At 42.8% G+C, this 459,515-nt stretch overlaps 7 protein-coding genes, 2 long non-coding RNA genes, 2 other non-coding genes and 1 pseudogene across 26 annotated transcripts; 7 read left to right on the top strand and 5 right to left on the bottom strand.

Moving 5' to 3' along the window:
* Positions 1-26,078: 26,078 nt before the first annotated feature.
* LOC102400631 lies at positions 26,079-59,277 on the top strand. The gene is made up of 3 exons (XR_329076.4): positions 26,079-26,250; positions 52,922-53,003; positions 59,069-59,277. It is a non-coding gene; the product is annotated as an uncharacterized LOC102400631 (long non-coding RNA).
* Positions 59,278-83,914: 24,637 nt separating this feature from the next.
* LOC112577848 lies at positions 83,915-84,018 on the bottom strand. Its single transcript, XR_003102050.3, has one exon. It is a non-coding gene; the product is annotated as a U6 spliceosomal RNA (small nuclear RNA).
* Positions 84,019-88,102: 4,084 nt separating this feature from the next.
* Positions 88,103-174,004, top strand: GOLM2 (golgi membrane protein 2). 3 transcript variants are annotated; one of them, XM_006075884.4, is made up of 10 exons: positions 88,103-88,588; positions 121,441-121,495; positions 126,675-126,777; positions 128,244-128,334; positions 132,840-132,984; positions 133,279-133,359; positions 151,754-151,852; positions 152,796-152,966; positions 164,813-164,980; positions 171,906-174,004. In XM_006075884.4, the coding sequence occupies exons 1-10, from the start codon at positions 88,262-88,264 to the stop codon at positions 171,974-171,976; spliced, it is 1,311 nt and encodes a 436-aa protein (XP_006075946.1). In that variant the 5' UTR covers positions 88,103-88,261; the 3' UTR covers positions 171,977-174,004. The 3 variants fall into 3 exon arrangements, with proteins under 3 accessions (XP_006075946.1, XP_044780541.1, XP_006075947.1); XM_044924606.2 differs by lacking the exon at positions 171,906-174,004 and adding an exon at positions 165,363-167,136; XM_006075885.4 differs by lacking the exon at positions 164,813-164,980.
* Positions 174,005-181,887: 7,883 nt separating this feature from the next.
* On the top strand, positions 181,888-258,200 carry CTDSPL2 (CTD small phosphatase like 2). Of its 5 annotated transcripts, none has more exons than XM_006075888.4 (13): positions 181,888-182,486; positions 206,965-207,174; positions 225,082-225,220; positions 226,808-226,954; positions 230,870-231,085; positions 234,360-234,438; positions 234,726-234,837; positions 237,018-237,104; positions 247,351-247,413; positions 247,518-247,597; positions 250,806-250,932; positions 252,596-252,691; positions 253,315-258,200. In XM_006075888.4, exons 2-13 carry the CDS (start codon positions 206,989-206,991, stop codon positions 253,378-253,380), a joined length of 1,398 nt encoding a protein of 465 aa, XP_006075950.3. In that variant the 5' UTR covers positions 181,888-182,486; positions 206,965-206,988; the 3' UTR covers positions 253,381-258,200. The 5 variants fall into 5 exon arrangements, 4 of the variants coding, with proteins under 4 accessions (XP_006075950.3, XP_006075949.3, XP_006075948.3 ...); XM_006075887.4 differs by having other exon boundaries at positions 181,890-182,481; positions 226,805-226,954; XM_006075886.4 differs by having other exon boundaries at positions 181,892-182,486; positions 226,805-226,954.
* On the bottom strand, positions 216,413-216,521 carry LOC112577889 (annotated as a pseudogene).
* A 317-nt stretch (positions 258,201-258,517) lies between the features above and the next one.
* EIF3J (eukaryotic translation initiation factor 3 subunit J) lies at positions 258,518-286,644 on the top strand. The gene is made up of 9 exons (XM_006075890.4): positions 258,518-258,607; positions 267,295-267,844; positions 267,925-268,028; positions 278,138-278,192; positions 278,645-278,736; positions 281,821-281,935; positions 283,757-283,918; positions 285,158-285,231; positions 285,568-286,644. The coding sequence occupies exons 1-9, from the start codon at positions 258,518-258,520 to the stop codon at positions 285,697-285,699; spliced, it is 1,374 nt and encodes a 457-aa protein (XP_006075952.3). The 3' UTR covers positions 285,700-286,644.
* Positions 286,645-287,253: 609 nt separating this feature from the next.
* Positions 287,254-363,387, bottom strand: SPG11 (SPG11 vesicle trafficking associated, spatacsin). 5 transcript variants are annotated; one of them, XM_025295073.3, is made up of 40 exons: positions 363,130-363,386; positions 360,550-360,734; positions 359,463-359,687; positions 357,569-357,770; positions 353,815-353,952; positions 353,174-353,622; positions 351,646-351,791; positions 344,965-345,097; positions 343,091-343,246; positions 342,507-342,682; positions 340,465-340,641; positions 339,526-339,597; positions 339,108-339,235; positions 338,619-338,794; positions 337,684-337,897; positions 335,592-335,795; positions 332,947-333,053; positions 331,984-332,129; positions 329,790-329,951; positions 327,373-327,439; positions 323,530-323,695; positions 322,114-322,319; positions 321,612-321,720; positions 320,528-320,687; positions 319,867-320,139; positions 319,035-319,235; positions 318,170-318,277; positions 306,441-306,603; positions 303,698-303,912; positions 302,508-303,261; positions 297,472-297,611; positions 296,566-296,764; positions 295,674-295,811; positions 292,689-292,822; positions 291,902-292,009; positions 290,015-290,183; positions 289,460-289,548; positions 289,183-289,338; positions 288,373-288,524; positions 287,254-287,890 (listed from the first exon to the last, which is right to left on the bottom strand). In XM_025295073.3, exons 1-40 carry the CDS (start codon positions 363,330-363,332, stop codon positions 287,710-287,712), a joined length of 7,287 nt encoding a protein of 2,428 aa, XP_025150858.3. In that variant the 5' UTR covers positions 363,333-363,386; the 3' UTR covers positions 287,254-287,709. The 5 variants fall into 5 exon arrangements, 3 of the variants coding, with proteins under 3 accessions (XP_025150858.3, XP_025150859.3, XP_025150861.3); XM_025295074.3 differs by lacking the exon at positions 292,689-292,822 and having other exon boundaries at positions 291,984-292,009; XM_025295076.3 differs by lacking the exons at positions 287,254-287,890; positions 288,373-288,524; positions 289,183-289,338; positions 289,460-289,548 and having other exon boundaries at positions 290,029-290,183; positions 291,984-292,009; positions 363,130-363,387.
* On the bottom strand, positions 290,811-290,915 carry LOC112577851. The gene has a single exon (XR_003102053.1). It is a non-coding gene; the product is annotated as a U6 spliceosomal RNA (small nuclear RNA).
* Positions 363,388-372,545: 9,158 nt separating the features above from the next.
* On the bottom strand, positions 372,546-382,122 carry PATL2 (PAT1 homolog 2). Of its 5 annotated transcripts, none has more exons than XM_044924602.2 (14): positions 381,952-382,122; positions 381,447-381,639; positions 380,736-380,935; positions 379,223-379,365; positions 378,652-378,723; positions 378,288-378,426; positions 376,756-376,876; positions 376,561-376,658; positions 376,297-376,350; positions 376,063-376,196; positions 375,781-375,940; positions 375,149-375,289; positions 374,378-374,475; positions 372,546-373,504 (listed from the first exon to the last, which is right to left on the bottom strand). In XM_044924602.2, the coding sequence occupies exons 1-14, from the start codon at positions 381,988-381,990 to the stop codon at positions 373,327-373,329; spliced, it is 1,770 nt and encodes a 589-aa protein (XP_044780537.1). In that variant the 5' UTR covers positions 381,991-382,122; the 3' UTR covers positions 372,546-373,326. The 5 variants fall into 5 exon arrangements, with proteins under 5 accessions (XP_044780537.1, XP_044780536.1, XP_044780538.1 ...); XM_044924601.2 differs by having other exon boundaries at positions 378,652-378,732; positions 381,952-382,109; XM_044924603.2 differs by having other exon boundaries at positions 378,652-378,732; positions 381,549-381,639; positions 381,952-382,109.
* Positions 382,123-393,932: 11,810 nt separating this feature from the next.
* LOC123327938 lies at positions 393,933-395,458 on the top strand. Of its 2 annotated transcripts, XR_006542567.2 has the most exons (3): positions 393,936-393,992; positions 394,371-394,515; positions 394,714-395,458. It is a non-coding gene; the product is annotated as an uncharacterized LOC123327938 (long non-coding RNA). The 2 variants fall into 2 exon arrangements; XR_006542568.2 differs by lacking the exon at positions 394,371-394,515 and having other exon boundaries at positions 393,933-393,992.
* Positions 395,459-399,484: 4,026 nt separating this feature from the next.
* LOC112587746 (beta-2-microglobulin) lies at positions 399,485-407,579 on the top strand. Its single transcript, XM_025295068.3, has 4 exons — positions 399,485-399,640; positions 405,360-405,635; positions 406,140-406,167; positions 407,140-407,579. Exons 1-3 carry the CDS (start codon positions 399,574-399,576, stop codon positions 406,151-406,153), a joined length of 357 nt encoding a protein of 118 aa, XP_025150853.1. The 5' UTR covers positions 399,485-399,573; the 3' UTR covers positions 406,154-406,167; positions 407,140-407,579.
* Positions 407,580-420,787: 13,208 nt separating this feature from the next.
* Positions 420,788-427,025, top strand: LOC112587745 (beta-2-microglobulin). The gene is made up of 4 exons (XM_025295067.3): positions 420,788-420,943; positions 424,697-424,972; positions 425,477-425,504; positions 426,508-427,025. The coding sequence occupies exons 1-3, from the start codon at positions 420,877-420,879 to the stop codon at positions 425,488-425,490; spliced, it is 357 nt and encodes a 118-aa protein (XP_025150852.1). The 5' UTR covers positions 420,788-420,876; the 3' UTR covers positions 425,491-425,504; positions 426,508-427,025.
* The last annotated feature ends 32,490 nt before the right edge of the window (positions 427,026-459,515 follow it).

Raw genomic sequence — 459,515 nt, 5'->3', positions numbered from 1 at the left:
GGACTGTAGCCCACCAGGCTACTCTGTCCATAGAATTTCCCAGGCAAGAGTACTGGAATGGGTAACCATTTCCTTCTCCAGGGGATCTTCCCAACACATGGATCGAACCTGCATTTCCCACGTTGCAGGCAGATTCTGTACCGTCCCATGCTATTCTTTAACCAGTACTTCTCCATCTCATTGGAGAAATTACAGAATTTTTTAGAAGTCCCAAAGAGGAGGTTCTGAGGTACAAATAAGGAATTATATAGCAACTAAAGAGGATAAAACCAAGTGGCAGAACTCAAGAAAGCAAAGAGTGGAAAGCCGCTTTAGAATCAACCAAAAATAAAATGAACAAGTAAAAGCACAGTAGAACAATATGAGAAAGGACAGAGAAGTGTTTTACATTATTCAGAAACTTGATAGTTACAGAAAATAAACAGTGGAGACCCAATCTATGAATAATTGGCATGCCTGGAGAAGCACTCAGAATAAATGGAGCAATAGAAGAAATTTAACTGGAAGGAAGGACTGAGTCAGCACGTAGACAGCTCACACTGTGTCACCGAGTGATCAGCGGCTGCACATGTCAGGTTAAAAAAATCAAAAGCAACACCTGTTAAATGACAACAAAGCAAGCCTACAAAAGTCAGGAGAGTAAGGATGTGACTCATGAATTTCATATTCTGCCAAGTCCTCCTTTAAGTATAAAGCCTATTGGCAGTCATTCTTGCACAGTAAAGACTCAGGCATTGCACATTCTTGAAAGTTCTTTATACTTAAACCCAGTTAACCGAAAAAATGAATCAAAACAAATCGAGAACTGAGGATAGAGAAAAAACTGCTGAAGATGAGTTTTGAATGGTTTTAAATGTGGAGTTGTTTCAACAGCTATGGGGTTGAAGGTTAAGGGAAAAATGTAAATTTTACAAACTCTTACAGTGTAAAAATAACTATATACCTAAAAAAATGTGACAAAAGGCAGTAGGAGAACTTATAAGTATGTAAGTTCAGTCATTTGTAATGGCAAGGAAATAGTCACTCTAGAAAATGGAATGCATGAACTGCAGCCTTTTAAGCAAGCATGATTCCAACTTCTTGGTGGTTTTTATATTAATGTTTCTTATCTTTCAAGGGGATACTTCAAGAATGTGGTTCAGAAACATTTAGCCGAAGTTCAGCAATTCCTTCCCTTTTATTTCAGTTTTTTTTTTAGAAAATTAATTTTCATCATTTTACTTAAAAGTAATTTGCAGGGTAAAATCCCGGTGCTGTCTGTTGTTCTTTCTCCTCCATTTCTGAGCACATAGACCCGTTGAGGTAATATATTCCAAATGTTGATGGCTGTTTCTAGGAAGTGAGATTTGGGGCATGTTTTTTTTTAAAAAAACTTCCTCTTTGTACTTTTGCATTATTTTTATCAGAAAACACATGACATATAAAAGTAATAGTCACACTCCGAGTAGTGTGGTAGAACAGTAAAACGGCCCTGGGGCCTTTGTCCTCAGGCGTGACTCCCGTGGTTAGCGTGTGTTACGTGGCAAGAAAGGGTTTCACAGGTGTGATTACAGTTACTAATCAGTCAACTTTAACTTTGGGAAATGAGCAGGGTGGGCCTAACCTAGTTGTGTGAGCACGGAAATGCTGGGAGTGTTCTCTAGCTGGTAGCAGAAGAGACAAGATTCAAAGCATGAAAAGGCCTCAATACCAATAGGTACCCTGATGCTGGCTTTAAGATGGAGATGGGCACCTGGAAAGGCCCTGCCTTGAATCAGCCTCCCGGAGCTGATAGCAACGCTTGCCAACCACAACCAAGAAAAGCAGGCCCTCGGACTGCAAGGACCTGAGCTCTGCCCATAGCGTGAATGAACTCTGAAGTAGGTGTTTTGCCGGAGCCCCTGGGCAGAAGCCCAGCTTGGCCTGCACCTTGATTTCAGCCTTGTGAGACCCTAACCCATGTGATCTGGCAAGTGCTGACCTGCAGAACCATAAGGGAATAGCTGCTGCTGGTCTGTGGTCATCTGTTGCTCAGTGAGAAAGAAACTGGTGTCACTGCCTTGTGTAGAACATCGCTCGGGTCCTGCAGGGAGCTCAGCTTGGTGCTCAGCGGTGACCTGGATGGATGGAATCGGGGATGCGGGGTGGGAGAGAGGTCCAAGAGGAAGGGGATATATATGTATATACTTACAGCTGATTCAGTTCACTGTACAGCCAAAACCAACACAGCATTTTAAAGCAGCTATGCATGCGTCTGTGTGCACACTCAGTCAAATCTGTCTCTCTGTGACCCCGTGGACTGTAGCCCGCCAGGCTCCTCTGTCCATGGGATTTTCCGCACAAGAATACTGGAGCCGGTTGCCATTTCCTCCTCCAGGGGATCTTCCAGACTCAGGGATCGAACCTGCATGTCCTGCATTGGCGGAGGGATTCCTTACCACTGAGCCACCTGGGGAACCCAAAGCAGCTATACTCCCTATTAAAAAGCGAAACAAAACAAATGAAAGTAGTGCACGTTTTTCTCCACGCCAGACATAGAGTCGGAGTCCCCATCCTCAGCCCCAGCCATCCCCATGCCATGCTCACTCTGTTGCAGGCCTTCCTTTGCATCTGCAGAGCTCAGGGGACCTCTGGAAGCCCACATGAGCTGTGAGAAATGGACCGTTTTGTACGATGGCCAGAAGACTCCAGTTTGGGATTAGATGTTTGTGGAGGCATTGGATCAGATTATGCCTTTTGCACCAGTTGACTTGAAAACAACAAACAAAAATTTGGTTTTACATGGATAAATAGACACGTCTGAGTCAGGAAGCTGGAGGTGAAGGGGAGGGATTAGGAACACACAGGGTGGTGGGTAGGAAAGCAGCATGGTGGGAGGCCAGGTAGACAAGAACCAGAAAATACTCCGCCCCACCCAATCTTTTTCTCCCAGTTCCATCCCTCGGAAACAATCATTTAAGCTCTTTAAGATACTTCTTCTGGGGTTATCTCTATAGCTGTAAATAATATGCTTGTGTCACTATGATTGGTTTCATATATTATTTTTTTCCTTATGATAAATAGAGATTTGGGTCATTTTTCGGAGAAGGCGATGGCACCCCACTCCAGTACTCTTGCCTGGAAAATCCCATGGACGCAGGATTCCTGGTAGGCTGCAGTCCATGGGGTCGCTAAGAGTCAGACATGACTGAGCGACTTGACTTTCACTTTTCGCTTTCATGCATTGGAGAAGAAAATGGCAAGCCACTCCAGTGTTCTTGCCTGGAGAGCCCCAAGGACAGGGGAGCTTGGTGGGCTGCAGTCTATGGGGTCGTACAGAGTTGGACACGACTGAAGCGACTTAGCAGCAGCAGCAGCAGCAGGTCATTTTCACCAGGACCCCCTTCTCTTTGTACAATTATGTGACTCCTTTGTTTTTCTATAGGTTACCTGTGTTACCCAGTGTTAGGCCTTTATTTCCTGCTTCGTTAACGAGGGTTGTGTCTCCTGACTGCTCACTTTCTAAGATGAAGGTCACAGCATCTCTACACTTCACTTCCACATCTACCTCCCAACTTCTGCCATTTACAGTTTTAAGGATAAGAACAGATACGTTCTACTCTTAATTACAACTAACTCTCCCACAAACCAATCCTAAAAAATGAAAATCACTTAATAGCATTTATATTGTTACTCAGTACATATTGTTCTCTGAAGAAGCAGAATGTTTATGAAGCTTGCCCTTGCTTTTATGATGCAGTTTTTTCCCATGAATTTTCTATTTGCCTCTCTTTCATCTCGTTACATTTTTCTTTACCATGGCTCTTTTTCCCCCAGCGATTTCATCCAAGCAGGTATTCTGTTGAGCTTTTAAGCCCTCCCCTCTGAGGCCGGATATCCTCCTGCAGCAGACAGCACAGCTGATGGGATGGGATTTTCCTCCATGGTTGCCTCCATGGGTTTCCAGGCTTTCTAAGATCCACGTTCCCCCATTTCTTAGATGATGCCTTTCTTTTCCTGCAGCTCCCTAAGAGATGAGGTATGAGGGGTCCTGTTTATCCCAAAAGGTCTTTATCCTGCACTCCCACTGGGGTGTCAGTTTGGCTGGGACAACACTGTAGGCTGAAGATCATTTTCTTCCAGATTACTGAAGGCATCACACTCTTGCCTCTTTTATTCTTTTTGCCCTCAACTGTGTGGCTTATGGGACCCTAGTTCCCCAACCAGGGATTGAACCCAGACCCTCGACAGTGGAAGCGTGGAGTCATACCACTGGACCACCAGGGAATCCCCCACACTCTTACCTTCTAACATTCAGTGCTGCTAATGAGAAGTCTGTTTTATTTTCATTATTACTTTCACTCCTCTATCAATTACCTTTTTTTTAATTGCAAGTTTTTTAATTGTTCTCTTTTTCTTTGGTATTTAAAATCAGAGCATGTGACTGGGTGGGTCTTTTTTCAGACTCTGCATTTGCCCCTCGGTGGACGCCCTGTCCAGAGCCGTGTGGCCGCCGGTGCTGCACACCTCTCGTGCCATTTCCCTGACACTGTCCTCTCCACTGCTACTTCTTCCTCTCTCTTTCTATGTCTACTATTAATTGGATGTTAAAACTTCTCTATTTTCTACATATTATTTTCCACTTTTTAAAAATTCTCTTTGCTTTTTGGTTCTACTTTCAGACAGAGTGCCATAATTTTTTTATCTTCCAAATTTTGTGTTGATCGTTTTATAACTCTGTTGTGTTTTTAACTTAGAAGAGCTGATCTTGTGTCCTTTGTCAGAGCATCCTATTCTTCTTTTATGGATGAAATCTCTTCTTGAGTCTTTCTGAATAAATTAATTGGACCATTTTCATTTAGTTTGCTTTTACTTTGGGTTCTCTTCCTCAAAATAACTATTTCCTCCAGGCCTGGGGTTTTTTTTCCCATTTACTTTAGTCTCTCTCTTTTATTGTAAGTCTTCTCTTGAAGCACCCAGAGACTCTTCATTGTCCATCTCTAATTAAAAGTGAAGCCCAGAAACATGACTAGGAGCTCTGTGTGCTGGGCTGACTGGCCGGAAGGAAGGCATGGGTGCCTGGGGGCTGAGCACTAGGTTGTGCCGACTCCCCACTCTGCAGATACTTTTTGTTAATGTTTATTTTTACTCACTTCTGGCTGTGCTGGGTCTCTGTTGCAGCAGGGCTGCTCTTTGCAGAGCATGGCTCCAGAGCATAAGCCCATTGGTTGAGGTGCAGTTCTTTGCCCTTGGGCCTGTGGTATCTTCCCGGACCAGGGATTGAACCTGCATCTCCTGCATTAGTGGGCAGATTCCCTACCACAGGGAGATCCTTTTTTTTTTTTTTTTTTTTTGAGCGTGGAGTCTGACTACTTTCCTGGGTGCTAGAGTCCTTACTTGAGGGGTGGGGTGAGATGGTAGGACCATGTTCCATATGCAGACTCTCAGTTAACTGCCCTCTTCTTCTCCTGTGTGCGCTCCAGACTGCGGCCCGAGCCTCCTGTGCCTCTGTGGTTAGTTGCACGCATCCAGACCCTGACTTTTTCTTCCCTGGTGTCACAGAGCTAATGAATGCAGAGCCTGAACTCAAACCCTCTCTGGAATTCCAAAGCCGAGGTCCCTGGACTCACAACAGCATCCTAGCAACTGTGTGGTTAGGGTCGATCAGGAAGGAAGAGAGGAACTTCCCTGGCGGTCCAGCGGCTAAGACTCTGAGCTCCCCACGTGGGGGACCTGGGTTCCATCCCTGATTAGGGAACTAGATCCCACAGGCGCCAAGCAAGGTCCTGTGCCGCTAGATAAATATCTAAAGGAAAGAAAGAGGATGAGAAACCTGGGCCTGTTTTTCAACAGACGTGATAGATTTGTTCGCTGTTAAGTGCTTATAGTATCTGAGGAGCATATTTGTTTCTTCGAAGGTTGCCAGCTCAAATGCTTAACATAAGCTAGAGAAATAAAGTAGGCGGGGGCGGAGGGGGACCCACACCTTGTTCGAGGTGGCGGCCACTCCTCAGCTGCAGCCAGTTGCTGCCACACAAGCATGCTCGCCAGCCTTAGCTTCACCTTCCAATTTTCCAAGAAACATCACAATTCAGATTACTGAGTTATAGGTATTATTGGGAAATGAGGTAAAATGTTGGCAAATAATTCAGCTGTGACTGTGGACCAGCTGCAGTGACCAACATCACACTTGGAGAGAAAACCTGAAACAACGTCTGGAAGGAGCAGAAAGTGAGAGCCGGCCAGGGCCCCGCGGGTCACAGAGGCCACCTCAGAGCACGCGGGCGCCGGGCCTCCTCTGAGCCCGGGTGCGCCAGGGGGCTGGCCCAGCCGCAGCTCCCACTCCTCAATGCTCGCAGCCCCACGGCCTCTCTTAGAGCCCAAGCCAGCTACTTTCTCTCCTTTTTTTTTCTCGAGTCATTTTGCTCAAAGGAATCTTCCTCCTTTTGGATGACAGAGCCCACAGCACAGCAGAAAGGTTCATGAACACTTGATATGGGCATTGGCGAAGGGGGTGGGAGGTGGGGCCGAGTTCCCAAACCCCGAGGACTAGTGACAAGGGGCAGGCTTAGCCAGAGGCCTTCCTGGAGCCTGGGACGTGGCCCAGAAACCATTTAACATCATTGAGCCAGAGCTTCTGCCTCTATAAAACTGAGATAACAAAAACAGTTTTTGTACTTCATAGTATTGTTCCAAGAACCAAGTGAAGTAATGTGCAGGGGGGTGGCATTGTGACTGCAAATAAACTATCGCCTCTGCTGGAGAAATTAAGGATGTATTCGAATAGTAGGTACCAGGTAGGGACTGGAAATAAGCCTTAGAAATATCCCAAGGTCACTCTGTGGTGAAATTGCCTGCCAGTCATTTTGGGGTTGATGTCATTCCATCTGGTGCAATGGACTGCAGTTTATTTTGTTTCATTAAACATATTTAAATAACAAGACACCTAAAATATGAAGAAACACTAAGACAGGAGGTGAGCCCGGGTATGTGGTGATGACTCCTCTCTCCTGACTCCGTCATCCTCCCAGGATGACCTGAGGAAACAATTCCAGAAGACATGGATCCTCGTTAGTTTTCAGGAACTCCATTTATGTGCTGGTCAGAAAAACCCCCTTTAGGCCATACGATCTCTTGGGAAACCGATGGAGACCTGTGGCTTCGAGGTTACACCAGAGTTCTAATTCAACTGCACTGTCTGAAGAGCAGGAACCTCTAAGTTTCTTTCAGTTGAGGGATTATGGCCTCCTCCCCAGGCAGGGTCGGCTTTATCACTGTTTCCTGATTCCTGTGTACATTTCATACTGAATGGTTCAAAGGAAGGTTCCTGTGCAAATACGATAGAAGCAATTTTTATAAGAGCAAACTCTTTGAAAATGACGTATTTGCTTAACAATAGAATGGTTAAATAAATCATGTTTTTATGATGCAGGATTGTGCAGCTATTATGAGTTCGTTTGCAGAGTGATTCGCACTGGGGAATGGCAACGGCACAGATGTGGTGGTACTAACCTGGACCGAGGGCGTACCCGCTTCTCCCAGGCAAGCCAGCTGAAACCAGACGGGAGCGTGACTTTGAACCCTGCGGCACAGCTGTGCGGGGCTGGCTGCTCACTGCGGCAGGCACAGCTGCCACCTTCGAGGGGAAGTGGACGCCACAGACGCTGCCTAACCCTCGCACACCTGCACTTGGGAAAATCCCAGAAGCCACTGGTGCGTGTTTTCCGAGAAGACTTCATGTGGGGATGTTGTCCCCGTTCATGACTGTCATCTCAAGTGAGAAGAACCAGGTCACCGTGGAATGAAATCCAGGAGGAGCTCAGCTCTATGTGTCAGTGGAAGCCGAGTTCTGTGAGCTTGAGTTTAAGATGTCCTTTAATGCAAACAAAAGTTGAGTTGAGTCATTGATTTTATTCTTGACCCTGGGACTTGTCGTGGGGCCAGGGCAGGGGGAGGTCTTACCACAAATCAGAGTTAATGGGCTGGATCGTCTCAACAGAGGACTGTTTTCAGGGCCAGCTAAAGAGCCTTTGGGAGTGCAGATCCCAGGAGAAGCAGCAGCCCAGCCAGGCACAAAGAGATTTCCCTGATAAGAATGTCAGGGTCATCTGAGAAGCTGAGCAGTTCTGACGCTGGTCTCCTGGCTGGAGCCTTGAGGCATTTTCTGGCTTGGCCCCCAGTGATGTCCTCCCTGAACTCTACAGGGCGGAGGCTGACGTGAGAGGATTCGTTTTACCAGAAACGCGCTTCCATATGGGGCCAGACGTGGACGGCTTTGGCGCTCGGCTAACAGTGAACTGTGGATGGGACAAGGCGATCTCCCTCCCAGGTCATCCAGACGACTGACCAAACCACTCTGATCACGGGTGGGATCTGGACCCAGGGCATCAGTGAGAGGCCATGGTGCCTGGCTAGACAATGGGGGTGCCCAGCATGACCCCAGAAGCTGCTGAGGGAAGTTTTGATAGGAAATACTTTGGCCACCTGATGCAAAGAGCCAACTCACTGGAAAAGACCCTGATGCTGGGAAAGATTGAAGACAGGAGAAGGGGACTGCAGAGGATGAGATGATTGGATGGCATCACTGATTCAATGGACATGAGTTTGGGTGAACTCCAGGAGTTGGTGATGGACAGGGAGCCCTGGCATGCTGCAGTCCATGGGTTGCAGAGTCGGATACAACTTAGCGACTGAACAGCAGCAACAACAAGGGCCCTATTTGAGAAGGTAGGGGCGAACACTAGGGAAACTGGTGACTCTGTCTCTGCCCGTAGCATGTTGAGACTTGAAAACCAGTTTACATCCAGCGGGGGAAACTGAGCCAGAGAGATTAAATCAGTTGCCCAAAAGCATACAACTGTAAGGTGAAGGAAGCCACATTTGAACCCAGATCTTCTATATTCCTGCTTGTTCTACTTTTTCATAAGACCTTTCAGGAGAAACCAGAAAATGTCCAAGGAATGCTGGTAATCCAGTTGGATAGAAAATAAAAATGACCGCTGTGCTGTGCTTAGTCGCTCAGTCGTGTCCGACTCTTTGCGACCCATGGACTGCAGCACGCCAGGCCTCCCTGTCCATCACCAACTCCCGGAGTTCCCTCAAACTCATCTCCATAGAGTCGATGATGCCACCCAACCATCTCATCCTCTGTCGTCCCCTTCTCCCACCTTCAATCTTTCCCAGCATCAGAGGCTTTTCCAATGAGTCAGCTCTTCCGGCGCCAAAGTATTGAAGCTTCAGCATCAATCCTTCCAATGAATATTCAGGGTTGATGCCCTTTAGGATGGACTGGTTTGATCTCCTTGCTGTCCAAGGGACTCTCAAGAGTCTTCTCCAGCACAGGGTTTGAAAGCATCAATTCTTCGGCAGTCAGCCTTTTTAGGTTTAGAACCTGATGGAGGAAAAACCAGGCAAGTGCCTGCAGGGAGGGGTAGGGAGGGCGACACTTGGGTTGGGATTGAAAGATGAGGAGGCAGGGGTGGAGGAGGCACTCCAGGGAAAGGCAGCCTTGAGGGAAAAGCAGAGGAGCAACAGAGCAGCCTGAGGCTTTTGCAAACACCCGGAGCCAGCAAGGCTGCAGGCAGGGAGGAAGTCACGCGCTAGGCCACAGGACCAGTGTGACCCCCCCGGAGCTGGGAAATTACAGATGGCAGAGTAAAATAAATTTCTTTTTCGTAACATCCTGCCAAACCGAGCCTGTTTCTAGTGTCTTTCTGGTTACAGTAAACATTGGCGAGCCTTGAAACACTAAGCTTATTTTGTTTAAACTAATTTTAAAGGTAATATCAATGTCAATAAAAGCTACTTTAAGGATATGCTAATGAGCAATTAAATTCAGTTCCCCTTGAAAACTGAATTTAATAACGCTGACCTACATTTACTTTCAAGGGACTTGGTTGTCTGCTTTTATCCTGAACATGAAAACAAGCATTTTAGAACCTAATTTTTTATGGTGAGGCCGCAGTGGGGAGAATGAAACAGCTTGCCCTGTCTCCCACCAACCCCTGCCAGCCCTGTGGGTCTCTTCCTCTGAGTCCTTTTCTCTGACAATCCTTTTCATCCATTCATTCCCTGAACTGGTCAGTCTGCCTTTCTGCCAAGAAACAGATGCCTCTTTTTGAAAACACTAGATTGACCTCAACGGCTAGGATTCGAGTAGCAGTTGTTAGGAAAGGAGGTCAGCTACACCCTGGAGGGTGTGACAGCCCTAAATAAGCAAGAACTGGGCCCCACTGAAGTTCTGGGGCTTCAACATTTGGGGGTTCGGGGATTTGGTCTTCAAAGTAAAGCATGTTCTCTGAAGAACACTGGCTAGTACAGAGAAGTAATAAAGAAGTGGGGGGAAATAACCTTGTATCCAGCCATCCAAGGGCAGCCTCTGCTACTATTTTGGAATAATTTCTCCTAGTGTTTTTCTCCTATGTTTATTTCTGACATACTTGGGGGAGCCCAGGGAAGTTCGTGTTCAGTATAGGCTTCTTTGTCCCCAGCACAGGCCTTCAGTGGGTCGGTTAGAGGGACGGGTTGTGCTTATTTGAAAAGATCAGCAGGCTTTGCCCGCCCTGCCCCCGCTTTCGACCAAACCTCCGCGTGAGGAGCAGAACAGGGCAGAGGGCCTTCCTCGGGGGCTACCCCAAGCACATTAACACCTTCACCACACGCAGGCTTGTGGTCTGCCTCACCCGTACAAAGCAAAAAGAGAAGGACCGGAACACAGTGAGCGTCCAGGCCCCACCCGGATACCCTACTGTGGGCAAGCAAGAGTGGAAGGAGCGGTGCTACATACCACACGTTCCTGGACGTTCCTGCCCGAGGAACGGAAATGCTTCCTTGCTTTTATGTCGTCAAAAGCACGGGAGTGCCAGCCATGTTTGTCTGTGTGTGTTCCGCTTTAATATGTGAGAAATATGTGTTGCTACCTGCCTGTCTCCAGGTCTTCCCCTGGCTTGCTTCCACTCGGGGTGCAGCTCAGCTGTCATTTCTAGGAATCACTGCCACGACCCCGAGCCCTCCTCCACCCGCCCCAGCACCTCACTGCATCTCCTCACCTCTCGATCGTCTGCCTCGCCTGAGCCACTGTCTGACATGATCATGTTCATACACTTGCTTGCTTGCTTACGGCCCGTCTCCCCCTCTGGAGTGCACACTCCACGAAGCAGGGCGCTCCCCTCCGCTTCCTGCGTGTGTCCCCGCTGCTCAGCACAGTCTGCGGGCGCGCAGGGAGCTGATGCCACGTGCTGGACGAGCGCCGAGCCCTGCACCCCTCACCCCTCAGGGCCGAGCCCGCCGCCCTCCGTTTTTCCCCCCGGCTATAACCACCTCTGCCTCTCCGCCCTCCCTCGCCGCTGCCCCAGCGTTCAGCTCCTGAGACAACTGCAGGATCCCCACGGCTGTCTGCTGCCCAGGGTCCCTCCCGCGCCGCACCCTGCTGCTCCCCCGTTTATAACCCACCTTCATTCCCCTCCCTGCAAATCTACGGGCTGATTTCCGGTGTGGTGGAAGAGAAGGGGCACCCCTGGAGTTACCTTGGAATTGGGGGTGAGAGGGGAAGCTCAGACTGAAAGCAAAGCAATGGTTTTCCCACCAGCTTTGCTCTGTTCCGTACTCAAAATACTTCATTTTTCCTATCAAGTACTATGTAGGGAGGGCCTGAGGTTCTGTGTTTATCGAGGAGGTGAGGGTGCGGCCTTTAAAAGTCGAGAGAGGCGTGAGTAGATCTTTCTCCCAGATGGGCCACGGATCGCCCTCCTCTGTGTCTCCCCGGGTGGATGCGCCTTCCCGACCTCCCAGTCCTCTCCACAGGCCAGGTCCAAGGCCACTCCTGTGACCGCTGCCCACCTTTCTCCTCTTCAGCACAGAGCGAACTGCCCACCCCTGAAGCCCCATAGAGCGTGTCCACAGCTCTGATGGGTCATTACTTTGTACTGGTTCAGATTTCCATCAGACTGTAGGGCGCATGAGGGCAAGGCACTCAGAATCCTAGTCAACCCAGGCTGTCGTAGCAGAGCGCCACAGTAGATGGATTAAACAATAGACATTTCTTTTCTGGGGTTCCCCTGGCAGTCCCGGGGGTGGCTCCGAGCCCGCGCTTCCTTCCAGAGCAGGGGCCACTGGCTCAGTCCTCGGTTGGGGAACTGAGAGCCCATCTGCCATGTGGTACGGCCAAAAACCCAGACGCTTATTTTCTCTCCTTTCTGAAGCTGGAAGTCTGAGACCAGGGTGCCAGCAGGTCTGGGATCGGGTGGGGGCTCCGCTCCTGGCTTGCAGTGGCTGCTTTCTGCAGTGTCCCACATGCTGGAGAGAGAGGCGGAAAGCTCTCTTCTTGTGAGGACACTGATCACGTCAGACCAGGGGCCCAACCTCCTGGTTATTTCCCCGCAGCACAGTCTCCAACTTATGAATCCAGGGGTGAGGTAGGGCACAAACATTCAGTTTGTAGAACTCAGCGAACGTCTTGCAGCATCTACTGGGCTGCGCTGGGTGCCAGCCGCCGCACGCGGGTCTTCCGTGCGCCGTGTGGACGCCCCAGCGGCGCAGTGCGGGCTCAGCGGCTGCAGCCCCTGCTCTCAGCTCTCCGTGGCCTGTGAGAGCTTAGCTCCCAGCCGGGGCTGAACCCACGTCCCCTGCGTTGCAAAGTGGGTTTTTAACCACTGGGTCACCAGGGAAGTCCCCCTCAGTAAACATTTTTTAAACAAGTCATAAACCTAGGCTTCCTTCAATTCCCCATGACCAGGGGCAGGATTGGTCCCAGGGTCCCGGGCAGGGCCATACCCAGAGGGGGCTGCAGTTCCTGGGAGCCACCTTTGAAAGTCAGAGGCGCTGAGGGGCTCCAGCAATTTGCAACAGTGTTAACACAAGCCGGTCTTGTTACCTGAGTCCTTTTCACGGGTCAAGAAGGTTACGCCCCAAAGAAGTTCAAGGGACTTGGTCGGTGTCTCATTCATCTGATCTGCGCCTGGAACATTGCTTACAAAATCATCTTCATCCATTCAGAAAGTGTTTATTGATCTGTGCTGGCCTGCAGATGCCGCCTACCCAGAGTGGGGAGACCTGTACCCGCAATGAGACCCGTGCCTCCTGCCAGCTCAGGCAGAGCCTCTGACCCAGCCTGGTGGTCCAAGGGGGCGACCTGGGTAGAGGGGACCACTGAGTGGCTTCCAAGGACGAGGAGGAGGTGGGCAAACGAGGGGCCTGGGAGGAGACGGCGAGCGGGAAGCCAGGGAGGCCAGGCCCCGCTGGGAGCTGCTGGTAATGACCCAGGGATGTGCGTGTGCGCCGAGTGCTGCTCCCAGCTCCAGGGCTCCAGCAAAGCAGGAAACAGGGACCCTGCCCACGAGGAATTCACAGTAAAAGATCCGCAAAAAGTGCAGAAACACAATCTGGGCGTTGTGTTCCGACTGACTTGGGTGGGGTTCAGTTCAGTTCAGTTGCTCAGTCATGTCCGACTCTTTGCGACCCCGTGGAGTGGGCAGGCACTTCATAAAATGACAGTCTGGTCTCCTTCTGAGCCCCAGCCCATTGCTTTTAGGGTGCATTTCTTCCCTGTGGGGGGTCTCCTTCCACAACAAGCCCACAACCCCAGCGCCTTGCGGGTCCCTGGGAGCTGCGGTGACTCTGCCGCTCCAGAGAAAACCAGGGCGGCTGGAGCCCCAGGGGCTTGTGTCCCCGCTGTGGCCAGCGGGCAGCGCCTCGGGCACGTGGGCACTTGGGGCAGGGCCCCTCCGAGGCAGACTGCACGTCCGGCGCACAGGGGAGGGTCGCCCGGGACGGGGGGCAGGCCTGCTCCACGGGGTCACCGTGGTCACAGTGGACCTCAGCCCCGTGAATACAGACACACGCATGTGGGCGCACACCCAGGCAGGGGCTCCTCATCCAAGGTCACGTGCACTCTGGGACCCCCGCCCTCCGAACCCCTCATCTCCAGGGCCACCCCCACCCCTGGTGAATGACACCCCATCATGGGAACTGAGGGGAATGACAGGTGTAACCCGGGGACTCTGCTCATCCTGCTCATGCCCACCAATCGGTGAAGGCGGGAGTCCCCCCGGGGGTGCAGGGGGGCCGTGGAGATGGGGGCCCCCAGAGGCTCTTCCTCCCTCCCCGCTGCGGACAGCACTCACTCAGCTTGGAGAGGGAAGCTCTAAGTCCAGCGCCTTCTGAAATCACTTGTGGGGGTAGGGGACCTCGCAGATCAGGAACTAGACTGGTTCTGCCCGAGCCGTGGGTCCTGGGAAAGACCACAAACTCCCTCTGGACCCCGGTTCCCGTGACCGCAGATGCTGAGGGGCAGGAGCCGGCGGGAGACCACGCAGTCCTCCCCAGGCCTCGGCCCTCCGTTTCGGATGCTGCCGTCCCCTGAGCCACCACCTGCCTTGCCCTTCTGAAACCTTGCCTCCCAGCTTCCTTGGACCATCAGCTCTGACTTCTCGTCCGAGCCGAGGGTGGCGAGGAGGTCCTGAAGGGCAGGCGGCGGCTCCTGCCTGGGCTCTGGGGGAGGCCTGTCCTAATTAGGAGACAGGGAGCCACCGGCAGGGCTGTTGACTGCAGAGAGTCCGCGGGTACTGGGTGCATGACTCAGCCCTGAGACCACGTCTGCTGTCACTGGGGAATTGCCTAGGTCAGCCCTCGGGGACAGTGGGCATGAGGGAGATCCCGGGAGGTGCCCATGCCCTCCTGATGGAGCCAGGCTGTCCCCACCAGAATCCCAGGAGTGTACGCGCTGGGGGTGTGCGCCCATCTTCCAGGGTCACGGAGGGCGGGCTGTCAGGGACTGGTGCAGCTGAGCCCCGCGGCTGCGCCCTCTGGTGTAGTCACACCAGTGACTCCGGCTTCGCTAAGCGGCCCAGCGTCTTAGTCCTCTACCCTTTGCCTCAACAAGCCTGGGAGGAAGGTGGGGCCAGTGTGGACTTTTCCACACAAAGGGCTTTTGCTTTAAGGAGTATTGAGTGTGGGAAGACATCTGTTAAACCGGCTTGGTAAATTTCCAGTCCGCTTGTCCATTTCCAGAGGGCAGAGGCCTTTTCCTGAACCTGGAAATCCTGCATAAAGTTCTGACAACTTGGCAAAGGTCCACAGCCTGCCTGGACAATTCAGATTTGCATTTCCAGGGCAGAAGATAAAGACACCCAGCTTCTGTCGTGAGAGACCGCTCTCAGTTTAGACCTCTGTTCCATCCTGGGTGGGGCCCCTGTAGTGGCTGCAGAGTGGAGTAAATGCCCTTGCGTCCCCGGGCTCCAGGCTCTCTGGCCTCAGCCAGGCTGAGTTTCCTTGGACACAGCTTTCATTCAACGCTCTTCTGCTCTGAAGCTTGAGTGGCTTTGGCCCCATCAGGCGCCCTTGCAACTCTGCTGCCCTGTCCTCTGACCGACGACCATGTCTCCCAAGTCAAGGGCTTCCCCTATGGCTCAGCTGGTAAAGAATCCACCTGCAATGCGGGGGACCTGCACTCTGGCTGCCAGGCAGGTCGATAGCCGTCATCCTGCCCTCCTCATTCATTCCTGCCTCTACCTGCCTGGAGTCCCCTGCCCCTTTCTAACTTGCTAACCTTCAAGACAGACTCTTCCTTGAAGCTTTCCTGAGGACTTCTGTCCACATTGATTTCATTTATTATCCATGTGACTAATTTAATGATCAATTTCATGTGGACACATTTTTTTAAATAATTTTATTTAATTATTTAGCCAATTTTGGCTTCAGTGGGGTCTTGTTGCTGCCCGAGGGCCTTCTCTGGCCGTGGCCAGTGGGAGCTACTCCAGCTGCAGTGTGGGGTCTTCTCCCTTCGGCGGCTCCCCTTGCGGCGGCGCCCAGGCTCAGGAGTCCTGGCACACGTGCTTAGTTCCTCCACGGCATGCGGGATCTTCAGGACCAGGGATTGAACCCATGTCCCCTACACTGCAAAGCAGGCTCGACCACTGGACTGCCAGGGAGCCCTGGTGTGGACACTCTTTACGGCTACACTGGCCCACAGGTCTAATCTTCCCAGATCCAGTAGTTTCTCAGCTACAGAAAATGCCTTCTGTGCGTTCATATCCCCACTCCCCCATCGTGGTGCTTAGGATAGGACCAAACTCACTGTATGAATTCCATAAACTCTTGTTAATGGTTCGATTTCCACACTGAGATGAAACGCTTTGGCTTCTGTTAGCTTTGCTGTCAATGGTTTCTAATCTTCTCCACTATGAACAGTGCCACATGAAGGGAGTGATGTGCTGAGTATTGTTAGGTCAGGAAGACACAGGATGAGGAAAGGCTTTTGCATGACCTACCTTTTGTTTCGCCTCTTGATGAAAGTGAAAGAGGAGACTGAAAAAGTTGCCTTAAAACTCAACATTCAGAAAACTAAGATCAAGGCATCGGTCCCATCACTTCATGGCAAATAGATGAGGAAGCAATGGAAACAGTGACAGACTTTATTTTGGGGGGGCTCCAAAATCACTGCAGATGGTGACTGGAGCCATGAAATTAAAAGATACTTGCTCCTTGGAAGAAAAGCTAAGACCAACCTAGACAGCATATTAAAAAGCAGAGACATTACTTTCCCAACAAATATTTGTCTAGTCAAAGCTATGGTTTTTCCAGTAGTCATGTATGGATATGACAGTTGGACTATAAAGAAAGCTGAGCGCCAAAGAATTGATGCCTTTGAACTGTAGTGTTGGAGAAGACTCAAGAGAATCCCCTGGACTGCAAGGAGATCCAACCAGTCCATCCCAAAGGAAATCAGTCCTGAATATCCATTGGAAAGACTGATGCTGAAGCTCAAACTCTAATACTTTGGCCGCCTGATGCGAAGAGCTGACTCATTTGAAAAGACTCTGATGCTGGGAAAGATTGAAGGCGGGAGGAAAAGGGGATGACAGAGGATGAGATGGTTGGATGGCATCACCAACTCAATGGACGTGGGTTTGAGTAAACTCCGGGATCTGGTGATGGACAGGGAAGTCTGGCGTGCTGCGGTCCATGGGGTTGCAAAGAGTCAGACATGACTGAGAACTGAACTGAACTGAACTGAACTGAACTTTTTGTTCATTCCAACAACTACACACATTTGAGAAACAGCCACGCCTACCTGTTCGGGAGAGTGAGTGGCCACTGAGTGCTGGAGAATGCTTGCAGCAGATACAGCTCAGAAACTCCTGGCTGTGACTCTGTAGCACAGACCCCATGGCTTCATGGCACCCAGGTTGGGAGCCTCTGAGGCATGTGTTCTACACAGTCCTTGCAAGTACCTAACCCAGGCATCTTCTCTGTGCTGCCGTGAAGCCCCGATAGCATTAAAGGTATTTTGTAAAACAAATGGCTGGATACAACAGAAAAGAGCTTAGAGGAATTCATATGGTCATGATGATAATATTAATAACATGCTATTGAGCACTAATTGCTGGGTGCCTTTGGTCACTTTATCTACTGTGCATGATTTAACCTTCACAGAATGCTGTGAACCGGCTTTAGTCCCACGAGGAGACTGTGAGTGGGGTTGTTTGGAAATGCGGAAAGGGGCCGAGCTTTGCGTTTGGGCAGATGAAATTTAAAGCGGCAACTGCCCATAAACAAAATGTGCTCTCTCTGTGCAGTGGAAGATTACTCAGCCATAAAAAGGAAGGAAGGCCATGCTACAACAGGAGGGACCTCGCAGTAAGACGCTAAGTGGAAGAAGCCAGGCACGGAAGGCCGCAGCGCGCGTTTCCACTCACGTGAAACAGCCAGCAGAGGCACATCTGTGGAGACAGAGCACAGACCGGCGTTGGCCAGGTGCTACGAGGAGGGGGATGAAGTGCTTTTCTTGCTGCTATTGAAGTACAGTTGATCCACAATGCTGTGTTAGTTTCAACTGTACAGCAAAGTGATTTGGTTATACATGCACATCTATTTTTTCTCCGATTCTTTTCCAGGAGAGGTTATTCAAGACGTTGAGTAGAGTTCCCTACGCTATACATTAGGTCCTTGTTGCTCACTTACTTTATATTTAGCAGTGTGTATGTGAAGTGCTTCTTAATAACGACAAAGTTTTCATTTGGAGTGATGGCGAGGTCTGAAACTAGGCAGTGCTGGTGGTTGAACGACCCTGCCTACACTTAATGCCACTGAAGTTATAAACCTTAAGAATGGTAAATTTTACGCTATGAATGTTTTGTTGTTGTTGTCTAGTCACTGAGTCATTTCTGACTCTTTGCGACCCTAGGGACTGTAGCCAGGCTCCTCTGTCCATGGAATTTCCCAGGGATGAACACTGGAGTGGGCTGCCATTTCCTTCTCCAGGGCATCTTCCCAACCCAGGGATTGAGCCCGGGTCTCCTGCACGGGCAGGTGGATTCTTTACTGCTGAGCCACCTTTTCTACAATTTTAAAAAGTAGAAGCAACAGCCCATGACCAGGATCCCAGACATGGGAGCGACCATTTGGAAAGAGCCGTTTGGAAGCTTACAGACACAGTTGAGAGTGCTTTGGAATTTCTTCAGGCTGGTAGTGAGAGCTCAAGCCGTGATCTCAGGAGACTGGGCTGTCATCTGGGCGTGATATAAAGGATGTGTAATTTTGTAAAAGCACCCACCACAAGTTGTAGTGAATGAAACCCCCTCACTCTGAGCCTCCATCGCTGGTCACGTCTCGTCTCACAAAACTCAAGTCACCTTTTCCCCTCCCCTCCCCCTCCCCCACGCCCCCCTCCCTTCCCCGATGGCCCCACGAGATCCCCTCCAGTCCTTTCAGGATGGCCTTGGCCCTGACGGCACCCAGTACATGTGCTCACTGGGCAGCCAAGAGCAGATGTCATTCCTTGGTGGGCCTGCCTTCCTAAGCAATCCATCCACTGCTGCCAGAGGAGCCTCCAAGAAACGCGGGTGGGAAATGCTGTTTCCTGCGGGGAGAGGAGGAGGTGGGCTGCTTCTCAGGTCCTGTGGGCTGAGCTCACCAGAGCATGCCTAGCCTCCCCTCCCCGGGACAAGGCAAGAGTGGGCTCGCGGCCCTCTCTCCGCATGAAGGAAACGGACTGTTAGACACACTCCACACTCTTTCTTTCTCCAGGGAGTTATCTTTTTTTTTCCTAATGAAATCAAGCCTCTCATCAAAAATACACAGGGTTCAATCATTTTCTTTTGTGGATTTCAAAAGAGAGGCTTTACTCAGTTCAGAAATATGGCAACAGCTGGAGAATAAAGGCAAAGAACAAAGCCTGGCAATTATTCGTAGAGTGGGAAGGGCAGGTGTGGAGATGGCAGAAACTGGGGGCTGAAGGGACCGGGGCGGGGTGGGGGAGCAAATGCACCCCGATATTTCCTCACATGCTGGGCCCTTTCCTTTCTGGATCTCATCAGTGGGACCCCCCCCGCCATTGATTCACACTGCCCTCCCCAGCTTCTCATCTGGGCCCATGTTTCCCCCAAACATATCCTCTTCTCTTTTTTCTTAATATTTACTTATTCATTTTCCATTTGTCTGCACTAGGTCTTCAGTGTGTCGTGCAGGATCCAGTTCCCTGACCAGGGATGGAACCTGGGCCCCTGAGTTGGGGTGCAGACTCTTAGCCAGTGGACCACCAGGCAAGTCCCACGTCCTCTTATCTTCATAACCTAGAACTGTCACTGCCTCTGCAACCCAAACCTCAGGTCCCAGTGGCCCATGGATGCAGGATCCGGCTCTGCCTCAGAGCCTAGACTCTTGCTGGCCTGAGACCCTGACCCGGGCCACTGTATCCGCAGGCATGGCTGTCCTGCTGCACTCAGGCCCTCCCCACAAGAGCCTCACCTGAGCCATCCGGAGATAACGTCATAACTCAGAGAAATGATGGGGATTTCAGATGCTTGATATGCTGGTGCGTGCTAAGGTGCCTCAGTCGTGTCCAACTCTTTGCGACGCTATAGACTATAGCCGCCAGGCTCCTCTGTCCATGGGATTCTCCAGGCAAGAACACTGGAGTGGGTTGCCTTTTCCTCCTCCAGGGCATCTTCCTGATCCAGGGATCGAACCCACGTCTCTTATGTCTCCTGCATTGGCAGGTGGGTTCTTTACCACTAGTTCTGCCTGGGAGGCCTGTGTTCTTTCTACACACCTATAAATACAATCCATTACAGCTTGGTGATAGGCGGGTGGCGAGCACACTGTGAGACAGTGAGGTCTTCACCATGCCTTCTAGCTAAACTGCACGAGGAGCGCGTGGAAGCAGTGGGGCAGCGCACTGTTGAAACCTGAAGAGTGAGCCCCTCGCTCCCTTCCCCTGGGACCCCCAGTCAGCGTCCAGGCTGTGCTCCCTCAGTGGTCTGGGCTTTCTCAGAAGTGCCTGGGGACTGAGTACAGCGCCCCTGAGAATCCTGTCTGCCCTTGGAAAGCTCTGGGTCTCCAGCCTGAGGGCTCTGCTGGGGTGGGCACTCCCTCTGGCTCGTGTCTCTGAATTCCTCAGCCACCAGGATCACAGCTTACAGCTTCAGCCTGGGGCCGGCTCTGATGACACCTTCGCTTACGGGGGAATTTGCCTCCTTACTCCTTCTGGGAAACCAACCGGCCCACGGGGAAGGGAAGGGTTAGCAATGGTCAAGTGACTGTTTTACTGAGCTCATCCTCCGAAAATCGGATACGTTTCTGGACTGGCACAGAGCATGCTACCTGGGAAACACTCTGAGATTAACTCACAATTTCTGGTTTCACGAGTTAACCTAAAAAAGAAACAGCCTCAAACCTGTAGATGTTTTCATCATAAAATGATTAGGAAGTGATGAACTTTGACTATGTACCACCTTTGTCCTTGATGTAATTTGTTTAATTGTAAGTATATGTAATTTTATTTTTTAAAGATTATAACTGTACAATATTTAGATGCGTAGAACAAAATACAATCACTGGAGGACAATTGGTCTACCGTAGCGCATCAGCCTCTGCCGCACGTCAGCACAAATCAGCCGCAGGCATACAAACGAACCCTCCCTCCTGAAGCCCCCTCCCAGTGTTCACGGCAGCACTCCGTACAATAGCTAGGACATGGAAGCAACCTAGATGCCCACCGACAGATGAATGGATGCAGAAATAGTGGTACACATATATAATTTAATTTTAATAATGGCGGTGTTTAACTACTGGCACACGAGATCCCTGAAAACTGATCAATCAGTTCCTGTAAGCTTGAACGAGCCAACTCCAGCTGTCTTACCCTGACTATGCCTGTCCTCTTGCTGAAAAGACATAATTACTTAGAAGGCAGCTTGGACATTCTCCAGGGCAGGGAGAGCACCCAGCTTGTGGTCATCAAACGGCCCGTGTGGCCCGGTGGCCCCGGACACCAGCTGTGCTCAGTACGAGCTCGTTGACGAGCAGCAGAGAGCCTCGTCTGTAACACAGCAGCAACTCAAGAATGCTTGGCAAACAACAGGTTTCTGAAAACACTGGCTGTTTGGGATCAGAGAAAATGGAATAAGACAAAATTTAATGCAAACAGGTTTTTGGCTTATTCATCTTTATAAGTTTAATAAAAGTAAAAGTCGTCTGTTCTATCGTGGGCCCCAAACAAGTGCCTTCTGCATGTGGGGTGTAATGTGAGAGGCGAATAAAGGAAAATGGGGAGTAGGGGGCGGCCCTGGTGGTCCAGTGGCTAAGAATCCACCTTCCAATGCAGGGGACACGGGTTCGATCCCTGGTTGGGGAACTAAGAGCCCGCATGCCACAGAAAACCACATCTAGAGAGCCCACACACAGCAACAAGGATGAACACAGCCCCAAACATGGAATTAAGGCAAAGGAACCAATCTACCTTCTGACTTAGGAAAGAGAAAAAGTGAACTGAGGAGGGAGGCGATGGGGTGTGGCCTCAGTGTTTCCAAATGTACTCTAACACACATCCTTCCCTGATAAGCCTAAGATTCTCCCAGCGTTTGGGCTGTGTGAGCCGGGGTCTTACTGCTGCTTTCTGCCCTCTTCTCCGGGGGGCAAAGGCCGCGGAGACGAGCCCAGGGCGCTGTGCAGCCCACCGGCTTCGTCGGCACCCACGACTTGCACTCCTCTCTGAAGGGGCTCGGGTTCCTCACCTTCACCTGGAAAGGAGACGGTCTGGAAGTCTCTTCTCAGATCTAGCATTCTATCAACCCGAGTTCATTCCCCACCTGACCTAGATTTTAAAGATAATGTACTTAAAATATTACAGAATGTGAAAGTGATCAGTTATCTCCTCCACTTGGAAATGTCATCCCTGGGAGTCATTGGTGGGTGTTTGGGGTTATTTTGGTGCCTGGATTTTCAGAAGAGGAGGAAGAGAGGGTGGACAGATTACCGAGTCAGTCACCTTCTCCGACTCCTGAGGCCCAGTCTCTGCTTGTCTTGGGTGTCTGATGTGCTGTGGAGGTGTGTCAGAAGGCTGATAAAAAATAGCTGCTGCTTGCCTTTCCCGAGGGCCTCCTTGGAGCCTTGGACTTGACGTGATTTCTGTCCAGTTTTCAAAACAAGCTCTCAGTGTGTACAGCACGGTTCCCATTTTACACGTGAGCAGTGACGTAACCTGCCCAGGCTTCCACAGCCGGATGGGGCCAGGATTTAACTCACAGGTTTAACACCAACGCCTGTCTTCTTCCTCTAGTGCGCGTGCGCAGTCCTGTCCGACTCTGCGACCCTAGGGACTGGAGGCTCCCGGTCCCTGGGATTCTCCAGGCAAGAACACTGGAGTGGGTTGCCATTTCCTTCTCCAGGGGAATCTTCCCAACCCAGGGTTTGAACCCATGTCTCTTGAGTCTCCTGCATTGGCAGGTGGCTTCTTTACCGCTGAGCCACGGGGGGAGCCCAGTGGGCACAAAGTGTGGCGCTGGAGCCAGCAGTCTCCGCATCCGCTGGAAGCTCAGAAATGCAAGTTCCCTGGGCCTAGGGAGTCGGAAGCTCTGGAGGTGGGCCCAGTAATCTGTGGGTTTTTAAAATATCTGTTTAACTGGTTATTTAGCTGCCCCAGTCTTAGCTGCAGGACACAGGATCTTCAATTGCAGCATGTGGGAACTGGTTCTCTGACCAGAGATGGAACCCGGGTCCCCTGCACAGGGAATGTGGAGTCCTAACCACTGGACCACCAGGGAAGTCCCCAGCCATCTAATTTAAAGCCCTCGCAGAGATTCCGATGCACACTCACGTTTGAGAACCTCGTTAGATGTTAGGATGCTTCTTGGCAGTAGCTTGGTCAGCTGTCACCGTGGGATCCCCCGAAAGTCAATGTTTCTGATGTTCATATCACATGTCACAATGATACATTTCCACCAGGATGTTGAAAACCACCCACCCTCTGGCAAGGCAGTAACATCCTAAGAACTTAGGGAGATTCCAAATGCCACGCAAATTGTAAAGTTGGCTCATTGAAGCATTCTTGAGTCAAGTCAAAATAAACCACTTCTCTGCGGCTGGGCAAGAGAAGCCGCTCCGCGCCCGAGCTCTTGGTCTGCAGGTGCACAGACTCTCCCAGCCTTCCCTGCAGTGGAGGAAGAACCACCCTGTTCCTGCGCCCGCCCGCTCCGTGCTGTCCCCCACAGACGACTTCTGCAGAAAATCCTGACACCACGCAGCTGGCTTCATCTCAGATTCCTGGCCTCAGACTGCAGACGCGCTCACACCGCGCCCAGCACGCTCCCTGCCTCCCTTGAGCTGCTTCCCCTCATCCTCTGCCCACCCAAATGCACACACCTTCCTACGGCTGCTTGGGCAGCAGGCCTCTGTCTGCTCCGAAGGCTGGAGTGTCTCTACTCCTTTCCAAGGCAAACCCTGCAACTTGTGATCTGGATTCTATTCCTTTCATGCTTGTCCCAGAAAATCACATCTACTATTCTCTCTGTCTCTCTCCTTCATCCACGAGATTTTCACTCTCCTGGATCCATGCCATCAACCTATATATATATATGCATATGTATATACAGAAATATATATATACACACATACATACATAATGAGTTTAAACTTTCTTATATATATGTGTGTGTGTGTATATGAATGTATATTTATACATACATTAATATGGGACTTCCCAGGTGGCGCTAGTGGTAAGGAATCCACCTGCCAGTGCAGGAGACTAAGAGATGCGAGTTCGATCCCTGGGTCGGGAAGATCGCTGGAGGAGGGCATGGCAGTGCACTCCAGGATTCCTGCCTAGAGAATTCCGTGGACAGAGAAGACTGGTGGGCTATGGTCCATAGGGTCACACAGAGTTGGACATGACTAAAGTGACTTAGCGAACGCATACATTGATATAGATACAGCTATATCCCATATATATATAGATATGAGTTTTAAAGCAGCAAGCGTCTCCCTGGCCCTGCCCACCACCTGCAGCCCCGACCCCACTCTGGTTCTCGCCCCCTCCCCTCCCATTATCTCCTCTAATTACTTCAGTGCCTTCTGCCCCCACCATTCTCAAAGCAGGAGTTCCCAACCAGGAGCACTTTTTTCCTGAGGAGACACGTGTCAGTGTCTGGAAACATTCTTGGTTGTCACTACCCAGGGGAGGGGCATCTAGCAGATGGGGGCTGTGGCTGCCACAGAGCGTTCTGCAGGGCCTGGGACAGCCCCCTGCAACACAGAACCTCTCAGCCAATGTCAGTGTGCAGCAGCTGAGAAACCTGCCTGAGGGCCTCTTCTTGTCAAAGTCACCAGGCGCTCCCGCGACGCCACGTGTGAGAGACTGTCTTACGGGCCGATCACACGGGGTCCTCTGGGCTCCCAGACTCCTCTCGCTCTTGCTCTGCCCCTGTGCTGTGGGCCACTCATGCCCCATCCTTGCTATCTGACTCAGTCCTGGCCTTTCTTCACCCAGCAGCTCAGATCGTTGCCAAGCTGACTCTGGAGTCTGTCTAACGGGAGTACCAGCTCTCAGCCTTCCAACTAGGGTCCACAGCAACCATTTCTTTTCTATTCCTTGGCAGCCTCAGTTTCTTCTTCAGTCACATGGGGCTGATAAAAATAGCACTTTCCTGCTCAGGGTTGTAATAGCTAAATGAGGAAATCCAAATACATGCACGACAGAGAGTTTAATTCATGTTAGCTATTACTATTTTTACTTATGACTCTAAGTCATAAAAATTGCATTTTTTTTAACTTTTTATCAGAGAGCTTAAAAACAGATACTGAAGACTTACCAGATCAAATTGAGACCAGTGTTCAGTTCAGTCAAATTAAAGCAAAACAAATAAAAGAACACCATCTGAGGATGAACTGTGTGCCAGGCACCGTACTAAGACGGGGGATTTATGGTGCAAGAAAGGATTCCTTTTTAAAAAATTTAGATATAACTGGCATATAAGATTATATTAGTTTCAAGTGTACCGTGTAATGTTTCAATATTCAAATTTCTATTTTGAAGTGTATTTTAAATTATAATTAAAAAATTTAAATGGTAATATCAATATGTAAAGCTTTCATTCAGGTTGATAAATTTTTTGTCCAGGCTGTGATGAAGCTTCGCCTTCCATTTCTTTTAACAAAGGAAAGCTACGTTTATCTAAATAAGACTTGCAAGAAGAACTATTTTGTTTCAGTTTGTTTAACAGCTTACTGGACATATAATTCACTCATGTAATGGCTGGGTGTCTTTTTTATATAGTTACAGATAGCAACTGCTTATCTTAATGAATCTAGATTCTCTTGAGTTTGTGGAATCACAGAAAATGCAAATATAAAGTGAAATAAAGATACTGCAAGGTGCTATCTGATTCCCACAAGTATCCATAATACCAGTTTTCAAATTTTTATGTTCAAGCCAAACAAATATTTCCTCTGACTGCCTTTCTCAGTAATTATATAAATTTGAATGTATATAATTGTTTCATCCTAAATAAAAAACTGCATTTACCTGCTTTTTATAGTGAGGATGTACATAAGAGTTAGACTGAAGTGCTTCAATTGTACCAATGTGAGTTGAGTCTGTGCCACATACCAGGCTCTGGAACTCGGCCATGAACAAACAGACATCAGGCCCTGCTCTTATGAAGCTTAGATTCTAGTGCAATAACTGGAGAGAAATAAACTGAATGGAACATCAGGTGGTGATGAAAGTGAAAGCGTTAGTCACTTAGTCGTGTCCAACTCATTGTGACCCCATGGACTGTAGCCCGCCAGGTTCCTCTGTCCATGGGATTCTCCAGGCAAGAATACTCGAGTGGGTTGCCATTTCCTCCTTCAGGGGATCTTCCTGACCCAGGGATCAAACCCAGGCCTTCCGCATTGCAGGCAGAAGCTTTATCATCTGAAGCACCTGCTATGAAAAAGCCAAGCAGACTGAGAGAGGAGCTGGAGGAGGGGAGCGGAGGGAGACACGGAGCAGGCCGTGAGGCCGCGCGAAAAGTGCAGGTGAAATTTTAAATTTTCATCTTTATGTGAAGTTTTGGTGTTTTGCTCATCGTGGATTTTTTGCATCATTTTTTTATTTTTGAAAAAATCAGTACTTAGTTCCTGAGTCACCTGGCGCCCTTTTACATCTTGCGTTGGTCCCACCCTGGTTTCAGCCCCGGAAGCGGAGTCCGAGTAAATGGGGTCACGGTCACTGAGGAGGGCTCTGGGTGCCGGCCAGGTCTTCAGAATTTCCTCCGTGGTCTGTGGCGCGGCCACTGCAGGGTCTGGAGCAAATAGGTGATGTGACCGAACTACCACCTGGGGACTGTGGGCGCGGAAGCGCGGGGAGAGCGCGGGGCCTCAGGGCCCGCCGGGGAAGGGCAGTGAGGCTGCGGCCGCGGTGGAGGGCAGCGGGGAGAAGCGGGGCCGGGCCCTTCCTGGCCCCTGCCGGCCTGAGACCGCCCCGGGGCCGGCGTTTCCCAAACAACTGCGGGCATCGTGGGTGCCAGCCTCTTGCCTCTTTCTGGTTTTAATACGGGTGATTTGTGCAAAACAGGAAGTGCTCCCGTGACAATGGCATTGCTTGCGGCTGAGAAATGTGCTTCTGAACACTCGGAAAGCCACTGGCCCCTCGCGCCGTAGCTCAGCCGAGCTGGCAGAGGCCCCGGCCGGCCGTTCCCACAGCGCCGTGATTTCCGCGGCTCCGCGCGCAGTTGGGCCTCAAGAGCCGCTCTGCTTCCCGAGCCTTCCAGGAGCTTCCAGCGGCGCGGGCCGGCACCGCGGAGGGGGAGGCTGGCCGAGCGCCCGCCGAGCCGCGGGAAGGCGGGGAGATCGGCGGCAGGGCGTCACAGGAAAGCCTCCCCTGCCGAGGCTTCGGTCCCAGACGTTTCCGTCTGAAGTCGCGGCTGCAGGACAGGGGAGCTCAGAGGAGAGGTGATTTCCTGAGACAGAGGCAGACGGGGCAGCGGGAATGTGCGGGGGACACCGAGCTGGAGTGCGGCGCCCGCCCCCTCAGCAGGAAGTTCTAGCTTTGGTTCGGTGGAATCGGATTTCTCCTTTTGATTCACCCTGCTGGCTCAGTCATCTGAACTTCATTTAATCACTTTCCAAAAATCAAATTGTCATTAAGCCTTGAAGAGAGCCGTCTTTTGGAATCAGAGCCTGATTTGGAGCCTGACTGTGACTTCCAGCTGTGTCACTTCATGCGGGGTTCTTAACCTCTCTGAGCCTCAGTTCCCCCTGGAGTTTCCATGAGGATGAAATGCAGTTTTATGTATAAAGCACCCAGCAACAGTCAAATCCCTGCTTAGGCACTTGCTGTCTGTATGGCCACAGGCAAGACACTTAGCCAACCCCTCAGAGTTTCAGTTTCTCCTCCCTGATATGGGAATAATAATAGTGTCTACGTCAGGCGCGGCTGTCTGCATCGAATGAGACGAACCCCTGAATTACATAAACCGAGTACATGGCGCACAGTAGGAACTCAGTAAATGGTTACTGTAATTACTGGTATGGTTGGAAATGGTATCTATTATTAACATAACTGTGGGATAACATGGAATAAACACTGGAGCAAGTTTAATTCTCAGGAGCTCAATGAAATATTTCAGAAGCCCCTTCCCAACCCCTCTGGTTCCCTCGATTCATTCATTCAACGAGTGTTTCCTGAGCATCTGCGATTCCGTGTGCCAGTCACTTTGTTTGGCACAGGGTGCACGGCAGCGGGCAGAACGGGCATGTTTGCTGCTCTCATGCAGCCTAAGGTCCAGTGGAAGAGTCAGATGATCAAATAATTCTGTGGACTTAGAATTCCCTAAAGTAACGTGTGCTCTGAAGGAAAAGCTTGGCAGCTCTCAGAATTTATAACCGAGGTGCTGGCTTGGTCTGGGGGGTCAGGGGATGTCTGGAGCAAATGAAGCTTGATCTGAGGTCTGAAGATGAGGGAGAGGATGAAGGCTGTTACTCGGTGCCTCCCGGGACCCTCAGGGGCTCTAAGGCCTGGCTGCCTTCATGTGGCTCGCTCTGGACGCTTCACCCCCAGGTGTGGTCAGGTTGTAATGCTCAGTAATCTGCCTCCCTCCTTTCCTTTGGCGAGACAGGAGCAGACTGGAGAAGGTCAGCGGTGCAAGCGCACTTTGCCGAAAGGGGAAGGTGTGTGACCCCTGAAAAGGCGGAGGACTGGGTGGACAACCTGTCTGAACAGTGAAGCCGGAATCCAGGTCCTTCCCAGCTACCTTTATGGACCCAGCACACAAACCCCTGCGTTTTTCCTGCCCTGACTTAAACTTTCTTGTGCTGGTGTGAAAACAAGCAAAATGATGCTGAGGATGAAAGTGAAAGTTGCTTGGTCGTGTAGGGCTCTTTGTGACCCCATGGACTATACAGTCCATGGAATTCTCGAGGCCAGAATACTGCAGTGGGTACCCTATCCCTTCACCAGGGGATCTTCCCAACCCAGGGATTGAACCCAGGTCTCTCACATTGTGGGCAGATTCTTTACCAGCTGAGCCACCGGGGAAGCCTAACAATAGTGGAGTGGGTAGCCTATCCCTGAATCAAACCGGGGTCTCCTGCACGGCAGGCAGATTCTTTACCAGCTGAGCCACCAGGGAAGCTCCCGATGCTGAGGAGGCTGGCTGCTAATTTCTCCTTCCAGGCAGGGCCTGGAGACTCCAGCTTGATGGAACTAAAACAGAAAATGGCTTTGATCTTCAATGATTTGCAGAAATCTTGATTCCAACCAGAGGCCTAATCCCTCAGCCTTGCCTCTCTCAGAGGCAACCATTTCTGGAAGCTTCACATCACATTCAGGTTGAGGTGTCTCTTTAGGAAAAGCATCTTAGATTCCAATTTTGATCACCCACTGAATCCCTTCAGTTGCCTTCCCTTTTCTTAACTTTTTTTTTTTTTTTTTTTTGCCATTAACTTTTAAATAGCTACAATTACCTGGCATACAATAGTTACCTAGGTTAAAAAAAAATTTTTTTTTTTGAGAGGGCCTCATTTTAGCTAAGCAATTGCAAACAATAGCTGATTATACTTCTAAATTCTTTTGACACAAGCAATTGCTTCTTTTCCAAAGCATGCTCTGAATGCTGTAATATTTCTCTCCTTTAGCAGTTTTGCCTGGATCTCACCCACTGAAAATCCAGCTGCAAATATCTGGCATTCCTTGCCCCTCTGGTCAGCCACACAGTTTAACCTTCTGGGGCTCTGTATGTCAGCCTTAAGCCTCCAGGAAAATGAAAAGGCCAGGATGTGTTTCTGGCCCTGAATCTCTGCTTCTTTATGAACATCATCCCCTTTGGGGTGTAGGTTAGGGTGTTGCCATGGATAAAGTCCCCAGTAGTTTGTGTGTGTGCCTGTGATAAAAAAGACATAATCTAAAATTTACCGTGTCAGCCAACGGCACCCCACTCCAGTGTTCTTTCCTGGAGAATCCCAGGGACGGGGGAGCCTGGTGGGCTGCAGTCCATGGGGTCACATAGAGTCGGACACGACTGAAGTGACTTAGCAGCAGCAGCAGCAGCCATTTTTCAGTGTGAAACGCATCGGCATCAAGCTTATTCATAATGTTGTTCAACCTTCACCCCTTTTGTTGTTCAGTCGCTAAGTTGTGTCTGACTCTTTGTGACCCCATGGACTTTAGCACGCCAGGCTTCCCTGTCCTTTCCTATCTCCCAGAATTTGTCCAGATTCATGTCCACTGAGTCAGTGATGCTATCTAACCATCTCATCCTCTACCGTCCCCTCCTCCTCCCGCCTTCAGTCTTTCCCAGCATCAGGGTCTTTTCCAAGGAGTCAGCTCTTGGTAAAGTATTGAAGCTTCAGCTTCAGCATCAGTCCTTCCAATGAATATTCAGGGTTGATCTCCTTCAGAATGGACTGGTTGGATCTCCTTGCAGTCCAAGGGACTCTCAAGAGTCTTCTCCAACACCACAGTTCAAAAGCCTCAATTCTTCGGTGCTCAGCCTTCTTTATGGTCTAACTCTCACATCCATACGTGACCACAGGGAAACCATCATGGAACTCTGTCACTTCTTCACCACTATCCCTTTCCAGAACATGTTTATTTTTGTTAAGTGTTTATTTTGTTTGTCTGTGCAGGGTCTTTGTTGTAGCATGTGGAATCTGGTTTCTGCATTGGAAATTCAGAGTCTTAGCCACTGGACCACCAAGAAAGTCCCCATAATGTTTTTTTTTTTTGTTCTTGGGGACCATTTTTAAAGTCTATATTGAATTTTTTTCAATATTGCTTGCTTTATTTTTGGATTTTTCACCAGGCATGTGGGATCTTGGCTCCCCAGCCAGGGATCAAACCTGCACCCTCTGCTTCGAAAGCAAAGCCTTAACTACTGGACCATCAGGGATGTCCCCCTAGATGTTCTCATCATCCTGAACAGAAGCTCCGTACACTGGACAGTGTCTCCCCGTCCTTCTCTGCCCCAGCCCCTGGTATCTGCTATTCTACTGTCTCTATGAATTGGCCAATTCTAGGTGTCTCATACAAGCAGCGGAGAAGGCGATGGCACCCCACTCCAGCACTCTTGCCTGGAAAATCCCATGGCCGGAGGAGCCTGGTGGGCTGCAGTCCATGGGGTCGCTAAGAGGCAGACACGACTGAAGCGACTTAGCAGCAGCAGCAGCATACAAGCAGAATTAGACGAGAGCTGTCCTTTTGCGATCGGCTTATTTCACGTGGCACAGTGCACTCAAGCTTCGTCCACACTGTGGCCCGTATCAGAAAGTCATTTCTTTTTATGGCGAAATAGGATTCTATTGACGTTGATGCCGCTTGTTCTGTGCCCGTTCGTCTGTTGTTGGACACAGGTTGTTTCCATTGACTTTTGTCTAATAACCTTTAACATCATAGATGGGATCTCCTCTGTGACTTACGACCAATTGAACAACACCTTTGATTTCCTTTATTTTGTTCTCTGGAACTAGGATATCCAACAGGGCAACCTGGACCAGGGCTGGAATAAGCTAGGGGCTGGCGAGGGGGAAGCGTGGATAGCTGGTTATGTATGGACCTTTGCAGAGCTGGTCGGAGATCGCACCCTGGATGGATGGGGCTGCATGACGCAGGGTTTCTGACTCTATAGTCAAAGAGACTTTTCCTTTAAACTCATTCACTTAGTCACTCACTCATTCATACTCATTCCAATATTATTGAACACAGCAGTGAGCTCAGCCCTCCCTGAACTTTCAACCACTAGAGGTGAGAGACATGTGTTTAAATCACCACTGGGACTTCTCTGTTGGTCCAGTGGTTAAGACTTTAACTTCCAACGTGGGAGATGTGGGCTTGATTCCTGATCCAGGAACTAAGATCCCACACGCCTCATGGCCAAAAAAATAAAACATAAAACAGAAACGGTATTTTAACAAATTCAATAAAGACTTTAAAAATGGTCCACTTCAAAAAAAAAAAAAGATATTTAAAAAGCTTTTTGCTACTGACAGTACCTAAGGGTTGGGGGTTTGGTGAGGAAAAGCATGGTGGTCTGGGGGACACAGAGGGGGCCCCCACCTGTACTCGGGAGCCAGGGAAGTCTGCGGAGTAAGTCACACCTGTGCCAAGGAGAGGGCTGCAGAGGGGCCAGGCTTGCATCTGGAAGAGAAGCACTGCAGTGGGCTTAGCTGGGTGACCTGTCGTTGGAGGTGGGGGTGCTGAGACTCCTGAAAGGCAGGAAAAGTGAAGCCACAGGTGTGGGCCAGGGCCTTTTGGGGAGGGTCCTTGTATGGTGTTTGGGCTTCATCCTGGGGCAAAAGAGAAGTCCTGATGGCTTTGAAGTAGGAAATGGGCAGATCAGAAGAAAGAAATCCTGTCCTTCCCTTGCAGAAGGCCTCTACTGGAAAACCACAGGAGCCGACGTCTGCAGGACGCTCTCTGAGTGCAAGGTGCAGCTCTGTGCCTCAGGCTTCCTCTCTCATTAGTCCTCACAGCAGCTGACCAAGATGAGTGACAGCGAGACAGAGGCCTGGAGAGAAACTCACCAAGGCCTCCAAGCGGGGGTGGCAGGATGCAGACCCAACAGCCACCCAGGCTATTCCGCGAGGTCCAGGCTATTCCACGAGGTCCAGGCTATTCCACGTGGTCCAGGCTATTCCGCGTGGTCCAGGCTATTCCACAAGGTCCAGGCTATTCCACGAGGTCCAGGCTATTCCGCATAGTCCGGGCTATTCCACGTGGTCCAGGCTATTCCGCGTGGTCTAGGCTGTTCCACAAGGTCCAGGCTATTCCACGAGGTCCAGGCTATTCCGTGAGGTCCAGGCTATTTCATGTAGTCCAGGCTATTCCACGAGGTCCAGGCTATTCCGCGAGGTCCAGGCTATTTCATGTAGTCCAGGCTATTCCACGAGGTCCAGGCTATTCCGTGTGGTCCAGGCTATTCCATGAGGTCCATGCAGCAGAAGCAACCACATCTCCTGGGAGCTTGATAGAAATGTGGACCCTTAGCCCAAACCCAGACTTCTGGATCAAAGCCTGTATTTTCACAGGCTCCCCAAGTGATTCTCACTGACATCTCAGAAGCACGGATGGTGATTCCCCAAGCCGGCCGTACGTTAGATTCTCCTGGGTGGTTTTGAAAATCCTTGGTGCCCATCTTGCACTCCCAGATCAATTACATCAGAATCTCTGGGGCCATCAGCAGACAATTGGTTTAAGAAAATGGGGCACATATATACAATGGAATATCACTCAGCCATGAAAGGACTGAAATACTACCATTTTCAGCAATGTGGATGGACCTAGAGATTATCAGACTAAGTGAAGTAAGTCAGACAGTGAAGTAAATAAGACCATGAAGTAAGTGAGGAAGACAAATACTATGATATCACTTGTATGTGGAATCCAAAAAAATTATACAAATGAATCTATATACAAAAAGAAACAGACTCACAGACATAGAAAGCAAAACTTTGGTTACCAAAGGGGAAAGAAGGAGGCAGTGAATGAGGAGCATGGGGTTAACAGACACAAGCTCCCATACATGGAGGAGGTGAGCAACAAGGGTTTACCGTATGCACGGGGACTATAGTCAATATCTCGTAATAACTGTAATGGAAAATAATCTGAAAAAAAAAAATATATATATATATGTAACTGAATCACTCTGCAGTATACCTAAAACTAACACAATATGGTAATATCAATTATATTTCAATTAAAGAAACAAGGATTTCTGGGGCATCAGAACTTGTCCAAACTCCCTGGAGCTCCTGCACCATGTATCCCTGTTTCCAGGGAGGGCAGGCTAACTCCTCCAGGGAAACTGGACCCAAGCCTGCAGCACCCACCCAGCAACTGCGGGCTCTGAGACTTTAAGACCCGGGGCTGGATGCCGGCCTGGGGGGCCACCGGGGGTGCCCAGCCCCGAGCAGAGGCTGCTCATGGGCGGTCTGTGCTGGGGCTGGCCTGGGCTTCCGACCCCAGCCCTGCAGAGCAGCCCATGGCACAGGCAAGCAGAAGAAAGGGGGCCTTTGTGCCTTTTCTGAGGGAAGCATACAGTTTGCAAGTCGGTGGAAACAAAGAGAGGAACTGTTGGTAGCCCTCATCCTGCCGTGCCAAGCAAACAGGAGGTCAGGAGGGCGCAGGACACGGCACAGCCCCGCTGCCCCAGGCAATGTCCGCACGCCCACTGCTGCCACCCGGAGCCGAGGGTCTCCAGGGGCTGCCCCAGGCAAAGCCAATCAGCAGGGCACAGAATTCCCTGAAAGTCCACCGGGGGGACCCCAATCTGTTCTTCTCTGGAAAGCTGGGCTCCGCCACCCTCGGCAGGTTGCTCCTGATGCCTGACGGACCTGGGGGTGAGCCTGGGCCCCCCGTCCCCCTGGTCAGGTCGGGGCCGAGAGGACCCCCAGTCCCGTGAGAGCACAGACTGAAGCCTGTTGGGGTCACTGCTGGCCTTCGGGCCACAGGCTGGTGATGAGGCGTGAAGTTAACAGTCACAGTCCCAGGTCGGGGCCAGGGGGTGGCAGGGGGTACAGCAGACAGGGCAGTCAGCCCGCCGGTTTCCTGGGCACCCGTGGGACGCGGGCGAGGCCCTTTGGGAAAGCAAGCAGACGGGCGGGAGCCGGAGCCCTATCCCGGCCGCGCCCCTTGGCGGGGTCTCCACGGGGCCAGGACCACATGTGCAGGTGACCCCGTGCTGGGCTTCCGACCGCACACCAGAGACAGAGCCTGCGACTGTGGAGCGCCCCCCAGCACTGCCTGTGCCCCCTTCTCTGGACGCTCGAGAGCCTGACGTAGCCCACCTTATGTGGCGCGCCAACACAGCCACTTGCTGGGGGCAGGTAGCAGGTTGAGATAATGTTGGCAGAAAGAAGAATGGCGGCATTGATTGGCAGGCAGAGGAGGGAAGCTATTTTCAAGATAACCGGGTACAAGGGAGAAGGAAGGGACGGCGCGCTCCAAGAGCACAGAGCAGAGGGAAGGCGGGCTCCCCGAGGGTGGGGTGAACAAGGGCAGAAGGAGGAGGCAGTGGTCCCGGGCGGGGGGATGGCTGAGGGCAGACTGAGGCTCGTACAAAGTGAAACATCTCAACCTGTCAGATGTGACTTCCCGCCGCAGGGCTTGATCCCAGGACAGCAGTGCCTGGCCCATGGCGTGTTTTATTTGTAAACCTGAGCATCTTTAGAAAATGGAAGAATGTCACACGTGACCTGAGAGTTCTGGGGTGCCAGCCCCGCTGCAGCTGGGCTGCTGGAGCTGGAGCTGCCTGCTCGCCGCAGTCCCCGCTCACGCTGCCGGCGTCCTGCCTTCCCCGCCCCACGCCCCAGCTTCCGCGCCCGCTCCCCATGGACACTGCAGATCGCTGCTGCTCCTGCTCTTGATGATGGTGGTTCTCTTCTATCGAGAGCCTGTGAGTGTGTGTGCGTGTCTGTGTGTACATGTGTCTGTTCATGCACACACATGCCAGGCACACGGGTGTGCCAGCTTTCTCTTAACTTCAGTTAATCTCCCCGTCTTTCATCTGAGGATAACAGCTGCACAAAACCAAACATACCTTTCTCCTGAACAGATTTTGCAGCCTTTCCAGGCGATGTGCCAAATTGCTAGATGGTATTTGCATTAAAGAATTTTTTTCAGTGCATTTTCTTATTTTGGTTTTAAGGATTTCCCAGCCTGCCTTAAGGCGATATTTCCTTTATGCCACAGTTTATAGCTTGCACAGCGTTTCTTGAACCCACGTGAATTCATTTTATTCTTCCAGCAGCTGCGTGAGGTCAGGTAGCTGGGGTCTCCTTCCTATGCTCCCTTGGAGAAATCAACTAGCCAAGAAGCTAAATGACTTCCCTTGGTCCTGCAGTGATTTTGAAGAAATATGGGCACAGTTCTCTGGAACCCTAAGCTGAGTCCTTTGTGTGGACTCATGAAAAGCATAGCTGTGAGGCTCTGATCTCCATCCAGAGTACGTGTGTGACTGCTGTCTTAGCCGCTCAATAGCCATGAGGCTTTGGACAAAGTGCTCGGTCTACCTGTGCTTGCTTTTCTCTGAGATGATGATGACCTGCATCCAGGGAGTGTTGTGTGCATTAAGTGTGGTGATGCACAGGAAGCATTTAGACCAACACCTGGCATACAGTGAACTTTCAATAAGCATGTGTGCCACGTGCTGTCGTGTCTGACTCTGTGACCCCACGGACTGTAGCCCGCCAGGCTCCTCTGTCCACGGGATTCTCCAGGCAAGAATACTGAAGTGGGCTGTATTCCCTTCTCCAGGGGATCTTCCCGGCCCAGGGATCGAAGCTGCATCTCCTGAGGCTCCTATATTGCAGGTAGATTCTTTACCTGCTAAGCCATCAGGGAAACCCCCAATAAGTATTACTATCAGTACAAAATGATCGCTATCTGTTCCTTTGGGAAATGCTCCATATTATTTGGGGTACAGGCTAAGTTGTAACAAAAAGACCCCATAAAGGATAGAAATGTATTTCTCCTTCACCTCATAGCTAAGAGGAGCCTAGTCAGTCCAGGACAGGTGAACAGCTCTGCTCCGCAGGGTCCTTCAGGAGCCCAGGCTCCCTCCATCACATTGTTCCCCATCCCCCACAAAGCCCTCTTCTGCACCCCCAAAGCTGGCTCAGCTTCACGTCCCCCTCCTGCTCCCACCTAGAGAAAGAGGAGGAAAGGTGGTGGACAGCCAACAGCCCCTTCTCTTTTTAATAATTACTTTGGTTATTTATTTATTTATTTTGGCCATGCTGCTGGCATGTGGGATCTCAGTTCCCTGACCAGGGGTTGAACCTGCACCCCCAGCCGTGAAGTTGGGGAGTCCCACCCACTGGACCACCAGGAAACTCCCAACCACCTTCTAAAGGCCATTGCTCAGAGGTTGTTCGTGTCCTCCAATTGACCAGAGCTTGGGCCCTGAAGTTGCAGGTGAGTTCTGGGAAACATATCCTGTGACTGGGCCAACTAAATATGCTCAACTAAAACTTATTCTCCTGTTAAAAGGAAGAAAGGGAGAGTGGAAATTGAGACTAGTTCACCATCTCTCTGCCGTGTTGCCAGAGATGCATGCTCTGAATTTGAAGTCATTGACGTCGTCTCTGTCTGCCCGTTTCTCAGCCTATTGGTGCTCTGTATCTTATCTACTGGATGCCTGCTTTACTTGTGAGTTTCTTTAGCAAAATTCACAGGTGGCTCTTGGCTCCATATTTCAGATAAATACCTCTGTTGACACTGAGATGCTGTCCAGCAGGCTGATCAGACCGACTGGGCCCTGAATTGGGCAACAACCTGTTCCTTCGCTGCCCATATCTCCCAGCAAGAGTGGCACTGGGCTCTGTTTTAAATGTTTTTTCCTTCTGGATTTTTTGATAACTTTCTCAATATGCTAAGCAAATTTCATATTCCCTTGTCTCTAGAGAGTCACTATCCCTTGGACCTCGGGTCTCTGGTGGCTGGTTAAGGAAGGGTACCTGTATGCCTTCCATTCCCCAGAAGTCTATCTTTGCATGTGTTGATGAGGGAACCATATTCCCACCACATCAGGAATTATCTGTGAGCCCACAAAGCTGTGATAAAGAAGCCAGGTCACTTGTTGGGTGGACGGATGGGCAGCCACGTGGTCCTGAACCTCTGTGATCTTAGAGTTCAACCGTCATGATGTATACGTCCCTGAAGTCAAAGCTAAGGAACAGCGTGGCTTGATGAAAGGAAGTAGGGGTCAACGTCCCATTCTCATTACTGCAAGTAGCTGAGATTGGACAGGTCAAGGCAGGGACGGCCGCTTGTTCAGGGGAGCTTACTCCAGGGCCGGAGAAGGTGCAGTGATGAGTTCTGCCTAAGAGATGAAGAAGGAAATTTGTATTTGTTGAGGGCCTACTATGTGCCAGGCACCTACGAGAAGCAGAAGTTGGAACAGTAAACAACAAGGCAGCTATTGGGGTTCACAACCTAAGAATTACTCAGGGCTTCCCCGGTGGCTCAGCTGGTAAAGAATCCACCCGCGATGCTGGAGACCTGGGTGGGGAAGATCCCCTAGAGAAGGGAAAGGCTGCCCACTCCAGTGTTCTGGCCTGGAGAATCCCATGGACTGTATAGTCCACGGGGTCACGAAGAGTTGGACATGACTGAGCTGCTCTCACTAATCATTGTGTTTAATCCTTCTAATCTCTGCAAAGGATTAATATAAAGGATTTCATGCTTCATAGACAAAAATGTTGAGCTCAGAGAGAGAAATAGTAAAGACCCACATCTGTCTGAGTCTAAAAATCCTGCTTTTCCATCATTACTCTGTCTGCCCCCCAGGCCCTTTCTTGTTGAAGAGCATCTGGTCTACACGGAAGAGACTGTGATCCCTCTGCTAAACACCTGAGCTGGTGACTGTTGCTGCCTCAGGGGTCAGCTTGTTTGACTGTGGTGGTTATTGTCTGTCTCTAGCCGGCATCACTCTCTAACCACTCTTGTCCACTTGTCCTTCCACCCGGCCGAACCCCACTCATAGGACGTTTCTGCTGTGCTCCTCCCCGGGGTGCTGACTGGGGTGCTGACTGCTGCTGGTGGAATTGCTCGACCATGACTTTCTGGGCCGTTGCCTTCCTGGGGCTCAAGGAAACCCTTCCAGATACCCCTAGGTCCTTCCCTGTCCGTTGCCACTGGCATCTCCTCCTGACTGTTCTCTTTCATTAACCCTTCTCCTTTTTAGGACTTGTTTATTGTTTATTTATTTGGCTGGTGCCAGGCAGGTGTTAGCTGCGGTGCTCGGGACCCTTGTGCTCTGTGGTTGTTGCAGTGTGGCAGCTTGGTTGCAGCATGCAGGCTCTAGTTCCCTGGCCAGGGATCAAACCCAGGCCCCCTGCATTGGGAGCTTTGAGTCTTAGCCACTGGACCACCAGGGAAGCCCCCCATCAATGCTTCTTCTTTTTTAAAATAATCTTTTAAATTTACTTAATTTATTCGTTTTTGTTGTTCTGAGTCTTTGTTGCTGCCCAGGCTTTTCTCTGGTTTCGGCAAGGGGGCCCACGCTCCACTTGTGTGAGGCCTTTCACTGCAGCGGCTGCTCTGATTGCGGAGCACAGGCTCTGGGGCGCTCGGGCGTCAGCAGTCGTGGCTCCCGGCCACAGAGCACAGGCTCAGTAGTCATGACCCATGGATGGACTCGGCTGCTCCGAGCACGTGAGCGCCTCCCAACCAGGCATCGATCCTGAGTCTCCTGCACTGGTAGGCAGATTCTTCACCACCGAGTCCCCAGGGCAGCCCCCCAACCCTTCTGAACTTCCACTTCACTGTCATTGCCATTGATGGAGAACCCACCTCGTCCATTGATAAAACTGAGCAGGATTAAGGTCCCAAGAACCTCTCGAAGTCCTCCTGCTCAACCACCAACGCATCCCCTGCTCTTCCTCTCCTCCCCCGTGCCAAGTGAGGGCTGTGCCCCAGCCCACAGCCGCTTCCCCTTGTAGCCCTGGAGCCTCCGGTCGTTTCTCTCCCACCCTCAGCCTCTTCTCCACCAAGACTTCTCAGAGGTACGTGTTCAGTCTCTCCAGCCTGAAAAATAAATACCCCGTTCTTGATCCCAGACTTCTAACCTCTCTCTTCAATTTCCCTTTCTCTCGCCCGTCGTGGCGAACCTTCTTGAAAGAATCATCTGCGCTGCCTGGCTGGCTGGGCCGCCCTCCATCACCCGTTGCAATCTGCCTTCTGTTCTCAGGATCAGTGCCCAGACTGAAGTCACTAGAGAGAGCCACACTCCAGGTCCGGACAGCGCTTTTCCTCGCTGCTCTGACTCCCTCTTTCTGGGAGCAGAGGTGTGTCGGAGGCGTGACAGCAGCAGCCGGAGTGGCTGGCCCCCGGGGAGTGAACGTGGAGAGGAGCTGGGCAGGTGGACAAGAAGTGGATCGGGAAGGGTGCCGTGATGCCTGAAGGAGTGCGAACTTCATCCAGGGTCCGAGCAGGGCTCCCTGGGCCGTCCTGCCAGGGCTGTCTGCTCAGAGCCCCCTCCCGCTCCTCAGTGCTCCCCAAACGCTCGGACAGGGAGTTGCTTCGGTGATTCCTCCTCCCTCCCGCCTGGGGCTAACTCCCAGCTGTCAAATCAGCTCGTGCGGCACCTCCAGACTATAACTGCCTGCTCCCGCCATCACAGTGTCGCGAACCTCTCTCCACGCTGGCGGTGCCGAGGCTTAAGCGTGGTGCTCTATAAATGGCCAAAGAAGCCCATCTGTTTTTTTTTTTTTAATTCAGTCCAGTTCAGTCGCTCAGTCGTGTCCGACTCTTTGCGACCCCATGAATCGCAGCACGAAAGGCCTCCCTGTCCATCACCAACTCCTGGAGTTCACTCAGCCTCAGGTTCATCGAGTTGGTGATGCCATCCAGCCATCTCATCCTCTGTCGTCCCTTTCTCCTCCTGCCCCAAACCCCTCCCAGCATCAATTTTTTAAATTAATGAATTCATTTATGGCTGCATCCTGTCCTAGTTGTGGCCCTCTGGGTCTCCTGCGGCAGTGGGCGGGCTTCTCTCCTGCGGCAGTGGGCTGAGGCACCTGGACTCAGCCGCTGTGAATTGTTACCCTGCAGCACTTCCCCACCCAGGGATCAAACCCACACCCTCTGCCCTGGAGGCAGCTTCCCAAACTGGACCTTCAGGGAAGTCCCAACCCACCGTTTTTTCAGAAACCTTTAACTCTTATAAAGCCCAGTACATTAAGTGAAGGTGCCTTGTAAAAACTCTTCTGGGTGTGTCTGATTTTTAAATAGAGACATCATTTGGCTTTAATAATCAGACGTTCAGGAACGGCACATCCAGCTGACCCAGGACGCAACAGCGGCCCTGACTAGCTCGCTCCCGGGGGTCAAGCAAAGGGACGCGCCAGGGCCCTTCTCACAGCTGCTTCCTCTGGACTCCGGGGTCCTGCACTCACGTGTGATTGCATTTGACTCAGGGTTCACATACAGCGGGACTCAAGGCCCAAGGTTGGAACTGGGGTCCTGGTGCGGGTAGCTGCGTATTGATTTGAGGCGGATTCGACTTTCTGCCAACAGCCTGGCTTTCCTCAGCCAGGAGTACCCTGAGGCTGGACAAAGTGCTGCCGGAAGGTGAGGGAGGTCGGCCAGGGAACCTACGGTGTCCCAGAAGGGCTGGTTGTACCTCACTCTGATGCTGTGGTCAAGCAGAAGCAAAGCTTCTGTTTTGCAGAAGACGGCCTTGTGTGTTATTAATACGACGTAGTGTTACTTACTGTACTTGAAATGCGCTTGCTTCCCAATACAGTCTGCAATGCTGAGTCATGTCCAATAAGGCAACTGGCTGTCTGTCCAGCTCGGTGGACCGAGGCAGGTCCAGTGGCCCAGACCCCGAGAAGCCTTACCCCATCACCTCCGGGACCTCTGCTTCTCCTCCGGGCCTGGGCTCCACCATGGCTGAGAATGTCTGCTGGGACCTGACACCCGACAGAGTGCGTGTCGGGACCCGGGAGGTTTGCAAGTGACAACTCGGACTCAGACGGACTTCTGCAAAAGAGATGAATGTACTGACTCAGACGTCTAGAGGGAGATCTGTGTTTAAACATGGTTCTTTGTGGGTCCAGAGCGGACATCCTTGAGGCCCGGCTCTCCCTTACATCCCTGCGTCTGCTTCCTTCTCTGTTGGCTCTTTCACGAGCCAGCTCTCTCCTGGGACTGTCTTAGTCTGTTGGCACCACTAAAACAAAAATAGCACAGACGAGGTGGCTTAAACAGTAAACATTTACTTCTCACAGTTCTGGAGATGGGGAAGTCCAAGATCAAGGCGCCGGCAGACTTGGTATCTGATGAAAGCCCAGCTCCCAGCTTGTAAATGGCTGTCTTATCGCTATGTCCTCACATGAGAGAAGGGGAAGGAGAGTTCTCTAGGGTCTTATCAGGGCGCTGATTGATTCACGAGGGCTCCACTCCCATGCCCGAATAAGCTCCCCGAGGCCCTGCCTTCTAACAGCAACATATTAGGGTTAGGATTTCAATACATGAATTTTGGGGACATAGAAATATTCAGTCCATTGCAGTGACCGTCTCAAACCAAACACTCCAATCATGGTGTTGGGGTATATTGGTTGGTCACCTAGGTCTGAGATGGTGATTGACAGCCCCACCAAGTCAGAGACAGTCTCCAACTGTCTGGGCTCATGTTAGTCTCTTCCAGCTGCTGCAACAATTCACCACAAAAGGGGCGGCTAAAAACAGCAGAAATACATCCTCTCACAGTCCTGAAGGGCAGAAGTTCTAAATATAGGCATCAGCAGGGCCACACTCCTTCTGAAGCCTAAGGACGTAATTCCTCCTTACCTCTTCCAGCTCCTTTGTTGTCGTTCTTTACTTGCTGCTGTTGCTGCTGCTAAGTCGCTTCAGTCGTGTCCGACTCTGTGCTACCCCATAGATGGCAGCCCACCAGGCTCCCCCATCCCTGGGATTCTCCAGGTAAGAACACTGGAGTGGGTTGCCATTTCCTCCTCCAATGCATAAAAGTGAAAAGTGAAAGTGAAGGCGCTCAGTCGAGTCCAACTCTTCGAGACCCCATGGACTGCAGCCCACCAGGGTCCCCCGCCCATGGGATTTTCCAGGCAAGAGTACTGGAGCGGGTTGCCATTTCCTTCTCCGTCTTTACGTGCTAGGTCATGTCTGACTCTTTGTGACCCATGGACTGTACAACCCGCCCCCTGCCCCCAGGCTCCTCTGTCCATAGGATTTCCCAGGAAAGAATGCTGAAGAGGGTTGCCATGCCCTCCTCCAGGGGACCTCCTGACCCAGGGGTGGACTGGCATCTCCTGCCATGCAGGAGGATTCTTTACCGCTGAGCCGCCTGGGGAGCCCTCCAGCGTCTTTGGCCACAGGCCATCCTTGGCTTCTAGCTGCTAGTCACTCCAATCCCTGCCTCCATCTCCACAAGACCATCCCTTCTGTGATTCTCCTGTTCTGTCTCTTTTGTCTCCTCTTATAAGGACACCTGTCATTGGATTCAGGACCCAGTGGATTAATCCATAATGATCTCATCTTGAGATCCTTTGCTTAATTACATCTGTAAAGATCCTTTTTCCAAATAGGATCACATTCGCAAGTACTGGTTGTTAGGACTTGAACAAATCTTTGGAGAGGAGTCGAGGCATAATTTCCTGGAGGAGGGCGTGCAACCCACTCCAGCATTCTTGCCTGGAGGATTCCATGGACAGAGGAGCCTGGTGGGCTACAGTCCACGGGGCCGCACAGAGTCGGGCATGACTGAGCGACCAGGCACACACACAGAGACATAACTCAACCCTTTACAGGGCAGAAGGAGTAATAGATGTCCACTCGGCTCCGCTCCTTGACTTGCCAGCATCCATCCATACTCTTTTCCCATACGAACAATTTCAGAAATGCACCCGACCCCCGTCCCCATCCTGGAGCAGGTTGCTCACATAAAAGGCAAGCCAGCGGATATACAATCTCCTGGATCAGGTCTGAGTGCTGCTCTTCATAGTCTGTTAACTGACAGCTAAATGATCATTTTAAACACCCCCGGCATTTAATAGCGGAGGAAAGTAAGATACCTGGAATAAAAACCACCTGCTTTTAGTAAAGGGGAGAAGGGGACCCGGCACCCTGCAGGCAGTCCCCAGTGTCCTGCAGAAGAGCACTGGCAGGGAGCCGAAGCAGATCTCCTGAAGCATGTGCGCGCCTCCGTCCGCCAGGGCCGCCTGGGGCTCTGTCGCTGGGAGACTCTCCCGCGTCCATGGCCCTCCTTGGTGGATCAGAGAGAACGTCCTTTCTGGAAACTGTAGACTCTACCAGGCCACTCACTGTCTGAGGACGTCAGTCCAGAAGTCTGGGTCTGACCCCAGCGATTGAGCAGTCTTGTGCCGTGGTTGCAAGACTGAGATGTCTCTGGCAGTTTGACTCTCTAAGCTCTTAGACAATCGCTGGGAAGTTACTGTCCTAATGATTTCACGAGCTGCACCCAGAGCCAGAACCCAGACGGGCCTCGCTCTGGAATGGGGAGCCTGACCTCACCACGTCTGTCTCCTGACAGACGCCTCTGTGCCCTGCCCTTGCCCAGCTCTCCTTCCAACTTCGTCCGCTCGGCCTCTGCCCTGGACATGCTGGGCTGAGCTGGGGGAGGCCCCGCGCCCTCAGGCTGGGCCACCAGGGCACAGATGCTTCCTGTGGGCAGGGAGTGCCTGCAGGGCAGCTGGAGGGAGAAGCTCCCCAGGGCTCCTCTCCCAGCCCCCTCTGCGTTTTCCTTCTCCAGCCCGTGCTTGCACAAGCGTCAGCCTAGGGCAGGAGCCTGACTGTTGCAATCCTAAAAAAATTGTTTTCTCACCCTCAGCTCAGTTGAATTTCTGGCCCCAAGCAGGAAGAGGCTTTGGTTTTCCCTTTCCCCACTTTCAGAAAGGCCCAGCTGAGACTCAGTGTATCTTTTCCTATAGAACCTCACTAAAGATTGGAGAAATTGCCAACATGCTCCAGAAACCTGACTTTAAGAAAAGAAAGAAAACAGGTCCTCTAAATTTCCAACCTCACCAGATTCAACTGGAGAGAGTTTACCAACTTCGCTTCACTTTACAGATGCAGCTGACGTCCTGGTCAGAGGGGAGGCTTCACACTGCCCTGCTCTCCAACCCAGTACAGCCAATTTCCAAAATCCTGCTCCTGGTACAAAATTCTATGCTGCTTAGGACCCGTTTGCTTGTGCTTGGATCTGCAACTCTCTACTTAATGGGAATCAGGAATGTCTAGATCCAGACACTCAGTGAGGACTTGCTCGCTCTCTCTTACTCCCCTATTTTTGTCCTTCTGTGATTCTCTAGTCCTCCTTTTGGGCTTCCCTGGTCTGAAAGGCAGGAGACCTTGCTTCGATTCCTGGGACTGCAAGATCCCCTGGAGAAGGGAATGGCAACCCACTCCAGTATTCTTGTCTGGAGAATCCCACGGACTGAGGAGCCTGGTGGGGCTCAGTCCAGGGGGTTGCAAAGAGTCGGATGGGACTGAGTGACTGAGCACAGTTCTCCTTTCTGCTTTGCTCTCCGTGCAGCTCTGTTTTCAAGCTCATTTTCACGGGGCCTAGAAGGACCGGGCGTCCACTCACATGTAGTAGAACCACTTCTTTCTTGGTTGTTCCAACAGAAGGGCAGGAATGGCTCTGACTGGGGCTGGCTTGCGACCTCTGCTAATGCCTGTAATGAGCTGCTGAGGCCAGAGAAGTAGAAATACTCGAATTAGCTGGCCTGAGCCACAGTTAATTGTGTGAGCCTGAGGCCCACAGTTGATGTGACTGGTGATGCCGCAGGAACGACAGCCCTCCGAGATGGGGGAAAGGTAGTTTCTGAAAGGCAGAAAGTTCTGGGGAGACAAAAATCAGTGTTGAGGGGCAGGTCTCTGCACAGGCTCTTGATTTGCATTTCCCTGTTAGTCAGGACCTCGCAGCCTGCCTCGCCTCTGCCTTCAGCCTCAGGGGATTCAGCCCTGTTCTCATTTTGACCCGTTCTCAGCCATCACGGAGAAGCTTTTTATCCTTTCCTTTGCTTTTTTAAAAATTGTGCAATATATCACACATACACATAACCCGTAAGGTCGGCTTAAGAGCAGAAAAAGAAACACCTGCGTCCCCACCACGGAAGGTAAGACGTAGAACGGTGTCAGTTTCTTAGAAACCTCTAAACGCGCCTCCCTGGTCACGTGTCCTTCTATCAGAGGGAAACTACAGAGTTCTGTGTTCATCATCCCAAGCTTTTCTTTAGAGTTTTTCTGCAAACACACACACACACGTGTGCACGTGTGCACACAACACGCTTAAATCTCTAAGCAGTGTAGTGTTTGATTTGGCAGAATACAGATACCTATTTTTAATGCTATATTTAAGAATATAATATATATTCTTCTGTGACTTCTTTTATTCAACATTGTGCTTTGGAGAGTCACTTCTGTTGATGTGAGGAGCTGCAGTTCTCTCTTCACTGCTGTGTAACCATCCAGTATATCATTAGCCCACGTTGCATGCATTAATTCTACTCTTAAGAGTACATACCCCAGGCTCTACTACAAAGCCACAGTTATCAAGACAGTATGGTACTGGCACAAAGACAGAAATATAGATCAATGGAACAAAATAGAAAGCCCAGAGATAAATCCACACACATATGGACACCTTATCTTTGACAAAGGAGGCAAGAATATACAATGGATTAAAGACAATCTCTTTAACAAGTGGTGCTGGGAACTCTGGTCAACCACTTGTAAAAGAATGAAACTAGAACACTTTCTAACACCATACACAAAAATAAACTCAAAATGGATTAAAGATCTCAACGTAAGACCAGAAACTATAAAACTCCTAGAGGAGAACATAGGCAAAACACTCTCTGACATACATCACAGCAGGATCCTCTATGACCCACCTCCCAGAATATTGGAAATAAAAGCAAAAATAAACAAATGGGACCTAATTAACCTTAAAAGCTTCTGCACATCAAAGGAAACTATTAGCAAGGTGAAAAGACAGCCTTCAGAATGGGAGAAGATAATAGCAAATGAAGCAACTGACAAACAACTAATCTCGAGAATATACAAGCAACTCCTACAGCTCAACTCCAGAAAAATCAATGACCCAATCAAAAAATGGGCCAAAGAACTAAATAGACATTTCTCCAAAGAAGACATACAGATGGCTAACAAACACATGAAAAGATGCTCAACATCACTCATTATCAGAGAAATGCAAATCAAAACCACTATGAGATACCATTTCACACCAGTCAGAATGGCTGCGATCCAAAAGTCTACAAGCAATAAATGCTGGAGAGGGTGTGGAGAAAAGGGAACCCTCTTACACTGTTGGTGGGAATGCAAACTAGTACAGCCACTATGGAGAACAGTGTGGAGATTCCTTAAAAAACTGGAAATAGACCTGCCTTATGATCCAGCAATCCCACTGCTGGGCATACACACTGAGGAAACCAGAAGGGAAAGAGACACGTGTACCCCAATGTTCATCGCAGCACTGTTTATAATAGCCAGGACATGGAAGCAACCTAGATGTCCATCAGCAGATGAATGGATAAGCAAGCTGTGGTACATATACACAATGGAGTATTATTCAGCCATTAAAAAGAATACATTTGAATCAGTTCTAATGAGGTGGATGAAACTGGAGCCTATTATACAGAGTGAAGTAAGCCAGAAAGAAAAACACCAATACAGTATACTAACGCATATATATGGAATTTAGAAAGATGGTAACAATAACCCTGTGTATGAGACAGCAAAAGAGACACTGATGTATAGAACAGTCTTATGGACTCTGTGGGAGAGGGAGAGGGCAGGAAGATTTGGGAGAATGGCATTGAAACATGAAAAATATCATGTATGAAATGAGTTGCCAGTCCAGGTTCGATGCACAATACTGGATGCTTGGGGCTGGTGCACTGGGACGACCCAGAGGGATGGAATGGGGAGGGAGGAGGGAGGAGGGTTCAGGATGGGGAACACATGTATACCTGTGGCAGATTCATTTTGATATTTGGCAAAACTAATACAGTTATGTAAAGTTTAAAAATAAAATAAAATTTAAAAAAAAAAATTAAAAAAAAAAAAAGTACATACCTGACTGGAACCTCTGTTCAAACGTGCTCACATCTTCTACTCTACTCCAGCTATACTGGATATTACTAATTATCTTCCCATCTACATTTCCACTGGCAATTGATGATAGTGTTTTGAGCTCGTTCTTGTCGGCTTTCATTTTTGTCGTTCCAATAGGTATGGTCTGTGTCTCATTACAGTTTTAATTTGCATTTGTTTGATAACTGTTGAAGAATCTCCTCATGTTTACAGACCTGTTTTTTTACCTCTACTATGAAATACCTGTGTAGGTCTTTCCTCTATTTTCTAATGAGCTGTTGGTATTTTTCTGTTGATTCATAAGAACTACTTATATAGTCTGGATTATAACCCTATATTAGTTTTTTTTTTTTTATAAGGATCATCTGCTTTTTCAAAAAATTGATTTATTTTTACCTGTGCTGGGTCTTCATTGGTGCACCCAGGCTTTCTCTAGTTGTGGTGAGCAGGCTTCTCGTTGCGGGAGCTTCTCTCATTGCAGAGAACGGGCTCTAGGCGTGCAGGCTTCAGAAGTCGCATCTCACGGGCTCAGTTGGTGTGGCCCACAGGCTTAGTCGCTCCTCGGCAGGTGTGATCTTCCCAAACCAGGGATCAGACCTGTGTCCCCAGCATTGGCTGTGGGATTCTTACCTACTGTACCACCAGGGAAGTCCCATAACGTAGTTTTCATATGTTCAGATATTTATTTGCAATTTGGGATTGTCTTTGCATTTATGGTGACTTTTCAATAGAAGTTCTTAATTTTCATGTCAAATGTACTTTGTCAAAGAAAATTTTCCCAACTTGAGGTCACAAAAATAATTATTTTTTATGTGTTCTAAAAATTTTCTCATTTTATTCTTTATATGTAGTATTTATTTTTCATATTTAAGCGATTAATCTACCTGGATTTGATTCATATGAATGATTGACCTCCATTTTTATCCTCCCCTCACTTCCTGCAGCGTCCTCTGTCAGATAGCGAGCTCTAATATGAGTGTTTCCTCGCTGAACTGAACTCGTGTTTCCTCTAATCCATTGCAGATCAGTATTTTTGTAGATATAGTACAAATTAATTACTAAAAGATAAAATTGAAAATATGCATAAAATGACAGCCTCAGTTATTTATTATTAGATTCAATAGGCATAAACTCACTTTGCAAAATTGTTACGAAAGTTTCTAAATGCTTGCTGTCCACTTCTGTACTGATCGTGGGCCCAAGACAAGGAATTCAGAAATGGTAACCAGTGTACAGATCACATTTGAGTCCTGCTAATCTGAGGGCTTCCCCCATGGCTCATCGGTAAAGAATTCACCTGCAATTCAGGAGACACAGGAGACGTATATTCGTTAGGAAGATCCCCTGGAGAAGGAAATGGCAACCCACTTTGGTATTCTTGCCTGGAGAATCCCATGGACAGAGGAGCCTGGCGGGCTACAGTCCACGTGGTTACAAAGAGTCAGACATGACTGAGCACGCGCGCACACGTGCACACACACACACACACACACACTGTCTGTACTACCCTACTGATAAGGTTGCTTATTCCTGCTCACTATCACTCAATCTTTTTTATTGTGGTCAAATATACATAAAATTTACCATCTTAACCATGTTTAAGAGTACACTTCAGTGGCATTAAGTACATTCACACTGTTGCATAACGATCGCCACCATCCATCTCCAGAACTTTTTCAGCATCCCAATTGAAACCCTGTCCTTTAAAATAATAACACCTCATTCTTCCCTCCCTCTAGGCCCTGCTAACCACCATTCTACTTTAATTTTTTTAAGTATCTATCATGTATTTAGCTATGTCGGGTCTCAGTTGTGCCTTGCGGGCTCTTTCATCTCCATTGCACCATGCAGGTTTATTTTTTAGTCGCGGCATGTGGGTTCTTTTTAGTCAGCATGCAGAATCTGTAGCTGTGGCATGTGGTGTCTAGTTCCCTAACCCAGGGGTTCAACCTGGGCCCTCTTCATTGGGAGCACAGATTCTTAGCCACCTGACCATCAGGGAAATCCCCCCAGTATTCTACTTCTGCCTTTACAGATTGGACTGTTCCAGGTACTTCATTTAAGTGGCATCACATCGTATTTGTCCTTTTGTGTCTGGCTTATTGCACTTAGCATAATGTCTTCAAGGTTCATTTATGTTGCATCACCTATGATGTGATCACTGACCTAGAGCCAGACATCCTGGAATGTGAAGTCAAGTGGGCCTTAGAAAGCATCACTACGAACAAAGCTAGTGGAGGTGATGGAATTCCAGTTGAGCTATTCCAAATCCTGAAAGATGATGCTGTGAAAGTGCTGCACTCAATATGCCAGCAAATTTGGAAAACTCAGCAGTGGCCACAGGACTGGAAAAGGTCAGTTTTCATTCCAATCCTAAAGAAAGGCAATGCCAAAGAATGCTCAAACTACCACACAGTTGCACTCATCTCACACGCTACTAAAGTAATGCTCAAAATTCTCCAAGCCGGGCTTCAGCAATATGTGAACCGTGAACTTCCTGATGTTCAAGCTGGCTTTAGAAAAGGCAGAGGAACCAGAGATCAAATTGCCAACATCTGCTGGATCATAGAAAAAGCAAGAGAGTTCGAGAAAAACATCTATTTCTGCTTTATTGACTATGCCAAAGCCTTTGACTGTGTAGATCACAATGAACTGTGGAAAATTCTGAAAGAGATGGGAATACCAGACCATCTGATCTGCCTCTTGAGAAATTTGTATGCAGGTCAGGAAGCAACAGAACTGGACATGGAACAACAGACTGGTTCCAAATGGGAAAAGGAGTACGTCAAGGCTGTATATTGTCACCCTGCTTATTTAACTTCTATGCAGAGTACATCATGAGAAACGCTGGACTGGAAGAAACGCAAGCTGGAATCAAGATTGCCGGGAGAAATCTCAATAACCTCAGATATGCAGATGACACCACCCTTATGGCAGAAAGTGAAGAGGAACTAAAAAGCCTCTTGATGAAGGTGAAAGTGGAGAGTGAAAAAGTTGGCTTAAAGCTCAACATTCAGAAAACGAAGATCATGGCATCCGGTCCCATCACTTCATGGGAAACAGATGGGGAAACAATGGAAACAGTGTCAGACTTTATTTTTCTGGGCTCCCAAATCACTGCAGATGGTGACTGCAGCCATGAAATTAAAAGACGCTTACTCCTTGGAAAGAAAGTTATGACCAACCTAGATAGCATATTGAAAAGCAGAGACATGACTTTGCCAACAAAGGTCCGTCTAGTCAAGGCTATGGTTTTTCCAGTGGTCATGTATGGATGTGAGAGTTGGACTGTGAAGAAGGCTGAGCACCGAAGAATTGATGCTTTTGAACTGTGGTGCTGGAGAAGACTCTTGAGCGTCCCTTGGACTGCAAGGAGATCCAACCAGTCCATTCTAAAGGAGATCAGCCCTGGGATTTCTTTGGAAGGAATGATGCTAAAGCTGACACTCCAGTACTTTGGCCACCTCATGTGAAGAGTTGACTCATTGGAAAAGACTCTGATGCTGGGAGGGATTGGGGGCAAGAGGAGAAGGGGACGCCAGAGGATGAGATGGCTGGATGGCATCACTGACTCAATGGACGTGAGTCTGAGTGAACTCCAGGAGTTGGTGATGGACAGGGAGGCCTGGTGTGCTTCGATTCATGGGGTCGCAAAGAATCGGACACCACTGAGCGACTGATCTGATCTGATGGATGTGAGAGTTGGATCATAAAGAAGGCTGAGCGCCAAAGAATCGATGCTTTCAAATTGTGCTGGAGAAGACTCTTGGGAGTCCCTTGGACTGCAACATCAAGTCAGTCAATCCTAAAATAAGTCAATCCTGAATATTCTTTGGAAGGACTGATGCTGAAGCTGAAGCTCCAATACTTTGGCCACCTGATGAGAAGAGCTGACTCTTAGAAAAAGACCCTGATGCTGGGAAAGATTGAAGGCAGGAGGAGAAGGGGACAACAGAGGATGAGATGGTTGGATGGCATCACTGACTCGATGGACGTGAGTTTGAGTGAGCTGTGGGAGATGGTGAAGGACAGGCAAGCCTGGGGTGCTGCAGACCAAGGGGTTGCAGAGTTGAACACCACTTAGGGACTGAACGACAACAACATCAATTGATAGACATTTGGTTTGCTTCCACCTTTTGGCTATTGTGGATAAAGCTGCTGTAAACATGCATGCACAAATATCTGTTTGAGTTTCTGCTTTTCATTCTTTTGGGGTATATGTTCAGTAGTTCAATGTCTGATTTTTTGAGAAACTATTATACTATTTTAACAGAAGTTACACCATTTTACATTCCCACCAGCAAGGAACATAGGTTCCAGTTTCTCCATGTCTTTGTTAATGCTTGTTATATATCTGGTGTTTTATTTTTTCTTTAAAAAAAATAGCCATCCTACTAGGTATGAAGTGTTGTCTCACTGTGGTTTTATTTGCATTGCTGTAATGATCAGTGATATTGGGTATCTTTTCATGTACTTACAGACCATTTGTGTATCTTCTTTGAGAAAATGTCCATTCAAGTCATTTGCCCATTTTCTAATTGGACTTTTTGTTTTTTGTTGTTGTTGGGTTTTGGGAGTTTGTCCAATCTTAGTTACTATGGTAATAGAATATGTTTTGATATCTGGGAAAGGAAATGTCCCCTGCACCACCACCCCCCACACACAAACACACGTGTGCGCGCGTCTGTTGTTCTTCTTTAAATGTGACTTGGTGTTTCTTGGATCTTTGCTCTTCCAAATAATCAGCTTGTTGAGTTCCTTTTAAAAAATCTTGTTAGGAGTCTGATTGGAATTGCCTAGAATATATACTTCAGTTTGGAGAGAAATGATGTATTCACAGGATCAAATCTTCCTGTCATGAACATTTGTTTGTCTTTTTTTTAAAAACTTGCAGTAAAGTTTTTCTCTAGAAAAGGCTTTCACATGTTTGGTTGGATTACTCCTGGATATCTGGTATTTGTTCATGCTATTATGGGCTTCCCTGGTAGCTCAGCTGGTAAAGAATCTGCCTACAATGCAGGGGACCCCAGTTTGATTCCTGGGTAAGAAAGTTCCCCTGGAGAAGGGATGGGCTATCCACTCCAGTATTCTTGGGCTTCCTTGGTGGCTCAGACGGTAAAGAATCTGTCTGCAATGCGGGGAGACCTGGGGTCAATCCCTGGGTCAGGAAGAATCCGCCTGAGATTCAGGAGACACAGGAGACACAAGTTCATTAGGAAGATCCTCTGGAGGAGGGCATGGCAACCCACTCCAGTATTCTTGCCTGGAGAATCCCCATGGACAGAGGAGCCTGGCGGGCTACAGGCCATGGGTCACACAGAGTTGGACACGACTGAGCGACTAAGCACAGCACAAGCATGCTATTATAGGGGTTATCTTTTAAAATTATGTTTTTAGCAGTTACTGGTGAATAGGAATACAATTTACTTTTCACAGTGGTTTTTGTATTAATACCTAGAAAATTTCTTGAATTCTCTAATTTTAATAATTTTATTTCCAAATAATGTTGGGTTTTCCATGCTGACAGTCACAAGATCTGCAAGTTTTTTCCCTTCCTGTCCAATCCTTACACATTTTCATTTGCTTGCTTTTTCTTGTTTTGCTACACAGGCTGGAATAATGTGGTGTTAATGGGACCTCTTGAGTCTTGTCTCAGCTCTTAAAGGGAGTGCTTTCAACATTTCACCATTAGGTATGATGTAAGTTTTTTGTCCTTCTTGTCTTTTCTTGCTAGATGTTCTTTATCAAGTTCTAGTTTAAAGTAACTGAGTTCTTAAAATTTTTAATGGATGATAAATACTATTTTTTCCTAATTTTATTGAGGTGTTAAGTGTTTTGCCTTCAATCTGGTAATATGATGAATTCTATTAACCACTTTTCTAACACTAAGCCAGCCTTACGCTCCTGGCATAACCCCAACTCGGTCAGGACATGTTAACTACTCAGGCACACTGCTGGCTTCAGTGTGCTGATGCTCAGTTTGGGGTTCTGGCATCTGTATTCATAACTCAGACTAGCCTGTCACTCTCCTGTGCGGTGTTGCCCTTGTTTTGTTTTGGTTCTGAGGGTTTCTTTGACCCTGATAAACTTGGTCTCCTGACTAAGTAAGTATAGTAGATTGGTGACTTTTGTTAACTTGGGAACACATCAGCAACATATGAGGATTTGCATTTTGATGGACCATGATTTTGAATTATGTTCAGACCACGTGCTGAGTAGCCAGCTCCTGAGTAGGCTGGATGAGGGCTCAACAGACTTTTATGTACAGGATGATAGTGAACACTGTGGGCTTTGGGCAACACGTACGTCTCTGTATTAGTCGTGGTTCTCCAGAGAAACACAGCCAACAGGATATCTGTACACGTGTATGTGGTGGTTTAGTCGCTCAGCAGTGTCCGACTCTTGCGATCCCATGGACTGGAGCCTGCCCGACTTCTCTGTCCATGGGATTCTCCAGGCAAGAACACTGGAGCAGCCTGCCATTTCCTTCTCCAGGGGGGATATACACATGCATCGACACGTGGAATTGACTTGTGGGATTATGGAGGCGGAGCAGCACCAGTCTGCCATCAGTTAGCTGGAGGCCCAGCAAAGCCGGTGGTGTGGTTCCAGCCCGTCTGCAGGCTTGAGAACCAGGAACACTGATGGGTGGGTCCTCGCCAGAGGCCAGGAGAAAGCCACGGCCCCAGCTCAGGCAGCTGGGCAGAGAGCAGAGCCTGCCTGCCTCTGCCTGTCCGCTCTGTTCAGGCCGTCAGTGGATTGGGCGATGCTCTTTCACACTGGGGAAGGCAGCCTGCCTCACTCGGTCTGTCAGTTCAAACACTGATCTCATCTGGAAACGCCCTCACAGACACACCCAGAAATAATGTTTAACCCACTATCTCGGTACTGTGCACCAGGTTGATGCATAAAATTAACTATCATTTTGTTATTATTTCCGCTCCCCCTCCTTCTTTTTAACAACGTTTAAAAATATAAACGTTGGGAGATGTTGGGAAAGATTGAAGGCAAGAGGGGAAGGGGGTGACACAGGATGAGATGGTTGGATGGCATCACCGACTCAAAGGACATGAGTTTGAGTGGACTCCGGGAGTTGGTGATGGACAGGGAGGCCTGGTGTGCTGTGGTCCATGGGGTTGCAAAGAGTCGGACAGGACTGAGCGACTGAACTGAACTGAACTGAAAACTACGAAAACCATTCTTAACTCACAGGCTATACCAAAATATTTGCCAACCCTTGGTTTATACTATCTCCTAACATCTACATTGCAATTAAGCTTTGTTGTTTTCTACAATAAAGCCATGCTTGTGTGACTGCCTAAAGTAAATAATCTATGAAAACCAGGAGTCAGATAGACAGCCACCACCCGCAGGGCTAATATACACTCACTCAGCATGTGATCAATATGCTGATTGCAATTGCTGATGCTATCAGATGCTAGACTGCATCTACCGGACTTGGTATCTTTCGAAATTAGTACCAGCCTGGACATGCCAAGTAAATGCTCCTGACTTGTCAGCACCGAGATTCTAATGGCTACAGAGTTCGTCTCTGGCTCTCTTTTGCTGCCCCCTCCTGGCTGTCCCGTTGTCGAGGCTCAGAGGAGAGTCCTGGTGGCAACCTCACGGCTCATAATAAACACCATCAGGTCTGGTTGCTGATCTGTAGACTTTTCAAAACTTGCACCGATAGAAAACACAAGCAGAGACCCTCACACTGGTTGTGATGTAAGTTTATCATTTTTCACAGGGTCCTAAGACTTTTGGAAGAGTTATCACAGTGCATATTTCCTATCCTATATGCCAATTATTGCTAAATATGTGTTATTTCATTTCACCCTTATAACAACCACATGAGCTCCATGGCCTCTGACTGTCGTGCACTCCCTTTGTACAGGTGATGAAACTAAGACCCAGCGAGGCTGACTACTCTGCCCAAGGTGCATTGTCAGTAGGCGGTAGAGCTGGAGCTCAGAGTTAGTCCGTATATCTGAGTCTAAAACCCATGTTCTTAACTGCTACCTAAGGTTCTCAGTAGTCACGTACAGATGTGAGAGTTGGACCATAAAGAAGGCTGAGGTCTGAAGAATTGTTTTTGAACTGGGGTGCTGGGGAAGACTCTTGAGCATCCCTTGGGTAGCAAGGAGATTAAACCAGTCAATCCTAAAGGAAAGCAACCCTGAATAGTCTTTGGAAGAGCTGATTGACACTAAAGCTCCAATACTTTGGCCACCTGATGCAAGGAACCAACTCACTGGAAAAGACCCTGATTTTTGGGAAAGATTGAAGGTGGGAGGAGAAGGGAGCAACAGAGGAAGAGATGGCTGGATGGCATCACTGACTCGATGGACACGAGTTTGAGTGAACTCCAGGAGTTGGTGATGGGCAGGGAGGCCTGGCGTGCTGCAGCCCATGGGTCACAAAGAGTCAGACACAACCTAGCAACTGAACGACAACAAAGGTTCTCGGTCTTTCATAGTGAGCCTAATTCAGAGGAAAACTATGGAGCCAGACATTTGCATGCACTCCAGGGTACTGATACTGGTGTCCCAAACATCTGCACTTTGAGAGCACTGCCTCCCATAAATAGGAACTGAACTGCTTCCAGTGGAGGATCTAACTATTCAACACGAGAAGTGGCATTCTTGGGTACATAGAAATGCTGGCCTACCCATATTCTTTGGGTAAAAGAGCAGATGAGAAGAGGGGATAAAATGGAAAGGAATCTCTTCCTGTCCCTCAGCTAAGCCCCAGAGAAATGCTGCTCCCTCAAGTTTACCTAGAGAGGTGTAAGTTACCTGTGCTGAGTGGACACTGGCTATGTGGTGACATGCCACATCGAAGGGGAGCTTGGCTGCTCTGAAGAACGACCGCACGTCTTCATTGAAAATGTGTACCGAGCCTCCCAGCAAACCCCCTTTCCTTTCTTTAATGAGGCGGATCTGGAACTGTTTGTGGCTCACTAGGCAGAGACAAAAGGAAAACGCCTTCGTTATAATCCAACCACAATGAATTCGCAGTGGAACCAAGCAGCCTGGGCTACAACCATTCCTGGGCGCGCCCTGGCTTTCTAGCAGCAAATCTATGTTTGGCAAAGAACGGGATGGAAACTCCCCCCACCCCTGGAAGCCAGTGTTCTCTTGAATTTCTTTATCTCTGTGGCTCCTGGGTGGGCTTGGCCACCGTCCTCAGAGCTGGGGTGGGGGTGGGGTGGGGCAGGTGGCTGAAAGTGCTCATCGGGAAGAAACATAATAGGGAAAAAGCAAAACTATGCCAACCATTGTGCTGGGTGTGTGATGTGATTTAATCTTCCAGCAACCCAGAGAGGTGTTGGGGTTATATCTTCATTTGACAAGTGACAAAACAGAACCCCAAAACTCAAAGTAACTTGCCTAACACCACTCAGATCACAAGAAGTAGAACCAGGGGTCAACGCCAGAGTCCTTGGCCTTCCCGCCTTGCCCTCTGCCCCTGTTGGGGACCCGCCCTCTGTGTCTGTCCCTCGGAATAGAGACTCTATTCCAATCCTAAGAGGCTGCACTCACAGGCCTTGGCCAAAGGCCACTTGCCTGTGGGTCCAAGAATAACGTAAATACAATGAACCATTTTTTAAAAATGAGATTACATATGTCAAGCCCTTAGCTCGGTGCCCGGCACTTTTTAAAGTACTCAGCAGACCTCCGGGTATTGTCGGGCCCCTGAGCCCAGTGTGTTCCAGGCTGCAGGAGGTTCCCTGACCATTTGGTAACAAACACATCGCAAGTGTTACAACAGAAGGAAAACTAGCCTTGGACTTAAGAGATTTATAATCCAACTAGGGTACTGAAGAATTGACTGTTTAGAAAAAGAACCCAGAACTTATTAATAGTTTATAGACCATACAGAGCTGAATCATTTCTGGTCCTGATCTTATTGTCCATTACTGAATGTGTTGCCCTTTTTGGACCTCAGCTTCCTCTTTGGACAAGTGGAGACACCACCAGTCTCACAGGCTTTTATAGTTCGGGGCGTATATGTGATCACCACCCCACAGACAGTGCGCAGGGGCTGGAGATAAAGGGTGAAATAGAACTAGGTGAACTTCCTCCAAGACCTAGCTTTGGAATTGAGCTCTAATGAGGTAAGGGTCTGAAACTAGTAGAGAGGAAGTAATGTTCCAGGAATTTGTTTTTTAATCCTCATGTTATAGGAAATCCAACTGAAACTGGTTTAAACACAAATGAAATCGATTGACTCGGGAAACTAAGACGCTGGGAGGCAGGGCCGACGGGGGAGGCTCCCGGCCCGGCAGCAGAGCACCTGGCCTGCTTTCCGTAGCTACTCCGTGTCAGCTGCACCTACAGGCTGGCTCCCACCCGCTTATTTAACATGCACAGCTGAACACTTGATCTGCATTACCTTTTCATCCTCATTAGGGTATGGCTGACAAATGAAAACTGTTCATCTCTAGGCTGTACCTATGGCTTCCCTAGTGGCTCAGATGGTAGAGGGAGAAGGGGGCTGCAGGGGGGTGACTCCCTGCTTTCCTGTATGTTCTGCTTTTAGCCTGTTTTTCAGATCGAGTAGGTGCCATGGTGACAGGTTCCATGGAAATAGACAAGCACACCCCACAGCGTTCCCATGGAAACACCGCAGTCGGCCTCGCTGTCTTCTTGTGGCAGCTCAGGGCAGGACCCTGAAGGACAGGTTCTGCCCGCCACCCTTGTGGCCAAGGGCAGACTCTGCGTTAGGGTGGCCCTGGGAGGCTTCCAGCATTCTCCCCATGATTGTCTGGGCTGACTGCACGCCGCCCTTCAAGGCTGCCCAGGGGCCTCCCTCTGAGTCGACGCAGGGACTTCTAATGGAGCCCTGGCTTTCATCTGGGCCAGCTGTGTGCACTCAGTTACTCAGTTGTGTCTGACTCTTTGCAAACCCATGGATTGTAGCCCACCAGACTCCTCTGTCCAAGGGATTCTCTGGGCAAGAATACTGGAGTGGGTTGCCACTTCCTGCTCCAGGGGATCTTCCTGACACAGGGATCGAACCCATGCATCCTGCATTGGCAGGCAGATTCTTTACCAACTCTGCCACCTGGGAAGCACTCTGGGCTAATCAGTCAGTTCAGTCCAGTCCCTCAGTCGTGTGGGACTCTTTGGGGCCCCATGGACTGCAGCACACCAGGCTTCCCTGTCCATCACCAACTCCTGGAGCCAGTCGTGGCTTCTAAACTATACTCTGGGCCAATAGTGACCTCTAAAGTAGCACCGCCAAGGTTCCAGTGCCCACTGACGGGGCGGGGAACAGTGCCTGGCTTTACACAATGGTAATAAAGAGCTTTTACAACTGGGATCGAATCCCAGACATTTGGTGGCCAGGGATACTCAGAAAATGAAACCTCAGAGGGTCTCAATGGGAAAGCAGAGCAGGGAGGGAGTACTGACGTCACAGGTCGTGCCTTCAGCCCGTGAACCCTCCCCCGGGGCAGCTCAGACGCAGGCCCAGGCTTGGCTTCTCTGGATGCGCTGAAACGCCCTTTGAAACATCGGGTTGAGCCATCCCATAGCGTCCTCTGACCACCTCGGCATCGCTGTCTGTGAAGCACTTGCCAGTTTGCTTCAGTCGTGTCCAACTCTTTGCAACTCCGTGGACTGTAGCCCACCGGGTTCCTCTGTCCATGGGGTTCTCCAGGCAAGAGTACTGGGGAAGGTTGCATCCCCTTCTCCAGGGGATCTTCCCGATCCAAGAATCTAACCCCAGTCTCCGGCTTCTGCATTGCAGGCGCTTCTTCACCACCGAGCCACGGGGGAAGCCCATCGCTGTCTACAGATGCATGTAAACGAACCTTTTGGAACCCAGCTTGTTCTTGTTTGGAGTTAGATCACTTATGCGTCTTCTGAAATATAACCCATATGTACACATGCCCTTTAAACCAAACTGTCTTATATTAGACCTGGCATAAGAGGATTAAGTTTAAAGGACAAATGTTATATTTGTCTCGGCGTGCTTACTTCTGCAGTAGGGCTCTTTTATATGTTTGTTTCCATGCATTTACACTGTCAGATGGCATTCATCCTTCAGGGCAGCATGAGTGTAATTCTGGACTAAAGTATACTTCTGAGACGCGTCATTCTAAGTAATGACCAATTCAAGTTAATTTTACTCTCAATTAAAGAAACACACACATACTCTTAACAAAGGAATTTAGGAAAATTGATAGTCATACCACCATCAACTCATGAATTACTGCCTAGGTAGTTACAGATTATGAAAATCATCACACTGGGGGACTTGCTGGTTGTCCAGCGATTGAGACTCTGTACTCGCAAAGCAGGGAGCACAGGTTCGATCTCTGGTCAGGGAACTAAGATCCCCCATGCCATGTAGGGTGGCCAAACAAAACAAGGAGAAAATCATAGCATCGGAAGGCTCTAAAGCAGTGTCTGTCCTGGCATATCTGGGGCTTGACGTGAAGAGGCTGAGCTCCAGTGAATCAAAAAGCTTGGCTGTTTAGCTCAGCATATCTTCTATGGATGCAGGCAGAGGGTCAGGTCATTATCACTCGGCCAGTCCTTTCCTAAGCAGTGGACATGCATGGAGCCTTCTGCTCTTCCAGCTAGCGAGCCTTGAAGTAGGCTTGTAGGTCATGCCATTGGTGGAGCTGTGCGGTGAAAGTGTAGCCAGACATTAAAGCAACTTCCTGGTTTATCCCTGGACTCATCTGTGAAATCATGTGACTCCACACTCGCTGTTCGTAGCCTCATGCATGTAAACCGCCTCTGGACCCCTGTGTCGTGTTTCGTGGCTACAGGAATTTGGTGTGACCGTGCACTGCAGAGTCTTTGAACTAAATAAGCAAACATGCTTGTTCTAGTTTTTCAGGCCAAGCAAACTATGAAACAGACGGGCTTGCCTTTCTCACCCACAGCACTGTCATTCCTTGGAGTTCTGCCCCTGGGTTGGATTGCTTTATTTGGCTTAGTAACTACAAGAAGGTTTGCTTTGAAGACCAAGGCTCTCAGATCTTCTAAAACTCTCTAAGAATGGACATTCACAGTCAGGTTTGGCAGAAAGAGTATTCCCAAATTTTCACAGAGTCATAAAGTTAATGTTTGGCCATGTGAAACAAACACAGAAGCCTTCCTTTCCGAGACAAGATTCTCCCTATGGTGCTGGAGCAGGAAGCCTGGGTTAGAGGCTGTTTGATATTTAATTCAAGACACATAAATGCTGGTGTCACTCTTCCCACCGACAGTTTGAAACTAAACATTTAAAGTGAATGTAACTTAACAATTGGTTTCCTTTTTTAATTTAAAATTTTTATTGTGGGAAAATATATGTATAACACAAAACTTACCATCTTATCCAGCTTTACGTGTGCAGTTCAGTGACAGTGTGCACACACACACACGTTGTACAACCGTCCCCACCATCCCCCTCCAGGTCTTCTTCTTCATCCCTGTCTTAAAATCCGTCCCCATTAAGCACTAATTCCCCATTCCCCCATACCCCTACCTCTGTGTTACCAACCAGAGCTCTTGGCCTTCCTCAGTCAATAGAAATTGACTATGTGGAAAAAGTGGAAACACTAGCAGATTTTATATTCGAGGGCTGCAGAATCACTGCTGATGGTGACTGAAGTCATGAAATAAAAAGACACTTGCTTCTTGGAAGAAAAGCTATGATAAATCTAGATAGCATGTTAAAAAGCAGAGATATCACTTCGCCAATAAAGCTCCGTCTAGTCAAGGCTATGGTTTTTCCAGTGGTCATGTATGGATGTGAGAGTTGGACTATAAAGAAAGCTGAGCACCGAAGAATTGATGCTTTTGAACTATGGTGTTGGAGAAGACTCTTGAGAGTTTCTTGGACTGCAAGGAGATCCAACCAGTCCATCCTAAAGGAGATCAGTGCTGGATCTTCATTGGAAGAACTGATGCTGAAGCTGAAACTCCAATCCTTTGGCCACCTGATGCGAAGAGCTGACTCATTGGAAAAGACCCTGATGCTGGGAGAGATTGAAGGCAGGAGAGAAGGGGACAACAGAGGATGAGATGGCTGGATGGCATCACTGACTCAATGGGCATGAGTTTGCGTAAACTCCGGGAGCTGGTGATGGACAGGGAGGCCTGGCGTGCGGACAGGACTGAGCGACTGAACTGACTGAACTGAAAAGGTGAAGGTAATGAGGAAAGTGGCAACCTCCTTCAAAAGGCCCCATTCTGACCTGCGCACATCGCCGTGTTTGTTTATTTTGGCCGTGTCGGGTCTTCTTTGCGGCGTGTGGCCTTTCTCCATTATGGAGAGCAGGGGCTCCTCTCTAGCTGTACGAGCTTCTCACCGCAGTGGCTTCTCTGGTTGCAGAGCACAGGCTCTGGGCACATGGGCTTCAGTAACTGCGGCTTGCTGACTGTAGGGTTGTGTGGGTTTCAGCAGTCGTGTGAAGGGGCTTAGTTACTCCATAGCATGTGTAATCTTCCCAGACAGGGGATCGAACCTGTGTCCCCAGGATTGGCAGGCAGATTCTTAGCTACTGAGCCACAAGGGAAGTCCCACATTTTAATGGAAATTGGTATTTAGGATCCACGATCTGGACAGTAGATGTGCTCATTCCTATGGAGATGTTCTAATGCTCTGATGCCACATGCCAGGCTGCCGCTCCTCAGCCCTCTGAGGAGTCCGCCCCTTACCTGGTCAGCTGGTGACAGCAGAGGTCAGGCCACCCCCCTGCGTAGGTCCTCCTTGTCCCTGGGGCTCTGACCCCGCTTTGGGCCTCCATGGCCTCCTGCCCTCCAGCCCCACCGTGAACGCCCACCTCTCTGCTCCACCTGATGCCTTTGGCACTGAATTGTTTAGGAGGAAGAAGTAAAAGGGACCACTACAGACTTTGGTTCAAAGTATTGATACTTGTTGTTATTAACAGTCCTTTGCATATTGGGTGGACTCGTATCTGCCCTGTTAGACAATACTAATTGTGACTGCCAGCGTCCCCAGTCTTTTGTCTCTGTTGTAATGAAAAATTTTTATGAAATATTTATACAGCTAGGATGCTTCTTCCTTATGGCAACATCTATTTTGCAAATTTGCAGTTGTATTTAAGCAACTCTCTTGGCAAACACTGAGCAACTCCCACCTCAGGAATTAATGAGTGAAGACAAGGCCTGTTTGTTCCATGCCTTCATTATCAAGATATAGGACTCCAGGGAAGTGATCCAGGGGAGAGCTCCCGAAACCAGAAATGTAGTTTTGTAACACTGTGACGTGCCTATGCTGTGAATAACGAGGTCTTCCTGACTAGCCTGTGGACATCAAGAAAATGGGGTGTCTTCCACTGTGTCTGCACCCCTCAAGGTCAGGCCCTAAATACAATCTGTGTGTATGTGATGCTCCCTGAGCTTGTTGGCTGACAGAGCTATGACAACATCGTCATGGTAGCAGTTACAAAATCTGATGGATGCCTTTTGGATGTATCCTCCCTGTCTTCTCTTTGGCTGTGCTGGGACTCTGTTATGGCAAGCAGGCCTCTAGTTTCAGCAAGAGCCTTCTCCAGCTGGGGTGCACCGGCTCCAGAGCGCAGGCTCAGTAACTGCAGCGTTCGGGCTTAGGTGCCCCGCGGCGTGTGGGATCTTAGTTCCCTGACCAGGGATCGAACCGGTGTCCCCTGTATTGGAAGGCAGATTCTTAATGACTGGACCGCCCAGGAAGGGTTTATCCTCCTTGAACTTCGTGGCCGCAAATCGCTTCTTGAAGTGCTCACCTGTCCGGCTGCTGAGCCACGTGGTTTGTCCCCTGCCTCCCTGGCTGCGCCGTCTCAGTGGCCCTGTGCGTCCTGTGCGCTCTGCCGGCGCCGCCTCCAAGACGGTGATCCCCTACTGGGTGCAGACGGTGTGCCAGGCCCTGCTGCTGGCACTGGAGACACAGCGAGGAGAGAAGCAGACCCAGAGGCCTGGCCTGACAAAGCCTCTCCTGTGTGCGCGATCCCTCGCCCTTCACAGGAGCAGCCTCCGCGGAGCACGGGAGGCACACGGGGTGTTAAGCATTCTCTCCCCTGCAAGGTTCTCTTCTGGGAGGGAGACTTTCTCGATGCTCCTCTCTCTGACCTGGCGGCCTCTCTCGTCTGCCTGCTTCCAAGTTTGCCGCCCTGCAGGTCATGTGCTGCCTGCGGTCAGCACGGTCTTCGTAAAGGGCAAGTCTTACCGAGTTGCTGAACGCCTTTGTGGGTTCCCATTGCTCTGGGGATGAACCCAGATCCCTTCCCGATCCCTTCCCTAGCCGGCCTCTGCTTGCCCTCCCCACTCCCAGCTCCCCCTCCCTTGCATCACACACTCTGACCCGGAAGCTCGTTCCCTCCGCAGGCCTGCCTGCTTTTGCTCAGCTGTGCCCTGGCCTGGGGCACCCTTTCCCCCACCTTCTGCTACTGAGACCCGACTCTGCCTTTAGACTCAGCGTTTTTCCTCCTCCACCTGCAGTCCTATGGCCCAGGAGTGCTCAGCACGTGGGGTGATAGTTACCTATTTATTTTTCTGTCTCTCCCTGGGAGACAGACACAATGGTAATTATGTGTTTAATATCTGCCTCCAGGGATGGTAAACCCTCTGTGCGCGTGGGCTGGGGCTGTCTCATTGCCGCTGTATCTGTAGCATGCTGGGCTGGGCAGGGAGTAATAAACACACAGGATGCGGGCACGGTGAGCCCAGCCAGGAATTGTTCTAAGAACCTGACAAGTGTCAGCTAATTTCATCCTCACCACAACTCAGTGAGGAACAAACTGTTATTAGTCCCTGTTTACAGATGAGAAAATAGGCACAGAGGGTTAGTGATCCCCTCTTAAGAGTAGAGGTGGGCTCAGCCTCCAGACGGTCAGCCCCCAACTGTGCTCTGGGCCACCGTGCCTGTTGCTGGGCCCTGGGCTCCCAGCAGGCGCTCAGTGAGTGACAGCTGATGGTATGCACACTCCCAAGCATACATGACTTTCACGTAGGAGTAAGATCTCTTTTACTCACCTCTGTGTACTCAGCATACCCCACTGGTTGGGACTAAATCAGTATTTCCTGAATGAATGAAAAAAATAAATGACCCAAACCCTCAGAAGTATAAGGAATAATGTATTTTATCATAATGACCTCATTCTACCTTCCTAACATATGTTTAAATTTAAATTTCATTTTCTATTACATAATACATGTTGTGCTCGTCAACGTTGCAGAGCCCTCGTTCCACCAGGACCACCTCGTGGCTCAGCTCCAGACGGCGCCATTGGCAGAAATTGTGGCAGCCACTGATCCTGCTCAGGCCCCCATGCACCCAATTTCCCTCTCTGCAGCCACCGCTGACACCAAAGGTCTCCATCCTTCCAGAGCGGGTCTCCATCCTTCCAGAGCGGGTCTCCGTGCGTTTGAACTGACCCATTGTATGGGTGTTATTCAACATGGAATTCTTCATCTTGCGTTGTTCATTTTACAGCTTTGGGAGATTGTTTCATTGTGTATAGAGTTCATTTCAGTTCAGTCGCTCAGTCGTGTCCGACTCTTTGTGACCCCATGAACCGCAGTACGCCAGACCTCCCTGTCCATCACCAACTCTCAGAGTCCACCCAAACCCATGTCCATTGTATTGGTGATGCCATCCAACCATCTCATCCTCTCTTGTCCCCTTCTCCTCCTGCCCTCAATCTTTCCTAGCATCAGGGTCTTTTCACATGAGTTAGCTGTCCACATCAGGTGGCCAAAGTATTGGAGTTTCAGCTTCAACATCAGTAGGCTCATTCTTTTAATCGTTGCATATTATCTATGCATGGTATGGATGTAACACAGTTTAGCTATTCCTCTGTTTAACCAGTCCTCCATGTATTTAATCATCCTCTCTTGTCTCTAAATTGTTTTATTACAAATAGTGCTGCCACATGCCGTTATTATCCCATCCACTTTTTAAACACATCTGAAGGTTATATTGCAGAATTGGATTGCTTGGGTAAAGCAGAGAAATGATTTTCTAACAGTAGAATTTCAGTCATCTGTGATAGGCATGGATGAGACATATTTGTACTGGGGCTTTGAGTATGTCAGATTCTGCTAGGAATTGATTGTCCATCTTCCCGCCCCATGTATTCCATGCTGGGGAATGATATTTGTGGATTTGATGGTTTGTTATTCATGAAAGAGAAACGAGAGCTCTCACAGAAAGTCACAAAAAGATGGCTTCTTGGAGCCTGACCATGGCTCACTGGTTGGGTCCCATCCTGCCTCATTTCTAGAGTAAGACCTTGCTAGGCAGCAGAGTGCCTGGACCACTCAGCAGTGAGTTCACCGCAGGTCCCGAGAAGCCTGAGTTCAGGGACAAGTCCACAAAGAAACATGCTTAAACTCTGACCCCAGAGTCACCTTGTGGGGAAGACGGAGAAGGTCATTGCTGTTCCTGAGTCTCTGAGGATGTGACTCCTATTAACACCACGGGATAGATGACGGACAGGTATATGAGCGGATGGATGGGAGGTGAACATAGATGCATAGATATAGATAGCAGATATTGATCAGGTAGGCATGCACTTAGACTTGCTTTTGAATTCGTGCACTGCCACTTCCTATTTATGGGGCTTTAGGTAAGTTCTGTGATTGCTCTGAGCCCATTCCCTTGTTTGTAGTGGGATTGTGTTCTCTGGGAGGCAGCACCGACGGTCATAAGCCAGCGAGGGTGACTGGCCTGGCGCAGAGCCGGGCCCACAGTGGCCTCTCTGTGCGGCTGCAGCGGCTGTTGGCACTTTATGACTGGGTGCTCTCTGGATCTGGATGGTGTACTGAGGGCATCTCTTTGGCAGCCGTCGATGGGCATGTACTTCGTTTCTCTGTTTGGCCCCTGCTTCTGAAGGAATGAACCTGCAGGGTGTGGTTCTTGGCCTCCTCTCCCTCCCAGCTGCTTGGCCCGTGGCATTCAAGTGCTCGGCACGCTCCCAGCATGCATTGCACAGGGCAGGATTTCTAACTGCACTCATCTGTCTCCAGGCTAGGAAAGTAATGTTATTATAGGAATTACCCAGAGCCACTGAAATCTATGTTAAAACAATAAATTAAAAAAAAAAGGAAAGGCAGTGACCCTCAGATTTGGGTCTCCTGGCTACAATTTATTTGCAAAACAATATTGAGCTTGCACCTGCTGCCTTATAGACCAATGATGGGGTGAAGGGTAACAGACACGTGTCGGGTGTCTCATTCCACTGGGTTTGGGTAAACTCCATTCGCTCTCCAGATGTGAAGTGAGGTCGGTTATCACAGGGATCCGGCTGCTGTTCCCACATGATTACTGAATGGTTCTGTCTTTTAAGAGGACACTTTGCTGAGTGCCTGGCCGAGGTGCTAACCATCCCCCCGACAGGGACCTCAGGGAACCACAGACGTCAGGGCCTTAGCTGGTACGTTGGCTGCTTGGCTAAGAGGTCAGGCCTGCCAGGTCCAGGCGGGCTCTCTCAGTCCAGCAGGCAAATACAGGCTTGACCTGCCAAAGCAGCTGCATTAAGCCCCTGTGTCTTTAACGAGGGTGTGAAGACCAACCTCACCTGACCCTCCCAGCACCCAACCCCAGCCCACAGGGACCGACTGTTCTCTCCTCTGTGCGCTCACAGCATGTTGTTCTTACAGCTATTAAAGCACCTGCTGTAAGCTTAAATACATCTCTACATCACTTTGCCAACAAAGGTCCATCCAGTCAAGGCTATGGTTTTCCCAGTAGTCATGGACGGATGTGAGAGTTGGACCATAAAGAAGGGTGCTGCTGCTGCTGCTAAGTCGCTTCAGTCATGTCCGACTCTGTGTGACCCCATAGACGGCAGCCCACCAGGCTCCCCCGTCCCTGGGATTCTCTAGGCAAGAACACTGGAGTGGGTTGCCATTTCCTTCTCCAATGCATGAAAGTGAAAAGTGAAAGTGAAAGTCATGCCCGACTCTTAGCGACCCCATAGACTGCAGCCCACCAGGCTCCTCTGTCCATGGGATTTTCCAGGCAAGAGTACTGGAGTGGGGTGCCATTGCCTTCTCCAAAGAAGGGTGAGCACTGAACAATTGATGCTTTCGAACTGTGGTGCTGGAGACTCTTGAGAGTCCCTTGGACTGCAAGGAGATCCAACCAGCCAATTCTAAAGGAAATCAACCCTGAATATTCTTTGGAAGGACTGGTGCTGAAGCTGAAGCTCCAATACTTTGGCCACATGATGCAAAGAGCCAACTCATTTGAAAAGACCTGGATGCTGGGAAAGATTGAAGGCAGGAGGAGAAGGGGACGACAGAGGATGAGATGGTTGGATGGCATCACTGACTCAATGAACATGAGTTTGAGTAAACTCTGGGAGTTGGTGACGGACAGGAAGGCCTGGCATACTGCAGTCCATGGGGTCGCAAAGAGTTGGACACGACTGAGCGACTGAACAGCACCACCTTCCAAGGCAGTATTTTTTATATTTTGTTTGTTAGAGATTTTATAAAATCTTGAAATCTTCATGAAAATGGCAATGGACTTTACATGATCTTCTATCTGGGAGGTTAGAGTTGAAAACAACTCTGGGGATTTGGAATTCTATTGGGTTCTTCTCTATAGATAAAAAGAATTGTGGGAAATCAAGCTTATACAAAACCTTCACTAGGGACACTGCTCTTGAATTCTACTTTCATCCATTCTGCAGTCAGTCATTCAGCAAACACCTATCAACTCACTTTTGTGCCAGATGCTATGCTAGGCATGTGGCATAATTATATGAGGAAGACATGGGCTGTGCCTTGGAGGCCAACACAGTGTAGCTGTCTGGCCCTAAATTTTGCTGACACATTGACACCTCTTTCCAGGGCATAAGAAGTCAATCTGTAGAATTACTTTTGGAGCATCATTTCCTGGAGCTTTGAGACTATCTATTTTTAAATTTACAGTATGTATTCATTCACCAAAAAATCTGTGTAAAACACTATGTCTATAGCAGTGGTGAGAAGGGGATATAAAGAGGAAAATGTAAAATCTCTGCTTTCTAGGCCCAGATCTAAATAACAGAAGTCATGTGTGGACAGGAAATCCAGCCTGTTAATTTCAGTTTCTCATAAGTACGTTTGGTGTGTGCTGTGTGCTCAGGCTGTGATAAGCACTTCGGGCCGAGAGGAAGAGTCCTAAAGTGTAGTTTTGTGCTCTCAGCACTTGGGGGTCTCCCTGGGAGAGAAAAGCAGGACTCAGAGGCGAGTAGAACATGTGGCCAATTGCGCCTGCAGGCCGGAGCTGGTGGCTGCAGAGCGCTCGGCGGCAAGGAGCCCGGCAGCAGTAGCGAGAGCCTGTGCATGCTTCGTGCAGGCAGGAGATTCCAAACCCATTCTGAGGAACAGAAAGGCCTTCTGGAGAGAGGCAGGGAGGACATTCCAGTTCAGGCCAAGGGTACAAGCAAAGCTCTTGAAGTGTCAGGAGTTTCTCCTGAGATATGAGGGGATAACGTAGGGGGGGACTTGCTGCAGACAGCTGCCATCCCAGAGCAGCGCCAGGGGCAGCCCTGGGCGGGCTGCGCAGTGGTCCTGATGCTGGCTCTGTCCCTTCCGGGGAGCGGTGGGCTCTCCTCTGTTCCTCTCTGTCCATGCCTCGGGTCCTCCGTGGCCCATTCAGGGACTGCATAACAACCTTCACAGTCCACCTGAAATCCTGCCTTCCCTCCGCCATAGTTTGATTCTACAAAAGAAACCAAACATCAGAAATATGCCCATCATGAGTAGGGGTTAGTGGTGCTAAGTGTTAAAAAAAATTCCCTGGAAACACCAGCCATGTCCGTTCCCAGGAACTCTCAAGACTCCCAGCTTCCAACTGGGAGACAGAAAGTCAAAGCAGAAGGAGATTCTCCTTGGTCACTGCTTAACTTTCTAGAAGGAGCTGATACCTTGGACCAGACTCAGGTGTGAAGTCTTGTACCACCCAGCTCTGCTCGGGGCCCACAGATCCACGGGAAGAAAGAACCCCCATGGCCTCTGATGATAAGCTTTCCCTCCTGGGAGAGGTTTCCCCAGATTAGGCTACATTTTAGTTTAGTTTTGACTGAGACCACATCTCCCCATGTGGACTGGTCTTCCCTCTGCCAGGAGCGACACTTGAGGCTCCAAAGGCTCCAGCAGCAGCTGGAAAACAGACGTTTCCTCCAACCTAAGTCCCAGCAAAGTTTCACAATAAGAAAGACGTTTCTCCCTGGAGAAGGAAATGGCAACCCACTCCAGTATTCTTGCCTGGAGAACCCATGGACAGAGGAGCCTGGTGGGCTACAGTCCATGAGGGGGTCGCAAAGAGTCGTACACGACTAAAGTGACTTAGCATGCATGCAATGCTCCTGAACCATACTTCTAAAATGATTATAATGGTGAGACGTCCCAGGTGGTCCAGTGCTTAAGAATCTGCCTTGCAATGTCAGGGGACGCAGGTTCGATATCTGGTCAGGAAGCTAAGATCCCACGAGCCTCTCGGTCAAAAAAGCAAAACATAAAACCGAAGCAATATTGTAACAAACTCAATAAAGGCCTTAAAAATGAAAAAAAAAAAAAAAAAAAGACGTTTCTGGTTAGGGTGGAACCGCAAGCAATACAGATTAAAATACTAAAGTGGGACAATGTTCATTGTTTATGGACATATCTGTCCTCTGTTGCTATTTTTGGGCCAACAGAACCTATTGTTGCCTATCAAAGCACCCCCAAACTTGGTGGCTTCAACCGTAATTCTCATAATCTACACTGAGGCTGGGCTCAGCGGCGTGGTTCCTCTGCTACACATGGTGTCTCCTGGGCTAGCCCACCAAGCTGGCATCTCCCGTCTGGAGTGTCCACTGACATGGCTGGGACCAGCCTGGCATTCCTCTCTCTAGGAAGCCTCTCCAGCAGTGGAGGCCAGAATTCTTTTCAGAGTAGCTCAGGCCTCCATGGGAGACATTCCAGGAGAACAAACCCTAATGCATAAGCACGTGTCCAGCCTCTGCTTGCATCACACCTCCTAACGTCCCACTAGCAACGCGAGTCACGTGGCCCAGACCCGCCTCGTGGTGGAGGGGCTCAGGTGTGAGCACCGGGAAGCTGCTTTAGAGTCAGCGCGTAACAGTGGACCCCAGCCCTCCTCTGACATGACGGGCCAACAAACAGCAACTTCACCAGGTCGACCTCCACCCACTGGAGCCTGGAGGAGGGGGGCCAAGGGAACAGCGTTGCTCCTTACTGGCCGCCTCTGGGGGCAGACCGTCTGACCTCTCTAAGCCTCCCCTGCTAGAAAGTAACCACAGAACCTTGCCCATGGAGCTGATGTGGTGCTGGACCCACATTAGCCGCCACCTATGGCAGATTCTCCATGAGAAAAGCGGCTGTTTCTATGGGCCAGCGAGAGCTCTCCAGCTTGGGACTATGTCTCCCAAGGGTTTAAATCAAATTAGGAATGTTTCAAGGCTTTTGCTTCTTCCATTTTTCTCTCTCTTGTTATTAAATTCAAAAAATAAAGGAAAACATTGTTCTTTGGGTAAAAGGACCCAGAGGACTCATTTCATTCCTCTCTGCAAAGAAAAGGCTGTTTTGACCTTAGATGGAGCTCGAGAGGGCAGACCTGAGCACCCCTGCCTCGCGTGTCCACGGCCCCTCCCAAAGGGCATCGTGGAGACCTGTGTTCCATGTCCTGTTACTGACGGGGACGATGCAGGGACTCACTGTGACTGGCAGTCGAGGTGAACAAAACCAAAACACCAAGCCTTCAGAAATTCACTTAATTAAAAAGGAAACAGAGAAGCTTCGTGTGCATTTATTTACCTCGTGATTTATGGTAGTCATCCAGTTTGCTCTGGAAACAGGCTTCAGAGGTAAGAAAGGGGTGGCTAGGGGCTGGGAGGCCTCCAGGCTGGCTGAATTCCCTTCCACTCACTCTAGATTATTTTTGGAACACGCTGGGCTTGCTCGAGCCATGCAGCCAGCTTTCTTGGGCTTTCGGCAGCAGGGGGTGTCCTTGTCCTCCTTTGGAAAGTCTGTAGCATTGGCAGGCACTGCAGGCTTTGAAGTAATGAGTTCCAGGCTGTCAGAGTGGGAGCCGGTCCCAGACTCCCTGCAGAAGACTGCATCTGCCTCATGACTCCATCCCCGAGGAGGAAGGTGCCCGAGGTGGTGGTGGACCCGTGTGTGTGTGTGTGTGTGAGTGTGAGGGGGGGGGGGCGCATGCCCACAGCCCAGCGGTGACCTGAGAGGGACTCAGGGGTCACCTGTCTGAGGCATGACCCCTCCACACACCAGCTGTGTGACCCTGGGAGAATCCCTCCCTCTCTCTGAGCTTTACTCACTTCTTGTATAAAGTACAGATGAGTCCACACATAAATTTCTTAACACAGAGAGTCTGGCATATAATAAGCATTCAGAAAATACTAACTGATAAATTCTCCTGCAGAAAGAAATGTGCACACGCTGCTAGAGCACGTCAGGCATTTAGGGGATTTGTCACCAAGATTCCCTCTCCAAGAGCACAATTATGTTTTTCTTTGGGGTGATCTTTTTAAAGGAAATAGCCTTTTTTGAGAAACATAACTTTTTTTGTTTGTTTTTCCTCCAGTTACACATTGATACCTGTTTATTGCATAATTTTTAGCATATTAAGGAAAGCACAAAAAAGAAAATTAAAATCACCCACAATCTTGTCAGTGGAGATAACCGTGATGAACATGAAGATGTATTTCCTTCCAGTTCTTTCTCTTATCTTTAAAAAGGAGAATATGCTGAGACTACTATTTTCTTAGCTAGTAATATTCCTTTAATGATACATCCCAAACTTCTTTTAATATCATTAAATATTTCTACTGTACCTTGAAAATGTACTAGTCACTCAGTCGTGTCTGACTCTGTGCAACCCTATGGGCTGTAGCCCGCCAGGCTCCTCTGTCCATGGGATTCTCCAGGCAAGAATACTGGAGTGGATAGCCATTCTCTTCCTCAGGGGATCTTCCCAACCCAGGGATCAAACCCAGGTCTCCCGCATTGCAGGCAGTTCTTTACCATCTGAGCCACCAGGGAAGCTCCTTCGGTACTCTATTTTATTGTATTGGCCGTGCCATGTGGCATGTGGGATCTTAGTTCCCTGAGTAGGGATTGAACCTGCACCCCCTGCACTGGACCCACTGGACCCCCAGGGAAATCCCTATACAATAATTTTAAATGTCTTCACAAGATTTGCTGAATGAATCTAACTCCAACCCCTACTTTCTGAAGCCCTGTGTGTTTATGTAATTTATGTATAGGAAAGGACTCACGGAGTTCTCTTTGAGGTAGGTATGATTACTGCCATCTAATCCATGGCAAAACCAAGCCCAGGGTCATTATACTGGTCAGAGGCAGAATTGGGATTCAAACCCAGTTTGTTTGCCTCCAGAACCAAAGGACTTCCCATTCCAGAGATGGGCTGGTTGTCCCCAGAGGAGAATGTGGCCTGCACGTAGTAGGCATGGTGGGGCGATCTTCCCCTAAGACTGTCTCTTTGGAGGAAGTCAAGGCTTCATGAGCCCGCTCACTTAAGAACCTGCCCAGACAAAAAATGTGAACCATCTCTTTCCCATAAAGGATACCCAAGTGGGCCAAAAAAAAAAAAAAAAAAAATACAAAAAGGCACTCATTTGCATTACTCATCAGGGCAATGCAAATTAAAATCACCATTTGATGCCACTGGAAAGGCTGGAATGAAAAAGGCAGGCAATACTAAGTGCTGAAGAGGATACGGAGCAACCAGGAACTTACACGCCCCTGGTGGGAATGTCAATCAGTAAAACCGAGACAGGCTGGGACCTGGGACCCTGTGCTGGAGTGCTGGACTGCTTCAGATCAGATCAGATCAGATCAGTCGCTCAGTGGTGTCCGACTCTTTGCGACCCCATGAATCGCAGCACGCCAGGCCTCCCTGTCCATCACCAACTCCTGGAGTTCACTCAGACTCACGTCCATCGAGTCAGTGATGCCATCCAGCCATCTCATCCTCTGGCGTCCCCTTCTCCTCTTGCCCCCAATCCCTCCCAGCATCAGAGTCTTTTCCACTGAGTCAACTCTTCGCATGAGGTGGCCAAAGTACTGGAGTTTCAGCTTTAGCATCACTCCTTCCAAAGAAATCCCAGGGCTGATCTCCTTCAGAATGGACTGGTTGGATCTCCTTGCAGTCCAAGGGACTCTCAAGAGTCTTCTCCAACACCACAGTTCAAAAGCATCAATTCTTCAGTGCTGAGCCTTCTTCACAGTCCAACTCTCACATCCATACATGACCACAGGAAAAACCATAGCCTTGACTAGATGGACCTTTGTGGGCAAAGTAATGTCTCTGCTTTTGAATATGCTATCGAGGTTGGTCATAACTTTCCTTCCAAGGAGTAAGCGTCTTTTAATTTCATGGCTGCAGTCACCATCTGCAGTGATTTTGGAGCCCAGAAAAATAAAGTCAGCCACTGTTTCCCCATCTATTTCCCGTGAAGTGATGGGACCGGATGCCATGATCTTTGTTTTCTGAATGTTGAGCTTTAAGCCAACTTTTGCACTCTCCACTTTCACCTTCATCAAGAGGCTTTTTAGTTCCTCTTCACTTTCTGCCATAAGGGTGGTGTCATCTGCATATCTGAGGTTATTGATATTTCTCCTGGCAATCTTGATTCCAGCTTGTGTTTCTTCCAGTCCAGCACTTCTCATGATGTACTCTGCATATAAGTTAAATAAAGAGGGTGGCAATATACAGCCTTGATGAACTCCTTTTCCTATTTGGAACCAGTCTGTTGTTCCATGTCCAGTTCTAACTGTTGCTTCTTGACCTGCATACAAATTTCTCAAGAGGCAGGTCAGGTGGTCTGGTATTCCCATCTCTTTCAGAATTTCCCACAGTTTATTGTGATCCACACAGTCAAAGGCTTTGGCATAGTCAATAAAGCAGAAATAGATGTTTTTCTGGAACTCTCTTGCTTTTTCCATGATCCAGTGGATGTTGGCAATTTGATCTCTGGTTCCTCTCCCTTTTCTAAAACCAGCTTGAACATCAGGAAGTTCACGGTTCACATATTGCTGAAGCCTGGCTTGGAGAATTTTGAGCATTACTTTAGTAGCATGTGAGATGAGTGCAATTGTGCAGTAGTTTGAGCATTCTTTGGCATTGTCTTTCTTTGGGATTGGAATGAAAACTGACCTTTTCCAGTCCTGTGGCCACTACTGAGTTTTCCAAATTTGCTGGCATATTGAGTATAGCACTTTCATAGCATCATCTTTCAGGATTTGGAATAGCTCAACTGGAATTCCATCACCTCCACTAGCTTTGTTCGTAGTGATGCTTTCTAAGGCTCACTTGACTTCACATTCCAGGATGTCTGGCTCTAGGTCAGTGATCACACCATTGTGATTATCTGGGTCGTGAAGAACTCTTTTGTACAATTCTTCTGTGTATTCTTGCCGTCTCTTCTTAATATCTTCTGATTCTGTTAGGTCCGTACCATTTCTGTCCTTTATCGAGCCCATCTTTGCATGAAATGTTCCTTTGGTATCTCTGATTTTCTTGAAGAGATCCCTAGTCATTCCCATTCTGTTGTTTTCCTCTATTTCTTTGCATTGATGGTTGAAGAAGGCTTTCTTATCTCTTCTTGATATTCTTTGGAACTCTGCATTCAGATATTTATATCTTTCCTTTTCTCCTTTGCTTTTCGCTTCTCTTCTTTTCACAGCTATTTGTAAGGCCTCCCCAGACAGCCATTTTGCTTTTTTGCATTTCTTTTCCACGGGGATGGTCTTGATCCCTGTCTCCTGTACAATGTCAGGTCTTGATCCCTGTCTCCTGTACAAAGCACAGGTGGCTGCGACGGGCGCGCTAAGCACTGCCAAGAGGAGCCACCCCACGTCCGAGGTCGGGGGCAGAAGCTGGGAGGACCCCATGCCCGAAAGGCGGCGGCCAAGAGGAGTTACCCCACGCCCAAGGTCAGGGGCAGCGGCCGAGAGTACCAGCCTGCGATGGCGCAGGAACTGCCGAGAGGAGCTACCCTGCCTCTGAGGTCGGGGGGGAGGGTGGGGGCGGCCAAGAGGAGTTACCCCGCGTCCGAGGACGGGGCGACAGCCGGGAGGAGCTACCCCACGCCCCTACACCCAAAGCCAAGGGCGGCGGGCAGGAGGAGCAACCCCACGTCCAAGGAGCCGTGGCTGCGCGGACGCAGGAGGGCCTAGAGGAGCTATCCCACATTGAAGGTCAGGAAGGGCGGCAGTGAGGAGATACCCCTCGTCCAAGGTAAGGAGCAATGGCTGCGTTTTGCTGGAGCAGCCGTGAAGAGATACCCCACGCCCAAGGTAAGAGAACCCAAGTAAGACGGTAGGTGTTGCAAGAGAGCATCAGAGGGCAAACACACTGAAACCATACTCACAGAAAACTAGTCAATCTAATCACACTAGGACCACAGCCTTGTCTAACTCAATGAAACTAAGCCATGCCCGTGGGGCAACCCAAGATGGGCAGGTCATGGTGGAGAGATCTGACAGAATGCGGTCCACTAGAGAAGGGAATGGCAAACCACTTCAGTATTCTTGCCTTGAGAACCCCATGAACAGTATGAAAAGGCAAAATGATAGTATACTGAAAGAGAAACTCCCCAGGTCAGTAGGTGCCCAATATCCTATTGGAGATCAGTGGAGAAATAACTCCAGAAAGAATGAAGGGATGGAGCCAAAGCAAAAAGAATACCCAGCTGTGGATGTGACTGGTGATAGAAGCAAGGTCCGATGCTGTAAAGAGCAATATTGCATAGGAACCTGGAATGTCAGGTCCATGAATCAAGGCAAATTGGAAGTGGTCAAACAAGAGATGGCAAGAGTGAATGTCGACATTCTAGGAATCAGCGAACTGAAATGGACTGGAATGGGTGAATTTAACTCAGATGACCATGATATCTACTACTGCAGGCAGGAATCCCTCAGAAGAAATGGAGTGGCCATCATGGTCAACAAGAGAGTCCGAAATGCAGTACTTGGATGCAATCTCAAAAACGACAGAATGATCTCTGTTCATTTCCAAGGCAAACCATTCAATATCACAGTAATCCAAGTCTATGCCCCAACCAGTAACGCTGAAGAAGCTCAAGTTGAACAGTTCTATGAAGACCTATACGACCTTTTAGAACTAACACCCAAAAAAGATGTCCTTTTCATTATAGGGGACTGGAATGCAAAAGTAGGATGTCAAGAAACACCTGGAGTAACAGGCAAATTTGGCCTTAGAATACAGAATGAAGCAGGGCAAAGGCTAATAGAGTTTTACCAAGAAAATGCACTGGTCATAACAAACACCCTCTTCCAACAACACAAGAGAAGACTCTATACATGGACATCACCAGATGGTCAACACCGAAATCAGACTGATTATATTCTTTGCAGCCAAAGATGGAGAAGCTCTATACAGTCAGCAAAAACAAGACCAGGAGCTGACTGTGGCTCAGATCATGAACTCCTTATTGCCAAATTCAGACTTAAATTGAAGAAAGTAGGGGAAACCACTAGACCATTCAGGTATGACCTAAATCAAATCCCTTATGATTATACAGTGGAAGTGAGAAATAGATTTAAGGGCCTAGATCTGATAGAGTGCCTGATGCTGGACTGCTTGCACCTGGACAAACGTCTCCTCAAGCAGCCAGATGCAAAGAAACTACATGGGACTAAAAACAACTGTGTGCATGTGCAGCTGGGGCAAATTCTGGGCAAAAAATAGAAAGAAGACGAAAAACCCAACTGCCACTTCTAAAAAGCTGGGAGCAAAAATTTTGTGTCGGGAGCAAAAGCAGGGTACTTCACATGCCCCCTGCACTCAACACCATAAAGAGGTGGGCAAAACAATGAAGCCACCGTACTGCTGACCCCTGGACACACCCCCACCCTCACCCCATACGAGGAACCAGCTCACCCGGCCTCAGGGAGCAAGCAAAGGGACCCATTACTTGTCTTTGCTCCCTCCTGCAGCCACAGGAACCCCAATACAGCTTTGCCTGAATGTCTTGGCCTGACCTCATCAATTTCTGTTGACTGGGGAAGGCCAAGAACCCTGGTCAGATCACTGCTGCTTAGCAGTATCTACTAAAGCTGAGCAAGTATATTTCCTACAATTGTAGGTGTGTGCCAAACAGCACCAGGATGTGTGTGCCCAAAACGCACGTACTAAAGTGTTCTCCATGGCACCATTTGTAAAAACCCTATGCTGGAAAGGATTCTGACATCCGTCAGCAATAGTTTGAGATAAAAGCAGTGAGATAAGGAGAGTGAAAAGTTGGCTTAAAGCTCAACATTCAGAAAACTAAGATCAAGGCATCTGTCCCATCACTTCATGGGAAATAGGGAAGCAGTGGAAATAGTGTCAGACTTAATTTTTTTGGGCTTCAAAATCACTGTAGATGTGGAGAAGGCAATGGCAAGCCACTCCAGTACTCGTGCCTGGAAAATTCCATGGATGGAGGAGCCTGGTAGGCTGCAGTCCATGGGGTCGCTACGAGTCGGACGCGGCTGAGCGACTTCTCTTTCACTTTTCACTTTCACGCATTGGAGAAGGAAATGGCAACCCACTCCAGTGTTCTTGCCTGGAGAATCCCAGGGATGGGGGAGCCTGGTGGGCTGCCGTCTATGGGGTCTCACAGAGTCGGACACGACTGATGTGACTTAGCAGCAGCAGCAGCAGCAGGAGTATTTATACCAGAGAAATCTGCAATTGCTAAAAGGGCAGGATTACTTCCAGAGAGCTGCTTTCCTGGAATATTTCTGTGTATTTTGAACCTCCCTCTCTACTGTTTGACTTAAAGTTTGAGAAGAGAAATTGACTTCTGTATTCAACACTCAAAAGACCAAGTCCTGAGATCTTTTTATCTAATAAATATCAAATGAAACACTAAAAAAAAAAAAAAAAAATCACTGTAGATGGTGATTGCAGCCATCTTGTAAGCCAAGATGCTTACTCCTTGGAAGGAAAGTTATGACCAACCTAGACAGCATAATCAAAAGCAGAGACATTACTTTGCCAACAAAGGTCCGTCTAGTTAAGGCTATGGTTTTTCCAGTGGGATGTATGAATGTGAGAGTTGGACTGTGAAGAAAGCTGAGTGCCGAAGAATTGATGCTTTTGAACTGTGGTGTTGGAGAAGACTCTTGAGAGTCCCTTGGACTGCAAGGAGATCCAACCAGTCCATCCTAAAGTAGACCAGTCCTGGTGTTCATTGGAAGGACTGATACTGAGGCTGAAACTCCAGTACTTTGGCTACCTGATGCAAAGAGTTGACTCATTGGAAAAGACCCTGATGCTGGGAAAGATTGAAGCTAGCAAGAGAAGGGGACGACAGAGGATGAGAAGGTTAGATGGCATCACGGACTCGATGGACATGAGTCTGAGTAAACCCCGGGAGTTGGTGATGGACAGGGAGGCCTGGCGTGCTGCAGTCCATGGGGTTACAAACAGTTGAACACAACTGAGCGACTGAACAAGGAGTATACAACGTATCAGTGGTGAACAAAGAAACGTAGCCTTAAAAGACACATACTGTATGATTCACAGGATGAAAACGCATGGAGAACAGGCAAATGTAATCTGTGGTTTTAGAAGTTATGGTAGTGGTGCCTCTCATGGGGGGTGTGGAGGGGATAACTGGAAGGGGCATGGCAGGGGAGGCTCTGGGATGCTGGTAATACTCTGTGTCTTGGCCAGGATGCTGCTTCCACGGGTCTGTTCATCTTATGAAAGTTCATTAAGCTGTACACGTAGGTGCATTTTTCTGTGTGTGTTATGCTTCAATTAAAAGTTGAATTATAAAGGCTCTACAAAAAGGAATAGACTACATTCTTCCCTTTTCTCAGCAAACCCAAGGATCCAGCCAGCTAGTATGGTGCTTCTGCCCAGGTCCCTTGCTCCGGGCTTTGAAAAGTTCTGCCGGGCCTCCCAGATGGCGCTAGTGGTAAAGAACCCACCTGCCATTGCAGGAGACACAGGAGACATGGGTTCAATCCCTGGGTCAGGAAGATTCCCTGGAGGGGAGCATGGTGACCCACTCCAGTATTCTTTCCTGGAGAATCCCATGGACAGAGGAGCCTAGAGGGCTACAGTCCATGGGGTCGCAAAGAGTCAGACGTGACTTAGCACGCATGCCAGGCCAACAGTGGCCCTCTGCCGCTGCGGGGCCAAAGCGAGCGAGATGAGTGGACACTGCGCACCCTGGCCACTGTTCCAGGCCCAGGTAAATCGTGTCTGATTCTTTGCAACCCCATGGACTGGAGCCCGCCAGGCTCCTCTGTCCATGACATTCTCCAGGCGAGAATACTGGAAGGGGTTTCCATGCCCTCTTCTAGGGGATCTTCCAAATCTGGGGATCAAACCCGTGTCTCTTATGTCTCCTGCATTGGCAAGCGAGTTCTTTACTATTAGCGCTACCTGGGAAGCCCCTGGTATGTATATATGTATATACAATGGAATATTACTCAGCATAAAAAATGAAATATTGCCATTTGCAGAAACATGGATGGACCTAGGGAATATTATAGTGAAGTAAGTCAGACACCACCCTTATGGCAGAAAGTGAAGAGGAACTAAAAAGCCTCTTGATGAAGGTGAAAGAGGAGAGTGAAAAAGTTGGCTTAAAGCTCAACATTCAGAAAACGAAGATCATGGCATCCGGTCCCATCACTTAATGGCAAATAGATGGGGAAACAGTGGACACAGTGTCAGACTTTATTTTTCTGGGCTCCAAAATCACTGCAGATGGTGACTGCAGCCATGAAATTAAAAGACGCTTACTCCTTGGAAGGAAAGTTATGACCAACCTAGACAGCATATTCAGAAGCAGAGACATTACTTTGCCCACAAAGGTCTGTCTAGTCAAGGCTATGGTTTTTCCAGTGGTCATGTATGGATGTGAGAGTTGGACTGTGAAGAAGGCTCAGCACTGAAGAATTGATGCTTTTGAACTGTGGTGTTGGAGAAGACTCTTGAGCGTCCCTTGGACTGCAAGGAGATCCAACCAGTCCATTCTGAAGGAGATCAGCCCTGGGATTTCTTTGGAAGGAATGATGCTAAAGCTGAAGCTCCAGTACTTTGGCCACCTCATGTGAAGAGTTGACTCATTGGAAAAGACTCTGATGCTGGGAGGGATTGGGGGCAGGAGGAGAAGGGGACGCCAGAGGATGAGATGGCTGGATGGCATCACTGACTCGATGGACGTAAGTCTGAGTGAACTCCGGGAGTTGGTGATGGACAGGGAGGCCTGGCGTGCTGCGATTCATGGGGTCGCAGAGTCAGACACGACTGAGCGACTGAACTGAACTGAAGTCCGACAAAGACAAATACTATGTGATATCATTTATACATGGAATCTAAAAAACAATACAAATGAATCTATATACAAAACAAACAGACTCATAAACACAGAAAGCAAACTTAGGGTTGCCAAAGGGAGAGGGAAGGAGAAACAAATTAGGAGCATGGGATTAATAGATACAAACTTCTATACATCAAATAGATAAGCAACAAGGATTTACTGTATAACACAGGGAATTACATTCAATATCTTGTAATAACCTGTAACATAATATAATCTGAAAAATACATATAACTGAATCACGTTGCTGTATACCTTCAGTTCAATTCAGTTCAGTGGCTCAGTCATGTCCGACTCTTTGTGACCCCATGAATCGCAGCACGCCAGGCCTCCCTGTCCATCACCAACTCCGGGAGTTCACTCAAACTCATGTCCATTGAGTCGGTGATGCCATCCAGCCATCTCATCCTCTGGCGTCCCCTTCTCTTCCTGCCCCCAATCCCTCCCAGCATCAGGGTCTTTTCCAATGAGTCAACTCTTCGCATGAGGTGGCCAAAGTATTAGAGTTTCAGTTTCAGTATCAGTCCTTCCAATGAATATCCAGGACTGATCTCCTTTAGAATGACTGGTTGGATCTCCTTGCAGTCCAAGGGACGCTCAAGAGTCTTCTCCAACACCACAGTTCAAAAGCATCAATTCTTCGGCACTCAGCTTTCTTCATAGTCCAACTCTCATATCCATACATGACCACTGGAAAAACCATAGCCTTGACTAGACAGACCTTTGTGGGCAAAGTAATGTCTCTGCTTCTGAATATGCTGTCTAGGTTGGTCATAACTTTCCTTCCAAGGAGTAAGCGTCTTTTAATTTCATGGCTGCAGTCACCGTCTGCAGTCATTTTGGAGCCCCAAAAAATAAAGTCTGACACTATTTCTACTGTTTCCCCATCTATTTTCCATGAAGTGATGGGACTGATGCCATGATCTTAGCTTTCTGAATGCTAAGCTTTAAGCCAACTTTTTCACTCTCCTATTTCATTTTCATCAAGAGGCTTTTTAGTTCCTCTTTCTTTTCTGCCATAAGGGTAGTGTCATCTGCATATCTGAGGTTATTGATATTTCTCCCAGCAATCTTGATTCCAGCTTGTGCTTCTTCCAGCCCAGCATGTCTCATGATGTACTCTGCATATAAGTTAAATAAGAAGGGTGACAATATACAGCCTTGATGTACTCCTTTTCCTATTTGGAACCAGTCTGTTGTTTCATGGCCAGTTCTAACTGTTGCTTCCTGACCTGCATACAGGTTTCTTAAGAGGCAGGTCAGGTGGTCTGGTATTCCTATCTCTTTCAGAATTTTCCACAGTTTATTGTGATCCACACAGTCAAAGGCTTTAGCATAGTCAATAAAGCAGAAATAGATATTTTTCTGGAACTCTCTTGCTTTTTCGATGATCCAGCGGATGTTGGCAATTTGATCTCTGGTTTCTCTACCTTTTCTAAAACCAGCTTGAACATATGGAATTTCACAGTTCACGTACTGCTGAAGCCTGGCTTGCAGAATTTTAAGCATTAGTTTACTAGCGTGTGAGATGAGTGCAATTGTATGGTAGTTTGAGCATTCTTTGGCATTACCTTTCTTTGGGATTGAAATGAAAACTGACCTTTTCCAGTCCTGTGGCCACTGCTGAGTTTTCCAAATTTGCTGGCATATTGAGTGCAGCACTTTCACAGCATCATCTTTGAGTGCAGCACTTTCACAGCATCATCTTTCAGGATTTGAAATACCTTAAACTAATGCAATGTTATGAATCAACTATACTTCAATAAAAAAATTATTTTCATTTAGATTACTCACTTCATAATAAAATTTTCAAATGAGTATTTTCTCAATCAACAATTATAGTAATAATATAATTGTGATCATATGGGTGTCTGAGAGATTTGTATTACTATTATTAATAATGGAGAAATTTATCAATAAATGTTAATGAAAAAAGAAAGTAAGTTGGGGAAGCGTTCCAATATGAAATAGTCAAACAAAGGGTTAGAGACATGATATAGCTTGAAAAACAGGATATTCTTAGAGCTAGGGCATAGGATCGGAGAAGGCAATGGCACCCCACTCCAGTACTCTTGCCTGGAAAATCCTATGGACGGAGGAGCCTGGTAGGCTGAAGTCCATGGGGTCACTAAGAGTCGGACACGACTGAGCGACTTCACTTTCACTTTTCACTTTCATGCATTGAAGAAGGAAATGGCGACCCACTCCAGTATTCTTGCCTGGAGAATCCCAGGGACGGGGGAGCCTGGTGGGCTGCCGTCTATGGGGTTGCATAGAGTCGGACACGACTGAAGTGACTTAGCAACAAGGGCATAGGATATAGGGAAAAAATGAGGATGGAAAGGGTGGTAGATGCTGGGTTGCAGTCTTACTAAAACCACTGCCCTTCAGGTTTAAGTTTACCAATATTTTGACTCTAAGAACATCTTTTATGATGTCAGAATCTGTACAGATAGTTTATACTCATGTGATAGTAATTGTATGTTTCGTGTTCACTGATTAAGAAAATACATAATGGAAAAGGTTATGCTGCTAAGTCACTTCAGTCGTGTCTGACTCTCACTAGTAATTTTAAATAAGTTTTTTTAAAATTCTAATTGGAGGCTAAGTACTTTACAATATGTGGTGGTTTTTGCCATACATTCACATGAATCAGCCATGGTGTACATGTGTTCCCCATCCTGACCATAAATAAGTTTTTATTTTATTCAGCACCATAGCACCTCAGAAGTGGTGAGATTATACAGAAATTATTTATTAAATATATAGACAGACATTAGTGAACAAAGATTCATTCCTGCCCCACGACAAACTGAAAACCACTGCCACAGTGATAGCAACAGGAGTGGCAACAGTATTCTCATTAATTTTTATGGGTTATAGCTGCTTTACAAGGTTGTTAGTTTCTACTGTACAGCAGTTAACTAGCTATACATATGCATATATCCCCTTTTTTGACTTTCCTTGCATTTAAGTCACCAGAGTATCAAGTAGAGTTCCCTGTGCTCTACTGTACATTCTCATTAGTTATCTATTTTATACATACTGTCAATAATGTATGTATGTCAATCCCAATCTCCTGATTGCTCCCACCCCTCCTTTCCCTTGTGATATCCATACATTTGTTCCCTATGTCTGTGTTTCTACTTCCGCTTTGCAAATAAGATCATCTATATCATTTTTATAGACTCCTCATATATGCATTAATATATGGTATTTGTTTTTCTCTTTCTTACTTCACTCTGTCTCTAGGTCCATCCATGTGTCTACAGAAAATTATGGAATGGTTCATGAATTTACGTGTCATTCTTGCACAGAGGCCAGGCTAATCTCTGCATTGTTCCAATTTTAGTATGTGTGTTGCCAAAGTGGGCACAGTAGTGGCTACATTTACTGAATATGTGCTAAGTGCCTGTTCTAAGCACTGATGTATTAACTCATTTAACTCACACAATGACCATATGAGATAAACCTTATGATTACCCTATTTATAAGCTTGTTTTTGCTTCCTTATACTTTTTCTTCTTTTCTTTTACTAAAAGAGTCAGAACTACTAACCTAAACTGTCAGATCATAGACTTTCAAGAGACTTGTGATCTGTGCTGTTACTGTGTACTGTTAACTTAGGTCCCAAACTTGGATTGATAGTCAGGAAGTGCAGAGCCTTGCTAGGAGTCGGAAGCTAGATGGAGCTCTAGCTCCAGGAGAATCTCTCAGGTTAAAGCTTACTCAGGAAATACAGCAGGCTTCTTCCTTTGGTAACGCTAGCTCTCAGTGGACCAGAGAAGGCTCTCCAATGGCTTTTGTCCCAACTCCTTAGATAGTCTTTCTGTGGAATCTGTGGGAGTGAATTGGAAGAACTGGCCCTAATAACTTCAGGACAAAATCGCTTTTTTCCTCACTGGCCAGCCCCTCACCATCTCTTTTGCTATCACTTATACTGGCATGGTGACGCTCAGAAGGGACATCTTAGTTGCTGCTCATCCCTTTATGACTCACCACTTCTCCTGTGGTCAGGACCGTACTCAGGAATGTGCACAGGCACATGTAAGATGGACACTTCCCCTAGAAGTCCTAGCTTGGGACGGGAAAGCTACTCTGCTCCGCCCTGGGTGGCATCAGAGAAAAGGACAAATCAAACAAAGTTCTCTGTGCTAAGAAACTAGAAATCAACCTGGGATGCCATCAGGTCTATGCCTGGTGCATCTCCACCCCGCCTCGGTGGTAGAACCAGGAGGGACGATTACGGTACCTGCGTCGGTAAGGGACAGACTAAGTCCGACCAGGGAAGGAAAGCTTCGGTGGAGAGTCTGTCTACATCCCCATCTAGAGCAGGGAGGGACGCCTGCAGTGGACAAAAGCCATGGCTGTGGATGCCACTTTTTTCTCCTTACAGATGGGAGCTAACAGTTCTAGAACCACTCCTTTAAAATGCATTTTAAAACACTGGGACAACTCTGATCTGCAGAATTTAAAAAGACGCCTGATCTTCTTCTGTGACACTGAATGGCACAGTAGCCTTTGGAAGATGGGGGACACTGGCCGGTTGAAGGGTCTTAATTATGACACTGTTTTACAACTAGACCAGTTTTGTAGAAAACAAGAGAAATGGGCAGAAGTGCCCTATGTGGTGCTCTGTGAGACATGCCAGACTTGTGTCCTAAGGGTGCAGATTTGGATGTAAAAACTTCAGCTGCCTCCTGTGCTCTTACTTTGCCCCTGTATCTGGTGCTCCCAACTGAACAGGCTGAAAATCAGGGCACCCTTCTAGAAGTGGTTGCCTCAGTCTCGGTCCCAATTTCAAATAGTCCCAATTGTGGTCAAGACTATCTAGAGGATCCAAAAAGTACATAGAAGCCTTTACAGGACTAACTTTATGAGCTTATTTGGAGAAATGTAATGACTCCTGACTTGAGAGCTCTAGTTTTAGGGAAGCTCCTACTTTTGAAGATGAATGGCTTGACCGTGAGACACGGGAAAAGAGAGAACATGAAATAGCCTTCCTTCTTCCTGGGAGCCAAGCGATTCCCATAACAAGAGCCACTTTGTCAGATGTATTCTTTTGCAACCCCCATGGACTGTAGCCTGCCAGGCTCCTCTGTCCATGTAATTCTCCAGGCAAGAATATTGGCCTGGGTGGCCATTTTCTTCTTCAGGGCATCTGCTTGACCCAGGGATCCAACCTTCATCTCCTGCAACGCACAAGGATTTCTATCCCTGAGCCACCTGGAAGCACTCAATACAGCACTTATACGCTGTCTGGATGACACCTGGTTTGGGCTCTTTAATGGGGAGAAGAGCTTGAAGGGGTAACCATCAAAGCAGATTATTAAAACAGTTTTTTTACCTGAGGGATGGGTGGAAAGAGGATTGGTTTTCCAGCTTCAGCCCTGCCACTTACTAGATGTATGACTCTGGGCAAGTTACTTCCACATCTAGCAAAGAGTTAAGCACCTGATGAAAAAAGGTATGTGAATGTGAAAGTAATAACATACTTTTTACATGCCAGAATCTCATATAAAAATGAAAACACTTTCTATAAAGAAAGACTAACATCTTAAGCAGTTAACATCACTTTACAGATTAATTTTCAATTGCTAGGCTAAGCAAAGCAAGGCCAATACGCAATTGAGGAAAGAATAGGTGAATCCATTATAATCAAGAATTTCCCATTTTTGTCTTGGTTTTTTTTTGCCAAAGTATGGTTGTCCTTCGAGGTTGTCCTTTCTTGGATCTTATGAAACCAGAGCAAAGGACTCAAGCTTGATGTGAAGTAAATATTAATAATTTTGGTGTTTTTAGTTTTTGTATCTGTGGGAGAGAAATCATCACTCTTTGACGGTTCAATAGTTTTTCCAGTCTACTCTACAACTATTAGGCAGGTAACTTTATTTTTTAAATGGATAGGAAGCACAGAATAATTATTCTATGACAAGTCTTCCTGCATCAGAATCATACCACTCTGATCTCAATGAAAATACCAGAGTTTTTGCATTTGGGGGGTTTTATGCTCATGTATGTTCTTGATCCTGAGGTCTGAAAAAAATAAATCAGCACCACCTTCTCCTTAAACAGGACAGAGCCAATAACTTAAAACTTTCATGCAAGGGCAAAGTAAATATGCAGAAAAAACAAAAATTAGGCGCTTGTTCTGCATCCCTTTAATTAAAGCTGAACATATAGCAACAGTTAGCCTGGAAGCCTATTATAACGTAAAAAAAATGATATTAGACACCAATGATCCGAATTCAAGCCTAATTCTGGCTCAAGATACGGGACTTTGAGAAAGTTTCTGGGACACCTTTGTGTTTTCGATTCCTCATCCCTGAAACTGTGCTGCTGAGAGGATAACATGGAAAAGGGTTTCCCTTGTGACCCAAACGATAAAGCATCTGTCTGCCAATGCAGGGGATACTGGTTCAATCCCTGGGTCAGGAAGGTTCCCTGCAGAAGGAGATGGCAACCCACTCCCAATATTCTTGCCTGGAAAATTCCATGGACAGAGGAGCCTGGAGGGCTACAGTCCATGGGGTCCCAAAGAATGGGACATGAATTGGCGACTATACAACAAAGCATGCAGAACCAATTTGTAAGAGAGCTATTATTTCTCTCCTAGAATGTGCTTGCTATCAGTAACAGCAAGAGTTATTATTCATTGCGAGCAGCTTCTGGACTTTCTACTTGGAAGCCTAGCTCGAGGCAAAAGCAGCGGCGAGTTTAGGGACAGTTTCTAAAAGCTCACCCTTTCTGAAGTTCTTTCCCTCAGTGTGAAAGCAGTAACCTTGGAAACCAGGCTGGCACCACCCCTTTCAGTCAAAAAGCTTAGTTCTAGTTCTTCTTGCTTATCCCCGTAATATTTGGGACACTGCTATTTCATGGTCGTTTTCTTTTGGTGGTGGTTTTCTCTTCACAATGTCGGCACAAGCGAGAAAATCGACTGAAGCAAGTACAAGATCCTTCTTGTCGCCCCTTCTGCCCGCAGCTCACCCAAGTTTTCCCTACATAGCGGTCGCAGCCTCAGACGTCCTCAAAACCGAAAACTCGGAGGGCCTTGACCATGGGTCAAGGGTACTGACCAGGTAAAAGCCGAAGGGATTCCGGTTCAAGTACAAGAGCTCACCCAGACAGCCAAAACGACCACACACTGCACAGAGATAACCCTCGCGAGACAAGACTGCGGGCAGCGAGATAAGCCCAGTTTCTCGCGAGAGGAGGAGGCGTCGACGGAAACTAGGAACTGGCTCCCGTGGCGACCCGGACAAGCCGGTGGGCGGGGCCAGAATTAAGCCCACCCCTTCTGGCTTCTTTCCCCGCCTCCTAACCCTGAGGTGCGCGGCCTGCGGTGCGGGCGCCGGCTTCTCCGGGTTCCGCCCCGCTGGTGCAGGGTCTGGAGGAAAGCCTAGGGAACGCGCCTCGGCCGGCTTTGAGGGGGGGGGCGGGGAGGGGCCTGCGGCTGGCGGCCCCGCCCCCTTCTCCGGCTCGCGGGCGGGCGCGTCGGCCGGCCTCCCGCGTCCGCCGGCCCTGGGGCCGCGTCCCCCGGGCAACTCCTCAGCTGCGGCCTGAGCGTCTGCCCGCAGGTGTCGGCGCCGAGGCTCCCGGGCGCGGCCTGCTTCGGCCCCATGGTGGGCTTCGGGGCGAACCGGCGGGCCGGCCGCCTGCCCTCCCTGGTTCTGGCGGTCCTGCTGGTGGTGATCGCGGTGCTCGCCTTCAATTACTGGAGCATCTCCTCACGCCACGTCCTGCTGCAGGAGGAGGTGGCGGAGCTGCAGGGCCAGGTCCAGCGCACCGAGGTGGCCCGCGGGCGCCTGGAGAAGCGCAATTCGGACCTCCTGCTCTTGGTGGACTCGCACAAGAAACAGATTGACCAGAAGGAGGCCGATTACGGCCGCCTTAGCAGCCGGCTGCAGGCCCGGGAGGGCCTGGGGAAGAGATGCGAAGATGACAAGGTAAGCACGAAGCCGCCTCCGCCAGCCCCCGTAGTTGCCTTCAGCTCCGTGGCGGGGGCGTTTGCGCGGCCGTGGCTGCCTGTGCCTTCCAGAGTCGCAGCCTTGGAGGCTCCCTTTGCCGCTAACAACCCTGTTTCTGTCAGACTTGAACTGGTTCGCCACGGCCACGTTTTCCGGTCCCTGCCAGACGAAACTGTAAGTGTTTGGTTCTCAAGGGTGGCCTCTCCGTGGATGCCGCCTTTTCCCCACGCTGGGCTGCTGAGCTGGCAGTCGTGATGATCTGGCCGGTCTATGTGGCCGGCCGCCTTACGTCTGCGGATACACAGGGCTGGAGACTGCCGGATTTGGTGTGAGCATTGTTGCCCTATCCTTTATTCCATGCTCACTGATCATTATTAATTTCTTTATTTAAACAATGTGGCCTCCTCTAACCCATCTACTTATGGCGATCACTATATATTTTTTAAGCAGTCTAACTTCTCTTAAATCTCTATAGGGCTATGTATTAAGCAGTTAAAGAATCAGAATTACAGCCTTTTTTTGTGATCAAAATATTTTTATAGGTGGGCTGTGGAGGCATATGTGAGCCACACTTGTGACTTGGACATAGATAATCCAAAATTATGTACTCAGTTTGAATTGTTAGTGAAATTAACCCAAAAGATAGACTCTAAAAATAACATTCTAAGCAACAGAATCTCATGTCATTGTCCTAATTGATCTTGAAAGGAAATAAAAGTACAATTTTGTATGCTTAACTTTTAGGGTTAGTTGTTGGAAAGCCATACTAAGTTTAAATTGTGAAAGTTTAAAGCTAGACTGTAACTAGACCGGTGCTGAGTAGTCTTTGTTCTCACCAGTATACTGGGAACTATATTATTAACTTATACCTATGCAGTTTTTGTTGATATACCAGACCTGTGGAAATTTCTGGATGGGATAAGCACAATAGATACCTTTCTTTTGGACCCTCTTTTGGTAATCTTCACAGTGTTTTTGTGTGTCAGTGTGTGTTCCCATTATAAGTTTTTATTTTGTATGTCAATTATTTATAGATAATCATTATAAATTAAAATCTCCTGAGCTCCCAATTTCCTTATTGTCACCAGCCACTACTTTGTTTCTTATCTCATGAGGATTGAGGCCCACAGAAGCACTTGAGGTGAGTGCTTCTCAGTAGCCTACCCTTCTCCACAGCATAGCTTCTGAGAGGAGCAACAGATCAGCAAACTTACACTACATACTGAACTCTATAGACTGAAAAGTTCTCTGGGGTGGAATAAACAGATATCCATGAAATTTTGGAGTGTTAAAAGGAGATCGTCAGACTTGAATGGTTAGGCATTACTATTCAAGTTCTCTACCATCTGGAAAGAAAGATAAGTCTTTTCTAGTCATTTATACTCTGGCTTCCATTTCTTCCATCTACTGGACTGTGATTATCAGTTTCTTTCCGTAGGTTTTCACTTTTACTTTCAACCACATGTAGGTGTTCGCTGTTCTAAAATTTTTTGTATTCTTCCATATACTCCATTCTCCCAATCAACCAGTGTCTTTGTTTTTACTTTCACTGCTAAACTCTAGTTATTGGTGGTCTGTAAATGTTTCATGCATTTCTTTTTTCATCCCCATTCTAATTTTTTTTATTCTGTATACCATCCTTCTTTCCTCCTCTTTTCTGAAGCTATTGTCTTGAAGGTCACAAATGGCAGTCTTCCTGGTCAAATCAAAAAGCATTTTTATTCTTATTCTGTTCAATTTCTCAATAATTGATGGTCTCTAACATTTTGGGAACTGTCTCCTTTCTCACTTCTTTATCATTGAATTCTCTGGATTTGCTTCCTACCTTCTTCAGCGTACTTATTTTTCGCTGATTCCCCCCGCCAAATGTCTAATAATAATAAACTATATTCTTGAGTCTTTGCTTTCCCCTTACAGCAGTATTTCTCAAGGTGGTGTTAAACAGAATACTGTCCTAGAAATTGCTCATAGATGGTCAGGACAAAAAAGGAAAACCTTCTTTTCTGGAGGAAAATGTTAAACAGTGTAAGTAGTATATCCTAATCTTGCTAGCATATAAAGGCTCTGAGAGATGTGTTAGTAAAGAAGTCTGTTTAATTTTGTTTAACTTAGTCTCTATCAGTTAATTTGATCACAGATTACTATTTTCATGGCCTACTTGTTACCATGGTACAGAAGAATGTAGCAAAGCACACTAGTTTGGAAAATGTTGCCCTAGGTATCTAGATGAGCTGAAGATGAAATTTGTCTTTTAGAGGTGTGTCCTTTATTCCTGCTACTCCCTCAAGAGCTGAGAAGAGAGATTTATCATGTGTAAATGATCTAAAATCCTTCTGGATGGTGATAATGTTGGAGAAACAAATAAATTGACAATTAAAAGTGTCTTGCTTTTAAAACTAGACCTGCTTCAGTGTTTATTCGTGTTGGTGCAGTCTCTTTAGAGTAAGGGCGCTCTGCCCTTCAGGACTTTTGCCCATAGTGCACACTGGCGCTGACGCTGCAGCGGTCGTTTGTGCCCCTTGGTTTGGTATACATCCTTCCTGATGACTCAGGGCTGTGTCCTGATTGGTCTGAACCGATTCTGGTAATTTCATTATTCCCAGTGCTTGGTTTAGGAAGGGGCTGGCTAGTGAATTGCGAGGGGAAGCTTCCTTGCTCCTTAAAAGAGTAGTACTTGCACCTCAGTGATATTCTTCCCCCAAATCAAAAATCTCCAGTCTAATCATAAAAAAGCATCGGACAAACTCACATTCAGGGACATGCTACAAAGTATCTGAGCAGTACTCTTCAGAGGATCACACTTGAAGAAGTGGTTGGTCTCTTCTGCCAGATGTCATTGCTTCACTACGTGATACCTGAAATCAGGGTAACCAGAGTGCCAGAAAAGTTAGCTAAGAAATGGCTGAGGCACTGAAGTTGGTAGAATGGAGTGTTACAATAGTTTATTGGACTTGTTATGTAAAATAAAGAAACAGTCCTGGGGCTTCCCTGCTTCCCTGGTGCCTCAGTGGTAGACAGTCTGCCTGCCAATGCAGGAGACAGGGGTTCAGTCCATGACCTGGGAACATCCCACATACTTCGGAGAAACGAAGCCCGTGCAACCACAACTACTGAGCCTGTCTTCTGGAGCCCAGGAGGGGCAACTACCGAGACCATGTGCTGCAGCTCCTGAGACCTCTAGGTGCACCCAGAGCCTGTGCTCCGCAGCAGGAGAAGCTGGCACAGTGAGAAGCCCGAGCACTGCAATGGGAAAGTGGCCCCCGCCACTAGAGAAAGGCCAGAGCAGCACTGAAGACCCAGCACAGCCAAAAATAAATAAATAAAGTTTTAAAAATCGCTATTGTGTAAGCCAGTCACGTTGCGCGTCCCTCAGCTACAGCCTGTCTAAGGCATCCCGACTGTCAAGGTTCTCACTGCCACAGTCACGTCTGAGATGCAGGTTAGATCTTCTGTGTCCCCAGGGCACTGTGGACAGGCACCCCACTCCAGACTCTTGCCTGGAAAATCGCCTGGAAAATCCCATGGACGGAGGAGCCCGGTGGGCTGCAGTCCATGGGGTCGCTAAGAGTTGGACACGACTGAGTGACTTCACGTTCACTTTTCACTTTCATGCATTGGAGAAGGAAATGGCAATCCACTCCGGTGTTCTTGCCTTGAGAATCCCAGGGACGGGGGAGCCTGGTGGGCTGCCGTCTATGGGGTCGCACAGAGTCGGACATGACTGAAGCGCCTTAGCAGCAGCAGCAAGGACTTTGTCTTAAGATCAATAGTGGTGTTTGGATGCCTGACTCAGTCGGTACTTGCTTCACAGTCTTTTGGAGATCAGGATCCTTAGGTGGCATCACCTCCCTATATACCCTTGCCCACTCCATGGATGTTCCCAGCCAAAACTCCCTTTGCCCTGATGAAATAGCTGCCTTAGGTGTGATGTGTGTGTAGGGAGTTTTGGTAAGGCAGCCTTTTTTCAAGTTCAGTTCAGTTCAGTCGCTCAGTCGTGTTTGACTCCCTGTGACCCCATGCACTGCAGCACACCAGGCCTCCCTGTCCATCACCAACTCCTGGAGCCTACTCAAACTCATGTCCATTGAGTCAGTGATGTCCTCCCCTTCTCCTCCCGCCTTCAATCTTTCCTAGCATCAAGGTCTTTTCCAAATGAGTTGGTTCTTCAGATCAGGTGTTGGGATGGGACCAGATGCCATGATCTCAGTTTTGTGAATGTTGAGCTTTAAGCCAACTTCTTCACTCTCCTCTTTCACTTTCATCAAGAAGCTCTTTAGTTCTTCTTTGCTTTCTGCCATAAGGGTGGTGTCATCTGCATATCTGAGGTTATTGATTGTTCAAGTTACCCTTTTTTTAAAAAAAAGTTATTTTAGAACATTTAAGGTCTATGGGATTATTGCAAAGATAGTACAGACAGTTTCTTCATACGCCACACCTAGTTTTTCCTGTTATTAAATGGCACATTTGTCATAATTAATCAACCCCTACTGATGCATTAAAAAATCATGGCATCGGGTCCCATCACTTCATGGCAAATAGATGGGGAAACAATGGAAACAGTGACAGACTTTATTTTCTTGGGCTCCAAAATCACTGCAGACAGAGACTGCAGCCATGAAATTAAAAGACACTTGTTCCTTGGAATAAAAGCTATGAGAAACCTAAACAGCATATTAAAAGCAGAGGCATCACTTTGCTGACAAAGGTCCATCTAGTCAAAGCTATGGTTTTTCCAGTAGTCATGTATGGATGTGAGAGTTGGACCATAAAGAAGGCTGACCGCCGAAGAATTGATGCTTTTGAACTGTGGTGCTAGAGAAGACTCTTGAGAGTCCCTTGGACTGCAAGGAGATCAGTCCGGAATATTTATTGGAGGAACTGATGTTGAGGCTGAAGCTCCAATACTTTGACCACCTGATTTGAAGAGCTGACTCACTGCAAAAGACCCTGATGCTGGGAAATACTGAAGGCAGGAGGAGAAGGGGACGACAGAGGATGAGATGGTTGGATGGCATCACCTATTCAATGGACATGAGTTTGAGTAAACTCTAGGAGATGGTGAAGGACAGGGGAGCCTGGTGTGCTGCAGTCCATGGGGCGGCAAAGAGTTGGACACAATCGAGTGACTGAGCAACCACAATTGATGCATTAATAATAACTGAAGTCCATAGTTTATATTTTCTCAGTTTTTCCCTAATGCCCTTTTTCTGTTCCAGGATCCCCTCTAAGATTCCACATTACATTTAGTTGTCATGTCTCTATAGGCTTCTTGTAGCCGTGACAGTTTTTTCAGACTTTGTTTTTTATGATCTCGACAGTTTTTGCTTTTTTCCATAATTTTTATTATTTTTGGCTGTGCTGGGTCTTCGTTGTTCCATGAGCTTTTCTCCAGTCGCAGCGAGTGGGGGCTTCTCTCTAACTGCAGTGCTCAGACTTCTCGTTGCAGCGGCTTCTCTTATTGTGGAGCCTGGGCTCCGGGTGTGTGGGCTCCGGGTGTGTGGGCTCAGCAGGTGTGGCTCCCAGGCTCTAGAGCTCAGGCTTAGTTGCTCTGTGGCATGTGGGATGTTCCCAGATCAGGGATCAGATCTATGTCTCCTGCATGGGCAGGCGGCTTCTTTACCACTGAGCCGCTAGGGAAGCCCTGATCTTGGCAGTTTTGAGGATTACTGGTGAGGGTTTTGTAGAATGCCACTGTGTTGGCATTTGTTTGATGCTTTTCTCAGGATTAGACTCAGGTTATGGTTTGGGGGAGGAAGACTGCCGAGGAAAGCGCCTTTCTCATCATATCAGGGTGTCTCTCAAAGTGACTTCCCGCTCAGTGCTGACCTTGATCGCCTGGCTTGAGGTAGTGTTTGTCAGGTCTCTTCACTGTAAAGTTACCGTAAAGGAAAAGAATGCATTTTTTTCTTCCTTTTCTGTGCTGTACTCTTTTGAAAGGAGGTTGCTATGTACAGCCAATGCTTAATGACTTGGGAGTTGTGTTCTGTCTCTTTAAGGGCAGAGTGTCTATGTAAATTACTTGCAGTTTTTCTGCATGGACCTTAGTCTTTTCTCCCTTATTTATCATTCAGTTATTTATTCATATCAGTATGAACTCATGGATATTTATTTTATACTTTAATTTATAATCCGCTGCTACTCTATTTATGGCGTTGCTCAGAGTGTTTCAGCTTCGGCCGTTGGGAGCTCTTTCATTTGCCTCGGGGCATAATACCCCATGGTTGTCACAGGCCCCTTCCTTAGCTTCTGTCACTGCAAGATGCTCTGACTTTCTTGTGTACTTCCTGCCCCAGGCCTAGAATCCTTCTCCACAGAGCCGTAGGTCCTTTTATTGGAAAATGGTATTGGAGACCAAAGTCTAGGTGTGAGGTATACTCATTGCTACGTCAGACTCACTTTGGAAATCTTGAAATCCCTGCTCTACAGGTATCAGGAGGGTGACGTTGGATATCTTCCAATTTATCATTCTGTCCTCTCATTTTCAGTTTGTTACCGGGGCTCTTAGAACACAGAAATTCTTTTTCCCTACACTTCGAACTCTTCATTTTGTACCGAGGTGTAGCCGATTAGCAGCGCTGTGATAGTCTCAGGTGGGCAGTGAGGGGCCCTACGCGTGCGTGTGCCCATTCTTCCTCAGACCCCTCCTGTCCAGGCTGCCACAGAACACTGAGCAGTTTCCTGTGCTCTACAGCAGGTCCTTGTTGGTTATCCGTTTCAAACATGGCAGTGTGTGCATGTCCTTCCCACACTCCCTCACTGTCCCTTCCCTCCAGAAAGCATAAGAACACAGAAATTCTTTAAGGGAGCCTGAAATTGTCCTTGGAAGTGAGAAACAAGCTCCACTTCTCTGGGATTCCCCCCATATTTACCTTGTTTTTTTGTTTTTTTTTAAACCTTCCTCCCTAACGGGTTTCAGTCTAGAGGGGTGTGTTAGTTGTCTACAGCTGCCGTACAAAATCCCACACACTGGCTGGGTAAAAACAGCAGAAATTCGTGTCCTGCTGGTCCTGGAGTCTAGAAGTCCAAGGCTGACGTACCGGCAGGCTGTTTCTTTGGAGCCTCTCTCCTTGGCTGGCGGAGGGCCGCCTTCTTGCTGCCCTGTCGTCACGTGCTTTCCTTCTGCGTTCCTGCCTCTCTGGGTTCTTTCTCTTATAAGGGCACCAGTAGTGTTGGATTAGGGCCACCCCAATGGCCTCATTTAACTTACTTACCTCTTTAAAGACCTTGTTTCCAAATAGGTCACATTCTGAGGTACTGGGTGTTGAGACTTCAGTGTGTGGGTTTGCGGGAACACAGTTCAGCCCATGCCAAGAGGGAATCTGACACACACGCTGCCTTTTCTTTCCCCTTTCTGTGAGAAAGACCCTTTCCCCCATTTCCTGGGTGGGGTTATTTCTCCTATCCTAACTTGAATTCTTCCTGCCTGTACCTTGTACCATTTATGGTGGGCCAAGGCAAGCGCTTGATAAATCAGAGCTGTTTGAATATAGGAAAAGTCCTTCCCAAAACCGTTGTTTTGTTATAAATGGATTAAAAAAAAAGAATCAGTTTTGAGGTTTGAAGCCGAAAATGACTGCCCTCTTTTCCCTTTACCATCCTCCTTGAGGCGGTATGTACATCTACTTGAACAGAGAAAAGGTCATGTGCCAGAAAGGAGGGTGGGAAACATATTTCTTTTTTTCCCCCCAAAATAACCTCATTGTGTGTGTATGTACACAGTGCTCATACACATACCAAATGCATATATGTAAAAACCATGGCACGGAATAAGGGTTCACTACCATGATCTCAGAGCTTCCCTGATGGCTCAGTTGGTAAAGGATCCGCCTGCAATGCCCAGAGACCCTGGTTCGATTCCTGGGTGGGGAAGATCCCCTGGAGAAGGGAAAGGCTGCCCACTCCAGTATTCTGGCCTGGAGAATTCTACTGTATAGTCCCTGGGGTCGAAAGAGTCGGACACGGCTGAGCGACTTGCACTCACCGTGATCTCAAGTCCTGGCTCTGCCATTTAATGTGTGTGGAACCTTGGGCAAGCCTTCGTTCCACATCTGTAAAATGAGGACAGTAATGGTCACCTCTCTCATTCTTGTGAAGTTTCAATGGATAAAGTCATTTATATGCTTTGAACATACCATATTGTTAAAAAAAAATGTTTAGTGTTACGTTAGCTATTATTCCACAACTGCTTCCTTATTTCTGACCGGCCTTCTTTCCAGGATGGGATTCCGTCCGTGTTCCTGCTTAAGATCCGGTCCCAGCTCTAGCCGGCCTGCCTTGCCCTTTGCCCCGCTGTCTGACTCCACCCTTGCCACCTTTCCTGGTCCTTTTCTGAACAGGCCTAGTTGACTCCTCTCATGCCTGTCTCAGCTGACTCCCCAACACCTGCCTTTTTTTTGTTGTTTAGTCACAAAGGGTCCGACTCTTTGTGACCCCATGGACTGTGGTCCACCAGGCTCCTCCATCCATAGCATTTCCCAGACAAGAATACTGGAGTGGGTTGCCATTTCCTCCTCCACTGATGCCTGCCTCTGGAATTTGAAGAGCAGCCTTGTGCAGTTTTTCTAACACTCTACACATGAATATTCCTGCCTTTGCCTTCCCCATCATAACCTGGCCAAATTCTAGCTGTCATTTAATTGCCACCTCAAATTATTCATAAACCATACAGAGCTAATGCCTCCTTCCCAGACTGCATCCCTTTCCTGCCTTCCTGGTCCCTGTAACGCTCATGCAGCCATTATTGAGACTGGGGTTAGACATTTTGGTATCATCTTTGATTCCTTGAGCATCTCAGACTCAGTGATTCAACATGCAGAGGAGATACTTGGTCAAATTGAATTTTAAAAAAAATCACCCTGGTTGCAGAATAGAGAACTGATTGGAAAGGAAGCAGGAGCTCCCTCACCAGCCTCCTTGCCCCGAGCTCTGTTTCTTTCAGTGCGTCCTGCCCTCTTGAGCAAACCAGCTCTGCCTCCTGCCTGACTTCTGGGGTAGTGGTGTCGCTCCCTGTGTCAAATCAGACCTCTGCTGTCCAGCCTTTACGGCCTCCATGGAGGCCTCTGCGACTTTGTCCCGCTGTCTCCTGACCTGGACTGTTGCAGATGTGCTGCTTTGCTCACCTTTGTCTCCTCGCCTGCCTTTCTGTGTCAGTCCCTGCTCCTGCACTTCTGCTCCTGTTGCCGGACTCTTAGCCTCTCGCCTCTTTTCTGTTACACCAGCCTTTCGGTACGTCGACCATGAAGCCCTCTGACTTCTGACCTGGCGCGTGCTTTTTTTATACACAGTTAACATTTATTGTTTGAAGCACTCTAAATTATTTTGTTTTTCATTTTTCACTGATAGCTTCCTAAATGTTAACTTTGTCTTCTCAACACAATTTTTAAGTTACTCGAGGAAGGACCATATTTAAAATTTTTTCCCAATGAGTTCTTGATAGTCATTAGTGCTGATACAAAGTGTTACAGGTTATAGGGTTAGAGTGGACTCTAATCCAGTTTCTTATGTCCTTATAAGAAGAGGAAATTTGGATACGTAGAGAGACACAGGGAAGAAGGCCCCATGTAGATGGAGGCCTTGACTAGAGTGATGCATTTATAAGCCAAGGAATGCCGAGGATTGTCAGCAGCCACGAGAAGCTAAGAAAAGGGCAAAGAAGAATCCTCCTTTAGGGCCTTCAAATAGAGAACACGGTCCTATAGACAACTCATTTTTGGACTTCTAGACTGCAGAACTGCGAGAATATTTTTGGTTGTTTCAGTCATTGGGCCTGTGGTTTATTTTGTTGGTGTTTAGTTGCTAAGGTGTGTCCAACTCTTTTTCGACCCCAGGACTGTGGACTATAGGACTGTAGTCCCCCAGGCTCCTCTGACCTTCGGTTTTCCCAGGCAAGAATACTGATACTTTGCTATAATGGCTCTAGGAAACTGATATTAGATTCACTAAAAACTCTGGCAGACTTTTGAAGGTTATTTTATTTTTTTTTGTAGAAACTGACAAGCTGGTACCGAAATGTATGGAAATACAAATAACCTAGACTAGCCAAAACAATTTTTCAAAGAACAAAGTAGGAGAGCTTATACTCCCTGATTTCAAGGCTTGTATATAGTAATGTAATACTATATAGATACAGTAATCAAGACTGTGGAGTTATTGAAAAGAATGGGCATATAAATCACTGGGATGGAGCAGAGTGCACAAATGGACCCACAGATATATGGTTGATTAATTTTTGGCAAAAGTGCCAAGGCAGTTTAATGAGGAAAGGGAAGTCTTTTCAACAAAAGATATTAAAGCAACTGGATATCTTTATGGTGGTGGGGTGGGTGGTGGTGGTATATAACTTGTGCTACTTCAGAACATAAACAAATAAAATTAACTTGGCTCATGGACCTAAACGTAAAAGGTAAAGCTATAGATTTTCTAGACGACAACACAGGAGAAAATATATGTGACTTTGGATTTGTGTGGGTTTTTGAGGACATAAAAAGCATGAACCATAAAGAGAAAAATAGATAAATGTGATTATCGAAATTAAAAGCTTTGTTCTTCAAAATGCACTATTTTTTTAAAAAAATGAAAGAAAAAGCAAGTCATGGGTTGGAAGACATGTTTAGAATAGATGTATCGGATGGAGAATGGTGTCAGTGCAGCCCCCGGTAGCAGGACCCAGCCCACCTACCAACAGGCCAGCACCAGTCCCGGAGCCCCAGCCCTGCCGAGCATCAGGCCACCACCAGCCCCAAGACCCCCAGGGCCCTACAGTCAGAGCCCTGGGAACCCTGCTCAGCCTGCCAGCAGGTTATCACTAGCCCCAGGGACCTCTTGGGCCCCAGACTTACCTCCCAGCAGGCCAGCACCACCTTCAGCCCCTTAGCTAGCTACCCCGGTGTCCAGCCCCACCCAGCAGCGGGCCAGCACCAGCCCTCGGGTCCCAGGGCCCTCAGCCTCACCAACCAGGGGCCAGCAGCCTCCACACAAGGAATGGCCTGGCAACCGATGGGACTGGGGCCAGCCGCACCTGTCAGACGGCCCCCAGTAGACCACTACCACGACCCGCATGGCCCGGACAGGGGGCTCCCCTCGAGCACATGGCTCTGATGACCGGAGGGCAGTGTCCTGCTGGGATGCAGAGGACATCTCCAGAAGCCCACTTTTCCAAGGTTGGGAAATGAAACCAACCTACCAGATACTTAGAAATAAAAACAGTAAATTAGGCAAAATGAGGCAACAGACGAGTATCTTCCAAATGAAGGAGCAAGATAAAACCCCAAAAGAGCTCAGTGAAGTGGAGATGGGCAACCTGCCCAGTATAGGGTTCAAGGTAACGAGTGTAAAGACGTTCAGAGAACTCGGGAGAAGATTGAACGAGCAGAGTGAGAAGCTAGAAGTTCTTAACAAAGAGTGAGAAAATATAAAAAAAGAACCAGATGAAGAATACAATAACTGAAATGAAAAACACACTAGAAGGAATCAGCAGTAGATTCGATGATACAGAGGAAAGGATCTGTGAGCGGGAAGGCAGAGTAGTGGGAATCACTGAAGTTGAACAGAAAAAGGGAAACACTTTAGAGAAACTTAAAGCATCATGAGAAACTAAAATTACTGCCTGCCTTGCCTGTGCCAAGAGGAGCACAAACTTCAGTCAAATGGAACGTTAATTCTCTTACAAGGAAGCCAAAATGCGGAAACCTGTGGTCTTCATTCACAAACATCGTTCCTTGCGTAATGAAGTTACAGTTCAAGTATTTCCTGTTGTATTAGAGGACATATACCGCATCACCACATTATATGAATCGTTTCTTTCCTCTCTGGGGTGGGTGGAAGGAATCTCCTTGAATGTTCCTTTAGGTTTTTCTCTGTTTAAATTGTAACCAACATTTTTCAAGAATCAGTTTTCTGATCTTCATGGAACCTCCTGAGATTACTCTGACCCTTATCATGTGAGCAAGAAGAAGCAGAGAAATAAGGAAATAAGAAAGGAAGATGAAAGAAATGCGGGGACATGTGTCTAAGATCTTTGTAGTACAGAGTACATTGTGTGATCAATATATTTTTGTCAATTAAAATATTTCGGTTTTACTGTAAGATCAGAGACTTCCCCGTTGTTAGGACTCCACGCTTCCGCTGAAGGGAACACAGATGCCATCCCTGGATGGGGAGCTAAGACCCCCACAAGCCACGTGGCACGGCAAAAGGAAAAAAAACTCTTCAAGGTTAACTCTTCCAGTACAGGAAATAAAGGAACTAACATTAAATGTCAGTCTGTAGTAGACAGGCTTTTATGTATTTCCAATAATTCTTCTCATTTTATGGTTGAAGAAACAGGATTAGGTGAGAAAATGGCAGAATCCTAAACTCAGATCTGCTTGATTCCATAAATCCTTTCCACTAAACTGCATTGCCACACATTATGTACCTATATATAGTTTTAAAATATATAAAATTATATAGAGAGAGCAAAATTATGTATTATTATATAAGAACAGTTATCTTGCCAACACATCAAATAACTTTTGAGTAGTCACTGTGTGTATTAGTTTCTTAGGGCTGCTATAACAAAGAACCACAAACTGGATAGCTTAAAAACAGAACTTGATTGTCTTGCGGTTTTGGAGAGTAGACGTCCAGAATTAAGGTTTTGGCAAGACTGTGCTTCCACTGGAGCCTCTAGGGGAAGATTCTTCTAGCTTTTGATAACCTCAAGTGTTCTTTGGCTTAAGGCAGCGTAACTTCAGTCTCTGTCACCGTCTTCCATGGTTGTCTTCCCAACATGCTTGTGTATCTCCGTCTCTTCATGTGGAGTTCTCTTCCTAGTTCTGTTTTATTTTCTTACAAGGACTAGTTATTTTGCATTAATCGAGGATTGCACGTGTGTGCTCTGTGCTGAGCCACTTTGGTTGTTTGTGTTCGACTCTGAGACTTCATGGACTGTGGCCGCCAGGCTCCTCTGTCCATGGGATTCTCCAGGCAAGAGTACTGGAGTGGGCTGCCATGCCCTCCTCTGGGGATCTTCATGACCCAGGAAATGAACCCATGTTTCTTATGTCTGCCGCATTAGCAGGCAGATTCTTTATCATTGGCACCACCTGGGAAGCCCACACTGGATTAAGGCCTACCCTAATTCAGCATGCCTACATCTTGATGACATCTGCAACGCATGGTTTCCGGGTAAGGGCACAGTCACAGTACTGGGGGCGGCGGCTGCTAGGACTTCAACGTAACCTTTTAGGGAATACAACTCAACCCATAATCAGTCTCTGTAAATCAATTTGGAGTGAACTGAATCTTCACCGTATTGATTACTGCAGTCCACGAACACGCAGTGTCTCTGTGTTGTAGATCTTCTCTGTGTTCCTGCAGCACATTGGACACTTTTCACGTGTTCAAGACTCACATATTTTATTACATTTATCCCCAAGTATTTCATGTATTTGATGCTATAAAAAATGGAATTGTGCTTATTCCATTTTCCACTTCTTCTTTGCAGGTGTATAAATAGAGCTATTAATTTTTGTACGTTGATTGTCTCCCTGCTCTAGGACTTAGTTCTAGCACTAATGGCATCTCAGGAGTTCTAAGGATTCTACAAAGAGCCATTAGAACTCAGTAGTAGTGGTTTTTCCAGTAGATTCTTTAAAATTATTTCTGGACAAGGTCATGTCATCTGCAAATAAAGACAGTTTTCCCCCCTTTCCAGTTGGTTGCTTTTTATGTTTCTTCCCCATACTGTTCTGGCTTGGACCTCCAGTATAATGTTAAATAGAAGTAGTGACATTGAATATCCTTGCAGAGAGAGTATTTAACAAAGTTGAGCACACATTCATGATAAAAACTCTCAGCAAAGGAGCAATAGAAGGAAACTTCCTCATATTCATCAGAGGTCTCTATCAAAACCCCACAGCTAACATTGTATTTAATGGCAAGAGACTAAATGCTTTCTCCTACAATTGGAAGCATGGAAGGACTTTAAATAGAGGAGTTACTTTAGCAGACAGAGCTTAAAACCTCTGGCTGCAGAATAGAGAAGTGATTAGAGAGGTGAAAAAGTAGATACAGGAAAAATAAATATAGGTTTTTATTTAAAAACTTTTTTCCAGTAGTACAGTTGGAGGATAATGGAGTCTTCAACTAAGCACATTGTGTAATTCTGTGCTTACCAGCCTCAGGAGGCATTTTCGTTAGTATTGGTGGCTGGGGAGTGGTAATGGGTTTAGGTGTAGAGCCAGGAATGGTAGGAGCTCTGTATTGCAGAGCAGAGTCCCGACAATGAAGGGCTGCTGCTGCTGCTGCTAAGTTGCTTCAGTCGTGTCCGACTCTGTGCGACCCCACAGATGGCAGCCCATGACGCTCCCCTGTCCCTGGGATTCTCCAGGCGAGAACACTGGAGTGGGTTGCCATTTCCTTCTCCAATGCATGAAACTGAGAAGTGCAAGTGAAGTCGCCCAGTGACTCTCGGCGACCCCATGGACTGCAGCCCACCAGGCTCCTCCGTCCATGGGATTCCCCAGGCCAGAGTGCTGGAGTGGGTGCCATCGCCTTCTCCCAACGAAGGGCTGCTCTACTGCAAATGCTAGCGGCCCCGTGATGGAGAAGCACTGGGCCATTAAGACAGAGAAGCGGAGAGAAGTAGAATTAACACGAGTTTGTGATGCGTTTGGTGTGCGATTGGGGAGGCAAAGATGAATCCCATGGCGCTGGCGATGCTGATGGTGGCGCTGTGACCTGAGGCAGGAACGAGATGAGAAGTTAGTTTGAGAGGAGTGCAAGTTTAAGTCGAGTTTGAGGAATCTGAAATATTTAGTAGGTAGTTGAAAATGCCCTTTTGGAATTCAGTAGAAAGGACAACCTAGGAAAAGATTTTGGTTGTTGAAATCATAGGAATGGCCTAGGTTATAGAGTGAGATGAATGTGTAAGATGGAGCTTTGCAGCGTGGCAGGGCACAGCAGAGGAGAAGCAGGTTTGAATGACCGACAGCAGGAAGAGAGGAAAAGAAAAGGCTGCCTGGTGTGGTGGTGTGTTCGCCAAGGGGAGAGTTTGGAGGAAGAGTTATCAGTGTTAATTGCTGTAATTACCTACTTAGGATTACCTCTCCATAACTTGATTGTGGTCCAGATAGGGCTTATGTGTTTTGTTCATCTTTGTATTCCCACAGTTCCTGGCATGACATTACTTAATTCTTGAGCAGAGTCCATGTTTCTTAATCTGTATATGTTTTAAGTACCTAGTTTATACCTGGTTAATGAATGTTGAGTGTATAAATCATATCTGTACATTTATGCTGGATCTATTTTTTCATGTCTTCCAATTTTATATTGTGAATTTCTTGACTCTGAAAATAATCTAGTCTAAATTTTGTAAGCACCTAACATATTTGGTACTATGCCCTACGTGTGGACTCAGTAAATATTTGGTGATTGATTCAGCAATTTGCTGTGGCTCTTAAAGCATGTCTTTATATATGCTGGGCTACCAGCGGTATTATCCACATATCTGATTACACTACTTTTCTGGAAGACATAATCGAAATATTCTTATGTAAAGGCAGTCATTATCAATCATTATCTTTTTGGCTTTATTGAATGTATCTTTTCCTTGAAACATGTAATAATACATCTAGATTAGTATTTTGTTTAGTTAGAAACTCAAAAATATTTTCCTGGTTCAATAGCATTTATATGAAGAGAAGAAAACCTTAGAATTAGTTAATGGGAACATAATGAAAAAATTCATTTGTCTTATGTACTGCATATCATCAGGGACTTGTTTCATAAACTGAAAACTATTAATAACTTAAGTTCATAAAGGGTAGAACTAAATAAGTTCTTTTCCTGATATAGTGCTTTATGATTTATCAAAGTACATGGTATACATAAGTCACTTATTTGGGAAAGTTGTGTGTTTACCATGTACTAGGTGCTAGGAATAGAAAGATAAGATTCAGTGCTCGTCCTCAAGGAACTTGATCTAATGGCGGAGACACACCGAGAAATGACCCATAATGCGTGATTAAATGCCACGTCAGAACTGTCTACAAAGGGATTTGAGAGTATAGAGGAACAATTGATTTAACTGCTTCAGGAGGTCAGGAAAGAAAGGACTCGCTAAAGATGAGTCCTCATGGATGAAGAGTAGCTCACCAGCCAGACTTAGAAAGCAGTGAGCGCGGTGAAGCCAGGAAGCTTGAAAGGGAGTTGTCCCTCTAAGGGCGGTTCAGTAGGAGAGTGGAATGCTGGGTACATGTGGTGGGAAAGGAAGGGAATTTGTGGCTGCAGATAAAGCTGTTTAGGACCGGACTCTTCATTATTAATTTTTTTATTGTGGTAAAATTTACATAACATGAAATTTACTGTTTTAACCATGTTTAAGTTTACAATTTTTTGGCATTGAGTACATTCACAGTGTTGTATGACCATCACCACTGTTTCCAGAACTTTTCACCATCCTAAGCAAAAATTCCTTACTCATTAAGCAATAACTGTCCACCTCTCCCAAACCCTGGTACCCTGTATTCTCGTTTTTTGTCTCCATGAATTTGTCTATTCTCGATTCTTCATATGAGTGGAATAATACTGCATTTGTCCTTTGTGTATGGCTTATTTCACTGACATAATGCTTTCAAGGTTTATCTGTGTTGTAGCATGTATCTGAACTTCATTCCTCTTTAGGACTTAATACATTCCATTGTATGTGTATACCACATTCTCTTTATCCATTCTTCTGGCTTGAGTTGTTTCTACCTTTTAACTACTGTGATTAATACTCCTTTGAACACTCATATATAAGTCTGTCTTTGAATCTCTATTTTCTGTTCTTTTGGGTATATACCTAGAAGTGGAATTGCTGGCTCATATGGTAATCTTATGTTTACTTTTTTGAGAAAGCACCAAACTGTTTTCCACAGTGGCTGTACCATTTTAGACTCCTACCAGCAATGTACAAGGGTTCCAGTTTCTCTATATCCTTGTCAACACATGTTATTCAACGCCCTGTTTTGAAATGATAGCCCATCCTCATAGTATCCCATTTGTGGTTTTGATTTGCTTTTCTCTAAGAACTAATGATGTTTAATCTGTTTTCATGTGTTTCTTGACCATTTTTATCTTCTTCCGAGAAATCTCTGTCCAAGTCCTTTGCTCATTTTTGAAGCGTTTTCTGTTGAGTTGTAGGAATTCTTTATGTAGTCTAGATAGTAAATCCTTGTCAGATAAATGACTTGAAAATATTTCCTCCCTTGGTGGGCTGTTTTCTCACTGTTGATAGTGTCCTGTGATGTACAAAAGTTTAATAAATAAAATTTAATTTATTAAATTGAGCTTTAATAAAGTGTACTTTTATTTATTTATTTCTTTTGTTGCCTGTGCTTTTTGTGTCATATTTAAAAAAACTGTTACCAAATCAAAGGTCATAAAGGTTTTCCCCTATGTTTTCTTCTAAAAGTTTTATAGTTTTAGCTCTTAAATTTAGGTTTTTGATCTATTTGAGTTAATCTTCCTGTATCGTGCAGCGTAAGGGTCCAACTTCATTTTTTTGCTCTGTGAATGTTTTCTAGATCATTCATTAAAAAGGTTAACTATGACCAGTTGCAAAACTAATCTCTTATTCTCTGCTGTTTATTATCCTCCACCTGAGAAAGTAACTGTGGTATAGTGGAAAAAATACTGGATTGGAAATCAGAAGACCTAGGTTTTAGTTTTAACATTTGGTATGAGATCAGAGGAAAATCACTTTTAAAAAGTTTAGCTTTCCCTATAAAATGGGAAGTGCAGGCCCCGTCTGCCTTACAGTTTCATGATAAATATCAAATTAATCAGCCTTTCAGATCTATTATTCTCTATTCTTGCTGCTGTTATTTTAAGTTTTAAGAAAGATCCACAGAAGAGCAGCTAAAATCAAGGGATGAAAGAGAGTTACTAGAGAATCAAGTAAAAAGACCTGGGGAAAACCTTGAAAGACTGTATGACTAAAGAATATAAAGTAAACTTTCATACCAAGTTCTGCAAGGTAGTTTGTGCTTGCACATAATCTGCTTATAAATGAGCCCTTCCTGTGGCGTGTGCTGCGCTAATGCTGTACAGCATCTCTTACCTTAACTGCAGGGAAAATGGGAAACTATTTTACAGCTTAGTGAGAAAAGTTTCGTAACGTTTTACTTCCTTAAATGGTGCCCCTCCCACAAACAAAGCACATTTTACTCCTCAAATATTGTTATGGTATCTGCTGTGCCTCCAGTTATTTATTATTTTAGATTTATTTGCCAGCAGGATGTGATGTCTGTAAAAGAATTTTTTTACTTGTGATTTTAAAACCCCACATAATGTAAAATTTACATCTTAATCATTTTTAATCAAATTTAATTAAATTTACATCATAATCATTTTATATAGTAATGTTAGCTGGTTGCTCAGATGGTAAAGAATCCCCTGGCAATGCGTGAGACCTGGGTTCAATCCCTGGGTTGGGAAGATCCCCTGGAGAAGGGAATGGCTGCCCAGTATTCTTGCCTGGGGAATCCCATGAACAAAGACCTGGCAGGTTACAGTCCTGGGGGTTGCAAAGAGCTGGACACGACTGAGCGGCTTTCACTTTCAGTGTTAGCTGCGTGTTGTGCAACAGATCCCTAGAACTTTTTCATCTCGTAGACCTGAAATGCTATACCTACTCAACAACGTTCTCCATTTCCCTTCTTCCCAGTCTATAGCTGAAAATGAGTTGGTTTTTTTCAATATGAGAAAAAACTTTAATATAAAACTTCTTGTAGTGGCATAAAATTAAACCACATTTAATTGCACATAGAAAAAATTCCCTTCATTAACGGAACAAAATTCTCTTAAATTGGAACCTTAGAAAATTGAGGATGTACTCACTCTAGGTGCTAAGAACTGAAGTGAGCTTTCTAATACAGTTATTTCTGGAAAAATCCATGTCAGAGGACCAAGGACTAATTCTGTGATCAGTTTTTTTACTTGAAAATAATGAGATAACTTTCACAGAGAGTGAGCTCAAACCCTATTGGCCTCCTGCTAAGTAGAAGGATTACTGTTGAAAGTAAATTCTTCTGGCAGCCTATGCTGGAGACAGCCTAGATATATTGCCCTTGGATCCTCTCTTGCCAGGTTCTGCCCCTGCCGTAGCACCAGTGCCCTCTCCACGGTGCCAGTGGCTCAGTGCTGTTTGATCCGCTTGTTGATTCATAGTCATCACCGTGCTCACCTATAAACAGCATTGGATAAGTTGGCCACTCCCGCCTCCTCTTCTTTGAATTAGGCTTTCAGGAAATCAAGCTTTTCTTCTGCATTTTATCCATTCCTTCTTTTCCATTTTTTTTCTTCCTTTTTCTCCTCAAAGGAAATGCCCCAAGACTTAGTCCTGTGACATCTTCCTTATCTATACTCAGTCTCTTGGAGAGCTCCTATTGACATTTACTTAAATACTACCTATATACTATCTATTTAAAGAAGTCTGAGCACTGAAGAATTGAGGCTTTCGAACTGTGGTGCTGGAGAAGACTCTTGAGAGTCCCTTGAACTGCAAGGAGATCTAACCAGTCCATCCTAAAGGAAATCAGTCCTGAATATTCATTGGAAAGACTGATGCTGAAGCTCCAGTAGTTTGGCCCCCTGATACCATGAGCTGATTGATTGGAAAAGACCCTGATGCTGGGAAAGATTGCAGGCAGGAAGAGAAGGGGGTGACAGAGAATGAGGGTTGAATGACATCACCAAATGAGTCATGAGTTTGAGCAAACTCCAGGAGCTAGTGAGGGACAGGGAAGCCTGGTGTGCTGCAGTCCATGGAGTTACAAGGAGTTGAATACTCCTTAGCAACTAAACAACAGCAAACTGTTCTCTTAAATTCTGGGCTTGATATCTCTTGATATCCCTTGATATCATCTTGAACTCCCTACTCATTTTCTGTTGAGTGCAGCTGGGGTTTTGGACTTACCTGTCCAAAGCCAAAGCCCTGGTATTTTCCCAATCCCAGAACATCTACTCACAGCCATTCCCAGAGAAGTTAGTGGTGACCCCTTTGTTTATCAGACCAGAAACTTAGGAGTTGTTCTTGACTCCTCCTTTCTCACCCCTACTTCCAGCTTATCAGCAAATTCTGTTGGCTTAGCTTCACAATCCATATATCCAGAACCCAGACAGTTTTCCTGACCCCCATTACTACTATCTGCTGATATAAACGGACATAGGAAAGAGAAATCTAGTCATTATAGATGGTTAAAACTAACTTGACTGTGTCAAAGAGACCATTTCTGATAACTGGATAGAGTTATCACTTTGTGGTTATCCACTTTGTGGAAGGCATTAAATCTTCAGTAGCAGAATTTTATATTCTACACACTAGGAATAATAGTATTCTATTGTTGGATCTTGCCTAGTGGAAAGACTTGATGGAAAACAAAGTTTTTCCAAAGATGTTTCTCGCTTCTGTTAGGAAATAAATAAAATGGGGAAGAGACAGATGATAGATTAGATATCTTCATTTATTTATGCAGTAATAATGCTGAGCTTATGTTCTAGTGCAGCTATATGAAAATGGTCCCTGTAGGTAGTTGGCATGAACATAGAATATGTTAAGGGTCAGATCTGAGAGACAGGGCAGAAGAACTGGCAGGCCTTGGTGATAATTTGTATTTATTTAATTTATTGTGTTTGGCCATACCACACAGCTTATGGAATCTTAGTTCCCCATCCAGGGATCGAACATGGGCCCATGGCAGTGAAAACACTGAATCTTAACCAGGGGACCACCAGGGAATTCCCTGCACTTGGTGCTAGCTTGTATCATATAGTTACAGGCACTAATGGACTGGTGGACAGGATGAGAAGAGATAAGAGGCAGGAGAGCCAAAGGATGAAGAAGCCCCTGAAAGTAATGGGAAAGTTGAGAAAGGGTGCTAACTTGTCGAGAAACCTCTAATTTTTTTTTTTTTTTTTACATTTCAAGTTTCAGAAATTAGTGAAATGTGCAAATGGAAATGCCTTATGGGCTTGACGTTAAGGAGGAGACTTGCTCTCATACTTTCCAGTGTGGTCTGCCTTGCGAATCGGCCTTGCATTCCTTACCCACCTGTCATTCTCTCCTTCCCTTTCTTAGTCCGTCATCTGCACCCTCTTGTGCTCAGTCGTGTCTGACTCTTTGCAACAGCATGGACTGCACCCGCCAGGCTCCTCTGTCCGTGGGCTTCTCCAGGAAAGAACACTGGAGTGGGTTGCCATGCCCTCCTCCAGGGGATCTTCCCGATCCAGCGATCGAACTAGTGTCTCTTATGTCTCCTGCTTTCACAGGCGGGTTCTTTACCGCTGGCGCTCGCTGGGAAGCCCTTGGCACCCTCTGATGTGGCTTAAAATTGATATTCGGCATGCCCTCTGTGGGTTGACTGGAGGCATTGCCCTGTGTCTTTGTCATTTTAGGGCCCTAGAGGATCGAGCAGCCACCATCTGAAATGTTGGTGGCTTTGGTAAAATGAGAGAGTGGTGAATTGTGCTCCCTGTAATTACTTATGCCTGCAAGTGATTCCTGTCATTTTGCTCACATTTCATTATATGCTTGCAGGTTCAGTTGTGTCCGACTCTTTGTGACCCCGTGGACTTGTAGCCCGCCAGGCTCCTCTGTCCGTGGCATTCTCCAGTCAAGAATACTGCAGTGGGTTGACATCCACTGCTTCAGGGGATCTTCCTGACCCAGGGATCACACCCGGATCTCTGCCTTGTGGCAGGTTCTTTACAGTCTGAGCCTCCAGGAAAGCCCTCATTGTCCCCCCTTGACCCAGTTTTGAAAGAATCGGGGAGGAGCAGTCCTACAAAGTACCTGGGATGAGAGTTAGAAATATTACCCTACATTAGTGAGTACAAACAGCCTGACTATTATTTCATTCTAACATGAACCTGACATAAGATTTCAAATCCTTGAAAGTTTATAAACTTCAAATACGTGTATTCTTGGGAGAATATATTAAAAAAAAAAAGATTAGAACTGCCAAACAAACTATCCTTGTTTTTCAGTTTCACCTAGAGTGCTGATCCTTTTTTCTTCCTTTCCAGAATCCTTGTTTATTCTTTCCTTTCCTCTCTATGCAGCTAAGATTCCATGGTCTATTGTTTTGGTGTCTTGCCATTTTTTTTTTAACATGTCTACTTCAAGTGCAGCTGGAGAAATTCTTATAACCAGACTGGTACTTATAGAAATTTATGATCAGCTACCTCAGGTGGGTTTTCAGCAGCACCTTACAAATTACGTATCTCTAGTCAACACACTCATTCCAACAACTTTCAAACTTCTGCCCTCCTCAGACCCTGCTGCTGCTGCTGCTGCTGCTGCTGCTAAGTCGCTTCAGTCGTGTCCGACTCTGTGCGACCCCAGAGATGGCAGCCCACCAGGCTCCCCCGTCCCTGGGATTCTCCAGGCAAGAACACTGGAGTGGGCTGCCATTTCCTTCTCCAGTGCATGAAAGTAAAAAGTGAAAGTGAAATCGCTCAGTCGTGTCCGACTCTTCGCGACCCCATGGACTGCAGCCTACCAGGCTCCTCCGCCCATGGAATTTTCCAGGCAAGAGTACTGGAGTGGGGTGCCATTGCCTTCTCGGCCTCAGACCCTGAGTCTCTTTAAATTCCTCTTCTCCTTGACCTCAACAGATAATCTTATTTCCTGCTTGACCAAGAATTGAACAGGAGCTACCACACTAACAAATCTGCAGGCATACCTACATCTCCACCCATGTCTCTTTCCTCCTTGTTAGAATACAAAAGGGTTCATTCTTCCTCCAAGACCAGCCTCTCCACCTGTTCTATGGATCCAGTCTCCTTTACATTTTTCAAAGACCCTTTTCTATTACTAATCCAGTCTCCCTGTTACATTCAATCCTTTTATCTATACTTGTTCCTCAGCACTTAAAATATACTTGAGTCTTTCTTGCCCTCCCCAGTCACATTTCTTGAACAGAAAATTGCCTTTGCTCACATCTGCATTTTTCTCCTCCTGCTCCTAATATCTCGACGTCTTTGCCCAGCACTGCGCTCTGGTCCTGCGTGGCGCAGACGCTCCTGTTTTCCTCTTCTCGGCTCTCAGTTTCCTTTGCTGGCTTCTCTCCTATTAAGTATTAAAGTTCATTGTTTAAAAAAAATAAATAAATAAAATAAAGTTCATAGTTTTATATTTGAGATCCTCTTCTCTTATTCTGTCCTTTTCTGAAGTAATCATATCTGTGCAGAAAACTTCAGTTATGCTCATGACTCCAAAATGTTTATCCTTTATCCAGACCTCTGTCCCATTTCTTATATATTGCTGTATCTCTAGGCCTTCTACGGTGTCGTTCACTTATCAGGTGTTCAGTTAATGCTTTCCTTAAGACTGCCTGACAGAATGAATGAATAAACAAAATTTAATGATTCTTTGTGACCAAAACCAAATCCTGCATATCCTCAGGCCTAGCACATAGTGGATGCTCAGTAAATGCTTTATAAATGACTTATCAAAAAAAGAATGAGTAAATAAAAACCTTTGTAATGATTCATTATAGCCAACCAAGACCAAAGACCTTATCTTATTCTCTTTAAAAATGTAACTTAGTATAGCTTAAACTAAAACTTGCTTCATGAGATCAAGTATCAATAAATAGCTTAAACTAAAACTTGCTTCATGAGATCAAGTATCAATAAAAGTTGCAGATGTGTTTGGAATGTTGACTGAATTATATGTGTGCAATGTATGAGGAATAAGAAATCAAAAGGTTATAGATACCTATTAACTATTGATCTAGTGTATATATGGTGGTCACGAATACAGACTTTGGTTTGGGACTACAAGGAAGAATACTCAGAACCTACTGTAGTTGTGTGATGCATCTGTGAAATGCAGAACCTGCCTCAGAGGACTAACCACAATAATATTTGTATTACTGCATTTAGCTTAGCACAAGGCCTGGCACTGAATAAGTATTTAGTACTTATTATGAATAATTTTCCATTTTGATCCAGTTCATATAGGTGCCAGTCAAAGACATACTGTAGATGAGTAATTGCTGAATATGGTTATTTATCAGAATCACTTCAGCTTAAAAAAAAAAAAAAAAGATTCTGAGGCCCATCTCCAGGCTGCTGAGTCAGACTGGAGTTGGGGAGGGGAGAGTGAAGTAGGGGAGGGGAGTCATTGTATGTTTTTCTTAAAGCTCCCCAGGAGATTGTGAGCATCAGGTTTGGCAGTTATAATACTAAAGATAGAATTGTTTCTAGAAATCATCTGAGTATGAGATATAATCAGGAAAAATGGTTCTAGTGTGAAGGAAAAGGAGCCAGAAATGACATCTCTAAAAAGCCAATTGTCTGTAGCCTTTGGGATCAGTGGTCATATAGTTGAGCTGATTTGCCTGAGAACAGGTCATAATGAAAGTGAAGCAGGCACATTCATTATGCCTGTGAAACAGCTGAGCCATTTTCAAGGTCCCAGAATGAAAAGAAAAGCAGAGCAAGTGAGCTGTTAACAGCTGCCAGAATTAATTCAGAGTAGCCATGTGGGATGGGGAGGCATTAAGAGAGCTTCAGCAGGAGATGGTAGAAATATAAAGATTAAGTTTTAGGTATTGGAGGAAGAAAGGTTAAAGGGAAATAGATGAAGTAGCTGGGGTGAGCAAGAAAGGCTATGAGAAAATAGGAGGAGATAATTCTTACTGGAAAAAGACATAGAGAACACATGCCTCAGAAGAAGAAGAAGGGGAAAAAGCCTTAGGAAGAATCGGGAACACATTTTGAGAGATTAACATGGAAAAGGCCAAAGGGAGCATGGATAAACAACCTATTATAAATGCACTCCAATGCCAGACACACCAGTACTACAGAAGGAGAGAGGTGCCATGAAGCTTAACCAAGGGAAATGAATGAGGGAGTTCAGAAGCATTGAAGGATAAATAGAATTACACAAGTAGGGATAAAGTCCAACTCAGGGTAGGAAAACATGTAGTGCAAAGAAACGGAACACTGAAGTCTAAGGAGGCTTTCAGCGGACACTTCCCGTTTTCACCGGGGTCAGGCCGTGCGCCAGACATGGGCAGGGGATGCACCACGGGACAGCTTCTGTTCTCATGGATGCTCATTTCTGATAAACCCTGAGGGCAGAAAGAGACAAAGTGACACTCTGGTTAGAGATACGACTGCCTGTGAACTGAGGGAATGCTTTGTTTTTAAAAGACCCAGTAGACCCTGAAGCCAGGCAAGGCATTTTGAGCATTGAGGGAGTCTGGAGGGTGTGTTCAAATCTGGGTTGGAGTCTATCTGACCATAGGTGTAAATTAGACAAAGAGATGGGGCTGGGTTTGTCAATATATGTGTGCATGTGTGTCTATCTACACACATCTGTCTCTCATCCCCAAAGAAATTTGAAAAAAGAAAATGATTATTTGGTGTCTTTCTTTCATATTGTAAATAACGATGTTGTGGGAAAAGTCTGAAAGTAACCAGAAAGAACCCAAGAAGCCAGACAATGAGAATCCATTTATAAAATAAGAATTAAATAATCCTTCTTAAGGTTTATACACTGTTACTGGTCTAAAATATATTTAGAAAGAAAAGTCGTCCGCTAGTACCGAAGGGATTGGTTCCAGAAGCCCCTGTGCAGAGATGGATGCTCAAATTCTTTATATAAAATGGTGGGTGCAGAGGACCATCTGTATTTTATAGCATTGCCAGGTCAACAGAATATATGGCAAAGTGAAATACCTTTTTTCCAATCATGCAGTAGTGAGAACTCAAATTAATTTCTCAACAGCTGAGAGGTTTTGATAGAATCATTTCAAAGATAAACAAATTCCTGTTGGAACACAAGAAAATTAAAAATATGAGGAGAAATAATCAACTTCCTATTGAAGGTGAGGAGGTGGTGGAAGTATTAAGGGAAGGCTCCCTGAGGGTTAAAAACCAAAGAAGTTAAAGGACTAAAGAGACCTATCTGTATGCAGAAATGATTAATGAAAAGCATAAAAGTAAAGAAAAACAGATTGAAGACACTGAAGGAAACATTAAAAATCAGAAACCAAGTGGGAGAAGCCTTTATGCAGACCCAGGATAGTAGAAGGAAGAGAACTCCTGGGTTTAATGATCTACCAGAGACCTCTGAGTAGATCTTTGGCAGCTCTGTTCAAAGGCACATGGAAGGCGAGATAAGCAGCACTATGGAACTGGTGTTAACAGGAAGTGAGATAAATTGGGAACTGGTACCTGCTGCTAATACTAAATACTGAATATAAGATTTTTGTGAGAATCCTGCTGGAAAGACTGAGAGGAACAATAGAGAACATGAGATGTGCCGTAAAGGGGGTCTGAGAAGCTAACTGGAAAATCTTTACCCGGCCAAAGAATGAGGTGGGAAATAAGTTCATTCTATTTGAATTAAGAAAGGCTTTTATTTAGACAAGCTGTGGTTTTCTCTTTAATTGTTCCAGAGCAGCTTTTGAAATATGAGGACTGTATATATGAGCTGTTGGGATCAGCATCTCCATCCTCAATTAAAAAGATTGAAGAGAAAATTAAACTGATTAGAATAAAGTAGCACTGCTCATAATATCCTTTAGTACTTTCGTAGTCTATAGATTGAACTTCCTCTTCTCTATTAAAATTTTTTTAAGAGTTTTAGGATATAAAAGAGACAGTCCAGGAAGCTGAGGCCACTCATAGGCTAGTATTCAAAAATAGCATCTCTCTAGCTGTTTCAAGAGTAGAATTTAAAAGAGAGTACAGAGAAGCTGGAATAGCGTCATAAAAATGAATTAAAAAACAAAGTAATGAAAACATAAACAAAAATAAAGGATAGCTGTGTTCTTTGGAAGGGTAAAGAATGCAAAAGGAAAGTGCATCATGAAAATACAGTAATCCCCCCTTATCCACAGGGGATGTATACCTAGAACCCCCACTGTATACCTGAAACCACAGGTAGCCTAAACCCTAGACTTACTTAGGTTTTTACATACATATATACCTATGATAAAGTTTAATTTCTAAATTAGGCCCAGTAAGAAATTAGCAACAGTAATAATAAAATAGAACAGTTACAACAATATCCTGAAATCAGAGTTATATGAATGTGTTCTCTCCCTCCCAGAATGTCTCTTACTTGACTCACCTTGTGATGATGTGAGATGATGAAATGCCTGTATGATCAGATGAGATGAGATGAATGACCTAGCGTTAGGCTGCTCTTGACCTTCTGGCGATAGGTTAGGAGGAGACGCACTTGCTTTGGGTGATCTTGGGTCATCGAGCCGTGGTGCTGTGAGTTGGGTCATCGAGCCGTGGTGCTGTGAGTTGGGTCATCGAGCCGTGGTGCTGTGAGTTGGGTCATCGAGCCGTGGTGCTGTGAGTTGGGTCATCGAGCCGTGGTGCTGTGAGTTGGGTCATCGAGCCGTGGTGCTGTGAGTTGGGTCATCGAGCCGTGGTGCTGTGAGTTGGGTCATCGAGCCGTGGTGCTGTGAGTTGGGTCATCGAGCCGTGGTGCTGTGAGTTGGCTGTTAGCAGCAGGTGATGACGATGGTTAGGGGTCCCAGGCAGAAACAGCATGTCAGCCCAGATTCCACCACGTTACTCATTCAGTTTCAGTCGCTCAGTCGTGTCCGACTCTTTGTGACCCCATGAACCGCAGCACGCCAGGCCTCCCTGTCCATCACCAACTCCCGGAGTTCACTCAGACTCACGTCCGTCGAGTCAGTGATGCCACCCAGCCATCTCATCCTCTGTCGTCCCCTTCTCCTCCTGCCCCCAAATCCCTCCCAGCATCAGAGTCGTTTCCAATGAGTCAACTCTTTGCATGAGGTGGCCAAAGTACTGGAGTTTCAGCTTTAGCATCATTCTTTCCAAAGAAATCCCAGGGCTGATCTCCTTCAGAATGGACTGGTTGGATCTCCTTGCAGTCCAAGGGACGCTCAAGAGTCTTCCCCAACACTACAGTTCAAAAGCATCAATTCTCCGGCGCTCAGCTTTCTTCATGGTCCAAGTCTCACATCCATACATGACCACAGGAAAAACCATAGCCTTGACTAGACAGACCTTTGTTGGCAAAGTAAAGTCTCTGCTTTTCAATATGCTATCTAGGTTGGTCATAACTTTTCTTCCAAGGAGTAAGCGTCTTTTAATTTCATGGCTGCAGTCACCATCTGCAGTGATTTTGGAGCCCCAAAAATAAAGTCTGACACTGTTTCCACTGTTTACCCATCTATTTGCCATTAAGTGATAGGACCAGATGCCATGATCTTCGTTTTCTGAATGTTGAGTTTTAAGCCAACTTTTTCACTCTCCTCTTTCACCTTCATCAAGAGGCTTTTTAGTTCCTCTTCACTTTCTGCCATAAGGGTGGTGTCATCTGCATATCTGAGGTTATTGATATTTCTCCCGGCAATCTTTAGTAAAAGGTGAAAGATTTATACGCTTTGAAGAGAAACCAGAGTATCTCTCCCGGCAGTCTTGATTCCAGCTTGTGCTTCTTCCAGCCCAGCGTTTCTCATGATGTACTCTGCATAGAAGTTAAATAAGCAGGGTGACAATATACAGCCTTGACGTACTCCTTTTCCTATTTGGAACCAGTCTGTTGTTCCATGTCCACTTCTAACTGTTGCTTCCTGACCTGCATACAAGTTTCTCAAGAGGCAGGTCAGGTGGTCTGGTATTCCCATCTCTTGAAGAATTTTCCACAGTTTATTGTGATCCACATAGTCAAAGGCTTTGGCATAGTCAATAAAGCAGAAATAGATGTTTTTCTGGAACTCTCTTGCTTTTTCGATGATCCAGCGGATGTTGGCAATTTGGTCTCTGGTTCCTCTGCCTTTTCTAAAACCAGCTTGAACATCTGGAAGTTCACGGTTCATGTATTGCTGAAGGCTGGCTTGGAGAATTTTGAGCATTACTTTAGTAGCGTGTGAGATGAGTGCAATTGTGTGGTAGTTTGAGCATTCTTTGGCATTGCCTTTCTTTGGGATTGGAGTGAAAACTGACCTTTTCCAGTCCTGTGGCCACTACTGAGTTTTCCAAATTTGCTGGCATATTGAGTGCAGCACTTTCACAGTATCATCTTTCAGGATTTGAAGTAGCTCCACTGGAATTCCATCACCTCCACTAGCTTTGTTTATAGAGATACTTTCTAAGGCCCACTTGACTTCACATTCCAGGATATCTGGCTCTAGGTGAAGTGGCCATACCATCATGATTATCTGGGTCATGAAGATCTTTTTTGTACAGTTCTTCTGTGTATTCTTGCCACCTCTTAATATCTTCTGCTTCTGTTAGGTCCATACCATTTCTGTCCTTGATCGAGCCCATCTTTGCATGAAATGTTCCCTTGGTATTAATTTTCTTGAAGAGATCCCTAGTTATTCCCATTCTGTTGTTTTCCTCTATTTCTTTGCATTGATCACTGAGGAAGGCTTTCTTATCTCTTCTTGCTATTCTTTGGAACTCTACACTCAGATGCTTATATCTTTCCTTTTCTCCTTTGCTTTTCACTTCTCTTCTTTTCACAGCTATTTGTAAGGCCTCCCCAGACAGCCATTTTGCTTTTTTGCCTTTCTTTTCCATGGAGATGGTCTTGATCCCTGTCTCCTATACAATGTCACAAACCTCATTCCATAGTTCATCAGGCACTCTATCTATCAGATCTAGGCCCTTAAGTCTATTTCTCACTTCCACTGTATAATCATAAGGGATTTGATTTAGGTCATACCTGAATGGTCTAGTGGTTTTCCCTACTTTCTTCAATTTAACTCTGAATTTGGCAATAAGGAGTTCATGATCTGAGCCACAGTCAGCTCCCGGTCTTGTTTTTGTTGACTGAATAGAGCTTCTCCATCTTTGGCTGCAAAGAATATAATCAGTCTGATTTTGGTGTTGACCACCTGGTGATGTCCATGTATAGAGTCTTCTCTTGTGTTGTTGGAAGAGGGTGTTTGCTAGGACCAATGCATTTTCTTGGCAAAACTCTATTAGTCTTTGCCCTGCTTCATTCCGTATTCCAAAGCCAAATTTGCCTGTTACTCCAGGTGTTTCTTGACTTCGTACTTTTGCATTTCAGTCCCCTATAATGAAAAGGACATCTTCATAACAGCACACAATTTAAAACTTAAGAATTGTTTCTTTCTGGAATTTTCAGACCACAGTTGACTGCTGGTAACTGGAACCACAGAAAGCAAAATCACAGATTGGAGAGGGGCTACTGAAAAAGAAGTGGGAAAGAAAATAGAGGCTAATTAGAAGTTATTAGAGAGCAGTCCTTCGATCGCAGACCACACAGCTGCTGGTGTCAGCTTTTCCTGCTGCCTCTTGCAGCTTTTCCAGTGAGCTCATTCCAGTGGTTTTAATTGCCATTAGTATGCTATTAACTCTCACATCAGTTCAGTTCAGTCGTTCAGCCTAGTCCAACTGTTTGCGACCCCATGGACTGCGGCATGCCAGGCCTCCCTGTCCAGTCCATCACCAACTCCTGGAGTTTACTTAAACTCAGTCCATCGAGTCGGTGATGCCATCCAGCCATCTCATCCTCTGTCGTCCCCTTCTCCTCCTCCCTTCAATCTTTCCCAGCATCAGCATCTTTTCAAATGAGTCAGCTCTTTGCATTAGGTGGCCAAAGTATTAGGGCTTCATCTTCAGCATCAGTCCTTCCAGTGAATATTCAGGACTGATTTCCTTTAGGATGGACTGGTTGGATCTCCTTGCAGTTCTAGGGACTCTCAAGAGTCTTCTCCAACACCACAGTTCAAAAGCATCAATTCTTCGGCGCTCAGCTTTCTTCACAGTCCAACTTTCACATCCATACATGACCACTGGAAAAACCATAGCCTTGCTAGGCGGACCTTTGTTGACAAATTAATGTCTCTGCTTTTTAATATGGTGTCTAGGTTGGTCATAGCTCTCAGATCAACTCCAAACTAATATATCCCGCTTCCTATTAAAGATCTCTTCTTGGATGTGTCACAAGTGCTTCAAATTCAGTGGGTTTGGATCTGAAGAACGTCATCTCCCCACGTCTTCCTCCCATCCCAGCCTGCTTCCCCCGTGTCTCCCTGTGGTGGGGCACTGCAGTCTCGCTCACCTTAGTCCCCTCACTCTAGAAACCGAAACATCACCCTAAGGCTTCCTCTTTAACTCCTCAGTCTAATCAATTGGTCAGACTATTCGTTGTTCCCCTTTAATCTCTCTCACATGTATTTATCTCTTGTCCTCATTCTGTTAGTTCAGACTAGGGATTGGAAACTTTTTCTATAAAGGGCCAGCTGGTAAATACTTGGACCTCCCAGGTGGCTCAGAAGTAAAGAATCTACCTGCAATATAGGAGCTGCAGGAGACGTGGGTTTGATCCCTGGGTTGGGAAGATCCCCTGGAGAAGGGAATGGCTACCCACTCCAGTATTCTGGCCTGGAGAATTCCATGGACTGTATAGTCCATGGGGTTGCAAAGAGTCGGACATGAATGAGTGACCAAGCATGGAATATTATTCAGCAATAAAAAGGAATGAACTGTTGATGTATGCTAAGTTGCTTCAGTTGTGTCCGACTCTTTGCAACCCCATCGACTGTAGCCCACCAGGCTTCTCTGTCCATGGGGCTCTCCAGGAAGAGTCTTCCCACCCAGGGTCGACCCCGGTCTCTTACACCTCCTGTGTCGGCAGGTAGGTCCTTTCCCACTAGTGCCACCCGGGAAGCCCAGGTGCCTTATGCTGACTGAAAAGAATCTCAAAAGGCCACATTCCCTATGATTGTATTTAACATTCTTCAAATGATTAAATTACAGAGATGGAGAACAAATTAGCGGTTACCTGGGATCAGGAATAGTGTGGAAGGAGGATGGGTTTGACTGTAAAGGATAGCATGAGGGAGATATTTATATAATGATAGCATAATTCTGTATCTTGTATTGATGGTGTTTACATGAATCTATACGTGTGATAAGACAGCATAGAACTGTACATGTTGTATCAATGTCAGTTTCCTGGTTTTGAAGTTGTGTAGTTATATAAGATGTACCCACTGGGGGAAATTGTGTGAAGGGTATATGGGACTTCTCTGTACTATCTTTGCAATTTCCTATGAACCTAAAATTATTTCAAGATGAAAAATTAAAAATTTTTTTCTTTAGAGATTTGTGGTCTTTAGTGTAATCATTTGCCACTCATGGTACTGCATTTGATCAACTTAAATCAATCTGTGCCTTTCAAAATAATGTTACTATTGAGATTGACAAGAGAACTGTTTGTAGTGATAACTTTAGTTGGATTTACAATTAGCTGAAACCTGTTTAAACAAGAACTGAGACACTGTAGTTCTTTGCTTGTTATCCTAAGACATTCCTTGTCTTAGTTTTTAAATTAAGTGGTAAGGCTTGGTCTGAGGCTTTGGGTTCACTTTCAGTTCCCAGCGCTCCTGTGTACTGGCTTCCAGGGGACAAGGACTGCATCAGCGAGTCCTGCATAAAAATGGTATCTGTCCTCTTGGGGGAGCTTGATGAACAACACGTACTTCCGACTTGGCATTAATTCTTTTCTTAATATAGAGTTGAAAATCTTCTGGTAAGATTTTGGAAAAAATCTGATTTTTTTTTTTTTTTCAAAAAAGCAATATTCACCTCAAACTTTCAAACAATGTCGTACTATATATTAAGTTAAATTAATATTCTTATGCAACTTTAAAATGAATATTACAAAATCAGAACTTACAATTCTCTTTGGAAAATGTGGCATACGTAACTTAAATATTTTTCTTTTGTACTTATTATCAAGCTCAAAGTGAATATGAGGGGGAAAAGGTAAATATAAGCAAAACTACATATTCTTTAGTAAAATTAAGACAATTTTTTTTCAGGTTAAACTGCAGAACAACATATCATATCAGATGGCAGACATACATCATTTAAAGGGTAAGAAACTTACTTACAAATTAAAGTTCACTAAATGTCTAAAATCCTGAAGACTTAAGAAATCCTCAAGTCAGATAGCTAAATGAAATAGAGTTTTGAACAAAGCTCCTCAAAGCAAAACATGTTTCCTTTTGTCTTAATAGATAATAAAAATTTTAATGTTGTTTTATATATAATAAGTACAAGTTAAAATTTGAGATCTGCATTTTACTCTTGTGCTGTGGACAGATTTCATACAATGAAATGTTAAAAGAATCTTTAAAGAAAATTGAGGTGTTGCTTCAGAGACTGTCAGATTACCAGGGAAAGGGTTAGGAGTGACCCCTCTGTACTGTGTCCAGCCTGCTGAAATAATCCATTCAGTTCTGGGAATGCTTCGGGCAGGTCCCCCAAGCTCAATATTTTAGATACCCGGGGAACAAAGAAGCTTGGAACAGAAGCCAGGGAGCCTGGAGGTAGATTAGATAGATGAAGAGTTTTTTTTGTTTCATTTTGATGAAGTGGTTGTTATTCAGTCGCTGAGTCATGTGTGACTCCTTACGACCCCGTGGACTGCGGCACGGCAGGCTCCTCTCTCCTGCGCTGTCTCCTGGAGTTTGCTGAGAGGCATGTCCGCTGAGCCAGTGATGCTGACCATCTGCCGCCCTCTTCTCCTTTTGCCTTCAGTGTTCCCCAGCATCAGGGTCTTTTCCCACTGAGTCGGCTCTTCACATCAGGTGGCCAAAGTAAGAGCTTCAGCTTCAGCATCAGTCCTTCCAGTGAATATTTGGGGTTGGTGAAGTGATAGGAGATGTCTAAGCTCTTATGAAAAATAATAGTTAAAGAGAACAAGCTCTATACTCTGCTTGCGTTACTTCACGCTATCCCTGGCCTTTGGAATTTGGGGTCTAAGGACCATCCCTCTTTTCCCTCATACCCTTTGATTACAACACTACGTATTTTAAAACTTTGCACGCAGTTTCTCTAAATTTATCTATGTGGGTAGTACTTGCTCTCTGATTTCATAAATTTTTCTTTATAACCATTTTGAACCTCTGTAGGATTAGGTAATATATTGTTAACACTCTCTTTAAGAAGCCAACCTACGCTGGCTAATTTATGCAAGCTTTGTCCCTCACCAAGCAAAACCATTAGGAGGCAGCCTTGGTGGATTACAGCCCAAACACAGGGGCTGCTCACGTTGTGCAGTCTACGATTTTGAACAGCTTTGGTTTTCTGTTAGGAGCTCGCTTTCCCAGCGGCCACAGTTGTCTCTGTGGCGTTTGTGCCGTGCTGTCCTCTTTTTGGCTCACAGGCGTGCACGGGATGGCGCAGAAGGCGGCGCCCTGCCAGTGCTGATTCTGCTTGTCGTCAGAGTGATTTCTTACTAAATAGTAATAGACTATGGCTTTTCCTTGTATATGTCAGAGAAAATGACAGCCCATGTTACTGAGTAAAAATCTTTATTACACTGTGTGTATCCACAGTTGAAGTAGATCCTGAGATGTTTTGAAATTTAGGTGATAGACTTTAGCAAAGAAAAAAGATTTGATTTGAGCTCATAACTGTGCAACTTTTGGCTTTAGTGCAGTTACTGAAGCTGGGACTCCTGAGATTGAGTTTCATTAATGTGACTTTTGCACCTTAGGAACTATTTCTACTGAAACTAACTTCTTGACAAGTTGACAGTACAATCCACATTTGCCTGTTTTCATTGACATTAATGTCAGATATATTGGAGTTAATACACATCAGATTCTTAAAAAAAAAATAAACCCTTATGGTCATTAATATTTTCTTGGAAATAAAAAGATTGGAGTTGTTTTTAGCACCTGAGAAAGAAAATTAACATCCTAGTATACATTGATATATTTAGACTAACTTCCCTTTTTTTATGCCTATTATTGAAAGAAAATTTGAAATAAAAATGTTTGAAAAGTAAGGGTTTTTTTTTGGCTGTAAAAGCTCATCCTAGGCAACCCCTTTCCCAACCATATCCCTAATCTCTTGAAGTTGAATTGAGGGATTATGGCCATGCCCTCTGCAGCATGCCCTGCTGTTGCTGTCATTGCTCGGCTGGACAGTCGGCCTTGGGTCTGACGCCCTCTAAGTTACGCGGAGCATTCTGCTGTGCTGACCTTGAGCAGCCTACTAGACAGAGTATCTTTGGGTTCAAATCAGCTGAAAGTAAAACTGTGATACAGAAAACTTTTATCTTTACTTTTGCTTTTTGATCTGTTTATACCCCACCCCACCCCCGCTCTTTTTTGGCCTTGCCGTGTGGCTTGTGGGATATCAGTTTCCTGACCAGGGACTGAACCCGGCCACAGCAGTGAAACTGTAGAACCCCAACCACCAGACCCGCAGGCAGCTCCACTTTTACCCCTTTCAAGTCTTTAACTATTCAAAGCACCAATCAGCTCCATGCTTTATATTCCTTGCCCTGTATTCAAATAGGTTCAGTTCAGTTCAGTTCAGTCGCTCAGTCGTGTCCGACTCTTTGTGACCCCATGGACCACAGCACGCCAGGCCTCCCTGACCATCACCAACTCCCGGAGTCACCCAAACCCATGTCCATTGAGTCGGTGATGCCATCCAACCATCTCATCCTCTGTTGTCTCCTTCTCTTCCTGCCTTCAAACTTTCCCAGCTTCAGGGTCTTTTCAAATGAGTCAGCTCTCTGCATCAGGTGGCCAAAGTATTGGAGTTTCAGCTTCAACATCAGTCCTTCCAATGAACACCCAGGACTGATGCCCTTTAGTATGGACTGGTTGGATCTCCTTTCAGTACAAGGGACTCTCAAGAGTCTTATCCAACACCACAGTTCAAAAGCATCAGTTCTTCGGTGCTCAGCTTTCTTCACAGTCCAACTTTCACATCCATACATGACCACTGGAAAAACCATACCCTTAGAACCTGGTATTTTACATGCACTGAAATTCATACTGTTTTATTTTTTTGTCAATTGAATTTTAAGCCTTTTATCTCCATTTAAAAATGGAAGACTTTATTTCCTGATAAAGATATTTCAAACACTGTTAGTGAGAAGCATTTTGGGGAAGCAGAGAACCAATTTCAAATCTTGAAATCATACATGCCTTATGTTCATTCTGAAGGTAAACTTAGCTGTTTAGTGAGTTTACTGTATAGGAAAAAGAAGCCTGAAGGGCTCCTGTAGATCAGCAGTTGAGAACCATTACCCTAGTAACTGTGAGGTTATACTGGTTTGACTTTTTTTTTTTAATTGCAGTAACTTTTCAGTTCTGGAATCTTTGCTGGCTAAGTCTATCTATAAGCTACGAGGCTTTTTTGTTCTTTAGAATCAACATCCATAGCTGAGGCCAGAGTTCTGCTCCCTCTTGCCCTCTGCTTCTTAGTAGGTGGGACCAGGGAGCAGTTAACAAGCTGAATATGTGTTTCATGGATCCCTGGCCTCAGATTTGTTACTTTTATCTGAGGTAGGGGAAATGACTGAAAAACTACAGAGATCAACCATGTTTGCATATTGTAGAGTTAATAGAGCAAGTAGAGAAATTTAAACTGTGACTTGACTAAACTCATAGAAACAGGGAGTAGAATGGTGGTTACCAGGGTTTGGGAGATGTGTGGGGAAAATGAGACGTTGGCTAAAGGGTACAAACTGTTAGTTACAAGACGAGTACGGTTTGGTGATCTATGATGATTATAGTTAACAATATTGTGTTATAACAATACTGTATTATATACTTGGAAGTTGCTGAAAGAGTAGATCTTAAATGTTCTCACCACACACAACAAAGTAGTAATTATGTGAGATAGTGGAGGTGTTGGCTAATGTGATGATAATCATTTTACAATATGTTAGTGAATCAAATCAACATGTATGCCTTGAACTCACATAGTGTTATATCTCAATTAAAATTTTAAAAATAATAAAAAATGTGGCTTGAATAGGCAAGCATAATTATCAACTACAAGCATTTTATGTAAGTCATTTACATTTCATATTTGATTATTAATCCTATACAATAGCTATTACATGCGTATTGTTAAACTTTATATACCTCATCAAGCGTTCATGTAACTTGAACATTTTTATTTGTTGTTGTTACTGTAGTTATGATTCCACAATAAAAGTTATAGAGAAAAGAAATGTGCTCAGAATCCCACCAGTAAGCTTAATCACTGATAGCATTTTGATGTAATTTTATTCTTGTCTATTTTTTTACATGGATATATTCATACTATAAATTTATGTTTATACCTGCTTTTTAACAACTTACATCACAAGGATTTCTGGGTGCCTTTAAAGTAACAAGACTAATTTGTTAAGCCTTCTGTGAAAAGCAGATGTTATAATATTGGCATATTATAGTTAGAAATTATATTTTAGTCTTAATAAGTAGATGTTGCTTATATAGAATAAACCTCTGTTCCCATTTATGAAAATTAAGACTTTCTTAATTACTGCTTTTGCTTAACTGATAAGGCTGTTGGCAAATTTTTTATCCTCTGTTCAAGAAACTGACATTTCTCTTCCTTGGCTGAATTTTTTTTTGTAGGATTAGATGGAGTGACTCTAGAAAATGTGGGGCCAGTGATTATAGATTAAATTTCACAAAAGAGCATCTGGCTCAGCTTTTAATTTACTATCCAGTTTGAAATTTCATATTATTCATTACAACTAAAACTTTTAGCTCTGGTCCAGAGAGTATAAGCTTTGGAAATGGAATTTTGGTGTATGTGGATGTAATTCAGTAGCGGAACTAGAAGTCAGATCTAAAGAGATTGGTACCTAAGTTGGGAATCAAATGTGATTTTAAAATGAATTCTGCATCCATAGCCAACACATCTAAAAAATATGATTTCCCCCCTACTTTTTGTAAAGCAGTTAGGTTTAGAGAGATAGGCAGCTCTTCATGTTCTGTTTCCACAACTTAGCATATGGTCTATATAATGTGTAAAGATGTATAATTTTTAAATATTTCTGATTGATGTGAAAGCCACTGAGGCTGTCTTGTTGTAAAAATAAATTTTATTGTGCATACATGTGATGAAAGGCAGTTAAATATGGTACTAGTTATGTAATTTAACTTCTTGAGAGTATGAATAAATAGAGAACTGTATATAATTTTAGAAATCCCATGCCTTCTTAACAGGAAGTAGCAGAGTACGTAAACTTCGTTCCTTTGCTTTTGTTTTGCTTCTGTTTTGTGGATAGAGCAACTTGCTGAGCTTCGTCAGGAGTTTCTTCGACAGGAAGACCAACTTCAAGACTATAGGAAGAACAATACTTACCTTGTGAAGAGGTTAGAATATGAGAGGTAAGACTCTGCACGCAGTAAGTATTTACGAATCTTGAATATTTGTCCAGCATTCAGGCAAGTCATTTCTTCCTTTCTGGAGTCTGTTTTTCTTCTCTTCTTTCATTTTACTAAGTCTTTTAAATTCCTTTTCTAAAAAAAATAAATAAATTCCTTTTCTATTGTCTTTGTATGTGTCTGTGAAATCTACTTTATTTTGATAGCTTGAAGAACATGAAAATATCTCATACAAGGCACGTTGAATCTACCCTTGTAGACATTGTAAGACATTGTAGACATTGTAAGACAGAAAATCATGTAAGAAATCAGTTTTAGAGTAAAAGGTATTTTTTAGGTCTGCATACCAAAAATTAGAAAGAGTCAACATATTTTAAACTGTTTATCCATTTCTGACATCTTACTCTTGTAGGTTGTCAATATGCATCTACTACATATATGTCTTTTAATCTAATAGTGTTCAGTAATTTTCTGTATATCTTTAGGATTAAAGATTGACGTACTTAGAGGTAATAAATTATCCCAGTATGTTAGTGTGCTGCAGCTTGTTTACTCTCTCCCAAGTGCTGGACCACTGTAGGAGTTTTCCTTTTGTCACTGTTATGATTATCAACTACAAAAATCTTTGTGCAAAAGGATTTTTTTTCCTCTTATGTTATTTCACTGATTATATTCTCAAATACAGAACTTCTGAGATAGAATGTTTATTGATCTTATCACATATATAAAAATTGCTTTGTAAAATGACTATACTAATTTATACTGTAAATGTTTCCCTGTGGCCCCACCAACATTGACTTTTATAATTCTAACTTAATTTCACTAGTATAGGAATAAGGAAAGTACTATATATACATATAGGAAGCTTAATTTGCATTTTAAATGGTAGAAGGCAACATTTTTCTATGTATTTATTATTTGTTTCTTTTTACATGAATGATCTTTTTTTATTCTTTGCCTGCTTGTCCAGTTGAAATTCATAATTTTATCTGTTTGTGCCTTTACCTTTTGTCTTGCTGGTTGCATTCTGTCTTTTTTATTAGTTTCTTCTGGTCTTGCTCTTTTTATGGTTTAGGCTTTTATTATTGTGTTGAAAGTATTGGGTTGGCTAAGAAGTTAGTTCGAGTTTTTCATAACATCTTACAGAAAAACCCAAACGAACTTTTTGGATAACTCAGTACTGTTTGATGACTCATCTGCTGCAACTGCTTAAAATTTCTTTTTAAAAATTCATCTTTCTAATTTCTGTTTTTTAATTAGCTTTATCAATATTTTTGTCCTCTATTAAAGATTCAGGTATTTTAGGGACTTTGACTGTGAGCTATTTTCATGCCTGCTCTTTGTCCTCTCCTATCCACTCTCCTGCTGACTGAATGCTTTATCCATGTAGATGTATGTTTTCAGCTTCTAAACATCTTTGAGAATCAACTCAAGATAGTATAGTCTAAAAGAATGACTTTCTAATTTAGTTTTCAGTGTGGACAACAGATCAAGGAGTTAAGAGCTCAGCATGAAGAAAATATTAAAAAGTTAGCAGACCAGTTTTTGCAGGAACAAAAGGTAAATTTTAAAAATACTTAAAATATGTTCTTGTTATAAATCTTATAATTTAGAAGTTAAATTTTGTATTTTTGTCATAAAACATGATATTTTTAAGTATTTTAGCCTATGTAATTCTAAAAATGACTTCAGTGGCTTTAGTACTGAGTAAATTAAACATTTGCAAAAATATAACCTCAGCTCTTAAAACTAATTTTGAGCTAAATAACTTTTGCCTGACTTTTAAAAGTAATTTTTGCTGTTCATTTTTCAGTTTGTAAGTGGATAATCATGTTATTGAAAAATCAGTTACTTCGTATTTTACGCTTTTGAGAAATAGGAAAAAAAATTGAGAAACTTTTACTTATCAATCTTTGTTGTTTCTAATTCCTTTCTTAAAATACAGAAATGAAATACTAGCCACTATTTTCATATTTTGGGGGTGGCAGATTCTTTTAAGTCATACAGTTCCAGTAGATAAATATTATGGAAGTCCTGCTAGAAATAGAAGGAATTTGAAATTTACAAGTCATGAGGACATTCATTTTTCACACCCTGTAGTCTAGTCTGACTAGCTATAGTTTGTATACAGTCTTGTGATTTAGAGTAAAGAGAGATTGAATAGTGAAAAGTATTTTTCTTGGCCTCTGGTAGTCTCTCACCTAAAGGACTAGAAGCTCAGGAAACCAGGTTTTCGTGCTCTGTTTTTTCACCATTTTGCAACATGATATTGAGGGCATCTTTTTTTTACCCATAAAGTGAAACAGCTGCTGTCTGTCTTCAGCCTTCCTTGCAGAGACATGGGGTAGGTTACGGGGAGATGGCAGGCACAAGTGAGCTGCCTTAGTGGGGCTGAGGCCCCGGGGCAGCCAGCAGACACTGCCGGGACCCTGCGTGCGCAGAGGGGCATAGCAGTGGTTTGGCCAAAAGTTTGTTCGCTTTTTCTGTAAGATCTTAACAGAAAAACCTGAGCAAGCTTTTTGACCAACCCTATAGAACACAAATGGAGAAGGCAATGGCACCCCACTCCAGTACTCTTGCCCGGAAAATCCCATGGACAGAGGAGCCTGGTAGGCTGTAGTCCATGGGGTTGCTACGAGTCGGACACGACTGAGCGACTTCACTTTGACTTTTCACTTTCATGCATTGGAGAAGGAAATGGCAACCCACTCCAGTGTTCTTGCCTAGAGAATCCCAGGGATGGGGGAGCCTGGTGGGCTGCCATCTATGGGGTCTCACAGAGTCGGACACAACTGAAGTGACTTAGCAGCAGGAGCAGCATAGAACACAAAAGGAAGAGGACCAGAGGCTTGCTGATGGAACTGTGGTATTATGAGCCCATCATATAAATAATGGGATAAGTTTGTTCTCTTCTCCCAAGAAGCACATATATCAGCTTTTTCCTTTCTCCTGGCAAGTGTAGTTCTCTCTTTCTGCTCTTCTATTTTAGCCTATTTTTATATTGTTAATTAACTAATATCCTGTCCCATTCTTTGCCCTTATGCTGCCCTAAATGGAACAAGGTGGAGAGAAATGGAGGTGCTTAACCTTAAGTTCTCTTAAGAGAACGTCTTTCTAGGATGACACACCAGCGCCTCGTTCTGCTCCTCATCCTCAGTTCCTACCCTTCACCTACCACGACTTGATTCTGTGAAATCTGAGTTGTTTTTCATAGGAACAAATCCATTATAAGCTATAAGAAACAAGCATAAAGTGTGTTCAGGGATTTTTTTTTAACCAAGTACATGCCTGTCTTAGAAATTACTCTAAGTAGGGGGTCAGCAAACTAACTGCGACCTCCTGCCTTTTTTTCCCGTACTGCCCATCAGCCAAAAAAAGTGGTTATTGCATTTTAAAAATGGTTAAAAAAATCAAAAGAATATTCTATGACATGGGAAAGCTGTAAGAAACTGAAATCTTAATGTCTAGAGATACAATTAATTAGAACACAGCCACAGCCATTTGTTTACTGCTTTCATGCTATCACAAAGGAAGATGACCTGTCACAGACCAGAGGAGACTTGGGTTTCCCAGGTGGCTCAGTGGCAGAGAATCCTCCTGCCAACACAGGACACATGGAAGATGCAGGTTCTGTCCCTGGGTTGGGAAGATCCCCTGGAGAAGGAAATGGCAGTCCACTCCAGTATACTTACTTGGGAAATCCCCTGGACAGAGGCGCCTGGCAGGTTACAGTCCCTGGGGTCGCAAAAAGTTGGACACGACTGAGCACAGAGGAGACTTAAGAAGACCTGAGTATTTAAATGTAATATAGTAAAAATGTAAGTAAATAAATTAATTAAATAAATGCAGTATAATATCCTGGATTGGATGCTGGAACAGAAAAAGGCCTTAATGGAAAAAGTAGTGAAATCTAAATAAAGGCTGGAATTTAGTTAATAATGTACTAATGTTGTTTTCTTAGTTTTGCAAATGTATCATGCTAATGTGATGTTAACACTAAGGGAAATTGAGTGATTGGTAATTACTTTTCTATAAATTTAAATTATTTCAGAGTAAAAACTATATTTAAAAAAGAACTAGGTGGCCCCCTTACCAAATCAACAATATTGAATTTAGAAACCCATCCTATTTTATTAATTGTATTTATTATTGTCCATTCACAGAAAACTATTGCATTAATAATGAATCAAAGGACAATATCTTTGCTAACTGTTTTAAACGGAGAAGTATTTTGGACGAGTAGTTTGTTGACTTTTAAGTTTTCTTTCTTTGCTTTATCCATATCATAAAGCTGTGGAGTACTTACTATGGAAGTTGCCTTATAATGTGGCATTATAGCAAAAATGCACAGAGATGCAGGACGGCTTAGGTTGTGTACCTCACAGATTTTCTCACCTTTGGCCTTTATACCGATATGTTCAGAAATTTCAGTTTATCATTTCACACATCAGCAGTTAAGCTCTGAAAATTGGCTATAGCTTATCAAGTTCCCAAATCCTGTGGGAGTAAGAAAGATGGTTTGAATCCCTTTCCATTCTTCTCCAGCTTTCTAATCTTGAACAAACTATATAACTTCTTTAAGCCTCAGTTTTATTTTGGTTTCCTTAAAACTGTTCATTTATCTGTACTAGAGGACAGGCTTGAAAACAAGTTGCAAACTAGGAGACATGGCAGAAGTATTGCCTGGTACACTGGAATACCTACACTTGATGGTCAAAGTGCCTGTTCTTCTTTATTATGACAAATTCTTACCGTTTGGCTCCTGTGTTTCTGGAGTTCCTGTAGATCTTGTAGTACTGTTGTTTTTTATAATGTTACCAGTGATTACATTGCATAGCGTTTTAGAGTTGGCAAAGCATTTAATGCTAATATTATTATGCATTAAATATTAATATGGCAACCCAAGCATGTGTACTTGATTCCGTCCCTCTCCCAGTTTTCCGTGAGACAGCTCAACCAGTTAAGAGAAAACTGGGACCCACAGGATTGAATCAGGCTTAATCATAACCTGCACCCCACTCCAGTACTGTTGCCTGGAAAATCCCATGGACGGAGGAGCCTGATAGGCTGCAGTCCATGCGGTCGCGAAGAGTCGAACACGACTGACCACTTCACTTCAACTTTTCACTTTCATGCATTGGAGAAGGAAATGGCAACCCACTCCAGTGTTCTTGCCTGGAACACCCCAGGGACGGGGGAGCCTGGTGGGCTGCCATCTATGGGGTCACATAGAGTCGGAAACGACTGAAGCGACTTAGCAGCAGCAGCAGCAGCAGCAGCAATCATAAACTGAAGATTCAAGTTTCCCAGAAGGCGATATGGTCAGGTGAGGTAGGTTACAGGGAGCACTGGCTTGCGTACTGTTCTGCCATCCTTCCTGTGCTTGAGTGGCCGGTGCACCTGGGAAGACTTTGCCTGTTTTCCACCTTGCTGTTTCTGCTTGGAGAAGAACCTGACAGTGTCGACAGCCATCGATCCCACTTGAGGGGGTACCTGGGTGCCGGCCTCCTGCTGTCTGCTCTCCTGCTGGGTTAAAACATGCCGTACAGAACCCATGCTCCCCCCAGGCCTCTGCAGCCAGTGCTCAGCAAGACTGTCTTCTGACAGAGTCACTCCCTCAGCATAGCCAAAGGGCATTACCTCTGCCTAACATTTGAGGCCATTTGTTGTAATTAGAGACTTAAAAAAAAAAATACTTATTCTTTGACTTCATGTTAGGTATAAAAACTGAACAAAAAAATAATATTATATCCCACATCTCTTAAGTGTTTGGAATTTGGACTCATGGTATGTATTTCAGAATATTTAGTTTATTTCAGAATATTTAGTAAAAAAAATGAACTATTTCAGAATATTTAGTTAATATTAACTAAATATTAACATTTAGTTAATAAAATGAACTGTTTCAAAATATTAAGTATTTGGAATTTGGACCCATGGTATGTGTTTCAAAAAAAATGAACTGTTTCAGAATATTTAGTTAACACAACTAATATTTAGTTGTGTCAATAGTTTAACATTTTGAGCTGAAAAATACTTACTGTTAGCAAATCTTAATCTCACAGCAAGAGGCCCACAAGTTTGAATCAAAAGGTGGAAATGAATTGGATACGGACAATCATGCAGTGCCTAAAAACATTCCAGAAGTTGCTGAGAACGGGGCAGGCAAGAATGAAGAACCCTCAAGCCATCATATTCCACATGGGAAAGGTATTACTATTATTTTGTGTTAAGAGGGGATTGACTTCTTCTCACTTTGAAGTGAACATTTTCAGTCATAAGGAATATTGTTTGATTTTTCTTCCATTATGTTTAGGTATCTGTTTCAAATTTGGATCCTTTAACAGAGAAGAAAAAAATAAAAAGTCTATAGAGTTAGAGCTATGTCCATAGAAAGATTTATAGATACTCATTCGATGTGGCCCGTTGCTTTACAAACTGATTGTTACATTCCTTCATTGTATGTAAGGAAAAATACAGAATTTGTTTTTGTTACTTGAGCAGAACAAATCAAACGAGGTGGTGATGCAGGCATGCCTGGAATAGAAGAGAATGACCTTGCAAAAGCTGAAGATGTTCCTGTTGGTAAGTAAAAGTTACTAGATTTTAACTGAAGCAATCATCTTATTTTTCATGTGACTGTTGTTTTTTTGAGTAACACCTGAGAAAAGTCATATATATCTTGGGGACCACTATTTTCAGTTAACTAACTACCTATTAATTCCCGGAATATAATTGTTTTGGATATAGTTTTTATGGAAAATTTTGCTAAAGTGTATAAAATACTTGTTTTTGCCTGAAGAGTCAAACATATTTGAACTTTTTCTTGATGACTCAAGAGTTATTGCTCATGACAGTTATGCTGTATGTTCAAGCTACTTATGCTTACTAAAAGTATATGCGGTTTCTTTCCTTCAGGCTAAATGTTCCTAGATTGTGGTGTTGTTGGTATGCTTTAATATGGCAGAAGAATACCCTTAAATAGGTTTTTAGGACTTGGCATGTCTTTTCAGTTAATCACCCTACAACTTAAGTAGCTTATTCACTTTTTTTTCCTTCTCTTATGGCCACTTCTGTTCAGTGTATGTCTCTTCATTAATATGTCTGCTTCTTTCTTTCTGTTTGGTCTGTATAACTGCTGCTGTCCTAATCCCATGCAATTTTTTTCACGTCTCTCTGTTTTTCTTACCATTTCTATGTTTGTTTCTTAGCTATCATAGATACCCTTCCATGCTGACTCCAGTTTATTATGAAAAATAGGAAGTAACAGCATATCTTTGGTTCTTCTTCGCTGTTTTCATTCCTTTTCAATCTCCGTGATTATTTCTGTAGTTATAGCTCATTGTTTGTGGCTGAAATTGCTGAGTGTCTGAGGTCCAAATGAATGAATGAATATCAACAACACTGCAATCTAGGAACATTTAGCTTGAAAGAAATAAACCACTTATACTTTTAATAAACATAAGTAGCTTGAGCACAGCATGACTATCATGATCAATAACTCTGAGTCATCAAGAAAAAGTTCAAATATGTTTGACTCTTAAGGCAAAAGCAGTTAGTCCTTTCCTTTGCATAGTTTCGCCATCTTCTCAAATTCTTTTATATCTGTATTCTTTTGAGTTGCCAGTTCACAGTGTATTCGCTCCAAGTAAAGTTCAGGGCAAGAGCAAGAACACGAGTTTATAAATAAGGAGTAGGGTGAGCGTGTTTTTGGTCGGGCCATGAAGCGATCCAGTGATCCCTAAAGTTGGTTCTTGAACCCGCAGTGCCAGCCTTACCCAGGAACTCATTTAACAGAAACACACATTCTTAGGTCCCATTCCAGACGGCAGCATAAGAAATTCTTGGAATGCAGCCGAACAGTCTGCATTTTAACAAGCTCTCCAGGTGGTTTTGGTCTTTGCCAATGTTTTAGAACCACTGGCTTAGATGTTAAAGAAATATTGAGGGCAAGGACCATGTATTCTTCTGAATTTTTGCAGTACTTACCCTAGTCCTAGATTCACTGAGGTTTAGGTTGATTAATCTCTTTATATTTTGCTTACTTTTTAAAAATTAAATGAAAGGTTCTTTAAATTCTATAGTGCTTTATAATTTTCAAAAGTTTCACACACATGATTGCATATAATCCCATAAAATAGCTATCTTTTCCCACCTACCCTTGTATGCCCCCCTTTCTTCTCTCTCCCCACTGGTGACCACTAGAGTGTTCTCTGTATCTATGAGTCTGCTTCTCTGCTTCTTTTTTGTTTTAGTCACTAGTTTGTTGTAATTTTTATATTCCACATGTAAGTGATATCATCCAATATTTATCTTTCTCTGTCTGACTTCATTTAGCATAATGCCCTCCAAGTCCATACATGTTGCTGCAAATGACAAAAGTTCATTCTTTTTCACGGCTAAGTAGTATTCCTGTGTGTGTGTGTGTGTGCGTGCGCGTGCGCACGTGCACCACATCTTCTCTATCTATCATCTGGTTTTGGACATTAGGTTGCTTCTGCATCTTGGCGCTTGTGAATAATGCCTCTGTGAACACTAGGGTGCCTGTCTCTTTTCACGTCAGCGCTTCTGCTGCTTGTGTGTCCGCCCTGGGGCGCTCTGCGGGGTCGCCAGGTGGCTCTGTTCTTGGTGTTGAGAAGCTGCCACTGTTTCCCGCGTGGCTGTGCCAGTTGATGTTCCCACCAAAGTGCACCAGTGGGTTAGTTTTTCTTTATCTTTGATTTTCTGTAATTTGAAAATGATATGCTGTGAAGTAGTCTTTTTGTTTGTTTGTTTGGGCATTTATCTTGCTCTGTGTTCTCTGAACTTCCTGGATCTGTAGTTTGGTGTTTGACATTAATTTGGCAGAAATTCTGTCATTATATGTCAGATATTTCTTCTGTGCTTTTCTCTCTTCTCCTTCTGGTATTCTCATTACACATACGTTACACTTTTTATAGTTGTCTTAGGTATTTGGTTCTGTTTTTTTCCAGTCTTTGTCCTGTTTGCTTTTCTGTTTTTGAGGATGCTATCAATAAATCCTTTAACTCAGAGCTTCTTTCCTCAGTTTTGTCCAGTCTACTAATAATCCCATCAGAGGCATTCTTCATCTCTGTTACAGTGTTTTTGATCTCTAGTATTTCTTTTTTATTCTTTCTAGGATTTCTATCTCTGTACTTTGATTGCCCGTCTATTCTTGCATGCTGTCTACTTTATCTGATAGAGTTCTTAGCCTTGTAGTTGCAGTTCTTTTGCGTTCCCGGGCTGATAGCCCCGCCATTCCTGCCGTGTCTGTTCTGAAGCTCACTCTCTGTCCAGAGCATTCTGTGCCTTTCAGTGTGCCTTGTGGGTTTTCTTGATGCCTCAGCGTGACACACACGCCAGGGGTGCAGCCCTGCTGGTGAGCTGTGGGGAGGGGACGCACTCTCTAGTTCTGCGGTTGGCTTTCAGCCTTTCAGTGAGCCTGTGCCTCTGGATTCTGAACTTCACAAGTGCTTCTCAGTTTTTTCCTTCCCCTCTCAGGTGGGACAGGGTGGCTCGAGGGAGCTAGAGTTGGGTATTTTCCTTCGGTAGGTCACTTAGACTCTGATAATGCCCCAGCAAGTTAGGTGCTGTTTAACTGGTTTCTGCAAAGGGCAGACTTTATTAGGAACAGAATGCTTTGTTTCCTTTTGCCCTCCCCCAACCCTCAGGGGGTTTTCTCTGCTATTTACCTGGGAATCTACTTGAACTCCTGGAGTAAATTCCCTAACTTTGTGGGAGCCCCCTCTGTGACTGGGCCCCCTAGAGTTTTAACTCTGAGCTATCCATACTGAACCTCTGGCAATTAACCAGGTACAGTTCAGGTTTCCCTGCCCTGGCACTGGCTTCTGTGGCAGTTTCTGTTCATTAGTCTCTCCTGTAAGCCAAGACTCCCTGTATTTGCCTGTCTCTCTTATATGATGGTAACAATTTGCCCTGTGTCTTCCTCTTTCTTATGGACCCAGAAGAGCTGTTGATTTTTCAGCCTGTTTTAGCTGTTTCCTTGTTGTTAGGATAGAGTGGCAACTTCTAAGCTCCTTATATGCAGACCCAGGAACCAGAAGTCTTCTGGATTAATTTTGAATCTCTGGACTATTGGTGCTTTTACGGAAGTATTTTGAGTATAAAGACTGTTTTAATACAGTCACTGGTGAAAAGAAACTCTGAGCCGTACAGTCCGTCAGAGCAAACACAAAGGAAAGCCGTGCTGTGTCTTTGTGCCTTGAGCATGCAATATGCTCATGCCTTGCACATCCAAGGTCCCAATGAATGTGTATGGTTGAATTTCCAGAATATGCTTAGCAGCAGGGCAGTGATCTCTAGAGTCAAACTGCTGGCTTCAAACCCTTGGCTCTGTCTTTTCAAAGGCATGTGACCATTTATTTGCCCTTATCCTTATCAATGAGATAGGATTGTAACAGTTTCAACCTCATAGGGTGGATGTGAGGTTTAAATGCAAAGCATCACAAGAGGCTTGGTGGTAAAGAATCCCCCTGCCAAGCAGGAGACACAGGTTCGATCCCTTGATTGGGAAGATCCCCTGCATAAGGAAATGGCAATCCACTCCAGTATTTTTGCCTGGGAAATCCCATAGACGGAGGAGGCTGGCGGCTGCAGCCCCATGGGGTTGCAGGGAGTCAGACACGACTGAGCAGCTAAACCACCACCACCAAGAGTAGTGCCTGGTGTGCAGCCTGTGCTGCATGTTATCAGTCCCAGCGGCCACTGTTATCGCCGTGATTGTTTATATCGTTAGAAACATATTTTTATCTCCTTGTCATTCCTTTTACTGAGTATTGTCTTTTCTCCCTGAAGTAATCTATGTAATAATTCTTTATACCAGTACAAGTTCTGGTGTGTATGTGGAGTCCCTAATGACTACAGAGCAATAATCCCACAGAGGAAGTGGAGAAAAGAGCACATCCTTGTAAATTAAAACCGACTCTTAGGTGTTCGTGGCGGTTTTGTTCACGATAGCCGGGGCTGCACTGGAGCCTACAGCAGAGCACCGCTGAGCCGCCCTGAGATGCAGCGCTGCAGCGGCCCCGGGGAAATCGCGTGCGCCTGTGCTCAGCGTGAGTCCTGCTGCTCCAGCCTCTCAGCTTCCAGAGGCAGGGAGCCAGATCTTAATGGGCTTGGTTTGGTTTTCATGTTGGTTTGGAGCTAGTCACAAGATTTTACAGGAGTTTTGTAGTTTAGATTTAGAAACGTTTCAAACATACAGAAAAACATAGAGAATAATATAATGAATAGTCAAGTATCCACTGCCTCTAAAAATTAAAAAACAAAAAAATAATGTAACATCTTGCCACATTTGTTTCAGATATTTCTGTTATTGGTATTATTGTTAAAGGAAAAAGACATAACTGATAAATTGAAGCCTCCCTTTGTCCCCTCCAGATCCCAGTCCTGTCTCTTTTCCCCAGATACACTATGATATCTATTTCCCAGATATCTATTCTCCAGACACACTATATACATAGAAGATACACTATGCTGAGATTTGTCAGTTCAGTTCAGTTCAGTTCAGTCGCTCAGTCGTGTTCGACTCTTTGCGACCCCATGAATCGCAGCACGCTAGGCCTCCCTGTCCATCACCAACTCCTGGAGTTCACTCAGACTCACGTCCATCAAGTCAGTGATGCCATCCAGCCATCTCATCCTCTGTCGTCCCCTTCTCCTCCTGCCCCCAATCCCTCCCAGCATCAGAGTCTTTTCAAATGAGTCAACTCTTTGCATGAGGTGGCCAAAGTCCTGGAGTTTCAGCTTTAGCATCATTCCTTCCAAAGAAATCTCAGGGCTGATCTCCTTCAGAATGGACTGGTTGGATCTCCTTGCAGTCCAAGGGACTCTCAAGAGTCTTCTCCAACACCACAGTTCAGAAGCATCATTCTGTGGCGCTCAGCTTTCTTCACAGTCCAGCTCTCACATCCATACATGACCACTGGAAAAACCATAGCCTTGACTAGACTTTAGGTAGAGCTACTCTATTTAAAAAATAAGTGATTTTCTAGAACAGAAGACTCCTACCTTGGCCATACACTGGAATCATGGTAAGGTAAAAAAAAGTAATGACCGACGTCTGAGTCCCACTCCAGAGACGTTTATTGTGATTTGATGTGAGATGCAGCTTCATAAGTGACTGTATTGTGTAGCCAACCTAGAAGACTGCTGGTGGTCAGAGGATTCTCTAGATCTGCACTGCCCAATACACTAGCCGCTGATCACATGTACCTGTTTAAATTCAGTAAACTGAGTAACGGGCTTCCCTGGTGGCTCAGGGGTTAAAGTGTCTGCCCACAATGCGGGAGACCTGGGTTCGATCCCTGGGTTGGGAAGAGCTGCTGGAGAAGATAGCAGAAATGGCAACCCACTCCAAGATTCTTGCCTGGAGAATCCCACGGACAGAGAAGCCTGGTGGGCTACAGTCCATGGGGTCGCAAAGAGTCGGACACGACTGAATGTGTTTTAGTTTACTTAAACTGAGTGAAACTATACTTTCACTTCCTCGGTCATACTGGCCACGTGTCAAGTAGTTAACAGTCGCCATGGCTCCTGGCTATTGTATCAGCGTGGGTATGGGACATTTCCATCACTGCAGAAAATCCTATTGGTTAGTGCTGATCGAAACTGGTAATTGGGTTTGTTTCTGTGGAAGACGGAGGGCAGCGATAGAAAGGTGTCTTTCCCTTACATAACCTTTTTACAAAACGTTTTGAATGTTGGTTTCAAAATTTCATAAGGTAATTTTATAAAATATCTATTTAAAAAATAAATATTTTTAGAATATTAAAAAGCATGAAAAAAAAAAGAGATCATTACAGTGATATTTGAGAGGAGAAGAAGGGCAGGTAAATGTTGATTTTGTTATTTGAGGACATGGCCTTTCACTCTGAGCTGTGATCTCTACTTTGAAAGTAGGACTTGTAGCATCTCATTTGAATGTGTCTGATGCTCAGTGAAGACCCTGCACTGTGGCTGGCTCAGAGATCCGGTTGGCTCCAAGCACTCCGTGACCTCTGTTAGTTTTTGTTCAGCTCTCAACCATGCAGCAGGCACTGTGTGTTAGGTCCGATAGAGTCTCACAGTGTGTAGTCACGGCCCAGGCCTTGGTCAGAGACCCAAGGGGAGTATCCCTGCAGATTTCTGTCCCCATCTCACCACTCACCACTCCTTTCTCTGTAGTGTTTTTTCCTACAAATTCCAGCCACCTCAGCAACCCAGTTTGCCTCCTCTGCTTACTGAGACTGTTCACCTCATGTATATCCCTTCTTTCAAGGATTGGTTTTATGCTGCTGGTTGTCCAGTGCCTGAAAACAGTAGGCTTGTCTATTTTGTCTATATTAAGAATTGTTCAGGATGTGAGAGAGGATAAGTCCAATATTAGTTATTATCTCATGGGTAGCAGTAGAAATTCATATTCAGTTCAGTTCAGTGGCTCAATCGTGTCTGACTCTTTGCGACCCCATGAACCGCAGCACACCAGACCTCCCTGTCCATCACCAACTTCCGGAGTCCACCCAAACCCACGTCCATTGAGTCAGTGATGGCATCCAACCATCTCATCCTCTGTCGTCCTCTTCTCCTCCTGCCCTCAATCTTTCCCAGCATCAGGGTCTTTTCCAATGAGTCAGATCTTTGCATCAGGTGGCCAAAGTATTGGAGTTCAGCTTCAACATCAGTCCTTCCAATGAACACCCAGGACTGATCTCCTTTAGGATGGGCTGGTTGGCTCTCCTTGCAGTCCAAGGGACTCTCAAGAGTCTTCTCCAACACCACAATTCAAAAGCATCAATTCTTCTGCACTCAGCTGTCTTTATAGTCCCAACTCTCACATCCATACATGACCATAGCCTTGACTAGATGGACCTTTGTTGACAAAGTGATGTCTCTGCTTTTTAATATGCTGTCTTGGTTGGTCATAACTTTCCTTCCAAGGAGTAAGCATCTTTTAATTTCATGGCCGCAGTCACCATCTGCAGTGATTTTGGAGCCCCAAAAAATAAAGTCTGACACTGTTTCCACTGTTTCCCCATCTATTTGCCATGAATTGATGGGACTGGATGCCATGATCTTAGTTTTCTGAATGTTGAGCTTTAAGCCAACTTTTTCACCATCCTTTTTCACTTTCATCAAGAGGCTATTTAGTTCCTCTTCACTTTCTGCCCTAAGGGTGGTGTCATCTGCATATCTGAGGTTATTGATATTTCTCCCGGCAATCTTGATTCCAGCTTGTGCTTCTTCCAGCCCAGTGTTTCTCATGATGTACTCTGCATAGAAGTTAAATAAGCAGGGTGACGATATACAGCCTTGACGTACTCCTTTTCCTCTTTGGAACCAGTCTATTGTTCTATGTCCAATTCTAACTGTTGCTTCCTGACCTGCATACAGATTTCTCAAGAGGCAGGTCAAGTGGTCTGGTATTCCCATCTCTTTCAGAATTTCCCACAGTTTATTGTGATCCACACAGTCAAAGGCTTTGGCATAGTCAATAAAGCAGAAATAGATGTTTTTCTGGAACTCTCTTGCTTTTTCCATGATCCAGTGGATGTTGGCAATTTGATCTCTGGTTCCTCTGCTTTTCTAAAACCAGCTTGAACATCTGGAAGTTCACAGTTCATGTATTGCTGAAGCCTGGCTTGGAGAATTTTAAGCATCACTTTACTAGTGTGTGAGATGAGTGCAATTGTGTGGTAGTTTGAGCATTCTTTGGCATTGCCTTTCTTTGGGATTGGAGTGAAAACTGACCTTTTCCAGTCCTGTGGCCACTACTGAGTTTTCCAAATTTGCTGGCATATTGAGTGCAGCACTTTCAGAGCATCATCTTTCGGGATTTGAAATGGCTCTACTGGAATTCCATCACCTCCACTAGCTTTGTTCGTAGTGATGGTTCCTAAGGCCCACTTGACTTCACATTCCAGGATGTCTGGCTCTAGGTCAGTGATCACACCATCGTGATTATCTGGGTCATGAAGATCTTTTTTGTACAGTTCTTCTGTGTATTCTTGCCACCTCTTCTTAATATCTTCTGCTTCTGTTAGGTCCATACCATTTCTGTCCTTGATCGAGCCCATCTTTGCATGAAATGTTCCCTTGGTATCTCTAATTTTCCTGAAGAGATCTCTAGTCTTTCCCATTCTGTTATTTTCCTCTATTTCTTTGCACTGATCGCTGAGGAAGGCTTTCTTATCTCTTCTTGCTATTCTTTGGAACTCTGCATTCAAATGGGTATATCTTTCCTTTTCTCCTTTGCTTTTTGCTTTTCTTCTTTTCACAGCTATTTGTAAGGCTTCCTCAGACAGCCATTTTGCTTTTTGCATCTATTTTTCATGGGACTGGTCTTGATCCTTGTCTCCTGTACAATGTCATGAACCTCCATCCATAGTTCATCAGGCACTCTGTCTGTTAGATCTAGCCCCTTAAATCTATTTATCACTTCCACTGTATAGTCATAAGGGATTTGATTTAGGTCATACCTGAATGGTCTAGTGGTTTTTGCTACTTTCTTCAGTTAAAGTCTGAATTTGGCGATAAGGAGTATATGATCTGAGCCACAGTCAGCTCCTGGTCTTGTTTTTGCTGACTGTATAGAGCTTCTCCATCTTTGTCTGACTGTAATCAATCTGATTTTGGTGTTTACCATCTGGTGATGTCCATGTGTAGAGTCTTCTCTTGTGTTGTTGGAAGAGGGTGCTTGCTATGACCAGTGCATTCTCTTGGCAGAACTCTATTAGTCTTTGCCCTGCTTCATTCTGTAGTCCAAGGCCAAATTTGCCTGTTACTCCAGGTGTTTCTTGACTTCCTACTTTTGCACTCCAGTCCCCTGTAATGAAAAGGACATCTTTTTTGGGTGTTATTTCTAAAAAGTCTTGTAGGTCTTCATAGAGCTGTTCAACTTCAGCTTCTTCAGCGTTACTGGTCGGGGCATAGACTTGGATTACCGTGATATTGAATGATTTGCCTTGGAAACGAACAGAGATCATTCTGTCGTTTTTGAGATTGAAATTCATATTACTTTTTAAAATTGTATAAATGGATTTTTCAGTGTGAAAGAATTTCAGTTCATAGGCCAGGTCTACAGAGCCATATGAGAACATCATTTTATTAGTCTCTGTAGACATGTACGTATGTTTCTTAGAGGGCTGAGATGGCCTCAGTGGCCAATATTTGAGCAGTTACAGGCATGTTATATCTGTTCATGTACACAGAACAAGATAAGGATGTTACATCAGTGTTTTGTATTTAATGTTCATGCTTCAGAATTACTATTTTAATGGGTAATTATTGATCAGAGTTTCATGAAGTTCCAAAAACATTACTGTAAGTAAACATTCATCAGGATTCCTAAGTGTAAGCAAGCTATCTAATCAGCAGGTCAATAATTTGGTTAGGGCTGATAGTTTTACATTTAAATGTTTTTGTTTCCTTCAACCTCAATCTCGAATTCTTTTTTCATTTTAATGATAAAGCTTAACTTTGACAATTCTAAATACTTAGTATATGTTGAACACCTACTGTTTTCTAGGCATCTGTCATGATATACTAGCAAATATTCTGACTTATCCTTCACTTTAATCATGTAGGGCAAATAGCATTATTCCTTTTTTTCAGATGAAACCTCAAGCTTTAAGAAACTAGGCACTTGAGTCTTACAGTTAATAAATTATAGAGCCATGATTTGAACCCTGGTCTAACTCCAGAGCCCATACTTTTTATGCTGTCTTTTATTCTCTTAGTTGTGCAACAGAACCACCTTTGGAACTATTAATAGATATGACTTCCTGGGTACCATCCCTGTATTCAGTATATTCAGGGTTGTTGTATTAGTTGCTAAGTCATGTCCAACTCTTTTGCAACTCCATGGACTGTAGCCCACCAGGCTCTTCTGTCCATGGGATTTCCCAGGCAAGAATCCTGGAGCGGGTTGCCATTTCCTTCTCCCGGGGATCTTCCCAACCCAGGCATCCAGCTCGCGTCTTCTGCACTGTTAGGCAGATTCTCTACCCCTGAGCCCGCTGGACGCCCGTGTCAGGGTGATAGCTGTAGAACTGTGCGTTGCTAGAGCTGAGCCCCGCTGCTTCCCAGTGCCCTTCCTTCTGCGGGGTCACAGGCACTGGCCTGTGAAGCCTGTCAGTCAGGAGACGAGAACGACTGTTGCTCTGCCGTTGAAATAAGAAAATGAGAGTGGAAAGCAAAGCCAGTTTCTTGTTGACTCTCCGAGTAGAGGCTGCAGCTGAGAGCTAGCAGAGAAGTCGAGGAGGATTAACCCTAAACTTCCTGTTAATTTTTTTTTTTCCTATTCCTATTTGGGCTTCCCTGGTGGCTCAGAGGTTAAAGTGTCTGCCTGCAATGCGGGAGACCTGGGTTCGATCCCTGGGTCGGGAAGATCCCCTGGAGAAGGAAATGGCAACTCACTCCAGGATTCTTGCCTGGAGAACCCCATGGACAGAGAAGCCTGGTGGGCTACAGTCCATGGGGTCGCAAAGAGTTGGACACGACTGAGTGACTTCACTTACTTACTTGGTAAGCTTATCAGCCAGGTTCTCCAGAAATGACTGCTTTGAATTTTTAAGTCAAGTAGGAGGTGTGTCTCATCTCTGCTGTCCTGAGTTTCCATCCCTCATCTGTGAAAGGCACTACCTGCCTCACGTGGCTCCGAGAGCGACATGAGGTTAGAGCCTGGTTCACACTAAGCTTTCAGAAAGTGGGAGCTGCTCTTGTCATAAGTAGTGGTGCTGTTGCTTCCTTTGAAATTGCCAGTTTCATCCCAGCCCTCAGCCCCCTGCTCCCCTATCTGACGTTTGTTTACTGTTCTGGGCTCGGATGCGGGCCCTGCTCTCCTCTCTGCCTTCGTTGCTGTGCTTTCCTCTCAGGGCTTTCCCTGCGTTTCCTCAGAGCTGCTGCACATGCTTCTGTCTCAGGACCTCTGTACTTGCTGGTCTCTGCCTGAGATAGTCTTCACATTTCACTCCCACCTCTGCCCAAAGAGGTCTTCAGAAATGCCTCCCCTGACCAAGCATCTAAAATAGAACATCCACTACCCTTTTTTTAAAAAATTAATGAATTTATTTTAATTGGAGGCTAATTACTTTACCGCATTGTGGTGGTTTTGGTCGTACGTTGATGTGAATCACCCACAGGTGCACGGGTCCCCCGTCCTGAACGCCTCCCCCCGCCCCTCCGCACCCCGTCTCACTGGGTTGTCCAGAGCGCCGGCTTTGAGTGTCCTGCTTCAGGCACAGAACTTGCACTGGTCATCGATTTTGCACATGGTAATATACATGTTTCAGTGCTTTCTCTCAGATCATCGCACCCTCGCCATCTCTCACAGAGTCCAGAAGTCTGTTCTTTGCATCTGTGTGTCTTTTGCTGCCTTGCATATAGGGTCGTCATTACATATCCCTTTATCACATGTCCCTATTTTACTTCATGATTAACATTTTTACTCTGACATTTGCATTATATGCTATAGATACTTATTAATTCATTTGTTGTTTTATAACTTGGTCTGTTTTGTCCACCGCTAAGTCATTCCAACTCTTCTACAACCCCATGGACTGTAGCCATCCAGGGTCCTCTGTCCATGGGATTTCCCAGGCAAGAATACTGAAGTGGGTTGCCATTTCCTTCTCCAGGGGATCTTCCTAACCCAGGGATTGAACCTGCATCTTCTGCATTGGTAGGGGGATTCTCTACCACTGAACCACCAGGGAAACCCTGCATATAGTAGACACTTAATAACTATTGTTGAATGATTAAATTTCCAAATCAATAGCTCTCCTTTATTAAAAAAAGTACAAAACCCCGTATCATAGTGGTAGGATAAAAGCTATCTGCTCTAGGGGCTTTGTATCCTGTCTTTACGGTTAAACAAGTTTTATCATTTTTATGTTGTTCAGTCACTCAGTCATGTCTGACTCTTTGTGACCCCATGGACTGCAGCATGCCAGGCTCCCCTCCCTTCACCATCTCCTGGAGTTTGCTTAAACTCATCTCCATTGAGTCGGTGATGCCATCCAACCATCTCATCCTCTGTTGTCCCCTTCTCCTCCTGCCTTCAGTACTTCCCAGCATCAGGGTCTTTTGCAGTGAGTCAGCTCTTCAAATCAGGTGGTCAAAATATTAGAACTTCAGCCTCAGCATCAGTCCCTCCAATAAACACCCAGGACTGATTTCCTTTAGGATGGACTGGTTTGATCTCCCTGCAGTCCAAGGGACTCTCGAGAGTCTTTTCCAACACCACAGTTCAAAAGCATCAATTCTTTGGTGCTCAGTCTTCTTTATAGTCCAACTTTCACATCCATACGTGACTACTGGAAAAACCATAGCTTTGACTAGACGGACCTTTGCGGGCAGAGTAATGTCTGTGCTTTTGAATATGCTGTGTAGGTTGGTCATAGCTTCCCTTCCAAGGAGCAGCGTCTTAGCTCCATGGCTGCCGTCACCGTCTGCAGTGACTTTGGAGCCCAGAAATAGTCAGTCGCCATTTCCACTGTTTCCTCCTCTTTGCCATGAAGTGAAGGGACTGGGTGCCATGATCTTAGCTCTTTGAATGCTGAGTATTAAGCCAACTTTTTCCACTCTCGTCTTTCACTTTCATCAAGAGGCTGTTCAGTTCCTCTTTGCTTTCTGTTTATCCTTGGGAATTTTCCTTGATAGCGGCTTTCTCAGCGATGTGCATCTAGCAGTGTGGTAATGACATTGCCTGGCGGCAGGAGTGCTCTGTGCCTTCTGTACCCCCCCGGCTCCTAGTGGTCCCCTGTGGAGAGGTCCTGGGTAAAATGTATCGTCATATATGAGGTGAAGTAAAAGTTGCTCAGTCGTGTCTGACTCTGCAACCCCATACCACACAGTCCGTGGAATTCTCCAGGCCAGAATACTGGAGTGGGTAGCCGTTCCCTTCTCCAAGGATCGTAATGTACAAATAACCTTAGTATTGTATGTAATTCTTTTCAGTCTTTCCGTGTCTGATTTTTTCCCCATACTTCAGCTCACATTTGTTTCAAGCTCACATTTATTTAGTTTTTCTTATTTTTAAAGAAGTGCACATAGGCACCACTAGTGCCTAGTGGGGTGAGCTCACTCAGTCGCGTCCGACTCTTTGTGACCCCATGGACCACAGCCCACCAGGCTGCTCCATCCGTGGGATTTTCCAATCAAAAATACCAGAGTGGGTTGCCATTTCCTTCTCCAGGGGATCTTCCCAATCCAGGGATTGAACCTGGGTCTCCTGTATTGCAGGCAGACGCTTTATCCTCTGAGCCACCAGGGAAGCTAAGAATTTACTCTATCTAGTTCCAAGAATGCTCACCATAAAATACAAGAATGCTCACCATAAAATTATTTATCATGATAAATTTAAAACCATATAAATGTTTCAGATAAGCTTATTAGGTCATTAAATGTGTTCTATCCATAAAATTTGGTATATAGTCCTAAAAAAAATGATGTTGACTAGTTTTAATTAACATATAACTATGATTGTTTTTGGCCATACTGTGTAGCTTGTGGGATCTTAGTTCCCCAACCAGGGATTGAACCTGGGCCCTCGGCAGTGAAAGCGTGGAGTCCTGGCTACTGGGCTGCCAGGGAATTCCCAATATAGCTATGATTTTTTTTTTTTTTTCATGAAAAAAAGCAGGTTACAAGGGAGCAAGTACAATAGAATCTCATTTTTGTGATTAAAATTAGATACTTGTATATGTGTAGAAAAAATATCTGAAGAACTATATATAAAACTGCAGAGCAAGATTAGTGGTCCAGGTCCACTAGTAATTTTTTGGATCTTCACTTTTTTTTTGGTACCACTAACTGTAGCTATTAGTTTTGGCTCCTGGGAAAGCCTCTATCTTGTCTTGGGTGTGAATAAATCACCTTTCCCCTAAAAAAAGCAAGACTAGAATTTTTTTTTTTTGAAGGAACTTTTCTAGGAGAGTAAAAAAAGTCAAAGCAAAAGCATAGAACCCAAAGTATTTACAGAACGACATTACTTTTTCCTCAGTAGTAAAAAGTCTGTCCACCAGTTAGCTTACCGATGCAGCTGGCGCTGTGGCGTACTGGGGCAGTCCTTGACCCAGACCTTTCAAGTCAAACCTGTGACGTTGGAAGTTTTGATTCAGTACTATGATACCATTTAGGAATGTTATAGAAGAAATTGAGATGGCACAGAAAAATATGTATAAAATATTAAACAACCAGATTATAAAATAGTATACATGATAGTATCATAATTTTAAGATATATTGTGTAATGGACAGGAAAAAACAAAACAGGTAATCTTGAAAGGGTAGCAGTGCTTATCTTTAAGTGGGGGAATTGCAGCTCATTTTACATCTCTTCCTGCTTCTCTACTTTTCTGAACTTTTGTGGAAATGTAGTATTCGCGTCACACTTACAAGGCTCCATAGGACCACAGCTGTGTCCTCGGACTCCGCGCCGATGGAGCCGCCCTGGCCCGGGTTGTGTGCTGTCTACACTCTGGTCGTGTGAACCCTCGAGAGAGGGCCGTGGATAAAGAGAACTCAGGGACTTGAGTGTGGGGTAGGGGTGTCCTGAGCTAGTCCCCCACGGATACCGAGGGATGACTGTGTGGTTTCTAGTACAGACAAACCATGTTTTAGTGTGCTTAGCTTTATTGCACTTCACAGATTGTGTTTTTTACAAATTGAACGTTTGTGGCAACCCTGTGTCAAGCAAATCTGTGAGTGCCATTTTCCCAGCAGCATTTGCTCACTTCATGTCTCTGTGTTGCATTTTGGTACCTCTTGCAATATTTCAAACCCTGTACCAGCAAAAAGATTACAACTTGCTCAAGGCTCAGATAACGGTTAATGTTTTTTAGCAATGAAGTGTTTTAAAATTAAGGTGTGTAAATAAATAAATTTTTTTAAAAAATTTAAAAAAATAAAATGCCAACAAAAATAAATAAAATTAAGGTGTGTACATTGATTTTTTAGACATAACACCACTGTCCACTTAATAGACTACTGTATCATGTAAACATACCTTTTATACGTCCTACGAAACCAAACAATGCATGTGACTCGCTTTATCGCTGTGGTCGCTTTACTGCAGTGGTGTGGGGCTCAGCTGGCAGTAGCAGCAGGTACGCCTGTCTACAGGTTCTGAACACTTCCGGATGGGGACGCTGTATAAAGGTTGGGTCTTGTTTTTGGGCTGCGCTGCACCGCATAGTTGCCCAACCAGGCATCAAATCCATATGTAAAGGCTCTTTGTAATCCAGCTCTTTCTACCTATCTAAATTTGCATAGTTTCTCCTCCAAAGAGTCAGCTTGTTCTTGAGCAGGAGGGATTATTACATAACCTAAGAACATGTAACATGTATGATCACTTCTTGTTTAATCTTGAAAGTACCCTCTTTTGTCTTTTGGTTTATATAGTACTGAGGCCAGCTAGGGTCCAACAGTGATCAACAAATTTGTAGATTGTGACTGACTCCTCCTTCCAGTATATCTACTAGATGCTTAGTGTCCTCAGAAGCAGTTAGCAAGTCAAAATTGTGTTGTTAGGCCTTCAAAGTACTGCTCTTTAAAGATGTCGGCTGCTCAGTTGCCTTATGTACAGATGTGGGTGTTGAGCATTGCAGCTGGGAATACTAACAAGGAAAGGGCACCCAGTGAGATACAGAAAACCTCAGCTTTCTGTAACTTTGAATGGGTTGCTGTATTAGGGTGCATTTTAAGCTTCTTGGGCCTTTAAATTTGGAAATCTATATAATAATAAATACACAATAAATAATGAAAAAAATGATGAAATATAGTCACTGAAACAAACTTTGAGGATTATAAAAATAACCCAAGCATACTAGATGGGATTGACAAGGCTGTGGTGTATTAACAAATAATGTCCAAATTGCAGTTGCTTAAAGCAGTAAAGTTTTGTTTATGTAAATGCGCACTTTGCAGTCTGATGCAGGTTGGATGACTCTCGTTGCAGCTCTCCTCCAAGCTATGTCTCCTTACATTATTTGATGCCACCATTTTCATAGGTGGCCTCCGAATTTGTGGCAGAAGGGAAGAGAGATTGTAGTTGATTTACACAGGAGATTTTATTGGCACACTTAGAAGAGGCACATTCAATTTCACTTACATTATCATGACTGGAACCCAGTTTCATGGCCCGTAACCATAAGGAAGGCTAATCTTCCTCTATGCCTAGGAAAAATATAATGAAATAGGGTCATGAAGCATCATATCTGCCACACCAAAGTTTTAGAAGAATAAAATGGGCCATAACTGTATCTTATAGATCAGTTCAGTTCAGTCTCTCAGTTGTGTCCGACTCTTTGCGATCCCATGGACTACAGCATGCCAGGACTCCGTGTCCATCACCAGCTCCCGGAGTTTACCCAAACTCATGACCATTGAGTTGGTGATGCCATCCAACCATCTCATCCTCTGTCGTCCCCTTCTCTTCCCACCTTCAGTCTTTCCCAGCATCAGTGTCTTTTCCAATGAGTCAGTTCTTTGCATCAGGTGGCCAAAGTATTGGAGTTTTGGCTTCAACATCAGTTCCTCCAATAAACATTCAGGACTGATTTCCTTTAGGATTGACTGGTTTGATCTCCTTGCAATCCAAGGGACTTTTAAGAGTCTTCTCCAACACCACAGTTCAAAAGCATCAATTCTTCGGCACGCAGCCTTCTTTATGGTCTAACTCTCACATCCATACATGACTACTGGAAAAACCATAGCTTTGACTAGACAGACCTTTGTCGGCAAAGTAATGTCTCTGCTTTTTAATATGCTGTCTAGCTTGGTCATAACTTTCCTTCCAAGGAGCAAGCGTCTTTTAATTTCATGGCTGCACTCACCATCTGCAGTGATTTTGGAGCCCAAGAAAATAAAGTCTGTCACTGTTTCCACTGTTTCCCCATCTGTTTTCCATCAAGTGATGGGACCAGATGCCATGATCTTAGTTTTCTGAATGTTGAGTTTTAAGCCAACTTTTTCACTCTCCTCTTTCACTTTCATCAAGAGGCTCTATTTCTTCGCTTTCTGCTATAAGGGTGGTGTCATCTGCATATCTGAGGTTATTGATATTTCTCCCAACAGTCTTGATTCCAGCTTGTGCTTCATGCAGCCCAGCATTTCACATGATGTACTCAGCATAGAAGTTAAATAAGCAGGGTGACAATATACAGCCTTGATGTACTCCTTTCCCAATTTGGAACCAGTCTGTTGTTCCATGTCCAGTTCTAACTGTTGCTTCTTGAACTGCGTACAGCTTTCTCAGGAGGCAGGTCAGGTGGTCTGGTATTCCCATCTCTTTCAGAATTTTCCACACTTTATTGTGATCTACACAGTCAAAGGCTTTGGTGTAGTCAATAAGCAGAAGTAGCTGGTTTTTTTGGAACTCTCTTGCTTTCTCAATGATCCAATAGATGTTGGCAATTTGGTCTCTGGTTCCTCTGCCTTTTCTAAGTCCAGCTTGAACGTCTGGGCGTTCATAGATGACTTTCAGTTCTCCCCTCTTTATCTGTTTCCCTTCTCTGTAGTTTTCATCTTGTTCTCTGCCTTTCTGTCACGTTAAGCTGCCCAAGGTTGTGGTGCAATGAGTGAAAATTAACCTGTTTGCCTGTTGCCTTCATTTCTTACAGGAGAAGAGAATCCCAACAAGTTTTCACTGTATCTGGAGAGACTCATTTATTCATTCATCAAATTTTAATTGAGCTCCTGTTATATGCCAGGCACTATTCTAGGTATTGAGAATGTAGTGGTGAACAAGACAGAATTCCTGTCTTGTATTCTGGTCAGATTTATTGATCACCAAAATCTGTTATGGATGGTACAATATTCCAATTAGTAACCATAAATTGTTAATATACCAACTATAAGGATTACAAAATTAGAATAAGCATCATAGGATTAATGCAGTGTAAATAGATTCATGGTGGTTGGTTTTATAAACCATAATATTACTGGGAATAATATGGATCTCTCTTTTTTTTTTCTTTTAGCTTTAAAGAAACCCCCTGTTTCCTTTTCTCAATATGAAAGTCATCAAGTAATCTCCCATCTTCCAACTGGACAACCTCTCTCCCCAAATATGGTTCCAGGTATGAAGTCTTATTCTTAAAATTCCATTTAAAAATCAGTGTACTGGTTACATATTGTTATATAGGGAATAAAACATGTCATTCAGGAGCACAGTGAAGTATCATTCATTCTTCTAGTTAACATTATGTATTGTCAAATGACTGATAAAAGCTCAGGGAGAAATCATTATAAAATTAACTTTGTCTAATGGACTATTAAGAGCAGAAGAATTATTTGTTGTGCCACTCTGGACTACCTTCCCTTTCAGTACTACTGCTGTGTATGTATTTACCTTCTTCAGAATGTGTTCAAGTGTATCTCCCAGAGGCCTTCTAAAAGTTAAGAGATCCATCTATATTCCGCTCCCTGCTCTCTACTTTTCTATTTGTTTTCTACTGAATACTTACTCAGTTTTATAGGAATGTTCCCCTAAAATGAGAATTGATATGAATAAAATTCATTGTAATAAAGATCTAAATCAATTATTTGATGAGTTAAAAAGAGAAGTGAAGGAAAGAGAAGATATATCCAGGAGATGCTAATAAGAATCAGGAGTTGTGTCACTGTGTAGATGAGAATGGCGTTGAGAATAGAAATTCTAAAAGCCTTATGGATTTTGGAGATTTCTGACAGCGATTTGGAATTTGGAGGGAAGATAGAGATATCGCTGCCTTTCCATTGGTCCCTGAGGTCTCAGAGAGTGAGTGACTGAGAAACAACGTATACAGTTGGCGAATGAGTTTATAATCAGCACTTAAGATATCTACCTGGGAATGGTCAGTAAACATCACACAACTAAAATCACATTGGTTATAAGCTTTGATTAAAGAAATAAAATAAAGCTTAAAAAAAAAAAAGCTACCTGCTAACCCAGTATCAGATAACAGTGTCTTACTTTTCTCAAGTAGGTCTTATGAAACTTTTATGCAAAATATGACCTTAATTTGATTATTTTTGCCTTAGATTCTCATATAAACCACAATGGAAACTCTAGAACTTCAAAACAGAATCCTTCCAATCCTCTTCAGCGTTTAATTCCAGGCCCTAACTTGGAGAGTGAACCCAGAATTCAAGCAGAAGTTCTAAAGCAGGCTACCAAGGATCAAGCTGGTGATTTCCATAAATTGAAGCAAAGTAAGAATCAGTTGATAAGTATTATGCTGAAAAGATTTCTTTAAATATATTTATTTACAAGGCTCAATTTGCATCTTCATTATTATAATCTCTAACAAATGAACGTATAGTAAAGTTTTACACATATAAAGAGAAAGTATAATGGTGGTAAAATTTTAAAGAAAAGTAGGTTTTACATATTCTAAAGAACACATTCAAAAGCTTCTTTTGTTCTCCATTAAAAATAAATTTAGGTGAGTTGATTTTTTAAAATGCTTTCAGTTCTTACGAATGTGCAAATTTTTTGAGAAGTGAGAAAAGATAATATTTTGTTAAGCTAGTAAATGAAACTTTGATTAGAAGAGAGGGAAGATCGAGATTTGAAAAATGGGTTCTGGAAGTAATAAAGACTGTGTGGTAGAAGGCTCAATGCTGCTTGCTTTTCCATTCCTTCCAGTTGCGATTTGCTTCATTTAGGTTTTAGGAGGGAATTGAAAAAAAAATGGAACAGATTCATAGTACTGGGTAATAAGGTTTGACTGCTTAATTGTTTCAGAGATAGTGATTATGATAAGTGGAAAATACCTGTTTATTTGCATAATTCTCTAATTGGTAGATTTTCAAGTTGTAGAAGAAAACATTTTGGTAGTTGACAGAATTAGGAACTGGCCAGCTCTCTTAAACTGTACTTTTCACTGCCTCTGCTGTTTAAACCTTCCTCCCTTCAACTTCTGAATGGACAGAATGTCCGAGAGCTCCAGTTTGCTTTTGTTTACTTTTAAGGATGGTTTCCATGGCAACAGCTCTTCAGAGCAGTGTGTAGGCGTTTACTTGTACAGGGGTTGTTTGTATGGTGAGATCTGCACAGTGTTACATTTTAAAATTGGTCTTATGACAATTATTCATATTTCTGCATCTATATGAACATATAGTTTATCTACACTTAATTGATTTTCCTTCCTTGATGTTTTAAAGCCTATCCATGTATCTTGACTGAAATATTATGTAAAAAATGTTTTTGTTTACAAGGATATGGCTAATATTTTAAATACAGTGAAAAAATATTTCCTTCAAATCTTGTTGGAGGATTGGCTTCAAAACTTTTTAGCTCAACAAAAAGATGTGTATGGTAAGGTCAGAATCTTACTAAGATAAAATATCTTAATTTGATCACCTAAGATTTTCTTCTACTTATAGTTTATTCTGTAAAAATTGTTATCACTCTCTTACCTCCCAACCAGTCTTTGGGTAGATGTGACTGGAAAATTACTACTTTCTACAAGTTTTTTTCTTGGCCATGTTATGTGGCATGCAGGTTCCTAGTTCGCCGACCAGGGATCAAACCCATGCCCATCCCATGCCCCCTGCAGTGGAAGCACAGAGTCCTAACCTCTGGACTGCCAGGGAATTCCCTACAATTTCTTTTTAAAAGAGTTTTAAAATCTTATTCTGAATTCTTTTCAATATATACAGAGAGAGTTGAAATCAGTGTGAGCACTGTTTTGTGATTTACTTTGACATTATTTCTTACATGCGTTTTAACTTATTAAATGGCTATGTAGTTGTCATTAAAATATATATATACACATACACACACACATAAAGATATATACATATATTCCATTGTATTTAGGTAATAATAATAGTTCATCTAGCTCTGCTCTTTAATTGATTGTTTAAATTATTTCATAGTGTCTTACGTTAGCAGTCATGACTATGATTATCTTTTATTTCAAATTATTTCCTGCTTCTACTCTGAGTGTTCTTTTATAAGTATAATCTCCTGACTGAATTTGCAAAGTACTTGACTAACTTTATAGCTCCTGTTACAAATTGCCAGATTGTTCTCTATAACAGTTTCACAGTGTCACTAGAGATGTTTACCCAGGTAATCATGATGGTGTGCTCACTGACCTAGAGCCAGACATCCTGGAATGTGAAGTCAAGTGGGCCTTAGGAAGCATCACTACAAACAAAGCTAGTGGAGATGATGGAATTCCAGTTGAGCTATTCCAAATCCTGAAAGATGACGCTGTGAAAGTGCTGCACTCAATATGCCAGCAAATTTGGAAAACTCATCAGTGGCCACAGGACTGGAAAAGGTCAGTTTTCATTCCAATCCCAAAGAAAGGCAATGGCAAAGAATGCTCCAACTACCACACAATTGCACTCATCTCACACGCTAGTAAAGTGATGCTCAAAATTCTCCAAGCCAGGCTTCACAAATATGTGAACCGTGAACTTCCTGATATTCAAGCTGGTTTTAGAAAAGGCAGAGGAACCAGAGATCAAATTGCCAATATCCACTGGATCATGGAAAAAGCAAGAGAGTTTGAGAAAAACATCTATTTCTGCTTTATTGACTATGCCAAAGCCTTTGACTGTGTGGATCACAATAAACTGTGGGAAATTCCGAAAGAGATGGGAATACCAGACCACCTGACCTGCCTCTTGAGAAATTTGTATGCAGGTCAGGAAGCAACAGTTAGAACTGGACATGGAACAACAGACTGGTTCCAAATAGGAAAAGAAGTACGTCAAGGCTGTATATTGTCACCCTGTTTATTTAACTTATATGCAGAGTACATCATGAGAAGTGCTGGACTGGAAGAAACACAAGCTGGAATCAAGATTGCTGGGAGAAATATCAATGACCTCAGATATGCAGATGACACCACCCTTATGGCAGAAAATGAAGAGGAACTAAAAAGCCTCTTGATGAAAGTGAAAGTGGAGAGTGAAAAAGTTGGCTTTCATTCAGAAAACGAAGATCATGACATCCGGTCCCACCACTTCATGGGAAATAGATGGGGAAACAGTGGAAACAGTGTCAGACTTTATTTTTCTGGGCTCCAAAATGACTGCAGATGGTGACTGCAGCCATGAAATTAAAGACGCTTACTCCTTGGAAGGAAAGTTATGACCAACCTAGATAGCATATTCAAAAGCAGAGACATGACTTTGCCAACAAAGGTCCGTCTAGTCAAGGCTATGGTTTTTCCAGTGGTCATGTATGGATGTGAGAGTTGGACTGTGAAGAAAGCTGAGCGCCGAAGAATTGATGCTTTTGAACTGTGGTGCTGGAGAAGACTCTTGAGAGTCCCTTGGACTGCAAGGAGATCCAACCGGTTCATTCTGAAGATCAGCCCTGGGATTTTTTTGGAAGGAATGATGCTAAAGCTGAAACTCCAGTACTTTGGCCGCCTCATGAGAAGAGTTGACTCATTGGAAAAGACTCTGATGCTGGGAGGGATTGGGGGCAGGAGAAGGGGACGACAGAGGATGAGATGGCTGGATGGCATCACTGACTCGATGGACATGAGTCTGAGTGAACTCCGGGAGTTGGTGATGGACAGGGAGGCCTGGCGTGCTGTGATTCATGGGATCACAAAGAGTCGGACACGGCTGAGCAACTGATCTGATCTGAAAATTCACCAAAGTGCACAGTTCAGTGGTATTTAGTACGTTCGTAAAGTTGTACAGTCATCATGACTGCTTTCTAGTTCCAGAAAGTGCTCATTGATACAGAAGAGAGCCTGCGCCCATTACACAGTCACTCCCCATTTGCTGACACCCACCGTCCTTGGCAACGACTGACCTTATTTCTGACTGTGGATTCACCTATCCTGGATATTTCATGTAAATGCAATCATGCAGTATGTAGCCTTTTTTGTCTGGCTTGTTTTTCTTAGCATAATGTTTTCAAGGCTCAGTCATGTGAACCTTTATTCCTCTGACGGCTGGCTGTCATTCGGTTGTATGAATACAGTCTGTTTGTCCATCACCCATAGATGGGCATTTGGATTGTTCCCATGTTTTGGCTGTTGTGACTAGTGTTGCTCTGAACATTTATTTACAAGTTTTTGTTGAACACTCGTTTTCCATTTCTCAAAGTGTTGTTATATACATAGGTGTAGAATCGCTGGGCTATCAGTCACTCTATGCTGAGCTTTATGAGGAAGTGCCAAACCGTTTTCCACGGCAGCTGCACCATTTACAGTTCCTCAGCAATGCGCGAGAGGCCAGTTTCTCGACGTCCTTGTCAGCACTTAATATCTTCCATTATGGTTGTTTTCACTGTTGCCGTCCTAGCATGTGTGCAGTCGTATCTCACTGGGACTTTCATTTGCATTTCCCTAGTGACTGGTGACAGTGATCACCTTTTCATATATTTGGTGGCCATTTATGTACCCTCTTTGGAGAAATGTCTATTCAAGTCCTTTGCCTATTTTAAAATTGGGTTGTTTTCGTTGCTGTTGAGTTTTAAGCATTATTTATATATTCTGGATACTAGATCCTTTATCAGATATATGATGTGCAAATGCTTTTGCCCATTCTAGTGTTTGTCTTTTCACACTTTGATAGTCCTGCAGTGCACGAGGTGCTAATTTTGATGGGGTCCAATACATCTATTTTTCTTTTGTGGTTCATGCTTTTGGTGTCATGTCTAAGAAATCTTTGCCAAATCACAGGTCATGTTTTCTTCTAAGGACTTTATAGTTTTTGGTCTTGTTTCTAACTTGAGGTACAGTTGATTTACCATATTCTGTTAGTTTCAGGCGTACAACATAATGATTCAACGTTTGTACACATTGCAAAACGGTCACCACAGCACTAGTTTCCGCTTTCATATGTAGGTTTTTTGATGTATTTTAAGTTAATATTTATATATGGTGTGAGGTAAGGATCCAGGTATACTCTGTATACGGGTATCCCAGCACTACTTGTTGAAGAGACCGTCTTTCTCCATTGAGCAGTCTTGGCGTTCTTGTCAAAAATCAGCTGATGACACGTGTGGGTTTCTTCTGGACTTCAGTTCCGTCCCACTGATCCCAGCTGCCAGCACACTCTTGTGATCACTGTCACTTTGTAGCAAGTTCTGAAATTGGGAAGTGTGAGTTTTCCAACTTTGCCCTTCATTATAAGATTATTCTGACTTTTGGAATCTCTGACAATTCCATCTGAATTTTAGGATCTGCTTGTTTATTTCTACTAAAGAGAGTTAGGATTTTAATAGGAATTGTATGAAATCTGTAGATTGCTCTGGGGAGGATTGTCTTCTGAACAATATTAGGTCTATTAATCCATGAAGATAGGATGTCTTTCCATTAATTTAGGGTATCTTAATTTTTTTCAGCAATTTTTGTAGTTTTCAGTGACAAATCTTGTGCCTCCTTGGTTAAATTTATTCCTAAGCATTGTATTCTTTTTTATGTTACTGTAAATCAAGTTCTCCTCTTAATTTCCTTTTCAGATTGTTTATTGTTAATGCATAGAAATATGACTGATTTTTTTTTTCCTTTGGCTTTTGGTTTTAAAATTTTTAATGCAAATTTCTACAAATATGCTAATATTTGGGTTCATTTCAAAGATTTAGAATTTATTTTATTTTCACTCTTTTAGAATAATAGGTATGAATCATTGTTTTTAAATATACTATAAAATATACCTATGTCATATATATTAATGTATATAAACATACTTATTAACATATATAAACATACTTAAGTCAATATTTTGAATATGATTCAAAAATTTTATGAGTATTTTACATCAAATACATTTTTTGTTTTTGCTTTTGTCCTGCCTTCAGCCATTTCTCCTATGTCCCCACCCCAGCCTCTGCCAACTATCAATCTATTCTTTTTGTATTATGATTTTTATTTTTGTTTGTTTTACTTTTTTTTTTAGATTCTACATAGAAGAAAGATTATATGGTACTTACTGATTATATATGGTACTTACTGAGATTATGTGGTACTTACTCTTGCCTGGAAAATCCCGTGGATGGAGGAGCCTGGTGGGCTACAGTCCATGGGGTTGCTAAGAGTTGGACACAACTGAGCGACTTCATTTTCACTTTTCACTGTCATGAACTGGAGAAGGAAATGGCAACCCACTCCAGTATTCTTGCCTGGAGAATCCCAGGGGCGGGGGAGCCTGGTGGGCTGCCGTCTGTGGGGTCGCACAGAGGCGGACACGACTGACGCGACGGAGCAGCAGCAGCAGCAGCACTGATCCACTTGGCATAAAGGCATCAGGGTTCAGTCATGTTGTTGCAGATGACAAAATTTCATGCTTCTTTATGGCTGAATAATACTTCATCACACATATATGCCACACTCTCTTTATCCATTCATTCACCCGTGGACACTTAGGTTGTCCCCGTGTCTTGGCTCTTGTAAATAATGCTAATGTAGCATGGAGGTGCATGTATCTTTTCAAGTTTGTGTTTTCATTTTCTTCAGATAAATACCCAAAATGGAATTGCTGGATCATAGGATATTTTTTTTAAATTTTTGAGGACCCTCCATAATGCTTTCTCTATGAAACCATAGTGGTAGCGCTGGTTTACTTTCCTACCAGGAGTGCATAAGGGCTCCCTTTCCTCCACAGTTCTCCAGTTATGACTGATTTTTGTTTGTTGATCTTGTATCCTACAACTTAGCTGAATTTAACACAGCAGGTTTTTATTTGTGTATATTCAAGCATATCCATCTTGACTTATGAGAATCATTTCTTTTATAGAAAATCATCTATCTTATTTGGCCATATATATACTACTAAATTTCCACGTGTTTTTTTTTTTTTAACCACTAGTGGATTATTTGATCTCTTTGGAATATGCTGTGCTGTGGTAAGTCGCTTCAGTCATGTCTTGACTGTTTGTGACCCCCCAGGCTCTTTTGTCCAGGCAAGAACACTGGAGTGGGTTGCCATGCTCTCCTCCAGGGGATCTTCCCCGCCCAGAGATCAGACCTGCGTCTCTAATGTCTCCCGCTTTGGCAGGGAGGAGCTTTACCACTGGCACCACCTGGGAAGCCTGAGCTTGTGTCTAGCACTTGGAAACAGATGGTCTGAGAAGATGCAGGTACTGACAAGGCAAAAGAGGAAATCAATGTGAGTTAAGAGCTAGAAAGGAAGGTTTCAAAAAAAGAGGCCATCAGGTTTCTCTAGTGTAATGGTTATCATGTTCACCTCGAAAGAGTCAAATATATTATAGTGTGACAGAAAGAAAGAAAGGAGCATTCAAATAAGGATTTATTGGAAAGACGAGCTCAAGCAGAGCAGCAGGGTAAGGGAGCCCAGGAGAAGTGCTGTGCCACGTGGTTCATAGTCTCAGGTTTCAGGTGGTACTGTTAGCTTTCTAGTTATTTCTGGCTAATGATCTTGCCCATGGCCATATTTGGTCTGATCCAGGGCCTTTCCTGATGGCACGTGCATCTTTCAGTCAAGCTGGTTTCTAGCAGGAGGGTTTCTGGAAGTTTGGCAGGACATATTACAAACTGGTGTCACCTCCCTTCTCTTGGCCGCTCCCCAAATCTTCCGGTTAGTCTTCGGTTATTGGACCTTCTGGTAGTGAGACTGCTCGTCCAGCTGTTATCACCATGCCTGGCCACGGTGGGTGGTTTTGGTGAACAGTTTCCTAACAGACCATTCAGTTCAGTTCACTTCAGTTCAGTGGCTCAGTCGTGTCCGATTCTTTGCGACCCCATGAATCGAAGCACGCCAGGTCTCCCTGTGCATCACCAACTCCCAGAGTTCACTCAGACTCATCTCCATCGAGTCGGTGATGCCATCCAACCATCTCATCCTGTGTTGTCCCCTTCTCCTCCTGCCCTCAATCTTTCCCAGCATCAGGGTCTTTTCAGATGAGTCAGCTCTTCACATCAGGTGGCCAAAGTATTAAGGAAATTCAGCAGGTATTTGTGAAAAACAGCAAGCTCTAAGCCAACTAGGATTAGAAGGTGATTTCCTTAACCTGATGGAGTATCTGCCAAGATCCTGTCACAAACATCATACTTAAGGGTGAATTGTCAGAAGCTTGCCTCTGAAATCCAGAAGACGAGGGTAACCAGTCGTCACTTCTGTCCAGCTTTTCACAGTAGGTCCTGCTCAACAAAACAAAGTACAAGAAAGGAAAATAAACAGTACAGAGATGAGAAAGGAAGAAATAAAACTGATAAGCCAATATTAAGATGATTTTATATGTAGAAAATACAAAAACAGTATGTAAATTATTAAATAAATATATTTAGCAAAGTTATTAGATATGGGATTAAAAGTTAATTGCATTTCTATATGTCAGCAGTAAACATATAAAGTGAAAATTTTTAAAAGAAACTTTTTAAGATTTTTGTAAGTTATTTTTTAAAAAAATTTCCACCTCGCAAAAACAAACATTCACCATAAATCATTTTGTTAGGATAAATTTGTCCAATCAAACTGGTATAGCATGGCTCAAGGGCTCAGAAGTTATCTCCCAGAATCAAGGCAAGAACCAGTCCTGAAGACAAGACTTTCTTTGGAATGTACCATGAGATAGGTATAGGAAGCCTCTTAAAATCTCTGACTTTACAGGTCTTCCATAATTATTCCCAATTTGCTTATCCAAACTTCCTGTACTTTCTAATTTAAATCCAGTCAAATTAGTCTCTTTACTGTCTCTTGAATACTCTGTCTTCATTCTTATTTGAATGCTCCTTTCTTTCTTCCTGTCACAGTATAATGTATTTGCCTCTTTCGAGGTGAACATGATAACCATTACACTAGAGAAGCCTGATGGCCTCTTTTTTTTGAAACCTTCCTTTCTAGCTCTTAAGTCACATTGATTTCTTCTTGTATAACTTTTTGTAAGTATATTGCCCGATAATTATATAATTTATACAAATTAATACATTTATATGGAGAAGGCAGTGGCATCCCACTCCAGTACTCTTGCCTGGAGAATCCCATGGACAGAGGAGCCTGGTGGGCTACAGTCCGTGGGGCGGCTAAAAGTCAGACACACTGAGCGACTTCACTTTCACTTGACTGGCAAGTAGCGAGTTTATGTCCTTAACTCTGTTTTTTTCCCTCTCGTTGTTTATCGTACGGTATATATGATAACATGAATTACTATTGTGGTCATACATTCTTGTTAATTTTCTTATTATCTCTTGAGTGTTACTGCGGTTGTAGTATGAAAAGTTTATGAGTGAATTCAAGCCAGTCAGAACATCACACACCTTTAAAATAAAAAGAGAGAAGAAACTTTGTGAATTATTCTGTTGGAATATTATAATAGGAGCAGGTTGACCAATCCTTTGATTAATATGCCATGTTTGATAATATTAGTTAAATTAATCATATTTTGCAATAACCTTTTAGACTAATTTTTGGTCTCTATTTCATAATTCTGATTAAAAAATGAAAATATTTTCTTGGAGGAAACTGTGTACCTTGAGAAACTCACTTGGTAACTACCAGGTTAAAATGTTTATGTATTTAAAACAGCAATTTCACATTACATAAAGATGAGTTAACTGCTCCAGGCATTTTGTCCATAATATTACATATTAAGAAAAACAAAATATAGTTTTCTGTAAATCTCTCTTTTTTCCTTCTTAGGTTGGCATCTTTTATTTTATCATTAGAGAAAGAGATAATAATAGATACCAGATTTTTCTTTTTTGCATCACTTCCATTAGAAGACAGGTTGTCTTTCTCACAAAGAGCGTCGTTTCTCATGATACTCTTTTTTCCTTCTTAACTCTTGTATATCCATCTATTTTCTCTCCCTCTCTTTTGATCAGCGTACGTGTTTTTTGTATATGCCCAGCTCTATTCTGGAATAGATTTAAGATGATTGTCTGTGCTCTCCTGGTAGCCCCCTTTACTTCAGTTTCCTGCTGTAAACTGCTCCCCTCAAAAACCTATGAGTATGATTTGTTCTTTAACTGTGTTTAGTTAAAAGAAAAATTGATTGACTCTTTTTATTTGCTGTATAGCTGTTACAGTATTATATTATTTTCACATGTACAACATGGTGATTCAAAATTTTTACAGTTTATACTCCATTTAAAATTATTACAAAACGTTGGCTGTATTCCCTGTGTTGGACAGTATACTCTCGTGGCTTATTCACTGTACACGTAACAGTCCGTACTTCTTAACCTCCTGTCTTGTACTCCCCTCCGCGCTCCCCTCTGGTGACCACTCATTTGTTCTCTGTGTCTGTGAGTCTGTTTCTGTTCTCTTGTGTTCTTTAGTTTGTTTTGATTCTTAGATTCCACATATAAGTGATAACATAGAGTATGTATCTTTCTCTGACTTATTTCACGAAGCACAATGTCCTCCAGGTCCATCCATGTTGTCGCAAATGGCAAAAATCCCTTCTTTTTTATAGTTAAGTATATATCTTATATATACACCACATCTTCTTTATCCATTTATCCTTTGACGGACACTTAGGTTGCTTCCATATCATGACTACTGTAAATAATACTGCTATGAACATTAGGCTCCATATATCTTTTTGACTCAGTGTTTGCATTTTCCTCAGATACGCACCCAAGAGTGAAACTGCTGGATCATGTGGTCGTTCTGTTTTTAGTTGTTTATGGAACTTCCATGGTGGCTGCACCAATCTACAGTCCTGTCAGCAGTGTGCAAGGATCCCTTTTTCTCCACAGCCTTTCCAGCCTTTATTATTTATAGGCTTTTTATGATAGCCATTCTGATCAGTGTGAGATGATACCTCATTGTGGTTTTGATTTGCATTTCCCTAATTAGCACTATTGAGCATCTCTTCATGTGCCTGTTGGCCATCTGTATGTCTTCGGAAAAATGTTTATTCAGTCCATTTTTTAATCAGGTTGTTTGTGGTTTTGGTATTGAGTTATAGAAGCTGTTTATGTATTTTGGAAATTTTCTGATTGGCTCTCTATTCAGCAGTTAGAAATATATTGGCCTGATGACATGGTGAGCCATCTGTCGAAGTGACCAATACCTCCGTAATTCTTTCTGTTTGAACTTAACCTTACTTTCCAAGAAGAGGAAGTTTGTCTCATTGCAATGTGAATTTTAAAAATATAATTCCCCAAATGTTAAACCTATCACAGAGTTTTTATAATTTCTAAAAATCTTAAATCATCAGTAAGTTAATGATATCCATATTTTGGGGATTGGAATAAAATTTACTTTTATGCTACTTAAATTTAATGTCAGAGTTTAACTTGTGTTTGGGAGTCAGATCTTAGTTTGCATAACATTTTTATTTTTGATGTCCATTTATTGAATAGCTTTTTACAGTACATGTTATATCTATTGCTCTTCTTGAGTCTAGTTACTATGAATGTGTGCAATATAATAGCCTTGTGTAGGTCAACTTTCTTAAGCTTCCTCTGTCATTGACTTTTAGAAGTCTGGTTTGGGAGATGAGAAAGAATAAATCAGAATTACTTGGGATGTTTTTCAAAACACACACTACTAGGGATTCTGATAATTTACTCTTTGCCGTACCTCCTTGGAAATCCATGGCCATGGTGAGTCACTGTTACTGAAGAAACTTAAGACAGCCCACCAGTATGTTAGTGTGTCTTATTTTCCAAAAAGAAACTGCATGGCTTCTACAGGCCTACATGGTACTCATTTGTTCTGATAAGAAAAGTTATCAAAATTATTCCTGGAAAGTAATATTTTATAAAACAATAAATGACTACAGGTTTCATATATGTATTATATCTACTCATAAAATTTTTGATTTTCCTCCTAAAGTGTTAAGTTAGACAAATACTTCTATCAGAAAAGTTGTTGGTTATTAGGAAAATAGTTTTGAAAATTGTGCCCTTTTCTTTAAGAAAACATTCAAACCTTAAGTAGCAAGTACTGCAATTAATACACAGGAGAAATTCTCAAAATTATTTTCGGTCTTCATTCTTATTTCCTTTTACCTTAAATAACCTTCAGAAAATGTATCTTTTTTTTATAACCAGTATCCTGAAAGTTGCCAGGTTTCACTTGTCTGCTTTCTGATCTACCTCCAATATAGGTCCCTTCTTTTCTTCTCTCTTCACTCTTGATTTAATCCTCTGCCTACTTCACAGGCCGATTCTTTGATGAGAATGAATCCCCTGTTGATCCGCAGCATGGCTCTAAACTGGCGGATTATAATGGGGATGATGGTAACGTAGGTGAGTATGAGGCAGACAAGCAGGCTGAGCTGGCTTACAATGAGGAAGAAGATGGTGATGGTGGAGAGGAAGACGTCCAAGGTGAGCGTGGGCCTGGCCTCCGCGCCGTGACCGTGACACCCACCTCCTCAATTTTTGGTTGAATTTGTGTAGAATTTTCCCCACTTATTAGCAGTACGATCTTCATACAGAGAGGTATTCTGTGCAGTTTTTCAATTCTATTTTGAAAACCATTTTGTGATATTTGTATTTACAGATCTTTAAACAGATCATTTTAATTGTTTTCATTTTTAGTTATTATGTTACATGTTTTAGTGACTATAGTTAATTTGAAACTCAAACGCTTCAGAAATTTTAGCACTAAATTAATTGTTTAAACTGTCTCTAGACTTTACCTAAGGCAGATACTCCAAGAAGATAATTCTTTTCCAATTTCTCATCTGAAAACATTTCATCATTCTAGGTACAGATTTTGACCAGACAGCCACAAAGGGAATGCTCTCTTCCACACTGAAGATAAGATTATTTCACTAATGATTCAGCAGAGGAAGTCTGTTTTTAAATTTTTTCTGAGAGGTTTAAAGTTTATCCTTAACAGTTTGTGAAGATTTGTCTGTTTTATGTTTAATACACAGATTCAACATATTTTCCCTGTTAACTGTGTTCCTTCTGAGTTTTTAACTTAGTGAAAGTCCAGAACCCACTTGTGTGCATGCACCCTACCCGTGCATGCGTATCAGAGTATGTTGCTTTATTGCAAGTTCTTAGGCCTGCTTTCTGCCTGCTTATCATTTAGTAGTATTTCTGGAGCTTTTTCTCTTTATAAAAATTATGAACTTAATGTGTGATGTATTCAATTTTATAATACATTGCATGAAGTATTTTTCAATGTAACCTGTCTTGATTTCTTTCTTAACTCTTTTTAAAGTAATTAAATTTTATTTCGGTTCCTGACAAGAATTATCTCTGTAAAACTCAAGAAAATATAGTTGTCCTAGAATGTTACATTTTTAATAGAAAAAGGGGAACTAGTGACTCTGACTTCCACCTAGGCATTATTTTGATAGTACATTCTAGTGTTAGAAGAATGGTTATTGGGAATAGAAAGAGATTTATAGTTATATAAGGATATATTAATGAGAACTTCTCAAACACTTTTTGGTATCATTGAGAAAATTGTACTCATCCGTTTTTCTAGTCTCATCCATTTTTCATGAATCTTACCATTTCTTTCTCATTGCTTTTGTAATTTGTTTGGATTATATTTATTTGCAATTATTATAATGTTGTTTTAAGGCTTTCTCATGCATGTATATCATAATCACTAATTAGACTGTAAGCTCTTGGAGGGCAGGAATTTTGATTTATTTTTCCTTCTATTTTGTTTGCATCATTTTCTACCTTCATTTTCACCCCCCTCCCCAGATAGCCCTTAGCACCCATAGGAGCCGTGGTAAATCTCGTTAGCTGATCGTTTTGCGCCTGTCCCATCGAGCTTTATTCTTACAACTGTGACTAGGTTAATAACCCATTAACCTCTGGTCTTATAATCTTGCTTGGTTTAAGCTTTAAACATTCTCTATTTTTCTTTCATAGAAGCTTCTGTCATCTCATTGGGTAATTCTGACGTTTTTATTAGTGCAATTTATTTCAATGATAATTGAAAAGCATCTCTTACATTTTGGCTGCCGGAGGTTGATGGCTCTTTGCTGCTGATGGCTGCAGGACTCTCGTTTGCCACTTTGCTGCCTTTTGTGCGCACTGCGTTTGTCTCCAGTGCCTCCCCGCTCTCCTCCCTCCCACCGCTGCTCCTCACACCGCTTCCACGTTAGCTCCCGGGCCCTCGTGCCACCCCTGCCTTTCCCTTCACCAGAAAATCAGTCCACTGATTCTAGTGCACACGAGGAAACGACCTAAGGTGATATCCGCAGTTAAGTAGGGAGGGGATGGTTATGTTTCAGGGGCTTCCTCATCTGCACGTGAATCTTACTTGAGCAGGGGGTTGCCATTTGGCTTTTTTTACCCCGTTTTGAGGTTCACTAGATGAGAGCCGCAGCAGCATAGGGCAGCTTCCCAGGGACCCTTTACCACAGGGACAGAGAGATGCAGGACATCTGCTCCAGCAAACAGAGGGAGAAGTTTGTGTGAACTGACTAAAGAAGAATATACTGGAAACCCAGATAATTTAAAATATGTTTCAGAGATTCTTGAGATATAGTATTAACTGTCTAAAACGTGGGGAGGGAAAATTATGGTTCTTCTCTGGCTTATCAACAATATGCACTTCAAATGATTATTATTACAGTAGTTAGAATAATTTATTCATAGAGTCTATGTAGAAACAATAGTTGGGTTCCCAGGTTAGGTTGCACGTGAAGCCAAAGCAGGCAGTAGACTGGGAAAAAAACGATTAGCCGCAGGACTAGGAGACAGGCTGTGTGTTGCTTTTCAGGTCTTTTGTACTCTCTCGGCCACCATTTCTTCATCCGCAATGTAAGGGTGTTGAACTAAAATAAACAGGTGGTCCTTCTCAGTTCTAAAATGTTGTGGTCACATTCACGGTGGAATCACTATATACAAGTGTTAGAGACAAATGTGTTTCGTATTTCAGCATGCCTAAAACAACATCTTTCCCCAAACCCTGGAACGAAAGTGGAAACTGTGCGGCCACCAAAACTCTGCAGGCAGAGATGTCACAAATTGAAGCTTGCACTTGATTTTTTTTTGACTTCATGGAAGTTTATTTCTAGAAGTAGGTGTTCCAGAGCAGATGTGGTGCTCCTCAATGTTAAAGTTCCTGATTCCTTCCATCTGCCACTTCTTCTTTTTTTTTTTTTTTTTTTGATTAGCTTTATTTATTTATTTTTACTTTATAATATTGTATTGGTTTTGCCATACATCAACATGAATCCGCCATGGGTGTACACGTGTTCCCCATCCTAAACCCCCCCTCCCACCTCCCTCCCCGTACCATCCCTCTGGGTCATCCCAGTGCACCAGCCCGGAGCATCCTGTATCATGCATCAAACCCGGACTGGCGATTCATTTCATATATGATATTATACATGTTTCAATGCCATTCTCCCAAATCATCCCACCCTCTCCCTCTCCCACAGAGTCCATAGGGGTCTGCTCTATTCTCCACAGGATTAGGAGCAGGGTTTTTTTGTTTTGTTTTTCCTCAAGCTGTTGTTGGGTCCCTTGTATTAGAGATTCTACCTGTGGGACTGAGGTTCTAGCTTCAGCTAAGGACACCGACTTTGGTCTCTGAAATTCTTAATTATGAAATGCAGGCTTTGACAGCATCTCTAGCTCAGCTGGTAAAGAATTATCCTGCAGTGCAGGAGACCTGGGTTTGATCCCTGGATTGGGAAGATTCCCTGGAGAAGGGATAGGCTACCCACGCCAGTATTCTTGGGCTTCCCTTGTGGCTCAACTGGTAAAGAATCCGCCTGCAGTGCAGGAGACCTGGGTTCGATCCCTTGGTTGGAAAGACCCCTGGAGAAGGGAACGGCTACCCACTCCAGTATTCTGGCCTGGAGAATTCCATGGACTGTATAGTCCATGGGGGTCGCAAAGAGTCGGACACGACTGAACGGCCTTCACGTTCACTAAGTCCAGATTTCTCACTGATGCCTGTTTATGCACGTTGGTCATTTGGGTCAGTCCTGCCTGCAGTGTTTCCTGCAGAATTAAGTGCAGCCTGTTTTTCCTGTATTTACAGTCCTGGTTTGATTTTTAATTCCTGGTTTCCTGAAGCATCCTGACTGAGAGAAATATTTTTTAATTTACATTGCTATAAACATTTTTTCCCAATGAAACAACACTGAAAAAGTTAACTAAAAGATGAAATCTGGAAACACTACACATCTGATGGATGTATCTTTTTTTTTTAAGTCATTTTTTATTATAATAAGGATATGGATGTTTACAAATTCCCTGTACTCTTATCTTTAACCCTATAGAAGCTCCATGTTTGCCAAATAGAATATGGAGTGCATATCACTGAGTATAATCCATGGAGGGGAGTCTAGCATAGGGCCCAAATCCCTGGATTCTGGAGCCAGACTTCTTCTGAATCGCAGCTCCACCACTTACTAGCTGTGTGACCTTGTGAATTACCTATACTTCTGTGCCTCAATCCTCAACTGTAAAACAGGGATAAATATAGTTACATAACTCAACAATTGTTATGTGGATTATATGATTTAAATATTTATTCAGCACTTAGAATAGGATCTTTCATACTGTAAGTACTATATAAGTGTTTGTTGAATAAAATAATTAAAAAAAAATAAAGCAATTACAGAATTTTTTCCCCTGGTTTGCATGCTTTACAGGATAATTGCCCTTTGGCCTGTGCATTAACCTGTACATTTTAATGGAGCCTCACTGCCTACTTCCCCAAGGCATTCTTGCTTGGTAGAGCTTGCTTTTTGGAGGTGGTCCTTTCTTGACTCAAGAGCGAGTTTAGAAATTATTTGATAAATTATAAATATCTTTATATTTAATAATCATTTTATGTTGCTGAGTTATTTACAGATTTTGCTGCTTTATAAAATGAAATAAAATATTAGACCATATAATTATATGTAGTGGCTGTTCTCCTATATCAGATTTGGTTAGGTAATTTCGTTGTATTTATAGATAAATGCAAAGAAGTTGTTGGTAGAACTTGAATTCTGGTTAGAACAGCTACACTGGGAGTGGACTCTAGTTCATGTAGATGATAGCGCGGTGTAAGAAAAAGGCAAGCAGAAGTACTATGAAAAGCAGTGTGAAGACACCATATTAAAATTTGCTGTAAAGCATAAATTGGTAAAACCAACAGATTCCTCCTTAAGTTTACACAGGACTTTCAGAAGTAAAGACTGCCTTCCTATCCATTAATATACTTTGAAGTAGGAAAAATAGTTGTTATCCCTATTCTACCAAGAAGGTAATTAGAAGTCTAAAGAGGTTTAGGAACAAGATCAAGTTTGTTAAATGCCTCAGCCAGGACTAGAATTCAGTTTTTCTATTCCCATAACTTTGCTCTTGTTTTCTCTTTACAATTATTTATTTTAAAGTCTCAAAGGTAATCTCATTTTTCCTTGTCACAATTTTCCTGTTAATTTGCTAGAAATTCTCCTTTATAGAGTAGCTTTTCCCACTGCTCTGTGGTGATTGTCTTCGTCTAGTTACTAAAGTCCTGAAAGATGTGTTTATAGCCACATAGCGAGTTCCCATAACATGGATCCTAAGGAGAGCTTTCCATAGAGGTGCCTGTGATTATTTCCCTTTCAAAACCAAGATAATTTCTTAAAGTACAAAGAGTTCTTTAATAAGAGTGATTAGTATATTTTTAAAATACAAATGTGACTATGGATATAATTTCAGCCTTTGCAAATAACAGATTTGGGGTTATCATTTCTATTGAATTACAGTATTAAAAATATGAGATCAATTTACACTTCTAAAAGAGAATTTCTATAAATTTAACCGGAAAGTTATTGAAGGGTGAGAGAAAGTTGGTTTGTTTGGCATTGTTAATGACTAACTGTAAAGAAGAAATAAGAACATGTCATTATGGAAAGTTAATACATAGTACATACACTACTTGGGGAGCAGGAAATGGCACCCCACTCCAGTATTCTTGCCTGGAGAATCCCATGGACAGAGGCGCCTGGGGGGCTGCAGTGCATGGGGTCGCAGAGCGGGACACGACCGAGCAGTCACTGCTTGGTACACTACTTGGCACATTACATGCACAGCACCTACGCCACAGGGCATCCTTCCGGAGCAAAACGTCGCCACACACGATGCTGGAGAAGCTGAGAGGAGAGGGACTATCAAACCGCAAAGAACAGAGTGGAGACAGCTACAGTGTACATATGAATTTGGAATCCAACATATAACCTTCTTTAAATTTGTATTTCCCAGTTATGATAGTAATACTTTCAGTCTGTCAAAAACTAACCTATTGGGTAATTGTAACTGAACCAAAAGGTAATGAAAGTTATTTTTAAGGCTGTGGAGGAGCCAAAAGATGTCATTAAAAACCATGTACTAAAAAATATAGAGCCTCTTAAGCTCTAATTAAAATACTAATTTTAATACTCTGAGCAGTCTTATTTCAAAACCTGAAGATAGAAATAACTGTAAAACTAGAAGGAAGAATTGTTATTGCTAGTTAAGCTGAGAGTAGTGACGTGATAGGTGATAGCCAAGGACCTAGAAAAACCTGACAATAGCCAAATAAGTCAAACTCTGAAGCACTATATGAAGTCGTTTAATATAGCTACTAAAAGTGACTTTGAGGATGTTAGTGTCTAGTGATATTGTATAATAGTTTTTTCTCTCTTTTTTGGTCAAGAAAAGTTTTTTTTTAGTTAATATACTCCATTTTGCAAGTTGCTGGTAAGCTATTTGCAGAAGAGCAAAGAAATTCACTAAAATATTAAATATGGGGGTTATGAGTAACTTTAATTTTCCTTTTATTTTCTAATTTTTACATGATGGTTATGGATTAATTGTATTATTAGAAAAAATGTTTGTTTTTTAAAGGTATGAAAATGTATAAAGAACAATTTCCATCAAAGCGTTAAAGGACTGACTTCCATCTACATAGGAATAATACATCCATATAGAAGGATCAACTCCTCAGTGCTTACGGGACCCTACAGCTTTGCTCACTGTCTAGCTCTGCTTCTTTCTTTCATCCTCTTTCTTCTTTCCCCATCTTTCTTTCTTCCTTTCTCTCTGTCCCCTTCCCCTCTTTTCCCTTCCTTTCTTCCCGTCCTTTGCTTTTTTCTTCTCTATCATCAAAAGATTTGTTAAAATTAAGTGATCTTCTAAGACAGTTACAGACTTTTCACTCATTAACCAAGCATCTTAAGAAACAGAACACTATTTCCAGGTGTAAGATAAGGAGTAAGCTGAAGGGAAAAAAAAGATATTATTTGATTGGATTTTTGCAAGTGATTTTAAAAATAATATTCTTGATACCTGATTATTTTCCTTATAGACGATGAAGAACGAGAACTTCAAATGGATCCTGCAGACTATGGAAAGCAACGTTTCAACGATGCCCTTTAAGCCGTGAAGGAAAACTTCAGATAACCTAAAGTGCTGTAAAATGGAATCATTTCTACTTTGTCAATTTTGACTTTTGTTGTAAAGATCAGTTGTATCAGTTGTAAAGATACAGTGAGATAGATTTAAGGAAAAATTTAAATGAAAGAATGTACCCATGTACATATGTGAACTTTTCATATTGTATTATTAAAGCAGAGACTTCTGGGGTTATGTTACAGTTGAGCCAAAAACAAAGTAAGAAAAACTTTAATCTTTGCATTTAAAGCAAACTAATGTATATTTTACATTTTATTGAGCCTAATTCTTTCCACAAATAGACAAACAGGAAAAATGGTTGTACAGTTTATATGTTGCACATAGCAGAACCACAGTGAGAACGATTATTCAGCTGAAAAACTTTTTATACACGAATACATTCTTGTTAGCCCAACAGGTGTTCTGTTCTGTCCACTCTTTACTCACGCTGTTCAAGGAGTTATACCTAGAATAGTTTCATAAAAGAGAGGGACACCTGAAGCCAAACCCTGGGCAGCAACGTGCAAAATCAGCCCTCCTGTTCCTACTCCACGTGAGTGCCAGTGCGTGTGGTGGACAAGCTCTCAGCTGAGGCCTGATGTGAGCGGAGAAAACCTGCAAAGACGCAACAGTATTTATGAGCTATACTTACCTTACTTCATGAAATTGTGAAATGCATGATTGATGATCTATTTTCTATTTTTATTTTTTCACATAATATCAATACTGTTTAACTATAACTGTTACTGGCTAAAATTTTTATATTTTCAGAGTTAAAGTTGGTGAAGATATTAATGATTTAAATGCCAGATTCCGAAAGAGGCTAAATCAACCTTGAAAGGAATTTTCAGTCAGTATTTCAAAGCTTCTCTGGTAGTTTTAGTGACCTTATTTGACTAGACTTTTTCAGAAGTATTAAATAAGCAGTTTTAACAGGTTTTTATTAATGCACAGATAAACAGAAGTACAGTGAGGTCTACAGCCGTTTTATTAAAATAGCTGAAAAGTTTGTAATGAAGATGAAGAATCTTTCTATCTACTTAATATGTTAGTTAAGAGCCCATAAACCTCATATTTGCTAGACTTAAAAATTATTTTAAATGCATTTGTCTTTTTTGACACCCTTCAGTAGAATATGTAAGCTAGCTAATCCTTATTTTCTGATTGAAAGCACTTTTAAATCTTATCCCCCACCCCCTAAATAAAAGGTTTTGATCATGAGAATTTAAACTTAACTGTTTTTCAGAAGGGCTACTGTTAATTGCACGTGAATGTGAGATGCTTTTCTTTTACCCCCTATAACTCAGGTTCTAGTCAAAATCCAAACTTACAGAGGTTAAAAAAAAAAGGTTGTTCACTTATTGGAGGTGTAAAAATTATTAGATCTCTGTTTAAAATTATTTAGCAACCAAGAAAAGATGTAGTGATTTACTAAAATTGTTTTTTCTACCCTATCAAAGTAAGTAATTCATGCTTTTGCTGTGAGTAGAGTCAGGCCTATAATGATAGTTTACAGCATTTTTTAAAATGGAATTAAAGGGAAGTGATGTGTACCTTTTGGAAGCTAGGGTGGGAAGATGAATCTGAAACATATTCCTAGTAACACTTTATATTTAAACACTGTAAAACCTTCACAAATGAAAACCGTGAACCTTCCTGCCTTAGCTCCTTTGTCATAGAAACAGTCACTTGGTCGTATGGTGGCTGTTACTCACACAGCAAAGCGTCTTCAATCAGCAGTCTAGACGTTTTATAAACTGAGAAATATTGGATCAATTGATAATATTTCTGACTGTATTAACATTTTAGTGCTATAAAATACTATGTGAATCTCTTAAAATTCTGACATTCTACAGTCTGTATTAGACATCCTGGTTTTATAATGTTTTACTTCTGCCTTACAGTTTATGTTTTTTAAATGTATTTTTGCCCTGAATTCAGTGTTAATTTGATGGAAACTCTGCTTTTAAAATCATCACTTACTGGGTTCTAATAAATTAAAAATTAAACTTGTTTTCCTATTTTTCTGATTCTTATTCATATACAACACATTAATTCCATTATAAATTAAACAAAAAGTTCCAAGGCCTATAAAGTTCCAGATAATCAGATTTTCATGTAACTGAAACAGTGTAGTTGTGAGGCTAGAGTCTCATGAGCAAGGATAATAGAAATGAGGCTAAAAGTAGTATAGAAGGGGTAAGATAGGGAGAACCGCATAAGTTCGGGTTATTTGCTGCTGCTGCTGCTGCTGCTAAGTCGCTTCGGTCGTGTCCGGCTCTATGCGACCCCAGAGACGGCAGCCCACCAGGCTCCCTCATCCCTGGGATTCTCTAGGCAAGAACACTGGAGTGGGTTGCCATTTCCTTCTCCAATGCATGAAAGTGGAAAGTGAAAGTGAAGTCGCCCAGTCGTGTCCGACTCTTAGTGACCCCGTGGACTGCAGCCTTCCAGGCTTCTCCATCCATGGGATTTTCCAGGCAAGAGTACTGGAGTGGGGGTGCCATTGCCTTCTCCGGGGTTATTTGCTACTGTCCCAATAAAGAGAAAATGCAGATATAAAATATACATGAAAAAAATGGTTCCAGAGAAAATGTGAATATGACTGCAAAGTCATTTCTCAAACATATCTCTTTATTTAAAAGTCTTAAGATTATATGCTTTTTTGACTTCTCATTTGTATCATCTTATAATGAAATTTGCTAGAATATGAGAGTAGAGAATTAAAAAAAAAAAAACAACCCAACATATTTATGAGGCAGTCACTTCCCACAATGGCTGACCTTGGAAACGTCTCTCACATATTTTACCATATGCTCCAATAAGACAATGTGACATGAATTCATTTTCAGAGTTTAGGTTATTGAGTCCTAACATCACATGTGGGCCATTAACATTCAATTCTAATTGGACTACATCTAACTGCTTTTAAAAGATACCCCTCACTAAGGGTTCTAGATGAAAATTAAACCAACTATCCCAGAAAAAAAGACGGGGCTGGAGGGGGGAAATGCATACAGGGTAAACGCCTCCTGGACTTGAGGACAACAGAACGGGGACTCGGATGCTGGCCGCTCTGCTTGTCCACTCTCATTGCTGCTGCTCTCCACTTGCTCGTCATTCTCTCAGGCCAGCTCCACCCCAAAGCTCCAGCCAAGGTTTCCAGCAGGCCAGGGTTTCTTAGTTCTGCCCCCTGAGAGACGCTGCTCCTCCTTCCTTAGATCCACAGCAAAAACTCTGAGGGAAGGCCGACTTCTGCTTCTGGCTATGATTTAGTAACTTACCTAGCCCTCCTGGATTAGTAGCAACTATAAAATTGGACAAGATATTGATACATTAAGCACCTGTTTTCAGGTAGCACAAAACTGAAACTTCTCAGAGAGGAGAAACTTGAGCAGCTGAGCCCCACAGTCACCCTGCTCCCTGAGGTGTAAAGAGGCTGGAGTGCAAGCCAAGGTGGAGATCACGTGGGGAGCAGCTGAGATGCTGGAATCTGTGGGGTGGGGCGTCAGAGAAGGAAGCTATTTAGAGAGGTGGCCTCAGAAATCCATAAAGGGGTCCCCACAAGTCCATGCCTGAGGACAGGGTATATAACCACAGCAAGACCACCGGATACTGAACCGAACAGCAGTTGCGACAGCGATGAGAACGGAACAGAGATCCCCAGGTCAAGCAGTGCTGGCAGAAAAACAGTGCTGAGGGACCCTGGGGGTCGGGGCCTCCGAAGGTGGAACGCTCCTTAACAACAGTGTAGCAGCTAAAACACTAGAAAGACTGTACTTCAGGAGTATGAAGACCATACCCCGGAGTAAAACCTACTGCAGACGGCCCTAACATGCTCTGACTCGACTGGCAGGGGAGTCAGAGTGTGGAGACCTGAGTCCTCCTTGCTTTCCACAGATATGAACTAATGAAGCATAAAGCCAAGCCTACACTAGTTTAAGGTGACCACCCAGGAACTGAAGTACTGGCTAGAGTAAGAATCATCAATTTTCAGGAGATAACAGAATTCAGAATCTCTACAAGAGATACACAGTACTCAGTATTCAATTTAAAAAATTACTGTATATACAAAGACAAAAGAAATTGTGATCCATAGTTAGAAAAATTGAGATGGCCTCTTTTACTGTTGTTATATTGTTATTTGCTAATGCAGGTGTTAAAAATATGTTCAAAGATTAAATGAAAATATGAGTGAACAGGGAATCTTAGCACAGAAACAAAAGCTATAAAAACCTAATGATAGAGCCTATTACAGAGTGAAGTCGGAAAGGGAAAAACTATTGTATATTAACGCATATATATGGAATCTAGAAAGATGGCACTGATGAACCTATCTGCAGGGCAGCGTTGGAGACGGCAGACAGAGACCAGACTTGTGGACACAGGGCAAGAAGGAGAGGGTGGGATGAACGCAGTGAGTATCATGGAAACATGCGCATTACCATATGTAATATTAGAGAGCCAGTGGAGACTTGCTCTGTGATACGGAGTTCAGCCTGGTACTCCGTGACAACCTAGAAGGGTGGAGTGGGCTGGGAGGTGGGACAGAGGCTCAGGAAGGAGGCAACAGTGTATTATACCCGTGGTGATTCATGTGGGCAGAAGCCAACACAATAATGTAAAGCGATTATCCTCAAATTAAAAATAAATACGTTTAAATAAACACCTAATGAGAATTCTAGAATTGCAAAGTGCAATAACTGAAATGAAAAATCACTGGATAGGTTAAATAGCAGATCGGAGGTGGCAGCAGAATGAACTTGAAGACATACAAATGTAGTTTTCTGTATTTGGAAATGGAGGGCTGAAATGCTGAGACCCTGAAATGTGAATTTGGAATTCATTCTTCAAATGTTTATTAAGTCCTCAAGATGCTGTCCACCCCACTCCTTAACACATAAGCCTAAAGAATCCATCATGAAAGAACACGGATCGTTCTTTCAACTCCTTCCTGAGTAGAGAACTGTTTTGAGTACTAGGGATACAACAGCGATAGCTGGTGCCTTCGTGGAACTTGCATGGCAGAGGAATAACTATTTTCTATACTCAGTGATAAATGCTATGAGAAAAATTAGATCTGAATAAATAAATGTTGATGGAAGAGTGCTATTTCAAATAGGATAACCAGGGAGGGCCTTTCTGAAGATGCAGTGTGAGAACAAGCCCTGTGAATATCCTGTGCAACACTATTTAATAGAAATATAATGCAAGCTACCTGTGTAACTTAAAGATTTTCTAGTAGCCTCCTTTAAAAAATTGAGGGAATTCCCTGGCAGTGGTTAGGACTCCATGCCTTCACTGCCAAGGGCCCAGGTTTGATCCCTGGTCAGGAAACTTAAGATCCCACAAGCTGCATGGAGCTGTCAAAAAAAAAAAAAAAAGTGAAACTCTGATATTTAACCAATATGTCAAAAATATTACCATTTCAACATGTAATCAGTAGAGAATGTTGAGATGTTTTATATTCTTTTGTACTAAATCTGAAATCTAGTGTATATTTTAAACTCACAGTACATCTTGTTTTGGACACTAAATTGTCACTGGAAATATTTGATTGGTATTTAGAGTTTATAAAACTTAGAGTTGAATGAGTGTATCTATGTATTCATGCCCAAGCATACTTACAGTAGACTTTACTTTTTAGGGAACTTTCAGGTCAATAGCAAAATTGAATACAACATAGCAGAGACCCAATATACCCTATTCCTACACACATACATAGACACACACACACAGTTTTCCTCACCATCAACACCCTGAACCAGTGTAGAATTGTTGCAATTGATAAACCAACACTGACACATAATTATTAACTAAAGTCCTTAGTTTATGTTAGGATTCGCACTTTGTATTGTAAATTCTGAGTTTGGACGAATGTATAATGATATGTAATCACAACTATAGTATCATATAGAATAAACTCACAGCTCTAAAAATTCCTATGTTGCACTTATTCTTCCCTTACCCCTAAACTCCTGGAAATCACATATCTTTTTTACTGTCTCCAAAGTTTTGAGTTTTCCGTAATGTCATATAATTGGAATCATACAGTATATAGCCTTTTCAGATTGGTTTCTTTAACTTAGTAATATGCATTAAGATTCCCCCAAACCTTTCCAGGTATATCCACTGACTGGATCATCGAAAAAGCAAGAAAGTTCCAGAAAAACGTCTATTTCTGTTTTATTGACTACACCAAAGCCTTTGACTGTGTGGATCACAATAAACTGTGGAAAATTCTGAAAGAGATGGGAATACCGGACCACCTGACCTGCCTCTTGAGAAATCTGTATGCAGGTCAGGAAGCAAGTTAGAACTGGACATGGAACAACAGACTGGTTCCAAATAGGAAAAGGAGTACGTTAAGGCTATATATTGTCACCGTGCTTCTTTAACTTATATGCAGAGTACATCATGAGAAACGCTGGGCTGGAAGAAGCACAAGCTGGAATCAAGATTGCCAGGAGAAATATTAATAACCTCAGATATGCAGATGACACCACCCTTATGGCAGATAGTGAAGAACTAAACAGCCTCTTGATGAAAGTGAAAGAGAAGAGTGAAAAAGTTGGCTTAAAGCTCAACATTCAGAAAACAAAGGTCCTGGCATCTGGTCCCATAACTTCATGGCAAATAGATGGGGAAACAGTGGCAGACTTTATTTTCTTGGGCTCCAAAATCACTGCAGAAGGTGACTGCAGCCATGACATTAAGACGCTTACTCCTTGGAAGGAAAGTTATGACCAACCTAGATAGCATATTCAAAAGCTGAGACATTACTTTGCCAACAAAGGTCCATCTAGTCAAGGCTATGGTTTTTCCAGTAGTCACGTATGGATGTGAGAGTTGGACCATAAAGCTGAGCGCCGAAGAATTGATGCTTTTGAACTCTGGTGTTGGAGAAGACTCTTGAGAGTCCCTTGGACTGCAAGGAGATCCAACCAGTCCATCCTAAAGGAGATCAGTCCTGAACGTTCATTGGAAGGACTGATGTTGAAGCTGAAACTTCAGTACTTTGGCCTGATGTGAAGGGCTGACTCATTTGAAAAGACTGTGATGCTGGGAAAGATTGAAGGCGGGAGGAGAAGGGGATGACAGAGGATGAGATGGTTGGATGGCATCACCGACTCAATGGACATGAGTTTGAGTGAACTCCAGGAGTTGGTGATGGACAGGGAGGCCTGGCGTGCTGCAGTCCATGGGGTCGCAAGGAGTCGGACACGACTTAACTGAACTGAAACCTTTTCAGGGATTCCCCGGTGGCTCAGATGGTAAGAATTCACCTACAATGCGGTAGACCTGGGTTTGATTGCTGGGTTGGGAAGATCCCCTGGAGGAGGGCATGGCAAACCACTCCAGTATTGTAGCCTGGAGAATCCTCATGGCCCGAGGAGCTTGGTGGGCTACAGTGCATGGTGTCACAAAGAGTCAGACAAGACTGAGCAACTAAGCATGTATCTTTTCATGGCTTGATTCCATTTTATGGATGTACCACAGCTTTTTTTATACATTTACCTACTGAAGGACATCTAGGTTGCCCCAAGTTTTGGCAATTATGAATAAAGCTAGTATAAACATTTGTGAGCAGGTATTTGTGTGGACATATGTTTTTAGCTCCTTGTAGTAAAAATCATAAAATTTACTGTTATACACTCACACTTAAGGGGGCTTAAAATGTATAGCTCAAGACTTCCTTGGTGGTCCAAGGAAGTCTTAACCTTGGTGGTTAAGAATCCGCTTACTGATGCAGGGGACATGGGTTCAATTCCTGGTCAAGGAACAAAGATCCTGCATGCACGTTGATCACCTAACCCAAGCGCCTCAACGACTGAACCTGCGTGGCACAACGCAGGCTGGAGAGTCTGTCGCAGCAGTGAAAGCTCCTGTGTGATGCAACAAAGATTCCATGTGCTGCAACTAAGATGCAATGCAGCCAAACACACACATTTTAAAAAGGTAAATATATATTCCATAAACTCTGGAATAAGGGATCTACTGAAAGACTCTGTTGAAGATTCAAGAGACTTGTATTACATAACTTAGTGAACATGTCAGTTTATTAATGTTTTCATATAACATAGTTTTGACGAGTTTAAACAGTATACACGCCACTGGCTTTCTCCATTTTTTCCCGTGGCTAATGCTTTGCATCTAAATATACTTCACATTTTTTAAAAGTCCAAAATTTTAAACTTTTATTCTAAAATCTTCAACAGTATTGGTATTGAAGCTTAATGACATTGACAAGTACCACTTAAGGAGAAAGAAAAACACCATAATCTCATTTGATCTTTAGATATTCCAGAAAAAGGGCCAGTAAAAAGAGACTACTGTATGTAAATGATGTTGAAATGTTAACAAAAGTTAACAAATAAATTATAAAACTGATTGTTAAATAAATTGCAAAAGTATTTAGGTTTACTACCATCAACCTTTCTAACCTTAACATCTAAACAATAGTAATACTGCCACAGAACACAGTAGGATATGGTATAGTGAGTAGGAGGAGTACTTGGATCCTCATGGTATTTCTTATTAGCTGACTGCAATCATCTTTGGATATGGTGTCTGTTTTTCCCTTTCTCTTCCTTGCTTTAAAAAAAAATTTCAGTGTTTTCAACTAAAGAATGGAGGGACTAATATCACCTGCCTATCTCTGCTGTGAGAATCAAAATGCATATACAAAACTTTGTAAATACCATATAGTATCAATATTTAAGTTTTAAGAGTGAAAATATGAAATAATTACTACTTGAAATTGTTTCAGAAATATTTCCAATTTTAACTCGGTGTAATAGTTATTTTATTAATCAATTGGGGTAATTGCTTATATTCTGTTGCTTTTCATGTACACACTAGATAATCAACAACTATTTGTTGATTTTCAATTCGTTTTTCAGGAATCTGTTATATTGTGGAGTATTACCAGTTCTGCACGCTGTATATCACCGCTCTCAAAAAACGTCGCATTCAGAGCATTCTGGTACCGGGAAGATTTAGGATCCAAATGAATCCTTAGTTCTGACAGACATGATATGTAGAATCTAAGGCTTTCAGAAGACAACCCACCTGCTCCACACTTGGAAACAGCACCAACCAGATTGACAAGGTTCTCCGCCTACCTCTCACCATCTTCCCGGCAACTCCTGTATCCCTGTGGCACAGAACAACCTCCCCAAGTGCTCAATGCGACCGCGTCTTTGGACTTTTCCATCTCGTTTCCTTTACTTAGGTATTCTTCCTTCGTTACATCGGCTCTTCACGTGTCACTCAGACGTCGTCTTAAAGCCTTTCCAGACCTCCTACCCCGTGTCTCCCCGGTGCTCTTACGACACCCGTCAAGAACTCATTGTGGTCATTTTTTCACCACGCATCTCAATTCTGTTTCCTTGTCGGTCTTCTTCAACAGACTGTGAACTCTCGAAGTGCCTGCCTTGTTCCCCGTCGCATCCCTTGCGTCTGGTACGGTGCTAACAAATGCAGAGTTTACAGGACATACTTCTTGACGGAATAACGAGAGCGGCCCGGAGTTTTACGCACAGACCATGCTCCTCCCGCCAGCACGCTCGGTTTCCTGCCTCTCCACTGGAACTGGACGCCCCGGACGGGTCCACGCTCAGCCGTGAGTCTGTCAGCCCTCTGCTCCGGGCCCGCGGTAGGAGGAGGCCCTTTATCAGAATGGCCCGACACGCGAGGCGTGGGTTCACGTGACCCCCGAACGACGGCTGCGCCCTCGAGGCGGCGCGCGGGAAAGAGGACCTTCCGGGACCGGCCGGACGCGGCCCCGCAGCGGTCCGCGCCCCGCCTCCCCGCGCGCCGGGCCGGCCCCGCCCGCCGCGGCCCGGGCCTGCGCCTCAGCCGCCAGGGGGCGCAGCCCGAGCCCCGCCCCCGAGCCGAGCGCGCCCCCCGCTGCGCTGAGGCGGTTCCGTTAGCCGCGGGGGGAAACCGTCCTCGGGTCCCCGCCTCTCCACTCCCTACTCCCCCTGCGACCGCCGCTACGGAGGCCCCTCACGCTCAAACATCCCGCGCTCCGGCGGAGCCCGGCGGATTTTGTCCTTGTGGCTGCATCCGGCCCCGAGGCCCTGCCGTCTGTTTTCGTCAGGAACTCGGGCTCCTGAGTTTCTTCCGGCCGCAGGAACTCTAGCGCTCTTTACGGAAGTAAAGTTGTTTCTTGGGTGTTTTTTTTTTTTTTTCCGGCTGTTTTTTTTTTTTTTTTTTTTTTTTTTTCCGCCGGAGCCGCCCGCATTCCTTCCCTCCCAGCGCGCGGGGTCGCGGCGGGAGGGGGAGCGGGGAGGCAGGGCGCCTGCGCGGGGCAGCCGCGTTCCATCCGGGTCCCCGTCCGTGCGGTGCCGCAGGTCGGTAGGCGGGAAATGGCGACTGGCTGAAGGAGCTGGTTCTGTTGCTGCTGCGGGCGAAGCGGGAAAGACACCACACGCTGCTCAGCCGGGGCCGGCGCCGGAGCCCGGGGACACTTCTCTGTCGTCACAGTTAGGTAATCCCCCTCGCCCAGACGCTGCCGCTGCGCCCTGCCGTAGTCCGCCGCCTCTTCGGGGCCGTCTGCCGGGCTCTCCTCCCCTTCGCGCCCGGGCTCGCCAGCGGCTCCGGCGCCTGGGTAGGCATGCCCCGTGGGCGCGCGTCCGACCGCGGTGTGGAGCCGCTCGCCTCTGCACTCCCCCGGGGACCGAGCGGAGCTCACTTCCCGCCAGCTTCAGCTCTCAGGCTGCGGCCTGTGTTGTGATTTCTGGGGTTGGATTTCACTTTGCTCCCCCCGCACACACACCCCGATCTCACGTCTCTAGTCCCCAGACCTGTGGTCCCTCCCGGGGATCGGCTTGGATCTGCTTATCTAACCTGGACCCGTCTGATGTTCTCGTTATTTCATTCTTTACGGTAGGGTGCCTTTAGAGGGGGCGTTGCTCGCTCTCTCAGTTTTTAGATTCACCTTGTGAGGACCTGGAAGAAGAGATTTCACGAAGTACTGTTTGTCTGCTGTTAAAATGGGGAGTTGACATTGTTACTTTTTGAAATCCAGAGTGAAGGCCTCTGGTTTCTATAGTGGCCAGTTAAGGGTGAATCTTACTGTACGGAGCATTCTACGCTTTCTTTGGGTAGTAAATGCCTGTGTAGATACTTACTTTTGCACTCTTGACTAGAATTCCGTGATGAATAATTGCATAAGTCAGTCGTGTTTATTTACTTCTCACTCTTGTGGTGGCTGGATGTATGAAGGATGTTAAGTACTTTAGAGTACCTTAGGGAAACCTACCAAGATACTGCTCGCAAACTGCACTAAGATCTTGAGATGTACTTAGTTAGATGTTCCTCCAAGGCAGGGATTTACTTTTCCAATGCTAATAAGACAATACCAAGATTACTGCCCAACGTATGTATACAATTAGTGACTTCAAAGATAGGTTATCTTCGTAATTTTCAGGTTGTAGGTTTCTTTATATACCGTCTTCCCGTTCTTTGCCAAGTTTTCGTTTGCTGTCCAGCTGTTATGCTTACAAAGCAAGGAAATGGCTAGTTAAAGCTACTTTTATTCCTTCTTGTTATTTTCCACATTGCAAATCAGTTGTCTCTAAAGAGAAATAATAGGAGGCTGTTGGTGTTTCTCAGAATTGTTTTTCAATCTTGTTGAATTTGGGGCCTTTGTAATTTTTTTAACTAGTCAAATTAAATTTTAAAAATGTGATTTACATTACCCATTATTTGATATTTGTAACTCAAAGGCTTTAAGCTCTCTAGGTTCAGTTTAAAAGATTTCACTATTGTTTGCATATTAGAATTGAATTTCATTAATAAGCAGGAACACACAAACGGTACTATAATTGTCATTTGGTAGATTTCCCCCCAAGGTCATAAAGAAAGTCAAGGTAAAATGTAGCTCCTAGGTGAAGCAGTCTTTTAGGATTCAGTTGAAGTTCATACTTACCTTCAAAGCAAAAAGAATAGGGGGTGGGAAGTGGAGGTGAGGGCAATTGGATAGTTGCTTAGTCGGTTTGTTTAAACAGTAGGACCAGATATGTCACTTAAAAGGATATAAAATAAATTATTGGTCTAGTGTAGATTTTATCTGGTCACTTTAATGACCTTTATTGTAGTTTATAAAGCATTAATGTTTTAAATAAAGTTTGTTTTACAGATAGGTGAGTGTGTATTGTATGTAGACTTTGTCTTCAAGAACTCTTCCAAATTGTTCTACTCTTCATTCATTCAATTCTTTTAATAATCTTTTCAGTATAGTTTGAAAGGCTGTGAAAGTTCTTAAGTGGTGTAGTCCTTAACCTTTGTGGGCTTGTAACTGTACAGAAATTCTAAATAGGATTGCATAGAAAAACCAAATAGAATCGGTTTTTAATATTTGTTTATAATATAATGTTCATAGTATTCTACATAGTATCTCTTGGACATTCCATCTGAGCTAGTAATGCTACTCTTTTTTTCGTGGTTAAGAAATTCAGAATTAGGGGTGTTTTATCTTTCCTCAATTCATCTAGCTGATACCATGTTTGAGATTTTAGGTCAAGAGGATTCTTCATGAGATTATTATACCGCAGAATACATCCAAGGCCGGTTTTTAAAAAAACCGTCGATCTGTTGTTCAGAAAGGGTGTTCTACACTCCAGACTTGTAACTATAGGATTAATTGCAGATTGAATGACCTGGTATAAGATTACCTCATTCATAGAGTTTTGGATTAATGTGATAAAGAAAAAAGTGGTTTGTCAGAATTGGGAATAAACCGTATCTAACTATATTTGTAATTTACCAAATTGTTGTGAATGCATAAACTAGAAAAGACACTTTAGTCATAAATACCAGGTGTGCTGAGAAGACCTCGTATATGATATGCTCTAAGTAATTCTTTTGGGTGCTTACCTGACCATTTTAACTGGATTGACTGCAGGGGTCATTTGCTCTTTGAAGATGAGAAGATTTAACAGAGGTGGGACTTAAGATGAATCCATCCAACTTTTAGTTTCCACTTTACATTTGCTATGACATATCTATGCCAGACATACATTCACTACTGATGTATGCCCACATTAACTTTTACTTGCAAAGCTAGATGCTGTGGTTGACTGTGAGGTTTAACTTGAGAATAGCCAATGCCAAACTTTGTGTCTCTCCTTTGTGTTATGGAATTCTTACTACAGTGTTTTGTTTAAAATTACAAATCTCTGGAAGAGATGCTTTATAAACTATTGCCTTTTATTGACAGTATTAGCACAGATTAGTTATCAAAGAAATTTGCTGATACCACAAACAGTCAAGGATTCAGAGGCAATGGAACATAGAAGTGAGCTATGATCAGGAAAGGTGTGGTGTGTAGGAACATTAAGGAAGAAGGCCGTGGTGGAAGTAGGGTTATGGTGAGAAACTTGGGCTTCTAGGGGTCTTTTGAAAATCTTATGAGTCGGACAGTAATGAGTGAGACTAAGTGTGGTCCCAAGAAGAATTGTGAGACCTTAAGGACAAGCATGGATTTTAGATTTGGCTGGCCCTTTTATTTACCTCATCTGCAGGTCCCCCATTTATTATGGTATTTTTAGAAAAGAATGGAGGAAAACACTAAAATACCATTGGAAAAAAATTAGTGTTGTAAAACATTTACATTAAAAAGTCTTTAATATAACTTTAAAATAAGGTCACAGTAGACCATTTAACTCTATTAGTGACCCCATGTTTTGTGGTAATTGTAGGCTCTCCTGTATTCATTTTGAGAAATTATAGAAAAGGAAGTTTGTCTAGATAAAACATGAATCATCAACTGTGCTTTGACTTGAGGTTCTAGCAGTCAGGTTTTCATAATAGCATAATAATCATAGAACAAGGAAATGTGTTTATTACTTTGATTAAAGAAACATAAAATTGTACTAGTAGAAGGCATTTGAATACTTCAGAAATAATTGGGATTATATTTAGTAATAGTGGCTTATATATGGTTTAGGAAGAATATTTTCTTTGGAATAAATACTTCTATATGGAGAAATTGAAAACTAAAAAAGCAGAGCCATTGCTAAAAATAAATAAGAAAGGGAGATTAAGAATCTGTTAGTATCATAACATGACATTTTAAGTTTCTCATGTTGACCAGTTACTGTTTAAGTAGAAATTTAAAATACATTTTGTTAAAAGAGCGTAATATTTGTTAAAAATATACAGAACCAGTAAGTATCTTTTCAGTTGAGAAAAACTATGATTATATGTTTCAGTAATAATGGCTTTCTTCCTGATGTTCCCCAAATACGTATGATTATCCTGTTGAGTTGAAAATGATTAACTTCTTACTGACCTTACAAGTACCTGCTTTAGTGTATTTTGTTAAATAAGGTAATTATAAAATATTATCCTTTAGTTTTCTGATGTACTGATAAAAATTGTTTGAAAAATGTAATCACACTGCAAACTCTCATGCTTTCCCTCCTCATTTGTAATATTTGTTGTTCGGTTGCCAGGTCGTGGCCCGCTCTTTGCGACCCCATGATCACAGCACCCGTGTTCACCTGCCCTTTACCGTCTCCTGGAGTTTGCTCAGATTCATGTTCATTGAGTCAGTGATGCTGTCTAACCATCTCATCCTCTGCCACCCTCTTCTCCTTCTGCCTTTCATCTTTCCCGTTTTGTTTTATCCTGTTTTTTAGTAGTAGCAAACAAGAGTATATTTCCCTTAGAGAATTATGATCATACCTCATCTTTGACTAGTAATTTTGATAAAAATTCACTCTTCTTAAAACTTTAAAATTATTTATATTATTTTTGACTGTGCTGGGCCCTTGTTGCAAGATGCAGGCTTTTTCTAGTTGGGGTGAGCGGGGGCTACTCTCTAGTTGCGGTCCATGGGCTTCTCATCGTGGTGGCTTCTCTCGTTGTGGAGCCTGGGCTCTTGGGTGACGGGCTCAGTAGTTGGGGCCCATGGGCTTAGCTGCCCCACAGCATGTGGGGTCTTCCCAGACCAGGAATTGAATCTGGATCTCCTGCATTGGCAGGTGAGCCATCAGGGAAGTTTTAACTTTTTGTCTTCAGTTTATCTCAGTCATAAGGATTAATTTTTCTTTGGTAGGTAGTAATATGAATAGTAGGAAATTATTTCAGGTACTCAAAGATTTTTAGTTAAAAACTAATTTTTATATTTGCTAGCATCTCACTGATTCTTTCCTTATTATCAAATTACTGTGGTCTGAGAGTTTCATATTTCTACTGACCTGAGTGTAAGTTGAATACAAATTTAAAACTTTCTTTAAATAGAAGTTTTTATTAAAAAAGTATAAATAGTTGTATCCCTCCCCTTGCACAATTTTGGTGAGAACTACTTAAAAAGTACTTTTAGGAAAATTTTGCCAAAATTGACTTTACTTTGTAACTCTTCAAAATTTTCTTTGTTAGTGTATCCAGTAAGTGCATTGTAACTTGCATGTATGCAGGTAACTCTAGTAAATTTAAAACATTATATATGTTGGAATATATGTATATTCCATAGAAAGGATAGAAATATGATGAAAAGTAATAGACTGGAGTGACAGATTTCCCATGTGCTTTTCTCATGAGTATTGTAGTACTCAGTTCTTAGGAATTCATAATTTTGTATTTTTTCTAGAAGAGCACATCTTGTTGTAAAGTTTTATTGGTATGAATTCTCTTCATGCTGTGTAATAGAATGCTCTTTTTACAACATGTGTAAGTTATGTTGCAGGTAGTTAAAATTACAACAGTCTTCAAATTGCTATTCCTTAAAGCTTAGGTGAAAGAAGTACCAGTCTGTCCTCAGCAGAAGTACATGCTGTCTCATTTTGTACATAACAAATACTGATTTTTGCCCTAATGGTATTTCTGCGGAGTATATACAAAGTTTTAAGTTGGGGTCCTGAAATAGCGTTAGTTTAAAAATCATTTTCCCTTTTCATCACCTTGTCCTCTTTCCCCAGCTTCAGTTGCGCTGGGTCTTCGTGGCTGTGCCGGGGCTTTCTGCAGTTGCTGTTGACGTGCCTGGGCTTTTACTGTGATGGCTTCTCTGGGTGCAGAACGTGGCTGTAGACGCACGGGCTTTAGTAGTTGGGACACACGGGCTCCCTAGTTGTGGCGCATGGGCTTAGTTGCTCTGTGGCATGTGGAACCTTCCTGGACCAGGGATCGAACCTGTGTCCCCTGCATTGGCAGGCAGATTCTTATCCACTGTACCACCAGGGAAGCCCCAGTCGTATTTTAAAACACATATGTCAGTGGCTGTGCCTTAGTGATCAACAAACTGAATAATGCCATCTTTAAAAAATCAGGTCAGGAACTTCCCTGGTGGTCCAATGGTTAGGCGTCTGCCTTCCAGTGCAGGAGGCTCAGGCTCCATCCCTGGTCGGGCAGCTAAGATCCCACTTGCCGCCAGTAACTAAGCCTGTATCCAGTGGCGGAAGATCCTATGTGCCACGATGAACACCCAACACAGCCCAAAATAAATAAATATTTTAAAAAATAGTTTATATTTTCATTGAGCATTTACTCATCAATAATCGAACAACCCATATGTTTTGTTTCTGTAGAAAAATTGATGATGGTTTTAGAGAAAGCATTTTTTAAAAAGTTTGGTTGTTGATTGAAGAAAACTTTAAAGAGTCTTAATTTTATCAACCTAACTCAGCAGCTCCTTTATTTTTTGTACATTTCCCCATGTTTTTCAGCTTTTTATTATGTTTTTTATTTAGTAGTTTCTGAAGAATTCTATAATGTTATATAGTTTTAAAACAGAAAATTACATATCAAGTAATAATAACCTAAAAAGACCACTTTGTCACACACTTTGTTGGGAAGGGCTCAATGAAAAGAATCTCCCTATTGAAGTTGATGATTCATATAATACTTCTTAATCTTCCTGCTCTGGTTGACTTTTGACTTTTGTTGGATGATAAGTGGGAGAGACTAGGAAATCTCTTCCTTCTGTAGAATCTTTTAATGAAGGGCTTGGGAAGGTAGTGGAGAATAAAAGTGGACAGTTGTAGTATCTGAACCTGTTAATTTAAGATTATACAACTGGAAGAGACAGTGAAAACAGATGCTGATACTTTTGTCATGGGGTGTAACTAAGGCAGTGATTTTTTTTCAGCATTTTCTTTCTCAAGTGTAAATTGAGTAGTGCTGCTGTTTGTAATCGAGTACCTAGAGGAGACCAAAGGGGTCATCTAGTCTTTGTTTCCTTAATGAGGAACCATCCGAAGACTTTTTAACGTGTAGTAAATGTTTGTCTTAATTTGAGTGCTTCTGGATGAGTTGTATGTGATAGAAGAATAAAAACAGCTCAGATTAATGACTCATCTCCTGTTTTGACAGATGTTTTTTAAGGTAAAATTTACATGTAGTAAATTCCATAGATACGATGTTCAATAACTTCTTTTGCTGTTGAGGAAACGAAATGATTGCTAGAATGATTACATGTCTTAATCAATGTCTAATCAGTGTTACAGCTTACGTGGTAGATTCAGGACTGATGCCTACCAGTCCAGGGGCTATTCCTCTAGTAACTCACTCAGGAGCCTACTCCAGAACTTTGCAATTATAGTTTCTTTATATAGCCAGTTTATAGCTTACATATACCTATATTTTATGGGGAAACTCAAAACTGTTGCCTTTAAAATTTGATTTGTGGTCTTTTAAATAGTTTTCTTTTTTATATCTTTTGGCCCACTTTTGTTTCCCTTTTCTTTTATTCAGCAAAAATTTGTTTGAAAGAACACACATTAGGTTAGCGTTAGATAATTGGTTAAGAATCCTTCGAATACAATATTACTATTTTGTTGTTGATAGAAATTTGTGTAGTTAAGACCTCTGTAGCAAATTATCAACTGAGATTATGCTTATATCATTGTTGTAATCTTGTCCACACAAGACTATTTGCAACCATAATTGTTGGCATCCAGTATTGCTTGGGGTCAGTTAAGAGGAAGGAAATCTTATGAGGAAGGGATCTTTTTAGTTTTATTTGTAGACCTTTTTGTGAGCAAGAATTGATTACTGCAGTGAGGATTTTGTGTTTCGGTGATACAGTTTTTTCTCCAATCTGTAGTCTCTTTGAGGGAAATGAAAAAAAATTACAATTCAAGTCAACAGAGATTGCGCTGTTATGTTTGCCAGGTGGTTGGAGTTATAAGATCTCTGCCTTCAGCTCTCTTAAAATCGAGTGCAGTCAAAGATGCATAAACAGATTATTTTAATACGATGTTTTAAGAGCTACGGATAGATAGTCGCGGGTTTATACAGGCATGCGCGTGTGGGGGTGGTTACTTATTGGGGTGTATGATACTTGGGCTGAGCTGTAAATGATGAGAATAAGAATCAGCTGAAAGGAGGGAATGTGAAGTAAGAGAAGGAGAAGCGGGATGCAGCAGCCTGTGCAGGACACTTATCACTGGATCAAAGGGGGAGGCGGCGGACGGCAGTGAAGGCAGGTGTGGATAGGTAGCTCTCGGAGGGCTTTACATATATTGCTAGGGTTCAGTCTTTATTTTGAAGGGAGTTGGTGGGCAGGAACAGGCAGATTTGTGGAGTGCAGAGGATGGATTTAAAGCGGACAGACAGAAATATTGTAGAGGTAGAATCCTCAGAATTTGGTGACTGACTGTAGGGGACAAGGGAGAGAAGAATGATGAAGTGTTTAGGATGACTTCTGGCTTGATTGATTAGGCAGATAACTTGTGATCAAGAATAGAGTAGGGGGACTTCCCTGGTGGTCCAGTGGTAAAGACTGTGTTTCCAATGCAGGGGGTGTGGGTTTGATCCCACATGTCACACAGTGTGGCAGAAAAAACAAAGAATAGAGTAGCAAAAATACAAAAGGAAAAGGGGTGAGATAGGAAAGGTGAATTCAGCTTTCGGTAAGTTGAATTTGAGGTGCAGAGTGGAAATGTTGAGAAAGCTGTTAGATGAGAGTCTGAAATTTTAAAGATGATAGAGAAGCTAGAAGAAGAATTAATGATGCAATTTGGAAGAGCCCCCACCCCCACCCCCAAAGACTGCAGATACTTAGAAAGCAGACTTAATTGCCTTGTTTTACATTGCTGAACAATCAACTTTTTCTATTCCTGAAATGAGATCTGGTTCAAATGTTGAAAAAGTGAAAATGTTTTCTATTCTATACTTTTCCCTCTAGTGTCATGAATTCTTAAGCTTGAAATGTTGTTCCACTCCTTGCTATGTTTGTTTTGTGATATAATCTACTTAAATTGTATCTGTTTCAGTGGTAGATTTATTTCCCTGATCTACTCATTTAAAAATCCTAAAAGATAAGTGCTGCATTCAGTATGTAAGCAAATTTGGAAAACTCAGCAGTGACCACGGGATTGGAAAAGGTCAAGTTTTCGTTTCAATCCCAAAGAAAGGCAATGCCAAAGAATGTTCAAATTGCTGTATAACTGCATTCATTTCATATACTAGCGAGGTAGTGCTCAAAATCCTTCAAGCTAGGCTTCAGCACTATGTGAACCAAGAACTTCCAGATGTACAAGCTGGATTTAGAAAAGGCAGAGGAACCAGAAATCAAATTGCCAACATTTGTTGGATCATAGAGAAAGCAAGAGAATTCTAGAAAAACATCTACTTCTGCTTCATTGACTATGCTAAAACTTGACTGCGTGGATCACAACAGACTGAAATACTCTTAAAAGAGATAGGATACCAGACCACCTTGTCTGTCTTCTGAGAAACCTATGTGCACCTAGAATCAGACATAGAACAACAGACAAGTTCAAAATTGGGAAAGGAGTGTGACAAGACTGTATTTAGAGACCCTGTTTATTTAACTTATATGTAGAGTACATCATACGAAATTCCGGGCTGGATGAAGCACAAGCTGGAATCAAGATTACTGGGAGAAGTATCTAAAACCTCAGATATGCAGATGATACTACGGTAATGGCAGGAAGTGAAATAGAACTAAAGGGCCTCTTGAGGAGGCTGAAAGAGGAGAGGGAAAAAGCTGGCTTGAAACTCAACACTCAAAAAAATAAGATCATGGTATCTAGTCCCATCACTTCATGGCAAATAGATGGAGAAAAAATGCAAACAGTGACAGACTTGATTTTCTTGGGCTCCGGAATCACTGTGGATGGTGACTGCAGCCATGAAATTAAAAGACACTTGCTCTTTGGAAGGAAAGCTATGACAAACCTAGACAGCGTATCACTTTGCCAAAAAAGGTCCAGATAGTCAAAGCTCTGGTTTTTCCAGTAGTCATTTACAGATTTGAGAGTTGGACCATAAAGAAAGCTGAGTGCTGAAGAACTGATGCTTTCGGATTGTGATGCTGGAGAAGACTTTTGAGAGTCCCCTGGACAGCAAGGAGATCAACCAGTCAATCCTAAAGGAACTCAACCTGGAATATTCGTTGAAAGGACTGATGCTGAAACTGCAATACTTTGGCCAGCTGATGCTAAGAGCTGGCTCGTTGGAAAAGACCCTGATGCTGAGAAAGGTTGAGGGCAGGAGGAGAAGGGGACGACAGAGGATGAGATGGTTGGATGGCATCATCGACACAACGGACATAAGTTTGAGCAAACTCTGGCATGTGGTGAAGGACAGGGAAGCCTGGTGTGTTGCAGTCCATGGGGTCGCAAAGAGTTGGGCACAACTTACCCTTGAACAACAGCTTATTTTCCAATCTTTACTTGTATTATTTCATTATTCATCTATTATATGATAATAGAGAATTTAACTTAGTAATGGAACTCTAAAGCGCTTAGAAGACGGTTAATTTGTAATGTAAATGGTAGAATTACCAACATCAGGCTGTATATGTATGTGTAGAACTTTTTGAAGTGAAGGTAATGAAGTTGGATTATTGCAGATATTATGTAGGTAATTTCTGGCGGTACTTGGCCCAATTAATATGTATGGTCTTTAGTTATGATGAGGAAATGTTGGCCTCTTAAAATAAGTTGGAAACTGTTCCCTTCTTTTTTCTGGAGGAGTTTTGTTTATTAGATCTGGGTTTTGCTGGGGTTAGTGTGGGGGAATTGGTTTGTTTGGGTTTTTGTTTGTGGTTTTTTTTTTTTTAATTTTTTGGTAGAATTCTTCAGTGAAGTTGAAGTCAACCAGAGCTCTTAACCTTTCCCAATTGATAGAAATTGGCCAGAGGTCAAGTAAGAAACTCAGGCAAGGCTTTATTGGGGCCCTGCTGCAACAGATGGGAGTGAGACCAAGGAACAGGTTCCCTTGTTGGCTTGCTCCCTGTGGGGAAGCGGGCTTGTTCCTTGTATGGGGTGAGTGCAGGGTGTGTCCAGGGCCAGAGAGGTGGCTTAGGAGGTTTGCCCACCCCTTAGGTGGTGTTGAGTGCAGAGGGCATGTTTAGTGCCTTGCCTTTGCTCCGGACTCCCTGCTTTTGTTCCAGGCTCTTCAAAAGTGGCTGTTGGGGTTTTTTGGTCTCTTTGTATCTTTTGTCCAGAATTTGCCCCAACTGCTCAGGCAGGTAGTTATTTTTAGTCCCAAACAGTTTCTTTGTAATTTTGTTGCTGGAAGAGAGGTTTGTCCAGGTGCAAGCTTTGGAGTACTACAGCAAAAGGGTCCTGGGTCCCAGCCTGTCAGAGCCGTCTGGGTCTGGAATTTTTTTTGTTTTGAGACTTTCTCTGCAATTTCAGTTTTTTAAAATATGGGCTGATCAGGTTACCTTTGAGCTTTGGTGGTACTTTTTTTTTTTTTTAGAGGTTTGAGCATTTCATCTAAATTGTTGAATGTGTGGGCATAAAATTGTAGTAGTCGTAGTGTTCACTAAACTATTCTCAGTATTGATAATTTGTGTGTTCTCTTTTTTTCCCCATTCTTGCTAGAGGTTTATCAATTTATTGATTAAAAAAAACAACCAACTTTTGGTTTTACTGAGTTTTCTGTTTTTAACTTCATTGATTTTCTGTTGCTTTTTGACAGTGGGTGGTATTTTCTTCTTTTCGAGTGTGTGTTTTGCAGTATTTTATTGAATTCTGAATATTATAAATAGGACAGTAAAGACTGACTAGTGTTTATACCTGGAAAATTGCATATCCTGTGGCACAGTCTAGGGGGTTTCATTAGGCTGAGTTTTGGTTTTGTTGTTTCATAGGATACCTCAAGTGACCATTGGCCTCAGATTTCTCCAGTGTTACTTTGTCCTTAAGCTAGAAGTGGAGGTATGAGAAAGTGTTCCTTAGTTTTCCCAATTGACTCCCGGATTTTGGCTTTCCCTGCGTGCCTGTAGCTCTGTGGAATCGAAGCGCCCCTAACCCTTTCCCAGAGGTAAGTGCAGTTGGTGCTTGTTACACGGTGTTGGAGTCCGGAAGTCTTTGTCCTCATGCAGTCTCAGTCCTGGATAGGCTCTGTGTGTCTGGGTGTCAGGGCTGGTGGGCTCTCAGTGATGTTGCCCCGGTATGCCAAACTGGGCCTTGTATCTTCACACATCTTGTTTGGAAGAGCCTGCCTTAGGTGGTCTGAGATCCGGGCCCCGAGACCTGCCCCTGCAGTCGTGCAGAGGGATCAGTAGAGGGCTTTGCTTGCGCTCTGCCCCATCCTAGTGGGGCACTGCCCCTGCTGCCCCTCCTCCTGCCTTCCAGTGTTTGTTCCTTAGAGAAGGAGGGTCTGGCAGAGCGCCCCCGGCTGCTCCAGGCTTCAGCTCTGCCCAGCCTCGTGCGCCCACATGGTGAGCCCTGGTGGTGGTCTCTGGTGGAGGGCCTGGAGACGGGCCTGGGTTCCCATCGTGTCTGCTGCTCCCAGGAGTGCCATAGGCCTGTGCTGGCCTGCACTTCGCGTTTAGTAGTTTGTATTAACAATCGAGATGAATTCTTTTTACCTGCTTTTATGGCACCACTGTCTCTCTGCTTGCTCTGCCACAGGTAAGCCAGTGCTTATATCCTGTCTCCTGGAAAGGGCTTGTCTTGTCTTGTATCTTTGTTTGGTTGGCCTGGGTCCTCAGCTCTCTCTCTTCAAGAAAAGTTTAATTCTGTAGTTTTTGTTATGCTGGTCGTGGCATTTTCCCCAGCTTTTTCCTTTCCATAGGCAGAACCCTATTAATGCATAAAAATGAATCTTTAGGTGAAACTCCAATTACTAGTCAGGGGAGCTCTCTTTTCTGGAAGCTGTAGTTTGTAATTCCATGACTTCTTAGATCTCAAGTTGCTTGGGATAACTCCCTTGCTTTCTCTTTGGTTTGAACCAAAGGAAAGGGTTCAAATTGGGTAAACTGGCACTAAAGAAGGAGATTAATTTCTTAACTGGCCCTAGATTACTTTTTTTTACCTAAACACTGATTCCCCCAAAACTATCTTGTGGTCAGCACCTCCTCTATAGTTTCCCTTATCTTTTCCCAGAACCCCTCTTTCTCTTAACCTGCTTAACCCTTTGTTTGCAGTAAAATTACCCATTGTGAATAACTATTAGAAAAAGAGCAGAAGTAAAAAACAAAACAGGATGTAGCAAGTTGAAAAATTTGATAATTTTTTAATTAAAATTTTTGTTAATGATAGACTATTTTTACATTGCTGGTTATTTTTATTGAAATTATCTGAAGAGTAACACACTTTTGCCATTGTCTCCATCTTATTTTCTTTCTGTCATAAAATGGAAATAATGAAAAAAATGAAATGGAAATAATGAGTACTACTTTTTAAAGGACAGCTATTCATTATATATCACTTTAACCTTTTCTGTAGCTCAAGCAGTTACTTTATGTTTGGAAAGAATAGGTTGATGGTTGGGTCTTCCGAAGTCAGCCTACCAGAAAACCAACACAGTAGTTTTTACACAGTGCTTTAGTTGTGTAATATTTGGTTGTGTAGTAATATTTGGTTGGATTATGTTTCTGTATTCAGATAAGCATTGACATTTAAACCTTTATTTTAAAGTATTAAATATAGTTCTGTTATTTTGGGGAGTTGGGGAAAAATATTGCAAATATCTAAACTCAAAATTAGGCCTTAATTGGCAAACTAAAAAAGATTATATAATTTTTAAACTTTATGTTTAAAACAGGGAAAATTATGGCTAACCAAATTGCTAGAGTTAAATTCTTAGACATTTATTAAATGAGGAGAGTGACAGTACATATTTGCAGGATTTACTCAGTTTAAAAATGGTTTTTTGTTTAGAGTTCATTTAATATTATTAGTATTTGCATTATTATGCAGTAAACTCTGTCTCTTTCAGCATTCTAGCAGATTCTAGATTACCTTTAGACAGGAATGCTACCTAAGAGGTTTCTGCTTTGGTTGGGACAGTTGAACCAAAGGTTTTTTCAACCTTAGTATTTTAGATTCTTAGGAAAAAAATGAGAAAAGAGCATCCATAGGCATTTTAAAAAATGTGAAATGTTGGTAACCTATAAATAGAATTAAAATGTTTAGTTTTATTAGTTATGATTATTTAAAATATTTTTACTTTTAATTAGCCAACATTTTGAAAATTAAAAATAAATTCTGATGTTTATTTAGTCAGATTCTTTGTATCCTGCTGGTTGAAACCATCTTTCCAAAAAATACTTTGTTAGATTTTCCAGGCAAGAGTACTAGAGTGGGTTGCCATTCCCTTCTCCAGGGGATCTTCCCAACCCAGGGATTGAACCCGGGTCTCCCACATTGTAGGCAGATGCTTTACCATCTGCACCACCAGGGAAGTCTAGTATTTCTAGAAGTGCTACCAAATGTTAACAATTTTTGACCTAATGAATTCCCTTCTAAGAAATTAAGAATCAGATATTTGGACTGAAATTTGTATATAAGGTTATTACATTTGTGAACAGTTTAATTTTCTGATAGGTCAGTGGCCATATAAATTGTAGAACATTTATCTGAATGTTGGAATATTATGTGGCCATTAAAAATTACGTTCTCAGATTTTTCAGAGAATATTAGTAGGGAGTTAACAGAATAAAATGGAGGAGGAAATGCAACCCACCCCAGTATTCTTGTCTGGAAAATTCCATGGGGTTACAAAGAGTTGTACACTACTGAGCTACTGAGCAATAGTATAGACTTCTAACAACATATGTTTTAGATAAAAAATATGTCCAGTTGAAATAGAGAATATTTTAAACTTGTAAGGGATCAAGAGTGAATTTTGTCTTTCATACACTAAATACTTATCCATTCCTTGGATTGTTGTAAGCCTGGCATATAATACATATTCACAGCTTCCCCCTCCCCCCCCAAGTTTGGGTCATTTTTTTCCTCTTGCTTTGCATGTCTCATACTTTTTTGTTGAAAACCAGTCCCTTAGATAACAGACAGCCACTCTGGATTCAGAATTTTTTCCCTGAAGGTTGGTTGTTTTGTAATTCCCACAGGCAAAATCTGTGGAATATGCCTTCCTGCAGGATATAGCTACTGATGACTTTGCTTAGTTTGTTGTTGGTGTTTTTTTTTTGTTGTTTTTTTTTTTTTAATTTTTGTTTTAATTTTGAAGCTTTGCTAAGGCACACTCTGGTGTCTGCTTTGCCTTATGGTAAACTAATGATTGAACAAATATCATGCCTAAACATCTTGTGCAGTAATGCTTCTGTCTCTTACCTGTGGATTCGTGTGGGGTGCACATTCAAAGTTCAGGCCTTTTGCAGGTCTTTTCCAGCTCTTCTTTTCACCGGTTCAGTTTGTGTCTCCTGTGTTCTTCCATACAGCGGCAGAGTTGGCCAGGAGAGTGTGGCAGCTGGCGCCTCTGTAGCTGCTGCGTGTGTGTGCTGCCTCCGCCGGGAATATTGTCCCAGCAGCCCCAGAGCTCAGGATGGGGAAGTCTCGCCCGCCTAGTTCTGCCACAGAAGTTATCACTTAGACCGGGATTGTCACTTACACTGATGCTACCACCAGAATGTGGTCATTGTCCAACTGCTCTCAATCATGTGAGCCTTTTTTTATGGTAACCTCAAAGCTGCCAGTCATCTCAGCCTGCCAGACTTCGGGTGCTTGCAGATGGGTGTAGAATGGAGCAGCCCCGAACAAGAATGACACAGGCTCTCAATGTTTTGTTTTGTTTTCAGACACTTCAGTGTTTTTACTAATAGTTGAATGTTTTTTAAAGTACTCTCAGATTGTCGTTTGCTTTTGGTTGATTTCCATAGTGCTGATATGGTATGAACAGTATGATATGATATGAACAGTATGAAAAGGCAAAAAGATAGGACGCTGAAAGATGAACTCCCCAGGTCTACTACTGTGGGAAAGAATCCCTTAGAAGAAATGGAGTAGCCATCGTAATCAACAGAAGAGTCCGAAATACAGTACTTGGATGCAATCAAAAACGACAGAATGATCTCTGTTCGTTTCCAAGGCAAACCATATCATGATAATCCAAGTCTGTGCCCTGACAGTAATGCTGAAGAAGCTGAAGTTGAACGGTTTTATGAAGACTTACAAGACCTTCTGGAACTAACACCCAAAAAAGATGTCTGTTTCATTATAGGGGACTGGAATGCAAAGGTAGGAAATCAAGAAACACCTGGAGTAACAGGCAAATTTGGCCTTGGAGTACAGAATGAAGCAGGGCAAAGGCTAACAGAGTTTTGCCAAGAGAAGGCACTGGTCATAGCAAACACCCTCTTCCAACAATACAAGAGAAGTCCCTACACATGGACATCACCAGATGGTCAACACTGAAATCAGATTGATTATATTCTTTGAAGCCAAAGATGGAGAAGCTCTATACAGTCAGGAAAAACAAGACTGGGAGCTGACTGTGGCTCAGATCATTAACTCCTTATTGCCAAATTCAGACTTTAATTGAAGGAAGTAGGGAAAACCACGAGACCATTCAGGTATGACCTGAATCAGATCCCTTGTGATTATACAGTGGAAGTGAGAAATAGATTTAAGGGACTAGATCTGATAGATAGAGTGCCTGATGAACTATGGACTGAGGTTCGTGACACTGTACAGGAGACAGGGATCAAGACCATCCCCAAGAAAAAGAAATGCAAAACCCAAATGGCTGTCTGAAGAGGCCTTACAAATAACTGTGAAAAGGAGAGCAGTGAAAAGCAAAAGAGAAAAGGAAGGATATGGTCATTTGAATGCAGAGTTTCAAAGAAGAGCAAGGAGAGATAAGAAAGCCTTCCTCAGTGATCAATTGAAAGAAATAGAGGACAACAAAATGGGAAAGACTAGAGATCTCTTCAAGAAAATTAGACATACCAAGGGAACATTTCATGCAAAGATGGGCTCAGTAAAGGACAGAAATCGTACGGACCTAACAGAAGCAGAAGGTACTAAGAAGAGGTGGCAAGAATACACAGAACTATACAAAAAAGATCTTCACGACCAAGATAATCACAATGGTGTGATCACTCACCTAGAGCCAGACATCCTGGAATGTGAAGTCAAGTGGGCCTTAGGAAGCACCACTACGAACTAAGCTAGTGGAGATGATGGAATTCCAGCCGAGCTATTTCAAATCCTGAAAGAAGATGCTGTGAAAGTGCTGCACTCAATATGCCAGCAAATCTGGAAAACTCAGCAGTGGCCACAGGACTGGAAAAGGTCAGTTTTCATTCCCATCCCTAAGAAAGGCAATGCCAAAGAATGCTCAAACTACTGCATAATTGCACTCATCTCACATGCTAGCAAAGTAATGCTCAAAATTCTCCAAGCCAGGCTTCAATAATAGTGAACCGTGAACTTCCAGATGTTCACGCTGGTTTTAGAAAAGCAGAGGAACCAGAGATCAAATTGCCAACATCCGCTGGATCATGGAAAAAGGAAGAGAGTTCCAGAAAAACATCTATTTCTGCTTTGTTGACTATGCCAAAGCCTTTGACTGTGTGGATCACAATAAACTGTGGTAAACGATGAAAGAGATGAGAATACCAGACCACCTGACCTGCCTCTTGAGAAACCTATATGCAGGTCAAGAAGCAACAGTTAGAACTGGACATGGAACAACAGACTGGTTCCAAATAGGAAAAGGAGTGTGTCAAAGCTGTATATTGTCACCCTACTTATTTAACTTAAATGCAGAGTACATCATGAGAAACGCTGGGCTGGAAGAAGCACAAGCTGGAATCAAGATTGCTGGAAGAGATATCAGTAACCTCAGATATGCAGATGACACCATCCTTATGGCAGAAAGTGAAGAAGAACTAAAGAGCCTCTTGATGAAAGTGAAAGAAGAGAGTGAAAAAGTTGGCTTAAAGCTCAACATTCAGAAAACTAAGATCATGGCATCCAGGTCCCATCACTTCATGGCAAATAGATGAGGAAATAGTGGAAACAGTGACAGACTCTATTTTTTTTTTTGGCTCCAGAATCACTGCAGATGGTGATTGCAGCCATGAAATTAAAAGACAGTTACTCCTTGGAAGGAAAATTATGACCTATCTGGACAGCATATTAAAAAGCAGAGACATTACTTTGCCAACAAAGGTCCATATAGTCAAGGCTATGGTTTTTCCAAGTAGTCATGTATGGATGTGAGAGTTGGACTATGAAGAAAGCTGACCGCCAAAGAATTGATGCTTTTGAACTGTGGTGTTAGAGAAGACTATTGAGAGTGCCTTGGACTGCAAGGAGATCCAACCAGTCCATCCTAAAGGAGATCAGTCCTGGGTGTTCATTGGAAGGACTAATATTGAAGCTGAAACTCCAATACTGTGGCCACCTGATGGGAAGAGCTGACTCATCTGAAAAGACCCTAATTCTGGGAAGGATTAAAGGCAGGCAGAGAAGGGGACGACAGAGAATGAGATTGTTGGATGGCATCACCGACTCAATGGACATGAGTTTGGGTGAACTGCAGGAGTTGGTGATGGACAGGGAGGCCTGGCGTGCTGCGGTCCATGTGGTCGCAAAGGGTCGGACACGACTGCGCCCCTGAAGTGAACTGATAACGGTGGTTTTTGTTGTTTGTCCAGTTGTACTGTTGCTTTTGAGGACAGGGTTTGTTGGCGTTCTCGCTGGCCGTGGTCAGGCTCTGAGGGGCTGTATTCTGGCTCTCCGTCCTGCTTCCCTGTTGTTTTGCTCAGTGCCATGTCTTGGCTCTCAGGAACCTGGTAGATGACAGATGTGGGCTTAGAAACCGAAATATTAATAAATTACCCTCACAGCAGTTTCAGAGGAGCAGTACCAATATTGGAAGATTTGAAGATACTATGTATGACTACCGAAACACTATATACCTTTTTTTTGGCAGTGCTCTCCCCACTCTTGCCTACTTTCTTTCTGTTTTGGCCGTGCTGGGTGGCACGTGGAATCCTGGTTTCCCTACCATGGATCAAATTGGTGCCCCTTGCAGTGGAAGTGTGGAGTCCTAACCACTGGGGAAGTCTCTCCCTCACTTATAAAAGGTTGAGTGAATCTACATTTACGTTGTCAGAGAATATAGCTATTACATGCTTGATAACTGTTTGTAGCTATATGTTTTATGTTTGACAATCACCATTGGTTCTAAAGGAATACCTGTAGTCAATTTGGTTTTCTGAAATGCTCATTTAAGTTTTTCAGGAAGGATTCCCCGAGCACAGTATTCACCGAATTCTTACATATTGGTAATAGTTTGTCCATAGCCATTATTTTTGCAAGTTATTTCTGTTGGATATAAAATCTTTGGTTTGTATGTTCTTCCCTTGATTATTTTATTTTAAATATATTATTCCATTTTTCATCTGGCATGAAGCATTGCTATTGAAAAATTTAGAATAGTCTAATTTGGTTATAAAGTCACTTAGTGCATGTCTGCAGACTACAGCCCGTGGACGGACTGACTGCTTTTAAACACTTGTTTGTTTGCTTTGTACACAACTGTGTCCCTTCATTTGCATGTTGTCTTAGGCTGCTTTTAGTATACTGTGCCATAGACGGTACGTAAACCAGTGAGCATGGTGGCCAACAGTGATGTCAGAATTTCATTTTTTTTGAATGATTCTGGATTTAAGATAGGTTCAGTCAGATATTTTTGAAAATATTTTTAAAAATTTAAATCAAATACAAACAACTTTCTTTGTGAAAAATTCCCCTATGCATTTGCTATATGGGAATTTTCCTTTTCTAAGGAGTGCTGTGCTGAAGAACAAATAAATTAAAATTTTTACACTGTAGAGTTTTTAAGTAATACATGCCTTGAATAAATCCCTTAGAAGTTCACATTGACTCTTTAGGAAAAAAGGCAATATTTATTTTATTTGGGGATGACAACTTAAAAACTGAGCACCATTTGGTGATGAAAAACAATGGAAAGATATTTTAGTACTCTTCTGGTGAAGCCTTTGAGTTTGGGTTTTTGGTTGAAATAGATTTTGTGTGTGTGCGTGTGTGCACTTTCTGTATTTTAAAAAAGGGAGGCATCCTAACTCTTCTTCTGTGGACATTGTGTTGGGTTATTAAAGACATCACTTCTTCAGCTTCCTCATTTGTCTGTAAGACCCTGCTCTTTGCCAAGAATTCCTGTACCTTTAGGAGTTTAGCGTGCCTAACAGGTCAGACCTTTCTGGGACTGCGCTCACTGCTGTGAGTAGTTGTATGTCCTCTGCACTTTACAGCCTTTTCTAAATCCATTTCCATTTTGAGCGTCAAGATGAATGTATTCATCTTGAATACATTCAAGATGTATTCAAGGGGAAAAAATAGTTAAGGGGCTATAGTTTAGTGATGATTGAAGTAGGATTAGAAGTAACATCTCTTAATTCTTAGTATAGTAGTTTTCACTCTTTTCTCAGTCGTCTCTTTAACAGATTCTAATTCGGGGAATATTCTCGACTACTGAGTCTTGGGACAACTTTGCCAGTCATTAACTTTCTCATCAGTAAAATGAGTGAGTTCAGATTGATGCCCTCGTATTTTCCTTGTGATGAGCTTTTTCCTTTATACGTGTCACTGGCGCAGTAGGTCCACCGTGTTCCCGGTGCACAGCTGCTGATTCAGTTATTCATGTACATTATTTTCCATTATAGGTTATTACAAGATTCGTCCCTTAGACATGCACTCTCTAATATGATAGCCACTAGGCACAGGTGGCTATTTAAAATTAAATTAATAAAAACTAAGTGAAATTAAAACTTCAGTTCCTCAGTCACACTAATTACATGTTAAGCACTTGGTTTTCACCCAGGTGTAGTGGCTGCCGTATGGGACAGTGCAGACGCAGAGTATTTCCATCGTTGCAGAAAGTTCTATTGGATGATGCTGTGCCTGGATGTTTTCCGTTTGGATTTGCCGCTGAAACAGTGGTAGCCATCTGAAAAACACTGAAAGGGGCTAGGAATTGCAAGTGCAAATGGAGATAACCTGAGATTTTGAAAGGTTGGCTTCCTGATGGCTCAGTTGGTAAAGAATCTGCCTGCAATGCAGGAGACCCCGGTTCAATTCCTGGGTCAGGAAGATCTGCTGGAGAAGGGATAGGCTACCCACTCCAGTATTCTTGGGCTTCCCTTGTGGATCAGCTGGTAAAGAATCAGCCTGCAGTGCAGGAGACCTGGGTTCGATCTCTGGGTTGGGAAGATCCCCTGGAGAAGGGAAAGGCTACCCATGCCAGTATCCTGGCCTGGAGAATTCCATGGACTGTATAGTCCATTGGGTCACAAAGAGTCAGACATGACTGAGTGACTTTTACTTCACTTCACAAGTTACTGACTGTAGTTCCCTGTGCTGTACAATAGACCTTTGTTGCTTGATGCATATCTGTTTTTTTTTTAAATTAGAAGTTTAACATTCTATTCATACGAAATCAAACAAGTGGAGTCAAAATGTCATAAAGTTTTTAGTTAGGCAAAAATTCATAAGTTTCTAAAATACATGTGTTGTATATACTATTTATATATATCTGTGCAAAGCTTTTCTACTATGCTTGATAAAGGTTGAGAAGGAACATAAAAAAAAAGAGAGATGGAAAAATTGGAAAACATAAACTAAGTGAAATGGGAACTGCTGCTGCTGCTAAGTCGCTTCAGTCGTGTCTGACTCTGTGCGACCCCATAGACGGCAGCCCACCAGGCTCCCCCGCCCCTGGGATTCTCCAGGCAAGAGCACTGGAGTGGGTTGCCATTTCCTTCTCTGATGCGTGAAAGTGAAAAGTGAAAGTGAAGTCGCTTAGTCGTGTCCGACTCTTAGCGACCCCATGGACTGCAGCCTACCAGGCTCCTCCGTCCATGGGATTTTCCAGGCAAGAGTACTGGAGTGGGGTGCCATTGCCTTCTCCGAAATGGGAACACTGAGTATGAAATAGGGAAAGGGAAACAGGCCAGATCAAAGATCATCATACAGTCCAGGTGCTTTAAACACAGCTGCTCGTTAGAAGCATGTCTGGAGCTCTGGAGGAAAAAATCAATACTTGGGCATTTGTATTTTTCAAAAAATGTCAAGATAATTCTGATATGCATCTGGATTTTAAAAAGTGATTACAGGTGTTTCTATTAAATAGTAGTTCTGGGTGATACAGAGTTCTATCATTGTTCTGTTGACCAATCATGATGCAGTAGTATTAAGTGAGTAATAGTTACATAATCACGATAGTAAAAGATATTTGTCAGTTTTCACAATCAACAGCCTGACAAAAAATAAAAATTACAATTGCAGGCCATAATGGGAACATGATTAACAGTATAAAATAATTACAAACAATGGGGGGAGGGGTCAAGCAGAGTGACGTGGTGAGTGGAAGTGCATGCATGCACATGTTTTCATCTCCCAGCCAGCCTCTGTCTTTTGGTTGGTTCATTTGATCCTATTACAGTTTTCTTAATTGTTTTGGGTTTATTTTCTGTAGGTAGGTCTTTTCCTTCTCTTGTTTCCTGTCCAGAGACGTTCCTTTAGCGTTTGCTATAAAGGTGGTTTGATGGTGCTGAATTCTCTTAGCTTTTGCTTGACTGGAAAGCTTTTGATTTCTCCATCAAATCTGAGTCTTGCTGGGTAGAGTATTCTTGGCTGTAGGTTCTTCCCTTTCATCACTTTAAATATATCATGCCATCCCCTTCTGGCTTTTAGAGTTACTGTTGAGAAATCAGCTGATAGCCTGATGGGAGTTCCCTTGTATGTTATTTGTCGTTTTTCCATTGTTACTTTTAATATTTTATCTCTGTCTTTAACTTTTGTCAGTTTGGTTATTATGCATCTTGTTGTGTTTCTTCTTGGGTTTATCCTGCCTGGGACTCTGTGCTTCCTGAACTTGGTTGACTATTTCCTTTCCCATGTTAGGGAAGTTTTTAGCTATTATCTCTTGAGGTGTTTTTTCAGGTCCTTTCTCTCTCTTCTCCTTCTGGGACCCTGTGATGTGAATGTTGTGTTGAACGTTGTTCTAGAGGTCTGTTAGGCTGCCTTCTTTCTTTGCCGCCTTCTTCCTATATTATGTTGTGTGGCAGTGGTTTCCACTCTTCTGTCCTGCAGTCATTTACCTGTTCTTCTGCCTCAGTTATCCTGTTCCTTCTAGGGTACTGTTCACTTCTGTTCTTTGGTTCTTGCAGGTCTTTGGTAAATATTTCTTGCATCTTCTCAATTGTTTTCCCAAGATCCTGGATCATCTTCACTATGATTATCCTGAATTATTTTTCTGGAAAGTTGCATATCTCCACTTCATTTAGATTTTCTGGGGTTTTATCTTGTCCCTTCATCTGGGACATAACTTTCTGCTTTTTCTTCCTAATTAAATTTCAATAATGTGGTTTCTGTTTGAGCCACTGTGGGACTGTGGTTCTTACTTCTTCTAATGGAGAAGACGCAGAGGCAGGAACTGGTGGTGGGAAAAACTGGGTCTTGCTCTGGTGGGCAGGGCCTTGCTCAGTAAAACTTTAACCCAGTTATCTGCCGATGGGTGGGGTTTCACTCCCTCGCTGGTAGTCATTTGGCCCTGGGTTCTACAGGCTCTGTTGGTAGGGTTAATGGGGACTTCCAAGAGGGTTTACGCCGAGGGGGCCTGCCCCACCTGCTGCCGCCAGCACCTCATCTCTGTGCTGAGCCCCTGCCGACCTCCACACCCACAGGAGACTCTTCGATGCCAGTTGGTGTCTCTGCTCTGTCTCCTGTGGGGTCCTGCTCCTTTCCTCTGGGTCTTGGTGTGCGCAGGAGTGTTTGTGCCCTCCAAGACTACAGCTTCTGTTTCCCCCAGTCCTGTGGAAGTCCTGTAAACAAATCCCGCTGGCCTTTAAAGCCAGATTCCCTGGGGATTCCCAGTCCCTTTGTCGGATCCCCAGGCTGGGAAGCCTGACGTGGGGTTCAGAACCTTTACAACAGTGGGAGAACTTCTTTGGTATTACTGTTCTCCAGTTTGTGGGTCACCCAGCCGGTGGGCATGGGATTTGATTTTATTGTGATTGTGTCCCTCCCATCATCTCACTGAGGCTGCTTCTTTGTCTTTGGACGTGGGGTGTCTTTTTCTGGTGGGTTCCAGCGTCCTCCTGTCCTTGGTTGTTCAGTGGCTAGTTGGAGTTTTGGTGCTCTCGCAGAAGACGATCACCATCTTCTACTCCGGCAGCTTGAGCCAGATGAGTTTGGTTTTTAAAGGATCGATACATGTTGTAAGATCAAATCCTGTAAAATGATTGATTCAATCTTGTCACACTTTTGTACTTGTTGATTATTAGAATTGTGTTCTTGGAACTAATTCATTCAATAACTTAAGGGTTTTTTCCACTACATTGTGATCTCCTGAGGGTAAAAGCCTTCTCTCTCTTGTTTTACCAGGTACTTACTTACCCAATAAATACTTGTTGAATGAATGAGTGATTAAATGAATGATAGTGTCAGCAAGAATGGAGGCACTACAGTATTCTGAAAGGGACGTGCACACTCTATTAGATCACAGGGTGTAATATTTCAGAAGTTGTGGGAAGGGTATTTGGGAGAATGTAATAAAATTCAAAGCACTATGCCTTTCAATTAAAAAGTTAGTTTCTTGGGAATTCTCTGGTGCTCTAGAGGTTAGGACTCTGCACTGTCCCTGCTGAGGGCCTGGTTTTGATCCCCGTCGGGGAAACTAAGATTCTACAAACCTAGGTAAACTGGGCACACGTGGGTACGCTAGGCTTAATTTTAATAACCTGTATTATTTTTCTTTTACAGTTTTACATGTGGCACCCATAAAAGATGAGGCTGAGAACACGGAAAGCTTCTCAGCAATCAAATCAAATCCAAACACAACGCACTGCCAGAGCAAAGAGGAAATACTCAGAAGTTGATGACAACCTGCCTTCAGGAGGAGAAAAACCACCGAAGAATGAAACCGGCTTGTTGTCTTCAATTAAAAAATTCATTAAAGGAAGCACACCCAAAGTAATGGTTTTACCTGATAATTATATCATTGAAAAGGAAACTTAGATTGTGTTCTGTAAGCTTATAAAGATGAGAAATCTAATATTGCTAGAGCCCCATTTAACGAAGTGTGCCTCCATTTTGGTGTTTAGTATTTATATGTAAAATATTTAATGGTTGGTCAAGAAAACAGTATTCTACTTAACTGATCCAGTTAGCCTTCTGTTTTTTCAGCTTAGTATTATGGGAAGTAAAAGAAATTTTTTCTTTGTCATTTATTTGAGTTATTTCTTTTCTTTTTTTTTATTCATTTCAAACATAAGTTAAAGTTTCTTGTTAATATTGATACATTGTCTAATTAGGAAGATGATTTATCTGTCCAAATTCTAACCGTTGTACAATGAAAATGTTTTATTCATTGAAGGGAGAACAAAGTTATTAAAGAAAGAATGGGGAATTCCCTGGAGGTCCATGGTTAAGCCTTGGCACTCCACTGCCGTGCGCCTGGATTCAGTTTCTGGTCAGGGAACTAAGACCCCACTGGCCATGTGGCAAAAGAAAGAAAGAAGGGACACTAACCAGGAGGCATAAGCTCTAGATTCATACTTCATCCTGTGGACCAACTTGAATTCTGAGGAAAGTCATTTTCCCCTCTTAGCCTCAAGAAGACAGTAAAATGGGACTCATAGTAACTGCCTTGTCTGCCTCAGAGTTGTCTTCTGATTAGATGGCAAACAGGTGGAAAAGCAGTTTGAGAAGTTCTAGTGCACTCTGTAAATAATAGTGTTATTATTCATTTTTCATTGATTTTATTATCACTATTGACTACTATTGTGTTCTTACTTCGGATTATTATATATAATAAGTTTCTTACAGTGTAAATTTGTCACTTGGGTAAGTAGAAAAGTAAAATGTTATTTTTTCGTAATGATGGATTTCTTTTGCTAATTTTAAGTATAATTTTTAAAAGTTTCTTTGAGTTAATTTACATAGGCCTATAAGTACTCTAGTATTATTGTATAAAAAAGATGAAATTCCTTCCAGAAACAAGAATTCCTGAATCTTTAAGTTTCTTTTGGGTTGTCCTTAGCCCTGTTGATGAGAACATCACTGTGTCAAGTTCATTCTCTGAACAGCTCTAAATATTGTGAAGTTCTTCCTCATCTTGAAGAAAGTGTACCTACCCTTGACTTTCCTCACATGTTCTTTTTCTCCTTGTACAAGTGCAAACACTCAGTCACTGTCCTGGCTAAATAGTTCTAATTTTCATTATATGGCATTATATGATAATAGGTTAGCATCTTGGTCAGCTTTTTCTTGGTTACCTTGTTCCTGAAAGGTAACAACCAGAAATGAAAATAGGTTTTTTGTTTTTCTTTCTTCCCTGTGTCTTCTGACTTCTGTTCATGTTATTCATGCTTTCTTTTCTTTTTTTCATTTAGTAGTTTTCGTTCTTTGTTGGTCAGCAGATTTTTGCCCGTGTCAGTTAAAACACTCAGGGTTGTCAGTTATTTTTTTTAAGCAGAAAACTAAAATTTTGTTATTAATGCCTATCCATTAGTGGATGAGGCCAATAAAAACCTGTTTGCAAGCTAATATCTTATTCATTAATTAATATTTTTGAGCAAGGTTTTCACCACAGCTACAAATTCATTTAATTCATCCCAGATTTCATTCTTATATTCAGTAAGATTATTGTGATAATTAGTATTTGAATGCCTTACTGAAATCAGAGTATACTCTTTCTTTTCCCATCTACTGTCCTTTTGTTAGAAGTAAATTAAAAGATGATTTTGTCATTTATTATCCTAATGAGGTTATGCTGTTGTGTTGCTTATTTGCTAAGTTGTGTTGACTCTTTGCAACCCCATGGACTACAGCCCGCCAGACTCTCTGTCCATGGGATTTCCCGGGCAAGAATACTGGAGTACGTTGCCATTTCCCTTTCCGTGGGATCATCCCAACCTAGGGATCGAACCTGCATCTCTTGCATTGGCAGGCAGACTTTTTACCAGTGAGCCACCTGGGAAGCTTATACTGGCTTCTAATGGTTAATTCTTTCTTATCTAAATTGTTATTAAACCATCTTCTTAATAATGCATTATTCTTCTTAATAATATGTTTTACTATGTATTTATGTTAATAGTAAACTAATATACACATCTTAAATGAACAGTATATGTTTATTAAATTATCTAAGTATTCTAATGATCTTTATATCAAGTTAGAGCTAGAATACAGATTAAAACTTATTAGCAAAATGTTAATAAAAATGGATCAGTGATACTAAACTGGAAAGAACACCAGCAGCCGTTGAAACTAGAAGTTGAGTTCAGTTCGGTCGCTCAGTTGTGTCCGACTCTTTACGACCCCATGGACTGCAGCACGCCAGGCCTCCCTGTCTATCACCAACTCCCGGAATTTACCCAGACTCATGTCCATTGAGTCGGTGATGCCATCCAACCATCTCATCCTCTGCCGTGCCCTTCTCCTCCTGCCTTCAGTCTTTCCAAGCATCAGGGTCTTTTCAAATGAGTCAGCTCCTCGCATCAGGTGGCCAAAGTATTGGAGTTTCAACTTCAACATCAGTCCTTCCAATAAACACCCAGGACTGATTTCCTTTAGAAGGGACTGGTTGGATCTCCTTGCAGTTCAAGGGACTCTCAAGAGTCTTCTCCAACACCACAGTTCAAAAGCATCAATTCTTTGGCACTCAGCTTTCTTTATAGTCCAACTCTAACATCCATACATGACCACTGGAAAAACCATAACCTTGACTAGATGGACCTTTGTTGGCAAAGTAATGTCTCTGCTTTTTAATATGCTGTCTAGGTTGGTCATAACTTTCCTTCCAAGGAGTAAGTGTCTTTTAATTTCATGGCTGCAGTCACCATCTGCAGTGATTTTGGAGCCCCCAGAAATAAAGTCAGCCACTGTTTCCACTGTTTCTCCATCTGTTTGCCATGAAGTGATGGGACTGGATGCCATGATCTTAGATTTCTGAATGTTGAGCTTTAAGCCAACTTTTTCACTCTCCTCTTTCATGTTCATCAAGAGGCTTTTTAGTTCCTCTTCACTTTCTGCCATAAGGGTGGTGTCATCTGCATATCTGAGGTTATTGATATTTCTCCCGGCAACCTTGATTCCAGCTTGTGCTTCCTCCAGCCCAGTGTTTCTCATGATGTGCTCTGCATATAAGTTAAATAAGCAGGGTAACAATATACAGCCTTGATGTACTCCTTTTCCTATTTGGAACCAATGTGTTGTTCCATGTCCAGTTTCAACTGTTACTTCAAACTAGAAATCATAACAGTAAAGAAGAGCAGAAAGCCTGGTTGATATTCAGAGACCAAGTTTCAAAAAGCCAGAGTCATAAGACAAGCATGAGAGCAATATCAGACACCCGAGAAAGAAGACATTTCAAAAGAGAAAGCAAGACCTGTCTATAAAGTTCCGTTTTAACCATATAATTTTAAAAGTTCAAAAGAAGAGAAAGAAAAGGAACCAAAGAAGCCAGTGGCTGCGTAAGAAATTTTCTAACTAACTTGGATTTAAAAAAGACCCTTGTAGAAATAAGAGTAGTCTGTCACCCAGTCAGAAAAACTGAAGACAGAGGATGATGATTCATGAAAAAATACGAGGGTAAAGGTTTTTCCTAGACAAAATAAGCTTCAACTTTGATAGAATATAAATAAATGACCAAGTCAGTAGCATAGGAAGACTCAATTCTTTGTTTCTTTCATCAAGAACATTTTCAGTCCTTACATAAGATAGGTGATGCTATGAAGATACCATCTGACTGCTTTGAGACAGTCGAATTGTACCTGGGTCAGATCCCAGCTCGCCCCTTGTTGGAGAGGCAGTCGTGCACAGCAGTCAGGGGCTCAGGGTCTGAAACCAGGCGCATCGGTTTCAGTGCCAGTGTTGCTGGTGAAAGCTGTGTAACCCTGGCCGAGTTATTTAACTCTCCTGTGCCTCAGTTTCCTCTCCTGTAATACAGAGATGCTAGGAACAACGTCATGTGGTTTGAAAGCTTAAGCGTTTGTAAGAGCGTGTTAACTGGAAGCGCTGAGAATGACACGGGGCACACAGTAGTGCCCAGCGACGGCTGATTGACTGTGATACTTGCTTCTAATTTTTCTAATCTTGGGCAAGCTATTTATTGTAGTCATTATTGTTATAATTAACATTGTAAGTTATCTAAATTCATTGAGCCTAAGTTTTTTTTTAATCTATAAAATACCAAATGATGGTTGTAAAGTACCTGATACTCAATAAACACTAGCTGCCAATCCCTATCCAGATTTTGAAAAAGACACCACCACTGTATTTAAGATACTGAGATAAAAGATAGCATTTTAAATACTATTTTAGATCCCTTATACTTACATGTCAATTTTAGAATTAGCTTGTCTGTTTCTCCAAAGAAAACCTACTGGGATTATAATACTGTATCACATGTATATATCATTTGGTGAGACTGTACGTCTTAGCTGTATTGAGTCTGCCAGTTCATGATCATGATATATCTCAGTGTTAATATAAGTGTTTTTAATTTTTTTGTGCTAATGTGAGGCTGTTACACATACTAATTAGTTCTGTTCTCAGGTATTTGATGTTTTATGGTGCTGTTTTAAATGATATAATACATTTAAAGTTTTTACTTTGTTGCTAATATATATAAATATAATTAATTTTTCTGTGTTGACTGGGATACTGTGTAAAATTGCTAGGTTTACTTAATCATTCTAGTCTTTAAGATTTCATAGGGTTTCATACATATATAATCATATTATATACCAGATATGATTTCCTTTTCTGATTTATAGACCTTGTATTTCTTTTTCTTCATTATTGCATTGGTTAGGACCTCTAGGACATTTAGTCGAAGTGGTAAAAGCAAACATTTGTCTTGTTTCTGGTCTTAAGGGAAGAGAGTTTGTTTACATTAGGTATGTATGTCTGTCATAGTTATCTTCTGTCTGTTTGAGGAAGTTCCCTTCTGTTCCTACTTTGCTGTAAGATTTTATTATATTGGATTGAGATGGTCTTCAGATTTTCCTCTTTTAATGTGGAGTAGAACATGAATTTTTTTAACTGAAAATTAAACTTGTATGGCTGGATACAATTTGCTGCCGTGTTTTGTTGTTGTTCTTAAAGATGTTTTGTGTCTGTGCTCATGAGGGTTTGGTCTGTAGTTTTGATTGTAATACTTTTGAGATTCTGGGATCAGAGTTATGCATCAGATCATGACGCAGGAACTGTCCGTCTGCTTCTCTGTTTCTGAAAGAGCTTGTAGTGACGAAGTATTATCTCAACCTTAAATTATTAGTAGAATTCAGTGGTGAATTCTGGAGAGGGATTTTTGGAATGTGACTTGGGTTTCTTTGTGTGATAACTTTTTACTATAAATTTGATTTCTTTAATACATATGAATTTCTTTAGCTTTTCTATTTCTGTTTGAATTTTGGTCATACGTGTTTTCCAGGGAATTTGTCTATTCGTTGAAGTTGTCAAGTTATTAGATATAAAGTCTTTGCAGTATTTCTCTATTAACCTAATAATCTCTGTAGGATCTATAATGATGTTCTTCTTTTCACTCCTGATGTGAACAATTTATTTTTGTTTTGATCCCTTTGCAACTGGAGCTTTATCAGTTTTATTACTTTTTCAAAGAACCAACATCTGCCTTTGTACATTTTCTCTTTTCTTTCCACTGTCTATTTGATTTCTACTTGTTATTTTTAATATTTCCTTTTACTTTATGTTTGGTTTACTCTTACTTTTCCAGCTTATACAAGCGAGAACTTAGATTAGGAATTAGTAAACTTTTTCGGTAAATATTTCAGATAAGTAATATTTAAGTCTTTGCAGACTGTCTTGTCTGAAATTGCAGTTACTACTCGACTCTCCCATTGTAGATAATGCATAAATGAATGAGTATGACTTTGGTTGTTGATATTTGATTTTCATGCAATTTTCATGAGTCATAAAATAGTGTCATTTGTTTGATTCCCACCTCCCCCTACCACCATATTAAAATATAAAAACTACTTTTGGTTTGCTGGTCATACAAAAACAATGTGTTAGGCTTGGCGTTTGTACTGTAGTTTCCCAGCCCCTTGCTTAGATCAGTAATACTACACTTCAGTTTTTTTCTAATTCAAATATTTACAGCTATGCGTTTCAAAATACTGCTTTCCCATACATTCTGACTGTATTTTTATTATCTTTTGGTCCATGGATTATTTAGAAATACGTTATTTAATTTTCAGATCAGATATTTGGGCATTTATTAGATATCTTTTAATTGTTTATATCTAATTTAATATTATTGTGACCTAAGAACATATACTGTATGACTTCACTTCTTTGGTGTCTTTTGATATTTTTTAACATATGGACTATTTTGGTAAATGTCCCATGTGTTTGAAAAAAATATGCACATTCTGGAATTGATTAGTACAGTTCTGTAAGTATCAGTTAATCAGATAGTTTGATAGTATTCAAATACTCTGTGTCTTATTTTAAGTCTCCGTCTCTTAATTATGAACTCTCTACCTTCCGTTCTGTCAGTTCTCGCTGTGTGTGTTGTGAAGCTCTCTTGTTAGGGGCGTACATGTTTGTGAGTGTTGGGTGTAAGTTTCCACCACTGTGAAATGTCTCTCATCTCTGGTAATACTGTTTGCCTTGAGATTTACTTGGCCTGATATTGATAAAACCACACAGCTTTCTTTCTTACCATTTGCCTGATACACCTTTTCCCACCCTATGTGTTTGTATTTAAATTGGCTTGTTTAGTCTGTTTACATTTAATGTAGTTATTAATAGTGAGTGATAGTGAAGTCGCTCAGTCGTGTCCGACTCTTTGCGACCCCATGGACAGTAGCCAACCAATCTCCTCCGTCCATGGGATTTTCCAGGCACGAATACTGGAGTAGGGTGCCATTTCCTTCTCCAGGGGATCTTCCCGACCCAGGTATCGAACCCGGGTCTCCCGCACTGTAGGCAGACGCTTTAGTTTCCCATCTGGTAATTTATTCTGTATTTATCCCATTTGTTATTTTTTACTCTGTTTCATCTTGCCTTCTTCTTGATGAACTAGTTATCTTTAGAATTCTACTTTATCTCCATTGACTTTTTAACAATTAATTTTATGGGGTATAATGAAACACAGTAAGACACACTGATTTAAATTATATGTTTTCATGAATTTTAACAGAATTATACTATACACCCATGACCAAAAAGTAACCTTGGAGTATTGAGGACCATCTCAGCATCATCCTAGACAACCATTGATCTTCTGTTATTATAGATTGTATAAATCTTCTTTAAAGTTACCTATGCATATAACATGTCTTGCTTCCTTCATTCAACGTAAAGTTTTTGGATTCATTTGTGTTACTGCATGTATCTGTAATTTATCCCTTCTCTCTCCTGTGCCCCAAACAGTTTTCTATTGTGTGAGTATACCACATATCACAGGACTTCCCAGGTGGTGCTAGTGGTAAAGAACCTTCCTGCTAATGCAGTAGACATGCTGCAAGTTCAGTCCCTGGGTCGGGAAGATCCCCTGGAGGAGGGCATGGCAACCCACTCCAGTGTTCTTGCCTGGAGAATCCCGTGGACAGAGGAGCCTGGCAGGCTGCTGTCCATAGGATCGCAAAGCGACGGACACGACTGAAGTGACTTGGCACCACATACCGTGACTTGTTATCCACTTGAGATATTTCTGGGTTTTGGCTGTTGTGAACGAAGTTGCTGTGAATGTTTCTGTTTTGAATCCATGTGTGGACATTTGTTTAAGTTAAACCTGGGTGAATAACTAAGATTGATATTGTTGGATTATATGATAGATACATATAGTATAACATTATGGAGATATGATTCACATGGCCTAAAACTCACCCAATTAAGGTATAGATTCAGTAGGCTTTAATATATGCACAGAGTTATGCAGTCATTACCACAGTTAATTTTAAACCATTTATATCCTCCCCTAAAGAAACTCTGTACCCTTTGACTGCCACTTGTCAGCTCTCCCTTCCAGCTCAAATTTTCTCCCCATTTTTTGGGAGTGAATTTTTACATTTTGTCTTGTGAATTCATTAGTGGTCCCTCTTAAGCAAGTGGTTCTTAAACTTTTCAATCTTAGGATCCTTTACCATCTTATAAATTATTAGAAACCCTAAAGAACTTTTTGTTTATGGGGGTAATATCTATCTATATCTCATTAGATACTAACTGAGGAATTTTGAAAATATAAAAATTTTAATTCTAAACCCATTACATGTTGATGTTAGTACAGTTAATATTTTAACTATTTTCTAAAGAAAAAGGGAATTAGTGGGAAACAGGACAATATTTACAGTTTTATAAACCTCTTTTTCCTTTAATATTTTCTCTCTTTTAAGGTTTACTTCCGGCTATGCTGGCTCGTCATTGATGTGCAGGGGCCTCCTCTGGCTGCGACGTGCGGGCCACCCTCTAGTTGTGTGTGGGCTCCTCACTGCGGGGCTTCCTCTGTTGAGGAGCACAGGCTCTAGGCTCAGGGGCTTCCTCTTTTGAGCACAGGCTCCAGGCTCAGGCGCGAGGGCTTCAGTAGTCGCACTTTGTGGGCTTTAGGGCTCGGGCTCATCAGCTGTGGTGCTTTGCAACCAGGGATCGAACAGGTGTCCCTCACATTGCAAGGCAAGTTTCTTAAACCACTGGACCACCAAGGAAGCCCTATAGACCTCTTTAACGGTCGCTTCAAAGAACGTAGTTTGTGGTTATCATTGACACACAAAAAGAAAATTATACATGTATTTAGAAAACGGAAGAGTTTTTTAATATACTTTTTAGATAATTGCAGATTTTATACCAAAACTTGACAAGTGGTGTGATATCTTAAGTTCTTGTCCCAATATTGACTTTGAAAGAAAGCTCTACAGTGATCTTTTTATTGGTCTGTCTTGCACTTGGAATGAATCTTTTTACCTACATCTGATTTTGTAACATCATGTACTGTTTTTTTGGTTGGGAAAATAATGGTTTGCTTTATTATGTAAATCTTCCACATATGTATCCACATTGACATATTTCATTATTTATTTAATGTTTAGAAATCACATTTCTGAACAACCCCACTGATCTCAATAGAACAATATTGGGAAACTCTTGAGTCTTACAATGCATTGTCCAGGTTTCCTAAAATCCCAGTTTTTAGCTGAATGCTCAAATTTTATCGTCGGCAACAAAATGTATTAGTTTTTTCTTGAGTTGCTTTGTTCATTTTTCAGAAAATAAACTACTTCAAGTAAAGGTAGTTTTCTATCAGAAAAAGTGATCTACACTTGATCTTAGCCAAAAGGCCGAGAAGCGATCAAAAAAGTGATCTAATTTAGCTTACAACTCAACAGTCAGATGCTTTTCCTCAAGACAACTGTGGAAGCACAGTGTGCAGCAGAGGCGTTTGTGTGCTTCCCATCTTGTCATATAGAGTTTAACACATATTTAAGGGTTGAGATTTAATTAATTTTACAGCTTCATCAGGGACATTCTTAAGTATAGCTTTTTCCCCCCATGCAAGTGAATGGCTGTGAAAAATACAGTAACTTTGTGTGTCCACGTTTTGATTTGTGCTGAGGTGGCAGTAATCATAAACCTTTTTTTTTATTTTGCATCACAAAATAGTCATCACAGACATTGACACAAGTTATTCCAGGATAAACTGAGATGCAAAAAATTAATTCACTTGTGTTTGTTACCATGCATTCATGGTAAAGAAGATCTTTGATGGTTAGTTGATATGAGTGTCACATACGGAGAAGGCAATGGCACCCCACTCCAGCACTCTTGCCTGGAAAATCCCATGGATTGAGGAGCCTGGTGTGCTGCAGTCCATGGGGTTGAGAAGGGTCGGACACGACTGAGCGACTTCCCTTTCACTTTTTTTTTTTTTTTTTTTAATTTTTTTTCCCTTTCACTTTTCACTCTCACACATTGGAGAAGGAAATGGCAACCCACTCCAGTGTTCTTGCCTGGAGAATCCCAGGGATGGGGGAGCCTGGTGGGCTGCCGTCTGTGGGGTCGCACAGAGGCGGACACGACCGAAGCGACTTAGCAGCAGCAGCAGCAGACAAGTACAAGTCACATACCAGTGTTAGCTCATTTTCTGTGTTTACAGTTAAGTCTCCCAGTGATTTACTTTATCACTAGAAAGTGGAAACGTCTGTTTCTTTATTTCTTACTTGCCTGCTGGTCTGTCTGTCTATGTTTGACGGTGCTGCACGCAGGCTTTCTCTGGTTGTGGCAGGAGGGGCCAGTCTCTGTTGCCGTTCTTGGGCTTCTCATTGCGGCGGCTTCTCCTCTTGTAGAGCACAGGCTCTAGAGCTCAGTTGTTGTGGCAGAGGAGCTTAGTTGCTCCACGGCACATGGGATCTTCCCGGATCAGTATCGAACCAGTCTCCTGCATTGGCAGGTGGACTCTTAATCACTGGACCACCAGGAAAGTCTCTGCTTGTTTCTTTTACTGACTTAGTAGGTTTTCAGCACTACCTACTGTGTAAGAGTTTGTAAGTCTCTCATAAGTATATACCTTTTTTCAGCCAAAGCAATATAACAAACTTTGTTTCTGAGACACCTCATTGGGTTTTGCAATTTAAGTTTGAAAGGCTGTAACTATTTTGGCTTTTAAAGATTTCATCCTGTACATCTAAAATATTGTTTCTTTTTTAAAAACTGAATGATTGTTCTCAAACGACAGTGCAACTGAATTGGCACTATAATTCTATTTGAATATGTTCTGTTGCATAAGACAATTTTGAAGCCAAAGGGACACTAACTTTATCTTATTTTCATTTATAATTTACAGTTGTATTTAGTTCCCTTGGAGTACATTTCCTCCTTTCACGAGCTATAGAATTCTATGTCAGTTTCATCACTAGGAGTGGTGGATTGAAATCACAGATCACCCAGCTCCCTTTTTCAATCCAATAATCCATTCTTAATTATAAATTTTATTTAAAGAATTACTAAATTCTAAAATAACTTTAGAGTAGATTTTAAAGACCAAATTTAATAATATTGCAAAGCAATGAGAGTACCTTTATTGTGTTTCCATATATATATGTAGAGAGAGAGAGAGAAGCAGCTCTGAGACTTCAGAATACTTTATTGGATTATAATGAGGCTGCAGAGATTGTAGCAGGTATCAGTGTTGAAGACAGCTAGAAAGACCATATTAGAACTATTGAACACAAAGATCTTTTGAATTTACTCATGTTTGCCCTTAGTGGTATCCATTCCTTATTGCAGATTTAGAATCCCATCTGGTATTATTTCTTTTATGCCTAGATAACTTCATTTGTTATTTCTTACCAGCTAAAAATGAATTCTGTCAGCTTTTCTCAGAATGTCTTTAAAGTGAACATTTTAAAATTTATATATCTCTTACCAGTTTTTACTGTCGTGTATATATTCTGAGCCTGTAGCCATTACACGGGATCTCTGACCCTCGTTCATCTTGCACAGGTCCTGTGTGCGTTCATCGTGTTTAATGCTTTCCCCAGTCCTCTGGTTGTTGTCTGTAGTCATTTTTTGGTAGATGCCACATGAAGCAGACACAGAAACAATATTCTGAGTTCTGTGCTTTAAAACTACTTTTACTGCATATGATATCCTTGTCTCACAGTTTCTCTTCTTGATTTTTAAAAGTGTTATTCCATTTTCTTCCAGCATTAAACGCACTGCTTTCAAAGTTTGATGACAGTCTAATTTTCTGTTCTTAAACGAACATTTTTCCTTGTTCTCCAAAGGATTTTTTTTCTTTAAATTGTGGTAAGTTTAGGGTCTGTCTTGTCGTTTTTCTGGGTTGAAGGCTGTGGTCCGATAGCGCACTCTCAGAGCCCCCTGGCAGCCCAGTGGTTAGGTTAGAACTCTGAGCTCTCCCTGTCGGAAGCCCTGGGTTCAGTCCCTGGTGGGGACTTTGAAGACTGTGAAGCTGTCGCACATACCAAAAAAAAAAACAAGGCCTGTGTACTCTTTGAGTATGTAATTTCAGATGTTTCATTTGAGGAAAACTTCACGATGCTCATTCTTCTGCCTTGTTCTTGGCTCTGGCTTCCTGCTCAGGGACCACTTACTGTTTTCTGTCTGTCGGATCTTCCTCAGTATTTGTTACATTTTGATGTCTTAAACTCCCCTCCCCTCAATTTTACCTTCTAATTCTCATAAAGGCACATAGTCTATCCTATTGACTAACTTTTATGTCTATCCTAGTCTTTATTTCTAAAATATTTTTCTCTTTTATTTCTATTTTGTTCTGTCTTTTCATTCGTGAATTGTTTCTAACTCTGATGTATGTGTCATATCACTTTGTTAATGTTGTTTGTCTTTTTTGAAATAAAGGTCTAATTTTAATCTGCTCTCAATGCATTTTTGGGGAGTTTGCACCACAGGGCTCTTAGTTTCTTTCTTGCCCAGGGATCAGCCCCCCCCTCACAGTGGAAACGTGCAATCTTAACCACTGGACAGCCAGGGAAGGCGCTCTCACGCGTATTTTTCTGAGATGCTTTCTTTTACTTCTCCTGTGTTTTATTATGGGCTTCCCAGGTACCTCAGTGGTAAAGAATCTGCCTGCAAATGCAGGAGACACAGGTTGGATCCCTGGGTTGCGAATGTCCCTGGAGAAGGAAATGGCAACTCACTCCAATATTCTTGCCTGGGAAATCCCGTGGACAGAGGAGTCTGGCAGCTACAGTCCACGGAGTTGCAAAAGAGAAGGACAGACTTAGCTACTAAGCAACATTTTATTACAATGATTTTGTGTGGAATTTCAGATCTATGCTTTCTTTTCTCTCATTCTTACATGAGTTTTTCTAAATTTTTAGAAGATTGTATGGTTCAGGGTATCTTTTCTAATCAATTTTGTTGTTTTTGAATAGTGTTAAAAATACAGTGATTGCATTTCGAGTTTTGCTGTATGTTTATCCCTGTTTATTTTTGTTTAGTTGATAAGTTGTGTCTGACTCTTTTGCAACCCCATGGACTGTAGCCTGCCAGGCTCCTCTGTCCATGGAATTCTCCAGGCAAGAATACTGGAGTGGGTTGCCATTTCCTTTTCCAGGGGATCTTCCTGATCCAGGGATTGAACCTGAGTCTCTTGCTTGGCAGGTGGATTCTTTACCACTGAGCCACCTAGGAAGCCTTCTTTATCCCTATTCATTGTTTATCTGGAACTTTTCTTTGCTTTTCTGTTGTGCCTTTTTCTGCAATGAAATTTCGATTCCATTCCTAGCAGTTTCCCTTCATATGCAGCTCTGTTCTGAAGAGAGCTATAGTTGGTCAGTGTCAAGAGTTCCTAGGAGCTATACTGCTCCCATTTCAGTTGTGGATCCCTTTGCTATTGGATTGAGCAGCAGCGTCCTCTGCCCCGTTTCATCTGCTGTCGTCAGACTGGCCTGCCGTGCTCTCCACTGAATACCTACCCTGTTAGCAGTTTGGGGTGGCTTCTCCTGGCCTCAGATGGGTCCCGTTCTGTGTTGCATTGCTTTGCTTTCTCCAGCACTGATAAAGATGATTCCTTCAGTATTACAGCTGTTGGTTTGTCCTCATCTGCTTGGAGTTTGGGGGAGAAACCTTGTTTCCTGGTTTTGTTATAAATGTGCTGTTGGGTTTTTGTTGCTTCTTTAGTTCTCTGTATTTCCTTTGGGATTCAGAGATTTAAGAATGCTGCCTTCCCAAGCTTTCCCCTTAAAAGCATGTCTTAGAGGCAGCTTTGAAAAATGCAGATTCCAAAGAAGACATTGTAGGGTTATTAAAATTATTTTAAATAACCTGTACAGTAATGTAGAAATGTTATTTTTCCTAGTTCCTCTTCTAAAATGCATCCTATATCCAAAAATGCCCCCAAATTATATACATGAGTGTTTAAGAAAGATGAGGATTTGGTGACAGATTTCAGAATTGGAGCTTCATCAGACGTTTAAATGCTTTATTCTGAAGAATAGAATATTATTGTCAGTGACTGCAGAAGTTTAACCCTGATCTTAATAGTTTTCTATTTCTCTTTAGAGATGTAAACTGAAGTATTTGAATGTATTCTCAACTGACCACAGTATAGCTGTTTCTGCTGTGTGTGTGGTACCTCCACACTAACAGTTAGCTTATGTGCTGTTGTTTAGTCACTCAGTCGTGTCCGGCTCTTTTGCAACCCCATGGACTGTAGCCCACCAGGCTCCTCTGTCCGTGGGATTTCCCAGGCAAGAATCCTGGTGTGAGTTGCCATTTCCTTCTCCAGGGGATCTTCCTGACCCAGGGATCGAACTCTCATCTCCTTCGTTGCAGGTGGATTCTTTACCACTGAGCTGCCGGGGATGCTTGTTAGCTCTTATACGTTAATGTTGATATATATTGTTAAATAGGGAGATAGTTTCAATATAACATGAGTGGGTTTTGGTGTATGTATGATTTTTTCTAAACTGGACAAGGGAATCCTGTATAATGGTGGTGGAATTTTATCCTACACCCAGTTTTTAATTAAAACTAGTGCCCTGTATCAGGGGCTCCTCCTGGAGACGCAGCCCGGTCTGTCATGGACTCCTCTCCTCATCTGGCGGTTTGCATTTCCTTTCGTGTCCGTGTTTGCAGTCTTCCTGCCTTAAAGCTCCACTTTCGGCTCCCATAAACCTTTCTTTTTACTTCTGTTTTAAATCCCTTTTATTAAACTCTGAGGTAGCATTGTAGCTGCTCATAGCTGCTTACCTGGGGCGTCCAGGTCATTTCTGGAAGTCCCCATCATTGGTTTTCTTAGTGCTGTGGTTACAGATTTTCAGGGGCTTTGGCTGATCTGCCTCCCATGTACCCTTCTCTACCCTCATGGACCCATTTTTCCCCATAAACCTTGTTATTTTTAGGGTTGCAGAGTGAAAATTTTCCAGGAATGCATGTATGTATTTACATTATAGCAGATGTACTAAGAGACTTCTTCAAGAAAATGCTGGAGCTTAGAGTAGTAAGTGTAATAAGGCTTTGCAGCATTATTTCTTTCTTGAGGACTTGATGATAAGAGCCCCTCTGTAATGAAGATCCAGTGTTTCGGATTTGAGGCTTCCTGGTCGTCATTTTTAAGTGCAGGGGAATAGTAAACAGTGGAGGAATTACATTGTGGAACACTGGCACATTACTTTGTGCTAAGGAGATTGTCTTGGTGAACTTACCTAAAATTAGAGAAACTGGTGAGAAAAGTAAAATTCTGTATTGAGTGATATTAGCAGTATTATCTTTTTTCATTTTGATCCAGATAGGGAATTGTGGAATTGTAATTTTGGCTATTTGCAATACCAAAGTTTGTTTCAGAGACAGTAAAATAATATTCAACTTTTAGAAAATGCACAATAGTATATTATTATTTGCTGTGGAAAAATCTAATCCTTAACAGAAGATTTCAGGTACTTTCATTGAAACAGCAAGAAATTAGAGGCCAGTATTGCAGTAATGTAAGAAAATTGCTCATGTAGGAGATGACTGGAAGAATTGTACTAATGACCAAAAAATGGAGGTACAGATGGAAAAAATGCAGGTTATTGCATGGAGTATACTATTTCAGTCAGTAATACAGATCTTCCTTAATTTATGGTAGGGTCATGTCCTGATAAACCCATTGTAAATTGAAAATGTAAGCTGAAAATGCACTTAATGCACTTACCCTGCCTGACATCCGGAGAAGGCGATGGCACCCACTCCAGTGCTCTTGCCTGGAAAATCCATGGACGGAGGAGCCTGGTGGGCTGCAGTCCATGGGGTCGCTAAGAGTCGGACACGACTGAGTGACTTCACTTGCACTTTTCACTTTCCTGCATCGGAGAAGGAAATGGCAACCCACTCCAGTGTTCTTGCCTGAAGAATCCCAGGGACGGGGGAGCCTGGTGGGCTGCCGTCTATAGGGTCGCACAGAGTCGGACACGACTGAAGCGACTTAGCAGCAGCTGCCTGACATCATAGCTTATCCTAGCCTACCTTTAACATGCTTGTAACACTTTTTAAGTGTTGAATATCTTATTTAACTTATTGAATACTGTACTGAAAGTGAAAATGGCTGTATGGATACAGAATGTTGTGAGTGATCGTGATCAAGTGGCTGGCTGTAGCCCGGCATCACGTGAGAGCGGAGTGCCTGCATGTTGCTGGCCAGGGGAAAAAACAGACTCCAAAACAGACTCCGGGGGAAAAAACAGACTCCAAAGCACCGTTGCTTTCACATTCTGACTTGTAAAAGTCAGAAAATCTTTAAGTCAAACTATCATAACTCTGTGGAGAAGACTCTTGAGAGTCCCTTGGATTGCAAGGAGAGCCAACCAGTCCATTCTGAAGGAGATCAGCCCTGGGATTTCTTTGGAAGGAATGATGCTAAAGCTGAAACTCCAGTACTTTGGCCACCTCATGCGAAGAGTTGACTCATTGGAAAAGACTCTGATGCTGGGAGGGATTGGGGGTAGGAGGAGAAGGGGACGACAGAGGATGAGATGGCTGGATGGCATCACTGACTCGATGGACGTGAGTCTGAGTGAACTCCGGGAGTTGGTGATGGACAGGGAGGCCTGGCGTGCTGTGATTCATGGGGTCGCAAAGAGTTGGACACGACTGAGCGACTGATCTGATCTGATCGTAACTCTGTATTGCAAAATAGTGTAAACTGGTAATGTGGATTTGCCCCCCACATAAGGAAACTAATAGAGAACTTTGTTAAAGAATAGACTTCTTAGTGTTGATTGGGACCTTTTGAAGGTTGAGGTTGGCATTAGATGGTTAGCAGTGGACAAGCCCTGTTATTTTTATGTCATTTTTGGTTATACGTAATATGCCAGCAGATTCCAGTGGGGTTCACTCGAGGAAATGACCCCTGTTCTTTTGAGTAATTGTGAGGTGTTTGTGTAGTATAATGACATTAATGAATACTTTCATGACTCTTGTCAGATTTTTTTCTGTTTTCTTCTGTTGTTAGGTATTTCTGTTTGTTTCTCCTTGATACGAAAAAAAGAGAATAAAGCATTTTACAACATATTTTATCTTCTTAAAAATCTGAGAGAAGTGACATATATTAGCTTCAGGCATATAGCCTGACTCAGTATTTTTATATATTGCAAAATGATCACCACAATAAGTCGAATTAATATCTGTCACCATTCTTGGTTACAGAATTTTTCTTGTGATCAAAACTTTTAAGCTTTACTCCTTTTTTTAAATTTATTTTATTTTCTGACTCTAAGTCATGTGTGTAACGCAGCTCTCCGTGCGCAGTGCGGAATGCACGTGCAGTCACCACGCTGTGCGGTGCGCCCTGCTCGTAGCGTGTTATGGCCCTTTGCACCCTTTGATGATACTCGTCATCCACTCCTTCATCCCCATCCCCCTGTCTCTGGCAACCACCAGTCTGCCCTCTGTGAGCTTGGTGTTTTTTATTTGTTTTGGTTTTTAATTCCACATGTAAGTGAGATCATATGGTATATGTCTTTCTCTGTCTGACTTTTTTTACTTCATGAAATGCCTGTTAGGTTCATCCATGTTGTCACTAGTGACAGGAGTTCATTTTTTTTATGGCTGAATAATATTCCATTGTTTGTGTACATGCATCTATATTCACTGCATTATTTATAATAGCCAAGATATGGACACAACCTAAGTGTCCATCAGTTGATAACAGATAACATTGGCTGTTGTAAATAATGTAGTGAACATATTTTATCGTTTTAAAAGAGTGTGACGTGTAGAGAATTCCCTGGTGGCCCAGTGGTTAGGACTTGGCGCTTGCATCACTGTGGCCTAGGTTCAGTCCCTGATTGGGGAACTAAGACCCAGTAAGCTGCGTAGAGTGGCCCAAAAAAATGTAACTTATCCAGCAGAATGACTCTGTTCAATGCATGTTTTTTCCTCTTATATCTTAAGGAAGAGAGAGAAAATCCTTCAAAACGGAGTAGAATTGAACGTGATATAGATAATAATTTGATCACATCAACACCAAGAGCAGGAGAAAAGCCTAACAAACAGATATCTCGAGTAAGACGGAAAAGTCAAGTAAATGGAGGTTTGTTAATGTTTACCTGTTGCTTTTAAGCAGAGATCACTGATATGTTTTTTCTGTGTTTTAAAAAAATCTACTTTGAGCAATTTCTGCCTTTTTATAATCTTTGTATTAAGTATGAATAGCATGAAGTAAATAGAAATTTACCTTCCTAATATACATCTACTTTGATGAGTTAAAGTGACAGTTAAAGGCAGAGCAACTAGCTTTATACTGTTTGGCAGGAAAATATATATGAAATTTCTTAAAGCAGTAATAATTTTTATTATGAATAATTATGAATAATATATGTTATATATAATATGTTATGAATGATATAATAAATTTTTTGAAATGTGTATAAAGAATTTGTTTCTGGATTATGACATTTCAAAGCTCAGAGGCGGCTTGGAGCTCTCAGGTCAGTGTTTCTCAAGCAGGAGTGTCTCTGTCCGCCAGTGGGCATTTTTCAGTGTCTGGAGGCCTTTGGGTTTGCCCCAGCCTGTGGAGAGGTTGCTTCTTGCATCTAGCAGGAAGGTCGGGGCACTGCTAAACGCCACGCAGCGCACAGGACATCCCGTAACACAGAGTTACCCAGCCCGGAGCCAGTAGTGTTGATAAGCCCTCTTCTAGGTCAGTACCTTTGAGGAGCTGACAAGCTCCTCAGCATCAAAAAGGAGTGGACCAAGATGGACAAGCAGAGAAAGCGTGAATAGCACTTTAGAGCATGGAGTGCTGCCTTTTAACCAATGCGATTTTAAACACAACAGTAGTAATAATTCCTCAGTCTCTTCCCTCTTTTTTTTATGATTTTTTTTTTTCTCAACTTCTGTCCTCTTAATGCAGTGATGTATCTCTAGAATTGACCATCAGGGAGAAAAGGGATACACAAGTCAACAGTTCTCTAGCAAAGAAAGAAGAAAAGAAATGTGGTCAAGTTGTGGAGGGTTGAGGATGATTTATTTAAACATTTCCAACTTATGTTTTCCCAAAACCCATTCAGTTTTTTATTTATAAGAAACTTAGGGAAAAACTGGCTGCTCTTCCTGGCGCTCTTCCTGGCGCTCTGCAGTGGTGCTGCCGTGTCCGTAGGAGCGTGTCACGCTGCTGCATGTGTAGTCTCGTTCTGTGCATGTAGCTTCAGTGAAACTGGTTGCCTCTATGTTTTAGCTGTTATTTGTTAGACATAGAGGGTAAATTTTGTGAAGTAGGCAGCATCCCAAAATGCAAATAAGCCAAGGCAGAATCTTACATTTATGTTTTTTGTATTGTAACTTGCTTGCTTTACTTACAAAGAGTTTATTTCATTTTCTTTTAAACAATGTTGAATTTAAGACTTCCAGACTATATAATTCCAGATATAAATCTGCTTTGTAAAAACTCAGTAAATTTAACATTTACAAAGCATTATAAATAAACTTACTGTAAAGATCATTTGATTTGCAAGTGATTTACCTCAAGATTTCTTTAAACAATAAGGTTTTAAAAATTAATGTTAATCAATTTTCATTATTTTGAGGGAAAAAGTTTCTTAATGAATGGTTTAGAACACGTTTGTGAAAGTTATGTTTTCTAGATTGCAACTTTTTTCTTTTGTTTCTTTCTTAGAAGCTGGTAGTTATGAAATGACAAATCAACATGTAAAACAAAATGGAAAATTGGAAGATAACCCTTCCTCTGGCAGTCCTCCAAGGACTACATTGTTGGGGACCATATTTTCTCCTGTCTTCAACTTTTTTTCACCAGCAAATAAAAATGGTAAATATAAATCATTAACCATAATTTGGGCTTAAAAATTGTTTTCCTGGTTTTTTAAAAGGTCTATTTTTTTTTTTTTTTGGCATACTTTTGTTAGCATCTTATGTTTGTTTTCAGCTTCATTAAATATACACAGTTTCTAAAATGTACTTTATTTTTTGTAGTGACTGAAATAAATGTAGGTTATGTTTAATTTTGTGTAACTTAATGAGCTCTGCTTTAACTAGCTGAAAAGATAGATGATAAACTTAGGGCTGAATGGAAAGTATTATTTTTTATGTGTTAGAATGACTTCTGCATCTTAGAGAGTGTGTACAGGAGAGAACTGAGAAGCATTTTCTGTATTCTAGAGATCAGTAAAGTAGAATTTGTTGAATAAGTGGGTTGAGACCAGGTTATTTTTTGTAATACAATTTATTTTTATTATCATTTGCTTGGTTTTTTTCCCACCTCTAAGAATCCTCAGTTTAGACAAACAGTAAAACTACCCTAATTCAAATGAATTTAAGATTTCCATTGTATAATGCCTTGGCAAAAAAATGGCCTTCTCAACGTATTTTTCACATATTTTCTGATGTCCTATCTTTTCTGGTATTAGTATCTAATTTCATACATGAAATTATTTGAGGGTAAGAGGTAGTGTCTTTATTTTTGCATCTACCGTGTTGTTTGATGTATTATTCGGCTCATGGGAAATAGCCATTAAATACTTGTTGCCTGATTATTTAAATTCTCATTTGAATTATGTTTCTGGATGATAAAGCAGTTTTTAAAAGGCACAAGGTACACTATAAAATCAAGATACTGTACGGGCAGAAAAATGTATTAGCACGTTAAAGGACTGTGAAGTCTTAGACTAGAAACAAAACAAAAAAACTACATTTAGGGACTTCCCTGGCAGTCCAGTGGTATGATTCCATGCTTCTGAAGCAGAGGACATGGGTTTGATCTCTGGTTGGGAAACTAAAATTCCGCATACCTCACGGTGCAGCCAAAAGATAAAAACCACCCCCCAAAAAACCCTACCTTTAACTTTAACCCAATATACCTAGACATTTCTTTTTAAAATTTATTTATAATTGTATTGTTGCCTATCCCAGGCTGGGTCTAGTGCCTGAGAAATCTGTCAGATTGATTCAAGAGGGATTTCTATGGTGAATGACAGTGGAAAGACAAGGAAGCAAGGACAGAGGCTGCTGGCGTGAGAGTGGTTTAAATGATGCAGCGTGAAGGCTAACTAGGTGAGGCGGGTGGGGAGGAAGCCACTGAGAGGTGCTTTTGGATAAAGAGACTGGTTTTTATCAGACATGAAGATCACATGTAATAGAAATACATGAGAGAGACACTAATTAGAAGATTAGGAGGTTGTTGTAGGAGATTAATTATTTGAATTTTAGGTTTCAGAGGGGAATGGTTTCTCAATGATAGTGTCCAGGCTGTGGCCATGGTAATAACTACTAAAGAGCCTAACAAGGGTCGATAGAGCCGAAGAGGGCAAGACCTTTGAGGCTGGTTATTGGATGAGTCACTGACATCTCCTGTAATAACAACTCTATAGGTATTTAATAGAGCAGTAGCCAGGTGTTAAATTGCCCTGTGATTAAGAGGATGCTGGCAGTAGGTGGTAGGTGACAGCACGGGGGATAAGAGAAGAATTGGGTAGTCAGGTGGCATCAGTCGCAGGGGAGCAAACATTTTTACACATTAGGGAAACCCAGTGATCTGGCAGCAGCAGTGGAGATAAATGAGTTCTGATTGAGGAACAAGTGTGAGACAGTAAACAGCTTTCAGGGAAGGGTAATAGGAAGAGAGACATTTTTTTTGAAAGAGGTTAAAATTAAGGCAGTGGAGGGAGAAAGAATATTCTGTGAGAAAGTTGAGAGTTACTGGAGGTTGATTTTGTTGTTGAAAATGATATTTGGAGGATTCCAGAAAGAAATGGAGAGGTGGGGGGGGGTCACTCCATAGTGGGAGAAAGATTGGGCAGCAGGTTCATCTCAGTGATGGATGAATGTAACGAGGAAATTGACTTCTTTGTTAACGAGGTGGAATCTTGTTGAGAAATTGTTCCTGTACCTTGGAATAAAAAGGTTCTTATGGTTACGGAAACAGTTGACTCATTTTTAGAGAACTATCTCTAGTTTAAAAAAATCAGAAGCTGTTTGAGGATAGTGGAAAAGTGTGTATGTGTGTATTGCCCAACATGTAGTAGGCCCTTAATAAACAACACTTACTTTAATGAAAAGAAGTTCTGTGGTCAGCAGTACTGTATTACACTTGACCCTGGAACAACATGGGTTTGAACTGGATAGGTCCACTTATACAGGGATTGTTTCAGTATAAGACTACAGGAGTACACAGTCTGGTTGGTTGAACCTGAGGGTCAGGAACTGGACGCACAGGGCTCACTGTAAGGTTCTTCTCAGCTTCTGACTGCATGGGGTTCAGTGCCTCCAGCCCCTGTGTTGTTCAGAAGTCAACAGTATATATTGATACTTCGAAGTTGCTAAGAGACTAGACTGTGAATGTTCTTACCACAAAAAAGAAATAATTATGTGGCAGGATAGAGGTTTTAGCTAATGCTCAGTTGGTAATCATATTTCATTATATAAGTATTAAATCAGTTAATTATATCAATAAAAAATATTTTAAAGTTCTGAATTGACTCATTTAACTATAAATGGGTATTTCTAAGCTATTTGAAATAGCTTAAGCTACTCTTAAGAAAAACTGTTCACAAATACCACTCTAGCTTATAATAGTCTTCATTCCTTATTGCTTGAAATGTCTAGTGAAGACTCCCTGAATGATGGTGTCCTTGGCTTTGTTTCTGTTCCAGTTAGTTTTTCTAAATATTGATGAATTTTTATTTTTATTAAATATGTCTGACATATAACATTGTGAAAATTTAAAGTTGTACAATGTGTTGATCTTATAATTTATATATTGTCCTGTGATCATCAGCTGATTACACAATCAGCTAGCTTAAAACTCAACATTCAGAAAACTAAGATCATGGCATCCGGTCCCATCACTTCATGGCAAGTAGATGGGGAAACAATGGAAACAGTGAGAGACTTTATTTTGGGGGGCTCCCAAATCACTGCAGATGGTGACTGTAGCCATAAAATTAAAAGACGCTTGCTCCTTGGAAGAAAAGCTATGACTAACCTTAGACAGCATATTAAAAGGCAGAGATATTACTTTGCTGATAAAGATCCATCTAGTCAAGGCTATGGTTTTTCCAGTAGTCATGTATGGATGTGAGAGTTGGACCATAAAGCTGAGCGCCGAAGAATTGATGCTTTTGAACTGTGGTGTTGGAGAAGACTCTTGAGAGTCCCTTGGACTGCAAGAAGATCCAACCAGTCCATCCTAAAGGAGACCAGTCCTGGGTGTTCATTGGAAGGACTGATGTTGAAGCTGAAACTCCAGTACTTCGGCCACCTGATGTGAAGAGTTGACTCATTGGGAAAGACCCTGATGCCGAGAAAGATTGAGGGCAGGAGGAGAAGGGGACGACAGAGGATGAGATGGTTGGATGGCATCACCGACTCGATGGACATGAGTTTGGGTAAACTCCGGGAGCTGGTGATGGACAGGGAGGCCTGGCGTGCTGCGGTTCATGGGGTCACAAAGAGTCGGACACGACTGAGCAACTGAACTGAACTATGATCATCATAGTGATGATTAGCATGTGCTATTATGTTATATAATTATTTTTTTAGTGGTTGGATTAATTGACTTCTAATCTCTTAGCAGGTTTGATGATTTCAGTAGTGTTGTCTATATTCACTATACTGTGCATTATGTCTCTAAAGCTTATTTATTACTCATTTTAAATTTGTCTCTGTCTTTCCTCTCCCACTACGAGCTGTTAAGTCATGATTGATGTACACTGAATCATAATTTCAGGAACATCAGGATCCGATTCCCCAGGACAGGCTGTGGAAGCTGAGGAGATAGTGAAGCAGCTTGATATGGAGCCGGTGGGCGAGATCGCTACCAGCACTGCTGCGTCAGCTAATGGGGCAGCCTACTCAGATCAAGCGGTTCAGGGGAGGCCATCAGTAAACAATGGTTTAGAAGAAGCAGAGGAAGCAGTTAATCGTGATATACCACCCCTTACAGGTGAAAAATATTTTTTTTCTTATACATTTTCATAAATAGTTGGTAAAAATGCAGTACTTCATATTTTTTCTTAAATAGGCAGATTAAATGCATAAATTTTTCTTCCTTGAAATTAATAAAATTAAAATTGGAAATAAAGTGTTTCCTCCCAAATCATTTTGAAATTGAATTTTTTAAAGGTTATTTTACCATTTTAATCACTTACAGTTTAATTATTTGTACCAATCTAAATCTAACGCAGCTAACAAAATAATATGCTTACGTTTATGAACATATTTATTATAAATGCATGAGTTTTACTTAAGATCTGAAGTCCCTGTGTAGAGGTAATCTCATACCTTCAGATTTGTTTCATATATGGATAACATCCCCAAAGAAGAAACTTCTGTTCTCGGGTCTCTCTGTATACAGACTTTGCAGCCCAGTCTGGATCCTTTGAAAGGCCTACCATAACTGGTAGGTCCCTGAGCCAGTTGGAAATATAGAACCATGTGGGGTCAGCATTTATTACCTAACTTAAGAGTAATACTGAACTTAACAAGCAAATCAGCATGAATTATGCACATAATTTATTCCTGGGTGGATAAGACTTGTAAATGAACTTAATGTTGACCCGTCATTTAATGCTGATTGCTTTCCCCCGTGTTACAGGCTTGTGAATGATAAGATACGGACTGAAGCCAAGGCTCTTGACTTTTTGTTTGAAATTTTTCTGTTTTTGTGGTTCTTTATTAACCTTTGTACCTATTTTTTCTGACAACTATGGCGACAGAGAAGGGATTTCTAAAACTTCAGTTTCTAGCGGGGAATAGTAAGATTTACTCCATTTCCCATTCATTATTTGTTCCTCTAACACTTGTATAATTGAACACCTGCTTTTTGTGATGGACACTGTTTATAAAGATGAATAAGATATGCTCATTGACCCTGAAGAGTATATGATTTAATAGATGAGCCAGGTATACACAAAAATTACTATACAGTGTGATGAGTGCTGTTACAAGTAAATGAGCGAAATGTGGAGGTGGCACGTTGCAGTTCCTTTGGGAGGATCAGGAGAGGAAAACAAGTGAAAGTCCTGCTGACCTTAAAAGATGAGCATGAGTGACAAAAGTGTGGCTTTCCCTCAGCTTCAGGAAGGTCGCCAAAGAGAACAAGAAGGAAGGAGGCTGGCTGCACCATTTACGTAGCTGTGTGACTTTAGATAACCTGAGCTCTCTGAGGTGGTTTTATTAGCTTTAAAATGGCAATAATAATTTAGAGCTTTGGAGACTGAGGTGAAATGTGAAAAATGCTTTAGCATGAGGTGTTCGAATACTATGAATACTTCCTCTCCCCCTTTTTCTGCGGGTAATAAGAACTTGAAGCAGTAAAGTGGTAGAAGATGTGTTTTCCTTTTCGTCCCTTTGTGCTTATGAACCATTAACTGGCATAAAGTTGTTGGAGATGAACAAAATTCTGCCTTACATCTGTTGTCATTTATTGAGCATACACACTGTATTGACTCTGAGAAGGTATTAATACATGAAAATAGTTTAAAAAAAAAAAAGGCAAGTTTTTGTCCTGAAAGGCTATTATCCACAAGTATTCCATTCCTGGGGCTTCCCTCATAGCTCAGTCGGTTAAGAACCTGCCTGTGATGCAGGCGACCCAGGTTGATTCCTAGGTCGGTAAGATCCCCTGGAGAAGGACATGACAGCCACTCCACTGTTCTTGCCTGGAGGATCCCATGGACAGAGGGGCCTAGAAGGCTGCATGCAGCCTATGGGGTCGCGAGAGTCGGACACGACTTAGTGACTCGACCACCACCATTCCATTCCTGTAGGGTAGCTCACAGCAATTTCTGTTGCGGCCCATTAGTTCTTTCAGGCTATTGTAATAACAGACTACCATTAGACTAGGTGACATATAAACAACAAATATATCTCATAGTTCAGGAGTTTAGGAAATCTAAGACCAAAACCCCAACAGGTTCAGTGTCTGGTTAAGATCTGCTTTCTGGTTCATCGACAGCCGTCTTCTTGCTGTGTCCTCATCTGCCAGAAGCTGTGTGAGCTCTTTGGGGTGTCTCTTTTTAAGGTCATTGATCTCGTCCACGAGGGCTCCACTCTCATGACCTGATGACTTCCCAAAGACTCCATCTCCAGACACCATCGCTTTGAGGATTAGATTTCAGTACATGAATTTTGGGGAAACAAAAACACTCAGTCTCTAGCCCACCTTAAACTTTCATCTTTGAGACATTACCTGTTTAGCTTGTAGGTCATCTTTGTCCTCTCACTGAATTTAAGTTATAAATATTAGAAAATTCTCAACGTAATTTCTGAAGCTCTGTCAATTGATTGCATTTTGTAGAATTTTTCCTTGATTATTTTTAAATTACTTGTAAGTGAGAAGTAGAATAATGGGTCACCTAAAGCGCTGATTTCTATGTAGAGCATCGTTTCCTAACCCTTGAGATCCTGTATAAGTCTTTAGGGGTTTGTGGACCTCTTTAAAGACTGTTCATGGATCTTAAGTTGAAACTACCTTCGAGTCTTTTTTCAGCACACACATACACATATTAATGTTTAATTTTTGGCTGTGTCGGTTCTTAGTTGCGGCGCACAGGCTTAATAGTTGCAAGATGTTAGTTCCCTGACCAGGGATTGAACCTGCATTTCCTGCATTGAAAAGCAGATTCCTAACCCCTGCACCAGCAGGGAAATCCCAGCGTATATATTGACTGCCTGTACGTACAGTGTACTTTGTGAAGTATTACTGCTATAAGAGCACCATGAAATTCTTCTTACACATACAAACATCATTCAGTTAGAAATGGAAATCTTGTGGCATGTAGTTGCCTAATAATAAGTAGTAAATTTTCTCTTAGTTGTTAGGGATTTAAATTTTGTTAGCCATGATACAGCTTGCCACTTTGTCTATAATGGTATTTTTTTCCTTTGGATCCAGAGTTAGATCTCTGTGTCAATCAAGTTACTTTTAAATTATTAATAATAATTTGTTATAATTTGTAATAATAATTACACAATAATAATTATATATAACTTATTATATATTATTTATATATTATATTTATATAATATATATTATTATATGTTATATAATAGTAATAATAATATATATTTGTAATAATAATTACAAATTATTTCTGTCTTATCTTTAACCTAAAATGCACAGGGCTTCAGGACAGTCTTAATAAAAGCAGTAAATATGTATACTTCATGGAAGCATTGAGTAAAAGCATCATTTTATTTTTCCCTTTATTAAATAGCACCAGTAACACCAGATAGTGGATATTCATCCGCCCACGCAGAGGCCACCTATGAAGAAGACTGGGAAGTATTTGACCCGTGAGTTTTTATTTTTTCCTTTTCCTCTTGGGACAGAAAGAAAGTACATGTGTACAGGGGTGGCTGAATGGTATAGTGCAAGGAGCATCTTACCTGTAGGTATTAATACTTCTACTGAGTTACTGAAATACTAATTTTCAGTTTTACTTACATGTTTTATAATTTTGGTTTACTAGGTTAAATATATATTATTTAATTAAAAACTTAAAGATGGGCTGAGTTTAATAAGATGTTTTATATTTACAGAAAATAGAAATGTTGAAATTTTCTTAAAATTTGATTTATAGCTATTATTTCATCAAACATGTTCCACCACTGACAGAAGAACAACTAAATAGGAAGCCCGCTCTTCCATTGAAGACAAGAAGCACACCAGAATTCTCCCTAGTTTTAGACTTGGTAAGTATATTGTTTCTAGAGTTAGGAAAAATAAAGGAGTTAAATTCTTTTTAAAAAATATTAGCCCAAACTAATACAGTTATGTAAAGTTTAAAAATAAAAAAAAATAAAAAAAAAAAAATATTAGCCCAAAATATCTAAAAGAATCCAAGAGAGTGAGCCGCCTTACACACACATTGACTGTAATAGCGTGTCTTAGGTGCTCTGAAATGGTTTTCCTTTAAGCGCCATCTAATGCCAGGGCCTCCTCCCATTGCATTGGTATCCAGTACCTTTTGAAAATAAATTAGGCTTCTTTTTTTCTCTCCCCACCCTGTTGCTACTTTGCTATTTAAATTCAATTATTTTTCCAACACTCCTATACCTTTTGTTTTGTTTTTTAATCTTCCAGTTAATTATAATTTCATGCCTAGATTTCAGTTTAGGGAAACCACAGTCATGTCCCCCTGAGGACCTGGGTCTTGATGAGTTAACCTTATGCAAGACCATACTCCTTTTCCTTTTTTTTTTTTTTTTTTTGCATATTATCTCATACCAATAACTTTATTAATAGACTCTCAAAAGCATGACTTCTTAATGTTGACTAATAAGACCTTTAGTATGCTTTCTTGGTGTGATTTTAAATTTATATTTTAGGGTACCAAGAGAGCTTTGAAAACTGAATATCTCTTACCTTTTCCTAACCAAATTTAATATATAGTCACCATTATTTATATCTGCCAGCAATTTCTTGATATTAGCAATTCATTAAGTAGTGTTGGAAAACATTTTACTATTTAGTCTTTGTTACTAGTAACCTATAATTGGAGATGTAGTTTAGTTCTCATTGTTTCTTATCTTATGAAAAGGTTATTCTTTTAAATCTTGACTAACATGGACAGTTCTGAGAGTTCAGCACCTTAGCCTTTGCCTAGCCAAAGAGAGAAGCTAGGTATCCAGAAGTCCTAAGTATTTAACGTGTATTAGAGGGTTAAGGAGGAAAAAAGAAAGAAGAGTATTGAAACTGATTGTGAGTAATTAAGATTTGATATGCAAGTTAGTGGAGAAACTGAAAAAGATTTCGCTAGATTTTTATGTTAGTAGTTGATATCATGATAGCAAGCTTGGCCGTAATATTTTTAAACCAATATGAAGGGTAAAAAGAGAAGGAAAGATAAGAATTGGTGAGCATAAATGAGTAATTTTACAGAAGTATATAAAGAAGAGTGATCAAAATTTAGATAGGCTATAGATGAAGAAGTAGAATTAGTTATGATTCAATTATAGGAAAGAGAATACCTTTTTTTTTTTTAAGAGAATACCTTTTTAAAAGATACTAAGAGAATATCTTAATTTGTGTACTCTGATATGCTATTAAAAGAAAATGAGGCATATCTAGAGTATTTTTTGCTCTTTGCCTCTACTGAGTTTAACTTTAGGTTCAAAGAAACACTGCAGCTAATAAAACGTGGAATTCATAAGGTGTGAGCATTTGTATCTCATTTTAATTCATTTTAAGCATAAAGTGTGTCAGTTTCTGCAAGTGGAAGCCCTCTTGTTTTTCCTTCAGGATTTGAGAAATACAGATATTTGCACATACCTTAGATGAATGATCCTCACTTTCCTTTCCTCACAATGAGAAAAGAGGGTTTGGTAATCAAAGATGAGAAGTCTTGATTAACTGCTAATTTAGTTTACAGATAAGGAGCTATAGATATATATTTTTAAATAATTAGATGCTAAACTTCTGTTGCTGAGTTGTAAAAATAATAAGAAGAAGAAAGTATATATGTGGTTTAACAGAAAGTGGGCAATTGCAGGACTGAGAACAGTGATTCTCAGACTCGCCCGATCACCCTAACCCCTGAAAGACTTACTGGAGCACAGACTGCTGAGCTACGCTCTCTGCTCCTTGCTGAATTTGAGTTATCAGAAGAGCTGGGGATCTTTCATTTCTCACTGGTGGTCCCCAGATAACGCCAGTGCCACATGCTGTCCTAGTGGCCATCACCGGAGAACCAGTGGCTTAGAAAACCTGTCCCTGACTACTGTGCCATGCACGCACAGGAAGGTGTTATAAACATGAAAGTCATGTATGAAAGGGTGCTTTAATAAATGTTTTTGGTGATCATGAATACATACAATTATCATTTGAAACGTCTCAGTATCTCAGTTCATTCAATATGTGCTTTTTATTTAAGGATGAAACACTAGTACACTGTAGTTTAAATGAGCTGGAAGACGCAGCACTTACTTTCCCAGTCCTTTTCCAAGATGTCATTTATCAGGTAATTAAAACTTTTTAACTTGAATTTTGGCCTGTTAGATATTCTGAACCAAGAAATCCTTTGTAAATATATATATATATATATATATTTTTTTTTTTTTTTTTGGCTAAAGTTTAAGATGTTTATTCCCAATGGATTTCATCTCTATTTTAATGATTTAGTAACACAAGGTAGCATGATGCTAAAGGGCTACATTTAAACATTGTTACCAGAAAAATGGGAACTTTTTCTACCCATTGATTTCTACTAATTTCATAACCTGTTTGCCAGCAGGTGGAGGCAGGAACACTGACACCTTAGGTCTCCAAGAACTTTGCAAGGTTAACATCTGGCATTATTGTTGTTGTTTTTCCAAAACGCAGTTCATATGAAGAAAGCTTCCTTGTTGGTCATTTTTATTGCCTTTTGTAGTAATGTGGTCTGTAGGTTGCAGTGTAGTAAATCTAGTTTATTTTAATTTGGAATTCCAGGACACTCTTCCGGTTACTCCTAGTTACTCTGCTTTTACTTCAAAAAATTAAAGTGTATCTCCCTCATTTGTGTCGATGGACAGCAAACAGTGCAAAATACAAATATCAGGTACAAATATCACTGCGAATTACCTGTTGACCATAGTTCTTACTTTGTTAGAGATTTTCCTGTCATAAAATTTGAATTAATATGTGTGAATACATTTTGAAAACTACAAAGCGCCTTTCTGTCCTGGGCGTTGTTACCAGCATTGCCTTGTATCCCAGTTTTTGAAAAGTTGGCAGGGGGTCCAGAACCTTGTTGTCTGGCAGATAGAAGCCCACCCAAGGGCTAACTGAGTGAAGTCACAGCACGTTTACAAGGAGCGGTGAGGAGGTGCTTACGGTTGCTTATGTGCTCTTAATAGGCGGGATATTGGTGTAGAGTTCTTGGCATGTGATAGTTATTAGATCTTAGGAATCATATGATTTTAGAGTTAGTTTGTGGTTCAGGATCTACTTTACAGTTAGTCTTAAGAAGATTTATTTAAGTGGTTATTGTCAGTTCTAGTTTAACCTAGAAAGGAATTGTAGGTATGGTAATACCTGGATTGTATTTATTTCCCTTTTATGTAAACTGATTTTAGTTCTGATATATGATCAGAGGATGAACAAAATATACATAAAAATAAGGAATTTTAAGATTTTTAATAACTGGATGTTATTTAAGGTAAATCTTTTTCTAAAGACATTTTCTGCCAAATAGGTTGTTCTTGTTTAGTGTGCTTCAGAGACAGGAATCTTGTGGCAAATATAAATAGTATAGCAATACGTTCTCTGTTTTTAGCTTGATAACCTTGTTTTTATGTTCAAAATTGCCCTTAAAAACAATGGCTTTCAATCTTTGAGTTTGGAAAAGAAAGCTATTACTGAAAAATACAAATTACTTTGATGTGATTTCTTAAGCTTTCCAGATTTGAAATTTATTTCTTACAGTTGGTTTGTCTGTTTCCATAATTTTTAGTAGTGAAATAAAAAACTTGGAGAGTGGATAAGTTTGATTTTTCTTTCACGAGGATTTCTTTTCAGTGTGACCATAAAGTTGAATTTTTTTTCTTACTGCTTTCACCATTTCTTCTTTAGTTTTCTTCTATGTAAAATCCTTATTATTTCCTGTGGATCCGGATAGTTGTCTTATTTTGAATAAAAGGCTTTTAGCAGTGCATATAATACTTTAAAAATAATCTTCATATGTACTGCATCTACCTCTGTGGAATTCAAAGAACTCCTTCTTGTATATCTGAGTTCTGCTTTCTGAAACAGGAAAACTAAATGGTCTAGCCTAAGTCAGGAAAAATGAGCAGGAAGTTTGAATCTAAGTTACAGAGATGACTGCATTTTAATATGATTTAGTTACTACATCATGTACAGAATTTAGTTCCCTTTCAGTAAGTTGTTGAGGATGTCCATAGTTAATATTAGGTTTCTGGTGTTGGCACAGCCATTCTGTCTACTTTTTAAAAATAACTTTGCGGAAATCTTGGGTTAGGGTTCCCCCAGTTTTCAGACCAGCAAGCTCCCTTTAAACAGGGAATGATGTCTTTTAAACTTTCAGTGGTGTTGTCTCCATCTACTGGCAAAGAAGACATATACACAAGGGTCTGGGATGATCTAAGAGATTTTGGAGAAACCACAGTATTAGGTAAGATGGAACTTACATGTTTAACAACTGCAGTGTAATGTGGCCCGCTTAAAGGGAGACGTCTGTAAAAGACTGTATATACTCTTAAAAAATAATTGGTTGAGATTTAAATTCACAACATAAAATTAACCATTTTTAAGGGAACAGTTTCATGGCATTTATCTGTATACTCTTGGATATGTCAGTTCCATAGCATTTACATATATATGCTTTAACATAAAATGGTAATGTTAAGATAGGATCAGAATTCTTCATCTGACTCAAAGCCAGATAAAGTGTCCTCTTGGGACTTCTGTTACTTTTGCTTTCTTTTTATGGTAAGTTTGTTGAGGTAGAACTGTATCTAATTCTGTTTGCTGTTCTCTCTCAGAACAATTTAAAATGTAATTTGTCTTCTGTATGTTTTAATAATTGTCTGTATCAGGAGTTGGCAGACTTTCCTATAAAGGGCCAGTTGTTGCTATTTTAGGTTTTGCAGTCTGTGTTACAACTACTTTTTCTGCCATTGTAGCATGAAAGTAGTCCTAGATAGCGCATAATGAATAAGCCTGACTGCATTCCAGTAAAACTTTACTTAACAAAAATAAGTGATGATCTGGATTTGGCTCAAAGGCCATAGTTTGCTGACCCTTGGTCTAATAATTATGAGAGTATATGCAGTAAATTTACATATTCAAATTCTAAATGGAAGTAAGTAATCAGATGTTCACCAAAATTCTTGTTAATATATAGAGAGATTTAGAATTAGATCCACTATATATCCACTATATAATCAGACTAAAGTCTGATTACAGACTTTCTAAGGTTTTTGCAGATGAAAGTTTGAGGGAAATTTTAAGGTGGTCACTACTCAATGTTTAAAGATTGCCTTACTTCTTTTGATTGATAAGTAGGGATCAGCTTAGTTAATGCAAGACTTAGAATAATGAAGAGATAGATTATTCAAGCCTCAATGTAGTACCTGGAGTGTATTTGAATTTCCATTTCTCTAGGGGATAAACCTAAAAGATGCAACTCAAATGAAAATTTTGATATATGTTACCACTGACACTATATAGATTAGACAGATTATAGTTTGTGAAAAAGTCATTTGAAAGAGTAACTGAGTGTTTAAAGTGAGGGTGTGGCATTCACTAAGGCAAAGTTGATAGATTTTTTTGTTTGAATGTATTTTTTCTTTTCCCTTAATTGATAGTTTTTCCATGAATTGTTTTACAGTTAGATACTGGAAAACATATTTATTCGTAGAATGGTACAAATGCATTTGCTATCTGGAAAACCAAGTGCATGATCAGTTCCAATGCACATGTTTTCGTTTTTATATTTAGCTTATATTGACACATTGTCAGGAAATCCGTCTCGTGGTGTTACTCAGTTAAGAGGTCTCCACTGTATTTAGTTTCTGTTCCTGCAGATCCACCAATTCAAGACTCTAGGTCATCTCACTCCCTCTTCCATCCAGAAGATGACTTCTATCCACAAGCAGGACTGAATCAAAAGACAGATTTTTCACTTAGCTCTTGAGCTGAACCACCTCCTCAATGACCTTCCTCTGTCTCCATCAAGAACTGGAGCTCAGTTTTTTGAAGATGTAATAGAGCTACCCAGCCCAAACGTGGCTAATTGAAGACAAAAAGAAGATGCCTCATATGTTTCACCACAGTGCCACCAAACGTAACTGTGTTGTCCAACTCCTCATTCTGTAAAGTATGGCAGGGGCATCTGATTTTTGACTCTGTTCACCAATAAGACTTTAGCCAGTCAGTGGCTTTCTGAAGATCAGTAAAATCAACAAACTTTGGGTCAGCTGTCCAGAAATCAGATTGTGGTAAGCACTCAAGGAGAGATAGGATCCTATAGGGAGCTACTTGCTAAAGTATGCTTTGTTTTAATAGTAGAGGTTGCTTTTATGGGAAGAGTTGGGGGGAAAGGTGGGTGGGAAACCCCATGTTTAGCAAAGCTCAGCCTCTTCCTCTTTATTGTAGTTTGTTTTCTGGGAGGCTTACAGCCTAGGATAATTTTTGTAAGGATTTCAAATATTTTATACTACAGAAAAATAGAAGTAGAAGGTCGGTGGCATCTCTCTCTTTTCTGCAATCTTTCCTAGAAAAGTCAGCATTTTTGCTTGATGAAGAAAAAAAGCAATTGTTTAAATGAAGAGTTCTGTTAGTAGATACTTAATCAAGCTTTTCCTCCCCTCATGCTCTGACTTAAATTGATACTGAACAGGAGGCATTTTGTTTTGACATTCATAAAGCATAATTTTATTATCTAAAAGTAGTATGTATACTTGTTCCCTAAAACATCTGGGGCCATGGACACAGTCTTGAGGATGAAAGTAATATTTTATATCTGATAGGGAATAATATTTTTGATAATGAGTTGTAAGTCAGCATTTAAAATAATTTTTCCATCCTTACTAGTAAGTATAGTCAGTCATTGGTACTAATTTTTTCATCATGGCTTTTGTATTCCTTATAAATGTATCTTAAAATTAGAAGTAGTTCATTTAAAAATACACAGAAAATTCTTGTTCAGTAGCTGAAAATATTTTGCAACTTTAGGAGAGGTGACAGTTGACTATTAAACATATTAAATTGGAGACTTAAGAATTTAGAATTTGGTTTTGAAGGCTTTGTGGGCTTTTGGGTTTTGTTTTTTTTTTTTTTTTTGCTTTTAAAGTCAGTAAACTTGATTTTAAGAAACACATTAAACCATAAATATATATATATATATATATGCACACACATACACAAATATGTGTACATACATACTCAAATTGAAAAATTGTATGTGTGTTTTTGTGTATGTGTGTGTGTGTATGTATGTAAATGGCCATGACTTGAAAAGTATGCTTCATTGCTAATTTTTAATATACCTTCTGTATGAATACATGAAACATTTTATCCCGTTTGGACTCCATAAGAAAATACCTTTTCAAATTTATTTCTGTTTAATACAGTGTAAGATTTTACAGAAGGTTTTAGTTTGAGAGTTTCATTTGTATTGGTTATGATGTTTCAGTATTTACCTATTCATTCTCAGATTGATCCACCTACAGATACTATCCCCAGCAGCAATCTGCCTTTTATTGAAACTGTGTGAAGCAAAAGATGACTTTTAAATCACCTATGGATTATGAAGTTGAGGCCTCCTCCACAGGGTGTATCTGAGCAACCCTCTTTCTATGGAAAAGATTTGGGTTTTGTCTCTATGATCTGGTATTGATGCAAAGACAATGTTAACCAAGTTTAATAATTAAGTAATCTGTTGACTTACTTTACCTCTTCTACAAGTAAAGATAGAGCTTTCTCTTTTGAGTGTGGTTGCCCGGTCCTACCCCCATAAAATCCTGCTCTTTCCAGGTATTCTCCTTATGGCTGATAACTTTTAAATAATCACGTGGATAGTAATAATTCCTGTTGAGGGTCTCGATGTGCTGGTAGTGTTCTAGGTGCTTTATATGTATTAACTTATTTACTACAGTAGCCTTATGTAGGTACTGTTATTATACCGATTTTATAGATGAAGAAACTGAGGTGTACAGAAGGTTTAAAAAAATTGGCAGAGCCTCTTATATCCCTGTGGTATATACTGGTGTATGTGTGCTGAACTCTTTACCTTCTTCAAGTGTTCTTGGTTTTCTGTTGTTTTAAATTCTTACTGCTGATTAAATAAGTAGCATCCACCAATCATCTTTTTATTTAAAGGTGCCATACTCTTAAGTGGGTAAATACCACCGAATTTGATCTTTTCTTTTCCTTCCTGCAACAGTGTAGCAATAAGTTCAAAGGATTTCATGGAAAAAATATTAAAAGATACTTTTTTTCAAAACATGTTAGGGTCATATTATCTGTGCTTAAAACTAGAAGTACTTTTCCTAAAAAGATCTACATGTAAGAATTTTTTTTCCAGTTTTGCCTGCAAATTGAGATTGTTGGGTGTCCCCTTGCTTTTTTTGGTCATGCTCATAAAGTCACCTAGATAACTAACATAGTGGTTTAGTTACAGAAATCAGTATATATAACTGACATTGCACACTTAGACATAAATTTGAATTTAGATAGACTTTCACAAAATATAGTCAATTTGTAACTGGATAGCTATTTTAATGACTTTTTATTAAATCTATTTCTGTTAACCATTTATAACCTATTAGCATCATCTTCAGAGAAGGCAATGGCACCTCAGTCCAGTACTCTTGCCTGGAAAATCCCATGGATGGAGGAGCCTGGTGGGCTGCAGTCCATGGGGTCACGAAGAGTCAGACACGACTGAGCGACTTCACTTGCACTTTTCACTTTTATGCATTGGAGAAGGAAATGGCAACCCACTCCACTGTTCTTGCCTGGAGAATCCCAGGGATGGGGGAGCCTGGTGGGCTGCCATCTATGGGGTCGCACAGTCAGACACGACTGAAGCGACTTAGCAGCAACAGCAGGAGCAGCATCTTATATGCACAGTTACAGAACATTCTCTTGTCTTAGTAGTAAAGAAAGTATAGGCTGACTGTCAGATATCGTCTAAGTTTTGGTAAAATCACTTCACAATATATCACACAAGATTAGTTATCATTATTTTTACAGATATTATTCCAGTAGATTTTGTTTTAAAAGTTTACAGCGTGAACATATAATGAAACAAGTGAGGGGAATTAAAGGTACAGACTTCCAGTTCCAAAATAAATTGAGTCATGAGTAAGAAATGTACAAAAGTTTTATATAATAAACATTTCATAGCATGAACATCTTTGGGTAGTAGACAGTCTTATTTAAGACATGTCTTTGTGTATGCTGTTCTTATATAATAATTGTTCATTATTATAGCATTATGCATTAAGACTTTAACTTTTCAAAATATATTTGGTTTAGTGATTAAAACTATTTGTTCTGTACCTAGAATAATTGCTATATAGTTAAAGGAGCACATATACACCAGCCTGAAATGAAACTTACGGCCTAGTCTTACATTTGGGTGACTAAATGATTTTGAAGAGTTGCAAGTGTAAAGGAGGATGATTTCTGAAATACTAAGTAGTGGAAGAATGTAGAAAATAGGAAGTAAGTAGCTCGGGACGGGAATCTTTGTTATGAGACGGTTAGGAGAAGAAAAGGGCATGTGTGGAATCGATTCTGGAGCGTCAGGGCGTGGCATGCCTCCGCACGGCTGTGTCTCTCTGACCCAACACAGTAGAGGGTGTAGTGCGTCGACTGTGCATCCCGTACGGCTCTTCTGCTCTCCTGCTGGGCAGTGCTTAGTGCTTCCTGACTTCTGTATATTTCTGCTTCAGTATGTCCATCCGAATGACTTAGGTCCTGCCGGCCTTGTGACTCGGTTTCTATTTTTCTTCCTGAGATTTTTGCCTTTTCGCAAATGACAGAGCCTCACGTGGTCCCATCCCATCCCTGCTCGCTGCTGCTGTGTGCCTTTCAACACCTTTTTCCCTAACCGTCTGTTTCTGCTTATGTCTTTTAATCCTGAAACACCTTCCTGTGTTTCAAACAGTGAGTCTGCTCTGAGAGTAGGAACGTCTACAGTGAACAGTTTCTATTCTCGTGGTAAGAAAACACTCTCGTGCTCTGTTCCCCCATCTCAGCGCTGCCTTCATCCCCAGTAAACAGGCACATAATGAAAGTAATGTCAGATTCTAAGATGTGTGTTACATTTCTCAGCATAGTCAGCGTCGTAGAATCATAGTGAAGCCAGTTTTGCCTAATCCCCAAGTGCAAGCGGTGGGACGCGTCCCCTTTGAACAGTGGCCACTGACTGTGCTTAGATAATGCTGTTTAAATGGAAGTGTTCCTCTACAGTGGAAGTACTTTAGGTTTCAGAGGAGACAAACCCCAAATTGTAGAGGCCCTGCTTATTTTAATTTACAGTATGAGCAAGTGATAGGGATATTGAAAGCAAATGGAAGCATTTATACACATGCAGAAATGAAGTATTTTTGGTTGTTAAATGCATTTAACTGCTGCTTAGCAGCAAACAGAGGGCTCTGTGATGGTTCATGGTTTATCATCTTCCATGAGATAAGGTTGACTGAAAAAAAGTATCGACTGAATTGATAGTTTTTCCCTTAACTATTACAAATATATTTTGAAGTGTTCCATAATGAATAAAAATTGATTTTGTCAGTTAAGGTAGTAGTATATCTAAATCTGTCAGTTACTTGGATTATCAAATAAAGTGTGTTGAAAACTACCCAACTATACCAAATATTTTAGGATGTAGATGTTAAAATTTATTAGAAGTGCAAATCTAGTTAAAAATTTTGTATCTCATCCTAAAGGATAGGGATTGGATACTAATGATTTTTTTATTTGCTAGTGGTGGGAGTGTGTGACTGACTTCATTTTTGATTAGTCAAAGCTACTGAGATCAGCTGCCTTGTAACAGGATTAGAAATGAGTAAATCTTGATTATGCTGGGCTCCCCTGGTAACTCAGACTGCAGAAGAATATAAAGAATATAAGAACCTGCCTGCAGTGCAGTAGACATGAGTTCAGTCTCTGGGTCAGGAAGATCCCCTGGAGAAGGGAATGGCAACCCACTCCAGTATTCTTGCCTGGAGAATCCCACAGACAGAGGAGGGCTGGTGGGCTACAGTCCATGGGTCACAAGGGTCAGACACGACTGAGTGACTCACACACACTTGGACTTATTATTCTAGCCTGTAAGTGGGAATAGGGTGATATTATTAACATATTAATAGTTGTCTGAGATCTGTCTTCCGCAGTGATCAGCTCTTAAGGAAATTCAGTGGTTGGCCTTCGCGTCTGTAGCTGTGTAGCTGTCCTGCAGTATGTGGTCTTGCCTTTCCTTCTCAGTTTTGTTTATATTGCTTAAGGCAGTTTTATTTGCCTAAATCTGTTTATTATTAAATTTATTTAACAGATTTTTTATCATATATTTACTATATATTTGGCTTTCTCTTACACTGTTTGGGCTTTAGAAATTACAAAGACTGTTAGTACACAGTCCCTTCCTTCTAAAGTCCTTTGCCTGATTTCCCTGTTCTGCTCTGAAACATTCCCAGAACTAGATTTCTATCACCAGGTCATTTTGGTTGAGACGTGTACTGATGACGCGGTTGAATGCGAGGAGGCCTAGGCTCTGACCGTGTTGCCCCACAGCCACTGCGCCCAGGGAGTCGGGCGCGAGGATGCTCTGTGTGTTTGTCTTTCGTGCTTTTTTGACTTTAACAATCACCTTTGAGTGAAGTACAAACTTTTCTTTGTAAAAACTTTTTGTCACAAAATAAATATAATTTAAAGGCGTTAAAGTCTTTTGTAAATCAGTTTTTAGTGCTTGTTCATGACTTATATTTCTGTGCTTCTTGAGTATATTACAAGAGCTGCGTTAAATATAGGCAGAAAGACAGACAGAAGTAAGACAATAATATTTAGAGTCAGTTCTTTGGTTACTGCAGTCTGTCCTGATACTGTCAGTTGGTTTTGATAACTGGTGTGTTTGATTATTATATTTTCAATCTCAGGTAGCCCAGTAGTGCTAATTTAGATACCACATCTGAATCAGTACGTGTAGAACAAGCTTGATTTCTGAAACATTCTTGTTAGTTAAACCCACCAATCCAGACATCTCCTTCTTAAACATTATTTACCTTAATAGAAATTGAAAATAAAGGTATTCTTAAGCAGGTGAGAAGAAATTCTGAGTGATCATTGAGGAAGGTCATTGAGACAGGTCAGCTAGAGGTGGACACACAGCCTGCCTGATAATTGGATGGATGCTCCCTGGCTGGAAGATGGAGCTGATTGGTGGATCAGAATCTCAGAGGGCAACCTGCCATTCTTAGTTTAACTGTTTATTAAAATTACATTCCATGAAGGTCTATTATATGCTGCTATTTGAGTATTGAAAAGTGAAATGATCACCAGCAATTACTATTATCCTACCAAAAGATTGTTTTAAGTGATTTTTGGTATGTGAAATATATTTGGTCAACTGGTACTTAGTAAACTTTTTTATTCATATGAACTTTTAAATTGTATTCAAAGTTAGAACATATCTTATAAATAAGTTGTTTCTGTTTCATATTTTTATTTTCTGAAGCCCATCTTTGTGTTTTTTTCAGGTTTACGTGAGATTAAGACCATTCTTCAGGGAGTTCCTGGAACGAATGTCTCAGATGTATGAGGTAAACATACTTAAGTTAATTATTTAAGTATTTTTATTTTATTCAATACAGTACCCATATTTAGATCATGTATAATGATTACTTCTTTTCCCCTGAATTTGTAGATCATTCTTTTTACTGCTTCTAAGAAGGTGTATGCAGACAAGTTACTGAACATACTAGACCCTAAAAAGCAACTGGTCAGGTAAATTTAATTAAGAAATAGTGGAAATGTCTGTCACACTGAACTATGGAATTACTATGATTCTATTTAATTTTGATGGCCATTTTTAGTTGGCTGCATTTATAGAGATTTGTTGTGTTAGATGGTGAAAATAAGTGATTTTTTTTCTTTTAAGCCCCCAAACTCTTTAAGAGTTCCTAATTAAACTCCAGACAGACGTTCTTTAATGGACACAAAGATCAAATGTGTTTATTCACTTGTACATCTGTATCCTCACTTTGGGATTGGGGGGAAATTGGGGGTATGTGGAATTTTTCACTGTGCATGATGTTTTCACTTAATGCCTCTGAGATAATGCATGTTATGTCATCTTTTTAATGACCTAGAAATGAAAGTTAATTTCAACAAAAAAGATCAAATTAAACTCTTGGTTTTTTTCAAATCTTCCATGGAAAGAAAATGTTACTCGAGTCTAATTGGAAACTGCAGTTGGTTTAGTCACTCAGGTGATTCTGATCTGGACTCAGTTCCTTGTGTGTGTGTCCTAAGCCAGCAGATGCAGTGTATTACTGGTTAGGTGGGAGTGTTTTCAGTAATTTAACACAATTTGAAAATTAGTTTCTTTACTTCTGTCAACTGAAGTGAGATACCAAGACTCCTCAGTCTTGCTGCATCCCCTGAAGTATAGGAGTTAATCTTTGAGTTTTGATCAAGAGCCGAGTGAGAGATGCAGGAAAAGCCTCCTGAAAGCTTTGGTGGCTGGGTGTTCGTTTTCTTGAATATTTCCTCACGTATTGTCTTAGAGTGGAAAACCCTAAACTTAATTTCTCCTGTCAGTAGTACCTTTATTATTGAGTGGTTTCAACTATAGTGAAAGGCTTTTCCTAATGCCCACATTTAGGAGACTTTTCCCTCTTTTTTTAAAGAAAAATTTAAAGTATCAAAATTTGTCGTTTAGTCAGTTTCCATTTTATCTTCCGTATAAACAAGCTTCAGACACACAAAAGAAAATGGTATTTTATTTTCATAAAAGTATATTATAATGTATGCTCATTTTACCTGATAATAAAAGCACACGAGTGATTTTGCTCTGATGACCTCAGTCCTTCTGAAGATTTCTGTTCAGCACCTCTGGTGCTCCAGGGGGCAGTGAGCGGCAGAGCCCTTCTCTTGTGGAGCTTTCATTTTACCAGGGGACAAGTCACAGTCATGCAGTTGTGATGTTACAAGTTGAAAGCTCTCTTTTAAACTAGTTTTATAGAACCTACGCCTTTGGGAGTTTAAATTTGTTTCATCGAGTTGTATTTTGAAAAACTTTAAAACAGGAAAAACTTCTTGAACTGTGTATTGAACACACTAAGAGTGCTATAGGGCGTTATCTGTGTTGGTGACAAGGTCGATTCAGAAAATCCCATGAGTCTGAATGCTAATTCGATGACTAGCAAAAGTAATTTCTTTTTAAAATTGCAAATATGTGCTACTAACCCTCAGATTGGAGAAGGCAATGGCAACCCACTCCAGTACTCTTGCCTGGAAAATCCCATGGACGGAGGAGCCTGGTGGGCTGCAGTCCGTGGGGTCGCTAAGAGTTGGACACGACTGGGCGACTTCACTTTCACTTTTCACTTTCATGCATTGGAGAAGGAAATGGCAACCCACTCCAGTGTTCTTGCCTGGGGAATCCCAGGGACAGGGGAGCCTGGTGGGCTGCCGTCTATGAGGTCGCCCAGAGTCGGACACGACTGAAGCGACTTAGCAGCAGCAGCCCTCAGATTCCTGCTAACTGGGAGGAGTTTATAATTGAATTAAAATAATCATTAGTCTCCATATACATACTCAGCTAGCTGTCCCCTGTGTCTGGTGAATTGCTGCTATTGGAGAAGTTATCAGTGTGACTTGGAGGTACCCACTGTACCTGCCTCCAATTTCCTCTTATCTGGATGTTTATACAGATAAAATGTAGGATCTTATTTAGGTCCAACCAGGACTTAAATTCTTTTCTCTAGCCTTATATTTTCAAAGTAGGACTGTCTTTAAACCTTTCAGACGTAGATAATCATTAGAAAAAACTGTTTATACTATTACGTTTTGTCTGGTTTTAAGATTCTTCCTCTTTTCCATTATCATTGGCACCAATTAAAATACCAGTTACTGGTTGTTCTTAGACCTATGACAGATTTTGTTGGTAGAAAATGCTGCTTTCTTAAAATCTGAGAATTAAAAATATTATGAATGCGTAAGTCCTAGCTCCTTAAAAATTGTATAGTGGGATTAATACACAAGGAAGCCAAACTACCAAATTATTAATGTATGCAAGTAGTGTGTTTCAAGATAATCTGTACCAGTTATTAGTAATATTCAGAAACTAATATATTTTGAGTGCTAGAGATTATATAAATATTACAAGTATATAAATATTACAAAACTTAATAGCTTTCGTTTTAAAATGATATAACGTTTTTCAGTTTTCACTGGTGAAAGATCAATTTTGTTACACTTAAATCTGAATTCATCCTTTCATTCAATCCTTGTTTTTTCAAATCACGCACACAGTTAAAGCACGGGTGTTTGGGAAAAGTTGAAATGATGGAATGTTTTGGCCTCTGCACCTTTCCTCAAAATCTATAAGAGAAACTGAAAACTTTTTTTTTTTATGCCAACACAGAAGCATCCCTTCTCATGTTTTCTATTCTGGCATGTGCAGGGCTAGGGAGGCGGTGTGGTCTTCTGGTTAGAGCAAAGGACTGGGAGCCGGGAGGACCCTGGGTCCCATTGCGGGGCTAACCGCTGACTTACTGTGTGACCTTGGGCAAGTCACTTGACCTCCTTGTGCCTCAGTCATCCATCTGGAAAATTGGTTAAAAAGCAGGACCTCGATGACAACCAGATGCTGCATCTGAACTGAGCTCTCCTGGGTAAATAAATTACAAAAACAATTTACAGAGTTTTTCATCCCTCTTTATCATTTAATATAAAATTTTGGGATAAACCAAAGTTCTTTAAGACATGGTAATATTTGGTTGTAAGGTTTCAATAATTGCTAAGACTTTTTATAAGACCGTAGCCCGAAGCCTAGGCCCACACTTGTAATTGAATTTCCTTTGTGAGAGAAAATGACAAGGCTTAATTGTAAAGCCTGTGGTGTGTGCATTGTATATGTTTCACTATGTGTTGTGCTTTTTACAGATACTTTATCTTTTAGTTAATTTGTTTTTACTTTTATGTTTAGGCACCGGCTTTTCCGTGAACATTGTGTCTGTGTACAAGGAAACTATATAAAGGACTTAAATATCCTTGGAAGAGATCTTTCAAAAACTATAATAATTGACAACTCACCGCAAGCCTTTGCATATCAGGTAGGAAGAAGGCTGCTAAACAAACTCAGACGAACGCTGCCAGACAGTGTGGTAGGGCAGCAGGGTTTTCACTGGCGGGATTTCCCTGTTTAGTGTCATCTTAGAATTAGAAGTGCCAAATTAGTATATTCCTTGTGGAAATTTTTCTTTTAAATGAAGTACAACATACATGTAAATTTGAAATAGTAAAACCCTAAGAAGGGACTGTAAGATACATACCATTTGATAGCATTCTTCTTGTTGTTGTTTAGTTGCTAAATCGTGTCTCTCTTGCAACCCTATGGACTGTAGCCCACCAGGCTCCTCTGTCCATGGGATTTTCCAGGCAAGAATAATGAGGTGGGTTGCCATTTCCTCCTCCAGGGGATGTTCCCAGCCCAGGGTTTGAACCCATGTCTCCTGCATTGCAGGCAGATTCTTTACCACTGGGCCACTAGGGAAGCTCCAATAGCATTCTTATCCATTGTTAAATCAGTAATTTTAATTGTAAATAAATTTGAGAATTAGACCGTGTTCTTCTGGTCTGTGTAATTTGACCTTTTGAAATCTTAGACTATTTTGTCAATATATTTGTACCCTTTGTCAATGTTTCTTAGACATATAAATTCAACTCTAGTTGAGTTCTGTGGCAGTCCAGTGTTGAGGACTTGGCACTTTCACTGCCGAGGGCCTGGGTCCCACCCCTGGTCAGGGAGCTAGGCTCTCATAGGCCATGCAGCACGGCATAAACAGACAGACAGATACATACGTAGATAGAGAGACGGGCCATCTTTGCCAGATAGATTTTACATTGAGTATGTTCATGAGATACGACTGAGATTTTCGTCAGAATAAATCGGTGCAGAATTGGGATGTGGAAAGGGGGTTGGGTATAGATGAAACAAGACTTGCCCTCAACTTCTGTGCTTCAAAGTGTCCATAATAAAACATAAAAGAGAATAAATACAAGGGGGAAAGATGGCATATGGTATTGAAATACATTCAGTTTAGGTCACTACTTTTCATTTCCTTGCATTTTAAATGTTTTTAAGAATTGGTTTGTAAATAAAATAATTTCAGTTACCCTCCATCTTAAACGCAGTGTTCTGTGTAAATATTAAAAGATATAATATCCTAGAGAATATTTACTATAAAACAGATACGGTTTGTAGTTTGTTTTCAGATTTCAGAGCAATACCGCTGAGTCGGTTTGCTGTGTCCCTGCTGTGTTTCAGGTTGTCTTGTTGGGAGTGAAACAGTGATCGGGACACAGTCGTGCATATGTCTCTCTCTGTTTAAAATGGCAGTATTCCAAACAAAAATAAATAAAATGGCAGTATTTCTTTATTCAAAATGCCTAGCATCGACTAATATTTCTCTAATGAGTAATGTTTTTAGTTAACGTTAACGCAAAACTTATTTTAATGAATATTTCTTGTTAAATTTTATATACACTAAGAATTACTCTGAAAAACCAGTTAGGTTTCAGTTTCTCCCTTCGCGTCTGTGTCTGGCACTATTAAGATGGCAAAGGCTGTGGCAGGCGTCAGCTCTGATGCGTTCCTGTCTTAAAGGAGCTTAATGGATTAATATTCACTAAAATCTGTTATTTCTTTTTATAGCTTTTCCAACTTAGGCAGACTGTAAATGAAAAGAAGAGTTAATTCCTTATTTATCATTTTAGCTATCTAATGGAATCCCTATAGAAAGCTGGTTTATGGATAAAAATGACAATGAACTGCTAAAATTGATCCCATTTCTGGAGAAGCTAGTAGAACTGGTAAGTGTATCTTTTCATTTATCTTTTTGTTAGGTTTTTTTTGTTGCTTTAACTCTATTGAAATAAATCTTTTCAGTTGTTTTATGTGTACTGATGTTTTAAGTAAACATGGTGAGAGATTAGGGCAGAAGTTGAAAAAGATTATGCCTTATAAATTATATTATGTTTATCAGTATTTAAAATTGTATGCATTGTTTAATTTCACCGAACTTCCTATGGCAAGTCACTAGCTGGTTGTGTTAAATCGGTTTTGTAGTTCAGGTCTAGAATTAGTGCTTAAGATACTGAAATTTTATTCTGGGAATTTTTTCTGCTATATCCATGGATTAAATTTAAAACTACTGTGTAAAGTAGACTTCAGTGGCTTAATGCTTTATCTTTTGGTTTGATCTCTTCCTGCATCACTGTTCTTTCAAAATTGATGCATTAATGACGAGCTTTTCTTTTGCATCTAAATTTAAGTTTACTTCTATGTAGTGTCTTTGTATTTGGCAAAAATAATAGTAATGATGTAAATTATAAAATAAATAGCCATAGTTTCCCTGCAAAGTCAGAATGTTCATAATGCTGTGAGCATCATGTCTTTTAAGTTTCGTGGCTTTTAAAATGTCTGTCTCCAACAGAATGAAGACGTTCGACCGCACATCAGAGACCGGTTTCGCTTGCATGACTTGCTGCCCCCCGATTAAGTACAAAGACTTGTCAGATCACTGAAGGGGGAGAGGATGCAGGACCCTTTTGGACTAAGACAAAAACATTGCCATTACTGTTGAAATTTTGCATTTTTGTACCCCGTCTTGCTTTTCTTATCTTGGTGCCCAATAATAATCAAGGGTTACAGAAAGAGACTTTCTCTCCGATTGAACACACACAGTAGGTAGGCGAAAACAGAAGCGTCTTTAGAACTAGTGCAACTCCAGTGAAATTTTTATGTACAGGACATCTGCAGTTTATAAAGAATTCTGTTTCTGCCACCAGCAGTTTGACCTGTAGTCACACAGGATTTTATGATAATAACAGAGATGAAAATGGACTTTTATTTTCTCTCTGTTTGGTGCTCTAAGTGGGTTTGTAGCCACTTTTCTGTTACTTTAAAATTCTCATTTCAACAGGAATGGCCAGTAAAAGTTGTTTTATTTTTCCTGTTAAGGTTTATAACCTTTTTACATTTTTGACCTGTATTATTAATAGATTAGAATTTCATTATGCATTCCTTTTAGTTGAGGCGCTTCATAGTTTTCTGGAAATAGTAAATTTTTAGTTTTTTATTATACATTTGAATGGCCGTTTTCCTGCTTTGTCTGCCTGCATATTGTATATTTGTTTAAAAATATCCTCTACTTTTAGTCCATGTAAGTTTCATTTAGAGAGAACATGCATTTATATTTTGTTTCTGTAATATTCTACTGTAGGTGAAATCTTTTCAGAAATCAAGAGACTGGGTAGATGAGAATATATGAATGACTTAATATTCAAAAGATGTAGACCATTGTGATGGCATGTGTTCCAAGCGGTACTGTCTCGCAGTGGCACACGGATGGGATGGACAAGGTATACCTCAGAGCTCGCTGTGCTCTCCAGTCTTTGAGGAGGATGGATTGGGCCACCTGTTGGGCTTGATTTGGTTACTGATGCCTTTGGTTTTCTCCAGGAATGAAGTATTCAGCACAGTGATTCAGTATTTTTAGTTACTTTGCATGGGCTGGTCGTACCTCTGTTATGCTCTCGGTTACAGTCAGTTTAAACTCCGTGTAGCAGTCTCGGAACCTTGCAGTAGCTGTGCGTGGCCCTCGGAACCATGCAGTAGCTGTGCGTGGCCCTGTGCGCAGCAGACTCCAGGCCCCCAGTGCAGTCCGCGCTCTCGCAGTGGTTTTCTATGCTGTATGAAAAGAGTCTTCAAGCCTTGGTTCTCTGATGCAGCTACCACAAGAGGTTGATATTTTTATAGTGGCGTGTAATCTCTTTTACGGGAGGCTTTTTATGGAGGTAGAATTTGTAAAAGTTAGTTATGCTTTGCCTCTCAACTGCATTAACATGCCACAGGCTCAGACTGTTTTTGTGTAAAGGATGTCAAAGAACGGCACTTTTTCTAAAGAGAAGTTTGATATTTTGTATGCTTGTTAAGAAAGTACAGTATTGGAAATTAAAGGTGGACAACTGATAATTGAGGAGTATGTCACTTAATTTTTTATGTATATTACCTGTTTACTTGTACAACTTATTGTACAAATTACATGCAGCTTCATTTTCAAATGAATCCTTAAAATAAGGAAATCTTTTTAGGAAAACATTTAATTTTTGTATTTTTGATTTTAAAGGCATGAGTTATGTCAATTTTCAGTGTATTAATGAAGATTTTAACTTTTCATCAGGTTGAGTGTTTTCTTACTATATTATCTGTTGTGTATGTAGTTAGCATATTGTGTCACTGAACTGTTTAAAAATCTAGCATGTAGAGCAAGCCTGTTTTGTGGAAAATCCTTATTCATTAAAAAAATAATCATGGCAGATTTTCTGCAAAAAAAAAAAAAAAACATTTGCAATTCAGAATATTGGGGGTTTTTTTGTTTGTTTTTAATTTAAAGAAAGGTATTTTGCTTGCAGGAAAAAACAATACAGATTCATTTTAATGAGAATCTTTGAAATGTATTTATCTTTAGGGCATCTGGGCATCTTTATGCTGTTTGTCTCCTGTCTTTCTTGAAATAAAATGTACATACGTTACCTTTACATATGCTCTTGCTCAAAATTGTGAACCTGGTTACATTTCTCCTTGCTCCCTTTTTATGTTCAAACAGCAAAACCTATATAAGATCTAAACTTTCAGCTTACATTATAATTGCTGAAAGCTTTACCAATTAAGTACATATACTCTATGGGCTTTCCCAGAACTAGAAGGGAAATGTAAGCACCTGCATAAACCATCGTGCAGACAGGCACTGTAAAAACTGCTCTAACCACCTTTTATTGGTAAAGCTGCTTTTGATCCCCTGCTGGAGAGTTCCTTTAAGTCAACTGACAAATGAGTCAAGCCTAACAAGGTTCTGTAAAGAAATAAGCTAAGGGAAAATTTTCTGTGGCCTGAGAAAATTTCTTGATATCAATTTAATATATTTTTTTCATTATTTGATTTGAGTAATTTTAAATTTGTTATTAATACAAAATTTAGAATAAGTTAGAGACTGTTATCCAGCTTCCTTCCTCCTTAACATGTTTTATTAGTCCTTCTTTCCTTTATCTGTTGGTAGATGTTATCTTAAACATTTCCGTTTAGTTAAATGGAGGTGTTTATGAATTGATGTGCCCAGCCCCTTCAGTTCACACAGGAAACGTGAACTCGTAGAAACTGACCATAGTAAATGCAGGAGAGATGGGTACCTGATAATGACACAGAAAAAGTGACCTATATACACATTACAACTCTGAAGTACATATTATAATTGTGATATTTCCAGTGGTAAATGTCTGACTTTTAAAGACATTCTTTTAAATATTTGTATTATTGTTAGGATGTTTTAATCAGTTGTGTTTTTTAACGCCATGTAATATATGTAGCCCTGATCAGATTTATAGCACCGTATTTCTCCTTGGGTCTTAAAGTTGACAACAATTTAAAAGCATAAATTGTTTTATATTAGCTAGTATGTATATTTATTTACCCAATGGCTTTATCTTATTTCCCAGAATTTGGAGGGGGATTTGTTGAAAGCATTGTAACTTCTATAAATGGCTATTTTCTTGTAACTGTTAGTGAAAATGGATGTGTATATTGTTTTTTTATATTTCTCTGGTTTTCCTGGTTTGTTTGTTTTGGGGCTTTGGGGGGGGGGTGGTTAAACATAGAATCATTTTTTTAAAAAAAGGTTATCTTTGGCCAATGACTTTTTCAATTAGATATTTCTTTCATTTAACCATCTAAAGAAGTTTGTTTTTCATTGTTTTGTTCAGTCAACTTCCCTGAAAAACAGAGACTTCATCTCATCAATGAAGAACGCATTTCATTATTCCTACAAATCTTTACAGCAAGCACAGACTTCTTCATAAGGACCAGATCTTTTGCACGTCTTCTGTCAGTCACATAAAGCTGGGATGTAAAGGACACTGGCGCCTTCCTTTGCCTGCACTAACACGGTGGTGTTACGTACTGCGTCGTTAGCTAGTTAGGGCTTTCTGACCTGGATTCTCTTTGTCTTCCTAGGTATTTATTTGTTATCTCTTTTAATCTCTTGTGTATCTAAATTAACTTAGTGTTAATAGTCACCCACCGAATAACTATGCCAAGCAACTAGGAAAGAATGTTTATTTTATTTCCCCTTATAGGGGAAGAGTGGACTGGGAACAAAAGTGTATGGGCCAAAAGGCCTTAGGTTGTCATTCATCCACTTTCTTATTCCTCTCATGAAGCTATTTTTGAGTATAATATTTTTTTCAGTGCTTATGTGCTTGATTATGTCATTATTTTTCATGTCTTCCCCTGAGTTAAAAGCCTACTAGGAACCTGTATAAAATAGAATTTGAAATTTCAGAGTAAGAACCACAGAACTCGGTACGTTATATCTAAATGCTACGTAAATTATAATTGGAATCCACGTCTCAACTCACTAGGATACATTTTTATAAAATGTTTCTCTGTATCTTGAATTAAAATTACTTGACCAGAGGCAGAATTCCAGGGTTGTAATGCATTTTGAGAAATTTTTAAAAAGGGGAGTTGAGAGCAAGAGGTTTATACTTTCTTTATGGTTTTGATATTAGTATTTTAAAATACATCAGTGGTTCCCAAACCTGATTGTTCATTTGTGCCACTCTGTGGAGCTTTCGAAATACAGATTCCTGAGGCCTTAACCTCTGCAAAATTGTCTGAGTCTAGAGTGGGGCCTGAGAGGTCCGTGTTTTTTAAGAGCTCTCCAAATGATTCTAATAGATGGGGGCGGTCGCTGCCCACTGTGGCAGTGGTTTGAGAGTAGGCGACAAGAGAACGTTCACCAGCTGTTTCCTTGTGGTGGACTTTACCAGATTTCACGGAACTTATTCAGGATACTTGGAGGAAGAAAGAAGATTGAGGCTACTGCTCATTATCATTGTCTTTCATACTTTTTAAGAGTTTGCGTTTCTAGCACTTGAAGTAGTTGATCATATACACAGCTGAAGGACATATCCCTGAATGAGACCATTATATATATTAACTGTAAAATATTTCACTATTTTTTTATTTTATAAATCTTTGTAGAAATGAGCAATGAAATATACTTTCATCTTTTGAAATGGGATTTTCAAGGCGGTGTCCTTTTGGCATTAAGGTCGGGGGGAGTTAGTATTCTCTCTGCCTTTTTCCACATGAATCGATATAAATCATGGACATTTAAAACACTCGATTTAATTTCTACATATTTACTATGCAGTATAGCCGTGAACAAGTAATGTAGATTTAGTTTTCTCATCTTCAAATGCCCTGATCACCCTACCTCACAGGGTTGTTGTGGGGATAAATAAAACTTTTATGGAAGCACTTTTCTTTGGTGATGTTTTATCAGCCACTAGAAACGATAATCTCTAACAACTTACATTTGTATAGTGCTTTGTTTACACAGCTTTTTCACATTGCTTTCCCTTCGGGTGGGTGGCCTCTAAGGAACAGAGTGGGTTGGATACATGTATATATGTGGCTTGGTCCCTTTGCTGTTCACCTGAAACTCAACAACACTGCTAGTCAGCTGTACCCCAGTGCAAAATAAACAGTTTGTGGGGGTGGGGCCACATGAGCAGTAAACAGTCTGGAAAGAGCCGGAGCAGTGCTGATGGGGAGGCCACCCATGAGTGTTACGGATGCGTTTGATGAAAGTGACGCTGAGTGTGAAGGAAGAAACGGATGCTGAGGAAATTAAAGAACGATTATTAAATGGTTTGAGAAGTCTGGTAAGTAATTGGGGTAGCAGGCTCATATAAATGACTTGCAAAGTTAGCATTCTCTTAATGAACCAAATGAACTAGAGCTTTTTTTAGTAGCTCATATAATGAGCTTTAATATATTTGATGTATGACAACCCTTGAAGGTACCTTTGACTAGACTTGCCGATGACGGTAAAGGTAATGCAGAAATACTGCCTTACTGTGCCAGGCTCTGGATGGCAGAAGAAAGCAAGCCTGACACTGCTCTCAAGCTGGAACAGTCCAGCAGTGGAGACTGACATTGTTGAGAAAAGGGACGTGAAGGAAAAGACTCAACTTGGAGAGCACGAACAGCACAATCTGAAGTCAGGCTTCGATTGGCTGAAGTACCTGTGCAACATTTATGGAATGTTAAGCCAAGCTTGGTTCGGGTCGGGGTAAGTTAAGCAAGGGAGTGTATCAGGTTTGTTTTAGAAAGACCACTGGCGATTGAATAGGGAATAGATTGAATGGGTGACCAGTTAGAAGAAATACAGGTGTTGACCAAATTCTCCATGCAACCAATTTCCTTTCTCCTTGATAAATGGTTAATGTATTGGGTGCTAGCACCATAAATGGATAATCTGAGCCCAGAGATTGGTAAAGTTCTAGAAGGAGTGTGGCTTGTCCAGGTTAATGACGAATAGAAAGGCACTCTGATTTTATATCACTGTATAAAAAGTACAGAAAAGATGTGTAGGAGCTGAAAGACATGCTGTCGTTGATTTCATGTTATGGGAAGGCTCTTTAGGGAAGGAGGGTAAAAATGGAGAAAGTCATTAGTTTCTACCTCAAATCAGTGATTTTGGTATTTTATAAAGTTTTTTAAGGCGGGGCACACAGTGTGTGTTGTCTTAGTTCCCTGACCAGGGGTTGAGCCCAAGCCTCCTGCATTAGAAGCGTGGAGTCTTAACCACTGGGACAACCAGGGAAGTCCCTATAAATGAGTTTTAACTTGGTGCACTAATTTCTAGGCTCAACTTCATTCATTTACCTTCTTATGAAACTAAATCACAATCAGATGGCTGCTTGGTAAGGGTGGCACTAAGGAGAATCCTAATGGCTAATACCAAGGTGACTGGACGCTCTCATCTTCATCTCTACTGGGCGTCTGCCAGAAGTCTGCAGGGCGGCTTAGCCTTATTTCTGGGGACTGTGAAAAATCTTGTTTTTTGGTCTCCCATCCCCTATATCTCACCTTATTTCTGTTAACATTGAAGATATATTGTCTTAGAACATCTTCAAGCAAGTTAATACAGATGACTACATTACCACTTCAGAAATGATGGTGCTTTCCTGAGTCTTCACCTTGGTGTATTTGATTGAATCTGCCACCGTTTTAGCCAATTATTTACTATTTTCTAGTTCAGGTTATGCTACACTGTGTGGGCTGACTAGTAATATAATACAAAAGCAGCTTTCTTTGGGACCCAGCTCTATTAATTTTCTTTTGAGGCTACCTTTCATGAGGAAAAGCAATGGCCTGATGGGTGGATTTTTGAGAAAAATGCCTAGAAATTTATTCAAGCTGTCATTCCAAGGCCTGGAGTGCTGTGATTCGTGGGGTCGCAAAGAGTCGGACGCGACTGAACTGAACTGAACTGATGTGCCAAACAGACTTAAAAGTATGGCAGACCTGAGCTGCTCAAGATCTCTCACCTGCAGATAGACTGCTAGGATGTACCTGTTAAAAATGTTAGCTGAGGCCAGTAATGGAATTGACTGGAAAGATACTGGAATACGTCATGGCATTTAAGGAAGAGCTGGACAACTGGACCTCCAGGGGAGGCGAGGAAGTGAGGTGGCATGGGCAAGCACCACTTCAGCAGGAGGTCTTTCCCTCAGGCTGTTGTCATCTGCCACCAACTGCCAGGCCTGAGAGTCTTGAGTTCCAAATCCTAAAGTTCTAGGAAACTTGATTTACCTCAAGACTTAGGAAGCTTAAGATCTCTCTCACAGGTCTGTGGGCTGACTGGGCTCAGCTGACAGCTCCTGCCTGGGGTCTTCTGCAGCAGCTTGTGCTCAGTCGTGTGTCTCTTGTGACCCCATGGGCTATAGCCCGCCAGGCTCCTCTGTCCATGGGATTCTCCAGGCAAGAATACTGGAGTAGGTTGCCATTTCCTCCTCCAGGGGACCTGCTCGCCCCAGGGATCCTTGTCTCCTGCATCTCAGACAGATTCTTTACTGTTGAGCCACCAGGGAGGCCCAGGGGTCTTCCGTGATTGCATTCAAATGATAGTGGTGGATTGGAAATTCCCTGGTGATCCCCTGGTTAGGATTCTGAGCGTCCACTGGAGGGGTGTCAAGTTCAATTTTTCATCAGGGAACTAACATCCTACAAGCTGCACGGCCAAAACAAATGGTGCTTGTGGATGGGATCACTTGACAGCTCAGCTAGGTTGGACATCCAGTATGGCTTCTCTGCTCCCATGTTTGACATCTCTGCTGAGACAATCTGAAACAGCCAGGCGCTGGCTGAGTATTTCTCCTTAAAACAGGTTCAGACCACTCCAGTTCCAAATGTACACTACACATTTCTACTTGGATGCCTCAAAGGATTGTCAAGATCTGTGTGGCCCAAAACTATCCTCATTCCTTAATGTTGAGAACCACACCATTCAGGCATTTTCAGAAATATTTATGGAGCATTTACTACATGCCAGGCACTGTGAATACAGTAGCAAAGAACACAGACAAGATCCCTGTGCTCCAAACAGATATTAAATAGGGAAACAAGATCATTAGAAATTGTGATAAAGGCTATGACAAAAACAGAGTGACGAGATGAGTAACTGGGGAGGCCCCTTGCTGGAGAGAGAGCAGGGAAGAACGTTCTGCAAAGGTAACAGAGCTTCGAAGGAGGAAGGAAAGCCAACTGTATAAAGGTGTGGAAAAAGCATTGTAGGTAGAATATAGCAAGTACAAAGTCCAAAAACAGGACAAGGCTTGGTAGCCTCAGAGGGCCAGTAGCAATGATGTTAGTGAGAGAGAATGGCATAGGGGGCTTGGTGGGAGGCAGGAGTCAGACTATGCAGAGCCTTGTAGGCCTTCATAAGGAGGTGAATTCAAACCCCAAGCAAACACCAAGAAGCCACTAAAGGGATTCCAACGGGGAGGAAGGGGTACGATGTTTGATTTTTAAAATAAACTGCCCGGTATGTAGTGAATGGGCTGTGGAGAGGGAAGAGCAGAAGATGGAAAACCCACTGGAAGCAGATTATAGAAGAAGAGTCTAGAGAAAGCTTGGACTATGATGGTAGCAAGAGACATGGGGGTAATTAAATGGGTTCAAGATTAATAGTGGAAGCAAATCGCAGACCTTGGTGATGGACTGAATTTAAGAGGTAAGTGGGAGGAGGAATGCAAGGATAGCTCCCAGGTTTTTGACTTGAGTACCTCTAGGTGGGTGTCACTTCCACTCCTCCAGTCTCCAAAGGCATCATCCTCTACTGATTCCTTCCCCTCCTCCTCCATATCCAGTTTGTCACTGTATTAATCGGGTTCATTCAGAGAAACAGAACCAACAGGATGTGTCTCTATGGAGAGAACATTTTAAGAAACGCTCACAGAGAATTCCTGGCGGTGCAGTGGTTAGCATGCCCAACTTTCACTGCTGAGGGCTCAGATCAATCCCTGGTTGGGGTCATTAAGATTGTGCAAATTGTGGGGTGTGGCAAAAAAAAAATCAGAGAGAAATTAGCTCACGTAATTGTGGGAGCTGGCAAGTCTCAATTCTGCACAGAAAGTCCACAGGCTAGAGCCCCCAGGAAGAGCTGATGCTGCAGAGTCCAAACGCAGTCTGCAGGCAGAATTCCTTTTTCCTCAGTGTTTCCTCAATGCCTTCAATTGATTGGATAAAACCCATCCACCTTATGGAGGGTAACCTGTTTTACTCAAAGTTTGTTGATTTAAAGGTTAAGTCAGCCCAGTCAGTCATGTCCGACTCTTTGCGACCCCATGGACCACAGCACGCCAGGCTTCCCTGTCCAGCACCAACTCCCGGAGCCCACTCAAACTCATGTCCATTGAGTCAGTGATGCCATCCAACCATCTCATTCTCTGATTTAAAGGTTAATTACAAACAAAAAATACATTCACAGCAATAATTAGACTAGTGTTTGACCAAAAACTGAGTACCTAGCCAAAGTGACACATAAAATTAATCATCACAGCCACTAAATCCTGTTGATTCTGACAGTTAACTACCTTTCAGATTGCTTCCTGCCTCTCAGTTGCCATTGTCTTACTTTAGGGTTGTATTCTCAATTCATAAAATATTTACTTATATGTTAGATACTGTGCCGAATGCTGGAGATATAACTGTGAATGAAAGGTTGTGTCTTAGGGACCTTACATTCTAGTCTTTGCCCTCTGTCTTGCCTCCTTCAACCCCTTTTTATAAACGGAAGGCTGCGGAGCATTGCCTCTCACACTTTAACATAGTCATCTGGGACCGGGTCAGAGAGCTCTCAGGTGTTGCTGATCAAGAACAAACTTTGAGTAAGTGGACTGTAGAATATTTTTGGGAGAGTATTAAATGAAAAGATACACAGGAAATGGGGAACAATGGTTGCCACCAGAAAAAGACACAATGGCTGATGATTGTATATACCTTTCTACAACTTGAATGTTGTACCAAGGAGGTGTTACATATTCAGAAACAAACTAGGAAACAGCAAAAACAAAACAAAAAATATCTGAAACTGCACGCCTCTGAAAATCCTGCAGTGGAGCCCAAAGGCCAAAAGGGCAGAGTGCAGCTTAGCCCATCTTCAGTCCCTCAGTCGTGTCCGACTCTTTGCAAACCCAAGAACAGCAGCACGCCAGGCCTCCCTGTCCATCACCAACTCCCAGAGTTTACTCAAACTCACATCCATTGAGTCGGTGATGCCATCCAACCATCTCATTCTCTGTCGTCCCCTTCTCCTCCCGCCTTCAATCTTTCCCAGCATCAGGGTCTTTTTCAATGAGTCAGTTCATTCCATCAGGTGGTCAAAGTATTGGAGGAGCTTGAGCTTCAGTCCTTCAATGAATATTCAGGACTGACTTCCTTTAGGATGCACTGGTTGGATCTCCTTGCTCTCCAAAGGACTCTCAGGAGTCTTCTCCAGCACCACAGTTCAAAAGCATCATTTCTCTGGCCTTCACCTTTCTTTATAGTCCCAACTCTCACATCCATACATGACTACTGGAAAAACCATAGCCTTGACTAGATGGGCCTTTGTTGGCAAAGTAACGCACGTGCTTTTTAATATGCTGCCTAGGTTGGTCATAACTTTATTTCCAAGGAGTAAGCGTCTTTTAATTTCATGGATGCAGTCACCACCCGCAATGATTTTGGAGCCAAAAAAATCACTGCTGCTGTTTCCACTCTTTCCCCATCTATTTGCCATGAAGCGATGGGACTGGATGCCATGATCTTTACTTTTCTGAATGCTGGGCTTTAAGCCAACTTTTTAACTCTCCTCTTTCACTTTCATCAAGAGGCTCTTTAGTTCATCTTCGCTTTCTGCCATAAGGGGGGTATCATCTGTATATCTGATGTTACTGCTATTTCTCCCAGCAATCTTGATTCCAGCTTGTGCTTCATCCAGCCCAGCATTTCTCATGATGTACGCTGCATATAAGTTAAATAAGTTAACTTATTTAAATAATAGTCATTTAATATATTTATATTTAAATACATTAAGTTAAATATACAGTCTTGATGTACTCCTTTTCCTATTTGGAACCAGTCTGTTGTTCCATGTCCAGTTCTAACTGTTGCTTGCTGACCTGCATACAAGTTTCTCAAGAGGCAGGTCAGGTGGTCTGGTATTCCCATCTCGTGAAGAATTTTCCAGTTTGTGTTGATCCATACAGTCAAAGGCTTTGTCATAAGTCAATAAAGCAGAAATAGATGTTTTACTGGAACTCTCGCTTTTTTGATGATATGCCAGATGTTGGCAATTTGATCTCTGGTTCCTCTGCCTTTTCTAAAACCAGCTTGAACATCTGGAAGTTCATTGTTAACATACTGTTGAAGCCTGGCTTGGAGAATTTTGAGCATTACTTTACTAGCGTGTGAGATGAATGCAATTGTGCAGCAGTTTGAGCATTCTTTGGCATTGCCTTTCTTTGGGATTGGAATGAAAACTGACTTTTTCCAGTCCTGTGGCCACTGCTGGGTTTTCCAAATTTGCTGGCGTATTGAGTGCAGCACTTTCACAGCATCATCTTTCAGGATTTGAAATAGCTCAATTGGAATTCCATCACCTCCACTAGCTTTGTTCGTAGTGATGCTTCCTAAGGCTCACTTGACTTCACATTCCAGGATGTCTGGCTCTAGGTGAGTGATCACACCATCGTGATTATCTGGGTCACGAAGATCTTTTTTGTACAGTTCTTCTGTGTATCCTTGCCACCTCTTCTTAATATCTTCTGCTTCTTTTAAGTCCGTATCATTTCTGTCCTTTATTGAGCCCATCTTTGCATGAAATGTTCCCTTGGTATGTCTAATTTTCTTAAAGAGATCTCTAGTCTTTCCCATTCTGTTGTTTTCCTCTATTTCTTTGCATTGATCACTAAGGAAGGCTTTTTTTATCTCCTTGCTATTCTTTGGAACTCTGCATTCAAATGGGTATATCTTTCTTTTCTCCTTTGCTTTTTGCTTCTTTTCTTTTCACAGCTATTTGTAAGGCCTGCTCAGACAGCGATTTTGCTTTTTTGCATTTCTTTTTCTTGGGGATGGCCTTGATCCCTGTCTCCTGTACAATGTCACGAACCTCATTCCATAGTTCATCAGGCACTCTATCAGATTTAGTTCCTTAAATCTATTTCTCACTTCCACTGTATAATTGTAAGGGATTTGATTTAGGTCATACCTGAATGGTCTAGTGGTTTTCCCTACTTTCTTCGATTTAAGTCTGAATTTGGCAATAGGGAGCTCATGATCTGAGCCACAGTCAGCTCCTGGTCTTGTTTTTGCTGACTGTATAGAGCTTCTCCATCTTTGGCTGCAGAGAATATAATCAATCTGATTTTGGTGTTGACCATCTGGTGATGTCCATGTGTACAGTCTTCTCTTGTGTTGTTGGAAGGGGGTGTTTGCTACAACCAGTGCGTTCTCTTGGGAAAACTCTGTTAGCCTTTGCCCTGCTTCCTCCTGTACTCCAAGGCCAAATTTGCCTGTTACTCCAGGTGTTTCTTGACTTCCTACTTTTGCATTCCAGTCCCTTATAATGAAAAGCACATGTGTTTTGGGTGTTAGTTCTAGGTCTTGTAGGTCTTCATCAGTTCAGTTCAGTCCCTCAGTCATGTCTGACTCTTTGTGACCCCATGAATTGCAGCATGCCAGGCCTCCCTGTCCATCATCAATTCCTGGAGTTCACGCAAACTCATGTCCATCGAGTCAGTGATGCCATCCAGCCATCTCACCCTCTGTCGTCCCCTTCTGCTCCTTCCCCCAATCCCTCCCAGCATCAGAGTCTTTTCCAATGAGTCAATTCTTTGCGTGAGGTGGCCAAAGTATTGGAGTTTCAGCTTCAGCATCAGTTCTTCCAAAGAACACCCAGGACTGGTCTCCTTTAGAATGGACTGGTTGGATCTCCTTGCAGTCCAAGGGACTCTCAAGAGTCTTCTCCAACACCACAGTTCAAAAGCATCAATTCTTCGGCGCTCAGCTTTCTTCACAGTCCAACTCTCACATCCATACATGACCACTGGAAAAACCATAGTCTTGACTAGACGGACCTTTGTTGGGAAAGTAACGTCTCTGCTTTGAATATGCTATCTAGGTTGGTCATAACTTTCCTTCCAAGGAGTAAGCGTCTTTTAATTTCATGGCTGCAGTCACCATCTGCAGTGATTTTGGAGCCCCCCAAAATAAAGTCTGACACTGTTTCCCCATGTATTTGTCATGAAGTGATGGGACCAGATGTCATGATCTTAGTTTTCTGAATGTTGAGCTTTAAGCCAACTTTTTCCACTCTCCTCTTTCACTTTCATCAAGATGCTTTTTAGTTCCTCTTCACTTTCTGCCATAAAGGTGGTGTTATCTGCATAGAACCGTTCAACTTCAGCTTCTTCAGCATTACTGTGCTTCCCTGATAGCCTGTCTTAAGCCCTTTATTAAAATCAGTTTACCTGTTCAGCTTATCTCCAGTTGCCAGTCATATCAGGGACTACCTGCGTACTTTCTACCGGAAACGCACTAGAGCAAATTTCACTGGGTTTTTAAAACGCCTTACTGCAGCGCTCACTTTCTGGAAACCTTTCAAATACCCTACCGCTCCCCTCCGCGGTTAGCGTTAGCCTTCTGCATTTAGCCTCACAGCGCTTCTCTTTGTTGCAGTCATTGCACTCTATCGAAATCATTTACGTGTCTGTTTTTACTGCTTGATTGTGCGCTTCTTAAGGGTAAGGCTAGAGCAGATAAGTTTAGCTGACTGAGTTCCGAAATCATTCTGAGAAAGAATGAATCGTGTACTGGGTTCAGGGGGCTCACAGAAGGGAAGGTCCTCGGGCCCCGGGGTTCCCTTCGATCCCTTCGTGACGCACTGCCGGCAGACGTGCCCGGAGCTGAATCTGAGCTGTTCGGCTGGGAGACTGCCAGGAACTCGTTGCTCTCCTCTCGCTTCTCCCGGCGCCCTGCGCCCTTCGAGTTCCAGAGGCCCATCTCGTCCAGCGCGCCATAGCGCGCCCCGGGGACGTGGAGGCCAGTCCGCCGCCCACAGCTGGGCGCGGCGTGCGGACTGTCTGCCGCTGTCGCCCGCGCCCGGGGGCGGGGTCCACGCGAGCAGAGGGCGCGCCGCGCCGCTTGGGGCGGGCGCAGGGTGGCCTGGGCGGACGGGAGAGGGCAGGCGACAGCTAAGCGCCAGACAGGGTGCCGCCACGGTCCCCGCCCTCCCTGTTCCTTCCCGGGGCGCGCGAGGTGGGCCGGCCCTCCCCCCTCTCTGCCGCACTGGCCCACCGAACCCCTCAGGCGCCTAGTGGAGCGCGGAAGAACCCGCGCGCCCGTCGCGCCCCACGCCCCTTCCGGCCGCGCCCCACGCCCCTTCCGGCCGCTGAGGGGGCGGGGCCTCAGCGTTGAGTCAGCCGCGGTCCCAGCGTTCCCCGCGCGGGCGACGAGCGCGGATCCGGTGACTCACCTCCGCCGCGCTAACTCTCCCCGGTCTTCCCTCACACACGCTCACGCCCGGCTCGATATGGCGGCGGCGGCGGCGGCAGGGGACTCCGACTCCTGGGGTGAGGAGAAGCTCGGGGGTCGGGCCGGGACGGGCCGGCGCTGGCCCCAGACGGTCATTAACGCGACTCTCTTCCCGCAGACGCGGACACGTTCTCAGTGGAAGACCCGGTGCGGAAGGTGGGGGGCGGCGGCACTGCCGGCGGGGACCGCTGGGAGGGCGAGGACGAGGACGAGGACGTCAAGGTGGGTCCGCGCGGGGTGGGCCGGGGTGCCCGCCTTGGGGCGGAAGGTCGGACGCGGGGCCCGGGGCGCCGCCCGGGCCTGCGTGGGGACGCGAGCGCAGGGCCCGGCGGTGCCCTGTTCCCCCGGTCCGCCGGCCACAGGGCCGGAGGCGGGCTGCGTGGTCTGCCGAGCCTGCCTGGCGAGCGGCGGGCCCCAGCCCGTCTTGGAGGGTCCGCGCCTGCCTGGACCCCCCGCCAGCCGGCGACAGGCGGTGACAGCCGCGGCTGGGCCGGCCCACGTGCGCCCTGCGCGGGGCTGAGACCGGGAGGCGACCGCGCGGCCCCTGGCTCTTCCCAGATGGGGCGTCTCGTAACGCGTCCCTCGTGCTGGTAGCTCGTCTGCAGCCCTAAAGGGAGGGTAAGGTGGGGCCCCTTGCTCATCCCAGATGGGGCGTTTCCTAACACTTATGCCTTTTTGAGCTTAGGCGTCCCTCGGGCTGGTAGCTCGTCTCCAGCCCCAAAGGCCCGCTGATAGAGTTTGTTAGAGCTTTTAAATGTGTGAAATATTGTGGTGTAGTTTCATCACTTTTTTTCCCCCACACACAAGTGAAATAATTTTTAGACCCCATTTTTAGACCCCCTTCTCCCTACGTGTGGTAAAAAGATGAACTGAGGACTGAGATAGCTACCTTAGTGGTCAGAAACCTGGCTAGTCTACACAGCGACTAGAAAAATGGAGCGCTGATAGAGTGGGTTATTCATCTACACGGGAACCCGTAAGGAAATACTGATTTCGTGGTTGGAGAAGGCGAGCGAGCCCAGTGTTTGTTTTGTTTTTCCTGTGCTTTGTACATTTCGTTTGTTTTTGAGACCTCCTGGGGACTCACATGGCTTCAGATGACAGTATGACTGCTGCGTTTGTTTTTGTTTTTCTAGTAGTTACAAATCTCTCAAGTGCAGAATGTTAGGATTCTCATTAACGAAGTTCTCAAAATCTTTGTTTCTGTGAAGATAAAATTTAATATGAGTTGGAAAATGGTTTTCTGTGGTTTTGATTCATTTAGTGAATGGTTTATTCTACTGACTTCTACACCCAGCTCATGACAACAAACCCTACTACAAAGCTTTCCGCTTGAGATAAAAAAAAAATTTAAGCTAGATAATCGTTAGGAACTTCGTGTCCATACTGCTTTTGTTTAGATTTTACTTTTGCCTGATGAGGTGGATGTCCAATTCATTGAACAGCCTGAGGTTCAGGGATGATGTGAGCTTTTCAGACCTTGGGGTTAATTAATAAGCAACACCATTGTGAAGATGTTTACGTTTTTGTTTCATCTACATGTTGTGTAGACATGGGAGTGAATTGTGTTATCACCCTCATTGCAGAATATCAGTCACCTCCCTGCACGGTGGCAGCTTTGTGTGTTGAGCCTTTAGTTCAGATTTGTTCTTTGACTGCTATGCATAGTAGATTCAGGCGTTAAGACATCTGTTAGGAAAACTGGAAATAAGGGAGAAGCGACTAGGGAATCAGGAATTACCAGAAAATGAAGTTTGAATGAAGTAGTCTAGACTGATACGAAGAAGCCCGACTGAAATTATTGTGTAAGTGGTGTCTATCCTGATAAATAGAATTCTGACCACTTGTAACTAATTTTGGAGGTTTAGGAGTTGTAAATCTTACTTAAAGGTAAATGTTACATAAAGGTTATCTTGTCTCTCCAGTGCTTAATTTGTTTGTATTTATACAAATAGCCTATTTCTTAAACTTTGAAGTTGATCTTTGAGTAGTAGGAAGCTGAACTTACCCATTTTATTTCCATGTTGAAATGTTGCTTTATTTCTGTCGAGTTTCTCAGAGATTTCCAAGATAAGGTGTCCCTGGAGTAGTTTGGTTCCTAGCAGTTTAGGATCAGCAGACCTGGATCTGTGTTGTTGTCTTGACCATTCCTATTTGTGAACATAAACCAGATTTGTAATCACCCCCCTCCCCCATTTCCCAATTAGCATTACAGAAGCTATCTCAGGCATTATTTTGCACTTTAAAGGAGTTAGTATATTAAGCATTAAGCAGAGTTGTCTGACACCTGGTAGGCACTGGGTAAATGTTAATTCTCTCTTGCTTCTAGATGTAGTCTTAATTTTTCTGGCTAGTGGAAAATACGCTTAGGCTGTTTAGATCGTGTATCTGGGGTCATTTTTGTGCCACATTTTGTGCTTTCTTTAGCTCAGTAGGAGTAAGTTCTCTCCACAATGCGTGTTTACTGTGTATTTTTTGTTTTGAATGGAATGACCATGGTTGTCAGGCAAGTTTTTGCTCAGAATCTAGAGTTGAAATTTGTCACCTTGAATGGTAATGAGCAGGTTTTCCCTGCTTTCTGAAACTAGAGCATTCCTGTCAGACTTTTCCTAAGCTGAAAGAAGCAGTTACTTTAGGACGCATCTTGCTAACGAATGCACAGCGTCAGTCAGGGTAACGCACATGCTCACAGACACAGGTCAGAGCTCCCGCAGCTTGGTGCGTAGACTCTGAGGAGCTTGGTGGAGAATAAACTTGGCCTTGATGGTGCCAGTCTTGCTGCTTAGGGTGCTCACTGCCACTGTAACAGCTCAGTGCAAAAACAGATGCTGTTTTCACTTGTCATAACGTTGTACATTGTTTTTGGATTTCACTTAGCGAACGCAGGTACTGAGGTGCTTTGTTAGAAAAAGTGAAGTGTCATAAAGTGAACTTTCAAAAAGTAAGGAATACATTAATACCAAATTTCTGAATTCTAGTAGCAGTTAACAAGGTTTAGTTTTCATGAGATTGTATAATCACAGTCCTTAAAGAATACAGTATGTGAATTTTTGAAAAGTCCTTCAAAAGTAAGGTAGGTAGAAACAGTAAGTTCTTCAGTCTGTGTCAGCATCTAGTGTTTAACCTTTAAGAGTATAGGCTTAATGTCATTTGTAACATCCTGAGAAATGAAAGGAAAACTAAGGTCTTTTGTTACAGTAACTTGCTCCAATAGGTTAATGTCTTTCGGTAGACATAGCATTTTGCTGCCCTTGACTTTTCAAATAGCAGTCTGATAGTGGCAGAAGTGGATTTAGGTGAAATTAGAATTGTTCCTATTCACTGGGGCGGGGGGGGGGGGGGGGGGGGGGGGGGTGTGGAGGGGAAGGCTGCGCTTCTTCCCAGTTTAAAAGGTGAGAACCAGGGAGCATGCTTTCCTCTCACATTAGCTTTATTTCCCCTTTCTACCCTATCCTGCTATCAATGCAGAGGCAGGGAGGAATTGTTTGCTTGGCATATATCTGGACTTCTCCATTTCTGGAATGATGTGTAGGCTGTGTTGATCATTTTTTCTGCTTGCTGTGAGTACCTACCCACTGCAAGCAGGAACAATACAACTTTTACTCCATTTTACTAGAGTCCCACCATTTCACTAAAACAGATAGAAGCTAGATTTATTCAAAGGGGGTAGAATTTGTTTTGAGAAAACTTCTGGCTGTAATTAAGCATCTCACACATTTGCTTCTATAATGTTATTACAAAATGTCTTTAAAAGACCCTAGAGAACTGGATTAGTTGAAAACTGCATGCCTTATTGTGCCCATTCAGCTGTCTGTTAGGATCGTATCCCAGTTAATAGTTTAAATATACCAGAGTAAGGACATTTTTGAAGCATTGAAAACAGCACTTCTGAAGTAGAGGATTATATTTCAAAGACATGGGAGATTGTTGGGAAGTTTTCAGAAGGTAGGCGTTTTGCTAGGAAATGGATATCTGGAAGGTGTATGTGTGTGCATGTGCGTGTCTTATGAAAAATTCTAAACATATACAGAAGTGGAAAGAAAAGTTTAATAATTATTAACCCATGACCAACCTTTTATTTTCTATATTCTGTCTTACTGCTCTCCTTACCCAGCCAGATTATTTTGAAGAAAATATCAGTTGTATCATTTTAATACCCTGACAATTTTTTATAAACTAGTAAGTTTTAAGTTGGGAAGTGTGTTTGTTGCTGAAAAATATTTACCTAATATATTTGCTGTCCTGGACCATTGAAAATAAATAGGTCATTTGTTCAGTGTTCAGTGTCTTGTTCTTGATCTAGCTTAGCCAGGAATTTGAAGTAGAATTGATTGATAACACTTCCAAATATGAGACAGGTCGGTATTGAGATGGAATTCAGCAGAGTGCTGAGCCATCGTAGTGTGTTAAAAGCTTAATGAATTAAGTGAAGTAGAATATATTGAGAGAGATACCCTGGCTTTCAGAGACAAGCAAGTAGTGAGGTGATGGAAGAACATTTGAGCTTATTTTAAAAACTAAACTTTGTTGTCAGGTCTAGCCATGGCAGGAGCTCACTACAGAGTTCTGAGGTTTCTCAGAACAGAATTGGTACAGCTTACAGAATACCCAGTAAAAGACTCTTTTGCTCCAAGAGATTATGCTTTATCTAAACCAAACTATTGTGCTTAAGAAGAAAAGGAGGGGGTGTATATATTAGTTAATGGGCTTCTGCTGTGGGGCAGAAGAGTTTTCCTGCTCATGTGAAGCTACTTCTGTTGGATGATCTATAAATACATCTTGCTTAAGTTGGAAGCAGTTTCAGCCCTCAACGTGTCCTCTCATTGCACGTGGCAGTCTGTAGCTGTGCATTATAAGATGACAGGCTAGCCAACTACTGGCTGCATCAGTAGAAATAAAAAGAAGCCAGGGTTTAAATTCTTTCTGTTATGTTTTCAATTCTTAGTTGTATTTAGTTGGGAAGCAGGTTTTAAACTTGAAAAACACCCGTTTTTTAGAGAAATGGCTCAAATGGTGCTGGGTGTTGATCTGTAGAACGTAAGTATAGATAAGCAGGTAGTTAATAAACAGCTTCTCTTCTGAGGAAGTTGGCCATTTTAGAAGAGCCTGGTTAATATTGGAGATATTAATACTTTAAATACTTGGAAATACTTTTAGAGATAAAAGAAATACTTTTGGCTATTGTAGTTGAAAGATTTATTGACTAACCAGTGATAATTGGTTAAAGAATTTAATTGGATATTGATAGGTAACTCTTGAACCAGAAACAACCATTAATTTTAGCTGTTTCTCTAGGAACCCTTCTTGTATTTTATCTGAATTTTTTGTCAGCATTTACAAAGTCTTGATGTTTAGGGAAAATTGGGCAGTTTTAAACGTTCTACTTTTACGCATTTCCTCTTATAACTAAGGATGCAAAAACTGTTGTAAGTTCATGGGGAAAGCTTTGGGGATTACATTTGTTCGGAAGTGTGACTAGTCTGTTTTTTTCTGACGTCACTGTGCTCCCTTCTGGAGGAGCTTATCCTCAGTATAGGAGTGACTGCTCCTATAAGAAAGGAGCAGGCTTATCCTCAGTACAGGAGTGACTGCCCCTGTAAGAAAGGAGCAGGCTCATCCTCAGTACAGGAGTGACTGCCCCTGTAAGAAAGGAGCAGGCTCATCCTCAGTACAGGAGTGACTGCCCCTGTAAGAAAGGAGCGTCTTCTTCCCAGCGCTGTGGGGTGAGGCGCTTTCATGATCCGTCTATGAGCTGAGGAGCGGATGTCGTAGTTGTTTCCAGGACTTGGAGATGGGAGCCACTGTTTTTGAAACCGTTCCTGTGCTGAAAATCCGGGTGGCCTCGTTACACTCGCGCTGAAGGGACAGCGTGGCCGCCGTCTGGATAGGGTTATTCTTCGATAGCGAAACCAGGGGCGGGGTAGAGGCGGGATGCAAAGTCAGGGTGGATGCGACCCTGGACAGCGGTGACCTGGGGGGTGAGGTTTCACTGGTACAGGGGACTGAGGAGCGTCAGCACTGAACAAACCCTGCTGCGTTGTGCTGTTTCTCTGTGGGGGTTACTGGGATGGGGCTGCTCATTTCCAGCTGTGCCTCTCTACTCTTGAGCTCCTGCTCCCAGAGGCTGCTAGACTCATTTGTTAAAATTAGTAGACTCCATCACAGGCAATTTGAGATAAATATCTGACATAGTTGCAGCTGGGCGTATCTTAGTATGTACCATAACCCTTCTCTTTGATATGGGATTCCCTGCAATTCCAGGGGACTCCATTCCAGGACTAATTGAAAGAACACATTTTGATGTGGAGGGACCTAGTTCCCAGACATTTATACTTCAGATTCAGGTAAGAAATGATGTTTAATATGACACTGTAAAGAAATTCTGTCCTGTTCAAAACAGGTTCCTTCATTATTTTTCCATTCAGATTGTGTGATAGTTACGTCTGGGCCTTTGTGTCTGCATATTACAGTGGGGATAACACGACTTTACTTGCAAGACTTTTGTGAGGGTTAACGGTGTTACCATGTGTGAAGTCCTTCGGGGACTTCCCTGGCAGGCCAGTGGTTGGGACTCACTGCCACGGGCCCAGGTTCAGTCCCTGGTCAGGGAACTAAAACTCCACAAGCTGCGCAGCGTGGCCAAAGGATTAAAAACAAAATTAAACACAAAGTCTTCAGCGCGGCGCTCAGTGCAGCGCGAGCACGCGGTGAGTGCAGCCTGTTGCCGCCGCGCTGTCCCTGTCACTGTTGCTAGCAGGGAGCTACAAACACCCCCCAGGAGTCAGCAGGTAGCTCTTTTATCTAAGAACCATCTAAGTAGCATACCACTCACAAACCCAGCTTTCTTATGTTCTATGAAGATTAAAATGACAAAAACTTCTAGTAGTAGTCAACTTTTAGTTTAGCTCTCTGGTTCCTTTTGTACAATGCTGTATTGACGCAAGCACTTAAACAGACCGGCAGGGTGATACGAACATTTACCATCTAATTTATAGCTCTTAGATGTTCAAACAGTGACTAGCTGGTTTGCTTTTGTTGTGTTGTTAACTATGAACTATGGGTTAAATTGCAAAGGTAAAGTGATTATAAAAATACTTCTGTTCAAAGTTCTTCCCACTCCATGGCAGCCTTGATCAGGATTTTTTATTTCTTTGGATTTAGATTTTTATTAAGAATCAGCGCTTGGTTAATTTACAGACACCTCGCCTGATGCAGATGTACGGCCTCTTGCGTTACAAGCCAGAAGCTTGCTGTCGCAGCTGCGGCGTATTCGTCAGCCCTGCCCCTGTGGCCGCGCCAGGGCCTCCTGCCTTGCCCGTCATCCTCTGGCTAAGCTTCAGATGGCGTGTCCTAGGGTGCCTGGTGGTGGTTGAGACAGTGGTCAGGTTACCTGTAGGTTAAAGCCCTATTTAAACACAGGACTGTGTCTTTCTCTGTTGAACTTAACCCTTCTAAATTCTGTGGACCCTTTAAAAATGGTTTGATAGTTGTTTTATGTTTAGCTCAGGGACTGTGTGCTAGGCATAGAGAGACTGCAGAGCCACCTGAAAGTGCCCGCCCAAGTTAGGGAGTTGGTTCCATGAAGCTGTGGATCAGCTCTTGACTCCTCTATTGTACTGAGCTTAACTCTTTTTTCTTTTTTTTTTAATTTAATTTTAAAAAATTGGGCTTAAATTTTTATAAAGATTTAATTCATTAGCCAGGGTTATGTTGTGTGAAATGTTGCTTGAAATAATTAAAACCATTAGCCAGAATGTTGGATGCTTTTACATTTGGGAAAGTAAGTATAAAGACAGCTCAATTTTTCTTTTAAAACTACTGTGAATTATTTAAGAGAGGCCATTAGTTTTGGCTTGGTGGTCTTGTGTTTTAATTGTTAATGGAGAAGCTTTTTTGTGGAGTTAGACAAGTTGATATAAAAGTTCATATGGAGAAACAAGCGTGCAAGAATGGCCAGGAAAACACTAAAAAACCCGAAAAGGGGGAATTAGCCCCAGCTTACATTAAAAACATACTATAAAGCCTCTAATTAAAACAGTATGTACTGGTACATGAAGAGACAACAAACCAGTGGGATAGAATAGAAAGCAGAAATAGAGCAATAGTCTAGGAAAACAGTATATGGTAAATCACGGGGCAAAGATGGGCTTTTTGAAGTATAGTTGATTTGCAGTATTATAGGTTTCAGGTGTACAGTGTCAGTCACTTCTGTCGTGTCCAACTCTTTACGACCCCATGGACTGCAGCACGCCAGGCCTCCCTGTCCATCAACATCTCCTGAAGCTTACTCAAACTCATGTCCATCTAGTCGGTGATGCCATCCAACCACCTCATCCTCTGTCATCCCCTTCTCCTCCCACCTTCAATCTTTCCCAGCATCAGGGTCTTTTCCAATGAGTCAGTTCTTCGCATCAGGTGGACAAAGTATTAGAGGAGCTTCAGATTCAATCCTTCCAGTGAATATTCAGGACTGATTTCCTTTAAGATTAACTGGTTGGATCTCCTTGCAGTCCAAGGGACTCTGAGTCTTCTCCAGCACCACAGTTCTAAAGCATCAGTTCTTCAGTGCTCAGCTTTCTTTGTGGTCCAACTCTCACATCCATACGTGACTACTGGAAAAACCATAGCTTTGACTAGACGGACCTTTGTTGGCAAAATAATATCTCTGCTTTTTAATATGCTGTCTAGGTTGGTCATAGCTTTTCTTCCAAGGAGCAAGTGTCTTTTAATTTCATGGCTGCAGTCACCATCTACTGTGATTTTGGAGCCCAAGAAAATAAAGTCGGTCACTGTTTCCATTGTTTCCTCATCTGTTTTCCATGAAGTGTTGGGACTGGATGCCGTGGTCTTAGTTTTTTGAATGTTGAGTTTTAAGCCAGCTTTTTCACTCTCCTCTTTGACTTTCATCAAGAGGCTCACTTTCTGCCATAAGGGTGGTGTCATCTGCATATCTGAGGTTATTGATATTTCTCCCGGCAATCTTGATTCCAGCTTGTGCTTCATCAAGTCCGGCATTTCTCGTGATGTACTCTGCATATGAGTTAAACAAACAGGGTGACAATGTACAACGTTGACGTTTTGCTTTCCCAATTTGGAACCAACATAGTGGTTTACAGTTTTTAAAGATAATACTCCATTTATAGTTATTATAGGATATTAGAAAGGTGGACTTTTCAATAGATGGTGCTTTGACAACTGGGTAACTATTTGGGAAAATATAAAATTAGATCCGCACTCAGATCCATCGTAGAGAAGAAAACATTTGAAAGGATCAGAGATCTAAATGAAAAAACAATGGAGGCATACATCTTCTAGAAGAAAACTCCTTGCTTAGGGTTAGGGTTAGGGCTAGGGTTATTTGACTTGGAATTCAGAGCAGTAAAAGAAAAGTTAAAATTTTACTCCATAAATGTGGTGGGGTACATAACACTTCGTGGGGAAACACTGTAGGCATTTCCATTAAGAGAAGAACAAGGACTTGATCCCCATTTTCTCTGCCACTGTTCTTTCATACTATACTAGAGGTTTTGCCAGTGCGATTAGATAAGATAAATCAATTGTGGAGCCACACAAATTGGTGACGAAGGAGTAAAGCTGCCTCATTTGCGGATGATGTGGTTGTATACCTGGAAGACCACCGAGACTCAGTGATGGAACTAACTTAAGTGATACACGTAATTGGTAAGGTACCTGGGTTTCAAAGTGGTGCAGTGGTAAAGCATCTATCTGCCTGCTAATGCAGGAGACACAGGAGACGTGAGTTTGATCCCTGGGTTGGGAAAATCTCCTGCAGTAGGAAATGGCAACCCGCTCCAGTATTCTTGATGGAAAATTCCATGGACAGAGGAGCCTGGTGGGCTGCAGTCCGTAGGGTCACAGAGAGTCGGACACGGCTGAGCACAACATATATGTATTTACATTTATACGGTAGCAGGATATAAAGTTACATACAAACCCTGTAGCTTTCGTATGATACAACCACAAGTCAGAGGACAGAAAATGGAAAAAAAAATGTTTACAGTGGCAACAGGGAAGACAAAATACTTAGGAATAAACCTAATGAGAAATATGCAAAACCTTTTAAGAGAAACTTTAAAAAATTCTTTGAAAGATACGAGGTAGGCTTGAACAAAGGAAAAGATAGCCCTTTTTCTTGGCTAGGGCAGTTCAACATTGTGTCAGTTCTCCCAAAATTATAAATTTAATGTAACACCAAAAAAGAAAAAGAAAAAAAAAAACCCAGCGAACTTGTTTCTCTGGTGTTAGAATAATAAAGATCACATGGAAGAGTAAGCATGTAAGAAGTATTAATGGAGTTTTCTTTTGTTTAGGATAACTGGGATGATGATGAAGATGAGAAAAAAGAAGAAGCAGAAGTAAAACCAGGTGATCCATTGGGTTTCCTCAGTTTTGGGGTTTAGATCTTACTCTGATGCTTATGTTAAGACAAGTAACAAAATGCTGCAAACTTGGAAATTTTGGTTATTTTTAGAAACCAAACATCCTTCTGTTTCATTCTCTTCTCCCTGCATCTCTTTTCTCTTTTTCTCTTTAAAATGTAATCAGATTAGAGGATGAGGCATCACAGTTGAATGGTCGAAGTCCCACCTAAAGGACTGTGGGGAAACATGAAAGGAAGTGTTTGGATCTTAGGGGTGAGATTAGAGAGGAGAAAGAAGTCCCAGAACTTTTCTATTCTTATTTTCCAGGAAATCACCATCTAAATTGGAGCTGGGAGAGGTTTGATCTCTTGAAGTTTATAAGTATCATGTCTGTCTCATTCATAAACTAGAAAATATTTAAGATTAACTATGATTAAAACATTTCTTTACTTGCAGAAGTAAAAATTTCAGAAAAGAAAAAAATAGCAGAGAAAATAAAAGAGAAAGAACGGCAGCAGAAGAAAAGGCAAGAAGAAATTAAAAAGAGAGTAAGTCCTGTTTATTTTCCACAGTAGAATCCTCCGTCAGCAGCGGTGCACGACCTTAGCAAGCAGCAGGTGCTACCTGGGCGTGTAAAGGGCTTTGTAAGGGCTATACATGGATGTCATCAGATAAGGTGATCCCAAACAAATGGAGTTTGTGGTTTTTGCAAAAACCAAACCGAGAAGCTTTATGTGTTAGAATGCCTTTTAGATTTTCACAGACATTTGGAAGCAGTCAGGATTGTCCTGTGACCTCAGTCAGGGATTTCTTTCAATGCCTTGCAGTTCTCTCTCGCTGTGATTAGTCTTTTTTTTTGCAGTGTACATTTTGAGTAAATATAAAAAGCATCCATTTCTCTGCCATGTACTATATAAATGTTGTTTTTGATTATTTGGAGCAAGATCAGGAATTTTGTGTTCATTTACTTTTTGAATAGAAAACACATTTACGTGATTCAGAAATCAAAATGGTATTAAGAGGGGCTCCCAACTCTTCACAGATTTGTTCTCTTTCCCTTTATAAGTAAATACTGGTATATTTACTTATACACTGGTGTATTAAATACTGTATTTACTTAAATATTTACTTAAGTATTTACTTAAATACTGGTGTATTACGATGTCTCCAAGGTGACTTTATATATTTGTATACAACTATATGGTCATATTCCACCCATTTTTTATTTTCACCTTGGCTTTAGTTAATAATCATGGAAATCTTACCATAGATCATACATAGCAAGCTTTCTTACTTTATTTTTAACCTGGTGAAACAACTCCACAGTGAAAGTGCCTAACCACTGGACCACCAGGGAATTCCCTTGACTTTTTATTAAGAGAAATTTCAAGAAAATAGCATAATGGGTCATATGCAAATCACCTAAATTTACCAGTTGTTAATATTTTGCCAACTTGCTTCATCTGTTTTTTTTTTTTTTTTTGCTAAAATATAATCCAATAAATAACAAACATTCTGCATTTTTCCTTTAAATACTTCAGTATGCATTTCTGAAAAAGCAAAGCTATGTCTCATATAATTACGTTCCTAATGTAAGTCATTTTTAAACATCGTCTGTATTCAGTTTATGTGCATTTAATTGTCCCAGAATATCCCAGCATATGCTTTGTTCAGGCAAGCACCTTGCATCACATCAGGTCATATAATGTCTGTACTATTATTAGTGATGCTAAAATTGATTACTGAGTCAAGTTGATGACAACCTGGCCCTTCTCCTGTAACATTACAGATCCCTTTTTACTGCTGGCCCAGTTTTAGGAGTGTCCCTGATGATCATCGCCCAATTATTTCTTTAGGTGTCAGAAAGGTGATACTTCATTCTGTGACTTCCATTTTCTTATTGGCTGACTTTTTCCCCCTTTTTTTCTGTTTGGTTACTTTGGATATGGTTTGTACTAGAACGCATAAAAGCTTAATTCATTTAAGTACTAATTTTCACAGTAAGGAGGGAGTGTGGTAACTTTAAGTGGTGAAAAATGAAGGATTTTGTGGGTTTCGGTTTTTTCTTTTTGAGTAAATTTATGGACTTACAGGTCTTTATGAATTTCATTTAGATATAGCGATTATTTTTTTTTAATGCTTAAATTGTCCCAACGTTGGACAGTGGGGCCCCTCTAAGTTGTTCTGTCTTCCTCTGTTTCACAGAGCCCTGCTAGTCTGTGAAAGGTCCCTGGTTCTCTGGCACAATAAGCTCCTCTGGTGAACTCTCTTAGGCCTGGAATCAGCTGCTGTGATTCCTTCTTAGTAGCAAATTATCATGGCCAACAGTATGTGAGAATGTCTTGTTTCCCCCCAGTCAGGAACGTTTTAGATGCTTTTTAGTAACTTGTATTTGTGTATCTGAGATCACTTACATGCATGTTTATCTGTTCAGAACAAGGAATGGATTCTTACAGCTCAAAGAAGTTGGTCATTGAAGTTTAGCATTATACTTACTTTATTGTATCTTGATATTAGTCTCCAAAGTAAAGAAACCTTACACTCAGTGCATTAATTTTATCTCAGGTGAAGTGTTGTTAAAACATACTCAGTTTTGATGCAGGAAACAAGGGTGTTCAGGTCAGTCAGTACAGTGGAGATAGTCCCCTTTTTCTGGAAAATCTTCTCCATGAGAAACAAAATGTGAGCTGTCTCAGAAGTGGCCTTTTGAATTAAAATCTTCAAACTGCACAGGTATGGAGATTTGTGAATGGCACAAATTCCCTTCACCTTTTCCCCACTATTATCAAAGGTATCTCCTCTTAGTAACATATTCGTTATAGAAACTTATGATAGGGATGGGGAACACATGTATACCTGTGGCGGATTCATTTTGATATTTGGCAAAACTAATACAATTATGTAAAGTTTAAAAAAAAAAAAAAAACTTATGATGGCATATAGAAAGGATATAAATTAGACTATTAGTTGACCTCTCAAAGAAGTGGAATAAAAAGATAAGGGGGAAATGTTTTTCTAATTCTTTGAAAAAAATTTTTTTGTATGTCTATATAATATTTATTATGGATGTGCCATATACTTGAACCATTCTGTTGTGGAACATTTAGATCATCTCTACATTTATTTGATATTATTATGAATAATACCCCATTTGACCTCCTTTTGGTTAAATATTTGTGTGCATCTTTGGTTTCTTAAGAGGAATATCTAAAAGTGGAATTATTTTATTAAAGCATATAATAATATTTTTAAAACTTGATAAATATTACCAGAGTTACTCTAGAAAAGATTTTTCAGTATACAGTTTTAGTCAGAATATAAGAAAGCTATTTTCAACTTGTCTGCAGTCTCAATTCCTTAATTAAAAAAAAATCACCATGAAATAAACCCAGTCGTCAAATCTTAACTCTCTGACATTACCACCTGTGTTAACCTTCTGTTACCATGGGCAGGCTGCTTAATCTGTGACTTGGGTTTTTTCCCTATAACATTAGGATATCTAAAAGAATTTACTATAGAAATACAGTAAACACTATGAATGTTATTATTTATATGTCTAGAAAAAAAAATTATACACAGTATAGATATGTACTGCGTTCATTATAACCAGCTATTTTCAAACTTCATTTTAGTTAGAAGAACCTGAAGAACCTAAAGTGCTAACACCAGAAGAACAATTAGCAGATAAACTGCGGCTTAAGAAATTACAGGAAGAGTCTGACCTTGAATTAGCAAAAGAGACTTTTGGTAAGTGGGGGTGTGGTAACAGTGTAGTATTGAAGTTGTAAGTGAATACTGTGGAGGTCTTAGTAGTTTGAAAATTCAGAAAACGTCTTTTTTGAAGAAACATGATAATTTAGGTATTAGAACTTAATCTCTTTGTATTTGAGGTTTCATTACTTAATGTAGAGTGAGATACATGCTCAGATTTTTGAATAATTTGAGTATTGTATAAAAGATGATTAAGTTATTGAACCCAAATAAAGTATACTGCTGATTTAAGTATATGTATCCGCTGGATGAAATTTGGGTGAAATGTGTCTATAACTTTCTGAGATTTAAGCGTTTGACTGTAGGCGTGTCACTGTCTTAAGTCTGGTAGAGTTTAGGCAAGAGCGTGCTGGCCTTGGTGAGGTTGAGGCTCTGCCCCTTCTTAGCCTTCACCGTGCCCTACCCTCGGAGGACTTCCACTCCCAAGTCCCGTGCCTGCCGCTGCGGTTAGGGTAGTGTAAAAGGTATGTTCAGGATTCTGTAAATTTAAGTTTAGAGAGTTCCAGGGGGAGTTAACGTGGCACAGAGGATGAAGATTCAAAGTCAGAGAAAATAGTTAAAAGTTCTCATTTTATTTACTTGCTGTCTCTGCTTATTGAGTACTTTTTCAGAGTAGAATATCCTGTTGAAACAGTTAAATAACCTTGAAATGAAACCCAGAAGGATCTAGTTATTTTGATCTCTCCCCTGGTCCCTTCTTTAAAATGGACCAAGCAGGCTGACCGTAGTGATCACTCTCCTTTTCACTGGAGGTGTGAGCTAACTTCTCAGCGAGTCTTCAGCAATCTCAAGAGTTGCTGTGGATGCTTCTGTGTACTGGCAAGCGCTTGACATGTCTCCCCCACTCTCATCGCATGACAGAGGGCACGTGCCCATTATCCTGTCTTCATAGGATGGTAAAAGCCACCCCTGTGTTTATTAAAGAGAAGGGTTTATGTGGTAATACATTCTAAGATGGGATACACAGTTATAGATTAAAAGCAAATACATGTATTCATGCGGTGATCATTCGGGTAATAGGATTTTAATGTTGTGTTTCTAATACTAAAGTACTGGATCGGTGTTAACAAGTAATGACTTGATTATAGAGGAATAGGTGACGCTGGTGTTAAAAAGAACTGGCCTGCCAGTGCAGTAGACGCAAGAGATGCAGGTTTGATCCCCCGGTGGGGAGGATCCCCTGCGGTAGGAAGTGTCAACCCACTCCAGTCTTCTTTCTTAGAAAAGGCGCCGTGTTCATGAGGCTGCAAAGAGCTGGACGCGACTGAGCACACCCAGCGCACATACAGAAGCATCGTGTCTCATAGCCTAGACTCCTTGTAAGCTAGATTAATTTTTCTGTTGGGATTTAACACATGGTTTACTCCTACGTAGCTTCTGTAGTTAGCTGGATACTTTGACAGGAACCATCTTTGTTTGCTTTTTTTCCTTTGTCTTCAATCTTTGCTGTAGGCTGTTCTTGGACAAGTGCTTTTGGAGCTTCCCTTTTGTGCCAGGGACTCCTTTGGGCCAGGTGAAGGCTATGGTCCCCTTCTTAACATACTGTTTTTAAATGCATAAAATACAGAGGATTTTACTTACAAAGGAAACCTATTTATTTTGGAATAGGGATCAAAATACTGAATAACCTGTGACACAGTAATTATGTACAGACCACTTGGATTCTGTCCGAAGAGTTCAGTCGACTCAGGTTGAGAACCTGTGTTTTAGAATGAAATAATAGGGTTATTAGATATGATAGGCTTCTTTCTAAATTTTAAAAAATCTGATAGTTTGTGTGTCCCCTTTCCCCTACAGGTGTTAATAATACAGTTTATGGGATAGATGCTATGAACCCATCCTCAAGAGATGACTTCACAGAGTTTGGAAAGTTACTAAAAGATAAAATTACACAATATGAAAAGTCACTATATTATGCCAATTTTTTGGAAGCCTTAGTTCGAGACGTTTGTATTTCATGTAAGTAATTCTCATCTCTGACCCCTGTGGATGGATTTAAGTGGGGGAGGTTCTAATACACTGAAGATTTGCTTTTTAGCAGGTAGCTTAGGAATGTTGTTCTGCAAATACACATTAAGTGGTCTTTTGAGGACGCTTTGAGTGTTTTTACAATGGCTTCCCAGAGAGACATCTGTGCTTGTTGGCACGACAGCTAATAAAAGACCAGCGTGTTGTTTTATATTGAAGGGAGCTACGGAAGTATCTTTTGGGGAAGAGCATACAGAATTTTACAACTGAGGCCACAGATGGGTGTCTTGCACTTGATAGAGGAGGGAGCCAGCTGCAAGAGCTGCCACGCGTCTCTGGGTCCATGGGCTTCGCTTCCTGCTCCCAGAAGAGGCGTGCGTTTCAGGGGCGCGGGGTATGGGAGTGACAGCCAGTGGCGGTACAGCACCAAGGTGGAAGGGACTAGTTTTGCTAGTATTTGCTATTTTTAAGACTGAGAACGAAATTCTTCCCAGAAATTTTAAAGTGGATTTTCTTTGGGAAATGATTACTAAGTGGAAGGTTCTAAACTTGGTCAGTGATATGCCCATAGTTGTCATTTTATTTTGTACACACTATTTGTTCTGTTTCAGAGGTGCTAACCAAAATTGAACACTTTTTTTGGTAGCTAAAAACTCGTGTCTGTTTCCAGCTTTATATTTTAATGGGGTGGAAGGATGCGTTGGCCAAGTTTATTTCCTGGTAGGGCAGGCACTTGGACTCCTGAGATCCTTACTGTTTTCATTTTCATTCTTGTGCTAGAAAATGGAGACCTCAAGGGTCGGGGAGTTGTCGTCTGTGGCTTCGAGGATTGGCCTTCCATATTGATTCAGATACTCCCCTCTGAAAACTAAGGATATGTAATTTCCGTAAGGCGTGGTTATTTTGTGTGTTTAGACTGGATACGGAAGAATGGTAGGGAGCGCTGTGAGCTGTAGATGTTTCCAGTTTCTGGTTAAACAGTGGTGTCTTGGCGATTATAGATCATTATGAAGTTTTGTTGCTGGGTTTGCCATTTTAAACAGTTCTGGTTTGTGAGCCTAGCCATAGACTTAAGATTCTCTATCATGTTAGGAGACATTAACAGCCTTTTACAAAGTTACTGAAGTTAATGATGGACAAATTAGATTTCTCATGACACCGTGAAGGATGTGTATTTTGCCTTTTTACTTATTCTCTAAAATTCTTAAAAATTACTTTTTTTTTTTTTAGTGGAAATTGATGACTTGAAAAAGATTACCAATTCACTGACTGTACTCTGCAGTGAAAAACAGAAGCAAGAAAAGGTAAAAGAGTTGGGTGGGAAGTGCGTGTTACACACACACTGGGGTGTAGACATGGTATTTTCACCAAGGCTGGTTAGGAGAAGCCACGAGTTCACCAATCCCATTTATACTGGAATAGGACAGTGGTGTACGTGCCATTATCATCCTTTTGTTTATAGATATGTTCATGTTTTTCTAAAGTAAAAATAGAAATTACCCTGGCTTAGTCCTGGAATCTCAGAGAACTCGGTTTTTCTGGAACCAGAGCTTTTTTTTTTGACTCTTGAGGGTTGCTGTACCAAATACAGATGCCCATAGTAGATAAAGTCTTAAGATCTAACTCTCTCTTATCTTCAGCAGAGCAAAGCCAAAAAGAAGAAGAAAGGTGTGGTTCCCGGAGGGGGACTAAAGGCCACCATGAAAGACGACCTGGCGGACTACGGCGGTTACGACGGCGGATACGCACAGGACTACGAGGACTTCATGTGACGCTTATCTTCTCCTGGCGTCTTCTTTCTGTTGCCCACAATCCCTTCAACATGTAGCACAACTTCCTTTCTTTTCAGTTCTGCCAAATGCTACAATCAGAAGTGCAGTATCTTTTGTGCTGGTTATTTAATCCCTTGACACTTAGGTGCTAATGTGCAAATGAGGGAACTTGGATCTTGTTGCCAAGGGGTTAAAATTGGGAATCTCTGTTGCTACTAAATCATAGTTTTAAAAAACAAACCTAATAATGTTGTCATTGTTGCTATCTGATTCCATAGCAGCAGTCACTAAATCGGAAACAAAGGTTGCAACATGACAGAAAAAGTTCTGTAGTATTTACCAGCACCGTTCAGTAATACAGCCTTAACCATACCTCCTTGAACTACTTCATAACTTGTCGAGAAAAGCGGTCTGCTGCAAGGGCATGTGGTGTGCACCTAGTATTAAAATTGCTTTGTCTTAAGATTGAGCGTGAGGATATTAAAAATACAGTGTGGAGAAGACTGCTGATCTCAGCGAAGATACGGCGGCTGCAGAGCACTAGTTTGATAATTAAATGACCAAAACCCTCCAACTTTGAAGCCGAAGAAGGTAAACCTCTCCATCGTTGCATTACGAGTTGTGGAATCTCTTGACTGCATAGACTGTCTAGTCTCTATTTATCGGGCTGTTCTACTGACGGAGCTTCAGATGGGGGAGGGAAACTCCTCACCTGTTTTATTTGCCTGATGTAAGTGTCTGAGTAACAAATCTTCCTTTGTTCTCCAAGGCTGCAGTGCAACAACTTTTAACAGGGTTTTGGCATTTCCTTTCCTTTATAAAACATGCTCAGCAAATTGCACCCGTTAACTACAGTTTGGTAAATTGTTATGTTAACGATTATGACATCTGCAATGTTTTATAAAGCAACTAATTTAATAAAAGTCACTATTGTGAGGACTTAAATTTTGTGTTACCTCCCAAGAGATATTTTTGGAGAGTATAGAACAAAGCTCTTGGGACTAGAGTTCTCTATATACTTTTAGAAAGCTTTGTAAGTGCTTGATGAGTAGATGTAGCTTTAGAAGAAAAGTGATTTGCAGAGTCCTTAATAGTGTCTCTCTATAGCAACAAAGGTATAGAGCTGCAGTCCTCTTATTTATTTGGAGAAATTATTTGGTTGCTTAGCTACTAAGGCCTAATTAAATACCTAGAAGTATTTATTTTGGAGTAACTGAGCTTATAACTCAGGTGATGGCTGTATGCAGAGACTGGGTGATCTTCTCTATTATATATACTCTGGTTATCAATTTAACCAAATCTGTGGTTAGAGTCTTTGTTGGAAACTGCCATGGAATCAAAAACAGGGACAGAGCAAGTATTTTAAAAATTTCTCTTACATAGGAGTAGGAGTCTCAATCAGAGCTCTGTAGACCACCAAGTGGAGATAGGGCCATCCAATGACTTGAGGAATTTACAGAATGCAGTGACTCTACAGCAATAATTACAGCCAATAAAGACTGCTTCAAGGCAGCCAAGGGCTAAGATTTCCTTAGCAGTAATAATGACATACACTGAATTTAAAATCTATTTTATTAATAGAGATCAGTTTCTAACAAATGGAAATGTATCATCTGTTCCTCAACTGTGTAAATATTATTAAATTCCTTTGAAACTGGAATCTACAGGCACAGCTATTCTTTACTAAATACTGTATCAGCTCCTAAAGTAAAACTATCCTGAGGAAGATGGAACTTTTTCCCTTAATACCAATATATAGATATTGGTATGTACAGAAATGATATATAGATGCATAATCATTTTCGAAAAGGAATTTCCCTCTCAAAATTTCTCATTCTTTTACCCACTATTCACAAAGGACTGGTATGGTCAGTCCTGGTGTTTTACAATCAGACATCAAAGATCCCCAGTGTATCTCTCTCTAGGCTGACCACAAACATCTGTAAGTACCTCGTTTCAGCACAAGAAGACAGGCACTTAGGAATCCCTGGCCGTGTCACCTGAATCCACTTAACCGGCTAGCATGTCCTTTAGACAGCAGCCGGTCTGAGGGTCCTTCAGAAGCACATTGACGACATCGTAAAGTTTGTGTTCGTATGCCAGCTTGTAATACAAGTAGATGTCTTCACAATATGTGAGTAACTTCTTCAGGTTTTTCAGAACAAATTCTGTAGGCTGATGATGTTTACATCTAAAGAGAGAGGCAAGAATGTACAGGTTTAAGATACTGTATCTTGAGTGAGGGCTATCAGCTCTGATACTTAAATCGCTATCTATAGAAAAGAACCTGCTTGACTCTAGGAAATCAGACTAGTAATTAGGGTACTAGTATAGCCCTTGCTGTCAGTGCTTGATAACAATGAAATTTCATTAAAAACAACTATCTTAATGCTGGCCTTAATTTCCTGCTCCAAAGGGATCTTCTGATATTTAGTGTTTTTGGCACCTCAGGCCAGCTGAGTAGCTCTCCTCCCATTTTGGGTACAGAGCATCATAAGCAAAGCTATTCTCATTCCTCTGCATAAATCTGTTAAAAGATCCTATCCCTCTGGATATTCTTGACCTCTCTTTGCCATCTTGAGCCAAGGGGTTAGTTAGACATGTTATACCTATACTTAGCTATAAAATTCTTACCCATGCCTGATATCAAAGCAGAGGCATTTTAGTACTTACTTTATTGAAATCTCTTCAAATATACTGGGTCTTAATAACCTTTGCTGCTTAAATTCTTCCAAGTAATTAAAGTCTCCTTTAAGAATCACTTGTTGATACAGAATTTCAGCCCAGTCAGGAACAAAGTCATAGGCCTCGGCCACAATGGAAGCCTGAAAAGGGTGGAGGGGAAGAACGGGAGGGGAGGACACCATTGGAGGCAAACGATCCCAGAAAGCAGCTCGACACTGCACGTGGAGCGTGTGTGGCCGCCAGCGATGACGATAAAGGCTGTCTACCAGGGTTGGTGAGAAGTTTGATATTACCCTTCCCCTGACACCCCAGGTACCTTCTTTCAGTGTTTCTAATCTTCACAATGACTTAAAAGAACTGCTGATGAAGAGTATTTTTCTCACTCAGCTCTGTTCAGTGAAAGGGCTGATTCCCTGATAACTATCCCTCCTTGTTCAAGGGTTGGAACCGGCCTCCCCGAAGCCCTGGCTTTTGATGCTAACCCAGAAGTGCACGCATTCTGGAAAACGTTGGGCTCAGAGGTGCTCATGGGACCACGAGCAGGGATGTTCCCCTGAACCTCAACTGTCAAAGTGCAAAGGCTTCACGGTGTGGAGAAAGGGGACAGCCATGCTGTCTCGCTGGTCTCCAGCCTCTGCCCAGATAGCATGCTGGTGAGAAGCACCACTGTGCAGAGGCAGTTGGGTGGGTCAGACAGCGGAGGCAGGGCTGGCCGACCTGAGCCCTTCAGGGAAGGGCCCTGTGACAGGGACACCAGCAGAGACGAGGCCGGCGGTACTGGCGGGGCTTTGTGCTCACCTGGTAGAACCGAGGCAGGGCTGTGATACAGTCCATCAGCCTGTGGCGGCTCAGGTTGACGAGCCTTGTGTTCTGGCCAGTGTTCAGAAAGTGAATCTGCAGCGTTATCAACTTGGTGAGCCGGTGGCAGCGCAGGGCCTGGCGCACGCAGGAGTCCTGAGGGGTAAGGGCGGAGGCAGGCCCAGATCAAGACTTTGTGACGTCTCCCCTATGACCCCTCCAGCAGCGGAACAAATTTACTCCTCCTGCAACACCAAGCCCCAAGGCTCCCAATTACCTTGGCATAACTCTCTGCTGCGTCCAGCATCAGAGTCAGGGCCTTCAGCAGCAGCTGCTTCAGTCGCTGCCCATCCTTGACACGGTCCTCTGCAGGGAGTGGAGCAAATGTGCTTGTGTCTGGCTCCCAGAGCAGGCTACTCTCTCCCCACTCAGCAGCAGCATGGGCTAGAGACAGCCCAGCTCGCGCCCACAGGGAGGCAGGTATGTCTCTCTCAGGTGAAGTGAGACTCGCGCACTCCCTCCCTCTACACACGCCAGACCGGGATTCACTGCCAGGTCTAGTTCACTCCTCTCTGAAACCTCCTGGCAGGCGTCCACAGCCTCCGCATACAATGGTTCCTGACAGATGACACCTCTGGACTCACGGGCTATGCAAAGGGTAAATGCCTTCCAACCCTCCTTCCGCCTCCTTTCTGCCCCGCTGGGACCCACTGGATGAATGTCAAGAGGCTGAGATGGGTGTTAGTCTGCTGGTTTCTTGGCGTTCTTAGCCCTGAGACCCTTCCCTGGCCAGCAGCACTGCCCTGGGGGTGCTGCTGTGACCTCTGCTTACCCCAGGGCTGAGACTCGATCAGTTTCAGTTGGATGCAGGCAGCTGCCTCGTGGTTTTCACCGATCTCCCGGCACATGCTGAAGCACAGCGCGATCATGTTGTGCTTCTCGCTGTCCCCAGGGCGGCAGCGCTTGATGTAGTCCAGCAGGGCCGTCTTCAGGGTGCCACTCTGCCCAGAAAAAAAGGGATACCAAGGTCTCAACCAGGCACCGCAGAGCAGGGAGGACTGACCTAGTCCTTTGCTTCTGAAAGTTCCTCAAAAAACTCGCAAGGAAAGGGAAAAGAGAGCCACAAATGAAGACATATGTTTATGCTATCCTGAACATAAGCAAACGGGCAGATCCTCTCTGCCGGCTGGGAGTGTGAACCGTAAGACCCGTCAGAGGAAAAGCCTTAACAACATGTATACATGCATGAGCCTTCACAATTCCACTCTAAAATCTGTCCCTCAAGAAGCAAGCAGAGGAAAGTGCTAAGATGGACATAACAAGGATATATGATACCAAACAATTAGAAATGATCCAGATGGCCAAAAAAAGGCTAATGTAGCCATTAAAACCAATGTTGACTTGACAACTGAGAAATGCAGGCTATCCCCTATCTGCACAGCATGACACAAGTTTAGTAAAAAATGTAAACATGTATACATGTATACACACGTGTAAACATACATGTACACATGCTTGTGGGTACATGTGCAAACAAAGGGCCTGTACCAGATTGTTAGCAGTGACTACAGCAGCTAGACACACAAGGCGTTTTCCGTGTTGTTTCCCAAGTGTTTTTTTTTTTTCTTTTTAATATGGAACCCTTCACAAATTTCTGTGTCACCCTTGTGCAGGGGCCATGCTAATCTCTGTATCAGTCTAGTTTTTAGTGTATGTGCTGCTGAAGTAAGCAAATGTCTTAAATATGCATTACTTTCACAATTGGAAACAAAGTTATTAAAAAAATGCTTCAATGCAGAAACAAAAATGCCTCAAAAACAATTTTTAAAGTCCTGAAAGGTATCCCTTGCTCCTTTCCTTATAACTGGACTGGTTTGTCCCGAAACCAGTCCAACACTGAGGAGAGTTTTTCTGCTTCTCTTAATGCTTCTTGTTAACTGAGAAAAGCAGGCTACTTCCTACCCACACAACACACAGAAAAATACGTCTCTCAATCCTGCTCGGCCGGCCCAAGTTCTCCGATAACAAAAGTGCACCTAGGTTTTAAATTGTTTGGCCCTGCTACACAGCATGCGGGATCTTAGTTCCCTAATCTGGGATCAAACCCATGCCCCCTGTATGGGAAGCAGTGTCCTAAACCACTGCACTCCCCGGGAAGTGAAATGGGTGGAAACAACAATCAGCCAATGAGAGACTTGGAAACAGGTTCTCAGAGTGTATGCCTGGTGACACGCCTCAGACACACAGCTTGTCTAAGGACAGACAAGAACCCAGAGGCCCAAGGCCTGGCGAGTCAGGGCTTTGCTTCCCAGCCTCCTTCCTGGTCACTGTTAGCAGCTCCACAGCTTTCTAGGCCCAGAGCTTGGCACCCACGTCTGAACGGCTCTGAGGAACACTTTTTCATGGTCCCTTGAAAACTCTCCACTCTAAGGGTCCAAGCAGGTCAATCCAGGGAGGGAGGGGTTTTGCCCCTGCCAAAGCAGGCCTTGGGACAGTAAGTGAGGAGACTTGTTCTTCATTATTCAGCATCTATCAGCACATCTGTGACCTGGCTGGAGCTCTGGAACCTTAAGCTACTGGTTTTGGTGTATGTCTGAGGGAGGTCCTTAGTTCTCATCTTCCGTATCCCAGAAGTCCACCCTGATTGGGATTATTTCTGAGAAAACCTGAGACTCCCGAGTGTCAGGAGAACAGCAGCTCAAAAACACTGTACACCTACAGGGTCCAGCTTCTTCCTCATGAGCACTTCAAAGTAGTGCTTTTTATGCAGCAAATCAAATATGTATGTCATCTCATTGTACCTTCCGATGCCAGTGAGGAGGCGCACCTGCAGAGAGAGAAGGCAGCTTGCATCAGCACTGCTTGGAGTTCTCTGAGCCAGATCCCTCCTCAACAGCTCGGCTGCTTTCACATACCAGGCTCCAGCAGGAAGCAGGGTCAATGGCCAGGCTGCCAGGCTTCCCTCCTTTCCTCCTGCCTGTCTCCCCGCCCCTCCTGTCCCCTCCTCTGCTGTCTAAACATGACTATCGCATGCTAAAGGACCATCCTCCTGGGCAGGCACCCTTCTGTCCCCACACTCCTAATTACAGCACCCAACGGCTTGCTCAGACACTTGGGTCAGTTTCAAGCCTACAGAATTTGCGGAAGTATGGGACGCTTGACTTGTCAGCTCCTTTCAATTCACATACAAGAGGCGGGTCTGAACCTTGTTTTGCGGGGAAAATGATTGCTGTCTTAGCCCTCTGGAAAAGGGAACAACCTGGGGTGAATGGGTGCGACAGCCTGGAGCATGGCAGCGATCCTCTCTGATTTCTGTTCCTTTGGCGCTGTCTTGGATTCTGACAGAAACCAAAACCTGGAGCAGAGGGTTGAGCTGCCCAGCCAGCTACCAAGTAGGTAGCGGTATTGAGACGGGCAGATTCCCTAAGAGACATCAGCTTGGTGACGGCCTCCAGCCCACCTGCCTGTCAAAGGTGGTCTCAGAATGGGCATCAGGGGTGACTTACCACCAGCCCGTACTCCTCACTGGGGGCCAAGTGGTTGTCGGTGAGCAGCCGGGCGGCCTGCAGGACACGCGTGATGCCCTCCATGTGGCATGTCAGCGTGAAGCAGTGATGAGCCAGGATCAGCAGCTCTGTGGCTGGGTAGGGTGGGCACATGTTAAGACAGGACTGTCCACTCCGGCTACCCGGTGTCTTGCTCTGCGCCTGGCCAGAGGGTGATGGGGCCTTCTGGAGAAGGCGCTATCAGCAGTCCTGAGATCCCCGGCTGCACCAGTTCTAGCTCTGGGACAGCCCCTTGACGAAGTCTGTTTTTCTCTCAGTGATAGCACAGGGTTAACTCTCCTCAAAGAGAGTCCACATACAGTGACAGCGCTTCTAAAAGGCTAAAACAGTGACGACAAAGACGCCCAGCTTTCTCAAGATGGAGAAACTCTTCCCGCACACAGACTGATGGAGTGCCTGCCAACGTGAGTCTGAGGGCATGCTCTGCAGCTCAGTGGGGCGTCAGGGCCTAATCAAGTGCTATCTGATGCTTGGTCCTTCTATGGACTTTTCCAATTAAGATTTGATGACACAAATTTAAAATGACTACACACAATCACTATGAACACAACTAAAAGGGAAAGAGAAAAGTATCTGTGGTGCTGGAAGCCAGAAGAGGGGTTCCCAGCCTTGACACACACTGTGCCAAGTGTGCACAGGGCCCACGCCCCCGGGGCGCCCCAGACCTGCTCACTCCTAGTCCTTCAGGCCCTGGTCTGCACATTTCCTCTCCAAACCCTCCTTGACGCCATTGGTCTGCTTACTGTGTACAACACCCCTAGTCTGCGAGCTCCAGGACTGCTGTTTAACCTGTCCACCATAGTCCTGGTTTTTAGAGTAACTGGCACACAGTCAGTACTCAGTAGATATTCCTGAACTGGACTGACAGGAGCTGCAGAATTTGTACTTGTTTTCTGGCTGTCCGTACCGCCTGCAGGATCTTAGTTCCCTGACTGAACGTGGGCCTACGGCAGTGAAAGCAAATTCACTGGTCTGCCAGGGAATTCCCAGAAGGTTATTTTAAAAATAAATCTGTTCAACCTCTTAAAATCTCACTTGTTCACTAAACATCAGTAAGATGCCTTTTTTTGTGTGTCTATCAGATTTGCAGAGTATAATGTTCCCTGGTGGCTCAGACATAAAGAATCTGCCTAAGATACAGGAGACCCAGGTTCCATCCCTGGGTTGGGAAGATCTCCTGGAGAAGCGGTGGCAACCCACTCCAGTGTTCTTGCCCGGAGAAGCCCGTGACAGAGGAGCCTGGAGGGCTACGGTCCATGGGCTCGTCAATTGTCGAACACGACTGAGTGACTAACCCTTTCCCTTTCAATGCATCCCAGAAAATGATACTCTCAAACACCGCTTAAGAGGGAGAAGTGAATTTTTCTTTTCTGAAGTAAATTTGGCAATATATATATTTTATGTGTATATATACACATACATATATATATATATGTGTGTGTGTGTGTGTGTGTGTATAGACATTACTTTACCAACAAAGGTCTGTCTAGTCAAAGCTACGGTTTCTCCAGTAGTCGTGTATGGGTGTGAGAGTTGGACTATAAAGAAAGCTGCTGCTGCTAAGTCGCTTCAGTCGTGTCCGACTCTGTGCGACCCCATAGACAGCAGCCCACCAGGCTCCTCTTTCCCTGGGATTCTCCAAGCAAGAGCACTGGAGTGGGTTGCCATTTCCTTCTCCAATGCATGAAAGTGAAAAGTGAAAGTGAAGTCGCTCAGTCGTGCCCAACTCTTAGCGACCCCACGGACTGCAGCCTTCCAGGCTCCTCTGTCCATGGGATTTTCCAGGCAAGAGTACTGGAGTGGGGTGCCATTGAAGAATTGATGCTTTTGAACTGTGGTGTTGAAGACTCTTGAGAGTCCCTTGGACTGCAAGGAGATCCAACAAGTCCGTCCTAAAGGAGATCAGTCCTGGGTGTTCACTGGAAGGACTGATGCTGAAGCTGAAACTCCAATACTTTGGCCACCTGATGCGAAGAGCTGACTTACTGGAAAAGATCCCGAAGCTGGGAGGGATTGGGGCAGGAGGAGAAGGGGATGACAGAGGATGAGATGGCTGGATGGCATCACTGACATGAGTTTCAGTAAACTCTGGGAGTTGGTGATGGACAGGGAGGCCTGGCGTGCTGCAGTCCATGGGGTCACAAAGAGCCGGACATGACTGAGCGAGTGAACTGAAAGCATTAAAAACGGCATACTCCTGAATCAGGAATTTTTCTTACAGAAGTAATCATGGATGTGCACACAGACTGCCTGTGAGCAGGTCTGTCACAGTGTTTAAACCAGCAGAAGCTACTATAAGCAATCTGCAGGTCCTATAATAGGGTATACCTTTTAAAATTACATGTAAGAGAAATACTGTGTAACCATTAAAAATTACCTAGAATAGTCAGTGTCATGGAAAGATATTAATGATAGCATATTCATAATTATAAGTAGTATCCACAGTATAATGCCATTAAAGAAAAATGAAAACCTATGGACTTGCACAGAAAAAGATGAGAGGGACACACACTACTGAATGAGTCCAACGACACTGAAAATGAGCAGGCTGTGAAATCACACAGACAGTGTTCAAATGGCAGCTGTGTCACATAATAGGTTATAAATTAATCAACTTCTCTAAAGCTTCAGTTTCCTTCTTCTAAAACGGGGACACTAGCAGCCATTTTGCAGGGTAATGTAAGAATAAAATAAGCTAAATATACCAAATGGGAAAAGGTTACTTTTTGGTGTGATTTTAAATTCTGGGCTGCATTTCCATATATATTTTCTAACTTTTCTTCACTGAACTTATGGCTTTCTACTAAGAACTTATAAACAGTAGTGGAGGAGGAGGGATCCAGACAAGGAACAAGGATCCAAACGGAAGACTTCTCAGTGACCTGCTCGGGCCCAAAACATTTAAGAAGGTGGCCAACAACTCACTGCAAGACAGCTCCCCGTGGGGAACAGAGGAAATCTTCTCCAACAGCTTCATGCCCACCAAGGTGCGGTCTTGACACAAAGCGGTCAGCTGAAGAAACGTCTGGCTCTCCTCTGCTGGGGCGAACACCTGCCTGTGTCCTGTATAGGAAGATGTGGAGAAAGGTGCTAGTTTTACCGTGTGAGAGATCAGAGGAAGACAGGAGCCCCAGGGCAGGAGGCCGCTGTGCAGGCCTGGGCCCAGGAGGCCATGCTGAGGGAGCTCCCCGGGCAGCTGTCCTGCAATGCTGCAGGCGAGATGCCCTCGTGCAGGACAGCAAGGGCTCATCAGCTCAGAGAAAGGCACTGTCACTCTAAATATAACCCCAGAGCAATAAACAAAAAGCAACAGCAGGGAGATTAATGCAGGGCCTCCCTGGTGTCCAGCAGTTAAGAAGCCACCTCGCACTGCAGCAGACGCTGGTCTGACCCCAGGTCCTGGGAGACCCCATGTGCCACGGGGCAGCTAAGCCTGTGCACGCATCACAGCTGCCGAGTCATGAGCTCCAACTACGGAGCCCACGTGCAGCGATACTGAAGCCCATGCGCCCAGAGCCCATGTTCCGCAACAAGAGAAAAGCCACCACGAAGAGAAGCCCGTGCTGTCCAACTAGAGGAGACCTCGCTCTCTGCAACTAGAAAAAGCCCGCACGCAGCAATGAAGACCCAACACGGCCAAAAATAAACAAGTAAATAAATATTTTTAAAGGAGAAAATAAATGTGGTGTGTTTTCTTTCAAGTGCAACCTGGCATACAGGACAGCATACAAGATATACATGAACATAAATCAATTCCTTAATGTGGGGAGCTGGAGAGTGTGGTCTGAAAGGCCAGGGAGGCCTGGGAGTAGGGCACCTGTTCCCTCCGACGGTGTCAGCAGCTCCCGGGTCACCTCTTCAGCCACAAGTTCAGCCACTGTGTCTGGCCTGAGGTCCTGGGTGCTGATGAAGGCTTGAGCTCGCTTACATCGATTAGGCTGCTGAGAGGCCAAGATGGCCCGGAGCACGGCCTCACCATCCTGGGCAGCGACGTCTGCGTAGGAACAGCCCAGCTCCTGAGAGGGAGGCAGAGCCAATCCACGCCATCATGAGGAGCCAGGCGAAAGCCAGCAGAACACCACCCTTCCCAAAATCTGATGTGGACCGACGCCGTGGTTTTCTGAGCTTCAAGATCCCTCACCCTGAGCAGGAGGCTTACGAGAAGGAAACCTGTTTTTCGAGGCCCTTCTATCACTTTGCCAATGAGCTGAATCCAAGCAAGAGAAAGGTTTGTCTTCAGAAATCATCAGGTGACTTACCCTCTCTCACTGCATATTGAGCTTTTCAAATGTCATGAAACCTAAATAAAAGGCAGAGCCCTTCTTTACTGTTCCCATGGCAGCAGGAAATATTAATTTCCAAAGACGTCTCTGCGCTTTGCCCAAGGCAGGGCTTTCAGCGCTCGGCTAGCTTCTCTTGCGGTCTCCCCCTGCATTTAGAATCAAATCTTTTTCTCCCTCAATCAGCACAAAGCCAAAACAATTGCTGGCTGCTTTGGCTCCTGTCTTTACATTCAAGTTTATTTTAAAAACTTGAAATTTTGGGCTCTGTTCTCCGTGGCGAGCTCCCCTCTATGGTTCAGGGGGTGGACTTACAGGGGCCAACACGCTGACAAGAGCTCTCCCTCCAGGTCAGGGTCATCACTGACAAGCTGACTGGGCAACGTCCCAACTGCCCCCCACCCCCCGAGGCAGCTCCCCGTGGAGGCCCCGCTGGCGCGCACCTTGGCGAGCGCATAGAGGAGGAGGACCTGCCGGCAGTAGTTCTTCCCGTGGAGGCACTTGCTTGCCAGAGTTTCCAGGCTCGTCACCACTTCGTCCGCGGTGGGCAGCATCACAAACGACCGACTGTCCAGACTGGAAGCTGGAAGCAAACACAGGTCTGTGGGGGGCTTTCAAGGCCTTTCCTTGGCCCCCACGACTCTGCCTCTCTGCTCACAGCTTCCTTCACTGCACCCCATTGACTCCCCCGGGTCTGGGACCACTTCTAACAGGGCTCACGCCCCACTTACCTTCTGTCATTGCCTTCTTCCAGGAAACCCCAGCCCAGGATACTTTGAAGGTCTCATAGGCTAAAAAAGACTCAAAGCCACCTAACACACATACTAAAGACCATCAAATATGCCTGCCAAACTCTCCCCCACACACATTCCCTCCCACTTTCCCCTTATATCAGCTCAGTCACAGGTCTACCTGACTGTATCTCAGAACATCTCTGTACTCACTGCCTGACGTCCAGCCTTCACCCCATGCATCTAAGAGGCTGTTCCTGTCTCCTGCTGCCAGTCTCCCCGCTCCCCCAGTTCAGCCTTGCAAACTTGGTGTCCTTTGTGTTATAAAATACAGATCAAAAAAATCAAGGATCATCTGGATAGATCTCTCAAAGGCATAGTAACAGTAAAAGCCATTCCTGGTTTCTCTTTAAAATAAAAATAATTTAAAAAAAGCTCTTAGCCTACAATAAAACTTCAGTTTAATAAAGGGTTTCCAATTAGGGGAAAAAAGTAGGAAAGAATATTTACATGACACTGTTCCTAATAGCAAAAACAAAACTGAAAAATTTCAAGTGTGTATCAGTGAACCATTGTTAAAAAATCATATACATTCATACAGTACTCTGCGGCCACTAGAAGAACGAGGCTCCTCTCTCTGTACTGACAGCAGGCACGCCCGCACGCGTGCAAGCCCGCACACAGAGGACAATGCACACCGCGCAGGGACGAGATGCTACTCTGGGAAGTCGATGGGGGCGGTGCTGAACGGGTAAATAACTTTCACTTTTCTACTTTATGCACTTCTGTATTGTGTGATTTGTTACATTAAGAATACAATACTTTTGCATTTAAGATATTATTTTTAAAAAAAATATACTTTAAACACAAAATAAAAAGCAACTCAGACCATGTTATTTCCCTACTTAAAATCCTTCATTAGGGTGTCCATTTCTAGGTCTCTCCCACTGAACTCAACATACAACCTAGATCCAGGGCATGGAGCCCTCTATGAAGACTCTGGAAAGTAAACAGTAGCAGGTGGGTTGACGATAACCTGTGCTTCCACTGTCTCCCTGCTAGTAACCTCCAGACTGAATGCAGTGCTGCCTAAAACCCAGAACCCATCACTGCGGCTCACAGAGAGAAACAGCACTTCAGGAGACGTCCTCTAGAACAGGCTCAAGGAGTGGGAACTCCCAGGAGCACCCATCATCTCTGGTCTCTAAGCAACCCCTTAGCTGTGGTGGGCAGGCTGCAGCGGCAGCTGGCAAGAGCCAAAATTCAGAGAGGGACCTTCTTTTCAGAACAGAAGTGCTCTGGTCCTAAGCAGGCAGAGTGAATCCCTGCTCTTTTTTGCATTAGCCTGTTGGCTGGCGCAAGATGCAGGCAGTTAGGAAAGTGTATGATAGAATGGGGCAACTGGTAACTCCAGCTTTGGCCAGAAGACTGAAAAGGGGAGCCGTAGGCAACCAGAAAGTGCCCGGGAGAGAGATTTAGGAAGGCAACACAATAAAGCTGTTCATAAACATCAGGGCTCACCCATTCCTGGCTCTGCATTATGGATCTGGTCCTGACCAACAATCAAAGACTCGGAGGAGTGAATCAACAGACAGATCACTACTCAGGCTGCAGACCGAACATAGGATGGCACGCACAGGATGGATCTGAATAGCACCACAAAGAAACTGAAAATGGATGTTAGAACCACAGCCCACAAAAAGTGGGTTGGCACTTGTAGTCTGAACCTAGCCAGGTCAATTGCCTGCTATTAATATTTCAACATTCTTCATAGGATTTAAACAAGATCCAATATCTCATAACATACTACTCAAAATGTCCAAGATACAACACAAAATTATTCAGCATACAAAAATACAGGACAAGCTCAACTCATGTAAGAAAAGAAATGCGGAAACTCAGTACTAAAATGACGTGACTGTTGAAATTACCTGAAAGACTTTAAAACCGCTACCACAAATGTTCCAACAAGCAGTTACGAATGCTCACAACTTAAACAGAAAAACAAAGTCTTAGCAAAGAAATAAAAGGTATAAGGAATAAAAAGGAAATTTTAGAACTGAGATTTAAAAATCACAGAAATAAAAACTAACAGAATAGAAATGCCAGAGTCAGTGAAAATGAAGACAGACCAATAGACAAAGAAAAATTGAAAAAGCTGAACAAAGCCTCGGGGACTTTTGAGACAGTAACATTCTAAGAGTCATGTCACTGGAGTCCCAGGAGGAGAGCAGTATGAGTACGGTGCTGAAAAAAAACTTTTTAAAAACGATGTCTGAAAACTACCTAAATTTGATAAACCTACATGCTTAAGAAGCTCAAACAGCATAACCCACACCACCTCCTGGCCAAAAATCAAACTGCTGAAAAGACAGAAAAAAAAAATCTTGAGAGCCACAAGAGAAAAATATATCATCTATAGGGGAACAACAATTGAAATGACTGCAGATTATTCATCAAATACCACGTGGGTCAAAAGGAAGTGGCAGAACACTTAAGTGTGGAAAGAAAACAGTAAATGTTCTATATCCAGCAAAAAATCAGCCTTCAGGAATTGAAGGTGTAACAGAGACATTCTCGGATGAACAAAAAACTGATGAAGTAAAATAACTGAAACAATCTGCTTCTAACAGACAACTCTCAAAAAGTTACTACAGGCAGTCTTTCAAACAGATGGGAAAAGGAGCCAGAAGGAAACATGGCACATCGGAAATGAAGGAAGAGCAACAAAAACTGTAAATATCTGAACTCCCCTGGCAGTCCAGCAGGGACTCTGTGCTTCCAATGCAGAAGGGCACGAGTTCAATCCCTGTTCAGGAAACTAAGCTCCCATATGCCATGCAGTATGGCCAAAAGATTAAGGAAAAAAAAAAAAAAAAAAAGACTAAATATCTGAGTAAATATACTAATAATAAACTCTCAAGTTTGTTAAAACATTTTTCAGTTGAAAACAAAAACTTTAGCACTGTTTGATGATATTTTCAATGTATGTAAGAGTGACATAATACAGCACCTGGACATAAAGGGAGAGAAGTAAAGAGACCCACAAGGTTTCTAACCTGCAGTTGAGGTGAGAAAACATGATTTTAAGTAGACTGTGAAAAGTTACAAATGTTTAATGCAACCCTTAAAGCAACCAATTAAAAAAAAAAAACTATGCAAAGCTATATAGTCAAAATCCCAAATTAAAATGGAAGACTAAAAACTGTTAAAATAACCCAAAGGCAAGAAAAGAAGGTTTCCTCAAAAAACACAAACTACCAAAACCCACCCAAGATAAAAAAAATAATAATAACCTGATTAGTCATATAACTATGAAATAAATTAAATTTGTAGTTTAAAATCTTCCAAAACAAAAATCTCCAGGTTTAGATGGTTTTACTGCTAAATTCTATTGAACATTTGAAGAAGAAATAACACCAATTCCATACAAAGTCTTCCAGAAAACAGAAGAGGAGGGAAACTTTCCAACTCATGAAACTGGCATTCAGTTCAGTTCGGTCGCTCAGTCGTGTCCGACTCTTTGCGACCCCATGAATCGCGGCACGCCAGGCCTCCCTGTCCATCACCAACTCCTGGAGCTCACTCAGACTCGTGTCCATCGAGTCGGTGATGCCATCCAGCCATTACTCTGATGCAAAAACCAAAGAGAGTATGAAAAAGGAGAGTACAGATCAATATTCTTCTTGCACATAAATGTAAACATTCTCAACAAGGTAAGCTGATTCCAGTAATATATCAAAAAGAATAATGTACCATAACCAAGTGAGGTTTTTCCTAGGAATACAAAAAGCTGGTTCAGTATTTTAAAAAATCATTCAATGTAATCTACTGTATTACTGGGGCTTCCCAGGTGGTGCCAGTGATAAAGAATCTGCCTGCCAAGGCAGGAGATGTGAGACATGGATGGTTTCAATCCCTGGGTCAGGAAGATCCCCTGGAGGAGGACACGGCAACCCACTCCAGTCTTCTTGCCTGAAGAATCCCCATGGACAGAGGAGCCTGGTGGGCTACAGTCCCTAGGGCTGCAAAGAGTCAGACAGGACTGAAGTGACTTATCACACACACGCACTGTACTACTAGTCTAGAGAAGAAGAAATCACAATCATACCAATGGATGAAGGAAAAAAGGACAAAATTCAACAATGATTCATGATAAAAACTCTCAGCAAATTAGGAATAGAACTCCCTCAACATGACAAAGGTATCTTCAAAAATCTTAATCTAATACTTAACGAGGAAAGGCTAAACGCCTCCTCCCCAAGACCAGTAACAAGGCAAGGATGGAAGTCCTTGCTAGTACAATAAATCAAGAATAATTAATAAGGTAAAGAGATTGGAAAGAAGGAAATAGAACCGCCTCTGTTTGCAGACATGACTGTCTCCATAGAAAATCCCAAGGAATCTACAAGAAAACTCTTAGGATAAGTGACTTTATCAAGATCACAGAATTTAAGCTTAATGTAAAAAATCACCCATAATTCTAAATGTGATCATGTACAATTGGAAACACGATTATTTACATAGAGTAAATTTCAGTGAATTAATTGTAAATAAGATAGATTCCCTCTAATCTTGCTACATAGCTAGTTAAAGATACAGGTGTTTCTACTTCATTGAGTGGTTAATTACCTAGTTTATGGATTACCCTTAACTTTGTGTAACTGGTGTGTGTCAAAAGTCTCTTTCTACCTGGAGAGAATGCCAAACGGCACCTCACAGGAGGCAGCAGCGTGACCTTCACTTACTGCTCTGGACTTTCCTTAGGGGGATACCAGCTTCCTCTTCTTCCTCAGGAAGCTCAGCACTTTGTAAGAGCGCGAGGATCTCCGGGTGCAGGTCGTCCACACTAGCCTCCCCTGAAGCCAGCGCTCTGCAGTGCAACACCAAGGCGACGTCTTGGTGATAGAAACGAAAATACCGGCACGCTCGGCTTGCTTCGTGCACACAGCCGTCATCCAGCAGGCGCCCGATCAAACAGTTAAGGGATGCCTGCTCCTTCCAGTTCAGTTCATTGTCACAAATATCTCTGGATGGAAGGCCAGTAAGTTCTAAGTATTTTGATGTGTTCAGAACAGCCAAGTTAGAGAATGAAAACTCACTGGCTAAGCCATCAAAGGAAAGTTCACCTCCAGCTGAGGCCTGCTGAGGCGCTCTGGGCCCTCCTTCCTCCTGGCTCCCCCTGAGGGTGTGCTGGGCGACACGGCAGAGCCAGATCTGCTTCTCCAGGCCCTCCAGGTCCTCCAAAGGCACGGGGTCCTCCCGGGCGAGCCAGTGCCCTGCCAGCGTGAGCAGCAGGTGGCGCTCCTCGGCGCTGCTGGGACCCCCCGCGGCGGGGCACTCACCTGCCCACAGGGCCTGGGCTGAGAAAAAAGCAGCAGCTGCTCTGCTGGAAACGGAATTTTTCTTAAAATTCTCATGACATTTTTTCCAGAAGTCAATTCGTGCTTGTTTCAGGGACCACTGGTCAATGTGCTTTAAGGTCTGCATTTCCTGTGTTATCTGTGAAATTGAGCAAAGCAATTCTTAGCTTTTCCTAGATAAAGAAGTATCATAAATGTTAATGCTCCCTACTTGTAAGAATCCAAATCAAACTAGAGAACATGGGACTTGGCTACAGATGATCCTGGAAGTTTTACATGGAAAGTTAAAATATGAAAAACAATTCTAAACTTATCTAATTGAATGAAGTTCAAGAGGAAGCCACGCTATATTTAATTCTATTCAATATAGTTGAAGCATGTCCTGTAAGCTAACTTTATATTAAAGCAAACATTCCTCAAAAATGGGCACTGCAGGCTCATCCATTTCTGAAAGTAATCTGTGTGTCAAACGTGAAAAACTACCATCTCCGGTAAGTCACATATCTCACTGAATTCTCCAAATAATGCTGGTTCAAAAAGCTCAGTTTTTAAAAAACTTAAAAGACTAATGATACCTCTTCAATCACCAAGTCGTCCACAGGTAGCTCAGCTAGTTCTGCTACCCTCCTGGCCAAAGCAAAGTGTCCGTCTGTCTCCAGTTTTTCCAAAACTGACCTACATTCATGCTGAAAATTCTCAAGGCTGTAGCTAGTAATGATTGCACGATTAATGGCTATGGGTGTGTCCTTCAAAATCTGACTAAGGACACACAGCTTCTTCACATCTGGACCTGTGCCAAACAGAAGCAGATATAAGCATTAAAATAAAATGAAATATTAAAAAATAGAAGCAAAATACCAATATGGCCATTTCAAGAGCAACTAAATATGAGGGGAGAATGTGTATATTTAACCTAATACTGTGCTTAAAGGGAAAACAACAACCTATTTCTCCACTCTGCTTGGCTGGCAGAGGAAGCCAAAGGCAGTTCCTACGTAGTAAGAACTATTAGAGATTAGCACATGCACCCCACCCATACACCTGGCTTTACACACCAGGCAGAAGCTGGTGGCCTACTTTGTAGTAGCAACTCAGTTAACCTTGGGAAGATCTGGCCTTTCAGGTTAGTTCCATCTTTTTCCAGATTTTTCTACCTTTAATTTCTTTTTATGATTGTTCACTCATTCATTTATGCTAAGCATCATGTGGATCAACATACATAACCTGCAGGACAGCTTGACAATAGCCAGAACTCTAATGTGGTTCCCTGGCATTCAGAACGGAGCACCGCGTGCTCTCCCAGACATCTGTCTAATGCAGCCCACCAAGGAGACCCAGCTAAGCAATTCCTGATGTCCCCAGGAAATTTTAATCCAACGATAACTGACTTACAACATTACATCAGTTTCAGGTGTACAACACAGTGATTCGATATTTTTTTTAACCTTTATTATTTAAATTCTTTTATTTAGTTAGTTATTTTTGGCTGTGCCGTATCTCTGTTGCCACATGGGCTCTTCTCTAATTGTGGCAAGCAGGGTCTTCTCTTGGTTGCGGGGTGCAGGCTTCCCCTGAGGTGGCTTCTCTGTTACATGAGTGGATGCTTTAGGGCGTGCGGGCTTCAGAAGCTGTGGCACGTGGGCTCTGGAGCACAGGCTCAACAGTCGTGGCACACGGGCTTAGCTGCTCTGCAGCATGTGGGATCTTCCTGGATCAGGGATCGAACCCATGTCTCCTGCATTGGCAGGTGGATTCTTAAACCAGTGAGTCACCAGGGAAGCCCCTGACATTTCTGAACATTACAAAATAATTACCACAATGCATCCAGTAACTATCTGCCACCACAAAGTTATTACACGTTTACTGACTATATTCCCTAGGCTGCCCAGTGCCTCCTGTGGCTCATTTCCTTTGTAACTGGGAGTGCGTGCCTCTCAATCCTCTTCTTACTTTGCCCATCCCCTCACCCTCCTCCCTCCGGCAACTACCAGTCTGTTCTTGGTACCTGTGAGTCTGCTTCTGTTTTGTTCTGCTTGTTCATTCACTCTTTAGACTCCACATGTAAGTGAAATGATACAATATTTATCTGCCCTATAAATTCTTATCCTGAGTAACACTAGGAATTCTCTGCCAATAATTTATGTGGTTCGGTTTGTGCCTACTCTCAGATAGAGTAACACAGAGCCTCCGTCTGCCCTGTGAGAAAGAAGGGGCATGTAAACCACTCCACAGGGCCTGCTCCCCCTGTCACCTGCTGGGCTGTGATGGGATGTAGCTAATTCCAGGGACAGACACACCTTGTGTAATAACCACCAGTATGGGTGTGCTGGCTTTCTATGCTGGCATGATATATAATGTAAGTTTAAAAAAAAAAAAAAACATATTTCTTTTCTCTAAGCACATACATGGTATACACATAAAAATATTATATAAAAACTAACAATGTAATTATGTGAATAAGACATTATGGTAATGGTTAACAACACAGACAACCTTTGTAATCTTTTAAGATATGGTACTTTGGCAAGAAAACAGGAAATTCATTTCTGAAAAAATTAAAGTTACTACAGACCAACGACAATATACTAAAAGGATCTACACAGTAACTGACAAGGAGCTCATATATAATACATGTTGGAAACACCCCCTCTTTCCTTCAAGCTCGCACAGCCTACAAGACTGGCACGAAGCCCAGGTATTCTAGCACTGTTTTGTGCAAATGCGAGCTTCCGGTTGAACATCTGTGAGTTTAAATGTGATAAAATAACCAACCCTGGGAGTGGAAAAATACTAGGATCTAGTGTAAAAGAGTAACATTACCGCTCAACAAAAACTTGAAATTCTCAAAAAGTAGAAAAGAAAATAAGGGAATACTAGTTTCATTCAATCAGCAATAAGCTTCGAGACTGCCAATGTCTAGAGGAATCTGCAAAAAATCAGCACAATTTGTCTCTTAAAACCTTCAAAATGAATTAGGCATCCCTGAAACAAGTTTGTGACCTTGAGCAACGACGACATGTTAAGGTCACTCATCAGAGAAAAGAGCAGCAGTGACAGGGCGGGACGGCGGCGGCCAGGGAAGCCTGGCTGTTGGCTTAGAATCCACAGCGAGTCGCGTTAGCTGCGTTCCACCCTGTTGTGCTGTTTTAAATGCTTTAACCTTGGGTGAAGTTTCCTGTCACCTCTTCTTCACACCACGTTCTGGCCTATAATGTTTTAGATCACATGCGTTTTAATTTCCTGAATGCTCTTCTAAACTATGTTCAAGATTAAGTATGCTAACTTCTAGCAGCAAGTTAAATGTAAGGACTGGCTTACCATCAGAGAAGAGATGCTCTATTCCAACAAACAGCTGTAAGAGCCTCCCCAGCTCATACTGGGTGCTACACTGCTGCAGCATGAGCTTCAAAAGAAAACACACGTGCTCCTTCAGCCATGGCGCAGGGATGGCAGCGGGGACCCTTGTGGCTGCTGTCTCAAGCTATGAAAAAGAAGAGAGGGGTAGGGAAAGTGGTTTCACAGGAACAGCAAATCAAAATCTCCCAAACTTTGGAATGTCTAAAAAAGCCAAGGTCCCATCAAAGCCATCTCCCATCACAAAGGAGGATGCGTCCTTCAGGTCCTTTTCAGACAGCAGTAACTGGTATAGCAAATATAAGCCCTCTTTGCCAGCTTTGTAGTCTGTCTTTTTTGTGGGAAATTCTGGTGTAGAGAGCTATGTGTGTGAAAGTTTAAAAAGGAAGAGAGAACTAAAGATTGAATGGAGTGAAGCAATGCAAACACCCCCAAGATAGAGACTGCCAAACTTATAGCCCTGCGCGTGACTGAAATTAACCAGACATGCTTCACTTGGCAGCTTCTTCAGAGAGGGTCTAAGCCTGCCTTGGAGTCCAGAAGATTTGAAATTCACATGTGAAGACCTCTTAAAGAGACTTGCTTAACATTTCTGAGCTGGCTGTACTGGTGTGCTTATAGTTTATACTATCATTACAGAAGAATCTCAATTAGTAAGCCTGAATTTTTGTCATTTCAATCAAATGCTACAAATGTTAACAGGAAGATGACCCCAAGCAGCAGCTACACTAGGCCTGAATCAGAGTATTACTTCTTAGTCTTTATTTCCTTGATTCCCTACCTCTATTGCTCTAAGAAGAGGGTCTAGAGCAGACGGATGATGGAACTGGTTAAAGGAAGAAACATATGGAAGTAAAGAGCTGAGGCAAAGACGGAGCAGCTGCACTCAGCCTTGGTAGCAGCTGAGGCAGGAGCAGACAGGCAAGAGGAAGAGTATACCCTGGAGGAGCGAAGGGTAAAACGCAAAACTAGGAAACTCCTAGGAGTTAACATGGGAGGAAACTTAAGATGACCTTGCGTGTGGTGATGCCTTTTCAAGATAAAATATCGAAGAAATAATCCATGAAAGGAATAACTGATAAGCTGGACTTCAATAAAATTACAAACCTCTGCCCTACAAAAGACAGTGTCACGAGAATCAGATGACAAGCCACAGCCTGGAAAAAACATGTGCAACATACACATTTGATTTTAAGGTACTGTTGCCCAAAATACACAAAGAGCTCTTAAAACTAAACAAGTAGAAAATAAACAACACTCTTTAAAACAAATAGGCTAAAGACCTTAATAGACACCTGACCAAAAACATACACAAATGGGTAATAAGCATATGAGAAAAAGATCCATACCATATATCATCAGGGAAATGCAAAATGAGACAACAATGAGATACCACAACACACCTATTAGCATGGCCAAGGTCTGGACTCTGACAACACCAGAGGTTAGCAAGGACATGGAGACTCAGGAGCTCGCTTGCACTGCTGGTGGGAACGCACAGCAGCACAGCTGTTTTGGAAGACAGTTTGGTGGCCTCTCCCCAAACTAAACACACTCTCACCACATGACCCGAGTATTCCTTAGTACTCTCCCAAATGAGCTGAAAACTTAACGTCCACACAAAAACCTGCACATGCATGTTTAGAGCAATGTTTTTGGCTTCATCACTGCTAAAACCTGGAAGCAACCAAGATGTCCTGCAGTGGGTGAATGGACTGGTATATCCAGACAACGTGGTATTATTCTACACTAAAAAGAAATGATCAAGCCATGAAAAAGACATAAAAGAAACTTAAATGTGTGTTACACATTTAGAAGGCAATCTAAAAAGTCTACATTCTGTATGATTACAATTTACCATATTCTGGAAAAGGCAAAACTGTGCAGACAGTAAAAGCAACAGTGGTTATCAATGACTGGGGCAGGGAGGGACGGACAGGCAGCACAGAAGACTTTCAGCGCAGTGAAAACACGCTGTCCACACTGTAATCATGGACTGAAGTCATATACATTTGTCCAAATATGTACCCAAAGAAGGCACAGCAAGAGTGAACCCTAGGTGAACAATGGACTGGGGCGACCAAGAGTGAACCCTAGGTGAGCTATGGACTGGGGCGACCAAGAGTGAACCCTAGGTGAGCTATGCACTGGGGCGACCAAGAGTGAACCCTAGGTGAGCTATGCACTGGGGCGACCAAGAGTGAACCCTAGGTGAGCTATGCACTGGGGCGACCAAGAGTGAACCCTAGGTGAGCTATGCACTGGGGCGACCAAGAGTGAACCCTAGGTGAGCTATGCACTGGGGCGACCAAGAGTGAACCCTAGGTGAGCTATGCACTGGGGCGACCAAGAGTGACCCCTAGGTGAGCTATGGACTGGGGCGACCAAGAGTGAACCCTAGGTGAGCTATGCACTGGGGCGACCAAGAGTGAACCCTAGGTGAGCTATGGACTGGGGCGACCAAGAGTGAACCCTAGGTGAGCTATGCACTGGGGCGACCAAGAGTGAACCCTAGGTGAGCTATGCACTGGGGCGACCAAGAGTGAACCCTAGGTGAGCTATGGACTGGGGCGACCAAGAGTGAACCCTAGGTGAGCTATGCACTGGGGCGACCAAGAGTGACCCCTAGGTGAGCTATGGACTTTAGGGTGAGCTATGGGCTGGGGCGGCCATGGTGTCATTGCAGGCGCACCCTGGTAACAAGTCATTCTGGCGGGTGGGGCAGATAACAGGGGAGGCCACGCCTGTGTGGGAGCAGGAGGTACACGGGAAATCTCTGTACATTCCTTTCAATTCTGTTGTGAACCAAAACTGCTCTAAAAAATAAATTCCTTTTTAAAAAACTGTACGTGTCTGTGTGTAGAACAGCAGATTTAAAACACCAGAATTCTGTCTCGTCACCTAGACGACAATTACCTGGCAGAATCTGTGCAACATGGAACTCTTTTGGAACGCTGGGGTCTGCTAAAGCCTTACAACTTCCAGAGGAAAACTTGCAACATAAATTATGGATAATTTTGGTCCATTTCAGGCCTCAGCACAGTGGCAGCTATCTATTTCTCACTCCTAGCCACCTGGAAGGCAGCTTGCACATATTCCTGGAGCAGTTTACACGCACCTTGTGTCGAGGAGACAGCAGGGGTGGCATAAAGAACCTTGGGTCTTTCAAAGCTAGGAGCTCTGTTTGCGGCTTCTGATGACAGTGTGAATAGAGAGGCAGGCAGACGCTGATATTTCACCTCCCCTATTGTTGCAAGCAGACTGGTTCCAAATAGGAAAAGGAGTACGTCAAGGTTGTATATTGTCACCCTGCTCATTTAACTTATGTGCAGAGTACATCATGAGAAACGCTGGACTGGAGGAAGCACAAGCTGGAAATAAGATTGCTGGGAGAAATATCAATAACCTCAGATATGCAGACAACACCACCCTTATGGCAGAAACCGAAGAACTTAAGAGCCTCTTGATGAGTGAAAAAGTTGGCTTGAAGCTCAACATTCAGAAAACTAAGATCATCTGGTCCCATCACTTCATGGCAAATACATGGGGAAACGGTGGACGACTATTTTTTGGGGCTCCAAAATCATTGCAGATGGTGACTGCAGCCATGAGATTAAAAGACGCTTACTCCTTGGAAGGAAAGTTATGACCAACCTATAGACAATGTATTGAAAAGCAGAGACATTACTTTGTCAACAAAGGTCCGTATAGTCAAGCTTATGGTTTTTCCAGTGGTCATGTATGGATGTGAGAGTTGGAGTATAAAGAAAGCTGAGTGCTGAAGAATTGATGCTTTTGAACTGTGGTGTTGGAGAAGACTCTTGAGAGTCCCTTGGACTGCAAGGAGATCCAACCTGCCCATCCTAAAGGAGATCAGTCCTGGGTCTTCATTGGAAGGACTGATGCTGAAGCTGAAACTCCAATACTTTGGCTACCTGATGCGAAGAGCTGACTCATTTGAAAAGACCCTGATGCTGGGACGGATTGAGGGCAAGAGGAGAAGGGGACGACAGAGGATGAGATGGTTAGATGGCATCACCGACTCAATGGACGTGGATTTGGGCAGACTCCCGGAGTTGGTGATGGACAGGGAGGTCTGGCATGCTGCAGTACGTGGGGTCGCAAAGAGTTGGACACGACTGAGTGACTGAACTGAATTGAACTGATTGTTGTTGCAAGCTCTACTCCCTTCAACCGAAGTGACTTCCAGGGGATTTAAAAGGCTGGTGCCCTTTTCAACCCCCTCTTCTTTTTTGCTTTTTCCGTTGGGAGCCAGACATTAAAGATTAGGACATTAAAGGGACAGTCCAGTGGTTAAGATTTTATACTTCCACCGCAGGGGTCATGGGTTCAATCTCTGGTTGGGGAATTGAACCTGTGGCTGATTGACGTAGATGTATGGCAGAAACCAACACAACAATAAATTAATAAATCAATTTTAAAAATACATTACATGTCTTACTTAAAGAAAAAAAAAGAAAAAAGAATATGGTATCTGGCAAAACTCCCCTTCAGAAGTGACGGAGAATTCAGGATATTCTCAGATTAAAAAAGCTGGGAAATCTGGGCCTAATAGGCCTGCATTGCAGAAAGTGTTCAAGGGAGTCCTGCAAGGTAAAATAAAAGGACACTAGACACTACCTCAAAGCCATGCGGAGAAACTAAGAGCTCAGTAAAAGTAAATACATGGCCAGTTATAAAAGCCAGTATTATGGCAGCAATAGCTTTTTGTTTTCTATATAGTTTAACAGACCAATACATTTAAAGAAAAAAGAACAGTTATTAATTTAAGCTAGTATTACTTTAACTTTGACCTGTAATTCCAAATCTTGTTTTCTTTATAATTTAAGAGACTAATGCTTTGAAAAGAAGTATTAGTTTATGTTTCCAGGCACGTGATGCATAAGATGTGGTTCTGTGACACCAGCCCAACAGGAGTGGGTCAGTGCTGTGAGTGGCGGTGCGTCTGCTACTGAAGCTAACCCTCTATACAATTCAAGTTAGGGTGTTGTAACTTTGGGATGTTAAGTGTAACTTCCATGGTAACAACTAAGAAAACAGCTATAGAATAGACACAAACTGAAATGAGAAAGAAATGTAAACATTTTACTACACAAAGAAATCAACTAAACACAAAAAAGGACACTAATGCAAGAGATGAGGGACACAACAGCTGTAAGTTATACAGAAAACAAAGCGCACAATAGAAGTCCTTTGTTATCAGTAATTACTTCATATGTAAACAGATTAAACTCTCCAATTGAAAGACAGAGATTGGCAGATGGATGAAAACATGCAATCCAACTTATGTTGTCTCAGTTCAGTTTAGTTCAGTGGCTCAGTCGTGTCCGACTCTTTGTGACCCCATGAATCGCAGCACGCCAGGCCTCCCTGTCCATCACCAACTCCTGGAGTTCACCCAAACTCATGTGCATCGAGTTGGTGATGCCATCCAGCCATCTCATCCTCTGTCGTCCCCTTCTCCTCCTGCCCCCAATCCCTCCCAGCATCAGGGTCTTTTCCAATGAGTCAACTCTTCGCATGAGGTGGCCAAAGTATTGGAGTTTCAGCCTCAGCATCAGTTCTTTCAATGAATACCCAGGACTGATCTCCTTTAGGATGGACAGGTTGGATCTCCTTGCAGTCCAAGGGACTCTCAAGAGTCTTCTCCAACACCACAGTTCAAAAGCATCAATTCTTTGGCGCTCAGCCTTCTTCACAGTCCAACTCTCACATCCACACATAACCACTAGAAAAACCATAGCCTTGACTAGACGGACCTTTGTTGTTAAAGTAATATCTCTGCTTTTTAATATGCTATCTAGGTTGGTCATAACTTTCCTTCCAAGGAATAAGCGTCTTTTAATTTCATGGCTGCAGTCACCATCTGCAGTGATTTTGGAGCCCAGAAAAATAAAGTCTGACACTGTTTCCCCATCTATTTGCCATGAAGTGATGGGACCAGATGCCATGATCTTCGTTTTCTGAATGTTGAGCTTCAAGCCAACTTTTTCACTCTCCTCTTTCACTTTCATCAAGAGGCTTTTCAGTTCCTCTTCACTTTCTGCCATAAGGGTGGTGTCATCTGCATATCTGAGGTTATTGACATTTCTCCCAACAATCTCGATTCCAGCTTGTGCTTCCTCCAGCCCAGCGTTTCTCATGATGTACTCTGCATATAAGTTAAATAAGCAGGGTGACAATATATAGCCTTTTCCTATTTGGGACCAGTCTGTTGTTCCATGTCCAGTTCCAGTGCTGTAAAGAGCAATACTGCATAGGAACCTGGAATGTTAGGTCCATGAATCAAGGCAAATTGCAAGTGGTCAAACAGGAGATGGCAAGAGTGAATGTCGACATTCTAGGAATCAGTGAACTAAAATGGACTGGAATGGGCGAATTTAACTCAGATGACCATTATTCTACTACTGTGGGCAAGAATCCCTTAGAAGAAGTGGAGTAGCCATCATGGTCAACAAAAGAGTCTGATATGCAGTACTCGAATGCAATCTCAAAAATGACAGAATGATCTCTGTTCATTTCCAAGGCAAACCATTCAATATCACGGTAATCCAAGCCTATGCTCCAAGCAGTAACGCTGAAGAAGCTAAAGTTGAATGGTTCTATGAAGACCTACAAGACCTTTTGGAAAGAACACCCAAAAAAGATGTCCTTTTCATTATAGGGGACTGGAATGCAAAAGCAGGAAGTCAAGAAACACCTGGAGTAACAGGCAAATTTGGCCTTGGAATACGGAATGAAGCAGGGCAAAGACTAATAGAGTTTTGCCAAGAGAACGCACTGGTCATAGCAAACACCCTCTTCCAACAAGACAAGAGAAGACTCTACACATGGACATCACCAGATGGTCAACACCAAAATCACACTTATTATATTCTCTGCAGCCGAAGATGGAGAAGCTCTATACAGTCAGCAAAAATAAGACCGGGAGCTGACTGTGGCTCAGATCATGAACTCCTTATTGCCAAATTCAGACTTCAATTGAAGAAAGTAGGGAAAACCACTCGGAGAAGGCAGTGGCACCCTACTCCAGTACTCTTGCCTGGCAAATCCCATGGATGGAGGAGCCTGGAAGGCTGCAGTCCATGGGGTCGCTGAGGGTCGGACACGATTGAGCGACTTCACTTTTACTTTTCACTTTCATGCATTGAAGAAAGAAATGGCAACCCACTCCAGTGTTATTGCCTGGAGAATCCCAGGGACGGGGAGCCTGGTGGGCTGCTGTCTACGGCGTCGCACAGAGTCGGACACGACTGAAGCGACTTAGCAGCAGCAGCAGCAGATTTTAAAAGACAGGTATCATATGAAGCATCTTCTCTGACAACAGTGGGATGATTTATAAGTAACAGAAGGAAAACTGGAACACTCACAAAATTATGGAAATTAAACAACTTTTAAAGAAAGAAGACTCAAATTACCAGATCGGCAATGGAAGTGGGGACATTACTACCTATTCTACAGAAAGAATTATAAGAGAGTACTATGAACAATTGTATGGCAATAAATTGGATAACCGAGATGAAATGGACAAATTCCTAGAAACACAAAACCTACCAAGAATAAATCACAAAGAACTAGATAATCTGACCAAATCTCCTAGTAAGGAGATTTAATCAGTAGTCAAAAAAGTCCCAACCAAAACCAATTTCTAACAAAGCAAAGTCATGGACCTAATGGGTTTACTGGTGAATTCTACCAAACATTTAAAGAAGAATTGATACCAGTCCTCCTCAAACTTTCCAAAAAACTAGTGAAAACACATCTCAACTTAGTCTATGAAACCAGCATAAACTTGATACCAAAGACAGATAAAGACACTAAAAGAAAACTACAGACTAATCTCCCTTATAAACACCGATGCAAAAATCCTTAATACAAGCCTGGCAAAATGAATTCAGCAGCATATTAAAAGGACTGCATACCACAGCCAAATAGAATTTATTTCTGGAATGCAAGAATGGTTCAACATACAAAATTCAATGTACATATCACAGTTTTCAACAGAATGAAGGAAAAAAAAAACACATGATCATCTCAATTGATGCAGAAAAGGCATCTGACAAAATTAAAACACCACTGCATGATAAGAATACACTCAACAAACGAGGCACAGAAGGAAACTACCTCCATCCACATAATAAAAACCTCACGTGAGGGCTTCCCTGGGGGTCCAGTGGTTGAGAATCTGCTTGCCAAAGCAAGAGACACAGGTCCCATCCCTGGTCCAGGAAGATCCCACATGCCAGGGAACAACTAAGCCCGGGCGCCACAACCACCAATCCACATGCTGCAACTACGGTCGCCCACGGCCCCTAGAGCCTGTCCTCCGCAAGGAGAAGCCCACACCCCACAGCCAGACAGCAGGCCCTGCTGTCCGCAACTAGAGAAAGCTCACGTGCAGCACCAAAGACCTAGCACAGCCAAAAACACGTAAGTAAAACTTAAAAAAACCCAAAAAACCCTCACGTGAAAAACCCACAACAAACGTCATCCTCAGTGGTGCAAGACTGAAAGCATTCCTCTAAGATCAAGAACAAGACAAGGATGCCTGCTTCTACCTTTCTAGTCAACACATTTCGGTAAGTTCTAGCCAGAGTGTTTAGGCAAGAAAAGGAAATAAAAGGCATACAAGAAGAAATAAAACTATCTCTGTTTGCAGGTATGATCTTACATAGAAAATCCTAAAGATTCTACCATAAAACTTAACAGTAAATGAGCAAAGTTGCAGGATACAAAGTCAACACCAAAAAATCAACTGCATTTCTATATACAAATAATGAGCAATCTGAAAAGGAAATTATAAAATCTTTCCATTTCCAATAGCATCAAAAATAGGACTTTTCTTCTGGTCCAGTGGTTAAGATTTCCACTGTAGAAGGTGTGGGTCCAATCCCTTGTCAGGGAACTAAGATTCCACATGCCACATGGCACAGCCAAAAATAAAGAATAAAAGTACTCAGGAATTAAACTTAACCAATGAGGTAAAAGATCTGTACAATGAAAACCACAAAACACCACTGAAAGTAATTAAAGACATAAATAAATGGAAATACATTCTATGGTTATAAACTGTAGGTCTACCATAGTTAAAATATTATTACTATCCCCACAATCTACAAATTCAATGTAATTCCTATCAAGATCCCCAAGACAGAAAATTCTAAAATCATATGGAATCTCAAGGGACCCTGAATAGCCAAAACAATCATGAAAAAAAACTTTAAACACACAGTGGAGAAGGCAATGGCAACCCACTCCAGTGTTCTTGCCTGGAGAATCCCAGGGACGGCAGAGTCTGGTGGGCTGCCATCTATGGGGTTGCACAGAGTCGGACACGACTGAAGCGACTTAGCAGCAGCAGCAGCAGCAGAGCACTCTTCCTGATTTCAAAACGTACTACAAAACTACTACACTAACCAAAATAGCCAAAGACAAGACATATAAGCCAATGGTTTAAAATGAAAGTCCAGAAATAAGCCCTCACATACACGGTCCAATTATTTTTGACAAGGATGCCAAGACCATTTAAGAAGAAAGAACAGTCTTTTCAACAAAAGGTGTTGGGAAAGCTGGATATCCACAAGCAAAACAAGGAAGTTGGACCCTAACCCATACACAAAATTAACTCGAAACAGATCAAGGACCTAAATACGTAACATCTAAAAAATTATAACTCTTGGAAGAAAACATAAGAGCTTCACAACACTGGATTTGGCAATAATTTCTTGGCTAGGACACCACATGCACAGGTAACAACAACAAAAAACCATGCAAACTGGACTTCATGAAAATTTAAGCAATTTTGTGTATCAAAAGACACGGTCAACAGAGTAAAAAGGCTACCCACAAAAAGGGAGAAAAAATTTGCAAATCATATGTATGCTATGGGATTAGTATCAGAATATGTAGAGAATTCCTAAAACTCAACAACCAAAACACAATTGAATTAAAAAAATGGGCAAAGGACTTGAACAGATGTTTCTTCCAAGAAGATATATAAGTGGCCAATAAGCACATGAAAAGATGTTCAGCATCACTAATCATTAGGGGAATGCGAGTCAAAAATACAATGAGACAGCATTCTCACACCAGTTAGGATGAAGACTATCAAAAAAACAGAAAGCAACAAGTGTTTAAGAGTATGTGGAAAACCAGAAGCCTGTGTACTGTTGGTGGCAATGGTAGAGCTGCTATTGAAAATGGTAGGGCAGTTTCTCAAAATATCAAAAATAGAATTACCATTATCATCCAGCAATTACACTTCTAGGTAGATACCCAAGCAAACTGAAAGCAAAGTCTCAAGGTATTTGTACAACACGTTCGTGGCAGCATTAGCTGCAATAGCTAAAACATAAGACGTTACCCAAATGTCTACTGACAGATGAATAGATTGGTATATAAATACAGTGGAATATTACTTAGCACCAAAAAGGAAGGACATTCTGACACATGCTACAACAGAGATGAATCTTGAGGATATTGTGTTTAGTGAAATAAGCAAGTCACAAGAAGAAAAGTACTGTATGATCCCACTGCCATGAGGGACGCAGTCAAAATCATAAACACAGAAAGTAGAATGGTGATTGACAGGGGCTAGTGGTAGGGGAGACTGAGGAATTATTGTTTAATGGCTATAAAATTTCAGTTTTGCAAGATGAAAAAAGCTATAGGGATGGATGGTTGTACAATAATGTGAATGTAGTTAATGCCACTGAACTATACACTTAAAATCAGTTAAAATGAAAAATGTTATATGCATTTTATCACAATTTAAAAAAATAATTAAAAAAAAAAAGAAGTTACCTGGTATGGCTCCAGTCATGGAGAGTGACAGACCAAGGAAATGAATGTCTCTATTTTCTATAATTTAGGAACCTCAGGGTTTTTTGAGTAACCGATTCAATATTTTCAAATAATAAAACTTTAAAGAAGTTTCACTATAGTTAAGATCAATGTGATGGGGAGGAAAATCTTATACTAAGATTCCATTGTGATATATTTGTTGGGTAAAATCAGTATATGGTTTTGTCTCATTTATCATAGAGCTCTTTTAGGATAGAGGGCAAAAGTGCTGAAACTCCAAGCAGGACCAAGGCATATTTCTTTTCCTTTTTTCTAAGTTCCTCTTTTTTCCATAGGGTTACTCAGTTCCACATGCTAAACAGGCCCGAAACAAGCACCGGAATAGGTAAAGCCTGAAATTAACCGTAAGGTTCAGCATCATTTGGACAGAAACCATGAGTATTGATGGAAAAAGCCATTATTTTCTGTCATAGTGAACAAAAGCAGTATTAAACCCCCTTCACACTCAAAGTTGTTTTTGGACTGGCAAAACACGGCCCATGTAACCACCACACTCCTCTGTAGCATCCACAGCAGACACCATTAATTCCTTTTCCACTGAGGTTGGCTACAGCGTCAGGATACTGATCAGAGGTCATTAGCACACTGGATGAAACCTCCCTGTCATCCATGGCAACTGATCTGCTATAAGCAAGGTCACTGCAACTCCCGTCCTGCCTCTCCATCTCTGGAGTGGTATAAATGATTCAGTATGAATCATGCCATGTTAACAGCTATTCACCTGTTGTCATATCCTGACTCTGAGTAGACAAGAGGTCACTTTAGTCAATTTCAGATCAGCAAGAAAGATTACTATAATTCCAACTTACAGTTTCAAGGCTCTGCTGGAACTCCACAAGTTTAGCTTCAGCCTCCTTATAATTCTTGAAGAACATACAGAGTTCATACATCTCCATCATCAACAGGAGTGGGGAATCCTTTGAGGAAGAGTTTGAATGAAGTTACAAAATCCTGAAATTTAATACTATTTTCTCAATGAATAATGCCAATACAAGACAGGTTACAGTAAAACAAAACTATTAATAAAGCTTCATAGTAAAGTGAAATCATCTATGTTAAAAAGAACAGAAATTAAATTTATATTTCCTTCTGGAAAAAAGATCTCAGGCCAGGCACACCTACTCAACAGCCCATTTTCTGTCTGTCCTGTGCCTGGTCCACTACACATGAGCAGCGGATGCTCCACTGGACGCAGCTGAGACACCGTGGCCAGCGCACACTCCCCGGTGATGGGCTCCACTGACCTGCTGAACTACTGTTCGTCTGTGGCATCAGTCAATACAATTTCATCACTTCGATGGGAGCTTTCTGTTCAGAGGATAGGAGTTTTTGAATTGGAGAGTATGGATCTGAACTGTAAGTAAACAACTTACTAAAGCATTTTGAGACCCTGGGCATGTTTCTTAAGCTCTGTGAGCCTTGGTATATCATTCTGTAAAATGAGGATAATATCACTCATAACATCCTTATAAAATACTACTTTACACAGGATTATTGTAAGAATCAACTAAAATGATATATATAAAGCACTTTGCTAAATAAGTGATAGTTCTAGTATCACTATCTATTGTTGGCTTGGAAAAAAAATCCCAGGGACAGGAATAATTGAAAAAGCCAATGGTGGATATTCTGAAGTAAGGCCTTTAGACTGAGGAAAGAATGAATTAACACTACCTTAAAGAAAAGCTGGAAACCTCTGATGAGAGTCCTGATCTTCTGCCTTGTTAGCAATGTCCTCCAGATGACGGAGAGGTCCTCCAGGCCCCAGACGTGGCCCTCCGCTGAGTCCTGAAGGGGTCCCACTGCTTCAGCTGCAACGTGGGGCTCCACAGAGGCGATGATCCAGACACAGAGACAAGAGACAGCACTGGCATCCTGCCAGCGGAAAAAACTCTTCAAAGTAAGGAACGCCTACACATGGACTGCCTGACTGAGGAAGCTTCCAGCAATGCTACAACTACAGATGGGTATTTCCTGTTGAGAACAAGTCACCTCGCTAAATTGGTTAAGATGACTTGAAAAGCCTTCAGACATGAAACAAACTCTAATGAACAACCAAGGGACTATAATAAGCTGTCCTGCAGAGTACAGTAGACCAAAAGGCCAAAAGCCTGAGGGGATCTATGTGGAGGTCAGGGAAGTACTGAGTGTAAGAAAACAAGCCTGTCCTCCATAGAACTGCTGACCAAGGGACTGTTCCGAGCATCCCCCATCCTGCTCAAGAGGAGAGCAGAGGAGGTCGGCCCACCAAAGCACCCTTCTCTGTGACTGCCAGCCCGGAGCCAGGGCTCTGACCACTTCAGTCACTGAACGTTAGGGCACAAGGAAGCGCACGAGACGGCCCAGGGCCTAAGCAGGAGCAGCATAGGTGTTAGGGACCTGCAAATCCACGCTGGAGCCTCACTGCCCTCGCCTCGCAGCCTCCCTGACGTCAGCCTTCTCTGTCTTCTTTCAGCTTTTTCTACTGCCCTCTGAGTCCTTAATTTAGGCTTTTTGAGATCCTCACCTGGAGACATGAGGCCAGGACACTGAGGATTGGGGCCTTTTGTCTCACTGCTTCTCCCAGGAGCCAGCACCAGGAGTCTGGCACCTCTGAACACTGAAGCAGAATCTGAAAGAAATCCGTCATCTCTTCTTTGTGTCTCTGGAGTTCCTGTGAGGACCTGTTGCAGACCTGGTCACTGTCCATTCTGGAGTTGGACATTGAGGGCAAGTTCTCAAAAGCCAGTCTTAAATGGTCCTGAAGAACAGGGCTGAAATACTGGAGAAGATATTTCACCTAAAAACATATTAGATGATGATCAAAAAAGACAATCAAATTCCAATTTCAGCTGGAGCTAAAAATGTTGGACAAAGAGGCAAACTTGTTCTTTCTCACCCTGAACTGTCAGAAGTGACCGTTGTATGTCAGAAGTGACCGCACAATTTTAAAGTCATTTGTTATGTCTGAGTGAGTTTCCAGATTCAATCTAGAGTCACACAAACTCTTCCTTCAGCTCTTTGGTAGTAATGACTAGTCCTTTGTCTGAAGCCAACCCACAGAAATCTCAGTAAAAATAGTCACCATAGCAAACAAAAGCTTATGATATACAACAGAAAGAACACTGTCTTCTGAGAAGTGCTCCAATTTCCTCTTCTTTAATAACCAGGAACAATCGGTGGCTTACCTCCTCTGGGTGGTGACTATGGAGCTGGCTATGAATAATAAACTGTAACCAGTCATTTGCTCTGGCACATTCTCTAAGGTAAGATGTGCTCGGTTTTATATTGTGGAGCCTGCAGAACTGTACCACTAATGCCCACTGGCTGCTGGATTCACTGGATAACCTGTAATTGGGAGTGGATATGGGGGTAAGAGGGAAAGAACTTGTTAAAATACAGCTTTAAGCTAGAAACTTAGCAAAAAATAAATTTAACTACAGTATATTCTCTAAAATGCCTTTCAACAAACACCAAATATTTATTAGAAGGCTTTGAAAAAAGAACTTTCGTCCATAATGCACAACAGCTTTCTCAGCATACTGGCAAAATTCCTTTCCCACCCCCCACCGCCCCACACCGGTACCAACCAAGTGTCTGTCAAACCAGCTATGTAATGTAGCATCTTTAGGAGAACTGAGAAAACATTCCCTCGAGAAACTGAGTGCCTGATTCTCTTGCATGATTCTCTTTAAGTGTCAGAGGGAGGCCTGACAGGCACCTGGACTTCCTCGCTAAGGGGAGGGTACCTGCTGAGCACACAGTCGGTGAAGGGAGGGACAGGAGAATGGTGCATCCCCAGGGCTGGGGTGGCAGGGTCAACCCCAGTGGACAGCAGAGAGGAAAGATGACGTCAATGTGTAAAGAGAGGGGTTTCTGTGGAAAGATGGTCACCTCACCTTCCATTATCAGTTGACATATATTAGCAAGAAAAAAAAAAAATCAAGGACATCACTTAGAGTCAACTTTTGTGAGACCCATCCTGCACCCGATTCCGACATGTTAACAGTGGCGATGTCTCAGACCAGCAGGGCCCTGGCAGAGGCAAAGCTCCTCTCCACCTCTTGGGAACCCTCTCTAAAGAAGGAATCATTATCTTCATTCTCCTTTTACTGATGGCAAGATGCATTAAAGTACGCTAAGTACTCCATGAGGAAGAAGATAAGGTCTAGGGGGGACTGGCAAAAACATCTGAGAGAAGAAACACTAGGCAAACACAGACTGGAATGGTCAGGTTTCCTGAAAAAGAGGTGAGGGTTGCAGCTCACAAACCTCTGTATTTCCTGCTGCTGAATGTTGCTCCATATGCCTTCTTCTAAGAGAACAAGTAATTCTTCTATGGTTGCCCTTTCACCCAGAGCAAGTTTAGACAGTTTTTCAGCTATAAGAAATTTAAACCACAAAATACGGTCAAGAGAAAAGTATGGTCAGGAAGTGGGCATTTCCTCTTTTTTTGGCCACAATGCATGGCTTGGAGGATCTTAGTTCCTCAAATAGGGATCAAACCTGGGCCACTGCAGTGAAATCAGTGTCCCAACCACTGGACTGTCAGGGAATTCCCAGGAACTGGGCATTTCTACTTGAAGAGTGTGGCCCAGAGACATTTCAGAAACCCATTAACGGGCCCAAAGAAATGAGATAAAGTACAAACATTCTGCAGAAAAAGGATGAAGCAGAAGATAATTGTTTCTTCCCCAACCACTCACAATTCAATGCTTTAGACCCATTTGTCCCTTGTCCTTTAAACAAAACAAACGACATAAAGGTGCTATACTTAGCGACTCTCTGATCGAGTTGTACTGAGCATCTTCATTTCCACACTTGTAGTTCAAAATTATATTGGCCACTTTCATATCAACTCTGAGCTTAAGGCTGTCGAGACCAAGCAATTCTAAGAAGCATACACAGGCGGCTCCTATTGAAGATATGTGGAAGCAGGAGAGCCCTAAAACATAGGCTTCATGGCCGACTTGCTGGACCCTGAGAAAGAAAGGGATCAAAAATCACATCAACACGTGAAACTTTTTTCTCACCAGAAAAAGCAGATGGATTTACATCAGTGATACTTGTGGACTTTGTGACTTCCTCCCCTGTCCCCCCATTGCTTTTTTTCACCCCCTGTACTCATCCACTTAGGTTCTTGGTAGCTTTTAGTTGTCTTCTGGCTCCATAGCCCCCTATTCCTTTATATTTCACCTTTTCCTAAAACACCTGTTCATAGTCCAAGTAATTTTTGCTTCCAACTTCATTCAGGGGAACATGGAAAAGAATTTATGAGAGACGGTCAACCTGTGATCTTATTAATTCTAAGGATGTACATAAACTACCCTTCCCTGGTGGCTCAGACGGTAAAGCGTCTGCCTGCAATGCAGGAGACCCGGGTTCAATTCCTGGGTCGGGAAGATCCCCTGGAGAAGGAAACGGCAATCCACTCCAGCACTCTTGCTTGGAAAATTCCACCGACGGAGGAGCCTGATAGGCTACAGTCCATGGGGTCGCAAAGAGTCGGACACGACTGAGCGACTTCACTTTCACACAACCTACCAAGAAAATTAATGGCACCTAAAGTGTGACATCATAAAGCTCATGCATTTTAAAGGACTCATATATGTTCTTTTATATGAATAGAAAAATTCAGAGGAAAGATACACAAGAAGTTAACCATGGTTATTTTTACTATGTACAATAGAATTGAAGCTGAGAGACAAAACATTTTTTTTTTCACTTTTCATCCTCTGATTTACTTGAATATTTTACCATAAAGTTGCATTAGTTACCTATAAAATAAACCAAGATACTAAGTCTGTATTTAGCTGCTGATTATATCAAATACTCCTCTCAATTCTGTGCTTTACAAAAGTGAATTATAAAAGACCAAGATCTTAAATACAGAATTCACATCTAATTATAAAATTCCCTCTTTGAAACTGCTAACATTTGGCAAGCTCCTGGTTCAATTTTTAAAGACATGATTCTAAGATATATTTATGATATTTAAAAATATATTTTAATCTTTTTCCTATTCACAAAGTAAGATTAAGTGCCAGACTCCTAGGGTATACAGAAAAGTACAAATGAAAAATAAAACGACCAACTGTGGTATGTTTCCAGTAGGTTTTTATAAATGCGTGTATAAAAATACACAAATATGCTTTTTATTAAGAGTATAAATTATATTTTAAATACTCACAGCTGCTTGGGGGTCTTGCTCTTGGTTAATTCCTGAACCAGAAAAGTACCAAATGCAAATGATGGCCGCCCATGATGTAAATAATAAGCAAAATTCAGACGTTCTACTACAGCGTATTTATTAACCAGGTCAGGGCTAGAGAAATGTGGGAGCTGACTCGCTGCATCTGGGGGAAAGTGAAGCAATATTAATCCTCTGCACCTCACCATGATCAACTTCATATCGGCATGTGGAAAACTTAACTTGGCAATGGTGAAAGAAAACTGGTCGCGATCATCATTTTGTACCACTGTGTATCACTTTGAACCACCAAAATGTAATCATTTTAAATGTGGAGCAGTAGCCCTCATTTTACGCAAAAATGTGTACCTCAGAAGCCACGTAAAAACGTATGTTTTAAACCTATTGAACTTGTTATTTTAGATGCTGTAATTCTGTATTTGATGATTCTTTAAGTTCACATTGGCAATAACCCTTTAACTACAAAATCTGTTAATAATCGGCACACAGAGCCTTTTAACTCATTCACACAGCTCATTTACACGGTGAACGCCTTCGTATCATATTTATACGAATCCTCTATTCAAGACCAACGCGTTGTACCTTTTCCAAAATACTGAGAATATTCATTTCTCCACATTAATACCCTAATAATCTTTTATTATAGCTACTTCTGTTTCTCATGTTGCGTTCATGAGCACCTTATTATCTGCATCATACCATCTTTCTAAGACCAGCAGTGTTTCAAAGTTCCTCTGTGCCCATGGAAAAAGCAGAAAAAAACATTTTTTCTTTTTTTAGAGAAATATGAAGTCAAAAGATATGTGGATGTGGAAAGTTCATATGAAATAATTGTTCCTATCAAGCCCTAATCTTTAACTGCTTCTTAACCACTAAAGACCTATTTTAAAAAGGAGATAAAACATTTTGAACTGTAAGGAACCATTTCTGGAAAACAGTGCATCTGCTCTTATTTTCATAGTTCAAAGCTGAAGTAAAATTATATCCTCCCATGCAATTCCAAAGGAATTTTTACATTCTGACTAGGTTCTTAATTAAAAAAAGATTTGAAGACTTTAGAGGAGCCCATCATCTTACAAAGCTATTCCTTAAAATTACACCTCCCTCGAGATCAAAAAACTGTCACGTCTTATCTGTATTTTTTGTAAGAGCAGATTGATTTTGATAACTTAAAATTGCATGTAGAACCATTCATTCATCCATTATTTACAGAGTTCACATAAAGCCAAATGAACAAATCTGAGTCTTTGTGTTTTTTTTGGTCACACAGCACAGCATGTGGGATCTTAGTTCCCTGACTAGGGATTGAACCCGTGCCTCTTGCAGTGGAAGTGTGGAGTCTTAAGCACTGAACCACAAGCGAGTCCCCAAACTTGAATTTTTATTCAAATAAGACCCTGATTTTTTTTAGTGGTTTGGGGGACCAGTATGGAGGTTTTGTATAAGGGAAAATTTTCTCTAACCTGCTGCAAAAGCCAAATTACCATGCAGTTGCCTTATGGTCATTTTCCGTGGTAAAACCGTATGAAAAAAGCAGCACGCATTCTAGTTAAATACAACCCTCCAATTTAAAACATCTGTATTACATCTTCATAATAATGATTTCATTTAATTTGTGCTTTATTTCGTCAAATATGTTTTAAATTTCTAAAAACAAGGCAGGGAACAGGTCTTCAGCTTCCTTTCAGTTCCCCTAGTGTACCGGGTCGAGTGCTCCATACTCACCAGGACTTCAGGACTCCGGCTAACGGGTGGAGTTGGAGCCATCAGAACCGCACAGGGGGTTCTGCCTACTCTCCAGTAACCTCACTGAGATTAGAATGAGTGTTTTCACTTGAAAATGCAGTAAGCACTACCTCATCCTGCACTGAACAAACACCAACTGAATATCTGCTACAGGCCCAGCACTGTGCTAGACACCAGGTAAATTCAATATACCGAAATTAGAACTTATAAAACTGACATGTTAGAAAATGCACTTTTATGTACATCAGTAAGTATTTATAGGGTATGTATTACGTGAAAAGTATGGATTTGAATCCTACTTTACAGTAATACAGGCAGAGGCACCACAGGTAATATGATATTAAAAGCTAACCCAAAATGAGTAAGTAAAAAAGAAACAGAAAAAGCAGAGTTTAGGAATGGCATACAAAAAAAATGAAGGAAATGTTTACGGTCTAGAGAGGATGGCAGTGTGTGCACACCTGGTGCTCACCATCTAAGAGCTTTTTAAATGCGTCTCGTGACGTGTGAGGAAGGCACTGTCACTCACCTTATTTCATGGAAAACTGACGAGAGGTTAAATCAGGTGCCCAAGGTCATACAGCTATTACATGGCAGAGCCAGGACCTGTCTAATGTTAAAAACCCCTACGCTTTTAACCTTTATAATATTAATACTATACTGCAAGGGAACATGGGTTTTTGGAAAGGGAAAAACGTAAGCGGAGGGTCTGTGTTACGTTTCCCAGCAGGTACAGCACCAGTGACCTCACGGCTTTTAACTCAAAGGACGTTTTCAATTCAGCATCCATAAAACTACCACGAGGCATCAACGCACTCTGGTCGGAAAGGCCATCATCAAATGCACGCTGGAGAGGGTGTGGAGAAAAAGGAATCCTCCTACCCAGTTGGTGAGAATGTAAACTGGAACAGCCACTATGCAGAACGGTATGGAGGCTACTTAAGAAAACTAAAAGCAGACTTCCCACAAGATTCAGTAACCCTACTCCTGGGCATGTATCTGGAGAAAATAATTCAAAACGATCATGCACGCTGATGTCCACTGCAGCAGCACTATGTACAACATGGAGGCAACCTTCATGTCCATCAACAAGGGGCTGGATAAAGAAGATGTGATACACACACACATACATGCTCACACAGCAGAAATTATATACGTGTATATACACATACACATAATGGAAGATGTGAGATATATGTATGTGTGTATACACACACACACACACACACACACATACATACAATGGAATACTACTCAGCCATAAAAATAATGAAATAATGCCATCTGCAGCAGCAACACGGACGGACCTAGAGGTTATCATACTAAGTGATATAAGCCAAAGACAAAGACAAATATCATATCGCTTAGATGTGGAATCTAAAAAAATGATACAAATGAACTTATTTACAAAACAGAAAGAGACCGACAGACATAGAAAACAAACTTACAGTTACCAAAGGGGAAAAGGGCAGGGAGGGATAAATTAGCTTGGGATTAACATATACTGCTGCTGCTGCTAAGTCGCTTCAATCGTGTCCGACTCTGTGCGACCCCATAGACGGCAGCCCACCAGGCTTCCCCGTCCCTGGGATTCTCCAGGCAAGAACACTGGAGTGGGTTGCCATTTCCTTCTCCAATGCATGAAAGTGAAAAGTGAAAGTGAAGTCGCTCAGTCGTGTCTGACTCTAGACCCCATGGACTGCAGCCCACCAGGCTCCTCAGTCCATGGGATTTTCCAGGCAAAAGTACTGGAGTGGGGTGTCATAAAACAGATAACCAATAATGACCTACTGTCTAGCACAGGGCACTGCACTTAATATTTTGTAATAACCTATAAGGGAAAAGAATCTGAAAAAGAATATATAACTGAATCACAGTGCTGTACAGCTGAAACTAACATGATATTGTAAATCAACTATACTTCAATTAAAAAAAGCACACCAGTTTTTTTTTTAAGTTTCTATTTTTAAGATAGAAAGTATGAGGGAGAAAACTAGATTGGCTTTACATAAATGATCCTCTACTGTCAACACTGCTGAAATGCTTCTAAAGCAAGAAGAATCCATAATGACTTACCTCCTATAGCCAATGTGTTGGCAGATTGCCAGCCAAACAATCTGCTAGGATCAAAGGGCAACAATGACTGAAAAAGGGGAGAGGTCAAATCAGAGTTAAAAGGTAACTGATTCTAAAGTAAACTAAATCATATGCAAGAGCTTCACTTTCTCTTTCCGTCTGCTTCCCTTTCCATGGCAATTAAAAACTTCTCATTTTTCTAGATATAAATTCTTTGAAAACAGCTACAAACAAAAAAGAGGGTATGAGACATTTTTCTACTTTAATAAAAACAGAACTGGCTATGTTTCTTTTAAAGACTCTCTTCATTTCAAACTATGTCTGCAAAGTTTACTGTCTTTTGGTAGAACCAGCAATAATTACAACGTAAAAATGGGCTTTATAAATGCTTTGGAATCAAAGGCAAGAGGACTAAGCGGCTAGAAAATGCTACCATAAATACAACAAGGTGCGCTGCAGCAGGTCAGGAAAGAGACAGCTGGGTCACGGGCTACAGCAATGTGAGGACCAAAGCAGCAATACCATCACCAAAGGAAAACAGCAGACTAAGGCCAGGTCAGTCAGAGAGGATCTGAGAGCAGGGAGCACTGGCTGTTTGAAATGTGCAGGCCAAAGGTTTAGCAGACAGTAAACAGACTGCGGGAAGGAGACAGAGAACTATACAGGAGACAACAGAACTATTAGGTCCAGATTTGGGTGGCGGGGAAAACAGCAGCTTTAATTTTATTTACATATGTGTGTGTGTATTAGATTATTTATTTAAGTATACTTTAATTCATTCATTCATTTATTCTAGGGCTCCCAATGAGGGATTAAACCTGGGCCATGGCAGTGAAAGTCCTAACCACTGGACCACCAGGGAATTCCAAAGCAGCTTTAACTTTAAATGAAGGGAGAATCTTATGGTCTAGTGAAGAGGGAATACTTTTCCTAAAACAATAGGACTAACAAACTGCTTCAACCTAAAAACAGAACTAACAACAACTGGAAACCACTTCTGTTTTAGGCTGATGGGATCCACTTTATGTACTAAAACATGTATTTTTTATGTTGTTATGTAATCCACTTATATCTATGTAATCCATTTATCTCATTTCTGCAATGAGATAAGAAGCTTGTGATAAATATAAATCTAGCTGACTGCTTCCTTCTTCAAGAAAGTTTTGCTACATTAAAAACAAACCAAAAAACACCTCTGACACATATCAGCAACAAGCAGTTCACGGACTCCTGTATGCCTGGGGATCACCACATTTTTAGTAGCACAGGTCTGTAAAATTTTCACATTAGAGTAAGAGGTTTTATATTTTTATAGGATTATAGGATTTACGTTTAACTGAAGACACTATGAGAATATCTGTACTCATGAAAAAAAGCAAAAGCCTTCTAAAGTGAGAAATGATCAAAACAAAGTGTTCTTTTTAAAAAAAAAAGTATTTAATTTTTAATTGAAGGATAACTGCTTTTCGAAATTTTGTTGTCTTCTGTCAAGACAGTGTTCTTAATTGAGGATCCCTCAATAGGTTTCAGGGAACATAAGCAAAATTATATGCAATTTTTCTGGGTATAGGGTTTGTAGTTCTCTCACATTCTTGAAGAAGTCTTTGTCCTGAAAAAGGTGACTTAAATGAACAGCCCTATTCACTGAGAAGAAACCGAAGTTTCTCAGTGGTAGCATGAAGCAGCTTTCAATGAGAGTAGCAGACCAGCACGCTGGCCAACTGCCTGTCTGCCCTCCCACCCATTTCCACCTTTCCCGTGCTCTGCCCTTAACCGGACAACTGCATTTCCCAAACTCACCTGCGCTTTGGCTACCAGACACATTTAGCCATGAGAGAGTAAAGGTGGGAAGAGGGGAGAAACTGAGATGCTTTCCCTTTCTGTGTTTTCTGGAGGATCTCCTACAAGGTTCCGGCCGTACACTCTCTTCCAAGCCCCCAGTAGGCAGCCTGGTTCTGAGTGTGTCTCTCAGAGAGGCTCCATTGCTGGGTTCAGTAACACCACTTTCTGGCAGCCTTAGGAGTGTTGATGACGTCCATCTTTGTCAATTTTGAGGTTGTCTCATCATTACACACTTGGCTTCTCTCTTTTGCTATCATTCTGTATAAGTAATTTCCTACATTAAATGGCCTACACGTGGAAGACTCCGGCTTCCCAGGTAGTACAGTAGTCAAGAACCTGCCTGCCAATGCAGGAGACACAGGTTTGATCCCTGGGTTGGGAAGATCCTCTGGAGAAGGGAATGGCAATCCACTCCAGTATTCTTGCCTGGAGAATCCCATGGACAAAGGAGCCTGGTGGGCTATAGTTCACGGGGGTCACAGTGGAAAATGACTGAGCATGCACACGTTACCTTACTTGGAAGACCCAGAATGGTCTCTCTTTTCCACTCTGGCTGATATGTCTCGGTACTATACCTGAATGAGGTGGTAGAGTGTAATGTCGGGAGGCAGGACACTAGGGGCGGTGTACTGTGGGAACAGAGCAGCTTTAAGCTTTGGGTAAGGACTCAATGCCATCTTCAGTAGCTGGGGATCTACTTTCTTCAGAGAGTTCTCATTTTCTCCATTCTGAACAACCTAAATAAAAAGACAGATAATGTGATACAGAATAATGTTTTTCTCTTTTCCAAATTTAAGTCCTTTTTTCATAAGATGCAAGGAGTAACAGGCCAACAGCTCTAGCTCTGACTTAAAGACAAACTAGCCAGCCACTATGGAGAACAGTGTGGAGATTCCTTAAAAAACTGGAAATAGAACTGCCTTATGATCCAGCAATCCCACTGCTGGGCATACACACTGAGGAAACCAGAAGGGAAAGAGACACGTGTACCCCAATGTTCATCGCAGCACTGTTTATAATAGCCAGGACATGGAAGCAACCTAGATGTCCATCAGCAGATGAATGGATAAGAAAGCTGTGGTACATATACACAATGGAGTATTACTCAGCCATTAAAAGAATACATTTGAATCAGTTCTAATGAGGTGGATGAAACTGGAGCCTATTATACAGAGTGAAGTAAGCCAGAAAGAAAAACACCAATACAGTATACTAACGCATATATATGGAATTTAGAAAGATGGTAACAATAACCCTGTGTACGAGACAGCAAAAGAGACACAGATGTATAGAACAGTCTTATGGATTCTGTGAGAGAGGGAGAGGGTGGGAAGATTTGGGAGAATGGCATTGAAACATGTAAAATATCATGTATGAAACGAGTTGCCAGTCCAGGTTCGATGCACGATACTGGATGCTTGGGGCTGGTGCACTGGGACGACCCAGAGGGATGGAATGGGGAGGGAGGAGGGAGGAGGGTTCAGGATGGGGAACACATGTATACCTGTGGCGGATTCATTTTGATATTTGGCAAAACTAATACAATTATGTAAAGTTTAAAAAAAAAAAAAAAAAAGACAAACTGGCTGTGTGGCCCTGGGCTGGATACTTAGTATCAGGCAGGCTTCAGTTTCTTCAACTAAAAAATTAGAAGGTTCAGCTAGGCCAGTGGCTTTCAAACTGCATAAGGAAAATCTGTTTGAAAACAGGCTCTGTTACAACAATATTTAAAATTTTAAAACATTAAATATTTAATTGTATATTAAATAGTAAATATTTTAAAAGAAAAAACCTACTAGACTAGATGACTCTTAGGTTCTTTCTCTCAGGTCTCAAGTTATTCTATGGCTAACTTCTAACAGTGATTAAAAACAGAGGAGTAAGTAACCATGAAGTTAAGATATACTGCAACATCTAAAACAGGTGGAATTAAATTAAGCTAGCATTCCAGGGACGGGGGAGCCTGGTGGGCTGCTGTCTCTGAGGTTGCAGAGTCGGACACGACTGAAGCGACTTAGCAGCAGCAGCAGCATTCTTAAGTTCCCTCTAACCAGCCATGCTACACTTTCAAAAAAGCAGAGATGGGCAAATTTTCACTGGGTTCCTCAAAAAAGTTTCTAAGGGTAGCTAAAAATTATGATTTCCTTTTTAGCTCTCAAAGAGGTCAAATAATAGAGAATAATCCCCAAGCCACAAATTCAAAGTATACTTACTCCAAGGAGCAATTAGATCTTGATTCCATCCTAAAAACAAACCTGGGCTATCTGAGAGCAAATAAAGGGGGAAAAAAATCTCTACACAACATTCAGTTGCCCCTTGTATCCACAGGGGATTGGTTTCAAGACCTTTACAGATAACCAAAAAGTGAGGACCTCAGGAAATGGTGAACCACTCCAGTGTTCTTGCCTGGAGAATCCCCGGGACGGGGGAGCCTGGTGGGCCGCCGTCTATGGGGTCGCACAGAGTCAGACACGACTGAAGCGACTTAGCAGCAGCAGCAAGTCCTTCAAATAAAATGCTGTAGTACAGTCGCCCCTCCATACCTGTGGATGCAGAACCCCTGGATATGGAGGGCTGACTGTATCCATCTTTCAACTTAAGAGGATATGACATAAAGCTTAAAAATTCACTGTTGTTTTATACTCTTTAATGAAATACTGGTACGTGGTTACATTTTAAATCAACTGAGATCTAGAAGATCCACAGGTATTTCTGCTAAACTTATAATCAGTCCTATATTGCTATAACATGTAAAAGTGCTGTCCATACCTGGCTGACGCCCCCAGGGGCATACATTGTGGAAGCAAGGGCTAGGAGGGTATGTCCTTCCAATAGCATACTGCTGACACTGGCCTGGTTGCTGGGAATCAGTATCTGAGCATTTGCAAGGCTAGCCTGGAAGATCAGTCTGGGATCTGAAAAATAAGAAAGTACATTTTTCTCCTTGAGAGAGAAATACTAAACTAAGAATTATATGGGCTTCCCTGGTGGCTCAGATGATAGAGAATCCGCCTGCAATGTGTGAGACCTGGGTTCAATCCCTGAGTTAGGAAGATCCTTTGGAAAAGGAAATGGTAACCCACTCCAGTATTCTTGCCTGGAGAATTCCATAAACAGAGGAGCCTGGAGGGCTACAGTCCATGGGGATGCAAAGAGTAGGACATGACTCAGTGACTCAAACACACACAAGAATTATATAATTCTAAGAAAGAAAATGAATTTTTAGCTCTACCCACAGTAAGGACTTTCCAAACGTAAAAGCAATAGGAAATCAGATTACAAAGGGAAAGAAAAATAGATGTCTACATAAAAATAAAAACTTCTATTCGGGGAATGGAAACAAGGAAAACTGAAAGGTAGTAATGAACAAGGGGAAAAATAAACAAAAAACAACAACCTAACAATTAATGTCTTCAACAGAGAGCTCATACAAAAGCCCAAAATACTGATTCTAACAGATAAATGGACAGAATAACTATTTTACAAAGCAGAAAATATAAATGCCTGACACATAAAAATATATAATTCATTAGCAATAAAAATGCAAATTAAAACAGGAGTCAGATACCACATATCACCTATCTACTTCTTAAATAAAGCCTGAGTCTAGATTATGGTCAAATATTTGTCTACAGTTATATGACTTATTTAAAGAGCTTACAACTTAAATTCCATCCAAAAGACTGGTTATTTATCTAAAGCAATTTCTGTTTTAACATAGGACACCCATACCTGTTAAATTACTGGAAACTTGTCGACACTGAACTAAAAATTCAAACCAAGGGTGAGCTTCATGTAAATCTTTTTTTCCCAAAAAAGGACAATTTGGAGGACTAAGTCTGTATATAAAACAAACACACAAAACATCTGATTAACATAAAGGGTAAGACAATTACACCCATGTTTGCTCAGGTAATATCTAGCATTAAAAAAAAAAAAAGAACTTTGCACTTAAAAAAGTAAACACTGTATACTCCCAGTCTTACAGTATGTTTTTCATATGCCTTACATATGATCTGGGAATAAAGAAAATTTTAGAGACAGAGATAATATCACTTAAAGTGTTTCCTACCATGATGAAATTTTACCAACTCTGTGTAAGATTATCAGAATACCTTTGTGCTTTAAGATCTTTCTTCAGCTTAAGAGATTTTTTGAAAACGTTTATATAACTACAAGAGAAGATGAGACTAAGCAGTTAAGGGTCATAACAGGGCCTCTGAAAATATGGCTTTTAAACCCTCACTTGCCAGTAGTTTTGGGGGAAATATTTCTGTGTTCAAGTAAGCCTTAATGATATGAACAAGAAATACATCCTTTGCTTGAATTCCTAGCCTATACTACACAAAATAAATAAAAATGTTCTCATTCGCAGATGAATGTGGGTTATATAACTAAATCTAACTTTACCATTTACTAGCTGTGCGCCTTAAACAAGGCACTGGGTCCCTCTCAAAGCCTCTGTTTCGTCATCTGTGAAATGGAGGTGTGAATAACCACCTCACAGGAGTTTCTGAAGATTAAACGAGATAATGCACATAAAGCACTAAGAACAGTGCCAGATACATTGTCTAAGTACTCACTCACAGTCATAAGTTTTAAGTTGCTCAGTCGTGTCCAACTCTGCAGCCCCATGGGCTGTAACCTACCAGGCTCCTCCTTCCACGGGATTTTCCAGGCAAGAATACTGGAGTGGTTTGCCATTTCCTTCTCCAGGACATGTTCCCAACCCAGGGACTGAACCCAGGTCTCCCGCATTGTAGCCAGATGCTTTACCATCTGAGCTACCACTATTATTATTATTATTATTACTGACCCAACAGCAAATAACACTGGCCACAGATACAATTCTACCAGTTGATCTTAGGTAAGTATATATACTGATGTCTGACTATCTAAATATAAACTTTAGAGCATGTCTAAGATGTGGATCACAATAAACTGTGGAAAATTCTGAAAGAGATGGGAATACCAGACCACCTGACCTGCCTCTTGAGAAATCTGTATGCAGGTCAGGAAGCAACAGTTAGAACTGGACATGGAACAACAGACTGGTTCCAAATAGGAAAAGGAGTACGTCAAGGCTGTATATCGTCACCCTGCTTATTTAACTTATATGCAGAGAACATCATGAGAAACGCTGGACTGGAAGAAACACAAGCTGGAATCAAGATTGCCGGGAGAAATACCAATAACCTCAGATATGCAGATGACCCCACCCTTATGGCAGAAAGTGAAGAGGAACTCAAAAGCCTCTTGATGAAAGTGAAAGAGGAGAGTGGAAAAAGTTGGCTTAAAGCTCAACATTCAGAAAACGAAGATCATGGCATCCAGTCCCATCGCTTCATGGGAAATAGATGGGCAAACAGTGGAAACAGTGTCAGACTTTATTTTTTGGGGCTCCAAAATCACCACAGATGGTGACTGCAGCCATGAAATTCAAAGACGCTTACTCCTTGGAAGGAAAGTTATGACCAACCTAGATAGCATATTCAAAAGCAGAGACATTACTTTGCCAACAAAAGTCCGTCTAGTCAAGGCTATGGTTTTTCCTGTGGTCATGTATGGATGTGAGAGTTGGACTGTGAAGAAGGCTGAGCGCCGAAGAATTGATGCTTTTGAATTGTGGTGTTGGAGAAGGCTCTTGAGAGTCCCTTGGACTGCAAGGAGATCCAGCCAGTCCATTCTGAAGGAGATCAGCCCTGGGATTTCTTTGGAGGGAATGATGCTGAAGCTGAAACTCCAGTACTTTGGCCACCTCATGCGAAGAGTTGACTCATTGGAAAAGACTCTGATGCTGGGAGGGATTGGGGGCAGGAGGAGAAGGGGACCACAGAGGATGAGACAGCTGGATGGCATCACTGACTCAATGGACGTGAGTCTGAGTGAACTCCGGGAGTTGGTGATGGACAGGGAGGCCTGGCGTGCTGCAATTCATGGGGTCGCGAAGAGTTGGACACGACTGAGCGACTGAACTGAACTGAACTGAAGATACCTTGCAGTGGCTATAAAGTCAAAGTTTTTAGCATTTGTTCGGTATGAAAGTCCAAGTTAACCTTTAGAATCTTCCCTCCTTTAAACTCTTAAAGCATTAAATATTAATAAATTAATACATATTAATAAATTAGTAAATATTAATAAACATATAATTATTTAAAAGGTTAATATTGATGTTACATAATTAACATCTAAAAAACACACGATAAGCATTTAGTTGAATGGAATATAAACTCAAAGACGTTACCAAATGTTAGAGTGGGGGGAACTACTTCAAAAAGATCAGTATTGCTCACATGAATGCTTAGTATTTTCCTAAAAGTCATATTCAGACGTAATATGGAAAGAGGGAACATGAAGGCTTCGTTCTTGGTACTCACTTGTAATGGTCAAGATAGACATAAAGAAGATACTGTAGACTGTGTTCCAAACAATAGAGAATGAAGTGCGAGTGGAAATCCCATCCTTCTTTGGACCTATAGTTTTGAACAGCAAGGGCATCCTGCATCACACCCCCAACACGGTTTAGTCTGACAAGGAAGAGTTCAAAGTCTTCTAACTCAGATGTAAGAAAAATTCCATTCCTATTGGGAAGGTTTAAATAAAACATGGCAAGTTAAAAAGTTGCTACATTCAGAGCAGACCAGACCATCTCCATTGTTAAGTAATCTCAACTAGTTAAAAACTAGTATTTACAAATTGAGACTGCCAATTCTTACCCCATAAATATGTTCTGAAACATGTCTTTTGCTAGTTTCCAATAAAGGTTTCTGCATCACTATAGTATTTTAAGGTAGTAATGACAGTCTCCAATTATCTTAAATATTTCAGAAACATAAACTAAATTACTTCCATTTGTTTGTTTTTGACTAGAACTGTACAACCCACTGTGGTTCTTGAAGCTAGATGCTTTACACACTGAGGAATTCACCAAAATATCCAAACAAAATCATTAAGAGATTAAAAGCATAATAAAGAGTAACTTAAACAGACTAACTATTAAAGAACAGAAATTTGCATTTAAATATCTCTATAAGTTTATTGTTAATACATCATGAAAGGCAAAGTTTTAGTCGCTCAGTCATGTCTGACTCTTTGCGACCCCATGGACTGTAGCCTGCCAGGCTCCTCTGTCCATGGAATTCTCCAGGCAAGAATACTGGAATGGGGAGTCATTCCCTTCTCCAGGGGATCTTCCTGACCCAGGGATCGAACCTGGATCTCTTGCATTCAGGCAGATTCTTTACCATCTGAGACACCAGAGAAGTCCATACGTACCGTTAAAAGAGTACAAAAAGAAAGTATTATGTGGAGTTTAGAGAAACACCACATAGCCACCACCTAGATTATAGGACGCTGTACCTGGAAGTCCTTGGAGTGCTCCTCCCCTTTCACACGAGCTTTTCTGCCGCAGAGGTAACCACTATCCAGATGATCATGATAACTGTTTCCCTACTTTCATTCACCAACATGGTTTTACTACCCATGTGTGTAGCCTGAAATATTAATAATATTTGGTTCTGGCTATTTCAAACATGACATATATGAATGGAACATCCTGGACACGCCGTTGTTGCCTCGTTTCTCCCGCTTCGCACTGTGTGATTTATCACGTTGATACTGCAGCTGTAGCATGTCGTCATTGTTCCAGTTTCACTTGCATAGTTCTCACTGTTCCACTGTATGATTATCCCACATTTTATTTTTCTATTCTACCTTTGATAGTCATTGTCCCTAGATTTTTTGTAAAATAAATTTCCCTTTCTGTGACTATAAATAAGAAGGAGCATCTTCTCAAATGTTTACTGGTCATGTATGCTTCCTCTTTTGTGAACTATCTGTGTGCTGGTATCTTTCCCCTCCAGATCCAAGCTCTACTCTTCTGCTGTGTGTCCCCAGAGGCTCGCTCACCTGTGCGGGATGGTCTACAAGAGTCCTGTGCCCTCAGGCTTCTGCTTTGCTTTGTCTTGACCTACGAAGATCCCCGTTAGGAGACAAGAATCAAGAAAAAGGGAGGACGGGGATGCCTTGGTGCACTCTGTGCCGTGTGGCAGCAGGCTGGCTAACGCTGTCCACTGAGGGACACAGGTCCCACCAGGCAGCTCCCCTGGTCTCAGGGAGTGTCGTCTCCCTTTGCCCCACACCAAGCCTCTTAGAAAGCACCCCCTAATCCCACGGTCATGAAGACAGCCTTCCCTATCTTCTAAAAGCATTATGATTTTACATTTAAGTTTTAAAAACTACCTGGAGGGCTCCCTAGTGGTCTAGTGGTTACGAATCTGCATGCCAGTGCAGGCGATGTGAGTTCGATCCCTGGGTCAGGAAGATCCCCTGGAGAAGGACATGGCAACCCGCTCCAGGATTCTTGCCTGGGAAATCCCACGGACAGAGGAGCCTGGTGGGCTACAGTCCATGGGGTCGCAAAGAGTTGGCTACGACTTAGCAACTAAACATCAACAACAGTTACAATACCTGGCCAGCTTATCTAAAATTTCATTTCTCATGTAGTTGTTGCAACAAGTATTCTGATCAACAACATCAACAGTCAGAGGTGGCCATTTATTCTGCTCAAGTGAAGCATAACTACTCTGGGTCTGAAATTCTCCAATCCACAGGATAATGCTGGGCCAATCATGGCGTGCTGTGAGGTATCTCCAGAGGCCTTCAGGAGAATACGAGTTATATCCTAAATAAGAACAAAATTCATTTTAAAATAGCAATGAATGATGATTACTGACATAAAACTCAACACTAATTGAGTAAACATGATGATCTGGGCAAATATTTAACATAAAAGAAGAATCACTCAGGCCCTCTGCTCCTTTTCCTAGTTCCCTCTTGTGTGCTGTTCGTTTGCTAATGGATAGGTCAGCAGGAGGAAGAGCTAAATGTTGCCTCCCGTTACTACAGTGGTTAAATGAAGCTTGGGAATTACCTGTGTGTTTCATTTATCTTGTCAGCCTTCTTTTTCCCTTTTCTTTTCCTTAGTATAAACAAAAACTTCAGCTGTAATAATAAACGTGAATTTGACACCCTATGAACTACCATTGTTTACCATTGTTAAGTTATTCCCCAGAGCCCCGGTATGATACAGATTCTCAGTTTACACAAAGAGAAACCAAAAACTATTTTGAAAAACAAAGAACGTCATGGAACCTAGGAAGAGAACTCTTAGCCTTGAATTTTCATATTCACTGAACCAGATGATTTTTCTCTTTCACAATCACATTATAAATCCCTTACAAAAACCTCAAGACAAGAAAAAGCTCTCAATATAAAGACTTGCATTCTAAAGCAACTGAATATTTTTCCCCAAAAGGAATTCGAAAATGAAGACACACCAAAATATTCAAATACCAATGCCTAATTTAATCTTCATTCATTCTTTTAGGCTCTTTCACACTTGCCTTCTGGATTTATCCAGGGGAGAAGGATGGATTCTTGTGTTGGCTGATTCCACCACTGAGCCCAATTTAACACAATCCTATGATCTTGCTTGTTAAGTTTATCTTTATGATCATATTTTAGGAACGAGTCCAAAACAGACTTGTGCTTGGAAAAATCTTGTTCCTTTATCCAATACCTAAAAGTGTGATAGGAAATTTTTAAATTTTGGAGGGAAAGGCATCATTCCTTTTTATCTGCTCAAGAAGTTCTACTCTTTCGGGGAACACAGAATTCAATACTCTTAATTTTGTATTTATTATCTTAAAATATTCTGATATGTACATATTGATATGACAGGGGATTCCTCAGGCCCTTCTGGATGATACAAGTTTAATTTTCATAGGGAATATGAGTTCAATTCCACATAAGAAGTCCAAGATAACAATTAAAAACTAAGCCTTATCTATAGTATTCTTCCTATGTTATAAAAACGGGGCTAATGAGACTACCTGGGTAAAGACTGGATCTGTATATTTTCTTGTAAATGTCCTGAATAGAACTTCTCAACTTGATGCACAAAGTCTACAGTCCTTTTCTCTTTTTCAGAAAAATAATTTTTTTCTTTAAAAATTTCAACCTTGAACAAAAAGCAATTAAAGAAAAAAACACAAAGAATCAAGAACATTTGCAAAACAAATTCCATGAGATTAAATGCCACTTAAGAATTATATTTTGAATTTCTGAGGCAATGTATGTATTCACACAAATTTTCCGTTAACACAAACGCAAAATGTTCATTTAAATAAAGACAAGGAGTTGTCATACTTTTATTTTACTAGGTATTAGCTGAATGTTAAAGTAATTTGTTTTGAAGTTTCACCAACATTTACTAGAAAACATAAACTACTTGGTCTCACCTTTACCTACCAGAAAGTCCCGTACGCTTTTATCAGCTGTATAGAAGCATATCTTGAGCAACTGGTCTTTTACATTAAAGCCCTGAAGAAGTAAACAGAAAATCAAGAAAACTTACATTTTGTAATGGACCTATTTGAACCTAAATATATGTTCAATACAGAAGTACTCTATTACAGAAATGTGCCCTGTTAGAATTCCACCACTTTCCTGCTCTTGTAAATGTTCATTTTCTACATTTATCGTAATATTTGCAGACTATCTCTAAATCCTTAAGGTGATTTGATTTGCCAGAATGCCAAAGGCAGCAAACAGAACAATTTAAGGTAAGGCCAGGCTACCACAGGACCAAAACTACAGGTCTCTGCTATTATGATTCACTTGAAGACAACCATCAATGCACATAACAAATCTGACACAGTTTCACCCCTCTGAACTCCAGAAAATTACCATGGGCAAGACCTCAACCATGCAGATGAGGACCATATCTGCATGGTCCAGGAACCCCATCTCCAGGACATTCCTTTCTCAAGTGAAGTAAAGCCATGGAGCACTGAGCAAAGGTATACGCCACTTGAAAGCTCCAATGGTGACATAAGAGAGAACATAAAGAATGTCCCCCAACAAACAATGAGGTCCTCTGCACACTCTGAAATGTGTGAAACCTTTTATGAGAAACACCGTTTCCCCTTCTAACCAAAGTACCAAATCTAATAGAGAACAAATGGTGGAAATTCTAACCAAGAATCTCTTCCAGAAAGGTCTTGGCACTAAAGGTTTCTCAGTACTGTTGTCATGATTTCCCAGGAAAAGCCACACACACTTCTCAGTCCTGTGACATGACTACGAATACAAAGCAGTTTTCCTAACAGCCAGACACTGTACTAAACACAGAAGAGAACTTCTTTCATTAGCAACTTTATGATCAGACAAACAAATTTTGCCACTTACCATATTCTTCAAAAGCTCAGAGGCTTCCTCTATGTTGTTCTTTTTCAAACTGTCAAAGACCAAATCTAGGCCTATTCTAATCAACTCCTCAAGTCTTTGAGCAGAATGACTGTTAATCCTGAAGAAAGTTTGTGCCTCTGGTATTTTGTTGTTTAAAATGGCATTGGCAATAACTTCCTAGGAAAAGGAAGAAAAACATCTGCCTTTTGAGTTCCTTTTTATTACCTTAATATGTTTATCAACAAGGGACTTATGTATTTACTGACTACCTCAATAAGAGAATTTTACTGAAAATCTACTACTAGATTTGGGGCTTGGAAGGGGATATGAATTGACCAAAATACAGACTCTGCTCTCCAGGAGCTTTTAGACTAGTGGAAGAAATGCAAATAAAGCACAGATTACAGTACTGCATGATAAGGGGGATGATACAGGTATTTCCAGGGTTCTAGAGAGGAGAGTTCAGAAGAGGAATATCTAAATAAGAGAAATGAATAAAAAAGAAAAGGGTTCCTAGTAGAGCTGACCCATGAAGTAAAAGTTTTAAAGACAAGTAAGTGTGATATATGTTTAATGAGAAAAGAACATGACTTCCAAAAACAGAGAATATTTAATATGCAGAGGCATAAGGGCAAGAAACAGTATCAAGCCTTCAGAGAACTCCAAAGTACTTAATGTAACTAGAGAAAAGGCTGAAGAGAGTAGCAAATGCAACTTGAAAGAAAAGTAGAATCTCCATCATAACGGCATGGTGTGTGTGACATGGGTTTTATCCTGAAACTTATGCAGAGCCACTGAAGGATCTTAAAAGCTAGGATGATAAAATCATACAGATGTATTTGGAAGATACATGTATTTTAGAAAGGACACGCACACATTGGCACGCACACATTGGCATGCATGTTTTTGGAGACAGAGTCCACAGCTTTCATAGAAGTGGACTGTAACCTCCCCCCAAATTAAAAATCAATGATTATAAGTAAAAAGAGCAGAAGGCCATAGATGAAACCTTGGAACACATTAAAAATAGGAAAAACAGGAAATGAAACCAGTGAAGGAGGCTGGAAGAGAGAACCCTAAGAGAGTGGAAGGAAAATCAAGTAATTTTTGGTTAGAGAATGATTGAGAGACAGCAAGCAAAGTCACACCAGGCGCTTCCCCGCCCTTGTACCCTGAGAGGGGCAGCCCTGTGAGCCTGGCAGCATCTCAACCACAGCGCTTTCAAGCCCTATCAGTGTGGACCATCGGGGTTAGGCTACTCTGGCCTTGGTCTTTTCAGTGCCAACTTCCTCCAAGAGATTAGAAGAATTCTTCCAGTCCCTAGTCAAAAAGAGGGCATCACAGTTTGGTTGTATTAACTTCTACTATAAAAAGAAAGCCAAGTTCATGAGTATAGAAAACCTAACTGGCAAAATATCTTAACTAGAATCTGAGATAGGAATTGAACTGAATATACTTCCAACTATATAATGTCATAACTTTCCTAAGATCGAATCACCAGCAGCAATATGATTCATTCAAAAGTCAGGCAGAATGGACAAGTCCAAAGTACCATGTCCTAGATATTGAAGGAGTGCTAGTTCACGATGGGTTTGGGGTTGGGTGTTTCTCACTGGATCCAAATGGGCAGATCTGGCATAAAGAAGGTGCCTATCTGTATTCTGAATTAAATAAATGAAACTTGTAAACATATATTTGAAGTTGTACTCAGAGATTCAAAAATCTATAAAACCTAAAAGCCTTTCCAAAGACTCTGAATCACAAATATACAGATTCTAGAGATTTCCCTGGTGGTTCAGTGGTCAAGACTCTGAGCTTTTACTGTGGGGGGTGGGAACGGGGCAGGATTGATCCTGGGGTGGGGAACTAAGATCCTGCATGCTGCAAGTGTGGCCAAAAAAAAAAGAAGGAAAATTAATACTATCACATGTTACAATATGGACGAACCACAAGTATACAGATTTTAAATTCTATTTCTTCTATCATTTTCTCAGATTCTCTGAATCTGAAAAATAGAAGAAGTGATTATTACTCATATTTACCTCAACGCTGAGTTTCTCCCATATATTGCTCTCCTTTACTTTGGGGGCATTTTCATTTACATCATATTCATCTGTAGCATCTGTTAGCTTCCAGGGAAACTTTATCATGAAGGTTCGAAGTTCATCAATGTAGCTGGTCAAAATGTCCACTCCTTTCTGTAGATGTTCATCTAGCTCTATGGAAAACACCAATGTGCCAATTTCATACATAAAGAGTATGTGTGTGTGTGTGTGTGTGTGTGTGAGAGCAGAGACAGAGAAATAATTCACCACGAGCTATATAACCATAACGAAGTTTACAAAATGGCAAAATTCAAACAGTGTTTTCAGATCAAACAAAAAATCTGATCTTTTTTCCTATTTACAAGTATCCCCATGTTTTAATATAACCCCCCCCCTTCAAAATGATTAGTTCTTCCTGCCAAATTTCCCAGGATTAGAACCCATTTCACTCACTTAATTACACACTGAACTTAGCAAATGGCACTCCGCTGGCTTACGCCCTTTCGTGCAATAGGATCACTTACATCTCTGTCCTGACATAAGGGTAGGATAATTGTCCCTTTATCTCCTGCCTTTCTTACCTTCAATGTGAATAAAAAGCTCCTTTATTTGTTTGTTAAGAAAAGATAGTGTAAGGTTAAGTAACTGTTCTGAAAAGTGTTTGCTTTGGGTCTCAGAATCATTTTCTCTAATTGCTGAGCAAAGTAAATCCAATGCTGGTGTCAGCTCTTCCACATCTGAGGAAAAACCAAAGAAAGGACTATGAAGAACACCAGGACACTCCCAATAAAATTAACCTATCCAAAAATACTATGCTCCAATACCTTAAAACATAAGACAAAGACCAATGTCTTACTCTCAAAAAGCTCACAAAACTTTCATGAAGTCTTATTACCTGCAAACTTCAGGGACTCTACTTATCACTAGTCGTTATTTACTGGTATTACTAGTAACTAGGATTTTGCTGACCACCTACTCTATTTTAAATACTGTACTTGGTGTTTTATAAATGCTATCTCACTTATTCCATTTAATGACCAGAGAGGTAGGTATTACATCCGTCTTTCCACAGATGAAGACACTGAGGTTTCAAGAGGATAAGTAACTTGTCCAAGCTAATCCGAGCATGAGTGGCACAGAACAAATTTGAATGTAAATCTGCTGATTCCAAAACCATTCTCTTAAACATACGGGTGAAGGCAAGGATGGAGGCCCCTGAATCTTCTGTTTGCCAGCTGCAAATAAAATGCTGCCTGCTCATTCCAGCATCGGCCCCATCTCTAGAACTGCGTCTGTGTGAGAATGATGGGAAACATGGGTTTTACCCAAAGAGCAGGAAAAGCTAATCCTATGCTTATTTCCAGATCTATCCCCACCTTTTAGGGCAGAGCAGTGCAGGTGTGAGTGGAGGAAAGAGTAATCACTGGCCACCGAACAGCAGAAGGGAGTAATGACCATACAGTTGCTACTGGAGTTCCCCTCAACACCATAAACCAGGCCTTTCTCTATAAATTTAAGCAGACTTTAAAAAAAAAAAAAAAAAAAAGTGCAGCATAAAAAAAAGTTAGCAGTTCAAGAGGGAGGAGGGCAAACTCTGCACTCAAAACAAGAGAATGTCAATTCACACTGCAAGTGAGAACCAACATTACCCTGACTGAAAGGGTAGGCTGCTCTTTTCTCCATTAAAAAAGAGTATAAACTGGTAGAAATTAATTCCAATAATTGTACATATGTGAAATTATACAAACACATAGCATTTATAGCACATTGCCAACAATAGCAAAAATTAGAATCAACCTAAATGTGTAACAGGAGTTTGGCTGGGGAAACTATGGCACAGCCCATATAATGAAATTCTGTGCCACCATAAATTGGTGCACCTATTATTATCAAGAAAGATGTCTGTAATACATTATCAAGTGAAAAAAAAAGCAAATTAGAAAACTTTATGTACACGGGAAAATACATTTTTTTACCCTATCCCTCCAAAGAGAGGATTTGCAACGACTATCTGGCTGAAGAATAAAAGCAGGGCTCCTGTTTATTAACAATGAAAGCCAAAGTCTTAAAAAGAAGAGTTGGTAACGCAGCAAAGAAAGTCAGGATGAAAACCAAGCCAGCTGCACTGTCACCATACACCTCAGACAGCTGCAAGAGCGGGGGTTTCACAAATGAATTGTATTTCCTTTTGAATAAAATGCTCTTAAATTTCAAGGATCATCTCTTCCTTGCATACTAAAAATACAAAGCACAGTACAGCATATGAATAATTAATATTCAAAGTATGAGAGCATTTACAGATTCTTACAATTCTCTCAAGAGTCCAGAAAGGAGACAAAACATTATGACTGAGTCCTGGCTAGTAAATAAGTCATCAGAAAACATAACAATAATTTGAAAGTGATTAAAAAGGAAAAATGATAAATACAAATGTAGAAGCCTTCATTCCACTTACGTTTTAAATATAAATGGGATGCAAAGTGATCAAACTGATCAGGTACAGAAGATTTTGAGGATGGAGTCAAAAGATTTTCTTTGCTCTTTAAAAAGAAATCTACTGTGTCCAGCTGACGATTTTCTATTCCTGCCTGAAATGGGAGGAGATCGGGAAAAAATTACAATAGAAAAAAAAAATAGGGATACAAATTGTTTTTTAAAACTTTACAATTTAATGTGCTAACAGAGATACAAGGCTATCTTGTAGGAGTAGCTGAGTTCTAGTGCAGATTCTGACGACGACTGTGTAATCTAGGGCAAGTCTCTGTAACTTTCTGGAGCAACAGTCTCTGCTTCAGCAGAAACAGGAGGTTAGAAAAGAAAACACTTCTAGCTCTGTGCGTGCTGAATGCTAAGCCGCTTCAGTCACGTCCAACTCTTTGCAACCCAATGGGCTATAGCCTACCAGGAGAATCCATGGGATTCTCCAGAAAAGAATATTGGAGTAAATCGCCCGCCCCTCCTCCGGGGTATCTTCCCACCCATTTTGTAATTCTAAAACCATTCAAAGCTAGGTACCTGGGGATCACCCTCACAGTTAAGTTACAATCTACTTGAGTTAAAATATTATAGCAGATTAATACAAAGTTAAACTGAAAAAGCAGGCTAAATACAGACTTCTGTTTCTAACTAGGAATCTGAGGAAACTGTTCTATAAAGAACACTTAAAAATCATAGATTTAAAATTATATATACAGTTGACCCTTGAACAACTGGGGGGGTTAGGGACGCTGACCCTCCTACACAGTGGAAAACCCATGTATAACTCTACAGCCCTCCCCCTGAATAAGAGGTTTCACACCCATGTATTCAACCTGCCTTGGATTGCGTAGTATTGTGGTACTCACTACTGAAAAAAATCCCGGTACAGGTGGACCCGTGCAGCTCAAATCCATGCTGTTCAAGGGTCAATGATGGTGCATGTGTGTGTGTGTGTGTGTGTTTATATCTTTAAATGCTCAGTTGAACTGAAAAGAAAGTGAGAAAAATCCTCAGAATTAAAAATAAATTTCTGATGGCCTGAAGCAGGGGTTGAAAAATAGGACAAACCAACCAAATTCAATTCCTGCCTGTCTTTGTTTTATAGGAACACAGCCACATCCATCCACTTACACACTGTCAATGGCTACAATGGCACATCTGAGTAGTTATAACAGAAACCTGCCTGGGATCTCTGGCCCTGGACAGAAGTTTGCCACGCTGAGGCTAAAGCACTGCACTGAAGAAATCACCTGGAGAGCCTGTTCAAACGTGGGCCGCTGAATCCAGTCCCCAGAGATTCTGATTTCCTAAGTCTGGGGTGGAGCCTGAAAATCTGCATCTCTAATAAATCTCCAGAAGATATGATGCTGCTGGTCTGGAGGCAACACTGAGAATCCAAGGGGTGAGTTCTGGGTACGAGGCCAGGCAGGCTGGGTGGGAAGTACTGGTGAAAGTTATGTGCGGAGGAAAAGAAAAGAAGAAAGGGACTTCCCTGAGGGAGACAAGAAACAGACCCTGACTTCACACTACACAGTGAAAGGAAAAACTAAACTGTGTATGCTTAAGTAAGAATACGGTTGCAAACAGTTATGAAGTTTGCAACTTTCAAATAGTTCAGCAAAAGTAAGTAACATACAGTCAGAACAACTGTGGCAAACTGCTTTGTCAGTCGCTCAGTGTCCCGGCTCTGTGTGACCCCACGGACTGTAGCCTGGCAGGCCCCTCTGTCCACGGGAGTCTCCAGGCAAGGATACTAGAGGGGACTGCCATTTCCTTCTCCAGTGGCAAAAGGTTAACAGTTGGTAAATAGAAAAGAGGTAAATGGATTTTCATTTTATAACTTTTATAATTTTTCTATAAATTTGAAAAGTTTCAAAATAACATATTTAAAAATAATGACCAAATAGTAATTCTAGAAATAATAAATAAATAAACATTGAAACTAGATACTCAGCGGATATATTGAATACCAGATTAGGGTTAGGGTTAGGGAACCCTAACCCTAACCCTGAAAAGAGAAATAGTGAGCTGAATTACCCAAAGACTCAAAGAGATTAAGATAAACTGAGCCAAGTGTGAAAATTCTAACTCCTTCTGATGAAAGAGCACTGTGACAACTAGAAAACGCACGTCCAACTCTCACAAGGAACATTTATGAAACTGGGTGTTTACTCGGCTATACCTGAGTCTCAACAAAGTAACTCATTTGTATGCTGTGGGAGACTAAGGCCAAAACAATGCTGTAATACCACCTAATCCTAATTAAACTTACTGCATGGACACACAATGTCTAAGGGCAGAGGCTCTGCAGTCACACTGCTTGGGTTCAAACCCTGGCACTACCAGTTACTATCCAAGTACATCTGAATTAGGATTCCTAACCTCTATGTTCCCTCAACTGTAAAATGGAAATAATAATAGTTTTTATCTATAGGTAAGAAAAGGAGCTAGCACCTGATTATTAACATTAATATTTAGAAAAAATAACTATAGGAAATAACCCAAGAGTAAACATGATTACTTTGGGATAACAGATTCATAAGAGACTAATTTTCTTTTCTCCCCATTCTTAAATTCTCTATAATAAATATTTTGTAGTACATAAAGGTAAGTCTTTCAATAAATGGTACTGGTAACTGAAAATCTACATCCAAAAGAATGAGGTTGGGTCCTTTCCACTTACCATATATAAATATTAATCAAAATGCATCAAAGAATCAGATGAAAAAACTAAAACAATAAAACTCATAACTTTATAAAAGTAAATTTTCATGACCTCACAGAATAGGTACTGGTTACTTAAGATATGACACCAAAAGCACAAGTAACTGAAAAACAAAACTCCCTAAAACAGGAAAACTAACTTCATCAAAATTACAAACTTATGTTTCAAAGGACACCATCAAAAACGCTGCAAGTAAAACCCATAGAATAGGATAAAATATCTGTAGATCAGACATCTCATAAGGGTCTAGTATCTAGAATATGTAAAGAACCCTTAGAACACAACAGTAAAGACAAATCACTCAATTACAAAATGAACAAAGGATTTAAGTAGACTTTTCTCCAAAGAGACATATAATACAAACGGCCAAAAAGCACATGAAAACTGATCAACACACTAGTCATTAGGAAAACGCAAGTATAAACTACAATGAGATACCACGTCATGTTGCCTGCACAGTCACTAGGATGGTTATGATGCAACAAAACTGGACAAAACAAGCGGATCTAGAGCTATTGGAACTCCTTTACCTCGCTCTGGGAATGTTCAATAGTGCAGCCACTGGGGAAAACAGTTTGGTGGTTCTTCAAAAAGTTAAATAACTTGCTAACTCTACTACCAGGTGTATATCCAGGAGAAACGAAAAAGTATGGTGATAACAAACACTAGTACACCACTTTTCATAGTAGGAGAATTCTTAATAGCAAAAAAGGAAAAACCACCTGAATGTCTACTGCTGATGAATGGATTAAAAATATGTGCTATATCCACATAATGCAAAGCTACTCAGAGTCCTGACATACGCTACATGGATGGACTCTGAAGACAAGCTAAGTGAAAGAAGCCATCCCCAAAGGCCACACAGACAAAGCAGATCAGTGTGTGGAAATGAGGGTGTGTGAAGAGTCGGGAGTGACTGCTACTGGGGTGAAGAAAGTGAGACAGTGAAAACACTAGACAGAGCGGATGGTTGTACAAGTCTGAACATACTAAAAACCCCTCGTAAGTGAATGATACTCCTATCCATAGACAGGTGAATGTTATGGTATGTGAATTATATCTCAATAAAGCTGCCACTAAAAGATGAGTCTGGTATGTAACTTTAATAACTTCTAGTTTTCAACCTTTCCATGTGTTATAGTAGAAAGTGCCCCGAGTTTGATTCTGGCTCCTGCCTTATTAGTACAGCTATGGACCATGCAATCGTTTTGAGTTTTTCATCAGTAAAATGAAATGAATACAAACTTACCAGCTGGTCACCTGTGGTTATTTTAGCACAATTTAGAGGATGCACAGAGAGTGTTTGTGAACTACACTGTTGCTGCTTAGTCCCTAAAGTCCTGTCTGACTCTTGCAACTCCATGGACTGTAGCCCACCAGGCTCCTCTATCCATAGGCTTTCCCAGACAAGAATACTGGAGTGGGTGAACTAAACAGTGCTGCGTAAATCCAGGTATGTCACTACAACAGCAGGATAAGAGTGGTGGGGAAGACAAAGCAGCAATGAGTGCTCACTCCTGCTTGAGCTTCCCATGGCTTGATTCCACTGCATTTATTCTCATTAGCTTATTGTTGCCTCCATCTTTTGTAACTTTTTCGTTCTTTAGGTCAGTTCAATTCAGTTGCTCAGTCGTGTCCCACTCTTCGTGACCCCATGGACTGCAGCACACCAGGTCTTCCTGTCCATCACCAACTCCTGGAGTTTACTCAAATTCATGTCCATTGAGTTGGTGATGCCATCCAACCATCCCATCCTCTGTTGTCCCCTTCTCCTCACGCCTTCAATCTTTCCCAGCATCAGGGTCTTTTCAAATGAGTCAGTTCTTCGCATCAGGTGGCCAAAGTATTGGAGTTTCAGCTTCAGCTTCAGTCCTTCCAATGAATATTCAGGACTGATCTCCTTTAGGATGGACTGGTTGAATATCCTTGCAGTCCAAGGGACTCTCAAGAATCTTCTCCAACACCACAGTTCAAAAGAATCAATTCTTCAGCACTCAGCTGTCTTTACAGTCCAACTCTCACATCCATACATGACTACTGGAAAAACCATAGCCTTGACTAGACAGACCATTGTTGGCAAAGTAATATTTCTGCTTTTTCATATACCATCTAGGTTGGTCATTCCTTTCCCTCCAAGGAGCAAGCGTCTTTTAATTTCATGGCTGCAGTCACCGTCTGCACTGATTTTGGAGCCCAAAAAAATAAAGTCTGACACTGTTCCCTATGAAGTGATGGGACCTGATGACATGATCTTTGTTTTCTTAATGTTGAGTTTTAAGCCACCTTTTTCACTTTCCTCTTTCACTTTCATCAAGAGGCTCTTTAGTTCTTCTTCACTTTCTGCCATAAGGGTGGTGTCATCTGCATATCTGAGATTATTGATATTTCTCCCGGCAATCTAGATTCCAGCTTGTGCTTCTTCCAGCCCAGCGTTTCTCATGATGTACTCTGTTTATAAATTAAATAAGCAGGATGACAATGTACAGCCTTGACGTACTCCGTTCTCTATCTGGAACCAGTCTATTGTTCCATGTCCAGTTCTAACTGTTGCTTCCTGACCTGCATACAAGTTTCTCAAGAGGCAGGTCAGGTGGTCTGGTATTCCCATCTCTTTCAGACTTTTCCACAGTTTATTATGATCCACACAGTCAAAGGCTTTGGCATAGTCAATAAAGCAGAAATAGATGCTTTTCTGGAACTCTCTTGCTTTTTCCATGATCCAGCAGATGTTGGCAATTTGATCTCTGGTTCCTCTGCCTTTTCTAAAACCAGCTTGAACATCTGCAAGTTCACAGTTCATTACTGAAGCCTAGCTTGGAAAATTTTGAGTATTACTTTACTAGCGTGTGAGATGAGTGTGATTGTGCAGTAGTTTGAGCATTCTTTGGCATTGCCTTTCTTTGGGATTGGAATGAAAACTGACCTTTTCCAGTCCTGTGGCCACTGCTGAGTTTTCCAAATTTGCTGGCATATTGAGTGCACCCTTTCATAGCATCTTTCAGGATTTGAAATAGCTCAACTGGAATTCCATCACTTCCACTAGCTTTATTTGTAGAGATGCTTCCTAAGGCCCACTTGACTTCACATTCCAGGATGTCTGGCTCTAGATGAGTGATCATACCATCTTGATTATCTAGGTAGTGAATATCTTTTTGTACAGTTCTTCTGTGTATTCTTGCCATCTCTTACTATCTTCGGCTTCTGTCAGGTCCATACCATTTCTGTCCTTTATTGTGCCCATCTTTGCATGAAATGTTCCTTTGGTATCTCTAATTTTCTTGAAGAGATCTCTAGTCTTTCCCATTCTGCTGTTTTCCTTTTTCTTTGCACTGATCACTAAGGAAGGCTTTCTTATCTCTCCTTGCTATTCTTTGGAAATATCTTTCCTTTTCTCCTTTGCTTTTCACTTCTCTTCTTTTCACAGCTATTTGTAAGGCGTCCTCAGACAGCCATTTTGCTTTTTTGCATTTCTTTTTCTTGGGGATGGTCTTGATCCCTGACTCCTATACAACACCATGAGCCTCTGTCCACAGTTCATCAGGCACTCTGTCTTCAGATCTATTCCCTTGAATCTATTTGTCACTTCCACTACATAATCGTAGGGGTTTGATTTAGGTCATACCTGAATGGTCTAATGGTTTTCCCTACTTTCTTCTATTTAAGTCTGAATTTGGCAATAAGGGGTTCATGATCTGAGCCACAGTCAGATTTCTTTCTTAAATAGTGTTCATTATGTTACTTCAAAGCCAAAAAGGGTAAATTGCTAAGCAGAATTAGGGTAATGAAACATCCAAAACTAGGCAAATGAATAGGTAAAGGCTATGCATCTTTTGTTGCTAGGTTGCATGTTATCTCCCAACTCTTTGGCCATATAAGAGTAAACAACAGAAAACAATCAAACATCATCATACTACAGACACTAAATTCTGTTACCTCTAGTGCATGTATGGGGATGGAACACCGCCCCCAACCATTGAGATGACAAAGAGAGTCCACAGTGCTGGCACTTCCGTGGATCATCAGCCTATTTAAAAATTCCTCTTGAGTCAAACCAAACAAAATCAGAGAGAGTCCACTTTCTACAAGACAAAAAGTCAGCTTTAATAAATTATTAGGACTTAGGTTTTAGTGTTATGACAGGAATTAATTTCTAACTACTCAATACTTCAGTATTGTAATTACTAATGTTTATTGGGTACTGGTAACTAATGACCTCAATTAATAAATTCATCATAATTTTTCAAAGAATAATTTCAATTTTCAAAACAGTAAACACGAGACAAATTCTCATAAGAACAATGCATCCTATGAAATAGCACTAAACCTACTTTGTACAATCTTGGACAATCAATACTGTCTTAATTGTATCCTGTATAATCCTGTATAATTGCATTTTGTATAATGTAAAAAACTGTATCTTATACAATCAATACCTGGAACCTTTACCAAAATAAAGCAATTAATAGCATGCTCTGATACACAGAAATACGTGATTACCGAAATTGAGATACTGAAGAAGAAACACACAGTTCAATCAGAACACTCAGTAGCTTTACAGGAAATTATGGGATAAATGCTGAATCAACATATATCTGACACACCAAACCCAAATACCTATGGGAGCCAAGCAGGTGGGGAGAGAAGTACAAGAAAACGTAACCTAAAAAAAAAAAAATATTAAAAAACAAAACCAAAACAAAACAACCTGAAAGGAACTGGCCCATCTAAGGCCACTGAAATTTGGCTTCAGTCCATAAATTGGAGGAGGGATGAAGGCCAGTGGGCCAAATCTTTTAATTTTTCAGTAACAACTAAACTGCCAGGTTGTGTGAAATCCTCTAATTTTACATGCTTATAATAAATAAAATGTCTTTTAAAAGCCTGGACTTTCCTGGTGGCTCAGATGGTAAAACATCTGCCTACAATGTGGAATATCCATGTTCGATTCTTGGGTTGGGAAGATCCTCTGGAGAAGGAAATGGCAACCCACTCCAGTACTCTTGCTTAAAAAATCGTGTGGAGAGAGGAGCCTGGTAGGCTACAGTCCATGGAGTCACAAAGAGTCGGACATGACTGCACAACTAAACTTTCAAAAACTTTTTAAAAGTTTAGGTAGTGCAGGCCAAACAAAATAAATCTGAGTTCATACACGGTCCATGAGCTACCAGCTTGCAACCTCTGCCTACACAGACTGAAGTCCTGTGAAAGACTTGCTAGGTTAAAAACCAACCTTCCTTAAACTCTTTCTGACTTAGTATCCTAAGCATTTAGCTGAGCAGAATTAATCTTAACTAAAAATCAAACACATGGACAACAGTACTAAGAGTAACACTGAATTTTCTCCATCAAAGCCTAGGCTCAGAGGTGCGAGCAGGCACCACCACCACTCAGGCAGCAGAAGTAAAACTGGCATTAGGACAGCCCTCCACGTGGATTTCAACCTGTTACAAGATGTCCTTACCTGTCAAGACGAGGCACAGCTGCTGGACTCCACCACTGTCTACAGGAATACATTTTTTGCCCAGTGAAAAACACTGCGTGCTCTGGGTCTCCAAGTCCCACAGGACAATGGTCCAGCCTGTGCTTTCCCCTGCCCAAGTAAACAGTGCAGTGAAGCCTGTCACAGACACACAGGTAAGCTCAAGGGGCTCCTCCTGTTCCCTGATGTGCATCCTTTTCCACATTCTTCCTGGATCACTGGTCCTGGCAGGGCCTTTCTGTGGAAAATTACATGGGCTACATGTCACATCCTGTGGAATGAAGGCCCAGTCTGACACAGTGGTACTGCGGTTACCACATTCAGGGGACTCCAGATGCGAAATATCCTGGAACCACGGAGCACAGCAGGAACCTCCCAGCTTGGAGCTCTTTATTGTTTCATTCAATGATGACAGCTGGGCTTTCCAAGACCTGGGAGATAGGACAGAACTCATGTGTGTGACAGTGAAAGGCAGTAAGTGAGGCACTAAACCAAGCAAAGATGCACTTAGGGAAATAAAAGTATCTGCTCTGTAAAGACTTAAGTGAAAAGGTATGGTGTCAGCCTCACACACACACAAAAATGAAAATAATAAAGTAAATCTAAAAAGGAGGTTTCTGTACCTATCAATTCGGAAGGAAAACTTGGTCAGTTTCATGTTGTAGTCAGAATTAACAGGATCATCTTCATCTATCCCCTTGGGACCTTCAATAGGGCTGTCTTGTAGAGTTTTTTCACATAACAGATGTCCTGGGTATTGCCTATGTTTTGAAAACAACAGTCATGGTAAAAAATGATGGTCAAACCCAAATCCATGTTATTGCCTCTCTTGTTAAAAATGGAAAGGAAAACGGGGTGGAGGTGTTACAGAGCAGAAAGAGTACAGACAGTAAGTTTCCCTGACCTAGACGCCTCACCTCCATTGCTTTAGACACACTAATAAAGCTATGTTGTGTATATGAAGCTAATAATGTAACATTATATGTCAATTACATGAATTGAAAATTTTTTTACCCTTAAGGGAAGTTAGTTTTATGAAGAGACAAGAGCATGTATTATCTACTGCACTGTAGATGTGAAACTAAAAACTTTTACCTGAACTAATGTATTTGAATTTTTCAACAACCCTATGAGGTAAATATACGCCAGTTTTGTAGCTATAGAAACTGAGGCTCAGAGCAACAGTGCAGCTGGATTTGAACCAGGTGAATGTGACATAACCCCAGGTGTTTAATCACCCACCACCACAAAGTGAGATTTAGGCTGAGACCAGGGAAATACTTAATAGCTAGGAAAGCAAAGTATGAATGCAGGTGTAGATGCAGAGTGTATGTAACATGAGGCTGGAGAGCTCTGCAAGAGACAAATGGGGTCAGGCTTTATGGGCTACTAAGGATTGTTAGCTTTCATCTTGGGGAAGGAGGAAAAAAGCTAGACAAGGGGTTTAAGCAGAGAAGCCATATGATCAGACACAGAGGAGTGGCTGTGTGAGACTGGGATGTATGTAACCCCCTGAGCACTTAGTTAAATTATTAACCACTTCAACAATTTGAAGGTAACAGCGTGGCTTGCATTTGTCAAGGAGATGATGTTAGAGAAGGCAGGGTGACAAGTGAAGAAATATGATCTGTGGAGAAAGCAGTTCCCCCGCCAACAAAAGATATGTACTCTGTCCCCACATGTTCATACCTGCCTACACTCTGAAAAGATATGCATTTTAACATCACTCTGGCTACTCCGTAGAGGGTGAATTTGAGCAGGGAAGAACAGCGAGACCAATTACGAGGCTGGTAAGCTAGTTCGGATAAGTGATGGCAGCAGCATGGATCAAAGTGATGACAAAGAAGTTAAGAAAAGTGGAAAAGATTCAGGAAGCCCTCAGGACCTAGAATGACTAGGACCTGGTGATTAGATGGACACGGATCTAATACTCAAGAGGCTGGAGATCTAGGAAAGACAGGAAACAGAAAATGGTCCCTGAGGAGGAGGAAGGAATGGGATTCAGAGCACACGCAGAGGGATGGGCCTGCATGGGAGCAGGAAACCCCTTCCCTGTAACAGGGCAGAATATGGAGAAGACGAGTGCAGGGAAGTGAGGAATTTCATGTGAGAAACGGAAGGAGCTCCCGTGAGACAGGGTCTACTTCCTTTATAAAGTAGGAGGTAAAGTCATCCAGGAACAGTTGAGGATAAAGAGATGAATAAAGGTTTGAGAAAAACGGATGTTTAAAACATTGCTGCCAAAAAAAAAGGACTCATGAAAAAAATCACTGTAAAGTTTCCAGGAAACATGAGAGACCACGTAAGGCATGAGTGTGAACTTTTAGTGGTATCAATTTTTATTTGTGGTGTTCTCACAAGTGCTCAGTTGTGTGGATGCAGGGAATAAGACAGAATTAAAAAATGTGTTAGACCAAGTGCTATCACACAGCAGGATCAAGAGTTTAGGGCGCATTCAAAAAAGTGAACACAATGACAGGTCACAGAATCTACACTATAAAGAGGGACGTGAAGACACAGGGAGATGCAGTCGTCACTCGTGATGTCAGTGTATGGAAATTCCAGTGAAGCCAGACGAGAGAAGTGGGGGTACCTGAGTAAGCAAGATGTAGTTCGGGAAGTTGTGGTCAGAGTGGGATGTGTGGGAAAGTGATTTAGGGGAGGAATAGTTTCATATACTGACAAAGCCCAGGGTATGACTACGAGAATGGACAGCTAAGGTGAACTGGAAGAAAAAGTTACTGACAGCAAATTGAACGAACAAATCATGTGGAGCTTACATGAGCTTACAAACTCTATAGGAAACACAAAAAATTAGGGAAGTAATGAAAGACTATACAATTAAGTGCTAAACTGTAGTTCAAAGCAAAAAGTGCCAAAGAAGTTCAAAGAGAAGAAAAAGTATAAAATGAGCAGAAATTTACAAGTGGAAGGGATTTTAGTAAGGAATGACTTCATAAAAGAGGTGGATCGCAGAGCGGGAACAGGACTTGATAAAATGAAAAGGGGTGGCTGATATTCCTTATGGTGGGAAAGAACTAGAGCTGGAGGCAGGAATGGAAAAAATACTTTTAGATTTCATAGTGTACTTACAAAATATAGGGTCAAGTTCCTCGAGAAGTTATATTAATTAAAGAGCACTCACGTAGATAATTAACAAATAGAGATAGACTGTTCATTTAGATGGACAGGACAGATCCCCAAACTGACTATAGGGAAGGGAGCAGACGTTCTTCACTGGCTGATGTTACAGTGGCTGAGTTCAAAGGAATCTGTCCCAAGGAATGTTCCTGGTGCCCCCTTCAGGGTTCTCTTGGGGTGCTGCCAAAACATCCCGAGGAGCAGAACCCTGCACTCAAGGATCAGGGGAGGCAAGTGGGTTTTCCTTCCTCTTCACCTGTTAAACTGTTTACCAAGGAATCTGATTAGGAGGTAACTCTACATATACAAGATATATTTCAGTCAGTGAAAATGGCCTACTGATACACAAGCATACAACCTGAAAATGTGATAATCATCCCGGCTTAAAAATTCTAAAAAATATGTTAAAAAGCCATTAAAAACAAGTAAAAAAACCACAGTAGTAAGAAGTTCTGCCTGATATGTGAGGATGAAATTAACTCATCAAAGTACATTCCCAATTACTCAAGGATATGTTTATTTCATTCACATTAAACTAGGACCAAAAATCCTAATGGCTTGAAATGTCCCTTAATTCTGAAAGTCATAAATGTTGATTAGCCTACTTGCAAGTTGCAATAAACAGGTGCTGTGTACATGGGTATGCACAATCAGATACAAACATGTTCCTTTCCAACATAAGATCAGAAGCAACTAGAATTTCTAAGTCAAAAAGCTACACACAGAAGTACTCAATTTTCACTAATATATTCAGAAAGTTGCCGGTGTGGGCCCTCCACAGGAAACACCTGAGAACATCCTAAGATGGAAAAAGGTGGATCCCATAGGCGGCCAGGACCATAAGCCACATAAGATAAAATTCTAACAGGGTAAATCCCATTTTTCTTCTACTCTGGCATTGGAAAGAAGTGAGGAGATTACATATAATAGCTAAGAGTTTTTAAAATTGTGCTCGGTTACTTTTTACATATGATGACATAAGCTATCTATAATATAAATATAAATCAAAATAAAAACTTGGATATGCATCCAGAAATAAAAAATAGCCGGTGGTCATCTGCACATATTTTTATATAGTAACAAGCTCACTATGTAGTACCTAGAATGTTATCAACTAGATAGAGGAAGAAAACTGGTTAAAAGAAAGGGGAAAAAAAAGGCCAACAAGTACATTTTTTAACCTCTTTTTGGCTCTAATTATTTACCTCAAATTAGAGAAGGAAGTAATCTACATACCTGAAGTACAAAGTCAAGTTAAGAGCAACTGCAGTATTGGAGAAGCCCACAACCACTACAACATCCAGGTCCTGAGACACTTTCAGTGAAGTAAATGAAGAACTCTTGGCTGGCTCCTGTTGCTGCTCATTACACATATCTTCTTGAGCAAGTGCTAAATCCACATGAGCTACTTGTTTACCATCCACAATGTCAAAAATGTCTTTGAGTTAAGAGTTAGAGAAAATGTCAGTCTTAAGTATGCCCAAACACTTAAAACACAGAACAGGACAGAGTTACAGACTTCATCGTTCCAACCTTGTAGGCATAATAACAGAAGGAGAATGCACATTAAAGAACCCATCATGTTAACCAGGTGACTATGACTTTAGTGACCCAATAAACAACCTGGCAGAGTTTATTCAACGGTGCTCGCTCAGTCTCCACTCTGCGCCAGCCCCTGAGACATCACGAACATTTTCCACTAGAGTTCTGCAACTGTGCTGTTCCAAAGAAGCAGCACGAGGCACATTTGTCCTTGTAAATTTTCTAGCAGCCTTATTAAAAAAGTAAAAAGAAACCAGTGAACCTAATTTTAATACATTATTTAACCCAGTATATCCAAAATATTATCTCTACGTGTAATTAATATAAACCTTGATACATTTTACATATTTTTTCGAAATTGTTCAAACTGAGTTATTTTATACTTATAGCACATTTCAACTGGGACAATTTTCATTGCAATTATTTGGTCTGTATTTAGACTGCAAAAATTTATATTTAAGAACTTGGAACAGCCAAGTCGTTCCAAACATACTCTAAAGTTCTCCAATAACTGAATCAAGTATCAGACGTTAAAGTAATTAAATACAACTAAGAATTCAGTTTCTCAGTCACACTAGCCTGTTTCAAGTGTCCAACAGCCACACATGCCTACTGCCTACTATGTCGAACAGTGCATTTCTGTAACCTGGCAACAAAAACAAAGTTAATCCAATATTCTGTAACATTTTTTTATAATACAATAACCTGTATTTTTACAAAAGAAATTTTAATACAGACTATGATATATATAAAATACTACTGTTTGGTCACTACCATGGTGGCTCAGTGGTAAAGAATCAGCCTACAATGCAGGAGACACGTGTTTGATCTCTGGGTTGGGAAGATCCTCTAGAGGAGGAAATGGCAACCCATTCCAGTATTCTTGCCTGGAGAACCCCATGGACAGAGGAACCTAGCAGGCTACGGTCCATGCGGTCACAAAGAGTCAGACATGACTGAGCATGCATGCATACAAACGATATATGTAAAATAGAAAAAAAATGAAATAAAAGTTCCAAAAACACTACTATAAGGTCGTTCTTCAAATAATCTTCAAATAATTTTTAATATAATTCTGCTGGTGACCTATGAATCTAAGGACAAAAAAATCTGTGACAGTTTCCAAAAACAAACTTAAAAAAACGGTTATGCAAACAATATGATTTCCTAATACGACAGAAGCATTAGAGGCAGTAAGAGAGAAGATTATACTCATACACGAAAATGCGTGTATTACATCATAAGCAGTCATCTAAATCCCTCCTGGAACAAGCACAAAACGGATATTTAATAAATAATATTTTAAATAAATGGGTAATACAGAATATACCCAATTTAAAAACATAGATAAGCTGGATGGTTATAACTATGAAAAAATGTATATTTATAAACTGAAAAATATCTGAATAGAATATAAAGCAATGCAGCTGAGTATCTGAAGTTCATGAACAGCTTTTTCTCCGAAAGTTTTACTGAGAAATTAACCATTCCACCTATAACCCAGTCTCTAAACTTAAAAGCCTAAAAAGGCTCATTTTCCTAGGTATTCTCCTCCCACTGACATCAACATCTTTACCAAAAAGGATACAGATCCAGGCTAAACTACTCAAAACAAAGAGAATTCCTCTACAGAGCTGCGTGTCAATAATCCTGTCCACTGCCTGCGCAGGTAAGGGTAATGTGCAACAGCTGAGTACCCTAATCTCAGCATCTCTTTCAGGAAACATAACATGTAGGACAACACATTTGTTGATGAACAATAATGATGTGTTGTTGTGAAATGACAGAATCCTCAAAGATAATAAGGAAATACCTATAAAACAAAAGGATATTACATCAAACTCACTGGTCATAATTTTACAACTGGTAAATCTGGTGCTGTTAACACAAACAGATGAAACAAAAAGGAATCAGCATTTATCTTAGTCCAACTCTAGACAATTACTGATCAAACTCAGCTAAGCAAGTGGTCACTGGAAGGTAGGTGAGGGAATGAATGAAGATGACCTACGATCTCTGTGCCTTCTGTTTCTGGCCAGAGTGTAATTTAAAAACCCACAAGATGATTAAAAAAGGTTCTTACCCACGAAACCCCAGAAGAACCATCACAGACTCTTTTTTTTTTAAAAGGAAAAGAAGAAACATAAGCAGGGTGGCAAGAATGCTACTGCCTTAAAAATAAATGCCTGAGTGCTTTGATTTCTGCTCCCTGAAGCCCTCAGGATAGGATGTAGCAAACAGCTCTATGACCAGTCCAGATCAGCAGATTAACCAAGAGAAATATAACATCAGCCACAAAAGTGAGCCACATGTATAATTTTAAATTTTCCAGTAACTGCACTGAAAAAAAAAACAGGTAAAACTAATTTTATTATATTATTTACTTCATCTTCAAAACATCAACATGTAATTAATATAAAAACTATTAATGAGATATTTTACTTTTTTAGTACCAAGTTTTCAAATCTGGAATGTGTACTTGACATTTAAAGGACACATTAATTCATATTAATTACATTAACAGCTTAAGAGCCTCGTGTAGCTAGTGCCTACTATACTAGACAGGGCAAATATCCCTCCCTGATTTTACCTCTGTAAGAACTGTTCCCAAAATATATAAAATTACATAGTAATACAGATTCAAACATGCTGCAAGACTACCTGCAAATACTTACTGATATTTTGATCTTCAACAAGCTTCTGCAATGTCTCCTCACTATAGCTATATAAAACGGTTGCATCACATCTTCCATCTTCCAAATTAAATTCACAGATGAGCAGTTCATAATTTTCAGTAAGAGCAAGCAGTCTGGGCTTGTTGTTTGGTGTCCCACTGTGAGGAGAATCCTCCCACACAAACCTAAGGAAAAAGTTTAGACTATTATTATATTCTACATCCACAATAATACTTACCCACAATGGTGAGGGTAAAATGGCAGAAAGAGAGAACTTTTTGGTTCACCTAATAGCATTCATTCTGTACACAACCTAAGGGAAAGTAAACTGCTCTAGATTTCAGCCCCCTTTCCCTTTCTCCTTCCCCTTTCTCACTTCTTTCCCCTCAACATCCTTCAGGGCAACATAAGAATACAGGAGTGGGTGGTGAAGAGGAGGCAAAGAGCAAGAAATGGTGGCTGCTCTTATTCCATTTCATCCTAAATCCAGACTGATGATATGCTTAAAGAAACTGTCATGATCAAGGATAAGTTTCAATAACCGAATGTCTATTATTTTTAAGAGATGGTCTTCACAATTAACAAAAAATATGTTCTGCTAACATAAACGCTTTCAATCACTTTTTTAAAAAGTGATTATTGCATTTATAGACTTTGAAGACTTTAAAGAGGCATATCACAGAATAAGTCTATCCAACAGAACTTTTCATGAGATGGAAGTGTTCCGCGAATCTCCAAGGTCCAATACAGGAGCCAACTGCCACATGGGGCTACTGAGCACTTGAAACATGCTCAGTGAGTGCAACCGAGGAACTAAATTTTCAATTTTAAGTCACATGTGGCTAATGGCTACCATATGGGGCAGTGCAGTTATAAAATATATAACGCAGTAGAAAGTCAACATACCAATACGACTAACAAGGATGGAAAAAGACTATTAATGCTACAGCTTCAAATTAAATTGTTACATTTAAAAATAAAAAAAACCCAGATTTTGAAAACAATGCAGATGAAGCTACATGTTGATAAAGTTTCTTTTTTTTAAAAAAGCTTTTTTCCACAAAAGTAATAAGTTTTATATCTAAAAACAGTGAACTTGGTGCTACGTCAGAGAAAAAATACTGACATTTTGTATTTTTGTCTTTATACCTAGAATGATGTTTCATAAAGAGCCAATACCTGACTGTTTACACTGAAATCTGAAAATGTCAAATATGGAAATAGCTAAACAAATTAAAATACATTTAAAAGCAAAATACTGTGAAACGAGTAACATCATTAGCACATGGGACCATATTGCCACGTGGAAAGACAGATTTTTTTCAGGGAACAGATTACAGAATGCACAATGATTCAACAATATACACAAAAGACCGTGTATATCGGTATAGTCTACCAACATGCGATTCTGGCAGAAAAGTGAAAGTCGTGTCCGACTCTCCTGGCATTGCAGGCGGCTTCTTTGCAAACTGAGCTATCAGGGAAGCCCCACTGGTAGAAAAGTAGGAAGCAAATTCTGTACCCTATAAATTTGTCCTTATTTTTACCCTATGAATTACTCGAATTAAAACTTAATTCAGCTAAAAAAAAAAAGCTAAAACGTTGTCCTCCATGCTCTTCCTCCTACTAATCTGCATTAGCTTACATAAGCCCCCAATTATTTCCTGTCAGTTCTGCTTATCTTCTGTCAGGGTCTCCGACTCACTCCTCTCGTTACAGCACTGTGTTCATCGGTACTTAATAATGCCGAATCAACTAACTTAAGGAGAGAGAATCCTTTTCCTAGCAGCTAGAGACCAGGGTAAAGAAAACATGAAACCCACTGAAGCATTCAGGGATTTACCAAACGACTCTCTACTGCGAGGCACTGTTGTAAGACCTGGGGATTCCAAGACTATTTGGCTACTAAAGCCGTAAAGAAATTTCTAAAACGTTTTATTAAAGAGTCCAAAGCCTCGGATGGCACTCTCAACCTTAACGATATAAAACGTAAGAGTTACAGATGACTGAAATTGTTTCTTTTCTGTCTTACCGACCACACAGCCCCACGTGTATTAAGAACTGTCTGACTCCACCTTTCAGGCACTACTCCTAGGTAACGAGCAGCGCGCATAATAAGCACTTGTTAGGAAAATACATTGAGCAGAAAATGCAGGCTCTATCTATCCTTCAAAGGGGAGCGGAGAGAGTAAGCCCCAAAGTGAAGCAAACAGCTATCTGTATCCCGCATTAGAATAACAACAGGACAATGGAAATGAGATGATGCCCCCCGGCTGGCGTCTTCAACAAATTTAACTGAAGAAAATGGGCGTGGGGTACAGCACGGTGACGAGAAATCAAACTCTGTAGAACGAATAAAAAAGCTCAGAGCCCAAACAGGGACTCCTACAGCTCCCCGCGTGCGGAGAATCTGGGTGCGGCCTCCGCCCACCGGGAAGGGAAAGGGGGAACACGACCACCGTGCGGCTCTGAGGGGGCCGGGCCCGCCTCAGGCGGGCGCCCCGCCGTCACTCCGCTCCCGCCGCCCCCAGGCCAACAGAGGCGCGCTCCCTCACCGCCCGGCCCGGCCGCAGCTCTTACTGCCGAAAACAGCCTTCCAGGCGGCAGTCGCCCCCGCCTCGGCCGCCCGGCGCCAAGGGAAGTACGTGAAGGCTGCCTGCGGCCGTCAGACTCCCCAGGGCCGCCTGCTCTCTGTGCAGCTGCGCCCGAGACCCCAGTCGCCCTACGGCCTCGGCGGGGACCGGCACCAACAAAACGGGCAGTGCCCGCTCCTGCGCAGCCATCCTGCCCCACCGCCCCTTCCGGCCCGCGTGCCGCGTCCTGCGCCTGCGCGCTGCTCCCGACCCGGTCTCCGCCTCGTGACAGCCCCCACCCCCCCGCCGCGTCGTGCGCCTGCGCAGTGCGCCGACCCGCTCTCCGCCTCAGGACCCCCACCTCCCGTCGCGTCGTGCGCCTGCGCGGTGTGCCGACCAGCTCCCCGCCTCTTGACCCCCGGCGCCGCGGAACCGAGTCTTCGTTTGTTTCAGGGAGAGAAAGTTGGAGGTCTTCGTTAGCGGTTGAAGAGGGACGTGGCAACTATTTTCAATGTTACGTCACCCTCTGCTCTCTCACCCTTGCTGCCGCCCATCTACTGAGGCCAGCCCCTGCCTCTGTATCCACTTCAGTTCAGCTCAGTCGTCTCCGACTCTTTGCGACCCCATGGACTGCAGCACACCAGGCCTCACTGTCTATCACCAAGTCCCGGAGTTTACCCAAACTCTTCTCCATCGAGTCAGTGATGTCATCCAACCATCTCATCCTCTGTCTCCTCCAGACCTCAATCTTTCCCAGCATTAGGGTCTTTTCAAATGACTCAGCTCTTTGCATCAGGTGGCCAAAGTATTGGCGTTTCAGCTTCAACATCAATCCTTCCAATGAACACCCAGGACTAATCTCCTTTAGGCTGAACTGGTTGGATATCCTTGCAGTTTCAGGGACTCTCAAGGTTGTCTTCTCCAACACCACAGTTCAAAAGCATCAATTCTTCGGTGCTCAGCTTTCTTTATAGTCCGAAGGCGATAGCACTCTTGCCTGGAAAATCCCATGGATTGGAGGAGCCTGGTAGGCTGTAGTGCATGGGGTCGTGAAGAGTCGGACACGACTGAGCGACTTCACTTTCATTTTCATGCATTGGAGAAGGAAATGGCAACCCACTCCAGTGTTCTTGCCTGGAGAATCCCAGGGATGGGGGAGCCTGGTGGGCTACCGTCTATGGGGTCGCACAGAGTCGGACACGACTGAAGCGACTTAGCAGCAGCACATCCATACATGACTACTGGAAAAACCATAGCTTTGACTAGTTGGACCTTTGTCAGCAAGGTAATGTCTATGTTTTTTAATATGCTGTCTAGGTTGGTCATAACTTTTCTTCCAAGGAGCAAGCGTGTTTTAATTTTATGGCTGCACTTACCATCCGCAGTGATTTTGGAGCCCCCAAAAATAAAGTATGCCACTGTTTCCACCATTTCCCCATCTGTTTGCCATGAAGTGATGGGGCCAAGTGCCATCTTAGTTTTCTGAATGTATAGTTTTAAGCCAACTTTTTCACTCGCCAACTTCACTTTCATCAAGAGGCATTTTAGTTCCTCTTCGCTTTCTGCCATAAGGGTGGTGTCATCTGCACATCTGAGGTTATTGATATTTCTCCCGGCAATTTAGATTCCAGTTTGTGCTTCTTCCAGCCCAGCTTTTCTCTTGATGTACTCTACATGTAAGTTAAATAAGCAGGGTAACAGTATACAGGCTTGGAGTACTCCTTTCCTGATTTGGAACCACTCTGTTGTTCCCATGTCCAGTTCTAACTGTTGCTTCCTGACCTGCATACAAGTTTCTCAAGAGGTAGGTCAGGTGGCCTGGCAGTCCCATCTCTTTCAGAATTTTCCACAGTTGATTGTCATCCACACAGTCAAAGGCTTTGGTGTAGTCAATAAAGCAGATGTTTTTCTGGAACTCTCTTCCTTTTTCTGTGATCCAGCAGGTGTTGGCGATTTGATCTCTGGTTCCTCTGCCTTTTCTAAAACCAGCTTGAACATCTGGAAGTTTACGGGTCACATAATGTTGAAGCCTGGCTTGGAGAATTTTGAGCATTACTTTACTAGCATGCGAGATGAGTGCAATTGTGTGGTAGTTTGAGCATTCTTTGGCATTGTCTTTCTTTGGGATTGGAATGAAACTGACCTTTTCCAGTCCTGTGGCCATTACTGAGTTTTCCAAATTTTCTGGCATATTGAGTGCAGCACTTTCACAGCATCATCTTTTAGGATTTGCAATAGCTCAACTGGAATTCCATCACCTCTACTAGCTTTGTTTGTAGTGATGCTTCCTAAGGCTCACTTGCCTTCCAAATCCAAGATGTCTGGCTCTGGGTTGGTGATCACATCATTGTGATTATCTGGGTCATGAATATCTGTTTTTGTATAGTTCTGTGTATTCTTGCCACCTCTTCTTAATATCCTCTGCTTCTGTTAGGTCCATGCCATTTCTGTCCTTTATTGTGCCCATCTTTGCATGAAATGTTCCTTTGGTATTTCTGATTTTCTTGAAGAGATCTCTAGACTTTCCCATTCTATTGTTTTCCTCTTTTTCTTTGCCTTGCTTTCTGAAGAAGGCTTTCTTAGCTCTCCTTGCTCTTCTTTGGAACTCTGCATTCAAATGGGCATATCTTTCCTTTTCTCCTTTGCCTTTCGCTTCTCTTCTATTCACAGTTATTTCTAAGGCCTCCTCAGACAACAATTTTACCTTTTTGCATTTCTTTTCTTTGGGGATGGTCTTGATCACTGCCTCCTGTATATGTCACGAACTTCCCTCTGTAGTTCATCAGGCACTCTATCAGATCTAATCCCTTGAATCTATTTGTCACTTCCACTGTATAATCATAAGGGGTTTGATTTAGGTCATACCTGAATGGTCTGACCTTCAACGTGGGATAGATCCTCTAGGCCCGGGCGGCAGTGAGGAGATACCCCTCGTCCAAGGTAAGGAGCAATGGCTGCGTTTTGCTGGAGCAGCCGTGAAGAGATACCCCACGCCCAAGGTAAGAGAAACCCAAGTAAGACGGTAGGTGTTGCAAGAGGGCATCAGAGGGCAAACACACTGAAACCATACTCACAGAAAACTCGTCAATCTAATCACACTAGGACCACAGCCTTGTCTAACTCAGTGAAACTAAGCCATGCCTGTGGGGCAACCCAAGATGGGCGGGTCATGGTGGAGAGATCTGACAGAATGTGGTCCACTGGAGAAGGGAATGGCAAACCACTTCGGTATTCTTGCCTTGGGAACCCCATGAACAGTATGAAAAGGCAAAATGATAGGATACTAAAAGAGAAACTCCCCAGGTCAGTAGGTGCCCAATATACTACTGGAGATAGTGGAGAAATAACTCCAGAAAGAATGAAGGGATGGAGCCAAAGCAAAAACAATACCCAGCTGTGGATGTGACTGGTGATAGAAACAAGGTCTGATGCTGTAAAGAGCAATATTGCATAGGAACCTGGCATGTCAGGTCCATGAATCAAGGCAAACTGGAAGTGGTCAAACAAGAGATGGCAAGAGTGAATGTCGACATTCTAGGAATCAGCGAACTCAAATGGACTGGAATAGGTGAATTTAACTCAGATGACCATTATATCTGCTACTGTGGGCAGGAATCCCTCAGAAGAAATGGAGTAGCCATCATGGTCAACAAAAGAGCCTGAAATGCAGTACTTGGATGCAATCTCAAAAACGACAGAAAGATCTCTGTTCGTTTCCAAGGCAAACCATTCAATATCACAGTAATCCAAGTCTATGCCCCAACCAGTAACACTGAAGAAGCTGAAGTTGAACGGTTCTATGAAGACTTACAAGACCTTGTAGAACTAACACCCAAAAAAGATGTCCTTTTCATTGTAGGGGACTGGAATGCAAAAGCAGGAAGTCAAGAAACACCTGGGGTACCAGGCAAATTTGGCCTTGGAATATGGAATGAAGCAGGGAAAAGACTAATAGAGTTTTGCCAAGAAAATGCACTGGTCATAACAAACACCCTCTTCCAACAACACAAGAGAAGACTCTATACATGGACATCACCAGATGGTCGACACCGAAATCAGATTAATTATATTCTTTGCAGCCAAAGATGGAGAAGCTCTATACAGTCAGCAAAAACAAGACCAGGAGCTGACTGTGGCTCAGACCATGAACTCCTTATTGCCAAATTCAGACTTAAAGTGAAGAAAGTAGGGAAAACCTCTAGACCATTCAGGTATGACCTAAATCAAATCCCTTATGATTATACAGTGGAAGTGAGAAATAGATTTAAGGGCCTAGATCTGATAGATAGAGTGCCTGATGAACTGTGGAATGAGGTTCGTGACATTGTACAGGAGACAGGGATCAAGACCATCCCCATGGAAAAGAAATGCAAAAAAGCAAAATGGCTGTCTGGGGAGGCCTTACAAATAGCTGTGATAAGAAGAGAAGCGAAAAGCAAAGGAGAAAAGGAAAGATATAGACATCTGAATGCAGAGTTCCAAAGAATAGCAAGAAGAGATAAGAAAGCCTTCTTCAGCGGTCAATGCAAAGAAATAGAGGAAAACAACAGAATGGGAAAGACTAGAGATCTCTTCAAGAAAATCAGAGATACCAAAGGAACATTTCATGCAAAGATGGGCTCGATAAAGGACAGAAATGGTATGGACCTAACAGAAGCAGAAGATATTAAGAAGAGATGGCAAGAATACACAGAAGAACTGTACAAAAAAGATCTTCACAACCCAGATAATCACGATGGTGTGATCACTGACCTAGAGCCAGACATCCTGGAATGTGAAGTCAAGTGGGCCTTAGAAAGCATCACTACCAACAAAGCTAGTGGAGGTGATGGAATTCCAGTTGAACTATTCCAAATCCTGAAGGATGATGCTGTGAAAGTGCTGCACTCAATATGCCAGAAAATTTGGAAAACTCAATAATGGCCACAGGACTGGAAGAGGTCCGTTTTCATTCCAATCCCAAAGAAAGGCAATGCCAAAGAATGCTCAAACTACCGCACCATTGCACTCATCTCACACGCTAGTAAAGTAATGCTCAAAATTCTCCAAGCCAGGCTTCAGCAATATGTGAACCGTGAACTTCCTGATGTTCAAGCTGGTTTTAGAAAAGGCAGAGGAACCAGAGATCAAATTGCCAACATCTGCTGGATCATGGAAAAAGCAAGAGAGTTCCAGAAAAGCATCTATTTCTGCTTTATTGACTATGCCAAAGCCTTTGACTGTGTGGATCACAATAAACTGTGGAAAATTCTTGAAGAGATGGGAATACCAGACCACCTGACCTGCCTCTTGAGAAATTTGTATGCAGGTCAGGAAGCAACAGTTAGACATGTTACAACAGACTGGTTCCAAATAGGAAAAGGAGTACGTCAAGGCTGTATATTGTCACCCTGTTTATTTATATGCAGAGTACATCATGAGAAACGGTGGACTGGAAGAAACACAAGCTGGAATCAAGATTGCTGGGAGAAATATCAATAACCTCAGCTATGCAGATGACACCACCCTTATGGCAGAAAGTGAAGAGGAACTCAAAAGCCTCTTGATGAAAGTGAAGTAGGAGAGTGAAAAAGTTGCCTTAAAGCTCAACATTCAGAAAACGAAGATCATGGCATCCGGTCCCATCACTTCATGGGAAATAGATGGGGAAACAGTGGAAACTGTGTCAGACTTTATTTTTTGGGGCTCCAAAATCACTGCAGATGGTGACTGCAGCCATGAAATTAAAAGACGCTTACTCCTTGGAAGAAAAGTTATGACCAACCTAGACAGCATATTCAAAAGCAGAGACATTACTTTGCCAACAAAGGTCCGTCTAGTCAAGGCTATGGTTTTTCCTGTGGTCATGTATGGATGTGAGAGTTGGACTGTGAAGAAGGCTGAGCGCCGAAGAATTGATGGTTTTGAACTGTGGTGTTGGAGAAGGCTCTTGAGAGTCCCTTGGACTGCAAGGAGATCCAGCCAGTCCATTCTGAAGGAGATCAGCCCTGGGATTTCTTTGGAAGGAATAATGCTAAAGCTGAAACTCCAGTACTTTGGCCACCTCATGCGAAGAGTTGACTCATTGGAAAAGACTCTGATGCTGGGAGGGATTGGGGGCAGGAGAAGGGGACGACAGAGGATGAGATGGCTGGATGGCATCACTGACTCGATGGACGTGAGTCTGAGTGAACTCCGGGAGTTGGTGATGGACAGGGAGGCCTGGCGTGCTGCGATTCATGGGGTCTCAAAGAGTCGGATACGACTGAGCGGCTGATCTAATCTGATCTGAATGGTCTAGTGGCTTTCCCCACTTTCTTCAATTTAAGTCTGAATTTGGCAATAAGGAGTTCATGGTCTGAGCCACAGTTAGGTCCCAGTATTATTTTTGCTGACTGTATAGAGCTTCTCCATCTTTGGCTGCAAAGAATATAATCAATCTGATTTCGGTGTCAACCATCTGGCGATGTCCATGTGTAGAGTCTTCTCTTGTGTTGTTGGAAGAGGGTGTTTGCTATGACCAGTGCGTTCTCTTGGCAAAACTCTAGTAGTCTTTTCCCTGCTTCATTCCGTATTCCAAGGCCTAATTTGCCTGTTACTCCAGGTGTTTCTTGACGTCCTACTTTTGCATTCCAGTCCCCTACAATGAAAAGGACATCTTTTTTGGGTGTTCTTTCCAAAAGGTCTTGTAGGTCTTCATAGAACCGTTCAACTTCAGCTTCTTCAGCGTTACTTGTCAGGGCAGAGACTTGGATTACTGTGACAGCGAATGGTTTGCCTCTGAAACAGACATTCTGTCATTTTTGAGATTGCATCCAAATACTGCATTTCGGACTCCTTTGTTGACCATGATGGCTATTCCATTTCTTCTAAGGGGTCCTTGCCTACAGTAGTAGATATAATGGTCATCTGATTTAAATCCAACCATTCCAGGCCATTTTAATTCACTGGTTCCTAAAATGTCGATGTTCACTCTTGTCATCTCCTGTTTGACCACTTCCAATTTGCCTTGATTCATGGACCTAACATTCCAGGTTCCTATGCAATATTTCTTTTTTACAGCATTGGACTCTACTTTCATCATTAGTCACATCCACAACTGGGTGCTGTTTTTCTTTGTCTCTGTCTCTTCATTCTTTTCTGGAGTTACTTCTCCACTGATCTCCAGTAGCATATTGGGCACCTACCAACCTGGGGAGTTCATCTTTAAGTGTCCTATCTTTTTGCCTTTTCATACTGTTCGTGGGGTTCTCAAGTCAGGAATACTGAAGTGGTTTGCCATTCCCTTCTCCACTGCTTATTGGGCTGCTGTTTCTGCTTACAGGCCCTGGGTGGGGCAGTGTCCTTGGGACTGGACCAATCCATCATAGTAGGGCTGACTTGATGATGATGTCAAATAATACCATTATATTAATAACAGGATGGGAAAAGGGTAGAAGTGGTAGAGTTCCTGTTTCCTACTTCTCTTTCCTTTAAGAACTATATGACTCAAGATCACAGCAGAGGGGGCAAGAAGAGATGGGGAGTAGGCATTTTGGAAAGGTCTCCTTAAGGATACCAGTGCCTTTCTTAACACCTTCTTTTCCACAATCTATGGGGTCACACAACTATCAAAGGCCAACTCCTATTTGTGCTTTGATTCCCATCCTCCTCCTGTTGTTGGAATTTGTAAACTTTTTCTCTCCACCATGCCTACCCTTCCCCCACGCCTTTATAGGTGTGCTTTCATGATTATATATATATATATATATATATATAATCACTTTAAAAATAGCCTTTTAACCTACAGTGAGTACTGCTGCTGCTGCTGCTAAGTCGCTTCAGTCGTGTCCGACTCTGCACAACCCCATAGATGGCAGCCCACCAGGCTCCCCCATCCCTGGGATTCTCCAGGCAAGAACACTGGAGTGGGTTGCCATTTCCTTCTCCAATGCATGAAAATGAAAAGTGAAAGTAAAGTCGCTCAATCGTGTCTGACTCTTCGCGACCCCATGGACTGCAGCCTACCAGGCTCCTCCATCCATGGAATTTTCCAGGCAAGAGTACTGGAGTGGGGTGCCATTGCCTTCTCTGACACTGAGTACTACCTACTGTCAAAATTTCTCTGCTTCCCTTTCAGAAGATTCCAAATTGACTCTTTCTGTAGTCAACCCTCCTCTCCTTCCCTCAGCCTTTCTATTCAGGCCAACATCTCCACCTCAAGTGTCCCTTAAGGTCAGTGAGCATAAATGCCAAAACCAACCATTACTGCTCTCTCTCTTCATTCCACACTCCTCCCTTGAAATACTTTTTTCCAGCTTTGGTAACCCCCTAGTTTTCTCCCTATCCTTTCCCACAGATAATACTTCCTCAGTCCCCTAGGTTGGCTTTTCTTCCTATATCATCTTTCCCTCTCTCCTAACTTGTAATACCTCTGTGTGATGATAGCTCCCACTTCAGTGTCTTTATCCCTGACCTTTTCCTTCAACTCCAGACTGCTCTTTACCTACTTGATATATCTACTTGGATTTCTAACAGGACTCATATTAAATGTCTAAAATAATGATGATTACTCCCCAAATGCACTTTTCTGTTTTCCCCCACATTATTCTAGGGCACCCACCATTCACTCTGCCAGAGAGGCATCCTGGATACTTCACAACCACCCTTATGCAGCCCATCAGCAATGTCTGTCAACTCTTATTTCCAAAACCTCTTTCAAACCTCTTCTCTCTGTCTCCACAGCTCTTTAATTCTTGCTCCAACTTTGAGGGGGAAAAAAACCCCAAAACTTTTGAACATTTTTTTCCTCTGCTTTCTATCCTGTTTCCCTAGCAATCAGCAGTCAAGAATGATCGTCTCAAAACAAAAGTGACAAAATCAAAGTCACTTCCCTGTTCAAAATGCTGACATCCAAGCACAGTTGGAAAATCCAGATTTTTAAAAAAGGGTTACAGATGTGTACCCTGCCTCCTGCTCTCATACCTCATCACCCCCACCCCTTATCTGTATACTTCAGCCACATTTTCCTTCTTTCTTTTCTTCAAACACACCGAGTTCATTCTCACTTTAGGGGCTTTGTGCTCACTAGTGCCTCTGCATGGGACACTCGTCTTTGATTCCAGCCTGACTTTAACCTCTAATTGACAGACCTTCCATTTCACTCCAGTCACCCATCCTCCAATTGTGTTTCCCCCACAGTATTTATTACTACTTGGTATCTTCTGTCAGTCCCTGTCCAACCAGAATGTGAGCTTCAGAAGAGCAAGGACTTTTCTTTGGTCATCACTGTTTCTCAACCACCTAAAATGGTACCTGCTTCAAAAAAGGGGCTCTAGTGTTTGTTGATGAGTGAATGACCCTGTTTGTCCAAGTAAACCAAACATTTCATATCTCAAGGGCGATATTTATATCCAACCCTCTTAGCTCAGCTAGGGCTACTTATAAAAAATGGCAACACCAGAACAGTTTTCAAAGTCAATCTATTGTTCAACACAACAAGGACTTGTCCCTCACATTAAGGACACTTGTGAAGCTTCACACAAAAGAAAGTGACTTTGATTATACCTCTTAACTTACAAACAAGCTGAAGCACTACATTCTGTTATCTTTTAAATTATACCTCATTTTGCTCTGCCTTTTTAGGCACATAGTTCAGTTTTCTGAAGCATGAGTAAAAGTTTTGGGCAAGGTCTGCTGATATATCAAGGCGTACAACTGTCTTCAGACTCTCTGGATCCCTGTGGGCAAAACCTATACACAGCTAGCGTCTGATCACTTAACTTTCCCCATATATAGGCATTCTGGAACAACCTGATCAGTAGATCAAAACAAACCTACTAAAAGAGGGATCAACTCCAAATAACTTCCCTTTATTGTATGATGTGATTAGTAACTCTGTCCAGCAGATGCAAAGTTCTGAGGAAAGATGACTTACTTGTTCTTTGTGCGTTTACATCTTGTTTACATTTGAGTTGTCCCTCAAATACTTTTTGAATGAATAGTTCAACTTCTCAAACTAATTCTTACTCTCAAATATCTTAGTGTGATAAATAATCAAAGTTCCTAGGGAAAAAATGGAAAGGTTTGGCTGAAGAAACAGGCCATACAACCCTAACTTGGAGCAGACTGGTTACTCAGTAAGTACCCACGTCTAGAAATACTTCGAAAAGCAAATTATCCTCCATAATCTTGGTTTAAACATAGTAGAGAAGTGGTAGAGCCTAGTCTGGGCTTCAACCCGGGGCTATGATCTTATTTCCACGGTCACATACTCCATCCTAGCCTCCAGCTTCTGTACCAATTGTTTGTCCACGTGGTGACAGAACAGGGGAAGAAGGTTGCTGGGGAAGGCCAGGGGTTCTGCCAGTGAGGCTGTAGGCATCTGAGCAATCTCCCAGGCAGTGAGAATCACCATGTCTGTCCTGGAGGGCAGAGAAGAAACACATCGGCATCTTAGTGTTTATGCAGGAAATATACTTAGGGCCCAGGTTTCTTGTTATCTTTGACCACCACTTACCACCCTCTGCACCCACAGCAATTAAGATAGAGCGTTTGCCTGTTTGGTATGTGCCAGGCAATGCTTAGTGCTTTACGCCTCTTCTGTCTTGCTTAATCTTCAGGTCTCTAACTGGTTAGTACCATCATCCTTCGATCCCTAGTTTATAGGGGAGGAACGGGCTAAAGAAAGTGAAATAATGTGCCCCCATGTTATGCTGCTGGTAAGTGACAGAAGCAGAATTCACACCTAGGTCTGCTAAACTCTAAGGCTTGTCTCTATTCTTGCCTGGAGAATCCCATGGACGGAGGAGCCTGGTGGGCTACAGTCCACGGGGTCGCAAAGAGTCAAACACGACTGAGCGACTTCACTATATATTGCCTCCCATGGGGGACAGCACTCTAGGCACTACAGGGGAGAAAAAAAAAGGGGCAAAACAGCTACAACTCTGCTAGTCGCCTCTTCTCTGTCCAACTTCCTCCCCCGTGCTTGATTAAACCACTCAGGAAACAGCTAATCTGGTTTAGCCTACATATCCCAGGGGGGTTCCCAGGTGGCACTAGCAGTAAAGAACCTGCCTGCCAATGCAGGAGATGCAGGTTTGATCCCTGGGTTGGGAAGATCCCCTGGAGGAGGGCACGGCAACCCACTCCAGCAGTCTTGCCTAGAGAATCTCATGGATAGAGGAGTCTGGCAGGATACAGTCCATAGGGTCACAAAGAGTTGGACACGACTGAAGCAACTTAGCACACATCCCAGTGGTACTGAAATAGTATTTACAAGGTTTTTATGATCTTACCAAGCCGAATGGTCACTGCTGGGCTCCTTGAGGGAAGAATTCAGTGATACCAGCTGCTCCCCATGACTTAGCAGTGCATAGAGCAAAGATATGCCAAACTGCAAGTGATAAAGTGTCAAAGTGTCCAGGGTAAAAATGAGTTTACCATAGGCATCCAGTGCTTCCCTGGCTCTGTTGTTTCCCAACTAAAAGGGCAAGTTCATAGGTACAGACGGAGTCCAACACCCACAACCCATCAAGTTTTACCCAGGCTGGCCAAGAAACTCTGAGCTCTTTCCAAGGAAATCACTGCTCTGAACTGTCCAAAAGATTCCTCTGGGAAGCTGATGATGAAATACACAGTTGTGGTCTCTACCCTGAGGAGTCAGAGACTGTAGGTTGGGAATGGACCCAGGAATTTGATGTGGGTAGGATGTGGAGCCCATTTTAAGAGGCACTGCATGAGGCAAAGATCTTCAGAAGGGGTTCACAGGATAATCCACTAGAATATTAGAAGATATGAGATCTTTCACATATAGATCTCACCTTGTATTTATTATGCACCTAATTTAAGTATAGTGTTCCATTTATATGATTTATAAACACACAGGTGGTATAGTTCAGAATATTTTTTGTAGTAAAAGGATTCACTATCAAAAATGTTTGGTGACTTCTGATCCAGAGGCACCATCATCATCTGGAGCTTGTTAAAAAATCAACCTCACCCTGGGTCTATTCCAATAAGCACCTGGAGCCTCCTGTGGAGAGACCGAAGCCTTCCACACATGTTACCTGATTCTGAAGCACCATGGTGATTGGCCGCTCAGAGGAGCCAGGTGGTAGCCGCATGAGTCCCTGAAGTCCTTGGAGGAGTTCACTGAAGGTCAAGTGCCTGATACATTTGCTCAGAGGTTGAAACAACATTTGCAGGGCCTGCAGAAAGATCATAAAGGGCCTCTCTGACTCCTTGACAACTTCACCTCCAGGCTCTTTCTTGCCAACCTGCTTCTAGCCACTTCTGATCAGCTCAGACCTACCAGGCCTATCACCACTGAAGTGCCTTCATCCCTAGCTGCGACCCCTCAACACCACTTGTCCTACATGCCTTCCCTAAGCGAAGGTGCCTGGGGCTCGGCACTTATCAGGTGGTCCTCATCTTCTCTAACCGCCAGAGCACACGCACACCTGTGTTACATATGCCCACGGGTTTTCCTTTCTTCACTGTGCCTGAAGATCAAAGATCATCAGCTGTTCCTGTGGCAGTCTTCTATAACCCCCTCCCCTGAGGATGGCAGGGTGAGTCTCCCTCACCACCCAAAACCTTCTCTGGCTTCTCTGAGGGTGGGAAGTAGAAGGAGGAGAAGGGATAAGCATTGCTAACCCATCCACAAAACCATCCTCTCCTCCACTCCGTGCCACACTACCTGATCGGCCATGTCCCTCTTGACCAGGAAGGGCAGGTGGCGGGTGATGGCCAGCAGCAAGCTGACGGCTCGATCCCGGGGCAGGAAGGGGAGGAGCCGGGCCACCAGGGCTTTCCCCTTCCCCACGGACAGCGCCTGCAGGAAGCCCTCATCCGCAGCCCTGCAGGGACACAGGCGAACATCGCAGGGCTCGGCTAGAGCAGAGGGCCGGTGTTAGAAGGGAGGGGCCGAAGCTAAACTACTGTCTGCTCCTGGGAAAGGGTGTGACCGTCCCACACTCACTCCAGATTATTCTGCCCCTGGGCCTTTAAGGCCTGGAAGAGCTTCTCAACCCTGCTGCTCTGCTGCTCAGAGTCACGGGGCTGCGCAGGCGCATCCTGCTGGCCATCCTCTATCTCCAGCAGCTGAAGGAACATCTGGGAGCGTGAGGGTGGGGAGAGAGGGAGAAGGGGCCAGTGTGAGCATATCCTGTTCTCAGCGGAGGCAAGGAACTCACTGCTAAGGCTGAGGTCTCACCTTCTCAATCCGGTACAGCACCCACAGCCTCTGACTGCTTGCAGCTGCTGTCTCCTAGAGAAAGAGTCCCTGGCTGTCAGCCACAACTCCAACAGCAGCAGCCCACGCCTAGGCAGGCCAGGACGTGAGCTGGAAAGACTAAATCGCGAAGCCTGATTACTCCCCTTTCTCTTAGCTCACAATCTGAACTCATGTATGACAGTGCTCCAGACCTTTCTCCAAAACACAGGGAGAGAAAAAGACTGTAGGAAGATAGACTCCTACCTGCTCTTGAGTTCCGTGTGGCACAGCATCGATAGCTCGGCGAGGGGTAAAACACGTCGATACAGCTACCTGGCCCAGGGAACCCTCGATTCGAACCACTGTGTGGAAGGAGTCAGAAAGGCACGTGCCCCTCTGCTTTCCACCTGGGTCCAGCCAGATGTCCGTCCCAACCCAGCAGGTCAGCCCCGGTCCTACCTGATTCATAAGCCTCCGCCTTCTGAATGTAAGGTGTGACCAGCTTGAGAGACTCAAATCTGCTTTTTTGCCCAAGCAGCTCTTCATCTGCCTGCTTCTTCTCTAGTTTCTGATAATATTCCTGAGAGTTCACAGATTAGTCAAATGTATACTCAGTTAAACGTAAGAGTTAGGGTTCTCCAGTGCAAGCTCTTAGTACACCCTTGTCTACAGCATTCATTCCAGAAATGCTCCTGGGATATAAGGCTCTTCTAGAGCCACAATAAAACATCTTCAGCACCCTAAGCCCCATGCCACCTGATCTGGGGCCCCCATCCTAAGGACTTGAAGAGCCAGGATGGAAAGGCAGAGAAGCAAAGCAGAGAGCCCGGAAGTAAAATGTGTCCCAGGGTCTGCAGGCTTCCTTCACTCCTTATTCTAAGTTATATGCGGTCACCCCATCCTCCCCTCTCCCCATTTTAATTTGATGGTCCTACCTGTTCTGTCCCAAATCAGCATTCTCTGATGGCATGACAAGCCACCTCTCTCCACGGAAGGACAGAGAGGACACTGCTGTCCACTGGCCTCTCGGCCAGCTCTACTCTTGTGGGCTGGCATAGCAGCTCTACTATCTTAAGACTGCGAAATCCAGAACTAAAATAAAGCCACTGACTGAGTTAAGCAAAGGTTTGAAAAAGCTCCTTCATTGAGAAACAATGTCTAAAAGTCAAGAGTGTAAGATGATCACATTCAAATTTTGAAGCATGGTGGGAAGAAAGGAGGAATCTAACGTCAATAGGAAGGAGATAAAGGTGGGAACCTTGCTAGTGGGCTCAGGTGGTTGAAGAGAAAGTGAAATAAAACTTAGACAATCCAGAAAGTGAAAGTGCTCAGTCATATCCGACTTTTTGTGACCCCATGGACTGTAGCCCACCAGGCTCCTCTGTCCATGAAATTCTCCAGGCAAGAATACTGGAGTGGGTAGCCATTTACTTCTCCATGGGATCTTCCCAACCCTGGTATCAAACCCAGGTCTCCTGCACTGCAGGCAGATTCTTTACTGTCTGAGCCAAAGGGAAGCCCAGACAACCCAGAACTCATGGACAAAGGGTAGACAGGAAGAAGACAGAAAGGAGTAAAAAAAACCTGCCACATTTGTTCAAGAAATTGAATTCCATTACCTATAAACGTTTCTTGTGCTTTAGATCTTAAAAAGTAAAAGGTAAGTAGACGAATGTTTATAACAAGTCATTTCTAAGAGAAACCAATGTGTACGAAAGATGAGAATGTCATTTTCAGACTGATTAGGAGAAATTCTTGTCAAAGGATGGAGACAAAAATCTCAGAGTGTTTAAGGAATCACAAATAATCCCCTGCAGCTGAAATTTAGGAGAAAGGGAAGGAGTTTGGATGCCAAGTATAGAAATATGACCCCATCCTTTCACAGTCGTCCCTCCCACGAGAAGGGACTTGGTGACTGTGAGCTGAAGGAAGGCTCTCAGGGCTATAGAGTCAGGCCATTTGCCTCCAAGGTCAGAGGCCCTGGGACTCACCTGGTAGTAATAGTCATCGAGGCGGGGGTTTTCACTCTGCAGCTGAACCATCTGCACTTTTACCACCCAGTCCTTCTCCTTCTGTGTCATGAGGTTAGCATAGGAGTCTGGCTGCTGAGACCACTTCTTGGCTGGGGGACTTCAAGCCAGGAGGAGGGCTCTTTAGACCTACACCTCCCTGACCCTTCCTACCTCAACCCCACCTGCCTACCCCATCCCCAGAGAACTCCCCAAGGAGTAGAGAGCCTGGAGCTGGATATCAGGGGGAGGGTGGGGGTGGGGCTTTGGGGGAGGTGCCTTGCCGCAAGGGAAAACCCAGCATGCAGGGTGTTTCACTCAATCCTGCTCCTCCTCTAGGCTTTACCTTCGTGGTCGACCCTGCTGTTGCTGCTGCTTCAAGATCCGCTGGTGCTGAGGGTGGAGCTGGGTCAGATGACTAGGGAGACTTAGAAAGAAACATGGGCTGGGTGGGAGCAAGCTCTTAGCACCCTCCCCCTTTCTTTTAGCCTCTGGGAACCTCAGCTGGACAGCTATGGGACCTGACCTGCTCAGGACCCTACCCAATGTCGGCCACATGAAGCATCACTATCCTAGCTCAGCAGGGTTCACATCCCCTCCAAGATGTATATCCCTGAGATGGGGCTGCAGGAAATCCCGACACGATAGAAAACCATTTGGCCTGGATATCAGGACTTCTGAGTCCTAGGCTCAGTACTCCTGGGCCAGCTGACCTCAGAGAGTGCTGGGCTTCCATCTCCTCATCTGTGAGGGAAGGGACTGCATGTCATCTCATACTTCTCTTAGTGAGTTTCTCTAAGTATTTTTCTGTGGCAGCTGGTAGAAGGGCAGCCATGCCTCCTCAGCTACTACCTCCCATCTTCTGGAGGTAACCCAGCCTGTCTGGACCCCAGGGGAGGGGCGCCCTGATCTAGCACCTGAGCCTCAGGGGCCACGAGGTGGGCGGGCTGCAGAGGAGCGATGGGTCTGGCGCAGGTAGTTGAGGTCCAAAGTGGCGGGCTGCAGAGCCGGCACTGGGGAGGGAGGGTCGGAACGGAAGGGGAGCCAGGTGGTCCGGGGTCTGCGAGAGGAATTTCAGGGTCTGAGAGAAGCACGTCTCCACCAACAGATCCTGCCTTTGCTGCTGATTGCCTTTCTGCCCTAGGGTCTCACCTGCCTTTGCCTTGAAGAACCTCACCCAACATCTGCCACATAGGGGCCCCTCCAGCCAGTCATGAGGACACCAGACTGTGGGCCCCCTTGTTTCCAGCAGGTTTGTCACCCCCTAGGGAGTAACTCTTGGCCCCTGACAATGTGGGAGCCTGTGCTTTTTCCTCTGTGTGTGGGTCAACTCCCCTTCTTTTCCCGCTCTGAGGGTCGTCAGACCTTGTCTTCAGCCCTTCTCAGACCCCTCTGAAGCCCTGCTCAGCCTACACTTCCCTTTTCTTCTCCCTGCTGGATTTCTGGCAGCCCCTCCACGCCAGGTCATGTGTTCTTTCTAGCACGAGGCTCAGTGCTATTTATGTTCTGTAAGCTGGAATTGTTTGCCCTTTTTCTAGGAAGGCCAGCTGTCGCAGGACCCGCTCTGTCCTTTACCAAGCTTCTCTGAACGACAGGCGTCCCCCTGTTCATACCCTTACCTCACTTTGCTGCATCCCCAGAGCAAGGTCAAGAGCAGAGTTTAATGTTAAGAAAGGGGACCCTCCAAACACTGCTTCTCAGTACCCTGTCTTTTTCTCACAGCATGGAGACTGGAGACACTTATCTGCCACAGAAAGTGCAAGGAGGCAGGGGGCATCCCCGGAACACCAGGGGCCGTGATTCCAGGGGAGCTAAGACCTTTCTGGAATGGGAGGGAGGAAAACTCAGGTAGAAATGAGCCCCTGTGATAACATCTACATTCACCAGTGTTAATGGGGGAGGTGAGCAGCAGGACCAACAATTTCCAATACCCAGGATACAGGCAGCCTGGCCCTCCCTCAATTTCAAAGTCAGTAGGGTCAGGACCCCCTCTCCTTCCACCAAAGGGAAGCCAGCTGGCATCTGAGGAGTTAAGCTGAAGCAGGGTCTGAGTAACTTCATTTCTGCACGGGAACCCCTTGTGCCTCCCCACGTGCTGATGGAATCCAAGGGACTGCAAAGACACAGGGGTCCAAGGTCAAAGACGACTCATTTCACCAGCTGGAGTGAAAGTGACTCATTTCAGGAGCAGAGCAGGATCCCTGGGTGGCTGACAGCCCTGCTGGACCTGCATTCAAGGTGAGGACAGCATCAGAAACTAAGCGGGAGACAGACAGAAGGAGGGAAGGAAGGCGAGAGTCTACTGGGGTTCAAGCCTGAAATAGAAAGTTTTCACCCACCTAGAGAGGGGTGAAGAGAAGAGAGATGTGGCGCAACAGCCTGTGAGACGCAGACCGCTCGGGACAACCCCACACCCTCCTGCCGCGGCACCTGGCTGTTGTGGACAGCGCTCTGGACAGCTGGATCCCCCAGATCATTCTCCTCCTCCTCCTCCTCCGCTTCCTCCTCCTCCATGTCTGGTGCTAAATCTGGATCCAGTTCCTCTTCCTCCAATTGAGAGGCAGACACCAGCCCTTCCTCCAGAGCCAAGGGGACATGGGGCTTGCCTGAGCCTTGGTCTAAGCGGGAGCCTGTGGAGGAAGTAGAAACAGGCTCAGCTGCGAAGCGCCTGGCCGAGAGAGGATGCTTCTCTTGGCACTTCTGCTCACGCACCATCTCCAGCACATCTTCAAACATTGCCTCTTGCTGTATGAGTTCAACCCAGCCTCACTATCCCAGGACGCCCCTAGCCACCCCTGACTGCAGCAAATAGGACCCGGCAGGTACCAATCGCCGTCACCTTCCTCAGCCCCTCTTGCATGGCCTCATTAATACCACCACAGGCTTTTCCACCTGCTCAGCCCCCTGACAGCCCTTTCTGTGCCTCTTTAATCAACCAAGTTCCAGCTGCCCTGACTCATGGCAATTTAACCCTCATGTGCCAGAGACTTTACATGTATATGTTCATGTATCACTCACAACAACAATACAAGGCTGGTGTTGATCATTTTTCTCTGAAGGTGAGGAAAATAGACCCCATAAACGTGATTTCAGTCACCCTCATGATGTAGCAGTAGGTAAGAGAACTTGGGGATTACTCACAGCAGTTCGACTCAAACCCATGTCTATCCACTGAACCACATCCCCAAGCCGCTGAACTCCTGGGACTTTTATCAGATACCACAGACCACTTGGTGATATTACCCTGGAGGCATTTTATCTTTTCGGGCTGGCAGACTTGCTCCAAGGCTGTTTCCTCTGGCGAGAGAGCATTGTTAGCCTCTGGAAGGTAAACCTGGGGCAGGGAAGAGACCCAGAAACCCCTGTCCTTAGTAAAGGATGGTCTAGCATCGAACCAACCAAAGTCTCCCCCCAGCAAAGCTGTCAGAAAAGTTTTGATCCAGATCTCCAAGGAGCAGAATCCCAGGCTCTCAGATGGCCCTAAACCCCCCCACTCTCTGACCTCAGCTCTAGGGAGCTATCCTGCAAAGGGACAGAAAGGAGAGGCAGGGCTAGGAGTTGGAGGAGAAGCACTCCCACACAGTCACTACCAGCCTCAGTCTGTGCACAGGGAGGGGTGCCCAGCCGCCTGGCTGCCAGCACCCACCCCAGCACCGTGGCTGTCCTTTCTGCCCAGCGTGGCCATGGCAGCCTGGGCCAGGCAGGCTCGCTGCCCGGGCTTTAAGATTCCCAGCCCCTGCCTTGCTCCCCCGTTAAAGGGCCAGCATCTCCAACCACTGCATCTTGGTAGAAATGTCAGAACACAAACTAATGAGAAAGAAAACCCTTGAAAGGGCAAGAGAATTAGAGTGCATTTTGAACCATCCGCGGTTGTGAGTACAGTTTATTGGGATGGGTTATTTGGGAGCAGGTATTTAAGAAGAGGATCCCTGTTTTCCACAGTCTTAATAAGAACTTTGTCAGGTTATGTTCTCTTCAATCCCTAACCTTGCTCCATTAAATTGGATAGGAAATCCCTGGTGGATCGTGAGGCTACTACAGAGTAGCCAGGTTCTCAGTGCTTAAGGGCAGGATGCTTGTGGAACCTGAAGGGCCACCTGCAGATGATTGCCCTTCCTGGTGAACTTGTGTCTGCTTGAGCTTGAGCCTGTTACCCACTCCTAGTGAATGCAGAAGTCAGATTCTCCAGATGAAAACACTTCTGCATGAGTTATATAGATAACTCCCTATCTTCTTGGCTGCTGTAAATGGAAACCTGGTTCTGATGCTCAGGAGTAAAGAGAAAAGGAAATAACAATAAAAATCAACACTTCAGGACTGCTGGTAGCAAATGCTGAGACCCATTTGGGCCTCATCCAGCTCCTCAGTGATTCTGGGGTCTGTGCCCACATCCTGTGTTCAGCTGAAGTACACAGGCTTTACACAAGCTCTGAATAAAACTAAAGAAATGAAGATAACTCTCTTCATTAAAAATGCAAGTGAGAGGCCTATTGTCATGGTTATAGAGCCATGATTCTGGTGCCTCCAAAGAAAAATATTCTTTTCAAAAGTTTCTTTTCAAAAGTAGGTTAGAACTATATGAGTGAGGGGACAAATTTAAGTAGCTTGAAAGTTACTGATGCAATCTTAAAAACGACAGAATGATCTCTGTTCGTTTCCAAGGCAAATCACTTAATATCACGGTAATCCAAGCCTATGCCCCAACCAATAATGCTGAAGAAGCTGAAGTTGAACGGTTCTATGAAGACCTACAAGACCTTGTAGAACTAACACCCAAAAAAGATGTCCTTTTCATTACAGGGGACTGGAATGCAAAAGTAGGAAGTCAAGAAACACCTGGAGTAACAGGCAAATTTGGCCTAGGATTATGGAATGAAGCAGGGCAAAGGCTAATAGATTTTTGCCAAGAGAACACATTGGTCATAGCAAACACCCTCTTCCAACAACACAAGAGAAGACTCTACACATGGACATCACCAGATGGTCAACACCAAAATCATACTGATTCTATTCTTTGCAGCCAAAGGTGGAGAAGCTCTATACAGTCAGCAAAGAGAAGACTGGGAACTGACTGTGGCTCAGATCATGAACTCCTTATTGTCAAATTCAGACTTAAATTGAAGAAAGTAGGGGAAACCACTAGACTATGCAGGTATGACCTAAATCAAATCCCTTATGACTATACGGTGGAAGTGAGAAATAGATTTAGGGGACTAGATCTGATAGATAGAGTGCCTGATGAACTATGGAATGAGGTTCATGACATTGTACAGGAGACAGGGATCAAGACCGTCCCCGTGGAAAAGAAATGCAAAAAAGCAAAATGGCTGTCTGGGGAGGCCTTACAAATAGCTGTGATAAGAAGAGAAGCGAAAAGCAAAGGAGAAAAGGAAAGATATAAACATCTGTTTGGTGGAGGATGCCATCTCTGGGGCTGAGATTGTCCCTTGCCTTCCAGCTCTGGCTGTCGCCCGCCTGTCTCTCTGCCTCTGGTGGGGGGAGGGGGGCAGGGCCAGTCCGCAGCCAGCTAGCTCTTCTCTGGTGATTGCTCAATCCTTTGTTCTGTGAGAGCACCAGGCTGTACCTTAGAGCTTTTCGAGGAGAAGTTCTCTCTTTTTTTTCTCTCTGGCTGTCCCACAGTTTGGGTTGCTATTTCACATTAGCTCCTTCAGATTGTCCTCAGGGCTTTCAAGCCAGGTCCCTACCCTATGCATGCATGCGCCTCCCTGTTCAGCCCCCACTCACTGCTGGTGGACTCAAGTGTCTGGGATACCAGAGTCGTGGCTAGGCATGTGATCTGTCTCCCCACAGGCCTACTGATGAGAGGGTTTCCTGGTGTTTGGAAACTTCTTCTCCTTCACGACTCCCTCCCCGGGAAGGGTCTCCATCCCTAACTCTTCTGTCTCTCTTTATCTTTTATATTTTGCCCTACCTCCTTTCGAAGAGAATGGGCTGCCTTTCTGGGTGCCTGGTGTCCTCCACCAGCGTTCAGAAGTTGTTTTGTGGAATTTGCTCAGCGTTCAAATGATCTTTCAATGAATTTGTGGGGGAGAAAGTGGTCTCCCTGTCCTATTCCTCTGCCATCTTAGGACTGCCCCCACCTCCTAATAATATCACCTTGGAGGAAAGGATTTCAACATGAATTTGGGGAGAACACAGATATTTATTCCAAAGCCATGACCTTTGAGGAATATAGGCTAACGGTATAAAACTACTATTTTTTAACTGATATTTTATGTTAAATTATAATTGGTTATGAAAATCTCAAAAATGATACTGTTCCCTAAAACTATGCTTGTACTTGCATTGTAGGATAGGTGCATATGTAGACAGAGAAAGTTGAAACTTTTGAAAAGTTTGAAAACTTTTCCAAAAGTTTTTCAAAAGTTTGAAACTTTTCCAAATCTATATTCAATCTATAGGCAGGTAATTCAACTTTCTGTGATTAATCTGAAATTGCCACATTCACAAAGAAAACTCCTAGTTAAGAGAAACTCAGAGATTGCATCAATAAATAAATGTTGAGCAACTAACACTTCATTTCAAATTTTTTTACTTTTTCACTTCAGTGTTCATCTATTTAAATCATCTGTGACATTTAGAAAATTTTTTCACCTTAGGATAATACAGTTATTAATAGGGCTTCATTGAATTATACCTAAACTCTGCAAAATATTTGTTATACACAATTGAATGAATTACAACTGAATAAATTAGATTGGATAAACAGACAAAAATGAAGGTTTTCACACTGAAACTATATTAGTTTTATTTTTCAGACTGCTTGAAAACAAGTTGGAGGAGACTGTTAATGATAGGCACAGTGATAGTTTATTGCATTTTTCAGCCTCTTTTTTTTCATGTTAAATAGCTTGGAGTTTTAAGTTCAACTTTTCTGCTTACTTTCATATAGATGAATTAACATAAAACTGAATGGCTGACACAACACCAGGACCATTAAGTGGCTCATAGACCAGAACTTAACTCTATTAAAAGTTGCTTCTTTGTACAGTTTGATCATGAACTTCAAGTGTTCTAAGTAGAATGTGGATAGGACTACTGCTGCTAAGTCACTTCAGTCGTGTCCGACTCTGTGCGACCCCATAAATGGCAACCCACCAGGCTCCCCGTCCCTGGGATTCTCCAGGCAAGAATAGTGGAGTGTGTTGCCATTTCCTTCTCCAATGCATGAAAGTGAAAAGTGAAAGTGAAGTCGCTCAGTCGTGTCCGACTCTTAGCGACCCCATGGATTGCAGCCCACCAGGCTCCTCCATCCATGGGATTTTCCAGGCAAGAGTACTGGAGTGGGGTGCCATTGCCTTCTCCGATGGATAGGACTACATTTGCTTAACCCTGATTTGATGGTGATGATGGTTCCAGGATGTCTTTTGGTTTCATATCCAACTCTTCTGTGCCTAGAATATACCACCTCCTGTGCTTGGTCCACTTCCCCAACACTGGGCTTTCCTGGTAGCTCAGGTGGCAATGAATCCACCTGCAATGCAGGAGACCAGGGTTCAATCCCCATAGTATCCAGGATTAATTCAGAGAGTCACCTTTCAGAAATGGTGCTGAATGTATAGTCACCAACCTTAGTGTCTACACTATGTACTCCACCTGATTTTCTCTGTTCAAAAACTGAGGTTTTCCTTCCTGGAGAGGCAAGATGAAAGTCAATATCCTTTCCTGCTTTACCTGAAATGTGGTAATTGCTATCCACTGAGGTCAATGTCACTCTAAATTAGGGCTGAGGCTGGCTCTTGTCATCCATCCTATTGAGCTGGAAGAGGTGGACTCAACCAATTTGGTTAAGAATCTTCAGATAGTGGTATCAGTCATCCTCAGATCTGGAAGGATGGTCTGAGACAGGAGAGAACCAGGATGGGCTGTGGTCACTTTCTGAACCCTTGTGAGAGTCTGCCTCCTCACATTTCATTTTGAAAAATTTCTTACAAAAAGTAGAAAGAATGATAAATTTAACTTCTGTGTATCCTTCACTTGGTAGTTGATAACATTTTGTCTATCAGTATTCTTTAAATAAACTTCTCTGCTGTATCAGGCGGTATCTGTCTCCAGTGATCAGGGACTTTGGCTAAGAGACTATAAACAGAAAATTCACAGAAGGAAAACAAATAATATGTAAACATGTGAAATATGTTAAACATTTCCTCTTGAGAATATAAATTCTTTGGACCAGCCCAGCACCCAGCACCTAGCAAGGTGACAGTAGATGCGGGTAGCACCTGACGGACTGCTGTGAACACAGAGGCCTGACGGACAGGCTGGGGCCGGACCAAGAAGAAAGAAGCAAAAGCTTTGGGCAATGTTGTCCTGGGAACTAGAGGGCTCTTGCTCTTACTCTCGTTCCCTGTTCAGCATGGCAACCACTGGTAGAACAGGAGTGGTTTGGCCCACTGGGTGCATGGTGGAGGAGTTAAATAGTCCAGAAATTGCAGGGCCCAAGACTCCTGACCAAGCCAGGCTACAGCAAAGCTCCTCCACGCTGATCTGTAGAGCTGATGAGAGCTCTCCCTCACACAGGAGAGTATCCTGAGTGTGCTGTGTGGCCAGATTTGGTTAACCAACAGGAAAAGACAACATGGAAAAGGCAAATATTTATACTGACCTAGATACCTGGCAACAAAGGCCCAAACTGATTCTGGAGCTGTATTTTTTTTTTTCCCTTGCTGCTGTTATAAAGTACAACAAACCTGATAGCTTAAACTAACACGATCTATCACCCTACAGTTCTGTGAGTCAGAAGCTCAACACAAATCTCCTGGGCTTAAAATTAAGCAGGGTTGCTTTTCTTGCTGGAGACTATGGGACATTCCATGAGCTTACCTTTGCCAGCTTCTAGAAGTTGCCTGCATTCTTTGACACATGGCCGCTTCTTCAGCTGCAAAGCCAGCAGCTGCAGCCCTCTGATCATGCTTCTGTAGTCACATCTCCCTCTGACCACAGTCAGGGAAAACTTTCTGCTTTTAATGACCTCTGTGTTTATACTAAAGACAGTGAAAGTAAAAGTGAATTCACTCAGTCGTGTCTGACTCTTTGCGACCGCATGGACTGTAGCCTGCTAGACTGCTCCGTCCATGGGATTCTCCGGGCAAGAATACTGAAGTGGGTTGCCATTTCCTTCTCCAGGGGATCTTGCCGACACAGGGTTTGAACCTGGGTCTCCTGCGCTGCAGGCAGACTCTTTACCTTTACACTAGGCTGACCCCAGTCATCTCTGATAATCTCCCCATCTCAGGGTTCCTAACCTTAATCACACCTGCAAAGTCCCTTATGCTATGTAAGGAAACATATTGTGAGGTTCCAGGAATTAGGCTATAAACATCTTTTTGGGGGGATGAAGAAGACATTATTCTCCCTACCACAAGGTGTGATATGGAGAAAAGTCTAGCATTGTTAATGGTAAGTAGGCAGTTCTGTATATAATGACATGGAAAATATCTATGATATATTGTGAACTAGAAATAAACATGTTCAGTAAGTATTTATAGTATGTCCTAATTTTGTAGAATTTCCATTGTTCCCAATAAATGCTGAATGAATTCTCTCTAAGCCACCCCCACTGTCAAAGCCTGGCTTCTGGGGGCAGATGGTGGAGCCTACCTCAACCCTCAGCTCTCAGGGTATTGGGTGGCAGCCGGGGTGGTTTTGCTGTCATTGGTCATTAGATTTTTGGCTAATTTGACAAATGATTAGTTGTCTTTTAGCAAACCCATTTGTGGCAAATTGATCTAACAATGATAGTAACAATGATGACAATAAATAATGAAAGAAAAAATGATCACAGATTCACCAACCCTCTATTTACTGGCTCCCGCCTTTGCACCTAGACTGCCCCTACTCTGTGTTTGATGGCTCTTGTGTTTGATGTGTATACATCCCTCGCATTTTTGTCCTGTTCATTTTGTTTTAAATTTCTGATTCTTCACTGAACAATTCTTTCTTCACAGTCCTGTTTAAGGAGACGTGTTTAGAAAAGTTCAAGAAACCAGAAAGTGGGGAGGAAAGAATCTGATGCAGGTATAGGAGGGGGTGGCCAGAAAGGGCCACACAGTCTGATTGGTCAGAGGCAGGTGCCAGTCAAGCAAGCTGGAAAGTGGGAAGGTGGGGTTTAGAGGAATTTGCCGAAAGGGAAAAAGGACATTTGCAGGAGATTCTTAATTTTTGAGAGTGCTGCATGGAATCCCAGGCAAGATAGAAAATCCAAGTTGGGATTCTGCAGTTTGGGGTAGGTTCTGAGATGCAGACCCAACAGCCTACGAGGGGAAGAGACCCAAGAAAGGCGGCTGGCCAGTAGCTTCGTCGTTGGCGCAGTAGTCCCCAGGCGTGGCGCCTAAGCCTTGGCTCCTGCGGTTGTCCTGTGCCCCACACTGTTAGGGGGTCTTGGCTTTAGCATTTAGTCAATGCTGCTCTTGATCCAAGCTGAGGACTGAGGCTAACTCTAACTCCATTTATGCTTTTAGTGGACACTGAGTTCTGAACATCTAATAAGAGCAGGCTCTGTAGTTATAATATAAAAATATATCACCTTCCCAGCTATATATAATATTCCAATATATCCACGAAGGGATGGGCAGCAGAGCTTAACTGCTTCCTGAGGGGAGGAGAGTGAGCGGCAAGAGGCACAGGAGGGTGCTCTCACCTTCACTCAGTGGGCCTCTGTCTCCATTTTGGCAGCAGACCCACATTCACATACAGGAACTGTAATTAAAAATAAAAAGCAGTCAATACTGATACATTGTGGTTACTACTGTTTATAGCTCTGCACTGCTTGATTTATTTAATACCCAGTTGGTATGATTTTCCAATGAGATCACATTGGCAGTTGGAAGAGTGTTGTGGTTACAAACAAGCCTGTGGGCAGAGATTCCTCAGCAACCAGATCCTTCATCTATCTCAACTTTAGTCTGCCCAGGTAACTCTCCCTCAATTAGTGATAATAGTACTTGATTTCCCAGGATCCTGCCAGGTTTTTTGCCCTCTTTTCTATGGCTTCTGACTTAGTAACTCTCAGCACACAAAACAACTGCCCTCTGTGTCCCATTTCCTTTGGATCTGTTGCCTGTTCTATAACAGCACAAACCTGAGAATTCAGTCAGAATGAACACCTTAGGTGGCTGCTAATAAATTAATTTATTAGCAGGAGTGGCGGCTGAGAGGAGTTACCCCACGTCCAAGGTCAGGAGCGACGGCAAGAGAAGATACCCCATGTCCAAGGTCAGGAGCGGTGGCGTGAGGAGATATCCGACATCCAAGGTAAGGAGCAGTGGCTGCGCTTTGCTGGAGCAGCCATGAAGAGATACCCAACATCCAAGGTAAGAGAAACCCAAGTAAGATGGTAGGCGCTAAGAGAGGGCATCAGAGGGCAGACAGACTGAAACCACAATCACAGAAAACTAACCAATCTGATCACATGGACCACAGCCTTGTCTAACTCAATGAAACTAAGCCATGCCATGTGGGGCCACCCAAGATGGTCATGGTGGAGAGGTCTGACAGAATGTGGTCCACTGGAGAAGGGAATGGAAAACCACTTCAGTATTCTTGCCTTGAGAACCCCATGAACAGTATGAAAAGGCAAAAAGATAGGTCACTTAAACATGAACTCCCCGGGTTGGTAGGTGCCCAATATGCTACTGGAGATCAGTGGAGAAATAATTCCAGAAAGAATGAAGGGATGGAGCTAAAGCAAAAACAACACCCGGTTGTGGATGTGACTGGTGATAGAAGCAAGGTCTGATGCTGTAAAGAGCAATATTGCATAGGAACCTGGAATGTTAGGTCCATGAATCAAGGCAAATTGTAAGTGGTCAAAAAGGAGGTGGCAAGAGTGAACGCTGACATTCTAGGAATCAATGAACTAAAAAGGACTGGAATGGGTGAATTTAACTCAGATGACCATTATATCTACTACTGTGCACAGGAATCCCTTAGAGGAAATGGAGTAGCCATCATAGTCAACAAAAGAGTCCGAAAAGCAGTACTTGGATGCAATCTCAAAAACAACAGAACGATCTCTGTTTGTTTCCAAGGCAAACCATTCAATATCACAGTAATTCAAGTCTATGCCGTGACCAGTAATGCTGAAGGAGCTGAAGTTGAATGGCTCTATGAAGATCTACAAGACCTTGTAGAACTAACACCCAAAAAAGATGTCCTTTACACTATAGGGGACTGGACTGCAAAAGTAGGAAGTCAAGAAACACCTGGAGTAACAGGCAAATTTGGCCTTAGGAGTACAGAATTAAGCAGGGCAAAGGCTAATAGAGTGTTGTCAAGGGTAGGCACTGGTCATAGCAAATACCGTCTTCCAACAACACAAGAGAAGACTCTACACATGGACATCACCAGATGGTCAACACCGAAATCAGATTGATTATATTCTTTGCAGCCAAAGATGGAGAAGCTCTATACAGTCAGCAAAAACAAGACCGGGAGCTGAATGTGGCTCAGATCATGAACTCCTTATTGCCAAATTCAGACTTAAATTGAAGAAAGTAGGGAAAACCACTAGACCATTCAGGTATGACCTAAATCAAATCCCTTATGATTATACAGTGGAAGTGAGAAATAATTTAAGGGACTAGATCTGATAGAGTGTCTTATGAACTATGGCCAGAGGTTCGTGACATTGTACAGGAGACAGGAATCAAGATCATCCCCAAGAAAAAGAAATGCAAAAAGGCAACATGGCTTTCTGAGGGGGCCCTACAAATAGCTGTGAAAAGAAGAGAAGAGAAAAGCAAAGGAGAAAAGGAAAGATATAAGTAGCTGAATGCAGAGTTCCAAAGAATAGTAAGGAGAGATAAGAAGGCCTTCCTCAGCAATCAATGCAAAGAAATAGAGGAAAACAACAGAATGGGAAAGACTAGAGATCTCTTCAAGAAAATTAGGGATACCAAGGGAACATTTCATGCAAAGATGGGCTCAATAAAAAACAGAAATGGTATGGACCTAACAGAAGCAGAAGATATTAAGAAGAGGTGGCAAGAATACACAGAACTGTGCAAAAAAGATCTTCGTGACCCAGATAATCATGATGGTGTGATCACTCACCTATAGCCAAACATCCTGGAATGTGAAGTCAAGTGGGCCTTAGGAAGCATCTTCACAAACAAATCTAGTGGAGGTGATGGAATTCCAGTTGAGCTATTTCAAATCCTGAAAGATGATGCTGTGAAAGTGCTGCACTCAATATGCCAGCAAATTTGGAAAACTCAGCAGTGGCCACAGGACTGGAAAAGTTCAGTTTTCATTCCAATACCAAAGAAAGGACATGTCAAAGAATGCTCAAAGTACCACACAATTGCACTCATCTCACACGCTAGTAAAGTAATGCTCAAAATTCTCCAAGCCAGGCTTCAGCAACACGTGATCTGTGAACTTCCAGATGTTCAAGCTGGTTTTAGAAAAGGCAGAGGAACAAGAGATCAAATTGCCAACATCTGCTGGATCATGGAAAAAGCAAGAGTTCCAGAAAAACATCTATTTCTGCTTTATTGACTATTCCAAGACTTTGACTGTGTGGATCACAATAAACTGTGGAAAATTCTTCAAGAGATGGGAATACCAGACCACCTGACCTGCCTCCTGAGAAACCTGTATGCAGATCAGGAAGCAACAGTTAGAACTGTATATGGAAAAACAGACTGGATCCAAATAGGAAAAGGAGTACGTCAAGGCCGTATATTGTCACCCTGCTTATTTAACTTATATGCAGAGTACATCATGAGAAATGCTGGGCTGGATGAAGCACAAGCTGGAATCTAGATGCCGGGAGAAATATCAATAACCTCAGGTATGCAGATGACACCACCTTTATGGCAGAAAGTGAAGAATAAAGAGCCTCTTGATGAAGGTGAAAGAGGAGAGTGAAAAAGTTGGCTTAAAGTTCAACATTAAGAAAACTAAGACCTTGGCATTTGGTCCCCTCACTTCATGGCAAATAGAAGGGGAAACAGTGGAAACTGGCTGACTTTATTTTTCTGGGCTCCAAAATCACTGCAGATGGTGATTACAGGCATGAAATTAAAAGACGCTTACTCCTTGGAAGGAAAGTTATGATCAACCTAGGCAGCATATTAAAAAGCAGAGACATTACTTTGTCAACAAAGGTCCGCCTAGCAAGGCTATGTTTTTTCCAGTAGTCAAGTATGGATGTGAGAGTTGGACTATAAAGAAAGCTGAGTGCCGAAGATGTGATGCTTTTGAATGGTGGTGTTGGAGAAGACTCTTGAGAGTCTCTTGGACTGCAATGAGATCCAACCAGTTCAGCTTAAAGGAGGTCAGTCCTCAGTGTTCATTGGAAGGACTGATGCTGAAGCTGAAACTCCAATACTCTGGCCACCTGATGTGAAGAGCTGATTCATTTGAAAAGACTCCGATGCTGGGAAAGATTGAGGGCAGGAGGAGAAGGGGACGACAGAGGATGAGATGGTTGGATGGCATCACCAACTCAATGGACATGGGTTTGGGTGGACTCCGGGGGTTGGTGATTGCCGGGAGCCGGCATATTGCATATTGACTGCATATTGCATATTGCATATTGAGTGCAGCACTTTCCACAGCATTATCTTTCAGGATCTGGAATAGCTCAACTAGAATTCTATCACTGCCGGGAGCAGGAGCTCTGCCCATGGCAAAGGTCATGAGGAAGGAGGCTCGGCATGTGCAAAGGCGGGATCGAGCCTCAGGAGTACCCCTGGAAATTCTCGAGCATCTACCCCCAAACCAGAGTCTGCCTACTTTCTGCTTTGTGCTCTCACCAACACCTCTGACTTCACAGGGGGGCTGTCCCCCACTACCTCTCTCTGAAAAAAGAGTTAGCTTACAGCTCCAGTTAATAATTCCTGGGTGTGACAGTGTTTCAACCTACAAACTCCTTTGGATATCTTCTAGCCTGCCTGAATAGGTTTTTCTGGCCACATGTGATTGTTCAGAGCCTCCCAACTGTGACAGGCAGGAGATGTTCTAAACTGTCTAAACACAGATTCCTTTGAGTAGTTAAAAGATTGATTAGAAATTGTATTGGTGAAGGGTTTTTCACTTATTGGGCCAATGTTTGCTGCTAAGTCTCCATACTCCTTACCTACTGTGTCCTTGGCAGTGTATTGATTGATATAATGGGTGTATAGAAATGTAAGTAGTAGCCTCAATGTTTGTAACCTTGGACCCTTGAGTTAATTCTTTTCTTGATTGAGTCCACCTCAGCTTTGCCCTATAGGAATGCAGCTTTGTCCAATGCTTTTTTGGAGGCTGGTGCCTGACTTTGGAATAATCACCTTTAGAGAAAAATAAGTTTCTTAAATGTTAACAGGCCTCCTGGCCAGAAGATGATGTAAATCACCTGAACTTTTGCATATGATAAGTTTGAAAGCCTGGCTTCGATTAGAACCAGGAACTGCTGTCCTTGCATGACTCCACCCCTTCCCCCATTATCCTCTATGCATAACTTAAGGTATAAAAACTACTTTGGATAATAAAGTGCGGGCCTTGTTCACCGAAACTTGGTCTCCCCATGTCGCTCTCTCTCTCAAATTCTGGCTGAGTCTCCATCTGGAGCGCGGAACCCGCCATGCTTGCTAATTATGCCTGGGCTTCTAAGATCCGACCGGGGAGGCCTCAGTGTCTCCTCTCCTTCGGGAGAACGGAAGGACGCCTGCGGCATACGTAAGTGGTGCAAACTTCTTGTCTTGAAGTTTTATTGGTCTCCCGCGTAAACCAAGCTACTCAGCCTCTTTTCTCCACTGAATTTTCCTACTGAGCTATCCTCATTCTATTACTCTTTATATCTTTGATAAATATTTAAATAAATAGGTCACCTATGCCGTCTCTCCTTCGAATACCCTGGATCAGCTGGGGCTGGACCCCGGCAGGTGATGTACAGGGAGGCCTGGCGTGCTGTGGTTCATGGAGTCACAAAGAGTCGGACATGACCGAGTGACCGAACTCTCCTGAATAAATTAGTTATTGTGCTGATTTCAACTCTAGGTTGGCATCTCCTGGTTGGCAACCTGGGGTCTTCTTATGCTTTATTTTTCCTTACAGTATTTACATTTGCCACAAAGCCTGCACTCAACTGATATTGCCTGCATTTAATAGAATTTAACATAAATGATTGAGGATTACCATCCCCCAAACAGACCTAATCAGGATGAATTTGTAAGAAGGCAGCCATCTTCAAACTCAGCAAGTAAAAACATTTAATGATAATTCTCTCTGGATTGCAGAATCCCTGGGGTTTTAATTTTCTTCTTTATAGTTTTTAGATTGTTCTGACCTTGTATCATGTGCACACATTTTTTTGGGGCAGAAAAAAATAAACATAAGTTAAAAAAAAATACTACTACACATGGTGATACTGGCTCTTGTTTCTCGGCATCACTTCTAGGTTTTAATTCTCGCCCTGAGCCAAGCCACCCAGTGAAACATTTCCTGTGAACCTTCTCAGAAGTGGTTTTCAAGTGGATATATGAAGCCTTGCAAATCACATGGGCTAGCACTTGAATTGTAGCTCAGAGTGAACATGGACAAGCGTCTTAATTCTCTGAAACGGTCTCTTCATCTGTAAAAGAAAGACCTACCTTCTGGATTGTCATGTAGTTGGATCAGCAGCCTCCCAAACTTTAATGTGTGGATGAATCACCTGGGAGGTTGTTAAAATGCAGGCTCTGACTTAGTAGGTCTAGGATGGCCCCAAGGGTCTGCATTTCTAAGAGCTCCTAGAAGTGGAGCTGACGTTGTGCTGCATGAGCCACGCTCTGAAGAGTGACACAACATCTGCCAGAGCCCGGGCACGGATGTCCTAGCTGTGCTTGTTCCTCTCCTTCCAGGGGGCCTGGGTTTTCTGGCTGCTTGATGAGCCCACCTCAGAGAAGCGCTGACTGAGATCTCTTAAGGTGCAACCCAACTCACCTGAGCTTCAACCTAGTCCTATTTTCTCCCCACTTCAATATCCTTACTTTGTTTTTTTCTGTTCAAGGACTTCATTCTTCTTTGGCCTAACAAAGATACTGGTACCTATGCTTTTAGGTTATAATTTTTAATTAATTATTTTATTTTTGGCATTTTTAGATTTTATTTTAATTATTTATCTTATTCAAAAATAAAATAATAAAATAATTATTTTATTTTTAGCTGCTGCGTGCATGCTCGTTCTAGTTGCTGTGAGCAGGATTACGCTACAGTTCTGAGGCGTGGGCGTCTCATTGCGGTGGCTTCTCCTGTTGTGGAGCATGGTCTCTAGGGCATGTCCACTTCAGTAGTTGTGACCCAAAGCTTGTGCAATCTTCCCGGGCCAGGGATTGAACCTGTGTCCCCTGCATTGGCAGGCAGATTCTTAAAACACTGGACCACCAGGCAAGTCCAGATTATTTTTAAAATGTTATTGAGGTATAATTGATATATAATAAATTGCACTTAGAGTATATGATTTAATAAGTTCTACAGTATGTATACACTTGAGAAACCATCATCATACTCAAGATAATGACATATCCATCACCTGCCCTAAGTGTCCTTAAGCTCCTTGATGTACCCTCCGACCCCTGGATACCAACCATCTGCTTCTGTAACATAGACTAGTCTGCCTTTCCTAGAATTCTAAATACAACGAATCATGCACATTTACTCTTTTACTATCTGACTGTTTATCTTTCAGCCTAATTATTTCGACCCTATGGATCATAGCCCGCCAGGCTCCTCTGTCCATGGGATTCTCCAGGCAAGAATACTGGAGTGGGTTGCCCTTCCCTTCTCCAGAGGATCTTCCTGACCCAGTGATCAAACCCGCGTCTCTTATGTCTCCTGCACTGGCAGGCGTGTTCTCTACCACTAATGAAACCTGGGAAGCCTCATTTATTATCTCACTTTTTTCTTTCAGCCTAATTATTTCATCCATGGTATTGTGTGTACCAGTAACTCATGTCTTATCTATTGCTGATAGTGTTTCATTGTATGGATAGCTGCCATAATTTGTTTATCCATTTGTCTGTTGATGGAACTTTGGCTTTTTTCCAATTTCTGATTGTTACCAATATAGCTGCTTTTAGCAGTTTTGTACAAGTCCTTGTATCGACATACACTTTCATTTTCTCTTGGGTAAACACCTAGAGTGGAGTGGTTGGGTCATTTGGCCAGTGTATGCTTAAGTTTAAAAAACTTAATCTATTTCCAAAATAGATGTACCATTTTACATTACCAACAGAAGAGTATGTAGTTCCATTTCTTCCACATTCTTGAAAATATTTACGACTGTGAATAAACACAGTAAAAATTTTTTTTTAGGCAAGTCATTAGGGCCAAAAAAACCATTTCCATCATTCATCCTACTCATGGGAGATAACACTATTGAGAGAGTCATTTCCTAGGCAGGTTGATAAGAAGTCTAGGGGGTCTGGAATTCTCAAGGAGGAAGAAGGGACAAACTTTTCCTTCTCTACATTCCTTAGGATTATATAACAATAATGTATCCTGCCTGAGGACAGTCTCTGGATTAAACCTTCTGGCTAATTCTGTTATCTTTAAATGTAGATTACGGGAGTAGGTCTGGTGAGGTCTTTACAACCTCCAGACATTCTTTGGATTCATTGGAGAGTACATAACTTCATTGCTAAACTAGCAAGGGGGTACTCTTTCTGCCCCCTTCTGATGCCTATGTCAGAAGCTTTCTCTATCTCCTTTATACTTTAATAAAACTTTATTACACAAAAGCTGTGAGCGATCAAGCCTTGTCTCTGGCCCTGGATTGAATTCTTCTCCTCCAAGGGCCAAGAATCCCGGTGTCTTCGCGTGATTCAACAACCTTTCACTATCGAAAGGCCATGTTTGTAGATTTCCAGAAGTTTGCTCTCATAAGAGAATATAAAAAAGTAATTGAAAAAAGCACTTTTCTCTGTCTTCACTGCTTTTTAAAAAAGTGTTTTTAAAATAGATTTTCTTGGGGAATAGATCAGATTCTATCTTGTAAGAATTTTAAGTATTACAGTATTTGTCTGTGATGTGGTAAACAAGGACTATAGAAGCTTCCACTAGCTCTCCTTCTTCCTATACCCCCAGGGCAGTAGAAAATAATTCAACACTAACATTACAGGCCCTCAGTTCAGTTCAGTTGCTCAGTCCTGTCCGACTCTTTGCCCCCCATGGACTGCAGCACACCAGAACTCCCTGTCCATCACCAACTCCCAGAGTTTACTCAAACTCATGCCCATTGAGTCAGTGATACCATCCAACCATCTCATCCTCTGTCGTCACCTTCTCCTCCCGCCTTCAATCTTTCCCAGCATCAGGGGCTTTTCAAATGAGTCAGTTCTTTGCATCAGGTGGCCAAAGTATTGGAGTTTCAGCTTCAGCATCAGTTCTTCCAATGAATATTCAGGACTGATTTCCTTTAGGATGGACTGGTTGGATCTCTTTGCTGTCCAAGGGACTCTCAAAAGTCTTCTCCGACACCACAGTTCAAAAGCATCAATTCTTTGGCGCTCAGCTTTCTTTATAGTCCAACTTTCACATCCATACATGACTATTGGAAAGACCATAGCTTTGACTAGACGGACCTTTGTTGGCAAAGTAATGTCTGCTTTTTAATATTCTGTCTAGATTGGTCATAACTTTACAGGCCTTAAGAGCCTTAAATGAGTTAACAACAAACAAAAGGGAGGGGAAGGAGTGTCATTCCTCATGACATTATATCTGACAATTATTCTTTTATTTCAAGAGAGCTATAGAGAGAGCTGGTAGAAAAAGTAGGTAAAGAGCATCAATAATCGTAGTAGACGCTTAGGATCACAGAACACCCAGTATGTGCTCCCTGGGGCTCTCTCTGTGCACATTCCCCTTCATTAGGTCTGTGGAGAGTAACCTGCTTTCTTTAGTGTAGACCCAAGCTCCACAACAGGGATTACTGAAAGGTCTAAAACTAGGGGAAAGGAATCCAGATGACATTTCTTGGGCTCTCTGGGGAAGCACCACCCACCTCCCTTCAGCTGCACACCAGGGTGATTTCCAAGACCTCTGTCACTCTCGGCCCCCAGGTTCACTTCCTCTTCCGGGTATTCCACTCCAGAAATGATCCTTGGACTCAGCCACCAGGTAATGTCAGCTCCTTTTTATGTTATCTACGGAGAGTGGGTCTTCTTAACGAGTCTTTGTAACACTGACACCCTCTTAGAATCTATAGGTCTAACTTCTTTGTTTGAGCCCACAGAAGATGCAACCCAAATTCATACTAAAATTGTCCAGTCCTCTATCTTCAGGCCAGTCTGTACCCTCACTCTTTGTTTTCCTATCCCTAAAAATGTAACGGGGTAATTCCTACATCCTAGGGTTTATTCACGTATTCCCTCATATGTTCAGCCATCCCTTCCTTCATGAGTTTCACCAGCCACTCATCTGTACACTCATTCATTCAGTTCATCAAGTACCTAGTCCGTGCCAACCACCATTCTAGTGTGCTAATTCGCAGGGAGTAACGTCCATCGAGGCGGTAGATACTCTGATGCTCTAAGCAGTTACTGCTTTTATAAGAGTTTTACCCTCAGTGGTCATTTCTCCACAAACCATCAATTACTTAAATTACAACGGCAAGATACGGACCAGAGTTTCTTGGCACAGACGTTCCGAAATGCCTTTCCTTTTTGGAACATATTCAGGAAGCAAGAAACTCCTCCTTCATGCCAGATGGTTCTCTGAGCTGGCTCCATGAGGCCTCGAGGTTCCTGGAAACTTTTCTTGCCCAGAGAATCCAGAAGACTTGCAACGTATTTCTGGGCTGGAATTGCGAACCGAGTTCTGATTCTGCCCAGTACCGTTCAGTCTCTGTCCTTACCCTTAACAGTTCTAGGCTTCAGTTTTCCCGACTGAAAACCAGGTGCTAGGCTCCTAACTGGCTGTGGCATGCATGGTAAGCAAGTCCCTTTGCCTTTCTGGTGCTGTTCCGAAAAGCGAGGGTTCGTCCACACTGAAGTTCTAGGGTGAGCGGTGTGCGCCGCAAGCTTGGGCGCGCACCCCAGATAAGAGGGCGCTGATGTACAGGCAGCGAACGCACCGAGCCCAACCCTGCCTTCCTAAGCATCATGAGACTTACGAGAAAATGAAACTGAAAACGGGGAAGCCTGTTTCTAACCTGCCCCGGCCTAGTTCGCTCGGAGACTTGTGACGGCCCGGCGGGCAGGCTTCCGATTGGCTGCCTGAGTGCGGACTATAAAGGCGAGCGCGGAGCCCAGCCGCTCACTCCGCCACCGCTGCTGCAAGCATGGCTCGCTTCGTGGCCTTGGTCCTTCTCGGGCTGCTGTCGCTGTCTGGACTGGACGCCATCCAGCGTGAGTGTCCTCTCCTCTCTCCCCTCTTCCGCCAGCCCGTCCTGTCCCGATCACACCCACTTGGCACCCTGGGCACTAACCCTGTCCACCCCCGTCCCGCTCCCAAGTTTTCCTTCCCAGCTCGGTGGAGGAGCACCCGGCTTCGTCTCGGGCGGTGGAAGCGGCGGGGTGCGCGGGGAGTGGGGAGGGGGTGCGACCCCAGGTCGCCAGCTTCCCCGGGATGTGGGGAGGGAGCCCCTGGCTCGCCCGGACGGTACCGCGTGGGTCGGGACGGAGTTCCTGGGTGCGGATGTGGTTCAGGGCGGGCGAGGTGGGAGAGGGATTGTCTTCCGCTGGTTCGCGGGGCTCTGGCTGCCCCCGCGCATCTCTGGAGTGGGGGGCGGGCTGGCGGGTCCCAGAGGGCAGGGTTGGGGGCTGCGAACGGGTGGAGACAACGCGTGGGCTTTGGGGGAGTCGCCGCCAGCGTATGTCGGCCAGCTGGCATCCTGAGGGCCTGGAGCTTCCAGCAGGAGCCGGGCAGGTTCACCTGCCCCTCTGTACTTTTCCCCAAATAAGGGACCAAACCAGAATGAGGAATTTTCTGGCGACTTTCGTGGAATGCCTTGAGGTTTAACAAACCAATTCTCGTCGTTAATTCTCTTGTTCTCCTTACACTTCGCTTTGAATAATAATCATAGAGGTCCCCGTTGACAGCTGTCTGTCCTGCGCTGTGTGCTGCGTCATTTAATTGTGAAAGGGGTCTGCGATGTAAATACGGTGCCTATTATCAGGATGTCACAAATGAGGAAAGGGAGGCTGAAAAGTTGAAGTAAGTTAACCCCGCAGGGGATCAGTCGCAGACTGTAGAACCTGACCAGAGCCTTGGCCGGGTGGTGCGCGCCTAGGGTAGTCACCGGTGCTTTTTTCCCAATCTTCTGGGGTGAGGTTCTAGGGAGCAAGCTGGGCGGGTATGGGCTGTGGCCTTTGTTCACAGAGGGCTTCCTCCTTTGGCTCCTGGCCTGGTTCTTTCCCATATGAAGTGTGTCTCTACTTTCAGTTTTGAGTAAGTGAAGGTTTATCAGTCAGAAAGGTTGTAAAACTAGGGCTAATAATCAACGCACTTACCCAGGGTGTCAGGGACACTGCGTTTAGACACCTAAGTACACTGAAGCTCGGATTTCTCTTTCATGTGAAAATGGAATTTAAAATTTATTTGCCAAAAAAACACATGATATCTGTATTATCACTATTATTGATATTTTGTTGTGGCTATAGAATTCTTTCAAATAATAACAAGCAGACACTAAAAAGTATGTTCATTAGAAAATTTCCAAGATAATACATGCCTGGAAAATACACGGGGGATTTCTAGAAGACATACAAAAAACATGTAAGTGTGATTCACTTTGGGAGGAAGAGGTCTATTTTCTGCTCTTTCCCTGTGTAGGTTTTATTTCAGTCTGGGTGTAAATTAAGTTTTCAATTAAACTACAGAAGCTAAAATAACTCCCCCCAGTAAGTTAGGCCAGATTCAAAGTAGGCCTGTCTGATACACCTCCTCCTCTTCAGTTCAGTTCAGTTCAGTCGCTCAGTTGTGTACAACTCTTTGTGACCCCATGAACCAAAGCACGCCAGGCCTCCCTGTCCATCACCAACTGCTGGAGTCCACCCAAACCCATGTCCATTGAGTCTGTGATGCCATCCAACCATCTCATCCTCTGTCATCCCCTTCTCTTCCTGCTCTCAATCTTTCCCAGCATCAGGGTCTTTTCAAATGAGTCAGCTCTTTGTATAAGGTGACCAAAGTATTGGAGTTTCAGCTTCAAAATCAGTCCTTCAGTGAACACCCAGGACTGATCTCCTTTAGGAAGAACTGCTTGGATCTCTTTGCAATCCAAGGGACTCTCAAGAGTCTTCTCCAACACCACCATTCAAAAGAATCAATTCTTCTGTGCTCAGCTCTCTTTACAGTCCAACTCTCACATCCGTACATGATCACGGAAAAACCATAGCCTTGACTAGACGGACCTGTGTTGACAAAGTAATGTCTCTGCTTTTTAATATGCTGTCTAGGTTGGTCATAACTTTGCTTCCAAGGAGTAAGCGTCTTTTAATTTCATGGGTGCAATCACCATCTGCAGAAGTCAGCCACTGTTTCTACTGTTTTCCCTTCTATTTGCCATGAAGTGATGGGACTGATGCCATGATCTTAATTTTCTAAATGCTGAGCTTTAAGCCAACTTTTTCACTCTCCTCTTTCACCTTCATCAAGAGGCTCTTTAGTTCTTCTTCACTTTCTGCCATAAAGGTGGTGTCATCTCCATATCTGAGGTTATTGATATTTCTCCTGGCAATCTTGACTCCAGCTTGTGCTTTTTCCAGCCCAGCGTTTCTCATGATGTACTCTGCATATAAGTTAAATAAGCAGGGTGTCAATATACAGCCTTTTCCTATTTGGATCCAGTCTGTTTTTCCATGTAGAGTTCTAACTGTTGATTCCTGACCTGCATACAGGTTTCTCAAGAGGCAGGTCAGGTGGTCTGGTATTCCCATCTCTTCAAGAATTTTCCACAGTTTATTGTGATCCACACAGTCAAAGGCTTTGGCATAGTCAATAAAGCAGAAATAGATGCTTTTCTGGAACTCTCTTGCTTTTTCCATGATCCAGCAGATGTTGGCAATTTGATCTCTGGTTTCTCTGCCTTTTCTAAAACCAGCTTGAACATCAGGAAGTTCACGGTTCACATATTGCTGAAGCCTGGCTTGGAGAATTTTGAGCATTACTTTACTAGCGCGTGAGATGAGTGCAATTGTGCGGTACTTTGAGCATTCTTTGGCATTTCCTTTCTTTGGAATTGGAATGAAAACTGACCTTTTCCAGTCCTGTGGCCACTACTGAGTTCTCCAAATTTGCTGACATATTGAGTGCAGCACTTTCACAGCATCATTTTTCAGGATTTGAAATAGCTCAACTGGAATTCCATCACCTCCACTAGCTTTGTTTGAGATGCTTCCTAAGGCCCACTTGACTTCACATTCCAGGATGTCTGGCTCTAGGTGAGTGATCATACTACTGTGATTATCTGGGTCGTGAAGATTTTTTTTTGTCAGTTCTGTGTATTCTTGCCACCTCTTCTTAATATCTTCTGCTTCTGTTAGGTCCATACCATTTCTGTTTTTTATTGAGCCCATCTTTGCATGAAATGTTCCCTTGGTATCCCTAATTTTCTTGAAGAGATCTCCAGTTTTTCCCATTCTATTGTTTTCCTCTATTTCTTTGCATTGATTGCTAAGGAAGGCCTTCTTATCTCTCCTTACTATTCTTTGGAACTCTGCATTCAGCTACTTATATCTTTCCTTTTCTCCTTTGCTTTTCTCTTCCCTTCTTTTCACAGCTATTTGTAGGGCCCCCTCAGACAGCCATTTTGCCTTTTTGCATTTCTTTTTCTTGGGGATGGTCTTGATCCCTGTCTCCTGTACAATGTCATGAACCTCCAGCCATAGTTCATCAGGCACTCTGTCTGTCAGATCTAGTCCCTTAAATCTGTTTCTTACTTCCACTGTATAGTCATAAGGAATTTGATTTAGATCATACCTGAATGGTGTAGTGGTTTTCTCCACTTTCTTCAATTTCAGTCTGAATTTGGCAGTAAGGAGTTCATGATCTGAGCCACAGTCAGCTCCCAGTCTTGTTTTTCCTGACTGTATAGAGCTTCTCCATCTTTGGCTGCAAAGAAAATAATCAATCTGATTTCAGTGTTGACCATCTGGTGACGTCCATGTGTAGAGTCTTCTCTTGTGTTGTTGGGAGAGGGTGCTTGCTATGACCAGTGCATTCTCTTGGCAGAACTCTATTATACTTTGCCTTGCTTCATTCTGTACTCCAAGGCCAAATTTGCCTGTTACTCCAGGTGTTTTTTGACTTCCTACTTTTGCATTCCAATCCTCTGTAATGAAAAGGATATCTTTTTTGGGTGTTAGTTCCAGAAAGTCTTGTAGGTCTTCATAGAGCTGTTCAACTTCAGCTTTTTCAGCATTACTGGTTGGGGCATAGACTTGGATTACCGTGATATTGAATGGTTTGCCTTGGAAACAAACAGAGATCATTCTGTCATTTTTGAGATTGCATCTAAGTACTGCACTTCGCACTCTTTTGTTGACCGTGATGGCTACTTCCTTTCTTTTAAGGGATTCCTGTGCACAGTAGTAGATATAATGGTCATCTGAGTTAAATTCACCCATTCCGGTCCATCTTAGTTTGCTGATTCCTAGCCTATCGATGTTCACTCTTGCCATCTCCTGTTTGACCACTTCCAATTTGCCTTGATTTATGGACCTGACATTCCAGGTTCCATTTGCGATATTCTTAGAAAAAAACCCAGTCAAACAAACAGCCCCTCCCCCCTCCACACACATGCACACAAACCTGCCCATCTCCCTCAGTGGGAAAATGCCAGGGGGGATGAAAATGTGCTTTCACTACTATAATAGTATATACAGTACAATAACAAGTTATTAGAAATTCATTGCAAAGAGGTTTCTGATTTATCTTCACTTTCAACTGTGGAAAAATATCAGGGCTTCATTGTATTTCCAACCTAGCTTTTGGTACAACTGGGGACATTTTCTTTGATAATAGGATGTTTCTAGAGAGATACATCTGATCACAGTGGCCTGCTTAATAGAAAAATGGAGTTTATAATATTTTCTTTCTACATTCCCATGAAGTGTCTAGACATGCATTCCATTAGCAAACCCCCTGTTCTGTAGCAACATATAATATCGTCAACCTGGCAGATTATGGAAGTCACTTGGCCATGCTCATTAAAAATGCAGATTCCATTGTCACATGCATTACTCCACTTGGTCCTAATGGAGAGTATGATGTTTCCCATTTGCCACAGTCCTCACTCTTCCCTATTGTTCTTCCCCAGCCCAACCCACTCATCTAAGGTGCTTTCCAGCCCCTGTAGGTGTTTCACTTTTGTTTCTTTGTTGTCTGGCTCATGAAATCAGGTGCACATTCAGATAGAGATTTGTCATATACACTCTAGACATGATGAACAGGTTGTGTTCTGTAGAAATATACTTTGGGTTGACTCTGTTAGGAACCTGAGCAAGGAGGTAACAGTAATCACACCTGCCATTTACCAAGCAGCTGCACTGCGCAGGGCTCTGTACTAGGCACCTATTGAGAAGTCTGGTGGGTGTGCATCTAGACAGGAGACCAGGAAGAAAGAAGTAAATGTAAGGAAAATAATTGACGGGGCTGAAACAGGGTATAATCAGGGAGTGTTTTGATGTGGCCACTCTGGAGGGTGTGTGACGTGAGAAATGAAGCTCGATCAGTAGACTGGGGCCAAATCATGTAGACTCTTGAGTGATATAGATTCTATGTGCTGAGGAGCCATGAAGCCTTCTTGAGAGCCTCCACACACAATTCTTAAAAGATACAGCACAGTGTCCATTGACAGAAAAAGATGTTACTAGAAATCTGCGAGAAAAAGCCTGAAAGACATGTGTAGGGGAATTATGTTGGAAAGATACTAAGTCATGGTGTATCCCACAAACTGGAGGTGGCCTTTTGCAAAAATGGAAGGTCATTTGGCCCAAGGGAAAGTGGAATTGGGAGAAATGGAGGATCCAGTATAAACATTTGGTGCCTGATCTAGCTTTAGACCAAGGTAGCCCCAAGTGGAATGCTCTGCAATTTCATCTGTCTTTCCCTGCCGCTCCTCAGGTCGTCCAAAGATTCAAGTGTACTCAAGACACCCACCAGAAGATGGAAAGCCAAATTACCTGAACTGCTATGTGTCTGGGTTCCATCCACCCCAGATTGAAATCGATTTGCTGAAGAATGGGGAGAAGATTAAATCGGAGCAGTCAGACCTGTCTTTCAGCAAGGACTGGTCTTTCTACCTGCTGTCCCACGCCGAGTTCACTCCCAACAGCAAGGATCAGTACAGCTGCCGAGTGAAACACGTTACTTTGGAACAACCCCAGATAGTTAAGTGGGGTAGGTTTTCAAGTTCTTTGGTTAACCACTGACAGTTGTTTCTGAGCACAGCCGCGGCATATAGCTGCTTTGATATAAAAACATCTGCATACTGGGATTATCAGGGAATGTTATTAAAGCTCTGCGTAGTGGCACCCTCTGAGAGAGCTGGGCACAGTGTGGTCGCTGAGAACAGTGGCTTCCCTGCAGTGAGAGCGGGCACTCCCAAGGCTTCTTCCCTGTGGCCTCCTTGGCTCTCCTGACAGCCTCGGGCACACCCAGGACCAAGGAGGGTTTCCGGAAGGCACGGGCCTTGTGTGCAAGCCCTGCTATGGTAGGGCCCTCCAACCCTGGCATCCTCCAGTTCTCTGGATGGCTTGGGATCTCAGGCTGGTAGGAAACGTCTAGGTTTTTCTTCACAGGCTCTTCTGCCATCTTTGTTTATAACAAGTTTAGACTTTTGTAGTATGCAGTATTTCAGAAGTCAAACCTAACTGTTTCCTTTCTCCATTTTCTTTTCCATAGATCGAGACCTGTAAGCAGCACCATCGAGGTGGGTTTCTAAGCTTAAGAAGCCCTATTGTAATATCAGTATCCTGGGGACCATTACAGACAGCTCTAATATGATAGGCCTCACAGTCTGGAAGACATTAATCAGGGTAACAATTCAGCAGGCAGAGAAGAATCCCATGGGGTCCCATTCCCTGCCCCTGGGAGCGGGGGAGATGAGGAAGGCTGTAGTCCTGGGTGTGACTTTCCCAGCATCACTAACCCTCTAAAGGGAGGACAGAGGAGCTGCAGGTGTGGGGTTACAGGCAGAGGCAGCTGTTACCCACAGCACCTGCAAGTGTTTGCTCTTCTGCCGTTTCCATATTGGGCATCTCTGGGCCTTCAAAGATGAACTGTCCCTCCCTTTGCGTGGCAGCTCTTTGCTAAATAGCCTGAAGAGAAGAGTGACATGGGTCTGCAGAGACACCATTCCTAAGTGTCTGGGCACTGTAGTTGGGTCTTGAAGCTCCCAGTCCAGTAGAGGAGAGAAGTGGAAACAAGATTGTTGTGACTCGATGTAAAGAACTGTAACAGATGTATTGCAGCTCTAGCACCCAACTCGAGCAGCATGAGACGGGGATTGGACTTCTCTGCCACTGCAGGTGGGGGCCAGAGCAGATAATCCAGCTTTTCTGGGAGATTTTATTACTCAGTGTGTCTTGGCATGGAAAACCTATTCAAATTTCCTGTTGCACTGTAGGACAGGGAGGTTAATTTGCAAGAGCATCAGAGAGTTTGGCTGACCTGCCCAGTGTCGCACAGTTACTAAATGTTAGAGTGAGGATCTGAACTCTAATACCAGCACTCTCTTGTCTAAGGTTGTAGGAGAACCAATGGGATAAACTAAATGGTTTGCAAAATCACCTGCAGTTTTATCAACAGAGATTTATACAGTGAAAGTTAGATAAGTTTGGTGGTGCTATCTGTGATATAAAATAAATGTATTTATTATTATTCCTTTTCTCTTTTTTTTCAGATTTGAACATTCTTCATTTGGTCTAATATCAAATTCTGTTTCCTTGCTCTTTAATACTGATATGCTTTTATGCTTTATGCACATAATCAGAAGTGGTATTCATGTTATCACAAATAACTTCTTTATAATTTTGCCTTGGCTGCTGCACGTCCATGTTTGGCCTTCCTATGCAGGTGTGTACAGTGGAGGTGCTGGCATCTTAGAGGTGGGGAGGACAATTTCAGATTTACCATCAACATCTGGGTGTCTTCTGCATACGAAACTGCGTAATAAGATACTTATGCATGTTAAAGTAAGCCTCCAATTTTGTAACTTTGGTTACAATTTTGGGAAAATTTTGGAAAGATAATTTTTAGAGTTATGGAAATTTGTTAATTTTTAGAATTATGGAGATTGTAGATGAAGCATTTTGCCATATAAAGTTTATATGTTATCTCCTATATCTGTTAGAAACTTGGTTGTGCCTGGTTTTACTATATATTTTGTTTCACTAAAACAATGGTAAAACATTGTGTTCAGCTTCTCAAAGGAACAACAGCTGACTTCTCAATGTCAGTGGGATCCAGAACATAGCAGAAAGTCGTCATGAATGTGATGAAACAACTTCCTACCTAAAATTCTCTATTCAATAAAAATCCCTTTAAAAAAAATGACTGCATGATAAACATTATTAGATAACTAAGATTGCTGCACCTGTCAGATCCTCACTAAGCATCTAAATGATACATTTGAGGCAGAGGGAAGGCCTAAAATATGAGAGAAAAGGGAGAGTAATACAAATGTATCAATTTTGTAATCTAAATATAAAATAGTAATGGTTGGTAAAGTGGTTAGAAAAATAAAACACAATAACCTAAGTGTAGAAAGAGTAAACAATGTTAAAGTATTTGATGGACTTTTTACCCTGAAGGGTAAAGTTACAGACTTTTTGGTAATTTAAATATGTACAATATATTTTTGGGCTGTCCTCAAAAAGAACATAGGCTGAATATTTAATATCCAACTAGAAGATGGCATAGGAGCTTATGGAGTGGTAGTAATGTTTTTTTCAATACTCAGTGAATTTATCATAAAAAACTCATAGCTGGGGAAAAAGGCAAATTTACTTAGACTTATAAAGGTTTTCTTAATATACATAAGCAGACACATGCACTCATTAATAGAAGTCTATTATAGGTATTTTACAGGTAAAATCAGAAATAAGGATCTTTCCTGAAGTTACACCATGGAACTTCCCTGGTGGCCCAGTGGCCAAGACTCTGTGCTCTCAGTGCCACGAGTGAGAATTTGTACGCCTCAACCAAAGTCCCACGTGCTGCAACTAAACACCAGAGCAGCCAAATAAGTAAATACTTTAAAAAAATTAAAAAAGATGCCCACTGCCCCTTTTGAGTGATGTTATACTAGAGGTCCCAGCAGTAAATCAAGACAATGAAAAAAAGTAAAAAGAATAAATATTTGAAGAGAAGAAACAAAATTGTATTACTTTGATGCTATATATAGATTATATAGAAATGTCAATAAGCTATAAAAGATAAATTCTCTTATTAATCCTAATAATAAATTTGCTGGACAAAAACATAAAAATGCATTTCTTTGTACGGGTAACAAAGTAAATTAAAAATATATAATTTATAATAGCAATAGACATAGTACTTAGATATATATAAATGGGCTTCCCAGATGGCGCTAGTGGTAAAGAACCTGCCTGCCAATGCAAGAGACTTAAGAGACATGTGTTTGATCCCTGAGTCAGGAAGATCCCCTGGAGAAGGGCACAGGAACCCACTCCAGTATTGTCTGGAGAATCCCATGGACAGAAGAACAATTTATGATAGCAACAGACATAGCACTTAAATATATATAAAATAGATATGCTATATATATTCAAATAGTGTTTAAATGCACATGCCAATATAAAGCTAACAAAAGATGTCAAGCTTTTCAGCCTCCATATGTTGGATTTTTTAATAGTTTTTCTCTAGATGTCAAGCTTTTAATGGAAAAAGTATAATGTTTTATTGAAATAAATTAATGACAAAAAATGAGAGAGTAAGGTTATGGATAGGGAGATTAAATATCCTAAAGACATAATTTTTTCCCAACCTGATATATAGATCTACTGTAATTATTTTAAAACATTTTAATAGGTTTTCATGACACTTGACAAGTTGATCCTAAAATACGGAAGAGGGTTAATGGAGGGAGAAAGATAAAGATGCTCCTGAAGAATAATAAGGTGAGAGATTTATAATTAAAACAGAATGGAAATGACTCAGGATGGATCAAGACCAACGAACAGAATAGAGCCCAGAAACAAACTTGTGAATACACGGAAACTTGATACACAAGGCATTTCAGATCAATTGTAAAAGGAAGGGCTTTTGAAAAAACATGGTGCTGAGACAAATGGCTATCAATATGTGGTGGAAAAATAAGTCCCTACCTCACGCTATGGGCTTCTCTGATGGCTCAGTGGTAAAGAGCCCGCCTGCCAATGCAGGAGACGTGGGTTGGATTCCTGGGTTGGGAAGATCCCTTGGAGAAGGAAATGGCAACCCACTCCAGTATTCGTTACTGAAGAATTCCGTGGACAGAGGAGCCTGGCGGGCTACAGCCCAATGGCGTCGAAGAGTCAGACACGACTTAATGACTCAACAACAACCACCTCACACTATGCACAACTGTAAGTTCCATCAGAAAAAGAGCTAAATACCAAACAAAAATTTTAAACACAGGAAAAAAGAAAACCCATTTTTATGAAAAAAACCCTCAACATAGAAGTCACAAATTATATGTATATAGCTAAAGACTGATTGATTAATCTCATGATTTAGAACTACAATAAAGTTAGACTCCATAAAAAAAGTAAAAAGTCAAGTCACAGATTTGAATATATTTGCCATACCTAAAACAAAGGATTGTATCTAGAATATATCACACTACAAACCAATATAGTATTATATATAATAAATTAATGGAGTATGTATATACATAATGCAAATTAAAACCCATCATACCATCAGAATGACACAAGCTTTAAAAATCTGGATATGCCAAGTGTTGGGAAAAACATACCCTAAGGAGAACTCATTACATTGCTGGTGAGAGCATAAACTGATAAAACAACTTTGGAAAACTAGAGTATTATGTAGTAAAGTTAAATACGCACATGCCCTATGACCCAGCATTTCTGATCCAACATAGAGAAGCTCGTGCACAAGCACCTGCAATAGGTGTAAAAACTGTTCACTCGGCAACACTTTCCAATGGCAATCAACTGCAAACAACTTAAAGCTGGATTAAAAAGATACATTCAGACAATGGAATGCTATACAGGTTGAAAATGAAAGAATTGTCCAACTGTCCTTATAAAAATGAACATGGATGAATCACAAAAAAAATGTTAGTGAAGAAAATCCAGCAAGTTCCCCCAAATATATACAGTGATTCCATTATATACAAAATTAAGCAGTGCCCAAAAGTAAATAGCATTATTTATATATATGTTTATATGGAGCAAGTAAGATAAATAATTGTTGCAGTGTTATTTACCATAACTAAGACAAGGAAGCGACCTAAATGTCCATTGGCAGATGAATGGATAAAGAAGAGACAGGACATATGTGGGCTTCCCTGGTGGCTCAGATGGTAAAGAACCCATCCGCCTGCAATGTGGGAGACCTGGGTTCGATCCCTGGGTTGGGAGGATCCCCTGCAGGAGGGCATGGCAACCCACTCCAGTATTCTTGCCTGGAGAACCCCTATGGACAACGTAGCCTGTCCACGGGCTTCAAAGAGTTGAACATGATTGAGCAACTAAGTACACACTACACACACACAATGGAATATTACTCAGACGTTAAAAAGAATGAAATACAGGGTAGGAAATGGCAACTCACTCCAGAATTCTTGCCTGAGAAATCCCATGGACAGAGGAGCCTGGTGGTCTACAATCCATGGAGTTGAAAAGAGTTGGATATAACTTAGCAACTAAACCATCATCATGTATTCTATCACTTCAGTTCAGTTCAGTCGCTCAGTCGTGTCCGACTCTTTGCGACCCCATGAATCGCAGCACGCCAGGCCTCCCTGTCCATCACCAACTCCCGGAGTTTACTCAAATTCATGTCCATCGAGTCGGTGATGCCATCCAGCCATCTCATCCTCTGTCATCCCCTTCTAATGTAAGTCTGGGAACATACATTAGTTCATTAGAAGTGGGTATTTTTTGATAGTAGTTTTAACAGGTGATTTACATTTTTATCTTTATTTTTACCTATGTTGTGTGAACTTTTCATAAGGGATACGAACTTTATAATTTGAAAAAATAAGCTAAGTGGAAAAGTTACTTAAAATACCAAACAGAAAATGCTGTAAAGAAACCAAAAGGAAAAAACAGAAACAAAGCCCCAGCTCTGCTGGCACCAGCATCATGGTCCAAAGGTTAAGTCCACATTGTTTTTCTTGGCACCAAAGTCCTTCACAGGCTCTTTGAACCCTCTATGTGAAATAGGTTACTTTTCTGGAATCATTATCTATCCAAGGTATATGAACCAGAATGTCTGAACTCTTTGAGGAAAGAATTTTCCCCAGACCAGCCCAGCACCCAGCACCTAGCAAGGCGACAGTAGATGCGGGTAGCACCTGACTGCTGTGAACACGGAGGCCTGATGGACAGGCTGGGGCCGGACCAAGAAGAAAGAAGCCAGAGCTTCGGGCACCGTTGTCCTGGAGACTAGAGGGCTCCTGCTCTCAGCATGGCAGCCACTGGTAGAGCCAGGAGTGCTTTGCCTCAGTGGGCGCACGCTGGAGGAGTTGAACAGAAATGGCAGTGCCAGCTGGGCCTACATCCCCGGGGCTGCCTCAGCTCAGCCGGGGCCATGACAGGAGGGGAGGACCAAGGCTCCTGACCAAGCTGGGGCCCAGCAAAGCTCCTCCCCTCAGCTGCTGGGCTGCTGAGAGCCCTCCCTCATAAGGAAAGTACCCCAAATGTGCTGTGTGGCTAGATCTAGTTAACTAACAGGTAAAGACAACACAGAAAAGGCAAATGTTTACACTGAGATAGGCTCCTGGCAACAAATGCCCGAAACTGTATGATTCTGGAGCTGTATGAATGTTTTTGTTTTTTTCCTTGCTGCTGTTATAAACTACCACAAACCTGATGGCTTAAAAAATACAATCTATCATCCTACAGTTCTTTAAGTCAGAAGTCCAACACAAATCTCCTGGGCTTAAAATTAAGCAGGGCTGCTTTTCTTGCTCGGAGAAGGCAATGGCACCCCACTCCAGTACTCTTGCCTGGAAAGTCCCATGGATTGAGGAGCCTGGAAGGCCGCAGTCCATGGGGTCGCTAAGAGTCGGACACGACTGAGCGACTTCACTTTCACTTTTCACTTTCACGCATTGGAGAAGGAAATGGCAGCCCACTCCAGTGTTCTTGCCTGGAGAATCCCAGGGATGGGGGAGCCTGGTGGGCTTCCGCCTATGGGGTCGCACAGAGTCGGACATGACTGAAGTGACTTACCAGCAGCAGCTTTTCTTGCTGGAGAGTATAGGATATTCCATGTGCTTACCTTTCCCAGATTCTAGAAGTTGCTCACATTCCTTGCTCCATGACCCCTTCTTCACCTGCAAAGCCAGCATGCTGCAGCTCTCTGATCATGCTTCTGTAGTCACAACTCCCTCTGACCACAGTCAGGGAAATAAATTTCTCTGCTCTAATGACCTCTGTGGTTATACTGAGCCTATCCAAATCATCTCTGATAATTTCCTCATCTCAAGGTCCCCAACCTTAATCACACCTGCAGAGTCCCTTATGCTATGTAAGGTAACGTATTGAGAGGTTCCAGGAATTAGGCTATAAATATCTTTTTTGGGGTATGGGGGGAGGCATTATTCTCCCAACCACAGAAATGTCTATTATTGTTCATGATAAGTAGGCAGTTCTCTATATAAAGATCTGGAAAATATCTGATATACTATGAACTAGAAATCAGCAAGTTCATTAAATATTTATGGAATGTCCTAATTTTGTAGAATCTCCATTGTTCCCAATAAATGCTGAATGAATTCTCTCTGACCCACCCCCCACCCATCATATCCTGGCTTTTGTGGGGTAATGGTGGGGGCTACTTCATCTACTCAGCTCTCAGGGTATTGAACAGCAGAGGGGAAAGTCCCACCTCAGTATTGTAGTCATTGGTCATTAGATAGATTTTTGGCTAATTTGATAAATGAAAAGTTGTCTTTTAGCAAACCCATTTGTGGCAAATTGATCTACAGTTAAAACCATAATAGACAACAATGATAATAAATAATGAAATAAGGGAAAATGATTACAGACTCATCACACTTCTACTTACTGGCCCTCCTTTGTACCGACACTGGTCCTACTGTGTGTTTGATGGCTCTTGTGTATACATCTCTGGCATTTTTTTCCCTGCTTGTTTTAAATTTCTGATTGGTTACTAAACAATTCTTCCTGGTTTCTTCACAATCCTGTTTAAGGAGAAGTGTTTAGAAAAGTCCAAGAAACCAGAAAGTAGAGAGGAAAGAATCTGATGCAGGTTCAACATAGGAGGGGGTGGCCAGAAAAGACCACACACTCTGACTGGTCAGAGGCAGGTGTCAGTCAAGCAAGCTGGGAAGTGGGAAGGTGGGGCTTAGAGGAATTTGCCCAAAGGGAAAAAGGACATTTGCAGGAGATGCTTAATTTTTGAGAGTGCTACATGGAATCCCAGGCAGGATCAAAAAATCCAAGTTTGAATTCTGCAGTTTGGCGTAGGTTCTGAGATGCAGACCCAAGGGCCTACGAAGGGAAAACACCCAAGAAGGGCGGCTGGCCAGTGGCTCAGTCACTGGTGCAGTAGCCCCCAGGGACGGCACCTAAGCCTTGGCTCCTGCGGTTGTCCCGTGCCCCCACAGTGACAGGGAGTCTTGGCTTCAGCATCTACCTAACCTCACTCTACATCCAAGCTGAGGACTGAGGCTGACTCTAACTCTCTTTATGCTTTTAGTGGACACTGAGTTCTGAACACCTCATAAGAGCAGGCTCTGTAGTTATAACTTAAAAATTCATCACCTTCTAAACTGTATACAATATTTCAATATATCTATGAAGGGATGGGCTTCCTAGTTGGCACTAGAGGTAAAGTACCTGCCTGCCAATGCAGGAGATGTAAGACACACAGGTTAGATCCCTGGGTCAGGAAGATCCCCTGGAGGAGGAAATGGCAACGCACACCAGTGTTCTTGCCTGGAGAATCCCATGGACAGAGGAGCCTGGTGGGCCACAGTCCACAGGGTCACAAAGAGTCACACACAACTTAGCATGCAGGCAAATGAAGGGATCGGCACCAAAGCTGAACTGTTTCCTGTGGGGAGGCGAGAGGGAGGAGCAGACACAGGAGGGCAACTCTCACTTTCACTCAGTACACCTCTGAGTTATTGCATTTTGGCAGCAGACATCCATCATGTATTGGAATTGTAATTAAAAATAAGAAGTATTCAGTACTTGCAACACTGTGGTTACTACTGTTTAGTTTTGTACTGCTTACTTTATTTTATACCCAGTTGGTATGATTTTCCAATGAGATCACATTGGCAGTTGGAAGAGTGTGGTGGTTACACACAAGCCTTTGGCAGAGATTCCTCAGCAACCAGATCCTTCACCTGCCTCAACTTTAGTCTGCCCAGATAACTCTCTCTCAATTAGTGATAACAGTACTAGGCTTCCCGGGATTTTGCCAAGTTTTTCCAGCCCTTGGTATGGCTTCTAACTCTCAGGAAACAACACTCCCCTCTGTGTCCCATTTCCTTTGGATCTGTTGCCTGTTTTATAACAGCACAAACCTGAGAATTCAGTCAGAATGAACACCTTAGGTGGTTGCTAATAAGTTAATTACTGTGCTGACTTGAACTCTAGGTTGGTGTTTCCTGGTTGGCAGTCTAGAGTCTTCTTCTGCTTTATCCTTACAGTATTTACATTTGCCACAAGCCTGTACTCAGCTGACATAGCCTGTATTTAATGGCCCAGACAAGTAAAGATTCTACCTGCAATGTGGGAGACCCAGGTCAATCCCTGGGTTGGGAAGATCCCCTGCAGGAGGGCATAGCAACTCACTCCAGTATTCTTGCCTGGAGAATTCCATGAACAGAGGACCTTGGTAGTTACAGTCCATGGGGTCGGACACAGCAACACTCACTCATTCAATGGAATTATCAGGCGAGTGTATCCTCCTTAGTTCTGTCTTGTCACAACAAAGATTTGGAATGATGGACATTAAAGCCCTCAGCGCGTCACAGCTCTCAGGTCTTGGACAGACCGTGTTATAGCTCTTAGACAAAGTAGTGTTACAGCTCCATTTTATTTAGAAAATAGCATGGGAATCCATCCTCGAGGTGTGAGGGCATGCCGACCCAAAGACGTGAAGAGAAGAGAGTGGGGGAAGGTGCCAGCGTGCGGGAGAGAGAGACAGCACACTTTCGCTCCTCTTTTTATATGTTTTTCCTCCCCATGGGCCTGCCCTATGTAAATTGGGCTAGCCAGGAGTGCTGTTTGTTCTACCTGAGGTCCTCGTTCCGGTCCTCGGAGCTTCTCTTGACCTTCCTTTGTTCTATTTTCAAGGGCTTTCCCCTGCCTTGTCTTTTAGCCACCGCCATTTTGGACTCCTGTTTTCTATTCTAACTACCTAACAGAATTTAACACAAAAGACTGAGGATTTCCAGCCCCCAAACAGATCTAACCAGGATGGAATTCTATTTTTTTATATGAAGTAGAGTTTATTTACAATGTTGTGCCAACCTTTGCTGTACAGCAAAGGGATTCAGTTATACACGTATAGACATTCTTTTGAGCAGGCAGCCATCTTCAAGCTCATTAAGCCGATTAACGATAGTCCTCTGATGTGCAGAATCACTGTGGTTTTAAGTTTCTTTATAGTTTTTAGATTGTTCCAATTTTCTATCATATGTGTATAATACTTTTTATCTATGGCAGAAAAAAATAAATGTGGGTTTAAAACAATACCCCAAACTACTACACATTGTGTTAATAGTTCCTGCTTCTCTGCATCCTTCGTATGCTTTTAATTCTTGCCCTGAGCCAAGCCACCCAGTGAAACATTTCCTGTGAACCTTCTCAGAAGTGGTTTTCAAGTGGATATATGAAGCCTTGCAAATCACATGGGCTAGCACTTGAATTGTAGCTCAGAGTGAACATGGACAAGCGTCTTAATTCTCTGAAACGGTCTCTTCATCTGTAAAAGAAAGACCTACCTTCTGGATTGTCATGTAGTTGGATCAGCAGCCTCCCAAACTTTAATGTGTGGATGAATCACCTGGGAGGTTGTTAAAATGCAGGCTCTGACTTAGTAGGTCTAGGATGGCCCCAAGGGTCTGCATTTCTAAGAGCTCCTAGAAGTGGAGCTGACGTTGTGCTGCATGAGCCACGCTCTGAAGAGTGACACAACATCTGCCAGAGCCCGGGCACGGATGTCCTAGCTGTGCTTGTTCCTCTCCTTCCAGGGGGCCTGGGTTTTCTGGCTGCTTGATGAGCCCGCCTCAGAGAAGCGCTGACTGAGATCTCTTAAGGTGCAACCCAACTCACCTGAGCTTCAACCTAGTCCTATTTTCTCCCCACTTCAATATCCTTACTTTGTTTTTTTCTGTTCAAGGACTTCATTCTTCTTTGGCCTAACAAAGATACTGGTACCTATGCTTTTAGGTTATAATTTTTAATTAATTTATTTTTGGCTCTGCTGGGTCTTAGCTACTGCGTGCAGGCTCTCTCTAGTTGCTATGAGCAGGATTACGCTACAGTTCTGAGGCGTGGGCTTCTCATTGCGGTGGCTTCTCTTGTTGTGGAGCATGGTCTCTAGGGCATGCCCGCTTCAGTAGTTGTGACCCAAAGCTTGCGCAATCTTCCCGGGCCAGGGATTGAACCTGTGTCCCCTGCGTTGGCAGGAGGATTCTTAAAACGCTGGACCACCAGGCAAGTCCAGCTTATTTTTAAAGGGTTATTGAGGTATAATTGACATATGATAAATTGCACTTAGAGTATATGATTTAATAAGTTCTACACTATATGTTGCAAGGAGAGCCAACCAGTCCATTCTAAAGGAGATCAGTCCTGGGTGTTCATTGGAAGGACTGATGCCAAAGCTGAAACTCCAATACTTTGGCTACCTCATGCGAAGAGTTGACTCATTGCAAAAGACTCTGAACCTGGGAAGGATTGGGGGCAGGAGGAGAAGGGGATGACAGAGGATGAGATGGCTGGATGGCATCACCGACTCGATGGACATGGATTTGAGTAAACTCCGGGAGTTGGTGATGGCTAGGGAGGCCTGGCGTGCTGTGATTTACGGGGTCACAAAGAGTCGGACACGACTGAGCAACTGAACTGAACTGAACTGAACAGTATGTATACACTTGAGAAACCATCATCATACTCAAGATAATGACATATCCGTCACCTGCCCAAAGTGTCTTTAAGCTCCAGATGCACCTTCTGACCCCTGGATACCAACCATCTGCTTCTGTTACATAGACTAGTCTGCCTTTCCTAGAATTTTAAATACAAAAAATCATGCACATTTACTCTTTTACTATCTCACTTTTCCTCTTTCAGCCTAATTATTTCAGCCCCAAGGATCATAGCCCACCAGGCTCTTCTGTCCATGGGATTCTCCAGGCAAGAATACTGGAGTGGGTTGCCATGCCCTCCTCCAGGGGAATCTTCCCAACCCAGTGATCAAACCCATGTCTCTTATGTCACCTTCACTAGCAGGAGTGTTCTTTACCACTAATGAAACCTAGGAAGCCTCATTTATTGTCTCTCTTTTCTTTCAGCCTAATTATTTCATCCATGGTATTGTGTGTACCAGTAATTCATGCATTGTTTATTGTATGGATAGCTGCCATAATTTGTTTATCCATTTGCCTGTTGATGGAACTTTGGCTTTTTTCCAATTTCTGATTGTTACCAATATAGCTGCTTTTAACAGTTTTGTACAAGTCCTTGTATCGACATACACTTTCATTTTCTCTTGGGTAAACACCTAGAGTGGAGTGGTTGGGTCATATGGCCAGTGTATGATTAAGTTTAAAAAACTTAATCTATTTTCCAAAATAGATGTACCATTTTACATCATCAACAGAAGAGTATGTAGTTCCATTTCTTCCACATTCGGGAAAATATTTACTGTGAATAAACGCAGTAAAAATTTTTTTAGGAAAGTCATTAGGGCCAAAAAAACCATTTCCATCATTCATCCTACTCATGAGAGATAACACTATCAAAAGGCCATGTTTGTAGATTTCCAGAAGTTTGCTCTCGTAAGAGAATATAAAAAAGAAGTAATTGGAAAATGCACTTTTCTCTGTCTTCACTGCTTTTTAAAAAAGTGTTTTTAAAATAGATTTTCTTAGGGAATAGATCAGATTCTATCTTGTAAGAATTTTAAGTATTACAGTATTTGTCTGTGATGTGGTAAACAAGGACTATAGAAGTTTCCACTAGCTCTCCTTCTTCCTATACCCCCAGGGCAGTAGAAAATAATTCAACACTAACATTACAGGCCTTCAGTTCAGTTCAGTTGCTCAGTCCTGTCCGACTCTTTGCCACCCCATGGACTGCAGCACACCAGAACTCCCTGTCCAACTCCCAAAGTTTACTCAAACTCATGCCCATTGAGTCAGTGATACCATCCAACCATCTCATCCTCTGTCGTCACCTTCTCCTCCCGCCTTCAATCTTTCCCAGCATCAGGGGCTTTTCAAATGAGTCAGTTCTTTGCATCAGGTGGCCAAAGTATTGGAGTTTCAGCTTCAGCATCAGTTCTTCCAATGAATATTCAGGACTGATTTCCTTTAGGATGGACTGGTTGGATCTCTTTGCTGTCCAAGGGACTCTCAAAAGTCTTCTCCGACACCACAGTTCAAAAGCATCAATTCTTTGGCGCTCAGCTTTCTTTATAGTCCAACTTTCACATCCATACATGACTATTGGAAAGACCATAGCTTTGACTAGACGGACCTTTGTTGGCAAAGTAATGTCTGCTTTTTAATATTCTGTCTAGATTGGTCATAACTTTACAGGCCTTAAGAGCCTTAAATGAGTTAACAACAAACAAAAGGGAGGGGAAGGAGTGTCATTCCTCATGACATTATATCTGACAATTATTCTTTTATTTCAAGAGAGCTATAGAGAGAGCTGGTAGAAAAAGTAGGTAAAGAGCATCAATAATCGTAGTAGACGCTTAGGATCACAGAACACCCAGTATGTGCTCCCTGGGGCTCTCTCTGTGCACATTCCCCTTCATTAGGTCTGTGGAGAGTAACCTGCTTTCTTTAGTGTAGACCCAAGCTCCACAACAGGGATTACTGAAAGGTCTAAAACTAGGGGAAAGGAATCCAGATGACATTTCTTGGGCTCTCTGGGGAAGCACCACCCACCTCCCTTCAGCTGCACACCAGGGTGATTTCCAAGACCTCTGTCACTCTCGGCCCCCAGGTTCACTTCCTCTTCCGGGTATTCCACTCCAGAAATGATCCTTGGACTCAGCCACCAGGTAATGTCAGCTCCTTTTTATGTTATCTACGGAGAGTGGGTCTTCTTAACGAGTCTTTGTAACACTGACACCCTCTTAGAATCTATAGGTCTAACTTCTTTGTTTGAGCCCACAGAAGATGCAACCCAAATTCATACTAAAATTGTCCAGTCCTCTATCTTCAGGCCAGTCTGTACCCTCACTCTTTGTTTTCCTATCCCTAAAAATGTAACGGGGTAATTCCTACATCCTAGGGTTTATTCACGTATTCCCTCATATGTTCAGCCATCCCTTCCTTCATGAGTTTCACCAGCCACTCATCTGTACACTCATTCATTCAGTTCATCAAGTACCAAGTCCGTGCCAACCACCATTCTAGTGTGCTAATTCGCAGGGAGTAACGTCCCTCGAGGCGGTAGATACTCTGATGCTCTAAGCAGTTACTGCTTTTATAAGAGTTTTACCCTCAGTGGTCATTTCTCCACAAACCATCAATTACTTAAATTACAACGGCAAGATACGGACCAGAGTTTCTTGGCACAGACGTTCCGAAATGCCTTTCCTTTTTGGAACATATTCAGGAAGCAAGAAACTCCTCCTTCATGCCAGATGGTTCTCTGAGCTGGCTCCATGAGGCCTCGAGGTTCCTGGAAACTTTTCTTGCCCAGAGAATCCAGAAGACTTGCAACGTATTTCTGGGCTGGAATTGCGAACCGAGTTCTGATTCTGCCCAGTACCGTTCAGTCTCTGTCCTTACCCTTAACAGTTCTAGGCTTCAGTTTTCCCGACTGAAAACCAGGTGCTAGGCTCCTAACTGGCTGTGGCATGCATGGTAAGCAAGTCCCTTTGCCTTTCTGGTGCTGTTCCGAAAAGCGAGGGTTCGTCCACACTGAAGTTCTAGGGTGAGCGGTGTGCGCCGCAAGCTTGGGCGCGCACCCCAGATAAGAGGGCGCTGATGTACAGGCAGCGAACGCACCGAGCCCAACCCTGCCTTCCTAAGCATCATGAGACTTACGAGAAAATGAAACTGAAAACGGGGAAGCCTGTTTCTAACCTGCCCCGGCCTAGTTCGCTCGGAGACTTGTGACGGCCCGGCGGGCAGGCTTCCGATTGGCTGCCTGAGTGCGGACTATAAAGGCGAGCGCGGAGCCCAGCCGCTCACTCCGCCACCGCTGCTGCAAGCATGGCTCGCTTCGTGGCCTTGGTCCTTCTCGGGCTGCTGTCGCTGTCTGGACTGGACGCCATCCAGCGTGAGTGTCCTCTCCTCTCTCCCCTCTTCCGCCAGCCCGTCCTGTCCCGATCACACCCACTTGGCACCCTGGGCACTAACCCTGTCCACCCCCGTCCCGCTCCCAAGTTTTCCTTCCCAGCTCGGTGGAGGAGCACCCGGCTTCGTCTCGGGCGGTGGAAGCGGCGGGGTGCGCGGGGAGTGGGGAGGGGGTGCGACCCCAGGTCGCCAGCTTCCCCGGGATGTGGGGAGGGAGCCCCTGGCTCGCCCGGACGGTACCGCGTGGGTCGGGACGGAGTTCCTGGGTGCGGATGTGGTTCAGGGCGGGCGAGGTGGGAGAGGGATTGTCTTCCGCTGGTTCGCGGGGCTCTGGCTGCCCCCGCGCATCTCTGGAGTGGGGGGCGGGCTGGCGGGTCCCAGAGGGCAGGGTTGGGGGCTGCGAACGGGTGGAGACAACGCGTGGGCTTTGGGGGAGTCGCCGCCAGCGTATGTCGGCCAGCTGGCATCCAGAGGGCCTGGAGCTTCCAGCAGGAGCCGGGCAGGTTCACCTGCCCCTCTGTACTTTTCCCCAAATAAGGGACCAAACCAGAATGAGGAATTTTCTGGCGACTTTCGTGGAATGCCTTGAGGTTTAACAAACCAATTCTCGTCGTTAATTCTCTTGTTCTCCTTACACTTCGCTTTGAATAATAATCATAGAGGTCCCCGTTGACAGCTGTCTGTCCTGCGCTGTGTGCTGCGTCATTTAATTGTGAAAGGGGTCTGCGATGTAAATACGGTGCCTATCATCAGTTCAGTTAAGTTCAGTCACTCAGTTCGTGTCCCACTTTTTGCGACCACATGAACCGCAGCACTCCAGGCCTCCCTGTCCATCACCAACTCCCGGAGTCTACGCTAACCCTAACCCTTGAGTCTGTGATGCCATCAAAGCATCTCATCCTCTGTCGTCCCCTTCTCCTCTCGAGCTCTATCTTTCCCAGCAGCAGGGTCTTTTCAAATGAGTCAGCTCTTCCCATCAGGTGGCCAAAGTATTGGAGTTTAGCTTCAACATCAGTCCTACCAATGAACACCCAGGACTGATCTCCTTTAGAATGGACTGGTTGGATGTCCTTGCAGTCCAAGGGACTCACAAGGGCCTTCTACAACACTACAAGTCAAAACCATCAATTCTTTGGCGCTCAGCTTTCTTTATGGTCCAACTCTCACATCCATACATGACTACTGAAAAAACCATGGCCTTGACTTAGACGGACCTTTGTTGACAAAGTAATGTCTCTGCTTTTTAATATGCTGTCTACATTGGTCATGAAGGAAAGTATGACCAGCCTGGAGAGCCTATCATCAGGGTGTCACAAATGAGGAAATGGAGGCTGAAAAGTGGCAGACAGTAGAGCCTGACCAGAGCCTTGGCCGGGTGGTGCGCCCCTTGGGCAGTCACTGATGCGTTTTTCACAGTCTTCTGGGGTGAGGTTCTAGGGAGCAAGCTGGGCGGGTATGGGCTGTGGCCTTTGTTCGCAAAGGGCTTCCTCCTTTGGCTCCTGGCCTGGTTCTTTCCAATATGAAGTGTGTCTCTACTTTCAGTTTTGAGCAAGTGAAGGTTTATCAGTCAGAAAGGTTGTAAAACTAGGGCTAATAATCAATGCACTTACCCAGGGTGTCAGGGACACTGTGTTTAGACACCTTCTAAGTACACTGAAGCTCAGATTTCTCTTTCATGTGAAAATGGAATTTAAAATTTATTTGCCAAAAAAACACATGATGTCTGTATTATCACTATTACTGCTATTTTGTTGTGGCTATAGAATTCTTTCAAATAATAACAAGCAGACACTTAAAAGTATGTTCATTAGAAAATTTCCAAGAGAATATATGCTTGGAAAATACACGGGGGATTTCTAGAAGACATACAAAAAACATGTAAGTGTGATTCACTTTGCTGGGGGTGGGGGGTGGTGGTGTCTATTTTCTGCTCTTTCCCTGTGTAGGTTTTATTTCAGTCTGGGTGTAAATTAAGTTTTCAGTTAAACTAAAATAACTCTCCCCCAAATGCAGAAGCAATAAGTGGCTGAAGCCAGATTCAAACCCAGACCTGTTGGATATACCTCCTACTTTTGGAAATTACTGTTGTGATACCCTTGCAAACCCGCCCCCTGCACAAACCTGCCTAGCTCCCTCTAAGGGAGGATTCCAGGTGGGATGAACCTGTGCTCTCAATACTGTAGTATGTATTATGGTCTAGTTATTAGATCCGCCTGCAATGCGGGAGACCTGGGTTCGATCCCTGGGTTGGAAAGATCCCCTGGAAAAGAGAAAGGCTACCCACTCCAGTATTCTGGCCTGGAGAATTCCATGGACTCTATAGTCCATGGGGTCGCGAGGAGTCGGACATGACTGAGCAACTTAACTGTCACTTATTAGAAGCTCAAATGTAAAGAGGTTCTGATTTATCTTCACTTTGAACGATGGAAAAATACCAGGGCTTCATAGTATTTCCAGTCTAGCTCTTAGTGGGACTAGGGATCTTTTCTTTGATGATGGGATGATTCTACAGAGATATATCCAGTCACAGTGGCCTGGACTCCTCCTTCTCTGTACCTCCTGGACATAGAGGATGAACTGACCTATGTAATCATGTCCCCTGAGTGTATTTGTATTTGGATTATATACATATATTTATATCAGTCTGTAAATTTAGTAGCATTAACAGTTCACTTAGAAAAATATATATAGCTTATAATATTTTTTTCCACATTTTCATGGAGGGTCTAAACATGCATCTCATTTTGGAATCCACCTGTCCTGTAGCAATATGTAATATTCTCAACCTGGCAGAGTATGGAAGTCACTTGGCCATGCTCATTAAAAATGCAGATTCCACTGTCACATGCATTACTCCACTTGGTCCTAATGGAGAGTATGATGTTTCCCATTTGCCACAGTCCTCACTCTTCCCTATTGTTCTTCCCCAGCCCAACCCACTCATCTAAGGTGCTTTCCAGCCCCTGTAGGTGTTTCACTTTTGTTTCTTTGTTGTCTGGCTCATGAAATCAGGTGCACATTCAGATAGAGATTTGTCATATACACTCTAGACATGATGAACAGGTTGTGTTCTGTAGAAATATACTTTGGGTTGACTCTGTTAGGAACCTGAGCAAGGAGGTAACAGTAATCACACCTGCCATTTACCAAGCAGCTGCACTGCGCAGGGCTCTGTACTAGGCACCTATTGAGAAGTCTGGTGGGTGTGCATCTAGACAGGAGACCAGGAAGAAAGAAGTAAATGTAAGGAAAATAATTGACGGGGCTGAAACAGGGTATAATCAGGGAGTGTTTTGATGTGGCCACTCTGGAGGGTGTGTGACGTGAGAAATGAAGCTCGATCAGTAGACTGGGGCCAAATCATGTAGACTCTTGAGTGATATAGATTCTATGTGCTGAGGAGCCATGAAGCCTTCTTGAGAGCCTCCACACACAATTCTTAAAAGATACAGCACAGTGTCCATTGACAGAAAAAGATGTTACTAGAAATCTGCGAGAAAAAGCCTGAAAGACATGTGTAGGGGAATTATGTTGGAAAGATACTAAGTCATGGTGTATCCCACAAACTGGAGGTGGCCTTTTGCAAAAATGGAAGGTCATTTGGCCCAAGGGAAAGTGGAATTGGGAGAAATGGAGGATCCAGTATAAACATTTGGTGCCTGATCTAGCTTTAGACCAAGGTAGCCCCAAGTGGAATGCTCTGCAATTTCATCTGTCTTTCCCTGCCGCTCCTCAGGTCGTCCAAAGATTCAAGTGTACTCAAGACACCCACCAGAAGATGGAAAGCCAAATTACCTGAACTGCTATGTGTCTGGGTTCCATCCACCCCAGATTGAAATCGATTTGCTGAAGAATGGGGAGAAGATTAAATCGGAGCAGTCAGACCTGTCTTTCAGCAAGGACTGGTCTTTCTACCTGCTGTCCCACGCCGAGTTCACTCCCAACAGCAAGGATCAGTACAGCTGCCGAGTGAAACACGTTACTTTGGAACAACCCCAGATAGTTAAGTGGGGTAGGTTTTCAAGTTCTTTGGTTAACCACTGACAGTTGTTTCTGAGCACAGCCGCGACATATAGCTGCTTTGATATAAAAACATCTGCATACTGGGATTATCAGGGAATGTTATTAAAGCTCTGCGTAGTGGCACCCTCTGAGAGAGCTGGGCACAGTGTGGTCGCTGAGAACAGTGGCTTCCCTGCAGTGAGAGCGGGCACTCCCAAGGCTTCTTCCCTGTGGCCTCCTTGGCTCTCCTGACAGCCTCGGGCACACCCAGGACCAAGGAGGGTTTCCGGAAGGCACGGGCCTTGTGTGCAAGCCCTGCTATGGTAGGGCCCTCCAACCCTGGCATCCTCCAGTTCTCTGGATGGCTTGGGATCTCAGGCTGGTAGGAAACATCTAGGTTTTTCTTCACAGGCTCTTCTGCCATCTTTGTTTATAACAAGTTTAGACTTTTGTAGTATGCAGTATTTCAGAAGTCAAACCTAACTGTTTCCTTTCTCCATTTTCTTTTCCATAGATCGAGACCTGTAAGCAGCACCATCGAGGTGGGTTTCTAAGCTTAAGAAGCCCTATTGTAATATCAGTATCCTGGGGACCATTACAGACAGCTCTAATATGATAGGCCTCACAGTCTGGAAGACATTAATCAGGGTAACAATTCAGCAGGCAGAGAAGAATCCCATGGGGTCCCATTCCCTGCCCCTGGGAGCGGGGGAGATGAGGAAGGCTGTAGTCCTGGGTGTGACTTTCCCAGCATCACTAACCCTCTAAAGGGAGGACAGAGGAGCTGCAGGTGTGGGGTTACAGGCAGAGGCAGCTGTTACCCACAGCACCTGCAAGTGTTTGCTCTTCTGCCGTTTCCATATTGGGCATCTCTGGGCCTTCAAAGATGAACTGTCCCTCCCTTTGCGTGGCAGCTCTTTGCTAAATAGCCTGAAGAGAAGAGTGACATGGGTCTGCAGAGACACCATTCCTAAGTGTCTGGGCACTGTAGTTGGGTCTTGAAGCTCCCAGTCCAGTAGAGGAGAGAAGTGGAAACAAGATTGTTGTGACTCGATGTAAAGAACTGTAACAGATGTATTGCAGCTCTAGCACCCAACTCGAGCAGCATGAGACGGGGATTGGACTTCTCTGCCACTGCAGGTGGGGGCCAGAGCAGACAATCCAGCTTTTCTGGGAGATTTTATTACTCAGTGTGTCTTGGCATGGAAAACTTATTCAAATTTCCTGTTGCACTGTAGGACAGGGAGGTTAATTTGCAAGAGCATCAGAGAGTTTGGCTGACCTGCCCAGTGTCACACAGTTACTAAGTGGTGCGGTTAGGATGTGAACTCTAATACCAGTATCCTTTTCTTTAATGTTGTTAGTGAACCAGTGGGATAAACTAATAGGTTATGCCCTTTTAATTCATCTGGAAAATCTCCTGCAGCTGCTACTGTTACCAAGAATGATTTATATACAGCACAAGTTAGATAAGTTTGGTGGTGCCCTCTGTAATCTAAATAAAATGTATTTGGTAATAACCCTTTTTTTCTTTTTTTTCCCCAGGTTTGAAGATGCCTCTTTTGGGTTGGACTAATTCCAAATTCTGTTTTCTTGCTTTTTAATACTGATAGACTTTTATGCTTTGTGCACATAAATAAGAAATTGTATTGATGTTACCACAAACATCTTCTTTTAATTCTCTTTGTGCCTGCGTTTCCCTGTAGTGTGGTCTGTGTTGGTAGTAAGCTGCAGTGGAGGTGCTGTGCTGGCATCTTAGAGGTGTGGAGGGAAGAACTCTGACGTCCAGCATCAACATCTTGGTCAAGTAAAGTCTTCAGGGTGTTTTGCGCACAAATTGTAGTCAGATACCTATGTGTGTTTAGAGTAAATCTCCAGTTTGTAATTTTCCTTAGAATTTTGCAAAATGTTGTGACGGATATTTGTCAGAATTATTGGAAATATGTTATGGTGGATGGCATTTTGTCATATAAAATTATATTTAGTTCTTTCTTCTGTTGAGACATGGCTATGCCTATTTTCATTTTATTTTGTTTTACTAATTAAAATGTGGTAAAACTTGATGTGTATAGTACTTATTTTTAACTCCTCTTCTAATGCCTTCGTTCAAACAGGGAAGTGGTCTTCAGATATCATTTGGAGAAGAATGTAAACTCCTGATGTGTAGGGTTTTGCTCACAGTGAAAGGAGCATCAACAATTTGCATTTTACAAATGAGGAACAGCCTCCCTAAGAAGTTAAATAAGTAAAGGGTCTGTGGTCTGCTGGGAGATCTGGCTTCTGTCTTTTAACCAGAATTCTGTTCCCTGGACTAAGGAATGAGGAATGTGCAGACTCTCAGAGGGAGCAGAAGTATCTGGAGGATTTTTTAGTAAGCGATATATCCCAATGAAAAATACTAGACTTAAAAACCTCATAAGGCATAAATGAGGCATAGTTTATACTTGATGATCAGGTTTGTACATTTTTAAAAACTTGACCGTGAATTTGAGTTAGTGCTAGGTTCTGACAAGGTGAATAAAACTCAATACTGCTTTCAAATTGCCTTAGTGGAGGTGGAGACATGCACTTAAATAGTTAAAATACTTCCTGATAAGCAGTATAGCATAGTTATGTCCAAAGAACTAGGTGATAGGAGAATGTGTTCAGGGAATAAAATACTTAAGGTAGATTGTACACTAGTTCTGTTTTTATTTCTTAAGGAACTCCTATATTGTTTTCCATAGTGATTGCTAATTTACATTCTCATCAACTATGTACTAGGGTTCCCTTTTCTCTAATATTTATCTATCTTTCTGACTGACTGACTTTCAATATGCAAACACACAAACTTTGGGTAAGTGTTAGGGAGCCATTTGCTTGTGCAGAGTTTTACTGGGTAGTGGTTCTTCCAGTTAAATGGGGCCTGAGTTAAGGAGGTAAAATGGTGAGATGTATAGAGGTATGACAGGTGTGGATAACTCCAAACAGTGGTGCAAAGATGAAACGTGCACCCTGGATGCACATTAGAATTGTAGGGTAAGGGAGTTAGAGAAGGCAGGGTTTGGAAAAAGAATGAGACCGGCACTTTACAGGAACAGATCACCTTTAATGAGGCAAGAAGTGGCAGCAGTCAGATTAGTGAGCTGCTGCCCTAACCCAAGAAAAAAGTAAGTATATATAGGCATATATGTGGAAAGCTACTGTCCCTTAAGGGGCCTGTTCTCCAAGGTTGTTCAGAGTAGTTTTCTCTTAAGTGGCTGGGGCAAGGAATTTTGGAGATCAGCCCAGAGGCTGGACCGGCTAGGAGCTGGGTGTAATCAGCCTTAATGTCCATTTTTTTCTTCAGGTGAGAGAGTTGTTTGTTTTGCATAGAATGGTGGGGAGGACCTGAAGGGGAGTTTTAATTCCTGGCTATTTTGAGCCATGTAACTTTCCTTCAAGAATTACCTATGGAACTTAAATAAAAAATACCAGCTCTAAAAATTAAAGCCTATTAAAAAAACCCACCACCTTCCCAAGCACCAATCCAGACCAACTAAATCACAATCTGTAAGTATGGAGCCCACATATCAGTAGTAGTATTTGTTTTTTTGCAGTTAAAGCCTTATTTTTTTTTTTTACAGCAGTTTCAGGATCTCAGCAGCACTGAGGGGAAAGTGCAGATACTTCCCATATACCTCGCACCCACAAATGCGTAGCCACTATCAACATCCCCTGCCAGAGTGGTACATTTATTAAAACTGATGAACCTACAGTAACACATCATAATCAACAAGGTTCATAGTTTAAGGTTGTTCTTGGTGTTTTGTTCCATAGGTCTAACCCAGATGAACTTTTTGGCCAACCCAATATCATAACATGTATCCATCATTATACTGCCCTAAACTATGTGCTCTACCTATTAATTTCTGCCATCCCTGGAAATCATTGATCTTTTTTTCACTGTCTCCATAGTTTATCCTTATCCAAAATGTTATATCCAGAATCATGCAATATGCAGCTTTTTCATATTGACTTTTTCCATGTAGTTATATGCATTTAAAGTTCCTCCATGTCTTTTTTTAATGACTTTATAACTCATCTTTAAGCTTTGAGTAATATTACATTATCTGGATGTACCACAGTCTATCCACTCATCTACTGAAGTACATTTTGGTTTGTTCCAAATTTGGGTAATTATGGATGAAGCTGCTATAAACAGCATGTGCAGGTTATTGTAGATGTAAGTTTTCACAGTATTTGCTTAAATTTTTACATAGTTCTTATGTACAGCCAAGGTTGAGACTCATTGAGTTACATCATAAAAGGCTTTTTTGTTCCATGTCACTCAACAACTATTTTGTGAAAAGCTGCTTTGCTGGCTGATGTTTCAATGTAATGACACTTTGGAACATGCTTTAGTCTCCCATTTCAGAAGAAGAGATTGATCAAAGAGGAGAAATACTGGAGCTTAATTAAGCTTATTAAATATAACTGCAGTTGCAAATTAAAAAGTAATAAAGAATTAGATCTTATATTCTGACTTGGAAGAATACCCATGTTCTATGGCTGAAGCAGAAAAGCAGTTTCTAGAAAATATATATTGTAAGCCTTTATATATAAGTATATGCATTTTATATTTGTATCATACACCAAAGCCAGTCCCGTAAGTAACGCCCTGCTCTGAATTATTATTCAAGGCAAGGATGAGGGTAAATAAAGAGAAAGCAAGTCATTTTCCTTAGTGTCAGCTGGTGTTTTTCAGAAACCATATGTACTGGGGGGAGTGGGGAGGGACTTGGGGGAGGGATGGGAGTTGGGATTAGAAGGGGAAACCCCAGGCTCAGACTCTGAGCAGTGGTATTCCCCTCCTGCTGTTTACTGTGGCCAACAGTGAGGCCTGTGCCTTGCTCTTCTCAACACAGAGATGTGGCAGCTGAGCCAACCACCACCTACCATGGCCTGGCCAGATGGAAGGAGGGTAGGACCTATCAATACTGCCTACATTTTCCCAGGCAGAGAACTGGTCTCACTCCAGGCTAGGCTGGTGAAAGGGCCCAAGGAAGCTGTCGCTCAGTTTGGAGCAAACTGATTATTTGAAGAATTGTTTTGCTAATTGATATATAAATTTCTTTCTTTCAAGAAATTGATTTTATAATTGTTAGGTGGCGCTAGTGGTAAAGAACCTGCCTGCATTGGCAGGCAGGAGACATGAGACTCGAGTTTGATCCCTGGGTTAGGAAGATCCCCTGGAGGGCATGGCAACCCATTCCAGTATTCCTGCCTGAAGAATCCCATGGACAGAGGAGTCTGATGGGCTACAGTCTGCAGGGCCGCAAAGAGTCGAGCACAACTGAAGCAAGAGCACACATAACACACACATCATCAAGTAATGAAAATATAAAGAAAATATTACAAACCTTTGTAATCTCTCATAACAGGATTACCACCTTTTGGATCCCACTGGATTCTCTCAACCCATCATTTTCCATTTTATGTTACAGAGATCTTTGTTAAATAGATTCTCCTTGCATTTCCTTGTAATTTCCCACTTAGGAGAATTAGATCCAAGAAACTAGAGAAAGCACAGAATTGGATGCGAGTTTTAGAACTGCAGGGCAGCCTGAGAGAACCCCATAACTTCACTGACCAAAGCAAGTGATACTGAGAAAAAGCTGTAAGGTGGGAGCTGTGACTTAAGGCAATAAACCATAGTAAAGGGAGAAAAAACACCTGGAAGAGTCTAAAGAAACACAGAAACGCAGGTTAGAATTCAACAATTTTAACAGAACTGCTCTGTTGACCCAAGGAAACATCAAGAGATGAGACTGTGACTGTAACTTAGTGGTTTGTGGATAATATTCCTCAAGAATGGTGCTCAGATCTTGGCAACATGGCAGTCATCCTGCTCATTCATTTCAGAGCATCAGTATTTACAATCTCAGGTATTCCATGCTGAGGGGCTACCTCTGATCCCATTTTTATATAGGCTTAAAACAAACCATATTAACCTTTTAACTTTTTTCTCAATCTCTCTAACCAGATTAACACCAACAAGAAAAGGTCCAGAAATGTATACAACAATCTCTTAATGATATTTATCTAGGGGCAAGGGCCAAGATGTCAGGAGAACATGAAGACAGAGTTTTAAAATATAATTCTACATACTTCTTTTATTATTTGAATGTATGTTCATAATTTTTGAAAAACAGAAAGTCTGTATAGGCAAAAAAACCCCAAAACCAACTTGTGAATTCCACCACCCAGAAATGATGTTCATTTTGGTATGATTAGTTTAAAAAATATTTTTACTTATTTTGCTGCACCAACTCTTGGTTGTGGCACACAGGATCTTTGATCTTCACTGCGGCATGTGGGATGTAGTTCCCCAACCAGGGATTGAGCCTTGGTCCCCTGCACTGGGAGTGTGGAGTCTAGCCACTGGACTGCCAGGAAGTCCCTAGTTTGGTTAGCTTTTCAGGAGATTTTAACTTTTGTTCTATCTTTTAAAAATTGGTCATTGTTATTATTTTTAAATTTTTTGGAATAATTGTTATATCTCACTTTGTTTCCACTGTCCCCAGTGAAAACATGGCATAAAGGGAAGCAGTACAGAGGGCTGGCAAATGTTCATTTCTAGTTTTTGTCAACAACTACTGTCCCAATATGTTTGGGCTGTCGCTTTTACTTATATTTCTTATATTTTAAACCAGGTAAAACTCAAAGCCTTTAATAAAATCAGCATTTTGTCTGTGATGTAGCCATCAAGATTTTGCCTCACTTTTTCCTTGAATTCTAGGCTTTTACAAACAAAACAAACAACAAAAAAAACCAAAAAACACCTGAAGACTAAAATTGGGGTCCCAGATATCTTAAAAGAAACAAAGTTATCTGTGAGTACCTTAATTGGAAATGTTATGCATTAAAAAATATTCTGATACTTCAGAGAGCACAAGAAGAGTTTAATAGAAAAAAAAAAACCCAAGTAGTAAATGTAATTACAAATCACACTTTGATCACATATCAATTACTTAAGTGAAAGTCACTCAGTCATGTCCAATTCTTTGGGACCCCATGGACTATACAGCCCATGGAATTCTCCAGGCCAGAATACTGGAGTGGGTAACCTTTTCCTTCTCTAGGGGATCTTCCCAACCCAGGGATTGAACCCAGGTCTCCCACATTACAGGCGGGTTCTTTACCAGATGAGCCACAGGGGAAGCTCAAGAACACTGGAGTGGGTAGCCTATCCCTTCTTCAGTGAATCTTGCCAACCCAGGAATCGAACCTGGGTCTCCTGCACTGCAGGCAGATTCTTTACCAACTGAGCTATGAGGGGAGCCCAAGTACTTACTATGCACTAAATTCCATGCATCTCCTCTCATTAATTGGATACAGAGTTATTTATCTTCCTTAGTCCTCCACAACACAGATGATCACAAATTCTACAAAACTACAGCATATTAAAAAGCAGAGACATTACTTTGTCCACAAAGGTCCGTCTAGTCAAGGGTATGGTTTTTTCAATGGTCATGTATGGATGTGAGAGTTGGACTATAAAGAAAGCTGAGTGCAGAAGAACTGATGCTTTTGAATTGTGTTGGAGAAGACTCTTGAGAGTCCCTTGGACTGCAAGGAGATCCAACCAGTCCATCCTAAAGGAGATCAGTCCTGGGTCTTCATTGGAAGGACTGATGTTGAAGCTGAAACTCCAATACTTTGGCTACCTGATGGGAAGAGCTGACTCATTTGAAAAGACCCTGATGCTGGGAAAGATTGAGGGCAAGAGGAGAAGGGGACGACAGAGGATGAGATGGTTTGATGGCATTACCTACTCAACGGGCATGGGTTTGGGTGGACTCTGGGAGTTGGTGATGGACAGGGAGGCCCGCAGTTCATGGGGTTGCAAAGAGTCGGACATGACTGAGTGACAGAACTGAACTGAAGGAGATGTTATATTTCTATAAAACACAGGCCCAGCTGAAGATGGCAGTGATGTGCAATCTTCCCCTCCTCCATGGGCCACTTCCTCTTTTTACTGTTTTTCATTTAGAAAACAGAGAGGACTCTTGATGCCACACGATGCCATACTGTTACTTGAAGTGGTTTTCTAGGTATATTAAGCTGTCTGCAACTGTGTATACTATTTTCCTCATCTGAAGAGTCAGTGAATGTTTTACATATTGTTCTTGCAGAAGCAGGCCCTGAGTCAAGGATCTGGATGTATTAATCTGTGATTTAGGGCTTCCGGGAGAAATCAAAAAGGGTGTGGGGATGAAGGATAGGAAATGAGAAGAAGCCAAATGAGGGTGTGATTTCAAAAATCCTACACTCAACCTATGCCCATGGGAGCTCAGAACACAGGAGTGCATGTCAGAGATTGTCCTGCCTTGTAGCAAAGGAGCTGGGCTTTGGTATTCCACATCAGCCTGGCTTTGCTTGGACGATGCCAGGAGTGTGAAGGGTGAAACAGAATGCCCAGGTATTTCCAGCTCACTCCAGTGCCTGAGGGTAATTTGCAGCCTAGGGGTAATGCACATGTGCTAACTGATAGCAGCAAAATATTGAAAAAGCTGGGGATGGACTCACAGACCATGGGTGGAGCATCAGTTTGCTACTGTGGGTTTCCTGTAAACTTCCTCTGGGGGTACACAGCACATGTAATCACAAACTTTCATTGTAAGTTATAAGTTTCTGACCATAAAGAAGGCAGAGTGACAAAGAATTGATGCTTCTGAATTGTGGTGCTGGAGAAGACTCTTGAGAGTCTCTTGGACTGCAAGGAGATCAAACCAGTCAATCATAAAGGAAATGAACCCTGAATACTCATTGGAAGGACTGATGCAGAAGCTGAAGTTTCATTGCTTTGGCCACCTGATGCAAAGAGCTGACTCACTGGAAAAGATCCTGATGCTGGGAAAGATTGAAAGAAGAAGAAGAAGGGGACGATAGAGGATGAGGTGGTTGGGTGGCATCACCGATTCAATGGACAAGAACTTGAGCAAATTCCAGGAGATGGTGAGGGACAGGGAAGTCTGGTGTACTGCAGTCCATGGGGTCACAAAGAGTCAGACATAACTTGGTGACTGAACACCAAAAACAAAGCATTAAAGTGTGAATGAATGCCACTGAACTCAGACTTGAGTTTAAATCCTAATTCCACAAATGGAAGGGGAAAAGTCATGCTTCTGTTTAAGTTTGAATTCCAACTCCACAAAAGAAATTGGAAAAGCCATTATTACTGTCTCGATTCTTTGTCACCAAATCCATAAATGGGAGAATCATCTTTACATCAAACGTTTACTCATTTATTTGGTCAATCATTCATTCAGTGAATATGGAGTGTCTACTCTGAGTCAGGTTCTGTTCCAGGGTTATTCTGAGAAGGGGATAGTGGTAAGAAGAGCTCCATAAAATGTAAAGCTCTAGGCAACTGCTTTATTTCCAGTGGTTATTTATTTTCACAGCTCACTAGAACACATAAAATTGCCTAAAACCACAGCAGGAGATACAAGGAAAAACTTCATACAGAGCTGGTTGGGGGGAAAAAACCAAGTAGAGCTGTTTCCGGAGTGTCTAGACCTGCCTCTGTCACAGTTCATCCTTTTTCAAATCTCTTAGCATTTCCTATCATTGGTTTCCTTATCTGTAAAATGAACAGTTCTCAGCTACTAACCAGTGATTACCTGTTAGAGTTCTAGGAGAGGGAGTTAACAGTCAAGTTCAGGCTTGGCAGACTGAGGTGGGCACAGTCCCTAGGACTCCAGTGTAGATTAGAGGCTTCAACTCCAATCATACCTAGCACCTCCTGTTTATAACAACTCTTTAATGGTAATCTTTTTACTAATTTGATTATGAAAGCTAAGCAACTTAGTATGTGAATGCTCTAGCCTGGCTGCACTGGCTACCGTAAAGAACTGTCAGATGCTCGCAACTGGCCTAGGATCTCTGTCACCCATGACATTGATGACTGAGAATTGCATTATATGCATGGCTCCAGTTCAGATATGGTATTGCTTGCTGTGGTATGATTCTCTGAAATGGTGAAAAATCTCTAGGTAAAAAACCAAAAGCAAACAAACAAACAAAACCAAATACATATCTTCCTTTGAGTTGCCTGGTAGTTGCCTTCTTGGAAAATTCAGTGTATATGGGTCTGGCATAGTAAATGATCAGTAAATAATCAAGGAAAAAAATTAAAATAATTGAAAAACAAAACTCACTTCATCATGTGATTGTAAAGCCCAGATTACAAGCAGGGTTTTTAAAGATAGAGAGGAAGAAAGAAATAGAGTGCGTGTATAGGCTGGGGTCCCTGGCTCAGCCCTTAAATATCTAGAGGGACCCCATCACCTGAACAAGCAAAGGCAGCCCTATTAATTTTCAAAACTTCTCCCAGAGAGACATACTGCCATTAGGAACCAGTTTTCCAGAAAGTGAGAGTTGCTAATCTAATGACTAGGGGGAAAAAGGAGAAGGCAATGGCACCCCACTCCAGTACTCTTGCCTAGAAAAATCCCATGGACGGAGGAGCCTGGTAGGCTGCAGTCCATGGGGTCGCTGAGGGTCGGACACGACTGAGCAACTTCGCTTTCACTTTTCACTTTCATGCATTGGAGAAGGAAATGGCAACACACTCCAGTGTTTTTGCCTGGAGAATCCCAGGGACGGGGGAGCCTGGTGGGCTGCCGTCTATGGGGTCGCACAGAGTCGGACACGACTGAAGCGACTTAGCAGCAGTAGCAGCAGGGGAAAACAAACAAACAAACAAGGCAACCAACTTGGCCCCTCCCCTTTCTCGGAAAACAGACCAGAGAAAGACTCCGGACTGCGAAGTCCCCTTTCTAACCTGAAACAGCGCTTTCTGCCCGGAGACTTGTGACAAGCTACCACGGGCTTGAATTTTAATTGGGCAGTTGAGAAACTAAAATAGCGGGTTAAAAGGAGAGAAAGCCTGTGATTTCTGCCAACGGGTTGGTGGGGATGGGGGCCCTGACTCTCGCTCCGTGACCTTGGCTCTGTTCTCTGGGCACTGCCGCCAGCCTGACACGCTCATCCTGAGACCCCGCGCGCTCCCGCCCGCCCCGCGCTCTGCTTCTTCCGTGCAGCCCCGACCCCTGGCTCCTGGGCTCGGCTTGTTCAAGCTCAGTCTTGAGCAGACCAACAAGCCGCGGAGAGGCCGGAAACTGGCAGCTGCAGGAGCGCCGGCTTCCTGTTCTATTCTCACAGGACAGCTACCAAGACGGGACAGGGAGAAACAGGAGACAACATCACGGTCCTTGATAAGCTGCTGGGTGCGTGGGTGGGGGTTGAGGACGCTGGGCACTGCTTTGCAGGGCCGCCTGGTGTCACCCCAAGGGTTCTCTTTTCCCGGGCAGAGCGGAGGAGGGGCAGGCTGGTCACGAGGTCAGTGGTCTGTTGGGAGACAGGCGTTTTTGGGTCCAAGGTAAGGACCGCCTGAGTCAGCAGGTTAGCGCTTAAAGTGGAGCATTAAGCACTGGGCACTGTCCCCTCCTCTGGGCTCCCACCATTCTGCTCTGGGGCGCCACACTTCCTCACGAGGTTCAAGGACTTGTATCTAAATATCTCACACTGTTGTGCGTATCACTTCTGTGGCATCTTAGGTGTTTTTTTTCGTTAAAGCTTTATTGAGGACTAATTCACAAATCGTAAAATTCACCTATTTACAATGTTCTTCAGCGGGTTACAGTATATTCATGGAATTGTGAAACTGTCTTCTCAATATTAAAACATTTTCATCACCTCCAAAAAGAAACATTGTACCGATTAGCCATCACTACCCATTTCTCCCCAACCACTCCCAGGCTAAGGAAACACTAATGATTCTGTCTGGATGGATTTGCCTATTCTTTATAAATCATATAAATGGAATCATACAGTATGTGGTCTTCTGTGACTGGCTACTGTCACTTGCTATAGTATTTTCAAAGATCATCCATTTAAGCAACTATTACTTTATTTCTTTTTATTGCTGAATAATATTCCATTGTATATTACACTACATATTGTTTAGTCATTCATTAGTTAATGAGCATTTTGGTTGTTTCGACTTTTTGGCTATTAAAAAATAATACTATTATCGACTTTTATATGCATGCATGAATTGAACTGATGTATGCTAAGTCATTTCGGTCATGTCCAACTCTGTGTGACCCTATGGACCGTAGCCTGCCAGGCTCCTCTGTCCATGGAATTCTCCAGGCAAGAATACTGGAATGGGTTGCCATGCCTTCCGCCAGGGGATTTTCCTGACCCAGGGATTGAACCTGCATTTCTCATGTCTCTTGCACTGGCAGGCAGTTTCTTACCACTAGCACCACCTGGGAAGCCCCACCAACATGCATGTACAAGTTTTCAGTTCTCTTGGGTGGAGTGGAATTCCATCTAGAAGTGGAATTGCTGGGTCATATAGTAACTATATCTTTAACATTTTCAGGAACTGCCAGGCTGTTTTCCAAAGATGCCACACCATTTTACCTTCCCACCAGAAGCATATGAGAGTCCCAATTTTCCTACATCCTTGCCAACACCTTTTTTCTCTTCCCATCTTATTGTGATATAATTGACATACAGCACATAAGTTTAAGGTATTATATCACAATATGATTATCACAATAAGTTTAGTGAAAATCCATAATTTCATATAGACACAAAATTAAAGAAATAGAAAAAATGTTTGTCTTGTGATGAGAACTCAGGATTTTCTCTCTTAACTTTTATATATAACACCCTACTGTTCATTATATTTATCATGTACATTTAATCCCTATACATATAACTGGAAATCTGTACCTTTTGACTGCCTTCACTGAATTCTCCCTTCCACAACCCCCTGCCTCTGAGTAACCACACATATGATCTCTTTTCCTATGAGTTTATTATTGAAGTATAACTGAAAATGCTATATTAGTTCCTGTTACACAATGTAGAGATTCGATGTTTCTATTCACTTGAAGATAGTAACCGTGATTATACTGTCAGCATACAAAGATATCACATAGCTACACTATACATTTTATACCCGTGACTTATTTTGTAGCTGGAAGTTTGTACCTCTTTATCTCCCTCACTGGTTTCTTTCCTTCCTTACTCCCTCCTCTCTGGCAACCACCAGTTTTTCTCTGTAATTAGAATTGTTTCTATTTTGTTATGTCTGTTCATTTGTTCTGAAGTTTAGATTCCACATATAAGTGAAATCAGACAGTATTTGTCTGTCTCTGACTTGTTTCATTTAGCACAACACCGTCTAGGTCCATCCATGTTGTCACAAAAAGCAAGATTTCATTCTTTTTTTATGGCTGAGTAATATTCATTATATAAATATATATGCCACAACTTCTTTATCCATTCATCTACTGATGGGCATTTAGGTTGCTTCCATATCTTGGCTGCTGTAAATAATGCTGCAATGACAGAGAGGTACATATATCTTTTCTAATTAGTTTTCTTTGAATAAGTTTGTTTTCTTTGGATAAATACCCAGTAGAGGAAATGCAGGATTATGAGGTAGTTCTAGTTCTCATTTTTTGAGTAATTTCTATACTATTTTCCACAGTGGCTGTACCAGTTTACATTCCCAGTTCACAAGGGTTCCCCTTTCTCTACATCCTTGACAACACATCTTATTGGTTATTTTTTTGATACTGGCCATTCTGAAGTGTGAGGTGATATCTCATTGCAGTTTTGATTTGCATTTCTCTGATGATTACTAATGTTGAGCATCTTTTCTTATGTCTGTAGCCATCTGTAAGTCTTTGTTGGAAAAATGTCTATTCAGATTCTCCGATCATTTTTAAATCAGTTTGTTTCTTTTTTATCTTTTGTTATGTAAGTCCTTTGTATACTATGGATATTAACCCCTTATTGGATATAAATTTGCAAATACCTTCTATTCAGTAGGTTGCCCTTTCATTTTGTTAATAGTTTCCTTTGCTATGCAAAAGCATAGATGAAGTCCCATTTGGATATTTTTGGTTTTATTTCCTTCCTTTGCCTGAGGAAACACATCCAAAGAAATATTACTAAGAGTGATGTCAGAGAGCTTACTGCCTTTATTTTCTTCTAGAAGGTTTGTGGTTTTAGGTCTTCTATATAAGTCTTTAATCCATTTTGAATTTATTTTTGTGTATACTGTGAGAAAGTAATCCAGCTGTTTTTTTGCATATAGCTGTCAAATTTTCCGGACATCATTTACTGAAGAGGCTATCTTTCCCCTACTGTACTATTCTTGCTTCCTTTGTCCTAGATTAACTGCCTATAAAATGAGGGTTCATTTCTGGCCACTGTGTTCTGTTCTTTGGTCTATTTGTCTGTTTCTAAGACGGGCAGGTCATGGTGGAGAGGTCTGACAGCATGTAGTCCACTGGAGAAGGGAATGGCAAACCACTTCAGTATTCTTGCCTTGAGAACCCCATGAACAGTATGAAAAGGCAAAATGATAGGATACTGAAAGACGAAGTCCCCAGGTCAGTAGGTGCAGAATATGCTACTGGAGGTCAGTGGAGAAATAACTCCAGAAAGAATGAAGGGATGGAGCCAAAGCAAAAACAATACACAGTTGTGGATGTGACTGGTGATAGAAGCAAGGTCCGATGCTGTAAAGAGCAATATTGCATAGGAACCTGGAATGTTAGGTCCATGAATCAAGGCAAATTGGAAGTGGTCAAACAGGAGATGGCAAGAGTGAACGTCGACATTCTAGGAATCAGAGAACTAAAATGACTGGAATGGGTGAATTTTACTCAGATGACCATTATATATACTACTGCGGGCAGTGAAAGGTTGTTGTTGAATCACACGCAGACACCGGGATTCTTGGCCCCCAGAGGAGAAGAATTCAATCCGGGGCCAGAGACGAGGCTTGATCGCTCAGAGCCTTTGTGTAATAAAGTTTTATTAAAGTATAGAGGAGATAGAGAAAGCTTCTGACATAGGCATCAGAAGGGGGTAGAAAGAGTACCCGCTTGCTAGTGTTAACAATGAAGTTATATAATCCAAAGAATGTCTGGAGGTTGTAAAGACATCATCAGACCTACTCCCATAATTTACATTTTAAGATAACACTGTCCTCAGGCAGGATACATCCTTGTAAAGACCAGGTCTACTCCCATAATTTACATTTTAAGATAACAGAAGGTTTAATCCAGAGACTGTCCTTAGGCAGGATACATTATTGTTATATAATCCTAAGGAATGTGGAGAAAGAAAAAAAGGTTTGTCCTTTCTTCCTCCTTGAGAATTCCAGACCCCTCTCTCCTTGGGGACCCCTAGACTCCTTATCAACCCGCCCAGGAAATGACTCTCTCATTCCCCTCTTTTCTTTTAGGGGAATTATGTTGCCTAGGGAAAGGGGGCGTCGTTCTCATTCCATAACTGCTTCTGAGCTGACAAGGGGTGTTGTCCCTAAATTGGTGAGGCAACATATTCTCCTAATCCTCATATTGAGGATATCTGATCCAGGGGCCCCAAATAGTAGCTGGAGGAAGCTGCAGCAGTAGCAGGAGTTTGAGCAATCATTTGTAACTTAAAAGTTTTCATGCGGCTAGAAACAAATCCAGTTATACCATTATAGATGCAGGGAGCAAAGAGCAAAAACAAAACAATCAGAATCAAAATTAAAAGTCACATTATGTCCATAGTTAAAGTGCAAAGTGTTGCACTAGTCCATTTTAGGGTTGGTAGATGTCATCAGATGAAGAAGAGGCATCGCATGTGATTGTTGTCAAAGGTATTCACAGACTTGGAGAAAGTCTTTGCCTTGAAGTGGAGATGTCCACCTCCGGAAGCCTTCCACTGATGAAGAGGGGAGTGCTCCACAGACCCAGCAGTTAGACCGATTGTGGAATGCAGCATAGGAGTGAGCCCAGGACAGGAAGGCATTGTCTTGAGGCTCAAACAGCAGACTCAGGATTTTTGGAGTCAGCAGAAGTAGACTCACATAGATTATCAGGCCCATCCGCTGCCCTTTGCTTAACTCTAGAGCTCGGGTCAGAGCCACAAGCTCTGCTAACTGAGCACTGGTTCCCTGGGGGAGAGATTTTGCTTCCAAAACCTGTTCAGCAGTCACCACGGCGTAACCTGCTTTATGCTTTCCATCCTGAACAAAAGAACTGCCATCTGTAACTATTTCCATGTCAGGATTGTCTAATGGGGTATCCTTTAGATCCTCCCGAGCTGCATAGTTTAAAGTTAGGAATAGAGAACAATCCTAATCAGGTGTTTCATTTTCCTTCTCAGGAAGGAAAGTGGCAGGATTTAGATTTCCACAAACTTTAAGCTTAGTTACTGGTCCTTCTAACAACGATGACTGATATTTAAGAAGCCTACTGTCTGTCATCCAAATATTAACCTTAGAATTTAAGATTCCACTCACATCATGAGAAGTCAGTAAGGTAAGGTTTCGTCCATTAATTATTTTTAAGGCTTCAGGTGCTAATAAAGCCACTGCCCCAATTACTCTTAGGCAGTGGGGCCACCCACGTGAAACTACATCTAATTCTCTGCTTAGATAAGCAACAGGTTGCTGGTGAGGCCCTCCGGGTTGTGTCAAAACTCCCAATGCCACACCTTTTCTTTCAGTGACAAACAAATTAAATTCTGACCCTGTGGGCAAGCTCAGAGCTGGAGCTTGCATGAGAGCAGTCTGAAGAACCTTAAAAGCCTTTTGAGTTTCTGGAGACCAAACCAGTTTGTTGGTTTGGGCCTGCTGAGTTTCAGCTATAAGTTTATATAAAGGCCGGGCAAGTTCCCCATAACTCGGAATCCAAATGCGACAGTAACCTGTGATTCCCCAAAATCCTCTCAATTGTCTTAAAGTCATAGGTAGGGGATGATTTAGTATAGGTTTAATTCTCTCAGGGCCTATGGCCCTAGTCCCTTCTGATATGATTAGGCCCAGATATCTAACCAATTGTTGACAAAGCTGAGACTTTTCTCTTGATGCCTTGTAACCACAGCCTGCCAGAAAGTTTAAGAAATCTTCTGAGGCTCACAAACAAACTTCCTCTGTCTCAGCACAGAGCAAAATATCATCTACATACTGTAACACCACTGCTTCAGAGCTATTAAAGTTTTGTAGATCCCGTGACAAACTTTGTCCAAGTAAGTGAGGACTGTCACGATATCCCTGGGGCAAAACTGTCTAGGTTAACTGAGAAGCTGGCTGAGTAGGGTCTTCAAAGGCAAATAGAAATTGACTTTCTTCTGCCAAAGGCACTGAATAGAAGTCATCCTTTAAATCAATTACTGAGAAATATTTGGCCCGTTCAGGAATTTCAAACAATAGAGTATAAGGATTAGGCACCATGGGGTGTAAAGGAACTACAGCCTCATTTATTATTCATAAATCTTGAACTAGTCTCCATTTACCATTCGATTTCTTTATACCCCAAATAGGAGTGTTGCAAGGACTGTTACAGGGAATTAATAGTCCCTGCTCCTTTAAATATTTGATGATGGGTTTTAACCCTTCCTCAACTTCAGGTTTCAGTGGATACTGCTTCTTATGTGGGAATACGTACGGGTCTTTGAGCTTAACAACTACAGGAATAGCATTTTGTGCTCGACCCACAGATTTTCCATCAGCCCATACTCTAGGATTTACATTTTGTTCAACTAAAGGGAGAGAAAGGAAGGGCTCCATATTCATGAAAACAGAGGCATGGACCTTGCTCAGTATGCCGTCGCTGCTGCTAAGTCGCTTCAGTCGTGTCTGACTCTGTGCGACCCCATAGATGGAAGCCCACCAGGCTCCCCCATCCCCGGGATTCTCCAGGCAAGAACACTGGAGTGGGTTGCCATTTCCTTCTCCAATGCGTGAAAGTGAAGTTGCTCAGTCCTGTCTGACCCTCAGTGACCCCATGGACTGCAGCCTACCAGGCTCCTCCGTCCATGGGATTTTCCAGGCAAAAGTACTGGAGTGGGGTGCCATTGCCTTCTCTGTTGCTCAGTATATCCCTTCCCAAAAGGGGTGAGGGAGATTCTGGCACGATCGGAAACTCGTGTGAAAAGAGCACAGAATCCCAGTTGCAAGATAAAGAATAGCTGAAATAATACCTTTTGGCTCGTCCAGACAGTCCCATTACGGAAGCGGATCAGGAAGAAAGTGGGCCAGGGGCTTCAGTAAGCACAGAGTAAGTTGCCCCAGTATCTAAAAGGAAATCAACGGATTGGCCCCCCCACAATTATTAATACCCGGGGTTCCTCAGGTGTAATTAGGACAGGAGCTTGTGTGGGGACCCCCGGGCACCTTCAGTCCTGATTGTCTTGAGAGTCCAACTCCTGAGACCTACGCCTCTGGGGGCAGTCTCTCTTCCAGTGTGGTCCTTTGCAGACCGGACATGGAGCCGGGGGCGGCTTAGATGCCTGAGGGCAATCCCTCTTGAGGTGCCCCTCCTTTCCACAGTAATAGCAAGCCCATCCCTTTTCACCTGGGTCCCTCTGGGCATTTTTCTCAGGCTGTTTAAGAACGTTTTTCATAGCCATGTCGAAGGCTTCTGCCTTTTCCTTTGTCTTTTTTTGCCTTTCTTTCTTTTCCTCATATTCCCTACCATAATAGACTGTCTGAGCCAGTTGTAACAGAATATCTAAAGACTGATTTGGTCCATACGCCCGTTTTAATAGCTTTCGGCGGATATCTGGAGCTGACTGAGTGAGAAATCTATCCTTTAAGATCACTTTTCCCTCTTCACTTTCAGGATCAATCTCAGTGAATCTGTGAAGGGCTTCTCTCAGTCTATCTAGGAATTTACCAGGAGCTTCCTTCTCCTCCTGTTCTATGTCGCCAATTTGCCATAGTTTAAAGGCTTAGAATGCGCCTGCCTAAGTCCTTCAAGAATACATCTAACAAAATGACTCTGATCCCATCTTCCTTTAGCTGTGTTGAAGTCCCAGTTTGGTTCTATAGTTGGGACCGCCTGATTCCCCCTGGGGAGGGCCGCTATCTCGTTCTCCCTCTTCCCTACTGATTCATTACCAAGCCATTCATCTCCATAAGCAATCGCTTTTCCCAAAACTCGAGTCTTTGACTCGGGAGTCAGCATTTGTCCCAAGATATACATCATATCCTTCCAAGTGAGGTCATAAGGCAGAGTAACACCTTTATAAGCTCTAATATATTTTTCTGGGTCCTCTAGATAGTTTACCAGATCCTCCTTGATTCTTTGTATTTCTTGATAAGAGAAAGGCTTATTAACTCTCACAGACTGATTATTTCTCCCAGTGGGTGTTTCATAAAGAGGCAACAGCTTGTGCGGCTGTTCCTCAGTCTCTCTGGCTGTTCTGCGCATATGATCCCAGGGATAGATTGGAGAAACCTGTTTTTCCTCTTCTCTTTGTCTCCTGTCCTCCATCTCATCTTTTACTTCGATGGTCTGAGTTTCTACTGAAACCAGAGTAGCCTGAGGTCGTACTGAGACAGGAGTTGTTTGGACCTCCATGTGGGCAGTTTGAATCTCAGTTTGGATTTCCACTGAGACCAAGGCAACCCTTCTGAGGGGGGTTCTCTGGCTTTCAGTTTGCTCAGCTTGGAGCCCCGGGTACGGGGGCAAAGTGGGAGGACAGGAGGGAGCTGAAGGTTTCATGCCCAAATCGATACCCTTAGGACATAAGTCTGGCATATTTTGCAGAGAGAAAAAGGGCAACACATACGCCATTTCTACCCATTTCCCTTGTTCCTTACAGAACCGGTCTAATTATAGAACAGTATTAAGAATCCCTCCAACTGGCCACTGTTTGCCGTCCTCCAATGGATACCGTGGCCATGCAGTATCACATAGGAAGACCAGGTATGTCCTCTTTAAGCCCTGGGGATCAAATCTATCCCAGTTTTTCAGGATACAGTTCAAAGGAGTGAGGCTGGAATTGTTAGCTCCCATCTGTAAGAGAGAAAAAAGCGACCAAGGCCATTTTTCTACCGGAGGCGTCCCTCCCTGCTCTAGATGGGGGTGTAGACAGACGTTACACCAAAAGCTTTTCCTTCCTGGTCAGACTTAGTCTGTCCCTTACCGACGCAGGCGCAGTCCACGTCCCTCCTGGTTCTACCACCGAGATGGGGTGGGGATGTACCAGGGGTAGACTTGATAGCATCCCTACTTGACGTCCAGCTCTTCATCTTTAACCTTGCTTGCCTCTGATGTCACCCAGGGGGACACTACTGGGGGAAACATTGAGTCACCTGAGTGCCTGTGCACGACCCTGAGTATTTCCTGACCACAATAAGACCGACACGAACATAAAACTGAGATGTTCTTTCCAAGCGTCACCACACCAGTATAAGAACCTCCTCTGATCCACTAAGAGCCAGCGTTACCAAAGAAAAAAAACCCATTGCAGTCCCAATCTGAGTAACCTTTAACCTCAGAGATGTTCTTGGAGCTAGAGCTCCATCTAGCTTCCGAACTTTTGATTTCTACCGAGGCTAGGCGCTTTCTTGGCTACCCATCCAAGTTTGGGACCTAAGCCACAGTACACAGTAACAGTATAGATCACAAGTCCCTTGAAAGTCTATGATCCGATAGATTACATTAGTACTTCTAATTCCCAAGGAGTTATGAAATGGTCAAAGAGACTGAAAAGTTTGACCGAGAAAGGAGAGTTCAGTCCACACGCTTTGCCCATTTCTGGTTTGTTTCCGAAGGAGATATTGGGTGCCTCTTGACATTGGCAGGTCGGTATAACCCCCTGACAGGTTTCTGCCATAAGCCTTATGAGATCACCGTGGAACCCCAGGGCAGGGCTCCTTACTTGCTTCACACAGGGCATGTCATTCATTCACACAAGCACACCGTAGAGTTAGTAAAGCACAGCAGAAAACATGTTTGCTAAGAGAACAAAGAACTAAAGCTCCAAGCATCCTTACCTTGTCCTGAAGGATCCCGGACGAGCCTCGAAGATGAAAGGTTGTTGTTGAATCACACGCAGACACCGGGATTCTTGGCCCCCAGAGGAGAAGAACTCAATCCGGGGCCAGAGATGAGGCTTGATCGCTCAGAGCCTTTGTGTAATCAAGTTTTATTAAAGTATAGAGGAGATAGAGAAAGCTTCTGACATAGGCATCAGAAGGGGGTGGAAAGAGTACCCGCTTGCTAGTGTTAACAATGAAGTTATATAATCCAAAGAATGTCTGGAGGTTGTAAAGACATCATCAGACCTACTCCCATAATTTACATTTTAAGATAACACTGTCCTCAGGCAGGATACATCCTTGTAAAGACCAGGTCTACTCCCATAATTTACATTTTAAGATAACAGAAGGTTTAATCCAGAGACTGTCCTTAGGCAGGATACATTATTGTTATATAATCCTAAGGAGTGTGGAGAAAGGAAAAAGGTTTGTCCTTTCTTCCTCCTTGAGAATTCCAGACCCCTCTCTCCTTGGGGACCCCTAGACTCCTTATCAACCTGCCTAGGAAAGGACTCTCTCAGCAGGAATCCCTTAGAAGAAATGGAGTAGCCATCATGGTCATCAAAAGAGTCCGAAATGCAGTACTTGGATGCAATCTAAAAAAACGACAGAATGATCTCTGTTCGTTTCAAAGGCAAACCATTCAATATCACAGTAATCCAAGTCTATGCCCCAACCAGTAATGCTGAAGAAGCTGAAGTTGAACGGTTCTATGAAGACCTACAAGACCTTGTAGAACTAACACCCAAAAAAGATGTCCTTTCATTACAGGGGACTGGAATGCAAAAGTAGGAAGTCAAGAAATACCTGGAGTAACAGGCAAATTTGGCCTAGGAGTATGGAATGAAGCAGGGCAAAGGCTAATAGAATTTTGCCAAGAGAACACACTGGTAATAGCAAACACCCTCTTCCAAAAACACAAGAGAAGACTCTACACATGGACATCACCAGATGGTCAACACTGAAATCAGATTGATTATATTATTTGCAGCCAAAGATGGAGAAGCTCTATACAGTCAGCAAAAACAAGGCAGGAGCTGACTGTGGCTCAGATCATGAACTCCTTATTGCCAAATTCAGACTTAAATTGAAGAAAGTAGGGAAAACCACTAGACCATTCAGGTATGACCTAAATCAAATCCCTTATGATTATACAGTGGAAGTGAAAAATAGATTTAAGGGCCTAGATCTGATAGATAGAGTGCCTGATGAACTATGGACTGAGGTTTGTGACATTGCACAGGAGACAGGGATCAAGACCATCCCCATGGAGAAGAAATGCAAAAAAGCAAAATGGCTGTCTGGGGAGGCTTTATAAACAGCTGTGAAAAGAAGAGAAGTGAAAAGCAAAGGAGAAAAGGAAAGATATAAGCATCTGAATTCAGAGTTCCAAAGAATAGCAAGGAGAGATAAGAAAGCCTTCTTCAGCGATCAATGCAAAGAAACAGAGGAAAATAACAGAATGGGAAAGACCAGAGATCTCTTCAAGAAAATTAGAGATACCAAGGGAACATTTCATGCAAAGATGGGCTCGATAAAGGACAGAAATTGTATGGACCCAACAGAAGCAGAAGATATTAAGAAGATGTGGCAAGAATACACAGAAGAACTGTATAAAAAAGATCTTCAAGACCAAGATAATCATGATGGTGTGATCACTCACGTAGAGCCAGACATCCTGGAATGTGAAGTCAAGTGGGCCTTAGAAAGCATCACTACGAAAAAAGCTAGTGGAGATGATGGAATTCCAGTTGAGCTATTTCAAATCCTGAAAAATGATGTTGTGAAAGTGCTGCACTCAATATGTCAGCAAATTTGGAAATCTCAGCAGTGGCCACAGGACTGGAAAAGGTGAGTTTTCACTCCAATCCCAAAGAAAGGCAATGCCAAAGAATGCTCAAGCTACCACACAATTGCACTCATCTCACACGCTAGTAAAGTAATGCTCACAATTCTTCAAGCCGGGCTTCAGCAATATGTGAACCGTGAACTTCCAGATGTTCAAGCTGGTTTTAGAAAAGGCAGAGGAACCAGAGATCAAATTGCCAACATCTGCTGGATCATTGAAAAAGCAAGAGAGTCCCAGAAAAAACATCTATTTCTGCTTTATTGACTATGCCAAAGCCTTTGACTGTGTGGATCACAATAAACTGTGGAAAATTCTTCAAGAGATGGGAATACCAGACAACCTGACCTGCCCCTTGAGAAACCTATATGCAAGTCAGGAAGCAACAGTTAGAACTGGACATGGAACAACAGACTGGTTCCAAATAGGAAAAGGAGTACATCAAGGCTGTATATTGCCACCCTGTTTGTTTAACTTATATGCAGAGTTCATCATGAGAAACGCTGGGCTGGAAGAAGCACAAGCTGGAATCAAGATTGCCGGGAGAAATATCAATAACCTCAGATATGCAGATGACACCACCCTTATGGCAGAAAGTGAAGAGGAACTCAAAAGCCTCTTGATGAAAGAGAAAGAGGAGAGTGAAAAAGTTGGCTTAAAGCTCAACATTCAGAAAACTAAGATCATGGCATCTGGTCCCATCACTACATGGGTAATAGATGGGGAAACAGTGGAGACAGTGTCAGACTTTATTTTTTTGGGCTCCAAAATCACTGCAGATGGTGATTGCAGCCATGAAATTAAAAGACGCTTACTGCTTGCAAGGAACGTTACGAGCAACCTAGATAGCATATTGAAAAGCAGAGACATTACTTTGCCAACAAAGATCCGTCTAGTCAAGGCTATGGGTTTTCCAGTGGTCATGTATGGATGTGAGAGTTGGACTGTGAAGAAAGCTGAGCGCTGAAGAATTGATGATTTTGAAGTATGGTGTTGGATAAGACTTTGGAGAGTCCTCTGGACTGCAAAGAGATCCAACCAGTCCATTCTAAAGGAGATCAGCCCTGGGTGTTCTTTGGAAGGAATGATGCTAAAGCTGAAACTCCAGTACTTTGGCCACCTCATGTGAAGAGTTGACTCATTGGAAAAGACTCTGATGCTGGGAGGGATTTGGGGCAGGAGGAGAAGGGGATGACAGAGGATGAGATGGCTGAATGGCATCACCGACTCGATGGACATGAATTTGAGTGAACTCCACGAGATGGTGATGGACAGGGAGGCCTGGTGTGCTGCGATTCATGGGGTTGCAAAGAGTCGGACATGACTGAGTGACTGAACTGAACTGAACTGATGCCAGTAGCATACTGTTTTGATGACTGTAGCTTTGTAGTAGAGTTTGAAATCAGAGCATGTGAGACTGTCAGCTTTGTTCTTCTTTGTCAAGATTATTTTGGCTAGTCAGGATCTATTATGTTTCTTTACAAATTTTAGAATTATATGAAGAGTGCCACTGGTATTTTGATAGGGATTGGACTGAATCTGTAGATTATTTTGGGAAGTATGGTCACTTTAGCAATATTAACTCTTCAAATCCATGGACACAGTGTATCTTTCCATCTGCTTATTTCATCTTTGATTTCTTTTATTGCTGTTTATAGTTTTCTGAGTACAGGTCTTTTATGTCCTTAGATTTATTCTTAGGTATTTTATTCTTTTTGATAGGATTGTAAATGGGGCTGTTTTCTTTCTTTTTTTACACAGCATCACAGCAGGGTTTATTGTTTCTTTGGTACTGTTTTCTTAATATTTCTGACAGTTCATTGTTACTGTATAGAAATGCAACAGATTTCTGTATATTAATTTCATATCCTGCTACTTTACCAAATTCATTGATGAGTTCTAGTAGATTTACGGTGGTGTCTTTAGGATTTTCTACATATAATATAATGTCATCTGCAAACAGTGAAAGTTTTACTTCTTCCTTTCCAACTTGGATTTCCTTTTTTTTTTCTTTTTCTTGTCTTACTGCTATAGTTAGGACTTCCAATACTACACTGAATAAAAGTGGTGAGAGTAGTGGGGAGAATAGGTATCTTTGTCCTATTTCTGATCTTTCAGCTTTTCATTATTGAGTATAACATTAGTTGTGGGCTTGTCAATGTATGGCCTTTATTATGTTGAGGTATATATTCCCTCTATACCCACTTCATTGAGTTTTTAATCATAAGTAAATGTTTAATTTTGTCAAAATCTTTTTCTGCATCAATTGAGATGATCATATAATTTTTATTCAGTTAAGTTCAGTCACTCACTCGTGTCTGACTCCTTGTGACCCCATGAACTGCAGCACGCCAGGCCTCCCTGTCCATCACCAACTCCTGGAGTTCACCCAAACCCATGTCCATCGAGTCGGTGATGCTGTCCAACCATCTCATCCTCTGTTGTCCTCTTCTCCTGCTGCCCTCAATCCCTCCCAGCATCAGGGTCTTTTCAAATGAGTCAGCTCTTTGCATCAGGTGGCCAAAGTATTAGAGTTTTAGCTTCAACATCAGTCCTACCAATGAACACCCAGGACTGATCTCCTTTAGGATGACTGGTTGGATCTCTTTGCAGTCCAAGGGACTCTCAAGAGTCTTCTCCAACATCACAGTTCAAAAGCATCAATTCTGCGCTCAGCTTTCTTTATAGTCCAACTCTCACATCCATACATGACTACTGGAAAAACCATAGCCTTGACTAGATAGACCTTTGTTGACAAAGTAACATCTCTGCTTTTCAATATGCTGTCTAGGTTGGTCATAACTTTCTATCCAAGGAGTAAGCATCTTTTAATTTCGTGGCTTCAATCACCATCTGCAGTGATTTTGGAGCCCAGAGAAATAAAGTCTGTTCTTGTTTCCACTATTTCCCCATCTATTTGCCATGAAGTGATGGGACCAGATGCCATGATCTCCGTTTTCTGAATGTTGAGCTTTAAGCCAAGTTTTTCACTCTCCTCTTTCACTTTCATCAAGAGGCTCTTTAGTTCTTCTTCACTTTCTGCCATAAGGGTGGTGTCACCTGCATATCTGAGGTTATTGATATTTCTCCTGGCAATCTTGATTCCAGTTTGTGCTTTCTCCAGCCCAGTTTCTCATGATGTACTCTGCATATAAGTTAAATAAGCACGGTGACAATATACAGTTAATGTGATGTCCTGTGAATGCTGACCCATCCGTGCATCTCTGGGATTACTTGATCATGATATATGATCCTTTTAAGGTATTGTTGAATTTGACTTGCTAATATTGTATTTTGTAAGGATTTTTACATCTATGTTTGTCAAGGATTTTGGCATATAATTTTCTTTTTTTGTGATATTTGTTTGGTTTTGGTACCAGGATGATACTGGTCTTATACAATGAGTTCAGAAGCATTCCTTCCTCTTCAGTTTTTTGGAACAGTTTGAGAAGGATAGGTGTTAACTGTTCTCTAAATGGTAAGTCATCTTGTCATGGGCTTTTTTTTTTTTTTTTTTGATTGGGAGTTTTGGAATTACTGATTCAATTTCATACTAGTAATTGGTCAGTTCATATTTTCTCTTTCTTCCTGATTCAGTCTTGGGAGGCTGTACATTGCTAGGAATTTTTCCATTTCTTCTAGGTTGTCCATTTTATTGGCATATAATTGTACCCAGTAATCTCTCTTTTACTTTGATTTTCGTTTATTTGGGCTCTCTCTTTTTCCTGATGGGTCTGGTTAATGCTTGATCAATTTTGTTTATCTTAAAAAAAAAAAACAACTCTGACGTTTCATAGATCTTTTCTATTTTTCAAGTACCAGTTTCATTTATTTCCACTCTGACACCTTTATGATTTCTTTCCTTACACTAACTTTTGAGTTTTGTTTATTCTTCCCCCTTAGAACTGAACCGCCAGGAAGTCTTGTCTCCAGGTATGTTTTTAATTTCTTCTTTGATTTCTTTGATTTCTTCAGTGATCCATTGATTGTTTAGTAGCATATTGTTTAGTCTCCATGTGTTTTTTTCCCCTTGTAGTTATTTCTAGTCTCATGGCATTGTGGTTGGAAAGATGCCTGATATGATTTCAGTTTTCTTAAGTTTGTTGAGACTTCCTTTGTGGCCTAGTACATTATCTATTCTGGAGAATGTTCCACGTGCACTTGAAAAAATGTGTATTCTACTGCTTTTGCATGGAATGTTCTATATATCTGTTCAGCTGTTCTAATATAGTGTTTAAGGCAGTGTTTCCTTATTGATTTTCTGTCTAGATGATCTACTGATGTATGTGGGGGTATTAAAGTCCCCTACTATTATGTTACTGTTGACTTCTTCCTGTATGTCTGCTCATATTTGCTTTATGTATTTAGGTGCTCTGTGTTGGGTGAACAATTGTTATTATCTATTTTTTTTTTTGGCCATGCCATGTGGCTTGTGGGATCTTCGTTCCCTGACTAGGGATCAAACCCTGGGCCCATGGCAGTGAAAGCACTAAGTTGTAACCACTGGAGTACCAGAGAATCCCCATATCTATCTTTTTAATTATAGTCATCCTAGTTGGTGTGAAATGGTATCTAATTATGGCTTTGATTTGCATTTCCCTAATGATGATTAATGATGCATTATTTTTAAATTACAAAATAATTTTAAAGAAGTATCTTCATGCTGAGGTTTTGAGAAGTTTAACTATCTAGGTCACATGTCCCAATATCACAGGGACTAGACTCAAACCAAATCTCTCTATGGCTAATGCTTGGACTCCATACCCTCTTTTCTACAATAGAATCTAGGATAAAACTTCACTAGCTGCCTCTGTTAGAAAGGGAATCCTGGCCAAGATGAACCTCTGCATGGACTAATTGGTTCATTCATCTCTTATTTACTATTAGAAACTCAAATATACACAGAGCTTTTTAGTCTCTCCATTTTCACTCTGAAAAAAAAAAAAAGTGTTTTATTGAGATTCTCATAATGGATCTTGGATGAAGTAGTGACCCTTTCTCCTTGGTTAATGATTTTGTGCTTCTCTTTATGTTAGTGCCCACTGGGCTTCTCCTTCTCCTCCTCACCATCATCAGGACATGGAATGAGGAGGGACACAAAGTTTAAACTAAGTTTAAATGCACAGTTATCAAAATTTTTGAATACACTTTCCTCTATTTATCTATATATTTTATGCTGCTGTCAATCTTATTTTAAGGATTATTAATGCTTAATTTTTCCTTTTTCTTCAGTTAAAAATTCAGATTGAGCTTTCTCGTAAGTGGCTCCCAGAAGATTCACCCCACCCCACTGTGGGAACACAGCAGTTGTGGAGGTGGAAACAGGAATGGAACCAGAATCAGAGTTCAAATATACTGGAAAATCTGAGCTCAACCAAGAGCTGTGGGACATTGAGGAGTTTCAGTTCAGTTCAGTTGCTCAGTCTGTCTGACTCTTTGCGACCCCATGAATTGCAGCACGACAGGCCTCCCTGTCCATCACCAACTCCAGGAGTTTACTCAAACTCATGTCCATCGAGGTGGTGATGCCATCCAGCCATCTCATCCTCTGTCGTCCCCTTCTCCTCTTGCCCTCAATCCCTCCCAGCATCAGGGTCTTTTCCAATAAGCCAACTCTTCACATGAAGTGGCCAAAGTATTGGAGTTTCAGCTTTAGTATCAGTCCTTCCAATGACTATCCAGGACTGATCTCCTTTAGAATGGACTGGTTGGATCTCCTTGGAGTCCAAGGGACTCTCAAGAGTCTTCTCCAACACCACAGTTCAAAAGCATCAATTCTTCGGGACTCAGCCTTCTTCACAGTCCAACTCTCACATCCATACGTGACAACTGGAGAAACCATAGCCTTGACTAGACAGACCTTTGTTGGCAAAGTAATGTCTCTGCTTTTCAATATGCTATCTAGGTTGGTCATAACTTTCCTTCCAAGGAGTAAGCATCTTTTAATTTCATGGCTGCAATCACCATCTGCAGTGATTTTGGAGCCCCCAAAAATAAAGTCTGACACTTTTCCCACTGTTGTTTAGCATTCACTATAAACTTTGGCACAGGTTACTTATTTCTCTGAACACTGGATCTAAAAAGCACAAAGAACACAAGAATGTACTATGGTATCAAGGTGAGTTCCAGACAAGCAAGAGAATTCCACACATCTGTGGAAGGGGGCACAACTCTGGACATGATCTTGGAAGTGGAACTGATAGGACTTGGGGAAAGTTATGAAACAGCTGAACTCACTTGTGAATCTCTAGACCCTGCAGTGATTAACCTAACTCACCATGTCTCTGTTGTGATTACTGAAGAAAGGAGGAGGTCAGGTGGAAATACAAGGTCACTGCATGGCCAAACTGGCAGCTGTGTGGTGAGCAGTGATAAGAAGGGGTTGATAAGGGACAGAGATGCATCTGTGACCAACAGTACCTACCATAACGCCCTGGAAGAAGAAACTTTAAGTTGCACATTACTTGGTTATATCCACTGTTGAAATTGTATGGATAGGCACTCAAGAGATTGAACTGAGTAAATGACATGTCTACTTTACAGAATGTGGCCACATCTGTAGGCAGTGCCTCTGCACTTCCCTTAAATATACTAAAAATTGTCCAGTTTGTTTGAAAAAATTCAGCTGCCATCAGTACCACTGCATCTATATATGAAGTGTGCTATGTTGCTCAGGACAGACGGATAACCTAGTTAAGATTTTCCCATGACCTTATGCAGAAACTATAGATTGTTGCCATTCAGTACACTGAATTAAAAAAGCCTTGTTTTAAAAACTGCTCTCTGGAGTATATAGAAAACTCTTTCATCGTACACGCTATGAGACTACCTTTTGATTTGTTTCATGCTGCAGGGCTTGACTTGGTTGTCATAGCATGCTAGAGGTTGGTGGTTGTCCTCAAAGCAAATTTTCCTTTCTTCCTCATAACAGTCAATTTTAAATTGGCCACATATGGGCATTTTTGGTCATGTAAATAAGGGCAACATCCTAGAGATCATGGAGCAAATAAATGGAAGGAACCTGAGAGACTGACAACTTTGCAAACCAGAGCCACCTACAAGTTTGGGCTTTTACTTGAGAGGTGAATAAACTTCATTCTTATTTAAATAAACATTATATGGGGTCTTGTTTAAAGAAATGGAAACTTTATTTTAATTAATGGACTAAGGAGGGTGATATTTCCCTGGTTTCTTTGAATTTCATGACTCCACTAGAGTAGAAGGAAGTCAGTCCTTTATAACCACCTCGCCAACCAGCACGGTGGAGGTAGGTATAAAAGCAGGCCCCATGTCCTGCTGGGACTCCTAGTGGCTGTTAAAATCAGCCTGAGGAGATGTCTAGACACTGGAATCTAGAGTTGGGCTTCCGTGCTTTTTGACCTGCCACACCAGAGAGAGGCTGCCTTAACCCTAGGTTTACAAGTGTGCCTGCCTTCCACCATACTGGTCAGCTAATCTACAAGTTGGTGTGCATCTATGTGAACAAATACATCACTGCATCCACATCCCAGGTGCTCCTGCAGTCTGACTGAGTCACAGGCCTTGAGAAAGCCTCCTTCTCACCATCCTCCAGCACACATTAGCTCTTTTTTGTTTTGAAGAAAATCATATAGGACTCATAATTTCATCTGCACTTTACAATTATAGAGGACATGATTTCTCCTATGTTCTCTCCTTTTCCCTCAGAATGAAATGTGAAGTAAAGTGTATTCTGTACTTACAATTGTTGTAGCAGTGTTGCTTTTCTCCATGGAGGCTCAGTTGTGCCAATGGAGCAGTGCCCATCCCAGCACCATGTCTGTTCTACACACTGTATTCTCTGCAATGTCTCATACTTCAGACCTCAGTTGCTTGACTTGGCACAGTATATGCAAGATCAATGTGGTATACACCTTTTATGTGGGTTTCTTTGTATGTTCTAAAATGAAACGAGGAAGAAAAATAACATGAAAATTTAAAAAAGTGATAAATATTAGATGTAGAACTTCCTACATTTCAATAGTCCATCTTTTGTGTTTCACTTTGGAGACCATAAATTGCTCTATGACATAGCACAATATATCACAAACTTGGCTAATGATTGAAACACCAGAGGTGCCTATTAAATACAGATTCTGCTTTTGCATGTATTATCCATGCAATTACTAGTGGTAAAGAACCCGCCTGCCAATGCAGGAGACATAAGAGACACGAGTTTGATCCCTGGGTCAGGAAGATCCCTTGGAGGATGGCATGGCAGCCCACTCCGGTATTCTTGCCTGGAGAATCCCATGGACAGGGAGCCTGGAGGGCTACAGTCCATAGGGTCACAAAGAGTCGAACACTACTGAAGCGACTTAGCATGCATGCACATGTCCATGTGATTAGGGAAAAGGGCATATTTTCTCCAGCTTGCCAGAAGCCCTTGACTCTCCCTAATGTGCTCTACCCAGCCATATTTACCTTATGTAGACATTGGAGTTTTTGATCTCTGCTTTATGGGAAAAAATGCCTTTGGGGGAAGTTGGGCAGCCATGGCGGCAGGGCCCTGCGCTGACTCACACGCAGCAGTAGTCTCTGCAGTCGCCATGACTGTAGCCGCTCTCTTCCCATACAGTCAGCGCCTGCGGCTGGCCCATGGAGAGAGCCCCCAGCAAGTGTTGCCCTTTGAGCTCCTGCTGCACTGAACAACCGAGAAGGACCCCAATCAGGGCTGCCCTCTGAGTGCTGCCTGTGCTGAGCAACAGGGAAGAACCTGCCAGGGCAGCCTTCTGAGTGTCAGCTGCCAGTGGCTAGAAAAGAATTCTAATAGTATTATATCTCCTGCTCCAGTAGCCGCTGGAAGACAAGAATATACAATGGGGAAAAACAGTCTCTTCAATAAGTGGTGCTGGCAAAATTGGAGAGCTAGTGTAAAAGAAAGAAATTAGAACACTTTCTAACACCAAACACAAAAATAAACTCAAAATGGATTAAAGACCTAAATGTAAGACCAGAAACTATAAAACTCTTAGAGGAAAACATAGGCAGAAGACTCTTTGACATAAATTGAAGCAAGATCCTCTATGACACACCTCCTAGAATAATGGTAATAAAAACAAACAAATGGGACCTGAAAAGTGAAAGTGTTAGTCTCTCTCTTTGCGACCCTATGTAGCCTTCCAGGTTCCGCTGTCCATGGGATTCTCCAGGCAAGAATACTGGAGTGGGTTGCCATTTCCTTCTCCAGGGGATCTTCCCGATCCAGAGATTGAACCTTGGTCTCCTCCATTGCAGGCAGATTCTTCACCATCTGAGCCACCAGGGAAATTAAACTTAAAAGCTTTTGTACAGCAAAGGAAACCATAAACAAGATGAAAAGACAATCCTCAGAATGGGAGAAAATAATTGCAAATGAAGCAACTGACAAAGGATTAATCTCCAAAATATACAAGCAGCTCATGCAGTTCAATATCAGATAAACAAACAACCCAATCAAAAAATGGGTAGAAGACCTAAAAAGACATTTCTCCAAAGAAGACATACAGATGGCCAATAAACACATGAAAAAAATGCTCAACATTGCTCATTGTTAGATAAAATGAAAAGTGAAAGTGAAAGTTGCTCAGTTGTGTCCGATTCTTTGTGACCCCATGGACTATACAGTCCATGGAATTCTCCAGGCCAGAATACTGGAGTGGGTAGCCTTTCCCTTCTCCAGGGGATCTTCCCAACCCAGAGGTCGAACCCAGGTCTCCTGCACTGCAGGTGGATTCTTTGCAAATTAAAAACTACAATGAGGTATCACCTCACATGGTCAGAGTGACCATCATCAAAAAATGTACAAACAATAAATGGGGGCCAGGATATGGAGAAAAGGGAACCCTCTTGCACCATTGGTGGGAATGTTAATTGACATAACCATATGCAGAACAGTTTGGGGATTTCTTTAAAAACTAGGATTAGAACTACCATATGACCCAGCAATCCCACTACTGGGCATATATCCTGGGAAAACCATAATTCAAAAAGACACATGTACCCCAATGTTCACTGCAGCACTATTTACAATAGCTAGGACATGGAAGCAACCTGGATGTCCATTGACAGGTGAATGGACAAAGCAGATGTGGTACATATATATACAATGAAATATTATTCAGCTGTAAAAAGGAACAAATTTGAATCAATTCTAGGGAGGTAGATGAACCTAGAGCCTGTTATAGAGTGAAGCAAGTCATAAAGAGAAAACAAATACTGTATATTAATGCATGTATATGGAATCTAGAAAAATGGTACTGATGAACCTATCTGCAGGACAGGAATAAAGATGCAGACATAGAGAACAGACTTATGAACACAGCCAGGGAAGGAGAGTGTGGAACTAATTGAGAGAGCAGCATTGAAACATATACATTACCATGTGAGAAACAGCTAGCTAGTGGGAAGCTGCTGTATAACACAGGAAGCTCAACCCAGTGCTGTGTGACAACCTAGAGGAGTGGGGTGGAGTAGGGTGGAGGGTAGGAGGGAGGTTCAAGAGGGAAGGGACATATATATATACTTATGGCTGATTCATGTTCTTGTGTGGTAGAAACCAACACAACGTTGTAAAGCAATTATCCTCCAATTTAAAATAATTTTTTTTTATAGTATGATAGACCTATGTTGTTAAAAAGATGAATAAGATCGTATCCAAGATGGTAAAGAATCTGCGTGCAATGCAGGAAACCCCGGCTTGATTCCTGGGTCAGGAAGATCTGCTGGAGAAATGGACAGTGACCCACTCCAGTATTCTTGGGCTTCCCTGGTGGCTCAGCTGGTGAAGAATCCACCTGCAATGCAGGAGACCTGGGTTTGATCCCTGGGTTGGGAAGATACCCTGGAGAAGGGAAAGGCAACCCACTCCAGTATTCTGGCCTGGAGAATTCTGGGTCGCAAAGAGTGGGACACGACTGAGTGACTTTCACTTTCACTTGCAAGAAGCTCACAACTAGGGGTCAAGAGATGTGAAAACAGTTATAATACAAAGAAAGAAAGAAAGAAAGAATGTAGTGAAGGGCTTCCCTGCTGGTCCAGTAGTTAAGAGTCCACCCTGCAATGCAAGGGACATTGATTAGATCCCTGCTCTGAGAAGATTCCAGGTGCCAAGGGGCAACTAAGCCAGTGCTCCACAATGCTGAAGCTGTGCCCTGGAGCCCAAGAGCTGCAACTACCAAGCCCACGTGTCACAGTGACTGAAGCCCGCATGCCTAGAGCCCCTGCTCTGCAACAAGAGAAGCCACCATAATGAGAAGCCTGAGCACCGCAACGAAGAGTGGCCCCTGCTTGCCACAACTAGAGAAAACCATGCAGCAACGAAGACACAGCACAGTCAGTAAATAAATAGATCTTTAAAAAATAAATAATAATGCAGTGAAATAAAATCTATGATGGAAATTTCTGCTAGTTGCTGCTGGGGCATAAAAGAGGAAATAACTGACTTCTCAGTAGCTTTCTTGGAGTCTTGAAGATGGAAAATTGAACTTTCAATTTATATTAAGTTCCACTGGAGTTCTTGAAGATTAATACCTCTTATAGATACTAATATCTCTTGTTATATTTCAAGACAAAGTTAATTTGAAGGGGCATTAGTTTTGTAAACTATTTTCTGTATCAGTGTTACTGCAATAACAATAACAATAGCTATGACTATTTATTGGGTGCTTACTATATGCCAGATGCTGCTCAGCACTTTACATAAATTATCTCATTTAATCCTCGAAACAATCCTCTGAGTTATGTATTACTATCTCTATTTTACTTTTTATTTATTTAAAAATTTTTTGGCCTTGCCACGTGGCTTGTGGGATCTTAGTTCCTCAA

Source organism: Bubalus bubalis, chromosome 11 (genome assembly GCF_019923935.1).
Source record: "Bubalus bubalis isolate 160015118507 breed Murrah chromosome 11, NDDB_SH_1, whole genome shotgun sequence".
Taxonomy (NCBI): domain Eukaryota; kingdom Metazoa; phylum Chordata; class Mammalia; order Artiodactyla; family Bovidae; genus Bubalus; species Bubalus bubalis.
This window is presented reverse-complemented; position numbering and strand designations above follow the sequence as displayed.

What these genes read in the sequence shown, in the direction of transcription:
- GOLM2 (XM_006075884.4), top strand. Translation starts at nt 88,262, where the DNA reads ATGGTGGGCTTCGGGGCGAACCGGCGGGCCGGCCGCCTGCCCTCCCTG. An exon ending in AGACATACATCATTTAAAGG is followed by an intron (nt 121,496 to 126,674) that starts GTAAGAAACTTA and finishes TTTTGTGGATAG; the next exon opens with AGCAACTTGCTGAGCTTCGT. An exon ending in AGTTTTTGCAGGAACAAAAG is followed by an intron (nt 128,335 to 132,839) that starts GTAAATTTTAAA and finishes TTAATCTCACAG; the next exon opens with CAAGAGGCCCACAAGTTTGA.
- CTDSPL2 (XM_006075887.4), top strand. Translation starts at nt 206,989, where the DNA reads ATGAGGCTGAGAACACGGAAAGCTTCTCAGCAATCAAATCAAATCCAA. An exon ending in TCCAAGATGTCATTTATCAG is followed by an intron (nt 237,105 to 247,350) that starts GTAATTAAAACT and finishes TGTTTTTTTCAG; the next exon opens with GTTTACGTGAGATTAAGACC. An exon ending in CGCAAGCCTTTGCATATCAG is followed by an intron (nt 250,933 to 252,595) that starts GTAGGAAGAAGG and finishes TTATCATTTTAG; the next exon opens with CTATCTAATGGAATCCCTAT.
- EIF3J (XM_006075890.4), top strand. Translation starts at nt 258,518, where the DNA reads ATGCGTTTGATGAAAGTGACGCTGAGTGTGAAGGAAGAAACGGATGCT. An exon ending in TAAATGGTTTGAGAAGTCTG is followed by an intron (nt 258,608 to 267,294) that starts GTAAGTAATTGG and finishes AGCGCGCCATAG; the next exon opens with CGCGCCCCGGGGACGTGGAG. An exon ending in AAAAACAGAAGCAAGAAAAG is followed by an intron (nt 285,232 to 285,567) that starts GTAAAAGAGTTG and finishes TCTTATCTTCAG; the next exon opens with CAGAGCAAAGCCAAAAAGAA.
- SPG11 (XM_025295073.3), bottom strand. Translation starts at nt 363,332, where the DNA reads ATGGCTGCGCAGGAGCGGGCACTGCCCGTTTTGTTGGTGCCGGTCCCC. An exon ending in GAGTAGTTTAGCCTGGATCT is followed by an intron (nt 357,771 to 359,462) that starts GTATCCTTTTTG and finishes CTTAACTCAAAG; the next exon opens with ACATTTTTGACATTGTGGAT. An exon ending in AACTTGACTTTGTACTTCAG is followed by an intron (nt 353,953 to 357,568) that starts GTATGTAGATTA and finishes TTCAAAACATAG; the next exon opens with GCAATACCCAGGACATCTGT.
- PATL2 (XM_044924601.2), bottom strand. Translation starts at nt 381,990, where the DNA reads ATGGCCACGCTGGGCAGAAAGGACAGCCACGGTGCTGGG. An exon ending in GCGCTGTCCACAACAGCCAG is followed by an intron (nt 379,366 to 380,735) that starts GTGCCGCGGCAG and finishes TTCCTCTCGCAG; the next exon opens with ACCCCGGACCACCTGGCTCC. An exon ending in CCATGGTGCTTCAGAATCAG is followed by an intron (nt 374,476 to 375,148) that starts GTAACATGTGTG and finishes TATCACTTGCAG; the next exon opens with TTTGGCATATCTTTGCTCTA.
- LOC112587746 (XM_025295068.3), top strand. Translation starts at nt 399,574, where the DNA reads ATGGCTCGCTTCGTGGCCTTGGTCCTTCTCGGGCTGCTGTCGCTGTCT. An exon ending in TGGACTGGACGCCATCCAGC is followed by an intron (nt 399,641 to 405,359) that starts GTGAGTGTCCTC and finishes GCCGCTCCTCAG; the next exon opens with GTCGTCCAAAGATTCAAGTG.
- LOC112587745 (XM_025295067.3), top strand. Translation starts at nt 420,877, where the DNA reads ATGGCTCGCTTCGTGGCCTTGGTCCTTCTCGGGCTGCTGTCGCTGTCT. An exon ending in TGGACTGGACGCCATCCAGC is followed by an intron (nt 420,944 to 424,696) that starts GTGAGTGTCCTC and finishes GCCGCTCCTCAG; the next exon opens with GTCGTCCAAAGATTCAAGTG.